The 576,716-nt window shown below is 33.9% G+C and overlaps 9 protein-coding genes and 3 long non-coding RNA genes across 20 annotated transcripts; 8 read left to right on the top strand and 4 right to left on the bottom strand.

Annotated features, from left to right (window-relative positions):
* The first annotated feature begins 11,448 nt into the window (after positions 1 to 11,448).
* On the top strand, positions 11,449 to 26,828 carry LOC126738733 (guanylate kinase-associated protein mars). 2 transcript variants are annotated; one of them, XM_050444171.1, is made up of 7 exons: positions 11,449 to 12,299; positions 14,056 to 14,992; positions 21,031 to 21,242; positions 21,303 to 21,509; positions 23,166 to 23,444; positions 25,772 to 26,163; positions 26,220 to 26,828. In XM_050444171.1, the coding sequence occupies exons 1-7, from the start codon at positions 11,670 to 11,672 to the stop codon at positions 26,245 to 26,247; spliced, it is 2,685 nt and encodes an 894-aa protein (XP_050300128.1). In that variant the 5' UTR covers positions 11,449 to 11,669; the 3' UTR covers positions 26,248 to 26,828. The 2 variants fall into 2 exon arrangements, with proteins under 2 accessions (XP_050300128.1, XP_050300127.1); XM_050444170.1 differs by having other exon boundaries at positions 25,772 to 26,828.
* An 8,300-nt stretch (positions 26,829 to 35,128) lies between these two features.
* LOC126738478 (anillin-like) lies at positions 35,129 to 81,567 on the bottom strand. Of its 3 annotated transcripts, none has more exons than XM_050443841.1 (19): positions 81,377 to 81,567; positions 77,299 to 77,500; positions 76,166 to 76,420; positions 72,751 to 72,932; positions 72,306 to 72,698; positions 61,915 to 62,676; positions 60,548 to 60,728; positions 60,294 to 60,453; positions 56,458 to 56,554; positions 56,251 to 56,388; positions 55,972 to 56,199; positions 55,786 to 55,899; positions 48,842 to 48,962; positions 48,544 to 48,711; positions 48,220 to 48,458; positions 45,155 to 45,325; positions 40,114 to 40,308; positions 39,886 to 40,058; positions 35,129 to 35,393 (listed from the first exon to the last, which is right to left on the bottom strand). In XM_050443841.1, the coding sequence occupies exons 1-19, from the start codon at positions 81,392 to 81,394 to the stop codon at positions 35,291 to 35,293; spliced, it is 3,900 nt and encodes a 1,299-aa protein (XP_050299798.1). In that variant the 5' UTR covers positions 81,395 to 81,567; the 3' UTR covers positions 35,129 to 35,290. The 3 variants fall into 3 exon arrangements, with proteins under 3 accessions (XP_050299798.1, XP_050299797.1, XP_050299799.1); XM_050443840.1 differs by lacking the exon at positions 81,377 to 81,567 and adding an exon at positions 77,717 to 77,764; XM_050443842.1 differs by lacking the exon at positions 81,377 to 81,567 and adding an exon at positions 77,717 to 77,764 and having other exon boundaries at positions 76,166 to 76,369.
* Positions 66,701 to 67,806, top strand: LOC126738480 (uncharacterized). Its single transcript, XR_007661349.1, has 3 exons — positions 66,701 to 66,964; positions 67,029 to 67,145; positions 67,225 to 67,806. It is a non-coding gene; the product is annotated as an uncharacterized LOC126738480 (long non-coding RNA).
* A 6,059-nt stretch (positions 81,568 to 87,626) lies between the features above and the next one.
* LOC126738479 (uncharacterized) lies at positions 87,627 to 102,318 on the top strand. 3 transcript variants are annotated; one of them, XM_050443843.1, is made up of 9 exons: positions 87,627 to 87,766; positions 87,822 to 87,968; positions 88,028 to 88,240; positions 93,285 to 93,499; positions 93,572 to 93,877; positions 101,423 to 101,625; positions 101,674 to 101,801; positions 101,869 to 102,110; positions 102,185 to 102,318. In XM_050443843.1, exons 2-9 carry the CDS (start codon positions 87,916 to 87,918, stop codon positions 102,265 to 102,267), a joined length of 1,443 nt encoding a protein of 480 aa, XP_050299800.1. In that variant the 5' UTR covers positions 87,627 to 87,766; positions 87,822 to 87,915; the 3' UTR covers positions 102,268 to 102,318. The 3 variants fall into 3 exon arrangements, with proteins under 3 accessions (XP_050299800.1, XP_050299802.1, XP_050299801.1); XM_050443844.1 differs by having other exon boundaries at positions 87,688 to 87,771; positions 87,915 to 87,968; XM_050443845.1 differs by lacking the exons at positions 87,822 to 87,968; positions 88,028 to 88,240 and having other exon boundaries at positions 87,627 to 87,771.
* Positions 102,319 to 106,375: 4,057 nt separating this feature from the next.
* LOC126738451 (ionotropic receptor 21a-like) lies at positions 106,376 to 109,548 on the top strand. Its single transcript, XM_050443805.1, has one exon. It carries the CDS (start codon positions 107,440 to 107,442, stop codon positions 109,447 to 109,449), a length of 2,010 nt encoding a protein of 669 aa, XP_050299762.1. The 5' UTR covers positions 106,376 to 107,439; the 3' UTR covers positions 109,450 to 109,548.
* Positions 109,549 to 115,357: 5,809 nt separating this feature from the next.
* LOC126738640 (RING finger protein 207-like) lies at positions 115,358 to 157,449 on the top strand. 3 transcript variants are annotated; one of them, XM_050444062.1, is made up of 18 exons: positions 115,358 to 115,455; positions 124,500 to 124,688; positions 125,770 to 125,918; positions 126,030 to 126,133; positions 129,494 to 129,673; positions 129,735 to 129,939; positions 132,433 to 132,574; positions 132,662 to 132,774; positions 133,859 to 134,036; positions 134,114 to 134,212; positions 134,832 to 134,979; positions 135,036 to 135,189; positions 148,261 to 148,477; positions 150,418 to 150,590; positions 150,754 to 150,989; positions 151,045 to 151,199; positions 151,860 to 152,011; positions 157,067 to 157,449. In XM_050444062.1, exons 2-18 carry the CDS (start codon positions 124,516 to 124,518, stop codon positions 157,138 to 157,140), a joined length of 2,652 nt encoding a protein of 883 aa, XP_050300019.1. In that variant the 5' UTR covers positions 115,358 to 115,455; positions 124,500 to 124,515; the 3' UTR covers positions 157,141 to 157,449. The 3 variants fall into 3 exon arrangements, with proteins under 3 accessions (XP_050300019.1, XP_050300018.1, XP_050300020.1); XM_050444061.1 differs by lacking the exon at positions 115,358 to 115,455 and adding an exon at positions 122,608 to 122,895; XM_050444063.1 differs by lacking the exon at positions 115,358 to 115,455 and adding an exon at positions 122,608 to 122,895 and having other exon boundaries at positions 157,053 to 157,449.
* On the bottom strand, positions 139,186 to 145,518 carry LOC126738641 (dynein axonemal assembly factor 11). Its single transcript, XM_050444064.1, has 6 exons — positions 145,387 to 145,518; positions 144,981 to 145,292; positions 144,758 to 144,923; positions 139,904 to 140,089; positions 139,600 to 139,847; positions 139,186 to 139,540 (listed from the first exon to the last, which is right to left on the bottom strand). Exons 1-6 carry the CDS (start codon positions 145,436 to 145,438, stop codon positions 139,290 to 139,292), a joined length of 1,215 nt encoding a protein of 404 aa, XP_050300021.1. The 5' UTR covers positions 145,439 to 145,518; the 3' UTR covers positions 139,186 to 139,289.
* A 20,822-nt stretch (positions 157,450 to 178,271) lies between the features above and the next one.
* LOC126738283 (calsyntenin-1) lies at positions 178,272 to 558,807 on the bottom strand. Of its 2 annotated transcripts, XM_050443535.1 has the most exons (18): positions 558,456 to 558,807; positions 376,726 to 377,011; positions 225,116 to 225,334; positions 224,705 to 224,971; positions 223,743 to 223,885; positions 223,506 to 223,688; positions 222,025 to 222,048; positions 203,167 to 203,294; positions 194,126 to 194,302; positions 193,750 to 193,872; positions 192,451 to 192,660; positions 192,256 to 192,394; positions 190,667 to 190,836; positions 190,495 to 190,611; positions 190,224 to 190,441; positions 187,817 to 187,916; positions 187,151 to 187,291; positions 178,272 to 184,317 (listed from the first exon to the last, which is right to left on the bottom strand). In XM_050443535.1, the coding sequence occupies exons 1-18, from the start codon at positions 558,532 to 558,534 to the stop codon at positions 184,231 to 184,233; spliced, it is 2,811 nt and encodes a 936-aa protein (XP_050299492.1). In that variant the 5' UTR covers positions 558,535 to 558,807; the 3' UTR covers positions 178,272 to 184,230. The 2 variants fall into 2 exon arrangements, with proteins under 2 accessions (XP_050299492.1, XP_050299493.1); XM_050443536.1 differs by lacking the exon at positions 222,025 to 222,048 and having other exon boundaries at positions 558,456 to 558,799.
* Positions 374,055 to 374,848, bottom strand: LOC126738287 (uncharacterized). Its single transcript, XR_007661279.1, has 2 exons — positions 374,569 to 374,848; positions 374,055 to 374,512 (listed from the first exon to the last, which is right to left on the bottom strand). It is a non-coding gene; the product is annotated as an uncharacterized LOC126738287 (long non-coding RNA).
* On the top strand, positions 485,525 to 487,093 carry LOC126738285 (uncharacterized). The gene has a single exon (XM_050443540.1). It carries the CDS (start codon positions 485,601 to 485,603, stop codon positions 487,038 to 487,040), a length of 1,440 nt encoding a protein of 479 aa, XP_050299497.1. The 5' UTR covers positions 485,525 to 485,600; the 3' UTR covers positions 487,041 to 487,093.
* On the top strand, positions 536,504 to 539,066 carry LOC126738288 (uncharacterized). Its single transcript, XR_007661280.1, has 2 exons — positions 536,504 to 536,834; positions 538,867 to 539,066. It is a non-coding gene; the product is annotated as an uncharacterized LOC126738288 (long non-coding RNA).
* A 9,552-nt stretch (positions 558,808 to 568,359) lies between the features above and the next one.
* LOC126738286 (60S ribosomal protein L22-like) lies at positions 568,360 to 571,622 on the top strand. Its single transcript, XM_050443541.1, has 4 exons — positions 568,360 to 568,476; positions 568,768 to 568,914; positions 571,043 to 571,185; positions 571,422 to 571,622. Exons 1-4 carry the CDS (start codon positions 568,468 to 568,470, stop codon positions 571,567 to 571,569), a joined length of 447 nt encoding a protein of 148 aa, XP_050299498.1. The 5' UTR covers positions 568,360 to 568,467; the 3' UTR covers positions 571,570 to 571,622.
* The last annotated feature ends 5,094 nt before the right edge of the window (positions 571,623 to 576,716 follow it).

Here is a 576,716-nt window from a genome sequence, read left to right as displayed (position 1 = left end):
TTGAGTTATAATCTTCTCTGAAAGATCCTAACATCGTTAGCGGAACACGTGTCGAGAGTAAAAATAAAGCGTTTTGGTTAGTGATAGAACTCTCTCGTAATTTGAATATACTTGTCAGTGGCGTATCCAGGGGGGGGAGGGAAAGCAATTGCCCCCACCAGAAAAGCTAGGGAGAAAAGAAATATCTTTTATTTTCTCATTTAAAAAAAATTATTAATTTATTAATAATATGATATAATAAAAGTATATTTAGTATGATATCGATATCTCATTACATTCCTACTTATCACGTGTTTTTTGTTGTCATCTAAAGCGCGCTCGCCGCGTCGCGTCGTCGCATAGCATTATTGTGTAGTTTCGTTTTCGTTAGTTATTTTACATTGTCGACACACGCGGCTGCTTTATTTGTATCCATATTTTCTGTTTTGTGCCATGGCCACATAGTTGCTATTAATTCGAGTAGTTTTTTTTTTCTTTTTTCTTTTTTTTTTTTTTTTTTTGGTCGGTGGAGAAATTCTTTATGAACACTGGTTACGCGGCGCCGCCCCCAGTAGTGTGGGACTCAGTGTCGAGTCTGTTTCGTCCTATACCCACTAAAACTCCACCGCTGGGTGGTGCCTTGTGGCTCCCTACACTGCGGTCTGCTAAGAAGCGGTCCTATTGTGTCCCATATGTTTAGTCCCACAGGTTCAATTCTGTAGCTTCAAGGAAGTCCAGGATTGTGCCCAGTGGTAGATTTCTTATACCCTCTGGTGCGGGTTTCTCTTCCCCCAGGAATGTTGCCCTGGTTTGATTAAATGCTTCACAGAAGCACAGTATGTGAAGAGTTGTTTCGTCCTCCTCATTGCATCCCCTACATAGCGAGGTAACTGATTTTCCTAGCGTATGCAGGTGTTTCCTGCTGGGTGCATGGCCTGTAAGTAGCCCTGCGACCCTTCGCAGTTGTTGTCTGGAGAGGCCCAGTATGTTCTCACCCTTCTTGAAGGGTGGGCTGCCTATAAGTTGTTTGGATTGTTCCATCTTTGGCAGCTGCTCCCAGTAGAATTTGTTCTGGTTTGTTAGCCAGTTGCCGATTTCCCTCTTCCAGGTCTTATCGCTGACATAACATGTTGGTTCAGGGCCTACCAGGCTATTGCTGGCTCCCTGGGTTGCAAGTTGGATAGCCCTTCTTGCAGCCTTATTGTTGCCCATATTCTCTGCTAGGATTATCTCTGGCCTATTTTGCGCTTCGGCGAGGTTCCTGAGATCCTCCCAGCAGCTTTGCACAGTCCTTGACTTAGTCTCGAACTGTAGTGCAAGTGTTGCAGCCTGGTCTCCTGTGAAAATTGCGAAGGTTTTGCCTCTTGGCAGCCCTTCTCTCATCAGTTGGACACAGGTTTGAATTCCTATTATGCTTGCCTGTAAATTTGTTGTTTCGAGGCCCAGGTTTAGCATAAGTTGTCTGCCCTGTTGTTCGTCCTCCACCATGCCCACAGCTACCCCGATCTTGGATCGTTTGGTTGCCGTGTGCCATACTGAGTAACCTCTTTGCCTGAGCCTGTTCGCTTCTGCGTGCAGTGGTCCCCTTTTCTCTTTGATGATAAAAGGTTTGTCTAGGTATGTGACCTTGGTTCTGTCTGTTCTTAGGGCCAGGCGCCCAAGGTCCTGTATCTTGTCAAATAAGGCATTGTGCCCATCTTTCGATAGGATTGTTGCGCCATTTGACAGCAGTCTTTTCGCCCCTGTTATAGCTTCAGCCCGTACCACTAAGTGTAGCGGGCTTAGTCCTATCAGGTTCTCTAGGGCAGCAGTCGGCGTTGTTGACATCGCTCCTGTTATGCCCAGACATGCTATTCGTTGTGTTTTGTTGAGTATCTGTATTACAGTCCTCTTTTCTGCCGCATGCCACCATATGGGTGCTGCGTATGTAATGATGGGAATTCGAGTAGTTACTTTTGCTTTATCTATATAAAATATGCAACGAGCGGGAGTGCAAAGCAATTTATTGAACTTTGTTAAGAAAATTAAACAAGCTGAAAATAATGATATTCCTACGTCCACCGTTGATCCATCCACTGATGCCTTACCAAATATTATAGAAAATGTTGAAGAACCCTCTACTTCTTCAACAGAGATAACGACTTTATCCTCAGAAACACCGCCAAATTTTCCTGTTAATGATGTTAGCAATATTTTAGCAAATAAGTTAACTGAGGAACAGTATATTAGTATATTGAGCGAAATTTGGACTCCGCCGATAAATTTCAATTTTCCAGCGAACAAAGAAGGAAAATTTTCAAGAAATTTTAATAGAACCTATTTAGAACAGTATAAGTGGCTAGTGTACTCTTTAAAAGAAGATGGAGTTTATTGTAAATATTGCGCCTTTTTTTGCAAAAGAGACGTCGGCCACACTAGTAGGCAGCATGTCAGCAAGTGCTTTGTATGGAACCTTATCGCAAATGGAAGAAATGCGCTGAAAAGCTAAGACTTCATGAACAGACAGAATACCATAAGAGGTCAGTTTTAGATTATGTTAACAGGAAACAAGAAATGGAAAATAAGCAAATGTCAATAGAAACATTATTGTTTACTAGTCGCATAGAACAGGCACAAGAAAATAGATTAAAATTAACACCTATTATAAAAACTATCATATTTTGTGGGCGAAATGGTCTTCCATTAAGGGGGCATCGAGATTCTGGATCCTTATCCTTAAACTTGGAAACATTGTCTTGCACACCTGGTGAAGGTAAATTTCGATCTTTGTTAAAATTTCGAATTGATGCGGGTGATGAAATTTTGAAAAAACATATATTGAGTTCTGCTAATAACGCAACATATTTAAGTGGTACAATGCAAAACGAAATAATAAATGCATGTAACACAAATATTTTACGAAAAATAATAGCAGAAGTAAAATCTGCAAAATATTATGTAATCTTGGCAGATGAGACAACTGATTATACCAAAATAGAGCAGTTTGTTCTTTGCGTTCGGTACGTATGCGATAATTTATCTTTTAAAGAGTCCTTTCTTCAATTTATTCCGGTAACTTCAACCACTGGGCATAATTTAGCAAAAACAATTATCGAAAATTTAACAAACTGGGGTTTAGATTTAAATAATCTTAAAGGCCAGGGTTACGATGGGGCAGCGGCAATGAGTGGTCAGTTTACTGGAGTACAGGCTATTATAAGAAAGGAATATCCTACAGCCTTATATGTTCATTGCGTCTCACACTCCCTTAACCTTTCTATATCCGATGCATGTTCTGTCCAGGCTGTACGAAATTGCATGGGTGTTATTGAAAATGCTTACAATTTTTTTAATACTCCCAAACGTCAAAATATTTTAACTAAAAAAGTAAATGAAATGCCGGATAATGAGAGATCAAGACGAGACAGATTAAAACAACTTTGTGCTACTAGATGGGTTCAAAGACAAGATTCAGTAAGCGTAATGAGAGAGCTTTTAAATTCTATGGTAATGGCTTTAGAAGAAATAGCTGAGTGGCCAGACAAAGAAACGTCTACTTGTAGCAAGTTGTTACTAAACACCTTAAGTACATCAGAATTCCTCATTACTCTTTATGTAATTGAACATGTTTTTGCATTTACCACTCCGTTATCAAAGTTGCTGCAATCAGTTAATATTGATTTAGGCAAAGCAATATTACTGGCTGAAGATTGCTTAAAAGAGCTTAAAGATTTACGTCATAAAGCAGATAATAGTTTTGCAACTATTTTTGCAGAGGCAAAAAAAATATAAACAAATTATTTGGTTTAGAAATAACAAAACCACGCATAACTAGCAGACAAAAAATAGGGCAAATTTTGAAACTAATACAACTGAAGAATATTTCAGAATATCAATATTTATTCCGTTTTTAGATTGCGTCTTATTACAATTAGAAGAGAGATTTGTTAAACATTAAGATATATTACAATCATTTAACTGTCTGATTCCATCAGTAAATAAGAAACTTGATAATCAACTTCAAAGTCTTAAGTATTTGTTAAATTTTTTAAAAATGATTTAGAAAATTGTTCATTTACTATGGTTTCTGCGGAGCTCAAACTTTGGTATAGAACATTTGAAGCCTGTGCACCAGAAAAATATCCGAGCTCCGCTCTTGATGCCCTAGTAATGTGTGATCAGGATATATTTTCCAATATATTTATACTGTTAAAGATTTTTTGTACTTTACCTGTAAGCACAGCAACCCCTGAAAGAAAATTTTCTACACTTAAATTGTTAAAGACTTACTTACGAAATACAATAAGCGAAGACAGATTATACTCTATTTCAGAAGTGTATAGAGCAATAAACTGGGGAATTCCGTTCTGTTTGGCTATATTTCGTGGTAGTTCATAGGCGCAGGTACTTATAATATTTATGAATTTAATTTTCACGGATTAAATGCCTTTATTTTGAAAGAGATTAAATACTAAATAAATACTTTTAATCCTTTTGTATAGGTACCTCTTTTTACGCTTTATAACATGCAAAAATGGGGTCAGGTAATATATACAGACGATAAATACTTTTAAATCATATTTTAAACGTTAGTAGTCACTGCTACGCTGTAGTGTAATCACAATATTATTATCCCAATATTTAAAAAATGGAGGTATTCAGTCCAACGAAAAGATGTACTCAAAATTCTCCACTATCGCTGAGTGAAAAAGTTATTATTTTAAATGTACATGATTGCATAAAACACGATTACCCTAGTTTTACTGTGCAAGAAATTGTTGAAAAATGTTCTCGAATGAGTGGAATTGGAAAGTCCACCATTTTCAAATTGTTGCGGGAAAGAAAAGTAGCAGGTCAAGTGGAATCTCCCAAGCAAAAGCCAGGACGACCTACAAAAGTCCTTGATGAAAATGCTAAATGTATAATTCGAAGAAAAGTTCACTCTTTTTATTTTAAAAAGGAAATACCCACCCTAGACAAAATTTTAATGGAGCTTGGCCGAGATGACAGTAGTTCCGTTGATAAGTAGAAAACTTTTATGGAAAACTTTAAAAAATATGGATTTTGCCTGGGAAAAGCATAACCGCAAAGCACTTTTACTGGAGAGCGACGAAACTGTTTGTTGGAGACGACAATACTTGAGAAGTATCAAGCAGTACCGCAGGGAGCAAAAGAAAGTTTTTTATCTTGATGAGACGTGGATTAACGAAGGTTATATAGTCCAAAAAATGTGGCAAGACAAAAATATAACCAGTGCTCGCCAAGCTTTCATAGAAGGCCTGTCTACGGGTATTAAAGTACCTTCGGGAAAAGGAAAAAGACTTATAATCACACATATTGGAAGCGAAGAGGGATTTTTAAAAGAAGGTCTGCTAACCTTTGAGTCGACTCGCACAGGAGATTACCATGAAGACATGAACTCAGACGTTTTCGAGGACTATTTTGGTGAAATGATAAAATTTCTTCCGGCTAATTCGGTGGTGGTTATGGATAACGCAAGCTATCATTCACGGCGAATAGAGAAGACGCCAACTTCAAGTTGGAGAAAGCAAGAAATTATCGATTGGCTGACTGCAAGGGGTATTGCGTTTGAAGCAAATTTGATAAAAAAAGAACTGCTGGCAATAGCAAACTTACACAAAACTCGTTTCATGAAATACGCCGTGGAAGATATAGCCGAAAAATATAATATAACTGTACTGCGCTTACCGCCATATCATTGCGAACTAAATCCTATAGAACTGATATGGGCGCAGGTAAAAGGATTTGTAGCAAGACAAAACACGACTTTTAAAATGAAAGATGTTAAGCTACTGTTTGATCAAGCCATTACGGAAGCGACACCAGAGAATTGGCGAAAAGCAGTCCAGCATGTAATTAAGCAAGAGGACAAAATGTGGGATCTTGACAACCTCATCGATCAGACAGTCGATCCTTTAATTATAATGTCAAGAGGTGATGACAGTTCGTCAGATGACGAAGAAGACTACAATCTATTATAATTTAAAATTGTTATACACTGTTCAAAAAGTGCCAGATCCAAAAGTGACATTTTCAACTGTTTTACTCTACATATTATGTTCAATAAATTTGTGAAAAAAATATATTATTCCATTTAAACAAAAGTAACTTTCTAAAATAAAATAGCATTTAAGTACATTAATTATAAGGTAAAAAACAAGTCCCAGTTGCACGCCTTTGGCGAACCGTTTTCAATGTTTATGTAACAATGGGCAAAACTCATAAATTGACCCAAAACCGGGTGGCACTACCTGCAATCAACGAAAAGAAAGAATTTTACATTGAAACTAATACCCAACTAAGGTAGTGGCATAAAATATTGGTGGATCACCAGGTACCACTTTTGCATACCTAATGAGGTTTTATTGCTCTACACACTTCTGAAATAGAGTATAAATGGTTTAACTCTTCTGTATGTATATCCAGAAATCTCAGTTAGTGCCGAGGAAGTACTTAACGAAATGCAGCTTAAATCGAGGAAACTTGATATTGTTATTTAGTTTTATTTGGCTTTTTTTGGTGTTTTATATAGATACCTAATTGAGTTTTAATCTTGTTTAGTTTTTTTAGGAGTCAATTTGTTTTTGTTACTTTAGAATAATTTTTTGTTTTTTTTTGTTTGCCCTGTGCCTGTTTTACTTTCCATATATTATATTAGTATCTTTTATTTTTCTTTATTTTTGTAGCTTTTAAATTAATAAAAGCATTTCAAAAACATGTCAATTATTTCTTCCTTCCTGATGAATAATACCATATCTCCGATAAGATAAACCATGTTGCCCCCCCCCCCCCAGGAATGAATCCTGGATACGCCACTGATAATTGTAGATATACCTCAAACAATCCTCGACAGCTCTTGGTAATTTTAAACATGCGTTAGATGCAGATAAAGCAAACTTAATTCGGATCTTTATCAGAACTAAAATTATACATGAACCTATTAATATTATAATAATTTAAAAAAATTGTTCTCATAAAAGTCTTCCAGGATAATCTTCGATGCTTTTTTAAAGTTTTTTTGTTCATCTTGAGCTAGTTGGTGAAGAGTTCTTATGGATAAGAATGGTGCCGGGCCTGTTCCGTATGTTACTGTGGTTAATCGGAATTCCTGTAGTGGTTCATCTGGATGCTCTCTCCAGACAATCCTTTGATATTCCTGATCTGCACTATCCACTTTTATTTGTCTATACATTTTTTCTATGTCTGCTATAAATCCAAGTCTGTGTTTTCTCCAGCGTAGTAGAATGTCTGACAGGTCATTTTGTAATCTGGGTCTGGTATGCATGTTTTCGTTTAAACTTTGTTTGTTGGTTGTTTTACATGATGCGTCGAAGACTACTCTAAGTTTCGTAGTTGTACTTTCTTCTCTTGTGACAGCTTGATGAGGTATGTAATATTTTCCTTGATTATAGGCGTATTTGGGCACTCTTTCCATGTGCCCAAGCCTTATGTATTCTTCCATAATTTGTCGATACTGGTCGTAGAGGCTCTTATTTTTTACAAACTTTTTCTCTAATTGTTGAAATCTTGCTATGGCTCGGGATTTTGATTCTCCTAATTGCGGTGGATACTCTTTGAAGGGCAGCTTCACTGTATAACTTCCATCCTTGTTTCTTTTTATTGTTTTTTGAAAGAGTTCCTCACACACTTGGTCTTCTGGCTTGATTTGCTGTTGACATGAGACTTCTTCTATTTCCCAAAATTTGGTCAGTTGATTATCTTCTTCTGTTCTTGATATCATGCTCTTTATTTGTAGGTGTTTACTCTTTTCGCTGATGATCATTGTTCCAGAAATAATCCAACCAAATTCTGTTTTTTGTCCTATTAGTCCATCCCGTTTTTTGAGCCCTTCTAGTATTATTTTCCCGTGTTCTTCTGCTCCTAGTAGTACGTCGATTGGTCCCGTTGTATTGAATGTGGGGTCTGCCAGAATAGTATTTTCCCATTCTCCTGCGTCTATCTCGTTTAACGGTTCACTCGGGAGCGCCTTCGTAATCCTTGGTAATACTAGCAATTCTGTTGTGAGTATGTAGTCGCTGGGAAATCTTGGCCTTAATTGGACTTTTATTTTTGACTTGGAAACACTCGATTCATTGTCGCCGACTCCTGATATTTCGGCGCGTATTTCTTGTCTTGGTAAAGCTAATGCTTGTGCAGCCTCTTCAGAAATAAATGACTACTGGGAGCCTTGATCAATTAACACTCTTAATAAATGGGACGTGCCGTCGTATGATGTGCCTTGTATTAGCGCTGTAGCCAGTAGAACTTCTTTTTCATCGGTATTGTTTCTTTCTTCAGCTGCGTGGTGAGTGCTTTGGGGGTGATTTCTTGAATTGTTATTTCTTGTGTTCGATTCATTGTATCTAGAGTTGACAATATTGGGCCTGAAGTTCGGTTCGTTGTTTCTCCTCAAGCTGTTTTGGTAGTTCTGTGGCCTTGAGGTGGAGTTTACATTTCTTGCGTTTGAAGTGGCTTGTCGGTCTTGATGTAGTAAAGTATTGTGGGGTCCACTGCAGATTTTGCAGTTGCTTGTTGCGGTGCAACTATCTCTCGAATTATGGCTTAAACATCTGGTACATAGTTGATGATCTTTTATTATCTTCATTCGGTCCATTGGTGATTGGCGCAAAAATAGATTGCAGCGCCAAATATTATCTCCTCGGTAGCATAGTTGGCATACTTGATCTCTTGGGAATCTATCTTTTTTTTTCTGAGTTGAGTGCTTCAAGAGACTGAAATCTTCTTTTTAAAAATTCTAAAATGTCTTCTAGTGTGGCGACTTCTAGAGGGTCTTCTAAAGTTTGCTCGTAGATTTTTGTCGTTTCCTGGTCCCATTTTCTGCATATTATTCTTCCTACTATCGGGTACCACGATGACGTGTCGTAGCATAGATTCTTAATGCCTTCTAGGCATTCGGTTGTGACATCATACAGTTGTTTAAGTTTTGGCACTGATTCGTACGTAATTGTCGGAAACTCATAAATCTTGTCTACTAATTTTGATACAATGAGACGTTTATTTTGATATCTCTGCTTCAATAAATTCCATGCTGCGGGGTAGTTTCCATCTGTTGCAAGTAGGTGCTTGATAGTGCTTTGTGCTTCTCCTCGAAGAAGGGATTTGAGGTGCTGGAGCTTCTGTGCATTTGATAATTTGTCATTTCGATAAATTATCCTGGTAAAAAAGATCGTCAAACGTGGGCCATTCTTCGTACAGTCCGTTGAACGTTGGAATGTTAATTGTTGGGATGGGTGTGTTGTTTGATAGATTTTGGCCCTCCTTTATTTTTTCGTCTAGCTTCTCTATAATATCATCGTATGACCTTTTAATTAGACGGTGGGCAGATAAATATTCCTTGCTTGTAATGCCTTTGCAGAGGATCTCGTTGTGAAGTTGCTGAATGGGACCCCATTGATTCTTGGTGTCTTCTTTTAGAAATTCATAGCGAGTTGTAGGTTTATCTCTGCAGAGTTCTTCTTCAATTTCTTCAATCAAAAATTAAAACTCTTGGACTATTATTTCTTTTCGTCTTAGTATTGCTTCGTCTTCTTCAGGCTTCTTTTCTTCTTCTGGTTTTTTGCACGTCTTCAAATGGCTTTTTAAATTATCGTACAATCCCTTAATTTGGTCCAAGTATTTCTTCATGAAGTAACTATGACTGAATTCTCCCATTTTTCTAAGCTTCTCGTCATTTTCTACAATTGCGTCCCATATTCTGTCTCCCTGTTGGTTTCTCTGAGTAATATATGATGATGTTTTTCTTGAGTTTGAATCTTTCTTTACATTGGTTAGAAGTTGTTCTAATTCTCCCGCTAGCTCCTGCTAGCGGAGGGCAATTTTATTCGTTTCTTCCATTGCTTTCTCGATGATGGGCGCGGCTGTTTTGGCTTGACTGACTTGTCTGTTTTGACTGACTTGACTGCTTTGATTGGCTTGACTGTTTTAACTTGACTTGTCTGCTTTGACTGGCTTGACTGCTTTAACTGCTTTGATTGGCTCGACTGCTTCGATTGGCTTGATTGCTTTGGCTGCTTTGCTTTGACTGACTTGTCTGCTTTGGCTGCTTTGATTTGAAGATGGAGTCGGCCCTTTTTGGCGGTTGCTCCTGACTTGACTTGACGATGGAGACGGCTCTTTTTGGCGGTTACTCCTGGCTTGACTTTAAGATGGAGGCGGCGTCGTGGGCGGCAACTCCTTTGGTTTAACTTGAAGATGGAGGCGGCGTCGTGGGCGGCAACTCCTTTTGTTTAACTCGAAGATGGGGCCGGCGTCGTGGGCGGCAACTCCTTTTGTTTAATTTGAAAATGGAGGCGGCGTCGTGGGCGGCAACTCCTATTGGTTTAATTTGAAGATGGAGGCGGCGTCGTGGGCGGCAACTCCTTTTGTTTAATTTGAAAATGAAGGCGGCGTCGTGGGCGGCAACTCCTTTTGTAGATGGAGACAGCGTCGTGAGCGGCTGCTCCTGGTTCAATTAAAGGCTCGAAGGACCATGAAAAGATCTAGGGCTTTTCCCTAAACCTTTTTTTATTCCCTATTACCCTATAGCAGCCTCACTATAGGTTTACAGGCAAGGGTGGCTTGGCCGTAATAGGTTGAGTAGAGAACCACTTGATTGTAGAATTCAATACTGGTTTATTCACAAAAATTAACAACTATTTATATCAGTCCTAAGATAACAATTCGAGGTAATTATACAAATCAAGGTGAGCATCGGAATCATAATTTTAACTATTTACTAATTTCGACCTTGCGAACTTATAGCAAACGTGAGCTTAAAATCCATCGCAAACACCTTGATCGGCTAATATAAACAATTTTATATAAATATGTATGAATATTTAAAACTACCAAAAAATGTAAAATATTTAAAAAATGTCGTTTAGACAATATTCTATGTACCTTATTGCTACCTATTATTATATAAGCTCACTTAAAACTTAAATTATATACAAATTAAACGTATATTTAATTTGGTAGTTATAATAACCAAATTAAAAAAATGCTGCATATCTTGCCAAAAACAGACCGACAATTTGTCTATTGACGTACTGACTATTATTTGTCATGCCCAAAAATGAGGGTATTTAGCACCTGACTTTTTTATAAGATACGGGGGATTCACCGAAGCGAAAATCTCGAGTACGTAATCAACAGAGACGGTAAAAGAACTTGAAGTGTGGCTGCTGCCGCTTAGATATCGCTCCATGTTTCAATTTCGCAATGAATTGTAATTATTCCTATTAATTATTATTTTGTGATGTTTTCCTTTTTTTTTGTAAATTAATTTAAAAATTGAATGTAGAAGTAAAAGTTTTAACGGTAGATATTAATAGCTTTGCGGTAGAGCGGTAGCCATAGCATGAAATCGGTAGATCTACCGCAAAAACGGTAGACCTGGCAACGCTGGTCGCTACCCAAGCGCCTCACTGTCAACCACTTGACACATGTCAAGAGCTATCAATTGTCTTTAGTTTTAAAAAACGTAACGGCTCGTTGGCTTTAAAATTGAAATCAAAAACATTGAATTTTTTAAATTCCTATATTAAAGCATCCTTTGACTTATTGATTGTGGCTTCCATTTAATTAACAAAGTTTAGTAAAAAAATATATCTATTCTACATATTAACGTATTAATTACAGTCCATGTGGTTAAACCTGTACATTTTTAAAAGCCTCTTAATAAAGTAGGTATGGATATATCTGATTTATTCAAAAGCTGCTTCGAAAGGGAAAAACTAGGACAGAGAGTAGTAGACCCTATCAAATTAGCTATTGACCGAAGGCAAATTAAAATAAACGAACGCAAAAACAAGAGAGACAATTTGTTAACTGTAATGAGGAACATAAAAGTGGATATGAGTCCCATTGTTGACTCCTTAGTTAATGGAAGGCCCAGAGATAGAGGTTCCAAAAGGAATTTAGATCCAAAATTTGCGAGTTCAACTCCAAATGTTTGCCAGAAAAATAAACCACAATCCCAATCAGTTGTACAAAACAATGAGGCGGTACAAAGAAGGCTGCAGAGGTTGGCACAGTGGAAGGCTGAGAAGGAGAAAAGGAAGCAAGCTGCAAAGGCAAAAGAGAAGCCTCTGTTTAAAGTTTGCCATGTATCTGATATGGTACCTTCAACAAATAATATAAGTACCCTTATTAAGGGAAAATCTATTCTCACTGCTGCAATAAAAAAGAGACAGTTTGCTCCTGAAAATTGTAAGTTTAATCCTCCAGCTGGAGTCAAACCAATTTCCCAATTTGTATTCAAGAAGAATTTAGGGCAAAATGCATTAGTTGGATCAAGCATTCAGAGGTTTTCAAATGATGTGAGTAATAAATAATTGACAAGTAAACATGAATAAGCAACTGTAAAAGTATAGGTTCTATAAAATAATTCCTCTGTTTGAAAAAACATGTACCATTTACCATATTGCTACCCTACCCATAATTTATACAAGTGAGAATTTTAGTAAATGTAAACTTATTAGTACATATAAGAATTGTCCACCATAATTTAAAAGAAAATTAAAGATATTTTTAGTTATCTCTGTTGAGTTATGTCATATAATTTACTTGGATTAGGAGCTTTTTGACTACATAATAATACAGAATATTAACCATGTTTTCTGTATTTAGAGTAAGCTGATTCCTAGGATAAGATCATTACATATATCTTTTTTGAATACAATAATTATTTGCAGAGTCGAGGAAAGCTACAAGTAGCTTTCCTGGAACCTGTATGCGATATTAATGCCTTTTGTATTACAGATTTTTCACAATCCAAAAAGTTAGCATAATTATTAAAATGTTGATTCATTAAATATATCTAACATAAAATACAATTTAGGAGTATTACTATTTCAAATTTAATTAAAATAATTTTATATTATTATGTATTACTATTATGAAAAGCTTAACTACTAAATATTTCTACTTATTAGGTTTTCTATTTATTAGGTTGCTTTTACGATAGGTAAAGTTTTTGTTTAGCGAAAAAGGCGGTTTATTTGAGCCTTTTATTTAAAAAATGATATGTTGTTAAGTTTGTTTATTAGAGTTTTATTTCTGATTTTTTATTATATTTTTATCAGAGTTGATGTTTCATTTTTTATTAGACTAACGCTTTAATTTTCATTATGCACGATAAACACGATCTGTATACATAGAAACATAAAATTTACAAATTTTTACAACCTAATTGATGGGTATAATATGTACTTGTGTAAGACGGATAACAGTATTAAAATTATTCATAAATTAAAACTCTATAAACATTTTAAAATTAGAAGTTATAAGTATAATTCTAAAATAGAATACAATATATAATATATAGGTACCAGTATCACAGAGAAAAATATAAATTAAATTATTGTTTATGTGTATAAAGGGCATTTGAAGTTAAGATTTCTTTAAAATTAACGATTTTTTCCTCGGATTTCGAGCCATAACAAAGCTGCTATAGACTAGGTGTATACAATAAATTTAGAAATATGAAACCAATTGATTCATTTAAAATGATTTTGAAATTCATAAAACATTAAACTTGTGCACCAATATTTGTCACATCAATTTTTTAAATTATAAATTTTAATAAAATTATATAGTAATATACAAAATGAGATTTACACTGTGTGTACATAAGAGATAATCAAATATTTACTAGAAACAAAATTAATTATGTTGCTTAATTATCTTGTATTATGAACATTTCTTCAGCTGTATTTCAATACATTAGCACCATTAACAAAAACCATCATTAAAGATTATTAATTTCCCAGAAAGTTAGTTGCCACTAAAGGATTCATTAGTCAGTATTTTGTATTTAATAATAATAATAATGATAGACTGTCTATAGCTTGCATGTAAACCAGCTTCTTTATCTTTTATATAAAAGTATTGTATAAAGGGATACCCATGTACCAATGCATAAGCTGGTTTATGCAGTGAAATATATCCTCACCAAAATCTCTTAAATCATTTCGCATTACTAATATCCTGACTATAAAAAACATGTTTGAAACTTAATTTAAGCTTATACCATTTAATGATTAAATGCTTTTCACCAAAACTTTTTGATTACAGAATAAAACTGACTCCATCACTGCACCAAGCACATCAAGATTAAGTAAGAAGAATCAAGTAGAAAAAAAGACACCCCAACGTACAACAGTGGCAAAAACTATAGAGAATCGAAAGCCTGTTTCTATTCCTACAAATAGGTTAAAGACAGGTCCAAGCCCATCAACTAGTGTAGTCCTCAAACATAATTCGCATACTGCTACAAGTACAAAAAGCCCTGCAAAATCTAAACTGGGAGCTGATCAAAAAATTTTCCAGAAAAATGTAGTTACAACTCGAAGCAAAAAAACAGCCAATACTTTGTCAAGTGCAACTAGTAGTAGTTCCAGTAACATTTCAACTACTAGTAGGTCAAAAGCAGGCCCAAGCCCATCAAGTACTGGAGTCCTCAAACATAATTCGCGTATTACTTCTAGTGCAAAAAGCCCTTCAAAATCTAGGCTGAGAGCTGATCAAAAAAATTTGCAGAAAAATATAGTTACAACTCGAGAGAACAAAACAGCCAAAACCTTATTAAGTGCGAGTAGTAGTAGTTCAAGTAACATTTCAACTACTAGTAGTAATGTAATACGGCCAAATCGTAATGAGACAAAAACGAAAGAAGAAAATGCAAAAGTAAAGAAAAATACCAATAATAATACAGAAATTGCCCCAGTGAGAAGAAAAGCAGCTGCTTCTCCTAAAAAAGCTAATGCAAAGAACGAGATCACGCGCAAGACAAAACCTGGAAAAATATTAGTAGAAGTCAACCAACCTGAAGATGTAAAATCAATTAGCAATAAAAATGAAGTGAAATGTGGAGAGAATGATGAGCAAGTTAAAACTATGCCATTAAGTAATAAAAAGTCAGACGCAATAATGAAAACCCCTCCTGTTCTGAACAAAACTGAGATCAATGAAGCCCCAGTTTATGTTAGTCCCTTTGTTACAATATCAAGAGGTAAGTTTTATTTTAAATCAAAGTCAAAATAAGCTTTATTATCATTAGATCTAGATCTTCTTGATAAAACCAATATAAATTACATTAGTTCAAAACCTTAAAATTTAAACAACTAGACAAAAAATATAACAGTAATAAAAATATCTGAAGAGTGGAGACAACATGATACCATACAATTACAAATAAAACAATTCAAATTATAATAAGGTCTACTATTGAACAATCTCTTAACTTTACTTTTAAATATTTTGTGGGAACATATGCCACTTTGATAGGTGGTTGTAGATCTTAATGCCCTCTTAACAATAGAGCTTTTTATCAATGATGAATGAGGTATAGGTAATTGCAATTTAGAAGCATTTCGAGTCATATGAGTGACATTGTTAGGTTCAAAACCTGTAAAGATATTTATGGATAATTGTAGTTTCTATAAGATTATGTAAGCCATATAGATTTAAAATGCCTTGGTTTTCAAACAGAGGCCTAGAGTGTTCTCTATTGGCTGCCCACAATTGTGGCTATCTTCAGAAACATTAAAAGTAAAAATGCGAGAAGAAATTTGTATGTCATATAAATATTTTTCATATACTAATAGAAAAGCGCTTTTGGCTAATAAATAGCCATCATTAATGCTAACTAAAAGGTGTAAAGAATATAATTTAAGAAGGAACGGTTAATAAAACTATTTAAAAATATATTAAACGTGAGTCGTGTATATATCTTGCGATAATCTGATTGAATGCTATTAATTTGTTGTTTTAATCAATCTATAGGAATGGAGGGTATATAAATAAAGTAATTTATCAGGATGTGCCAACGTGGGTGTGCATATTTAAAAATTAAAGTGAATGAAGTCTATTTACTCTCTTCTGCAGAGGAACAAAATTTCTTCTTAATTAAGTTTGTGTATTTAAGCACTTCAGAAAATATCCAAGAAATCCAAACGCATAAAATTTTTACTTTTAGCGTTGACTAAAATTTTTGAATCTTCATCGGAATCAAATTTGTCCCCATTGGGCACCATATAAAATTTTATATACAAACAATAGCTTCTTTAATACTTATTTGATCATAACATTGCTATAAAATTGTGGTGTTGTCTGCAAATAAGATAAACCTCCCAATTATATCATAAGATGTAATATTATTTATAAAAAGTAAAAATAATACTGGAACCAAAACTGACCCCTGAGGAACAACCCAATGATTTTCTGATATCTCAGATGTAGAAGACCCAATTAAAACCCTTTGGCAATGGCGAAACAGATATTGGTGGAGCTTCTACAGCGATGTGATGATTGACACAGACAAAAGCTTTTGAAAGATCAAAAACTGCTGCTTACTACTGATTATATTAATAGTGGACAAAGATGTCCAATATAAAATTTTATAAATTTATTTTTTTTATTATATTAATAGTGGACAAAGATGTTTACTATTGATATAATCCTTCTAAAAGCGTGTACTGTAATACTCTCGAATGCCAAATTGAAGAGAACTTACTATATTGTTTGAATTAAGGAATGAAATCACCCTAAATAATTAGTATATTGCTACTTCTATTTTTTATGATGATATTCTTATGGCTCTTTTTTCAAGCCATTCCTTAGGCTTCGATTTTTTTGTATTGCGTTTTAGCTTTTCTATTGAGACTGTTTTACTTAAGTCACTTGCTCTATTGGTTTTAAATAAAAATGTGGAAACCTTTAATGGAACGATTTACCTGCTAACTTTCTTAATGCTGATAAGTCTAATAAATTTAATATACAATTTTGTAGTATTGAGTATTTTAGGTCTGTAAGTTACATTCAATTTTTAGAAAAAGATATCTTTAAAACAATTCGTATGTAATTTAAAAAATATTTTAGGTAGTACTAGGTTTGCTACCAATTCTATTTTAGTTCTTTTTTTACATTGCTATGTGTTGTTCTTAACTAGTATATATATCCTTTTAAGAATTCTTTCTGCAATTCTTAGACGGTTTTCGTTTTCTTTTGTCATCGTCCATGTTTCACATGCATGCATGTTTTCATATTTTGCAGCGTGAAACACCACCGATTAGCATTCTGTTGTTAATTTCATGTGTTATATTTTTGTCAGAGGTGCTCGTACCAGCCAAATATTTAAACTGATAAACACTTTCAAAATTCTAGGGGTTTAGCGCCACAGAACATGACTATATGTCGACGACAATATATGTCGTCGTTCTGTTATTGTTATAGCCATGTATTTTGTTTTATCTTCGTTGATTCGAAGCCCAACTTCTTTTGGAGCCTTTTTCAGTTTTATGAACTCTTCCTTGGCACTGACACTTGTATTTTCCACTATATCTAAATCATGAGCGAAAGCCAGCACTCTACAAGAACCCTGATTTTTAAAGAGTAGCGTTTCTGTCCTTGCTTTTCGCACAATGCTCTCCAAAGCGATATTAAAGAGAAGTAGGAACACATCTCCCTGTTTGAGACGACTGTTGTAAAAAAGATCGACAGTGTTCCTTTAAGTCTTACTGCACTTTTAGATCCCTCTGCACAAGCTTTTGTAAGATGGATTAACTATTTTAGTATGCCCAGTTCCGCTATGGGATTCAACAATTCCACTCTTATGATGATGTCATATGCTTGATTAAAATCTATAAATTGCTGGTGCAATGCTCTGTTGTATTCCCAACGATTCTCTCAGTTGCCTAATAGTGAATATCTGATCCACTGTCAATAGGTTAGTTTTGTAAAATCATACTGGCAATCTGCCAATTGATGCTCTAAACTGGCGCTCAGTCGTTCCAATAACAGTACGGAGTACGCTTTATATCCTCTTAATAAGGCATATTCCTCTATGGTTTGCGTAGCACATTTTATGGCGCTTTTTTTGTATAGGTATTATAACACTTTCTTTCCAGGTGGTTGGTATTTACTTTTTTTTTCAAATTTGGCAGATGAGCTCATAGAAAGCTAGCACTGGGGGTTTTCTTCTAGTTTTCAGAGACTTTCGCCGGTAGGGAATCGTTTCCGGGGTTTTGTTGTTTTTTTAATTTTTGGATAGCACGTGACACTTCTTGTAGGTTCTTTCAACAAGGATTCGGCTATATGATACGTATATTCATTCATGCCTGGCCTTGTCTGACCGCATGTTAGTAAAAAGTATCTTCTCCAGGTCTAAGCCGTTTTTTATATTTTTTTACCTCTTTAAAGAAATTTCTTGTTCTGTTGTGCATTCTATTTGACTCCAGCTCTTTGAGAAAGTTGTTTCCGCGTTCTCTTTTTTGGTTTTTAATGTATTTCTTACCTCTTTTCTGGACACTCCATACTTGTATCTGTTTTGCTCAGTTGGATCTTGCAGAATTCGTAGTCGAGCCGGTCTCTTTAATTTTAAGACCTCGCATTCCTCGTAAAATCATTTCTTCTTTTTAATATACATTCTTTTTCCTATGGTAAGATTGTATACTGTACAGTGCTTCAGCATTGTTTGGATGCCTTCGTAGTCTCCAAAGTTGTTTAGTATTCTGTTTTTTTTTTTTAAATCGTACGTGTTCCATTTTAGGATCTGTTCTGGCTTGTTGTTCTTTTGCTTAGAGATTTTATAAATTTGGCTCTAAGTAGAAAGGGTCACTACCTGCGTCAAGTCCCCGTGCATTAACTAAAATGTGATCAATCCGATTTTTTGTTACTGCATTATTTGAAATCCAGGTGTGCTTGTGAATATTTTTATGACCAAACATCGTTGATTTAATGAGAAAATTATTTGAAGTTGCAAAACCCCCATTTTCATTACATGGTTTATATAGGGTGTGTTTACCGTTATGTTAGGGTAAAAACTTCTTCCTTAGCGACTTTAGCGCTAAAATCTCCTATAGAAAGTGTTGCGTCTTGACTGTGCAGAGCTACAAGAAACGTCTCCAACTGGTCTTAAAAGGCATATTTAGTAAAATTATTTTTTTCTTTAGCTGGCGCGTGGAGTGATATTATCGAGATGTTGTAGTTTTCCTCTTAGTCTTATGTAGCAAATTATTTCATTTACTGGTTTAAACTAGATGACAGAATCTAGCATACTTTTTTTGCCGAAGCTTTCCAGTTTTTCTATTATTTTTGTTGCTGCTGCAGGCCTGTACCAGCTTAGCACAGTCAAAGTTCCACTGTTTTTCCAAGTTCCATTTTCCTTTCCATGATCGTCGTCATATGTCCGTCCTATTACAAGTCATCTTGTTAATTTTCATAACAAGGTCGTCTTTACAAGGTAGAGTTGTTGGTCCTACCCTCGTTCTTTATCGGGAATTGGGACTCGAAGTGATGTGTCCATAGTTACTCAATTCACTCGTCCTCATCACAGGCGAAATTTGTACACTAGTACTAGTACATACACAAATACTTACACAAGTATATAAGGAACTGTAATAGTGAATTGTCATAGTACATTGTGGCACTACTAGTTCGACTCTTTCGTTCGACCTTAATATATCAAGTTTGTACATACATTTTTCACAAGTTTAGATAAGGTTCCCATTTAAGTACTTGATAAAAACACCTAGATATTTTATTTCCTCCACTGAACCTACACCTAAAAATTAATTTGCAAACACCTTATGTACTAAATTCGCGTGCGTGCAATATATTATGTTCTTGATGTCTTTTTGAAAAGCTAGTCTTGGACCAAAGAGTACAATTTGAATCATTTTTTAACATCCTACCAAAAATAAGATGTCCACACACTTAGATGCTGAAGGCTTTCATCTGTATTTTTCTAATGGGTCTGACCAAGTTATAGAATCTTTTTCTATATTAAAATGCATGCCATTACTTTTGTTTTTTACAACGTTTCTTTTATGAGGTGAGACAGATAATTAATAATATCACACCAAGCAGAAATAAGGATTGTCATGATATTAACACAAAAATAATTAAAATTTTGAAAAACCTTTTCTACCCATATATGTATATTATCTATTCATTCACCAAACTTATAAATTAAACCACATGGCTTTTGATTCAGTTTCTCATAACATCCTCCTCTCTAAGTTACTTTATTACAGGAAGACAGTGTCCAGCTTATAGCATCATATTTCCCAGAACATTCTCAAAAGGTACAGTACAAAGAAATTTTATCACCCTGTACATTCTAGCATGGGGCTCTCCAAGGATCAATATTGGGGCCAGTTCTATTTCTAATTTTCGTAAATGATTTAGCGTCCCAGATGTTGCAGGTCTAATAATTTTGCAGATGACCACCATTTACACAACCTACCTTTCTTTCCAAATTAATGTATCAAGAATACCAGAGCATCTATCTAGTCTTCAAAACTGGTTTCTTGCAAACTAACTCTGCCTTAATAGGGACAAGATGCAGTCTATAAACTAAAGAAGGCAAAAACAAGATTATCCTTTAATGAGTAGCTGTCCTAATGAGATGAAATTGGGAGTACCATTTAAAAGAAGTCTGCGCTAAGCTCTCTAAACTATTGTGCCTGATCAGAAATTTGTCACATTGTGCTTCCGACAAGTGTTTCTTGGCGGTATATCACGGATGCTTCAGTTTGATAATGGATTATACAATCTTAGAATGGAATCATTCTTGTCATGGCCTTAAGATCTTTAAATTATATAGAATAAGGTATATGGCAGGACTGGGTTTCAGGAAGAACAGTGGTCAAACTTTTATAAGACTTGGGATATGAACATTTCCAAGAGTTTATATCTAATGTTTGTCAAGCAGTATCTGCCGCTTTTTAAAACTCATCAGGATGTACATAACTACCTGACTAGGCACAAGAATAACCTAGTTCCCAACCATCTTCAGCTTACAAGATCCAGAGCTTTTTTGGCTTACATTTTTTTTTCTGCCAAACAAAATAAAATATAAAAAAAAATAATGTGAATATGTTTGTTTTTTAATGTACCTTTATTTTCATATTTTTAATGTTCGATATGTAGCTAATATATAAACCTGTGTGTTTTACTTTTTTATTATATTTTGATGTTATATTTGACTTGTAAAAATACTATATTTGTATCATACTTATCAGTCAACTTCTATTTTAATATTTACAGGGAAAAGGGAGGCTCTACAAGAGTTTAAAATGAGAAGTTCCATGGGCCCAGACATCGATAAAACACCCAACATTTCAATAAAACGAAAAAGCATAAAGGCTAGTCCAAGAGATTCTAAAGTTTTTACTGCCCACACAAGTCCTAAGGCTGGTGCAGATTATTTCATGACCCAACTGAATAATGAAATTGATAGGATCAACCAAATGTGCGCGGTATGATATTATACAAAATAACAATTTTAGGGGGATTTTTTTAGATTTTACTATTTGTAGAAATGGGAGGCTTATCTAGACGATCCAGAACTACCAGAGGAAGCCACTACTTCCATAAACGTCACCGTTGGCCACTCGCAACTTCTAATTTCGAAGAAGTTTAATCAATTCAGGCAGCTCATAATTCAATGTAAAACACAACAGTATGATGAGAAAGAAATTACTTGTGAAGACTTGCATGGATTTTGGGATATGGTCTATATGCAGGTAAGGTTTGATTACTTTCAATTCTAAAAGCTACTGACCAACTTAACACAGAATTAAATTAACTCAGCCCCCTTAATTTCACTAAGCAATTTTCAATTTTTATATATTTATATATTGTATCAATAGTTTTGTGACAACCAATCACAGATACCAAAAAAAAACTAAAAAAATTCAAATTCAGGTTTTAGAGACTTGCATAGAATTTTAATGCCGGCATGTGCAATTTGCTTTGGAAAGATTTCTTTTACAAAAATAACATAAAAATTACTCCAGGACAGTTCGATTTCTGAATCACATTAGATTTTTATTGTAAAATTGAGTCAGAAGTAATACAAATATTAATACAAAAAAAATGGATTTTGTAAATTTGTACTGAAAGTACCTTATGCATGGCCAAAGGTCTTTCACCACCATACAATTTCTCCAATTATCGCAATTTTTGCATTTAAATTGAAAGTTTAGAAATTTTTTACCCATGTGAGATCACTCGCTACGCATACGTAGTTTCAGTACAATTTTAATATAAAAGTTGGTGGTAAATAGTACAAAATATTAATAGAATCTTGAACTATTTAAATATTTTTACTAAAATCTCCTTTTGCACGGCCAGAGGTCTCCCACCACCATGCGATTTTTCTATTATCTGGCTACAATACAACTGTAAAAAAATTGTACTAAAAATTATTGAGCAAAAACGATTTTGCATAATGGGACATACGCAATTTCTTCATTTATCACAATTTGTAATCTAAATTTAAATTTTTTAAATTTATTTGTAATCCTTAAAAATGTATTTATTTGTAAACATCTTTTTAACCAGACGATTTTCTAAATACGACACTTTACAATTTAAATAGAGATTCATTGTGATTAATGATTTCTTATGATTTTTTGTTAAAACCTTAATAAAATAAAACAGTAAAAAAATAGGGTCATTTAAACCCTTAATCCTACCTATATGAGATGCTCGTGGCATCAATTTTATGCTTTGAAAAATTCTGCAACTTGTAACAAATAAAGCAAATTGTAGTAGATATTTAATTATGTTTCTAAGGATATACAGGGTGTTTTAGAACTATGGGATCAAACTTCTGAGGGTTGTTCAGTGCAACAGAAAAATCCATTTGAGTATAGGAACCCATGTCCGGAAATGCGTCACTACGCCACTACGGCCCTAAGACGCGTTTAAATTTAGAAAACATATTAATTACCTAAATAGGATCTGATGCATTTATTTTTACCTTTTGTATATGATACCATCACAACAATTGTTTAAAAAATCTTCCTCCAATCTCAATACACCGATTTAAACGCCGCACATGATTTCGGCACATTTCCGGACATGGGTTCCTATACTCAAATGGATGCTACTGTTGCACTGAACAACCCTTAGAAGTTTGATCCCATAGTTCTGAAACACCCTGTATAACCCTGAGACTATTTAATATTTTTTTAATTTCAAGCATCAAATTTCTTGTTTTATTAGACATTACTGCCAAAACTGAAAGTAAAAAATTAATTATTGCACTTCAGCCAAGAAAAAAATCAGGTTTGCTTTAATAAAAAAGTTCCAAAAAAAGAAAAATTTTAGATTTTTATATTGAATAAGTAATTCTCTCGATTGTTAACCTTCGTTCTGACGTTGCGGATTTTCAGGTTGAAGATTTGGATAAGCGATTCGGAAATCTGGACCGGTTAAAAGAAAATAATTGGGAGGAGATGTTGCCGCAAAAGAAAGCCCCGGTTAGAAAAACGAAGAATGTTCGGGGACCCGCGAAGAAAACCACCACAAATTCGAAGTTAAGAGACATGATCAAGGCAGCGAGGGCGAAGAAAATGGCTGGAAATGACGGGGAGATTCATCAAGAGGACAAATGTCCGAAAATGGTGGAAATCGGTCAAGTTGAGGCGAGGACTCCGTTAAAGGAGCAACAGGTAAAATGTCTATTAAAAAAAAAACAGATTTTTTTCTACTACCGTGCGTAAAGTACTCACTTCCCAGGGTATGTAAAGTTTCGCAGTGTGAATGTGTTTACACGTGTGTAAAATTCCCTTTTTTATTCATGGAAATTGTCGAGTTTCCCGTTCATAAAAAAAGGATAATTTTACACACTCTTTTGTGAATTTTTCTACATGTTTCACTATGGTTAAAGTAGAAGTACATTTTATTCAATTAAAAAAGAAAATATTTGGTGGAAATTTTTGTATGGAAATACACTCTCTGTGGGAAAAGGCAGCGGTGTTTATTTTCGCAATATTTATCTACACGCTCACCCAAGAATCGATACCATACAGCAGTTTATAACACGCGCTTAAATTCGATCATAACTTCATGCCTTCAATTTTTGACAATGAGACTCCAAAATACGCCGTGGCCGGGTGTGTTATAGTGAGAGACCAATTCTAATCGAACTGGGATCTTTATTTATTTATTTGCTTCAGTCTTTTTAAATTTTAGTTATTTTATTGTTAGTTTTCATTCTTTAATTCTTTTTCTAGCTCTGATTAGCATTTCTACGTTAATTTTGGTTTTCTTCTTTATCTTAGTTTTTATTATGGAAGGAGTTTCTTCATATTCTTGGGGATGGAGTTTATTTCTTTTTGTTTTGGCTCTTGCTTATCTGTTTATTTTTGGATTGTGAATTTTTCCTATTTTATTTCCCTTAGTACCAATCTCTTAAACATCTTTATAAGTTACCATCTGACGCTCTTAGGTACCCAGATAGAAAATCTTTCGACCAGTCTCTTCATCTTGAGTGCTTGCCCGACTCGGCGGAAAATCCCGGCTAATACTCCAGCCATTTTCCAAACCTGTAGTCCCACAATGTGCCATAGCATACTCAGGTGGAGCACTAAACAGGTTACACTTCACAGGTCACTTTGTATCAACTCTTTTGGTCATTAGAATGACGGGCCATGAATTTATCGAATGTCAGATCCGGCTCTGGTTGGATGTGCCGCAGCTTAGCGGTTTCCTTGTTTTCATAATAAGGAGCCACTCACTTTAAGTGGTGGCTTTTGTATCCTGTAAAGGACATCATTGATGACTTCCAGAAGTTTGTATGGACTAGCCATCCCAGGATGTTTGATGATTAGATTTTCAACATTAGGTCCCCAAAGTGATTAAGTATTCTCACAATGGCAAGTCATCTTCTCAAGTTGGCTTTTTCCCTTCCTTCATCCAATTTAGGGCTGTCTGGATATCGGGATCTTCCTCTTGGTCTTTTATAAGATCCCCATTTTGTGTAGTATCATCGACGACGGTGCTTCTTAAGCTTCTTTGCTGAGACTCTATCTCCTCTGCTCGCTGGCAATGCTCCGTTCTCCAGACAGAATCTTGATACTTCTTGCTGAATACACCGATATCCCCTTCTCATCGACCTTCTTTAGTTTAGCGGGAATGGAACTAAAGCCTTCTGGACAGTGTCTTCTTATGTGACCTGCTTTGCCACATTTCCAATACTCCAACTTTCGGTCCTGGCGGCTACGTTGTCCTCTCCTGGAATCACTTTCCAGGGTCGGCCTTTGTTCCCGTTCTTGACAGTTTCGAACCCCAGAGAAGATGTCCTAAACCCATATCTCTCCAACCTCCACAACAATATTCCGTGATCTACACAATCAAAAAGCCTTGGATATATCACAGAAGACTGCTGCAATAACATCACCGAAGTTAAGAGCGCTGTAAAGGAATTGAGGAAGATTAAAAATGGCATCACCTGTACTTTAGGCTTCTTGAAAAAATCTAAATTGATGTGAACATAGAATGTGTACAAATGATGCCATTCTCACCCTCCTCAATCTTTTAACAATTTTAGACATGACGGAGAGTAGAGCTGTTGATCGAAATTTTCCAATTCGTTTTGACAGAGACGTAAACTTTATGAAATAACTCCTAGTGTGAAGTCTACCACGTTTAGTGTTTGTTGGATTTTTAGCTTTACATAATTTTATATGAAATGAAGGAGCTTCGTACCAATAGAGAGTAGAGAGTCCTGCATTGGTACAGTGACAAATAACAATGACCAAAATTTAACACCATATAGATAGGAGGATGGCTTCGTAAATTGGATTTAATGAGGACATAGATCAATCGTTCAAAGATTTCCTATCGTTAAAATAAAAGTATAAACTGTTATTTGGCATAACAATCCTGACTTTCGACTTTATTTTTGGATCGAATAATAGAATTGTAATACATTTGCAGTCTATTTTTACCTCAACAATATGTGATTACACCTGGTATAGTTTTAATTTTTTTTTAGGTAATCCAATTATCAAGCACAAAGAGCACAAAACGCCAAAGCCTGCGAGCGTCAATACTAAAAGCGGAAAGTCTAAAGAACCGATGCAGCACATCCCCGGGATTAACGATGATGAAACTATCGCAATCCATAAAACAAAACAATGGTCTCACGCCATATAAAAGTATTTTAAAGCCCGACGGTTGCAAGTCCACCGGCAAGAAATCAGTTGTGTTCAAAGATGTCTGTAGTCCGAGCCTATTACGGCAAACTAGACTTTTCGACGCCGCTGACGATTTTTTGAATAGCCCGAATGAACAAATACCTTGGCAAGAGGTGAGCAAAACACGCGCGAGAAGAAGTTTAGAATTTGAGACGGATGTTGAGAAGGAAAATACACCAACGTACAGAAGGTCGGCCCGAGTAAGAGCTAGACGCAGTTTAAGTGCATGTTAATTTTTGGTTTCAGAATTTATTTTGTTGGTCTTGATTGGTGAATTTGCTTGTGACGTATTATTAATAAGTTTCCAACTGGATATACGTTTTTGGTTATATGGGATGCCATACGTTTTAAGTGGTGGAATCCCAAAAAGGGTAAGAGAGAGATTGGGGGAAAAACTGTGCATGTTTGTGATCAATAAAGTATTCATGATGAAGTTGTTTGTATAAAGGGAAAATTGATTTAATCAGGAAAAAATCATAAAATTTAGCAATTGATAAACCAAACTTTTGACTCGATTATTATTATTTTCGATACTAAACTCGTAAATAGCGATCATAGATTATATGCTTTCGTTATATGGCATAACTGTCAAGCTCCTTAAATTAGTAAGGAGCTGTGTTATAATTTACGAAGTATTGACTTTTCCAATATAATTTTTACTTATTAATGATGAGCTGCCATTTATTTTAGGTAATGTTTAATTTTTTTGGATCTTGAAAGTTTCAACTGTTTGAACATCTTCTATTATATATTCAATATTTCATGTTTTATTTTTATGGTTATTATTATTAGTGCATTCTATTTATGTATATTTAATATTTTGTTTATTAGAGAAATAAAAATCAATATTTTAGATTCTGTTTTTTATTACTCATTTTGCCAAAACTTATTGTTTTAACAATTTTATTTATTGTTTAAACATTTTTTTTAATATACTATTATTTGATAATTTTTTTTTACAAAATATTAACTTATCTGGGCATAACATGGGATATTTTATTTATTTATTTAGCAGTTTATTTCCAACAGGCAAAGCCCAGTTACAGGAAAATCTACAATTATTAATGTTTTGAAAGTGTAAACAAGTATTAAATTACTATAAATTAAATAACAAAAAGAAAGAAAAATAAGGAAAACTTTAATTACTATAGTAACATCATGTAGATATCAAAATTAAAGGAGATGTAAATTAACATTAGAATGAACAAAGAAAGGGATTCATGGAACAAGGGAAAAAAGGAAGAGAAAAGGAATTATGGTAACTGTTGGTTTGTCAGAGACAAAACTGGATCCTTTATGGAGCATACAAATATGTCACAGGTTGATGATACTGAATTAAAAATTCTGCACATTTGATATACGGACGGGATCCTGAAACCTAATGTTAGTTCTGGCGCGATCTAAAGCAGAAGTGATATTTGCTCTAGAAGCAAATCGTGGTACATGAAATAGAATATCGTTCAAGAGAGGAGGAGAATTTATTTGATTATTGACCAACTTATATAAGAATGTTACAAAATGAATTGTTCTCCTCATGGCCAGAGATTGCAGATTAAATCTACCTAACATCAGATCATGATCATGTCCCCTAACAGGATATGCCATCCTCATGAAACATAAGAAAAAGGAAGAAAGGACACCTCACCAAGGAACCGTATTCCAGTCTTGATCTAACAAAGCAAAAGTACAATAGTTTTATTGAGTTTGAGTTGTTAAAGAGTCGGCTATTTTGAATGACAAAACCCAGAAGTTTCAACGAGGAGGTCACTGTCTGTTCAATATGTGGCACAAATGTGAGCCTATCGTCGAATACAACCCCTAGATCAGAGTACTTCTACAGAGGATTTGATTGTCCATATTGTAATTAAACAAAATAGGATCCTTGGTTCGGTGAAAGGAGATCACACAGCATTTCGAGATGTTAAGACATAACTGATTTCGACTGCAACACCCCCTAATTAGGTCTAAGTTACTCTGTAAGAACAAGCAGCCCAAGATACTATTGATACACCAGAATATTTTCAGATCATCAGCATAAGCTAGTCTAAGGCAGGAAATCAATTCTATAAGATCATTAATATAAAAGATAGAAAGAAGTGGGCCGAGATTGGATCCCTGTGGGACTCCAGAAGTTGAAACAAAGGTATTAGATCTGCAACCTTCCACCTCAACAAACTGTAGACGGTCAATAAGGTATGACGAAAGCAACGAAATTAGCCTTTCTGAGAAGTTGAATTGCTTGTTCAATTTTTCCAGCAGAATGATATGATTTATCTGATCGAAAGCCTTCAAACTGAAATCAGTATACACCACATCAACCTGACTTTTTCTATCGAGGGCTGAAGAAATAAAATGAGTCACATTACAGAGGTTAGTGATACACGACCTTTTAGGAATAAAACCGTGCTGATCTATAGAGAGTAGTGATTGAACTTGGGGAAGAATTCTGTTATAAACAATAGTTTCAAAAGTTTTGGAAAAATTGCAAAGTACGGAGATAGGTCGGTAGTTGTCGATTCTGTTTATATCGTCTTTTTTGTGAATTGGTATTACTTTAGCACATTTCCAGACGCCTGAAAACTTGGAACACCATCTGGACCGGCTGTCAACTTGTTTTTTAACCTCCGACTAGCAGCAATAATTTCCTCAGTGGTAATTGATGGAAGAATGTCAATGAGGTCTGAGGAATTAGAAGGAGGATAGGTTTCTGCGAGGTTGATTGGATCTTTATAGGCATTCTGAAAAAGTTTGGCAAAAGCTGGCACAATATTTTCGGTTCCTTGAAAAGAATTACCATTGGCATCGCACATGATAGACGGAAGTGAAGAGTGACCTTTCTTAGCTCTAGCAAAAGACCAAAACGATGAGGAATCAGTGACAATGTTCTCCTCGGCTTGGGTCACAAATGAGTTATAGGCCTCATGGCCTTGAGATTTTACTGTCTGACGAAGCCTGTTGTATCTGGAAAGATTAAATTCAGTTGGAGAGGATCTATAATCACGATATGCTTTTTTTTGCTAAAGTTGGAGAGGGTGAAGTCGAAAAGTGTGCTGGTGGTTTTGGTTTGGGGAAAAGAAATAAGAGAGGTGGTAGGCTGGTGGAATTTTGCCAAAACAAAAAGCTAATATTAAGAAACACGTTTTTTCAAACTATCAAAACGTAGGTTATGGACTTGGAAACCTTCAGCAAATACAGACGACAATATAGTTGAAAATCAAATTGATATTTTAATAAATGAACGGTACAGAAACTCTCAAATCTGTAAAAACCGATCCAGGAGTTGACATCAATTCTGACCATGACCCTGTAATATCCAATATGAAAGTAACACAAAAAAAACTTAAAACAACCATCTAATAAACAAAAGCTGGTGGATATACAAAAACTAAAAAATGAAGCTATCCTGCAAAAGGTTCAACACGGTGTAAATATAAACCTAAAGATAAATTATCAATAATATTCGGTAAAAAAGGTAATAATTAGGTTTTCTTGATTTTACTAATTATAATCCACAATTAAATTTCCTTAAAAAATTATATGAATTATGAAATTAAGTGGCGTCCAATTTTTATGATTAGGGTTTTTTTATTTTAATACCTACTGCCCAGTGCCTACTCGACGAAAAACTGCCGTGCTTATGGGATGGTAAGTATTTGCAAAAATATGCCACAAGTTTTGTTAAGTATTTTAATATAATGGCTGCTTTTTCGAATGCTGATAGAGTATCAACAACCAGCAACATCCAGCTAAAGTGGATCTGCAAATTTTAAATGACATTGAAAGAGATTCCACCACTAGCACCAGGAAAAGAAAATAGCGCAACAGCTGTATATATCTCCATGGAAAGTGTGGGCAGTTCTGCATTCTGAGAACATGCACTCATTCCACTATAATCCCGTATAAGGGCTCGTATAGGAAGAGTCACTGTTCGAAGAAGCAGTTTCTGTCAAATCATTTAAATGCCGACAAGATGACATATTTTAATAAAAAATTTTGTGGTCAGATGAATCCAATTTTTCTCACGAAGGGATTACTAATTTTCACAACCTACATTATTAGACGAAAATCCTTATATGAAGGAACAAATTTCATTCCAACGAAAATTTAATGTAAATGTGTAGGCAGGTGTAATAAATAGGCAGAGTTTTAATCGGTCCGTATTTTTTCCCAGACAATTTAAATGGTGAAAATTATCTAGAATTTTTGAGAAATAACTTACCTGATATTTTGGATGAAGTGCCTCTAGATATAAGAGATCTCCCGATTTCACCCCCTGACTACCATGTTTGGAGAAGAATGAAAGAACTGGTGTACGATGAAGAAATCCTAAATCGAAAACACCTTATCCAAAAAATTAACGCAGCAGCAGAAATAATGAAGGCGGAATTGAGGCTAGGCGTATCTATTACAGAGATGGGACGAAGGTGTCGACGTTGTTTTAAAAACGGTGGTTCTCATTTCGAGTATGAGAGAAATTAATTCTTGTACATACCTTTAACTAATTTTTGTTTGTGAATTTTTTAAATTCGTCATATGTAAGAAAACATTGGCGTTTTTTACTTGTATTTTCCTGCGTATTTTTTTGTTTGTTTACTACTCGGTGCTAAGTAATCTTCTGTTAGATCTTTAAACACTAATTTCTTACTATAATACACACAAATACTTTTTCTTTTATTTTTTTCACAAAAAAATTATAATATTATGCCTATTAAAATTTTCATGTTTAAAAATGTAATACTAAATAATTTGTTTAATTTAGTTATAGGTATAAATCGTAAAAGATGAATTTGTCCGTTACGGGGCAACGCAAAGCTACTAAAGAGCAACAACAAAAATAAAATTTAAAAAAACTGGACCACATCTCTAAACTGCTACCAATAAAAAAGAAGCAGCATTTTCTGTTGGAATGTGATATAACAATAAAAAGAATAAAGATAAAGGAAGTTTTTGAAAATATTTAAACGAATATCTTATTTATACACTTCAAATTATTCGCCTATAAACTCCGTGTTAGATATTTTGGAAACTTATTTTTTACAGTCTATTGTTCCACATTTTTTTTATCAAATGTAGATCCCAGTACGTGTTTTGTATCTATAAAATACACATTTAGGTTAATAATAAAAAATAATTAATTTGATTAAATAATTAACAAAAGTTTTATAAGTTTTATGGGGTTATCACCAAATTCGGTACAATTCGGAAAAACGATGATATCTCGAAAACCCTAACACTTGATATAACACTATATAGGGTTAAATAAGCTCTGCGCTGGACCAGATGGGATTCCGGCATTCTTCTTAAAGAAATGTGTTTGTGTTCTTACGAAACCAATACTGTTCATTTTTAACAAATCTCTAGGTACTGGTTCTTATCCCACTCTCTGGAAGAGAAGTTTTCTAAAACCCATTTTTAAATCTGGTAGTAGAAATGAAATTTCCAATTATCGGGCTGTGTGTAATCAATCTGAGTTGCCAAAGCTGCTTGACGGCCTGGTCAGTCATAGGATTGCCTGGAGTTTTATATCTTTATTTAATCCTGAGCAATTTGGATTTATCAAAGGCAGATCTACTGATGCTAATTTGGTGCTGTATGTCAACTACCTCTACCGCAGCTTGGAGAAGGGACTTTAGGTTGACTCAATATATACAGATTTTTCCAAGGCTTTTGATAGGGTTAACCATGGGATACTCTTGCAGAAGCTTAGGGCTTTAGGTATTGTGGGGCCTCTTCTTTAGTGGATCTCGGGATTCATCAGAGGTAGAATCCAGATTGTTAATCTTGGAGGTACATGTTCCTCTGAAATGTTGGTGCCATCTGGGGTGCCACAGGGCTCTCACTCAGGCCCTGTTTTGTTTTGCCTCTTTTTGATTGATTTAGTTTGGAAACTTGAAAATTGTCGTGTGCTAATGTTTGCTGATGATGTGAAGCTATATAGGCCTATCACATCCCTTTCCGATGCTGTGCTCCTGCAAAAAGACCTTAATTTGTTCCTTGATTGGTGCCACTTGAATAGAATGTCCCTTAATATCAATAAGTGCCATAAGATTACTTTTTCTAAGCAAAGAAACGCTATTGCTTTTCTTTATAAAATAAATAATGTAGCAATTGGTGTCAAAACAGAGGTTTCTGACTTAGGAATATTTATTGACTCCAGGTTGTGCTACATTGAGCAGATTGAAAAAACTCAAAATAAATTTTTAAGCGTGGCTGCTTTTAGATGTGGTTACAGGAGACAGGAGTATTACTATCAATGGGTCAGGGATAATCTGAATTTACCCACATTAGAGTCACGAAGAACATTACTCGACTTATGTTTTATGCATAAGGTTTTAAATGCTACTATAGATTGTCCCGATTTATTGTCTCTTTTTAAACTTAGGGTGCCTTCCAGATTAAATAGACAATCAGAAATATTTTCAGTCCCATTCCACCATACCAATTATGGTATTAATGAGCCAATTACATGAATGGCTCGAAGCGCTAATGGTCTGTCAGGACAGATAAGCTTTTTTGACTCTAGGATTACATCTTTTAAGGGGCAGTTAACGAATATTATTTCATAGGGGCTTTAATTAATTAACTCATCTACACCTTTCATTGATTTATAGGTAGTTTTGTATCTGAATATATATGTTTGTATGGGTATGTTATGTAACACTTTTGTAAATGGATTCCGTAAATAAATAAATAAAAAAATATGTTCAAAATGCTCTCACCTATCACCTCCTTTCTTTTATACGTCGGTAAACCAAACACCCAGTATATATTTAAAAATCTACATAAAAAGATTAAGGATACGACTGGTATTAGGAACACATTATAAAAATCCTACAGTAATAAAAGATAGAGACGGTAATCTGATCTTGGACTTAGAACAACAGCTGGTTCGTTGATCAGATTACGTAAAAGATCTTTTCTGAACTGCAAAGATCCATCTAATGGGCAAAAGTCATACTAGTCCGTTTCCTTTTGAAGCCGCCCATGTTTACTGGTGCCATATGGGACCGCTAACCTTTCATATTTACATTTTTTTATACATAATTTGCCGGATTGGATAGAAGTACCCATCGGATTAAGAACATAAAGGGTGATCCTATTTCGTGGCCACCTCGTTCGCCTGATTCAATGGTCTACGTATACATCTTAGTGGGCATAGTTTTTCTATTGCAGATAATAACCTAATTATTCATAAATTTAAGCAATCATAGGGAATTGTTTTTTTTCGAGCTCTTATCTGAAGAAGCTCAAAATTGAAAGGAAAATAAAACAAAATTCTGAAAGAATAAATTTAATCACAGCAGTAATACCAATAACTCAATATATAACTTTTTATGATTGTATTTTAATGCCTCTACCCTAAGATCTTTATTAATCCTGCAGCTGATACGGCCCATAACATTTCATATTAATGCCGCTTTATAATTTAATTTCTTTTACTAATCCTATTGACAAAAAAAAGGTAAAATGTGATCATAACGAGTAATTTAATTTACTGCCCTAATAGGGATTTACTTACCGATACACTCAACACTTTTTTTTTGGCTTATGAATGTAAACATTGTTAGCTATAAATTCGCATCTTATCACTCAGTGGGCGAAGTACGTTCTGGTTAGTGTATAATTTTTTTAAAATAAGAAAGCCATTTTTAGAACGATGCTCTTCGGTTTTCCTCTTGTTCGTTCTAGCAGAGTCGTCTTTTAATGCCTTTTAACGAATCTTATGTACTCTGTAAAGAAATAAGCTAGAATTTCAATTTTTTTACTGTTGTCTTTTTCTTTTGTAACTAATTAATTTATTTTTAACTGTTGACGTTTTTTATAGAGTCACAGCTCTGATAATTGCCTACGGCCGAAACCGCGGTAGGCTGATAATAATTTATTTCTTACGCTGAATACGTGTTGTTCTATTTGATTGTCCTGATAGAGACTGAAAAACAAATTTTTTTGTCTATTAAGGGCGTCCCTCACCCTAGAGTGCAGATCAGGTCCAAAACGCTCCCAGCTTAGGTAACCTTTAGTTTACATGAGCTGTCCCACAATTGACTCCCTGAATCTGCGAATTGGCCAGACCTGGGCATGAATGATAACTTAAAAAATAAAGGGTAGTAACTAAGGGTGTTTTTAAAAAAGGTACCTATTTTTTATATTAGAACGATAAAAGCAATTTTATTCAAGCAAAAAAAAAGTATATGTGAAACTTAGATATTAATTGTAACTTGCGCAGTATTACCGATTAAGTGTCAAGTTTGGGTATTTACTGGAACAAATGCATAAGTTGCAATAAAAAATTTAAAAATGGATTTTGACCTATACATGTTTCGCTTAAAATATTCGAAATTAGGTCAGCTATAATCCCCTTAGAAGATTGCACCTACCTTCCGGATACCCCGTATTGCCATCTGGCAATCAGCATGTGGTCTTGGGTACAAATAAATAACTAAATGAAAAACGCAGCTTTCTTAAATTTGTATAGAAATAACTTGTAAAGTAATTCTAATTGTTCTATTACCACGCATCCCATTTAGAAATGTGTGAACTAAAGAAGTCTGTATAATCAAACATCCAATTTATTATAAATATATAAAATATATTTTTTTATTTACAAATACATAAGTATAAAAGTATTAGAAAAACCTAATTACTAAATCTTAAGGGACATTAGTTGATTAATGATGGTTATATATCCCCTTATACTTCTGGAAGCAATTCAAATGTAAAATTACTGATTATATGTAACATATGATTATACAAAACCTAAAGTTAAAATAAAAAAAAAACGGTTAGTCAAAAACATAATATAGACTTGTTATTTACATAGAATTATAATTGTATTTATTAAGTAGTTGACCTTTTAATTTTTTTTTGAATCATATATACATTATCCAGAGTTACATTCTTATATCAGAAGAAATAGCCAGAACTTTAGGAATTAGGAGAAGGTTTAGGAATTACGCGATATCAAATTAAAAATATTCTTTGTTATTTTGTGTCTAACCTTAAAGCAACTATTTTCCCAATTAAATACAGGTAAATTAAATTAAATACTGGTGTAACAAAGAAATATAAAAAAGTATAGTATTGCAAAAACGCAAAAAATGATTGACCATCGCGTTTAAATTGAATAGCGGATACTTAATTTGAAAGGCTCTGTATACTATGGTATAATTTATTATAGAGCCTAATGAAATAATCCGTATAAAAAATAGTAAACTGCATTTTTTTTAAATTTCTTTGGTCAACGTTTAGCTAATTTAAATTTAACAAAAAAAAAGTTACAAACATTATTATTAAGTTATAAAACGGATTACAAGATCCTAATGTGGTGGGTTGCCCCACATCCTGATTGCTGTTAGCGCCGCGTTTATTTTTTGACACCACTCAATTCTTTCCTCTTTTGTATCTGCTGATAACAGGTGCCTGAAAAACAATGAACTGTGATAAAGAGTGATTCTAGTAATTTTTTTTTCTAACTAATTTATTTATTCTTTACTTTTACAACGTACACTTGTATTCCAAAATGTACGCTAATCTGGCTAGTAATTTGGAACTACCCATTATTAATAACTGTTTTAATCAACAGTTTACTATTATTTTCTTAGAGTGAAGAATCAATCTAATCTACCTTAAAAAATCATTCTAAATATAAAACGAATTAAATCATATTCAAAAAATATATTTAACTTAGAAAAATAAAAAAATCGAATTATATGTTCAAACTGCCTATCACCAATACGAATGCAGACCCGGCATCTTTTTATAAACGACCTTTTGATACATCTTGCATTCCTGGCAATTAATTTCTTGGGTTGCGTTATTTATGCACTGTCGTAATTCAGCAATATTATTTACAGTAAAAAATTTTTAGGGGGTTCACGTCTCGAGACCTGGGAGGCCATAAAATTGAAACAATTCGGCCGATCCATCTTTTGGGGTACGTTCGGTTTAAATAATGACAAACTTGAAGGACATAATGTAACGGCGCCAGCACCATTTTGGAACCACATTATTCCGCCAATGATCAAAGGAACATCTTGATCTACAAGAAGCGGTGGTTTGTTTGGACAGAAATGGAAACGAGTCGCCGGTTCAGATTTTCTGGTAATTCGAATAAACCAATTACACTTCCGTTCAAGGTATCGGTCCACAGATTTACTTTGAATCGGTACTGGGACCTTTCTTCTCGAATGAGGAGGGAACGCATAAAAATGTAAATAATTGTGCATGCTTACAAAGCCATTCTTTTTAAATGTACTCTCATCCGTCAATCCGACAATTCGAATCCTCTCGATTTTTTTGAAACATTCTACGGCAAAGCCGTAGACCTGGTTCCTAATCCTGAGACAGCAGATTTTGCACCCGTCTTTCTTCTCGAAAGGGAATTTGAGGTATCCTGCCTTCGGAATAGGTGCGGTGAAAATTGATAAGCATATGATAATCAGGCTATCCTGACAAATTTGGAACTCTTTCTTGATAAAGGTTAGCTGCTGCTAGACCATTTTCTCTGCATTCTCCGGAAATGAGATGCATGCTTGCATACTCCTGGGCAGTATATGGTACGGGCATATTAGAACTATTAATCAGCAACACAAAAAGCTCAATCAACACAAAGTCCACAGAGAAAAGTCTGTATATTAAATAGATTTCCAAAACAAATAAATCCAAATTAGAAGCTAACATTCAAATCCGCATACAAGCACAAGTTGTTAAATCATTTTTTATTTTTCAAAGTTAAAAACTTGATATAATTCCTTTTATTTTTCGAATGATCTAAGGTAGATAAGGTTCATCCTTCACTCTGAGACAATTATAGTAAATTGTTGAATAAAATAACGGGTATTTTTAAAAAGTAGATGAATTGAGCATACTTTTCAAAGTACTATCCAAGTTACTGTTTCTTTTCTAAAGTATGAGGTGTTAAGGGACTGAAAATAAAAATAAGTCAAACTTCACTTTAAAAAATATTTCTTATTAAACGGTTTGACCGTTCAGTTTGTTTGTTTTTGATCCATGAAATGGCTACTTAGTGATGAGCAAAACTAAAATCAGAATCTAAAAAATACGACTTTTTGAGGTGACAATCTTATCCAAGAATACGATGATTTTGACAAATTTCATTAGAGTGCCAATATCCAGAAAACTGTCAATTTTTACTTAAGTAATTTTATTCAAGATATTTTGGATTCTTATGAGTTGCTCCACCAGCAAATGTAAATTTAAAGAACTCAACTTTTTAGCCTTTTCTAGTAAGGCGAAGTGAATATGTGGACAGATGTAGAGAAAAAACCTTTGCGCTAATAATGTTTTTACTTTGGAAGGGAGCACTTTTGTGTCTCGTATTATGACTGTGTTATATGGTTTTTAAAGTATCTTTTTAAACATATTGCCTTAAACCTATTTTTGCATAAAAAGCTGCCTAATGTCTAACAATTCCGTTTTCTTAAATAAAAGGCCCATAGGATATAGTTTCGGATTTTTATAAATTATTTTTTTTATTAGCGGCCATAAGGCATAAAATATGTTTTCTCAAAATTAATAATCAAAAGATTGAATCATATAAAGATTTTAGATAGACCTTGTTCGACGTTTTGAACGCTGTACAACTATTTGCCATGTAGAATATCCCGGAATCATCAGCGAAAAATGTCAATTTTCCACGGGACTTGACGGATTTGAAACAGATTTCCAATGTATAAAACAACTCGTGGTAGACCACAAGTAACTTCGGCTTCTGTACTAATAATATGCTCAATTTAGACGATTTGACAAATAAGACTAAAATAGGTCTCAACTCTTCTAAAACCGAGTTTTCCCACTAGTGTCAATAGTTTGGCATGATTCACAGTGTCAAATGCCCTGGTCAAATCAACAAAGACGCATAAAGTTATTTGGAACTATCTAGGGCACTATTGATGCTTCCTACTTTTTATTATTGGTTCCATAATTTTGCCGACAGTGTTTAATAGGTTTATAGTTTGACCGATTTGCAAATAGATTTTATGATAGATTGTTAAAATATCCTTGAACATTTTCCTTTTTCAAAATAAATATTTATTACATGTGTAAGAGGAGGTTGAGGTATACATTCTTTAAACATTTCCGTTCTTATTCCATCATTTCCAGGACTTTTGTATTTTTTTAGAAAACTTATAATTTTTATAACTTCGCTAGAATTTGTTGGTGATAACTGATAATAAGAATAATAAATAATAATAATGAAAATGTTGGTTTAATTAAAGCCATTTGGATCTTTTGTAGTCAGTTTTGCCATATTTTTTCTAATATTTTTAAAGTACTCTTTTAAGCATTAAGTTATGTCACTTTTGTTTGAAACACTTTGTCCATCCCTCTCAATTTCACAAAACTCTTCTCTTTTTTCATGCTTAGTTAATATCTGCCTTGCATTTTTGCAGACGTAATCAGATTTCTTAATATTTTCATCCATTTTAGGTAAATAATGTAGGCTTGATCTAAAACCATATTTAATTTATTTCTATAATCCTTCTCATGGCGTACAAATTCTGAATTTCTAAGCAACTTCTTTACTTTCTTTAGTAATTTGTATTTCGTGTTTATTTATTTATTTATTTAATGAGTTACTTATTTTGGTATTACGTCACTGTTATAATAAAAATCAATTTAGAAAATTCTCACACGCTCAATTATTGAAAAGAAGAAAATAGATTTAGTTAAGAAATATGAACTTCATTTAACATACCTTTCGTTATAAGTCCAATAAATCTTAAATACAATAATTTACTTTTTATATTTTTCTATATACCCAGGAGCTGAGAAACTATCGACCTCTGACCTCGTTTTTTTTTTCTCAATATCCTAAGTAACTCGAATATTGAAATTGAAAAGAACGAAAAAACTATTTATTGAATAAATATACGTAATTTGAACCAACATTTCGGTAGTTAAATCTACTACTGTTAGGTAAATAAAATTAAATTAAAAATATAAAAATAGTTATATTTTTTTATATCTTTCACGTTAATAACAATGACGTAATACCCAACCAAATAAGACAGTCAATACAGATTTTACTTTACTGATTTAATCAAACCAGGCGTAATCCAAGGATTTTTACTTGTTCTCTTCCTATTTATTTTTTTAATTGTTGATGCGATTTCAATGTGTGCTTTAAATTATTTTTTTTTGTAAAATTTAACGTCATCTACCTATTCCATGTGTTAGTGAAGGTTTTTCCACTGTTTGCTATTCTGCAGTTCTATTAAGTTTTTTTTTAAATTTAATGGATAGTGTACGGCAATACAGCAATGATCTGCGATTTGATTTTAAAATAAGAAAGAATGCACTCGATCTATTGGACTTTTTGATATTAGAAATAGACTATTCCCGGCAGATTGATGTTTCTGGCCTTGTAATCTCGTTTATTGACGATTCTAGTAACTATTATTATAAGTACACACATACAGTGCTTTCATTTGAAAACGAACCGCTCTTAATATTTTTTCTTAAGAAAAATCAATATAAGGTAATTTAGAGATACAGGAAAAAACCGCGAATTCACGCAATCCAAATTTCAATCAAATTTAAATCATTAATTTCATCTTAAATTCCAGTAGCTATCCCTTGAATATCTGATGCGATTTTAATCTCTCTCTCGTGGTAAAAATTGGAGAAAGCTCAAAATCCAAAATATTTAACTAACCAAATATAGTTGAGGATTGTGATTTAAAAAAATCTTAAAGATCTAAAAAGACATTTTTGTGTCCATCTAAATTATAGATATTCAAACACTCAATATTTAACTCTACTCATAAGTGAGTTTGTTACATTCAAAATGTTTCTGATTTATCGATATATAATCTATATCCCTTATCTTCACTGACGACAAGAAACCCAAAAGAATGCACACCTTGGAAGAGTTAGTAGTAATGCTTACCTTATAACTGTTTTATCTCCTCTCCTTAACACCACCAAACTGTCTTTATCTTGAGGATAAACGGGTCTTTCCCTTTCTAATAAGAAAGTGTGTAGTCTGGCGCAAATTTCTCTACTAACAGGTCCAACCGTTTTGGTTACACAACTATGAAGGTCTATTGTGTCAATTGGCGCCTAAAAACAATAGTAAGTTTACTATAATAGGAAAAAAAACAATGAAACAGCGTACCATTTTCTTTTCGTCCTCCGGATATTTCCAATAACTAAGCGTATGACCTTTCAATAAACACCATCTTCTATGCCAGGCACCAAATCCCGATATGTCCTCGAACATCGTTAAAAACGCCCTGTGCTCCACCGTTACTGCGAGTTCACAATGGATTTTCATTTCAACGCTGCCTTCTAAGGGGCTCATTGGTGGAGTCTAAAAATTAAATAAATTGCTATTTGTATGCGCAAAACACATTTTTGTGATCAATTTTAAATACAGATTTTTCATTATGCAAAAAGAAATTCGAAAGTTTTTTTATTTACCCAAAAAGAAAAATACAGTATTAATATTATTATCCCTCTCCTGCTCAAAATGTTTCTCGTCGTTCCTCCATTTAAACGGACTTTTGTAAAAGTTGTAAAGTTTAAACAGTTTTTATTCTCGTAGAAATGATCGAAAATTTTTAGTATGGTCGTCTTCTGAATTTGATGATGGATATGTGGATTAAGGTTTAAATCTTTTAAATGTGTAATAAGTTTTTGTAATTCCCGTTGCAGATATGATAAATGGTATATGTGGTGTCCGAGCGACCCAATAAGACTTAAGTTCCTCGACTATATCTCTGGAACCGTTCGCCGTATGACTAAGGGGTAAAAAAAAATTCGGTATAAAGGCAACCGGGCTTAACTGCTATCTTAAAATGCAATTTTGGAATTATATTTTCTTTAAAACTCGCATAATAGACTAATTTTTTTTTACATTTTTAAAGAGAACCAATTTATTTATCATTTTCGTAAAAAAATCAGTTATTTCAAAAACAAAGGTAGTAAGTCCTTCTCCGCCAGGAGACTAATCTTGACGCCATGACCCAAAATCCTAAAAAAAAGCAAATGGAATGAATATGATATTTTCTTTATGAAAAAGTAGCCAAATAACATCCATCTCATTCCTAACCTCAAATATTGGGATAATTTCCGGAATTTGAAGAGGGCGCGAACATTTATTTGGAAAGCACGCTACACTTTTAGGTAGCCCTTGGAAAATTAAACAAATGAAATACTGGCATCTTTAGAAATCAATCCCCAAATTAGTAGTAGAAAAATCTTGAGAATTGGGTATTCCTATTTCCTAAGTACGGTTCATCGCATTCTTCGAATCTAGTTATGTCTGTAAACCATAGTTAAGTACCTTGCTAAATATCATAGAGGTATACCTGTTTTTATACAGTTTAGTCTATTTTACTTTATAATCAAATTATAAATACCTCATGTTTTTTTTGACATTTGTTGCTATTTTAGGCTATACACCTACCATATCAACTTACACCAAGCCCGTGTTCTCCGGTTTTCGACCGAAGGATACATTTTTTCCACTGGCTATTAAACATGGTAGCAGAAAATATGCTCAATTTCTTTCAAATGTATTGTGGACTGACGACGCCATATTCGATAGCGATGGGCAATTAAAATAACATAATATGCAATTTTGGCTACGAAATAATCCGCGCTGAATTTGAGAAGTTCAGCATCAAGAAAGATATAGATAGTGTCAATGTTTGGTGTGGGATAATTGGAGGGCGGGTTGTTGATCCATTTATTTTGGACGGCGCACTACCTACTTTCTTAGAAAATGTTCGTCCAATTTGATTTTAAGATACTCCGTGATTTAATAAGATATTCAGATGTGCATCAAAAATAACAGAGGCCATTTTAAATACCTGAGTGGCCATTAGATCACTTTCTTTTTCCTTTATTAAAAAACGGTTCTTTTTAGAGCCACAGACCATAACCTAAGAAGAACTCAGTAAACTAACTATAACATACTCTTGATTATATCTATAATCTTAAAGTGACTTAATAAGTTCAGGATGTGTTTAGTCCTTTTGAAGCGACATAAATCTTCTGATGATATATATTTTTATTGATTTATATTTTTTGGACTCACAATTGCCTCTTTAACATTTTATATCTGAATTTTTAATAGTTTTAGGAAATTTACCGCGCGATCAAGAGCCCTTCAAAGATCCATTTCCCAATATTTGAGGTTAGGAACGAAATTTTGAAAAAGGGTTTTCACTGGCTTCTTTAAATGTTATTTGGATACTTTTTCATAAAAACAAAGTCATATACCATTTAATTTTTTTAGGATTTCAAGATTATGGTGTCAAAATTAGCCACCTGGCGGAGAAGGATTCAACTAAATTAAAGTATATTTTGGTTGATTCTTATTGCCTAAGGAATGCTTTTTTCAACAATACCAAATTTCTTAAAATTGGTCAAACCTCTACGAAGTTAAACCATGTTATTGCAAAAACAATTGAACGCCCCCCACAATCCTTGTTTGTAAAATACCTGATTTTCTTTTTTCGAACATGATAGATAAACGGGTTCTACTTAAAAATATGGAAAAAAAAGTTTTTAGTTTATTATCCAGTTACGCCCTCTGGTGATAATTTTTAAACCCTGAAAATATTTTCCAGCGATTCTTCATGACCGATTTACCCAATAATTTTTTTACCCTTAAGTCTTATTGGGTCACCCGATACATGTGTTTTTTTTCCAAATTCGTTAAATTTCCGTAGCAAGGAGTGAGCATTTTTTTTAGGTATTAATGTATTATCTGTTCGATTAGCAAGTATTGTTTTATCTGTATTAATTTTAATATCATATTATAGTTTGTAACTTTTATTTTCAAAAATAATTTCTGCGGTAATATGGATTGTTTTCTTTTCTAAGTTTTAGCTTTAGGGCTACCTTTTGGTGTATTAATATTATTATTAAACATTTGTTGTAAAAAAGATTTTTACAACAAAAAGCTTTTTACGTTTAAGCTTATTAACTAAATCCATTTAGGAACTAGTTGGTGTAGTTAATAAAAGAACTAGCTAAAAAGAACTACTTAGAAGACTAAACATACTGTAACTCAATTCGACAATAAATACAGAGATTTGCACGCACAAGAGGAACTTCGCGCATGGAAAATGTTCACTTCTATGCAATCATTCACTTATATAAGTATAATAAACACAATGCAAAAAAAATACTTAGTAAATGACTACAAAACTAACACAGTTTGTATTTTTATCAAATCAACAATATAGCAGATTTTTCTCCTTTTTCTCAAAGCTCATATAAACCTAACAACTTATAAAATATAAATAAAATTAATGCATATCTAGATACTAATTTAGCACTTACTGATATGGAAGTATTACATACATTAAAAACAGGCCAAAAGCTATAGTGAGTCCATACAAAATTCCAACTTTTCTGTTTTCCGAATATGGTTACGTAAGCGTCAAGCCCTTATTGGATTGACACGTAACCATGATTGACACTTACGCTGATTTATGGAAAATGTTTAAAAAAATATTCCAATTTATAAAAAGCAGGAGAAAAATCAAATTGAAATTTATCGCAATTAAAAAACAATTTTTTCAATTGCTTTAAACCTACATACTCTTCATTCTATATTATATCCTCGAATTAAAAATTTAATAGACATGCGTCAACATGGGTTTATGAAGGGCAGATCAACTACCACAAATATAGTTACGATCTCTAAATTATCTCTGAGTGAATTGTATTTTACGAAAATATATCAGGAAGGAAAAATAATAATTTACCTCTGAACCCTGCCAAATGTAAAACAGTATTCACTCAGAAAAAAAAATTAATAATTTTTGAATATCTTATAAATGATACATCAGTGTCTAGGTGAATAGAATTTGGCGGTTATTTTTGACTCTGCTCTTACATTTATCCCACATATCAGGAACTTGAGTATATATATCGGATATTCCTGAAGTATGTTTCATTAAAGTGCGACGTTAAAATAGTCTATCCAGAGATCGGATTTCCACAACAAGAACTATTGGGAATCCAAATTTTCACTTCTTTCTCTTAATGATACTAAGCTGACCCAGAGTTTTTGTTTAAGGTGGTAAATAACATAATCGATTCACCAGACCTACTTTTAATCTTTCAAGTTCCTCATATTTCTGCTAGAAATATGCGCATAGCTTCTATTTGTTAAGAGCAAGAACCAATATTTCAAAATTGTCTTACGACGAACCAGCAATTTACATAATTCATTACAGGATCGGTGTAACTGTAGCATTGCACGAATTAAAAATGTTCGACTTTCTTAGACATGCTAGAGTTGGCTAAGTTGTATATTCTATATTTATTTGGTTAGTTATACGTAGGTATTTTTTCCCACTTAGTAAGAAGGAATTAAATTTAAGTTTATTTATGAGAAATAATAGTGAAAAGTAGAAAGAAAATTTGTTTAATAATTTTTCGTATCAATTAAACAGTGTCATTAATTCCTTGATACCTAATTTTCATATGTTTGCTTCAACGTACGTTTAAAACAATCAGGTATACAAAAGTAGATATTTTTCATAAACACAGGATGACAGATAAAATCGTAAATAACCATTGATATAGTTTTTTAACTCTCGGATTAACCGACATTAGGTTGGTTTTATTACTAGTGCAATATGCATGTTCTGTGATATGAATTGGTGTTTTATTAAGAAAAATTTTATTTGCAATTTTTTGAAAGTAAAGTTGTCTAATATCAAAAAATCAGATTCGTCAAAGAGTATTCTCCAAATCAATATTCCATGTGTAATTAATATTACATAGTGAAAAAGATAATACAAAATAATACTTAGACAACATTCCTCGATTATGGAGGTTACCCAACCGATACTCCAAATTATCACAAAGATAAATGGGTGCGAAATTACCCTATAACCTAAAAGCCTAAGACGAAGTCGACATTTCAATTTAAATCCACTCGCGAACAGGGCGGTATCAACTTATGCCCAGGAAAAAATAATACTGTAACGGGAGTAGAGGTCTGGGGCGATGAGGAATGACGCAGGAAACGGTGCTATTTAGGTGGGTGTGTAGAAAATCAATTATGAATCTCTGTTTACAGTAACACTAAAGTAACCCTTGGTACGTAATATACATATAGTGCTTAACATAATTTTAGTGTTTGTGTAACCTGAATAACAATTTTATAATATTAACATAAAATTACTTACATTATTTAAACTCCACACTTTCTTGCTAACAGCCTGCACTGAAAATACAACATAACCCATTAAAGCAAACGAGGAAGATCTAACAGCTTGGGGACCTCCGGGTGATTCTTTTGGCGGACGAACCAATCTGGATTCCTGTTTATTCTTTTTAGGGGTGGTCCCTTTAGAACCCTAAAATACATTTATTTGTGAAAAAACAATCACCACTTTATCGTCTACAATATTTTATTTAGGCATTTTTTTACTTGTAACGTGTTTTGTCTAAAATTATGAAATTTTGTTGACAAAGAGTTTACTATACAACCAAATTGTATAGACATGGAGTCAAGAATCTGGGAGGATCTGGAAACTGGCAATGATAACTGATGAGTCTACTGTGCTCCTATCCTTTTTGTTAATAAGACATACAGTTTCGAGAATAAAAAGAAACGGTTAAAATACTGCTTGCAGTAAAAAGGGGTTTACGGAATCTTGGTCACATGAATGGTTTGGCTTAGGTATCTAACTGTACCTTTTGTGCGAGACAAATATTGTTTGAATTAGCTGTTTAGCATAGAACCACAAAAACATATATCATAACGTAAATAGGATTCCATTAGTGCGAAATATGCCTGTCTAACTCATTTGAAATTATCCTAAAAGCATATTTGTTGTGCATTTTTCAAAATCGCGTTCTCAAGATAAACATGTGATTGTAATGGTAGAGTGGATGATTTGGAACACTGATATTTTGATTGTGTCTACAATGCAAATGCTTCTGAATGTTTATTGTGTCAGTTAGACGAACATTATTTATTACCAATCAATGTAGAATCCTTAATTTCTATGATAAGCCAAAATAGTCACATTTTTACAATAGTTATAAATTTTGTTAAAATGTGTAAAAGACAGTTATAGGGTATTATATTCTCTTGTTATCCATTTATGTTATATCATTTTATCCTGGTCGATTGTCCTAAGTTTGTCAAATAATTAAGTTGCCTGACGTGTGTGACCCTGTTTTCTATGTTTTGGGGTATTTGAGGTGTTTATTTTTGAATGAATAGTTTTGGGATTTTAAGGATTTATTAGTTAATTGTAGTGCCTATATGCGCTATGTGCAAATCTAATAAAAAAAAGATAAACTGGCCTTAAGCAGAATTTAAAATACATGATGAATAATTAAGACATAGTTTATCTGAGTCACACCAGTCCTTGATTCAATTTAAGCCACGGTTAATAATATCAGTCAACATTCCCTCCCCATTCCCGAGAAATCATTTAGATCATCAGCGTTTAATTTGGAATCTAAACATTTTTCGACAGAATTTTTCCCTCTAAGTTCATTTGCAATATGTCAAGCTTTCCTGTGCTTGTTAGAAGAAGTTTATTTTTCTATAGTAGTATTGCTTTGCTGCTTTTAAAACCTATGAGGTGTTGATCTATAAACATTAAAAGAATTAATAAAAAACTGGTTCTCCATATTGAATTTTCTAATAATAATAATTGGTAATTTGTCTAATAACGTATAATACTTCTAATTACTCCTGGTAAATAATCTACCCCACCGATTAACCCTGTCCTTTTTTCTTTTGTTTATCGAAAAGCTACAATAAACCACCTCGTGATCAGAAAAAACGTCTTTTATGCTACATTTAATATCTTGCTTCCTTAAAATTGAAGTCACATCGTTTACCAAGTTATGCATTAAAGTGATATCAGTATCCACGGAAAGAGAATCTAACTTAAAATCACAAAGAATTAAATTTGATTTTGAGGGAAGACTGAAAATGGTTAATTATAGTTTTTCCAAAAATTCGGCAACGTTACTAGACGGTGCTCGATAGACACATAAAACATACATATTTATATTATGACAACAAACAAGACATAATTCAAATGTAAGCTCTTTTTTGTGATTGTCAAAACTATCAATTATCCTAGGGAATATTCCGAATAGTAGTCCACATTTTTTTAAATTTTATTATACATTTTCATGAAGTGCTGTTTTACACAAGAGATTATTACCAATTAATATTTAACAGTCCAGCATTATTACTAGTGCAATTAGCTTTATGGACATTTTAAAAAGTAGTATTAGGCTATAGCAAATTGTTTTTGACTTCTACAAAAAAATCTATAAAAGGATGATATAAATCTTCTTTGACAATGAATACACACTCATTTCGTTCCATAAAATTGAATCTAAAATTTTACCCTGTCTATTTTTCACATAATTGAACTGGATCTTATCAGAAAAGGAAAGTGAATTTACAAAGTAAAATGATTTATTATCATAATTAAGCAGTATAGTTATCAGAATCGTTGGCAGTCCATATTATCGAAGGAAAATTAAAATCACCGCAAATTATCAATTTACAATCACCCATCCTTTGGCTAATCCAATCCAAATGGACAAAAAAATAGCTTGCACTTAAAGGAAAACTCATTTATCTTCGGCATCATTTTCTAAACCGTTAATTCGAGATACTTAAACATTTTTTAGTTACAATAAACACTCTGCCACCAGTAGATTTTTGCGAACCCAAGGTCTTCTTATCCCTGCAAAAAATGCATTGAAGGCTAAGGTCAATAACCTCAATTTTAAAACCAGGACTCCGTAATAAATATAATATCAAAATAGTTTATTTGGACATTCATTTTAAAATTAGTTAATTTAGTTTGAAGGCCTTGTATATTTTGATAAAAAGCAGTATACTTGTTAGAAGCTACACTAACAGCAAACAAACTTATATTTTGCAAATTCATGCAATTCTTTACATGTATTATTTTAGATAGGTCGTCTTTGCGCCATTCCATTTTTCCATGTGTGTAAGATGTTCGGTAATATATAAACATTTTTGCTTCTAAGATACATGAGGAACATTGAAATGTTCACTTTTAATAGTGATATTATATTTTAGGCCCTTTATAAGGTAAGAAAAAAAATTAAATCGGTTACGAACTGGAGTCAAATTAAAAATTTAGGCGATTTTCACAGAGACATTCTGTTACGAGAAAAAAATACAAGTTTTAATGAATATCTAGCGGGCAGAAATTTAATTTATTAATTTAATAATTTTTACCTTCTTATTGATGTGATATTTGACCTCATGTGGTAAACATTCTTCTTGAGCCTGCAGACAGTACACCTCAAACGTAACGGTAAAATCGCTGTAAATGTTGTTTAAAACAACGGTTCCCGGAACGTATAAGTCCACATCTGGATTTTTGCTGTTGCTAGCTACCGTCGATACTAACTTTGTCGGCACTACTTGCTCTCCGCATTTAATTAGGCATACCACGTGGTGGCCCTTACCTCCAGCTATAAGAAAAAAAAATCTCATTATATTTTAAAGTTCTTTAGTTAAAGAGTTACTTTAAAAATACTCAATATATAGAATTCTTACCTGCAGCCAGTGCTGTAACATATTTTTGCTTCATGGGCAGAACTATGTTAGAAATCGTTAATGTTCCCTTTTCGATTGGCAGATGTTGAGAATGTACAGTTCGTGGCCGCAGTGTACCTTCCACTTTCATTCTTTGTATCTCATGTAAAGCGGCCTGTCTCCTGTTTGCTAAAAAATACACAACAATATACTGGTGTTTTGTGGTTAAACAGGTCAAGTGCTAAAGAAGGCTATATTTTGAGACCAATAACAAAATCGCTATTTTCCCTTCTTCATCGTGAATATAGATGCCACTTACTTGCTACAAGAAGTACTCTTTCGGCCTCCACCTGCTCAGTAGATCCAGAAAATTCTGGGGTGCTGCTACACAAATTCAATGCCTGACTGGTTTGGGCAATTATGTTTTGCTGCCTATTTACCTGAAAAAAGGTAAATAAATATCTTCTTTATTTCATGAAATGCTGATAACGAGAATATTTCAATGGTTTAATTCCGAAAAATGAATTAAACTTTATTAGTATTTATGTGGAATGTTCATAGTATTTGAAGCGATCCGTGAAACGTCATGTGCGACTAAGCAGAACCTCATAATTATCATTTAACATCGTCAAAAGATGTCAGAAGAAATATTCCATATCGATGGAATTTTTTAGAAAATCTTTTTTTTAATTTTGGGAAAATGTGATTAAAACATTGAATTGGTTGGGAAAAGTTAGTTGAAGAAGAGTACCAGATCAATGAGTTTTTTGTGATTTTTGAGTAAGTTTTTCTTAATTTTAGGAGCTAAGTTTTAAACAACTATTAATGGTACTTGGACCTTATTTAATCATATTCTTAATTGGAAAATAATTGCTGGAAACGAGTACCATATCGCTGAATTTCTCGTGATTTTTGTTGAATTTTAAGAGAAAGTTAGTCGAAAATGAGTACCATATTGATGAGTTTATTACGATGTTTAAGAAAACTTGTTTTATTTACTTGCTATTTACATTTCTTTCCTGATTTTTATAACCTAATACAAATAAATGCAGTCAATAAATTAAACATTTAAGTATAATATTGGACCCCAATCTGGAGGGGGATAAATATATTCATCAGGTCACCAATAAATTTTTATAAATCAATTTCAATAATTAAAAAGGTACTTTGACATCAGATACTTGAAAAATATCTACTCAGCAATACAATAAATAATAAATAGACGTTTTGATTTTAAGTAGAGCTTTAGAGGCTTACTTACAACCATTTAGTAATAAAGTAACAAATATGAATTCTGAAAGTTATTTTAGGGAAATAAAGAACGTATTTATCGGATGCATTGTTTAATGAAGCTGGGATTCTTGTTAAAGGGTAATTATATGGCCAATGTATGTCTCCGATAGTACAAATAGCTTAGAAAGATGAAACATTCTTACCACATACGGTTTAACAGCCATACGGGATTTCCTAAAGTCAAAAACCACACTGGCAGAACGATGTTTTTTGTACAGAATATTCCGTTAAAAAAACGGCATATTTGTATACTTTCCCTGTAGTTATCAAGAAATTCAAGATAGCCAATCCATATATTTTAGCTCGGAGAATTTGTATGTATGCGTTTTATTTTTAAACTTTAGAGAAGGAAAAATTGAGTATACTGAATAAAAAAAATTCATCCATTCTAAGCTATTATTTTATAGAATTATTAAACAACGTTCTCCTCATCATATTTACACCATTAATGATGAGTGATAAATACACTGTGAAAGTACTACCTACCAGAAGTCCAAAAAACCTGTGCTTGTCTCATTTTAGACATTGATGACATTAATGAAAAATTTGAACTGTTTTATATACTTTTACTTGAATTACAAAAAATAAAGCTTCCTGGATTCCTCAAAATATTAACCATCTTATGCGTCTTCGAAACAGAACGTTGTTTAAACATATAATGAACAATCGTTTACAGAAATCTTATAGACTCAGGCTCAGAAACTCTTGTTACTATATCTACAGGGTATCCCCTTTCAAATGGTCAAAAATGCTACAGTATATACAGGAACCATAAAAAAGTAGATTGAAATAGGACATCGATGGTCGGCAGAGCCTCGTTTCCAAAATACAGGGTGTTAAAATTTTTCAAAAAAAAAAAAACGCTCTTTTTCCTCTGAATTAAAAACGCTTCAAACGATTTAAATGAATGTTTTAGGTTTAAAATGATAGGTGGTGAGGCAACTTTTTGAGGAATTTTAGGTAATTTGACTTGTCCAGGGACGGACTTGCAGCACATGTACGTTAAATTTTTTATAAAAAAGCAGGTACGCCACTTTTTTTTCTGAATATGTTATTTATTTTTAACAAAACACAGCCCTTGAATTTTTGCGCTCCGACGCACCGTTTTGGTGCTAAAAAATAAAATCCATATTCGGTTCCTTATTTTAATATTTTTATTTTATTAGTTTTTTTGTTAGTTCCGGAAAATTTTAGCCAGTTTTTCATAATATGCATAAAAAAAAATAATAATAATTATAATAATAATAACAAAGTGTGTACATGTTTTTGTTATGCTTAGGGTCGGTGCATACCTACTATCGTATTTTTAGTGTATGGGAATCACTTTTTTTAGGAGATCAAATCGGAAGTCAATTTTTACAGAAGATTGAAATACCATATTCCATTGTAAATAATGCTGTCAAGGCGATAACATGACCAAGAGAAAATTGAGTGTCAAAAATCAAACAAAAAGTCACTTTTATTATTATCACTAATTTAGTAGTAATTAAATTAATTAATTAGTTATTAATTAATTGTCTCAAACTGTTTTAAAATAAAACTGATAAAAATGAATTGCTTTGGATTGGCGGAGCTTGCAGATATGCATCTTTCGTATGGAGAAGCCGGAGGAAATGCTTTGTTGGCACAGCGATTGTACAGGCAGCGTTTTCCACATCGTGAATTGCCCGAACGCAGAATCAGCAATTCATTTTGTCAAAAACATGGTGTATCGAGTATTACAAAGCCATAATCTTCATCCGTTTAAACTGTAAAATTTGTAAGATTTTCTGAGAAACAGGGAAATGCATGGAGGATACTTTGAGCATTTGGTTTGAATTGTTTATTGTTTAAATTGTTTTTTTTTATTGTCGTTTAGTTAAATTATCGTCGTGACAAAAAAGTTTTGAAGGATCCTTGTATGGATTTTATTTTTTTGCACGAAAACAGTGCGTCCGAGGGCCAAAATGCAAGGGCTGTGTTTTGTACAAAATAAACAAAATATTTCAGAAAAAAAAAATTTCTTTTCAAAAAAACAGTGGTGTATCTGTTTTTTTTTATAAAAAATTTAACGTACATGTACTGCAAGTCTGTCCCTGGACAAGTCGAATTACCTGTCATAGCTCAAAAATTTGCCTCACCACCTATCATTTAAAACCTAAAAATTTCATTTTAAATCGCTATAAGCGTTTTTAATACAGAGGAAAAAATCGATTTTTTTGGCAAATTCTACTACTTCTTTATGGTTCCTGTATATACTCTATACTATATTTTTGACCATTTGAAAGGGGACACCCTGTATACAAAACGAAAAAGAAGTATCTTAATAGTCATTATTATATTAATGGTTCAAAGAATAAGTCCAAACTTCAAAGAGCACTTAATGTATATTCCAATGCATGCGTCTCGAAATCGAGTAAACTAAATAGAAAAAGAAAACTCAATTCTAGTGTATTATTCCATTTAAATTTTAAACAACGTTCTCATTATATTTATATCATAAAATAACTTTTAAGAAAAACTAGGAAAACAAGAAAAAAAAACTTTTGACTTCTTAAAAAAATTAAATTAACGAATTAGTTCCTAAGATTTTAAAAACTTAGACTGTTCCGAAGTGTGTAGGTTCTGTGGACGAAATAAATTAACATTTTGTCAGGTCGGCGGTATGTTCCGGACCCAGCTACAGTTGACTTTTACCGGGGTCAAATCGGAAACAGGGTGTTGACGTAAGCGTAAGATAAAACAGTAATATAAAATAGAATAAAAATGTGAATTCTGCTGACAGAGGATTACCTAAAAACAGAGGCAGAATGAACTGCTGGTATTGGATTATCCAAGTTCTGTTGCTGTCCCCATATTAGTCCATATATTTTCAATTTGGTTTGCATGCATAAAAACTAAAATATTTCCAAATATATGGAAAAGGACATATAAGTTCCAAGTGAACTAAAGAACCTTAGACGTGCTAGTTATATTGCCATCTCTATTAAAGCTAATTGAGAAAGTGCTAGATCGTTAAATTCAAGATCATACCGAGCGTAACGGGATAATGCATCCGGAATAATCAAATCAATTAAAAATGATTTATTTGTCAAAATTTACAGTTTGATAGGTCAATAAAAATTACAAGGAAAAAAAAATTACATTGACAAATAGGACTATTCTCTCGATTATAAAACCGTTTTCCCTAGTAAGCACAAGCAAAGAAGGGATGAAAAAGCCCTTTACAATTTACAAAAACAATTTTACAAAAATAAAAATAACGTTTTTATATAGGAATGCAAAGTAAGATATACAATTAATTAACCTAAGATTTTAAGACAGGCAGCGGTAGTGCGACAACGGACGAGCGCAAGGACATAGGACAGACGAGGCAAAAAAAGACTCCAAAAAATAACCCCAAGATGCGTGCATCGGTCTAGGCTATCAAAAAATATACGTATGTATGTTACGGGAAAAGGAAAATAAAACTAAAAACGGAATTTTAAAATATAATCTCCGAACATTCCACTGAAAATTAGCATATTATATACACATGTATATCCTATGTTACATGTTACTATTTCTTGTATTATGTTATTATACGCATTATTACATTTTATATATCACCCTACTTGAATTAATTGCCAATTCTTTGCTTCATAAGTAGTTTAGATTTTATTTGACCAGAGAAAGCTCCCAAAGGCATTTGCTTTATGTCATTGTTTAAGCCATTCCACATTTGAACAGCTACATACTTAAAGGAACGTTGAAATGCTGTGCTTCTATACAATGGTACGATAAAAACGTTGTTATTTCGTGTGGCATGCGCATGTTCGAATTCTTGAAACTGACTTCTTAAATTAAATGGTTGATTATTATTTACTATGCAATATACAAAATTATACATATGTAGCTTTCTTCTATTGTTCATATTTAATATTTTATTGTTATTGAGATAAGGCGATATGTGGTTTCTGTAGGGGATACTATAAGAGAATCTCATACAGGAATTTTGGACTTTTTGTATAATTTTTTATTTTGTGAAGATAAAGAATTTCCATAGACTACGTCACCATAATCAAACAATGACAAAATAAGACTATCGCACAATATGTACTTTTGTTTTGCCGATAAATTTTGCTTAAATTTAAAAAGTTTTTTTAAACGTAAATAAGCAATTTTAGTTTTATTTTTTATGTGTAATTCAAAAGAGAGAGCTGTCAAATATAACGCCTAAATTTTTTGCCTCGGAAACACAGGAATTGAAGCATTATCAATAGATATAGGATTTAAGGATAAGTTGTGTTCGAGCCTTTGCCTTATATTAAAGTTGGAGCACATAATAAGAATTTTAGATTTTGTGGCATTAAGCTTAAGATTATGATTTTCTGCATATTTATGTAGACTAATTAAATCACTATTAAAATTTTGATAGAATAGATTTATATTATTAATGTGAATTGGAATATAAACTTGGGAATCATCGTCATATTGTTGCAAAGTGGCGTGTTTTATTACTTTGTACATATCAGCCACGTAAATAGAGAAAAGTAACGGCGATACTATAGAGCCTTGAGGAACTCCCTGGTTAAAAGGTGTAAATTCTGAGTAATGCTTTTCAGACTGCCGAACCACCATAACACAACTTTCTCTATTACGCAAATAATCCTTGAAAAAATTTATACCGCTCTCTGAAATACCAATATATTTATATATTTTAATTTCGCCAAAAACATATCATGGTTAATGGTGTCAAATAAGGTAACCACAGTTGTGCCATGGCACTCTTAAAAGTCACAGATGATATTTTGGCGGCAGATGATCTTCGGGTCCTTCTAGACTATTCAAAGGCCTTTGACAGGCTAAATCGTAGATTGTTCCTAGCTATTCTTGGGTACATTAGTTTTGGAGATAAAGCTTGTTGGCTAAATGAGAGTTACCTTTCAGGTTGGCACTTTATGTAGATTTAAAATTTTCAGAGCAGGTCAATTACTGCATTAAGAATGCATTTACTAATCTAAAATTAACATTTAAGCAAAGGCAACTATTAAATACTGATCTGAAAAAATCTTAAATAGTCCCTGCTTACTAAAGAGGAATACGATTCAACTTATTCAAAATGGCCCAATTATATTCAATAAATTATCTGGCTTAATATGAGGGACAGAAGAATTCTCCATAGTTTAATAAAATAATCCTTAAAAAGTGTTCCAACTATTTGTACTAAAAAATTAAATTTATATGATGTACATGATTTGGACTTTGGATAATAACTTACCATACTACGTTTGAAAGATCATTTAGTTACCAAATTTTACTGCTGTATAACAAAATTCCAATAGATCTTAAATTATCCCTCGTCCAAGATTCAAAAATTCGGTTATGAACGTTTTGCAACAAATATTAGTATACATACTCTTAATAATTAATATTCTAATCCATGCTGTCTCATTCTTCAGTTGATCTCTATTGTTTATTTGATCACTTGTTTGAAAACTACTCCTTACTATTATGATTGTCTCAATTATTGCAGATACTCTCTAAATAGATTGTATTTAATGTATTTATTCATATGTAAGATTATGTATATTGCAAATTTAATATTAAATAAGATTTTGTAATCTTAATTCGTATTCGCCTTTTTGTAAAGTTTTTAATAATTTACAAATTATTTTTAGACATTATTATTATTATATTATAGTTAGTGATAGCTTATAAACAAAAAGCCCTCAAAGCATCATGAGGCTTAAAATATAAAAATATGTATAGGTTTTTTATATTTTAGGCCTGATGATGCTTCATTAAGGAAGAACCACGTGTATATTCATTACAGATTTTTGAGACCGTGACTTGGTGTTTATTTTTCGTTTATATTGTTTTGTTTCATCTCTTAGGGTAACACTGGATGATGTATTTTTTATGTCATATGTTGCAATCATGGACGGACTTTTCGGTTTAGGTTTAGGTGAGTACATTTGAAAATTAACTACTTCTAAGAGTTCTTCTTACCTCTTCCTTCAATTTTTCAATTTTTTCTTGTACTTCAGCATCCTGTGGATGATCATTCTCCGAAACTTCTTCTATGGCGGGCTGCCGCACGATTTTCTTTACGGGGGTTTGGACCTAAAAAAAAATATTTTTGATTGCTCAAAATGTCATTCTAAACTAAATCGCAACGCCAATTATCGCTCTCACCTCATTTTGTTGTTTTCTGTAAAAGCTAACGCTATGCGTCAATGTCATGACATTATCCCCCTCTACCACTAAAGGTAAATCCATAGATTGTCTCGGAGATATGACCACTTTATTCGGAGACTTAAATTTGGGCGATTTATGTGACGAAGGAGAAGAGTTAGAGCCGCTACTCGAGGAAGACGTAAACGATTTATAATGAAAAGAATTTGACTGTTGCGGTCTTACGTGCTAGAAAAGAAAACAGTGAAACATAAGTGATGTAAGTAAGTTAATGCTTACCTTTGGTGAGACGTGTCTACCATGTTTTGGTGGGGTGGGTCCTGTGCTACTTTCCTCGTCCATTTCTTCTAAGATTTCATCAAGATCGTTCATTAAACTGGAGTTTTCGCTGCTCGAACTTTCTCGATAGTTATCAACCTAGAATATGTTTGATAAAACTTCTCAATATTTTATTGAAATATTAAGATTTGTTTTTGTTATTCGTACCTTCCTTGTCGGTGTGATATTTTTGCACACTGCCTGCATTATGTCCCTACCAAAGCTGGTCTCAGCGTCATCGGAATCATACTGGTTCGTCCCATAGCTATTAGAAAAGTGTTATTACTTAAAAAAATATTTCTATAAATTGAAGAGATAGGACTGTGAAGTTTTGAGACAGAATGGTGTTGCAATTTTTTTCGAAAGCGAAGCAGTTTGCTATTCGTATGGCATAACAGCAATTTATAAATTATACGTATAAATTAATCAAAAATACAACTTGATTAAGGTCTTAGACACTCTAGCCACTTTTTTGTTAGCCGATTTAAAAGTTGCTCAATTAAAAAATTGCCTGAACGAATTGAACACGTTTTGTTCAATAGCTGCTGACCCATATTATCTCAATGTGCGTTAATTATTAAAAGAAGAGAGCGGAGAAATAACGTTTTTGGGTTCATCCGCTTCTTGATGAATCGTTATTTAATGGACAATTTTATAAATTGTTCGACATTTTAAGGGAAAACCTCGACAATTTCTCGATAAACATAAGGAATTTTTAGGAGATGGTCCGGCTGGGAATGGGATCGGGAAATACCACCAATTTTCATCTATCCTATAATAATACTGATCTTTAATCACCTTCCCTTCGTGCTTTTCTCTCTTAACCGAGTTGCATACGCCTAAAAGTTGAAATTTGCTGCCTTCTTAGAATTATATGGTTCACCAAAAATTATTATTTTAATATTTATTTTTAATATATTTAAATATATTTTTATTAAAATATATTTAAATATATTTTAATATTTATGTATTTTTCATTTTTTATTGTAACGTAAATGTAAATAATTGTTTTACATTATTAAGTCTTATCCAAACATTGATGATACCTTTTAACCCTTTCACGTTTTTATCTTAAATACGCGTTGATTCCATGGGCATTGCGAAAAAAATATGGGACTAAAAAATTATAATAGTATATCTTTTATTTTTCTTACTAGCTTCATAGAAAAACAAACAGAAAAATAGACAAACAAAAAAAATTTTACAGACCAACCCCAAATGAGTTATTTTCCTTTGTGCTTGTTCCTTTAATGATTTTCTGGCCTTTAGATTTAAAGCAACATTATGTTGATAGTCAATACCCTTAAATAAGACAGCTATCATGACGTCATGACATGGCATCTATGTTGTCATAAGTTTCTATTCAACTCTTATTTTGATTGAATAGTGTATCGCTTAGCTTCGCGATAGCTTCGCGACAAATATTTTGTTTCAAATAGAGAGTGAAAAAAAACTATTTTGTATATAAAAAAAAGTTCTATATGCAGTATAAAATGCTATTATTTATACAATTATAATATACAAAAATAGTATTTTAGTGTCACAGATAATTAAATATTTATGTTTCTAAAATAGAAATTTATCTCTTTAAATTTGTTTAGGGAATTTTTTGAAATGTGGCTTTCTATGGTACCATTGGAAAGCATTTTTCAAGAGCTTCAAGATGATGTATCACTCGACTCCGCCTGCGTGAATTTTTTTAATCATGATCTAGATATAAGCAAAATATTCCAAGTAAAAATTATCGCGGATCAATTGCTTGATTTAGCAGCAAATGATCACGAATTGCGAGACGTCATATATATACACACATCGGAAAAGTCTAAGGATATTTTTATAAAATAATAAAATTATAAAAAAAATTTTTTTTTGGTAATCAATTTAAAACAAATTTGAAGATTGGCTCATCCTGTAGATTTCTGTGAGACAAACAGAATCTTAACACTGATAACAAATATTTCAGGAATTTTTTCACAAAACAGAAAAAACCATGGTTTTTATATTGCAATAAATATTCTGGTAGTCTCGATTTCGTTTATGGTACAGAGTTACTGCTTTGCAGAGTGAATAAAAAAATTGTGTTTTATCATGGAACGACGTCATTTAACTTTGGACGAGATGAATAGAGCTGTAGGACTTCTTCAAGGAGGCATGCGGCAAATTGATGTAGCTGAGCGTCTAAAAGTCTCTCAGAGCGTTATAAGTCGATTGTGGCGGCGTTTTCGTGAAACTGGAAATCCAGCTGAACAACATCCAGGACGTGACCGCGCTACGACAGCTGCTCAAGATAGATTTTTAGTTTTAACTGCTAGAAGGCAACCTAACATTACAGCTCCTGAATTGGTTATCAACTTGCAGAGAGCACACAATATTACCGTAGGCCGTGATACTATAAGAAATCGTCTCCATGAAGCCAACCTCCACAATCGAAGGCCACTTAGATGTCCAGCTCTTTCCAAAGGCAATCGCGCTGCGAGATTAGAATGGTGCCAAGAATATCTATTATGTTTACTCTCGTGGTCTCTTTTTTGAATTTTGGATCTATTCAGTTTTGTTGTTCTGTTAGGCTTCTTGACTTTTTTAAAACACACTCTTAATTTTCCTTCCATGAGTTTCCTACATGTTTCTATATCTCTTCCCAATTCAAATGAAATAAATGTAGTTCCTATAACAATCTTTTCAGGTGAATCTGAAGGTCTCCATATATATAGACGACGTTTTTGTAACTTGTATAATGTGTTGTGATTATTAATTATTTTTCTAATAATTAACAAGTCTATTGCCTCTGTCATTACGTGTACCTAAGTTATAGCCCTTATAATGTCCCCTGTTAATATTTTAATTTGAACTCTGTTTAAATTAAGATTACATTTGAGTTTAGATTTTGGCGCGCCACCATCTGTATCTTAAAAGTTCCAGAAACGTTAAATGCAATCAGATAAACGATATCTTGACCCTTGTATGCAGACCTATCACCTAAATGCATGCTCTTGGGATAAGAGTCTAAAATTTTAAATGAGCACGACACAAGACCATTAAAAAAAGAGTCTGAATTATGTACGGTGTTTAATTACAACAATTTTTTTGTAAGTATCGACCAAACCAAGTAGGGAAATATTAATTAAAGTGCGTAATTGGGTCACCTTAATCGGAGCTGCTAACTTATAAGCTAGGTGGCCCTGTGCAATATTTGTAAGATTTTCATTAGCGCATGTAATATCAAAGATTCTAAACATTTGTAAGCAAATATAAAGAATTTCCATAGTGTAGTTGCAGGATAAACATAACTGATTAGATGAATTGAACGACTGTATACACAATTCATTTTAAGAACGTGAGAGGCACCTTGCTCAGGCTTTTGTCACCACAACTATGTTGAATATTTGAAAATAAAGGATTTAGCGTATATTATCTGTAAATACTGTGTATAAATTAGATTTTAAAGGAGTGATGAATATGAACATGAATAATTAAGGTGTTGAAGGGATGAATGACGAGGAAAATGAAATGAAGTCATGAGTGAATATGTAAAATGTTTATTCTAAAAATATCACAGTATTTACAAATCATATACTTAACCTAGAGCTTATGTAAACTGGCTAAGCCAAAAGGCAGTAAATATATAAGTATAATAATAGTAAAAATAATAAAACTATGACGTAAAACAAAGTAGGAACTACTACTAGTTTTTAATAAACTATTTGAGATTCATAAACTTATTCTTAATTCAAACTCAGTGGATCCTGAAGTAATTGTTAATATTTATAGAGTATAACCGTAAATATTAAAATATGAGTATTTTTAAATACTCAAATTGCACTGTCACACATTTGATTCTCGACACTCTTGGTCATTTCTAAATTTCTCTCGTAAAGATTCATAAACTGGTCTTCAATTCAATCAAAATAGATTTTGTAATACTCACAATTGGATAAACAAAAAAAATCGTCGGGCATTAAGCTAAACACAAACAAAATAAGATCCAATTAGTAATTTTGTCGCACCTGTTTTCTTCGTTCGGCGTCGGACTCCTGGTTTCCTGATCGGTTGTGGTGGCCTCGATATCCGACAAATTCGGATACAATCTGCCCGCCTTAGGGCCGATTACTTTAATTCGCTTTACGTCTTCGAGTAAAGAGACTACTTGCGGGCTATCGGCTTCGCCTAATAAAAAAAATGAAGATGTTTTATAGTACAGTTACATTTAAACCAAGAATAAACATTTATTAAGCGATAAGACTGATTTAGATATACATACTGGACAAACGACTTCCTCCGCTTTTTCGTTTCTCTGCAGATTTTCGTTGATTCTGGACGACAACCGCGGATGTTCCTTTAATCATAGCAGTCTTTTCGTCGCAGTTTTCTTCTGCCTCCGATTCCGAAGAGACATCGTTGTCTGAATGAATTTCTTGAATTTCATCTTCTTTATTTGTGGCCTAATAAAGAATCACTTCATTAAATTATATTTCAACGACTTACTTTTTAGATCTAGTTCCAATAATCTTTCACTAGTGGTTGAAACTATTATAATTAGATAACTAATAATGATTGGTGGTCTGAATATAAGCCGTTTAGAGTACCAAACAACAAATATTAACTGATTAAAAAAGTTAAAACTCTGACTATCAGCTCATGCCCTGTACTCTTAATATAAAGGTTTTGAGAACTCTACAAAGAATAGTGGAGATAGTTACGCCATTCTAGTGACATTCCCGTTTTAACACACATTTTTAACCTTTGTGTTGAGAAAAGCACATTTCCTATGCAGTGGAAAAAAGCTGTAGGTTTGCCTCTGCCTAAGATGCAGAAATAAAGCAAGTGCCTAAACTGAGCAAAAGGCAAATTAATGAAATGGCATGTTCCTATACCAAACAGATGCGGAGCTGCTATTAACAACAGAGGTAATACACTCTATTAACAACGATTTTTTCTTTTCTATTAACGTTTTTTTAACAAATATTTATAAATAAAATTACATTCAGTTCATCACCGTGCGCCTATGACTTTCGGACTAGGAATATTTAACCTTTCTTGTTTAAAAAAGAATCTGCTGTTACATTATTTATAAGACACTCCGTATATGTATATATATTCATACATTTTTGTTATACCATACAATTTTAATTACTGTTTAGTAGTTGTTAAATCTGGATCTTATTATATTAGGCTTGTATTTAAACTATTTATTGTTTTTTTTGGTCTAAGACTCTTTTTTTTCATGATGATAGGGATATTTGGGTTAATTTAAATTTTCGTCTTTGTTAATAAAAGCATGTAAAGGCCCATAAAATAGTTTTAGTTTAGCACTTTTTAGTTTAAACCACTAACAGCTTTTTTGCAGTGCAAAGGAAATGTACTCATGTTTTCAATACCAGAGTTAAGAATATGTGTTAAACTAGAATGCCTCTTTAATAACATAATTTAACCACGTTATACTACATAATTTTTACTGCTGAAATGTTGATTTCTATATGTGCAAGCAATATTAAGCAAAAAGCCTATGCTGTCCTTCATTCAATTTAATAAAAAGCCGTTTATTATTTTATTATTCGCACTCTTATTTATCTATAATAAACACCCTAAACCCATAACTCATTCATATAGAACAAAACTAACACCTACCTCTTTGTTTTTATTAAACCTGTTCAGCAACATATCCAGTTCCTTTTGACGCTCCTCCTTCATCTTATTCGCAATTTGCTCCTCAGATATCGTCGATTTATTTTTATTTTCCAGCAAGGCAGCCATCTTGCTCGCAATACCACTACCCTGATGTACAACGGCAACGGCGGGCATTTGGGATTTGGGGGTGACTTTAGGCGACGGGGGAGGAATTATCTTCAATTCAGGCAACGGCGTACGAGGGGCTACAGGTTTTTGTTGCAAGTTGGGCGTTTGACTGGCACTTGGCACAACAGGATCCTGCGTTTTTGTCGCTCCTTGGAGTTCAAAAGTACTTTTACTGGATTGAACGTTGTTCTTTGACGCCCCAATAAATTTGCTTTCGCAAGCTTTCATTGTGGTGTCCACTTTAACCGGCGCGGACATACCAAATGCGGCCTTAGGAACTAAAGCGTCTCCCTTATTTTTTTCGAATAAAGCTTTGCGCTCCGCCAAGCTCAACATGGCGGGATCTTTGCCGGGTTTTACGGGACTCTGAACTGTTTTGCTTTCGAACATGGCCGCGCGATTCGCTATAGCGCCTGACCTGAAGTTTTTCGAAGGAGAATCCGGAGTCTTAACGGTTGTTTTGGGAGACTCCGGTTTTTCTTGCGGTTCTTCCGAAATAGAGGAGACTTCGGGCGGTTTAGCGGCGTTCTCTTGTGAATTGTAGGCGTATACTAAGCGGGAAGATGACTGGGTTCGTTGGAAACCTTGTGATTCCTATAATAATGATTATTAATTAGTAAAATTCGAAAGCCGGCTTCATAACTAAATATTGCAGTTTGTATAGTAGGTAATTTTTGTTGTAATATATAAACAGGTTTCATTCAAAGGTTGACGTCAAATTTTGTGTGAAGTTGAAAGTCAAGGAGATACTGCGTTCGCTTAGAACATAGTTTTTATATTATTCCATCGTCCTGTCAATGTTAATAAAAATAATAATAAATTGGTTTATTTGGCAGTAAAAACAGAACACATTCCGCTGTAAAACACCAATGAGACGGGATGAAAGCAACCTTATATAAAAAATGAAAAACCCTGTTGTAAATTGTACTTGGCAGTTTTAGTTTAGATTTGGTTTATTAATTTATTAGCAAGTTTTTTTTATAACAGAATTTGAATGAAGCTGGTTTTAAACCTTTTAAATCAGAGGATATTGTGTAGCATGTAAGTATTATACGAGAATGATCTGGTAAGTAGACTTGTTTTATGCAAGAGTGGAGATAGCAAACCCTTAAATCTTAAGATTTAAGGTATGAACGTCGGATCTAAATTAAATTTTTTGGTAAAAAAAACTGACAGATTTCCATGTCAAGCCAATTTGAAGGTATTAATTTGTAAATAACTGACTCTAATTTTCTTATGCCATATACAAACCTCAAACAGGCCCTCTGTACTCGCTGCACTCTATCTTTATCCTGCTTGGTCAAACAGGGCCCATAAACCGCGTCATAATAATTAAAGTGGCTCAATACAAGTGCGTCTGTTAAAGTTAATTTTAGTTTCTGATCTAATGCATGCCTATGCGGATACAGTAGTTTTAGATTGGCATATGTCTTTTGTACACATCAAGAAACATTGTCGGTGAATCTTAATTCAGTATCTAACATAACTCCCAGGCTCCTTGATTTTTGAACACAGCATAATTGTGAATTATTTAATTTTAGTTTAAATTGTTTTTCTATATCGGTTTTATGCTTCCCAAAAATTAGTGACTTAGTGTTTGTGGGATTAAGTCTTAAATGATGCTGTTCTGAGACTTTGACTAAGCGTTTTAAGTCTTTGTTAATGTGCAACTGTGCTTGTGCTACATTATTTTATATGTTGGTGTAGAGTAACTGTTTATCATGTTCACATTCATAGGCTTACAGCTACAGAATGAGTGCCTACTTATTCTTGTATACATTTTTTTAATAAGTTGGCTGGTGATATTAAATCAGAGTTGCATTTTAATGTTTTTAAAATTAAGGTAAAAAGACGGTCAACGGAATAAGGACCAAGGAGACTGGAAATCAGGAGACTGATCTCCGCGCTTCCCAAATGAGGTAACGTGTACGCAAAATTGAACGATAACTGCGTACGCAAAATAGCCACCTCGGCGCTGTTTTAAAATCATTTTCAATGGGGATAAGGCGTTGTAACGTTGTAAGAGAAAGGTTTTTAACTCTTTTTAAGACTCCACGGGTCAGTTTAGTATTATATAGCTACAAATTAATTTTTTGTATTCATTATATTTTTATATTTAGAATTTCATATGTCAAAAACTATTTCGCATCAATTTCGTTTGTGCAGGATGAAAATAAATGTCGAAAGTGGTGAGAGGCATTTGATTACGTTAAAAAAAGGTATGAAAAACGAAGAATGGCAGGTCCAATATTTGAAAATGCCTAAAATAGTAATTCAATGAACCAGAATGGCAAATCATCATTGTAACTTTTGTTTTTTAATGATAATGCCAAAAAATATATAAATATTAAAACCCATATAAGATTTTGAGTCATTTTTTGAAAACAGTTTTTTTTTAATATTGGTTAGTAATCGATTTTATGGAAATATAATTATGTTTAAGCATATATTGAATTATTCTCAGATACTTTCAATTAGTCAATATTTTTTCTAAAGATTTTTTTCCTTTTAGTGCCAAATTCTGCACTTCTAAAATAATTTTTTATAACTGCAACAATTAATGCTTAGATTTTGCCAGGATGAATGGTTTGTGATTGTTTGGACTTGTGATGTAGCATGATCTTAAAATCTTATTAAGCAAAGAGTATTTACAAAATGATGAGGAAAATACTGAGAAAAAATGTAATGCAGAGCTTGAATTCTCAGGTAACGTAATGTGCAATGCTTTGTCCAAAGAAGGTCCCAATGCCAAACAAAAATAATATAATGCAATTGGTAAAAAAAATTTTAATGTTTAAATTACATTTTTAAGTACTGTTGTTATTGTCAAAAATTATTTTTATAGGATAAACCAAAACAGTATAGAAAATAGAAAAGAGAAAATAATCTTTAACTATTTTGTAATGGTCAATCACGTGGCTCATATAGCCCCATCCGGGTCCGATGGCAAATTAAACTTCTCAAATTTAAACCTGATACTAATAAACTACAGATTTTTATTTTAGGGTTATGAAAACTTTTTTTTAAGAAAAGTTTAATTTTTTGATTAATGTCGTTTAATTTTTTTAATATATCAATAGGCGCAATAACCAACCATAAAAAAAAACAAAAAAAATTATTTAAGAGGTTCAGGTAAAAGAGTAATGTTTGTGAACAAAAATATTTCTTGTAATGTAGTATATTAAATAACTGTAAAATCAAAATTAGGGTTTAAGTAAAATGTGTGTATTCGTGATTACTTAAAATAATTGAATGTATTCCTTTAATATAATTTATTTCAGACCTTTTCTACATTCAATATTTTCTGTGGAATGAAAATGATTATTTAAAGATATTTTTATATCAATCATTTTCTCATAAATATTTCATATCTAGATATATATTTATTAAAGTCTTGATTTTGAAATGCTTTCGAAAAATGAAGTTTAATGAAATTTAGAAATAAAGCCAAACGTACAAAATAAATCATTTCATTTATGTTATTTTATTTTTTATTAATTTTGTCATGTATGATAGGATTACTTATTTTATTTATTTATTTATTCATTTCTAGTTTTGGAGTCTTTACCATTTAAATGCATCTTTGCATCCCTTTGAACATTCATTGTTTAAATTGATCTTATTTCTATAACTAATCTTAATTCTAATTCTTTAAGAGTACTTAAAGCTATGGGAAAATGATGTTGTTCTGTCTGCTATGCAATTCTCTGAAGCTGCGGTTAAATTTTGTAACGACACACAGGAATAACAATATTTATTTTCATTATTACTATATTTTTTCTGGTTTTTTATACAAATTAAAAAAAAAAAACATTTTTTTGTAATTATTTTCCCCGGCGTTACTTTACTTTTTTAATGTAATAAAAAATCTTTCAATGAGCAAACAACACATTGCCAAACTTTATATTTACTATTATTTTCAGCTGTCTAATTATCATTAGGTTTATATAGCAATAACGCTATCAAAAGGTGGGTTCAGCCAATCAGAGTGGGGTACCCTTCTGACCAACAGCGCCGAGGTGGCAACTCTCTGAAACTAGTTTACGTTCAGTTTTGGGTACACACATTTAGGATACAGATCAGTCTCCTTACGCCTTCTTGATTAAAACCATACACAGTTCGAGAGATTTTGCACTGCATATTTTAATTTGTTTTAGTGTATTCTATTCTTTATGTTACGTTAAATACATTTTAAGTGTGTTTTAATTTTAGTGGTTTAAATTGAAAAGTGTAGTTTTGTAGGAATGAATAGACATATTTTTACATGACGCTTATTTGATCAATTGTGATTTTTTGTCTATGTATAGTATGTACAAAATTCTTCATAATAAAAGATGTTTTAACTTCGACTTTGAACTTAATATTCCTCTATTTATCAATAATAGCTCGCCCTACACCAGCAGATAACTTGACCAAAAGAAATATCTCTGTTGGTGTATCAAAAAAGAGTTTATATTGGAAGTGATAAACATTTACCAAACTAGTATAAACATTATACCGACTGTGAAAACTCGCGTCTAGAGAGAAATTTCCACTTTGAACGTGTCCACCGGCTGTAAAATAGAGGTTATGTTATGTTTTAATAATTTGTATTGATTAGTATTGACTGGAGTTAATTTGAAATACGGAAATATTTTTATAAACTGTTTTATATTTCATAATTTGTTTCCTGGTGTTGGAAAACTTCTGTTCTTCTTATATTATTTTTTTAAACTAAACTCTTTATTTTTTTTAAAGATTAAATTTTTTTAAAGAAAACTCTATGGAAAACCAATGTGCTGTTTGTAAAAAAGACACTTCCAGCTGTCTGTTTGTAAAACAGACCATTTAGACTTTTCCAGCAAGTCTAAATTAAGAAGTCATGCAAAAAAGTTCCATTCTGGTAAGTTTAATGATAAAATATGTTTAAACAATTTTAACAAGATATATTTTTTTATAATTTTTAGATTTGGTGAATGAAATCCCAATGAAGGTGGTTAAAGTCGCAGCCACCTGTAACAAGTGCTTGAAAACATTTTCACAATATTCAAACCTTAAGAAGCATGTAATAAAATTCCATCCTGGTAAGTTTGGAAATGATATGTGTATAATATACAGTGGTAATATTTCGGGTAATATATAATATAAACAATATTCTTGTAGTGTAAGGTGTAAGTTCTATCTTAAAAACATTTGGAGATAACTTGCAACTCATATTAAAATCAGAAATACTAAAGCAAAAATTCTATTATTCATTTGCATCTATTATCCATATAGCGGGCTTCCATTTCTTTATTTTTCCACCATGTATATTGAAACTTGGTAGGAGGCAAAAATCAAGAGGATTTTCATATTGAAAAAGAAAAACTTAAAATAAATGTCTTACAGCTAATAGAAAAAGTAACAAATAATGATCAATTGGAAGCTTTTAAAAAGATTATAGCCCCTTTGGAACCAACTATGGCAGCGCTACAGGAAAAAAATTAACCCACACTGCCCGCTTCCCACAAAAAGAATATTCCCACACAATAAAATTATAGATAAACAAAAAATGATTTTTTTCAACAAAGGAAAAAAACCAAAAAAAAGCCAACTTAAAATAAACCAAATGCACAAGAGGCAGATGTTACTGCTATGCAACTTTTAAATATATAGATTAATAAAATATATTTTATTCAATGTCATAATAATATAGTTTATAATTATATGTTATAATTAATAAAAACAAAAAGTGTTATTAATTAATTCACAGTTTAATTTATTTTATAACTATGTCGAATAAAATGAACAAAAAATCTTTTTTGTTCCTCAAACAGTACCAAAAAAACCAGGACGTATTAATTTTAAAAAATTTATACGTCCCGGCTTTTCTACAGCCTACATTCCAATTTTGAATTAAGCGCCGTTTCAGAGATGCAATTTGCGCATGCGGGGGCCAGGGATTTAAAGTGGAAATCTCTCTCTAGACGCGAGTGAAAAACGTAGGTCTTCTATGTTGTAATCTATACAGGATGTCCAACTCTATTTACACATGAATTTTTTTCGCCCCTGTATATGATATGAAAAAAAGTTTTAAGATAAAAAGTGTTTGGAAAAACTAATTTTGTTGACAGTATTGGTAAATGTGCAGAATGTCTCAAAAACAAAATTGCATTGTCAAGGAATTTTTTTTTAAATGGAACGCTCTGTATATTTTACCAAATGTTTACTTTTCATTTAATTCTACATAAAAAAATTATAATACACTATAAGTCGAATAGTAAAGTATGAATATTGATAGTAATAAATATAAATTATACAGTCATGGACAAAAGTATGGAAAGATTTTCTTCTCGCCTATATCTTTAATAATTGTTTATCAATAGCGGATTTTATGTATAAACCAACACCACTAAATAAACTTTTCTTATAAAACATAAAAAAATTACCTATTTGTCTAGAAAGACTTCAAAAATGTTAAAATTTACATAAATTAAAAGTGCAAAATTCAATATTTTGTTGAAAAACCCTTTGCCTTAATAACTTTCATACATCTTCTTGGCATTGAATCAACAAGATTCTGACACAACTGGAATATATACTCCCAAAGTTGTTTAATCTGATTTAGGTCCGGCGATTGCGAAGGCCACATATTCAACGCTTTTCTCTAAAAACCAATTTTTTATCAAGGGGAATAAGTGTTTGAAATCATTACCTTGTTGATATCTCCACAAAAGAGGCATATCTTCTTCAGCAGAAGGTAGCATCGGTCCATTTTTACCATCGGACCCGTCCCAGAAATTGAAAAGTATCCCCAGACTATAATACTACCACCCCCATGCTTTACAGTAGGTTTTTGGTATTTAATATCAAATTTTTTTCCTACAGGCCTTCGAACAAATGACCTTGAATAACCAAACCATCTGGGCCAAATACTTTAAATATACTTTCATCACTCCAAAGCACTGTACCCCAGTTTTGAAATGTCCAATTTAAATGCCTTTGAGCAAACTTGTCCTTGCAAGAAGTCTGACAACAAGTCTTGAGAGCAACTCTTCCAAACCACTCAAGTTCACAAAGGCGCCTTCTCACAGCTCTAGCCGTTATATTAGTATTGAAATTTTCGCGAATTTCCGCACAAATTTGGAACGATGACTTTTGCGGGTTAGTGATCGAATACCTTCACTTAAACCCCATTTTTTTGCTATAATGGACTGCTTTACACCTTGTCTTTTTAAATAAAGAACTCTCATTCGCAATTCTTTTGGCAAATACTTATTTTTCCTCAATTTTTAACAAAGTGTTGGATACAATAGTACCACGAAAATACTGTACCAATTATTCTAAATCTTAAAAATGCACATCTGACATTATCTTTTCACACATAATATGTCCAAGTCATATACAAAAAAGGCAGATAAGAAAAAAATGTCTACAGCCCAAAAATAAAAGCATGCGACAAAACTGAAGACCTTAGCAAGAATATTAAATAAATGTATTATATTTTTGTTAAATACAAGGTGTGCTGAAATAGTGATTGAATTAAAAATTTGATATTCAAATTTGTTTTAAAAATTCATTATGCTTACAATTACCAGAGTATCTAATGTGTGTTAAAATGATATCCAATGAGAAACACTTCTGAACTGCATAAGTGGTGTACAGAAAACAAAATGACCCTAAATCTTACCAAATGTAAAATCATAACATTTTCGAGATAAACAAACCAGATTAAATTTTCATATAAACTGAGAGTAAACCTCATAAATGATGTTGGTGTGCTGTTTAATTTTGAATTAGGTTTACTTATTATATGGGTGATATAATTAACCAAGCTTTTAAAATGTTGGACCATTTGGAAATTTCAAGTTTTTAAAAATTTATATTTTTCTCTGGTTAGGCGCCACTTAGACTACTCCGGATTAGTGTGGTAACCTTACTATGAACTTCATATATAAAAAGTCTTGAAAGAGTTTAATTAAGCTATGAGGAGCGATTTAAAATAGTAAATATAGAAAGTTCGGCGCAATAGATTAGCTTTAAACTTTGGTCTCAAAGTAATGATTAATGAAATAAACTGTCCCTCAATGCTTGGGTGTGTTTACTTAATCCTCAAATAAATAGCTCATTCTTATTATGAGTTTTATTTATATTTCAAACAGACACCCAGCAAAGGTCCAGTAATTCATATGTGCACCAAAAAAGAACAAACGCTTTCTGGGGGGCAACACCTCTGCATTTATTAACTAAACAGCCTTTGGACAATTACATAATCTGAATTACAAAAACTAAACTAATAATCCCAAAAAGGGAGGAAACTAATTTTTACATGCATGCACAATATTTAAACTGAAAACGCAATTACTTCCCTCCAAGAAGGGTGGCGCGGACCGACCGTGTTACCGCACCGGTGGGACGTGCGTCACTCGACTCTTTATATTATTTTGCCTAATTCGGCCGTAAACGGTTTTTCAATTCTTGTTTTAGATTATCAGTTGGTCACTATTTTATACTTAAATTGAAAGATGATAGAGTATAGAGTCAACAAATCAAACCTCCAATCAATGTTTACCATTTCTTGATGATGTGCTAGCTAAACATTAACTTAAGTAGTTCCCAGTTTCATGTGGCGAACATAAAAATTACCCAACAGCCCTGGTAAATAGAGTAATTAATAACTTTAGGAATGTGCAGGTTAGGGAGAATAATGAGACCATTTACAGATATTTCAAGTTTCGTTACATAAAATCATTGTAACATATTCAAAGGAATGTACGGGAAAAAGATCAACAATGCAAACTAGCGTTTTGTAATTTTAATACTTCCAATTGTTTGTTTTCCCGACTTAAGGATACAACCCCATTGGAATTAAGGTCAAATTTGGTGTATAAGATTCCAGGTTGTAATTGCTCAAAATGTGATGTGGGAATTACCAAGCAGTATTTAAAAAGCAGACTTTATCAACATGATTATGAGTGTAGGGTAATCAACATTAACAAGAAAGAAAAAACGGCATTAGCAGAACACCATTTTTTAACTGTCCACAATTTTAATTTTCATTTTGGACAATGAACAGCATTTTTTAAAACGTAACATTAGTGCGATGATTCACATTTACTTAAATGACATAATTAATCATAGACAGGATACACAAGGACTGAGTGCACAATATAACTACATTTGAAATAAATACAAAGACAAAGTACATAACAATGATATATGGTAATTTGGAATTTTAAGTAGTTTTTTTTAATTGATAAAGACCCAAATTCTTTAATGTTCCTGGTCTATATTATTTGTATATGTGTAATGGAGTCTCATATTGAAAAGTTTTACGAAAATCTTTAATTTTTTTACATTAGGTCAGTTAATTATTAAAATTCTAAATGTTAATAATTGTGGTCATGTGTGGTTTTTTATGATGATTTTATCATTTATTTTTTAGTGTGTATGTTTTTTAGTATGATCATAGGTTCTTGAGTGTTAAACGTTGTATTGTTTTGTATTTGTTTTTTTTTTTTATACAGGTGTATATATATTTTTTTTCGTTATTTATTTTAATTAAATTAAACTAAAATATGATTGAAAATTACCCTGATGGTAGCCATCTATTTAGTTATTATGTATTTGTTTTCTTTTGTTTTTATAAATAATGTACATAAAGTACGAAATATTTTGAATTTAATTTTTTGTTGGCTTTACTAACTCCATATCCGTAAAATTATTTATTGTTAATGAAACCAACAAAGTAAAAAAAAAAATACTCTTTTAGCTTTGATAAACACGAAAAATAAACAACGTCGGCCAATTAAAAACTGGCGCTTTAATTTGTTGTCCTTAATCGCGCTATTTATATTTTAACCTTAAATTGAAAGTTAACGAAAACTTGTTAAAATCTCAACAAACTTTACAAAACTTTCATGCCCCTGTGCGACGGGAATATACTGTCGAAAATAGAAAGATGATATTATTTAATACATAATATATTATGTAGATATGTCAAAAAAAAATCAATAAATATAATGCTGTGGCAATTTACCAAATTTTATTTTAAACTTTATAATATAAATAATAAATAATAAAGTCAGTGAAAAATGATTCTTTCTCTTATGCTATTTAAAATGATTTTGATTATATTTATTAGAATAAGTAAAAAATATTAAACTTTGCCTATATACATTACCGGAAAGTACAAATAAATTCAATATTCATTTATTTTAAATAGTTGTCTAAAAAATAATAAAAAAGTGGCAATGATAACTTACCAATGTGTCCAACACACTCCTATCCCAGCTAATGTGCTTGGGTCCTGCTCCAGATGATTTCAATTCTTTTGTTGCAATCTGATTAGCAGCTATCTCCTTTGTAGGACTAACGGACTCTTTTACCGGGCTTGAACTCTTTTCGTAAACACTAACTACCTCAGGCGCTATCTTTTTAGGGCTAGAGGTAACACTTTCTTCTTTAGTAAAAGTGCCTTGGCGTTGAAACAAAGCCTTTTTAGGGCTAACGGAATTTATCGCAGGTGGTGATGGAGCCTTTTGCTTTAGAGGCTTTGAAGGGGTGCCTTTTTGAGGCGATGCCGTAGGAGGTTGGGGTGCTGGAGGTTTCCAGGTCTTTTTTGGGGAGGCGGGAGCCTTCTTTTCTGTTGGTCGTGACTAAAAAAAATATCCATGAAAAAATGTCCCTGAAGGTCAATTATGAACTTACTGGATGGCTAAGTTCATCCTCCCATTGGTTAATAGTATCAGCAAGGTCGGCCAGTTTACTAAGGCCTTTTTTTCCTTTAGCGTTTACTTCGCGATTCTCTTTATTCTTATCTTCTTGGATGCTTTGATAAAATTTTGCCTCTGTGCGATGAATTGGAGATGAAATGTCGGCATCCTCACCGCCTAAAAAAAAAATTGGAAACTTTTATATCGTCGTCGAGCTATGAAAACCTCGTAAGCGACAATTATCCTCAAATTGGGCTTATGAGTTATTTAAATCCAAAATCTGCTTTGCTATGTTCTGCGAAAAGCTTGTAAGGAGCTAGCCGCAAGTATTCTTGTGTAGTGTTTTATAAACAATAATACTTTTTATTGTTTTTGTTTTGATCAATATTTCATGGTTTGGATACCATTCTTTCAACAGACTTAGTAAAATAAATCTGTTGTTTATGTGTTTTTAGTATGGTTCAAAAGCAGACATTTATGTGCTTACGAGTTTTTTTTTGTATAGTGATGGACCCAAGTAGTAGAGGATGGAAACTATTAAACTTAGCTACACAGAATTCCGAAGACAATATTAATAACGCAGTTATTGTTGAGACTCGAAATGATAATACTGAGTTTCGGTAATGCCCAGTGTTCTACAAAAATGGCACAATCTTCGGTTCTGCAAGAGAAAAAACAATGATGAAATCATACAGGAGCTGCAGAGAAGTTAATAAATTGACGTCTGACTTTAACCAACTGCAAGTTTCAGCAAAAAGGGAAAGGCGCAAAACACAGGAGTTTGAGGAGGATGCACTTGAGTTGGAGAAACAATTACAAATAACATTAAGAGAGAACCAAGAGGAAGTTGTCACACTTTTTTTGTCACAGAATTTAGGAAAGCTAAATCTTGATAAAGCTGCTCTAAATGGCATCATTCAATATTATAAAGAAAAACAAGCCAAATTTGAAAAATAATTGAAGGACCTCTGAAGTGTGTCGCGTTCAGATTATTTGCATGTCACGTTAATTAAAAACAAATTTATTTGCCAAATACAGTAATAAGTACAAAGCATCAAATTAATTGTATAACGCCATTGCTTGCGTCGTCAGAAAGTCAAGAGAGAGTAGTTGTAGTGGTGCTTTCCGCTTCTACGCCTCGCGCGGCGCTCTCCTCGCGCATAGTGACGTCCTGATGTGGAAGGGATGTGGTATTGCCAAGCGTTTACAAAAGTAACCGTCGACCGGACAACATCATTGGAATTAACAAAAATATGATTAACTCTATGAGGCTACTAGAGGTGGATAGTCATGCATATTCTAATGAATTATGTCATTTGAAATCTCAATTGGATGAGCTCACCTCGATAAAGTTTCTGCACCATTCCCACCCACTGTTCAAGTCATAAACACACTATCACCAAGCCATGCTTCTGAAAGGAAGAACCGGTACAGGAGGATAGTAGTCTTAGGTGATCAAGCTGTGAAAAACCTGGGCAAACAACTGCATAGTTTCCTTGGAGAGAATGTTGCAATAGAAACTGTCACAAACTTACACTGTGTAAATTTTTAATGCATAATATTTTTTTTATGAATTACTTTAATAAATACAGACAGATATATTGTAAGATCTTAAAATTAGCTAAGAGTAATGATTTCAATAATATTTTGAAATCAGCAAGCAATAAGCAAAAGAAAACGTGGAGAATTGTAAATGCCCTACATGGTTCACAAAAGTCAATTAACACTACCTCAGCAACGGATGCGACCAAACTGAATTCCTATTATTGTTCTGTTTCATCACAAATTGTCAAAAATATTCCAGTAACTAATACAAATCCATTATCTCTTCTGCTAGGTGTTTCTGGACAGTCTTTTTATTTTAGTCCAGTAACAGTCGATGAAATCTCTAATATCCTCTCGGAAATTAAAAAGAAAAATGCTTCAGGGTGGGATAACATTTCTATGGGCTATCGGCTTAATTTAAGGGACTTATGTAGGCCTTATTTTTTTGAAAGGAAAATATATTGACTCTCCCTTTAATTTTTATTCTTGAGACTGCTTGCTTAATGTATCTTCCCCAGTGATTACGTAAGATTCAAACATATAAACGTTTCCGACGGCAGGTAAAAACAATCCTGCGGCATAAGGCATTTTATAGCTTGGAGGAATACTTCACAGGGCATTTTTGAACTTAGTTGTGTTTTAATATACACTATGTGATGTATATTGTTTGAGTTTGTAACTGAGATTGTAATGTAAGTACTGTTTAAGCAATAATAATATTAATAAGATTATATTATTAATAAGACATATTTTATATTTTAATTTCTTAGTGGTATATTTGTGTTGTGCTATTCATTTTTTTAATTTTGTTGTTACATTAATATATTTTAGATTAATGATTGATTGTCTCAGTGTGTTGATTGTTTTCAAAAAGGAAAATATATATGTATTTTTTTTACCACAGCTTTGCCTAACAACACCTTGGTTGTTTTAGACGAATAAAGCTTTATTTGATTTGATCAAGCAGAGGGGAGGAACAGGAAGATAATCAACAGAAAAAAAATATAAAAGCAATTCCCAAAGAGTGGCAGTGTAATATAAATAAATTCGAACAATGAAGGGCAAGAAGTATATCGGCATTCAAGAAGACCATTCTGGAAAAAAAGCTACCGTATAGACCAATCAGCAAGAAAAATAGTTCGACCATGTTCCAGCAATAAGTGCAGAAGGATAAAAACAAGGGCTTGTCCAAGTATCCTAGAAACTGATAGAGAACGTTTGTTTGCAAGGTTTTGGAAGGAAATGGACTGGAAGCAGAAGAAAGTGTATATTAGCAGTCTAGTCAGTTTTAAAGGAAATAAGCGAGTCAGGAAACATAATGACAGTTCATCAAGAAGAAAAGGTACATTGCACTACAATCTAAAAGTTGGCTGTTTCCAAACTTTCAAAACTTTATTTCTGTCGACCTTCGGTTTAAAAGAGTGGACAGTCAGAAATTGGGTCTTAAAAAGCAAGGATGGAATATACCAAGATACAAAAGCTAATCAAGAAAATGCATGAAAATAACAGAAGGCGAAATACATTATAAGCTTTTTTACATTATAACCTATTTTTGTCTACTATTAACTAAACCCATGGCTTTATATTTTTTTATATTACAGAAAAAAAACATGTTCGTTGCTAGTAAATGGAAATCAGAAGACAGTTTTTTTGTGTCTCCTGTAAAATCACCAATTCGTCGCTTGCGAGTTTAGATCGTAGATCATCGACGAAATGTAAATCTGTGTACCTCCGGGTTACTCCTATACAATGATCCGAGAGGAATTTTGGAGTTGATATAATATACACTATATGTAAAAGGTAAAGCAACCCTGAAACCCTTAAAAATTCGGGAACATTAAAAATTGCAAAAATTTCAAACCTACCTGCATACAATTTTCCTAGTCTTTTTAGTCTATTTTTTGACTCTTCCCTCAGTCCAGTTTGCTCTTCGCTCGCGTCATTACTCTCATCACTCCGCTCCTCAATTTCCACTTGTAACCTCACATTATCTGCACTGTTTACTTTAATTTCCATGTTAAAGTTATCCCTTTGGATATTTAGGAATTTCGTTTGCTGACCTGGCGATCCTTGAACATCAGATAAGACTCTGGTTATTGAATTTTGTCGAGTAAAGTGGCCTGAAAGTTTCTGTGTTTGTGTGTGTGTTTTTTGTTTTCGGATTTATAGCTTATGCGTTCAAATACTACTGTGAATTAAGTTAATCTACCTTTCAAGATGATAAAATAACTAATAATACCTACAAACAGGCCAACCTAATATAAAGACACATCTAAAAAACCTCATTTATAGCTTAGAATCTAGGGAAGTTGCTTAAAGAGTAAACATTTTCATGTTGTAAACTAAGAGTCCACTTCTTATTGAACAAAATGGCTTTTGATATTTTTTTTGAGTAAGGCTAGAATTAATTTTAAGATATTAATATTGAAAATTCAGTTTTCATTAGCCAATTACAATAGGAATAACAATTATTTTGACTAAAAAGTGGTATGGAACTTATTCATATGAAATATTCATATAGCAAATAGTATAATAAAAGTAAAAAATGTCTTGTAAAATTAACTAACCTTTTATGTATTAAAATCACAGTATTGATTTTGGTTCTATACCTATACAGGTAGGTATTATTTATCTCTATTATACTCTTATTGAATAGACAGGGATTATAATCCCAAGATTTAAAGATTAGGAAATATAGCAGGTACCAACTAATTGTTAAACTATAAAATCTGACATAATAAACTTCTAATAAAGATAGTATTGACCATTTATTACTTTTTGCCTTTTTATGGTATGGTAACTTAATAATATGGTATTAAAACAATAGAACACAAAGAAATCATGTATCAGAGCCAAATAACATTTAAAATACTGCACCTATACCTAGCCACTCCCGTTTAATCATTACAATAGAATTAATAGTGCTTCTGTTATTTTATATAGACAACTGTGAATAACAGAACACTACTAAACATATTACTTTTTTATGATTACTTACCTAAAGGAACAGATTCCACCGTAGAAGATTCTTTGCACCTTAAGTCTGTCTCAGACTTGACTTCTTTTTGAGGTATCTTCTCTAAATCTTTTAGATTCGGCTCTGAAACAGCTATTCTATTGCTTTCTTTAAGTGGGAGTTTTTCTTCAACTGGGAGGCCCTGTAGCAGTCTTTGACGCTCTCTGGCCCTTGCTAGTATATTCTGAAGAGAAAAAAGAATAAATGGAATTAATAATATAAATAGAATAACTAGAAAGTTAAATTTGTTATTACTTATTGTTTTTCAGGGTGAGACTTGTTTGATATACTGAGCTACTATGTTCAATTAATAAAACATTTTAAAGAGATTTTTTACAGTAACTCATGTTACTCCTATAAGTGTAATTATATTACACTGCCTGAAAAATGATTTGCTTACATTGTGAAGATTGTTGTATGAAGAACTTTTCATCGCATCTGTGGATTCTCAGGTATTGTATATTTCGGGTATGCTACCTGCAACTTTGTGAATGTATTTTTATTTGAGTGTATTTTAACAGTTTTCAACTAGAAAAAAGTTAGGAAGAATTAGAATTAATAGAACCCATTTTTATTGTTATCACTGAATGTATGGTGAATCTACAATTTTGTATTAATACCATGAAGTATACTTTACTAACTTACAGTATGCCAACAAAAAAGGCTCTTCTGGTTATTTTTTAGGTCGGAGTTTGTATTGAAAATACTAAGAAAAGCATACAAGTCAACTCCAATCGGAGCTTATTGAATTACTAATATATTTATACTGATTTGTTCATTATATACTTTATACAGCAAACATCATCTAGGCCTTTCTTTACTAACTTAACTAACATTATTGCTATGCAATCTCTATATTTTTGGATATCAATAATACAACATTTTTTTATTAATGCAAAAATTCTTTTTCATAAACCACAGAGATATCTTTTATTTAAAAGACTGTATGCCAACAGAACATTGTTGCCCACATTTGAATAAATTAAGTGTCACATAAAAAAGAATATAATAAAACTAATTTTTTGTCCTGACTTAAAATAAGAAAAAATCTTAAAATGCAATATATTTTTTTTATAGAAAAGGAAAGACAGCTTGTTTATAATAACTATAACAGTAACATTTATGATTTAAAGTACACTAAATTAAAAATATAAATAGACTACTTCAAAAACTTAAGTAAAACATCCAATAAAACAATAAGTATTAACAAACTTTTTAAAAACACCAACTAGAATCTATGATCTAAAAAGTTTTGGTTTTAAATCAATTAACTTTTTTTTTAATTTGGCTTTAGAATGGTTAAAATTGAGTTCTAATTTAAATTCACAAGCATTCAGCAATCTTATTAAATATTTGTTACTCAAGAATAAGTGGGTCTCCTCTCTGTTGCAGAGAAGTTGTCTGTGAGTTGAAAATTGAGGCCTGCATACCAGATAGGAAATATTGTGATATGGTTTATACTCTAGAAACTGACCCTTATTTTTCAATAGAAACATTGAGTACTCATATATGTACAACCCAGCAAGTGCAAGAAGCTGAAGATATCTAAAGCTTCCTCTGCATATGTGTTTTCTGAAGACTGAACATAGTCAGTATAGCCCTATTTTGAGCAACAAATGCTTGGTTTGCATCAGTACTCCTGTCTGAGAAGTATTATACTTGTATTATACTTGTAGAATAGATAGAATAGATAACCTTGAGGTCTTTATTTAAATATTTTGACATTACCTTTCAGAAGTAACATGGTATGTTAACTCTTGCAAACACTAACCAAATGCTCAGTCCAGTCCAGGTTATGATTTATATGGAATTTTAAACACCTAAGAATTTTCTACTTTTTGCCACCTGTATAACTGGATTATTAATTAAAACCTGATCAGGCATCTCTGTGTTTAAATCATTCATCAGTAATTTTAAAATGCCCTAAAGTATTACTTAATATAAATTTATGCATTCCATTTAGTTGTTCCTTAAATTTATCTAAGAATCACTATTCTATTAATAGCACTGTTCTATCATCATGTTCATTGCCCTAAGGGACTGTTATTTGATGGATGAAATTTTCTAGTTTTCATTGTGATTTGTTGGTAGTACTTCATACTAAATTTTAAATGGTATATAGATTTGACCTACTCTACCACCACAAATGGTTTCCATTTAATATCAATTAGAGATTTCAAAATGCCCCTGTTTTGTATATCCTTCCTTCATGCTAATTACAGATTCTGCTCACCAATAATAATGATAATACTCTATGTATTACGTTTGTGGTATATGATTATAGTTCTAGGTTAGTATATTTTTAATAACTAAATCTTTAATGCCAAACTTCCAATGCCTTTATTTTTAAATTTAACATGACATTTCAGTTGGTGTGTACATTACATACATACATACATTAGTGTGTGCATGGTGGTACGCATTATCAAACGTAAACTAACGTAACATTACACTTAATACACACTAAAAGAAATGTCATTTTAAATTTAAAAATGAAGGCTTTGCAAGTTTGAAGATTTAGTTATTACTATGGTACCATTATCTACCACCTTCAGACATATATTTTTATATGTACCAAAACTGTGTTATTTTTAAAATAATTAAACAAATTTAAAAAAAAAAGTTTCCTTGTGATAATGCTTCCTATCTTGCTAGCAATATATAGGAAAATATAGTGCCAGATAGATTCAAGATTATAAGCAGTCCTAGAGTCACATAGCAGGTAATGGTATGGAACAGTAGGGAGCACCAGCTCAAATTTAAGAAAAATAATCTATTGTTTTGCATTATTTTAAATTTGCATTAAATTTTACATGTAAAGTTAAATTGGTAAGTCAAACAGTTCATGAGTCTTAAGTTTTATATAGGAATGGAAAATGAAAACATTGATAATTAGTGGAAGTACATTAGTTAACAAAAATAGAAATGTATTGGTTGCAAATAATAATTTTATCATAATATTATTATAATTATTAATAATTTTACTATATCAGATATTGTTGTATAATCTGGCTCTATTGACAATAAGCAAAAGATGTGTATTAGGTATATGTTGATAATCATTTATTTGCCTACACAATTCTTGTGCATTTCTCAATAATTATGAGATATGCACTAGAACATGATACTCTTACAATTTTAAACATTATTTTGCTATTCATCCTAATGCACATACAGCTGGGGAAAATTTGCATCAGTACCTTCACAACCTCTTGGAATGCAACATGCCCCCATGCTCCTACTCTTACAAATAGATTTTCTATTGTTAAGTGTTTTTCTAGTGTGCCAGAACTTGTGATGTTGTTTTAAATTGTAATATATTTATAGTTTTTTTATTTTAGATTGAGTAAATAAAATTTCGAACTAGATCTGAATTATTTTATATGTTATTGATCGTATGCCAATGGAAGATATACGTCCCCCATTGACCACTGTAAAAACAATGATATACAGAAATATATTCATTTCATAGGGCTGTACATAAGTGTAGCACAGCATTTCACATAGCTGTATGTGAGTAACTTCATCAAAGATATAGAAGTAAAAGCAGAAGTTATATTGGCCTTAGGTAGGTTTCTTTTTTTAATTTAAATATACCAAGGTCAAGTGAGAGACTTTTATCACTTAAAATTAAGAAACAGCTTGTACGATGAAGATGTGGTATGGGGAACGTTGTATGAAGAAATGAAGTCTAACTCCATTTTTCACCCTGTTTTTTCACAAAAATAATGCTAACCAATTGTTTTTTTTTTAAATGTACATTCTTCATTTTGGCCACTTTTTTTAAAAGCTGGTTGACTTAAACTTTATCTAAAGAGGTAATTATTAAAATTTCCATGTACAATGGGTTTTTTCTGTTAGTTGTAGTGCTTACAAATACAGGAGAGAGAGATTAATAATTAAACTGCTAATTTAAGGCAAAAATATTATTAAAGTTGCTATAACATGCACATATGACACAGAACAAAGGCAATAGGCCAGTTTATAAATAGAATAAGGGATAACATTTTAAGTTGGATTCCTTCCATTCATGAGACAAAAGAAAGATACCACAACTTACCTCAGTAAAAGCATCCATTTCAATTAACTGCCTCACTTATAAATTTCACTTAAAAACATTAAAGCATAAACCACAGCAGAAAAAGTCACTTTTTTTAAATGAATTATACTGTTATAATTCAGGGACTTCTTTTAACGATTTTCCAATACAAACAACAAAAATCCAACTGAACTGCAAAACGGTTTACCGAATGCCACATTTAAAAATGACAGTGACATTGACAATGATGACAGATCAGCTTTTTCTTTTTAAGGTTTGTCTCCATATAGGCAAACTTGCGGAATAGCGGAACGACGTAAACATTAAAATCTGAGGTCAAAATCTCGCGATATACAAAAATGCGGCTGTATTGAATCGAAAAAATTATTGTGAAATAGGGAAAAGTATTTTTTTACGGATTATGAGTTTTATACTTAGAAGCCCATTGATAAAGGAATCCTCAAAGTTTCTGCGAATGATTCTGTGCAAAGTAAAAGCTCGACTGCTTGACAACATGTCAATGTCGTAATGGGTCATGCAAGTCGCAATGGGATCTGATGCAAGCTTTCCAATGAAACTCGGTCGCTCTACCTCAACAACATGTCAGATACAACGCATACATGTCAGATATGCCCGAAACTAGGTCAAAAAAAATATGGATATGCCAACGATTGGGAACTTACTAATTTTAATTGCTAATCTCGGGGAAGTTAAGAAAATATTTTCGGAAATAGATACTCCAACCAATCGCTAACAAAACAGGAGTAGCAAATCGCAGAAATTGCATATAGGGACCTTAGTGTCCAGTTTAGAAACACAACTCTCAAAAATTACAAAAAACTCGAATGATTTAAGTGTGACGTCGTCTACTCAGTTACAGAATACTGTGCTTCGGTATGGCTAAACAGACCACATGTCCACAAAATAGATGCACAACTCATAAATACAATGAAAACGATTACAGGCATTTTAAAATCAACTCCTGTAAACTATAAAATAGCTTTCAGTACTGAGTCACATTCCAACTCTAAGTTTTTACGGCATAAATACTCTGTACAGAGTGTTTAACAAGATACTGGATAACAGAGAACTACCGATCACATACTACAACCACATCTGACCTAGAAAATCACCAACTAAGATCGCACAAAACGCAATAGAAGACGAATAGAATATCACCGACGCTCGTTATCAAGAATGGACGTTGATTCAAAACAGTAATATGCCATGTATTACCAACTCACAACCAGCCTTCAATTAACCAAGGAAAATTTAGTGCACGCTACATAGAATTAAAATGCAGCATGGCAGATTAGCCTATATTTCATCCAAATGGAGCAAGAATCCAAGCCCCTCCTGCCAGTGTGGGGAAAATCAAACCGTCAAACTCATTGTGATGAAATACCCTGAAACGGAGTTTTGTTGAATGTTCGTTTGTAATGATTTTGTTGCCTTATATGTTATATAAAAAATAACCAGTATTGTTTCTCCATCAGCTCTCATATTACTTATAAATAACTCACACCTTTACTACATTTTTATTTACCACAATCTCAGTTTCAGGAATATGCAGCGTTACATTCGAATATTTTTTAGTCTGAAGAGAAAATCCGAGAACCACCAATGAGAGACACCACCGAAAGTCAGCAATGTCAGTTTACAATTTTTATATAATAAGTCTCCGTAATTTTAGCATTAAGTTAGTATTCAATAAGCACGTTAATATACCCAAACCGTAATTAACATTTTAATTTCTGGTTATCTTTATACTCTGTTAGATTTTTTTCCTACATTTCCTGATTTTTGAATTCTCATTTACTTTTAAACAAGGAAGTCTACAGCAAATCAAAGAATTCTAAAGTTCTAATCCTAACTCGTAAGAACAGAACCAACACTCAAATAATAATGCACAAGCACAAGGCCCACTAGACATTATTAAACCATATCGATTATTTGAAATTTTTCCAATAGATTCACTGTTTTTAAATGTTCATTCAAGTTTTTAAATGTGCATTATGACGATAGCAGAGATCTTTCATTGCTAATGCAAGACTTACCAAGACTTAAACAACTTCTAAACGAGTCCTATTCACTCCGCTGTGCAAAAGCAAATATCTACTCCTTAAAAACTTGCCCAAACTAGTTTAATCGACTCAATGGCTTTAAACACATTACCAACAGGCTTTGATCCACGTTTTGGTCACATAGTTATACGTGCCAGTAATCCAACTAGTTCGCTTAAAGCACAAACCAATACTTACAATAGTTTACCTATTCCCAAGCATAAATTTTCATCACAACAAAACGTAAATAATACAAATGTACACATACTAAAAAAATAGCAATCCCAGTAACCTCTGATGCTATGTTATCTCAAGCAACTCAAAATGAAAACAGAAGCCTAATAGAAATATAATCCGATATTTTCCATATTAAAGGGGTTCAAATAACATTCACAAATTAAATCAAGCACTTAACTTATACCACCAACGCTTTCAACTTCCCAGAGCCTAAAAACCAAAAGGACATAAAATCATTTTTTGCGTTAGCATGTTACTACAGGCGCTTTGTTTCAAATTTTGCCAAGATTGCAAAACCCTTACAGGACTTTTTCAAAAAGACAATGCTTCTGTTTTTGACAAAGAATGTCAAGACACTTTTAAAGACTTAAAAGATTTATTAATTTTTAATCCAATTTTAATTTAACCCAATTTTGAAGAATCTCTTATTTTAAGCACTGACGCAAGCGTGTTTGCAATAGGAGCAGTTTTTTCAAAAGGACTAATCGATAAAGATTTGCCAATCGCTTACGCGTTTCAGATATTTGTAGCGCAGAAACCTGTACAAGAACTTTAAGCCATAATTAGGGACATTAAGGCAGTAAATCATTTCCGCCCCTATCTATTTTATCATTTCTATCATTTAATTAAGTGGCTATGCTCTATTCAGGACCCAGAAAGCAGGCTAACGCGTTGGCGCCTAGGCTCAAAGGGTATACATATAAAATAGAATTTAAACGCGGAAAGTATAATAAAAATGCGAACGCTTTTTCCAGAATAAAAATCAATCACTTCTTAATTTCTAATTTAGACCCTGAATACTCATTCACCAACGAAGACCATCAAAAGATAACCGACGAATACAATCGATTTGTTAAAAATTATAAGACCAGATCTTTAATTGAGTATTCTAAATTTCAAAATATGTAAATACAAAATAATAAGGATTGATACTAGATACTAAAGATATTACTTCAAGATATAAACGTGGAATATTCAATGATATCGGAACCGCATCAGATGCATCAGATGTACTATAATGACTGCATTGACAAAATGAACCGTAATGGGGAAAACATTGAAATGCTTATGCAGAAACAAATTTCGGTAAAACATCCATTGTAAAAAATTTTAATACTACTATACAAAAATTAAAATCCTATGACAATCAATAAAAATAACGTTGAAATTGAAGCCACAATAGCATTAACGTTGGATATATGTGAATCGTTAATACTGAATAATCCTAAAAGCTATTCGTTTATTAAGAAAGCATTAAATGACGCAGTAAGCGCAGTGACATTTGCATGCCTAAAAATACTACATGGCTCTATAATAAAACCCTGTGATTTAGAAGATTCTATTAGAAAAATCTCAAATTGTCTTCAAAGTAATAATTTATCCCTACCAATTCTAACTTCTATCATTGCCCAATACATTTATGTATTCGAATTGGAAGGTTATTAGTTCAATACATATATGTATAAAAGCATGTAATAAAAACACCACTTGCTAACACACAGCTTACAGCTTGTACTACCTATATCCAATACCAATTTTAGATAGTCGACCAGGTATCATACAATTTCAACTATAAATAAATATATTGCACGCGATGATTATTCATTGTTTTTCATAACCTGCCAAGACATAAGCCATTATAAAGCTATGGACAAGAAGATCAACATTGGATCCAATGTACACCATACACTATTGATAGCGACGCCATCTCTTATATGTGAGGTGCAATTCCTTAGGCTACAAACGAAACCTGTACGACTTGGAGTTTCTACTCTAAGGGCTACCCATATGTCCAGTCAAAATTCATGGGTAGTTACAATGTTTGATACGAAACCAATTATATAAAGTGTGAAGGCCAGGAAATCACCATGAATATCGTTGAAGCCAATAGCACTATCAGCCTACCTGTAACGCCTTTGTTGGAAGTACGAGAATCTAAGCTGAACCTTATCCCAATCGATTAATGAAAGAAACCCCTTTTCAAGTAAATCCATCGCTATTATGATGCTCACAACAGTGGAGAGTGTTGTGAGAAGTTACCAGAAAAACATAGAATACCAAAACTGAAGCTATTACGCATCAATGAAATCAAGGTTGATGACTTGAAAATCGCCGAACACAGTCTTAACCAGTACTTCGAACAACTCGATATGATGATCAATCAATCGTTTATCGAAAAATACATAAATTGGTTTACCATTTTGACAATCGAATTGATAATTCAACTAATTCTATTGTACATTTTCTGCAAATGCCGGAAATATAGAACTTTAAGATTTGGCATTATTGAGAGCAATATTGATGGCAACGATTTACCGCCGTTTTCACCGAAACCTAAAATAGAATTTGTTCGACCGCGAATCTTCAATATTTTTAAAAGAAGAAGTCTCAGTATTAACTTGGGAGAAGACTTGAATGAGGAGTTAGAACTTAATGTTAATAAAAGTTCTGTCTAAAAGTTGTTGTTTATTTAAGACCAATTTTTTTCTAAAAGGAGGAGTTGTTATATGAAAAATAGCCAATAATATTTCAGTATCAGTTCTCATATTACTTGGATAAACTCTCGCCTTATTTATCACAAATTCAGTCCAGGAATACGCAGCATTGCATTCCCACATTTTTTAGTCTAAAGAGAAAATCCAAGAATCACCTTACGTAGAGACATAAGAAAGGAGTATCTCTCTATAATATCTCTCTCTAGAATATCTTTCTAGACATTTTTCGAGCCCGAAAGTAAGGGTTATTTTAAATTATATTCATATATTTATTACATTATATGATATGACACATTAAAAAATAAAACTTTTATCACCTTTATTATGTTAGATCCAAATTAAGCAGGCCAGTGAACATTAAGATTAAAAAAAGGGTTTCTGTTAAACACGACAAAATTGAGAACCTGTGAAAAAAGGAATTTTTACACTAAAAATTACATTACGCTTTTAATCATATGGCGTTTTCCTTTAGGAATCTTTTTGTCATGTCTTTGATTTGTTTGCTTGGCCTCGACCTAGCATTACGTTTAAACAATAGTGAGCCTATAAAGAAAATTGACAACACAGACTTGTAGTTCCTGTGACCAATAAGTAAAGAAATTTTTAATTCGAAAGAGCAGTTTCCTAACAATCATTTCTGTACTTTCTCAATTGTACCGATATGATGCATATCATCTTACTCCTCCGAGAACGAGACCAATCGGTCTGTTGGCTAATAAAGGGTGGGTCCAGGGGTTCGTTCTCTCGAGATGGGTAGATAGAGAACGAGAGTAGTAGTAGAGAACGAGACCAATCGGTCTCTTGGCTAATAAAGGGTGGGTCCAGGGGTTCGTTCTCTTGAGATGGGTAGATAGTTCGAGGAAAACAACAAAGTCCTTATCTTAGTATACAAAGTGCCTTACAATAGTAGGCGAGGGTAGTACAGAGTGTAACTTTAAACATTAAAGGTTTACATAATCTTCAACTGTAGGAGTGTTGCCAAGAATGATAAATACCTAAATGAACTTCGAAACCACCCCTTAAATAATTATGCCCGGGATTCCTTGGAATCTAACTATGCAAACCCCTTTTTTCATATAGTAGGAAACCGACCGATAGCCGTTTACTCTCCCTAAAGGGCAGAGTCATAATCCAAGACGGATTTGAAGAAATTTTTTTATGACTAAACGGGTTCTGCCTAAGGATCGAGCATCTTAGAGTTTCTACTCTAGGATGAACCAGTATGCATTTTGAATAGACTTTTCAATGTAAATCAGAAATAAAAGCTTGTTATTAGAAATTATTTATCACCGTTACTTTCTTTAATATAGTGGAGTCAATATTAATCACAGAACACAAAGAGGAAAATCCTTGGTCTGTTTTCTGTGATATTAATGTCAAATAAAGTAGAAATTTCGGATCATCATTGAATACCTGTACATTCAAATTGAAATCAATGTTTGTAACACCTAAACACACTCCACAAATCAGCTACAATAAACTTTGTGTTCATTTGTCATTTAATTTTTTTTATTTAATTTGTTTTTTGGACGAATATCCTGCCAAAAATGCTTCTTTAGAACAATTAAAAAAATTACATTTATTTACAGTTTACGGTAATATAGGGTGTGGGAAAGGTACGGTAAGTAGTAACGCTAGCTACTTCGTAATTACGATAAGTTTGTTTTCTAGGTTATGTTATATTCGTTGAGGTTATGTTTGTAGTCTTTAATGTTTTTTTAGAGAAAAAACCTGTGTTTTTCTTAATTAAAATCTGAATTTTAGCATGGCATTTTCACAGAAACATACAGGTCTCATCTTAGTACCCTGGTTTAATAGGTATTTATAGGCTGGTTTATTTAGAATTATAAAAAACTGTTTAAGACGCGAATTTTTAGTGACGAGTGGCGGTATGTTTATCACTGCATTTATCAAAATGATAAGGAGAAACAGCGTAAAGCGCTTGATATTTTAAAAATTTGGAAATGCCGGAATCCAGTTTTGTCTACTGGTGTAGAGGGAACCCTTATATTGCTAGAAACACTTTTATTGGACTCTGAACATTTTTCTGATGAACACTTATCACAGCTTTATTCGATTGCTCTTATGAGGTAAAAATTATTATTTATGATATATCAAGATTTACATCCAGCTAGTAATTCAAAATTAGGGTACCCAAATGTATAGTTTTTATGCTATCCATAGAGTAGCAAGTCCTAAACACAGACCCAAAATAGGGAGGAAGGGGCAAATACATTTTAAATATTTCATTTATTTGTTTTTATTAACCAATTTAAAAAAGAAAAAACTTAAATTTAAATAGCAAAATTACAAACTAAAAATAATAAAGAATTCAAGTAACAAAATATATTATTAAAAATTTGTTTCAGTGAACTCTTGTACAGTTGGAAACATGTAGGTCCAATCTCTAATCTTAAAAATACTCATCCATAATATAATAAACCTTTGCAGACAACCAATCCTTTTTTGAAGTTTAAGTTTTTTTAATGTTTTTACATTCCACAGGCAGTTTGTTTTTTTTATATTATGATACTTTTGAAATCTATTGATTTTTGTGTCAATTGATTGATCTTGGAATAGGTAGGGAAATATGGTTATGGTTCCTAGTTTTATATTTATGCTTCCCAGTAACATTTTTGTATCTTTCATGTTTTAAAGAGACTGTTTCTCGAATAAATAAGCAAATCAATGCCAGAATTTTCTCCCTTCTAAAGATTGGCTTGCAATGTGTTTCTAATGTCCCTTAAATGAGTATCTCACAGATTCTGAATGACAAAAAACACAGATCCAAACAGAAACTGACTGCAGTTGGCCCAAAAAGCTATTCCATAGCAAAGATGAGATTCCACGAATGCATTGTAAGTTGTTTTTTCCATAGATGTACCCAATTTCCAATAGGTTTGTCTTAATATCCCCATAGCAATTTTTTTATCATCTACATTATCATCTATGTATTCAAATCATAGGAAATAGACTGTTGACCTATGTAAAGATTGTCAAAAGAAAATCTAAAACTGAGAACCTTGGTCTTTTCAACATTAAAGCACAAAGAATTTGCATCCCATTAGATTTCGATCAGATTTAAATCATGAAAAATTTTTTGTTTTAAAATGTCCTTTTGACTCAAACTAATGTAAATTTTTTCAGCGTTTAAGTCTTCAATACATTTTAAAAACAATATTGAGCCCAGAACGGAACCCTATGACACTACCACATTTACCAACATTGGTAAAGACACTGAAGCATTATTCTTAACAACCTGATGTCTTGGGGTCATATAGGATTGAAAGAATAAATTTGAATTTCCCCTTACAAGATGAGTATCAAGTTTTTTTATGATTCACACCATCAAAATGTTTGGAGTAGTCAGAGAAGACCATGGCAGCATATTTTTTAAAATAAAGATTCTCCAGAATAGCAAAGATGGCATCATTGGTGCCTTTTGATTTTTGAAACCCATGTTGACAAACACTTTTTGATTCTATTTGTTTTCAAAACTAGACCCATCATACTATAGAGTAAGTAGCAAAGATTTAGGTCTGAAGTTTGATGACTCTGCATAGGCTCCCATTTTGTGCAATGGGATTTATATTGCAGCCTATAGCATAAGCCAATAATTTAAATTTAATAATCTAAATAACTCTAAATAAATATCCTAATTTAATTAAAAATTTTTTTTAATGGTTTATCATCAATTTTTGGAAAGCTGCATTTATGTAATTTAAGAGTTTCCTTAATTTCGATTATATAAGTATGAAATAATACAAATAAAACTAGAATTATTTACTGACACACTTATTTACAGTTTTATTCACTAATTTAAAAATAAAACATCAATAAGCCTTTAGTCATTTTAACTCCAGTGATAACATAGATAAAATAGATTTATGGTCTAATTAAAGGATTAATTTCTTAAAAACTTATCTTCTACTCTTTCAATGGCATCATTATGAGACCAAACAGGGCAAGTACACTACAAACCAGATCATACCAACCAATTATACAAAACATGAAAAATCACCACTAAATCTAGATATAAAGCCTACATATCTAAATGTGCTTTGTATGGATTCTCCAATATGTTGTACAAATGATAATTTGCCATCCCAAATAATGCCAAGATCTTTTACCTCTGTTACTCTTCAAATTACACTTTAATATATTTAATCTTAAACCATTTAGATAAAAGAATGAATTATGCTTTTATTCAAGTATTTCTATGTACATACACATAATACAAAAACATAATATTTACAATTACATCATATGGACTTTGGCAATTGGCGAAAAGGTTCTTTAACACTAAGAAATAATCAAGCACTAAACCTTATCAGATATATATAAGTTTTCCATATTTCCACATAAGGTTTCCACATTGTGGCATTGTTAAATAATTTGTGTCTCTAAAAGAGATATTAGGCACAACCTTCCTATAAATGAGTTTCTTAAATAAATATAATAGTTCGATATATGTTCAATTTTCTAGAAAATAGTGTCAAATTAAATTTATACAAATTATCACATTTCACCCAACCCAATTTTTTAAATATTTTTTGATACATGATTACATTTTCTTTATTTGTAAATAAATCTACAGAATGTATTCTGAACATTTTTTTTTCGTTTTTTATTTACAATGCCAAAACGGTTAATATACTATAAATCAATAAGCATAAAAAGATATATTAAGTGACTCACATAGGCTTTTTCTAATTTTAAAATTCAAAAGGGCGCATGTTTGCATATATAAGCTTTATTCTCACATAATTTCCTTTCAGTAAAGATTTTAGGTGTTGCTCAAAATTAAGCTGTACATCTATACATAAACCTATATTTCTACTACAGGTAGCAAAAGTCAATTCATAACAATAACATACAATAAATGTAAGATAAAATAAATATAACAAATAAAAATGGAATGATCCGACAAATGTAATCTAAAGAACATTGCAATCTCAACAGAAAGACTGTTTAGCATACACTAACTCATGATCATGAAATTTGCCTATCTTGAATTTTTACGATGTTTTCGAAAATATTCAGGTGTGCTTTTAAGTGCTTTAAAGCCCCTCTGATGTACAGGAAAAAAGTAGTTGTTTTAATTAAAATAATTAGACCTGAACAACAACTATCCTTTCCAGAACATTAGATATGACAGAAAGCAGACCCACAGGCATCTAATTTGTAAAATCAACAAGATCATGTTTTTTAGGCAGTGGAGTGACGAGAGATTCTTTCCAGAGTTGAGGGAAATGCCCATGTTCAAGACAGCAATTCTTTATATGTATAATATGTAATATTATTATAGGCAAGCTCAGTGTTACCATCTGTGTTGTCTCATCAATACTTGCAACATTAGGCTTTCGGTCCGATGTTTAATTCTAATTCTGACAATTCTTTGTATATTCTAACACACATCCACAAACTTGAATGTAAATTATATACACCTGTATATTAATACGCCTTCTTTTATTAATATCATTATTATTAGATGTAATTTTAGTATCATACTGGTTTGATTTTTGAAATACACTGCAGAAATATTTATTTATTTCTACAGCATTTAACAACTCAGGAGGAATTTCACTCACTGTACTTTTAGGTCATAGACATTAAGGTTCCTTAAGGTTTCCAAAACTTTATGTAGATCTTTTTGCTTTTTCAAATATTGTAAAAAAGCAAACTTCTCTTAATGTATAGGTTTTAGTAATATTTTAAAGCATTTTATATTTTTCTAAAATCTCTGCAGTGTTATTCAATTTACATTTAAGTATAGCTTTGTCTCTTTCCCTCATTAAATGTTTTATTGTATCAGGGGGGGTTTCATATATGACTTATTCCACAAAGTAGGAAAAACCCCCATTTTCCATGACATATTAAATAAATTGAATGCTGTTTTAAGTACAAATGGACTGTTAAAGTAGTAATGCCGGTATACAATCAATATTTCACCCAGTTTCATCTCTGCTGAATTCCATTCAATTTATTTATTCATTTAACATCTTACAAACATCGAAGTGACGGAAAATCCACAAAATAACATAACACCTATAAATAATCATATAGATATATAGATATCATATTAGATATATATATATGATTATAAATAATCATATATATATCTAATGTTGTTAATGATGTGGTAAAACATAACACAGCCTAATTTAATCTTCTTTGAATAAGTGTTTGAATCTTAAAATAGATAATATTGTAATATTAATATAACATAACATAAAATATTAAGCAAGGATAGACTTTAGTTTCTCTCAAATATAAATACTGCGAAAATATTTATGCACCTTCTCAATATAATCTATACAGCAATTTGTTTGAGGCAACCAAATTATAGAAGCTTACTCAAGATGTCCTACTAAAAAGTTAGATAGAGTTTTAATTGTATAAGATTTTATAAAAAGAAATTGGATTTTCTGATTATAAATTCCAATTTGCTATATGCCTTGTTAAAAATATAGATCAATACTATCACGAGATCTAAGAATCCTAGCATTCAAGCTATAATCATATGAAACAGGATGTACTTTAAGTGTGAAACTCATTACACAGCATTTGTCAACATTTAGTGACATTTTGTTTGAAGAAAACCATTGACAAACACTTTGTAGGTCCTGCTGCAATTTGATACAAACAACTTTTTTACTGACAACCTTAAAGATCTTGAAATCATCCACAACAAGAAGGCTTTACTACAAATTTTTTTGAATAGCATTTACAAATTCTAACTACTTGAGTTCTGTAAGATAAATAAGACTAAACTAATAATTTTTCATGGTTAGAGAATCCAAATAAGTTTCAGTTTTACAGCAATCCAAAGATCCATCTTATGGAAGATTTGGTAAAATCCGTAAAAATTACGTCTAACTGTTGTTATTATCAATTGCTTGTGAAACTTGATCTGTAAAGACACATACTGTTGACTTATTAACGTCTTTATTTAAATTAGACACAGTAGGTAGGACTTTGTAATTTAGTTTCATTTCTTATAGAAATGTGTTCATTTCATTTTCTCATTTTCATCATCTCTGTACTTTTCTTACAAGAGAATGAAATTATCTAGTTTTACCAATCAAATCAGGGGGATCTAACTACTAACTAATGTTATTTGTTTGATTATAGGTTTTTGAACCTTTCTGCAGCCAACAGTGAAAAACAGGGTTCTTTTAGTAAGACCTCAATTAAAAACGAGCTTCCAAAATGGCTGGTTAATTTAAGGCACGATATAGCACATGGCCACCAAATTCCCTCTTTATTCAATTTAAAAATGGGCATAGAATTTGGCCTTAGTTGGTTGAATGAGAAATACTGGGAGCCACAGAGTAAAATTATTAAGGGTAAGTCTCCACCAATTACATTATCACAATAATATTTACAATTAGGAGTACTTAATAATTCTTCATTTGTAGATTATCATATTGATGAAACTGCAACTGTAGACAATCATCTTGCAAATACTTTAAAAGCATATTGTAATTTGAATGTAGCACTGTTTGAAAATCAAGAGGTGGACAGTGAATACATTGAGAATTTAAAAAGCTTCCTAAATAAGAAGCTTAAGAAAAATGTAACACATCCATATGTTATGGTCGATATTTTACTGGAGACTTTATCAGAATACCTGGAACAAATAACTGATCTTAATAACCTTTGCCTTGACGTTTTGGTGTCTAAAGAAGCTTTGCTGAAGTCAAAATTTGAAGCACTAGAAAATGGTGAGTTTATCTGTAACTAAATATTTACGAACTTGCAACATATTGTAATACATAAACATTTTAATGACTAACAGATTTCATTTTACCTAGCCGGTATAGCAAATTTAAGATTATTTTTATCACAAATTTATGTTTCTATAGCAGTGATTTGATTCATTTTTTCTACACTGATATAAATAACGTTAAAAAGGTATAAAAATATACAAAAATTGTAGATGGTAAATTTGGATGTGGGTGTGTATCCTGAGAAAATATTGTCTATTAAGAAAGTATTAGGATTTTATATCTCAGGATCCTTTGTATGTATACAGTAACTAAAAAAAGGCCCCTTTTACTAAGGATTCTAATTAAATTTTCCAATATGTAAACAAAAGATCTGGTTCTGACGGCCTCCCTCCATTTCTTATTAAACACTGTAGGTAGCTTCTTGCTATTTAGACCACTCCACATTATTTTTTACTTGCCTTTAAAAACTGAAACTTTGCCAACAAATTGGAATTCATGCTTTATTACGCTTATTTTGAAAACCGGTGACAAATCTCTAAGTCAAAAACTACAGACCTATTTCTATTTTGAACTGTATTCCTAAAGTCTTTGAAAGTCTAGGGTTGATTATATACCTATACGCAAGTTTGAAGAGTTCCTTCATCAATCAACAGTTCGGATTTTTACTCAATCGTTCCGCTGAGCTAAATTTATTAACCTTTACTGATTTCCTATTAATAATTGGAAGAGGATTCCATGGGCATTCTGTATACACTGATTTGACTAAGGCTGTTGATAGAGTAAACCACAAAATTCTAATAAAATTAAAAGGTATTCCACAAAGTTCACACTTTGGGCCTCTACTTTTCAATATTTATGTAAATAATATTGATTTATTCTACCTACTATTTGCTGATCATTTGAAATTCTATATTAAAACTCCAAATCAACATGCAGTCATGTTCAAACAACTTTAATCAGACTAAGACGTTGGCATGAAGCTTACTTCTAATAAGTGCCAATTAATAAGCAGAAAACCCTTTAACTCAAATACAGTATTAAAGGATCATTTATCCTTTGCTGATTTCTATTTTTGAGCTTTTCTCATCTCTAATTTTTTTTCTGTAATAATGCATTTTTTTAAGATATGATTATAAATAAATCAAATACTCTATATCCTATTTTTTAACTTTAATTAGGCGCTGCGTTCAATCGCATTTAATCCTATCTTAGGAGTGCCTATAGGACTGCCTTTCTGTTGAATTTTTACTCTTGTTATTATTTCTTCCACATTTGACATTTGCATACAATTGCAATGTTTTTTAGTAGTAAAAGTTCACTAGATAAAAAACTAAAGTAAAATAATATTAATATATGTTATTTAAGAAACCACTCAAAAGTTACAGAATACTCTTTTCTCCCAATATTTGGTATAGGCCGCCCCAAGACCTATACCAAACACCAAGAAGTTGGTTGATAAAATAAATTAGGCAGATCTGGAAATCCTATACTTCAAATAACAACTCTCTAGGACTTTATGATATCCTACTGCAAATATTATTTATATATGGAATAAGAGAAAATGCATACCAATTTATACAGGCATTACATTAATTCATTCTAATTCATTACATTTCTAAAAGGTACCAACTTGCTAAAAGCAATGGCAACAAATCTCATGCCATTTATGATTGGATCAATGATTTATCTTTTCAATTAAATTATGTTAGTTCAATATGCAGATGATACCATATTTTATGTGTCTGATGTAGACTCTAAGACATTCCTGGGTATACTGACAGAAGGATTACGGGTGGCAAAAAGTTGTTTAATGTAAAGTAATTGTTACTAAATATAAAAAAAACCTTCAACTTAATATTAACTTAACATTCAATTTGCCTTTAGACCTGATAATAATTTTCTCGGTAACATTTCCCTAAATGCTTTTAAATTTCTTGGTTTTTTAAGCACAAAAGTATTTATTTATTCAGTGGGTAAAAAGTCATAACATATAATAAATTTAATTAAAATCCCAATTTCATACCCACCTTAAGAGGAAGTAAACTCTATATGTCAATACAACACAATTTATCTGATACAATTTAATAACTAGATGGTTATCTTTTATCAGAAAAACATTTATTAGAAGACAAACTATTTTAACATGATAATATTGCACAGACAAAACTTCAACATCACAGCAATCACAGAAGGGTCCTTACATCACAGGATTTACTATAACCGCTAACAATATTGTTTAATCTTGCCCTCAGAACTGGAGAATATCCTGTGCTCTGGAAAAAGTCTAAAATTATTCCTGTTTATAAAAAAAAATCTTATCGACAACTATCGGCCAGTTGCACTTATTAACAACTTTTCTAAAGTTTTTGAGCGGGATGATAATTCTTAAGTTGATCAAGTCTATACAGATTACTCAAAAGCTTTCGACCGTCTTGACCATTCCATTATTATATCAAATCTTTCTGACCAATTTGGGTTTTCATCTCGTTCAACTTCTCTTATCTCTTCTTATTTTAATAAACGTCCTCAACATTTTGAATGCTTTGGATACAGCTCAACTGAAATAGTCGCTCCTTCAGGCATACCACAAGGCTCCATATTGGGATCTCTACTTTTCAACTCATTTATTAATACCATTTTTAAGGACCTAGAAGCAAACAGCTTATTATACTGTGATGATAAAAAATTATACTATAGAATTGATACTATTGAGGACTGCATTAAACTCCAAGCAGCCATTAACTCAGTGAATGAATGGTGCAAGAGTAACAACTTGCCTCTAAATGATGTGTGGTTTTCTACTCCTTAAAAAAGAACTGTGTTACTTACCAATACAAAAATGATAACGTGACACTACCAAGATCAACTCACTTTAAAGACTTAGGAATTATTTTTGATAGCTCACTTTCATTTAGTTTTCATATCGAAAATATCATAAAAAGAAGTTGTAAAATGCTGGGTTTTGTTATCAGGAACTCTTTATTTTAACATATTAAACTCCTGTACTTTACCTTTGTTCATTCAATTTTGGAATATTCTTCCCAAGTCTGCTCGCCATACTATCAGAACCATATTCAAAAGCTTGAAAATATACAGCGAACATTTGGTTTAAATGCGAAAGAGTGTACCCGGAAATCGGCTTCTCACATGATCGTTTGCTTGAAACATTTCAGGCAAAATCCTTACAGGAAAGAAGGGATTCGGCAGATTTACAGTTCTTATATAAATTAATTAATAGCGTAATTGACTCACCAGAGATCCTGCAACTTCTAAATTTACACACTCCTCGGCTGTCAGCTCGCAGTCCTCAAACTTTTTACCTTTCAATACCTCAAACCAACATTACAAAATTTGCGCCTATACGTAGAGCTTGCAATACATACAACTCTATACAGAATCAATGCGATATATTTAACTGTAGCCTAGCCGAAATTAAAAGAATTGGCTTAGTTTAGATAATCTTGTTTTCTTCTTTTTTTTATATATTTATTAATAATTTATCATATCTATAATATTAATTTTATTTTGATAAGATGAATTCATGTTTATATACATCGTTTCCACTCTATTATTGGAGTTTCTCTGTTGAGTGATGTAAATAAATAAATAAATTACTAATATGTTGCTTATGGAAAATGCTTCACAAATACAAGTAGAAGAACAGATATTTTATTTTTGTTTGATTTGGTAGTGCTTATCAAAAATTAGGTATTATTTAGATCACAAGACGAAGGAAAACAAATAATTCAGAATACAAATTCCTTAATATTTTTCCTGAATCTGGCAGAGGCATCAAGGAAGTCAACATTAGGGGAGTGCTGGTTCGCCAGTCTTACTGTCCTTGCCAGGCACGAGTTAAAGCCGTAGTTGGTTCTACGTGTAGGGCTATGAAAGGAAACAGCTTGATCTTGATAGTATATGGCAATATTGGCCAATAGTTGCGGGCATGAGCGGACAGGAATGGAGAATATCATAAAAAACTGACTTGTCTCTCAGATTTCTTCTGGTTTCAAGAGTTGTAAACCTCTTTGACTTGATAACTGTTAGGTTGATAGAAATTGGTTCTGGATATGGATATTGTAAGAAGAGGACCACACCCGTAAACCGTAGTCAAAGTGAGAACGCAGAAGGGAACAATAAAGCAGCCGAATGGAGTCAGAGCTCTGAAAATCTCTACAACATCTCTTAATAAAGACTAACATTTGAAGTGCCTTTGAAGTGATTTCAGATAAGTAGAATATAAAACTTAAACGGGTATTAAGTGTGATATCCAGATTTCTTATGTGTGAAACAGATTCAACGATATTGTTATTGATTTATTGATATATTAAGAATGATAAAAAATATATGACTCGTACTGAAGCATATTGAGTGAAATTTTCTTAAAATTAAATCCTATAATTATTATTGCACCAAGCCTTTTCAAGTCCAATTGTAGCGGAGCATAATCATCAGGCGATTTTACTTTTAGACAGATCTTTAAGTCATCAGCAAAAAGAATCAAGTAGTAAAAAATTGAGAGACGTCGTTCAAATAAATATTGAATAACAAAGGTCCTATTTAAAACTCCTTTAAAATTTAAAGGATTAATAACCTTGGATTCGAACAATCTGAGTTCTACCAATCAAATACGATTTAATTCACTGCAGCAAGAGTTCATTCACACTCATTCTCTTTATTTTTGTATAGTAACATTTGGTGATTGACTCTGTCGAAGGCCCTTGAGAAGTCTGTGGGTATGGCATGGAACTAAAAAACTTCCTCTAGGAAACTGACCAGAAAGTCTGCAAATATTAGAAGATTTAAATCAGTAGAATGACCAGCAACAAAGCCAAACTGTTCATGGATAAGTTGTGACTGAAGAGAGAGAGTCGTGGCTGATGAGAGAGAATGGTACTTATTTTACCAGTATGCTGATAGGTCTGTAATTAGTAACATTTAGGAAATTGTCACCATTTTTATGAATTGGTGTTATATCAGTGGCGAAGCGTGAACTTTTCTTTCGGGTAGACAAACAATAAAAATCGTTAATTAGAAAAAAATGTGTATTCAGTATTATTCACTTTAATGAAATAGAGAATGAAAGCGCATGAAATATTAACTCAAAGAGAAAAATATGTAGTGATATAAAAAAGAAAAAATATATTACTACTAGCATAAAAAGATAGATAGATAAAAATAAATACTACTTACAAAAAAAATCCAACATAGGTATAACCAAAGAAAATAATAGTAAACTATAGAAAATCCATCCCGTGTAAATTTTTTGACCACCTAAAAGGATCCCCGCTTTTCGAGCGAGGATCCATCGGTGAAATTACGCGTTGAAATCTGGCCGATTGCTTGGCTGTGTTGCAAAATTTAATTTGGCGGCTGCGACTCGGCTGAGCAACACAATATTATTTTTGTTATTCGCTCTTGTGACGGACGTATCGATACAGGTTATCAGTAATAATTCTGCGATGCGGTACAAAGACAAATCAATGCAAAAAATGCCAAAAATTAAGTCTTTATAGATTTGGAATCGTTTTATTTTTCTAGACACGTGCATTTTTTTTTTAATTTTAGAATTTGAAATAATAATGGAGAAATTTTAATTTTAATGCGAACAAAACCAAAATGATGACTCAACAATTTTTCGCGATTTTTACAAATTTTTTCAATGCAATAATATGGTAGGTGTAATATTTTATGTAGTTTTACAGAGGCAAATAATGCAGGCGACAAAACCTCACTATATATTAAGGCCCAAGCAATTTTATCTCAGTGTATCAAAATAAATAAGGCAAAAAACAGAGTCACAAGTTCCTAATAATAAGTTAATTCAATATATTAAGAATAAACTAAAAATTAGTTAAAACATCCATTTTCCCAAAACTTAATTTTTGCGAATACCTCCTTCTGCCTTTATACGGCGCGGCGCGAGAGAATTATTCACAACAGATAAAATTTAAAATGTTATCAGTAATGGCAACGTCGCTTCGATTCTTACACGGTTAGCGCATAAAATATTATTATTTAAGGAAGCATTGATGTCTCCTTGTCGGTTCACAGCTTGCCATTTACGTGGGCTATCTATTCGTTAGTATAATTATCTTTGGTATAACCATAACTTATAAATCTATAATATCCATTATTTTAAAATTAATTAAAGACAAATAAAAACACAACTAAAATACAATTGCCAATATCAAACAGTCGTTCATAAATAACTCCTAAAATATCCACTAAAAAAATCTTTTCTATACACCCAAAAATAAAAATACTAATTATTAAATTACAATAGCACGCGCCCGCACCTGGACCAAATGTGTATTGCGGCCGACCAGATCAAGCGTGTCCATAAACAATAACCCTCAAGAGCATAATAAAATAGCTGGTCGACTTCGATAGACAAAAGCTCAAATGTCTTTCCCGCGAGTAAATTTTGCATACGTAATAGGCTGAATACTGACGCGGCTGGACCTCTGTCACCTGCTTGATGCGTATATGGTTCGATTAGATGCTCCAAATTTCGGAAGACAAATATCAATGTGTCTTCCTGAGGCTCGTATGTATTAATTGGGTGTCAGCCCTGCATTTTTATTTTAATTGGTGCGTCAGGCGGGGCGCGCCTTAGATATTATAGATAGATAGATATTATAGCCGTTTAGATACTATATAATAATAGTAAGGAGAGCGACTACATTCTGTGTTATTTTTTTTTTTAAATTTGAATTCAACAATTTACATGAAATATTTACGTAATAAATTAATGAGAAATAACTGGATAATTTTGGGTAGACAGTGTCTACCTTGTCTACTCGTATGTTTTAACTATTTTTAAACAACTGAAAGCGATATTTAGGGCAATTGCAAAGCTGCCATACAGTGAATCATGTAGAATTCACTTTAAAAAACTCCACATATTAACAGTGCCTGCACTTTTGAAGTAATATTTCTTTGCGCATGCTTGAGTAGGGGAGCAAACTAAAAAGTTTAATCTGGCGACGCGAACGGTAATAGAGAAGGAGATAGGAGTTATTGGAAAGAGTGAGAGTTACGGTTCGTATATTACTGTAGGAGCAAGAGATAGCAGTGCGCGTGCACATTTTTCTTTCTCTCTTACTCTTATTGTCAGTGCATGAAATATAGAAGTTTTATTTCAGTCGTGTGGTCTCAAGCGCGCTAATTTTATTTTTTTGAATGTTTCTTATATGCGAAAAACAACCTATCTAAATTTATTGCTCATAAATATTTACATTCCTATAACACTAAGACAAAGTCTTTAATAGTTTTACCTTAACATCACATACAATATTTTTGTAATTATTATACTAGTTTTGTATTTAAGTCTAAGGAACATATTAATATCTCTGCGTTAATAAATAAACCAGTAGAAATTGAATAATTATTAAAGAAATTGCTTTGTTTGGACCTATTTTCCAATGTTCATTATTTGTGTTTAATTTTTTTTATGTTACACATCAATACACATAAAAATACTGTAAAGTTGTAATTGAAGCAAATAAAAGTTTTGATTAGTTTACTCAAATTTAGGTACGGAAGCCATTCATAAAAACTTCAGAAATGTGTGGCAAAAGCTGTTAAACCTTTTACATCAACAAGGCTACACTTTTGCGCTTTTGAACAAACTCTTTGATGTTATCGTCGATATTGAATACTGCAATTTCATGGACAGTACTAGGAAAATGGCTGCGTTCTGGATAAATGAGATTTTGATATCTCTTAGCAGTTTAAAGGTACTATTCTAATTATTTAAAATATTATCTAACATGTCTTTTGTATAGGAAACAGATGTAAGCGATGATGTAATTAGGTTAGAAGCAAGTAAAAAAAATTATGCAGAGGAAGCTAAGCAGTTTCAAGAACGAGTTCTCAACAGTAATTCAGGGTATTTAAAATATTTCCTAGACAGGTGATTAAAATGAAAAAGAAATCATTTGGGCTCTAGATAAAGTTTCTCCTAATATTACCTATTTTAGCTTATTAAAGTTAAATCAAAATGAAGAAACGTTTAACGACGACGTTATTAGTCTTATTAAAGCCAAGTCTGATTTTGAAAACACCCATGTAGGGGTTGAGACTATTTACACAGTGGATGATTTAAATTTAAATGATCCAAACTTGCTAGAAGATCACTTGGATTATTCTGATTTAAATGGACCACATGTTACGAATAGTTCAAGAGTTATTACAGCAACAAATAAATGGAGAAAAATCGAAGGTAAATTAATTAAAAAAGAAGTTAATTTTGATATTTAAGTCGGTTAAAATCATTAAGTCATTGTTTTTTTTCAGATACTTCAATATTTCGGGGATGCCCTTTGGGAGTGCTTCCTCACCAAATCGGTCAAAAACATCCTTTTATAGCTATAAGTTAGTATGTTTGAACAATGTGTTTGAAAAGGAAATTATTTATTTTGTACGAGAAACGTCTTTGTTGTATTTCTTTTATTAAAGGCAGTTTCTTTTTTAAGTTCAAATAAATAAGCCGTTATAAAAATAAAAAAATTAAAAATCCATTTATAAGGCAGAATAATAAATGTAGTATTTATATACGCTGCCCTCCCTTAAAGCATCTTTTAGGAATGTAGCGTTCATTTTACGAATATGCATTCACTATAAATCTCTATAAAACTATCATGAATTATTGAGGTTTTTCGTTGTTAGCTGTTAAATAGGTTCGGGTCTTTCCTTACGGCTTTATTTTAGGTATGCGAGATCGTGTTTCTCACAAAATTGAAAACTCACGCCAGATGAATATGTAGAATAGAAGAAAATTACACTTTGCTGCATGTCATAACAATAAAATTAGACCCCACTTTGTTCCAAATTTTGAAGCCATTTTCAGTGTAGTTGCAGATATTTCAAGTAGTTTTTAATTTATTTATTGTGAATAAGAACCAATTTTTGTTATAGCTTAAAAATTATGTGCGTTCACTGTCTACAGACTTTGAGTCCTACCGCCTCTTAGGCAGTTTAGAACTAGCCGCCGTTATTATAACCAAAAATGCGATTTTGCTAATTTTTTTTTGTAAGTAATTAATTTTTCCGTAAATAATTCATTAAAAATTAAAAGTTTCAACACATTCTTGGCACTATTTTAAAAATTTATTTTTTCTATTAGTATAAATCAAAAAGTTGCAAATGCAGCATCATTGTTCTCAGATTATTATTTTCTATCGAAATACTTAATAATATATCAAAAGACTCATTTAAAATAATAAAGTTAGTGTCACTTCCGGTTAAACAGGCAGTGAAGGAAAATAACTGAATTATGTCAAAAGATGCTTTTATAACAATTCCATCAACATACCAAATTTCATTTGTTTATCTTGAAGAGTAAAATGGTTATTAAGTGTTCCTTTTTCCCTGTGTCATCCGGTATGATCGATCATATAGTTTTTCAGTTCCAAATTATAAGTTTAGTATCTTTAGTAAAAGGCAAAAGAAAAATAAGGTATTCTTCCAAGATTAAATCATATTGGGCACCATAGAACTTTATAATCTTGGAAGATGGACTCTTCGCAAAGAAGAAGGAAGACAAATAATGGGGCCTAAAGTCGGATTTCGGAATCGCAGACACGACGAACTGGTAGCGTTTTATGTGCGGTAAGTAAGTAATGAATCACAGAGAAAGCAGAAACTGTCGATGCATTAGGACAATGTCGGAAGTCCCTTTGAAATGATTTCTTTTGTCGTTGCTGGCTTTGTCCCCGAATCAGGGAATAAGTATATCGTGGCCGTGATAGACTACTTCAGTCACACGAGTTAAGGCGTTTCCTTTACCCAACCAGGAAGCCTCTACGATCGCCGACGAATTAATGAAGGAATGGATCTACCAATCTGGTGTACCTTTGAAGTTATAGACCAAAGACGAAACTTTTAACTAGCTTGTTGCAGAACATTTGTAAGACGCTTGGGATCAAGAAAATGAGGACTATCGCATTACATTCGCAGGCATGGTGGAACGAGTGAATAAAACTATTAATCGGTATTTATCCAAAGAGGTCTTTAGCGATAAAAAAGTACTGAGATAGGTTTCTTCATTTGTTCCTGCTAAGTTATCGATCTATGAAAAAACTGGAGAGTCTCCGACTCAAATAGTTCTGGGAAGAGAACTTCCAGGCTATCTGAAGTTCGGTTGCCTGCTAGGACTCAATGTTGCCGGGGAGGACTACCTCAATGAGTTAAAAGTAAAAGAATGGATGTCATTTATTATCAAGTGCGCATTTCTATTTAAGGTGCCAGCGATCGGATAAAGGATGTATATGACAAAATTTAAAAAAAAAAATAAAATATGGTAGGATGGACCATACAAAGTGCTGGAAGCCATCAACGATGTTATTAGAATGCAGAAACTACCGAGGGGTAAAAATAAAACTAGTTCTTGGTTATGAAAACCACCGCTTAGCGTATGGTAAAACCAACAAGAACCAGATTTGACGTTCGATGCATTTGTGACCTGTTAGTCTAATAGCCGAAGGAGTCGGTACGGCGCGGCGTGGCCTGTGAAGGGCAACAAGACCTGTTAACTGCTCCTGCTAAGTAAGCTCTGGCACATTGTGTGGCTTAGATTTACAGATGTCTAGAGGAATAGCTGAGGTTTCCGTAGGAAGTTCGGAAAAAATTCAAGAGCTGTATCGGTATAACATCAGAGTCAGGCAAGCACTCTGAGCAAGATAACTGATGAAGAGACAGGTAGAGAGATTTTCTGCCTGATTACCAAAGAGGCGGCACATCTCAGTCTCAGTTCGGACGCTTTGTGTTCTCTAAAGGAGCAGTCGCCTAGCAATTCCCAAACTCACATGCGGACTTGATGATAATTGCAGCATGTTCAAAGTGGTCTACAGGCGTACAAGTTCTGGTGTGCTGTCATACCCCTCAAAGTCGTTGTCTGGAAAAGGGTTTATTGTTACTTTTACAAGAGATCCAGCTGTAAGAGGGGAACCTTCTGCTGATAATTAGATTCACCATCTTTGGAATCATTTCGGTACGAACTGAACTTAGGAGGGGGCAGTGTAACGGCCGCGAATATCAGCGGTTCTTTGGTATTCCGCAGTCATTCCGGTGACACAAACGGGCAAGTCGCATGACATCTCTGGATATCCGTGGAACGTTAGCAAATCTGGAACAATGGTCAGGCGGGTATATAAGAAACCGACGTCGCCACAAGGACAGTTCAAGTCAGAATATTGGCGCGACTTTTAGACATTGGATAGTAAAAAAAATATTTCTAGTGGTCTTAAGTGGTCAGGTATAGTGTGTACTTGTAAAATAAACCATCTGACTATTTTTGTGCTTTGTGTGTTTAATTTATTAAACGTGTTTAATTTACAGCTTATATAGTGAACAGTAAAAACACTGCAATATTTATTGTATAGATGTATTGTTATTGTACTTTGTATACAGATGCATTGTCATGGCATTTTCTGCTGCATTACTTGGGTTCTATCTACGGGTTTTGAGTTTCACCCGTCCTTAATTTGCAGAGGTAAAGATCCAAAAGGCCATGAAAATTGAAGAGGCAATCGCAATAATAAGTAATCACGATATTTGTAATTGTACTAAAATTTTGATTGATGTTTTTTCTACTCTTGAGCAATATGTAGGCTTTATGACGAAAAAAAAAGGATGCAGTGAACGAAACCCGATTGCTTACAAAAACATATCAAGGATGCGATATTAATTATTGCCTGAATTGTGGCAATATTTTTTTTGCGTTTAGTGTAAATTATCCTGTTTATACCTACACTTTCACAAATCATATATTGTTATTTTACATGTTTTTCATGCTAATAATTTTTCATAGTAGAAAATGCATGAAAGCACACGTCAAAGCAGAAGATTTGTTGTTCACAAAACTTACAACAGACTTCAATTAACAACCTCATGTGATTTCCTATTTGAGAATTTTTTATCTATAGTTTGTCACTGACCATTTTCTTTAACCATTTTTTTTGTATGTCTTGCATGCGTTTTTGTATCTGTAGAACTGTATTTGAATCATAAAAATAAATTGATAAAATGAAACTCGGTGAAAACTGGAATAAATTGACGAATGTAAACTATGAAACATAATGTGAGTCTGTCAATTTCGAGTTATGAAGTTTGTGTTGCATTTTGAGACATAAGTGTAGTTAATATGGGAGTGTGTTAACAATGCAGTAGTACAATTCTTGCAAAGACCTCAGAAAAGTCGAGTTTTCGAGAATCATGAGCTTGTTGTTCCGAAATTTTTCAAATATTAAAATAGAATGATTTGAAAATAATTGTTTATCAATTTAAAGCAATAATGGCATCAACATAACAAATCAGTCGCCAATCATCGGCAGGCTCAAGATCGCGAAAGAGCGCACCAATGACTTTATCCTCATGGCAGCGACATTTTGCCAGAAGTAGGAGTTTGCAGCAAATCATTTTTCAACCTCAGAAGGTTCACATCAGTTGGTCATATGAGCTCAGTTTTCCGCTTATAATGAGGTTGGATGGATGGAGGAATAAGGTTGTGCAAATCTAACATACTGCAAAAGCTCAAGCTCTTCAGAAATTATGAAACGTGGACGTTTTTTTTAAGACTTCAAAAATTAATTGCAAAGAACTGCTATCGATTTTGATTTGCATCAAACGGGTTTCGTATTCAACGAGTAAAATCCTATCGTTTTTTATTACTCACTCACTTTCCGTAAATGATGAGCTCATATGTGCCACGGGCTTCTGGACCATTATTTTATACATTTCGCACCCATTCATTTTTGTGATAATTTGCTGTATCGGTTCTGCATAATTATGAAATGTCTCAGGTCATGTGGTATCCCAGTTGTGGTACTAAGTTGATTGGAAACTTCACTTCCAAATAGTACCATGGGGGATCTGTTTACTAAATATGACCTAAATAACAAGCATTTGCTGCTATGGGACCAGTTCAAGTCCCAATATTCGCGTGACTTTTAAATTGCAATAAAAACAGTGTAAACAAATGTTTCTGAATATGTACATGTGTAATAAATTGGTTAACTATTTTTCTGTATCAAATTTAATTCGTACGTAAACAAACTGCAGAAGCGCTATAATATTTAGTGAAACTAACTTGTAGCAGATCTGATACAATAAGAGGTGATCGTCCCCTTTAAAAATAAAGTGTGAGCTTAACCAATAAATAGAGGCTTACTCATAACAATTAACCGTAAAGTAATTTTTGTTTGACTTCTTAATTATTTGAGTATTCCATGTAAATAGAATAATTATCTGGACTTAACAAATGGTTCAATTATTAACTATCATAGTCCTTTTTACATGAGTTTCATGATCAAAACCGAAATTTGTAACGCCGTGTAATTGCGGAAAAAACGGACAATCTATTCGACGTTAAAGCACTTTACTTACATATTTAATTGGCTTGTAAATCCCACATCAAAAGGAGTAATATTAAAGCCCAAGGCGACACGATTTAGTGTTACCTCCAACATAATGCGGTAATTTATTTCTAACTACCTAGTCATTAATGGCCCTAAAATACAGTTTTTTTTTCACGTATTACTTACTAAGACAACATGAACACCATTCTTATCATACTAATGGTCCATATTCTAATCCAAGTGTCAGGAAAATTAAATTTTATTCAGAACCCTCCGTTTAAAAATTACGAAGTTTATGCGAAACATTTTGAGGAATCTTTGACTATACAGATAACCATGCTGCATAATGACACTGCTAAGGAAGTCAATGACGATTTGCTGACAGAATTTTTAGAGATGAATATGCAGTTTAACAAGGGCCTGTATGTGGTTTCCAAAAAAGTCGATACCGTTAATCTGGAAAAGCTGAAGCGCCCGAAGCAACCCGTACAGCTTATAACTAAATCTCCGAAAAATGCTTCTAATAAAACCATAAATGCCTTGCTGCGGGCACGATTGAAATATCTCTATTATTACTTGGTAAGAATATACATTGTTAATGATGCAGATATGTTTTTGCAGTACCTAACTTCTCTGGACATTCATAGGTTCCTAGCTATGGCACGCACCCTAACAGTTATAATTTTTTCATCACATGAAGCAGACCTAGAAGCAATGCAAGCTCTCTTTCTACACCTCTGGCAGAAGTATTCGATTTTGAATGTAATCGGTCAGTTTCCAAACACCAGTAAAAGAGAGTACGTATTCACTTACAAACCTTTCATTAGCAACCTTCATGGATACGGAACCTTTCATTCTTACCATTACAAGTTCTGCTTAAAAAATCCTCAACTGCTTTTATCAAATTTACAGCAACTTAATGGATATAGGTTAAGATTATCACTATTTCTACGTTATCCAAGTTCCACAGACAGGATTCCCAAAGCGCTTAAGGAAAATCCTATATACCGATACGTGCACCGTAGTTCTATAAAACTTTACGGACTAGATGCAATAATGATGAGCGAATTGGCGAGAAAAATGAACTTTTCCGTTGAAATGTACGAAGGGCCTTTGGGGCGGACCTACGGAGTAGTAAATGCAGACGGAACGCCTGATGGTACCCTTAAGGCTGTAGTAGACCGTAACATCGATATCCAAGGAAACGCAAGATTCATAATTGTTTATCCCATCAAAGGCTACGAATATACTTATAGGTTTTATCGGGATAACTTATGCCTAATCGCACCTACCGCAGGACATTTGCCAAAATGGAATGCTATGCTTCAATTTTTTACGACCAATTTCGGTCTACTTCTGGTGGTTAATTGTTTTATTTTTGGTTTGTTGAATAAATGGTTTTCTGGATCTCAAATAAAATATTCAGTTTCGATGTTCGAAGTATTTGGAGTATTTGTAGGACAAGCGGTATATTCTTCCCACAACACCAGGCCGCAATCACATCGGCTATTTTTTCTGAGCATTCTTGTGTATTCCTTAGTTATGAGCACTATATTTACCGCAATCCTTTTGCTAATTTTTACCAAACCTGTTTCTCTGCCAGAAATCAATACCCTGGAAGAGTTTCTCAAAACTGGTCACGAAATTATGACTTCGAACAACGTATTCAAAAATATTCCCAGGCAACCTTACATAGATCTGGCAAAAAGAGTTAAAATGAAGCCTCCCGGAAGTAACCTGAGCTCCATTAAACTTGCCGCCAAATTTAAAATTGGTGGACTAGAGCGATACTACGATGCACAAATTCAAATAAAAACAACGCTTGCAGATAAGAACGGCAACGAGGTACTTCATATAGTAGAGGAATGTATAAATACTTACAATTTGGCTTTTATTCTACCTCTTGGCTCTCCGTACCTGGTTTTAATCAACCGAATGATCATGTGGGCAGCGGAAACGGGTCTGTCTTTGAAATGGTATAATGATTTTGCCTTATTTTATATTTACCAGTACCAAATGCATCAAATAGAGCAACGCAGTATAGAAAATGAGGAAACATCGGGTTTTTCCAAGTTAAATTTCGAAGATTTTAAGGGAGCGCTGTTGATATTGATCATAGGGAATGGGTTGGCCGCTGTGGTTTTTTTATTGGAAATCTGTTGGGGGTATTTTGTATTACATATAAGTAAGTCTAATTGTATTTAATTAAGTCTAATTGTGTTTGTGTATTAAAGAAGAATAAATTTATTTTAAAAATTAGTTTATTTGTTATTAGGCAAAGGTGTTAGTAATAGTTACAACACACCAAACCAAGCAGCAAGATAACATCTTAAAGAAGTCAATTCTAGTTCTGTTTGGGGTATTTTGTATTACATAATATAAGTAAGTCTAATTGTATCTAATTAAGTGTCATTGTATTTGTATATTAAAGAAAAATAAATTTATTTTAAAAATTAGTTTATTTGTTATTAGGCAAAGGTGTTAGTAATAGTTACAACATAGCAAACCAAGCAGCAAGATAACATCTTAGAGAAGTCAATTCTAGTTCTGTTTGGGATAATACGGTGACGTCCTGGGAATTTTAAGATTTGCACGTCAAATGCCACATCCAAAATGACATCAAAGATCACTTTAAAAAGGTGTCTCGAATAACACATAAATAATATGGATGGGAGTATACAGGGTATCAATTTGAAAACTTTCCACCCCTACTATCTCGAAATGGGTTAGAATTTTTTATTATCAAGGGGGAAGAATTTTTATGTAGATATCACTGCCTCTTTCAACCCCTCCCCCCTCCCCAGAACCTCCATCTCGAAAATCTTAAATGGGAACAGAGATCGAGTGATACCTCATTTGAAAAAACTTTTTATTCTCTACATTTGGCACCTTATTTTTTAAATTTGAGTGCTGCGTGGCCAAGTTAGGGTTATTTAAATACTGTAAATTACTTATTCTTAGACATTATTCCTGTAAGTGTTTTAATTACGGTAAAACTAAGATTTGTATTGAAACATGTTTTTTAGGTTAGTAAATTGTTTTAATAAATCAATACATCATTTTACTAACTGATTGACTTACTGTTTTTTGATATGACCATAAAGAGAATACGTGCATTTATTACCTATTCTCCATCAATCAGATATCTTCATGGTCATGAAAGAAAAACATTTTTTTTCCTTTTTGTTTATTTTCGTTTACAATCGAATTCGTTTCAATTCAGTTTAATGAAATAATCCGAAATTTAAAATATGATTTATAACTTTCCTACCAGTCACTGTCACTAGGCATTTAAATCAGTTAAAATTTATTGCAATAGTTTGTGTGTTATTGTTAGTAACTATGATATACATGCTTAGGCAAAGAATTGAAATGATTTTTGTTTATGGCGAACAAGGAAGATGCACAAGAAGAACGGCAGAAGTTTTTAATATCAGAAATCATAATTTTAATGTAAGTCACAGGTCCACTTTGGATTTAGTAGCAAAATTTACTGAAACGGATTCAGTTGGAGACAAAAACAAGGGCAAATCGGCCTGTTTTAAACCAAGATGCTCAAGTAGACATTTGGGAACATTCGTTGAAGAACCTACCAATTCTCTCCGTACAGCCGCACTTCTAACTTGGATATAACATGAAACTGAACGAAAATCATTAAAGTTACATAAATATTACCCGTACAAGATGCAAATTTATAGGAACCTCATGAGGACGATTTTGATAGGAGAATAGAGTTTTGCGAAACTATGTCCTACTTAATAAACACTCGTGAAATTTTGATCACCAACATTTGCTTCAGTGCTGAACGTACTTTTTTCCTAAATGACCATGTGAAGAAATAGAATTATCGATGCTGGTGTGATGACAATCCGTACATTTTTAGAGTGGGTGCTACACAGTAGTCACAAAAAATTAATGTTTCGGCCGGTGTTCTCGAAAATGCTGTTATAGAGCTGTGGTTTATTGAAGAAAACTTAACTGGAGAGCTCTACTTACACCTACTTAAAGATATAATTAATCCTTTAATAACAACTGAACTGGAAAATCAAGTTGGTGGTAACATTTTGCAAGAAAATGAAGTACACTTTCAGCAAGATGAAGCATTCATTATTTTCTGCCAGTGCGAGAGTAGTTAAATAACAGATTCCCTAACCAATAAATTGGTAGAAGGGGACCGATAGAATGGCCTGCTAGGTCACCAGACTTAGTGCCGTTAGATTTTTTTATATCATTTTTTTATGGCATATAAAAACGGTTCTGTACAAAACTCTTGATAATATCGGCAATTTAAAAAGAAGAATTATGGGGGTATGTAGGGCTCTTCCAGAAGTGCTATTTTAAAATGTTCAGGAAAAATTTGAGAATAGACTTTATTTTTGTTTGGAGAACAGCGCAGAATACTTTGGACACCTCACAAACTAAACGTGTTAATAAAATAAATTTTGAGCGTGCCATAAGACCATTATTAAAACAACTTATTCAGTCTTAATTGTAACGACTATACAAAAGTTTAATGATAATAATGATAGCTTTGTTCGTGGTAACAGTTCTGAACACATCCCGGGTCAGTCAGGAACTCTTCATCCTTTAAGGATAGGCGCATGCGTGATTCATAACCGGTTCGGAATTTATTTAAAACCGCGAACACGAACTTAATAAATATACCTCGAGTGCCAATTCAATGAAAAGTAAATGACCACTACTAGGGGGCCGCAATTTGGCGTGATTGTGTCCTTTCGATGTTGGTCACTCTGACAAATTTCAGTTGTGCCAATTGTAGGGAAAAAAACAATTAAAGTTTTTGAGAGGTTATTTTTACAAATACAAAATAGAGTTACATTTAGTTAAGGATTTAAGATAGTTGTATTAGATCTGTGATTTTTTTGTCTCCTACTTTAAGAATTTCGTTTAAATTTATGAAAGAAAGTAATCCTCACCTAAAATGAGACGAAGTTTCAATTAACTTGGGATAGATGCATGAACTTTAAAATATTTGTTTTATTATTCTTATAAATTATAAATCTTATAAATCTAAACTTAAACTTGAATCCTAATACTATGAAAATGATGATCTTCATTTAAATTGTATTTACTTGTATTTACTTAACAAATTCAGTATGTAATGTACCACATTAATAGGTACAACCATCTATAAAAATCAAATTATAGATAATTTTATGAGGGTTTGTAAATTGCAAGGGTTTATATAGTAAAAATAAACAACTCTGTATATTATTCTATGGTAAACACAGTGAACCAAATACGTTTAAATAAGGGTGGTGATACGTGATTCACGTATTAAATAAGAAGGAAGCTATATCGCGTGTTGCAGACGATATACCCAAGCGTTGTTTGCAAATCGCCAAAAACTAGATAATCCGCTATACTCATACGTCAAACGTCAGCGTCGTCAACTTCAATACCGTTATTTAATATATTTTTTGTTGGCAACACTAAAAATGTTCAGAGTGACCAACATCAAAAGGACACAACCACTATAAAAATGGCGGCCGCCAGGCAGTGGTCATTAGCAGTCCAGGTATATTTATTAAGTTCGTGGAGTCCAAGGATTAATTGAACTAGTTACAGATTGATCCCGAACAAGTAACAAAACATCCGCGAACGGCAAGATTTCGAACTAGAAGTTCAAGACTGGTCACCGCGAACGCTCTTTTTAACAATGCGCATGTGAAGTAATTCTGAACTTGTTCAGGACTATCACCGCGAACAAAGCTATATTATTAATCTAAAAAGACATGTTTGGATAAATAATAAAATAATGTTAGCTTTAACGTAATTAAAACACTTATAATGTCACAGAAATAATTTCTAATAATAAGTAATTTACAATGTTTAAATAAGCGAACTTGGCAACTCAGCACTCAAATTTAAAAAATAATGTGCCAAAATAAAAAAAAAAAAGTTCATTCTAATGACATATCACTCAACCCCTGTTGCCGTTTAAAATTATAGAGACGGAGATTCTGGCGGGTAGGGGGTTGAAAGAGGCAAAGTTACTTCTACATAAAAATTATTTTCACCTCGATAAATTAATGTGCCCTAGAGATTTTATAAAAACCTAATCCGTTTCGAGATAATAAAGGTGGGAAGTTTTTTAAATTGACACCCTGTTGTTTGGTTGACAAAGTTCTCTCTTAACAATTTTATAAGAACATGCTTAGAAGCATTGAAGAGCATGACCTGCCCTACTATTTTGCACTCTATAATTTCTTTGCTTAATTTGATATAAAGACAGATATTTAAAATATTGTCATTGGCGTGTCAAAAGAAAGTATTAGGTCCACCATTTTAACAATTTCCCAAGAACCATTCTGCAAGAAAAATGTATGGTATTCTTCTTGTAGAGCTTGATCTGAACTACCATTTTGCACTACAGGGTGTTTTCAAAGGAGTGAGTCATTTATTTGAACTGTTTGTAGGAATCGTCAAAAGGAGTTAATGTACTAAGCATGAGCTATATAAAAGTTGCGTAATAAAAGAGATTGTAAATAATAATATCAACATTTGTATTATTGTATGGTTTTCAGTACGAATGTTTGGATCGATCAGTTGGATCAGTCTTTTAATAGTACCTATTTTATTTGTCTCATTATTTTGTGCGGAAAAATAGCCTATGTTTACGAAAACAATGAACTAGTGGACATAATACTTATCTATAAGACAGTGCTAACAAAATGCAGCCGCAGCATGCAGTTTGTATGCGGAAAGGTTTCTTTTAAGAAATTATCCGGCTTCACGTATGTTTGTCAATTTATTAGACTTCGTCCCACAGAGTATTTAAAAGAGCAATGAGGAGACCACGCTGGAAAAACTACTCAACCTAAAATTATACTTAATAACTTAAGTCAAGGTATTTAAGCTATAGTAGTCCAAGTTAAAGTTTCTCATAGTATGTGACTTTATATATTTCTCAAGTGTGGAAGACACCACAATAAGAACAGTATTATCCATATCGCCGTTACAACCTGAAGATCATCCTAGAAGAGTTGTATTTTGCTCTTAGAACAGTTCGGCAGAAATTACAATTAAGATTCATAAACATTAATTTTGTATACAGATGAAGCCACATTTACATGAGATGGAGTTCAAAATTTCCACAACAATCATGTTTGGGCAGTAGAAGATTCGCAGACTATAAAAAGATTTAATTTTTAAATAGATGTTCAATAAATGTTTGGGCTGGCGTGGTATGGGGCACGCTTATTGGACCCTACTCATTTCCACACAATCTGCCAGAATTATAAAAAGATGGTCCTCTAAATGTAAGACAGGATATGTAGTTTCTATAATATCATAGGGCTCTGCCACATTTCAGACGAAAAGTTCCTGAATTATTTACAGCAAGGTATGACCTACCTTTTTGTAATGCTCTAATTTTTTTGACTACGTTGATGTAAACGGGGTTATTTGAAATACTAGCATTTACGTGTCAAAGTAAAGTAGTACGTAAACAATTTTCAAAATTTCCGCAAAAGCCATTCATTCTATAAGCAAAAAATATGGATGGTTGGTACGAACGAAGATATTCGAAATATTACTTTTGCTACGTCAAAATAAACTAGAGATCCAAATAGTTTTGAAAATATGTAACAAAAGAAAAATCATTCATGTTTAATGGCATACATTAAGAGGTAGTCCTAAATTCTAATGTTTAAATCATTAGCGTGTCCATAGTTTATTGCCAGTTTCCTATTGGTGAAAATAAACTTAGGATAATCCTTGTTAAGAGGCTCGAATTTTTTTGTTGTGTACAGAGAGATCTGTATATAATAAAAGGAAACAAAATTAAAGCAGGACAAGCTGTGGCAAACTTGTAAATATGAAAATCTGCTGATATTCTATATATAAAATTAATTAATATTCTCTAAAATTGCTCTAAAAAGATGCAGTGCCAAAACTGAAGAAAAGAGGTCAAGCATCCTAAAACTGGATCGATCAAATCTTACCTGGATCAGCTGTTCCATTGCCAGTTTAATGGACACTGGCATGTGCTAGAAAGAGACGAATAGGGCCGCCCTAAAACATCTCTATTTATTATGCGCATAATCCGAGGTGCTTACACCGCAGCACAAAAAAAAGTGCGGTAAAAAGCCTCGGGGTGAAGGAAAACATCATGTTAGTTTATTTTTGATGATTGTAATTTTTCTGCAAGTTTGTAGAGAAGAACGTTAATATTATCTACTTTGTAAGGTAAGCATTAGTTACAAAATCATTCGGAATATAACGAGAAATTTATGGTTTCACACCCTTTTGTTTTGTATTTGGGTCAACGAACAGGAAAGGGGGTGGCTCGGTGTTAAGAAATTCGAAATCTCAGTCAGTCTGCGTTTCATTTGTAAACACAATCAGACATTGTGTTGTGAGTTTCAGTTTTACAAAGACTAGTTTAAATATTACAGTTTTTTATTAATTACTTCTAAGGTAGGGATTTTGAGTCAGGATTTATTATTACTTACATTAAATTTGTTATTTGCATGTTTAGTTATAATTCCTAGATGTTATCCATACAGTTGAGTATCTAAGAAGTCACATTTTGGAGTGAAAATTGAAATATTTTTATCGCTTTTCGAGTTTAGTGTTTAATTTTAGGTATAATTTTTACGGTACAGTTTAGTATAGACTCTTTAGATATATTGAATGCTATTGTCATTAAAACTATAAGTGCGAACCTTTCCTTTAAGTATCTGATGCTTGACATAGTAGACTATCTTGCTATGATCAAAAGAAGCTTTATTTGTCTAACATACATAGTAATGTAGACAAAGCTATCATTAGTCTAAAATAAATAATTACAATAAAACAACTATATAACATGAAAGACCGGCAACGGATTTTAATCAGAGAGAGCCAGTGTACCTAATACGATAGCCGTTGGGAGAATACTTGGCAAATTCTGCCCCGACTTCTTTTCTTCCTTTATTCAGGACTGCCTGAATATCGACATCTTCTTCTTGGTCATTTATAAGATCTAATAAAAGACACCTCTTTGTCTTTTGAACAGCAGATCTTCTTAATAAAAGGCATCCAAGTTTCCATGGATTCTTTTTGCTCGGTCTTAAATGTCAAAATCAAAGTACCGTTGCCTCTCTATCCATCTTCTTACTCGACCCTCTAGATTTTTAAACTGAACGAGCCATTTTAAAATTACATGGTCAGTTCGCAGTAGGAACTTTGACAGAGTGTTACTAAAATAGCTAATGAATTTTTCTTCTTGACCATCCTGGATTTTGGACAGCACGGCTCACATTGCTTGTATTGTTGTCCAGTACAAGTTTTTTCCTACAGGTAAGGGATTACGAAGACTTTTTTATGTGATCGAAAGCTTCCTGACAGTCTTGGGACTATTGAAATTTTCGTTCTCCCTCTGTCAACCTGGTCAATGTTTTGGCGGTGTTGACAAATTTCTCCACAAAACTTTGGTATTAGATACATAATTCCAAAAAGCTGCGTAGCTCATGCTTGTCTTTGGGAACTTCTAGGTTTTTCATGTGGGTCTTAAACGATTTTCCTACCACAATAAAAAAAGAAACATCAAGGTAAACCATGTCTCCAAGGACAATCCTCTTAAAATCGTTTCCATCAGCCGTTCAAAAGTGGAAGGAGTATTGCACATAAACCAGCATCCAAGGGCCTTCAAGGGCCAACTCAGCTTTCCAGTATCCACTTTTTAGATCTAGAGTGGGAAAGATCTTCGATCAAGCCAGGGATTTCAGAGTGTGATCGGTTTTAGAAAGAGGATAGCTGTCCTTTTGATTGGTTTCATTAAGCTGTCGGTAATTTATACAGGAGTCGTGATTCTTCTTTACCAGTACCACCAGTGAAAATCATGGACTACTTAATGGTTCTATGACGCCTTTCTCGGCCACTCTCAACAATGTTATCAGCTTCTTCTCTATTGGCCAGTGGTAGTCTTCTAGCTGTCTGCTCGATGGGACGAGCAGTTTTTTGTATTGATTTTGTGCGGGACTATGTTGGTCTTTCTTCTTCCTTAAATAAGAAGTATTAAAAGCATCTCGATATCTATAGATCAAATGCCTCTTTGCTCTGAATTTAGACCAGTGCCTGACGACGATGTCAGATCAACTAATTTTTTCGGAATGGCTTCCCGGTTAGTTTTCACTGAAAATTATTGAAGTACTTATTGCTGAAACTGCAGAGCAGTGTTTTAACTTCTTGCTCTTCTTTAATATAATGGTTCGAACATGACTATTTCACTATCTGTCGTTTTGCTGTTGATACAGCCGTCCAAAACCAAACAGTTTTATTCTGGTAACAAAGTTTTCTTCGGAAGTAGGACTCGAACTGTGTAATTCCTCTCACATCTCACGATGTACAACAAGTTTTTTTTATAGTTGGACACACTTGCAAGGAATCTGATAGAAAGCTGTTCTAGGAGTCTCTAGATCGACCACAAATCCGTGATTTCTCACTGTCTATCGTGATCACCGGGCAGAAGTCAAAAGTGATGGAATAATCTGTGCTATTTTTTGGGAACACTTTCGATTTAAGTACCTATAAAAAAGAGATAAAGCTACGACGGTGTTCCAAACTGTCAAGTTTATAGGTGTACTCAGGGTTGCTGACAAGTCGTACAATGCATTTCTGTAAGCTGTCCAGAAGTTTTAAAACGTTGTGCCAAATGTGCGAGCAATATTCCATGGTTGGCCGAATTTGAGCCTCATAGAGAATAAGCAATTGTTCAGATGATTATAGGTGCTTTGTCCTAAAAAGAACGCCTAATTTATCTAACTTCTTGATCTTCAGGACTCTTTGCTTAAAGTTTAACTCGAATGGTAAACGAGATGTTTGTTTCACCATTTTCTCGATCTCTCGTCGCTGTTCGTAGAAGTCGCCTTCTTCTTTCTTTGCCTTCGATCTTTGTTGCACCTGTGCAGCAGCGGGTGAGGAGAGTTTCACGCACATAGCCATTGATGAAGATATATTTTCCTCAGTCCAAAGTAGTGCCTTGATTTGAAAACAAGAACGAAACCAGTAGTGAAACCTATTAGTATCCAAATCCACTGCTGTCTATTTTTTTAAGCTCTTGTAATCACTTTTTGTTTAAATTTCCGTCTTTTCTTTATTTTATAAAAATTGACTGATGTTGAAAGTCCTGAATGAAGTGGCACATATGCTAACGGTAGCTTATCAGCCTGGAGAACATTAATTGGTGGTGGGTTGTCATGAATTATTCTAGAGATGCTTACCTTTTAAATGTGGGCGCCATCCAGTTTAATGTGTTTATTTAAAGAGAAGTTGTAAGAACCTTTAACTGGCAAATTGGTTCTCACATAAACAAAAAGGATGTTAAGAAATATAACATATAGTAAAACACAAAATAAGTTTCAATTATTGTTAACATTATATTATCAAAATATGCTATTTCTGGTTAATGTTTATTGTTTAAACTTTCACTTAAATATATCATTGTTGTAAATCATAAGACAGATTTTTGTTAAAAGTACAACCCCTGAAATCAAAACTTTATGCATCAAAGTTCTAAAACATTAAAAAAAATTAATATTTTTCTAGTATGTAAGTAGCCTTTGGCCAAAGTCAGTATTTACACTATACAACATGTACTAAATTAAATATAAAAGGAATATACCTTTCAGTGCGGTGGCTTACATATAATACTGTATTAAAATCAGGATAGTGGGATTAAAAGGTATTGAATAAATTATTATTTAGGTAGATATGTAAATTACATTATATTGTAAATTGGCAAGAAAAATCTTTAGACACTAGACAATAATTAATAAATTAAGGAGCTATCAAATGATATAAATTAGCGAATATGACTATTCCTAAAATCAAAATAACAATAACAAATTAGAAATAATGATATTGCTTACACGTTCCTTTTATCTTCCTTGATCTGGCAACCCATTGTGCAGATTCAAGGACAGCAGCTGACATAGGTCCAATCAATAACGTCATGACGAAGCAATAAATCCTGATAAAGCTCTAATTTATGATGGGAAATGGGAACAGTACCTGAGATGGCTCGGAATGGTCTTGGGATGGCCCTTAAAACTAAGATATCACTTAAAATTTGGCTTATGACCCGGCATAAGACCCTAAAATTAACACGTGAAACTTCAAAAATAGCGGCCTTAAAAACCATGAGAAAACGTTTAATAAAGAATAGGAATCAAGCTTACCTCAAGATGTTGGAAGGTCTTTTATAAAGTGTATTAAAGTAATCTTTCACATTAAATGGCTAGTGTCGCCATGAGGTAATTATGAGGTCAAATCCGAACCTCGAGCAATTGAACTTGTTAACCTGAAGACCACACCATTTGCAAGGAAAGTCAAAACGCAATTTCTTGGTACCTCTTCGATGGATAATCTCACGCAGGCCCAGTTTTACAAGAATTGACAATACAACGTTGCCTTGCTTAGCTTTAAGTCGCTGCGTGTACGGAAATCAATTTAATCCCAAAAAGTATTCAAATTACAGGAAAAACCATGGCAACAACAACCCGGTATCGAAAATGCCAATACGTAAAAGTGGATCCTTGAGCATGGCGTACGTGACCAATGACAAAGGCACACAGATAGAAAAATCTCGTTAGTCAGAGAGAGAGAGAGAGAGAGAAATAACCTGATTCCAGTAAATTGTCTAAAATTCATAGCGAAGAACAGCTATGTTGTTATCCACTCATTGTCCGGACTAGCAATTTGCGCTCTTGCCGGTTTAGTGATTGGTTGGAAGAACAGCTAACGCCATCTAAGAGTTAAAGGCCATTAGCCCGATACTAGATGTCGCGATCAGTAGTATTCATACAATATTAAATTATTACATTATAAAACCAACCAAAAAAAAACGCTACACCCTAGAAGCTTAAAAAGTCGTTAAAAAAAGTTCTTTATATACAGCTTGTTTTATGATTATCCCTTTAGAAACAATAAATCTACTTCGTTTGCAATAAATAGTCTTACAGAGTTTGTAGCGGCTGTCACGCCACTTCTTAGATCTAACAAAGGCTTTTAATTGTGTTTCTTTTAAAATATTGTTGAACAAGCTATCATACATCGTAAGCGCATTGACCCCATTGAATCGTAAGTTAAATAATCGCCATCAATATGTTAAATTCCAGAATAACTTGTCAGATAAGTAACTATTATTATGGTGAACCTTAGAGTTCCATTCTACGCCAATTCCATATGGCAATAATTTGCCAAATCTTTGACAGAATCCAAATCTTACACTGTTTTCTAACGACACTACTTACCTGCAATACTTACTTTTTCAATCTTATTTTATCTAGATAAACAAGAAAAAATACAATTCTGGTTTCTGGAAAATAGGTTCATTCTCAACAACACAAAAATTCAGCTTATCAATCTCTAATATATTAAGTACCTATGTAAATGTATCGTCTAAGCAAAAATAGAACATCTTTCTCTCATATATTCCTATTTATTTTCTTCCTATTTTTTTTAGAGTTTTGATATTACTTAGGGTAAGCTTAGCGTAGTTTTGGTAAGAATAGGGACTCCATAATAATTAAAAGATGACAACTAGGGATTCAAAATACATTTTTATTAACACAAAGTAACAACAAAACTTACAAATAATAACGTAACTTAATTTTAAGTAAATCTCTGCGTTCGAATTTTCGAACTTGCAAATTTTTCTATGATTTCCTTATAGGATAATGTCTGAGCAATGTTATTCTCAATAGATAGTAAAGCTAAGTCAGAAAGTTTGTCTTCAGCTAAAGTTGACCTTAAATACGTTTTGATCAACTTAAGCTTACTAAAGCTACTTTGGCCACTGTTACTGGAATTATAATAAATATACGTAGAGCTGTCCAAACGTTGGGGAAGGTTTCCTGCCAGCTATTTAAAGCTATGGTCTGCAGAACTGCTTTTGGATGAATCTTATCAATATCTAAAAATCTCCCTAAATACAAGATTTCGTTTGCAAGTTCCAATCCCGAAATACCGCAGTGTTGGTCATGTTTTAATATTTTTTCCAAATTAAGGCAGGATTTTTTAAAATTTTCATCTGTGTTTTTTAGATTATACGTAAATGACCAAGTTTTGCTCATTGCAGTAAGTTGCGTAAACCGTAACTCTTTTGAGTTAATAGCAGTGTCTATCATGGGATAAAAAACATTTATTTTAAATAATGTTTCAGGGCCGTTTGGCGACTCATCTTTATGTTCATACGAAAACAGGGTTTTTTTTTCTTCTGAAACGCACAGTTTCAAACACCGTATTTATGTCGGCTTTTTCAGCTATATCTTTAGCTACAATGATAGCCGTGCCTAACCCATCAGTCCGAAATTCTTTTAGGAAAACATTTTTGTATCATGGTTGTGGCTTCTAAAAGGTCTACATGCTCTCATAGACTTGCTGACAAGATTGACAACATGAAATAAAATGTCATACCAAATTATTAATGAGAGTAAAAACTCAAATTTCTCTAAATTTTCGGCCAGCCATTTGGCTTCTAAGCTCGCTAGTGCATCATTTGACCCTCGATAAGCTTTTTCCAGGGCATTTTTTATTTCCGCATATTGATATCGCACTGCTTTCAAACTGCTGAGTCTGCTTTCCCATCTCGTTTCACATACCTTTTTTAGAGTTAAGTTCTTTACATGATTTGAAATAACTTCCCACCTCTTTGTTGAATTAGAAAAAAAACAAACAAGCGTTGAAGGATGCCAAATAAAGATACTGATTTTACTGAAGATTTAGCCGCATCAGCATTTGTTCAATGTGACTTATATCAGGTGTGCAATCTAAAATAATTGCAAAATATTTGACCTTTTTAATTTTTGATACGATCTGCTCGTTAACTTTGGTTCCCAATAAATGTATTATTTCATTTCGTATATTTTTACTAAAATAATACTAATTGATCTCCTTTTGCATTACCCGTCTTAAATGCTCTCTCATTATTGGATCAAATCTTTCCAATAATTGAACTAAACCGAGAAAGTTGCCATTTCTTGGAGTATTTAATTTATCACTATTTCCACGAAATGATAAGTTATGTTCAGCTAAAAAAAGTGTAATAGCTACCATTCTTTCCAGAACAGAAGCCCATCTAGATTCTTTATTTTTGAGTAACATTTGAAGGTCTTTATCAATTCCAAAACACGTCAAAGCTAACTGGTGGTCGTCTGAGTTTTCATGTGCTCTTAGTACTGGGGATATGTGTAACCAATCATCAAAGCCAACGTTACCAAGTTTAGAAAGCTTAGACCGGGCAAATAGGTAGCAGGAAAAGCAATAAATCTTTTTTGTAGAGATTGAGTATATCAACCATTTTCGATCATAAACTTCACCATTTGACGTGACCCGTTGAAAGTGAATATTAGAAAAATGACGTCCTCTTTCATTGCGTGTATATTGTTTATCTGTCAGTTTACCGTTGTGTGGTCCTTGTAATATAATAAAGTCTATTATTTTTGATGAAAAAGGCAACGGCCATTGAGCGATATCTTCTGATATTGCTGTATTTGGGGATGATTCGGTTGTTACTGCCACAGGTGGTGAAGAAGCATCATGAGAATCTTGAACATTTGGAACAATTTCAGAAATTGCTGGTATAGAGCTTTCTTTTGATTGGCAAAAACAAGATTTTTCTCCGATTTTAAGATATTTAGCAAGGTAATTAGCGCTTTTCTCTTCAGCTTCAGCTTCTCTCTGTTGTTTTCGCTTGAGATTTTGATACTCTGATAATTTTTTAGGCTGTTGTGTCATTTTAACTGACGATAACTAGAAAAAATTTAAATAAAATCAAGATTTTCAATATTTCATAAATGACAATAATTCTGTATGGTCATTTTAGAATTTTAAAACATCGTTCGTTAAAAAGTCAAATGGTAAATCTCGAATGGCGTAGGGTGTTTAAATAAAAAATAAACTGAAAAAATTACGCAAATTTTAAAAAATGCATATATTATGGCATGGTGAAATTTGAACAATAAATTTTATTTAAAAATATCTATTAACTTTCAGAAAATTATTAATTATCTAAAGCTATTTTATTGATTATTATTAGGATAATAATCAATAAAATAGCTCACAAAACCACAAAATCCACAAAAAACAAACATAATTTTTTAATTTTCGCGTAATAAATCGCGTGTCGGGCGATAAAATAAGGTAATTAATTAAAAGAGTGTACTTACAATCAAAAACACTAAACTTCTGCTCTAATCTTTAATTAATGACACAAAAGGACCAAAAACTACGTGCGCAATCCAATCTCTATTTTGCTATTATGCAATAAAATTAAGGAAATTTCCGGCGTGTGCGGAGCGGACCTCCTAGATGCTTAAAGCGACGGCACGCGGGGTGAGTTTGTCTAGGATTGGTCGAAATTCAAAATTCAAAAGGCGGCAATAGCGGCTACGAACATTGTTGCCTATACAAAACTTGCATAAAACATATCTTGTTTTTTGATAATGGGGTAAAAAAATTTAAAGTTTTTGATAGCTGTGTCTATGTTTTTTCTTAATAAAATTTATCGGCAATGATAAAATGAGATTTTTTGAAAAAAAAAATTTTTTGGCAAAAAAGGTTTTGAAAAAAAAATTTATATATTTTTTTTGGAAAGAGTACAGCGCGGCGCCTATTCCGGCGCCTGGAGCGGCCGCTCAGTCCGCCCTATAGTAGGGGCCGGCCCTGTAAATATGTTGACTTCAACAAGTCTTATGCTATTGTGGATTGGAGACTCGAATGTGGACTCGAAGGATGCTGGCTGGAGTACATTATTGAGACTGAATTCACCATAGGCATTGCTTCGGTAAATTCAAGATACTCCCTTTACCCTGTCAGTATATCCTTGCCTGTCTAAGCTATGTCAAGAGGAACCTGCTTTATTTTCAATATGTGGTGAGAGAACTAGCATCACTAGGAATAGCAACAGCTTGATACCAACTTTTTATAAGTCAATAGATCTAGGAGGGATAGTGACTATTATGAAATGAACTTTTTTCATAAATAACTAATATTTCATCTCTACTGTGTAATTAATATCAATAAATATCTATTAAAAGTAAAAAAAAAAATGGATTTCTGCGTATTTAAGTTATTTCTCCTGACAAATGAAAACTTTTGCTGGATATTGCCGATTGTAGATAAGCAAATTAGGTATTTTGCAAAGTATATCCGAAAATTAGACGTTAGCCTTTACATTTAAAGGCACAATAAGCACAATAAAGAGAAAATCACTACCGTATCTTAAACAGCTTCAAAATACTTTACAGTGGCTGTTCTTCAGAAATGGATCCGCCAGGGCTAGAACAGGGAATGGAGTTCCCGAAAAATCCCCTACTTTGTCCGATCTGTCACGATTATTTCACGGAACCCTGCATATTGAGTTGCTACCACACGTTTTGTGCCAGATGTCTGAGAGGGAGAGAGCAAGATAGGAAACTCGTCTGTCCATTTTGCAGGTATGTATGTTTTCTATCACAGAAATTGGTCTACTATTTAAGCCTTAAAGCAAACATAAAAAATTATGACACAATTTCTCAGAAGTTGTCTAATTTAATTTTTATCTCATTTAATTTTTTTTTGGGAAATTCATATTGAAGGCAAGCATCATCATATTCACTTCCACTATCCGGAGTAGCAAACTCTCAATTAATATTCATATAAATAAAGTCTTTGACAGCCAAACCTACAATTTGCATCAGAATGGAAAATACTGCAATTGATGATCAGGGGACTATAATAGGAAATTAAATAAAAAGCAGTGAAGGCCCTATAAGAATCGATGAAACATATTCTATGCGATGCAATGGAGAGAAATAGGCAGTTTGGGACTACCGCACCTCCAGGAGGAGATATTAATAACGCTTCCTTTAATCAATTGATAGAACTTCTCAAGGTCTGGCCATAATAGTATTTATGCTGTTAATCGATCACTCACACTAAGCCCCGTGGTTTTCCTTATGAACTTTATAGTTTTCCTTCAGAGTTATCCTTATATATTGTTCACTACACCTCATCAGGCCTTAAATTCTCAGGCTTGTTGTTACTGAAAATTGCACTATATTTTTTGCCTTCTTACTAAGTTGAGTTTTTGCTTCCCCTTCACTGTCGTAGCTCTGTATCCTTGAATATTATTTTCAAATAGGATATAATTCTATTTCAGGCACTTGATTTGCACTAAATTACCTCAATGTTTGGTATGGTTAAGTTGAGAGAGCTCTTGGATTTGGATTCAGTAGAATGCTCCCTTTAAAGGAGATGAAAATATATTCCAGGCACTTAAGAACTTTAAACAGATGAAGTCTGCCCTGAAACCACAAATAACTTACAGATTGAAGAGATCATTGAAAAGCTGGTCAAAGAAATCCTATCTTATTTTACTTTTTTGCTTGGTAGAGACATTTAAAATTTTTTTCTGAATCTATTTTTTTAACCGGGAAAAATAAAATTACCAGATAATTTACAAGATTAAAGCTTGGCTCAAAGTTCTTAGACTAGATATTCATTTTTCTATATTTATTTAATATTAATTCTTATCAGGCAACCAACGATGCTGAAAGATGGAACTTTCCTACCACCACCTGACACCCTTATGAGACAGTTAATAGATATTGCAAATAGTGAGAATCCTCCCTGCTGTAACTGCGATAAGAGAGACCGAGCAAATATGTATTACTGTAATACATGTAGTAAGTGACATTAGTTAAAATATAATAGAAGTTTAGTATTCAGTCAATGTAATCTTCTAAAATTTTTATATTTTAATTGGAAATAGAAATAAAGAATTTTTTGTCTTCTAGGTCAAGCTTTATGCGCTCACTGCCGCGATAATACCCATCGAGCAAAAATGTTTGCCAGCCACGAAGTTGTTCATATGACAAAGTGTCAAAAGGAGCCAAAAAGAGTAAGTAATAACGTACTTGGGTTCCTCTTAAAGAAACCCTCATTAACTTGGGGTAATGTGAAGTTAAAGTCTTTAAAGAAAGCTGTAGAGATAAGTTGTCCTATAACGATATCTTTAGCGAAATCCAAATGGAGTTTTGCTATTAAGATTGCTACTATGCTATTTCGAAAATAAAGCAAAATTTTGTAGATGCTATGGATTTTCTCTTATTTAATGCAAATTATCTCCTAATCAGCAAAATAAGGCAAACATTTGTTCAGTATAAACGTAATATTATTTAATATAAGATTGTTTAGTTTCATATAAGATCATTCAATCGGTAGCACTTAAATTAATATTTTGGCTGGATTTACTTATTAAAATTTAGTTTTTCCAATACTGGTCATAGCAAAGAACTAAATCCAAGGTAGATCTTCCCAATCTATATCTAGATTTTGCCTAAATGAAATAGTAATCATACAGTTTCCTGACGGTTATAAAAGACCTCATTTCTCATTAAAAAATCATGATTGAGACAGTCAAAAGCATTAGAGAGATCGAAGAAGAGCCCAACGAACTACTTACTATCATTTACGCTGCTATAGACAGACTCAGATATAAATAGGATGGTTGTTATCGATGGGATAAAGCTACTCTCTTGGTTAATATTGCCCAATTGATATCAAGATTTTGCTTAAATAAAATAGTATTCAGTATTTTAACATACAACTTTCTGACGGTTATATAAGACTTCATTTCTCTTCATGATTAAGACAGTCAAAAGCTTTAAAAAGATCGAAGAAGAGCCCAACGACATAACTCCTCTCTGTAGACTGCTATAGACTTCCTATCAGGCCTAAATGAGGTGACAATGACAGGATAAAGCTAGTCCTACAGGATAAACCCTCCTTCAATTTTACCCCAATCGATATCTAGATGTTGCCTTAACAAAACACTATTCAGCATTTTAACATTCAACTTCCTAACTGTTGTGTAAGATCTTATTCTTCTCCTTATGCAATTATAATTGAGGCAGATAAAAGCTTTAGAAAGTTCAAAGAAGAGCCCAAAAGATAATCCTTCTCTCATTTAGGCTGCTATAGACAAACTCAGACATAGATAGGATGGACAGAGTACTAGACCCTAGCAGAATACTTAAATGTATTTAAAGAGGTACCGAAAAAATCTAGACCCTTTGCAAATCTATTTACTGCAGAAGCTGTTTTTTTGACAGGACAATTAAGTCAACAGGTTGTTCTGCAAAAGGGAATATGGAAAAGTGGCTGACCTCGTGTTGTATAGGAGGATACATGTAAAGAAAAAAGGTACAGACAATCTGGACTTCTAACAATACCATTTAGAAATTTAAATGCAAAGCAAACATCAAAGAACTGTCTTCTGCTTGATAAGGAGCTAATATTCTTAGGAGCAGGTAAGTTTCATAACAGGTAAGATTCAGGCCCGACTTTATTAACGAATATCTAACAAAGCTAATGAACTTCCGTTAAAAATTTTCGATCTTTTTAATATGGATCAGAAAATAAGGTGATCGAAATTACATTGGAGAATTCAAGAAGAGATCTCAATAGTTGAATATATAGTGTTTTCAGATTAAAAGTTTTTGTAAAATCGTTTGATAAATCTAAGCATTTATAGTATGTTAAAAGTAATGGGAGAAACTAAGATTTGAGTCTAAAAAGATATTCAAATCCTCTACTGAGTCAGGCTTTTTTAAGAGTATACCATCAATAACATATTGACAAGGAAGACCTTTAAACAAGTAAACTTTATAAACTCACGTTTCTCAATATTTAATAACATTTCATTCAACTTACACTATACTAGGAAAACACTATTTCTCTGCGAAGCACCAAGTGACCCTAATAGGGGGAAATCTGCCCAAAAATCTTCTAATCATCAGCGAACAGTAAAAACTCGTGAAGTAACAAAAGATTGCTAAAGAGGCTGAATAGTAATGGTTGTAGATGAGAGCCCTGAAGTTATCGAAAATGAGTTGCAAACAAAATTTGGCGCTGTCTATCGGTCAGATAAGTAAAAAGAAACCCATTGATGCCAGGAGCTGAAATATGACAGATAAGAATATTATGGTTGACCTTATCGAAGGCTTGACTAAAGTCTGTTAATATCACATGTGTTTAACTATCCTCGCCTAAGATTTGCTAAAAGCAAACAAGTTTGTATCCGCTGAACTACGCCTAGTGAATCCATGATGTTGATCTTCAATTATTTCCTGAAATATGCTATATATATGCTATACAAAAAGGATACTATGAGAATCAAAAAGGATACTATACTATGGGATGATAATTTGTTATTTTCAGATTGAAAGAATAGGAATTATATGACATAACTTCCAGTCATCTGAAAAAAAAACCAGAAGTTTCGGACAGATATAAAAGGTGAAAAAGTGGAAGGAAAAGAATATGGCAGGACTTTTTTAAAGGCCTGTTTATAATACCCAGTTAAGGCAATACTATTTAAATTGAAGTAGCGCTCAAGGACAACTGGTTGAACATGTAAAAAACCATCTGAGGCATTAAAAGCTTTAGTATTTCTGTCAAATATAGATGAGAAGTGGGTGGTAAGGAGGCTTGCAAAAGAAATAGCAGTATCAGCCTTCAGACCATGAAGGAACATGTTGAAACAGCCTTGATTATACTGCAATCTTACAAACTTCCAAAATGATTTGCTTTTGTTTTGTATTGCATGTTTGGCTCTCTTAATATGATATCTGTAGTATTCCCTAGATAGTGAACTACATTCTGAACGCCAATCACTGAAATTTTAGTAATCAGTATTTGATCTTGATTGTCTAAATTTTTGTGTGGGATTTTTTTACCAATAAATAGACGTAATTATTAGTAGATGATCTGCCAGTTCCAGAGACATCTTTAGGCTTCAAAAAAAATGACAATGTCCATTAAGCAATACATCAATTTCAACGATAGTAATAGTAGACAAGTAATGACTGAATCATCCTTCAAGCCTTATGCCTAACCTCATGCTTCTCTAACATTCTTGAGCACGTTATGCTTGAAATACGTCTTGACTTTCTGCTTACAAATGATTTACTTTCCCACAGACAACATGAGTTTTTGCTGGGAAATAATATACTTTAATTATGGTTAATTTGGCTTTTGGTATTTTCTGTGATGTCAGTAGGGCGTTTGACTGCGTTGACCACCATAATTATGTCATGGGCTATTTATAAACTCTCTAAAGTTAATCTTAACCCAAAACGCTTTAAATCACTATGCCTCTAACTTCTTAACTATTTAATTTAAAATGTTTTTTTTTAAATTCTTAAACTTGGTTCACTTGTAAAGCATATTTATTTATTTATTTTTATATGCTTTACAGTGTCCGCATCATGGAGAACATTACATAATGTACTCGACTCTCCAAAACACGATGTTATGCGTCAATTGTTTCCGCGAACTGCCACCCGATGCAAGAAACCAATGCGTCGACATCGATACTGCCCACACTCAAGCCGCCAAACGATTGGAGAGGGGCCAAAATGCTATTATGGATCTGCAAGTACCTAATGTTTCAATATTTTAAAAAAATGTCACATATTGAGTTTTTAATTTACTTTTAGACCTCCGTTCGTGATGGTATAATAGCCTTGAAAGGTTTGATGGACGAACTTAGAAGGAACATGGATGCGGAGAAGCATACTATTAACACTTTCTGCCAAGGAATGCAAGAAGCTATGGCTAAAACGCACGCCACTATGATTATGGAAGTGCAAAGACAGTATGATAGTAAAGAGAGGATATATCGGAGTCAGTTGTTATTGCTTGGTAAGTTTTTTTTAGTAATCAAGTTTTAAATTTAAAATGCCTTACTAGTGGAAGAAACTTTGCATGCAGTTAGAAAACATTAAACGTTAGTTACCAGTTTAGCGTTAGTGACACAGGCTATACCCTATGGTTCTCCCTAAAGATCAACCCCAAAATAGCAGAGATCCTTCACAGGATCTACTCGTCTATATTATCAAACCTCTTATCACATACGGCGGCACTGTATGGAGAATCAGAAATTAGAGCTCAACTGAATAGAGTCCAACACCTTAGTATAACGGGTTCTATGCATCGTAGCCTATCACAACTAAAGCGCATACGACTCTGTTAAGCCGTCTGCTCCTGAACCTTATGGTACAATTCGAGATAATGAGAACTGCGCATGGGAAACATGTCTTTGGTGAACTACGGGCTGGTGAGGCTGGTCATGCTAAAATTTGGTCACAAGTTGTACAAGAATGTCCACTCCTTCTGATGGATATTACATCTGACACAGTGGGCTGTAAGGGTTTTGTGATCGTATTGCAGGCAGAACGGAATGAAGGACTTCATTGGGCCTACACTGGTAAACGAGGGAACCAGCTGGTATAGAGATGTCTCCAGAATAACCAATTGAGCTGGTGAAGAGTCGCTTAAGTGACCTCTTTGCTGTATTGAAATGCGGATAGAAAAACCTAAATTGCTGATACCACAATATAGTCATATAAATCTTCGCCGGCACCACGGCTGCTATTAAGGCGATCCCAGTCAAAAAAGTAAACTTCAAGATCATACTGGAGTGCAATAAGGTCCTGGGAGAACTGATGAAAATGGGCTGCAAATGAAAAAGTGGATTTCCTTGCTAGACTGGGATCAACGAAACGCCCAGTAGGCGTTGAACCTATACTCGGTATAGCTAAATATGTAGCAGTTGCGTCAATGAAGAGTCTGATTTACAAGCGAATCCTCTGGAAGTGAACGGAAACACCTGGCATGAGACATTGATTAGCTTGGTAGTCAGTGACGTGTTCTCCGGCCAATAAAGCATGCTTGCCCTAGAGAAGTCTCTATAAAATCCTATGAGTCATTCATATTACATCCATCATCGTATCAGTTGCGACTACACTAAAAAACGAGTTTCTTCTTCGGGGCTAAAGTTTCTCTTTCTTTCATTCATTACGGTATTTACAGCAGTGTATTGTACAACATAGGCGCTCCCTTAAGAAAAGAGAACAGATGCAGCCTGCAACCAGATTTTTGAGTGGCCAGACACTAGTTAAGTGTTGAACTCTGTCCAGGTAATCTGGAATTTCAGATTTCATGTTTTATGATTTACAAGTAGATCAAGCGAATTATCTTTGGAAACAGACCCTGCAACGCAAACAACCGATGGCCCTTCTGCAAGTCCAAAATGTGAGGGTAGCCTTCGTAATCGTGATATCTGTATGGTCATACCAGCGTAAGTACACTCGTGCATGAAGTCATATTGGAGCGTTTTTACCGTTGGTTTTTGTGTGAATTAAAATACTCGATGCACAAAAATAGACATGTGATTTATTTTACATGATCACTCAAGATAACTAGAGAAATATTTATTTACTCTGTGTTTATTTACTACCATTTACGTATGTTGCTTTAAAAACGCGACAATATTCGGGACCTGAACTGGCCTTCTGACGCCGAGGGCTCCTTATATACTCGCCAAACCATGGGAAGATAGCGAATGATTTTGGAATAATAGAGAAAGGCTGGTATATTTTCGGTGCTGCCAATATTGTTATTTAAGATTGATAATTAAGATATTGTATATAAGATTATACACGACTGGCCAGTTTCTATCTTGAACACTGCACGCAAACCTACTCTTGAGTCTCGATTGATCAGCTCTCGACTTGGGTCGAAGTTAAATTGCAATTATATTGATTGTGCCACTCAAGACCTTAATTGACCAGACTTGTATAGTTTTTAACATAAACCTAGTTATAGTTCTCCTTTACCAGTTCATTTGGTATATACTCCATTTATATACTCTAAACCCAACCTGGACTAGATTAAGACCATTGATGAGTCACAGCGTCTAAAATTTAAAAAAATGTTGACCACATTTTAACTTGGTAACTGTGGCACTTCACTTTCAATTTCGGATTTAAAGATTCTCTATTACAAGGATCTTTGCAAAGACACCCCAGATACATATCGAAGGCTTTCCTGCAGATACCAAGTGCCCAAGTAGCCTTCGTAATTGTGATATCTGCGTGGGCACAATAGAACACTTTGTATATTTGTGTTTAGAATCATATTATATACGACTGGCCAATTTTCATCTTGAACCCTACTCTATCGATCGAACATTCTCGCCAGCTCTCACTCGCCACTAGGCCTTCTCTACATTTAATTTGGATCGAACTCTACTTATATAAAAAATTACACTATATATTATACGCTACACTATATAAAAAATTGTCAGATAAACGTTTATGTTTAGTATACAATTCAGAGAGTGATATATTTTAGGAACTGTAATGCCCGTTCTCCAGCTACACTTAGTCCTATGTACGACTTTTACTGCCGCTGCCAATAAGTACCAGTTCCTTGAACTATCGCCTTCGTTAATAGATAGACTGTCGGCCGTAGGAAATCTTAGTCAGCCAGTAAGGTCAGTATTGTTCTGTAGTATTTGCCCTTACAATCAGTGAAAACTAATATAAAAATATCGCTTAATAATTTCTAATATTTTCCGTAGATCTTTGCAATCATCTCAAATCAAGACCAATTACAGAAGTGAATTTGCGCAAAGTTTAGAGCCTTGGATCGGACCTGCGGCTGTATCTCAACATCAGTCAGAATTAGCTGCTGGTAAGTCATGATATATTGTAGTATAAATGGTTTTCCGTTAAGTGTTTTATAACCACAAAATGATTTCTAAAACTGGATGTGAATCTTCTTAAAATTACCTAAAATATTTACACTTTTAAGGATCACCATTTTAATCATTCTACGAATTGTTGATTGTATTTGCAGTCGAGCTCCTAATGGATTAAGAGAGTAAAACTGGTTTGACAGATTCAGATCTACATACCAACATTTCTTCGATTACATTAAAAAAAATCCAAATACTTTAAGTGCAACTGCCTTTTTAAATAATAGTCATTCGGGTCCAACTCACTGTCTGCTTGTAGATGGTCAGCGATTTCCACTCGAATTTGGATTTGAGATCTGATGCAGGTTGTTCAAAACATGATGCAAACGAGGTCCTTTGGTCAGTCAATTAATTTTTTTGTTATGTATAGGTAGTCCGCCAACAGATTGTCTATTGCATTTCAGAATACCGAAGCGATTATCTTCACCGTGGCACGTAAAACTTTAGTAAGCCAGACCTGTATAGTGCCGCTAGTTATAGTTCTCCCTCACCAGTTCATTTAGTATACTAATGATACTAAGTAACGTTCGAGGTCAAATAATCTCGTGACTGCTTTTAGGTGGTCTGTCATTTGTAGGCTGGGCAATCAGTGGCGTATCCTTCAGCGAGTAAAGCCTGTCTATCTTTGAGAATTCTCCATAAAATCCTGTGTCAGCTGCATAATTAATTTTAGATCGGTGAAGCTTCGTTTATATCTCGCAGTACTTTGTCGCATAGTTAGTTGTACCTCTTTTTAGGCAGGTGGCTAACAGAACACGCTTCCTTTCCCAGAATATTGAAGCTATCACTTTTCTTGCTGACGGCGTTCATTTGAACCTGTTGATACTGATATAACAGGAATATTGGCTCTGTTCATCCCCATTTTTTTCCCGGTAACTGTGCATATAACGCGACCACTTTCAATGCGCTTGTTTTGTGTTAGGATTTAATCTTTCTATATTATGTAAATAGATTTGCTTCGTTTCAAATCATCTGCCAATGCCATTTAGGGTTATCATTTTCTTAAAGCTTACCTTGCAGCATCAAGACTCTACGATACTGCCCCGCCGGCTACTAAAAAACAGCAGACCTCCTTAAAGACGAAAATTCTGGAAGGGGATTCGTCGTTTTCTGCCCATTGCCGCTCCTTTGAATCTCAGATTCGCGAATTGAATCAGCAATTTAACAAAGTGAAAGAAAAAGTTACCGAACTACATAAGTAAGCAAATTCCTTAAATTGAGATAATATAAATCATTATAATTCTTACAAAAAAAAATTGATATTTATCATTTTAGGGATATTAATGCAATCAGAAAAGCCCAGACTCCTCCGTTGACAGCAAGGTATGAAATGTTGGTGCGAGAATGCTTGCATCTGGATCAAACATTGGAAAGGTAAATTAGAAATTGTATTCTGAATCTGAAGATGTTCACGATACACTTTCCTGTGATTTCCAGTAAAACATTAGGCTGTGTCAGCTATGCACTTTATCTCGACGAAACAGTTAAACCTGAAGTACCTGAGGGATCTATTCTAACCCCAATTCTTTTTCATATTTCTGTAAATTGCTTGCATTTACCAAGTACACGATACTATTTATCGATAACTCAAGCATTTCGATACGAAACAAGGCTGTTGAGAGTATTGAGGTTTCATAAAACTACAGCGAATGACTGTAAAATCAATAGTTCTCTCTTTTTTTTTAAATTTTTTCACATTCCGGCCGCCACATTGATTTCGAAATTTCTATATCGAATTTAATGATTTCCGAGCCCAAATGCAACCCGAGTACCAATTTTTACACGTTTGTATGTTCAAAATAGCATTAATATAACTGATTAAAGATGTGCGTGTCTAGACCGTGAGGCCGTGCGACTAGCGATGCTTCAATAGCGTATTGTAAAGAACAAAATATCGGTTAAATATTTTAGGCTTTTGAAAATTCCAAAAGAATATGCCACATATGGGGTATTAAAATTATTATTATCTCTGAGTTCTTTAAACTTTTTTTAGGCAACAACAAGAATTAGACCGAATGGCTACAGCTTTCGATCAATCATGGGAAGAACAGCTCTGGAGGCTGAGAGTGGAACAAGAAGTATTTAGCTGTCAAAGGGCCGACGTAAACACTTTAAGGAACGAGCTAAAGCATCTTAGTCAGGTAAGAAATTCCGTTTCGCCGTTTTTAGCTTTAAAGTTATTGATTTGGTTAAATAGGTGGCAACCCAGCTAGAGCCTTACATTAGAACTCTTACTCCCTCCGGAGGTCTGGGTGGAGCTGGTGCACAGTCCTCGACGACAGAAAGGTCTCAAGAGGCTCAACAATCTGGAGATCAAGCGCAACAGATTGCAAGTCTACTAGAAACCATGGGTAAGTTTTGTTTTTTTGAGAATAATATAACTTAATCATCGTCAATAATTTACAATAAATAATAGAGTATTAGGGTTACGAATACTAAGGTTTTTAAGTAGTGTCCCTTTAATGACGCATTATAGCTCCTTTATCATTAGGCCTTCATTGCAAACTCTAATAAATCATGCTCAAGGCAATCAAAAACAAACCGAAAGTTTAAACCGTATTTGCATACTATGATATTATTTTATGGATGATTTTCCATTTATATACCGTTACATTTTTGTTCAAAACCTCTCCAAATTCTACGGTATCATCACGATAAGTGGATTTAGATTCAAAAATCTACTTACATGGTTTGGGTCTGCAGGAAGCTTTAGGCAACCTTATAGAATAACCTATAAGGAGAAAGTTACCTAAGATAAAAAATAAACAACCAAAACGAAACGCCTACTTGTAGGTATTACTGGTACATACTATACGAAAATTTAATATATGCATTATTAAGTAAATGCCCGACCTATTACATCGAAATGTTACTTGTTTATTTCTGAAGAATTCGAGATGATTCGATGGTTGCTGGTATAATATAAAGGAGGATTGTTTGACGCGGAGAATTTATTAAACAAGCAACGTACCGCAAAATTTACTCACACCGCGCTCAGTATTTTATGTTCGCTTGTCTTGTTGTTATTCGTAGTGGTTGTAAAATCTTGTATTTTGTGCGTCAAGAGATACTATTTGTCATAAAATTGACCAAATCAAATTAGTTTTAAAGAAGAATGGAATGGTTCAAGTAGTAAAGCATCTAATGACACACTGAAGGTGAAAAAACGAAAGTATGACGAACCATACATTAATCTCGGACTTGTGGATTCCAACGGCTCACCTCTTTGTATGTTGTGCACCAAACTCCTTCCTAATAGTTCGATGGTACCTGCTAAGATGCGCCGACATTTAGTAACTGTACATCCCGACTTCAAAAACAAAAGTGAAGAATTTTTTCTACGTAAAAAAGAACAATTATGAAGAAGCCAAAAAACTATGACGTATGCGACTCAGACTGTGAATGAAAAGGCCACGGAGGCATCGAATTTGGTTAGTTACCGCATTGCCCAAGCAGGAGAAGCGCACACTATCGCTGAAAAGCTAATAAAACCATGTGTGGTAGACATAACAAAATGTATGCTCGACGAAAAATCTGTAAAGCATTTTTCTACAGTACCGCTTTCGAACGATACAGTTACGCGCCGAATTGGGGATATCGCAGCAAACATAAAACAAGAACTGGTTTCACGGCTTTAAAATAACAACTTCGTCTTGCAAATGGATGAGTCGACTGATGTTGCTGGACTGGCCATCTTGCTAGTAATTGTGCGATATCCATATAAACATTCACTCGAAGAAGACTTGCTTATGTGCTCATCGCTGCCTACTAACACAACCGGAGAAGAAATTTTTAACACAATTAACATATTTTTTTGAAGAAAACCAACTCGATTGGAATGATTGCATTGATATTTGTACCGATGGAGCCAAGGCAATGACAGGTAGAACAGCAGAAGCAATACCACGAATAAAAAAGAAAATGCCACCAAATCTAAAATTGGTTCAGTAAAAATAATTAATTTTGTCAACGTGGACGTGACCACTATAATCCCGATTGTTCTCGATATCATGTGAAGATTATGGTAGCAATCATAAAACACTATTGCTCCATACTGAAGTGAGATGGTTGTGTCGGGGTAAAACTTTGACAAGGCTTTTTGAACTAAGAACAGAATTAGAAGCTTTTCTTCCAGATGTTCCTTTTAATTTAAAAGACCGTTTGTCCGATAAAAGCTGATTGTTTAGACTAGCATTTTTAGCAGACATGTTTGGAAAACTTAACAAATTAAACCTGTCAATACAAGGAAAACAGACAACAGTTTTCAATGCTAACAACAAAATAACTGCCTTTAAAAGAAAATTAGATTTTGGGATTACTTGTTTTGGTAAGAGAGAAATCGAAAACTTTTCATTGCTAAGTGAGTTCCTTAGTCGCCATAGTCTTAGTGATACAGAAATATTTCAAAATGAAATATTTGTTGAATTGGTGCAATATCTCAATGATCTGCAAGGGACTTTTGAATCTTACTTTTCTGAAGAATAGAATACAAAACTGAAAATAAACTCATGGATTCAAAACTCTTTTTCATCTAAATTGCAGAATCCTGAAAATATGTCAAATCTATTCAATATCTATTAAATCTATTCAATTCTATATCAATTTCTAGAAATGACATCGGATACAAGCATAGAATCATTGTTCAAAACAATTTCACTAAATGATTTTTGGTGCAGGGTTCGTGATGAATATCCACAACTTGCCACAGAAGATTTGAATGTTCTTCTGCCGTTCCCATCAACGTATTTGTGTGAAACGGGATTTTCAGCATATACAGCTACAAAAACAAAATACCGCAATAGACTGGATGTTGAACCAGACATGAGAATTCAACTTTCTTTTATCAAGCCTGACATTACCCAGTTAATGAGGAATAAAAAACAATTACATGCCTCGCATTAAATGAACTTAGTGTTATCATTTACTTACTAACTCACTACTTACTGTATCTATCTTTTTTTGTATGATTATTAATAAACAATTCACATATAACTGCTTTTGCTTCTAGTTTAGAGTTTAGGGTAAAAATTTAGTTATAACGGAAGGGTTCCATTACGAAAAAAGTTTGAGTAACACTGACCTAGTAGATAAGAAGTGCGTGCAGCTTACGTGTTCTTATTTAATTACAGGCCAGTGAGACTTGCCGCGCTAAAATTTATTTCCTGTTAATCAATTGGTGCAGGCTTCTTTAGTAAGGACAAAAAAGTATAAATCTGCTCGGACAGCGAACTCGCGATTAAAGATATTACGGTTCCGCTAGCTATCCTTTCAAAGAACTGCTGCGGGATAGTGGCGAGGAATGAGAAAGAATTGTCTAATTTTCTATTGTGATCCAGCAACATTTAGACACTCCACTATATGATCTGCACTCGTCTTTATTCTGATTCGTAGACTTACATAGATATCGAGGCCGCCAAACAATGACCCGGGTGCTATGCCGAATCATATAACGGAATTCTCAGGTAAATTTTAAGTATCACATGTCCCATTTGGTCTAATGGTTATTTTCCAAATTATAAATAGTTGAATATCATTTTTTTTTTATATGTTTAAATGACCATAAAGCTGAAATAATAAAAATATAAGAATTTTTTTTCTTTTAACTTTTTGAGAGCAACATTTTAATATAAATGTCGCTATAAGCTGTTAGAATTTTTGACAGTAGACTTTACGCATATACAGCCTATATAAGATCTACATTATTAATGTCAACATTTCACTCCGCTTTTCGCCACCGGCAAAACATTCCGCTATACGAGTCGGCACCTTAAATAGTTCACAGTTTGGCGGCAACAAGATTTATTCAAATTCTATGGGTGCCGAGTTTTATGGCGAAATATATAAATCCTAGCCGGTATAGCAGAGACATTGTTAAAACGGGCAATGATATATTCAAGGACCTGGCTATAATTAAATTACAGTTTAGAGAATTAAATTACAATTAGAGTTGTCTATCTTGAAATGCACTATAAAGAGTTTAGAAATATTTCACTAAATTTTTCAAGTAATTACAAGCATGTCTAAACCCTTTATGTAAAATAGATACAAAAAAATAAAGCTAAAAGTGCGAGGATGTCCGAAAAAAACGAGTATTTTAAAAGCTCTAAAACCCCTTTTCCCGCATGTCCCCAGGAAATGGAGCCTTGGAGTCAAGAAGGTGAGTTCTAAGCTTATACTAAAGTGTATATAGAGGAACTGGTAGAGGGCTATAGGATCCAGCTTGCAGGTAATGCTGGTAACAAGGAAGCAACTCGCAGATCAGGATCTACGAAACTGTCGGTAGATCCTGAAACTAGTATCTCGATTATGCTCGACAAAAAGACTGCCTGGAGATAGATGATAACAACTTTCATACATATTAAATCATGCCTTTATTTAATTAAGTAATTTCTAAAACATTCACTGAAAAAGTAATATGGTATTAAGCAAAGATTCGAATATTCGCAAATAATCACCCATACTCTAACATAGGAACTTCCGGATTGTCCTCAAATCCTAACTTTCTAACTTTTTCATTGTTTTCTACTATTTTACTAAAATCCATATCTTTGTCAGGACCAGTAACTTCTAAAAATTCAGTGGTTTTCTCGTTGGCATTACGTGGTTGTTTCTCTTTGTCAAGACTTTTTGATTCTTTAAGTTTTATAGGCTTAGTTAGTAGACCTTTATAGTTTACTCTTGGTAGCTTTAAAACCAAATGGCCTAAAAAAATATTTTGAATTTTGCAAATTTCTTAATCATATATTCATTATCTCTCTGACCTGTCGTTTGAGATCTTAATGCAGCAGCTTTCTCCACAAGGACTTCTTCCGGAAAAACTATCTGAAATACTTTCCCTTTGACGGTAAGTTTCACATAAATAGGCTGCAAATCGATATCGACCAAAGCGGTATCTAAATATTTATACAAAGCGACATCTAAAACAAACATCTCTGGATCATCATCTGAGAAAGTGAATTTCAGTTTAGCTTGGTTCACATTAAGTGGTCGCCCCGTTTTATCAAATAGCCTAGAAAGACATGACGAATTAATTAATAATTAATTCAAAGAGTAATAAACATGTACCTTGCAGTTTTCTTTATTTTCTGTTCGCAATCAATATCGACGTTCCGATTGGTTTTCTTTTGCCTCTTGGAAATTTCCATTCTTGTTTCTGGACTGTTTTCAGCAACTGCTTGCCAGAATTCCTCGTCGGTTAGTTTAGAACTGTTTTTTAGGAGGTGCCGCACTTTCTGCTCTTCCCTGAATCGCCTATTAATTGATTAAAGAAACATATATTATAATAAAAAATAGTTCGTTCTTCACGAAATAAAATGCGTAAATTCTTTTGTAAGTAGCATTTTGTATTTTAGCTTTATTAATGTTGTAGGGCTTTTTTCTATGTGTTAGGCGTGAATTAAAACAATAAAAAATACTCAAAATAATTTATTTACATAGTTATACTATGAAAATAGAAGCCTTCTGCTTTCTCTGAGACTCATTACTTACCGCACATACAACGCATTTCCTGTACCAGTACCTTACTTCTAAATTTAGGCACAACGATTTGGCTTATCTCCCTTTTGTCGCTGCAAGAGTTCAATCCATCTTCCAAAATTAGAGAGTTCCATTGTACCCAATATGACTTGACATTAAAAGAAATCTGGCGCCATCTTCATTTCCAACACTCCAACTTCTGGTTTTGGTGGCTACGTCCTCCGATTGACTCCGTTATCATGCGCTTGACTCAATTCCTCAAAGTCGACCTTTTCTGGAATCACTTGCCAAACACGAGGCTGACTCTTGTTCGTGTTCCTGGCCTCTTCGAATTCCAGGAGTAGTGTCAGTTCATCTACTAGCTTAGGTGAATGTGCTAGTAGTAATTACTGCCTCATTTCTTCATCGCGGAGTCCATTCAGAAATGCTTGGAGTACCAAACGTTCCATGATTATTTTAGAGAAATCTGGATATGCCTCTCGAACTAAACGCACTATATCGGCTCCCAATTCCTGCAAGGACTCCCATGACCGTTGGAATCCATTTTTTGACTACGGATGTTCTAGGCGTGACTGGCCATAACGCATTTCCAAATGCTTCACTACGTGGTCGTACACTTCCTGTTTTTTGGGGCACTTTCTTTGCAAGATGCCGGCAGCATCTCCTCTCAAGACCAATGTAAGGACAGTGGCCTTCTCCTTGGATGACCAAACATTTGCTTTTGTAGCCGCTTCAAACTGACGATGATAAATATTTCAGGATCTAGTACCATCAAATCAAGGCAGTTTGAGACGCATCAGCACAACAAATTCCGTATTGCCATAAACTTCATTTTTATTGTCCACTACTGAAGGTCTACAGCGCAGCGCTCTTCGATAGTGTTGACATCTAATATTTCAATTTTGTTTTGAACTTCTTGTATCCTGTCTTCCATTAATGAAATAACTTATTTATTTTAGTTCCTTCTTTTTTTTTAATTTTTTCTTCCTTCTATTTTAGCCTCTCTCTAAGTTCGTTTTTTAAAATAGCATTATTTTCCACATTTTTCTGGTTCACATCTTAAATGGGTAAGTGCGGCAGGGTCTTCTTCCAGTTTTGCAGAGTTTTAATTCAACTTTGCAGAATTTTTTCATTAATTTAGCCTTCAAGTTGGCGGAATTTTCAAGGAATTTCGCTTCTAGACCTTGCAACATTTGACCGATATTACTTGCACCAGCAAAAACAATGTTATCAGGTCATCGTCTTGCTTGAACAATGCTTTACGAAGCCGCTTCTGCAAGGCCGCTTTATTTCCCGTCGTATCGCACTCCCTTTCCTCTAGCTCTCTTTTCAGCTCAGCAAACTTTTAAATCCACCAGCTTTGGTATTTTCTCATACTATATTCCAAGTTATTTCACTAATTTACTTAGAATTTTACTATGAAAACACGATCACACATGACTTCTCGAGATATTTATTTTTACTGTTTTTATTTACAACTATTTAAATTTGGCCAATATTCCGAACTTTACTTCGCTGAACTAATGGTCCATCGGCGATGCTGCTCCTTATATACTCGGCTTTTTCGGAAGACTCCCGCAAACCTTCTAGACGTTGTGTCATTTGTCATTTCGGAATGATGGAGAATCAGCTAGTTTCTCGGTATTTACGTATCGTTACAATACATATTAACATATACAGAGCTGTATAAGAAACGTTAATAAAAGTACAGAACTTTATTATTATTGTGTCCTTGCTTCGCATGACTAAGAAATTTCTAAAGAGTTAATTGAAATGCAAAAATGTGATATTGCAAGAGTTATCATATTTTTGCATTTAAAAAAGTACACATTTTTTAAAGTTCAAATTTTAATTAAAATTAAAGACACAAAAAATGCTTAATATGTGGATAGATGTCTCTTTAGAAATTTCTTAGTTATGCATAACTAAGAAATTTAATGCGTTTCCATTTAAATGCAAAAATTGTGTAAATTGGACGAATTGCGTGATGGTTCGAGGTGTTTGCCACATACAATGAATTTTTTAGGAGAATTATTGAATTTAATAAATATTTCTAAGGTTCTCATTATCTTATACTTTTATGACCCACTATGATATATATTTTTTCAGAAAAAAGTTTATTCTTATTAATCTTATTATACAATACATCTACAACTTATTCAACTGTATTAGCAAATCATATACCTATTAGATATATCATATATCCTATAAAAGTTGTTATACTAACACCTAGATGTCAAGCATCTTTAGGTGTATTAAATTTATTATTAGCAAAATTATTATATACATGTACACCATGCATATAATGAGAGGAAAAATATATATACAGTGCATTCACGATGAAAGGAACAAATTCAATTAAATTTCAGGTGTTTTTTTCTTCTTTTATTTTTCGGACACATCGATTAGCATTGTCACTTTTTCACGTAAATTTTCTATACAAGGTATCTCAAGTAGAAACCATGGCGTCAGCATTATTTTTTTTAAATGGAACATTAAAAAAATAAGAACATTTCATGACCTTTTACAATTTAACGATATATTCTGAATACTTTTTGTGTAGCATACCATATAGCTGAAGTCAGCGGCTTGTCAAATTTTATGCAATAGACTAATGAAACATACAACATAAAAAAAAAATTATCCAATATTTATTGCAACTGATGTTCGATTTATTGTCCATTTACTTCATTGCATTTTTAAAGTCGGTAAATAACTTCCAATTGCACATTTTTAATCACTCACGGATCCATTAGTCTAATTTCTCGTCGAACTCAATGCATTAAATCATTATTTGGTCTATTCACATAAACTTAGGACTTTAAATAGCCCATAAGAAAAAAATCTAATGGGGTTATATCCGGTTACCTTGGTGGCCACTCAATCAAAAGTTGCATCAAGAAATTGTCGAACGGCGAAAGTCCAAGTAGCGCTTTTGTTGTGTACGCACCCGATCTCCAAAACCAATTATCATGAATATTTCAATTCGTTCTTTCTCAAATAAATGCACTTTATTAAAAAATGATGCCTGAAATGACAACTAATATGACGATTATACTCACAAATACATGACAAACCGTTATCAAGTAGGTTCTTAAATTGTAAACTGTTCGAAAATAATAAGGTCTACTTACTTTCTAAGCAAACACATAAAAAATGTATGGTGGCGTCATAGTTTCTACTTAAGACACCCTGTAACTAAAATTTTCATTGCAAAGGACGCATTGAATCAAATGGACAACAAATTAAACATTAGTTGCAATAAATCTAGAATAACTTTTTATGTTTTAATTAAATTAGTTAGTCTGTTTTGACAAACCATTTACTTTAGACATATAGTTTGCTATGCAAAAAGTATACAGAATATACCATAGAATTGTAAAAACCTCATAATATACAGAGTGTTCTATTAAAAAAAATGACTGTTCACGCCATAGTTTCTACTTGAGGCACCCTGTATAGAAATTTGTTATTTCAAAAAACGCGTAAGTGACAATACTAATCGATTTGTTAAAAAAATAAAAGAAGGAAAAAATACCAGAATTTTAAATGAATTTGTTTCTTATATCGTGAATGCATAAAACATGAAAAACCCCAATCGAAGAAGAAGTTAAAGACTACGGGAAACAGATATATGTGAGAGACGCAGTGTATAATAACAAAGTAGAATGGATACAAACAGAATATGACAGAACTGAAAAATGAAAAGAATCGAATGATTGGAAATCACCCAGGAAAAAGTAACAATAGCCCTTAGAAACAGGTCGAAGGTAATGAAATCCTCAATTTGTCGTTAAAGAACCTAACGGCGACACACGGCACATTAACCAAAGCAAACAACCAGCTAGTTACTGGCTAGAAAATCCAACCAAAGCAAAGACTAACCCCATCCCCAATACTGCCCCACTTGGCGCAATATAATCTAATAACGATTGAACAGAACACCTGCGTCAAAAACACCGTACACAAAGCCAGTCGAGAAATGATAAGAATCTTTCCCTGGCCTCGAGAGAGATTATAAAAAGTTATTTATAACAAAATCAATAAAAAAATGAAAACTGATTTGAAGCTCAGACCAAAGAGGAAAACGTGTCTCTCAAGGACATAGAAATAAGATGGATCTATCAAGGGGATTCGTTATATCCTTGCTCTTTTGTAAGGCCCTGTATCCATTGGGCTCCCTACTAAGAGTCACAAAGACATGATACATCTGCAAGAATGACAACAAACAAAAACAGAAAATTTGTACCGGGAAAAAATAGTGAGTGTTCCAATTAAAAATGCCAAGTTTAGGTCATATCTCCGGAAAAATGATAAAATTAATGAACAGTGGACATACTTCTCTTTTAAGTTATACAGGATTTTAATAATATCACTCTTAAAATTGAGACCTTTCATTTCCACTCTGTACCACTACTCTCATACAAATTTCATGAGTTTCACCTGTGTTTTTCTTGATAGTTCTTAATTCGCTTTTCAATCTCTGGTAAATTTTGCCGGGCTTTAATCCTCTCGCTTCTTGTGATTTTTTTTATGTCCAAGCTTTCCAGTTGTGGAAGTTGGGCAATAACATAGTCTCTATAACCTTCGTAATCGCAGCATGGATTTCCTTGAAAACCAGTACACATTAAGATGTTTTCTTACGCTTTAATGTTGGTTTTGTTACCTGTAAGATACAAATCTTTAAGATGGATATTTGCTTGTAGAGACTTAATACTCTCTAAATCCCCGATAAAGTTTAACGTTAAGTCTAATTTTTCCAAAGACTCGCACCTCTCTAAGTTCTCTACTTTTTCTACATTGTTAATTGCTAAATTTAAGTATTGCAGTTGCTTCAGCTTATTGAGGTTTTCGATTTTCGAAATTTGATTAGCTTGCAGATAAAGTATTTGAAGGTTCTTGCACCAGTTGTTCAAGTGTTCGATTTTTTCAACGTCTTCTTGGTGGAGTGAAAGCTCTTCTAGAGTACCAATTAAACCTACATAAGAGTTAACATTTTCTCAATTTCATGGTTTATATATTAGACAGTAGTATTATTTTTATCGGACAAAATACAAACAAAACACCCTTACCTTCATTATGTTCAGCTTTTTTCCTTACTAATTCTTCTGTTATAAAAACCATTGTATTTAACCATTTACTAATAGATTAATAGGAATATTTGCGTTAAAGAAATTGATCAAACGTCACTATGACAGTCAAATTCGTAAATTGTTTGATCAATAATCCTTGTTTTGGGTGTGTTCAAATATTATCTTTGCTATAAATCCACGCACATATTGTTGTAGTCCATGATTATCTTTATAAAGTTATGCATTCTTCTGCTAATAAGCCTTAAACTTTATTATTGGTTATATCTGCCTGGTCAACGGACGTCTCGAGTGTGGAATTAATGTATAAATTTAGATAATAAAGTTAAGAGTTGGCTTTAGTTTTGACTATAATGACTAAATTGTCTGGAAGCAGTAAGCTCAAGTGGGAAATCGGAAAACCGCTGAAGCAACCTTACTTTTGGCTATGAATTTCTGTTCATCATATATGTATTTCAGTACCCAAGAAAAAAATTTGTCGGGCCTGGATAGTCAGATTATGTAGACCATCTTTTCAGATTGTTATTTGGTATAGTTTGTATGATCCAAGATAGAACGCCATCACAGCCTTGGACAGTTTAACTGACTTTATCAGGATAACACTGCGATACTGAAAAATACTACGATACTGTTATCCTATGGAATCAGAAGGAGATTTCTTTATTTTGACAAATTTACTGCCCCTAAGGTTAGATCTACATAGGTCTCTGTGTTCTTGGTATTTTTGATATTGATATATAACTTAAACATCCTGTGGACTATCGTAAGCCAAATGCAATATCGTAAGAGTTGAGAAAAGATACGGTATGAACAAAAGTGCTTTAGTTTTTTTTTCTGTCGGCGAATAAATTCTTTATAAACACCGGTAGTTCTTGAACCCCCGGTAGTGTGGGACTCCGCGACCGGTTGCCCACTAAAACTTCCTCGCTGGAGGGTACTAGTTGGTTCCCAGTATTGTGGTTTGCTCTGTTCCAGTTGTATTGTCCTCCATAGATTTACTCCTACATGTTCAGTTCTGTTGCTTCTAGGAAGTCCAGTATTTTGCTCGGTGGTGTGGTTCTTATCCTCTCTGTAAGGATTTGGTTTCATCCAGGGCTGTCGCCTTGGTCTGGTTGAATGCTTCGCAGAAGCATTGAATGTGAAGAGTAGTTTCTTCCACTTCCGTGTTCTACTTCCATCTTCCATGTTTCCACTTTTCTGTGAGCAGCCCTGATACTTTTGCAGATGTTTGTTGGAGTGGCCTAGTATGTTTGGAGAGTTCCAGCTTTGGCAGTTGTTTCCAGTAGTCTTTATGCTCTAGTTTCAACCATTGTCTGATATCTGTTTTCCAGGTTTTATGGCTGACACATCATGTTGATTCTGTCTAGTACTAGTCTGTTACTGGCCCCCTTCATTGCAAGTTGGATTGCCCTTCTTGCAGCACCATGCTTCTTCATATTCTGTGATAGGATTATCTCTGGCCTGTTTTGATCTTTGGCTAGGTCCGCGAGATCCTTCCAGCAGTTTTGAATAGTCTTTGACCTAGTTCTATAACTCAAACTGTCCTAAAGCATTTGTTGCTGCCTGGTCTCCTATAATGACTGCGAAGGTTCGGCTGCTTGGTGCCCCTTCTCTCATCAGTTGGACACAGTCCTATTATCTTAAGCCTGTAAGTCTGTTGCTTCCTGGCCCAGGTTTAGCATGAGCTGCCTGCCCTGTTATCCATCCTCTAGCAGTCTGTATCTTGTCGAATTGGGCATTATCCTGTGAGGAGCCTTTCTAGGGCAGCAGTCATATGTAATGATGGGTCTTACCATTGTTGTGTATGCTCGGGGTAACACTTTTGGTAATAGCTCCTGGGGCGGTTTCTTTGTTGTTCAAAGATTGTTTGACCCTCTGGGTTATCTCGTAGATCTCTGATCCACACGATTTACCTGTTTGATAGGCATGTTGGTGTCGATGTAGAGGGATAGTCGGTAGTTGTAGCAATAGTCCATCATATACCTTTATATGAGCCTTTTTTCTGTTTTCAGGACGAATAATGTAAGGCAGATTAGTCGTAATGATTTGGGTTTCGCGTATGAGTCACGTCCCACTTTTGGTAGGAATACTACCTTTGCTTCCCTCCAACTCTCTGGTATATGCGCCGTGGCTAGACTGGCCCGCATTATTTTGCATAACGCGGGTAGCAGCAGTTCTTTGCCCTTCTGTAGTATGATAGGTATAATACGATTTATTCCTGGAGCTTTAAATTATTTGAGTCTTGAAATTAATGTCTATCGCCCATTTAACTTTCTCGTAGGTTACAACCTTTTTTGCCATTTCCTAGTTCTCCTTTTTGCCCGTTTGGAATAATAGGGGGTATCCTTTGAAATATATGCATAAACCAAGAGTATGTTGCGGCCCCTTGACTATTGCCTTTTGGTGTCTTGCATATGCTGGTATCTCAATTAGGTCCCTGCATAGTTTCCTTCGTCTTTCTCTTTTTGCCTTTTTTTATAGCATCATATTGTATCTTGTTAAGCTTTGTCTATATTAATTCCACTCCCCAGTTCTTTTTACTCTGTTAAAGAGTTTTCTTACTGTCCGCCTAGGCTCACTCAGTTCCACCAGGAGGTGTTCCTTGCCTGACATGGTTTACTTAGGGAATACTGTTTAGTTACTAGACCAGACAATTTCAAAATTTGACGCGTCACTTTATTGCTTCAGACTTTTTTTTGTATAATACTGTTCATCACCACACTTCATGGTCATAGACAACCCTAATATTATTTTTATATTAACTACATTTTTTTACACCCACTAACATTCATATATATCCATATATGGTTTTTTAAAGACTATATTCAACAATAACTAATTCGTCTTATTTTACAGGAATTTTACAATACTCAGATCCAAGTGCCGGATCCAAAATCCCGCGGTCACGCAGCCGCGTACTGGGTCAACTTCTCGAAAAGGTGCGACCGAGTGTACAAGAACGAGAACGGAGCAAATCCGCCGGCCAATCCGAAAAGCCCACGTCCGCCACTCCCGTGCCTAAAACTCCTAAGAAAGCGTTTTGTGCCAGTTCGACCCAGATGAACGTTGATAGGTAATTGCTCAGGAATTAAGTTAAGCAAATGATTGCCATGCAAAGACTCTTTTAGGGCTAGATTCTAAAGCTTGGACAGCTCTGGCACGTTCAACTTTTGCCACTGGACTTTAAATTCGTAGGTTCTCGTTGGTAGTATACACCATTTAACTTTTGTTGATGGCATGTTCAGTATTTGCATTCTAGGTTAGCTTCGCATCAAGGATGACACTAAGATACTAAAGAGATTTGGAGAGATTAGAATTTGTTTTTTTTTTGTTTTGTTAAAGACAATAGTTGCACTCTTTTCGGGGATCCTTAAGGCTTATCTGAATGCACTCCATTATCACTTAGTGTTAAATTCGATTAGCAGTTTGTGGTCTGCCACCTTATCCCACAGTAGACGCCAAGGCAGATCTTTGCCACAGACACCTTTGTTGTTTGCCTGTTAAGCTTAATTTGAACATGTATATAGTAACTAAGACAAGACAGTTTTAAAGGTTCCTCTTCCCCCACTGTAACTCACCGGTGCGTTTTTCTGTAGTGCTTCCTTTGAAGAGGAGTTTTCCCGACATGGTTACGTAACGAAAACCCTCTAGATCTTATTAGTCATTAACCGCACCGCCAATCATGAATTAATATTGATTAAAACAGATATCTTTACAATCGTCTATCGTTCGATCTAAAACTAAGTAAACAATAGAGGTGGAGGGCGTAGTATAGCGAATTTCCGTCCGTATCCAATGAGAGCTGAAGACCTTGGGCAGAAGCCTGAGGTATAGCCTTATGCGTTTATAGATCTTGAGTAGGCTTATTAGACAGCCTCTTATTTTCGACCATCATATCCGACCTTCTTAGGAGTTCAATCATAGTTCAGTGATAATTTGAAATTCAGTCAAAAGTCCCCTGTATCACTTGTCAGAATGTTTTATGTAGTACCTTCTTTTGCAGATAAGTTTCATCATACGTATAGGATAGGTTTAAGGTGAGTGGGCTGCACGGCCTATAAACTTATCAGGTTGCTTTAAGACAATAGGGCTAGAAAAATGCGGTGTGTGGAACTGAAAAGGTTCCGGCTCGCATTGCTCATTCAGAAGGCATCGCTCATCGTCAATTAAATTCATATTATTGTATCACTATGTATTGTTACATCATACTACTGCAGCATTAGCCAATGAGAGCTGAAGGCCTTAGCGTAAGGTAAACTTATGAGTTTAACCTTTTGAGTTTTTTGAAATCATAAATAGTCTTATTAGACAACCTCTGATTGCAACTTATTGCATCTATCGTAACTCACGTCTACTGAAATCTCCTCTGTCATATTTCATTTTCTGAGTAGTTCAATCAGTTGATTGGGAGAAGTGTATTTTGTGTCTTAATTTTGTAATGGGATATTTTTAAGAAAGGAATGATTATTTCCAATGCTGGACAGTGGCACAGGTTGTGTATCCTAATATTTCTTCCTACTCCATGACCAGACCTGGTCAGTGTGAACTCTACACTTCCATTAGATCTACTTTGGTTTGATTACTTAGTTTTTGACATGGTTATCAATTAGTTTTTTATTTGAACCATTACTAATGAAATAGCAATTTGTTGATATAGTTTGGCTCGGAGTTTCCAGTCCAGGTTCAGGTATATAAATCATTCTAGTGTGATCCCAACAAGTTTGTTGCTCATTTAGTTTTATCATAGGGATCTATTCTTTTGTCCTACAATAAGGTTTGAAAAAGAAAGGTTATTATATGATTTGATAATTTTGGAGATTTTTCGAGATCTGCTTCCTTTGGTCACACCAACTTTTCTTCTAATCTTCCTTCAAAGATAACGCATGTAGTTTCAGATCCTTTTCCCATATTTCTTTCTTTTAAAAGATAATAATAAAAGATAATGCTTCAGACAGTTTCTGATGAGTGACTATGTTACTGTGATATGTTGGAATATTTTTAAATTATTTTTAGTGTTTCACGATTTGAAGCCCAGATTCGAGAAAAGTTACACGACATAATGTGCAGAAGACAAAGTACGCAACCCTCTTCAAAATCAGATACTGAAATGGATAAGAAACTGAAGCAAGAAGATAGAAAACTGAGTAAGGCTGAAGTAGAGGGGATATTAAAGCAAGCCAACACATGTAAGTTCTATATTTATCCTTACATTCGCCCTTGAGGTTCTTCTTCTATCTTAGCTTGCTATCAGAAGTAATCTCTAGATTGACTTTTTGTTTGAAATTATCAATACCACAATTTTAAAATTTTGGTAAGTAAATCCTGTTGAACATATATTTCTGTAACTAGGTAAACTCTCAACCAAGCAAAAAATCCTTTACAAAAAAATCGGCAAAAGCTGTGATAAGATTAACGCAATGGCCGAAAAAAGGTGTAAATCAATGGAATCGGAGTATCAGAGAATTTCCGATGCGACTTCCCAAAAACTGCCTATCAAAGAAACTAGTCGTTCCAGTCCGAGCAGTCCAAAGTGTAAGAATAAGATTGCTAAATCTCAGCAGCAAAGCAAATCGAGCAAAAAGAAGGTAAGACTAATTGAATTTAGCGAATATTTCTTGTAGCGACCATTACTTTTTCCAGGTTTATCCATATAGCGATGGCGAAGACAACATTTTCTATTCTTTTCACGATTCGAACGATTCTCTATCTACTTCATCTCGGCGCTCTAGTCTCGATGCTGCCGCTACTGCGGAAACTGTTGGTCCAGATAAGACTCTTGTAGTCGTTATTAACAGGTAGAAGTGGTACTTTAAGTTAGGATAATGCCTTAAGTTAAAACGACTTAAATGTCGCGTGTTAACACGTGCGTTTGTTTTTTGTTCTTTTCTACACTAGCCAGTGGTTAACTGAACCTACTTATGTCTCTCTAACCCCAATAAACAGTGCGGCGTGGGTGTAAGTAATTGAAAAAGAACCCCTTATTTAGATCCATCTACTAGAGAAAAGGACACAGAAAGTGTTTTGAATAGTAGCTTACACCATAACCATTTTCTTTAGGGAACTCATGATACACGAAAGACAGAGAGAGAGAGAAAGAGAGAGATTTCCCAGTTATGAGAGTGCTCATGGGCTATTTGAGATGTAGTAACAAATGAATCCCGTGAGGTTAATGGCGTATAGCTAAATGTGTGATCTAAATGTTGAATTTTTGTTAGCCGCATGTTCGCCACACATGACGCAACTCGGGATTGATCTGACTCCTGATTCCTGCCTCGTCACTTTTTATGCTTAATTTGGATTCATTTAGTTAGTAGAGGAAGACGTAAGATTTGCTCTATCGGTCGCTTTTTAATTTGTAACTTAGACTTGTTATTGCCAGTTAATACATTGATTTGCGCGCACAAGACTTTTGTTGGCCAGACCGGTATATGAAATTTAAACTTTTTTAATTCCAGGAGACAAAAAGGAGCGAGTCAGCAAACTTTGGCACAAAAACAGCGTAGCTGGGAAACCTTTCCACCAAAACATAAGAGACATCACGTGTGCCAAGCTAAATTGAGCGCACCGCCGCAAACTTCCACACTTAAAAAGACTGACAGTTTTGAAGGTAAAGAATACTAATTAGTGATTAAGATACTTGAGTTTTTCATATACATACCTCACTTTACTGCTAAGTGCACCACTTAAGGTTGTACAATTTTTGAAAAAGATTTTTTTCTTGAAAAATCACGATATACAAATATTTAAAATGTAAATACGTCGGCTCAAAACCGAACGAATTCAGCTATAGTAAGTAGATTTACAATTCGGATTGCCATCGTCTTTCTGAAGGCAAAAGAGGGATTCTTGAAGGATATGTGATGGGCGGGCAACGATTGCCTTTGCTGCCTAGATTAATCCACATCATTTTTTATTGTAGCAGTTGTAATTCATGGATCAGTAAACGGATTCGTTTATTAATTGTAATAATTAAGAATGAGCAAGACCTATAGTTGGACTGCATTTGTCTTTTAATGTCATTCAAAGAACGACATGAAAAATTATTGCCAATATATGGATCATGGATGATGTAAAAATTAATCACATATGCCTGGAAAAGTATAAAGGCAAACTCTAAATAACTGGACGACGTAAAGAATGAATTATCGAAGTCTGATATAACATAGATCAGTACTTGAATTGAATTGTCGAAACAGTGGGCTGCCAAGGCAGTTGTGCATATAGGTCTCCTGATGGACCCGTCATGCACCTGGCTCTGGTAACCCCACCGGGGGTTGGTTACCAGAGCCCAACGGCCTTAGATAAACCGATAAGGCTCTCTGGTCTGAAGGACTTAAAGTCGCTCGGTACACTGAAAGTGTTACCCAAGTATTTGAACCTGGCGCGCGTGAGTGCTGGGCACTCCCCGACTACATAGTGTATTGCGGACACTATCGATATAAAATATTATGGAGATGGCTTCTTAAGTGCCAGTGACCGGTTGCAAGACCTGTCACTAGCCGAATTTCGCGTCTTTTTAGGCGTAGTAGATTTTTGGTGAGACAGGCAGAGGGCCCACCTATGAGTGCTTTGGCCTGTCTCATACCAGGGGACTCAGTTCATCTTTGGTGGGTCCACTTGTCCAGCAGACCCTTCATTGACGCGACCGCAACGCATTTGGCGATACCAGCTGGGTTCCGGCCCCATCGGCACATTCCCAGTCTGGCAAGAGAGTCCGCTTCCTCATCACCTGCATGGCCTGCGTGGCCAGGTATCCAAACGAGCTGGACCCTGCAGCCAACCTGCACCAGTTTTTTCAGGAGTTTTATGTACTCTAGTACAAGCTTTGAGCTTACCTTTGCGGCCGTGATAGCTTTAATGGCAGCTCTGCTGTCCGAGCATATTGATACGACTGTATTGCGGTGTCCGCAGCTTAGGATTTTCTGTCCGCATTTTAATACAGCGAATACTTCGGCCTGGAAGACAATGGGGTGCTCCCACAGCGAGTATGCCCTACTGGTATGTGTAGGATCCCATCACAAAGCCCTGATCCAGCTCTGTTATTCATTCTGGAGCCATCTATGTACCAGATGGTCCCCCTATTTAGCAATGCAGGTCTGTTGGAATGCTGCCACTCCTCTCTGTCTGCAATGTGCGTCACGAATGCCTCGCAGTCCACAGTCACTGGAGCCATGCTGTCACTGCCCATCAGAAGGAGAGGACATTCCTGTATGGCCCGTGACCAAATTTTTGCGTGACCGGTCTCGCCAGCACGTAGTTCGCCGATACGTCTTCGGCCTGTACGCAGTCCTCATTGCCTCGAATTGCGCAACGAGGTCCAGAGGCGGAAGGCTCAGCAGAGTCTCAAGCGCTCTAGTTGGCGCCGTCCGCATGGAACCCGTTATGCTGAGACATGCAAGACGTTGAACTCGAATTTTCGCTTTCTCCGTACATGGCCACCAAACGATAGCCCCGTATGTAAAAAGAGGTCTCACAATGCGCGAGTATACAGACCCCAGGTATTGCCGAAAGCCCGCCTGCAGGCCCATAGCGCGCAGGTGGCCTTCTTCATTCTGGTATCTGCATGATCGTACCAGAAGAGTTTGGGATCTAACTTGATTCCCAGAAATCGAATTGTCCTGGAGTAATGTAGCTGCACGCCACCTAGAGATATAACAGGGGGCGTGCCAAAATTACGTCTCCTCGTGAATAGTAGGAGCTCTGCTTTTTTGGGGTTAATCCTGAGACCTCCCGAGAGGCACCATATGTCCACCATATGCAGGCCTCTCATCATAGGGCCCCGCATTGAGACGGCGTCTTTCCCTGAGCAAAGGATTACCAGATCATCAGCGTAGGCCTGTGTGTATAGGCCAGCATTGTTTAAAAGATTTATCAGGCTGTCGACTACAAGGCACCACAAGGTTGGGGACAGTACTCCTCTCTGCGCGCAGCCTTTAGCCGCCAATATTTCGACAATCTCGTTGTTGAGCTGGGCAGATACATGACGTTTCGAGAGCATGGCCTCTATCCAGCTAACCAGGGTTCTGAGCCGCGGCTCTCGAGTGCTTGGCAGATTAATGCGAAAGGGATGTTGTCGAACGCCCCTTCAGCCAGAACAGTACTTAAAGTAGTTAAAAGGCATAAGTTGAGTCAAAAAATCTGAAAAAATTATTTCAAATATCTGAAATAAATACAAAATTACTTAAGGAAAAACTTTTAAATCGTGGGAAAAAATCAACAATTGTTTCATTCAATGCCTGGAATCACAGATAATTTTGGCTTGTTATATCCGAGCTGGAATAAATAAAAATAAATATTTAAGACATAAAATATGATGTCAAATATACGGAAGAACTGTCTTCAAAAGTGTGACTCGTTCAAATGCCTGGACAAAGATGGAAGAATTACTTCAAAACATTGAAATCGTATCAAAAATTATTTTAAAAGTCCAGAATACCCTCACATGCGTAGAAGGCTTACTAAAGGATGATTGCAAAAATCTGGAACAGGTTTAGAATTTATAACGTTAAAAAAAACGTTAACGTTAAAAAAGCCTGCAACAAACTCAACGATTATTTTAAACCTCTGAAAGATATACAGAAATTACTTCTAAACCCTGAAATAAAACAAAAAAATATTTCAAATGCCCGCAATACCTTCATGATTCTTCCAAAAAGACATAAAAAATTACTTCAAGTGCCTGGAATAAAATAAATATTTCAAATCTCTGAAAGATATATGAAATTAAGTCAACTGTATGGACTTTAAAAATATTTGGAAAGCTAAGAATAAAATACAAAAATATCCCAAGTACCTGGAAGACATACCAAGCGACCTCAAATGCAAAAAATGTTTAAAGAATAAGTTCAGACACATCAAATAAAATCAGAAAATTATTATACATTTTTGAAAAATATTACAAATTAACTTTAAATGCCTGAATGACTTAAAGGAAGACTTTTAAATGCTAAAGAATATTTATTCAAATGCTTATGATAAAATAAATATTTCAAATAAATGGAAGATATAAAAAAATATTTTAAATGCCTGAAATTAAATAATTATCTAAAATATTTGGAAGATCTACGCATGGAAGACTTAAACAATGACTCCAAAAGCTTGGGAAAGTCTGAAATAAGATTTTAAACGTCTGGATGACCTAAAGAAAAATTTCTGCAATAAACTGAAAATTTTCTGGAATACATACAAAATACCTTCAAACGCCTGAATGATTAAAAGGTATATACTTTACAATCCGAGAACAAAATCAGAAACTATTACATAAAATGCCTAAAATAAAATTATAATTTGAGACGTCTACAAGATTCATAAAATGGATTATTCCGAAAGCAGAGAATAAAATAAAAACTAATCCGAAGTACCTAGAAGGTATACAAAAAGTCGTCAAATTTAAACAATGACTTTAATGCCTGGAATAAAATGAAATAAACATTTTAAATGTCTAAATCTAAAGGTACAGAAAATTATGTCAAATACCTTAAAAAAAATAAAAACTCATCAAACATTTTAATTTCCTGAAAGGCATGAAAATGACTTCATTAGCCTCGTACTGAAAGTAAGTTTGGGTTCAAAAAAAGGATTTAACCACCTTCTTGTTAAGTTTATCTAAAAAATTGCATGTGGGGACAAATCTGGACAAATCTAGGAGGCCATTTGATATTACCAGTCTTATTAACAAGACGGTAAAAAAAAATTTCTTGAAAATTCCTTTACCATAACCGCATTATGAGCAGGATAGGTCTAAATTAGGGAGAATTTGAATGAACATGAAAACATTCAATATTTGAGGATACTGAGTACGAAATTGAAAACTTCTGTGCTAATTTTTTCAAAATCAATATTAAACAACGAAAAGGTTGTGTTTACCATATAATGCAAAAGAACTTTCATATGAAAATTGATGTCTCATAAAAAACAAATATTTTTATTTCCTTATTCCTAATGGTTTCAAAAAAATCTATTCGTTGCTACTGGTTTTCAGGAAATATCTCCTCTGAGTTTTGAAATATTTGAGTATTTCCTTTTTTTTTTCAAAAACAGTTTTGTGATCCATACCCAGTTTATCTCCAATACTTTTACTTGATCGTGTTGAATCTACTTCTAGGACACTGAAAAGCATTTTTTCCAGTCGTTCTTGCTGGACCATTTCGATAAAAGATCCTTGGTCTTAAAGGTCTTTAGTGTGGCTTTTAAAATAATTTTGGAATGTTATAAATGCCACAGGATGTCTTAAAATTAGAAACCGCATTTAAATTTGTTTTTTGTAAGAAATGAGTCTATTTTCAAATGTAATTGAAAACACATACTACCGATTTGCCTCCATAATATTAAATAAATTAAACTCGGTCATAATAAGTTAATAGAAAAAAAAAATAGTGCTTTAAAATTCAACAATGTGTGTCTATGTCTATATTATTAGTGTTATTCTGTAAAATACAAAAACAGCAAATGCCTAGTATACGACCAAAGGCGACTGGAGAGGAAGCAAGGATGCCATTATTTTGGACAATGTGTAATCTTCAATTCCCCAACCTGTATATTATATATTTTAATGTAATAATCTTACATAGTTGTGCATTAATTTTTCTGTTCATATTGGCTTAAAATCAAACTTGTTTTAGAACATGACCTTTATAATTGACCTAAAGAATATACGTTCTAGGGCACGAAGAGGCGGTTCGAAGCCTGGTAGCTGCAGTCCAAGAGACGAGACGAAAACCGAAAGGTAGCAATTAACAGAGCCTTTCGGAAGAACGAATATCGGATTATATCGGGTTTTTAGCATTGGCTGCCTATTTGAAAAAAAGACGAAAAACGAACCCTATTTAGAACGACATTTGCGTACAAGCTTATTTAATTTAAAATCTACTAGAATACTAAATTTTGTCTTATATTTTATTTATATTTGTCTTATGCGATTTCATAAAAAAGAAATTTTAACAAGTTAAGTGCCATGTAAACCTAAGGGTGTGTCCCCGTTCTCACTTAACTGTACCACTTTCTTTTTTTACGTAACGAAAAATTATAGCTCTTTACTTGATCGGATATGTATAAAGCTTTTTTATTTATTATATTCGATTACATTTTTTGACCTGATAATATCACCGCATTGACTTCTGGATTATCACCATTTTACCGTCGAATTTGGTACCAATCATCTGTACAACAACGATGCTTGAGTTGTTTTGTTCACTTATATGTTCGCTGACTTTCAGTTTCTTGGAAATGACATTTTTAGAATTATAATACTTGCGAATTCCCTTCTAGGACTTCATGTGCAAGTCTCACTGAGAAATAGTAATTGTTAATATCAAGTGTTCGTCCTTTGTCATGCGAGTTTCTTCACCATATTTGTTGGTACCCTACTACCTTCGACCCAATTTCTTTGCCACAATGTACGGTAAATTCTTGTAGGCAAAGCTTAATCCCAAACTTATGCCTTTTGTTGGCAATATACTGTAGCGTTTTTAACGTTTGTTAAGATGTTTAAAAGACTCGATGCACAAAAATAGTCAGCTGATTTATTTTACACGCACACACTAAACACGATCACTTAGGACTTCTATAAATATTTATTTACTACTATTTATGTTGATTTAAAAGTTGGGCCAATATTCCGACTTGGACTGGTCTAGCGGCGAGGGATCCTTATATACTAGCTAGACCATTGGTTCGAAAGATTCGTTAACCTTCTACGTATCTCCAGAGATGTCGTGCAGTGTTCCGGAATGACAGAGAACAGATGATATATTCGCGGTATTGTCAATATCATTACAATACTGTCTGAATTTTAGTCTACCTTGAAAAGGCCTTGAAGATTCGTCAATGTAGCCGTTTTTACTTGGCAATACTTGACTTCTTTCCCTGTACAAATTAGATTGGATTGTCACTTTAGCAGTTTAGATATCAATAGTGTTATAAGAGACTATAACAGCCTATTTCCGACCATTATTCGTATTCGGTACCGGAGATATCTTTTTTTACTCGACTGTCATCCGTGATCCTACGTACTTAAATTTCTTAACCAGCTTGAAGTTCAACTCATTAAGTGTTATATTCTGCCTGATTCAAGGCCTTGAGTTCTTTGTAACCAGCACATGTTTTATTTTTTCTTCGTTCACTCGTAGGCCCAGACTATCTCTTCCTTTAGTTGTAAAAAATCTTTCGCATCATATCTTCTACGGAATGAGCCACTGTATCTATCTTCCAATGCTATTCTGCTAACTGCATTATCCAAAAAATTAAGTTTAATTTGATGTTACACTGAATGGCGTCTGTTTCCTACCCTTACCTGTGTGCATGAGTTTATATTACGCACATTTGTGTTAGCTTTACTAATTTCCTTTGTATGACAATCCTTAACATTGCCAGCCAAAACCTGGTTGTTTTTATGAAATCATATACTTGCCGGAAGTCTACGAAGATTTGGTGGACATTTAACTCACAGTGCTTTTTCGCCGTATTGATAGCCGACGATAATATATTTCGTATAAGGGATTTGCATGCTGTCTTATTAAGCGACCTCTATAATTTCGAAATTGTTTCTTACTTCATTTTATAAATATTTTGGGGTAAAACGCTTGCGTCCTTTTTTAGCAGTTCTCCATTTAAACCACATCTTTGCCTGGCGCTTTATGTACTGTGAGAGATGTTATCGCATTTTTCACTTCTCAAGTGTTGGTGTTGGTATTCTTAAATCTGCTGAATGGAAGGCAAAGTTTTTTTCTGTCTTGTTCAGTATTGTTAGTTCAACGAAGTTAGACCGCTATTATTAACTCGTCTGCAATGTTTCGTTTCTCACACTTACACTTTTTTTTACTCGCTTTTTCTTGTTTCTGTCTAATTCCTGTATTTTATGCTTCACGTGGTTCTTCTTTTAAGCTCGTCTTATCTCTGTTCTTGTCCTGTGAAATTCTTTCCTGTTCTTATCTGTAGATATTGTTAGCATTATCAGTCGTTTTTAAGTTTTTGTTTCTAGCGCTTGCTCACGTTCTGTCAAACCAATTTAATTTTGGGCGTTTTTGTCTTCGTCAACGGCCATCACTTATGATCAAAGGCTTTTCAATTGTACCATCAAATGAAATAACTTTTCTTGATTTTGCTTTCGCGAAAACATCGATAATGTAATCATAATCTAGTTGATAGAATTGCTAAATTTGACAATCGATCTTGGCTCATAGTTGATCTCAAGTAAGATTTTATTATTCTAAGTGTACTAAATGAGGGTTCGCAATAAAAGTAAGTAAAATTTATAAGCCGTTGCAAGAGTCTTATACGCTTCCACCCAAAAGACGAAACGAATACTAATATTTTCTGAGGACTGATACTTAATTCCTCTCCATTTCTTTTCGCTACCTTTAACAGAAGAATGACATCTACAGTTACTTTCCGTTAACATCATTTAAGTATACTTAAGCCCGAAAAATTGCAATTTTCTTCCATTATAAATTTCTGATTGCAATCCTCGAATGTGCAAAGAAAGAAATCCTAAACGGTTTTTCATTTCGCTCATACTCGAAAATCGATTCGAAACCCCAAGAGTATGCTAATCTAGAATTTCAATTAGAAACATTTTCTAACTTGAAACGTATTAAGAGCTACATCATTTGTGACTTCCCTTGTATCTTTTTAATCTGGTTCCTTTTTTAATTTCTTCTCAAAGTTGCTTAGCCTTTAAAATAACAGAATCTCAAAGACTTGTTCTTCATTCTTACAGATGGTCTTCTAAGGTTCCCAGTGGCGTCAGTGTTTTTTGTAAAATAGAGTTTTACAGTTTTAAACATTTTTGCATGTTAGCAATGGTTAAAGTAGTATTTCTATCCAGAAGAGTAGACTAGCACTGAAATCGAAACTTTCAAAAGTTTTGATAACTAAAGTCGCATCTTGTCTCGTATTAACTATCTCAGTTTGCGTAACTCATCAAGTTTAACAGTTTAATCAAGTTGAGTTAATATACTTTTCACTGCTACTGCATTGGGACTACATTTAGTATCAGACTGGACTGTAATTTTTATGAATTCTTTGAGAATGTCCCATCGATGAGTAGATCTCATAAATAAAGTTTAGATTCGTTCAACTATGCCAAACAAGGTAATTGCTTGCGGATTGACATAATGTCATGAACTCCCACTAAATTAATCAAATGGAATAAAATGGGCTGGCTTTATTTAAACTCAATATTTTTTCTGGACTCCTATATGTATACCTGCCATAGTTGTTTGATTATCATATCGTTGGCATTTACAATCATGTAAATTTAAAAAGTCTCTTTTCAGCTTTTCTAGGCTGACGTTTGTCGCATGGATTCCACGTTCTTCTCTTTCATGGAAATATGGAATTATTTTCACATAATTTGTTGCTATTTTCCTACCGTATATCGAATGATTTCACATATTTGCTCATCGCTTATATCTGGCATAGTACCGAAAGAGATGCTGAAGTTTTTTGGATCCGTGATTGATGTTTTGATTTCTAACTTCCAAGTAATAGAATTATTTCATTTCGGATAGCATGAGAAAAGTGTGAGGAAGATCCTGGATGTGCGCATACTCTATCTATGTAAGCCTTCATAACTGAATCGAATTAACATAACAATTTCATGACAGCTAAAAAATTTGTTCAGTTAGAATTTTTAGTAGTCGATTTACGATGTTCTCTTAGAGAGCAATTCATTACGCTTTGAGATATATGATAAAATTGTTTATTACTTTTCACGAAAAAAAGAGTAAACAAATTGAAATTAAAAAAGTCATAGTTGTGGGTCATTTAGCGTAGATCTACTGTGAACAGCACTGATTCTTGTAAAGCACTCGATTCGTTTTTACTATCACTACTATCAGACGGCTGATACTCGCCGTAAATATAAATATCACCAAACAAAGTTTCATTATCCGCGGATCTTTTGACAACATTTCTTGACAATATTGTTTTTCTTGTTCTTTCCAGTACAACTAGATTGTAGCGGGCTAATATGCATGCATATTGATAAATGGGTTGCTGAAATGATGGACTTTAAATTTTTTAACGTAATGGCACTTAACCTGTTAATAACCAGAATGTTCTCACGTTTTTTTTTTGTAGTAGTATTAAAAGGCTCGAACAAAAATGTTGGATAATCTGCGCTTTTGATTAAATTTAACGTAAAATAAGTCTTTTTTTAAACATTTTTCCTTGTTTTACTAATTAATCTTAAGACAAATTATACAGGGTGTTAGATAGAAAAACAATTTAGGAACCCAATAATTGACTCAAGCTTAATCAAAAAAATTAAACCTCGCTTTATAATGAAATGAACTAAATCGCATTGTTTTTAATAACCCTGTCTTTGGAAAATTATTACTTTGCCCAGTTTTCAAAAAAATAGCCTTAAGGTAAAGTAACTGTTAAGTGTTTTCCACCAGATTAGAATTAGTCATTTCACTAAAATTATTGTTAATTGACTAAGGAATTCGGTCTATTAGCTAGGACATAAAAAATACGTATTATTCGTTGTTACGATGTTATATAGATTTAAGAAAGAATTTAAATGTTTAGATAACAGAGAAAGTGAGGGTATTTTGGAATATTAGTTTCACAAAAAAATGCAAGGAATTTTAATGTTGATTATCTGCATACGTATATACTATACTATAAGAAAATATCGAAAAAGTAAATAACTAAAGATGATTGTATGCTCAGTGAAAAAAAAAGTGTCAAAAATCTTTGTCAATATAACTTGCATTTAAGTTGGAATACTATCTCAATCAGGAATCTACAACATTGTTTAAAAATTAACTAAATGTTTATTAAAAGGTAAAATTAGGATAATTATTTACTCTAATTATTATAAATATATATATATATATATATATATATATATATATATATATATATATATATATATATTTATAATAATATATATATATATATATATATATTTTCTATAATTATTTACTTTTGATGCTCTGCCTGTCCATCTAAGGCGGATTTCGGCGCGAGTTCATCTAAAAAACTTAAGCTTGCGTAAGACTCCCTATTTGTTTCTATATCTTTTGATTTTTGCTTCCTATTTCCACTTTCTTTACATTAAATTTAACTAATAATATTGAAATTTAATATGACTATCTTCTTTAATTATTTTCTCTTTGCTGCCTCCACAAGTTCTTTTTTGTATAGGGACTAGAGATAACTGTTAATTTTGTTGCTTTTCAACCTCTATCAGACTTTCCCTTCTTTGGTAAAGACACTGTTGAAATAACAAAAGGCGTTACAAATAAACCAGAGTCACAAGTAAACCGTTCTATTTCGAATTATGTTGTTTTTTTTTAATTTAATCACGTGATGAATTATAGCTTCCTTAGTGGTTATTATGTTATATTGGTTTAATTGCTAAAAGGTACTGTTTTTTAATTGCCCTTATTGATCTTCAGCATCAGATCTAATTTGTTTCAGTAAGGGCCAAATTACGGACCAGCTGATAAAGTTCCTGTGTGTTATCAGGCAGATAAATTCTATCCTCTCGGTAAACCTACCAATAGCTATAGGAGGAATTATGAACCAAATTTTAACTTGTTGTTACGTAGCAGAAGGTTCGCAATTTGGCAACAACATAATTGTGGCCGGTACAATAATATTAAGAAAAAAAGAAAAATTAGGTTTATGAATATCCCGTCCTGACAAAAATAAATAAAATAAACAAAAATAATGGAAGTATTTGGGTTTTAATTTGTGATAATAGTTTTAGGTACCTGTATGCTTGTTTTGTGCTAAATCCGATAATCTTTCTGTTAGTACTAGTATTAATACGTATTTTCATTTTTGCTAATTGTTTGTAAATCCCACCAGACATTTGCCAGTAAATCACAGTACACAGCTTTTTAGAAACTGTATGCTCTGCAATGAATTTGGTACAATTTTATTCAATATTTTTACATTATTTTTTTTAGAGGATGTCTCAATAACCTAATAAAAAAAGAGTAAAATATGCGGGTACAATTGAATCAAAAAAGACTGATGCAACATCTTGGAAAGAAAAAGATCAGGCTGGGAAAAAATTGACAGAAGAGTTTAATGTAAAAAACCCCGTGTCAGGGGTGGTTCGAATCCTGAATAATCTTCGAGCAAAATATGAGGGTATAAAAAATATCTAAGAAAAAAAGTAGCCAAGAACAAACAGGAAATATTTCAAACTTATAGCTGGTATTTAAATATGGTGGCTCAAATTTGACGTTCCTATATGGGATTTCTTAGATGTATGTTTTCTTTTCATTTCTCAGTCACATAACAGCGGCATAGCCAGCAAATAGGGGCAGCTGAGGGAAAGGTGTAACCTTAAGTCGGGCATTATCATATTAAATAAAAAGAGATTTAACCAGATGAAAAATAAGAAAAAACTCATACAGATTAAGACCAACATTTAGAATATTATACACAAACTTCTTACAAAACTATGCAGCTCCAACTCTTTGAAAAATTTGAGGTTACAATTTTCCTGGTAAACCTTTTATACGCTGCTTTTTCCTGTTGTTAACTTATTCTACTGGTAAGCAAGAATTATCCCGCTGGTAAGACAAACAAGAAGTTCATTATTCAATTTTTAATGTTACCAGCAGGATAACTTTTCTAGACACTCTACCAGTCGGTTCATAATTTGGCCCTAAAGGCATGTCTATCAAAAGGATTTCCTGAAAGCACTCCTACTTTAAAACCATTGGTGGCTATTTCACCAGTTTAACACTTACGATACGTCTTTCCTATCAATTTGACAATGGTATATGAGGTCAATAGCTTATTGTTTTAAAGTAATATACAATATGCGCACCTTCTAACTCTATATATATTATAATGACTTTAAATGAAACAAAAATGACCTGTATAAAAGCCGAAAGTTATGTGTAAGGGAGTAACGACAATTGCGTAATGTGGTTATGATCTGGCTATAATCCCCTTCTAGAATTAGCAAGATTGGTGATTTTTCATTATATTTAATAAAGTGTTGTCGAAATTATTTTCAAACTATCCGGAAGGATGTACTCTGCCTATTGAATATAAAGGTGCGCTCCTCTCTCCCTCTCCGTAACGGAGAACCTCTTTCTGTGGACGACTTTTTACCGCGTCTAGCAATAATAGACATTCGTGTTTCGTCCATATTAAAAATCCGATCAGCTGTAAATTTCTTCGTTTCGTGAGCATGTTCTAGAAGATAATCCATAGTTTCGGTTGTGAATCCCAGACCTCTTGCAAATGACGTACCTATCAGTTGCCGTTTGCATGGACAGAATGCTTTTGTTTCCTGACAAAAATCCATTTAGCCAATAAGACTCAGCTGCATTCAAAATAAATGGATTTAAAATGTTAATGATAAGCTACTCTTCTTACATCCATGTGAGTTAATTCGTAAAATTTAAACTCGTATTGCGCCAAAACAGTTTCTGCAAGATTCTGCCCAATATCTTTATGAATAAGTTGTTCCGTTGGTAAGTTGTTTCCGTAAATAAGTTGTTTCCTTTTCAGAAACAGGTCTAAATAATGGTACGTCAAAGCATTAGTAAAAGGTACCTTACGAACCTTGGTACATTAAAGTTTATTGAAGCCTTAAGGTATCTTATTTCCTTACTACCAGTACAGCAGCGGCTACATCTTGCGAATTCGAGTTCTGCCTCTTTTCACAAACTTTACGTATCAAAATATACGTACAAACATAAATACATTCTAAAAACAATTGAAAAAAATCATCTACCTTCTTTTTGGCATAAAAAATTAATATAATTCGGAATATTCCAAATTTGCATTGTCTGGTATCCAAATTAACAACAAGAAGAGTTACTTGAAAATCCACTAACAAAAATTAAATACCTTAACATATCGAAAAAATACAAGTGACTACTTAAAACAAAAGCTCTTACTTACTCAAACTTAATTAAAAAACAAAAATTGAGGCAACGCCACAATACAATTTTCACAAGTGTTGTCCTCTACTATAAATCAACAGAACTACAAACGTAGTTGTCACCTAAATACATACAGGCTAAAGTGTCGTTTTTGCGATATTTAGCGAGATACCGCTGCGCAGTTTCAATACGGAAGTATTCTAAATTACCAACATTATTCCAAATGATCCTCACTTCCGCTAAGGTTTTACTCTGTAGTGCCAAACAAAAAAAATGTTTTTTTTTTATTCTCAGGGAAACAGCTTGGTATTTCTGTTAATGTTTGTTTGATGAACTGATCAAATAGATACTAACGAACTTTATGTTCGACTGTTCGAAACGAAATGTTTGTTCTAGTTACAATTACAAAACGCAAGCTTTAATAACATTAAGGATGGTTTATTAAGTAAGGTAAATTATAGCCACTATAATTTTTAAACTCATATTGTCGCATATTTTTACCGTTCGCTTGGGTGTAAGGTAAAACATTCAATGCGCAAAAAACATTTATTTACACTGTATTTATTTAATCTTAAGGGTCGCCAATATTCAGACCTTAATTGGCCTGATGTGTTGCACTGGTTTTCTCCTGACTAGAAATAACGGTTCTTGCCGGTTCTTTCGAGATTTGGCGCCTATCTCTTTCTAACTCTGAGTCGCATCGGAGTGCTTCCACCTCTTTGATGGCTCGGAACAAGGTTACTTTGAAATTGACACTTTATTTAATTATTCCAGGTTGACCTTGCAAGGTCTGTACCTGTACTTTACTGGTCTATATTCTTAATACATAAGGAAATGACAAAAATACAAAGTTGCGGTGGCCTTTGCTCGGAGGTGTTTGGGCTACTGTTGGACCCCCTTTGGCGTAATACTTTGCCGCAGCAATTGGAATTGCTGCTGCATTGAAGCAAAGAATGCTTGCAGCATGGAGTTTGGGTCTGTCGAGTGACAGTCTGTTGGGTGTGACGAGGCGGCTGTTGTCCTGGGTGCGCCAGGTGAACGAGTGGTCCCGTCTGGCGGCTTTGGCCTTTAGGACCTGCTTGGGGTTCCTGGGGCATCCTAGGTAGTTCGCCGTATGTGGCCCTCCGAAGGTGACGCAGGTGGCTGGTTGGTCACGGCGTTTGGTGCACTCGGCAGTTGCGTGAAGTTGGCCACACTTCACGCAACTGTTCATGCATTTGTGTGCTGCCGTGCACCTGGCCTGAGCATGTCCGTGGAGTTGGCACCCTTGGCACTGGATATTCCAAGACTTGTTACGCTTGGTTTTTACCCTGATCATCACGCCTCTTAGTTCCGTGATTTAGAAGATCGATTTCTCCCCCCTCGGGAGCTGCTGAGTGAGGGTGGAATCCCAGCTTCCTTAAGTCCTCCAGAATGCTCTCAGCTGACCAGTGCTCGAGAGGTCCATGGAGGTTAATGTATAGTCTCTTCTCTTCAGGTAGGGAGAATGAGTGGAATAGCACCTTGCTAGATTCCAGATAGTCCTGGGTTATCCTGTAGTATTAAATGGACTGTGGGTGGATTTTTATGACATCATGTGTATTGACGACATGACCGTGGTTCACACCTTTCGCCTATAGGGCAGCTGTCACTGCCTCGTACGTTTATTTTTCCCTGATGATGATCGGGGGTAGTTTTTAAGCCTTGGTTGATGGCGGAACGGGCTCGGGTGTGGGTTCAGGAGGAGTGTTCCTGAACCCTGCCCTTGAGGTCGAGGGGGTCTGGGCAGCTTAATTGGTCGGCTGGGGCTGGGCGATGGCTGGGGTTTTCTTAGGGACCGTCTCTGGGTCGGATGTCTTCCGCCTTTTCCTCTTGCTGACGACGGGTTGGAAGCCATCATCTTCTTCCCGAAGGTCTGCTGCTGTCCTAGGGCAGGAGCTGGGCTGACTTGGCGGGACTGGCCTGTTCCGCAGTAGCAGGGAAGGGCGAATTCAAGAGCTTTTATCCGGCTCTTGAGTGCCTTCGTTGTTTTGAAGAACACCCGGCACAGAGCGTCCATCTCTTGGTCATGCCTCCTTTTGGCGCTCCTCATGAAAACTAGGTAATATTCCGTGAGTTCTTCACGCGTGGTTCTGAGGATAGCCAAGTCGGCTTGCATCTCGTCCGTGTTGAGGTCGGACAAATCTCCTTCCTCGCACAAAAAGGATAGATCTTCTTGGGACTTGTGAGCCATGACTGATACTGACTCACTCAGCGAACAGGAAAATACTTAAAGGACGTCCCACAAGTACACTCGGCACTGCGTGGAAATGGTTCAGAAAACACTTCGACGTTGCGTGCAGGTGGTCTCCACACAAAGGATGAACTCTGTGTATTGGAACACGGGAATCGACGCGACAGTGTGAGATATTGCTGGCTGTATTTAAAATGTAGGGAGTGACCTGGCATTGACCGAGAGCCTCGGCATAGCTTTTGACCTACGGATGGAGGAGTGAACGGTTTTGGACTTAACCACTTTTATTTTAGCTTCAGGTAGTTATAAACAAATAACACAATAAACCATGGGAAGGATGAAAGGTATTGAAAGGAATTTCCTCATTAAAAATTATTCTGCTTTGTCTCGGAGGCACTGTTAAAGTAGAGGAAGCTGAGGTAGAAAAAAAGATGCTTCGAACTGTAAAGAGAGGTTTAACTAGTTTTCAGCAGTAGTTTGACCGCCGGATTCTTGTTTAGTTTGTTCAGTTTTAGCAGGAGGACTTTGATTTAGAACGACTTCGATCTTTGTTTAGAACGCTGTCTGGTAAACTAAACAGATCTATTAAGCTATTTTGGATAGCCATACCGGTTCGGTTTTTTCTAGCGCTCGAGGTTGGCAAAGTTTGGGTTTTTTGGACAGCGCCAATAGCTAACAGCTCTTTTTTTATATTCTTTATAAAAATAATCGCCGTTGCATTTTAGATAACGCGGCTTAGCGTTGCAATTGTTCATGACATGACATGATACCTATGGCACTGTCCAATTTGTTGAATGTTGTCGATTGTATATATTTTTCGAACTCTCGACACGGACCCTGAAGTTAAAGAGCGTGGCCACTTCGTATAGCTCTTCCTGGTCTTTGGAGATCAGGAAGAGTCTGATGAGATCCGTTTTCCTACTGCGGTCGGAGACCGTGTTAAGTTATCCTATCCCCTCGCCTTGTAGGGGTGAGAAAATATCCGCCTCGTCCCTGTTGGTTTCTTTTTGATATTATTTTGAATTTAAGCCGGCTTCTGCAGTACCTCCAATTGAGCTGCAAGAAGTATACAAGTCAAGAGTATACGTCTCTGAAAGCTTTTCTTTTCACTTGTTAGTGAATTTAACTTTTTTTCTAACACTGCAAGTTTTGAGGTAAATATTTCGTTTTCTTTTTTTAACCTGCTGAATTATTTTTCGTACTTCAAAAGATTCATATTTCTGATATGTATGTGATCCTCCGAGCTTATCACTTATCCTCTCAATCATCTGAAATCTCTTGGCCTGGAGGGGTGTTAGACTGGCGTCAAGGTCTTTGGACTGGTCCAAAAACGGCTCAGGACTGCGGAGGAATTTACGGGGTTTAGCGGGTATAGGGCCAATTTTTATAGCTGCTTGGGGTAAGATTTTTGAAGTTTATGGAAGTGGGATAGCCTCCTGGAGTCTTACCTACTCTTTCTCTTTTCTCTTGGCTCTAAATTCTTCCCTTTTGGTCGACAGATCGGTAAGATCGGAGAGTCGTCTGAGCTGGCGATCTCGTTTCTCCTTTTTTCCGAAGACAGCTTCCGTTTGCTCTGCTGGTAATTTTTATTTGCTTATAAACTGCTGCTGCTATAAATACGCTATGGTTTTATAAAGGCTGCTTTTGTCTGCGTCTGCACTGCTCAGCTGCATCTGCAGTACGAATAAAAAATTGCCTCCTAGGGGCGAAGGCTTCTTATATATTAGATAGACCACTGTTTCGAAAGATTTGCTAATCTTCCACGAGTCTATAGAAATGTCGCGTGGCGTATCTATCAATTTATCAAAAACAGTTTTTGCGTTATCAAGACCACGCCTCATGTCAGAATTAGTACAACAATGCCATCGAACCCTCGTGGAAGCTTCTTCCAAAAACAGGCTTGGAGTCAGCTGGATGAAGAGGCGCAACGACAGCAAGAGTAATCGGGCTGCCGGATCCCTTACCAAGAGGACCGCCGGTTTCTAACCACTGAAGCCGAAACTTTTCGTGGGTTTGACTATAGCGACCAATAAAATACAAATACAAATACAATCAAAAACCAATAAAATAATTCTCTTACATGGCAAGGCTGTAGCTTTGTCTAAAGGGTTTCTTAGCCGCCCTGACAAATCAAAGACAATCCGTAAGTTGTCTCTGACTAAAGGGAAACTATGTCGTATCGTAGGCGTCCTTACTGACCACCTTTTCAAAAGGACTAAGAAAAAGTTCATTATGTACCGAGACAATGGAGCACATACTTTGCCATTGCCCGGCTCTCATCAATATGCAACAGAATTATCGGTGTATCCTACTCATCCGTTCATGGAAAGATAAGGGGATTCCTTGGTGACGTTCTTGCTCTTGTTGATTCGTTGGAATTAATGAGGATTTATGGGAAAGATCACCTACTCCTTCAACAGAGCATAAGAGCAGTGGTGTTCGGAATACCCTCTTTTTAACTAAGACAGTGCTCGAGTTCACCATTTCCAAAATTAAATGAATGACATTTATTATTTATTTATTTGTCTTACAACGGACCTATTGCCATATTGCTACTAGACCACCTTCAACTTGACCTTCACCACCACAATGTCCTCCTGGTGAGAAACTGGAACCTTATGGAACTTGTATTCCACTATCTACCACACTACTAGCTTCCCACCCATCCAACACCACCACCACAATGCTCCTCTGAACAAAAACCATGAAGGATAAGGAGATTGCATCCCAATTGGCCACCTACCAGCAAGAGCAGGAGCGGGAAAACGTGAACGAAATTAACTGATTATGGATAATAATAGGGATAAATTCAAGCTAATAACAATACACAATCACAGAAAATAAACCAAGGAACCTAATTAAAATTATTTTAACTATTTAGAAAAACTCTTTATTGGAGTCTTTGCACTGGATCAGTCCATCTTGCCCGTCATGACCTATGGAACTGACACCTTGGCACGGCCTGCAGCAGATGCTAAGGAATTTATGGCAATGCAGCGTAAGATAGAAAGGTTCATGCTCGGGGTGTTATTGCGGGATCATATAAGAAATAAAGATTTACGAGAATGAATTGGCGTCACAGATGCAGTTATCCAAATTCGAAGGCTCAAATGCAAGTGGCGACCAACGGGAGATGAATAAATAGGCTCATCGAATGGAGATCTCGCTTGGATAAAAGGGAAGACTCCTTACATATTGGACGGACGATCTAAAGATATGTTCAGAATACTGGATACAAAGAGCTGAATGATAATAGTGATGACAAGGAATCAAGACAAACTTATTGCTGAAGGTCATTATAGTTAAAGTTAAGGTTATGCTACGAATCTAAGAAATTTGTGTATTTTCTCAATAGCAGACACATGACCATTATAACACGGGAACCAAATTGCTGATATATATTCAGATGGCCTAACAAGAGCATACTACCAAGCCTTAAAGGTCACGAAAATCATGGCAACATCTTCTAAGAGATCAAAGATTTTAAGTGATTTAGGTATTATAATGGAGTTAATGAGACATAATAATTCTACAAGAGTTGTAAAAAAATTTTAGATATATAAATACTATTTATAACAATTAAAATATATCCGAGTAAAATTCCGCTAGCGTCCTTCAATGTCTTCTCTACTAACAAATAGGTATCATAAATTCAGGTTGTACCTGAAACCTGTCAGTGATGTTTTTTTAATAATATGGGAAAGATGACTAAATATCTTAAAGCCGTCATAGAATATAGATTTTTTAGTTAAAATAGATGTAGAACGCGATTTTCTACTATAAACTTATATCGATGTTTGAACAAATTGCTAGCAACTTCAATTATGTAGACTCGTAACCGTAGGAACTTTCTCTCATATAAACAAGGGCTTGCATGATTCCCTGGGTTAATCCAACAAACAAAACGAGAACCACATTTTAGTAGATTAAAATGTTGTCAGATAAGACAGTTGTTAGTATTTCCTTAGAAGCTGATATTATACCTAAGGCTTGACTCAATTAGGGTAAAATAGACCGTTTTATTAACTCTTGACAAAAAAAGTATAATTGAAGTTCCAGAGTTGTTTGACCCTTTTGTCAAAACAACCCGCAGAAACCTTTTTTGCTGAACTCATAATAGTTTTGTTGGAGTATATTGATAAGAAGATTTGACTCGAACCACTCTTCCTAAGATCAGCCGATAAAGAGGAAAGCAGACTCACTACTAGACCTATACCATAAGATGCTGCTATCATTAGAGATTAAAGTGAGTTTTCCTTGAATGTCCACTTATAAATGAGGTCATTGATATATGTAGCAGAAACAGTATCGATCCTAAGTTATTGAACCTTATTTAGAATGTGAATCCGACATAACCGCACTGTATACGATTCTTTAAGTAAGAGATAATCAAGAAAAGGCTATGCCCCTTACCCTTTACAGTTCAAGTTTTCATAAAAATCTTATGGCTTACACAATTAAAATAATATTAAGAATATTGTTTAATCTCAGACAAGTCATCAAGTTCCTTCAAAATGTTTATTATACGAACCAGATATTAAGGCTATATCAGGCATAAAGAAGTTCGAATATTGCTAGACCAGGTGAAATGTTGTTGAAAAATAATTAAATAATAACCTTCTTTTCATTCCGTCTTTACCTTACTTATTGAACCATCCTCGAAGTCAAACAATTTGTTTATACGTAATAATATTTAGAATAGATTACCATTAGTTTGTGCATGAGACTTGTTGAAATATGGCACCATTGTTTGTAAATTATGATTATAAATAATAATCAATATACTTGACAAGTAACGTTTAAGTTCCGTTAAAAGGACAAATCAATTCTGTGATTATTTAGGTTTTTACACTCGCCTAAACCAAAAACTTTCTCGTTTTCAATCTTTTTTGACAATCTCTCAAACAATTTTTAAAAACCGGTGCAAAAAGTGCAACCAAAAGGAATAATTTTTAACTAATTTGACTTTTAAGATACACGATTATTGTATTGGAAAATTATTTAAGCCGGACTATTAAAAATCAAATTTATTGATTATATTAATAAGTTCTATCTATAAAAATCAAATATGTATAATGGTAAAACCTATACGGAGTGCTATGATATTATGAAATAATGGCGATAAACATTTATTTACGATTAAAAAATATTAACAGTATTATTTCAATTATCAATATTCATATTATTGCCAATATTTCGTATCATTTCTCCCCCTTATAAATACAGAAATATATGTTACATGTTTACAACTTTGAGTTTTTATTAAGTCTAACGAAACTCTTCCTAGTCTACCTCAACGGGTTCTTAAATCGAATGATAAATGCTCAACTCTCTGACACATCAAAATGGTGTAGGAGATAAGAAGACTCAACATCTTGATCATGCTTACGATCTGTTGGTATGATACAGAGTGATATGAATATCCGCGACGTCCCAGAAGCTGTAAATTCTACCAAGAGATTTGTGGAGGTTTGTGGCAGATATTTGAAGATACTGGTGATGTAAGAGAAAGACATACTGGTCGAAGAAAAGCAACAGAACTATACATGATAGTTTTATTTAGCTTTAGACATTAACAAACACTAAGAAGCGAGCATGTTGATGACGTGTGTCAGTACTCAAACTATAACGAATAGGTTACATGAAGACAAATCTTCATGCCAGACGTTAGAGTTCGAAAAACAGCAACAGTGCGAATGTGTATGTATTCAGATCTGTGTAAGGTAAGTATAAAAAGCTTATTTTGGGAATTTTGATCAAGATTGCTTGGAAGAAAAATTGAAACATTATTGGTGTTTTGAAATCTAAAGGACAAATTCAAAAGAACGTGGAATGTAATGTATGAAAGACATGAATGGGTGAAGCCAGTTACAAATAAGGATAATAAGATGGCAGTAATTTTAAGTGCTATTGAGAACCCTCAAAACAGCACTAGACAGCTAAACCCTAGAAAGTTTCATTTTAGTGCATCATCAATTTCCGTATGCTGCGAAGCTAAAACTGTCATCCTTACTTTATCCAATTATGATAAGAATTACAACCACAGGATTAGGAATATATGTAAATTTGGAAAAAAACTTTTAAAGTTACTGACCTTTAGTGGTGGAAAGATAATAGATAATAAACGACAAATTATGGTGGGGACAAATTATCTTATGTTGTGATAATCCTGTCCCTATTTTGGATAAAAAGTTGCACGAAACTATTTAACTGGTCAGTAAATATCAATGTCAATTATATATATAAAAACATAATGATTGCAAAAAAAATATTGAACCCCCGTAATTTATCTAGGGTAATTCGAGGATAGATGGCCCAGGTTTTAAAATATCATGGTAACATTTCTATATGTTGAATTAGAACTACTGTTCATTTTTTTAACGAATCTTTATTGACTTTAGAAACATGTATTAAGCAATTATATATTGTGTAAAGCAATTAGGTATTTTGATATGTGTGGCCAACTTTTTTCAGCAGCTTCTCCTAACGTGGAGGAGGGTCCAAGAGGACCTTTCTTTATATTGTCTGCTAATTTTCTTTTTCGTAGAGTGGTTGCCGGTACTCCAAAATTACGAGCAGCCTCATTAACTCCCATTCTATTTTCATTAACGGCTTGAATGGCGTCGGCTAACTGTCGTTCGGTCCAACTAGCCCTGGAACAACTTCCAGTACGCTTGTATTTGGTGGGCATACTGAAAAGAAAAATAAATATTAATGAGCCATCTCACCTCAAAAATAAGTGAACCATCTATGCTCGTTGTGAGAGGAGAGATGGCGCATCTCAAAAACTAAACACGTTTTGAAATATGCGCTATTTTGAGGTTATATAACAAAACCTAAATGTTTTTACTTACCTGACACGATATTGTGAATGAAATTCTTGTTAAATTTAAAGCTCACTAGCACAAAGAAGGAATTCCGACAAATATTTTTGCACTATACGGATCACGTATAAATTGATATTTAAGTAGACATTTAATCGATGAACACAAACGGTGCGGTGGCATGCCTGATATGAACTGAACACAAAATATTAACCTACGGATACTATCCGTAGGTTAATATTTTGTGGAACTGAAGTACCTCAGAGCACAGCCGCTCCCCTTTAACGTTAGCGGCGGCGCTGTAAAACCATTGCGCCATCTCACCTTCTGCGCCATCTATCCTCGAATTACCCTATACAAACTCTTTGTTCTATTTGTGTGTAGTATGAGGTGAAACGATGACAGAAACTTTGCTTAAAATACCTTATTATGTTTTCGATTTAGTTAACAATTTGGGTATAATATAAGTGCAATGAAATACTAGAAATTGTAGATAAAGTATGCTGTTACAAAATAAATTAACATAGGAAAAAATAATTATTAATAAATAATGTAATTCTATTATAGGTATGAGGTTAAGCTTTGCTTCAAATAATTACAACAATAAACAGTGAAATGTAGTCAATGATAGCGTAAGTCACTATGAGTGTAGGCCATAATTCCAAATGTCACATTTAGACATGACATGTAAAAAGTAATATATATGAATTTATGTAAGGGAAGTAATGTAAGTATAATACATATAAGTATAAACGCAAATATTATAACTATACACCTTCTAAGAGCGTAATAAACTCCCATCAACTTTGAAGCAGAACTCGCCGGACTTGTGGTCAATAAGTTGAATCACGTTGAAACAGTACAGCCATAGCAAAGCAGAAATCTGAACAAGTAAATGGACTTCTTTGAAATAGTACACCCACAGAATTTGAACTGACCTACAAGGCAAGGAACAGCATTAAGAAGTATGAAAAAAACCCTTGAATACAACAGTCTTAAGTACTCCAGAAATATTTTTATCATATTTTATAAAGAATGATAGACTTACTTCCACAGAAAGTCTTTCCTTTAGCTAAGCAATTTTAAACGCCCAGACAGATCAGTTTGCCTGGCAAAAACAATTCCAGCAATAGCAAAACTTCCCCAGGTACAGCAATGTAACAGCAAGTTTCTTTTTCTCAATAGCTGCCGATGGAGCTATAGAGGGCGAAAATATAAATAACTCAATGCTTCAAATCAAATGAGTAACACTTTTCCCCCAAAGAACACATCAAACTAAATGGGAAATAGCACTAGTGGTAGCGCCGGTAAGATTCCCCTTAACTGAGAACCAAATCAATAATGAACCAAACTAACTTGACAAACAATAGTATATAATTTTATAGGTTCCAGGTCCTATTACTTGGTTAATTCGGATTCCTGTATACTAATATTTGGTATGTTCTCTTGTTACATGTTCTCCAAAAATAAAGCCTTAATGGACATCTTAAAGTTATATCAATGTTTTGTTTCATGATTCTTTTGTTCTAAAGGCATTAATTTATCTCTGTGTAAGTACATTTGAATATTCAAATGTACTACCCTTTAATTGTAACTTTTACTTTTTATAATTTCAGGAAAACATTTAAACAATTTAATTCTTGTTTTACGATGGTCGCATAGATATACAGGGTGTTTACTAAATATGTGGCAAAAATTCAAGGGATTATTCCTTATAGGGACTATTCTAAGGATGTTTTCTCCTTTAATGATTTTTGATAGGACGCTTTGTTTCTAAGATATGGAACAAAAAAAATTTAACCATCCAATTTTGGTAATTTTAAAATAATTAACGTAGCCGAAATAAAAGGGCTACACTGGACCTCCCAAGTAATAGAAAATCTAACAATTCCGTTGGTATTTTTTTAAAATATTCCGATTAACCTAGCCGAAAAAACTTGAGTTTGCCAATCAGTGTCGAAATTGTAGAAAAATTTAGATATGTTTTCTGTGTTTAATACTTAAGTTTTGTTAGTAAAGTCGTCTACCATGAATGGTTATACGAACGCTAAGATCGCTGGCTGGATTAGAAGCTAGTCGGTTGTACCGTGAACGATTTCTTAATCGTAATGTATCTATTAGAAAAACCTTCCTAAGTATAAATCAACGACTTCGTGGAACAGAAGCATTGAAGCGAAGGACCAGGAAAGCCAATGACAGTAAGAACGAAAGAATTAGAAGAGAATGTCAGCAGTAGATCCAGGTAAGTCTAGTCGAAGAATTCCAACTACTTTAAATGTAAGTGACGAAACAATTTAGTATATTTATCTTCTTAGAGGATATTTATTGTACCCATACCACATACAACGCGTTCAGGCACTTCTTCCTCCAGATTTCCTACCATGTGTTGCATTCGGTCAATGGATTTTGCACACATAGGTTCAAGTTCCTCAGCTACTGACTCTTATTCTTTTTACTGATGCATGGATAGAAGAAAATCCACATGCGGTGCTTGATGATCGCTTTCAACATCAGTTCTCGTAAAACGTTTGGGTGGGAATTATAGGTGACTTCCTAATTGGACCCGTATTTTTGCCAGGAAGACTTACCGGTAAGGTATACGGCAACTTTTTGCAATAAACACTACGTCAGTTTCTGGAGCATGACCCATTGGCTACAAGAAATGCAATGTGGCTTATGCACGATGGTGCACCAGCACATTTTAGCATTTTGGCTCCACAGTTTTTACCAGTAACATACGGAGATCGCTGGATTGGTCAAGGTGGACCTCACGTATGGCCTGCTCGATCCTCGGACTTAAACCCCCAGGATAATTTCCTATGGAAACACCTAAAGTCATTAGTTCATACTTATCCAGTGGAAGATTTAGAAGATTTGAGAAATCGGATAATTGCTGGAATTAACGCTATTAGAAACGACCTGGTGTTTTTAAAAGAGTTCGGGAGTCGACGAGGAGAAGATTAGATTCTTGCATCAGAGTGGGGGGTAGATATTTTGAACAGTTCTTATGGATTAAGAAGAAACATAACACGGAATTTTTGATAATAAATAATTGTTATTGTCAAAATTCTTTTTCGTCTTGTATATTCGAAACAAAGCGTCCTATCAAAAATCATCCAAGAACAAAATATCCTTAGAATAGTCCAAGGTCAAAACACCTTGTATATTATTTATTAAAAATTGTTTTCTTTTTAATATTTAAAACTGTGTATTTACCATTTTAATTGACCAATCTTAGACCTTATAACTGTTAGTTTTTAATTGTGATTATTAAGTAATAATACGAATAATAATATAGATATTTCAATTTCATAATTGTTGTAGAGCCCTAAAGAAGGCTCAATATAGGTCAAAATGCATAAAGAAACATTTTAAGGCTTAGAATTTTATTTCGCCCATATATCCATAATCTAAAAAACTAAAAATAATTAACTAGATCATTAAAATAGCATATAAAATTCTTAGTATTGCCGGATCTCTATCTGAGTTGACAGCTGCGGAATGTTCTGACTATCACAAGAATCAGGTTGACAGTCCCGATTTAATAGAATGGTTCCTATGGTGACGTTGTGACCTTAAGGAATACAAGAACTAAACAGATCAGCCTGCCCAATGTTGATATTCTCAACATCTGGAACCTCCAATGTTGAGACACTGCAAGATCAAATCTAATGCGCTTCACGCACGACCAGCCGTCACACGCCAGCCCGTAGAATAGTTGCTGTTGTTAGTTTACACTTGATAACGGTTGGAGATACTTGCCAGCCGAAACCCCGTGCTAAATTTAAAACAACTAGAATGGACGAACAAAGTCGCATCAACATTAATTTTTAGCAAGTTCAGATGACTCTGCACTGACAGGATTGAGCAGAGTATGAGGAATGTGGCTAGCAAGTTCTTGCTCAATATTGACAAAGTAAGAATTAGATTTTCCCGAAAAGGGGTGTAAAAAAAAGCCATTAGTTTTTTATTTAATATACATTTATTCATTACGTAATTATTGTGATTTACATCTAAAGTAAAGACATGGTTATTTGATTCTGATTCCTTAGTTTAACACACAAAAAAGCTTTTCCTTGGTATTTACGTTACATAAAATTAAAATTACATTGATGATCACTGTCAAAACTCTCGTTAAAAGCATAATTAAAAAATGTTCTCTATCAGTAGAATTTTGACAATTATCTGTTACTTACTCTTATATTGGAATGTCCTAAATGTAAGTTATTTATTACGTATTTCAATACAAAATAGTGTACCTTCATTGGACTTGCTACTTGTATGCAAAAAAGATGAAATATGGCGAAATTTGATCAATCCCTACTCTAAATCTACCATTACACCAATAAAAGACAATAGAAAACGTTTGACCAACTATCAACTACCATTAAAATTTTCTCTTAAACAACAACAGACTGTCCTAACAACTTTACTACTGCTTTAATCGATTTTTATTTACAGAACTGAAAATCTGGTTGAGACGATTGAACGCCAGATAAAATTTACTATTCTGATAAACAAAATTCGCCTAAACACTACTACAACACTGAGCTGGTCACAAATCGCCATATTTCAACTGAGAAATTCCTGCGTCAAAGAACAAAATTTTCTTGTTAAAAATCACAGCGTTCTACGTCTAATGTTACTTTAAAATTTCAAACATAAAATGCAGGAAGAATCGTCATGTTTCACAATTTAAATACACGTAGAGGTAAAAGTAGTATTGCATCAACAATTGATATTTTTTTATTTTGCAAACAGGGTGGTCTGAAACAGATGTGGGTCACCCATCTTACATATTTATCTACCACAAATATTGCCTTTTAACATAAGTAGTACAATATTTATTTTTTTAGCGATATCCCAAAATAAAACTAAAGTTTTTTCTTATTTTCCTAACATTAAAATCGGTATATATTATGTATAATGTTACTTAAGTTCCTCCTTCAAGTACCCAATATAATATATATTTTTCCTACAGTTACAAAAAAATAATCCTAGAGCTGCAAAATGTATTTACACAATTATTTTGTTTAAGAGAATAAAGATATTCGAAAATAAATGAATTGTGCGAGTAAAGAAGGCAAAAAACACGAAATTTACGGGATTTCGATTGGCAGCTTACAGTTTTGACATCAACGATTATAATACAGAACACAAAACATTTTTTTAGAATTTACTGGGTAAGTACTGAATAAGTGTTTTTTGGATCGCTGAACTTCATAGTTGTACCAGAACAATAGGATTTAGAGTAAATTAAGAAAAATAGTACAAAAAAATTCTGATTTACAAACGTCGGATAAACGTACTTTTTAGCCACTTATTTTTTTCCTAATTTTTATCTTTATTTTAAAGCTGGCCTATATACAGTATTCGACATAATAGTTGGAACAAATTTAATTCGCACCAAAATTCTGTATTGAATGGCAAACTTACTCTAATGGCTCTCGTATTATTTGAATATTCTCTTCAGTTAAAAATATTCTTTGCTGATACTTAAATATAACAAAAGAAAACAAATGCATATTTTTTTTTCCGAACCAAAATATTTAAACCTGTCAATAATAATAATAATAATTACTGTATTTTATTAATGTGTAAACTATAAATGGCAAATGGCGAAGTTAAAGATCACTTCCTACCTTAACCATGTAATCAAATTACGGTAATTACAAAATATTTTAATATCTATAAGAAACAAAAATTTGATTTGATTGCTTTAAGTCTACAGACTAACATTGTCTAAATGTGCTTAATATTTTCATATAGTTTGTAATAATATAAACCAGCTAATCTGCAAAAAGCCTGTCTTGAGCTAACTTGGCGAACAGAGATCAATAATGTGGCTGCTAATTTTTCTTTTAAATAAAGGAGACGAATTCAAGGGAATGGACAAATTTCCCATTCATAAAAAAAGGATCATTTTACACACTTGTTACATACATTTTTAATAAGACTTTTAGAATATTTTCTCTCAATCCTAATCGGATTTGAGATCAGCAAACCAAAAAACCTCAATCAAAGGCCTGGTAGATTTAAAAAAATATTTTGTGGTCCTGTGTAGTGATTTTTCAGTTTACAAGTTTATTTTCAATTTTAAATTGTCAAACCATTGCCAACGTAAAAAAAACTGGTGGCCGAACAAAAACTGCCTAGAATAAAGACATTTTAAGGCTAAAATACATCCTTAATTTAACACTTTCAGAAACAAAATCCCTGCTCTATGTTTTTATAAGACAATTTTAAAAGCGGGATTCAGTTTCTTACTTCTAATGTTGCAAGGGTGCAAATACTCTATTAAAAAAAACTGCGGTATAACGTTGAAATAAAATTGTTGGGATCTTTATGCGAAAACACCAAACAAGGACAGCCGCTAGTGATTGCACACACGTAAAAAATTGATATGATTGAAATATAGTTTATTATTAGTGAAATTTTAAAATAAGTGATAGGGGGGAAACACGGCCGTACAACAACTAACTATTTAGCTTACGAACTAGTTAAGTACAAAAAAGCTGGTAAGTATCAGTATTAGTTACTCTGTTAAAAACGTTAAAAAAATGGTGATAAACTGCAAATTTTACTGCAAGCTTTGAATTTGGTTGGGATTTTCATTTAGCTTTTGAGATTCCTGTTCTAAACTTAATTTATCAGAAAAACTAGATAGATAGGTATTATTTGAAAACATATGGTTAAATACTTAATTAATTTAAATTTTTCTAGACGTTTATTAGAGGCTTTACTTCCAGTACTCTATAAAAATATCCATTATTGTATAGGTCTCAACCCCAAATCTGGCCGCAAATTTACTCGATCCCAACCTAGACGTGAATCATTTCCGGATTTCAGATATTCTTTCGCTTTGGAGACATACATTGCCCAATAAGGTCTCTCGATACAACCCTATCAGACTTCTTTTATTGGGATACCTTAAAAGTAAAGTTTATGCCCTTTGCACGAATTTAAATTGGAAACAGAGCAAGAAACTAACGCAATTACACCGGAATTCAAAAGTTCTTACCACACGAGGATCACATTGCACGAGTTCTTCTTAACCAAAATCAAAAACGTCTCGATTTTTCAATCTTTAAGACTGCTCCTTTTTGTCTTTCATTTCTTGCTTGTATTATATGTGTGTATTATATGTTATATATAAAATCAGAAATCTTTGTATTTAAACTATCTGTATGACTGTTCCTACTATACGCCATCGAAGCATCGCTGGTGGCGCGCTCTCACGGCTTTGGCGTGCAACTTCTTCAGTCAGTCAGTCAGTTGTGTAATATTTAATCTCTCAGTTCCAGTTCTAGGAACGCTTAGGCGCCTTCGTGCAATAAGTCAACTTCAAAGAATTTGAATTGCAATATCCACTTGCGATAGAATTTCAAACCAGATAACAGTTGATATAGAAAAAAAATAGAGTACATTCTACCACTGCTGATAGCATGACTAAAAAGCGTTCAAAACAACATTGATTACCGAGGTGTATAGAAGTTCATAAGCAAAAAATATAATAAAAAATAAATAAATTTTTATTGCATATATTATATTTAATATATAGTCCCCCATTTCTTCAGTTCCTCTTTTATCTCATCCAGATTGAAATTCGCGTCAAGGAAAAATAAATAGAACTACATTGAATTTTTCCTAAAGAGTTTGACTAATTTTCTGTTGTTCTTGAGGATTTTTTGCAAAAAAGCTCCAAGCCAAATCTTTGCCTCTGGGTTTTCAAGATATTGGTCTTATTATCTGCAATCATGTGATATTTAATTTCTCAGTTTGGCGTATCCCTTAATACAACCTTTGGAACTTTTAAGGTAATGGTTTCGAAGATCTTCCCTTTGCCCTGTAGAGATAAGTTATTCAGCGACATAAACAATGGGTTTCTCTTTGGGTCTAAGTAATTTCTTTGGTTTGTCAAGTTGTAATTTTTATTTGATTTGCATCTGGTAATTCTCGGGCATCAAACTCCTCATTTAGTGTTCTTTCATGGTATTCCAGTTCAGATACGTTTACTACACGTCCTGTGGGGTCGGCAAAATTCCCGCATTCTCCTTACGGGGTCCTAGTTTTTTTTTATTTAACTCTTCAGCATCATCAAATGCGTTAAAAGATTTTTATTATTTATGGTAAAATGTTGATTTATGCCTAACATCTCCTCCACTCCTCGGGTTTAGAGTTCATATCAACGACCTGTTTCTTAAAAGACTCATTTTTACTAGCTAATGGATGTAGTTGGTTTTCAAATGATTTTTCATTTTGTTGGGTGTTAGTCGATTTGGAACTATAAATTTATTTCTTTTTTCGAGTCATAGCTTTGCTAAGCCAGTACCCATATCGGGGTTGGGGAGGGTTTTATAGAACCTGTTTTGTTTGGGACCTTGATTGAAGGCTGTGGGCTTTTTAAGCTTTAAGGAAAATGCAAGATCTTCTAATCTTATCCCCTCCCCCTCCCTGCTCTTTCTATTTTTTTGACCTTGGTGCCTTGCTTTTGGTTCATAGGTCCGTCAGGTAATCACCTGAAGTGTCAATTTTTTGCTTTTTTTTTAAATGGCAGTGGTTTGGCTTTCCACTTACAATGGAGGGCAAATTGACGTTTTGTGCTACTGTGAACTTCAATAAATCGATTGAAGGAAAAAGAAAAACTACTCAGTATTTTTTTTATTTGTCGCTTTATTCCATACTCAGCAGTGCACTGTTTAACTGCGGAACTGCAACTGATAACTGCGAAATAAATGATCTCAACTAACTGATAATGGTTTACATCATCGCCAAAGGGTTGTGTAATAGAGAACAGAATATTGCGATACGTCGCTCGTCGCCAAATCAAGATGTTTCAATAGCGTATCTAGCTGTTTAGCCTATTTTTTATTTGTGAATACTTTTTCTATTAATAATTGTATATCTTCAATTAATCATTGTGCAAAATTTTGAAAAGAACATCTAGTTTATCTGAACAAGTCAGTTTGATCTAAATGACTGAAAACCTAAAAATAGTCAGGCCTAACTATTTTTATTGAGATATAATAAAAATCTAAAAATGGTTTTTTAAAATGTGCAGTTTATCTACCCAATAAAATAAATCTAATCAATTAGGTGTAAAAATAAAACAAATTACTGTTAAATAAATAATAACCACCAAAGAACAAAAAAACGAACACGAAATTTGAAAAATAATACTTTTACGGTTAGAAAGGTTTAGGTTTACAACAAACAGTTAATATTTACCTAAATTTAAATTTTAAAAATGGCGAGGATATATAAATACAATAGGTTACAAATAAGTGTTAAAACTAAAATAAAAAAAGGGTTTACCACTAGTGTGGTAGTAGCTCTCAAAAATGAATAAAATCCTACCTACTACACACAATCAAATGTAAAGGGAATACATTATACAACATACTGTATACTATATTTTTTTCTAACATTAATTTTCATGGACGATTATTGTTGATATCAATTTTTAAGTCGGGGGTAGCTTAAAAAACACTGTTAGAGATTACACGAAAGGGTATCATATATTTTTTAAACGGCAAAAGAAAATATAAGCTTTTTTTTGAATTGTAAAAGCCGTAGTACACTAACAGTGTTTTTGAGCAACGAAATTTTTTTTTTGGAACGTTGCCTCTTTAGGTTGCTTATATGGCACAGCAACGTGACATTTAATATGGATTTTGTTTTTTTTTTGGTAGAATAATAAGGGGCTTCACAAATATTTAGTATATAGAGTAATACTTAAACATATTATGATTAAACACTAAGGATTGGGCTTAATTAAACTTGTGAGAGTACAACAATTAGATAAATATAATAACATAGCTGAAATTCTTACTGTTGTTGCCGGTGTATAAAGCAGAAACACTGTAATAAAACGCATTTTGTTCTATCCCCTGGTAAACATTCTACCCTTTGAACCACCCATTTACATCGTGCTGTTGTCCCATTCGAGCTGCGAGACATTTTGGTAGTCTCTCTTGCGTCTTGTGGAGGCTGGAATGTCATCATCGTCCTAAAAATTATAATATGAGACTATTAAAAAGTTGCATGATAAGAAAAAATATTTTATAGAAAGCGACTTATACAAGGTGTTTCAGATTTTTATTGCAATTAAACTTTTTAAATTAATTCAAGTCTGGGTATAGACAAATGCTTAGTTTTCTAAGCTACAGAATGTTGTTTGACGTATTTTTTCACACACGTTTCACAGAATTGTAACAATCCTAATAGCCGCAAATATGCCACCTGTTATCCAGAAAACACATTGGTGGGGCAAGTGACAGGCATACCGCGTGGCATCTAGGGGCTCACGTGAAAAGTTAACGAATCTTCCGGTACAAGGGTCTAGCTATTCCTTGTAGTCTTAAGCTATCGTGTGTTTTAATTTACATCTAACGAAGGGTAAACGAAAGAGTACAGAATATTTAAAAAAAAAATGAAAGGAGTTTTTATTTGTTTAAATAGTTTATTAAATGTTGCCTTTGCTTAACTTTTTAAAAGAATAGTGTGTTTGTAATATTAAACTGCATTTTAAGAACTAAATTTCAATGCCAGGAAACTAAGCGTACAACAAAATTTGATTATATACAAGGAAACACTCCAGTTGTAATTTTTAAAACTGGTTATCATCATCACTAGAGCATCATAACACGAGTCGAGCGAAACATGTAACCTTTGTAATTTTATTAAATATATTTGTGATGCTGTAGATTTTGTGTTTTTTACCTTTTATAAAAGTGTATGACCAGCATCTTTGGGATAATGGATGAATTTTTCGAGTATGTACATTATGTCCTAGAATACAAAATACGTCTTTAGTACGTATCTGTCCTGTTTGGGATGTTGTACAGCCTTTTTTTCGTATGATGCAAGATTTTCGAGTAAAAAAGTCAAAATTATTTCCTGTAGGTCCTAAGAAAACTATTATCGGAGTTGAGATGCATCGTATCCATGATTCTGACATAGAATCTTATAACTAACTATCAAAAACGATTGATTTGTTAATTCATTCCATCCATTGGAAGAGTGCAATAAAGCAAAAATGGTTGAATATCCGAATTATTAATAATATAATTTTATTGCTGAGGATATTGCATTGTGAAGAATTCCTGGATATCTTAGACATGTTGGAATCTTTAGCTCTATTCAAAAGCATAAATCATTTGTAAGATGAAAAACAATAATAGTTCAGTATTCTTAGGACGGAAATGTGGAGCATCTTACGTAAGATTCATAATGGATCATTGGAATTTCACTGAGAGTTCAAGAGGTCAACGGGAGTTGAGGAAGGAAACCTTAATGAAGTGTCCTTACTTTACGGATTTCATATTCTTAAGCAAGCTGTTAAGTGTAATACGATTCTGAAGTACTGACATGAACCACAAGAAATTGTTTCTTGTGGTTCATTGGAAGCTTCACCTAGAGTTATCAGAAGCCAAAAAATTGAAAAAAATAGAACTAAGCCATCTTGGCTTTATGTCTTGGACTAGGTCTAAAGAGTTTGAGCTCATTTTATCCTTCTCTGAATTGAATGAAGAAAAAGAATATTAAAGCTTCTCTAGGAGAATTCAGCCTTGAAAAATGACTGATTACAAAACGACTTCTGTTCATTAGAGGTTCTGACAGAAATCAGAAATTCACATAAGGATCCTAATGGATTTCTAGAGACTCATCAAAAGGTATCAGAGGCCAAACAATTCGGAAATGCTAATGAGCCGTCTTGGTTCCACATTGGACTAGGCGGGAAGAGCATGGGCCTGAAGAAAATGAAGAATTTCCTTGCAGAATACTTTTGGTTTTTACTTTGTTACTCGGAAATCTTGCATTGTACCAATAAAAGACATAAAATCAAATTTGATCCAAACTGCAGCAGGATTTTAGAAATAATTTTTGTTTTTGGAAAAAGCTGTGGAGCACCATTTTTTCTTCAAGAATATTTGATTAAAAATCCCGTACGGATACCACTAATAAAAAATTTTAAAAATCTTTCAAATAAATAGATAGTAGAATATAAAAATTAAAAATTTTTGCCTGACTACGTTAAAATAGGATTTTGTAATTACAACTCGCGCTTTGAAGGTTATAATATAAAATTATATTTCTTGTTTTAGTGCTTTTCATTGTTATCTTCTGAAAAATGAAAATTTCAAAATTATTAGATTTATATCAATATAGGCCGGGAAAAAGTTCAAGTATATATTATTAAGAATAAATTATAAATAAACTGGTGATATCATATGAACACCTAATTGATTTAATCCTGAAAACTTGCTTCCTATTTTAGAAATTAGGGACGTTTTTTTAAATTATTTATTATCAAAACACTACTTCCCTTAAACATGCCTTGAAGAAGCTCTTTAAAGTTTAAAAATCATTCCATGTCGATTGGTTTACTAAGATTTTTTAGTAAGTTTTTTTGAACTTTGAAGTTGGTAGTATCAACATTTTTACTTCACCATTATTGTAATCGTTTATTGGATAAAATTCGCTGAAAAAGAGCCGAATGTCGACAAGTTGTTTTCATTATGGCTTGTTTGATTATTATTTAAACTAATAACTTTAAATTTACCGGCATATTTTGGCAATAAACTCATAAACACAATACACAATAAACTTTTTTTTTTTTTGTGGAAAGCGGAGGAAAAATATCCTTTTACCTGTTGCTACTGAAGTAAGTTAAGTGATTAAAATTTTCTTTTTTGGGATAAAACATATGGTGCTTTATTAATTCAATAAGACATGATAGTTTTTAAGCCAAGCAAAATGTGCAATGAGCAAATGAGCAAAAGGATCTTTTACACAACAAGAACGGTACATCATAAAAGCATTTGGATTTAGTGATTTACCTCATCTGAAGAGTCAGCACGGATGCGGCAAGGTCCATCTCCAGGTCCGTCTTCATCGGACGAAGTTTCCGAATCGGAATGTTCGGATTCCGAAAAATCTCCAGAGGTGCAGCCGTTACGGTCCAGTTTGCGTTGTGCGGTCTAACAATACGTCAATATTACAAAAAAAATATATAGAGTTATAAATGTTCAAATAGGAATAATAAATGACCATCAAAGCTTTATCTCGCATTTTTTATAATTGGAACATAGTCATACTTTTTATATCATAATTCATAATTTATAAAAATTAACACCGTGGTGCCTAAATATACCCTACTAACTTTTTTTTATACTAACTGATAATGCCTAAACAGAATGGACAAGTAACTCACTTATAAGGCAGAAATATGCCAACTTGTATGCAGTAGATTATGAAAAACAGATTGAAACTGTACAAGGACGATCCTCTGTACGACAATGCCAGCGGATCATGATGTTTATAGATTTTACTACATACAAATTTTATAAAACAGCTGCCATAAAGAAATTATCGAATATTACTATGAAGTTTCATAAACCAATACTTAAGTTATAAATGATGAATTAAGATTATGCTTATGTATTGAATTAAACGTTATGCATTATCGATAATTATATAAATCTAAAGCATCTTAAAGATCTTACCTCCATTGGGTTCACAGTAATAGTTAAAGCAGAGTCATCCCAAGTCATTTCACCGTCTTGGGCATCGTCACTGGACGATTTTTGGTGGGCAGCCCTGATTCTTAAAAAAAATGTACATATTAGTTTTTTTTTGTTGGTAAATATGATAAAGCTTGTTATTCTATCATTAAAATTCAAAATTATCCGACGAAAAATATCTAAAAACATATTGTAACGGTTTTAACCGCTGTGAATATACCAGATGTTTTCCTTTCTGTGGGGCAAGCGGCGAGTACACCACGCGATATCTATGAAGATACGTGGGAGATTAACCAATCTTCCGGAACAATGGTCTAGATAATATAAAATAAGCCTTTGCCGCTAGGAGATCAGTTTAACTTAAAATTTTGGAGTAACTTTTAAATCGAAGCTACTGCCCAGAAGGCGCTAGTTTTACTCCCACCGATTCAAAAAACTAATGCAGGGTGATGCAAAAGGGCGATCTTCGACCTATATTCAGCAAGCTACAGTTAAAATAAATAAAACTTTTCGCTGCAGCCCTACCAACAATGTTTTCGTCGACACGTGTACAGATGAAATTCTCCGAATGGTGAATGAAGTTTACGAATAGTGATGCGAGAACGAGCAAATGGGAATGGTAAAACAAACGCCACGTTTACCAGAACGCCATATTTGAACATCCTGTAATAGTTGCTTAAAAATGATCATAGCGACGGACGTAATGCATGTAAGAGGAATAACAGGACGTCGAGTCCTATTTCCGGAGGAAACTTTTGTATCATAACGAAGTTACAATATCGTTTTGACGGTTGCATTAATCGCAAGTGGATGGCATTTGGTGCATTGATATCAAGATGTTTTTGATACTGAAAAGAAAGAGAGGACCAACATACTCCAGGACAAAATTAATACAGAAAATGTTCCTCCCATCCGGTAGCTTGAAGGCCAAGAGAGGAGGCTAACAATATTGTTGAGAGTATGGCCAATTCATAGTTTAACTAATTAAAATACCATTGATACTACTAAAGAAGAAAGACGACTCGACCAGATTCTGCATGAATTACTGGCAACTTAATAACGTGACTAACAAGGGCAGCTATCCTTCTTCCTTGCATTGATAACACTTTGATAGCCTGGCTGGATCGAAGATATTTTCAACGCTAGGAAAGTGAATACTGACAAGTTAAGTTGGTCCCTGAAGATCGATAAAAGACGACTTTTTGACTTTCCAATGCACCTACCACTTTTAAACGACTGAACGATTTTAAGAGGACGGTCTTGGAAGACATGTCGAGTTTACCTTGATGATATAATTGTGGTAGAAGAATCGTTTGAGAGCCACATGAAAAATCTAGAGGAAGTATTCCTAAGGCTAAGAGATTTTCGGGTCAGCCCAAATGAATCCCATATATTTCCAAGGGCTATACAGTATCTGAGTCACGTAGTTTCCAATTAAGCAGTTGCGACTGACAAGGTAAAGGTCCACTCTGTCAAAGATTGGCTAGTACGCAGCTTCTTGGGACCATTGACTTACTATAGACGCTATGTGAAAGGATTTTCCAATATCTCAAAACCACTAACTAGGCTGACAGAAGAAGATTTGAATTTCAAAGATTAGGAGAATTGACATTGGAAACGAAAATTTCTAAGGGGTTAAGTCTGTCAGGAAAGTTTCTGTCACTTAAAAGAAGCTCTAACAAACGCATCTATTCTGAGCTATCCGCTACCTGAAGAAAAATTTGTACTGGACACCGACGTCAGTATGATGATGGCTAAAAAGAAGAAATCATTGTCTATTTTAGTAAAACGCTGTCCAAGCCAAAGTGTATAACTATTCCCTATCGGAAGTTGCTAGCTGTGGTCAAAGCGATGAAACACTTCTTGTACTCGATGGGAGGAAGTTTCTACTGCGAACTAATTATGTAGCGGAGTGATAAGAAGTTCCTTTTATAGAAGATTCCTTTATTGGCATTTCGCACACGGCCGCAGGATTTCATTCTTTTATTCAAATCGCTTTTATTTAGATTGATGCTTTCCCCTTTTAAATTTTAATTTCTCTGAATCTGTTCATAGCTTAGGAGTCGTTCTCAGTTCAACTTTTAGCGGAACAGCAATTATAGTTCCTATACCCTAATTTACAGAATTTAAGGTATTTTTGGTGTAACGACTTTGATTTTTGTACACTTTTTAGTCCTTTTGAGAACAAATGTAAGCCCTTTTGATTGTATTGTTCTATTATTTTATAATACTACATATTTCAAAATGTGACTTTTTTGTTATGTGTTAAATGTTATATTTAAAAAACTTTAAAGTTTCACAGTCAGCGATCGAAGTTAAGCTAAATAAAATTTCTTTCCCGTTAAGCCCACTTGTAATTCCTTTTACGATTAGGGCTTGTTTAACATACCTTATAACACCAAGTACGATCATGAACAGCAAAAAACCGACACAGACAACAACAATAATGGTGACAGCGTGGGATCCTCCACTAGCCATCAGATTCAAGTGATTGGCCTGGACATATTCGTGAGAAATCACGGAGGCTGGTCTCACTTCCACGTTATGTTTGTTGATTTTAGCGTGAGCTACTATGGATTCTTTTGGTTGAGGGTGTATTACGGTAAGCTACAATAAACTTTAATATCTTTACCTGAGTACACATAAAACGATTAACTTACCGTCTGGACATATTCATTGCTGGTAAATCTACCGTTTAATTCAGAACAACTCAGCTTAAAAACTCTATTAAGATAGTATGCTGGCTTTCTGTTAGTGTAAACGAGTTGTCTCAAAACCTACAATAATAAATGATATTAAAATTATAATGATTTCAGTTGTTCATTTATCTACCTGCTGATAATTAAACACCATATCAGATCCAGTAATAGTGACGCCGTCTTTGGATACACGGGCAGCCATACCGAGGTGTTTTAGCATTTCTTCTGGTACTGCCAAGTTCTCGTGGTCAGGGTTTAGGTTAGGATAAATAGTTAATTGACATTTGTCCAATTTTTGTTCGCCTAGAAACAAAAAAGAGCCTGATACATGGAACGATTTTATGTAAGTCAAAGATCCTTTTTGTTCAACTTGTGCAAAAATTAGTGACACACAAAGTTGAATATAACAGGAGTCTTGCATCCTCTGAATTAGCTTTAAACATAGCCAAAGAATAGAACTATTTTTGCTGTGCGAATAGATTGATGATGCTCCTTAACGCAAACTGCATTTGTATGAAACCATGACGGAAGTGTACAAATTAAATTGATCTTTTCATGGGACAATCTTTTTTAGTAATAAGGCCACATTTGGTTTAAATCATAATTAGACAAAGTTTTAGATATAGCGCATCAATAATTCCCATTGAATGATTTAATTTTATCATTCATTAATAAAACTAAATAAGAAGAGAATATTTTTAAGGTCGTTTGAAAGTTATTGTAATTTTTTAAATTAAACCCTTTAGTTTCGATGCCGGATTCAAAAGAAGAGAAAAAAGTTTACGTTTAAAGTGGTATAGTGTCAAGAGCAGCCGAAGGCTGTTATGCATATAGTTCTCTTGATGGATTCTTGAGTTACCAGACGCTAATCTCCTTGGAAAATCCAATGAAGCTCTCTGGTTTGAAGGACTTAAAGTTGGTTAAAGTTCGATACATGGTAGTTGTTTCCCAAGAATTTGAACCTCGCGCGTAAATGCTGAGCACTTCCCGATAACGATAAATAAAGTGGTATTTGTACACATTTTTGGTAACCTTGACAAGGTGAAAACAACATAAAACACTGCTTTGTTTTTTTTTCAAGTTTTTTTTTTTGGTTAAATAAATGTTGAGTAAAAATACCTTGATAGGTATAATCGACAATAGATAGGCAGACCTTTAGGTCATGTTTTAAGATTATTCGTTGGTAGTTTTAAACTCGCCACACAAATAAGCGTAAAAACTAATCACATTCAAAAACTACCTTTAGAAATATGGGGGATAAATAACGTAACTTTTTTGTAAATAGAAGCTCAATTTTTAATGTCGGGTTCAGCTCCCCCAAAAAGGAGATGAAGGGGATTCACTCTAATCAAGCGCTCCGACGGGACTAATCCTATTACGTCCACGTCGTTGTCCCTGGGCAATTCTAAATATAGGATAAATAGCGCGTCAAATTATAATTTTGAATTCCATGTTCAAATATGACCTTCAAATGTCCTTGGAAATCTATCATAAAATCAAGATCGTTGTTGCATGTAGAAATAGATCATGCTTCTTGGCAACTATTTCAGAATTTGACTTTTAATTGACGTTTAAAACATCATGGCGAAATTTAGTTTGATCATGGTCGGTTTCAAATAACATTAAAGCCACGACATAAAAACGACGCTAAATAGCACAAAATTTGGTTTAAATATAAAACAACATATAAAAGAGATATAAAATTCAAATTTAAACTCTTACCAGAAATATGAATGTCAGCCAGCACTCTTACGCCCATTCGAAAATCTTCATATTTCCTAGCCATATTTCCAGTTCCATTGAGGTTTATACTAGGCGTTTGTGGTCTTAGGACCATAACATACGTTTGCGCGTCAGGAACCTACAAAATATGCCCATTATTACATACATCTTTTTAACTTTAGCACAAAAAAATACCTTCACGGTTTTTCCATTATCACATGTGACAGTGGTAGTCAACTTCAAATTTCTTCTGCCCGGGGTAGGAAACTCTCGGGTATTAGCGTATCCGATTTTGCGAACGAGAATTTCCAAGTTAGTGCGGTTGTCACCTTCGACAGTCACTTCAGTTAGGTCTGAGTTTGTAAGAAGTTCCATGCCCGGTTGCAAAAGCTCCATACTGGGTACCTGCAATAGTCAGATAGTCCTGCATATTTAAAATTTAAGAGGTAATTTTTTATTTAAGCTGTCAGAACTCAACAAGAGGATTTTTTTAAATTGCAACTATAACTGAGCTAAAATCTGGGACTTCAAATAACGTCTTTGCCTAGAGATCTGAGTCTCAGCCACAGAAAATTATCCGGATCTTACATCGCCTGAGTAACTTGGAGATGTGAAATTTGGAGGAGAGATTCTCAACTTAGCCACTCAGCACCATACAAAGCGATTTTTTTAAATTACAACCCCAACTGGGATAAAATCTAGATAAGGATATGAGACTCAACCTGAGGTGATAATCTGGATTTCTTTTAAGCTTGTGAATTTTAAAGATATGAAACTTAACTCTTGACCCAACTACTCAGCACCATACAAGACATTTTTTTAAAATTACAATCCTAACTGGAATGCAATTTAGGAAAAATCTCTTCATCTATGGGGTTTGAGACTCATTCAGAGATAATCAAGATCTTACAGAGAATGGTGAACATAAAGATGTGAATTTTGGAGAAGTATTTATCGACCTAACCACTCAGCACCATGCAAAAAGATTTTTTTTAAATCAATCATGGGAGCCAAAAATTAAAGGATAAGTATAAAATAAAACTTTATCAAAGACAATTGAATAGAATGAAACCAGGAATGCGTCATAAAAATTTAAAAAGCAACACTTAAGTATACACTACAACTCTTTACTCCCTATCTCAATAATTTAGAGCTCTATCTGATTCTATCAAAAGATGTTTTGAGCATTTTACCAGATACTGATGCAGACGATGAACTAGGACAGATATGAAGTAGCCGATGTATATGTCTTAGAAGATATTAGGAATGTTATAAAGGGACAATTCATTATAAAAATTTCTTTTGTCATGACACATATACAAGTCTGGCCAACTCATTTCTGTGGTGAGGAAATCAATGTATTTACGTGCAATAGTAAATCTAAAAAAGTAACAAGTTAATAAGATAATGATATATTTTTTCCTAAAAAAATAGAATTACAACATGTGTATAATATTATTGATATTAAATTCTACTAAGCTATGTCTTACATACCTGCAGACTCTCCTTGCATTGGTGCAAACAGTTAAGCACCTCTGGTTTTTCGTTTTCGCCGACAAGAACACTCAAACCAGCCAAGTAGCCCTTCAGGTGGTGCTTCATTTTGTTATCGGAGCCCTGAGAGAAAAGCAGTGGAGATATTGTAATCAAAACGTTTGCCGGTTAAACTCGAATGCAAATTAACGACTCGTCGACGGTTTTAAGAGTCGAAGCAGCCAGAAGCGAAAATGATTTTATGACTAGGTTTCAAGTGGCTCAACTTTAAACTTTAGGCGAGCATTTATGTTTGTATTCAGTAAGTTTACGTCAAAAACGAGTTTAACATAAACGATTAGGTAGGGTTAAAACTTTTTTAATGAATCGTATTTACCTGCCAGCACGCCCCAACCGTCAAAGTTGTGTTGATTCCCTTTGTCGGGTGCAATGGCCAGTCATCAATCACTTCGGGATTTTTCTTTTCAGATCTGAACGCCTGTCCATCAATGAATAATTCTACATCAGGGAAACGGACGTTGATCGCATAATGATGCCATTGGTCATCACAGATCTAGAAATAACATCAATATAAGTAAACAATTAGAATAATACAGTGTGTCTCCTTAAAGGTGGCAAGCTACTATATCTTTGAATAATACAATAATCTAAAAGGAACTACACAGCGTCTCGTTCTCAAAAGTATTTATTAATTCTAACATTATACACACACACTCCGAGTGTGACCGTAAAGCATGTGCTGTTTGTAGCCGATTTTTAAGGTACTAATTTTATATAACTTTAAGGTCTGATGATGCTCTTAATATGAGCGAAACACGTGTAACCTACTGTTAGAATTAATAAATACTTTTGAGACCGAGTCTTTGTGTAGTTCCCTTTAGATTATTGAATCTTAAGGGAAAAATCTTTTAGAAAATGGACGACTTCTTTTAATTTAATAAATGTTAACAACCAATGGACTAAGGTGTACAACTTGATCCCACCTGAATCCTAAAGCCTAAAGTCGTAGCCCAACGTTATGTGCAAAATTAAAAAAAACAAAAAAAGTGATTTTTTACGGATTTCTCCGTTATGGATTAGTAGGGTGAGTATTCTCTGTTTCTGTTAAGTCTCCTTCAGTTCTTGGGATAAAGGTAAGTATTTCTCTATTTTTTGAACTTATTTTTGTGCATTAGCACAGGCTGGGTCGGGTTGAGTTGGGTTTGGACTGCTATCTCTATTAGGAAAATATTTCTTTTTCGCTTTTATTAAACAGGACAATATCGGGTCTATTATGCTGAACTGGCCTGTCCAGAATTTGTATGTCTCTATCCCAGTACAGGCGATATTTTTCATTAATAATAAGTTGCAATATGCAATATGCTTTTCATTTTCGCTTCGTTCTTGTGGCGAGTGGTGTATTCCTAGTGACGCTAAAACTTGGTACCCACTTGTTTATACACATTTTCATGCTTTTCGCCACAAATTCTACATTAAGTTGTTGTAATGCTCTAATCTTTTACTGTGTATTTTAGATATGATCGAACTGAGATGACCTGATCCTAAAGAGCGCATAGTAATTATTCAGTCGCCAGGTATCGCATGCGTATTCTGTGTCTTGTAGCTTTGTGGTGTAAGGGTTCGGTCAAGGTTATTAATTGGCCGGTGCAGGGTGGAGTGTGCTGCCTAGTCATGAAAATATTTATGCATATTTTTCATCTGTTTTTATGCCTGATTCACATGTATGCCCCTTCCATTTTGCTTCGAAGAGGAAAGGCGTCCAGCTCCGTAGCATTCTAGTATCTCACGCCGAAGCTATATGCCACCACAGGTATCGGTTAAGTATTAAATGCAACTGCAGTATTGACTGCTGAAAATGTAAGTTTAAGTATGCTATTAATCCGCGTTTTTAGTTTTTCTTTCAGTTGCTTCTTTACCATTTTGAACTTCTAGTGACTAAGCAAAGCCTAGGGTGTATCGTCTTTTTGCATGTGCGAGATATACCATCTGACACCATTGACAACTGATGGCCTACTGTGTCATGCTATTTTTCCTTGCTAATACGGTCGATTGTCATTAAAGAAAATTTAATGAAGATAGTAATAGTTCCTTTAGACTATTTTGTGTTGGTAAAATTGTTATGTGCTTTAAGGTCATCGATGTACATGAGGTGGGAGAGGTCAATACATTCATTAATTTTGTAGCATCGTCAAGTCAGTTGATAAAGTGTTAATGGCAATAATGGCAAATGAGAACCATAGCGCACTTATAGCATCGCCTTAAAAAATTTTGCACATGATTCTTACTCTGGCTCGTGCATATTTGCTCCAATGGTTACTTGGGTTTTCCACTGCTCCATCAATGCTTTTAAGAGCTCTATTTTATAGTCTCTATATAAGTTGGTTTTAGTTTTGATAACATGTTTTGTTATTGTATTGACTATGATCAGTTGTTCCTTACATCCTTGCATATAGTACCACTTAATATATTATAGATTGTTGGTAGGCAGACAGACGATGGGTCTATATTTTGACAGGTCTTCAGAAGGTTGGCCTGTGTTGGGGAGAGACAAGAGTGATGCCTTTTATAAGGAAGCTGGAAGTGTTTGTCGGATCTTATCTTTCTTATCTTATCTTTATTAATTTACGGTTTATCTATTTGCATTACAAGTTATCAAGCATATCATAGCTTCTGTATATAGGCTACGCACTCTCTCTCTCTCTCTCTCTCTATATATATATATATATATATATATATATAGAGAGAGTGCTTTTCTTTAATGTCCTCCATCTTTATTTTTTGAACGGATCAATTCAAAATATTGAAACTTAAGGTAGCAATTGATGAATAAATACAATGTTTTAAAGCAAAATTGGCAGATGAATATTTCAAGGTGGTTGATAGGTGCCATCTTGGAAAAAAAAATTAAATGGAAAGGGTGATATTGTGGCACATCATTTTGAAGCTACGAGTACAGTTAGTGATGACGAGTACTTTGTAACCCTAGAAAATAAATTCAATATCTTTACCTACCACAAAATGGCTGTACATTTAATAATTACCTGAATACTTTAACATTAAACTTGATATATCGAATAATAGAGAAGATGGTTGCCTTGAACTTCTTGACATAAGAATAGTCGGTCCGAAATTTTACACCGAAAATTTTCAAATATGCTAATATCAATATTTCTACAAATATTCGTTATTGTCTGTCGTAAATCCAATTCTGAAGCAGGTTCGATTTCGTAAATTTTTTGATTCAAATAGCTCTATAAAAAAAGTCGAGAGCTGTCAAATCTGGCGAGCGAGCTGGCCATTCCACAGGTCCTCGACAGCCAATACAATGACCGGGGAAATTGTTGCCTAAATAGTTCAGAACTTATCTGGAGTAGTATGGTGGAGCTCCATCTTGCTGGAATACAATATCCATATCGAATTCATTAGGATTCGTTTCGACAATTTCGGTAATAAGAGTGTCAATAGTATTTTCAAGCATATCCAAATACAGTTCCCTGTTAAATTTTATTCGATGAATAGAGGCCCCATAATATGGTTTCCCAATATCCCTGTCCAAACGTTTATTTTTTCTGGATATTAAGTATGAGTTTCCCGGAAGACGTGAGGATTAGTGTCACTCCAATAAAGACAATTTTGTCTATGAACATTACCGTTGAGAAAAAAACGTACATTCATCACTAAAACAAATATTATGGAGATAGGTAGGATGCAGTGCAATGGTTTGCGTCATAGTTTCGCAGAATTCTGGTCTTCGATCAGGATCATCTTCAGTTAACTGGTGTATCTACCATTCGTACTTTATACGGATGATACTTATTCCTTATCAAAAGTCTTCATACGGTAGATCTCTTGTTCATTCGCGACGGAGGAAGTTAATTGTTGGGGATTAACTATCATCTCACCAATTATTTGAACTTGCTTTTCTTCCGAAATGGACGGACGTTTAGATACGAGTTTCCGTAAATATTTTTTACAAGTAGGACGATTCGGGCAACGATCGTTGAAAATCCTTTGGATTTCGTGAAAGTTGCGCGTCGCACCGTAAATAAAAATCGCTTCGATTTTTTCTTCCAATGGATCTGTCATCTTGCTTTAAAACATACTATTCATTCATCAATTGCATTACCTCAAGTTTTAATATTTTGAATTGATCCGTTCAAAAAATAAAGAGGAAGGGAAATTAAAGCAAAGCACTGTATACAAGTACATTTAAAATCCTAGAACATCACATACGCTTTAAACTGAGTAAGTAAATAAAATCCTAAATACCTAGATTTAAAGAAGAGGTCAATCAAACAACATGCAAAACATTATAAGTTATTTTTTCATATTATCACTTGTTTAGAATAAATATAATTTCTTATTTTATGTTATTAGCAAATAGACCTATTTTGTATAAGCGGTAACATTGATTAATTTTAAGTTTGCAACTGTCACGCCGCCTCCTCGCTCTCTTCCATTCGACATGGCAAACGATACGTTTGGTTTTCTTCGTTGTATTTAATTATAAATGTATTACGGTGTAATCTGTCTGTAATTAATAATCTGTAATTACAGAATCCTTGTAAGAGACTGCATAATTTTTTGTCCATAATTTGTGGAACGAAAGGGTATATTGAAGGTGCAAGTGTGACGATTTTGTCTGGTCACAACATTAAAGTTTATGTTGTCCAGAATCTCAGGGCAATATATACGGGAATTCAGAACATCATGTAGAAAACACATGTCGAGCATATCCCACCTGTTTCAATGTGTTTAGCTTGAATATGGACAAAAGTTCCTAATAAGTAAATTTCTCTCCAACTAAACCTATTCTAGAGGCCGCCATTCTAATGAACCTCTGCTGCTCATCTATTATTTCGTTTAAAAGTTTTGGTTTATTGTTGGTAAATCGTTTGTACTAAAAGTTTTGAATCTTGTCTGAACCAGGAGCGCTTTGTACTTAAAGATAGACGCTAATACCTGATCGAGTTTTGCATCAGTGATTTTTTGGGACGTCATTCTCGGTAACTTGCCTCTGATTTTCTTCATCTTGTCTCAGCTGGCTGATGATTTGTGCCGGGTTGGATTCGCCCATATATTTCTTCAGAATTTTTTGAATGCACCTGGTGTAAGATATTTGACATTACACTGGTCAGCTTGATTCATATTGAGGTTCCGATAGAAATTTTGTTGACTTTGACTGAAGCTTGTGTTGTATTCTCCTTTGGTATGCTCCTTTGTATCGGTTGAATTTATTGGCCTATACTCTTAACTGTAACTTAAGGAAGTCCAAAATTTCTATCTACGATTTGTTGCTTTCGCTTGAGTGTGTCTTTATAATTTCTAGTGCTATCTTAGTCTTTTGTTTTGGGCATGAAATTTTGATTCGCTGGTAGTATTCCTATTTTTTTTCTTGTGTTTTTACATTTTTTAGTTAGACATAGTACAATACGTATACGTATTAAGGAATTTGAGGGCACTGAAAGGGTGAATTTAATTTTTTTTCATTGTAGGCTTAAAAAACGAAATAAAATTGAAAAAAAAAATTCCTTTGCCACAAGTTTTGATCCTAAGTCAAATTGTGATACTGAAAAATTATTTGGAGTAGTTTTTGCAAGGGTAGGGTGTTGCTTGGTGAATACCTTTTTTGCGGTTATTTTTTTCGTAACGTGGATTCATTTTTTAAAAACTATATACTTTCCAATACTACCAAAAAGGTTCTCTTATTGATGGGTGTGGACGCCCAGGTGTGGTTTCCGCGAAAATTGAAGGTAAAGAGTTTTCTCTGATTGGTTGCTAACTGGTTAATTAACCAAAACTTATGAAAATAATGGCGTTTAAAAAGTAATCAAGTAGTTATTAAATAAGTAATTGAAAAATCAAAATTTCATGATTTTTCAAAACATATAGCTTTACTTTTATAGCTTTATAAAATAAAATAAACCAAATACCAAAATTCCCTACTAAATGCATACTTATTGGAAGGTATACGATCTTATCATTTTATTTATTTTGCATGTACGCGAAAAAAGTTTTGGTTCACGAATATTTTTGTCATTTTAATCATTTAAATCTAAGGACAAAACTTTACATTGTTCAACGTCAAAAAACATTTTATCCTCTTAGTTCCCTCTTAAAATATCTGTTTTCAAGTAAAGGAACGACGATTAATCACAAAGTAAAAAAATTTCTAAACATTGATGTTTTTACGATGCGACTGAAAGCGTCACAGAAGACCGGGAACAGCGGCCAAAAGGTAACCAAAAAGTTCGGCGAAAAGACGGGTGGAGTCGAAACACAAACTCCTATCTTATAACGGGATCATTTGGGAACGGGGTCCAGAAAAAGCGAGGATTTATTGCCCGGCCCAGATTTGAGTGCCGTTTTTAAACTGAAAAGCTAATAAAACACGATATGACTTTATGTGAAGCGTCTGGATGGAAGAGAATTACACATTTCATCTTATGAGATGTGATTTTTGAGTTTGTAAAAATTGTATTATAGCAGTAAGTGGAAAGAGGGGTAATTTCTAACACTTCTGTACTCATAAGCAAGTATAAGTTTATGCTAAAACCGACTGATATATTGTTAGTTCTCAGTGGTTTTGAACCAAAAATGAACATGCATCCTTTTTTGATTTACCTAAGGCATTTGACTGTGCCTGATATGACCTACCTCTTGGAAAAATGATATATCATATTTACATAATCTAAACATACTTATCTGGCAGAGACCAGTATGTGCATTATAAAAACAATAAAATTACGTATCTTAAAATTAGTCTTCAACCATTGCAAACTAATCCTGCAAATAAAACACTGAAAGTCATAAACACCATCTTATTGGGATTTCGAGCTATCAGACGAATACTAAGACCCTGTGGTACTGCCAGATTGACATATTCAGATCGACATTTTCTTTTCGATCAAAAGAGAACAACTTTGTAGCAAATTCAATGTTTCCTCTATTTCTTATTTCAATTTCTTCAAGTCTATTATAGTAACCGTATCAAAACCCTTTGTTAAACCATATTAAATGGTCTCTTGGTCAATAAAAACCAACTCTAACTTTCTAGGAGATCTAGCAGACCACCGAATTGGTTCACCTTCAATTATTTGAAAACGTATCATCCAAAAATTGGCATACGCATCGTGCTGGAAAATAATTTGCATGTCTTATGAAATTCCAACTGCTTCAAATAATTGCGGAAGAACATTTTGCAAAGAATGTAGATAACTGTCGCCGTTTAAACTTCCAAGCAAGAAATGAGAACGGATTAATCTTTGTCCAAAGAATCTTTGTTTTTTCGTTGTAGATTTTTTCAATGAAGATTTTCCTGCGTATCAACACATTCATGCAAATTTGTAATGCCCTCCCTTGAAAAATTGGATTTATTAATCCATAGTATGCTTTTCAGGAACTGTTCATTCACAATGCCACTATTTTAGAAAAAAAAAACGACAAAACTGGCTTCTGCGAATGGCATCACCATTTTCTTCATCGTCTTTATGCATCGATACCATGGAAAAAATAATTTCCTTCTCAGTGCACGGTACTGCAAATCTTCCATGGCGACAAACCAAGATTAGCAGCAACTTTTCTAGTACTTGTAGTGGGATCATCTTTAAATATTTGGCTTCACGAGGATACCGACCTGAATAAACACCAACTTCAATAGAATTTCCACTTCCAGTATCGTAAATACGTTGGTAAGTATTACAAATTACTGTGACACCCTTGTACACTGTTCTTTCATGAATAGTTTTTTAGGGTATTTATATGCAAAATACTTGTTACAGACATTAGAAGGAAAAATTGCATTTTTGTTGTTAAAATATATGTTTTTGTTAATATTATTTTGAATAGATAATCGCCAAGAGACCAAAAAAAAAAAATAAAACAAAGATAAAAAAAATATATTTAACGAGACCGTGACTTTGGTGTTTTTACTTTTCTCTTTCGTTCTGCTTTTTAAGTAATGTGTCTAATATTACCCTAGTAGGTTCATTTATATTTTTAAAAAAATTTCCCTGTGCCATAATATTTAATAATGTATAACACATAGTTCCATCTAAAATAAATATGTGCACATCTCCCACAATTAAATCATTTTTATATAAATTTAATGATAAAAATTTATTTCCTTGCTCTTGTAAAAATATACTTAGGTTTGTTGCCTGTTGTAGGTCAAAAGCAAAGACATGACGAAAGCAAGCAAATTCCAGATATATGGAAGATTGCCAAAATATGACCCACATTAAAAAAGGGGAATTCTGACCAGGTAGCCAACTACAGGCCAATCTGAATCTTCTGCAATTTTGAAAAAAATATTGGAAATAATATTGAATCAAAGGTCTTATATTCGTTGATCAGCATGATTTTTTTCAGAGGCCGAGCTTGTATTACTAATGTATCTTGCCTTTCCAGTTATATTTGTGAGTACATTGATACTCAGTCTCAAGTTTATGTTATATATACTGATTTCCAAAAGGCTTTTGATTGCTAACTATATTTTGTTGAATGAATTAAGTTGCTATGGCTTTTAGGCTAATTAATCTGCTTCATTACTACTTATTTGGTAGACCACAGTTTGTGGTGTATGAGAACTTGAGATTCAAATTTTTTAATGCTACCTCGGTTCTACCGCTAGATCCTTTATTTATTTTACTTATCAACGACTTGATTAGTTCACTCAACTGCCATAGACTGGCTTTTGCCGATGATTTAAACGTATTCTTTAACATAGGCTTATTTCTTCGAAATTATCTGGATTTCTTGGATGTAATTGTTCGTAATGATAATAGACTGGGGGGCTTAATGCGGCGAAATATAGTATGGTCAGTTATTTAAGATCAAAGATCCCCGTTAGTTAAAACTGCTCTATCAACAATACTATTTTGAGCAGATTTAGTCCAAATACTGATCTTAGTATCATCTTCGATTCCGAATCTATCTTTATACTACATTTTAATAGTGTTGTGATGTCAGATTCATAAATACCTAATGGAAAAAGCCCAGGATAATTTGTTGCGATTTGCAGCTTTTAAAAGTTGTAAGTTTACAAGCATATTAGTATTATCCTAATTGACAATGTTAAGCCGTTAATTTTAGTGCTAAAACTTCTAGGTTCGCTCAATTTAGTTTTAAAACTGCTCCGTTCCCGGAGACGGATGACTCTTTAATTTTGTAGTCGCTTTTAAACATTTTAGCCGAATAGAGAAAGAGAAAATTAGTAATGAAGTAAAGAAGCCTGGAAACTGAAATGGCGGCTGTGTAATTATTAAATGAAGATAGATTGAGCGAGAAACCCTAGCGGACAAAAAAGAAGGAAACTAGGAAAGAGAAAAGGGTAAACAGCCATGAAATTTATTATGATCCCAACGGTTAGCTCTGGTTAGCTATAAACTGAAAGGTTAGTTATTTTTTTTTATTTACCTGTGGAATCTTCCATCTCCACTCAGCAGGCCTGAAGATATTCAAGTCACCTTCGGAAAAGTCGCGACGCAGCAGCAAGATCAGTCGGCAGTTTCTCACGAACAAAGCATAATGGTGTCTGTTCATTTCTAAAAGAGAAAAATAAATTTAAAGTAAATATTACTATATACTTTTTTTTTGAAAATGGTATTAATTTTCCAACAAACTGTTAGTAAAGCTAATGAATTTATTTTAATAAAACTTCACTCTCAAAGATTGTGGATTTTTATTTCATGAGTGTGATTTAAAAAGATCCAAGAAACTCAAAATCTACTGGGTTTGATGATCATTATAGATTCTTTTCGAGCAGAGTCAATTGTGGTTCTGTCGATGTTTTTTAGTTCGAGTAAAGTACAAACTGTTGTAATAATGTTATGAGTATTGAAATATCGGAACACTGTATACCACCTTTAAGCTCATTAGTTATAATGTCATGTGTCATACCTCAAGATGTGTCACTACTGTCAAGGTCAGTGTGTGTACGTCATATGTCAATGAATAAATATAATAGTAGTCCGTGCTGAATACTCGACATGTGTGTTTTATTTCACCTATTTTAGCAGGTTATGGGCCCAGTCCGCAAATAAATTGTTGATTTGTTTTGTTGAGTGCACGCGAAATGGCTGAGAACTATATTAGTAGTGTTCCGAAGCTGATCGGTCGCGATAATTATCATGACTGGGCATTTGCCGTTGAACATTTTTTGATAATCGACAATCTAAAGGATTGCATCTTCGGGACTGAAATGGATTCCTCCAAGGTTGCCAAGGCACGAGCCTAGTTAATTTTTAACGAAAGATGCGGCTCTGTATGTGCATATAAAAGAGACTGAAACCGCGAAGGATGTATGGGACCGTTTGAAAGCACCGTTTGACAACTCAGGATTTAGCAGGAGAATCAATATGCTCAGAAGGTTAATTTCTATGCGGCTTGACAACTGTGAGTCAATGGCGTCATACGTAACCCATCTAATTGAATTGGGTTAAAAGTTAAAGGGCACTGGTTTTCAGATCACCGATGAGTGGATAGGATGTTTGCTTCTGGCAGGTTTGCCAGATAAATATTTCACTATGATCATGGCTATAGAGCACTCAGGAATAGCCATAACAACAGATGCCATAAAGTCAAAGCTGTTGACATGGAGAGTGATATCGAGAAGCGAAATGGAGGTGCTTTCTTGCGTAGTAAGGCTCAAGGCGGTGCTGCCAGTTTCCAACAAAAGAAAAGTTATGACAAAGGTGGTCAAGGGAGAGATAAACTTTTTAATCTTAATTTTTTAAACTTAATTTAAACTGTTATAAGTGTAAGCAGTTAGGCCATTTTAAAAGTAAGTGTCCATTAAATTTTGAATCTCAGAATGCTTTTGGCAGGGGTGTGTCCAATGCATTTAATGTGGTTTTTTTAAATGGCCAATTTAGTAAGAAAGATACATAGACTCTGGAGTCAGTGTACATCTGACTGTATGGGAAGACTGGATACATAACAGAAGTGACTCGAGGAGTTTGGAAGACATAATGGTAGTCAACAAGACTCGAATACCTGTAAGCTGCGAAGGAGAGGTCTTCATACAAACAGTGGCCGGAGGTAAGGTGCATGATGTCACAATTAAAAAGGCCTATTATAGTGTCCCTGAGTTGACAACTAATTTGTTATCCGTTAATAAAGTCTGGCAACAAAGTAGAATTTGTAAAAAATTGTTGCATGATTTTTAATAAGCAAGATGTTCTAGTAGCTACAGCCGAATTGATTGATAATGTATATAGGCTAAATGTCTACTGTACTGAAAATGAAGCAAGTTGTATGTTGGCTGCAGCAACCGGAGAAATTTTGCACCGGAGAATGGGGCACATTAATTCTCATGATTTAAAAAAAATGAAGAATGGGGCTGTTACGGGGCTGGAGTGTACTGGTGACCTAGATAAAAGAACGGACAATTGCATTACATGCTATGAAGGTAAGCAGTCACGTCTGCCATTTCCAAAAAGAGCTTCTAGAGCTAGCAGTGTTTTGGAGGTCATTCATGCTGACTTATGTGGACCGATGGAGGTTACATTCATAGGTGGGTCTAGATATTTTTTACTTTTGGAGGATGAGTATTCTCGTATGGCCTTTGTCACACTTGAACAAAATGGACTATCTGAACGGATGAACAGGACCTTGATAGAGAAGGCTAGATGTCTTGTGTTTGATGCTGGGTTGCATAAGCGTTTTTGGGCCGAAGCTGTTAATACGGCTGTTTATTTAAGAAACAGGTCTATAGCCAGCGGTCTGGGAGATAGAAAACCATTTGAAGTTTAGACTGGACATAAGCCGGAAGTAAGTCACATTATAATATTTGGTAGTATAGCCATGATGCACGTTCCTAAAGCTCAAAGGAACAAATGGGACAAAAAGTCAGAAAAAATGGTCTTAGTAGGGATGTCCTACGTAGTCTACGCGAGGCTGTGCTGCGCAGAAGATGCTCCAAATTTATTACATTTAGTTTATGCTTTCTTATGCGCACACTATTCTGCTTCATAGGCTCCTTCCTCTATTCATACGACACCCAAGGGATTCTGGCTAAGCTGGCACATTGAAAAGAATACCGAATTAAAACTTAATTTCGAAAGACGTTTCCTTAAAAGACTTCCCGCAATAGCGAATCTGCTGGAATAATCATGAGGACATAATCAGGGAGACTACATTGAAAGTGATAAGCCGGTTTGTTTTTCACGTCCACCTTTGTAACCATAGGTCATATGATGTGATTTCATATCAGAAGCTGAAGATATAGAAAGCATAATCACTCACATTATCCAACAAGCCTTAGACATGTAAGCTATCAAACTATGAAAGGATTGAGTTATGAGTTTAAAATATCTAGGAGTCAATATTACCAGCAATAGGAATGCCCAGAAATCAAAGCGGCAATGATTGATGGATACTTGCGCAACATCATTTGGAAAAATAAACATTGAATGCAGGGACTAAAGTTGAGAGTTTATTAAGCCCTTATAAGGCTAATAATAGTTGTATGCTATTGACACTCTTAAAAGGAATTGAAATCTCTAAGATCTATTACAGTTGGCACTCTTTGGAACCGAGAAAGAAGTGAGAACTTGATGGAGAGAGATGCTTGTTATTATAACATAAAACTCCCAAGACAAAAACATTAACTTATAGCATTTAGGATCAGTAGCGGCTGTTCAGGATAGGCAATGAAGGCTAAGCCTACTCAAAAATTTTCATTTACAGTTAGCATAGAACTATCGAATATTTTCCTTAACTGAAAATACTGCTCTAAATTAACTTCACGGCTATAAAGAAGTGAGACAAATATTTACTTGACATAGTTAGGCCGCGGAGCAATACCGGAGGAGGCTAGCCTCATTTTAGAGAAAAAAAACATATCAAGTACATGGCTTAGTTGAAAACTTAATCTAAATAGCTTCTCCAGTTAGAAATACACATACAAGTTCTACGATTTATGTTGAGTAAAGAGGTTAATACCACCATGTATACTGAATTCTCTAAACAAAATAATATGTATTTGCTTCTGAGTCGCGTCTACACTAAAATTAGGTACAAAGCATCTCAAATTTCAGCAGGCGTTAAGATATGCTATATGTTACTGAAGATTAGGTGCTTCCACCAAAATCTCACATTTCACCCCTCTACCATTGTACATACATTGTACATTCAATACCCGTTATAAATGATTATACTACGTGACATTTCACTTCGGATTTCAGCATCGCCTAAACATTCCGCTATACCATACTTTAAATGGTTCATAGTTGGCCGCATTAACATTTATTTAAATCAACCAATCAGAATAAAGACGGGTGCCGAATCCTATAGTGGAATGACTAAATGCTGACGGGTCCCTTGCTAAAACTAGTGCTTTTGCCACGGTATCGGGAATTGGCAACTGAAAAAAACCTTAGAATCTATAAAGCCACACAAAGTGGTGGACCTGATTAAATGGACTTGAATCTTGAATTTATACCCAGAAATGTATTTCATTGTTTATAATGACTTCGCTTAATTGGTGTTAGTAAGTTAAATTTTGATAGTGCAAATAAAATATAATGTACAGGCTTTGATCTAGTTGATATTTTATTCGTTTCTTAGTTTAGATTAATTGCGTTTAATGTATAGGTGAAGCCTTAAAACATGCGTTGCTTGAAGCAGCTTTGTCCAACCCTGAATAAGTGTCATCTCTTTTACCAATGATTTTATGCTAACAAATTTAATAATGCATGTAATTATAAAATAAAACGATCGAATGGACGAAAAATATCTATTTCATTTCATGCATAAAATAAATATGATTTATTATATTAGCGTAAAATCGATACAATAGCACTTGAGAGATCTATATCCACATTATGTATTATTAAGTCATCATACCTTGATAACATGTATTATTTTCACAGGTGTATTTTATACAAATAAACCCACAAAAACAAATAACCCACTCGGCTAGAATTATTGCCCGCTTTGTATTTTATGTAGTTCAAAATAAAATGTTTACACGATTTTCCAGCATTATTCCAGGACATACACGCCCGTCTGGTGACGAGCGAAATTTATGGACAATTTTATAAACTGCATAAATAAGTACGTATAACATTTTAAAAATGTGTTCGCTGTCCAGGAAATACCCATTTCGAGGCCCTTTATTGTTGCTTGTTGCAGACAGTTTGTTCGAGCGGTCTTACTCTGCGTTAATTTATGTTGGTTTTCAGTAACTGCATGTCATGTAGAACAACGGCAAATATTGGCATATTTGATAAATTAGCAACTGGAGGTGTTCCTGTTAATGTGGGTACAAATCAAGAGAAATGTGGTTAATTAATTATTTCCAATATTATGTCAACGAAACACGTTAAAACATGAAAATTTAGTATTAAGTTAGGAGAACGTGAATAGGAATAAAAATAATTTATCTTGGTTATTGAAAATGATCACCCTATTGGATTTTTCATATTTTAACTCTGCTCCTTATTGACTCTCACACTCTTTCCTGATAAAGTCACGATAGAGTTAATCAGTGTAGCTTTAGTAGCGGTTTTAGGTGTCCCAACAAGAAAAAAATCATTCAGTGGTACTTGTATACGAACTACAGCACTTCGGGAGTTAAATACCAAAAAACAGAGTTAATATTACCTAATTTATTTTGCGGCTCCTAATTGTCTTCCCCTTGTTTTATCTTTTGAATGCGTTTATATGAAAATTTGAAATTTGGCACACATCATTAACAACCCAAATACTATTTTTTGGTCCCTAGCTCATTTTGCAATACTTCAAAATGGCGGCGAGTTTTGAAGTATTGCAAAATGATTTTTTGAATTTTCTATAGTGAACAGATCTCACGTGTTTATCCCAGGTATTTCAGACAATTGTAAACAAATACTGATGAATAAAGTAAATGAGAGATTATTTTGGTTCACAGTATTCGTTCAGTTCTCAAGTATTTGACTATTTTGTTGAGTGACTATGGAATGCCTAACAATAAATGAAAAAGTTGAAATGGTCCTTATCTATGGTGAATCTGAACGGAATAGTAACAGAGCCATCGAACTGTATACCATGCGACATCCTCAACGGCGACTTCCATCGCAAGCATCATTTTATCGAGTAGTGAACTACTTTATAGAAGATGGAAGTGGGAGAACGATAAATCGATCACGAAAGAGAAGCATTACTAGTCAAAATAATGAAATTGCCGTCTTGGCTGCAGTTCCCCATAATCCTGGAGTCAGCTCACGATCAATTTCTTCTGCGTCTGGAATCTCCAAAACAAGTGTCCTGAGAATTTTGAAACGCCACAAGTTTCATCCGTATCACTTGTCGTTACATCAAGAGCTTCACGGGAATGATTTTCAAAATCGAGTGTTGTCTTGTGAATGGGCCCAAAATCAGTTGCATGAAAATAACAATTTCTTTCTGCGCGTCTTATTCACCGATGAAGCTTCATTTACAAACTATGGTGTAGTTAATCGTCATAACATGCATTATTGGGCCGTTGAAAATCCCAGGTGGTTTCGAGCGATAGAACCTCAGCGGCCATGGTCTGTGAATGTCTGGTGTGGCATCATCAATGATAAAGTCATAGGACCTTATTTTATTAATGGTGTCCTTACAGGCCAAAAATACCATATTTTTTGCTGGAGATTCTACCAGTATTTTTGGAAGATGAGTGTTTTGAAGTAAGACTAAATATGTGGTACCAGCATGATGGTTGTCCTGCACATTATTCACGCGTTGCGCGCCAAGTGTTGGATCGTGACTTCAATGGACGTTGGATAGATCGCGGTGGAGCAGTCCACTGGCCGCCACGGTCACCTGATTTGAGGCCCTAAGATTTTTTTCTATGGGGTTATTTGAAAGAGATCGTATATCGTGATCCAGCAACGACTCCCGAAAATATGAAGCTGCGAATCACGGAGGTTTGCGGGCAGATAATTCCACAGATGCTGCACTCTGTTCATCGATCGTTTAGAAAGCGAGTCGAAAAATGTATAGAAGTGGAAGGTTAACACTTTGAAAATTTATTGAAATAATTTGTTTGTTTCAATTTCTTTTATTTGAACTTTGTACGTTTTATTTTCAAGTTTTCGATTTTGTTGATAATAACATTCTCTCTATCATAAGATACTTTCACACCTTTTGATAGATCATCAGATACTACCTACAAGGACAAATGTCATTGTCAACGAAAAAATTCTTAAAAGAATCAAGAATTATTATCTTGAAAAGGAGAGGTCGCATGTAAAAAAGTGTCAGATGAAAGTTACTTATTTTTTAACGCTGACGAAGTCAGATACTATGAAAAAAAATAGATGTTTCTATGCAAATAAGTGAAGTTGACCTTCATTTGACCTTGAATACATCCACTCAATGTCAAACCAATGATGTCATTTTATGGCCCCCTGGAAACCATTCAAACTTCACATGAAACATTTTCTGGATATATGTTTAGTTTTCGAGATATTGCGATGTCTTAAGTTAAATGGACCACCCTATATTAAACACATGTATATTATGAGGGTGCTAATTATAGGTTCTCTGTCTTTAAAAAATCTTTTATAACTTCTTCATGTTCAATATTTTTGGAAACATCACTAATAATTTTGAGAAGTGAAAGGTTGCTACATCTATCTTGGTTCATTTGTTTTCGTACCCACGTTCTAATATGTCGAAATTGTCGAAAAAGTTATTTCGCAAGTACTTGATCTAATCGGAAGTATCAGAGCTACTTGAAGCAGTCTGAATATCTTGGAAAATGTGCCTTTGATTAGTAGATTTTAGGTTTAAAAACTTATCAGTTTCATTGACATTACCCTCCATGCAGTTTTAAATCTTTGCAATTAGGGAATATTTGTCAATATTAAATAATTGTCTATACTGTTCTATAAAACTTTCACTTCCTAATAAATTAATTTCAAAAAATTATCTGTTGCAATAGCAAGTTTTTGGCTGATTTAAAAAAATCGTATTTTCACATGATTGACAATACGTATCGAGACGGAATTGCTTTATTTCATTACAACTTGTTCCTGTAGATGTAGCAATATCTTCATTTTCAGCATAACCTATAGGCCTTAGTTGAAGCAGACTTTTTTCTCTTGGATGATCTTCCAGTACAAAGAATAATATCATTTTCATTAATACCAGTTCATTAAATGATTAAATGATTCTTGTTTTTTTTATGTTGTATTTTAAGTTTTTAAAATTTCATATATTATTTTTGCGAATGCTCCTAACATATTTGCTTTGCTCTGGAATTGTTTGCTTAATAAAATGACAATTGTCAAAATTTCAGTTAGTAAAAATATATTCACCAAAAGCTGGTGATCCTAGTTGATAATAGACGAAGGGGTCCTACAACTTTTCTATTTAAATTTTTTCAATTTCGTCTTTTAAAACTGAAATAATTGACAAATAATTTGTTATAATCGCTTGACAGTTATTGGTTCTACAACTCCATATTATGTCTGAAATCCTACTTGATTGAATTGTACTTATTCTCAATTCTGTTTGTATATCTTTGAATGCCTTATGGTTCCATGGGTCAGAAAAGTCAACAAAAAAAGATTCTAAAACATTAAAAACCTCACTTGCACCCTGAACGTCGCTACAAGTATCAACTACAGCGAGATTAAGTCTATGGGCCTTACAATACATATTTACTGTCCTTTTTTTAAACTCTGTTAGCGTTGAAGTATTTAGATACCTATAAATTTTTCAATTTTTTTGGGGAAGATACTCAAGTTACCATCTTCTCCATTATAAATGCTGCTGCAGCTTCTGGATTTGGACGAAGTAATGTCATTAATGGCCGTCCGATCAAAAAATGGGATGGAGTTTGCAAGGTCACTAGATAAGGGTGTTAAGAGTCGGACTTCCTCTGAAATTGAACTAACAAATTATAAAATTTTGCGTAAGCTAATAAAGCTTTATCTGCAACAGGCTTAAAATGTGATTTGGTCGCCTGTACGGCGGCTTCCCACAAACTACCAAAATGTGGAGAATAAGGCGGAATAAAAGACCATAAAATTTCTTTATTGGTAAAAGATTCAGTCAAAGTTTTACTATTGTCCTGTAAAATTATTCCAAGTTATTTTATTTCTTGATTAGATCCAAGACAATTGCTTGTGTTATCTGAAAATCGCGAAAGAAATAAGAGTTGATTTCATAGTCATATCCGAAACTAACTCAAGATGTAGAGCTTTAAAAAAAAAAATAGATATATAAACAAATATAAGATTTAGTAATCCTAAAACCTTACCTATCTTTAACAAAAAAACGGTATGTCTACATCAGTAGCAAAATATGGTGACACTGGCTTTACTCGTGTTTTTGGTAAATTGCCCATTATTGGCAAAATAGGCCTAGGGTTACTTTTCAAGCAACAAACACAGTTGTGATAAATTATTCTAGCCAAATTACGCCCTGATATAGGCCAAAATGATTCAGGAATGCTAGAAAGTTAAATCCCTGGATAAAGTAGTATTTTATGCCACTTAAGAAATAATAATTTGGTAAATGCATGTTTTGAAAATAGAATGATAGGGTGTTTTTCATAATATTAAAAATTCGAATTTGTCAATCATCCACCGCTGTCTAGATTATCTGTAGTAGCTAGATCTGATGTAGATTTGATAATTTACTATTCTTGCATTCAAACTTACTTGTACTTAAACGAAACTCATTAGAGAAACAACTATGTTGAGGAAGTTTTAACCAAGTGGGACCTCTGACCAATTAACATCAAGTGACAACAACGCATTTGGACTGACACCACGAGAAAAACAATCCACTGGAGTGTCTTAAGTTAGAACATATTGCCGCTGTGTAATTTCTGAAAGTTTCTAAATCGCAATAATACGATTAGCTACAAATCTAACCTAGAAATAGTTTGTGTCTTGAGCAGCGCTACCTTTGATTTGGCACAAATAAGCCTGCCAAAAGTATCTCAACTTTTATTTGTCAATTTAATATACACACATGCGCCATAGGCATAAGAAGATGCGTCTGAGAAACCGTGTACTTCAATACGACGGGGATTATGACAGACTACTTAAGGCTTAATTCAAGATTATTTAATGAATTTAATTGATCGCGATATGTTATCCATCTTGAATGCAAACTATACAAAATGCAAGCTGTAACAAACAATCTTAGCTAAGATTATGGTTGCCCTTAATAAGCCTAAAGGATCGAATACTTGCGATATTTTGGATAGAACTAAGCGTTTAGTAATATTTTTCATGTATATGCATTAGTAATTTTATAAAGAAACCTTTTTGCCATTCCAAAATAATAATTTTTGTGTTCTCGTGTATGCCTATATCAAGCAGGTCAGCCTTATCATTAATGTTTATCTCTTTTAAAACTTTACTGCTATAAGAAACCCATTTTCGTAAATGAAACCCCGCTTTAGCAAGTACCAAAACAATAATAATCTAATTTCGACAGTTTTCTATATGCTATCAGAACCGGTAAGGAGATCATCGACATAGAAATCTTCTTTTATAATACGTGAGATTAGAGGAAATTCTGCTTCGCAATTAATTCATAGCTGATAAAAATGGCTTATTGCTAAAAATGCTGCCGATTCGGTACCGTAGGTAACTATCAGTAACTCGTAACTCGATTTTTTCAGCTTTATTGTCATGTATAGGTTGCAAAGAATTTTTTTTTCGTAAACTTGACACATGCGATACATTTTTCTATGTCTGCAGCTAAATAACATAGTGGTGCTGTAAGTAAAGAACTAAAATGGTAAAAATCTGACTGAATTGTCGGTCGATTCATCTGAATATAACTAAGTGATATTTCGAGGAGCTGCTAGGATGAATCAAAACAACACAGAGCTTGGTCGCCAAACTACTGTTTTTAAAAACCCGACCTTACGCATATTGTATAAAGCTTCGTATTTTTTTATACATTTATGATATTCCAATTTAAATGCTTCATTGCGTGCAAATCTACCTTTAAGACATAAAGATAAAGTAAAAATCGCAACGTTAAAATGACCATTTTCTTCACCTTTAAATCCATTTACAAAGTATTGCTCATAAGCCTTTTCCTCATTCAATAATGGTTTTAAATGTGGAAACTTCTTTTTTACACTATCTTTCTTGATTCGATTCGCCATCTATACGTCCAAACACAATCCAACCGAATTTCGTTTTTTGAGCAAAATGTCCTTGTAGGCCCAATTTAATTTGCCTTCACAAATTAAATCCCACAAATAATCAGCACCGATTAGCATATCTATATTATGCGCTTTATAAAAATTGGGGTCGGCTAAAGCTATGTTGTTTGTTGTTGTAGGAATACTCAAATTGCATTTGTCAAACTTAGAGTTTACCAAACTATTCACTATGTGAGGTCCTACTAAACAAAAAATATCAATTCAAAAACCGTTAATTTTGGATTTAACGCGGGCTATACATTTGCTTTTGTAATCCGATTGATTTAAATCTTAAAAATTCTTTAAATCCGTAAATTTTAAACCTAACGGATTTATTTGATAACTGTAGTTTATTTAGAAAACTGCTTTGAAAATCGACATAGAGTAGAGCTCATGCTACAAAAGGCTTATTGTTTTTATCAAAAAATATCAACTAATACGGTCTATAGCAATCTTGTTCCATCGTAAGTTTACAGACGACAAATTTATACTTTCTCGCAGAATATCCCTATTGATTTTATCTCGCTTAATGTCAAAACTGTCGGGTTTGATTCATGATTTGAGACTAAATGCAGAAATGTGTTGGGCTTACCTGTACATGTTTTAGAAGACCGTGAGTAACAGTTTTTAACCATATATCCCGCTCTTAGGCAATTTAAGCACAAATGTCTTTCCTTCGTTTATATTTAATTTCAAAAGGCCTGGGCAATTTTGAACAAAACGATCTTGTTCGCAACCATCAACTACATTTTATAAATGGCATTTTTACTACAAAGGAGTTAATCTTTGTATGTCGCTTATGTGTATTTGCCACAGCTTTGTTTTGTTCCAATGATCAAAGTCTAAAGTAGATATTGTCTCTGCTATTTTTATGTTCCCATTTATAAAGTGTTATATCATCTAATTTGCTGCCAATCATTTGACTTCATCTGAGTTTTCAAAGCTCGAAGCCTTACAGTGTCAACAAACACGAACAATAGAAGACTCTATGTATAGTTTTTGAATATTAAACAACGCTTTTACAACGGCAAAAACGGCTTTGAATAAAAAAATATTTTCTTGCTAAAAAATTAGTGCCCAAGGAATTTTGTAATTCGCGCGTGAAAGCTCTAAACTTTCAATCATTTTCAGCACGCTAGTCATTATAGTAAATTTTTTGAATATACAATAATAACTGACGTATTGTAAAATTAGTGTTAACGAAATTATCCTAATGTCTATTTTATTTCAATTTTCAATAATGATGTTACTTTCATCAACAAAAAATTTAGGAAAGAGAAAAAAAGAATTTAAGCAATATAGCCCTCATATGTGTTATATTTCAATCCCAAGGACTTTAGTTCTTCTATATACTTTTTATCTAAGTTAATTTAATTTGTTTTTTTTAACTATATAAAATTGTTTTCGCACTTCCTTTTATAAATTTTAGGTTTGCTTCTTTCATGTTATGAAAGTGTAGTACCTGCACGCTTTAATTATACTGAATTCAAATATTCCGCGTTTGTCTTGACGTGAATCAGTTGGTATTGGTATTGCAATATCGATTACTCATATTTGTTTCTCAAGTAGTTCCAATGTCTGCGCAAAGGGTGTGTTATGGTCTCCCCTCGCCCTCTGGTATAGATTGGATTAACTCCTCGTCTTATTTTACTTGGTCTTCTGTGGCCACCATCTGCTTCTCATTGAGTCTCACATTTTTCGAATAATTCTTGATAAAGTCACAACGGAATGAATCAACTCCTCTTCAGTAGCGCTTTCAAATCCCTACTATCTAAAAAACCATATCCTAGCTTGCGTACTACAATACTTGATGAGATTAAAATAACCTTAAAATGTTCAATTAATATGCTCTCAGCCTTATTTCAAAGTTTGACCTTAGATGAACAATTTTTCCACTATTCCAAATCAAATGATAAAAATAGAATATATCCCTATTTCCTTATAGTTTTAGTTCCTACATTAAAAAGTCGAAAAAGATATATGACTTTACTCATACGTCTGCCGTTTCCGTATCATTAGGATTCATCATAATTACTCGAGCCAACAAGGCATAGCGGCTTCCTGGCAGCCGACTGAAAAGCTGGCGTGTTAAAAAAAACCGCCGTGGGCCGCAATCAATTCCGAATAAGCCATATTTCTTTTTGGATTAAAAGTTCATTATTTCGACTGGCAAAGGGCCAAATGGCTTCAGACTTGGGCCGTCTCTGGATGAATCAGCCGGAGAACGAGGTATGAGGGTAACGGGAGGGATGGCTTTTATGATAATTCTTATATTTGGGAATTAGGAGCATGATTTTACAGCTTTTCGTTTTTTCTTTAACATTTGAATAAAAAGAGTGACTCTTTAGAGGCACTTTACATGGTTCTCACGGGAGTTTCTCACCTCACTTTAGTCAACTCTCTAATTAGTTACTGCATTTCAACAGTATGACTAGGTTATCTGAATTCATAAGTCCTGATTAAGTATTTAAGATTTCCTTTTTGATCAGCCAGAATGATCGCCACCATAGTTCGAATTAAATTCAATTATATAAGGATGATGGAGAGCACTAGGTTCGCACTGGGTTTTCGGGATGTTTTATAAAAATGTTTTTTAAAACTTTGATTGCTCTTGATACAAGATATTTAATAGTTATTTACTTAGAAGTTACGAGTTAATAATCTTATTATAAGTCATATGTCACATTATAAACAGAAAAAATACCAAACCTGGTGATGCAAGAATCACACCAGTCCTACATACAGCTGACAACTAACATAAAGTACATAGAGCATCAAGTTCCAACTCAACTGCCTGAAAAAATATTTAAACTTCTTTCAGGATTTTTAATTTTTTTTTAGATTTTATCCAGTTAGCCCGGTACCACTATTTTGTGTCCTTTGCCACTTTATTGTTATGTTGTCTCCACGTATTTCCTCTGGCTTAAGTGGTGGCTCTGGTGGAGTAGGTATGTGTGAGACAATGACTTCTTCAATGAAGTTTTTTCACATATACCACTAACACGTTCTTCTTTCAACTAAATGCATTCTACTAGCTGATGTAGAGTACTTAGTGAATCAATATCCAACCCAACTGCTTGGAAAAATATTTGTTTCTTCCAAGCAGTTGAGTGCATTCGATCAGCTTATGTAGAGCAGATAAAGCATCAAATTCCAACTCAACTGCCTGGAAAAATATATTTTTTTTCTTGAAGGGAGTTCAGGCTGACACCTCAAGAGAAAACCTCTAGACCAATCCTCAATTAAAGCAACCACCTTTAAAAATATTGGATTTCTGGGACTTAGATCCAGGAATAAATAATTTGGGATGTTTCCACCTCTGCCTTTTACTCCAAAGACTGACAGCCGTTTTTACCTGTAGTGCAGGCATATTCTTTTTCTGTCATTCCCATAGTGAATATATTTTTAATTCTTAGATATACTTATATAGTGCTTTGATTTCAAATCAAACAACCTTAATAACTTCTTCACGTCAATCTAGATATACAGGGGAGCGTTTAATTTTATATTTGACAAAGTTCTGTCATTCACCTCCTCACCTCCAGCTAACCTCACTTTGATATGTCAACTGCGGACCCCATCGTTTTAAAGGGTATAAAATCTACCATCCAAGGGTTTAAAAAAAACGTGAGTTTATAAACATATAAACAGTAAGGGTGTAAAAAAGGTGTTTAAAAAATAAACAATTTAATCAGTGCTCAAAATATGCTCCGAATTCCTCATGACAAACACCATTGGCAAGTCTTTGTTGGCTAATACATTCTCGAATAATTCGATCCTTTAAATCATTAATATTTTCAGATGAGGTTTCATGAATTTTGCTGTTTAAATACCCCGGTTTTCCAAAAATTAGCCGATTCAAGGATATATTGTATTTTTGAGTTAAATTTTTCTTCCAAAAAAAATGGCGCGAAAATTTCGTTGCCATACATTATATTTTTCAGGATACTTCTTGTTTTACTATATTGCTTACCATTTAAAATAATGTGTGACACTATAACGCAACCATTTAACCTAGTAAACTTTAAGTTGATAAAACGTCTTTTATTACCACCATTTTGGCTTACTTTTTACTTATATGTCAACATATTGTGTCTTTTTAGGATTAGTTAGATAGGAGGTTGTATTCCCTTTAAAATGATGTATCAGATTTAGAAAAGCCATTTAAATACAAAACTTTGAAGTCAATAAAATATTAATTCTTCCCAGACATTTTTGGTCACTATTCGCTGGTACGTCAACTGATTTAATTTTGTTGGCACTGTTGAATAGACATTTTAATGCTGCTTACAATGATGTATCACACAATGGAGGTTCTCGTTTGACATATTAAAGTGAGGTTAACTGGAGGTGAGGAGGTGATTGATAGAACTTTGTCAAATATAAAATTAAACGTCCTCCTGTATATTTAAAATGACGATTTTTTTTAAGAAGTTATTAAGTGTGGTTTGTTTTGAAATGAAAGCATTGTATAGATAAAGTTGTACCAGGGCTGTATCGGTACTCTCTTCAATTATACGGTACGGTTTCATTATCAGTTCCATATCATCAAAATAAAAATTATTGTATAATTTAATATTTGGCAAATAAAACGTATTTAAATTTGAATCTGAATTTACCAAGAAGGATCAAAAGTCATCAATGCTCTGCCTTACCAGTTCATATACCTGGCAGAGAGTTGTTCTTTAGTTTTGTACTAAGAGAGGAGAAATGGAGAGATGCCCCTTCGTGTCGTGAATAAACTGATATTGAAAAGTCTGTTGATCATCGTCATATCCAGTCATGTCTTTGATTGACTTTTAAGGTTGAGTTGGATTGGTTTTACTTTTCGTTATAGTATAAACGAATTCTGTTAAAAGAAAATATTTTAAATCTGGAAAATGGGAACATTATTCCGAAACCATACCGGCTGGCTAATTTTTTAAAATGAGCCAATCCAATTATGGCAGAAATTATCTATATATCAGCAACGGGATGCACGGCATGCGGCATACCAATTTTTAGGCATACCGAATATTACAGCGCGAACGAGAAACTTTAAATTGAATTTCATGTTTGCGTAATAAAACCTATCGGTTATAGGGAATGGAAATTTGTAATTGGGAAGAATTGATTTTAAGCCTGGAAATGTTAATAAATTGCCTCGGTTGGAAATTTACTGTTTTAATTATGAATATAGAATTTCAATAATTAATAACGCAATAAAAAAGTATTTTAATTATAACAAAGCTGTTTAAAATTTTATTTTACCTTTGGCCCTAGGACACTAGTCTGAAGGGAAGTCAGAGTAGTGTTTCTTTGAAAACCAGGGGTCAAGATTATACCACTTCCAAATACTATTATTCTTTTGCTTAAAATCTCTGCAAAAGATGTTCAAAAGGGACAAGTTTTGACAACCAACCTATTTTACCGTAAGCAATATGCGGACACTTTTGACCGATCAATAGACCTAGCTCTATACTCAATGGTAGGGTCAGTAGATTCGTTGATGTACCACAGAGTCCAAATAATAGAGGAATGATATGCGGAATACTCTCTATTCATTAATCCCAAAAGGACACCTAAACCATCATTAGGTTTTTCTTCACAAAACAAGTTGGTGGTTACTCTGATCTTCTTCTCTCTGGCACTCGATAGTAAACTGCAACTCTCATATCGCAAAGAGAATACAGGTAGCATATATCTCATACTGTAGGTGCACACTAGAGGTTTTTCTCTCAGTTCAGGGGTCAGACGATCTTCCCACGTTCTGGCTAATTCTTTGGACTCGATGACGAGCTGTAGATGGTTCCTCTTAACAGAGACCAACAAGTTTTTCTGACACAAATGGTCCTTTTGGTGGAATAGGTTTTTCTGAGACAATTAATTAAAGCTAAGCAATATTTGCTACTATCCATACAAGCTGCTCTTCTGACTGCTAATATAATATAATAGAGCTAATTAGTTGATATAATCTACCAATGGTAATACTTGGTAATACTATGGTAATACCTTCTCGGCGTTTTTCTGTAATAACTATACTCCTGGATGTAGGCCTCCTTCATCTTTATCCACGCCGTTCTATTCTGTGCCCCCTGAAACTATCTGGTTTCTGCTTGTTGTTTGATATCATCATGCCAACTTCTCTATGCTCTTCCCATGCTTCGTTTTGTCTATCTTGGTCGTCAGTGTGTCATTTTGATTGATTCTGTCGAGCCATATACCCTTCTCATTGCCACTAGAATTTAGCAATACGTGTTAATATATTCATGACTTTAGTTCGTTATTAGATTTTTTCCTGACCCTAAGACTGATGCCAAGCATCGTTTGCTCCATCGCTATTTTTACTTCTTCTAGGCAGTTAAGAGTATTCTTTTAGCTGACATAGATTTTGTCATAGAGTATCAGATTCCAACCCAACCTGCCTGGAAAATATGTATATTTTTTCCCGGTAGTGGAGTGTATTCTGAGCTTCGGTGCCAGATATGTTGATGGACCACAAAGAATTAAAATAAAAGAGAAATAGTATACAAAAGACTCTTTATCCATTAACTTCAAAAAACCACCTAAACCCGCCCTTAGTTATGCATCGGAGGTCAAGTACTTTGATGTTAGACTGGCTAGCAAACTAAATTAGAATTTCCATGTCACAACGAAAATACAGGGAGCATACATTTCATAGGAGCAGTGTAGGCACACAATTGGTAGGATCAGAGGTTTTCACCCAGCTTAGGGGATCAGGGAATCTTCCCTTAGTAACAGCGTCCCTCTCGTGGATGCCTTAGGCTGAGTGACGAGTTGTAAGTGCATAAATAGCGTTCTAGGTACATTGGTGTTCGCGCTACCCTCTGCACGTTACGGGTACAGAAAAGTTGTAGAAGTAAAATAATTGAAGAAAATACTATACAAATATTAGTAAAATTTGTGGTTGGGAAAACACTATTTGTAGGTTCCACCAAGTCGAATCCAAGCTTGCTGATCAGGGAGAAACTTCTGGTCCAGGTGATATTGACTGTGTTCCTGGAATGCACTTCAAAGAGAAAGATATACCTTGCGCCTTGTGGAACTTACTGAGGCTTACAGCTCCACTAGTTACACCATGTTTGAAGATATCACTAATTTCGGGTATGACCTGCTTGCGTTGGCTAAAAAACGGTATGGCAAGTCCAAAGTGTGCTCATTAGGTGAAAAACATGCTACTGGAGCTTGCAAAATAGTAACTGTCTGTTTGTGAGATAAATAATTTTTTTTCATATATTTTGTGTGGCTCAACTGATGAATTCTGATGGTATGTTATCTCCAATGAAATACTAAAGGTATTTTTAAACTTTGGCTGATTCAACTCCAAACCATCCCTCCCTTGATGAGGGCTGTATAATTCTCTCTTCAATAGAAAACGGCTCACCTCTTTAATAAACCGAGTCTGATCAAGTGAGGAGAAGAGGAGAAAGAACAGTTACTGTTCAATAACAATAATACAAAAGTAAGCGACTCCTTATAAAACCCAGTTAGATTCTCCAAAATTTGAAGTTTCAAACATTTAAAACGATTTCTGTATTTTAATAATATCCTAAGATTAATAATGAAAATTAAGATTCCGGGGCATTCAAACAAGACGTCAGGCGGCAATAAGTAGTGACGTTATTGACTTAACCAACTTATACTACACATTAATTATCCTTATTCAATTCCGGATTCAATGGGGTTCGCCCAAGGCAACTTTTGGCGCAGCGGAACAGCAGCAACAGCAGCATATTCTACTTAGTTTGGCATGCAAATTATTCCGAACTATCGTGAGTGCTTCAGACTATATAGTAATAGTTTTCCGGGTGCTATTATTATTGCGCCAAACTTGAGATCTATTCTAAAATCTTGCTCTTTTATTTTATTTTCGACTTTAAAGTTTTATTAAGATTAACTTCTTTTCACTGAAATTAATAAATTATTGATTCAAATATTAGTAATAGCATGCAAAGATAATAAACTATAGTCAAACACCGTTAAAATTAGATTAAGTAGAACAAAAATGTTACCGGGGTAGTTTAGCTCTTATTTAGTAATATCCAAAGAGTTAGTTGGGGCAAAAATCGCACTCTTTTAGTTATTATGTGGTTTTTAATAAAAATAAAATACGAAACACACCAGAGTCTTACCAAAAGTTTTGTGTACAGGCGGATCTATAAAATATAAAATACTCTGAATAAATAGTAAATTAATGACCTAGGGGAGAAAATGCAGAATCCTTAAGAGCCAAAGTAAAGTTTTGGGGAATAAATACTTATAATTTAGGGATTTTTTATTTCCTCCTGCGGATAGCATAAAAAATGGATGACAAAAGGCAGTTGCTAATATTAAATTTAATTTGTTGTTCTCGTTATACGTCTGAATTGAGGAGTTGGTGACACCTTTTTCCTACATGAAAATTTATAAAAAAATTATATAATTTAAAACTAATTCTTCAGTTTTTTAAATGCCTCACAATTACATCGATATAGTATCAATAAAGGTATAACAAAACTCAAGACTGCATGTTGGAAAATAAACATATCACTATAGAATATGCAGATAACTCCGTTACAATAAGGATGATGCTATGCTACAGTCTTGTCTGACGTTACTATGGTTGTTACACTTATAAAGCAAATGTGCAAATGATACAAACAACAAAACAAAGCAATTAATTAACCAAAGTATAAGTCTAAGTTCTCTTGGAATTGGAATTCGAGGTATGAGAGGGACAAAAGAAGGGGCAGTGGGTGATCAGATATCTTCATTCCAAAAAAGAAAAATCCATGTGCGAAAAAATGGGTTTGACTGAGGAATATTTTGCACATGATCTAATCGAGACACATAGAAAGCAGAACATTGGAATTACTAGTGATAATAGTTCAAATAGAAAATTTTAAAAAACTATTAAGACTTTTAGGGACATTGTGGAACATAGTAGGAGTTAGAAACAAAATATTTGTTGGATTTAAAATATGTAGCCGCTTTGAATATTTTCAACTCTAATTCATTTAGAGTTAACAACAAATAATGTAATTCTGCAAAGTGTATGGAAAAGGTACTAGCATGTAACGTGATATTAAAGAAAGTGAAACTTACATTTTTCATTAACAAAGATTCATCCACCCCTCATCAACATGAAATACTGGTAAATACAGGTACTATCTGACGAAGGATAGATTAATTTTTGTTATCGAAAACGAAGAAACTTCTATTCTGCAAAGGGCTTGGCCCAGCCTTATGAGGGCTTCTAGGTATTTTAGGATTAGTCTTTGTACGAGTTTTCCTACGTCTGATAGGAGACTGATGAAGACCTGTAGCTTTTCGGGTTCGTTGTTAGAGCACCGTCATTAACTATTAGGATGGAGTTAAAAAGACATGACAACATAAATGATATTATTTAAGGGTCATATGACCTATCACTTTGCAGATTACAGTTAATTTAAGTTTTCTGATCGCAAAATATCAGTAAAAACTCTGCCAAAGAATGCTTCTCTGAGCACCACCAAGAGAAATTACGTACATTGGACGTGTCTTATCTTTTTCCCTATTTTACTGAGTGCTAACTGCCCTTAAAGTTTCCAAAGCAATTGCCTAACTACCGCCTAAAATAGAAAAATAGACTTACTATGGTCATCAGCAGAACACAAAATATGTTCCTTAGTATGTTTATCTTGTCCGTTATGTTCTCCATGTCTCATCCAAGTAGCAATGGTAAATGTGCTGGGCAAATTATGATCGAGAACGGAATTTGGGATAGAAACTGCCGTGCTGCTCCCGTCAAATTCAAACATCTGGTCTGATTCATGTCCTAAGAAACAGAAGATTTAAATTCGTAAGAGTGTTAAGTAAACTTACTTTTTACCTTCGTCTGAGATTAAGGGTTTGGTCCACTCGGCACCCGCACCTGGAGATGGTAAGAGATCGATGGCAGACGGTGAGGCACCGCACAGTTTGCGCTGTGATTGGACTGAATAAGTGTCTCTGTCACAACCTTTACCAATATGTCTGAAATAAAAGAAGAATGATAAACACACAAACAAATAAGCATGGGGTAGTATTAGTGGAATAAAAGGCAGAAGTTATCTGCCACAATTTTTTCATTCAACCGATTGCAGTAGGTCGATCTCATCATTTGGAAGACAGATTAGAGCACTTAACAAATAGAAATATCTCTACTTTCTTCTTTTTGGTTCCGTGGGGTTTATACAAACAAATGATTTTGAGAATGAGATAGGTTTTTGTTAAAGATATTTATGAGTATGCCAGATACTTCTTATTTACTTCAGATTCAGATTTAAAGGAGGCTTTAAATCTCTCATTCTTATAACAAAAAAATCATTCCGCTTTTAGACCAATCAGCTCTTTTTCCGGGGAGCTGAAGAGAAATTGGCAAGATCTCAAATATTGGAGTTCTTTTTTCCTAAATGTTTGGTTTTCAAGATGAAATGTGGTTTCTTAAAGTTCTTCCAGTTATAGCCAAACTCCAGGATATTTTACTGCGGCAGCTATTTTCTAGGACTGATCCAAATCTTTTGATTGTGTGAGTCACAAAATAATGTTGCAGAACCTATGGTTTTAAAGTCATTCCACTGAATTGGATAAATCGATCGTACTTTTTTACACAAGGAATCAAAACGACCAGTCGGTCATTTGCCGATAGATATGGATGTATGAGGTTCTGTCCTTCGTTTGCAGATGACCATTATTTTTAAGTTTGGATTTCAAGAACTGAATACGTGGGATCTTCTCTGCTATATGAAGCAAGAGAATCTTTAATCATTGACCTATTTGAGATTTCACTTAAAGAATTAAATAAACACTTACCTTGTAGCTAAGTCCACTCTGGCTCTCAGTTCCCGAACATTGCATGGGACGTCACACAGTTCCAAGCTGGCGCTAGGGAACAGCTCCTGCTTGCCAGTCATGGGAGCGTAGTCCACTCTCTCTGGAAGCCCTCTCCATCCTAGTCTGCATACGCGGTTTACCTTGATTGTGACCAAAGCTGGGAAAGACTGACGCATTCCACAGTCATATGCTATGACGCTCAGAATGTGGTTGTGAGAACGTTCGTAGTCAAGAGGCTCGGTATTTCTAAAAAAAACAGATAGTTTGTTTAGCACCCAAATTATCTAACCACAGGTAATGGTGTAAAAAAATATGTTTTGAGAAAATATGTACCCTGGACAAATTGATTGCTATATTATAGTAAAAGGGTTCTACCCTAACTTATTTTACCTGATAACTCCATCAATATCGATGACAAACGGCTGATCATTGGTCAATATCTCATATTTACAAACATCGCCGAATTTGGGAGTGCAGTCTCTATCAGTAGCCTCTACCCTGACAATTTCCGGATAGATCCTGCCCTCATCTACTTGCCTTACATAGCTCGGTTCGGTGAACGTCGGCGCGTACTCGTTGACGTCCGATACTGTGATATGTACAGTGGCACTAAAAAGAAAAAAAAATAAGTTAATTAAGTGACTTAAGGCAATTTACATATGATTTGAGGAATATACAGTTTAAACACATATTACAAAGATGTGAAAGTTCAGCAAAAACGCGCACTGATTTGTGTGACCTCCAGATAGTGTCTCCAGTGTCTCAGCTAAACTGCATGAATCGAAACATAATAGTTCTGTTGACGCTACAGAGCATCGAAATAGATATCAAGGCGAAACTTTTACATCATACAATCAATCAATACAAATAGGTTTCATGGATAATTTTTTTTCATGACATTGAGCTCAAATCAATAATTTATTTACTGTTTATTTTAACGGAATTTTAAAATCTTCTGGCTTTCGTTTCCGCCATATTTTTATTTACACAACATATTGGGCTTGTAAACCTTAACATAAAAATGATATCAACTTCCAATCTTCTCCGCTTCTCCTTCTTTTCTCCCTTTTCCCGAGTTTAAACAGGCTGCCATCGACACCGGGGGTAAAATGAAGGGTCGCATGACTTACGCCGTGCACGCGTCTGATTTCGCCCTTCTGGTGCCCTTACATGAACCAATCTTGTCTTTTGGATGGTTCGATAACCCAACGCGTCGATGAATTTACGGTATTTTAGGGATGTAGATTAAATGGCTTTTAGTTTGGGGTGGAACAATTGATATTAAATATTTATAGTTCCATATATAATTATATAGGGGGATGGTTTTAAGCGATTAAGATATCAAAATAGTTTACAATATTAATTTTATGTGGTAAGCATAAGAAAGAAGTTTCAAAAACGGTCTTAAATTAAGCAGAATTAAAATGACATTATCTTAATTCACCACCAAGAGGCACTCTCAGCTGCAGGCGTTGGATTGTTTAGCAAAAAAGGAGCGTTGCAAATTTGTTTATAACTGGTCTCTTAAATGTAATTGGACTATAAGTAAATTTATCTAAATAAGTTTCACACATTTGAGCGTCGCATAAGATATAATTAAGATATCCAGTCTAGACTCTATGGTTGACTCTCCAAGGAACACACAACGACGTGCCTCCGATATGTCAAATTTTTCATCACTTTAGCAAATAAAGCAGACTAAATTTGACCGATGACAAGTTATGTTGGCTTTAAGAGTCGCTAAGGTCACATCCACCACAAAGAGTTTGGACCTCACTGGATGCTTTGTTTGTTGACATATTTTTTACCATGCCTAGATAGCTGGGCATGAAAAAAAGTAGGGAAAACTTGACCAGCAACAGCAGATACCGATAAATACTGAAAAAACTTCTCAAACCCAATGAAAGCAAAGGCAGCCTGGCTACTGAAACGAGTGCGAACTTCGCTGGAGCCCTAAGGGTCACTGTAGGCTCAACTTGCGTCACTTATTAGGTATAGCTCGCGGTCAAGTTTATAGAGGGAGGTCAGCAGTGATAACGAAGGTTACTGGACTTTGCCAAAAAAAACTTTTATGCTTTCCACCTGGATTTTGATCCCCTCCCAAATTTCTATTACTACTTGTTGACATATCCATTTATTCCCAAATGAGCCTCATGGATGAAAAAGATTTTTCAAAGAAAAAAATAAAACAAAGAATCAGCTTCTAACTGCTCGAGGGCAAACAGACCTCGCTGTCCATGGTCGTGTACCTTCAGCCCCTGGATCAGTTGAATTTTATGTGGGTGCAGACCCAAGTTACAGGCCGAAATTCCCCAAGTTGAGGTCTGTAAAAGGCCGGAGTTCTTGTAACCGACTAATGGTTTCAGAAGATTTTGTCTCTCCTAGACGCACGGATGTTGGTTAATTGTTTACTGAACCATTCGACTTTAATTTGTCAACCACACTACGAATAATTCTTCCGGTAGTACTATTATGGCGACTGTAAATACGTCCCAGCTCACTTTAATACGTCAATGACTATTAAAGTTTAAAAGTCTTGGTTTTTGGTATTTTGAAACTTTATCAGAATAATCAAACTGGAATGACAACCAAGATAATGATGGACGATTCATCTTTCCTAAGATCAAGTGTAGTAGAGAGTCTACTCTTCAAATGCCACCTGACATCAACCAATAGTCAATTGGTGAAGAAAGTTTGATTAATATTGATTTTTAAATAAATTTATTCCATATTACAGCTATTCAATTACTCCGCAAGCGGCTATGGGTCTGTTAAATTACGCTTACGCTAACTAATTAGTTATTTATCACTCTTCCGGGATACACCTAAATAATTTCTACATAGGCTAGAAACCTCAACGTTAATTCGTCAATATTCATGAGGTCTTTCATCTCGTCTAGACCCATACTAAATAGTAACTTTATTTTCTCGACCCTCGCTCATCTTGTGACCCAAGAGGTCTATAAGGGTTATATTCCTCTAAATATTCCTGTGTCTGTTAATAAATTAACTTAAATATTTAAATTATTGACTAGTTATTTCTATTGGTAAATATTTAACGTTAGTTTATCGTACGTGTATTTATTGGACCAGAGCGAATTAGAGTAGTCAACAATAGCTCGGCCCCATTTCGTGCCACTGAAAAGGTAAATAACGTAGCTGTATAAATGTTAATTTAAAGCGTTTAATGAGCTTTTAGTAAACATACTATTTCTATGTTACGTCGTTGTTTATTTATTATTGTTTTCGGATAGATAATACTCTTCTACTAACATAGATTTGGTTACTAGAAATGTGTACATATCTTTAAGTAAAAGTTTCTTTTAAGCATTTACTCAAAACAGGTCATACAATAGTTGGGTGAAGACCAGAAATTAGAGAGTGCCAATGTAAGGTATCTCTGAGTCATCTCAAACATCATTAAAGGCTAGACGAAAAGAAATTAAAGGCTGAAATATTAGAGAGAACTCTTTTCCCGAAAAAAAATTATTATCACATTTCTTGAGAAAAATTGACAAAATAAAAAAAATAAAAATAGGGCTGTGTAGAGAATAAATAATTACGTTTAACTCAAGGTATTATTCGACCCCTATTCCTATTTAAAAAATTGACATGGAGGCTCTGGACAGTGAGGGAACGAAGTCAGAGAAATGCAATTTCTGTCAATAAATATCCCCCTTAATAAGGTACCTGCAGGTAATAAGGCCTCTATTTAAAAAAACCGCTTTAAATTAATCGTAAATCGATTGCGTTGGGTCCGCGTCTCCTATTGGTCCATTTACAAATGACATTCGAACGGACTACCCGCGTTCCTCGCTTTCGTGGCGTCAGTAACTTCCAACAACTTGTGTCGACGGGTCGCCGCGTGTGATATAAGGATACAACGAACAAAAACGTAAGTATTTTTAGTATTTATAATTGTATTTTTAATTTATAACTGCAGATATTTTGGTTAGACTTTATATTTTGTGATTTCAATAGTTTATTAGATTTAATTTAGCCGACATAATTTAAATAAATTTACATAATATTTCGTCATGGATGGGTAATAAGGCCTATAAAAATAAGCTATAGGCCTTATATACCCTCCATGTAGGCCTTATTATCCTCATGACAAATTAATGTTTTTATTAACATATTATTAAACTATTCTCGTTTTATTTTCAGTGATTTTTAACATCATGCCTACTAAAAGGGCACCTTGGTGCGAGGAGGATTTAATATCAGCAGTTCGATCTGTTCAACGCGGTACTCTGAGTACATATGGGGCTGCGGCAAGGTTTAATATTCCCAGAAGAACCATTAGAAAACATGTTCAGAATGGAATCCTAATAAAAAGACTAGGTCGTAAATCTATTTTAAAAGAAGAACAAGAAGCTGATCTCGTTAAAAGAATAATAAGATTTAGTGAAATAGGTCTACCTGTGACTCCACGGATCCTTCGTTGATTGGTATTCAGATTCTGCGACGATAATAAAATTGCTGATCAATTTAATACAACTTCAAAACTTGCTGGTAAAGATTGGCTAAAGGCTTTTGTGAAGAGAAATCCTGTAATTTCTAAAAGAAAAGCACAGTTTATGAATCCAGCTAGGGCTCAAAAACTTAATAAATTTATAGTTGATGATCATTTTTCAAAAATAGGAAAAATGTATGATGATCTTGATATAATTAATCACCCTGAAAGACTTTATAATATGGATGAAAAAGGATGCCGCTTGACTATTCACCACCAGCCAACCGTTTTAGCTAAGAAAGGGGTAAAACGTGTTCACTTTCAATCGTCAGAACATGCAGAGAGTGTGACAATTGCAGGATGTGTCAATGCCCTTGGAATACCAATACCTCCTATGATTATTTTTAAAGGAAAGAGGCTAAAGCCAGAATTACATAATAATTTGCCACCAGGAACTCTAGTGGAAAAATCAAGTAAAGGCTACATGACTAACGAACTTTTTAAAGAATTCCTCAAGCACTTAGCCCGATACAAAAGCCCAGGAAGGTGCCTCTTAGTTTTTGATGGTGCAGCTTGTCATCTTGATTTGTCAATTGTTGATGTGGGCGACTCACTTGATATAGATCTCTACTGTTTGCCATCGAATACAACACATGAGCTTCAACCCCTCGACAAATCTGTATATCGTTCATTTGAGCATCATTGTGATAATGAGGTATTATTATTCTTGAATCGGAATCCTAACAAAAAGCTGACCAAATCACGTTTTAACATCATACTTTTTTTTTATGTTTGGTCTAAATGCATGACACATAGTAACATTATAAACGGTTTTAAGGCTACTGGTCTGTTTCCATTAAATCCCGAGGCAATTCCAGAAACAGCATTTGCTCCTTCAATTCTCTCAGACGTACCGGCACCGGATGATACCAACAAAGAAATAAGGCGTCCACCTGAATCTCCTCAACCTGATCCGTCTGGAATGGAATCCAACAAGTCTGGCAAATTTTCCTATTCCAATGTTTACTCTTCTGACTCGCTGAATTAAAGAGACGAACAACAAAAGTCACTTCTTTTAATGAGCTTTTGCCCACACCAGTAAAAACTAATGAAAAATCTAAAAAAAATCAAAAAAAGCTCTAAACTACAAAGGAACTCCAGTCACTAGAGATCTTTTTACCGAGGAGAACAAAAGTCGTGCCAAATTGAATAAAGATATTGAAAGCTCCAGGGAAAAGTTAAGTACCGAATGGTATTGCCATGGATGTGAAGAAGACAGGCAGGCCGATATGAGGCAGTGCAGCAAATGTCTTAAATGGTACCATGAGGAATGTGTTGGCTTAACAGTCAGTGACATGGATGATTTTGAGTGTCCCGATGGCTGCTAAACTTCGCCCAATTAACGAGTTGTGCCATTTTTATGTATAGGCTTTATTAAACCTCCATCGGATAATAAGGCCGATTTGCGTTATTTTTCTTAATATTTATTTTTTGTTTTCTAGTTTTTTTAGAGACTATTTTTTTAAGTTTGTTAAAATTAATATAACCTTATAAGCACTTTGGTGTATTAAACTAAATATTAACATTACAGTATTTCACTTTATTCAATTTTTTTTCTTAGCTTGGCCTTATTCCCCTAAAGTACCTTATTAAATTTGACGTGTTCGGCCGTTCTTGGTTAAAAAATAATTTTTCAAGATTTTTAGGGTGGACTATTTTATTTCGGACACTCTGTAAACTAATATTTCATCAGAACATACGTAGTATGAACAACAAAACCTTAGAACAAGAAGTTTTAATTTTAGTACAAAAATGATTCCCGATATTCTCTGCATATCGGAATATTGCGTACAAGGAAATGCTATTGAAAAGTTGCACCTATCCAACCTTAATTTACAGCGATTTATCTCTCGAGAAGTAAATCAAGGTGAAGGATTAGCTATTGCCAGTAGAAAAGAACTGATTGTAAAAAAAGTTAATTGTAATAAAGAAATAATTGAAAAAGAATTTGAATATTGTTTGTCACCATTCAATATGAACAAAACTACAGTAACTGTCACTTGTATAAACAGATTTACATTGGGAGACCTTAATATTTTTCAAAATAAAGTAGTTGACTTAATTAATTCTGTATCTAGTACGAAAAAATAAATTAATTAAAGTCTGTGGAGATTTTAACTATAACATTGCAAGCTCTGATCCTACAGCGAATTCCTAAAAAAAATTGTGTTTGAGTTATGGATTAAATAGTCAAATAGACGGTACACAACTGGATAACATCTTTACAAACTTAAACTCAAATAAAACCAACTCTAGCATATACACCACTGACATTGCAAACCATTATGGTCAATTAATTAATGTTTAAATCAACTAAAAAAAATATCGTGCACAAATAAACGTTTTTCACAAATAATAATATATCTGATCACACACTTGGATCAGGATGAAGGCATCTTCCATTTCCTTCTTGCATCAATCATGGCATGATGTGATGCAAGAAGGTAGACCAAAGATTTGACAACAAATTTGCAGAAACCTTTAAGTTCTACTTCAATTTATCATTTCCTGTAAGTCGTTCTAGGATAAAGCAAAACAGCACCAAATAGGTGAATGCAGAAACTAAAGAATAAAGTAAATATGTCAAGGATTATAAATGGCCAAAAAAAATTGATTCGCAAGAGGTTTATGAGTACTACAAGAACGAGAAAAACTTTATCGCAAGTATTTATCTCATTAGAAAAAATCAATCAACAACAGTAAAATAATAAATTCAAAAAACAAAATCAAATCAGCATGTTCTATACTAAATAATCAAAGTAATAAAAAAAGAAACTCCAAAGAATTGTCATTAAAAAATAATACTGGGGAAACCATCAGTAGATATTGCAAGGGTTGTTAGTGGCCAGTTTAATTTTGAATCTTCCAGGACAATTGGGAAGGCATTTCTTGCCTGAAAGGTAGATTCAAAATAGTATTTTCTTAAATTCAACTAGCTCTCAAGAAATTTGCGACTTATTAATAAAAATCCCTAACAAATATTCGTCAGCAATTGATAAAGTTCCCGTTCTTCTTATAAAGCAGGTAGCAAAATATATATGCAAGCCACTAAGTATTATCATAAATAAAACGTTTAAGTCAGGGACTTTTCCTGAAGCTTTAAAGCTCGCTAAAATAGCCCCATTATAAAGCCCAAGCTATACCTTGGCACTATTAACCACGATATTCTTATGAAGCAATTGCATCTCTACGGTTTTTGGATCTTTGCTTTAATCTCGTCAAGTCATATAACATAGAAAACAGTTAATATGTTATACAACACAGGGTATTCAGTGGTGTTCGGAGCTTGTCTTTCTGGAGCAGGGTATGCCTCAAGGATTCATTTTGGGCCCTCTTCTGTTCCTGTTGCACGTGAAAAATCTACATGAATCTATATTATTGGACATATTGTGTCCATTTGCAGATGACAGCTCGGATATAAGTGCAAAAATGCACATCAGCTGAAACAAATGAAATAGTGGTGCATTGAAAAAAACCTAAAATGAAACTCAGAAAAAACCGGACTTGTGTATCAGCAGGAACAGAACAGAAAGGGCCTAGGAGTCCATTTGTGTGATAATAAATGGAAAGACTATAATCGAAAAAAAATGTGTAAAATGTCTGGGAATATACCTGGACTCAACATTGAGCTTTACTAACCACACGGAATATGTATATGCAAGAACTGAAAGTAACTAAGAACTGGAGTAACTAAACTCATACTGTGGATTCATACGACCAATAAAAGATTAACTTCTGAAAACCGTAAGGATGTTTTACTATTCAAACATACAATCATTAATTAGTTTTTAAAATGCTTTTAATATGTTGTTTATTAAAATTAAGCAAGCTCAGAGTCTGCAGTAAGATAGTATTGTCAAATATATGATATTATTATTATATGTTTAGGCAAAACAAAAGCACAGCACTGGATATGCTTGTTGACGTAATGAACATTTTGTTTCAAGGCATTTGATTAAGTCGAGGATCGGGTTAGTAAATTTTTAGAATCATACTACAAAAAGTTCAGTACAGGGTGTAGTGTCAGCAAAGCAGGAAGTTAAGAATAAGGTGAATAATGGTTTTTGCTATGAGAGATGTTGATGGCTTAAATGATCAAGTGCCTCAAATTGGGATAGTCTTTGATCCAAGAGTATATTGAGTGTGTCGCCTAACAACTCTCCGTCATTGTTCGGTAGAAATAATCCTGCTAGTACTAAGAAACAACTATTTTGCAACTTTCCACGCACAGTTCTCAGAGCCTAGGGCTGTTTGTAAAAGTTTGGAAACTTTCGACTTCCTTCCCTCCATGTCTTACTAGCTCACTATTTTGAATTGGGACTTAATGACGCTTTCATCTTGATCATCAGATTTAATTTTAATATGCGGTAGTTTCTCCTTGTAGATCCTACGGAATTACTAGAACCATTTTGCTTCAGTCCAGATTTGCTAAAAATATCCTTGTTTAAACATGTTTAAGTTAAAAGATCTTCAGAAAATAAATGATAGAGTCCTTTTTCTTTAACTGAATTCATATTAATTCTATTTAATAAGAAAACAACAGTATTTATTGCCTTGGTACAATCTCCTGGCTTGACTTATTAATTCACAGATGGTTTTACTGCAATACCATTTAAATTTTAAATTATCCTGACATAGCGGAACTTTCGACGACAATATATTATGCCACTTATTATTGAAAAAATAACAATTTTCATAATTAATACCGAAATTTTCCCATTGCATTGTGTGTTCAAAAAAACTAGGCAAAATATAAGTCATTTTATGAAGTTTAACACTAATCATTCTAGTTATACAGCAAATATTACAGTAATTGTAACGATCTTATCAGACATAAATATGCCATGTTCTCCGGTATTCGGGAATCATTTCCTCCATCGCCTAGGCGCACGTAGAATGTTCGCGACTATACTGGAATATTCAACCTAATATACAAGGAGCCCTTGCAGCTAGAAGGAGAGTTCAGTATAAGTCAGAATATTGCCACAACGTTTAAATCGAAATAAATAGTAGAAAATGAATACAGTGTAAATAAATGTTTCTAGAAATGTGCAAGTGTGTAATAAATTAGTTGGCTATTTGTGTATCGAGTGTTTGAATTTAAAAAAAAGCACTTCCAGTTGCTTTTATTATTGGAAAAAAGGGCCCTCAGGTATACCTGCAAAGCAGAATCTTAGGATTTCTGCTGCCCTCTCTTTATCAGAGAAAGAATTGTAACGGTCACTTAAAATTATACACTGGAAGTAGCCTAAACAACAATTGTAAAAATCGTAAGAAAGTTCTAGGTATGTGACACGACTAGAAATACTTGTTTACACTGATCTATTTGCTACTATTTATTTCGATTTAAAAGTCCCGCCAATCCGACGTCAGTTGGCGTCCTAGCAGCAATGGCTCCTTATATATTAGATAGACCATTGTTTCTACGTGTGTCCCGAGATTTTGCCTGGTGTTATCAGGTGTGCCCGCCTCATAGTAAATAGGTGAGTAGTAAATATTATATTTAATTGATTGATATACTTGTTTTTATCTCATTTAAATTTCTTTCAAAAAAGCTTTTTTTGTGAAGTTTAGTGTGCTATATTTAAGCTTTTTTATATTATAACGATCTTAAGAGCCGAGATTATCCCAGCTTTTCTTCCGTACATATTTCCAAATCATGTCAATGGCATCCAAAGCGACAAGAACAACGCGACCTCTTGGGACGCACCTTGAAAGTAGGTGAATGTTCCGGAAAAGTGGTCTATCTAATATATAAGTAGCCCTCGCCACTAAGAGCCAGTTTAATTCTAAATATTGGCGCGACTTTTAAATATAAATAGATAGTAGGAAATAAATGCAATGTAAATACATTTTTCTAGTAGACTTTGTATTTAGTGTGTAGGTGTATAATAATTGTATTATACACCAGTACACACTTTTAATCCATACGGAATTTCAAAATAAATCAGTAAAATTTTGTAGTGAATAACATAAATAAACAATTTCAATTTTTCCTCTGATTAATTTATGTGCCTGATTAAAAAAGACCCGAATAAAAGGTCCTTCTGAAACACCCGAAGGTACTTTCCCTGTTTTCCGGTAATCACACCGAGCTATTACCATTTACTGCATGCCTGCGTGTCTACCTGAAAAAATCAATCAGGCGAGTTTGTTTTTAATCCGAGATTACCTTTTGCACGAGAAGTGCTTGATCCAATCCCGAGGAAAAACGCAGTCTAAATTTAGTTAAGCTACTTTTAATAGGTTTTCCATTTGGTGTGTACACATTAAATCTAGGACCAATAATAATTGTACATATAACGTCGTATATTAAAGCTCATTAATATAATAGTGCCTTTTCTTATTAATTTGTTATCATTGCGTAATGAGATTGACTATATTTTATAGGGTATATATACCAAAATTAGGGACATCTGTGAAGCCCGAATATTGGAAAATTTAAAAAATAGGCACTGAAAGCTCAAGACTATGGTTCTCTCACATATCATTCACATATAACGAGAAGATTAAGCTTTTATGCTGTACCCTACTTTTGTGTCGCGATAGCAAAAAGTAATATCATAAAATCCCTGGGAGAACTTCAGAGCAAAATCTAAGTGGAGACCCAAAAAAGAAATAGCGGATTTTAGCGTATAATCACGAAACCCTTTGAGACCACAATGCCGAACTTGGAAACGAAACTACTTTTCGGTTTATTGGAGTTTTTGGGGATTCTAAACGCAGGCTGTGCGGAAACTTGTAATAAGTTTTCTCCATTTTCTCGACCAAAAATGGCATGGTTGCTCGTTAAGTCGATGCCGAGTATTAAAAGTAAATATTTAAATATCGAAACTTCCAATGGTTTGAGTTTTCGGATCCAAAGTTGGTAAGCAGATATGTTTTATGGTGTTTAGCATTCTGTATTTTATTTAATAACCCAGAAATTAGTCCTGAAATATTCATAAAATAAGTTTGAGGATGATTAGAAATTAATCTGTAAAGTTTGGCAAAAACTCAGGATTCTGTTCATGCAAATTCCTGTGCTTACAAAGGAATAAATCAACTGAGAAACTGTCTTAAAGGCTTGCCACTTTAAAATTTACTTTAAAAGATTTCTGAAGTGATTCATAAAATGATTTTTAAGAAGCTCTAACCTGAATTATCTACAAAGGTTGATTAAAGTTCAGAGTCCTATTTTTACAACTTCCTGAGCTAGCAAATAATAAAATGCGCTGAGTGACTGTCTTCAACAGACTTATCTCCTTGACGTATTCAAAACCTCAGACACTATATATCGAATATTCATGAAATGAAATGAAGGATGCGCAGAAATTAATTAGAAAGGATATAAATCAGCAAAGAGTGACTATCTTCAGTAGGATTGTCTTCGTAAAATATTCAATTTCTCAGAAATTATTTATCGAATATCAAATATATGTGTTTGAGAATGCGCCAGGATGAATTAGCAAAGACATAAATCAGCAGAGAGTACCTATAAACTTGGTTTAAAATAGTATTGAATATTTTAAACCAAGTTTATAGGCACTTTCAGGATCTATCCATCGAATCTAACAATCGATGTAGCTCAATAAATTTTTCACTTAAGAATTAAGTAATTCATACTTAAATAATTCATACAGAAAACTTTCTAAAAAATCTATCTTTACCATTTTAATAAAATATAGAAATTACGTTAAAAGGTTTTTGGGTAAAACTCTGAAATATCTCTATATCAAGCCTTTTATAACTCATTTTACAGCTGTTGCGAAAAAGTCGCATATAACCATCACTCATAAATCTGAGTATAACTTAGAAAATTCCTTTATATTTATATTATTTATATGAAATTGCTATAATTTTAGGCAAAAATCTCAAAAAACTAACTGATATAATTTTCTAATTAACATGGATAAAAGCTAATTTTAAAATGCTATTAAATCTAACTCAGCCAAAGTTTAGCTGTAGTTCGGAAAATACTTAACAGAATAATTTAAATAAGAAACCCATTCTTAAGAATCTCCCTTTACTTCTTCAAATATAAAAACTTCGTTAAAAAGTTTCTAAGGTAAAACTCTAACAAACATGTCTCTATAACAAGCATTTTATAGCTCTTTTTAAGAGAGAACCATCCCTCATCGATATGAGAAGAACCAAGGATAGAAAATTCCTATTATGAATTTGAGGATGCGCAAAAATTAATTATCTGTAAAGTTACAGCTCAGAATCCCGTTCTTGCAAATTCCTGAGATACAAGAAAATAAATGAGCCGACTGAATCTTAACTATACTTGTCCCTTTAAAATATTCAATGTCTCAGCAATTATTAATCGAATATTCGTAAAATAAATTTAACGATGCGCCAGAATCAACTTGCAAAAACATAAATTAGCAAAGAATAGTGACTGACTGGTCAAATCCTTGGGACTGTCACTACTGAAATATTTACTATTGATCTATCAAAACTATTACAAGGAATTCCATACAATGTAAATATAATATAAATATTTTATAAAATATGAAGTTATTGATGGAACGATAAAACTACACAAATTTTTCAACGACATCAAATAAATCCATACTTTTGCTTTGTTTCGGTTATTGAATCAGCGATTTGTCCAACCCTCAACGGGTAAATACCAGGATTATTTCGAGGTATGGAAAAATTACAGTTTGGGAACGGAGGGAATTTTCGGTTTGGTCAAATATTTACCTGAAAGCGTAGCCCGACGGGAATAAAAATAGAGAACGGGAGGGTTCATTCATGTATCCAGGGCTACTTTGGTGATGATGCAATGTTTTTAATTTTTGTTTGATCAACATCTCCGTTTTGGTTTGATATTTTACTTTCTGTGCGGGCTGTATTTGCATATAATTAGACCTCGCTTTAGTTTATTAAAAAAGATACACAAAAAATGTAATAAGGCTTTAAAATAACATATATACGTTGAATAATGTTCTTTTTATTTTACATTTAAATTCTAATAATTTCTATTTGCCTTAATATTATTTATCAATTTTCTCAATTCCTTAACGTTAATATCGTAAAGATTTAACCGCCGCAAATATATCGTCATTTGGGATTTACGTCTATCGGTGCCACAAGCTGTAGACTCTTTGTAGAGGTGTTATTGGCACACCGCGCGACATCTTTGGAGGCTCGGGAAGGTTCGGGAATATTCGAGAACAGTGATTTAGACAAGTCTGGATATTGGCGTGACTTTTAACACGTTGACTGCCTAATTTTATTATGAGACTGTTCGTATGGTCACGCGGTCTCAACACATAAAACTTAAATCAATGGCCGTGTGCAACAAATATTGCGTCTCACTTCCATCTGCCTGAGCCTGTCATTTGGTGAAGCAGAGTCGTACGTAGCATCCGTATTAGGTATCCTTTTTCCTCCGAATGCCCAAGTTCGGAATAAAACTTTATAAGCTGTGCATCGAAAAGGGATATACTTACATTACGTTGATTTATTGTGGCAAGATCGGGTAGATGGCCAATCTTCACAAAAAGTAGTACTCACTCTTGCAAATTACTTACTTGACAAAGGACGTCAAAACACTCACTTAGTTGGCACTCTTCGATCAACAAAAAGCTCAGAAAAGAAGAAACCGAGGTAGCTGAAAGCACCTCAGGTGTAATTATCCAAAAGTGGAAGGATAAAAGAGATGTGCTTACCTTATCCACAAAACACTGATGAGTTAGAAACTATGATGAAGAATTCCGAAAACCTGCTGCGATTGTTGACTACAACAAGCAAATAAAACCTACATTGATCTTTCGGATCAAATGAAGTCTTACACCACTTCATTACACAGAGGGGTGAAGTGGTCCCGTAAGCTTGCTATAGAGCTTCTTATTGGCAGTGCTTTGGTAAATCCACATATTTTGCATCAAGAAGTAGCGAATGAAAAACTGTCCATCACAAAGTTCAAGCAGGAGATCGTAAACAGTCTCTTAAGTCTTGATATTGAGCAACCCAGGCAAAATGTTGCTTTGGAAGAACAGTGAAAGCCTTTCAATTTTCTCAGGCGTCAACATTCCTTGGAAGATGTTGATAACAGGCGTCGATGCGTTATTTGTTATCAAAAGCTTCAAAGAGAATCTGGACGCTTTTTTCAGGTACATAACTGTACCAAATAATTTTGAAATATTTAAATTTGGATGTATTTCGTTTATTTTTTTGCCTTTCTTTCTTTTATGCTGTATTTTAATCAACAAAATTGTTTATTTTCTATACACTTTGATTTTATGAATGATTTATTTTTGAAACCATGGAGATCCACTTTCGAGTCTCAAATTCAAAAACCAAAACTAGTGTCAGACCGTTACAGCCGCGCTCTTCCAGCTCCATATAACTTATATAGGGCTGAGATGCCGATCAAGGCTCACACGGCTCTAGTACACAATTACCTCTGAGACACCACAGATATGTCACGCGGCTATTACTGAAAGTAAGATGAGACATCACATTTATGTCTCACGGCAGTTAACGTGTTAAATGAAGTCAACTAGGAACCGAATATAGTGCTACATAAATGCTTCCGAAGTATTTGTGTTTTTTTTGAACGAGTGTAATAAATCAGTTGTTGCCTAAACGAACAGTAAACGCGTTACATTGACGTCAGGTATGAGGAGAGAGCTGAAATAAATACTAGTGAACTGAAATAAATGGGACTAAATTGCGTGAAAAGGAAACTAAAAGAAAGGGACTGTGATACAGAAACAGAAAAGATAGTGGACTTGCAGGAGCAGCAAATGCATCAAAACGCATTAGTTGAAGAAGGCGATGACACGAAACACTTTGTTTTTGCTGATGCAAGCGATATCAATAGATATGAAGTCAAATATTGCAAAGTCTGGAAACTAAGTAGGTGGAAAATTCTGCAAAACTAGAAGAAAACTCTACCACACTCATAAACTTCAAAAGTAAGCTTAGAGAAAAGCTAAAAGTTACTAAACTTAAATTATAAAATTGGAAAAAGGTTTTGGAATGTGCGTACTGGCAAGTTTTTCCTCAAAAATTACTAAACATTCGCTCTGATCAAGTCAGTAGCACAACAAAACAAATGAGAATCTGGGCTTATTGGGTGCACCCAATAAGCAGTTTCATAACAATGTAATGGACAGGAACAAAAATAAGAGGGAATATAACAAATAAAAACAGAAATGTAGTCTGCCACAAATGCCGTTCCTTCAAATTTAACAGATAGTTTTAATGAATTTTTCTACGAACCTAGCATGTGATATTCTCTCTAAATTATCCAATCTATAAGACAACACCAATAAGATTTCTTGACCAACTAATTCATTTAAATACTCAGAATTATCATACAACGAAATGAGGGATATTTTTAATAGTTTAAAAAATAAAATTAGTCAGGACATCTTTGGCTTTACTGTGGATCTGTTAAAAACAATAAAAAATCTGATAATTGCTTCTCTAACCAAATTAATCAACTTGTGCTTTGAGGAGGGAGTCTTTCTCAGAAATAGACTCAATGGTCATATGGCCAATATTTAAATATTTAAATGACACATCAAACTATAGGCCAATTAGTCTTTGACCAGTAGCTTCCAAAATTATTGAAAAAAGCATGGCACTACGACTTGTTCCCTTTATTGATGACAATGGTTGTCTTGGAGATTCTCAGTTTGGGTTTCGGGAAAACAGGAAACCGTTTTGGACATTCTTGAATCAACAACTGGATTTATTTGAGTGAGTAAGGTATTCAGCAGTTCTTTTCCGTGACCTGAGCAAGGCATTCGATTGTGAGAATCAGGACCTTCTTACTTCTGATACGCAAACTGAAATTCTAGAACTTTGCCATTCCAGCCATTTCTCTTCTAAAATTACAATTCGCAAATAGCACCCAGGTTGTTAGAATGGAGGCGACGTCCCAATAAAAGGAATTGAGTGTAGGAGTGCCATAAGGCTCAGTTTTGAGTCCCATCCTTTTTTTACTTTATATCCAAGACTTACATCTAGCTGAAATAGCTACTGCTTTTTACTCTTTGTTGCGGATGACATTATCCCGTACATTTCAGGTGACTCTCTTGGAGGGTCTTTTGAGAATGGAGGTTGCACAGGTCGATGGCAAAGCATCGTTTGATGCAAACAATTGCTTCTTAATCAGAGCAAAACTCAGCAGCTAGTGTTCTCTCTACGTAATGTTGGTAAGGTGAACAATAACACAGATTCAACTTCTTAGAAGTTTACGTCGACTCACTACTTGACTACTACTGGGATGTTTTTATAGGCCAGGTGGCAAAAAGGCTCAGTATTGATGTGTATGCCTTAAGATAATAAGTTCAATGTGTGAGCCTTCCAGTTCTAAAGACAGCTTACTTTGCTTTGTTTCATTCTGTCTTGTCCTATGCTTTATGAATATGGGGAACTGCGACCTGGGCGTCTCGAATCTTTGGTTTTCAAAGAAGAGCCATTCGCCGGGTATGGCAGAAATGGGATATAGGAATAATTGTAGACAGACTTGTGTGAAGTTTTGTATATTGACATTGCCTTTCCAGTATATCTTAAACTGTCTGCTTTTCGTTAAAAGGGGATAGAGCTCATATAAGGGACATGGTGATGTCCACAATCATCACACCAGGTACAGACACAACCTTATACCCAAATATTTCTATATCAACTTCCTAAGAATATAAGAGCTATGCCTTTAAATAAATGTAAACATACTAATAAATGCTTTCTTATATAAGGTGCCTTCTATAGGACAGATTAGTTCTTAAAGAATAAGATGTTGTCACCTGAAGTGATAAATGTTATAGTTTTTTGTTCTTTTATTGTAAAAATATAATCTGTTTTGTTTTCATACTGTTTCACTAATTTTGAATCTATTACTTATATTTATTTTTAAGCAGTTCATATTTCTATCGTTAACTTTAGTAGTGTTCAGGGTGTCCCAAATTCAAGGTTGACCATTGGAATCTCGAAAACCGTAAGAGTTACAGGGTCGGTTAAAAAAGGCAAAGTTGCACAATTTGAAGCTTAATAAGAATACGTTTAAAAAATTTTAGAATTTCGGATACTTCCGGAGTTATCCGAAAAAAATCGAAAATTGTCAAAATGAGTTTTACCTTCTACCGACTTTATTTAAAGAGACATCGAAAAACAAAAAAAAAATTCATTGCCACTTTTTATGCCACTTTTTCCTACAACATGACGCAAAAAAAAATAATCCGACGTTTCGTTACTTTTTCGATCATCATCAACTTTATTTTTTCTCATGGGCGCCATATTATATTTTCTCATTTTTAAAAAGTATTTTTAATTCCCTTTAAAATGAGGTATCGCACTTGCATATCCGATTACTCCTTCTAGTACTTTCTATAAAAACTCATATTTCATAACTTTGGTTCATATATAAAACAGAGTTGATGATAATTTCTCAGATAAACTTGTTAACAAATCCCATTGAGTTGTCGTAGGACATAAAAAGTGGCAATGAAAAACTGTTTTTAGTTTTCCGATGTCTCTTTAAATAAAGTCGGTAGAAGGTAAAAACGATTTTGACAATTTTCGATTTTTTTGGGATAACTCCGAAAGTATCCGGAATTTAAAATTTTTTTTAAACGTAATTTTATGAAGCTCCATATTGCGCAACTTTGCTTCTATTTAACCGACCCTGTAACTCTTCCGATGTCCGAGATTCCAATAGTCACCTTCGAATTTGGGACACCTTGTACAACAAGAACAAAGTGATGTAAATACAGAATATGTCAAGCGGATGCGCCTCATTTATATAGTACTACATCATCTACACTTATCAGTCAGTTTAAAGCGACATCAAAAGTAAATGGTTGGTCACCAGGGAGAAGACGACTGCTTATACGTCGGCCTTAAAAGAAGATGCCACTGCCATCCTACATAGAATGTCCTTTGATGAGCAAGACGTCTACGAGCACATTTGCAGAATGCTTTTTGGTCAGTCACACCTGGAATATATCTACCACATGCAGCTGAAAAATCGGTGCCACAAGTCAAGGGAGTTCTTGCAAGAATTTTGAAGTTGATATTGCACGTTTGGTTCGACAAGCATGTCCAGGTGTCCAAGAAAGGATTATGGAACATTGGGCACTTCAAGCATTTATCGACAGACGGTGAAATGAGATAAGCCTTACTAATAGCATATCCACCTAGTAATCCAATAAGCGAGTATATGCACTTATAAGAAACTTGAATTCGAACCTGCCAAGAATACGAATAAGGGCCAGGGTCAGAGCGGATAAATAAGGAGGATATTGGAAAACGTAGTCTCCTGGACCAGAACATGGAATATTAAAAACGTGGCAAAGCAGATCACATAAAAAGACATTGACCAGAAGGCACTAGTTCCAGTCCCGCCCAGTTAGTTCTTCTACTGAGGATGGCTGTTACGGTTTTTGTTTCTGTTTCTGTTACTTTTCTGGATCTAGCTTAGACAATCATCATCAGCCAAATTTTCCATCTGGATGAGATTTTTTTGAGAATGACGTGTTATTGACACATTTACATTTGCAGTAATGGCACTAAGCTGAAGAAAACTTAGCGCACTAATCCTGTCAATTCGAGCAAAGAAGTTGTAACAAAATTTAATTCACCAGCAATATCGTTCAAGTAAAATTAAGCTCCGAATTAAGTTGGGTCGATGGAGAAATTTCAGTGTTTCTTTGTCCAACAAAACCATATATGAAAAATAATAATATTAATAAATCAGTTATATATATAGGGTGGAGGAAAGAGTATATTTAAGAGTTGTTTTTGATATTGCTTTTGCCAGGTTGTTTATTGTGCTCAAGTGTTATTAAATTATATTGTAAGAAGAAAAAATCTGCGATTCTTCATATATTGAAGAACAACAGAGTTTCAGACAAAGTAAGTCAAGATAAATTTTAGACATTAGATGCTTTCGTAGACGTTAGAGAGCAAAACTTAGGAGATATCAGCAGAAAGATTTTAAGATCTATTGCAACGAAACCATATTATGAAAAATAATAATATTAATAAATGAGTTATTCCGACGCTATCCATGTCAGAAATAGCAAATAAAAGTAAATGAGAAATAAGGAAAATTATAAAAGGAATGTTATTAAGAAAGAGTTCAGGGAAAAGCTTGTGTTAATTGCAAGGAAAAAAAGCAGAAGCAGCAAGAACGTAAGCTTGTAATCGATAAATTTGTAGGGTAAGTACGTTTCGCTTTTTTAAGTCTATAAAATTTTCCTTTTTTTATTTGATCTTCCATAATTATTCAAAAAAATGTCATTCAAAATATTCATACAAGGTACGCGAATTTTTCTGTATGTTGCCTATGAACTCCATTACGATACACGAGTTTTCGTATACATGGTTAGTATATAATATGTATATATGGTTAGTAGCAGTAAGTCGTTACAAGAATATTTAATGTATAATATGTATATATGTATTTTAGGTTTTTATTAAGGAATTAATCCTTAACATATTTATAGACATGTTTTTGAACGTCTATGAATCACAGGAATTTGCTTTTAAGATCAGGTCATCTACGCACTCCCTCCTAAATACCGAATTAGTATTTAAAGAAAGAAACACAAAAATGACTGCAAGAAAAGTAAAAAAATCTGAAAATTTAAATGAAATCCCTGGAAGACATACGAATTACGTAAAATTTTTAGAAGACTTACAAAATTACTGTCCAAAAGTCTGGAAAACATCATCAGCATTTCTTTTCTTAAAAACTTTTTTATGAATTAACTATAGACCTTAAAATACCTAAAAAGCCTCTAAAATTATAGAAAATTAAGTTGAATCCCTGGATTCTTAATTAAAGTGATGTCCAAGACCTGAAAGACAAAAAAATCATCGAAATCTACGATAAAAAAATTGTTTTAGGAAAAAAATTAAAAGGTTGAATTTTCTCAATTATCATAAAAAAGAGTAATAAACTTATGTTTTTCTTATGTAACTTGTTAAACTACACAAGTAAAAAACAATTTCCAAACGATCATAGATTTTCTTTGCGCTATTCAAAGAAAGATCATTTATTGTGTATATTAAAGGAAGAAATAGCCGTAAAACGATATACGAACACTACTATCGGGGCTGAAGTTATATACTCATTAATGTCGAAGCACTCAGTCAAAAGCTTTTCTTAGGTAGCAGAAAATAACAAAAGTAAGCTTAAGATGATCCCATTCGAAACGCAATTCAGAGCGTTTTTTCTAAACCTAATAAGGTACTAAAATACTCCTGCTGTAATGTTTCTAGTTCTAGTTTTTTCGCCGAAAATTGAGTGAAAATACTAATAAATAAACATTCTGACGCCCAAAGTGTGAGTTTTCTTTGTAATAAACCTTCTTTTGCTCACGTTTCGACTAATTTTAAGGAATCTTTATGGATTTTTCTGTTACTCTTTGGTTTTCAATTTCCTTGCAACCAATTGTCAAATACAGGTAGAATTTCTGTACAGTGAGTTCAGTAAGGCGTTGGACAAGATTTTAAAAGCTTAGATATTACATTTGGAAAATAATTTATTTAATTTGTTTTCTAATAGACGAAACAATTAATTAATTTAAGGAACGAATACCATACTTTATTGATTATATTAAATTGCACACACCTATGGGAATTTCATGAAATCAGCTATGTTTTAGGTGCATCCTAGACTCCAATAAAAGGTCAGACTTCCTCTCAGCAGCACATGCAGGTGCAAAATTATCACTTTGCCTACAAATTTATATTTTATATAATTCTACAAATTTAATAACTTGCAGCAGTTTCTTTTAAATTGGCACGATTTCGAGATTTCCAAATATCTAACATCTAGAAAACTCAAACTTTTTGCCAAGGGTCTGGTGCACTGTGGAGTACAGACCAGTAGGGAGGACGGCCGGGAAAACTTTTAATTGGCTTTGTTCGTAAATTTGAAACTTCTCGATTCTCTCATGGTGTGCGATCACCAGCTCGAGCCAAAGATTTCGAACTTTCTTGACCGCTCTTTTTGTACGATATCCGGTTCGTTTCTCAAAACTTCCCAAATCCGCCGTACTTTTACGCCCCTTATATCTATCCTTAGAATTCACCGAGGCGGCGCAGTAAATTTAAAAAGTTTTAATTGAACACTCCCGAGTCGGCCCGTGATACACATCAATTTATTTTATTTCCCTTTTCACATATATTTTATTAAACTAATACCCTCCTGTTCTCTTTCTCAAAATCGATTTTTTTAAATCGCTATATACATATATTTATTATCTCTTGAAAAGTGGAATAAATCATATAGAATTTGCACCTAATATGAGAAATTCACTAAAGGGACATAAGATACTGTCAATTTTTTCATTGGATAAGCTAATCAATATGGTCATCCCCTGCGCAAACATTTTGAAATTTTTGAACCACACTTGGGTAAGGGATGCAGCCCGTATTTTAACGTTCGAAGAAAGATTAAAATATACCGCCAGCAAGATTTTAAAAGCTGTCGCGCAGTTAAAAAATAACTATCCAATAGTAATAAGAATGATGAGATGCAGCTCCTAAAGCGAAATCTGTACAGTATGGTGAGATAGTGAAAAAAGTTAAAACAGCAGAAAGAGGAGGACTTTTTGCTATGCTGATAATGTGATTCAAAAATCAGAAGATGTCGAAATACCCAACACAGCAAGACTACCCGACCGATCTCTAAAACCCTCCTTCTGCAGACGATACCACTATAAAATATTATCAGGAGAATCGTGCCACTATTAATACATTCCCCTTGGGGGATATTTCTGACACCGATGTTGTTAATTGAACGCTATTAAAGAGCTTAAATCTAATACCGTTGGCTGTGATGGGTTGTCAATACAAATGATTAAATAATACGGCCCTGCGCTTGCCTTTCTTGACACAGATTTTTAATAGTAGGATCAAAGATTCGGTTTTTCCTGAGCAGTGAAAAGCTACGAAAGTTCTTCTTTTTCTTAAAATATATCTAGTTCACAGTATTTCTGACTTGCGTCCCATTAGCCTACTATTGGTCATGTCCAAGGTGTTTGCGAGAATTACAGTACTTCATCTTCGGTATTGGTTAATATCTTGGATAACATTACTTAAGAAGCAGACAATGGGAACACTTCATGTTTAGTATTTTTAGATTTTTGTAAACCTTTTGAAACCTTGGATCACCGGCTGCTAAGTGAAAAACTTCAATTCAATTTCTGTAAAGATTATTTATCTGGACGAAAAAAGTACAAATTGAGACAAAGACTTCAAATTTCTAGCCGGTGTCTAAAGGGGTACCTTAAGGTTCTATCTTGGGGCCTCTGCTTTCCATAATTTATACATTTAACATATGTAGACCTCTTGCAGATCGTTGTGAAATACGCAGATGATACGCCACTTCGTATTAGCTTTAATCTTAAGATCACTCTAAAAATAAATCCATCTTAGCAGTTATGTTTTTTGACCCAAATAAGCAATGGGCCGAACACAACTTTGAACCCAATATAGGTGATGATAACATCCCAACCGTAGACGAGTATAAAAATTTGAGTGTGTTTAAAACTCATCTTAGATTTAGAAAACATGTAGGGAAAATGGTTCAAAAGTCTTTTATTTATTTTGTTTATTTATTTACATTACTCCACAGATTTACATCCAAAGACATTTATTATTATTATTATTATTATTATTATAGATTTTTGCCTTGCGGCAATCACACTCTCGTTTTACGGGGGAAAATTCACTTATCCCAGATATCTAAGATATCAAAAGGATTAAGCTCTGAGGGGACCCTTTCCAGGTTGTCGGGCCCTGGATGGTGTTTGGTCTTCTGTACCCATGAACTTTCTGACGACCCGTGCTGTCCCCAGTAGCACCGCTTTTTGCATGTGTTTGTAGTGGTGCTCACTTAGTCCCAGTTGTTTGAGGTTCTCTACAAGGGTTTTTGGTATAAGTCCAGTTGACGAGATTATTATCGGAATTGTTTAAACATGCTCCATCTCCCATTGCCGTCTGATTTGCCCTTCAAGATCTCGATATTTGATGATATTTTTGTTGTATTTTCCTTGGAGGTTATTGTTATTAGGTATAGCAACGTCAATCAGCGTGGTTCTCCTTAGTCGCTTATCCACCAGGATAAGATCTGGTCTATTGTTGACAGTTCTTTGGTCGGTGAGAACAGTTCGGTCCCAGTACAATTTATACTCGCCATTTTCAAGAACTGGCTCTGGAGTATAATTGTAATATTATAATTATTATTATTATTATTATTATTATTATTATTATTAACGCTGTTCCAGTCAAACGCTGTTACATTTATTAGAGCCAGATAATTTTATGGATAAATCTGAATTGTCCGAGAAAGAAAAGGCGAAAAAGAAAGAGAGGAAGAAAAAAATTGTTCACTAAACTTGCCAGTATCATTGAAAACATTGATGACATCCTACTGCTTTAATTTCATTTTTTTATTTTAACTTTTTCAAAAATACCCAACAATCAATCAATAACAATTAATTAAAACCGTGGGCAATAAAGTAAATCCATTAGCTAATTTTACCAACTATACAGTATAACTATTAAAGTGTTTAACACATTTCCTCGGGACATTATTTAAACTATCAATTTAGGGTTAATTAAAAATAAATTCCGTCAGATATTTCATGGAGGTATTGCTTCGACCTACGCGGATTAACGCTGTACGTGGCTCAAATCCTAAACGGTATGAGCAGAAAAAGCAAAAATTCAGTAGCAACTCGTAGCATTGTTTCCTTGTAATCGTTAATGTCGACAAGATATGACACACGCCAGGGGCAAATTATTAATTCCATACCTCGCCTTGCATACGCAGACCGGAAAGGCACCACAGACACCACGCTGCAATTCTAATCGATGTATATATCATATCCGATTTAACTTGGTTTGTCACAGGTACTGGGTGTTGGTCGTGTGTATTTATTAGGATAAATTACGTGTCTACTTATTAAGTAAAATTTATAATTAGTTACTTGTTTTATTGAGTATTAAGTCACTATTTACAAACACTTAAAATCTGACATTGTGGAAAACGTTATATGATCGAGTGATGCGTATTGATGTCCCGATAAACGTCTGACAGGAACGATGAAAGGGGATGAAAGGGACCTTAATGAACTGATGTTGAAAACCAACGCAGTGGATGAAAGCAAATAAATGACAGGTAGCCCCAGAAAAATGACGGAAGCGATTCTACTGTCTGACAGATCGCAAAAAAACATGTGAGAATGTCTACAAGTAGGATCGGTAAATCGTCTGCAAATAAGAGTTTTGACTATGGCTGTGCAGTTAGTCATGTTATACGAAGCACCAATATGGCCGACGGCACTAAGATTTGCAAAGCTTAGTGCAGGCTCTCTTTAAAGGCTGCTCTGGGCGCTTATTCCACTTTATTTACTGGCATATGAAAGAAAAAGGCTTTTTCAGAGTAGAAGATATAAAAGCGAGCAACTCTTATTAAATGGCAAAATGAATAGAATGAAAGCTCCAATGGGAGTTAGATATTTAAGCTCATAAAAAACATGGAAGTGGGCAAGAAAATACGAAGAAATGAATTTTCATTTGACACAATGCTTCACCAATCATGAAACTTTCAGATAGTACCTGAAGACAATAAAAAAGTGTAGAGAAGCCATCTGTTTTTTACTCTGATCAGGCAGATGATGAAGAACACACCACATGTCATGTTGAAAAGAGCAAGCATATTTACGAGAGCATCAGGGAAATGAGTCCAGAGAATCTAATCGACACCATGGTCAAAACTACATTGTTTGAGTAATTAGAGAAAAAAAACAGAACATGAAATGAGCTAAAAGCATTGGAAAATCAATGATCTTATAACAGAGGACTTAAATTAAAGATAAAGTTGGAAAGAAGACTAAATAAAAAAACATCGTTGGTACAATGTTATTAAGTCCAACGAACTGGAATAGCTATAAAGTATTAGAAAGGAAATTATTGAATTAAAAGAAAAAGAGGGAAGGAAAAAACATCGGAATTCTAAGCAATGTCCTCTCTTTGGAAAATACTTAAGCAGATCCGGGGGGGGGGGGTTGTAGAAGAACGGCGGTGGGTTTGGATTTAGTGGATAGAACGACTCAACAGGAGATGTTAGTCCCACAATATCTGGCTTTCTTCCCAAATGTTGAAATTTAAATCATTAGTTTTTGCAGCATTGACTGTTAACCACATGATGTTACACCACTTCATTATTGTTCTAATATCACAGTAATTTTCCTTCAAATATTAATATCTGTTCCTAGCCATATTAAAGACGAATCATCAGCAAATAGTCTAAGTGTGTGCTGATGGAAGCTAGGTTGCTAATGTATTTTAAGAAACCCAAGGAGGCCAAGCATAGACCTTGGAAATACCTATGCTCAATACACATTGAGATCTTTATATTGCTGTTTGTTATTAGTCAGATATGAGTCATCTTAAAGAGGTGTCTCTAACATTATAATGAAAGCGTTCACAGCAGTATCCCTGATTCTCACAGTCAAAGTTCTTTTCTCTTAATAATTTGTCAAAAATCTATAAGTGCTTTCTTAGTAATTATAATGATTTTTCCCTAATTTTATCCTCTTAAATCCAATGAGACCATTCGCAAGGCTATAGCTCTTAAGAAACTCAAAAAAATTGAATGTTTCGGTAATTTTTAAAGTGCGGTATCTCCTACAGTACTTACTCTTTTTAGATGAACTGAGAAATTTATTGAATTACGTATATAATGAAAAGTTTTTTTTTCTTTTAAGATGTGGGAGTTTGCGTTATATAGTGCGGCTCCTAATTGTGACCTCCCGCCTTCTTATCTTTTGAATGCGTATAAAAAAATTTTAAATTTGGCGCTCATCTTGAAAAACTTCAAAATGGCGGCGGGATGCCATTTTAAAAAATAAACTTAAATAGAAAGGGGAGTCATGCGATACATCGTTTGAAATCTCCCACTTAATGCTTTATGGCCCTAGAATATTAATTCATTACTTCTACCCATAGCAAAATGGCAGCCTCTCAAAATCTTATTTTTCGCATTTTGATTTCCATTTAAAATAATTCAACCCTATGTAACACAGAAATGTAACTATTTCACTACAAAAGATGTTGAAAATGTGCATCAATAACTTGCAAGACACAAAAATAATCTATTGGAGAACTCTTCACATTTAGGAAAGTAGCAACATCAATATTGCGACATGCATCAATTATTCTTTGACGTAGATTGAAGATAGATTTTGGCTGGGTGACGTAGACTTTTTGTTTCAAGTAGCCCCATAAAAAAAGTTCACTCGGTAGGCCCTCAAAACGCCATTTTGAAGTTTTGCAAAATAAGCTAATAAGGGACCAAAGTAGTATTTAGATTGCTAATGATATATGCCAAATTTCAAATTTTTATATAAATGCATTTAAAAGATAAGATGAGGGGGGACAATTAAGAGCCGCACTGTATACTAAAGGATACAGAAGGACTGAAGAATGTTAGTCGTAAATTGACAGCGAATTTATGGTCAAAGTGTCTACTTATAGATTTTTGCTGCCACGATAATTTCACCAAAAACCACCTATAAATCTCATCTAAACTCTTCTCAGCATTGAACAGCTTTTCACTAAACTTAGCTACATCTTATCGATTAGCCTTCTAGTTGGAGATCACCAATTCTGGTGAACAACGCACAATATCGGCATTTGAATAGTGGAAAGTGTGAACCCTGCTACATGTTTTCTAAATTTTTAGAAAAAATGCTTTAGAGGAAGGCTGCCGAAAGCTTTTGATCATATAATACTATTAAAGAAAATAAGAGGTGGCATGTCTGGTCCGGCCATAAATTGATCCTACTGACTCACTTCTATTGAAGAGAAGACCAAAGGTAGTTCATTGAAAGGTAGGAGATGCTATTTTCCTAGGTATAGCCAAGGGCAGTGTCATTGATCCTCTACTATTTAATAATTATGTAAAGAACTTAGTGAATGAAATTCTTTTCAAAACAATTATCATCTTTCCTTCGCAAATGATACGGATCAACTTGTAATTAGACTATATGTGTCAGAGCTTCTTCTTGGCATCTTCTTTGAAAAGTTGGATGAGCACCACAAGGTTGGATAACATAGAGACGACGCAGCTTTACAATATTTCAAGTATTTTGAAAACTCATTAAATGATTTATTGATTGTAATTTTTTAAAAAAGCTGATCAGTTTTTTCATCAAAAAGATCATTAGAGGTTCACTATATCACCATCACTATATTGAATTTTTCTTTTCAATATAGTGATTTTGGAGTTATTGAATTGTTTTTTAATAGATTGAGAAGATCTTATCAAGAGCTTTACAATAATCGAAATATTTTGAAAAATGATTTAGCTATTTCATTGATTTTCGTTTCATATGAAAGCTGATTAGTTTTCTCGCCAAAAAGCTCTTGAATTGATTTTAACGCATTAAAACTTATGCATTCAATCTTGATGCTCTCAAAGGCTTTACAAAAATCTAAATAACAAAACGTGACATACACATTTTGCTGCTCATTGGCATTAAATACTATAAATAAATAGATAATTAAAGTATCGCGTTTTATGCAAGAGATGCCTTTAAAATAACACACTCAACTTCAGATTCTCAAATAGAAATAAAAGTGCGATTTTGAGGTTCTCTACTAAGTAGCAATAAATACCGATTTGTGCCTCGCCATCCGCCCAAACTACACAATAAAAGCTCGAAAATACTCAAATCGATTTCCCAGAAACCGTCATAAGCACCGCTTTAGTATTTTATTCTTATATGGACTACTAAAATGTTATTGGTCACTTGAAAAGTCATTAATCTGGGGAAAACAAGAGACGTGAGCCCCAGAATGAAAACGGTTTCATCCGAGTCTGCAAAAAAATATATGACGCAAAAAATGCCAGCACGAAATTGATTTTGATGTATTTATCTCTCCCGTCGGTTTCCACGGGAACGTGAGGAACGTTGATGAATGCCCAATAGGTGCGGTGAATTGGGAGCATAACCTTAGAGAGGGTTCGAAGCAGGGGGATATACGAATATATATATTATAGGTATGTATATTATCAATAAAAGCATATTGAGGAAACAAAAATAAATAATAAATGAATATATGGCCTATATTTTTATTATATTTTAGCGTTTACTATTCGTTTAGGTGTGAATTAAAACACTCGACTATTTTCATGTAAAAAATAATGAACTGATGTTATTATACACGTATACACAAAAGACAATATCCCCTTGAAAGATTTAAATGTCGCGCGAACAGACTGGCCTCCTAGCGGCGAAGGTTCGTTGTATATTAGGTAGATCAGGTAGATCACTGTTTTACCAACTTTCGACGTATGTCCAGAGATATCGCGATGCTCGCTCAATCCTTGTCGCACCTTCGGGTGTAGGAATATAGTTGCGGCTGTCAAAAATGTTACAATATAGTTAGAAAAAAACCTAATGGTTTATAACACTATTATTAAATCTCATTATGATTCTGAAGGCACCAAATACTTTGAGTGAATGAATTAAATGATTAGAAGCTTCAAAATTGAGGTATGAGGTCGCCTTACGCCTTACCATTTATACTTAATTTATTAAATTCAATTTTTGCTGAAAAATGACGATATGAAAATAGTTATAATAATAGGATGCTATGGAAGACCAACGCAAGCAATAGGCCCATCAGTCTCTTTAATACCCGTAGGGATCACAGTGAAATTACTTGATCCTGCAGAGACAGGAATCCGCTAACAACTATGTCAAGGATTATAATAGTAAGAGGGTGAATCGGTGTTAGAGTAAAGATATTTCAATATCGGCCAGTTAAAATGACTTGCGTGAAAGTGATGTTTCACCATTGAACAATATTTCAAGAATCTCAGTTCCTAGTACTGTTTTGCACTTCAGGGAAGTCACACAAGTTAAATCATATATGGATTGGCAGTGCAACTCTTCCCCTAAAAAGTGAAACAATTATTCCTATTTTCCAAAAAAATTACTAGTGTCTTTGCAGCCGATCCTCTCAAAAATGGCTGGCTGGAGAATCTTCTGAAAAAGCTTCTGAGAGACTATTGGGCAAGAGCACTGTTATTGTTCCTGGACTTTTCCATTGTGCCTTCATACCTTATTAGTTCAAAAATTGATTGCCAGATTGGTTAAAGAGGACCGTTGACCTACTTTTCAGTTGATCAGATACTGGTTTACTCCTCGAAAAATATGTACATTCGAAGTCCTTAACCCTACCACGTTTTTAAGGGTCAAGATTATTAGATCGTTCAGTTTGAAGATGACACCACTTGTTGGCTAAGTTATTTTTTTTTGCAAAAAATAATTGTGTGTTGGAAGGTGCAGTATTAGAGTAGAAAAAAAAAGTTTGTATGTCGTGTAAGACAAAATCAATTAAAGAAAATTAATTCTCATCTAATGGGGGTCTCCTTTTAATGGAGTCCTTATTAATATTGGTGATAATCATATTTTGAAAACATAGTCTGATTCCATCATTTATAGAAAATAAAGCATATTTTGAATTTGAGGCCAATTTACAAAAGAGTCTAATAAACAATTGATTAATGATCGATTTTCCTGAAATTTAGCTTGTTTGTCATGTATTTCCACTGAATAAGTGCTCTATCATTTGCATATTATTTTAATTTTTCCACAAACACGACGAATATTGTTATCATCTGACAGGCTGCAGGCCGCTGGGTTAGACTCAGTCAGCGTAGTTAACATCCACAGGACTGGACCAGAGAGATAGCAATAAGTTTTGTCAATGAGGAAAAATGCAAATTTTGCAAGCAGAATATCTCAAGCAAACTTGACAATAATGACGATATGACCATAAGGTGCGAGATGTTGCATGAATTGAAAAGCAGTAGATAAAAGATAGAAGAAGAGGCAGAAAGAGTAGTCCTAAAAATCGGACGAATATATGAGATTCATAGATGTCAGCTTCATGGAATCTTTTTGCTAAGTAAATTTAATTTAATGAAATCTGCTGTTTAGAAAGTTGGATGCATTGATGTTCTGATAAATTAAACCAAAAAGCATGCAAATAAAAATACAGATGAGTAGAAAAATTTTATCACATGAAACTCTACAAACTCTCTAGCTTAAGTACCCTAAATTAGTACAAACTAAAGAAAAAAATGTAAAAAAAAAAGACAGGAATCACATTTTTGATAATCTTGACCTGCTGAGACTAACTTCTACTACTGGCCCTATAGGACCCACACAGCTTAAAATGATTAGCAACTGTAGAATTATAAAGAGAGGCCTCTTCCATTCAGATCAATAGTGGACTATTGATCTGAGTAGATGCGGAGGATGGTGTTAATATACGGTCATCACAATGTTTGCAACTAAATTGGTAACTTTCTGACTGTTCTTTAATTTAAGATATACCCTGAAAAATGTCAGCCGGTCAAGTAATTTTAAAAAACGTTCAAATTGAATTAGTTTGAGTGTACTGAACAAAAAAAAAATAAAATAAAAGAAAAATAAAGAAAAAAAAGACAAGAAGATACTATTTCATTACAATGGTATCGAGCAATAAGTAGTTTTACACGTCTTCTGTTTTTATTTTTTGGCGAGAAAATGGGAAATTCTGCTACGCTCTGGGAATTACGTGTCGATCGCGAAACTGTTTTTCTCCTTGCAAGTTACAACTTGGAGAGTTTTTGCGGTAACTCAATTCCATCCTTAAAACTTAGAACTGAAAGTTACACGTTTGCCTCGAACAAAAATAGACAACTAATTAATTACCAGTGACACAAACAGCGTTAAATCTTTCAGTGAATATTCAAACGGTTTACTGGGAATTTAATTAAAATATCCCAAAATTAAGTCGCGGAGAGTGTTTTATTTTCGAAGCAAAGCAAAGCGGCAGTTCACCTTAGCATCATCGGGAAAATGTCGGCAACAGATGTTTTGTAAATAGAACGATAACACGAAAAGCAAAAGTTTCTAATTTCGTCTTGTGTCATCCCCGTAAGGATCTACGCTGTTATAAATAAGCAGCGACTAATTGGTGACACAACCTGAAAGCAACTTTGAGGCGTCTTTAAGAGACCCAATAGAAAAATAATGTCAGTCAAGTCAAGTGGTTCAGCTTTAATATAAACTAGATTCTCTATATTTAACGAGACTACTACACTGATGACTAAGAATGTTAAAATTAAATGATAACAAGTCAGCGCAAACATACTTTAAATGAGAAGTTGAAAAAAGAGTGGACAGAAAAAGATATACAAAAATATGAAATTGAAGAAGAGGGAGCACAAAGGGATAACGAAGAAAAAGAACAAGAAGAATATAATCATCATATTATTATCATCAGCTTTCTGTGTTCACTGCTGGATATAAGCTTTCTCATTTCTGTCCATTCCTTTCTGTCTTGAACTCTTTGTCATTAGTTACCTGCACATTTCTTTAAATCGTCGGTCCATTGAATGATCAAACATCTTTCTCTTGAAATATTAAAGCATGTCGCTTTAAAAGCTTTCCGCAACCTTTCCATAGACTAGCTAGTGAAACTCTTGTATTCATTTTGCACGTTGGTTGAAATATAGATTTTCCAGAACAAGATAAATATTCTTGTTTACCAGAGCTACTTCCTTATCACCAATAAAAATTTCAATACGGAACTAAATTTGTATCCCTAAACTTGTAACGCCACAAGAACTACAAAATTTAAAAAAAAATCTTTAATGTCTTTAAGGTAATCTGATGATAAAACTTTATACCATCGCAAACTTTTCTAGTCAACGTGGATCACCAATTTTTCTTGTATCTACAACTGTATTCTCTTCTACAGAAGCTTTGATATTCTTTGTTTATCTAAGCGCGAACTTTATTTCATGTATTGTGATGCACAATCTAAACCTTGATTCGTCGAGTTCGTCGTGGCTTATGTATAATACAGCTTCATTATATATTCTTTCTTGATTTCATTTTTTTTTCTCGTAACCCTCATACGCATTATCTTAGATCGTTTGTTGGATGTAATTTGTTCTGAATGCTCTAATTTCAGGTCTTATGGCTTCCACCACTTCTTTTTCTTTTTTTTTGCTTGTTGTTAGCAACTATTCCATATTTCCTTGGAAGGTCTCTTCTTTCTTAAATAATTTGCCTTATATTTTAGCTCAATTTCGTTTGATTTTGCATCGCAGTTTACCAACACATCATCTATAGAGTGCTAAAATCGATATTAATAACCACTTAAGCCAGTACGAGTCTGTGGTCGATTCTAGGGAAGAACTTAGTAAATAGTGTTTCATCCTTGATGTTGATGTGTTTTTTTTTTTATTATAATATAATTTATTTCGTTTCTTGTCTGATCATCTGAATTTTTCCATATCCATTTTTGATTTAACTTTTTCTTGTGAAAGCTATTCATTTAAAATAGTCCAACATTACTACAAACGAGCGAGGTGACTCGTTTCTGCTTGGTTTTCCAAAGTGGTCTCACCAGTATCCTACTTTACTACCACTTTAGCACTGACATTTCCACATAGAATCGCATACTGCTCCTATTTGGCACTGAGAGACGTAGTTATATTATTCGGGAAACCGTCCACCTCATGATCATCTTGATACTGTTCTCGAGGTCAGCTTCAGAACAAAACAGATTACTATGATGGAAATTTTCGAGGGAACTATTTTTGCATTATGGCACCTATATATTAGGAATCTAGTTCCTCTTCCCCGTGTGGTATAGGTTATGTCGTGATTTAATGTGAAAAGTTGTTCACATCCCTCTTAATATTCTCAGCTTCGCATTTAAGTTCGGTGAGCCCTTCCTTTGATATTAAAGATCGTATTTTGAACGTTGCAATGTGTAGTGTTCGGTTTCTGCTGTAGTGCATCTTTCTTTTCCTTAGCTGTTTGTCCCACCATGATTCATGGGACAGTCTGGTTGACTATCAGTGCGATCAACTTGGAGAGTCGTATTAAAAAGAATTTAAGAAACATGTTAATCCAGATTTTAACGAAATGGTTAAAGTATGTTCGTTCTTGAGGTTATCCTTGTTAGATCTTTGAAACTGGGATTGCTAAACCAGCCCAATCTATTCGCTAAAAATATGTGTCCAGAGGTTATCCTTCAACAACATAATGAAATACCTCGAGGACAAGATAATAGGATGCAGCCATTAAGATATTTGTAACATATCAAGGAAGTTCTCGTGAAAGAATGGCAACAGCCACATGATGTTCATTTGAAGAACGGAATAATTAAATCAGCCCAATCCATCGGCTAAAAACATTCCGGGATGTATCCTTCACAATAATAATAAAAGACCTCGAGAGAACCAAATTATGGGATGCAGCCACTAAAAAATTTGTAACATATCGAGGAAGTTCTCGTGAAAGAAGAAACAGCCCGAAGATATTCGAAATGTTGTTTAAGGCGTGGCTCGACGTTGTACAACGTCTACCTTTGATGATCACTGCCAACGCCTGTAAGAGCCCACAGTAAAAAAGGTGCCTGATTTCAAGTCCAATGGGGCACTTGAAATCTCGTTCTGATACGCGAAATGCAAGAATTTTAAATAAACAAAGTTTCAGTAATGCATTAAATATGATTCGAAATTTTGTCCACAAATAAAGGATATGTTTAACAATCGATCTACATCGAGCATTTTAATTCACACTCTAACAAAAGGTAAAAAACGCTTCAATAATAATAAAATTGTGTAAGTAACAAATGCCATTGAAAATATAATTTAAACTGTCCAAAAGTGAGTAATGCAATAAAATAAAACACACATCCAAGAGGGTCGTAGACAAGAGATAAAGCCGAAACTTATTACATCTTGTTTACTTTGAAATTTTCCGAGCTCATTTTCCCTTGAGGTGTCTAGATACGGAACAGAATAGTGTTACGACTAAGTTGTATGCTCGGAAAACTTTTTGAGTTAAGAAAGTTTTGGTTGATGACTGCGAGTTTATTATTTAGTTGCGATTGTTACATTAAATGAATGGTGCAGTTTCAAACATCAATGGGAAATAATAACGGTTTTGTTAGTGTTAGTTGTTAGTGGTCAAGAAGAAAGTTACTCAAATTAAAAAAGCTCACTCTGACATTTTAAAGTACTTTAAAACTAACTTGAGAACAAAATAAGTTCATCATTAAAAATATCCAAAGTCCAGGTCAGGATACTCAAAAAATTGGTCGTAGTTCAATAACTGAAGAAAATGAGCTTAACGTTCTGTTAACGGTCCAAGATAATCTCAAAGCTACAATCACAGGCACGGCTTCTAATGTTAATTTAGCACAGGCATACAAAAAAGTAGTTACTTCTGTTTGACTCAGACAGACAGGGAAAACTAAAGCTTTAAACCGAATAAGGTCACTCAACGTAATTGCTAGATGCATTCGTTTTAAATCACCAGAATTCAAACTTTTCCTATACTCTAAGGGTTTTCCTGAAATTTTGTGTATATCCGAAACTTGGTTATAAGTAAGAACTATAGGCTTAAAACCGATATACAGGCAACATATTTTAAACTTAATAATTATGGTATAGCTACGTACTTTTGCATAGACTCTCACGCTTATTGTGTTGCAATCTTAGTTAGGTAGATGTTGGACCTTATAAGTATCTTGATAATAAATAGTTTTAATTACCAAATCATTTTAAGTATGCTGCTGCTGTGATACAAACTGCGTTCAATATCAAAATCCTTGTTTGATGTCTGGTCGTCCTCCTGGTTCAGATTTTTTATACTTATATTGGAAAATTGCTAAAATGTATGTGTAAAACTTTACAACTGTGTAAAACTTACACCCAATACTTTATTGTTCATTTGTGGTGATTTTAACTAGGACTAATTCTAGATCTACGAGCTCCTGCAATGTTATTGATGTGTTTAATTTATACGGTTTTGAGCAAGCATTTTATGAACTTTTTAGAATTCAAGGCACATTGATTGATAATATTTTTCCTAATGCTATACAGCTTTCAATGACCATCTTAAACGTGTCTTTCTTAGGTCACCGTTATGTTGTAATATAGGAAGCATGGTAGATGTTCTTATAGGTCACTCTTGAGCTTGTCGAGATCTAGATATTTCTCTGAATCTTCCAGAATAATGGTCTAGCTTGTATATTTAGAGCCCTCGCCACTAGGAGGCTAGTTAAAGTCGGTATATTTGAGTGAATTTAAAATCGATATAAATAGTGGTAAATAAATACAGTGTAAATAGACATTTCTAGCAGTCTTAAGTGATTGTATTTTGTGTGTCGTGTAAAATAAATTAGGTGATTATTTCTATGCACCTAGTATTTTAATTCACATCTTAACGAACTATTAAAAACCCTTAAATATAATTAAAATTGTGTAAGTAACAAATGCCATTAAAAATATAATTTAAACTGTCAAAAAGTAACTAATGCAATAAAATAAAACACACATCTAAGACTCGTAGAGATCGTAGACAAGAGTCGTAGAGGTCGTAGATAAGAGATAAAACGAAACTTATTACATCTTGCTTAGTTCAAAATTTTTCGAACCCATTTTCCCTTGAGGTGTCTAGATACGGGACAGAATAGTGTTACGACTAAGTTGTATGCTCGGACAACTTTTTGAGTTAATAAAGTTTTGGTTGATGACTTCGAGTTTATTATTTCGTTGCGATTGTTACATTGAATGAATGGTAAGTTTAGAAACATTAATGAAAAATGTTAACCATTTTGTATTTGGGTACAAAGAAGAAAATTACTCAAATTTAAAACAAAACTCAATCTTATCTGTTGAAGTACCTTAAAACTAACCTAGGACAAACCAAGTTCATCCTTGAAAGTCTGAGGAATAAAAAGCCTTTGAAGTCATGGCACTTAAAGAAGTTGAAGGTGGCTTACTATAGCCTCATAATTGGCCGCAAGGCATAAAGTTTACTTTTTTTCGGCCCCACGTCCATAAGTCCAGATCCGATGCACAGAAATACAAGAAAATTAACTCAGATAGACAGAATAAGGTTACTGCAACGTAAATGCTAAACGCATTTGTTTCAAATCACCAAAATTCAAACTTTTTCTATACTCCAAGGATTTTCCTGAAATTTCGTGCATATCCTAAACTTGGTTAATCATTAATTTATGCTTTCAATATGGATATTTTCCAAAACAAATTAAAACAAAAATACTAGTTTCACGAGTGATACGTCTATGGTTGGTATCATACACCTATTGTCTTATTACTTGTGTTTTTAAAAATTTCCAAAAAACTTATGAAAAAGATCATCGTATCCCATTCAGTTTGGTTCCAGCTCCTAACTCCTTTTATACCTTTATTTTAAATAATATTTATTTAAAAGTGAAATCTGCTAGTATATTTGAATTTTTACTAAACCGCTTGACTATAAACTCCATTATGCTTTTAAGAATTTTAAGTAAGATATTTTATTAGGTATAAGGAGCTGCCTATAGATAGCTTGAATTGTATTTGTAAAATCGAATCCAGGCTGTAAAGCTGAGAGCAAATGTTTAAGTGACATTTTCTGATAGGGTAGAGGTTGAATCTACTGTTCCACAGGAAAGTATCCTTGTTCTTAATTTGCTTCTAATTTTTATTAATATTTTACATTTTTTAATTAAGGACATTGATATCAGCTTATTTGTTGACGATACATCGGCATTTGTCCCAGGTCAGAACTACTAGTCTTCATATGCGAGCAAGCAAATCCATAGCTGATCTTCTTTACTAGTATCAACAAAATGGTCATTCTCTTAATAGTTTAAAGCATAGTTTTATCATTGTTTGAGTTGTCTAAGATAGAAGCTTAAACTGAAAGAGGGTTTAAGTACCATAATTCAACAAGACTTATCTACATTTTTAAGCATTATCAATGATAAGCATTTGTCCTGGAATGAACAGATGCACTACTTCTGTCGCCACTAACAAAGCAATTTTTCAGCACTGCTGCACTATTGAAGGCGCATTGATCTGTCAAAAACCTATTATCCTTACCATGTGAGAATTCCTTTTAGAGAAGTGAAAGAGTCGAGAAACCTTTAGAAAAGAAGAATTACTACTATCATAAATATAATAATATATGATATATCCTCCAGTATTCATGTGATTTTCTTTTAAATCCACAAACTTTGTTGGGTTTTGAAATATTAATCATTACAGGCCTCGAAATGCAAACAAATTATTAGGCATATATTCCTTTAACCCATATGTGGATATGATTACCTCTCTGAGGGTTTCTAACCTATACTGATAAACCATCGTAAAAGTGCTAAAACTCTTTCAATTTTTTGAAGGTCATTAGGGAATATGCTAGCTGACTTAATGTAACTTTAGGATTTTCTTTTCCATACTTTGCATTCTTATTATTTATTTAACAATTCTGATTAATAAGAAGTGGGAAAATGTAATACGGAAACTTTTATTAAGAACTCAGTATTTGCTTCACAGTACAATATCTATGAAAAAAAATATCTGTCCCTGTTCATCCCATTATGATTTATGTATAAAAAAATACTATAATAAATTATTCTATTGCCTTTTCCACTTCCCATATTTCAAGAATAAGCCCTCTGTAATATCTGTAGTCATGATTCATGCTTCTCACGAAGTAGCGACCAGTCTCTTAGGCTTTAGATATCTCTTGTCGTTGGCAATTCCGATCAAATCTCGACAAGAAGCTTATTTTTGTTAAAAAAGTATGCTATAATGGTACATTTTGATTTGGAATTTATGGGCACATATCTTCACTTGGTACAAATTGCTTATATGTCACTCAGTCCCTTACTTACCTTACTGTTAAAGGTGTAAGTTAATGAAAAAATTTGGTGATGAAAAAATTCATTTTGCATTTATGGATTAAATTTTAGGACATATTGCATCTGGAAAAATTATAGGAGTGAAGAAAAAAGCAATATAAAAGAGATCACTCTGTCCATGAGTGGTTTATTTTGTTTAGGCTCACTAAAGAAAATACAAGCTCTAGACAATTAATACTATTACTATTGAATAAGTGTCTTCTTAGTTAATAGCTAAGTGAAAAATTTTAAAATCTTGCTGCTGATCTCCTAGTTTCACATTATCAAATGTTTTCGTAAAGTCCACAAAAGCACTTGAAGGTACTATACTGTTATATTCAATTGCGTTTTCCATTAAATTTGTCTTGACCTACTCTGCCTAAAATCTTGTTGTTCTTTACATATTCCGGATCTGTTCACTTTCAACAACATGATTTTTGTCTGCACTTAAAAGAGTTTTTACGCCCAGATCACAATAATCAACCTGGCAAGACCAAAATATGTATCTTCTCATCTCTTTAGTTATCTTTTTGTCTTCTTCTTTTTCATCATCATTATCATCATCTTCTTCCTCTTTCAAGTATATACTTAAGCAGTGTAATGAGCCGGTTTCCTTGTGGAATTGTTGTGAAGTTGGTAAAAAAATGAAAGTGGCACGTATATGATTCAGTAATCAGGTTTCACTATACAGGGTGATTTTTAACTTGATACTTTTTTTTAACTGTGTATAGATCTCGGTAAAATATAAATTTTTTTCAAATAACTTTTTTCGATACACTCAAAAACAAGGGACATACAGAATAAAAAAAGTGAATATGGGTTTGTTTTTTATCGTCTGTTTATGTTTAGTTTTTGCTCGAATTTTTGTATTATCGATCACGCATTGTACCGATTAGTTAGTCTTAGAAACTTTTGGTTTATTGTTATTAATTTTAAATTTGCAAATCCTAAAAAAGGCACATCGTTATGAAAACAATGAACTTGTGGATATGTTGCTTATTTATGGAGAGTGTCTTTAAAGTGCTGCTGCTGCTTCGGTATTATACGCAGACCGCTTTCCTTTGCGGAATCATCCTACACCCAGAAGTTTCATAAATCTTATTCAACGGGCTAGGGATACTGGCGATTTACGGGAACATCGTGGAGGGCATGCAGGAAGAGGAAGGAGACCTGAAAATGTTCATAGAGAAGAACAAATTTTAAATCTCATCGAAGAAGATCCAACAACAAGTACTCGAGTTGTTGCAGGGCAGGTCGGATTAGGTCAAACAAAAGTATGGACAATATTGCGCGAGAATCAATTTAATACCTTTCACGTTCAACGTGTCCAAGCGCTACTGCCTGAAGACTTCCCCCGCAGAGTTCAGTTTTGTGAATGGTTCCTACAACAACATGAAAATGATCATTATTTTTTCGAACAAAATTTTAGTCATGGACGAGGCAACATTCACCCGAAACGGAATTAACAATTTTCGAAATACGCATGTTTGGTCTGTTGATAATCCCCATGCAATTCGCAGAACCAATTTTTAATACCGCTTTTCTGCTAATGTGTGGGCAGGAATTGTGAATGGGATACTTGTTAAACCATTTATCTTACCAGACCGTTTGACGGGCGATGTTTATTTGGACTTTTTGCAAAATAATCTGCCTGTTCTGTTAGAAGACGTGCCACTGAATATCAGGCAAGCTATGTGGCTCCTGCAGGATGAAACACCTACCCATTTTAGATGAGAAGTGAGCGAATTTTTGGATATAAGTTACCCAAATCGGTGGATTGGCCGAAATGGACCAGTTGCATGGTTGCCAGACCTAAATCCATGTGACTTTTTTTGTGGGGGTATATGAAAAGTTTAGTTTTCAAGACGCCTATCGACACACAAGAAGAACTAATAGCACGTATTGAGCAGGCTGCGGCAACAGTTAGACAAAAACCGATTTCTCTATTGCGTGCCGTTACGGAACAGTGGTTATGTCGAGCAAATCGTTGTGTTGAAGTTAATGGTGACAACTTTGAACAACTTATTTGAATTAGAGAGGACCGTATTGGACTCATTTTATAACATTTTGGGAATGCAATTTTTTTATTTTTCGGTTTTTTGAATAAAGTTATTTGAAAAAAATGTTTATTTTACCGAGTTCTATACACAGTTAAAAAAAAAATATCAACTTCAAATCAAAACAAAAAATCACCCTGTATTTTTAACTGAACTTTTGTTTTGGTTTATAAGCTCTTATTAATTTTTTAGTGGTTTAGACCTTTCTTAAGATCTTCAATTCTACTAGAATTTTAATTTTTTTTGCTACATTTGTTGGCATTTTTTCTCTTTCTAGATGTTTAATATTATTTTTGTGTTTTTCCGAACAGCTTAATTTTTTTTTCTATCTCTATTTATATTTTTTACTTTTTTCTAGATATTTTCAGTAATTTTTACCCTTCTTTGGAAATTTATAGTAGTTTTTGACTTTTTGATTTTGTTTTATTGAGGTAGTTATTTTTAGTCTTTTTCTGGAAATTTGATGTGCTTTTTATTTTTTCCAGTCAATTTCAAGCAATTTTTATCTTATTCCAGGATTTTGACGTATTTTTTTAATAAATTTGTTTAGGCATTTGATTTTAACTTTTTTCTGGTGAATCAAAATTCAAAGTAATTTTGTTATTTTTTTCGGATATTTGAGATAATTTTTGCACTCACTTGAAGTAAATTTTGGCTACTTCCAGGAATTCGAGGTAGATTAAGACTTTTTTAGTTTTTTCAATATTTATTTATTTATTTAATAGACGGGATCAACCCCATTACAAAAAAAATATTACAAAGTTCATTAGTTACACCTAACCATAACTTAAAATAGCTAAAATACAAATATGTTTTTACAGGCAAACCAACATAAAATCAACAGAAGAGTTTACACAATCTCTCTAATTTGATTCCTAAAACTAGACAAGCCAATGCTCACAACCTCAATATCCTCATGGTTGATCATATTTAAGGTTCTTTCGATAGGGGAGTGAGTGGCATAGTTGGTACTGTGAAAAGGCAAAGCAAATAGTCGGTTTCGTCTCAAGAGTCTTGAGGGGACATTGAAGCTAATTCTACCGAGAAGGTCGGGGCATACATCAGACCACTAAGAAGCTTAAATACAAAGGTTAAATCAACACGAATACGTCTTTCTTTCAATGTTGTCATAGCCAGCACTTCCTGTGCATCATCATAAACATGATCGTTCGGTATTTCCAAATTAAATTTAAATAGACAAAATCTTAAAAACTTATTCTAAATCCTTTCAAGGGTCAGACAGCTGTTCATGTAATAGGGGGACCATATCATTGAGCCATACTCCAATAAAGAAACCACCAAAGACATGTACACTCTCTTACAGGTCTCGACTGATAGCTCTCTACAGTTACGCAGAACAAAACCCAGAACCCTGGAGGACCTAACCACTATATTATTTATGTGTATATTAAAATTTAAATGATCGTCAAAATAAATGCCAAGATCCTTGATTGTATCAGAATACTGAACAGGGCTTCCCTCTATATTGTATGATGTTACAACTTTTTTACTTCTTTTGTGAAAACTAATATAATTACATTTCTTTATGTTTAAGAATAAGATATTGTTGACACACCAATCATTTAGCCTATTCAGGTCATTCTGTAACAAAATTTGGTCTTTGGGAGTCTGGATTACTCTATAAAATTTCAGGTCATCTGCAAGCAATAAAAAGGCACTATTTTCAAAACATGTAGCTATATCATTAATGAAAATGTTAAAGAGCAATGATGAGCAGTGTCCACCCTGAGGTACACCAGAACATACATTGATATTGCTGGATCTAGCACTACCCAATCTAACCTGCTGAGTCCGGCCTGACAAGAAGCTTGTGAACCAGGCAACTATATGATTGGAGAAACCAAACACTCTAAGTTTCTCCTGCAAGATTCTGTGATCGACTCTATCAAAAGCCTTGGAGAAGTCTGTATAAATCACATCCATCTGACATCCCCTCTCCAAGGCATCCAACAGATCCTGCTGATAGATCAACAAGTTAGTGATCGTAGATCTGCCCGAACTAAACCCATGCTGCTGATTAAGCAACAGCCTCTTGCAATAGAAATAAATTTGGTCGTAGATAAGACTGTCCAACAGTTTTGGAATGGCCGACTGGATGCAAACGCCCCTATAGTTGCCTATTTGGTCATTATTATCTGATTTAAATATTGTTACCACAAAACTATGCTTCCATAATGACGGAAAGAGTGCTGAGCCAATAAAGGGCAAGAAACAGTACAGACACATTTTTGTAAAAAATAGTTTGGTATCCCATCAGGACCTGAACTAACTTTGGCCTTTAATTTTAAAATTTTATCAAAAATCAAACCAACAGACAGTTGGGGATTAGGAATTGTCATATTTTCTCCCACCTGTTGACCCATATAATAATTGTTATTTTAATTTATATTAGTATTGTAGACAGTTGAAAAAAACTGGGCAAAACCCTCCGCTATCTGTTCGCAACCAGAAAATTCATTATCACCATAATACATTGAATTTGGAATTTTATTTACTGCCTTTCTACTGTTGAGGTGATACCAAAAGCTTTTAGGGTCAGTACACAGTAATTGGTCTAAATCTGAAATATAATCACGGTAGCAAATATTCGTTAAAGTTTTGCACGTCGCTCTGAGATTAGAAAATTTATTGAAGTGATTATTTCCATTAAACGCTTCATCCTATTCCGGATAATTTTTTGTGTATATATTTTTATGTATCTTGTCCTTTGTTCTGTACTTCTTTAGATTCTATTACGATTTCCCTATACTTTTCTTGTATATCTGTAGAGTATTAGTAGTTCCACTAAGTCTAAGATGTTATCAAAGAGTAAAAGCTACCTTATTTTAGGTATTTAGAGCTTGTTTTGTATTTAAAATATTTTTACTTTATTTTTTAATTTCATTAAAGAAAAAATAAAGTAAAATAATTTACTTAGTAATAATAGTGATAAGGCGTCGTCATATTCCAACCTCATAGCCACCTGAAGTAACCAAGAGCACCCGTAATTTTAAATTAAGACTTCGCCTTATTCACGTTTATTGACAAGTAATTTAATACTTTTTATAACAGTATAGATCTAGTATAAATTAGATAATATTTATGCTACAAAAAGTATAGGGCAGATGTCCCCCTTAAAAATAATATACAGGTTGGGGAATCCATTACACATTAAAGGCGAAATATGGCAACGACCACGCATGCATTTTGTGAGCTCTGCTACTCGCTTGCTACGTCGTTATTTTTAGTACGCCGAAGCATCTGACTTTGCTAGGGATACCGAATAAGTGCATTACTTGCAATAAAATTTCACAAAATATTACGCGAAAGTTTATATGTTATATATAAATTCTGATAAAAGTAAAAAAATTTAAACACTATTCTAGAAGAAAATTAAAAACGCACCATCGCTGTAAGAAATTGCATACTCGTTTTGTAGTTATATTATGAACCGCAAAACGTCTCCTTTATTCAAAGTTTTATAAAAAATCACATACTTCAAATTTAGTTCAGAAAAACATCGTATATATATGCTCTTTATTATTTTTTCCGGAAACAATAAAATTCTATAACCTCCCTCTTTTCATTATTTTCCCCGTTGTTTCTTTACGGCAGTATGAGCTTAAACCAAGAAATACTTCGTAAAGGGATACCCGTGCTAGCGTCATAAAATATTTTACATTTAAAAAAATTCCACCAAAATTGTTTTAATACATTTTACGTTTCCTTACCTATGTATATCAAAGGATCGTATATAAGTGGTGTTGATGGTTTTTTTAATGAGTAAAATTTAAATAACTAAATTAAATGACGATATCCTAATAGATACTTATATAGATATGAGTCTGAACTAAAGCAAAAGTAATGAATTTTCTTTGTAAACCTGTAAAACATATACTAAATATAACTCGCAACTTAAAATATACACCACTACACTTTTTAATATGTTAAGCGTTTTAATTTAAAACGCTTAACACTTATACTTTTTTTTTAAATCTCTTCCATAAATAAGTCAAATGTTTTAAATAAAATTAATTACAACCTGTCTACTTTGTACCAAACATCGAGTTGATCCTAAAAAGACATTTTTAGTAATGCGTGGGTAACAAAAATACCCAGAGGTAATAAATCAGGTCACACCTATTTCAACCAGATTTTATTCCATGTGATTAAATTCTTCCAAAAGTCAAAAGATTCAAACGGAACATTTTATTAATGGTTTTTTAAAACTTAGAATGCATCTATTATAGGCTTTATAGTAGGACCGACAAATGCGTTCGTATATGTATAAATTCAACTACACTTTGATAATAAAATTGAAACATAATTTGATAATACCTTTGAGCCTGTGTTCGAAAAAACGTTTGGCGTTATTGTATATTTTCTAAATCGACAAGTTTTCCTTCAGTAAGATGAACGGATTTGCACCCTATTAGCGATATTGCAGTTGCTTGCACATGCAAGAATAGACAGCAGATATTTCAACATCATTAAACATATATACCAAAACAACACCTCATTATTATACCTGCTTATATTATTACCTGTTATTCAACACTCAGTTAAATAACATCACAAAATCTATCAAAAATGCTAAGAGGGATAAGACTTGCGCTATCATCACAATTATTTACCTTGGCTCTAGAAGATGTTTTCAAGAAAGTAAGCTGGCAGGATAAGAGTATCTCAATAAATGGCCTCCCATTTATTATTAAACCAGCTTAGATATATAGATGACATTGTTTTGATATCAAAAAACAAACAAGCACCTAAGAAAAATAAAGATGGGACTAGAGTAGAAGACGACAGCAATCGGACTCCAGATGAGTCTTTTAAATACGAAAGTGCTATGTAAAGAAGACCCTCAAATAAACATTTGAGACTAAAAAATAGAAAATGTATCAGACTATATATACCTAAGTCATGTACTGTATATCACTGGAAAGAGAAAATCAAACCGAAGGGATATGCAGAAGAAGAAGAAGAAGGCTGGGAAGCCTTTGGAAAACTGAAAAATAGGAAATCTTGATACATCTAAAAAGTCGACTGTATAACCAATGTGCACTGCCAGTAATGACGTAGGGGTCCCAAATATGAAAACACATAATAAAAATCGCTAGCAAATCGAAATTAACACATCAGACGTATAAACCAGATTAAAGATGTTGGTGAGAGAATAACTGAGCTTAAATAGAGTATTGCAGGTCATGCGACCAAGAATAAAGGAGGGTAAAAAGGATAAGAATTTCAAGAATGATGGACAAAAAACTTGCTACAGTATCGAATCAGCGGACGCCCGTCGATACGCTGTCTATCTATATAAAACTCACGACAGGTTTGGCATGGATGAGGGAAGCACATAATTGAAATCTAGAAAGGAAGCGTACGTCCGTAAATAGAATACATAAGGCTCAGAGAGAAGATCAACGCTCTTCACTATGCAATGCTTCATAATCTATGTAGAGACAATTATCCGTGACCGATATAGTTAATCGTTACAAAACAAATTACATTTTAATCTGCCTGTAACTTTTCTTGGTTTTGGCTCAAGAAATAAATTCCTCATTATTAGTGATACTTACGTCTTTACTATAGATAGCAATTTTGGCCACAAAAAACCAGTAAATTATACAAAACTACAATTACCCACCAAGATTAATACACCTGTAGACATTTAATGTTAAAATAAGTATAAGCTACTCGTATTCTGGTGAAATTTAACTACATATTTGTATGCAGATATTTAAAAACACCCAGTCTATACCACCCAAAACATTAAGTCAACAATATGGCCAAGCTAAGCAAATGTGGGACAAAAAAAGGGGAACTGCGTATCAATCATCTGTAATTATCGAACTAATAAATTGAATTATTCCAAAAGTAGTGACTTTTATTTAGGGTGTAAACCTTAATTTACGACTGTGGAGTTTATATATTTTCATATTTGTTTTTGGTTAAACCTTTTTCCATTCTTGACTTTTAAAATTGGTTATTATAAAAAGTTCATAAAATAATTTTTCGTTCAGATCAAAAAAAAATAGAATATCATGCCTTGACGCAAAATGTACCCTGAAATGTATATTATTTTAAAATGTTTTGCTCAATGGTGTACTGACAAAAAAAAACGCTGATATTATGCATAATAAACGAAATAAAAATAACCTAATTATTCAAAGTAATATGTTCTCATATTATAATCAGAATACCAAGCCCATTATAAAATATATTATTTTTAAGTGGAACAGATAATTTATACTCTCGTATATGAGTGCAAAAGTATTAAATAACTTGTCAATAAACATGAATAACGCAAAGCTTTAACTTAAATTGCGGCGGCCGTTTGCCATTTTTGGTCAAAACTTGGTTACTTCATAGGTGCGTATGAGGTCACGAAAAGCAATAATTTGCATCTGATATGTTTTATTATTAATAGAAAGTATATATTTTCTTTTTTTTACAAATATAATTTAAAATTCAGATTTATATTTATATTTATTTAACAAGCAATTTTTATTATTTATTAAACCAATCTTGGATGATAACTTGCAGTGCAGCCTGCATGGCAACACCGCCTTCTCTCATCGATTAGCGACCTTCAATCAATCAATCAAATATGCTTTATTGTCAAAAAAATTTAAAAAATGTTGTAGACAAAGCTATACATAAAAAGCAAAACACACAAATATAGAAGCCAAGATACAAGCACTAAATAAATATATACAAAACTGGGTACAAAAGACATAAATGTACCTGGTCAAATTTCTTATACTAAATGTAAAAAGTAAGAAAATGGGAAAGTAAATAAAAATATTAACAAGAAAGTAAAATAAAAAAAGTAAAAAAAAATAACAAAGACAGTCAAAAACATGAATACAATGTTTTTATAATAAATATATAATAATATAATCACATAATAATATTGGCTGTAATAATTTTGCTGTATATTGCATGCTGCACTGTTGAATTTTCACTCATGAATCACTGTTGAATCACAATTACTTCTTTCTCAACTTATAATTGCTATTTATACTCCGTTTAAAATAGTTCAAATTATTAAGTGGTTTTATGCAGACAATTCGGCAGTATAATTTAAGAATTTGTTTTCAATTACGTTTGAAAAACCCGATTTCTGGCCAAAAAACGTGGGTAATACAAATGTATCAAATATTTCAAAATTAATATTTTTCCTGAACACTTTCCTACTAAGTTATACGAAACCATGGAGACATCTCTGGATAAATATGTTTACCATAGATAGACTAGCAGTCTCCGCTTTTCTTACAATCTGTATAATAGAAGTAGGTAATGAATAATAAAGATTTTTTTTTAAATCGTACAATTCTTAATATAAAAAAATGTATCCTTGTTCAATAATAATAATTTATCGATTAAAAAAAAACTAATTAAACTAATTAAAACTTATTCAATTATGTTTATAGAAGAAACATATTTTTTGTATACGGTCACGTAACCCTCAACTCCATAACTCTTTAAACAAAACATTGTTGGAAAAGTGACACAAGTAAATAAAAAAATCAAATTAAATTTGTTTGCTTAAAAAGATCTAAAAGTATCAATAGTTTTTGTTAGAGAGGTGACGCATATGTTCATATGTTATATGAGATCGCGTTTGCGTTTGTCGTCCAACCTCTAAAACAAAGAATATCATAATTTTTCAGTTGTTGATTAGCTGCGAACAACAAAACAGTGAAAAGTTTTAAATTTTTGGTAAAAAGTTAACGTATTTATTCTTGACACAAATTTCATTCAACACATATATTAGTTTTAGTGAGAAAAGTGTCATATACGTAAATGCGTCTTTTTTCATGCAAAATATAACATTTTTGAGACAAACTAATTCTAGAAAACTACAGCCTGATAGTTGTGGCAAATATAATTAGTCTTGGCGAATATGGGTTCGTATTCTTCCTATGATGTTCTGTAATTATTATAGCATTTTTACTATTTGTTTAGGTGTGAATTAAAACACTTATTACAAAAAAAATAGTCAACCTACTAAACACAATGACTTAAGTCTACTAGAAGCATTTATTTACTCTTTATTTATTTTCTGCGCCATGTGCTCCTTATATATTAGGTAAAAAACTGTGCCGGAACATTCGCCAAATTTCTCTGCGTGTCCCGAAATGTTACCTATCACTTGCTCCATTCTTGTCGCACCTTCGGGTTTAGGCAACGCACGAGGTGAATCTTAAATGTCAGAGAACAACTGGTATATTTACGGCTGTTAGGATCAATACATTAATTTAAATATGTGTATTTGTTCAATAGTTTTTCTATTTTTGCTGGATGTTTCTAAGTTTTCAATAAGTCTCTCTATATGCTAACGTCTAATTTTTATATTGAACCTGCTATAATTATTTAAATTAATATGTTATAAAAGTGAATTGCTTTGGAATAGCACAAAAATTTAATAGTCTCTAGACTAGATTCACATAAAAATGGCAGTAAAACGATCGAAATTAGGACGCTATCACTCTAAACACGACCAAATTCTTTATTTTATCTCCTATGCCATTTCAGCAAAGTTAATACTGCTCTAAAACAGCCACAGGGTGTAAAAATGAGAATTCTGAGTTGTAATGTGAATCCATAAATCATATTGGCGGCACGAAATACTTTACGCGAATACACGTAGTTAAAAAATCCTGAGGAAAAACGATGAAAAATGTCTTATATATATTCAGATGAGAAGATAATATTATTTTCTTTGATTTAGTAGCTGCGAAGGTGACCGGTTGTATGTTTTAGAGAAAATATGACAATCACAAAACAGCCAGATTTCTGAACTTTTAGTGACAAAATGCAGCATTTGTCTTTGACTCAAATTTCATTCACCGTATGAATTAGTTCTAATAAAACAATGTCATAGGCAAATGCATCTTTTTTCTTGCAAAATATAATACTGGTTCAATGTACTTTTTTGAGATGTGACAGTTTGCTTTCACATCTGCAGGCAGAGGGGTTGCCTATCTCACCATCTCACCAGACAACTATTGCTCTTAAAAAGACGCAAAATACCGATAAAGAGATATAAAATAATATTGTAAGTTTTTTTTTGGGAATAAACGAGTTAGCATTGCAAATTACTATTAAAGCTAGCCAAGGAAAAGCTTACAGAATCCGATTCTAAGAATAATCAAAGTTATTGGAAAATTATGCCTCTTACGTAATAATCCGCGATGTTTAACATAGTGAAGAAAATTTGAGTACTCGAAATATTACTTTTGAAAGGCATAGATCAACCAGAAATCATACAGATGGGTTATTATATATTATTTCTACTATATTTATTGAAAGTCTTTTTCTCTTATTTGTTTTTTTGCTCTATAATCTCCTATAATTATAATTCAGACGATTGTGCTAAGGATACTGATAATGCTGAATCAGTCAATTCTAAAAATTCTTCATCAGAACTACTTGAAGTTAATCCTGATGAAATGGTCAATGACGAGGATCAAACAAAGGAGGTAACAGGCTTAATTAAGGAAGAAAATAAGAGAAAAAGGAACGTGTCTAGTTAGATCAAGAATGTGGACAAGAAATTAAGGAACACTGGTCAATCGTATAGGTCATCGTCAAAATCCGGAAAGGTTTATGAGAAGGTCAAAAATATGTGTCAAAAACTCCGGCAATGAAAAGTGTAAATTAGAGTGTACTACCAAAATATCAGAAGAGTAAAGACAAAAAATATTCACTGACTACGGGTCCCTTAGACATATTCGCAAAGATGTGAGGCAGTGAGATTTCATCAAAAGTAGTATAAAAGAACTCCTAAATACCAAAATGGGTGGACGATGGTAATTAAATAACACCTTCTCTTATTCCATCTTGCTCACACAACATTCATTGATGGCTGGTAGTCTAACATTCTCGTAGAATTACATAGAGACTACGTAGTGAAATGTCAGAGCAGCGAAAAACATTAGAAATTTTTACATTACATTAGAAAATTTTATTAGATATTTTTGAAAACATTCAAATTTTTAGAATTTATGATTGGTTTTAATGTTTTCTTCGGTAGTAGAAAAAAATGTGTATGTTACTCGCGTAAAATCGAATGAGGATTCTGACAAAAATTTCACAAATCATTTTACATAGGTGTTACACATAAATATCTATTATGTTAAATGTTTAATCACATACACACTGGCTTTACACGTATTGCTATTATACCGTGCTATTCATGATATTACATTTACGATTTGTTAAGTATATTTTAACCAACTACTCAATCAATGATGCACTCACTACTGCATACCTTAATAGCCCATTAACATAATTTTAGCTTACTATTATTACACACTTAGTGTAGGTGGATTCATAGTCTTGGCGACAGTCCAACAGCAACAAAGGTTGAAGGTACTTTACGATATTTTGTTATGTTAACAAAACAGTGACTCAACATCAATTATGAGCAACGTAATTTTTTTGTATTGGCACCTTTAAAATATTAAGGATGTAAAGTATATTTGATAAAACTGGTCAACCCTCTTACAAAAAAAAAATATTAAATAAAACTTAAGGAAATCCTACAAAGTACGTGGCATTTATATGACGACCAACTGTAATAAGAAAAATATGACGCAGAACATTAAGAGAAGTTAGATTACATTCCTTAGTTTTTACCACCAAGAGTTTCCACTTTCTGTAGTAAATAATTACTCTCCCTGTAGAGAATATTGGCCCTTTGACTCAGTATATATTGTATGTGCTGTTCGGAGTATGTGCAGGTTCAACATCCAAAAAGATCCAGACAGACTGTATTGCAAAAACCCATTTAGACCTAAATTTCTTCCTTTACCTTAAATGAAGAGTGTCGTCCACATACCGAAGCCAAAGCTTAAGTTTATATTAAGCGATGCTGATGGAACATTCTTCAAACCATTTCATGTTAATAAAGATACATCTATTGGATGTATATGTTACTTAAAACTGATTCTGAAGACACACCGAAGATCCTCCTGTGACAGACTAAAAGGTATGTCCTTAATGAATTTGCGGATAAAGCCCCGAATGACGTTAAAAGATTTTCTCATAGACCTTTCCATAACAAAGTTAAAAAGTTAGATCTGATATTGATGGACCAGTTGAAGAAGATCTACACAGTGGGCAGAATTTCTAACAAAAGATTTTCGATTTCCCTACATTGGTTTAATAATATCAAAAAGAAATTTTGACAACTGTGTGAACACGTCAGGTAAAAAAATATATTACTTCCTATGAGATCTGTTAACCTTTTCTTCTATAATGGTTGTTAGATCTTTGGAGAAAAACTGCTCTGTGCCTTTGAATATTACTCCTTTAAGGGTTCAAGGTCCATCACGTCAATCCTTGTCTTCTGGTAGCATTTCATTGTACCTTCTCAGATATTTTAATGCCTAATCTGTTGTTGTCTCTTAAGTTGGTTTAAGATACTCTTCTGGTCAGCTTCGGTCTGTGGTAGTTTAGGATCTTCTCTCCAGTGTCACTTAAGGGTCTCTTAAAAATCTTTATATATATTCTAATTCTTTAAGTTACATTAAGTTAAAGTGTGTTGGTGACTGTTGTGAAGTTTAGCATAATGGTTCTGGGAAATAAAATAACTTTTGCCGATTATAGGTTTGTAGTCTTCTCCTGATGTTCTATAATCTTATTAATTTGTTTTCACTTAACACAATGACTACTAAAAACGTGTTTTTACACTGTATCTATTACCTACTATTTATTTATATTTAAAAGTCACGCCAATATTCAGACTTCAATCGGTCTCCTAGTGGCAAGGGCTTCTTATATTATATTAGATACATCCTTTTTCCGGAACATTCGCCAACTTTCTACATGTGTCCTGAGAGGACGCGAGGCGTGCCCGTCCCTCGCACCATCCTTCTCGTACCTTTGGGTCTAGCGATATGTTTCCGAAATGACGCAATCAATATTTATTTTATACCTTTTTTACACTAAGGCCTGAGTTAGAGGTTTCCAATAATTGTCTCTTTATGCTATGGTAAAATTCTTATATTGGACCTTCTTTATTCATTCTTGTAATAATTATTTACATTAATATTCCATAAAATTAAACTGCGTTTAGTTAGCACAAAAATTCAATAAACTCGATTCACATAAAAATGGCAGTAAAACGATCAAAGTCAGGCCACTCTTTCTCTAAATTCGACCGCCGATACCCCAAATTCTTTATTTTATCTCCTATGCCATTTCAGCAAAGTTAATACCCTCCTAATATAGTCACAGGGTGTAAAAATGGGAATTCTGAGCTATAATCTGGATCCATAAATCGTATTGGCGGCACGAAATACTTTACGCGAATATACGTTGTTAGATAATCCTCCGGAAAATCGATGGGAAAGGTATCATATATATATATATTCAGATGGGAAGAAGGTAATATTAGGAGATTTTAAACAGATTCGGTGATATTATGGCGCAGAATATTTTTACTTATGTATGTATATACGTTACCTAAAATAAAATCCGTTGTAGCTAAGTCATCAAAACCCCAGGTTACTATAATTCGTGTTATTCCTATCAAATTTGCATTTTTTATTTCTTTATAACCATTCATATTAGAAAGAGATAAATATATCGTCAAAGCCCGAGTATGTTAAACTCAATAATTTTTTAAAGATAATATTTCTAAATTGAAAAATTTGAAAAAATATAATGTGCTATTTTATTTATTAAATTTTTTTTCATTATTAATTTTTTAACAAATTGTTAATTAATTAAATTGTTAACGAATTTACATTTTCATGATAGATAAACAAACAAATATTAAATAATTAGCGAAAAATTTATTCCTTTTGTAAGCAAACTTTGTTTGAACAAATTGAATTTTACAATATTTTCAATAAAACATTATTAATAACAATATATAATTGTTTATCAGCTTAAAATTTTGTTATAAACAAATTTCTAAATTTGCATATTTTTTTCGGTTACTTACTTTAAATACCTAAAAATTTCAAAAACAACGACGTATAATAAAGTAAAAACTATTTTTTATAGAATTTTAAAAAATCACGTTCTACAAAAGCTGCAGCTGTTGCTTTATTTCCCCATTAAAAAACTAATATAACTTTGAAAGAACATTGAACGTTCAAGTCAATATATGTACAATCTTTGAATTATTAAACAATTTCATATCTAATGTTGTTCCGTTGCTTTTTTTATAATAATTTAATTTAATTATAATTATAAAAAATTATTTTAATTTATTAATTTCTTTATAATAGTTAATGATTTTTTGAACTTTTGTCCAATTTATTAGAGCGTGCTTGATCCTCTTTTCACGCCACTTTATCTAAAAATTTTTATTTCTAGATGGGGAACCGCTAGAAAAATATTTAGCATGACTTTCCCTAACTTTTTGAAACCGTAAAAGTCTTTCAGAGGAAAAAAAAGGATCTAAAAGCAGAGAGATCTTCAATTTCATCCGAGCCAATACCATAGACGTCGTGGAAGCGGTTATAAAGACGTCGCAGGAAATCTAAGTCAGTAGGTAGTCCCTCAGATGCCAGCATTAATTTGACACTGGTGTTGGTGTGCCCTTCAAAACATACATTCGAGGGTTGGTCGTGGAGGTATGCCAGAAGAGCCTCAGGGTTTTTAAGATAGATGCGTCTCTCAGTCTAGCCAGCAAGTAACGTCCATTATCAGCATCCGAACTTTGGGACAGCCGCACTATTGGTGGAATCATCGGGTGCATTTGTAACCCATCATCGTCCTTGGCCTTCTCCACAAACTTGATGGTGACATGCTCCCGTCCTAGTGACTTGCTTGCAGCTATCGCCTCTTTATCGGAGCCAATCGGCCGAACAACCAACGGCGACAATGGACACACTTCAAGACCATCAATTACAGTAGCAGCTGGCCAAGTATTTGGCTTTTTCAGCTGGATAAAAAGATCCTCATTTTGAACACCAATTTTAAAAGTGGAGTCTGAATTGTTCTTATTCTTCGGCAATGGAAAACATCAGATAAGGTCAGCATTTTTTTTTGATGGAGTGAGCAAGTTGATTTACTGTGTAGTGGGATGGAATGTTGGATACCACTACATAATGCTATTCCTTTCTAGCAATAATTTTATGAGGTGTAGGAGATTTTGATTGTGAAGAAGTAGAAACCTTCATTTGTTGGATCATCATCTACTCTATTAAGCATGTTTGGTGAATAACCATATTACTATTATATAATATATTATATTACATTATTAAAAAAAATTACTACCAAAAGGCATAATGGGCGAGATGGCATTACTGAAAATAATATAACTAGAGGAATATGAAATAATTTCATCAGACATATAGAATATAAAATTTCCAAATGGCATAAGAAAAAACGCATATTTAAAAGGCAAGAGATAGATAGTAATAAATACTGTGTTCATATTTTAAATAGACAATATTTTACTTAAATAACTCATTTTCTTTAATATGATCGTAGTTTTCTATATTGCTTGTTTTTAATATTATATATAAATTAATTTTTTATGAGAATATTAATTTAATTATTCTTTTAAAAGCATAGCTGATAAATATTTACTAACATTTAATACCATTATAAATTCTCCGTTAAACGTTTTACGTTGTTTTTAATAAAATTCTAATTGAAAATTTCCTCTTTTGCATCGTGTAATTAAAGCTTAAGAATATTTAATTTTAGGTATGAGTGCTAATTTGCTTGGAAAAGGATGAATAGGCAATTAAAGAAGTTGGAGGAACAAGAGCGGAAAAATGCTCGATTTAGATTGCTGCATGAGAAATTAATCTTCTCTGCGAGATAAAATTGAAAAAATCTTTTAGATGTAGAATTTTTCGTCATATATCAGTAATTTATGTATAAAACTTCTTATTCATGGTAAGATCGATAGTGTTCTCTATCCTCTAAGGCTACTCTTATTATAGTCGAAAAACCTGGATGCTTTCACGCGAACATCGTTTTTCGATTCTGCTTGAGACAATCATTTATCATCGTCTCTCTCTCTCTTTTTTTTTTTAAATCTTCGCTTTATACTATACGAATCCATTAGGCCAGATATTTTATTTATACGTCATTTTATAAATGATTCTAATATAGTTGCTACTATTGCTAATAATGCTTACATTATGATTGGTAATAAACGAATTGCTTCTGCTGACAACGTAAATGTTCTGGGTCGAACTATTGGCCCAAATTTAAGCTTTCAAGGGCAAACTGGTACTATGTCACAAAAGTGTTAGGTGCCTACTTTTTGCATATAAAAGTATTTTAAGTTTTTTCAAACAAGAAAAACTCAGTGTTTTGTCGTATATTATCCTTATCCCCGTCTTTATAAAGTAACTCGGTACAGGCTACATTGCATACAAAATTCAGGTTGTTTTTTTGTCTATAATTTGAGAAAATGTTAATCATATTTCTATACATATTTGCCGGCAAGCGGTAAGTACTTTTCGATGTTTTCCTGTTAATAAGACACGAACTAGGATGTCTTATTTGTTCGTGTTTGTTGTGCACCAAAATGCGTAGTTTATTATGTTGTACTTCTCTATCTGTTTGTCCCAGTAGACCCTATAGTTTGCATCCTCTAGGATTGTCTGCGGCATGTGTTGGGAATACAGCAGTTTGTTTTTAACAAGTCTGAATTTGTGGCGATTTAACCATGTAATATTTTAGCTAGGTTAATGTGCCTTGTAATGTATTCGCGTGGTGCCATTTTCAGATATCCAGTAAGAAGATGCTCTAAGTTCTCACGTTCGTTACCACACATGCCTCAATTTGCATCAGCTTCCATCATTTTCCATCCTTAACACTATATTTGAGACAGGATTTTTGTCGGGATAGTTTGATTTTGTATCACACATAAGAATTTTTTAGTCTCTAGGAAGATATTGCCTAATGTTAGCCATTTACTGCACTGGCTACACTATCAATGTTATCATTCGTAAGGATGCTTAGGGCAGGTACCCTACAATTGGAAAACCCGTGCAATTCTTTTTGTTTCCTGCATGCCATGAAGCATCGTAATGGTGTATTCTTAATCGCATCGGTACTTCTTAAGTTTTTATCTCAGCTAACGATTGCTCTGTGTAGCGTTAAATTTGTTTCTTTACTGAAGAAATACTTTCTGAGCAATTCGATTTGGCTTATGTGGCAAAAGCATTTGTCTGCTGTCCTTCTCCCTCCACTGCCCTAGGCAGGTGGAACTTTTAAATTATGTTTGCGATGCTTTGTGGAGCTGACTCATAATACGTATCTGACTTTTAATACAGTTGAGCTCGTCCAAGTTAATTTAAGTCCACGGGTCCACATCACTCCAAAGCTGCATGTCACAACGAGGAAAGCATAGCTGTTACTGGCTGCAATTCTTCGAGCCTGGACGATTCCTAGGCATTTGTGGGCTTTGTCTCTCTGCATAGCATTAACCTCCCGACATTTGCATGATCTCAAGACCTTTGGATTTGTGCCATTTTCCTTTTCTAGTTCTGTTCTTCATTAATTTGTCAAATCCAAACTTCATTTTGATATTATTGCAGAAATTCTCAATGCATCTGAGCTGGCTTAATTGTCCCCCCCCTCTTATCCTTTGAATGCGTTTATATGAAAATTTGATATTTGGCACACACCATTAGCAGGGACCAAAACCAAAAATTATATTAAGTAGAGAGTCATGTGATACATCGTTTGAAAGCTTCCACTGAATGCTTTATGGCCGTAGAATATTAAATCATTACTTCTACCCATAGAAAAATGGCAGCCTTTCAAAATCTTATTTTTCACATTTTTATTTTCTTTACTACATCTATTTAGGTGCAATTTGTGTGTAGGTGTATTGGTTCATCAATTGACCTACAATATGACCCTAATGGACGTATGGAATTCTGCAAAGTAATGACCGAGAGAATAGGACGCCAGCCTGCTTATATGAAGAACATTTATTTCTGTGATGAATGTATTTTTCTTTTGAATGGTAATGTTCATAGACAAAATCTCCGTTATTGCAGCGACGTAAATCCCCACATATTCCGTGAAACACACACACAATAGACAGAAAAAATAAAATTGTAGGCTGGCGAATCACATTGTTGGGCCTCTCTTTTTAGACCAAAATTTGACGGGACCTTTATTTCAACATTTTGGAAAATGCAGTAGAACCACTGATCCTTGAGATTATTAAAGACAATCGTCATGAATTTGAGTTGGAAACAGTTTTTCAACAAGATGGGACACCGCCTCACTCTAGCAGAAATGTTAGAGAATATTTGACTAATACTTACCCTAATTGGTGGATTGGCCATCGAGAGCCTACCGAGTGGCCAGCCAGATCGCCCGATTTAATACCTCTGGCATTTTTTTATTTTCTACGTGATGACTTTCCAAAATGTTCGTGAAGAGTTCTCCAATAGATTATTTTACTGTCTTGAAGTTAATGGTGCACATTTTCAACATCTTTTGTAGTGAAATAGTTACATTTCTGTGTTACCATAAGTTTAATTATTTTAAATGGAAATAAACATGCGAAAAGTAGATTTTAAAAGGCTGCCATTTTGCTATGGATAGAAATCATAACTTAATATTCTAGGACTATAAAGCATTCAGTGGGAGTTTTCAAACGATGTATCGCCTGACCCCCTTACTATTTAATTAAGTTTTGCAAAATAAGCCAGGAACCAAAATGTACTATTTAGGTTGCTAATGAGGTATGCCAAATTACAAATTTTTATATAACCGCATTCAAAAGATAAGAGGGAGGACAATTAAGAGCCGCACTGTATGAGCAGAGTATGATATGATTACTACAATTTTTTTATGGGAAGTGGAAATCTTGGGTCATTGGTCAGCTGTGTTCGAAATAAATAACTACTTTAACGGGTAAGTAGGTATTATAATTTGTTGGCCTCCTTAACATATAGTAGATAGGTTTAATAATTACTGGTTAGTATGATATGATTTAATATATTCAAATAGGCCTATGTTTGTTGGGAAGTCTAACGTGTCTAAAGTGTATTTTTTCCCTTTTTAAGTTGTCTTCTATTCTATGAGTTAGTCCAAAGTTTCGACATGAATCTACAGATAAGCGTCATTAGCAGAAAGCATGAAGAATTGTAAGCTGCTTTTCACACTGAGTATAAGATTGTACTACATCTTCCCTTAGTAGACGATCGCACTCTGTTGTTCCGAGTATTAAATAGTAAATTTAAACTTAATAATAATAAAAATTACTATTTCAAGTCCAAAATTTGAGTGAATATTTTTCCAAAAAAGTCCAAAGGCAAAGGAAGGTAAATTAAAAAAGATGCGGTCAGCACAACATAAATGCTCGCGGCCCATCACTTAATTAGTGGGAGTAGGCTTATTAATTAATAAAAAAAATTAGAACGTTTGTTGTTTTCGAACCAGGTTTTCCAAATTATAAAAAAACCTAAGCCGCATATCAAAACCAGAAGATCCTTCTTTAAAAGAAATCTCATTTAATCCATCCTGTATAATTTTTGTTAGAATCACCTGGATACCACCTATTAGATATACCTTTTACGTTCCAACATGTATATATATTTACTCATTAATTAGACTTGGTTGAGGATCATGAGTCTAAGACAAATGAGAGTTAGACAATTACCCTAAATACTATTTATTACAATCTAAATAGGGAAGAATAAAATAATGAAATCACAAAAAAATACATTCACGATTTTAATTAACAAATAAATAAAACATTATTCTTAAAATGCTCGCTTCTATATACAAAGGGGTACTTAAAATATTATTTTTATTTATTACACTCTATTAAATTGAATTAAAAAAAAAGATAAAAGAAAGATTTGTAAGTAACCAATAGGACGAAGGACCAGAACTAGCACTTATGGTTAGCAAAATACCATTGACGTTATATCAATGATGAGAAAATTAATTCATTTTATTCATTATATCAATTAAAACTCGATCAAAACCCGTCATTCCATGATACGTCCGACAGTTTTTTAAATACAAATATAAGTACTTTAAAAAAAATAGAAAGATTGAGAAAAAAAACAAATTCCACCCTTTGTTCGCTTCCCTCAAAAATCCCTCAGCACATCCTCTGTCTGGATCTGACGAGGGTTAGCTATGAATACGAAAACTGAAAACCAAATTTATAAAATAATTAAAATCCTTAGCCTTCCCTAAACTGAGTGATAAAAGAGTAATTTAAATTATAAGTTAATTCAGGCGAGATATTTTTTAAAAACTAAATGAACGATTTTTCAAAAAAAAATCACTGGTACTATTTTATTAAATTTCAATTAGCTTGCCGATAATTCATTAACGTTCTAGTATGATAAATTTATATAGAAAATATTTCAAAATGTACCGAGGACGTGCAGTACATAAATCATACGTCAATTCAGGATTAGTTCCTACCGCGGTGGTCTCTTCAATCTAACAAAGCTCTCTAGCAAAAATCACCCACCTTTGAAAACTTGGATGTCAGAGTTCCAATATGGATATCAAAAAAAGACAACACATTTCCGAGAGCAACTTTGCTAATTGTTCTTGTCGAAGGTTTTATTGAAAAAGAGCGTTGATCAGATCGCCAATTAAGAGGTAACTTTAGAATCAGTTGAACCGCTGGCAGCATTACTGCGATGACATTCTTAGAGGCTCGACTGAAACTTGCCCGCAGCAATCAGGATGCGAGGTCATCATGGACAAATGGATAAATTAAACAACCAAAAGAGTCTAGGATAATTAATTGTGCTGTTAATAATTATTTTTTGAATAATTCCAGATATGAGCATGTCTTTGATCTCCTTTAGAACATTTAAACTCCAGACATTTTTCTTACAGGCTAGGCCGTTGATCTAAGTTTCTAATTCTTGCAGTTAGAGTCTTTGACTTTTTGCAGACCCCTTAAGTGATTTATGACCTTTTTCTTTAGCCCCATCAGTTATTTGATTTCTTCTTCTCATATTTCACATTTTTTATATCTATCAATTGCACTCTCTGACTCTGAAGGTAATAATTTGTTGATTCTTTAAAGGCAGTGGAAGGAATTTTTGAATCATTCCATGCAGTTGAACATGTCTTTGATCTGTATTCGAACATTTGAAGTAATGAATTACTTCTTACAGAGTGCTAAAGTCTTACATGATTGTAAAGCAGATGAAGTAAACTCTTAACGTTATGGGTTTTCACCTTTTTTGTAATTCACTTCAGTTACTTGCACTCCTTTCTGACTCGTTAAACGTAGTTTAGGTAATTTTTTCAATTATTTCAGACAGTTGGCATCTAATTAATAATAATAATAATAATAATAATAATAATAATAATGTTTATTTACGATGATTTGAAATCCATATATAGCCAAATACATACATACAAATATAAATACATAAATAAACATAAATACGCCCTGAAGCGGTAAAGCTTGTTAGGGAAAGAAAAAAAAACAAAATCCGTGAAAAGTCTATATAGAGTATAAAGTCACAGTTCATATTTTTCACAACTTCTACATTTCGGGGTTCTACTCAAGTTAGGGGCACTTCACCGAATTAACTAACTAGTGTTAGTAACATTTTATCCTGACACAGAACATGTAGTACATACATTACAAACACATTTATACCTGTTGTTAAAATTATTTAAAATATGTTTCTACTTGCAAAGCATATGAAATGTTTGCCTGTCTTTTACAAAAAATCCAATCTTTTAATTTTTTTAAACGATCTCTCCTTACTTATTAAGAATTTTAGGGTTTCTGGAAGACAATTGGTCGGAGAATTATTTTGTTTTTGGCAATGCACATAACAATGTTGAAGAAATATAATTGTCGCAAATCGAACACTATGGATTGAGCATGGTTGCTCGCATAAGTTTTATTTTGATTGTAGAGGACTTTTAAGAATCCATCTCTGAATTACATCTAAGTTTTTAAGATAACAGGCTCTCGCACTTCCTCAACCAACTATTCCGTATTGTAACATAGATTGAACTAGGGCATAATAAATTGTTTTAAGCTTGTCAACTTTGAATATTGTTTTTAAATTATCAAATCTGGTTACAAGGTACCTAGTTTTTGTAATTACATAGTTTATCTGTTGGTCCCATCTTGGGTGACTGTCTATCATAATACCGAGATAATTGACAACATCAATTTTGGAGATTGTGACGTTTCCATTTATTTCTAGGGTGGAAAAATTTGGCAAAGTATGAGAATAGGATGTAAATTGCAAAAATTTCGTTTTGTGCTCATTAAGTGTTAATTTATTTATCTAAAACCACTTACATATTTAAAATCTAATTCAATTAACTCTTTTAAAGACATCCACGACTCTCCTTCATAAAAGATAACAGTATCGTCGGTATTTTTAAAAGACCATTTATATAAGCAATGAATAGGACCGGTTCCAGCACCCAAGCACTGTTCCCTGAGGTACCCCGCAGGTTATAGTCCTTGTACTACTTTTAAGTCCTTCAATGTTAATAAACTGGGACCTGTTTCCTAAATAACTTTTTAAGAGATTCAAAGCACTTCCTCAGATGCCCAATTTCTCCAATTTTCCTATAAGTTGTTATGACAAACCGTATCAAAAGCTTTTTTAAGATCTATAAATACAGGTTTCTTTTTATCAAGCCCTTCATAAATTTTTGCGGCCAGAGATAAAATTGCATCTTCTATTGATTTGCCTTTTCTAAAGCCAAATTAATTATCAGATATAATATTATTTTTTTCAAAAAAATTAACAATTTGGAATTTAATAATTCTAAGATTTTTGAAAAAATTTAAATCAGTGAAATCGGCCTATAGTTATTCAGACTCATTTTACCTCCCTCCTTAAAAATTTCTCCTATTTTAAGGGCATTTGAAAATGTTTCAATTTAAAAACAAACATTTATTAAATAAGATAAGATAGAGGCAATTTCATAGACAATTTCTTTTAGAATCTCGGAATAAACTCCATCATGACCTCGAGACTTTTTTTGTTTTTAGTTTGTTTATAGTCCTCACAACATCAAGTTCATTTATTTTATGAAATAAAAATAGGCTTCTTGGACACCATGGTTCTTGTTTCCTATAATCATTTGGAATATCAATTTTATCCGCCAATTTCTCCCCAATTTTACAAAAAAAGTCATTAAAATGATTTGCAATCTCACATTTGTCCATTATAATTTGTCCACTCGATAGTTTTAATTGGTTAATTAAAAACATTAAAACTCATGACATCTTAAAGGTAGCTTATCTAAATTCTTCATTATTGTCAAGCAGTTGAATCTATTTTTCACTTTTCCAGATTTCTTTTTTTTCCCATCACTTACTTGGACCTTTTGACTTCTAGAAGGCAGTTGAGACAATTTTTAAATAATTTTAGTCAGTGTTCAGCATGCCTTTGATCCGTTTTATACATATGAATCATATCTATACATCTATTTTGACACAAAAGCTTACTTTTTACTGTAATTCCATAGAAATATCTTTAATGATTTTGAAGGGAAAATTCTAATTTTGTCAACTAACATATTGAACTTCTAAAACACACATACTCCAGAAATACTATTCTATGCCAGGAACAGACTTTTTATTGACATCGTCAAAAACTTCAACTGGTCTCGCTCTGACTGTCGTTTAATTTTTTCCAAGGGAGCAACACTGATTAAAATCCCACGAACCGCGGTCCCTTTTAAAGACCCAGGAAACAATTTAGAAATTTTTCGAATTTTCTATATTATTTTTGCCGATAGAAATCAATAATTTTAAGAGAACACTGATGAATAATCAAAGCAAGCCCGTAAACAAATTATAGAAAATTGAAGCTATAGAAATTTACAATAATATAACCTAATTTGATGCCCAAATAAGGCCCTCAAACAATGAACTACTAAAAAACTAGACACTATAGGTGAAAATAATAAATTAAACGTATGTAGAACCCTGAATAAACTTAACTAATCCACTTAAACTACAAAATACAAGCAAAACAGTCCAAAAACACTATGAGAATAATTAAAGTATTTACATTTTCATAGCAATATTTTTTATAAATGTAGGATATTACAATCATATAGAGACCATTTTAAATTCTTTGGAAAGCAACAATATTTTCACGGAGCGTCTCCGCCATTTTTCATCGCTTATCTTTGTTATGGAACGGCTTGTCGTTTTATTGTTGTCCACAGCGTTTTCCCAGGCTTTAAATTCGTAAATTTCGTTAACATTTTTCTTCGATATCGCATATGCTGGCCACGTTATCTCCTAGATATATCGGTGCATCGGTCAATACTGATGCTGTAAACGGATATACGACAACATATCGCGGAATATGATAACAAAATCGAACATTTTTATTCCATATTTGTTGGTCTCTTTGTTATGGATTTGGTTATATAGCTTGTGCTTTAAATGAAAACATTTGCTTTTAGGCGATTTTTTTTTACAGCAGAATGTTGCTTAATTTCTATGCAGTATTGAACTTGATATTAAAATTTCATGTAGAATCCGGTCCGAAGAACCAAAAAAATACAATAAAGAAGTAAAACTTGACATGAAGAAGAGGTTAAAAATTCATACTGCAAAAATTTCTTTGTAAGCCAAACCTGGTACCAAGAAGCACCAAAAAAGGAAATAATTCTTCAAAAACTCACATGAACACATCATACTTTCCACTTCTAAGTCTCACGAACAATATCTATTATGTTAGTTCAAATCCGGTTCAAAGGACCAAATGTCATTTTTTTTTTAATATTGAAATTATGCTTGTCTTATATCTTAGGCTAAATATGGCCGAAAAACATTACAACATATACCTCACAAATATGTTCGTAGAGAATAACCAGTCAAATATTTATTATAGAAATAAAACTTGACATGAACAGAGATGAAGAAATGATTAATAATTTAAATGATTTGTGTATCTTCATCTATTATAAAATATAATCCCGAGATTATATATGCAAATTTTTTTCGTAAGAAATAAAGGCAATGGGCAGCCAAAGGGGATGTTATACACAAAGTGTGGTGGTATGCAATCTAGTTCGAAGGACCAGGAAATAATTAGAGAAGTCAATAGCTCCAACAGATTTCATGATTGCTGTAAAAGATTTCGTTGTGGTCTTGCATCTATATGCGCATTGGTCAGTGCAAGCAACTTCAAGAAAGAAAATAAGATTTTCAGTCTTATTACAGTCAGATTTAACCCTAATTCGTTTAAACTGACTTTCACTATATTTGAAGGACTAATAAACTGAGCTACCCAATACATATTTTTCTTTAAACCTCGCCTCCTTTAGGAATTTTAAAAAGGATCAAACTTTCTTTGTTTATCTTCGGTAAAGTCAGCAACTTTATAAAACGTATGAAATTTAATGATGACGCTCTAAATAGGATTTCGATACATGAAACGTGCCGTGACATAAAGAGGCTTTCGTAGATTTTGTGACCCAGAAATTGAGGCAGAAATTAAATTAGGTAAAGAGAAAAATCTGAAATAGGGTAAAATATTCTGTATTTGTGATACTAATAAGTATTTTTTGACGAACGCTCTCACTAGTTAGTATTTTACTAGTTTAGTGTTGATTATATCTATTTACTATCGTTAATATGATTTTCTTGCCAACCGTTCGACAGAACTTAACCTCCTTACTTTCACAGACTTTCTAACTGAGGCAATCATCAGGTGCACGCACTATATGTAGCTTCTGACCAAGTGAACCATGAAGTTTTATAAGAGGACTATAGGTAAGCTCTTAAGATCGTATGCTACCACTCAATTATGGTCGGACTGTAGTTACTAATTTCTGTGTTTGGTGGACTTGCTATTTCAAGTTAATTGCCACCCCCAAAATATTCATTAACCGTACCGGTAGACAAAATGTAATATAGCATTTCTGTAATATTGTTTTTTTCTATATTTTCAGTCCTCGCTCTAGATTATTTAGTTGGTCCATCTTTCATTTCATCTTAAAGTTTGACGTATTCTTGTTTAAATACTTCTTTGCCCTTTTATTTAGTTTTCTTTGTTTTAATTTTTTTATAGTAATTGGTAGATTAAGGTATGTGTTATATTTCTAGATTTTCTGATGTATTTCCTCTAAATAATTTCTCAAATCTATAATATTTCCTTACTATTCAGGCTATATTTAAATTGATTTTAATATTTTTAAATACTTTCTATCTATTTCTTGTTCCATATCTCGTTTACCACCATTTTTAAATATGTGCCTTTACTTGTTTGGCAATGAGGACATATGGCGCCATCTCTAAGGTATGCTTCAAACTAAGGTCTCTGTCAAATTAAGGTCTCTGAATCTGAAAGGTAATAATTAAGTAATCTCTAGCCGACAGAAAATCCTAAACTGCGGACAACGCAATACTGTCCCATAAGTCTGCTCGGGCAGCAAATCTGCACACAATAGCAAAAGAGAGGCTCTGGTGAAGGTGGGCTGCATGGTGCAGCTTGTCTGAATGACAACTCAGGCCAGCATTGTAAGAAGACAGGGCTGGGTTAAGAGGAGATAATTTAGGACCTCCAGTTCTACCTAGAGAAGGAGTTGAGTTTTTAATTTCCTTAATTGAGTTAAGCAAGTGCCAATCTTCTTCTAAGAATTGCTTGTCAATGACCGAGAATTCATGAATAAAATGGAACAACTGTGAATAAAAACAATATAAATGTGGAATGAGTAATTTAAGGGTTGTAAATAGTTTACTGAAATACTTTTTTCAGGTTCATCCAGAAAAAAATTATATTAACCATATTTCATTGTCTTTGTAACACTATTTTATATTATTATATCAAGGAAAATCGGAAATATCTGATTTTTATTCTTCTATTGGTACCATGACCGTTAAACGATCGTTAATCATAATGTTTGTTGTCAAAGTGACAACTGTTGTTTCATTGACAGCTGTTCGAATATCTCGACTGTCATCCCTGCTCTAACTTGCATCATCCTTCTCTCTGGCATCCGCAAAATTTTCTCCTTCTTCGTCTTATCAGACGGCCAGGTCGCTTTTATAACTGTTTCTAACGAACCATTTCATTTTTATTTAATTCTTCCATTGCGCTGTCTCTATCTTTAAAATGAAAAAAAAACGTAATCCTTGATCTTGTTCACTCTCATCACATTGCCGAAATTTTCAAATGATTGCTTCAGTTTATCATCGGTGATGTATTACGTCAGGTATGCACGTTGAGCACCTTCACTTTAGACAGAGTCTGCTTGTCCGGTTTTTATTGGAGATCCACCCAGTCTACTATAATATTGAATCCATAGAGAGAGTGTCACCAGCTCTTCATTTCTCAACAGCATTTCGATACTTATCCTCAAAAATAAGACACTTAATGAAGTCATCAAAAGATACACCAAAGTTCTACTTTATACTGTCAAACGAAAAGCCTTGATTTTTTCTGTAATTTTCTTATTACTTATGTGAAATTATGTTTTTATGAAATATACGCCTTTGGAGTAGCAAAAGAAATGTTTTGATCTGAAAGATTTTTCTAACAGTGGTGTACATACGTGATCTTAAATTAAATATTTTTTCTTAAAAATTGCACGTTACTATTTTTTCTAAAAACAAATAATCTTTCTCAAATCCTCAATCAAGTTAGAGACTTTTTGTTTTGCTTTTTTTTGTCCGATGTAAAGTTTTGGAGTAAAAAAATGAAAACCATCTCATGTAGGTTCTATGTCAGTTTACATAGAAATAAAGAGTTTTCTTGCTGAAGATCCGCACTACCTAAATAAAGATATCACTAGAGATGAGATGCACCTATGACCCTGACACAAAAACTCATAATTTACTGCAAAAAGGATTAATTAATTTATGAATTCCATTGTGAAGACAGTTAGGACCAAAATGTGAAACATCTTACCTAAGACCCATGATGTATCACTTGAATATCACTAAAAGTTCAAAGAAAGTTAAAAAAAAAAGCTTCTGTAAATAGATTCTGAGGCAATGATATAAACCATAAATGTTTATTAGAGGCAAAAGAACTTGGAAATAACTATAAGTCATGTTGAGCTCATCTTATCCTTCTTTGGATTACATAAAGAATTTTCTTACAGAATACTAAAACTTCTTAAAGAAAATTCTAATTGAAGCTGATATTCGTGAACATGGACAAGAAACTCACTGTTCGCTCTGGAAAAACAACTATATAATGGTTGGATTCCGTCGATTAAAACTATTGCGAGAGTTAGAAGTTCACTTAAGAATTTTAATGATTTCTGGAGCCTCACCAAGAGTTATCAGAAGTCAAATAACTTTTCAATAAAGGATCTTGATTGCATGTCTGTAGACCTAATATAAAGGTATTAGATTATCTCGTCCTTTTCTTAATAAAATAAAAAATATCCAAACTTCTCTAAGGAAATTCTAACTGGCTAGCTAATATTTTTGGCCTTAAAGGAGATCCTGAGAGGCAATCTAGAAAAGTCAGAAATTACTATCGAAAAACCATTAAATAATGAATGAATAGTTTCCATTGGAAGTACTGACATAAACCAGAAAATTACTCAATGATGCTGATAGATTTTTGAAGCCTTACTAAAAGTTATCTGAAGGCCAATAGCTTGAAGGCGTAAATAGTCTTTTGTTCTTGCTTGGTCTTGTCTAATACTTCGAGGAAATAAAAAAATTCTTGGCAGAACACCCACAGTGTTAATTTTCTTGCTCGAAATTCGTACGAACAAAAGAAAAAAAAAGCAGTGACGTATCATCTGTAATCAAAAATATTCAATTTAGAATCATGCACAGACACCACTGATTAAAATTTGTAAAAATCTTTTCAAAATCTTTCTTTCTGCTTTTAATTTTTCAAAAGTCAGGAACAATTGGACGTAGTTATGCAGAATGCTACCAACCCACAATAGGCTTAAATTCGTACTAAGCACATAAAATTTATCTACATTAAACTAATAACTATCATTGTATTAACCAACCCATTTTGTTAACCTTCTAAGATTTCGGTTTTTGCGGAAAAATACCAATCCACTTGGTTTGCATCAATAGTGATTTAATGCGACCAAGTGGGTTGGTTGCTTTCTGCCTAAATAAAAATCTGTTAAATGCAAGAGAATTGTTGACGATACTACGTTGGTTGGTAGTTTTCTGCGTTATGGAATCTGCACATAACCTTAAAATTATATTGTTGTTTTGTGTATTTTGGCTAGTGATAAATTTTCAAAAATTTGAGTATTTCAATGATATTTTATAAGTAAAAAGTGTGTTATTTTGTGATACAACATGTTTAGTTCCCGTACTAGTAAAATTTTTAATCTACTTCAACAAAAAGAACAAGAGGGCAAGGAAAGAGGTAAGTTATTTTTTAGATTTTTTTAAAATAAAAATTAATAATATATTTTCTGTTGTTTTAATGAAATAGAAACGGACAAAGTACTAGACTCCTCTGAAACAAATGAAAAAGTAGGTGATACTATTACAAATTAAATTCTATGTACTAGTAATTAAATAACAATAATAAGAGACAGGCAATTAACCAAGGAGTGTGAGTCTATTAACAAACCTATTATCAGGGAGGAAGAGAAATTATTGACTCAAACGTTTCATGGTAAGAAAATTACATGTTCTGATGATTGTTTTTGATTAATAATTGCTGTTTTATTTTTTATTTTAGATCTTAGAACATTGAAAGGCCTTTCAATGTTCTAAGTTTTAGATATTCGCCATTTGGAAATAAACCGTTCCGGTGGTTATGATCCCAAAGATGACCAATCGGAGGATGACGATGACTCTGTTCGCGACCCCAATTACGAAGCTTCAAGTGATGAATCTTCTAGCTCAGATTATGAACCAACATTTTCAAAACATGTCGTTGCTGATAGTGATTTAACAGAAACCACTTTAGAAAAATTTTATGCGGGAGGACCAAAAAAAGGAAGAAAAAGGAAATTCGAAAATCAAAACAGGACAGAAAGGAAAAAGAAAAGGAATAGCAATGAACAATATTACAACTATAAGGGGAGAGAACTTAGACCTGCCGAGATACGAAAGTTAGAGTTTGAAAGATTCTGGTCATTAGGGTCATATGATTGCCAGGTAAATTTTATCGCAGCGGGAGTACAGCAGCTTCCGTAAAAACGTGTTTATGGTAGAAATCCAGAAAAAAGAAAATTCTCCAGGACCTAAAAAATACAAGACAAAGTGAGGCGACATTTAGAGTTAATACCGCCCTTAAGAAATTTAGAGGTGAAATTTCTTTAACTGACCAAAAAGGTATTAAACAAGGAGGGCAAAATAAACTTTCAGAGGCGAAAATTCAGGAGATGATTGAACAAATTAAAAAAAATCTGAAATATAAATCTCACTATCGCAGAGAACAAACAATTCTCTCTCTGGGTATACAACTGTGGTATTCATAACCAAGTCAGGGATTCTGTTACGTTTGGGCTGAAGGCGTTGCAGGAAGAGGGGCTCAAGAGGTAGGTTTCTGCCTTCTTAAACACATAAATGCTCAGAAAAAAGCGTCCAACATCTTATTCTCTGGAGTGATTCATGCGGTGGACAAAACCGCAATATTAAACTAACTCTTATGTTAAAAGCTATCTTACATGAATCATCTACTTTGACTGATATTACTTTAAAATTTTTATGTTCAGGCCTTAGTTTTTTACTCAATGACTCTGATTTTGCTCAAATTGAGTCGGCATTAAAAAACCAGCAAAGATTGTATCTGCCCTCCGAATATGTAAAGGTAATGAAATAATGTCGAAAAAAAAAACCTTTTGTGGTAACGGAAATGAATAGCTGTGATTTTTTGAGTGTCAATATGATTGAAAAAAAAATCGTCAACAGAAAAACAAGCATCGAGAGACAAAAAATAAACAGGTTAAAAATAAGATCGATTATATTAAAAAAAAGATGAACCATTTTCTGCTTACTGTTCAGCACGATTCATTTGAAGCACCTGTACACAAGATTGATATTAAAAAGAAGGAAGGAAGGAATAGCACGAAAATAAAAATAGAAGACTTTTTAATGAGTACGCTATGGCCCAATGGTAAGATGATCGCTGAATAAAAACTTGCAAATATTAACGAAATGATGCATCTTATCCCATCAGATTGCCAAGATTTGTACAAAAAAATACAAGGAGATGATAACATTGAAAAAGATATCGACGGGCATAACATAGCCAGTCTTGATTTTGAACTTGAAGATGTTTAATGATTTTTTTTATCAATAAATGATTTTTCTTTTGTAAGGATCTTTTAAATTTGATTAATATTTTATTAATACATAATAATGCAGAAAGCAACCAACCCCAAAAAAAATGGCTGTATTTTTAAAAATATTAAACAAAATATTTTTCTCTTAGTTTCACTTTGTTAAAAATGGGATATTTTGCCGAATGAAAATAAAAAAAAAATTTTTGAATTATACTGTAATGTATACTATTAAATTGCTGTTAAAAAAATGAATAATATTGATTTACTCAAAACTCTACTTTTGAGGGTTGGAAGTTTTCTGCATAACTACGTCCAATTTAGGAAAAATATTTCATTTATTAGGAAAATACTGGGAACCTCTGCATCATACAACTATAAGTTCTATGAAAACTAATTGAATATAATAAGATACATTAACCCACCCAAAAACTTTTGAAGCAAACAACTCATGCCGCCCATATACTAAATTCGCAGGCATGGAAATGACGAGAGTGACTGGGAAACGAGTTTTCAAATTAAATTTCATTTTGGACATGTAATAGATTTACTATAGAATCAGTTTTAATATATTAACGAGCATATAACATGGCGGACATTTTAACCGCTAAGTAGGTCAATCAATATTAGCAACGTACTTTTATTATTCAACCAAGATAAATTAAAGTTCTGTTTTTTGGCCCAGAAATTGTTGCAACGGGCTCTAAATGACGACGTTTCGATACTTGCAAAATTAATCTCAGAACACTAAATTTTGGTTTTTTAATACTTTTTTGTTAAAAAATCCCTCAAAACAAAACGTCAAATTACAAAAGTTTAATGCCAACTAAGAGATCAAACAGGTTCTCTACACCTTGTCAAAAAGAAAAATTACATCGGTGACCGTAAAAAGTGTGTTTTAAACAAAGACTCTGAACGAAACATATATCCCTAACATAAGGTACAAAGATCTACCATTTAGAAAGGGCCTTTTGTTAGTCACAAAATTTTCATTATTTGGGTTTCTCGACGCCTTTGTTTTACATGCAGAAAATAATACGTAAGCGCATGATTTTAAGGAAAAGTGTAAAGAAAAATTAGCAATATAAATCATTTACATTTTTTTTACGAAACAAATTAAAATATATCTATATAATCCAAGTTTCTAAAATATCGCAAAAACTAATAATTCCTCGAAAAATCTATGCAAACACAAATAAACTTTAAAACTCTCTCTCTATATAAAACCTTTGAAATAACTTTTACTAATAACAAAAAAGTTACAGCAGACTTTATTAAGTAGCATTCTTAAAGGTAACTGTCGGAACCAATTTTCATATACATCTCAAAAACTAGTAGCTTCTTAAAAATATGCATAAAAACATGTCAAATGAACTTTTAACCTTTCTCTAGTTAAAAATGTAGAAATCAGCTTCCTAGCTCTAATAGCAAAAAAATTACAGATTTTCTTAGGAAACACTCTTAGGCCCATCTGTAAAGTGAAAATTTCTAAGATATCTTAAAAAGTAATAATTTATCAAAAAAACGTATTGAATCATCATTAAAACATTAAAAGGCTAGAATTAGCATTGCCGTTGACTTTGGACAGTTTGTTTGCTTGCAACATCTGATACAATCCTTATGTAGAAATTCCAAAAAAAAATACTTTATAATATCATAAAAATTTGCCACCTATTTTGACAGGCACAAAACAATATTACTATTCAACAAAATATGATAAGCTGCTCTATAAAGAAGTTATTATTCAAACTTAAATGAATACAGATAACGTATATTAAGAAAAAGGCAACAATATCGCAACGCCGCTCCATCGCATTGTTGATTCACGGACACATGGAATCTTTACCAGTGACGTTGTGAAAAAAGATTTACATGAGAAATATTTATTAATAATATATTATGCTTTTATTTATAAACAATATTACCGTTTATAAATTATTTATGCGTTTTTTTAACGTACTTTATTATAGTAAAGGTAGCTATCTATCTAATAAAAGGCATTTTTATGGAAATTCAATATTTTATAATTTTCATACATTTCTTAATAAGTTTTTATTTAGGATTATTTTTATTATCCCCTATTCTACTTTATGATGACAGTTCTCCCTTGATGTTATGACAGTATCGATATTTACTTGTAAAAAGATCGGCTTGAATTGCCTTTTTTCATGGGACAAACGGCATAAGTTAAATTGACATTATTATATATGTTAATATATAGCCGAAAATTTCCTCTTTTGAAATTGTGTGTAAAATTGACAACAGAAAATCGGTGAATGTTGTAAACAAAACACCCCCTTTTGCCCTGAGCACATTTTGAACTCAAACAAAGTTGTTATTTACTAATTCTAGTCTTTCAATGTTTTAAGGAATCACCAAATGAATTTTCAACCTTTCTTTATTTAAAACTGGTAAAACAGTAAAAAAGATACAGCAGATTTTCTTAGGAAGCTTTCGTAAGTCCACCGGTCAGGTCCAATTTCCATTAACATGTTAAAAATAGTTGAAAATTTTCAAAAAACGCTAAATAAACTTTTAATCTTTCTTTACTTAATTTTTTTAAACTTTCATAACTCTAACAGCAAAAAAGTTACAGCAGGTTTTATTATAAAACATTCTTTAATTTAAATTGCTAAGTATCTCAAAAGCTAAATATTTCTCAAAAAATCGATAAAAACACCAAACGAACCTTCTACTTTAAACTTTTAAAATCACTTTCCTAGCACTAGTAGTAAAAACATTATGGCAGATTTTGTTAAGCAACATTCTCAATTGCATCTGTCGGCTCCGAATTTTATAGAATAATGATGATTGATGCACCTAACACCAAAAAACATCGTTTAAACCAATAAATCAAAAATTATATACAAACATTTAAACCATTAATTACACAATATTCTATTCAGTGAATATCCTTTTGTATCGATGTTTCTCGCCTCGAAAACCCAACGTGCGGATTCCCCCGAAGTCGCCCACTTTGGTTTCCATCGGAAATAGTCTCGGTTTTGTTCGACCATAAGTAAAATAATTTCTGGATTGATCGCATTTACGTTCGTCGGCTTAACGTAGCTGAAGTAATCGCGGTTTCAATTCTATAGGGACGATTTGGGTGCTTAATTTTTTAAATAACCGTAAATCTAAATAATCGCGTTTAAAATGCACTAATGGGATAAATGCAGTTTTATCGACGAACAACTATCGACTTTTTGTTATTACGAATACAACTAGGTAATAGTAAATAAATTAGTTACTAAAGAAATATTAGTAAGCGATTACGTTATTTTATGTATATGGCTTTAGTAAGGATTAACTCTCATAAAACCATTTCTCAGTTTAGCTCACTGGTTCTACCTAATCGCCTTTAGCTAATTTGAACGTTTTTTTTTGCATTTTTTTCCTATTTTTTTATTAATTTACTTACATTGAGACCAAGGACCCAAGAAAGTTTGGAATATTGACATTTATTACGAATTTTTCACATTATTATGAAACTTCAACAGTTTAAGATCCAGAAATTAGCTTACGAGTATTAGAAAACATCCTTAATAGGCCAGTAAAACTAAGGTGTTTACATGGGGTAACCCGGAACAAATTTGGGACAAGCTGAAACTTTCAGGATACCTTCTTTAGATGGTCGACAGTGTTTCCTTAAAAATCGCACTAAATCGCATGGGTCGTACTCGCCCAATCGGACTTAAAACTAAAAAATCATATTTTTTTAAATTTCTTTGAAGATATCTCAAAAATTATAAACTATTTGAAAATTTTATAAGAGAGGAAATTTGTTGCCAATAAGAATAGCTACAAAACCGCTTTTTGTTTTTCAAAATCGCCTTAAAAACAAAGAACTTATGGGCCTTTAAATATTAGGCCATTACGGCTTAAACAATCAGAATCAGATGCAGATTATATGATTGCCGTGACCGCAGCAACACAGGCCGAGCAGAGTCAATTTAATGTTTTTGTTGTTGGACGAGACACAGATTTATTTGTCTTGCTCATTGAACGTTGCAAAACACAAAATCTGTATTTTTTTAGACCAGGTGTTGCAGGCAAAATGGACAAAATAACAAATATACATACATTAAAATCGAATTTAGATCCTGCAATAGTTAAAAACATATTATTTGTTCATGCAATGTCGGGTTGCGATACCATATCGGCATTCTTTAAAAAGGGCAAAAAAAGTGCTTTAATTTTTTTTGTCTAAAAATGAAAAACTTTCCGAAGATTTACTTCAATTTAAAGGGGTATTCAGTGAAAATTTTATTCTAAAATGGTACGGCAGTAGGAGAAGCCAAAATTTAAACTCTTTTAGGTATGTAAAATACAATCAGGTAATTGCACGCCAAAAACTGTATAGTAACTTTGAGCTAGCTTCTTTACCCCCGACAACTGAAGCTGCTCAAATTACATCTTAAAAGGTTTTACCTTCAGGTGCAGTCATGGTTGGGAAATAATTTAGATCCAAGAGAGTGGGGTTGGGTGGAAAAGGACGGTTACTTAGACCCACAAAGAAACAGTAAGGACATCGCTCCCGATTTTATTACAAAATTATTATTTTGTTGATGCAAGTCAGTATGCTCCAAAACGTGTACCTGCAAAAAGGTAGGAATTAAATGTTCATCCAGCTGTACAATTTGCATTGTACAGTATTGTGACAATGCAACAAATGTGTCTTTTGTTGAAAATGATGAATGTATAGAATAATTTCTTTTTTTTTAATTAAAATTTGTTTTAATAAAGTAAGTATACTTTTTGTTTATGACTGTATGACACGATTACTGTGTTTGGTATCAAATTTAATAATAAATACAACTGGCCTAACTCTTTAAAAAGTGTCATTTAAGTACCATGCCATACAGACTTTAGTTTTATAGTATGTTTCTGTTTTTTTTTAAATATTATTTGAGATTATTATTAAACGAATGAGTAGCAGCACATTTTAGCATAGTATTATTTACCTATTTTTGCGTTTAACGCTTTACCTAAAATATTAAATCATACCTAGTGATTTGTATACAATTTTTCACACTGGTTTTTTATGACAACTACCATATTTTTGTTATAAAAAACATCCAATTAATTTGCGTCAGCGTTAATAAAGTCGAATTTACCAAAAGCAGTTTAATAGAATCCAAGCCCAATCGGCCTAATTTTTATAAGCCCATAACTTTTTTGTTTTTAGGCCGATTTTAAAAAACAAAAAACCATTTTCTCGGTATTTTTATTGGCAATAATTTTGTTTCCTTCTAGATTTTTAAAAAAGATAATAATTTTTTAGATATTTTTGAAAAATAATAAAAAAGCACGTTTTTTTAGTTTAAAGCCCTATTGGGAGAGTACGGCCCATGCGATTTAGTGCGATTTCTTAGGAAACATTGTCGACAACCTACAGAAGGTATCCTGACAATTTCAGCTTGTCCCAAATTTGTTCCGGGTTGGACCCATAGTTTTACTAGCCTATAATGCTTTATCTGTCATGTCAAAGTTTTAAAGAAATCTCTTTTCAACAAAATATTTGTCTATAACCATAAAATTTAATTTTATTATAATCAACAAAATTTATAGCTATTTGATCATCTATATAAGGCTCCCATGATATTCTACAATTCCTGATAAAATATGTGTTAAAACTGACACTTTCATGTGTTTCATATGACATTTAGATAGAAAAATTCAATTATTTTTAGCAAAAGTTCATGTTGTCCTCTCAACCAATTATCCATTTTCACTATTGTACTGATATGATCATTTGACTTATAGTTGCAATTTCCCTGATGTTTTCTAAGTACTCCATCACAATGCATTCACTAATTAAATCCAAATCGTTTGTCACTCTCCTATCTTGGCTAATATGGTTCGACATATTATTACATTTGATCCCTGTGGGCTCGTATTTATATTTATATCAAAATATTGAAAAATATATACGACCATCCATTAAGTGAATTTCCCGTTCAACCGGAAGTGGCAAAACAACAACCAAATACATTTGATTATACACCAAAGAAGTTCACCAACAACTTTCATCAGTATTCGTAATTCATTTTATTGTCAAAGAAATATTTTTTTATATTTTCTTGTTCTTGTCATAAATGGTTAGTTAAAATGTAGCCATTTGATTTATATCCGCCAAAAGTCTCCCGGTGACATTTATGCATTATTGGAGTTGATTCTCACAGATTTTCATATTTCATCTCGTTACGAATATGTTGTTTAAGGGATTGTCCTGGGTGGATCTGATACAAATATTCTTGTCTATAAATATCACCACAAAAAAAGTCGCAGACAGTTAAGTCGGGGAACCGAGGTGGCCAACTGATATTCCGATTTCGAGAAATGATACACCCTGGGAAAAAGTCATTTGAATACTTTATTAATTGAAATTCTTGCAGTTTAGCTTGTTACCCCGTCCTGTTGAAAAAGTGTGCTTTCATTCACCGAAAAACGGTCAAGTTGTGCAGTGAGGAAGTAACGGTTATGGTATTTTTTGCCGAAACTTCACATTATACTGTCGCTTTTTGAACATTGAGTGGTGTTTCCTGGAGTGAACTAGGGTTTCCTCTGGCCCACTATCTAAAGTTTGAGTTATTAACAAAACTGAAAAAATTAAAGTGCGCCTCATAACCCATCTATATTCTGTACCTACATTTTATTTCACTTTCACTGCTTGACCATATATTTTTCAATTTAGAATAGCATGATGCATGATAAAAAAACTTAAAAAACACACTTTAAGATACAGCTAATAAAATATACTTACAAATAGTGCCAATAAGCCATGAAAACCATACGACTCGGAAGTACATACCTGAAAAAAATAACATTTATTGAAACTATATTCATTATTCAATTTAGAGAATCATAACATCAGACTATATTATCAATAATACGGACAAGATTTTTTGAAGAAGGAACGCTTTCATAGCTATACGTTATTAGAGCATCTCCAGTGAGAGCGCTACGTAGCGTATAGCATAAGCAGTTAAAGTCATATTTACGCTGTACGGGACAACTGTGATGCTCCCTGATGGATTAATAACCTGAATAAATGCCGATGGTAAAGGTATCGAACACTCAACAAAATCAATTAAAATGACACCCTTCAGAATAGCACTTTTAACTGAAGTAAAGGCAAATGTTGGTGATTCAGCACAGCCAGAAAATTGAACTAAAACGAAAATTGAAAAAAAGATCGTTCGATTGAAGAGACGTCAACCGGTATAGTGTCATAATTGTCATATAATCTGTTTTGGTCTGCTTGTTTTTCTAATTTAAGTGGTGTATATGGATGAGCTTTAGATATAGCTTGATAAAATTGGGATATCAGTTTTTTTCAAAAAATTACGCTACCTTTCTGAGAACGCATATTAATTCTTCCTACCGACTATTTGAATAATGTTGTTCTTTCTGTGGCATTGCTAGAATTACTAGTAATAGGGTACAATAATAGCACTTTTATCCTGTAGTGAAATCTGCTCCTCCTATGACCCTGGCAACTCTATGAAAACTCGAAATAGTGTTGGCTATATTCCCGGTGAAGTACTAATGTGTATCGGCATGAGTTCTGAGAGGCTGAGATTACTTTTAATAGCAATGTGAGAATATTCAATCTCGGAAATATTGCCCTACGGTCATGTCTGTATCCGACATAGTGTAAAACACTAATACAACCAAGTCTTCTTTAGTCCAAAGATACTCTGGGTCGAGTATCCCCAACATAATTGAACCAAAAGATGAATGGTATAGCAGCAGAGAAAGTGTTTCAGAAATATTTGTGATTCTGAAAGTTTCTTACTTAAATTGGAAATATTTACCTTCCAAATAAGTCCTGTACTTCCAGAAATTTCTGCGACATTAATGTCAGAAGATCTTATTCTGCCTGATTTCTCTTCAAGGTAAAGTACATATTTAGTCATTTCAAAGTGATCCATGATAGTGAAAAGCCAAAATGCAAACTCTCAAGAGATAATTAAGTGCCTATCATTACCGAACGCTACGTACTCTTTAAAAAGCATGGGGGTAATTTCAAGAGACCTCCACAGGAGACGTTGCGACTGCAAAAGAACATCTGTCTCCAACTTGTTGTCATGTCATCATTATACGGATCATAATTGCAGTTGAAGATTTAGATAGATTATATGAGCAAATTAAAAAAAGTATCGGTGATGGGATAGGACTCTAAAAAAAAAACACTTGACAGTGTCAAAAGCTTTTGCACATTCAAGCAGAATAAGAACCGTGGATTTACCGGCATCATTTTCACTCAAAGTTTCGTCCGTTATGTTGGCTAAAATTGAAACAAAACTGTATCCGGGCCGAAATCTCGATGTGTTTTTTTTCTAGTTGCATTTAATATAGGACTCTTCCATTACCTGGATTCAATCAGTACCTCTCATTACATTCATAGTCCGACAATTCTAAGCCCAAACTGCATGTGTATATCAGCACCAAATTCCTTGCCTTCATAATTCTTGTTATTTTTAATAGTCTGATATTATCCATGTTTGTAAGTCAAGTGACACACAATGTTGATATAAGCAATGTAGTTATTACATTTAAACTCCATCACAGTGTTGATATACCTTTAACAACCTCATAACCTAATATTTTTCGTTTCCGTGCATTGCCACCTATAAAACCTTTATAGCTCTTTTTGGTTAAATTTTATCACTCACTTATATCGGGTACATTTTATATGCCGTTGTCCTTCGGGAATATTATGTTCCATATTTGAAACCGACACACGTTTTGTGTTACTCATAAAAATGGTTTATACGCCATCTGAAATTTAAATTGTGAATCTTTGATGACTCGTTTGTGATTATTTGTATCATTTAGATGTGAATTTAAACACTCGATACGCAAAAATAGTCAACTGATTGACGACATGCTTACACATTATAGAAAATAACCTAGGACTACTAGAACACTTATTTACATTTATTATTTCAATTTAAACGTCGTGCCAATATCGAAGCCTGAATTGGCTCCCTAGCGGCAAGGTCTCCTTATATGTAACTTTTCACGTGCACCCCTAGATGTCACGAATTGTGAATGCGGCTCACTTCATCCAAAGGAATTCGCTCCGATTAAGATCGTTACAGTATATTTCCTTTTTGTTCCAGTTAAGGCTGAATTTTGGTTTGTATCTGGTATTCAGGTAAGCCTACGTTTTTGTAACACAGTAAAACATTGCGTACTTAAAAGCTTTTAAATATACGTAATATAAAATTATAATAAAAGTGCCTCGAGAAAGGCTTAATTTAAGGCTGAAGCGCTTTAATAACCCTTTATTATTATTTGCCCTTTATGCTACACGGTTTTTCCATTATATTATTATCTAAAATGCTTTTATTGGGCATAAAATATTTACTCTCTATGTCTCGTATATCAAAAGGCAAGGTCTGAAAACCGTATTTAATAAACTTAGTCTTTTTGCTTCCATTTTCATGAATTTCTTCCGTTTCCGCTAATATATTCATTAGGACACATCGCTATTTTATGATCAGATTATTAAACAATTTTCATTGACTTAATTGGTATCGATTGTATACTAAACGGGCCTATAATATGCCCTCTGGGTTCAAGTAAAAACATACTATTCGATCCTAAAATACGTTAAATAAAATTCCATGTTCTTTGGGTGAATTATACAGAAATAAATGAATTATTATAAATTCAGCCTAATTTATTAAAAGCTGAATAATGTGCTTTATCCATAATTCACCATTAGTTGTAGTACTATATAATATCAATCTATATATAGACAATGAAATAATACAGACTAGAATCAAGACCAATAATTTATGGTAGGAAGAATATTACAGCAACTATTACTTAAAAACCACGTTACACTATTTAACCTTTTTTTATGGTATTTTCTGAGTTCCTCATTCATCACAATTCATTTGATTCATATTATACATACTTTCTGTGTTGGGAAACGAAATATATGTGATATCGTGTCGCTTTGTCGAGCTCTATTTATATTTATTTCAGATGTTTTCATCATTTTTAATATGCCTTATATTGTTTTTATAAGTACCCTTTATGACTGAATTGTATTAACTTGCATTTAATTAGTGATCCGTTTCAATACACTTGCACTACATTTTGTACATTTATGGTGTTTTAGTGCCTTTAGTAATCAATAGAATAATATGGAAACTAATGAATATAACAGTTCCAAACACTAACCCAGAAGTAAATAAATGAAATCTTAGCGTAGGAGGTAAATTAGACTCCCGATTCCTACCTTTCCTCCTTCACCACTCACTCGGCCATCTATACTTTTTCACTTAACTTTTTTTTATCTCTAGTAGTTGCCGAGTTTCCAATACGTCCACCACTAATCTGGATGGCACTATACACACCTGGCACATATCTTTCTTGGGTGCCGAAATACCATTGCATTAGCCAGTAATGACGTTTTAGTGCATATGCATTAACTTTGGTATGTTTTTGATGCTTTTAGAAACTTATACAACATACCTAGAATTTGTTTTTTCTTGGCAAATAATAAACTCCAAGACTTTTAATGCATACCTGGAATACCAGTTTTTTAGCTAAATTTGTAGTAAAAACAGATCTTCAAAAGAAGTTGTTTTATATTCCAGATTTAAATTTCCCATAGAAGACATTTTCTTTAGCCATGGTTGATAGGCACAGATTTCAGATTTCAGATTATTTTGGCATTTCTCCAGAGTTTAATCAGAAATGCAGTAACGTATTGAGGTTTATAAAAAAAGAGATTTTTTACTGATAGAAATCATATCACTACTACAATTATCCTAAAGATAATTCCACTGATCTAATAAGATATTGACACATCTCTTTACTGTATACAGCGCCGAAAGTCTTTGAGAGATCTATATACAATGATACAGATAATGAAGAATGTGGTTTTAGACCCAATCTTTCTACTGAGCGTGTAATGATTAAATCAATTTCCTTTCAAATAGATAACAATGTAGTTGCAGGAATTGTCTTTGTTCTCCCCAAAGCTGTCTACAAAGTCGATGACAACATTTTATATGCCCTGAGGGGTACCTGTTTGTCTCTTATAAAATCGTACTTACTTAGAGACCGAAGTTACGTCGAGAGGTAAAAAAAAAGAGAAGAGGTAGGAATTTACCGCACTTGAAGTTGAACCTAGACGCAGTTCTTCTTTACTTGGTTGAGTTGCAGGTACACCTGGAATTGTTTGTAGAAAATTGGATGTCTGTCACTAAGGAATTTCATGTTGGATATTTCTTTTAACTCAATGGGGCAAAAGATCTCTATCTAAGAAAGATAATACAAGGAAAAAGCCTTAGAAGAAGGAAAATACAACTTTTTACCCCAAAATCAGAAAAAAAACGACTACACAAATCCTAAATCTTACAGACTAATCAGCATTACCAGTTTTTTGCTAAAGACGATGAAGAGGCTGATTGATCGATACTTAAAAGAAAGTACCTTGATTAAAACTGCATGTGCAACAGTACGCCTAACAAACGATTAAAAGCAGGACCTGGCCTTACACCACCTCGTGATAAAGGTGAAGGGTGCTCTTTGAAATGAAAAGGCATGTCTGGGGGCGTGACTTGATATTGAATTGTCAACATTCTTTCACAATTATCTGCCAAGCTTTCGAATGTCGATGGATAGAGGACATACTTTCGTACCGGCCAACTTAACAGTTAGGTTATTAAGACGGTGGCAACTAGAAGCTAACAGAAGTATTGTCCACAACCCTGTGGTGTATAGTAGTCGACAGCCTGATCGAATATTTAAACCGGGCTGATATATTAAACCTGTATACGCAGGCCTGCGCTAACGACCTAGTCATCCTTTGCCTGAGGAGGGACGCCGCCGCTATGCAGCATTCACTGATCTTTCACTGGACCTACAATCTATTGTCAAACTTCTCACATACGATATGTAATGTGGTGGCCCTGTAAGGAGAAAGCAAAAGAGCTTTACACCTTGCATACTGAAGCACCACGTAACAAGTTGCTTGCGAATAGCACTAACTAGAGCGCTTGACACCTTGTGGTGTAATTCGAGGCAATGAGGGCTGAGCATAGGTTACTTGTCCTTGGTCATCTACGAACTGGTGAACTAATCTTATAAAAATCTGGTCACAGGCCGTACAGGAATGTCCTCTTCTTTGATGAACAGTGAGGATATGGCACCTAAGATAATAGATTGCAAAGGTTTTGTGACCCATATCGTAAGCAGGACTCCAATGGTCAGGAGGACTACATTGCTAAACAGAAAGACCATCTGGTGTACAAATGGCTTCAGAATGAACAATAAAGCTAAAGCAGGGTTCTATGATCTGGACTCCATATACTAGCAGGACATACTCGCTGGGGGAAGACGCTATTATCTCCCATGCTGAACTCTTCGCCCTATTGAAATGTGGACAGAAAATCCTAATAAAGCGTATTAATCTGCTCCGAGATATACACAGATCATAGAAAAGACGCGAAATTCGGCTCATGACAGGCCTTTTAACTGGACACTGGCATTTAAGAACTTATCTCCACATTATAGATATTGCGGTCAACCCGGAATGCCGCTGATGTCGTTGGAAAGAGGAAGAAAATGCGGACCACGTTTTTGGGAGTGCCCGGCATTTTCACGCGCTATGCTTAAATATTTGGGTAACACAGTTTATTCAGCAACATTGAGTTTTTTAATGCAGACTGCGTTATTGGTTTTTTAAAGAATATTAGCCTCTGGTAACGTAAAGTGCTTCATCTTTAGGGCCATTTAGTTTCTGCTACATATGAATGTGGTGCTTGTTAATATAATGATGATATTTAGATTATTATGTTCATGTGCAGCGAAGCAAATGTCTTTGTGCAAAATTGACTTAATGAGATTGAGAAAGGAAGTCCCTTTTTATTTGGCGTATTGGAGATTCTATATCCCCCACTACAATTAAGTTTCTTGGTCTGCATTTGGACCCCATGTGTCCATCATATGATATTCTTAAAATGTTTTCCAAGGCATTTTTTCATATTGCTTCTATGGAAACAGCTGTAAAAAGCTTTTAAACCACAGGAATATTTCTGTTTAATGATGAAATTTTTCCTGGAGATTTTTTTCTACCTGCTGAAGTCACAGATGTCTAAGTAAAGAAAATAGCTAAAACTCCTGTAACGTATGATAGTGTGTAACTTATAACCTTCACCTTCTCTTAATTATTACAGTATTTAGCTAGTTTTTTAAGTTCGACGGGTATATAGGCATAAGGTATGGTTATAACAAATGCAAATAAATTACGAAGACAGCAGATCTTCAGAAAATTAACCTTAAGTAAACGATCACAAAAGTGGGAACAAAGGTGTTTCAAAGTTTAATATAAAGTTTCTAAATAGACCCAATTTCCACTAAAACAAAACCACAAACACTTTAAGCTTCCGGCCATTGTTTTGACGCCGCGTCTTGCACCTAGTTAATTAAGAAAATTAGTTTTCAGGACAACGACGGTAATAGTCCACGTGTCTGACCCCATTTTAAACCCTTTAAAGTTCTGCAGTATTTTAAAAGATAAATACAAACTGGTGGTATTATTAAAAATATTCAACCCTACAGTTTTATAAGCTGAAATAGGGCCTCTAAACAATAAAGTTTTATTCATGCACATCTTTCTTGAATATCCATTAGAAGCTATAAACCCTTGAAAATACTACTTACTTAATTCCAACGATCTAAATTAAATGACGAAACTTTAACTCGCGTAAATAGGTCCGTAGCAATTCCGTCGTTTTAAAGAATAACCCGGATCCAATTCAGCGCTCTCGTTATCAATTTCCAGACTACATCGGAACTATCTCGGAACTAGTTCATCAATGATTTATTATTCTCTAACATTAAAACTTCCTTGTTCGTTCGCGGAAAACGGAGAAGAAAACGACGATCGACATGAAAATATTACCGCATTTTTCAATGCATTGTGAATAATTCCCGACGGACTGGGATATCGCTAACGGAACGCAAAGACGAACTGCACTTTTGGAGGAAAGAAGAATTATGGTTATAAAAAGTGTATTTGTTAAATATTTCATATAGTAGTATGGGTTAATATACCCAAACGAGCAATTAAAGCTTCTCATTTATCAGGAACTTACACAAATAAAGACAAGCAAACTCCATATCAATGAGCGATAAACTAGCGCCTGCCAGATTTTTTCCAAAATTTAACCGCATTTATGCGTTAAAACCTAAAAAGCCATCAAGATATTTTAGATGCAGAAATACCAGCTCTTCCATTTGTAGTTGTAACTCATTTTGCAGTAAAAACTCCCTATAAACTTATATAACGGCTGTCCTGATTTTTTTTCATTTGTCGGAGTCATAGAAGCTTTGATAATTTTGTGGCACTCTACGTTAGTTTTATTTGGCAGATCAGGTTGGAATCAAATATAGATCTTCATGGATTTAGTGTATATGAACTAGTACATACGTTCGAGGGAGATAAGGGCATTGAAATCAGTTAAGCAGGTCTGACAAAACCAAGCATCTGAAAATATAGGAGAAATATACCTCTGTGGGATGCTAAGGGGTTGTCTATAGGAGAATGAAAGTTGGTAAATCTAACTATTTATTTTCTATCAGCTCAGAAGAGAGGGATATTTGTTCCACAGAGTTACACAACAAAATATCACGTAGTATTCTGTTGAACGCCTTAGAGAAATCGACATAGATGTTATCCACGTGGTATCCTCGTCCAAGGAGCTTCCGCAATCATTCAGCATCAGCCAAACTGATGATCAATCAAAGAATGACAAATCAAAGAATCCGAAAACCCTAAAGACAATAGAAAAAACATAACAATGAAGATCTAGGGATGGGTGATCATAAGTTACACTCACGTCCTTAGGTTTACACTATTCAGGGCAACCCTATCAGGGTAATAGTTACGTTAAATGTTACAAAGTCAAATTTTAAGTCGTCAACAAAGATCTGCAAACTACTCATCGAGTCATCCATAAAGTTTTGAACAAAAGAAGTCAACCGTAGGACGTCTGTGGGATTGCTAGGGCGTTTGTCGATGATACTGGGAGTTGAAAATTCTGACTATTTGCTCCGTTTCAGTTCCAACGAGAGAACTATCCTGTTGCACTCTGTTGAACGCCTTGGAGGAATCAGTATGGATGGTATCTATCTGGTGTCTTCTCTCCTAAAAGCTCTTTCAGTCGATCTGCTTAGTTGAATGACAAATTGATGATCAATCAAGGCCTGACTTAACTTTTAAAAACTCTTGATGACGACAAAAGAAATATGGAAATTTAGGATAGGTCAAGAACTATGCCTATGTCTTTACCTAAGTTTACACTATTCAGGGCAGCCACATCACGATAGTAGTTACGATGAAATTTACAGAATAAAAAAGCAAAAAAACTGATATTAAAATGCAAAACACTCATCAATATCATCTATGAAGACATTGAATAAAAGAGGTACAAAGTACAACCTCTGTAGGACTTGAACTGAAGACTATCCACTCGAAGGACCTCGACTTTTTATAATATGCCTTGCAGAAATCGAGGAGAAATAGAAAAGAGCTCTCCTAGTTAATCTGCATGGTTTAAACTGATAATCAATTAGAAAGCAACTAATCCAAGTATCTAAAAACTCTTGGCGAGGATAGAGGGAATATAGTAACGAACATTTGCGGACGGATCAAGAATTACATCCACGTCCTTACTTAATCTTACTCTATTCAGGGCAGCAGCATCAAGCTAATAGTTTGTTGTATGCTACAGAGCTAAATGTTAGTTTGTCAGCAAATGACTGACACTCACTATGTGCAAAACACACATCAATGTCATCTAACAAGACACTGAATAAAGAATTGAATTGAAGTGGGACTCCCCTTGAAAGTCTTTTATTAAATCATATTCCAAGAAGGCCAAGTCTGGCCTATCGCTAAGAGGGGTGGGCAGAGGTTGTCTATGAACATGGAAGTTGGAAATTGTGACCACTTTTTTCCTGTCAGCTCGAACTGACGACTATCCGCTCCAAGGATTTTGAACTTATATAGTAAAAGATCTTGATGGACTATGTCTACTAAGGCCTTAGAAAAATCAGTATGGATGTTACCCAGCTGATCTCCCACCGACAATGAGGTCGATCTGCATGATTTGATTTCCTGCTCTATGCACTATGGTTAAAACAATAGCAGGACCTTCCTCAGTCGATCTACATTGTTTACTGCTAAATTGATGATTAATCAAGGCTGGATCTAGAATAGCCAACAAAAGTTTACACAACAAACTTTAAAATATTTTAGAAAAAATTAACAAAATTAATGATTGGGCTGTAAGTTTGTGGCGTCTGTGAAGGTTTGCGCCCGACTTGTATATTGATTTCAGGAAACTCGCTTCCCAGAATCTTTCTGGTCATTTTTCAACTTTTACATAAAAAAAAATTATATGAAGTATGTCATTTTGCAAGTGCTATTGACTTTTCTGATGATTCCAATACTCTTCACTCGGGAAAAACTTTAGAAGAAATAACTGCTGCTTCTGGTAACTACTGTCGATGTCAAACTCTGGACAAGTCTGACCATCTGATCAGTGGAAACAAACTTTTATCTAATTGCTTTAACTTTTCTTAGTACAAGCTAATCCAAGGACAGACCTGAGATCTCTGGTAGCTGCAGACTGGAAAAACAAATTTGTTGTTTCATTCGTCAAGATTTCAATAAACAAAGTTTTGAAATCTTGACGATTTTTCCTATCAAAAGTTTCCGTTGATGGCCTGGGAAAAGCGGCTACAGATAAACCATATGGATGTTGAGTATCGTTTTTGTTGAGTTAAGAAAAAACATTTTAAATAGCATACAAATAAATCTAAACATAAGTGAGCGCTATTTGGGAATGTAAGCAGAATATTGGTCATTCTTGTAATTAACATAAAATGGCGTGCGAAAATATGGGATGCTCTGGTACCTGATAGAGGTGTGACCCGATAGATATATGTCCACTGATTACGATGATTGACTGATTTTGATGCATGTGTTCTAATATATACTTTAACTAATAATAAGAATTAATTCCATTTTTATGCCGTAACCTTTTATACAATCAGGAGTTGAGGTCTGTAACATATGAGTTCAAACGACGCGAAAAGGTATAAATTGCCAAAGAAAAAAATTCACAAGAGAAAATATCCTTTAATCCACTACTACCCATAGCCTCAAACCAGGGTTGTATATTCAATCGTCCGTAAAATGATTTGAGGGCTTTAGATGAATATTCACTTAATACGAACAGTTTATATTCTATGAACGCATTAAATAAAATTTAATTCTGCTAAACACATTATTTCTTTGCTTGCTAGTTTTTATTTGAAAGGCCTGCAATTTGCTGGTGAAATTGGAAAATTCCGTCGGGAAATAAGCCATTAAATTGACTAACGATGGTGATTTGCGTGTCCTATTTTAGAACTAAAAACTTCAGTTCGGTGAACCTAAAGTTGGCAATTTAAAGGGCTTTAGGGTTTAATAGTCCAGTAATTACTGTAAGAAAGGTGGCGCATGAAGGGAGATTAAACCGGAAAAAAATTTCAGCATTATTTGTTTGAGCCTTGAATTATGGCCTTTAAACTGTCGTTGTGTTTGTAAACTTTTTCAGATCATGTTGCATTGGCAAATCTATGGAAAGGCCATTTAGACTCCTCTGCTTTGCTCGATTTCTGACGGGATAATTTACCTTTAATTCTATCTCCTTTTTTTACTATGTCAGCTGTAAAGTTCAGGCATAGAAGAAAGTTCACGTCTTTTAGTTAGAAGGCACTTCAGCAACCTGTACTTGCTTTGAAATTCTGAAGATAATCAAGTCTCAATTTCTGTGTTAAGACACAGGTGTGAAACAAGGTATAACGACACCAGTTGTACAAAATACAGAAGGAGCATAATGACTCAAAGTATATTACTTTTTCGTGAAAGTAAGTCACAGAGTTTCAATGGTTCCCCAGGGTTTAGGATTTATTTGAACATTCACTGAAGTAATTATTAAAATTTTTTTGCCTATACAGATTTCCAGATCATTTTGTATTCCCAAATCTCTGGAAATACCTTTTAGACTGCTCTGATTTACTCAATTTACCTTTAATTCTATCTTCCTGCTTAGTATGTAAGCAGTAAAGTCCAGATATAGCAGATTTTTAAGTCAGAATACACTTTACAAACTTATATTTGAAATTGTAAAAACAGAGTGCAAAAATGTTAGCAACCAGTTGCAGAAGATATAAAAGAATTTCCAGATTATGTTGTATTTCCAAATCTCTGAAGATGCCCCTAGCTTCATTTCATTTATTCGATTTCAGGCAAGGTTATAATTTTCCTTCAATCCTGTCTTCCTGTCTAAATGAAGCATTTTCCTAGCAATGGCAAAATTCTCCATCCGGTAAACAAACAACGATCGCCTTGCGGTCGCAACGGCGTTGCCGCCGCAACGTTGGTTAGTACAAACTTGTAGGCGATTTGCATGTCATGCGAGAAACTGGAAAAATGAAAAATGCCGACAGAACCGAGCATAGCCGCGGAAAACAGTTCACCTGATTGCGAGCGACCAAAGCGTTTCGTATGCGGTTTTGAATTTGATTTACATAAGAATTTATAGCGTGAAAGAAATAAACGGGAATATTTTTTTATTATTTTTTTTGCCTCTATATGTTTAGAAATCTTTGACTACAGTGCCAATTCGGCACATCATTAAAATGTTTTACTAAGCTAGTGCATAGAGAGAGTGGTATGAGTGAAACTTAATAAAGCAGACCATTAGAAGCTACCTCATAACTAGAACAGATAAGTCACTTAACGCTTGATAATAGAGTCCCGAAATATCTCTCGGAAAAGTTAATTTCTCCCTATTTACGACAATCTAACAGTATCTTAGATAGATTCTCATTGTCAACTGAGAAAATAATTGCTTAAACATTAAAAATTTAACCAGAACTCACTGACTTGCAAGAATCTCTGATGTTATAGCGGATTAGGAAGGGTGGGAAGACTTTGGAGACAAATGCAAATGCAATGAGTGAACTCATCACCCCCAGACCATACTTGTAAACATTACAGCCACGTAGTGTACGAATCTGATAATAGTGAGTGAAATCATCGAATTGCATTTCTCTTGACAAAAGATTGGCATTTTCATCTGTGGAGATAATTGCTCCCGTCCTTCCTAATCCGCTATATTATACTCCCACTTAAAGAATGGACTTCTACTTACAAATATTTGATGATCATTTGGCATCAGACTAAATATGCCATCGAATAATACAACAATTCCAGCATTGACCAACCACAGCCATTACAAAATACCGAATACATTTCAGGCAGGCGACTATGCGAAAGTCTGACGAATTAAATTCTGTTAAATACAAAAAAGTAGTCTCAGATAAACTGCATGCAGAACGTTGCGTATTTTTTAAACTGGATAAGCGTAACCTACATTAATGTATCTGTAATTTAAAGAGGTTGGTGCGAATACCACGTCTATTGATAGGTGACAGCCCCTCTCATCCAGCCTAATGAACTAACAAGGGCGCCGAGAGGAAATTTCCTGATCGCTTCTGATTTGCTTATTGATAATATCATTGCTTGTTTAACTCCAAACGCACTAGCACTTAACCTGAAGGAATTACCTTAACTTTTTCTTTGTTTTACGTCTTACTTTAATGAGACTATCCATCACGCCTTAGAAGTCTAAAGATCACTTAAATGACAAAAAAATATAAAAAATTAAATAGATGAAATTACTAAAAACAATTGTGCAATGAGATCCACCTTATTACCTGACATTCCACTCTGGATTTCAGCACCGATTTAAAATTTTAAACAATCCTGTAATAGTAAACAAATTTATAGGGATATAGGCATTTTACTAATACTGTTGTATCAGTATGATGTGCTTTCTGACTTCAAGTAGGAAACTGCATGCCCATCAGAAATCAGCACCTTTCGTACCTTGCTATTAAATTACATAATAAGTTATTAGATTAATTACTCATACGTCAGTGCCAATGTTGCTCTATAAAATCTTTAAATGCGAAGCTTTTACTTTATGCATTTAAACTACGTAGATACGGCTCGAGTTGTGAACGTTATCGTAACTTAAATCGAGTTCAAAAAGTGCATTACACCCTCGCTACCATAATGCGGTCGAGCTGCATTGCATTTTCAGGTACAAAGACCTGGAATAATGATAACGATGTCGTGTTATCCGAAGATTAATGTTAAGGCGTTTGTCATGGTTAAGCTTAAAATTAGTAAAAAAGTATTAATACTGGGGGGTCTTTGGAAGAAGTAACCCCATGAACTACCGATTACTCTGAGGCAGACAAAAATGGTACCCAATATTTCTTTAATCTGCGTATGAGATGGATGTTAAATACACACAACCGCAATGTCTAGGGATAATTTAGAATTTTCTTAATTTTTTTTTTAATTTGTTAAAATTTTATTTACTTGCTATAAATATAAAAATATCTAGACTTTATCCTTATTTTAGACTGCTTAAACCACACTGTACATTTTTCTACTTAATTTATTTATCTCAAATAAATAAACAAATACACATATCGTTATTTATTGTCTTGAATTCTTTTACCAAAAAAAAGTGTTTGCGTTTTTTTGGAAAAAAGTTTGTTCATAGAGCTCAGTATAGTTCTTGCTAACCATGCAGCGCAGACATTTAACGAGAGAAGAAATGATACGAGCGGTGGGCCTTTTAGATGGTGGTATGACGCAAGCACAGGTTGCAGTGAACATGGGCACTACTCAAAGCGTAATTTCACGCTTATATGCACGGTATCGAGAAGAAGGCGATGTGGCGGAAAGGCATAGAGGTCGCTTACGTATTACAACCCCTCTACAGGACCGCTTTTTACACTTAAATGCTCGAAGACGCCCCACTGTAACAGCACCAGAATTGCAAATCATGCTACAGCAAGTGCATAACGTTGAGGTTTTTATTCCGTATGCAGCAGCAATTGGTCAAACCTTTGTTTACATGCACGACAATGCCAGACCACACACTTCAAGGGTTGCTAGAGAGTTTCTAGAAATGAATAATATCGATGTCTTACCATGGCCACCTCAATCCCCGGACCTAAACCCCATTGAACACATGTGGGATATGCTTCAAAGAAGAGTTCTTCGTATGGAAAGACCAAGAGACAATAGAAGAACTTTGTTTCTGACACTTCAAGAAGCCTGGAATGAGATACCCCAAGATGATATTGATCATTTAATTCTAAGCATGCCCAGACGATGTCAAGCAGTTGTGAACAGTCGTGGAGGTCATACAAGTTATTGAATATTGTTTTTGTTTATTTTTTGTTAATTTAAAATTAAGAATTAAATTTTTGTAAAACCTAGTTTCTCAACAACTTTAATTTTTTTGCATTTTTTTAGAAAAAATATAAATTATTTAAAATTTTTTGGGTTTTTTTATTACCTTATAAACTACTCTTAAACTTGCAAATAAATTTAAAAAAAAAGATCATATTAAAAAATATATATACAAATTTATTCAAAATATCCCTAGACATTGCGGTTGTGTGTATATAAATTTCGCCAAAGCCTTGGACAGGATGAACCATGGTATGGTATGAACGAAATAGATAACTGAATATGTACATGGGAAACAGGATTTGTTTTTTCCTATGTATTCATAAATTATTTATTTACCTAATTTTAATTTCCCAAATAAAATAAATTCTAAGACCGTAAGTAAACACGTTTAAAACTTTTTTATGTAGCGAGTGGGAAAAGCGGGCCTAAATTTAAAAAAACGTTCGAAAGCCGAGCGCGGCGGAAATTCTCATTAAAATGCCAAAACTTCAATTACACATTTGAAGGTTCTCCACGCTGTGCTAATGTTTTGCTGGAAAATGTCTCATAAAATAAATTTCAGTAGACCTTGAACGTACAACTTGCCTCTGGTAACGTAATAAAAGTTCACCTTGTCACAAGGACGCGCAAATAATAAAAGACCTTTTGTTCTCGATGTAAATGTGAGGGTGTTTTTAGCCTTCATTTTAATGCATAAAAAATTAACGTAATTCGTCGGTATTATCAAAACTGTTAAGCATGTGTTATTTTTTCTTCTTCTTTTTTTATTTTTCTTCTTTTAATTCTCCTTCTTCGTCGTCAACTTACTTTCACTTCCAGCCTGCAAGTAGCCACAGTTTAAACTTTGGCTACTTGCATGCATGTCGTGATATTTTTTATGTATCCAAAGATACACCAGTAGTGTCAGGCTTGTTAGGCTGTGTGTCATTTTTTCTTCTTTATCTTTCTCTTCCTTTCTTATTTCTTCTTCTTCATGTGTGAGCCTTGGCAATTTGAAACTCCTTCAGCATCCAGCCAAGCATGCCGTGATGCCATGTTTTTCAAGATATACCAGTATTCTCAAATCTGTATGTTATTTTTATCTGTTTGCTTCTTCTTTTTCTTCTACGATTATAAGCATTCTGATTTTTGTATTACCATATTTTACAAGGGTATGTCATTATTGTCAAATATGTCAAGCAGCGTATCATTTTTTCTTCTTCTGCCTCAACGCAAGCTCAATAAACATCCGGACCCTGTTTAATAAATTCAATAAAGAAACAGTCGCAACTCAATAAGCATCTGGCCAAGCAAATTTTAATATTTTTTATTCAAGGACTATTATTTATTATCAGCATCACGAAAGAAAAAACTGGTATGTTTTAAAAACACAATCCATTAGAAATACCACAGTTTTTTCAAAAATTCCTTGACAGGTGACTGCTGCAACATTTATAAATTATTTACCTGCAAACTAGTATATGAAAGATGGAATTAGGATGACAGTGGGACAGGTCATTAGCATACACCAAAAATGAAAGAGGTCCAAGGAAAGATCCTTGAGAAACTCCATAGTGAAGATCCACCTCTGAGTAGCCTAATAACAGGATAAAGCCTAAATCTGGAAAAAAAGATCAATCACCCTCTGAGACTGAGTCGATTCCGATTTCTTTTCCTGCCAATTATTAAGTTGGCAAAAAAACCCTTTACTCCAAAACTCAGAACAGTTCGATCTATAAATAGTAAAAATGACAAACTCGCCAGAACTGAGATCACTCAGTGATCACAAAATCCATCTCACATGCAACACAGTGAGGCAGAATACCATGCGATCTGTCAGTCTTGAAGAAAATTTGGAAATAGGACTCCTCATTTTTTTAGTAGACTTAGAGCCGGAGCCATAATATTTGTGTCCTCCAATTTTAAATAACTTACTCTGGTTTAAAGATATGGCCCCTCTCACTCATATACTCTAAAGTCATAAGAGTCTAGATAAACCAAAACGTCCTTCACAGAAATATCCACATGGAATGATCCAGGCGCGATCGTTGTTCTTGCTTTGAATCAGTTTCAAAGCTGACAGCTTCAACTGCAGAATCCCAGAATTCCAAATTTGTCGAGTTTCTTTTTCTTCGAAGATTTCTTTTGGCGTTACAGTCATATTACTCACTTCTTTGGACTTCAAAGATGCAAGGCTCTGAGTCTTTGGAGATGCTCCTGGCACATTAATCTTGAATGGTAGGTTGGAAAGCATACTAACCACTCCGATATTGGTGTCCTTAAGGCTCTGAGAAAGTCGACACTGGGACCAAAACTAGCAACTTGAACATCTGCAAGTATCATGAACAGTTCCATGGGACTAATTATTGAAAGGATGTGAGAGTGTGAGGGCTATGTGCAGATGATTAGCAGAGACCTTCCAATGCCCCAATCCTTTGCCAAATCCAGAGAGGAATTATTAATTGAAGCCAGTCAACAATAAAAGAGGCATTCTTGGTCGCCATAAAATATCTTTCAGATCCTTCATTTCTACTCTGCAAGTTTGGAAGAGATGCAATCAGGACAATAAGAAACATCTGGACACGATGACACAGTTGTCAAACAACTGTTATACCACTGCCCAAGTATCTTTCTATCTATATTTTACAAGATAAATATACTAAAATACACATAGATTTTAGTGAATGAACAGAAGGAGAGAGAAGGGCGCGCACAGCACAAGAGTTACGAAGGATTAAAACAACTCATATAAAAACGAGACTTTACTGGACCAACGCTATCGTAATCCTATTATTTTGCTACCGCATTATTTATTAGTTATAATCGCGTAAAATCAGAAAATAAAATTATAATCCAAACATAAAATTAAATAAATAAATAATAAAAAATAAATTTCACTCTATTTGATACATCCTTTTAAAAATAGCAAAATACCGGCTCGTGGCCTTGTGCCACTGCTTCATAAGGGTGAAAAGAATAAGAAATTTATGTTTTCTCTACTGTTAAATAAAAAAAACTCAATATCTTAACTATCGGAATTTTAATTAGCTTTACTATTATCAAAATTACCATGAATTTTCAAGAATCTAATACCAAGACCTTCAAAAAAAATTTGCTAAATTAATACATTTTGTACATTGTCAATTTTCATATTTTTTTAGTAAACAATACGTAAATTAGAAAGAGGGGCAAGGAACATTAATTAAATATCTAAACGCAGTGATTACTCATGACTTCTACCGCATGCATTGACATTGGGTTTACAAGTGAGAATTTAATGTAATTTATAATATATTTTTAGATATTTTTTGATGTTTTCTAATTTGATTAAGTAAATAAGTTAATCAAGTTATATGCAAAAAATTTATAACTTATGATTCATAAGATTAAATGCACGATTCCTTGTATGTTGCTGCATTTTGTACTGTATCACAGGTTGGTGTTTGTGATAACAGATGGCCAAGGAATAGGGCAAAAAGCTATTATCAAACTCGGGAAAAATATAGCTATTTAGGCACATTCCCGCAGCTACTTCTAGGATAGGTAATCAATGGAGTTCGCATGTGTTATGGCTAATATCACAAATACTCAACAGCAGTAATCGTCACGGCAACACTAATTACCATTACATAAATTCACGCACAGGATGGTTAATTAACCTTAAAATATTATAGTTTTGCTTAGATTACCACGTGCATCCAAAGAAACTGACTAACTGACCAACTCCAACTACTAGTAACAAAATAAGAGTCTTTCAAAATGGCTACTGAAAAGAGATAAACGATGATCGATCTTGCGATTAACATAAAGATAGAAATCCTATAGCACAGTCATACTTTGCTGATATAATTTTACGGTATCGAGTACCAAGATTCGAAAAAAAATTTGAATGCGGACAAAATCTACGACCGCTAAAAATTTAGTACCATTTAATTTTGTTGCCTGATTTTACCATACAACATTTAAATAGATTACTATTTAATAATATTACTATTATTTTAGAATTAGAATTTACTTGTAATATAGAATTGATGATTTATTTATTATTATATTTATTTAATAAAACTTCATTTTTCACGTAACAAATCTCTTTGATGTATTTTACTTTTGCGTTCCTTTGCCCAATCTACAAGGCATTCATGAGAAAATAAGTTATATTACAGGCGACGACAGCAAACAAATGAGTAAACTCTTAGAACTTAATAACATACATGGCTTACTAGAGTAACACAAATAGAAGATTTATCAGATAGACGTTGCTTAGTTTAATTGTTTCTTATGCCAGTTTCGTATAATATTAGCTGTGTTTCTTTACCATAAAATATAATGCGGAATAGAATATGCAGATACCCTTTTGTCTTGTTAAAATAATACTGTCCGAGTGAAAAGAGCTATTTTTAAAAACTTCATGGAAAAGAACTACTCGACCTAAAAAAGACTGATTCTTGGCGCGAATAAATGATAGGTAAAGCATAAATGAAATTCATTTTCTTTATATGTCATAACAAACGGGTTTATCGATTGACCTACTTTAGGTATTTGCATGTTATGCACATTATACTACAAGCAACTTGGTAGGTGCAAAACTATTAAATGAAAAGAACAATACGAGGTTTAAAATAGCCTTATAATAGACTGTTTCAGTACGTATTCAGAACATATGTACGTGATATATCCCAAATGAAATTACGGACCTTCCAAAGGATTTTGATAGTATATATCATCCCTTACTTTTAAAGAAACTCTCTGCCATCGGAGTTGGACATTCCATTTATTACTAGATTCAGCGCCGACCCCGATAGCACCGTGGGCAAAGCGTTCACGATGCAATCGTGTGGTCTCGGGTTCGAATCATATATCGTTTCACCGAGGATGAACAATAATTCTTCTACAAGAGTTGTCTATAAAATCCGTTACGAGGCACCGCTATCTAGTTCTAGGCAGTATCCGGCAACACTAGCATGAAGTTGGTTTTAAATCAACAACCCACAACTTCCGCATCACCAACGAGACTACCAAGACCAATCTCGAGTAAAATCTAGACATCATATCCGACTGGTAAGTCTTACTTTAAGTAACAAAGTATTGGTGGCTGATATAGAAAATGAGTTTATTTTGGAATTTGATCTTATTAAACCACACGGATTTACAACAGGCTAAATATTCTTAGGTTCACTTCGGAAGGATTTATTTTGTCTATTGAACGTGAAGGCGCAGTTGCTATAAGGGTTGTGGCAGCAGATTCTGTTCGTAGAGAAGGTAATAGTAAAAACATAATGTTTTTGGAAGACTGGAGAAAAATTCTAGGAGCCGCATTGGATTGATCCAAATGCTGTCCAATCCAATACCTTATGGCAGTCATTGGGAACATCAGGTAACATTCTCATCAGGATTGCGGACATTCTCCCCATTAGCCTTAAGATAATCAAGGATGACTTGATGGCTTTATACTAAGCAGTAAGATCTGTATCCAGATGTGAGGAAGATTACGAGATTTTGTAAACCAAGAGATTCGACACTAATCTCAATACTTTCCAAAGAATTGGTAACATCTTTCTCCGGACGAATTAAGCAAGGCCAAATACTGCACCACCGAGCACAGCGAGATCTTTGAAGAGCCTAATGGTGAAACTGGAAGAATTGGAGTAGTTAAGTATAAAATAAATACTTGAAATCCTCAACCAATCCGTAAGCCACCTAGAAGACCTTGTCTAGTACCAAACACTAGAGTCCCTTATAAACAACATGCCTAAGGGGGGGATTTTTGAGGAGTCAACAGTTTACGGTCTTCTCCAGCTGTCTTAGGGACGAAAAAGATTGATTCTAGATTCTGTGTGGACTATAGAAAAATTAATTACAGTACCAAGAAAGATAGTTACCCCACTTCCGAGAATTGTAGGCTTTCGACATTTTGAATACAGATGCGAGCAATATTATATCATAAGTCCAAAATGGCGAGGAACGATTCATTGAGTACTTTAGCAGAGTGCTGCCAAAGTCAGAAAGAAATTATTGCATTACAAAGAGAGAACTTTTAGCTATTGTTAAAGCGGTAGACCATTTTCACAAATACCTATATGGATAAGAGATTCTTATTAGGATAGCTCATGCAGCTCTAAAATGGTTGTTGCAGATGAAACAACCAGAAAAACATGCTTGAGAAAGAGATTATTAACGACTTAAAAAGGACAAGTCGCAAGATAGCTAGCAAAGTTGCAGCAGTACAACTTCAATATTAAACAGGGGTCGGGTAAAATGTATAATAAAGAGGACGCTGTATCCAAAAGATCTTGCCAGCCACAATAGGATTGTGGCTGAACCACAAGTCCCAAAGTAGAAAAACGGGAAGGATTGGCATATCTAAGAAGTCTTAAATTTGAGAATAGTGAGGTTTGTGGTAGGCGGTTAGGATGGAGTACTGCTGAGTTAATAAAGAATCAACGCGAAGACATATCAGAAATTCTACAGTAGAAAGAAAACAGCAGACCAAGACCGAGATGAAGTGGCATTTCGGATAGAGGGTACACATTTAAATCACTATGAGCGCAGTGGAACTCACTAATCATCGAGGATAGGTTGAGCGTGGAAGAGCCCCGATGAAAAAATATTAAGAAACAGTTAGTGATTCCTAGGAAGAAAGTTATCTCTTCGGGTAAGAATTTATTTAACTTTCAAAAAAGTCTTACCCAAAGAGAACTCGAAAAAACTGGTTTCTAATATGCGCCCCTTAATTTTACAGCCCTTAAAATGCAATTTATCACCTCTTTAATGTAGAAGAAATGATAGCTTAGACTTTTTGCTTCAATTTATTGCGTAGAAGCAACATCGTACAGTCGATAGTTTCTCCAAAAAAGCTTTTCAAAATTTTCACCATAAGGGTAGTTTACGTACGGAGTTGAGGGTTGCTTTTACTATCAAATTGAAGGTAAAATTTTTCTCCATCTTCTGTATATCCAACACTTTTTTCTTTAATGTATAGTTTTTGAGTTATTTCAAAATGAACATTTTTTGGATTTTTGATAAATTTTTTAGGGCGTCAAAAATTTTTTGCTTAGTCGATATATATATCACTGTACGCGTCTTTTTAAGAGCTATAACTTTGCTATTTAAACAAAATTCGTGGGATTTTTCCCAAGAAAATTATTAATTTAAAACCAATATTTCAAAACTTCACCCCCTTTTTACACCCTCTAAATCAACTCGGATGAATTCGCTTCTGTGGAAGAAAAGATGGCTCCTTTTCTGAACAATTTATCCCATGGAGTCAAAGTTGTAGTCAAAGTGCAAAGGGGTAGCGCCAATCCAAGACCATCCCCAATCATTCCCTAAAAAAAACTCCCTCGGAATTTTTGTTCGCATTTTTGGTTTTTGCACTCTCTCAACCCATACAACTTACTGTCAAAACTACAACCCATACAACTTACTGTCCTTTATCTAATTTTTGCATCCATTCTCATACAGCACGACTGTACTATAGTGGCGAAAATGAAGCTCATGACTCTGGATAAAATCCAAGACAGGTTCTATTGGGTTAACTACTAAAAATGAAATCAAGGTGCTGAAAATGTTCGACAAATGCAGCTAATCAAGGCCCTAATACAAGATCCAGTGGTAAGATAAAGAAGTATAAGGTGGGGCTGCCATTCGAAAGAATCGTCATTATATATCGGGCCCATTTTCCGAGACCAACAAGGGATATAAGTACATACTGGTAATCATAGATTATTTTAGGAAATGGCTAGAAGTCTTTGCTCTTCGCAAACTAGGAGTGGTGACAGTAGCTGAAATTTCAGTCAACAATGTCTTCAGAAGATTTCAGGGCCCTTTAGAGTGGCATTCTGCTCAAGGAATTCAATTAAATCCAAGCTGTTACAGAAACTTTGTGAACTGCTTGGAATTGCCACTTAAAATACGAACAACAGCCGTACATCCACAATCCAATGGCATGGTGGAGAGATTCAACAATACTATCGAAGAACATCTTTACGCGATGGTGGATGAACCTCAAAAGGATTGGGATCTCAAATTGCCAATTTTTTTGCTGGCCTACAGGTCGGTAATTCATGATACCAGTGGATTAACGCCAGTCGTTAACAACAGTTTTGTTGGTGAGAGAACCTAGTTTACCATGTGACTTAGTATTTGGTACCTCAAGCAAGGAAGCCACAATGGCAAACTATGTGGACGATGTAAAAATAAAACTGCACGATGTGCACGAATTGGTCAGAGAATGACTAAGGATTGCAAGCATCCGGATAAGGACCCCTAACTGTATTAAAGCATCTGTTCAGAATTTCAGATGACAAACTATGGCGTTGGAACCCTCAATGAACGAAAAGGAAATGCTCCGAAGCTGATGTCAGCCTAGGAAGGTCTATATGCGTCTATATAAGAGGATTAATGATGTCGTCTATAGAACCGCAGCCCTAAGGCAAATATGAAGGTGTTTCATTTACACAGACTCAGGCTAATCGGGACGACCAGGTTTATGAGTAAGTGTAGCATTTATCATATTCGCCACATGGAATATAAAAACTTATATTTGATTTAAATGAGTTTTCTGTTTTTCATTTTCTTGCAGCATTTTTGAGATTCTGTTATGTGTTATTAAAATTTGAATATTTCTCTACTGTTGGGTTCTTAGTGAAAATAACTAATTGTTATCTAAAAGCACATTTTTAATTCATTCTTTTAATGCGAATTTGAATTGTGAAAGTGTTCAGATGCTAGTGGAAGAGATCTATGTTTTAAATTCTTAATTATTGATTTTATCCTTTAAAGGTGAAAAGAAAACTAATTAATGTATCGCTCTGAACATTTAGACTTATGTTACTAGTTGGTTTCCAAAGTTGCAGTTTCTTTTCTAATGATTAAAATATCAAGGAATGATATTTGATTATTATTTTCCGTTTCTAAAGTAAACTAAAATTTGGGATTGGATGTTGAATAGTTACATATTAGTTTCTTAGAACAACTGCTAAGTACCATAAATTATCGTCAACATATCTTTGATAAAACGGAATTTAAAATGGCTATCCATTAATTGGAGTAACTTGTAAATCTTGCATAATAAAATCTGCATATAATGGTGACAGTTTCCCGTTCCAAGCCCAAAAGTTTGCGTGTCGTGATATTGAAAGTAATGGTTTTCAAAGATAAAATTAAAAAGATCTAGAAAAACATTTAGCGAAATATTCATTTTTTCCATAACCATATAAACCATCTAACGTAGTCTACATTTTTGTTTTAACCCAAATTCAGTGCAAATTCAAGGGATTCACATCTAAAAATATTGCACGAAATTTAGCCTCTATAAGCGCCGAGTACTTTAAATCAGGAGATATATCCGAGCGGGCCCCGGAAACCGAGCTTTTTCAAATTTATTTCCCGCCAGAATGTCAAAAGAAATTTCCGCGAACATCGCCGGTCCGGGGTGGTGTTAGCGCCGCGAAGCCGCCGTCGAGAGGCCGGAAAATTGTTTTGAATAGTTTATAGTTTTAGTTTTCTCATTTCGGCCAGTCTGACTTGGAAATTTAATTTTCAAACAACATAGTTACGAGATCCGGGCCTCTTAACTTAATAATCTGTGAACGAGTACGAGGACGCTTGGCTATCCTGTTTGGAATATAAAACACGATAAAAATTTAATTTTTTAAAAATTGCTCTTTTAAATTTTTCATCGATAAGATCAAGGAAATAAATAAGGAGAAATTAGAAATAAACAATAAGGATGGCAAGCGATTGACTTAACGGTCCTTGTTTCTGACATTAGTGGTCATTGCTTACCTCAAGAGAAAGTCCAAGAGGGAATTGTTCAAGGAGTAGCTAATGCAATGCAATAAGATATTCGATGAATTTTAATGGCTGAAGACGTAATTGATCAATCACGCTCAGGAATGTTTGCAATTGTCAATATATGTTATGTTTGCAAGTGCAAAAAACCTTTATAATTTTTTCTTTGGAATCTATCAAGGGCGGATATATCAAGGCTATAAGAAAACCTACCAAGAGGTCAAATGCGATCATCATGCCACATGAGTCACGGCGGTCATCATAGACTAAAACATTCAATCCCTTTTACCAATTTGCACATACTGTACAATAAGGGTTTTTTGTGCAAGGAACGAGACTCTTGCCTGCGAACATAGCCGACTTGTCGATCAATTAATCGACTTATTTAATTTTACTTTCAACGGCAGGTTGTGCGTAAGTACGTTTTCTAACTGGTCGCACGTGCACATACGTGCTTCAAAATGTTTATTTATACAAATTATAAGGTTATTGGAAATCATCCTTAATTTATAAGCTTGAACAACAATGATGGTTACAAGATTGTCATAAATCTGTTAATGCAGAGGTGGATCAACCTGTTTGACAATCAGAGAAAGAGAGTATTACGGATTTTCCATCCGTTCAATAATTAGGCACGCTTAACTAAAAACACTAATTGGAAAAATTCGTCTATTTCGTCCAAAGATACCCCAATATAATTTTAAATAGGCAAAAAAACACAGTCTCGGTCTCAAAAGTCATATAATAAAATGACTTAGTTACATGTTTACTTAAGTTACATGTTTCGCTAAGAAATGAGCATCATCAGACCTGAACAGGTGAACACTAGTAACGTCATTGTAGTTGTAACCATTTTAAAAATTAATTTTATTTTATGACTTTCGAGTGCGAGACTTTGTGTTTTTTCCGCCTATTAAAAAACTAAACACTAAACTTTTATTTACTACTTCACATACAATCACTTACTATTTTTTATCACTTATTGATTATTTAGCGTACTCTAATCACAACTAAAAACATAGACTTAATATCGAGTCAGGTCCTTTTATATACCCAATAAAGTTCTGCCACTAATTTCTAGAATTTTAACAGGATGTTCTTTAAGTACAAATATCAACGAATAAAAATCTATTAGAACAATCCAGCTAAGACAGGGCCATAGTAAGGCAAGTAGCATTGCCCCTCTTTTAAATCTGTTCATCCCGATCAGCCCGAATTTGTCTAAATGTGCTACCTTTGTATTTGCCTTAGAGCTGCGCTGGATTCTATAGCCGATATCATTAATTCTCCTTACTACCGCATATGGACCTTTCCAGGCTGGCATCACCCTTGGTGATTTCTTTTTTTTTCATTGAGGGTTCCAAAGCCACAGTTTGTCAGCTGGCTGAAATTCTGAACAGTTTGCTTTAATACAGTTGCGGGTATTTATCCAGATGCTTCCAATCCTTAGTCATTCTCTGCCAATTCATGCATATCATGCAGTTTTATTTTTACATTATCCCTATAGTTCTGCACTATGACTTCATTGCTTGAGGTACCAAACACTAAGTCACATGGTAAACGAAGTTCTCTCACCAACAAAACTGTTGTTAACGGCTGGCAGTAATCCACTTGTATCATGATGATGGATTTTTGTTGTAAGTTTTACAGTGTATACGTGTAGCCAATAAAATTTGCTTATGAGACCATGACTTTGTTTTTTATTTGTTTATTTACTTCTTAGATAGGCCAACTCTTCCCGTTTTTCTAATTTAGGACAAGTTAAGATTGTGGCTGGCAAGGATGAATATAGCGTCTGCTTTATTATATACATTACCCGACCGCTGTTAAGCTGTACTGCTGCAACTTCTCTAAAAATCTTGCAACTTTTCCTTCTTAAGTCCTTAATAATCCCTTCATTAAGCATGTTGTTCTGGTTGTTTTATCTGCAACAACCATTTTAGGGCTACATGAGCTGTTTTTAGTAAGTATTTTTTTATACTTAGCTGCAGCAGTTTTTCCAGTTTTACCATAAGGCTCTCCAAAGATCTCGCTGTGCTCGGTGGTGGAGTGTTTGGCCTTGCTCAATTCGTCCAGAGAAAGATGTTTCCAATCCTTTGCGAGGCTGTCCAGATTCGTGTCGAGTCTTTTTGGTCAAAGAAATTGCGTAATCTTCTTTACATCTGGATACAGATCAAACTGCTTGGTATAGAGCCACCAAGTCACCCTTGTTTATCTTAGAACTATTGGGGAGGATGTTAGCAATTCTTGTGGGAATGTCACCTGATGTTCCCAATGACTTTGCCATTAGGTATTTACAGCATTTGGATCAATCCAATGCGGCACTTAGAATTTTTTTTCCAATCTTCTAAAAATAATCTTTTCACTATCACCATCCCCACGAACAGAATCTGCTGCCACAACCCTTATAGCAGCTGCGCCTTGACAAAATAAATCCTTCCAAACTAAATCTAAGAATATTTAGCCTGTTGTAAAATGAGAATCCGTGCTGTCTAATAAGATCCGTTCCCAAAATAAACTCATCTTCTATATCAGCCACCAATACCTTGTGACTTAAGTGAGACTTGCTGGTCAGATATGATGTCTAGATTTTACTCGGGATTGGTATAGCTGCTCATATTGGTCGCCAAATCTGCTCTCTAGGGCTACGACCAATGTCTCATAGTTTCGTTGATGAGAAGCTGGTACTGCCCGGAGCAACCAAGGCCGATCCTCGAAGAACTACCACCAAAGAAGTTACTTTATCTTCATTATCCCAGCCATTGACTGCTACAGCTACTACAAATTGTCGCTTGTACATTGTCTAAGAAATCTGGTCATCAAAGGCTGGAGGATTTATATTCTGTGAGATGCTATGAGAGCTCAATCCCACGATAGTTACCTTTTTATCCAAGTAATTTCGGACTGTAATTTGTTTACATTCTTTACACTCTTTTATTACCTCTATCTCGTTTTCTATTTTCCGTTGTTCTACCCAAATTTCTTTTATTTAATTTTTTACTGCCCGTTCTCCCATAAAAGCAGTTAATTCATTTCTGCAATCCTTCCTCTTGTTCATGTTTCTCTTGGCTTCTTTCCTCATCCTGTCGCCTTATCTTGTTTTTCCTGTTCGTCATTCTTCCATTTATCCATTAATTCGGACATGAATTTATTCATTTGGTATATATTGGCACGTTTCCTTTCTCGTATTTACCATAAAAATTTTAAAATTCGTTTCTAACCTCTTTTCCTCTCAACCTCTGCTTTCCTAATTCTTTGTGTTGCAAAATGCCCTTTTTTATACCTTTTCTGACACGACTAATTATTACCGATTTCATTTCCCGTGGGTTCAATAATTAAGCACACTTGGACACTAAACTTTCACTTACATAAACACTTACTATTTTTAATCACATTGATTATTTAGCATATTTAAATCTCAACTATAAACTTAAAAACTCGAATCAGGTCCGTATATACATGTATATCCAATAGGAAGCTTCTACTAATTTCTAGAACTCTAACAGAATGTCCTTAAGTACAAATAAGTATAAACGAATATAAATTGATTAGAATAATCTGGCCAAGACAGGGCCGTAGTAAGACAACTTTGTAACAAGAAGAAGAAGAAGAAGAAATTCGCGAAATTGCAGTTTCGCGAAAGAAAAAGCGAAGAAATTGCTGTTTATAGTTTCGCAGAAGTTAAATTTACTTACACAAATTCCTGAAGAATACCAACCCCACCTTAACTGTCTCATATGCTTTAACATACTATGTAATATCCTATGGTTGGAGTATTCATTTCCCGACCGGTATATTATTTAACATGACAATTGTAATTCGCGAATTTTCCAGTATCGTTATAGAGGGAAATAAACAATTAATAGGGTCATCGTGAGAGTAACAATAAATATCAGCATAAAACGCAATAAATTTACACTAAACTATGCAATATTGGCTAATTGCTTTAATAAATAAATGGTGCATTAATAGTGTGTCGATCGAATTTACGATTATTGGATCGTCCATAGGGCGAGCTCGCTCGAATAAATTCGAGCAACAAAAAAGTTACGACTGCGGAGGATGTTTCTTTTTTACTGCCGCCCTAGCTTTGGCCAATAAACAGGCGCGTTAAACAGTTTTTTTTTCTGCTTTTTTAATGCCCATAATGTGTACGGTCACAGAAAATGTGGTCCTTACCGCGTAAGTCGTTCCGAAATATTAATGGTGAATTTGTAAGCTTCTAGGATTTATGAGGTTGTTATTTGGGCTTTAAATACAAAAAGAGCAAAAAGGCTGAGTAATGCGACCTCTGTAAAATTAAGTAAAACTTTAAAAATAAAAGGAGACTATTAAAAATAAAAGGAGGAATGGCCTATCTGCATCATGGTTCTCTAATATACCTGATAATGCTCTGGGAACTTAATCTGAAGTTAAGGCAATAAGTATATCTTGGGTATCTGCTTCATGTCTAAAGCTATCTAAAGTTATACCTCTTCATTAATGAAAAGACTTAAAAGATTTATCAAAATGACAAAATCCTATTGCTTCTTTCTAATCTGTGTAAAATAGTGTGGTGTAAAATATAGTGGTTTTCGGAAACCTCACAATGAAGAAATGCCCGCAGCAGCTTTCTGTGATTTATCAGAAGCATTTGATTGCGTAAATTTTGCTGCGGATGAGTCAGCATTCGAGTATTGTCGCAGTAGGAAATTTTATGAAACGGTTAAGGTGTTCCACAGGGATCTGTCTTGGACCCACTGTTGTTTCTGATCTTCATAATTTATCTCACTTTACTAGATATTATAGGAAAATGTACTCTGCTCGCTCGTGACACGACAATTCTAGATCACAATCAGCTGACACTTCTGCAAACCTTGAATAACTAAGACTCAGATATGACGAATCTTCTTCGCAGCTCTGAACCCGACTAAAAAATGTTATGTATATTTGGATGTAACCAGCAAACTTCTATTACCTGAATTAATTCTATAGGAGTTTTAGGAGAGACCGTGACACTTGTACATAAAAATTGGTATAGGTTTTTATCAGAATTTCATATACATGACCAGGAATGCATCTAACTTAGTCTTACCAACAAAAACACCAGTGGCACAGATAGTATGTCAAATAATATTCTCAAATTGTCCAGATATTGTAACGATCATAAATGGCACGAATATATCAGCTAAATAAAGTTGTAGCGAGCGCCGGGTATGCCGACATCTCGAACCACACGTGGAAGGTTAGCGAATGTTTTGGAATACTGGTCCACCTAATATATAATCTAAAGTATTTTTTTCATTAAGTCCTAATCCAAGTTTTTGAATTTAGTATAAGTTTATGACATTCTTTATGAAGGCTGTAATCCTCTCTCGATAGAGAAGCTTTCTTCTTTCGATAAAAAAATGTTACTACGCTCGACAGTACGACATTTTAAAGTTATTTATTGTAAATTGACATTTTAAACCATGGCATATCGGCTCAAAAAGTTTCAAAAACTCAATTATTTCTGAAAAATACAAAGAGTATGTCTTGGTGAATGGTGAGAAAAGTCTCCCAGAGAGAATTCTACATGGCGCCCGTCAAAAATCAAATGAGGACATTTTTGTTCCATATAGAATATGTTGTAAACTAAGAAAGACTTGGTATGCTCTCAAGTTTTTAAATCTCTTCTTCAATCTATGTGGACACATCATGGCTGTAATAAAAGCCTTGGTTTGGCTACCACCTCATAAGGCTGTGCGACTGACTCACAAGTGGCAACCATTCGCTGTAAGGAATGTCAACACCAAAAAGTTAGTCCGACTTCTATGTTGGTTTGAGTTAAATAAACCGTTTAACTGCAATAAATGACTTATTTACTCGCCGCAAAAGTTACAACTGCCATGTTCGAAAGAAACTTGTAAAGTAAAGAACTAAAATCCTCTCGTAACATTTATATGCTTTAAAAGAGACTTAATCTACTTAAAACGAAGTTATACAGCCTAAAGGAATACTAAATTATATAAATGTTTTTCTACTGAATTGTAGGATTGCGTTGTATTTTTTTCTATTTACCTGTTAGATTAAACTTTTCTTTAAGACGTTTTCCTCAATTATTGTATGTATTGGAGCTCTCATAATATTTTGATCTTGACTTTACCAAAAAAGATTAATGAAAAAATCAGTTAAATATAAAAAAGTAGCTCAATTCGTCATGATAACAGTGATCAGTGAGAATTACCTGCTACCAGACGTAGTTTCCTTCTGGTCAGCTGTCTCCTTACTGAGAGCCTTCGTTCAGAAAGGAGGGGAGACACCCTTAGTTCGTCATCTACTCTGATGAATGGAATAAGTCTTATAGGAGAGATCCAGAGATAACTAGAAGCTTATACAGTTTGGTGCATATAAGGAAGGTATGCGGATCTGACTCTCTTTTATCATTACCATCATGGTAAGTGCTTTTCCGAACTGACCCATATTAGCAAGATTTACTCGACATGCAGATGTGACTCATGAAAATCGAGTACATCTGTAGATGCCTAGAACTTCGCTGTATCGGGACTCTATATCTGCTATATCGGACAAGTTGGTGGAGTCAACTTCCACGTATTTTCCAAGCGCGTATGTCGCGAAAATTACAAGAAGAACGCAAGAAGATTGCAGAACTTAAAATATCTACAGACACCTTCGTAGCATTGACGCTACTCGTGATACTTAAGTACAATAAGGTTTGCCCTTTTGTCTCATTATATTTATTAGGTTTAAGAGTGATGGCCCTTTGTTAGATAGCTCCCTAGAGAATCGACGGCCTGATAGCTAACTTCCACCTTGTTATTGGTGGAATCTTTCACGGGGAGTGGTATTGCTTTATACATTTTCACGTAAGGCGCGGGTCTAGACAGCGCAAGAACTGCTTGTATTTATCCTGTGTGAAGATACGCTGTTTTGTCAGCTGTGCTATTGCTGATTAGTTCTTCTAGCGCCAGGGTTATGCCATATGTTTCGGTTTAAAGAACATTTTGGCATAGCCCCTTAAGGTGGCATTATGATTCATTAGATTCTTGCATTATGTTTCATCAGATTAGAGGTCTCTGAAGTGTACGCTACAGCCCTAGCCTTCAGAACCATCTGAGTAGATGTTAGTAATGTCTGCCATTACAACTTTATGAGGAAGTATATTTAAGTAAATTACTTAAGTTGAGGCACACGTTCTTTGATAATAATGCTTATTTTGACTTTTGATATTAAATTGCGAAGTAATTCAAGGGAATTATTTAAAAAGCTACTAAGCATATTTAATAAATCAATCAAGTAAATTATATTAAATTTTGTGGAACTATTTAAATAGTGACACAAAATCCGCTAAAAAGAGTAAATAAAACTTCAGAGCGAAAATTTCTTTTCGGACAACAAAATCGGCGTCCAGAAATTTCGAACATGAATAAATGAACATCGCCTGGATAAATACCGCTTTGGGCATACGTGGCATCGCTTCCATTATCGGTCGCTTCGAGCTAAAGTTACTAATTAACCTGGAAATTGAAATCCGTTTACGAAATCGCCGATAAATACGCTAATTGCCTCTCTGCGGTCCATATGCTCCAAATGCACCTAGTGTCCATGTATAGCTTAGTCCGGAAAGCTAAAACCTAGAAATAACACGCGTCCTTGTTCGGAGAACAGATTATCAGCTAGAATAAATAGCAAATTTAGGAGATTTTGAGCTAATGTGTATTTAATGTATTAAATAGGCTACACTTAAATAGCATAGTTAAGATTTATTGATTTATGAGCTATAGGATCAAAAATTATAACCTGAAATATGTAAATGGTTGCAATGAAGTAATAACCAGGATAGTATAAATTGGAAATCATTATTAAAACTTCTAGACCGATCATAAACAACTTTATTACAATGGATGGAAAGCAACATAAAACAAAAATAGTGAATACACTAAATTCCTGTATAGTATGTGTTATGATGCTATATAGTATCGTCATAAAGGTTACAACTAATAAAATATTTTATTCCCCTTTGCGGCTTTGACAAATAATATTTTATATATTTTTTTATATTTCAGAGACGTACTTTTGGCATTTTTCATTATAATTATTTTGCTAATGAGCTAGTTCTTCATTGGTCTCTCTCACAAGGCGCAAGTTATATGATGTGCAGTCTGTATGGTTCATTTTTACAGATGATAAGTCAGCTCTCAATTGTACACACAGTTCTATTAAGGTGTCCCTTAATTAGAACAGCTATAGTGCCCTATAACTGTTCTAAGTTTGTCTCCTCTCAACAATCTGAAGGTTTCTGTGAGTCTCCTTACCCAGGCTCTAATTCTCCGTATGTGGTACTGGTTGGCACCCCAGTGCAAGCTCTAGTCTAATAAAAAGACTAGTAGATACGTACCTGTTGAAATATTTCAGTTCATTCCTTTTATTGTATACCAGTGTATAAGCAACTCTACCTAGTTGCAGTGTCTACAGCGCATTGTACTGGTTTATATTCACTTCAAAATCGTGTCTCTTATTTCTAGGATCATGTTTCTCAAGATTTTGGTTAAAATAGACAATACACTAGTACCGGTGGTTAATGAAGCAAAGAATTTGGGTATTATTTTTGATAATACTTCATCTTTTTCAGCCCACATAAACAAAAAAAATGCTTATATGCGCCTAAAATATTAAATAATCTAAAATGTCACTTACCGTGACACTTAACAACATAAACTTATCAGACGTAACATGAATTTTGTTCAAGCAATTATTATTGCAGAGGACCAATGATTGAATAAAACTCCATAGAGAAAAAAATCAGGTTTCTGCAGTAATATCGTATCTTATACCAGGAATTTAATTTCATTTTAATAACTGGGGAATAGGAAAGTAGGAAGGGCAACATGAGTGTAGAGTTTTGAACGACTTATCTTTTTGATTCCAGATACCTTGAATCATGTTTTAAAATATGAATATTACATGGCGCCACGGTATAACAGCTATACAACACATTATTTGTTTGAATGGTTTACCTCAGTAACTTTTTTTAGTAACGTTTTCAGTACTTCAGTAACCTTAATTCATGATTTTGAAGCATGACTTAAATGGCGCCACAGATACTCGTCGTACGAGTGCGACAACGAATATTCTCGCACAGATTACATAATTATGGTATGCGAATACACATATAACATTTAAAACCCTTAAAATATTTGAAATAACAAATCGTATGTGCACTACATAGTCCGTTAAACATTCCAGACGATTTATCACAGCCACCTTGACAAGCCTCTTTGAATACTAAAAGGTAAGTGAGGCTTTTCTGTATACCTATTTTCGTATCTTTTTGAATTTTCCGATTTACGTGATGGGCGACGACCCTCGTTATCTTGAAAGTTACAAATTATAGTGGAAAGGACAAAAAATTCTTTTGTATGTTCTTTTCGGATTAAAAACGAACCCTTGTTATTTAATTTTTTTTTTCATAATTCGGTTATTCTTTGTTTATTAATATTTGAAGTGTTTGTGTAATTTTCTTTATTATTGCTTATATCAAGACATTTTGTTATGGAAATAAGGTATTATAGAATGAGAGTTTTAATTGATATGTATTTGCTTTATCGGATCTTTTTGAAAATGGACTTTCCTATAACTCCTTGACTAGTTATGGCATTAATATTGGACAATTAATTTGTAAGATTTAAAGTATATTGTAATGATCTTAACCGCGGCGAATATACAAGCGGTTTCGGACACAACTCGCGACATCTCGGGGCGCATGCAGTGATATACACTCGCCGGCACAAAATTCCGCCACCCTGAAATATTGGCCAAGTTTGATGTTTTATAAATTTTTTATTTTTTATTAGATTTTCACGATTTTGCCATCAGTTTTTAGATACATTTGTTCTGATTTTTTAAAATCATTTTGTGAAGTAGCATTTTTCGATTAGGCTATATTATACAGGAGTAAAATAAACTGTTGTTTTTTCTCGTAATTTCAAAAAATCCTGTAGGAAAATTAAGGTGGATAATTCTATTTACATACTGTTCCCTGTAATCTTTGATCTATTCTAAACATTTTGATTTCTGATTCATTCCATTATCTCATTTCTGCTGCGAGCTGCAAATTTTTTATTAAAACGCTGATTTGAAGCGTATTTTTATTAGGAGAAACAAACACTAGGTATATCATAAAGTTAATTAAAAAAAAACCAATTTTAATAGCGTGTATTTCCTCCTCTCGCAGCAATACCAGCTTGCAGTCTTCGCGGCATCGAATGAATAAGGTTCCTTATTCTTTCTTGAGGAATAGCCTCATATTTTTCGATCAGCGTAAGTCTTGCAAGGTTTGTGGTTGTACAGGAGGATGACGAACGGCCCTTTTAAGTTGATCCCAAAGATGTTCTATTGGGTTGAGATCCGGGCTACATGCGGTCCATTCCAATCTTGGGAGTCCAACTTCATCCAGATATTCGCTCACTACATGTGCAACGTGAGGTCTAGCATTATCATGCATTAATGTAAATTGGTTCCCAGTGAATGGAGCAAATGGGACAACAACTTCTTGAAGTATTTCCTCAATGTAACGGTGGGCGGTTAGAGCTTTATTTTCAATAAATACAAGATTGGTGCGTGCTTCGGTAGAAATACCCGCCCAAATCATGACTGAACCGCCACGATATGAGATTTATTCTGAAATGGTGCAGTCAGCATATCTTTCATTTCTACATCGGTATAGCCGCTCACGACCATCCGGCGTCCTTAAATAAACCCTGGATTCATCTGTGAATAGTACGTTTGCCCACTGTTCTAGAGTCCACTCAAAATGCGATCTTGCAAACCTTAGTCAAGATTACAAGGATCAAGATTACAAGAATCAAGATTACAAGGATCACTATGTAAACAGAATTACCCACTTTAATTTTCCTACAGGGTCTTTTGAAATTACGAGAAAAAGCAACAGTTTGTTTTACTCCTGTATAATATAGCCTAATCGAAAAATGCTACTTTACAAAATGATTTAAAAAAAATTACAACAAATGTATTTAAAAACTGATGGCAAAATCGTGAGAATCTGATAAAAAATAAAAAATTTATAAAACATCAAACTTGGCCAATATTTCAGGGTGGCGGAATTTTGTGCCGGCGAGTATATAAAGAACCTTTTCTCCTAGGCGGCCAGTTAACGTCCGAACATTGACGCGTCTTTTAAATCTTTTAAAGAAATAGAATACTCGAGGATTGGGTAAAAGTATAGTATATTTATTTCCAAGATAGACACGGCTACCGCTTGATCAGCACGTGCGAAGTTTCTTATTGGTCGTTTGGTCGTAAAAATGAAGAACGCCGTGCACCTGCAATCGAGGCCGGTCGGCGTATCGTTGTACAGGGTTGCAATCAGTTTTACGCCTAATGTCGTGTTCATCGCTGCTTTGCTTTTTAATTTCATAGTTGCATTTTCTTTGTTTTTGTATATATACGTATACGTGATGTTAGTTTAATTTAGTTTTGTTAATTGTTCGTGACTTTTTGCTACAGTGCATTACTGCTTGTGTGTTTTTAAATTGCCTGTAGAAGTAAAATGTCTAGCACAGACACAGCAAACGAAATTCAAAATTATGTTGATTATAGCCCAACTAAAAAATGTTTAAAGAAAAATCATTTAAGTGTTGAGATGAAAGAACTTATTTTAAGTGCGAACTGGGAGAGCATCCTGATTCTTTCAAAGAAAATATTGTTCAAAGTGTTGCAAAAAAAGTTGGTATATGTCGTTCATCTGTGTTCAATGTTATCAGAGAATACAAACAATCGCATTCATTTTCGAAACCGAAAACCAATCAGAATCGCATGAATCTTATTGAAACGCTGGGCGAAATTGAAAAACAAGCAATACGGAGGAAAGTTCACGATTTTTTTTTAGGAACGAAATACCGACTTTAGATAAGGTTCTCAGGGTGGTTAACGATGATCCCGATTTACTGAATACGCATATAGTATCCTGCTAGATAGGCCAGAAATTGTCCGATGGAGGAGAGATTATTTGGTAGCAATAAAGGCATACAGGAATGAGAAACGTAAATTATACTACTTAGACGAGACCTTGGTAAATGCTGGTCATACAACACCAAAAGCTTGGGTGGATGAAATTTTGACATCGTCAAGAAGAGCATTTATAGATGGACTTTCAACAGGGCTCAAAAATCCTGCAGGTAGGTGGGTTAGAAAATTATAAAATATGTTGGTTAATATTTTTTTTTTGTTCAGGAAAAGGAAAGAGGCTGATAATTTTCCATATTGGCAGTATTGATGGATTCGTTAATGACGCTTTTTGGAGTTTCTAATCGAAAAAGACAGGCGATTACCACAAGGAAATGAATAAGGAGTCATTTGAACAATGGTTTTCTAAAACTTTGCCCATGCTTGATGACAACAGCGTCATAGTTTTAGATAATGCCCCATATCATTCACGGAAGCTTGAAAAAGTTCCAACAAGTAATTCAAGAAAAGCCGACATTCAAAACTGGCTCTGTTTGAAGAAACTCGAGTTTGATAAAACAATGCTAAAATATCAGCTTTTAGATATTGTAAAACAACGTAAGTCGCAATACAATAAGTAAAGTCCAGTGCAACGATATATTAGAATGGTCACCCGTCAAAACACCAGCATTCCACCTGCCAAACAATGTAAATAGAAGGTGGATGACATTGTTTGGCTGGTGTTTTGACGGGTGACCATTCTAATATATCGTTGCACTGGACTTTACATAGTTGATGAAATAGCTAAGACTCAAAATAAAATTGTACTACGCTTGCCTCCTTATCACTGCGAGCTCAACCCAATTGAGCTCATATGGGCCGATGCGAAGAATTTTGTTGCCAAACATAATACGACCTATAAGTTATCTGATGTGAAAGACCTTTTTAATCGCGCCTTAATGAACATTACACCCGGGAAGTGGCAAAAATGTATCGAACATGTAGTGCAAAAGGTGGAAAGCAAAATGTGGAGGATAGATAATATTATGGAAATGCAAGTGGAACAACTTATTATTCACGTAGATGATAATAATGATGATAATGATAGTTTTTCCAGCTCATCAGAATAATAGTTGTTATGTTTATTTTCATTTTTGTGTTGAAACGTATATTATAGATATCGATTAATTACATCATGTAAATTCAAATGTTAGGAATAAAACGCATTATTCCATTTGAAATTCCAAAGTTATACCCCTACCGCCCCTTAAAATTAAAATAAGGTTAAAATGCAAAAAAAAAATATTTAAATGTGTTTGCTACATCCCTATTGTTTTATCAAAATTTTACGACAATATTTTAAAATATTCTCGAATCATTACTTTCCAGCACTATAAAAAACTCACTTCTTGCATATTATATTATTATTAAAGTGCGGCCCTGTTCAATACTTTCGCCGTGTCTGATCACGCGCAGGTGGCGTGTCACGGGCATGCGTTTGTTTTCGTCGTATCTACCTTGGAAATAAATATACTTTAGTGTTAAGTACTTTGTACTCTTTAGCAGTATCCTCTTGTATCAGTTTAAAATATAAGTAGAATACTTACTTACAAATTTAGTTGAACGTTCTTTTTATTGGTTCGACGAAATGCTTACCTGAAATAAAGAAAAAATAGATTAAAGAGTTTACATTCAAGAAGGTACTTATAAAATATACATTGACCTCCCCGATAAAGGGCGAATTAGTTGCAGTCGATGAACTATCGGTGAGATTTATCAAAACAGCCTAAAACTATAATATTTCAGACCGAAACACCGGCCCAGTAAGTCCTGAATATTTCATTAGCGCACGTTATTGCCACAGAGCACTCACCGAATTAACCGAAGGGCCTATTTTAAGGGTTGTTTGAAAGGTGTTAATGTTTTCTTGTCTTTTCTTAAAATAGCTCGAAGGGTTAACAAATAGTCACTTGTAAGCACCAACTAAAAAACGAGCAATCCAGAATGTTAAAAAAAAAGTATTTTAATGTAAAAAATATTAACATTTAAAACTAAATTTCATGATCGTAAAAAAAATTAAGATTTATATAACACTGAGCGGATTTAAAACCAAGACCTTTTGCAGGCAAATTGAATGCTATCAAAAATTCGCCAGAGATACTGGCAAGCATTTTTTAGAGCAAGACTAATTATATTATATTGCTATTTCTTGGTTTGCAATAGTATTCTTTTTCGCCCACAATGAGGTAATTTTATAATTCTGATTATTTCATTCAGTATTAAGTAAACTTTATCAACTTAGGAGAGTGTGCCAAGTAAGTACTTTCCGTACGGCAATAAAAAAAATTTTGATTGATTTTTTCCTTTAGACTTTTACACCCTGTTTTTAGTTGTTTTTTATTGGCTGTAAAACATTGTTTCAATTACTTTTACTGATGAAACTAATCTCTATACTATTTAAAAGTTTGACGTAGTTTGCAGAATTTATAAGGAATATATTTTTTTGCAAACTAAAGTCCTTCTTTACTAAAATCAAAGTGTTTTAAAATTATTACGTAATAATTTTAATATAGTAAATATTATCAACTACAGGATAACAAAATGAACCCAAAGAGGACTGTAAACGTGACTCACTGAAACGTGAACAGGGTATTCAGGGTATTTTAATATTACGACAAACTTCAGGGTCTTAAATGTCTTAGGTTTTAAAGTAGAGGTCCCTAAATTTAATATTACCTGTATATTTTCTAAATTGTTATGCAGTTTATATACCTCTGTTCATTTTATATTATATATTTTATATAAAACAATTTGATATATTATATTCCATTTATTATTTTAATCCTTTTTAGGTAAAAATTCGGGCTATTTCCAGCTGACAGGTCAATCTTGAGATTAATTCCATCAGGTACCTAAGTAAATCTGAAAGTATATAAACAACTAAATGTCATTCCAGACTGGGGCTACAGTACATGTTCAGCAACTCGTTTGATAAGGCATCAAGAATTCGGACTTTCTGAGCATCAGGATGAAATATTAGGAATTCGGATCACATTATTCCTACACGTAATTCACACTGTATCCGAATTGTATATCCAAGCAGAGAAGAGTGGAATGATAGTGACTGTAAGATTCGCAGGGATCTGATGGCACACAGACATATCAAAGCCTGACAATAATTGTGATTAATGATTTCTGACAAAACTTGAACGTGAAATAATATATAACATCCAGGCTTTCCTGAAAGTATTAGCTAACCCCAGGCTTACATAGAACCTGGTATGGAACTACTTACCGAAACCAAAGAGGCTGGGAAACCGTTAGATTCTAAACCTTGAAAAGTTTGGATAAACTTGATAAGAGATTTGACTAATGACTCTCTTGCACTAGAGCCTGCATTGGGGATGGAAAAGTATATCGCACGCAAAGAAATACGAACTTTAAATCATTAAATTATTGGCACTAATGAACTAGTTGCCAAATACCTAACGTGCGCTTGTGACGCACTGTGTCGTATTTGGAAAGGATACATAAAGCAGCAAAAAACTCGATGGCTTGATTAAATAGATAATGGAATGAATACAATAAAACTATTACAGGAGTTACTCTCGAAAGTGAAAGCTTCAAAATCAGAACATTATTAGAGACCTACACTATTACATTAAGAGATATTTAAAATAAATTTAAAAAACATGAATAACACACTTCTCAAACACCAAAAAACGACTAACACAAGCGCCAGCATGTCTTTTCCGTAAATTATTCCCTAAGTCAAACATCTTAAACTAACTTTTGACGTCACGCGAATCAGGAGACGTTCTCGGCCATGCGTGGAAATTCAAAAAGCTATAAGATGGTTTCTATGTATAACTCTAAAGTGCGGATAAAGAATTTAGGATTATTTGATGTTTATTTATCATAATATGTAGTTATAAGTTAAAAGGCTAACTCATCCAACTGATAAAGCGGGTGTAGCAGGTTACCAAAGTATAAATTGCACAAAAATAATAATGATAGCTGGAACAAGTTTATAAACACTCTATGCTAAAAAACTCTACTTTTAAATAACGTTTAGGACATGATCAACCTATTATAGGCAAGATAAACAAATTTTATAGGGTCGACTGCTTACCTATATAATTCTAATCACAAGCAGCGTCCAATAAACGTTGTATAATATTGTTGTGATGATACGTCCAACTTTCCATTGGGAATATACCGCCTATATATTTACCGTAACAATTTTGCCGTGATTGAAACAGAACAGCTTCGTTAAATATCATGGTTTGTTAGCCTAAGTCAATTTCACAATATTGTAGGGACCCGCTCCAGAATAAAGACTCAATTAGTCGCATATACAAACGTAGTAAGGTTACCAAAGGAGATAAAATTGTTTACAAGTTTTTCTCGAAGTTTACTTTAACGACGCGGCATAGCAATATAAAAGACATTGCCATAGACATTGGGTCTGTTTGTCTATTTTATACGGAATATCAAGCTATGCAACTCAAAAAATATAGAATTATCATCAACCAAGCCTTTAAGATAATGCGTATCAAAAGGTTCGCTAATAATCGTCTCTTTTCAATAGATCACATGATCTTTTTCGTAAAATTTTTTCTTGGATTATGAGTTATGGAACTTAATACCATAATGAGCTCAACATATTTAAGTTTCTCCTCAAGCAGAATTTGTGTTTCCTCTTTATTCATTTCAAAACTTTCATGTTGGTCACATGAAATTCTCTATATCCTATGATGGTCCATATCAAGGAGGATTTTCGTTTCCCCTCGCAATATATGGTGAGGACTTAAATTTACACACTATAAAAAATTCTGAAAATGAATAGCATTTTAATACCCAAATTCTTAAGTGCAGGCTCATATCTCTATTATAGAATATCTTGATCGTCACAAAGGATGCATAGACTTTCTCAATGCAAATTTTTATTTCTTACTGATGAGTCCATGGAATCGTTGACACTGATACCTCTCGACTCCTGTATTTTGCATGCGGATATCCTTTGTGGACTTTTTTGAGGTTCTTAGCAGTGTCTTGATTAGCTGTGAAGACAATTTTTAATATGTATCATCTGCATATCGCAAATTATTGAGTGTGATGCTGTGAGAAGATCTGAGTAGAGGCTGAAAACGGGTGGTAAAAAACACCCTTGGCTTACTTGCTGCTCGATTTCTACAATAGTCATATAACCTATCTATCAGTTTAAAATCTAATGCAAGATATTCCAATGGGGACGTGAGGTTTGTTTGACATATCTGGAACTAATTATTCTAAAATAAAAGGTGTAAAATATTTTGTAGGTTAATAAATGTTTATTTTCAGTTTACGCATTTTTTTCTATTTTCTGCACCGCTAGATTTACAGATAGATCCTTAAGAAATTTAGCATAATCAAGAAACAATGGCACAATGTATTCTTTAACTAAATGATGGTTAAAAAGCTTCTTAATTAATATTTGTAATTAAGTTTACTTCTATTGATTTATCTTTTATTATCTTGTTAATATTTAATTTATCTTGTTAATCTATTTGGTGCTACTTAAGTAAGATTTCTAGTATTCACTACTAAAAAATAATATTACAAGGAGGCATTCTCATTGTTCTCAATAACTTTTTTTTATATTTTTGATTTATACCAAATAATATACTCATATTTTCAATAAAGAGATAAGGGAGATCAGTTTACGATATAGCAATAGCGTACCTTTGAAGAAGTCAGCACCTTGTATAATATGTAAAACTGATACTTGGTCGATACAATAAAATTAAGCAAAACGCTGAAAATGTGTGTCTTAAAACACGAATTATTGATAAATAATAATTAATAATAATATTAATAATAATATATAGGTATTGATCATTAACTATATTCGTTCGGTGAATGTCACTGGCAAAGACAATTGCTACGGATTTGATTCGATTAAGTTTAAGCTGCATATTTGTGGATTTTTCGTATAAATACTGAAGGTTTGTATTTATTTTTAAATTGGCTTCTTCGGTACCAGGAACAGTGAAGCTGTAATTTAATTGGGTATCATCAGCATACATATGGTGATCATAGTATTGAAGACATTTGTAGAAGTGTAAATAGAATATAAGAGAGGACCCAGAATGCTTCCTTGAGGAACACCAGCTGTTATTTTTACACAAATTGAAACAGAGTCACCGATGCAAACCCTTTGAAACCTATCTGTATGTGATTTAATTAGTTCATGGTTTAAAGTGTCAAATGCTTTAGAGTAGTCTACCCTAATAAGAATAGATGCATTCTTGAAATCTAATTATTTAATATTGAATCTATAGTAATTTATAGAATTAAATAGTGACCTCAGCAAGAGTTGTCTCATAACTATGCCCCTGTCTAAAACCGGATTATTTAACGGGTAAAATATTGTTAGAATTTACAAAAGTGCCAATCAGAGTCTCCATTACGTTTTCTAAAATTTTGGATAAGCAAGAAAGTGTTGAGATTTATTGAAGGTTACTAAATTCTTCAGGGCTGTTACATTTGCACAATGGACTGACTTTGGCTTGCTTTCATGAATCAGGATATATACCTGATATCAAGCAAAAGTTTACAAGATGTCTAATATGAGGAATTAAAAATGGTCAACAGTATAAAATAAGATTTAAATTTAATTGATCTTGGCCAATTGCATTTGATTTTAGGTTATAAACTACTTTTAATATATAGCTATCTGCCACAGAAATAAATGAAAATGAATTTGTAATATTGAGCTTGTTATTTAGATAAGATAATAATGTTTTAATTATTGGTATTCACTAACGAAAAATAATTATTTAATTCATGAACGTTGGACAGATGTTCTGAAATGTGGTTGGATCTATTTTTTATTATGTTTATTTTCTTAAGTTCTTGCAAAATACATTATCTATATTCATTTGACGTTAAATATCGATTTCATTAACGAGTATCTTATTATAGTTTATTTAAAAAATGTCTGATATTTAATTGAGGAATAGTAGCAATGTTTTGTGTCTGTCAAATTAAGTGATAAGTTTTTATGGAATTATAAAGTGTTTTCTGTAATGTCTACATAAGTATTTGGCATTATTGCATCATAGATGTTGAAAGCAAACAAACTGCCCATAGTTTCACGATATGTTACTTCTAGCCTTTCAAAGTTCTAAGCCGCAATACTATTCTATCAATCTGTTTAAGCAAGTCGACCCTAAGGAGACAGATCCAACCATCTAAAGTGAAATAGGCTAAGGCACTCACCAGGCACGGGCACCTAAAGGTGCCATCTCCATGCCATAGGTATTGCGGATAACCGAAAATGCCAGTGGTGTTGGGGGGGAGGATAAACAAAACTTACTTTTACTGTGTCACTTTTATACCGTGGACCCATCTAATAATCCTGCTTCCATTCAAAAATTGGACAAAACTGAATTGACGGTAGTATCAAAAGTAATCTCTATAACAAATATATTATAGGTTTGGAATCGAAAATTGTATATCTCAAATTTGTTATAGAATATACTTATTCCGTATCTACCTTCTGTCTCACGATCACGTGTTTTTTCCTTAAAATTGTTTTTCCAAAGTATTTTGTCCATTTAAACATTTTCTCTAGTAGTCAAACTATTGTAAGTAGTCCACTTTCGACGAACAGAAAACATAGAAATTCATTGGACCTTACTACCTCTTCCCAGTTCAGCTCCGAACACACTCGAGAGTGGCGGCATAAACGAAACTAATTTGGGTGGTGCCTTTTAATTAAATTTCCTTTTTATGGGCCGAACTCCAACTTTAAAGCGAACTGCTTTCTCTATTCGCGATTTTAAAGGGTTCCGTTGACAATGATACCTTCGGCAAAACACTCGACTTTACTTTTCAGGTCTTTGTTATATTCGGAAATAAGGTTATTTCGACCAAAATTTAATTTATGGCTTTAGGCATTGTGGTGGTTTTTTAATTTACTTTAATAGTAGAGTCTCCTACGGCTTGAAAAGTAAAAAAAAAAACCAGTTGCAGGTTTCATAAGGCATTTTGTATTATGAGTTAGTTTTAGTGTGCATAACACAAGCTATAAGTAATTGACAACATCCTTAGGTTATGAAATTTCATCCTTATTGTTTTATTCTAAAGAGTTACGTATTCATTTTATAGTTCCAAATAAAATATACAAAAAGCGAGCGACCAAATACGTCGCGCCATTAAATAAAAACAAATAAACCACCGGGAAAACAAAATAAAATTCTCTGGGGGTGCAACACTAAAACACGGTGTAGAATATTCAATTTTATTTCGGTCCAATTAACGAAAAAGGGATGAAATATGGCGGTTTTTGTACAGACCATTAATTTGTAGTTACAGCTAAAGTACATGTAGCCAGGGGTGTCAACCGACCCAGCGCACAGGTGTATTTTAGGATATTCATTTTTGATTTTGGTCTGTTGTGCGGTTTAAATTTTATTGTTTCCACTATTAAAACACCGATCGTGTTGGTTAATATTTAATAGTGTTTTTGCTTATTCAGGGGAGTTTTTTCGCGATAATAAATTTCCTCGAATCTCTAGGTGTCTAATAAGGGGCCGGCTTACTTGTTAGCAAGTAAAATAACGCCTTAAAACTTCCTTAATCCCCATCCTTCGAAAGTTTCAAAATGAGAAGAAGTTTTAAATTAACTCTCCCTTCGGAGATTCCTTGAGCCCGGCTTCTTTCGAAAGGATTAACTAGTGATTAACTTATTTTTAATTTACTTATCTGCTTTAGGTTATATTTTAAAAGCCTAGGGATACACCTCAAAAATACAATGTAATGACTACAAAAAATTAATTTACCCGAGGTCAGTAAAGTTGGACCAGAGGTACTCTCCAAATGATTAAGATGCATTTTTAAGTGGGTACTAAGGTTTTTAACAGGCGACACATTAAATAACTGTACTATATAGTAATGCATTTTTTTATTCATTTAGTAAATAGCACATTAAGATACAAAGCATATACAAGGTATTTCACTAGGGTGGATCACGGATTAGTCTCGGAAACTGTCAATCTAATATGGTTTGAATTTTTTTTGACATTATAAAAGTGGCCAAGAGAAAATGCTGGAAATTATTTTTAAATTCAGAATTTGGTCGTAGGAAAACAATTAGGGGTCAATTAAAAGGTCAATAATTCAATTTTAATTATCTCCGGAAAATGTCAGCTTAAAGTACCTTTTTTAACATGATTAGAAACATTTTTAATCATCTTGGTGAAAGAATCATTGGCGTAGCACCTTTCATAAACTAGGCTAAGGTAGTGAATATGTAATTGTTTAAATAGCTATATCTTTTAAACTACTTATACGATTTTCTTTAATTTGGGCTTTTTAAAACTGAATATAAGTACTTTTAAATACTGGATCAAGTAGAATGCGAAAGTTTTTAGTAAAATTGGTAGGAGACGTAATTTAAATAAAAAAACTGTTACACAAAACTTTAAGTGCCACGGTAATATTTTGATAGCAGAATCGAAAAGTAGATTAAATTTACTAGAAAAAAAGTGAAAACCGCAGTGAACTATCTTCTTTACTTTTTGAGTTATTATCGAAATAAGAAATTTTGACACTTGACTGACACGGGTTATAACAAAAAAAAACAATACCAAAAACCTTAACAACAAACACACTTTACAAATGTTCAAAGTGTCAGAGTTGTAAAATGCAGTTCTCCATTTTTCCCTACAACAGATAGGAATTTAGATCATTTTAAATACGCTTATCATATCTTCTGATGTAATAGGACATCTAGGTGGCCACGGAAACAAACTATACCTTTTAATCCAGCGATCTGTAATGTCAAAATTATACCAATTTGTAGTCATCCAGATGAGAAAAAACGTATGGCGTAGATATTTTTGCCAATCAATATCAGGTTAGAAACTTTACCATCGCCTTCAGAAATTAATAGTCTGCTATGTATTTTTATACGTTCAGAAATTAACAAATGATTTATTTTAGCAGCATATTTTTATATTTTTATATTCGTGTATATACTTTCATTACCAAAAAATTTAAAAAAAATCTTCTAGTATTTATTGTATTATTAACAAACTTAACAATTAACAACTATTATTATAATTAATTATAAATAATGGGACATAAACAATAAGTCCGAAACGGAATTGCACTTCAAATTGAGAATGTGATAGAGCGAGCCGCAGATGCAACAAAATTGAGCACAACAACGATCGCAAATTTAAAGAAGAATGGGATAAAATCAGATCAGGATTACGCTGCTCATATATTTTTCAAGAAAAAGACCGCAAAAACCAAATTTACAACATATTTGAAAAGTAAAATTCGACACGAGTAGTAGACGTAACAAAACCGAGCTTACAAAAATTGTGAATAATGGTATAAAATTATTTTAACTCACTGGGAAAAATTTAAATACTGATAATTTAATTTACTTGTTCATGAAAAAAAAATGCTGCTTGAAGGAATATGTTAACATATTAAAATGAAAATACCATTTCAAAAAATAAAACATACAAACTCAAAAAAAACACGCCATATTGCATTACCAAGTTAATGAATTTGCAACGATATGATTAAATACTTAAACGACGATCATAAAATAAAATTTGCTAGAACAAAAAAAGCTTAATCAATCTCGTTAGTATTGTCAGAGTCAGAACTGAAATCAGAGATAGTGTCTTCGTCATCGTCGTCTTCGTCAGTCGTAATCACAAGTTGCAGAATGTCATAGGCATCACACACTTGTATTGCCTCCCAAGCCTTTTCAATTACCTTTTCTGTATGAAAGACATATTTTTGCCAATGATCTATAGAAATTTCGTTTATTACCCCATGTACTCAGAACTTCTGAAGGTGACCCCTTAAAATTGGAAATATATTGATCATATTTTCGTTTACATTCTGACCATACCATTTCAATTGCATTAAACTGGCAATGATATGGTGGCAGTCGCAAAATTTTGTGTCCTAAAGGCTTAACATATTCATCAAGGAAGTACTTTATTTCACTAGGGTATTTTCTGCGTGCAATATTCCATATTTTGTCTTTCATGGCTTTTTCTGGAAAGCCAATATTCTTTTTCTTCAACCATTCGGTCAGTCTCTGCTTTGTCCAAGATTTTCTCTGGATTTCTTCTAATAAACCAGAATGGTAACTTGCATTGTCCATGATTATAAATGACTTTGGGGGAAGATTTGGAACCAGCTGAGTTTTAAACCAGTTTTCGAAGTTTTTCCTGTTCATATTGTCATGATAATCTCCCGTCTTTAATACACTCTTGAATATTAAATTTGCACCCTTGATGAAGCCCTCTTTGGTTCCGGCGGGGACCAGGATATAACGATGACCTTAAAAATAAAAGATAATTCAATTCTCTTCTTTTAGAAATCATTCTTCCAGAACATAAATTTAATATAATTAATAAGTAATGTTCCATGCACATACGAGTATGTCTATGGAGTTAAATTCTCTCATATTGTCTTAGAGAGAAATTATATGAAGCTATGAAACAGATGAAATTATGAAGTTAGAGAGCCCTTACAAGGGCAATAGTTTTTATTCAAAAAAAAATCTAAAAAGATAACCAGAAAATTTTTACCTTCACTGTTTTTCCTTGAATCCGTGTGCTTGGTGTCATCTTGCCAGCTACTACGAAATGATCCCTTGCTAAAAATCCACGTCTCGTCAATGAAAACTGGAGTAAAACCTTCCGAACCTACATTTCTATTTTTGATATACTCCCTTAAAAAATTGATTCTTTTATGAACAATATTTGGCAAGTCCATCAAATATTTTCTGTTATTTGATTTTTTCCACTTGAAGCCTATACTATTGATCCATCTTCTTAAGGAGTCAATGGAAAACTCAAAATATTCAATTTCTTCCCTGAACTTTTCTCTTATTGTTGCCAATATTACATATTATTTTCTGGCGTACATAGAATAAATTGCGTCCCGAATTCTATGTTTCAAATATGTTGTGATTTTGGTTTTTTCTGTCTTTTGCTTGGAAGATATACGGGCTGCGTAATCCTGATCTGATTTTATCCCATTCTTCTTTATATTTGCGATCGTTGTTGTGCTTAATTTTGTTGCATCTGCGGCTCGCTGTATCACATTCTCAATTTAAAGTGCAATTCCGTTTCGAAATTGTTCCTTTTCCAGTTTAAAAAGAGCCAATATATTTAAAATCATCAGCTGCGATTGTTCATTATACCATAACACTTTTCGAAATAACTTTCAAGAACAAGTTGACAAACCAATATTTTTGATTGACAGTGATGGATATTTCACATAACCTAGTATATAAAAGATGAATAATCATCAGACACCAATTTTTTTCAAAAGTTTGTTGCCATCGCTGTTTGGAATATGCTAAACAAAGATAAACAAAAATGACGTCATTACAAATGGGTATAATTTCGACTTTTTTTTTCGACGCATTTTTTGAGAGTAATGTCCTGGACAACCAACGTTGCTACCGCATATTTATTCTTAGGTCAATGGGAACATCTTTTAGCAGTATTGGCAAAATATTTTGTAAAAAGTTGAGATATGATATATATTTAAATATCCATCAATAATAAGCCCAGATTGAGCCATTAATTCTATTTCCCAACACTCCGCACTAGACATTTACACTCCACCTATTTTGGTGATCTACTTTCCGCGCCACTGAGGTTTTTCCTAGGACCAATAATGCATGTTATGCAAATTAACTTTACCACAACTAGAAAAAGAAGCTTTATCATTTTATTAAATTTGAAAGAGGATCTGGGGATTTTCGTTGTATTTCACAACGTTTGTATCTTCATGGTTTCTTATCGATCTTCTAATTGGAACATAAAAGGGATGTACAGGGTCTTTCCTCATATATTGACCTCCCTTTAGGGCGGTTAGGTGAAAAGTAAAAAAAAAAAAAATTATGCAAAACTTTTGGGGTTTGACTTTAAATTTTTAAATCCAATGTCAAATTTTTTTTTCCTTTAGAAGTGTCAAATTTTGACAGATGGGGAGTTTTTTCTTATGAAACACTCTATATATGACCTCAAAGTTAAAAAGAGCTGAATTTTTTTATTTCAAATACATGTAGTTTAGCTACTTTTAATTAAACCATTTTGGAAATATCGGGTTGCAAAGTTTAAAAAAAATAACATAATGAAGATCTTGGTAGGCTGTCTATTGTTAGTGTTTCAAGTTTATTAGAAAACAAATGATTCAGAAGACAATATGTTTTTGCCGTTGTGTAAGATAAATGAATTAAGAAAAAAAAACCTAAAGATTTAATATTTATTAGGCGATATTTAGTTTTTTTTGACAATACATTATTTTAATAATTGCTTAACTTTAAATTAAATCCAAATAAGTATAACTGCTCTACATGACCACCACCATTATTAATACAAGCTTATATGATTATAATATGATTTAAACTTATTTGAACTTATATGATTTTGGTTAATATTATTGATAATAAAATTATTTGTTTCCTCGTAAATGTCAAACAATATCAATGCCTTACAAGATCTTCAATATTTAAATTTTTTAAAGTTTGGAGCCCGATATTTTCAAAACGGTTTAATTAAAACTAGTTACACCATATATATTTGAAATTAAAAAAAATCTTTTTTTTAACTATGAAGTCATACATAGGCTGTTCCATAAGAAAAAACTGACCATCTGTCAAAATTTGACATTTCTAAAAGAAAAAAAATTGACATCGGATTCAAAAATTTTAAGTAAAACTTCAAGTTTTGCATATTTTTTTTTTTAATTTTTTACCTAACTCCTGTAGAGGGAGGGTCAATATATAGGAAAAGATCTTGTATATTTCCTGGTGTCCTGCCTGAGTATTGGTGTCAGTCATTTTAACAATAAAAACAAACCTCAAAAAGTACAACAACAAAAGCAAAGTAATATATGAATTTGAACAATATATCGCACAAATAATTAAAAATGTCAACTGTCAAAAATACATTCAATAAGAGAAGATATGCTAGAGCAGTACTATCAAAATCTCTAAATTTTATATTCCATTCCACTGTAAGGAAAAAGTTGAGAACTGTATTTTACAAAATAGTGGATACTTTGAACCTTTATTAAGTATGAGTTTTGGTTAAGTTTTGTTCTTGTTCTTGGGATCTAACTGGAACCCATTCTAGAGGAGTCGATTAAACAATGCCAAAAATCATTGTTGACAGTTGTGTTTTCAAACTGACACTGAGTTTTCTATTGACAAGTTTGTTGTCTTGGTGAAAGAAGGTTATATCTGTTTTGCTAGCGATTGGTTGCAGTCCCCATTTCCAGAAATATTTCCGAACTTCTTGAGATCAGCCGTTAAGATTTTCGTCTGCTTCCTTGAATGAGCCGCATCTAATAGTAAGTCCACAATCGTCGGCATATCAATGTTTTTTTAACATAGTTTCGGGCATGTCTGAGTATACGTTGAACAATAGCTGCGCGAGCACCGCTCTTTGAGGTAGACCGCTCTTGAGTTTCTTTGAAAAGCTTGTGTCAGATCCCATTAGAATATCTTGTGGTTCAGCAGCACTCGGATTGTTATTTTGCATGGAATCAGTCTCAAAAATTTATATTATCATCGCTGATGCCCTCTCGCCAAACCGTGTCGTAAGCTGCCGATAGGTGATGAAGGCGGCTGCCATATTTTGTTTTCTTTGGAACTCTGCTTCGATATGTATGGTGGGCAAGAGAACTTGGTCAATGCAGCTTCGTCTCGGTCTGAAACTAGCCTGTACTATTGGAATTTCTACCTTCGTCGAAGATTTTTTGGCTTATTTGGTTATCTGTATATAACCGATCAAGCACGCATTCGAGCAGTGTGTAACTCACGGATGGCAATGCTGTGAGTCTATAGCTTTTGGGTGAGCCCACCGGTTTCCCTTATGTCAGAAACGCTATGATTTGAAATCTTTTAAATTTCTTAGGTAGTTTTTCTGTAATTTCTGAATTTCGGTGAAAAACTCGGACAACCATTTGATCTCAAATTTTCTACAGTGAATAAAATATATGTCTAATGTTATCGAATGCCTTTACTGGCTTACGATCTCGAATTGAGGTCACTATTTTGTCTCCTGTGAGTGTACCGACTCTTTTGCTGAGGTTTTTAAGGTATCTGAGCTCTCTTGCTTTTATTGTGTGATCTTTGTCTTTTGGTGCTCTGGACGTTACTACTATAATATGCGTTTGGCGAGAAAGTTGAAGTTGATCTTTGTACGCGTGATCCACGGCCTAATTCTCTTAGGAGTATCCATGCGTTTCTGCTTAAAATTAAAAAATTCAAAGTTTCTACGGTTTCTGCTCAATTTGGCTGCCTTGTTGTATCATGATCGTGAAGGATTCAACTTTCGTGTTTAATATAATGTTTTTATAAGTTTTTATAAGGGGTATATTGTTGTGGTTAGGCGATTTAACTGTTATCGTATAGTTAATAGGTAATATTTTTATCTTTTAATATTATAAACTTTGTCTTGCAGTGAGGTGTATTTTATATTTTATGTAGTTCTGATCATGCTTAGTTATTCAAGCAAAACTGTCACCTATAAGTTATTATATACTTTTTGAGACCAAGATTTTTTTTTCGTTGTTTGTTTCATTTTTTTGTGTTAAATCATAAAATGTTGCTTGAGAGTAGAAACTGTACTTACAATCCTCCAGAATTTGGTCACATAAATCTTGTATCTATTAGGTGTTAATGAATTTTATTTAAAGTAATCCCTATTTTGACTGTTCAGTAAGTTCTTATTCTCGGAGTCCATCTCCTTTGGTCCTAGCTTCTAACTATTAAATCCTGCTCTTATATAGGGTATCCCTAAATAAACAAAAATCCCAAATTGTGTTTTTATAATACTCCCTCCAAAATTATTTTCAGTCCCTTCGTAATTCAATAGCATTAATTTTTCTTATGACGCCCCCGATTTCTTATAAAATGAAACTTTTAACGAACTGCAGCACGTAATAGTTACTTAAATATCAACGTTACAAAATGTCTTTTACAGCCCGATATATTTGAAATAATAGAAAACTTCTGAGAAAGTGGTCGTTATTGCAGCAAAATTGAAAGAAAATATTTTGAAATATGAATAAAAATAGATACCGTGTCCTTATGCTGAAAGAAATAATGTCATTTAAAATTTCAGTTTTTGTGCTCTGGAACATTCCTGGGATTAGTGCTCTCACGTAGAGTCATAGTTTTTTTTTAATTAAAGATCCTAGAAACGTCCGTCAAATGCCTTTCTGTAGTGCCGAAATACCCAGGCACTAACATGCAACAGAAAACCATAGGCGAAGCAGCCTAAAATTAAAGGGAGAATGACAATGCTTTCCCACTTACTGCTGAGAGGAGAAATGTAGTAAATTATGCGTGTGGGCCAACTTTACATTTACTTAAGGCCGAATTCATTTCTTATTTTAACTTGTGACTTAGGCTTGTTATTGTAGGCTAATACATTGGCTTTCCTACCCAAGAACTTATTGAGCCGAAGGTGTATATTGTATATTCAGTACCCGTTCAACAACGGTTTGTCATTTGCCAGTGTAATGTGAAATCGCTGTAGGACAGGAGGTGTTCAATGTAAATCTTCCTGCAATTACTGGGTCCTCAGTTAGTGGACACCACAGAAATTCCTAACTCACATTATCTTGACATGCAAGAACAAGGGAGAAACAACTATTCATTCTGTAATCGCGGTTGATTAATTTCTGGATGAAACTCTCTTAATAAATGGATCAAGCGAAGGAGCCAAGAAGTACAATCAGACCCTCGTTGAAAATCATGCTATATCAATCATAACAACGATTTACCTTATGCCTGAGAAGATATTTCGTGGAGCTGGATGGAGCAATATCTGATCCCTTATCTCACAGACTACTTTATTTATATTATCATCTACTACTATCGACTACTTTATTCCAGTAAAATAATTCAACCTTTACTGGCAGATGCTTTTCACGTCTACAGGTCATCATCAGCGCCAACATCGTCAATGTTCTATGAAGACCCCAAAGACATTGAATTTCATTGTGGCACAGTGGGCAAACAAGAAATCTGTTAAGTCACAAGGGCTGAGGTAAGGCCGTTCATATAAATCTCGTTACGTTAAGGCATGCGAGTCTTTGGACTCTATCCAGATGGCTTTAATTTCTGCTTTTTTCGTGCAGGAACACCAAACGACCGCCTCGTATGTTACATGCTTTATGAAATATAGATTCAGTGAAAGGTCTTGAGGGAGCTACCAAAAGCCCTCACGTAGGATCAAAGGATGCAGGCAAAAAAATCTTAACAAGACTGATGAGACACGAGTTGATTTTATAATATTAAGCAGTTTAATTCAAATTGCGTGCACTTTCTATTAAAAAAAAGCATAAATCATCCAAAGTTAATTTACTTTTATCGGGTCGCCAGATCATCATTCTCTTTCCCGAAGCCCGTCAATCTCCATATCGCAAACGCAAAATCCATATAGCGGACGGTAGATATATATGATCACGAAAATTCCCGTTGCTCCACGTATTACGGGATTACTCGACGTTTTCCCGGATTTTTACCGAAAATTAATGCCCCTCATAACCTGAAGTTTAACGCAATTATCAGGCAGACCTAGTGCACTTTTGCGCTGTATTGCGTTGCCAACGTTATATGAAAATATATTGGTTTTTATGCACCTAAGCGCCAGCTGAGTGTGAATAAATGTTTCGAATTAAGCCAAGTGTGGATTATGGTGGATTATCCATCGCTTCGGTTTTATTGGCAAAGGAAAAATGAATATTCGAGTTTAATAATGATGGCTTGATGAATTCAAAGCAAATACGCCCATTTTTATCTCTTGGATTCCATACCACCTTTATGCAATTATATTTTATTCCCAAATGATAAAACAAAATTATCTTTCCATTCTATCTTGATAAAAACGCATGACGTACTATTTTGTTTGATGTTTCGCCAAATTGGGCGAAACGCCACCACATAAATCAATCGCTTCATGTTGCCTAGTGTGCATGAAGTCGTTGGGTGTATCATTGCCACCATTGGATGCATCAACAAAGAGATGGTGTCGCTTCCACCATCAGACCACAACGGTATCTACAAAGGATCACATTCTGGTACTTGAAGACTTGGTGACCACCCTCAAAGCAAAATCCTCGATGCTGAGCTTTGGATACACCTCATTGGAACTAAAATTTAAGACAGACCCCTTTCAGAGTCAGCCGGCGGATGGAAGTACCATTAACGTTGAAGCTATGGATGCAGTTGAGGAACATTCGAACGTTCTTCTTGAGACATCGTCTGCTAGAGGAGAAGATATAAACCTCGTCAATGAAGAAGATTTCTCGTTGTATCCCACTCATCCCTTAGCTTAGAGAGATCCGAAGTTGTTCTGTTGTCTTCAGTCCCATTGATTCGTTGGGCGGGTGGCCTTTTTCCTTATTCAACAGAAATGCACAAACAGTCTACTAGGCTTAAGTGCAGTAGTATTCGTCCCACCCTCTGCACGTTTCAGTTACTTTATACCTACAATGTTTTTTTATTAAAAGTAAAGAACGACTGTCAAGACTTTGCCGTTGTTATCTTATTATAAATAAGTTATTTCATAAGTTAATCAACACATGCTCGAAAGATTTGACAAAAGAAGTGTATTTAATTGAAGTAGACAAACAAAAAACTAATCTCTATTTTCTTACTCTATGAAGAACATAAGTTCCGCTCTGCCTTGCATCCGGTTAAGTACCTACAAAGTAAGTAGAAAATAACTCTTATAAGAAGTAATAAACTCCTTCTAACTTTATATTATACGACTTTATGAGTGAAGTTTTCTGCGCTAAACTTTATCTTGGTTAGGGCTGAAATGGGGAATTTTTGCCGATATTTCAAAATTGTTTAGTAATGAAAATTCTTCATTGATGTTGTAGACAAAGTAAAACAGGATGGAGCCAAAGTTTCACGAAAATTCTACGCTAAGTATATTTGTGGTATTTCTTAATATACGTACGAAATTAGCCCTAATAAATTTGTTGGCCGGCATCGCCTTAAATTTAAATCAAAATTCTCATTTCCGGTTTATTTAAAAAGCTGTTAAGAGAAAGGGGCGTCCAAAGGATGTCACAGGAGGAGAAGGTTTATTTGTTTATCTCCACGAAGTCGCCCTCGCTGCTGCCAACAGGAAATTGTCCATCGGGCCTTTCAGTTTTGAATATCGGATGTCGACGAATAAGAGGGAGAAAATTATGCAAGGGAGGATCAAGTTTGACAAAACGTACACTAAAACTCCGATAGGGTCAGCAGTATAGTTTTATTCTTAGAACATTGAAAGAGTAGAATTAGTAAGTAACAACTTTGTTTGGGTTCAACATGTGCACAGGGGCAAGGGGGTGTTTAGTTTACACACATTTTCAAAAGAGGACATTTTCAGCTATATGTCAACGCATGTAATAATGTTAATTTACCTTATTGATATTACATTTTGGATTAAAAATAAAAAGTAGAAATAGATATATTTTATTCTAAGTGCAAAAATAACTGTAAGTAAAAAAAAATTAATAACATTTTTATTCCTAAAACCGCTTCTAAAAAATTTGGAATGGCAACATCGCAAGCAAAAGCTGATGTCATCTTGTGAAATATCATAGTCAAACGGCTTTGTGTTTACATTCGGCATTTGTGAAGTTCTGTGTTTTTTCTTTAGTTTTTGCTTGAAAAAGGAATAAAGGTCTCATTTGAGTGTTTTTGTGAACTGTTACAATGGTAAAAACTTGTGCCGTTTATGCCGCACCGAAAAAAAACTCGATTTAAGTCGATCTTTTCACACGTAAATACCGATGCTGTCATAACATCCTGATACTATCATCAGAAACGTAGAATGATAAAAACTTATTAAGAAATCTATAATAATTATAAAATATTTAATTTCCATAAAAATGCTTTTTATTGGATAGGTACCTTTACTCTAATGAAGTACTATAGAGAGTTCATAAACTATAATATTATTTATAATTCAAACCATAATCTATTATTAATAAATATTTACCATTTAATTATTTTTTAACGACGTCACTGGTTAAGATTCGTTGAATCGATAAAATAAGCAATGCGATCAAGCAGCGATGCAATGTTGTTTCCTTTGTCTCTAATATACGTTATTTGCATTTATTAAACTTTGAATATTGACCTCTTTATAGAGTATCTTATCATGTTTTACTAAAGAAAATACTTCATATGTTATGAAAACAGGAACAGTAGTACTGTTTTTGTGCTTTTTTTCCGTAAGCATTTGGCATCATTACATCAGAGATGTTGCAAGCAAACAAACTGCCCATAGTTCCACGGCAATGCTAAGTCCTTTGATATTCTAACTAATAACATAGTTTGCGCTACATATAATAAAAATAAAACATCATAAATTAAAAAGTTCTAACAATGATAAAATTACATAAAAGTCAACACATGGTTTGCAGTATCCACTTTAATATCTATAATATTTTAAAAAGGTTTCAAACTCTCCAACCGTATAAAAAACATCGTTACGGAGCAGGGTTTTAACTTTAATTTTAAAATTTACTAGCAATTTTGCCAATTTTACTTCTGTAGGTAACAAATTAAAAAGATAACTTCCAGAATACAAAGAAGACTTTTTATAAAAGTAGTGAGTATGCTTAGTAATAAGTAAGTTGTTTTTACCACGAATATGATGCTAATGTCCATCACCCACCTGTAATAAATTTATTTCTATTTTTAAATAAAATTTTTATAATAATAAAATTATTTTTAAAGAAAACTTTAAAACATAAATTCCAGCCACTATTAAAATCTTTTTCTCCCCAAAGTTTGTTGACAAGACTGTCTGAATGGTATTTTGAATAAAATTCTAACTCTTTTTGAATCATAAAAACTCTCTCTATATCCATGGTACCCCATAATACTATGGAGATTATTGAAATTATTAAAAGATTATATTTGGAGATTAATGAAAGAGAGTTCTCTTTTCCTGAAGTTTTAAAAGAAAAATCTTATTTCTGGTTTACAAGACCAGTATTTTTACTAAATTATTAAAACAATGCTAATATTTTATACTTTTTTTTAACCCTAGAACGGTAGCGTACGTAAAATTTACGTGTCGATACTATTACGCGAATATTATTAACCGACATTTTTACGTGTCGATACCAATAACGGGTAAAATGTCTAAAACGTGCAAACATTGTCAAATGTTTGGAGTGATAGTACAGAATGCAAAGATTGCCCTTCAACTTCAGGTGGAATCACGAAAAAAAGTAAAAGAAAGTGAAGCGTTAAAAATAAAGAAAACAATGTTTTCCAGGTAATAAGTTACTAGGTAATATATCATTTAACTATAACCCATTTTATCTGTCTGTTTAGGTTTTGAAATAAGATGGAAGTGATATCAAAAAAAACCTTGTGGTGATTGCTAACACAGATGTTTTGATCGAAAAAAATGGCTACACGTGGCATTCTAAACCACTAAAAAATGATAACGGTAAGACAGCATCAAAAAACATAGTATACGTTAAACCCGACCCATCACCTGAATTACGGAGTATTCTCGATCCTTTGCGAGCTTTTCAATCATTTATTTCCGACGATATTCTTAATCAAATAGTAGAATTTACTAATCAGCAAATCAATTTAGCGAAGCAGAAATACGGTGCTAATGATGCAACTTTTTCCGAAACCAATTTGGAGAAAGTAAAGGCACTAATCGGTTTATATATTCTTGCTGCAAATTTAAAAGATAATCACCTTAGTTCAACTACCATGTTTGACACATCTTTTTGTGGTTTAAGATATCGTGCTACAATGAGCCAAAAACGATTTGAATTTTTAACAGCTTGCTTACGTTTTGACGACAAAACAACCCGTGAAGAAAGAAGAACTGCTTTCAGATTTGCACCAGTGGAAAATATTTGGAACGAATTTATAACTACGTGTAGAAGTTCATATAAACCAGGGTCTTACGTCACTATTGACGAACAGTTAGTTGGATTTCGTGGCAACTGTTCGTTCAGAATGTATATACCTAACAAACCTGCCAAATATGGCATAAAGCTTGTTTTGTTATGTGACGTTTCGACAAAATATTTGATCGACGCATCTCCCTATATCGGAAAGTCTACCCAAACTAATGGTCTTCCATTAGCGGAATATTTTGTAAAAACGTTGACAAAATCCATTCATGGATCAAACAGAAATGTGACGATGAATAACTGATTTACCAGTATGCCTCTTGCCGAAAAGTTGCTAAAAGATCAATACAAACTGACTGTAGTGGGCACTTTGAGGAAAAATAAGTGGAAAGTTCCAGCAGAACTTATAGAAAATACCAAAGACAAGAAAGTACTCACGTCAATGTTTGGATATTCTGAAAAAGCAACAATAGTCTCGTATAAGTCTAAAAGCAATAAACATGTTTTACTGCTATCAACTATGCACGAAACAATACCTATCAATTCAGCAATAGGTAAACCAGAAATAATTCACACATACACAATAAATTCATTTGTTATTTATAACCACAATGTTATAGTACATATTGGTAAACCAGTGCAAAGGAATCAGTACATGAAGGATTTGCATATGGGATTAACACGGCCCTGGCAACAGTCTCGTTTGATGCAAAACCCACGTTTTAATCGAGGTCTACGGTCTATAATCGAAACAGTATTGGAAGAAGAACATCCAGAACCGTAACAAGAAGAGGGACTTGAAGTAACCCAAAAAGGACGCCGAACGTATTGCCATATGTGTCCGTCTTCAAAAATGAGTATGACCACAACGTACTGTTTAAAATGCAAGAAAGCCATATGCGGACGACACCAAAAGAAAGTGCACTAAGTGCATCTGATTATAAAAAAAAACTTTGAGTTTTAAGTTTATAAAGTTGTTTATTTTTATTATTATAAAAATACATGTATTTAAGTTGTCTTTATTTGAATATTATATTTCAGTTTAAATAAAAATAACATAGTTTTATTTACAATTAAGTAAATTTACTTTTAAATGGGGATAAGTGGATCTAAAAACATAATACGTAAAGTTTACGTATCGATACCAATAACGTATGCAAAATATCGATACCGTTGTAGGGTTAAATTTTATTATTTTTTCAGGTATCTTACAAATTGGGTTAAAAAATAGCCATTTCCTTTTATCATTACTAAGATTAGAATTTATTGTTTTGGCTTTTTATGTATTTATATTTATAAATTTTTCTTTTTATGATTTTGAGTATTTTTTAGCAATTTTTTTTATCTTTAAGAGTTTGCGAAAGAGCTTTAGGACTTTCTTTATTAGTTTTAATAGCTCTTGCTTTTGGTAATGATAAAATTTTGCTTATAGACAATTTATGATAATAAATATAGGCTTAATTTTTTGATTCCTTTAGTTTTTATTGCTGATTTTTGGTTAATTGCTTTATTTTTTTTATTGCGAGATTTTATTATTATAAATTAAGTTTTAATTTTGAAATCTTATCTTTATCTTATTTTATAGGGTTAGATTTATTATCTTTTACATTCATTTTATTGAGATTCTGGGTTTGTGCTTATTGAAATAGATGAAGAGATTATACAACAGTTTCTTAGATGGTGTTTCTTCTAAAGCGTAAATATTAAATACGTTCGATATCTGTGATCTCCAGTAAACTGATAGCAAACTAACCGCGTAGATGGATCAAGTAATAAACAGTAATGAAACTAAAATGTGGGATACTCTCATTTAATAGTAGTATAAGCGCACGGTGAATCGAGATACATACCGAGACTCTTGCCTTTCTGGAATAAAATAATATCCTCTCTTTTGCTTTGCAAGTTCAACTAATATATTGGGAACGTTTGACAATTGATGTAAATGGCATATCTGAATCTGACTTAGATCTAGATTGTATACTAGAAAGTGCATAGTGTATTCCAACGTTTCAAATATAATCTTAAACAATCCCCAACGTGTAGCATTATCTTGCTGGATGTATACCTACATACCTCTTATATTCATCTGTCTCATCTATGAAATTAAATCACTCATTTTCATCGACGCCGACGTGAAAAAAAAGTCCCTGACAAGCGATGGAGGTGTGAAGAATCGAATCTTGCCCTCTGCTTCAGAGGAAATCTTCTGTGGGAGCGTGGTAAATGACTCAGAGGATAAGAAGCTATAAACTAAAATACTGCCTATGACCAACCACCAATCAGCATGTTTTATGTTGATAAACCAAAATCGACTTTTATAGTCTATCTGGATTTTAGCCTAAATGTTGATTTAGGCTAAAATCCAGATAGACTCGTAAAAATCATATTCCTATTGATCCATGTCTTCTTGGTAGGTTATGAACATAATGCAGTTCCTGATGAACCAGGGAGCTTTGCCAGCGGCGCTGATGGCAAAGCTTAAGCAAAATTAAAAAGCGCGGCAAAAATTAAGGTTATGTTGATGTTACTGACCCCTCTACAATAATACAGAATTCATTGAGCATTTTAGACTTACTCGAAAAAAAAGCCATGTTATTGCTCAAAAATCTTAACAGAGTATTTTTTTAACCTCAAAATTATAAAAACAAATAACGAGGCAGAAAAGCTTACTTGACAATTGACATGAAAGTTGCCGTTGATTTTCCTGGCGTAAAAGCGTTCTAGCAAAAAACCGTTTGTTACCAGTTTGCGGATTAAACATGCGCACTAAAGCAGTACAATAAATTGGTATTAAACCATCCAAAATTATACGCTAGAACAAACCTAATATCTACTACTTCAAATAGGATAATTTTGTTTAACTCCCTAGTAAAATCACGCCTCCTTTTCTATTATAGTTTCCTAATTATGCAGTGCATATTCACAAGCTCGAATTAGTTCAACGAAAAATCCATAAATATATTAGTTTTGCGTTGGATGATGTATACCCTAAAAGGAGCTTCAGTCAGCAGATATTGCTTTCAAGATTTCATGCACTGTCTCTTCAGCAATCTGCTGTTTGTGGAAGTTTCGTGTTTTTACTTAAAATATGGAACAATCAAATGATGACAATTAATCTATTATTAACTTTGAATTTTGCTGTTCCCTATATCAATATATCTATATATACAAGAAGACAGAGAGAGCATGCAAGTGGTTCAAATGATGTTCAGTTAAGGCTTTTAAGGCTTTCGCTACTTTAAATCATGAGTTGTCATTATCTTTCTTAGGGTTCTTGGGGTTCTCTGATGGCGCAAAGGACTTAATTTCCAATATGTTATGTGGTAGAACGCAAGCTGTATCTTACAGAGGAATAACATCAGGCTTCTTGCCTATTCAGTCAGGCGCTGCCCAGCTGACCTTTGCTCTATTCCCTCTATGTTTCCCAGTTCCCTACTGCTTTCTTATCCAACTGTCATCACTATTATTATGAGGATACGCAATCCTACATTATTTTTGACCAAGATGAATCAGAACAAACTGTAGTCGCTTATAATTATGATCTGGAAAATGTCCAAGAAATATTGAAAAAATATTACTTAAAACTAAATGCATCAAAATCGAGAATAACAGTATTTGGGCTAAAAAAATTAAAAAACTTAAGACTAGTGATGAACCAGGAATTGCGCGTTACTGAGCATATCAACAGATGTATACAAAAAGGGTATTTTAATTTAAAGTTAATTTACCACCATAGAAAATCTCTGACGAAAAGACTTACAAGTACTATTTTGTGAAAGTTCCGTTTAATAGCAATTAAACTATTGCGGTAGAATAAATAGATGGATATTGTTTAAAAAGGCAGACATGCGTAGAATTCAGTCGTCAGAAAATTCTTGTTTAAGACTTATATACGGGATACGTAAATAGGACTTTATAAGTCAAACTTCCAGTCCACCAATTTATATGCATAACAGACAACGTTTACACTCTATGGTCTTATTTTTTAAAGTTGTTAATAAAAAGTTACCGATTTACCTGTACATAAGCTATAGGACGAACGTAACCCATTTGAACCTTCGGTTTGAAGGTAGACTAACAATGCCAAAACACTACATCAAACAGCCATCACTTTGAACGGTCATTTTCTTACCAAATCGCCAGAACGAGCTATTATAAAATATTCTAAAAATTATTTTTAGAAGACAAATATCTATTTAATGATCCTTATGCAGATCAAAATATATCCTACAGTCATTAATTAGTTTTAAAAGGCCTTCATCCTAATCATATTCTTATTAATTTTTTGTATGTAGTTTTATATTAAATTAATATTTATAGGTGTTAAAGGTATATAAGTAAATACCTGAAATATTATTCCAATATCTTCAATGTACTTTATTAATATACTTAGGTTAAGTTAGGTTTAGTGGGTTAGGTCGAAAACAGATCATTTGTTTTAAATCTGTTCTTTTAGATAGAATTGGATTACCTACTAGTTGATTAAGTATTTAATGTATTACCTACTATTCGTTGTATATTGCACCAGTTAGTGAGTTTGATATTGTTATTTGTTATATTATGGAATTTATTGTATTATCTGTCTCATATTTTAATAATTGTCTTATTATTAGGATTTGTTTCCTATTGGACAACAAAACTTGACGTCCAAAATTGCAATTTTGGAAACTAGTTCTGTCATTGTAGACATTTTATATGAATAGTATATCTACTGTACCTCATTTAACCCATCTTGCCACCTCATTCTAATATTCATTGAACTAATAGAAATCCATTAAACTCGAGCCGAAACGAGCTGAAAACTCAAAAGGCCGTGACAAACCAGATTTTCCCTTTTACAAAATTCGTCTCGTGAAACCCAATTTCAGTTTCATGCCATATTAATAGAAAATATGATATAAGCCAACCAAAGTGGATTAAAACTTGGGCCTTTGAAACTGGTAATAAATGGGGATGAAACTTTTTAAACTTTAAAGCGATTTTGGGCAATTTAAGGCTGGTTAAAAATGCGACGGTCGCATAAGGTGAACTAAAAAATTCTGCCGAATAATATTTGGATATGAATGAAGTTGTTGTGAGGATAAAGTATAATTTTGGCACACAACCTCTCTGAATGGCGTGCAGCTGAAATACTCTAGGACAGTAAAACATCTAGGTGCTACACTGGATTAAATTACACTGGCAGTTAAGAATCCATCTCCACATGTTCTAAATATTGCTCCTGTAAATCATTTTCACAGTACATTCATTTGCACAGATGTGTTACAGAATTTAAAAATGAACGAACAGACGTCCACGACGAATTGCGTAAAGCATGGCAATCGGTTTGGGATGAAATCGAAATAGTTGACGAATAAGTGTCTCTAAAACCACCATCAACAAATTTTTGTATAAAAATTTAGGGTATTAAAATATCTGCGCAAGCTGGGTCCCAAAATTACGGACCGTAATTCGGAACTGGCGAGAAACGTGAGAAGTAGATCTATCGCGCCCAGCAGCTCAAGGAAGTAGTGTTTCCAGATGTAAATTTAACTTTCTAGTAAAACTCGACTCATAACAGTAGATTTTTAATTAATTAAAATTTTGTTTTGTTAACACACACGAAATGTACATATATACTTCCCTAAAAAACCTTGATAAAAACATAGTTAATTTGTTGAGAAATTAGAAAATATAACTGAAATGACACGTATTCTGATTCCGAGTTGGTTAGTTCGGAATTTGTGTTATACATTTGAGAATTATGCAAACTGATTAGGTCTTTGGAGTCAAAGCTAAAACAGGTGTATTCTTTTGACCCAATATATAACTTCTGCTGCGCAGAAACCCTATAATACGAGATGTGGATAACTTATTGCGTTGGTAAATTGTAAGTAAATTAACCTGGGAAAAAATTCACTCTATATTGACGAAGTGAGGCAAGAATAACTAATCTTCGATAAGTGAGAGTTATCTCCAAACAACCTATTTTTGAGAAAAATCAAAAAAAGTTCAATGTTGACTTTAGAACCAAAATCGACTTTTATATTACGCAATTATCGCCATTCATTATCTAGTATTTCTATTTCACACTCATTAATTACACTTCGAAAGATTTGTGCTAAAGGAACTACAGTACCTAGTCCCTGCCACTATATTTAACAGTTTAATATTGCTAGTTTTTTTTTAAATATTCCTATTAAAATTGAATATTCATGTAATCTGAATGCCGAAATGCGTCAGAAGATTAAAAATAATTGAAGACCTTTAACACAGTGTGTATTTGCTTACGGTAAATGCAAAGTAACCTGCCTATGTTTTTTTATGTACACATTTGGTTATCCAGAAGGATAATCGGAGTTCTACTGTATTATTCTCTAGAGAGACCCATTTTTGCAAAGTCACATCTAATAATAAGGTTTCAACTTCCTTGGGATTAAAAGTATTTTGAAACATATGTTTCTATTTTCAAAAAGTGGATTTCATTATATGAATGGATCGCAATATAAAGTATATTTTTGATAAACTGGTATTCCAGTAGTAGACTTGAAACAATTTTAAATGCAGGAGAGGCATATATTATGACAGTGACATAGGTATCATATAACGCAAGTAAATTGTGTCTACAATCAAAATTCTTCAAAAGTTGAAGAGCAAAATGTTTAGACTTAGAATATAGAAATATAGGTAGGGAACAAATTAGTAATAGAAAAAAATTATCACTCCTGGGCATTTGCTTGGGAAGTAGACAAATTAGTTCCCAAATAACTCTCAAGTTTCAATATTGGGATAATTTTTTCTCCACCATATATGCTAATTCACTTAAATTCTATCTTTGCTAACGTTTAATACCTTAACTTTGTTGCTGATATAATACAAAAATTACTATGTGTTGAGGCTCTTTCATCAAAGAAGTCTAAACATCTGGTTTGCAGAATGTGTTTTTTCTGACTGGTTAAATTTTTTTCAGATAAAGAAAGTTCAGCAGCCAAATAAATATCAGATAATCAATAGTTTTCAGGATTTTCGAAAGTATTTTTTCTGGTAGGTGGGCTTGCAGTAATGAGTTATCTTTCAATAAAACATTCTAGTAATGATTTATATATAGCAGATAAGTCTTCACGTATTTTATGATTTTTCGGGTGTAAGGATTACATTTCCTTATTCACGTTATTGAAAAAAAGGAAAAAGAACTGTAGGAAATGTAGAAAACATTTTGTTAGTGGTTCTTCTAAACGTGCCAATCTAGTTGTCGTAATAAGTAGTTGCTCGGTACACGACGCATTTGTATTGAATAATTATATTAAAATTGAAGCATCATATTACTCTAGTAATCTCACCACAACACTTTCCAAAGACAGCCACCTGGTTTGCGTAGGATGAAGAATTTTATAGAGAAAAAATAAAAACCTTAAGTCTCGGTCTCAAAATATTTTTTATATGTCCCGAAGGTTACATATTTCGCTTAAGAAAGCATCATCAGACCTTATAAACTAGTAATAACACGAGATCACTGACGAGTTCTTTCAATTTGAAAATTTTATGTTGTATATAGTTTTAAAATTCTTTAAGCAATTCAATCTCCTTAGGACTATTAGGACCGCTAAAAACCTATGTCTATATTATGTATATGTCTATATTATCTATATTATGTTTATGTCTCTAACTATATCCAAAAATTCGCTGTAGTAAATGTAATGCATTAAAAATATATTCTATACATCTTCTTTTGATCTGCTCATGACCCAATTGTGCTTTCCAGTCATAACGTTAGCTCCATCTGAGTATTTGGTTCTTTTCAAAGTGTCCTTCATGGGTATTAGAGTAAGTGTCGCAAATTCTAATATGTTATTAATAGAGGTCACGGTTAAGCTTAAGTATTTTTTGTTTGTTTTTAGAATATTTATCATATTTATTTTATTTTGTTTACTGATTACATTTTTTACCAGAGATGAGTATTTTGTGCGGCCAATTTTAATTTATTTTAAAATTTCTGAATCGAAACAAATTTCTCTTATTAATTTTGGCAAATGATCCATAGCATTGTATTATATATGTAGGTATTGCGTTCAGTCACAAATGTGGTACAAATGTAAATTGGTTTTTTTGCTTTTATATTAATACTTTTATTGCAGACTGTGCCATATGCCTCCCGCTCGTTATCCCTTCTTTAACTTTCTTTAACCCAACCTCTTAAATCGGCATCATTTTTCCAACCAGGTTTATGTTTTTAATTAAATTCAACCCTCTTTTTAGGGGTTTTCCAGTGGAGGTACGGGTCTTTCCTCGTCTGATAAATTCTCGGAGCTGCAAATAGTATTAAAATGCTCCAATGTTAAAACTGTATAATAGAAATGTTATTAGTTATATATAACCTGCTCATTTTACCTAAATTTAGTCCTTGAAATATTAATTTTCACCCAAATTGCGCCGCAATTTTATAAAACTACAAACGATTACCAATTAATATTACTCGATATGCACCGATTGAGCTGAACGCTGAGTCGCTGAACAGTCCTGCTCACTAAAATTCAAAAGAAGAAATATAAACCAGAAAATAACATCTATTAAACGCAGTGGACTTCTCGGATGCACTCGAATTTGTAGTCGATTGCATGATAAATCGAAATAGACCTAACACCTAAAGGCTAATTCTCACTAATTCTACGTATTTCGCTCAGAGCTGATGCTTTACGTAAAATGGTATTAATATAAACAAACTATTCCTGATTGGGGCCAAAGAAAAGATAAGGGAGAGTTAAATGACGGTGCTTATATTTAGATTATATTGGGTGAATTACACCTCAATATTTTAACCACGTATTATATCTAGCTATGATATAAAATAAGATTAAAATTTTATATAAAGTAGGGTCCAAAACGTCTTAGTTTTTAAGATACAGGGTGTTAAAAAAGGAAGGAGTGATGGCTGTTTTTTGTAAATATTTTCGAAACACCTGAAGGCTTTTAAATAAAATTTGGTACAATTCCTATCTTTTTATGCTTTATTTAACGAACTAAAACTTAACTTGGATTATCGTCCGAGGTGGGTAACACAAGTTGTGCGTGAAAAAATTTGGCCCAAATTTGTTGTTTATCGATTTTTCGTAATTTGGAATACATAATTTGAAAGTCTGAAGTTTTTTTAAGTAAATACGATACTCTTGTCGCACTTCGCTAGAACTCGGTTTCCGTCAGAACCGCCTTTCTTGAGAGAGAAATTCTTGAACATTTCATTATAAATAATTTTTTCACGTTTACAATCGAGATGCGGATAAATACCCTGTATGTTAAAGGTAAAGAGGTAATGGCGGTTTTTTGTGAATAATTTCGAAATACTTAACGATTTTGAAATAAAGTTTAGTATTGGATTGTCTTCATAAGTTGGTGAGACAGAAAGACGTCCAAAGACGAAAGACAATGACGTCCAGCAACACAAACAGACGTCTTCCAAGGCCTATTTATCCGCAACTCGATTGTAAATTTTAAAATAAAAAAAATTCATTTGTAATTAAATTTTCAAAAGCATTTGTCTCGGAAACGAGTTCTAGCGAAGTGCCAAAAGAGTACCTTATCTACTTGAACAATATTCAAATTCTGTAGCTCAATTTAAAAAAGACCGACAAACAACAAATTTAAGGCAAATTTTTTCTACGCCTCCCCTGTATGACCAACTTATGAGGACAATATAATACTAAATTTTAGTTCGTTAAACAAAGCATAAAAAGTTTAGTGCCTGTATACCAAACTTTATTTCAAAACCGTTAAGTATTTTGAAAATATTTACTCTTCACCTCTTTAACATACATGGTATCTTAAAAACTAAGACGCTTTGGACCTACTTTATAGAAAATTTAAAAATTATTTTAGGTCATAGAATATGTGGTTAAAATATTTTAGGCACCCTGGATAATCGAATGGAAATGTAGAATTTATTGTTTCGGGTATGCTGACAATTATTATAATGTTTTAATTTTTTTCAAATTATGTTTATATTAGAAACATTCGAACCTGAACTTTTAACGGGATAAAACAGTAGAACAGTACGTCCGAGATAAGCATTAGATCTATTATTAACATAGTATAGTAGAATCTTTGCAGTGGGGAACACAAGCTTCCCGCCAGTGTTGTCGGATAGATTCTTACGGACAACCCATATACATTGAATCTTCTTTAAATATTGGATTTTTTATAAAAACGGTCCTAAATTTATGCCTAAATACTATGACTATATGAAACGTTTTTATTTAAACATATTTATTTTACAACGTCCAAAAAGGAAAAAGGTCCTTGGACGCGTAGCACGACTCTTCTTTGATGTAATCAAAAAAAGCGTCATAGTAAATTTTCTCTGCAGGCAACGATTTGAGGTCAGTTACACTGATGTGTCATTAATATACAAGGGAATTTATAAAAGTGCCAAAATTAGTTGTTTACATTGAAAACTCTTTTACGTATGCCGGGTGACCCAAATTCGAGCATAATTATTGGTATCTCATGTGCACTCGGCTTCAAATATCAAAAGATCACAAATAAAAATACACCTTTATCCAATGATTATGGCTTATTATATTTTCGTCTAATAATACGTAAATCACCTTGCATGCATATTTAAACAAACGGTCCCTTTGCGAAAAAAAAACTTTAAACATTTCTTTCGATTAAAATTCTTGTTCCTATAGTTTAAACCATTCCACTTTCTTGCCGGTAGAACAAATTGTCATAAAACAACACAAAGTTTTCCTCTGCACTGCACTAAAAATTCAAAGTTTTCTAAAGGTAAAATAACAGATTGCGGCTCGGGTAGAAACGTACATTTTGAAACTATATTTATTTAGTTTCTTCCGGATAGAAATGAGTTTTAATGGAATTATTTAGGTTTGCTTGTTGGAGATTTTAAAGCAAAGTCATTATGTAATGTAGTAGAAACTTAATTAAATTTATACTGTTTGTATTGGGTTTTTTTTGTCAAATTCGGGTGGTTTCTATTTCTGAATCAACTGGCCAGAATCTTCTGCAGTTACCTCTGGACTCTGAGTTCAATATATTATGTTTCTGATTTTATTTGTGATCTTATTAGAAATGAGTCACCTCATGATAGAAGGGCGACTCTAAGTTTTCAGGTAGGGTTTATTTTATTAACACTTTTCTAGATATTGTTACGCTTCACGTAGTAATAATTCGGGAAAACATATTCAATATCAGCTACCTCTCTACAGCAACAATTACGGCTATCCAAAATGTGCAGAGATAATACAATTCGCTAACTTTTGTGACGCACTAAAAGCCTATCATAACTAAGGATTTGATGTTTTGTTAAGGGCCATCTGTGTTGAGCAAATTCACATTCCATTAGGTAATGTTTGTGATAAGCCAATTTGGTTGACACTAGGTCAAAAGCCTCCACCAAAGGAATATAGGCAGGATTTGCTAGATAGAAATGTGAAATCGAAATTTCATATAAGTCAATCAAATCGGGTAGCACAGGGTAATTTTCTGCACGAACCATTTTAGTAAACTACCAACTTCCTCTTGTCCGTCTCGAACGCATTACTTCCAGAGATATTTTTAGAGGTATCCTCATTTTGAGGAAATTCAATAATCTGTTGTTAGTTACCTAACAAACGCCACACACAGTTCTCAGAAAATCGATATTAGTTTCTGGTTTACTGATTACTTTTTAGCATTATAAAAGTCCATAATCATCGTCTATCCACTTTCTTTTTAAACCAGTCGTAAATGGTCGATTATCAGCTCCCCGCTGGTCTATTGTGGCACATACTTCGTTTTCCCCCATTAAATCGACCCTCTCGAGGAGTTCTAGCATTCATTAAGGAAGGCATTTTTAATATCTTCCACTTGGCGAGTCAGTCCCAAGACTGGTTTTCTGCAGCACTCGACTGTCACATAAAATAGTTGTCATCGTTTCTTCGTTCTCAATTATTAATCTACACTCGACGTTAGCTAGGCCAATTTAATGCATGTAAAGTAAGTGATTAGTGTACACACTTAGTTTAGTGTTAGCACAATTACCATTTGAAGATTGATGCACATTTATTCTTCTTCGCGTCATTTGAGTATGACGTACAGCACCTCTTGAATAAAGTAGTGATTCTCTCTTCATTGTCTCCCTTATTTAGGATTATTAAATCAATAGTGTATGCCTGGACTTCTATCAGCAATGATAGCAAGCAAGTCATAGACCAGAAATGACCACAGGAGCGGAGAAATAACACCTTCTTGTGGACACCCTTGTGAAGCATCGAATTTCACCACCTCTCCTTGTAGTGAGGTAGTTATTCTCCTATCCCTCAGCATCGCTTTGATCCAGTCGCCAGCCAGGGCAGACTTATAAAGAGAGTTTATCAGGGTAATGCTCCCTCTATATACAGGGTGTAACATAAGTGATGACTTCAATTCTAAGGGATGAGTTCTTGTAATTTTTTAATTAAAAAAGTTCACATGTCCGCAAACGATTCGTTTTCAGGATACATAGTGCTAAACTTTATTTGTTAAATCACATTTTTCAAATACAAATAAAATTTTTCATTCATATCTGAAAAACACGTTTACCGAGTTTGTTAAAATTTTTACAGTTTGTTAATGTACATAGGTAACTTTATAAGGTATCCTTTGGCTTATTTATACGTCACTTAAGTTTTGTGAAAAATAATAAAAGCTTAATTGAGTTTTTAAATATCATTAAATTTTTGATAAAATAAATGCTCAAAATGAAAAACACGACTGTCAATACAAGCATGCAATCTTCTTCCCATCGATTGTCGCAGATGTTGAAATATTCCTGGAATCTACAATTCTGTTTCTTAAATTAATTTCATCCATAACTGGCCTAGCAAAAACAGGCGATGTCAGATATTCCCAAAAGAATTAGTCCAAAGGATTCAGATCTGGGGATCGTGCTGGCTATGCCTGAGGTTTCCCCTGACCAATTCATTGTTGAGAAAAAGTGTTATTAAGGTAGTTTCTAGAGACAAGACTAAAATCAGCAGATGCACCGTCGTTCATAAACCACCTTGCAACTCGCACCTCGCGCAAGCAGCACTCCAAGAGTGACATAGGACTTTCCTCTTGTGCTTGTGTTTACCATAAAAAAAAACCTTGTATTTCTTGTTGCTAGTGGTACTTCTTCTAACAGACCTGCCAATGTTTCTTGTAGAAATTATCTGTAAGTGTCACCAATCAGCAGAGAAAGGAGAAAATGCGGTCCGATAAGATGATCATCAAGAATTTCTGCCTAAACTATCACCGAAAACTGCTGTTGGAATCCACTTTCTCCAATGGCATGGGGATTTTCGTAGTCCCAAAAATTATTATTGTGGAAGTTTCTGATGGCTTCCGGTGAAAAACTTGCTCCTTCTGTGAATAGAATTTTAGACGTAAAGTTTAGATTCTGCGCATTTTTTTAAAGAAACCACCGGCAAAACTCTTATTGTGGCACGTGTGTATCAAAACTCTTGGCATGGTACTTGTACATCTTGGCTTGTGGTAGATAATCTCAATACAATAAAGATAATCTCACAGAACATCCCCCTTTAGAAATGAAAGTGAATGGAATGAATGTGTCGAGCTGTTTTAAGTTGTCCGCTCGATCGAAAGATGGCACGGCAGGTCATCGATTTGCCGCACAGTACAGTACAGAAGCTGTTTTGTTTCATTGATTCTCCGATAGATAAAGGCACTGTATGTTTTATTATGGGTTTTCCCGATTTGCTTTCGGTTCTGGCTGCTGTTTTATTAATCCAGTAAAAACAAATATGTGAATAATTTTTTTTATTGGATTAATAAAACGTCCTATGGTATCGTAGGTGTGGTAATTCAAAAGCATTTTAATTTAATATTATATTTAGAAAAAACACCAATATTCTATTTAGACATAAAATTAATTATGTTCAGTACTACAAAAGAATAATAATTAGAAAATATGGCTACATTCATGTACCATATCACGTGGTACAACTTATCCTCTCTAAGTGCTTTGATACTTAGTGTTTTGGTCTGATGATTGGGGGTAGAATGAACTCTGGGGCAAAATGATTGGCACAAACGCAGTGTTCTGTTTGAATTATTTCACTAGTGCTTTCTAAGCAAGGATTTTTAATAATAATTATCCATTGCTGTCTATATTTGGCATCCGTTGAAAAAACGTAGCGGCTAGAATACAGCCCTATGCAGCCTGGGACATAGCATTTATGTTTTGCCTTTACGTCACCCATAAACATAGACATTTTGTGGAATGGTCTTCATACTAATTTAATGTTCATAATAAAAAGTTGAAAACCAAACTAAAAAGAAAAGTTTTAGACAACACAACACACGAGAAAGTACACCACTGGAGTACCCGGGATTATTGGATTTATAAATAGGTAGCTAATTCCTTCTTTCCTATTCCTATTTTGTGAAGAGCACTAATCTCGTTTGACAGGCACTGGACACTAAATATTAATTTGGGTAGGAAGTTTATAGTGTTTAGAACTTTAGTCTCTTAATTAAATATATTGAAACCGAATGACATATGACGTGAGGATGGCGATGGCAATGTCAGCCAGAACAGCAGCGGGAGTTGACAGCCGTTCCGATATATTCGGATATTCGACTAGGAATTTGATGATTTTTAGAGAAATTTGAATTTTATTTTAGTAATTTCACTAGATATCATACCAATACCAGAAAATTAAAAAGTATTTTTATTTATCTTCGTGTTTACTACATTCATATCATCATCCTCATGTTTTGAGTCCTGTGGGTTTATATTTTTAATTTTTATCTGTTTTCTTTAAAAACTAATTACAGTTTTTATTATTATTGGTTATACTGTCTGTTTTAATTAACTTAGCTAGGTATACCTTATTAATATTTTATTTTATAAATTCGGTAATTGTTTTTGCTTGTGTAGAGTGAGAACCTTGTTTGTATATTATTTGCAGTGCATATTTTTATATTGTATTTTTCTTCCAGTTTTTGAGACTTTGGCGATATGTTGCCCATAAATATAGCTAACATATAAGTTGCTGAAGAGGAGGAGCGGTTGGAGGATTTAAGACCAGTAAATTGGGAGAGACGTCAGATGAGGGAAGAAAGAAATATTTTCTCTATCGAGGACACACGATTTAAACGGCTATTTAGAATAAACAAAGAAATCATATGATAAATATATCGACATTTAGATTTGTTTTACTTTTATTTGTTTTTGTTTAGTCTTTTGTGTAATGTAGCAAAATGTATCTAACTTAAAAATGGACGTCTCGCTTTAGCGACATTTGTCGAGCACAGAGTTTGGGACGTGTGGAATCGAATAAATCAGTGGAATTCCATATGACACAGAGACCCGCTGTAGAAAGCCAATCGGGAAAAACCCAAGTTAAAAAATACAGGACGCGTCACCTATCGGAAAATAAATGAATCAAAACAACCGATTCAAAACAACAACCCGACACGCTCCTTCCACTGCTTGCAGGAACTGCTTGCTCTAATTGTTGAGTCATTATTATTCTCAGTCTACCAATGCGCTCAGCATTAGCAGTTAAAGATCCAGTTTCGCGCAGTCGGGCATGGAGTCTTATGAAAGTCCTTTCTGATGGCATTAATCTATTGCATTATTGAAAGCGTTCGTGGTAAAGTCGACGGGCTTCTGCAGCATTTACATCTGCAAGCCCAGAAATAAAATGCATTTGAGCTAAGTCGACTTTATTCATAGTTATCTGTACACTAAAAGATTTTCAACTAACGGTACATGGTAAATGTTAATGTTAAAATATCCGAATTTTCTTATCAGAGCTATTTTTATATATGTACAGATTATTCCAAATGACAATTTTCAAGCATTTTATTTTTTTATGGAGGCCAGAGACTTTAATAATTTTCTCTCAACGAAGCACTATATGGAGAAAATTTTAGGGACAAAAAAGCCATTAATTAAATTTTCCATTTTTAATTTATGTTTATATGAACTTGTTTACTAACCTAGCCCTTTTATATGTCCATCTTTTTATATAAACGATTAAGAAATAAAATTATACATAAAAAATCGACAACAGAGATTTCCAATCCAGACCTGTACAGCTGAACATCAATAGACAAGTCTCTAAAGTCGGAATATTAGTCCGGTAAAGATTTTTGCAGGTTCTATATACGTTTCCGTAAAGAAATTATACATTTTAAATATATAGCACATAAAATTCTCATGCATCCAGACTAAGCTGCCCAGATCAAAGGATATAGATTATCGGTGAGGTCAATTACAGCTCAACCAAAGTAACTTGGCCTCTAAGAAGTGCATAAAAGAGTCAAAGAGATACTTTACAAGGGCGAAGGAAAATATAGCGTAATGCATTTACATCTGCCCTTTCTAATAAAACTTTCTTTCTTTTGGAAATTACTATACCCCCCTGAAACATTACGATGTAAAAACTCTAAAACTGAATCACAGAAACCAAAATACTTTGATCTACCTATAAAAGCAATCTTGTAACCAAAAAGACAAACTGGATTCACTTACCTGACACTTTGTTTCCCATTGCAACCGACTGCCGCAATATCAAACTTGTAGTTCTTCCGCTTCTCACAGTTGAGACTCCGCCTGGCCCTGAGCTCCGCATGTCCATCTTCGCGTAACTCAATTTCGAAAGGGGCTTCGCCATGGTGCTTGTTTACGATCCGGAATCGACACACCTGGACACCGGTTGCCCGAATCGGAGGTGTCACCTCCACGACCGTCTCGTTCTCCTTTACGATACCGTGGTAGCCGTTCTCGAGGTTGGATATGTCTAAATGTGGGGCGTCATCTGAAAAATTAAATTGACACGTTATAATATGTTTGTAAATTGAGAGTAATGAATGTAATGGTTTGATATTTGTAAATGATCCCCTATTAAAAACTATGGAAATTAAACTTGCAGCATGTTTAGAGCTTGAGACTTATTCTGGAAATACAAAACATTTAAAAATTAAATATTTTCTTTGGGGAAATAAAATAATAAATTGAAAGTTGTCAGTTGAATCGCAACTCATTTGAGGAACACAAGAAGATCTAGCTTCTAATATAAAGTTTTTGTTGCTTAATGTGATCTCCTCTTGACAACTAGTCAATTTTTTCCTGAATCAAATACTCATGCAATAACATTCATACGCAATAATAGAAATTCTTGAGCAATTTCCTATGGATTCCTTACTTGCCGATAAGAGGAAAAACGTAATACGCTGCAAATCTTGGCTTTCCATACGTTCAATTAGAGTCCAACTATAGTAAGTAGATGGGAGGGAGTAAAAGAAATGATATTGTTGCATGTTGCATATTGTAGTTTGTTCTTTTTAACTTGTGAGACAGATTTGTTTGCAAGTTAATACACCGCATCCAAGATCTGAATTGGCCAGACCTGTATATACATCGTTTTTAATTCAAGGACACTTGTCTATTTCTACCAGTAACTTCCTTTAAACCATCTAAAGAATTTAAAAAATTGATTTTTCATAATAAGGTTGCGGACAACATACAAACAGGCCAATAGTGAGCCAGACCATAACCTAAAATATTTTGGACTTTGTTCGTTTTTGAATCAGGTATTAATACTGTTTCTTAGGAAGTGCATTTTAATGATAGGAAGCAATAAAATCAATATGTTTGCTAAACTTTTTTTTTCTGTATATAATATAAATATACGAATATGGAATTAAGTAGTACTGATGACAATCTCGATGGTATATTAATTTGGCAATAGTCAGACAAATATGAAATGCTCTCGATAAATAAGGTTGTTTTATATGTTCATTTGCTGATCCAACTGCTGGAATTCGTAAGTTTGAAGAAATGCTTCGTCTTCTTCTTAACTGGTGGGGAGATTTGATATTGGAAGCTGAAGCATACAAGACCCGTTTTAGCCAGCCGTGTATATGTATCGTTTTTTATTTGTAGGATATTTTAAATGGGATAATCTATAATACGCAAATATAAATAAAGTTCAAGCTCCTGGTCCAGATCCTGGCATCTGTAATGGACTTTGATCAAAATCTGACTTCAAACGTCAACATAGTTTTTCCATATGACTTGAAGGGATTGATAGCTCATTTTTAGTACTGTTTTATCCTTGAGCGAATCTGCTATAAATTTTTTCATTACTTTAAAAGAGGTCTTGCAACACATATCATATACACCGATTAAACACTTTTTACTCTTGTCAAAGTAAAATACACCATTGAATTACTTTAAGCATATAATAAATCGGAATATTAGCCGATAAGGATTTTTACATAGATCGCCCTCATGGCATGACATAAGGGGAATTTTTATATTTAAAATGTCATGCTTGTCAAACGCTGTTCGCTGCTGCTCAAGTTGAGTCACCCTAGTAGTTTGCTAATTTTGGTCCACCACACATATTTCTTCATTATCCGCCAAATGGGAAGGCGCTTGATACAATTGGATTATTATTTTTTTAGACCTATTCTTTTAACGATAAGATAAATATGCAAGTATGTTTTTATAGATTGTGTTGCATAAAACATACTTTATCCATCCATCATTTGTTGACCCCATTAAAACATATTGATATTTGTAAATATTGATACAATAGCAGATAAAAATTGTAATACGTTCGGATTATTCCGGTAAAATCAAAGGAGATAAAAAATCGGTAATGGCAACTATACCTACAGGTCAATAAAGGTAACTTAATTTCTGAGGTGCCCAGATGAAAGAAATACTGTGCAAATAAAACAAGGAATAAAATATTTACTACAAGTAGAACGTGGCTCACGAATGCAGATGCAAACAACAACATTTAGAAAATATTATTTCAAAACGGTACGTCCAAATCTCTTCCACTTCTACTTCCCCCTGATAGGGTTTAAACATCCTGCCGTCCTATATTAGCAGAACAAAACATTGAGCGGACAACACGTCGGTGCATTCGGGTCTTTAATGGACTTAGCTATCAACCAGCAAAAATCCGCTGGTTTTTAACACAAAAGCACCGCAACTACAAAAGCAGCAAACAGCTTGCTCCCGCCGCGTGAATACAGTCAAAGCTCTCCACCCCGTTTCTTTTGTTTGCTATTCATTTCGGTGCTTTATTATTCGTGCTGATTTACATACATGCAGTAAGCTTTGTTAATCCTTTCATTTTAATAAATTTGGTTATTTTAAAAAGGGTATTTTTAGCGGGTTATCTGCAAAATCCTCATCAAAGGAAGTAATTCCTGATTCTTGAGCAGGACTGGATATCTCATACACTGAATGTCATCGGAATTAAACAAACTGAACTGTAATTTGTCACTCCATCACTATCGATTTCATTCAATTTTAATTCAGTGAACATGTCGGGGAGCAAGCTCGGGTCACTGTCAAGCAATTTTTCTTATTGTATTCTTATCGCTTTTTTAAGCCTTCAAAACGTGGTTGGCCTCAAAAGAAGCATATTGTGCGTCTACATTTGACGTAAGCGGTCATCCATCAATCCATTTTTTGAAACAACACTAGTCACTCCAATCGATGCATGGATGGTCTTCGATAGATGGTCTATTGATTTAATCTTCAATCCCTAATTTCAGCTATCGAAACTGGGCATTCATGCATTAATTTAGAGAAAAGACAATTTCCTTTTATTTTCCTATCTAGCGGACTCTATAGTCCCTTAGAAGTTCCAGGACGTCAAATATATATGATCTATGTTATATATAGCATGATATATAACATAGGTCTATGTGAGATATAGTATTGGTTGTTCGTTCATGGTATCAAGGAAAAATATTTTCTTTTAGGTACTAACTTTCTGTTTCCTTCCGATTTTTAATGCATGAGAGTGAGATGGACAATTATGCTAAAAAGTGGGTAAAACTTTTTCATATTCTACCATATAGAGTTTTTTAGGCATGTCCTAAATCGTCCTCGAATATTATTTTTCTTGTGTAGCTAATCCCACTGCAGATGATAAGCATAATTTTATTGCGATCGTCAATGATTCCTAGTCATGAGATTGACAGTAGTCTCTTGTAATAGATAAAAAGTCACCTTTTTCATATTCTATTGCATATTTTTTAATAATATTTATGAAAATAAGTAAAATGTGTATTGTTGGGACGAATTCATAATGAATTACTTATTTTTTTACTTATTTTTAGGTATATTTATTTAATAAGTAGGTTTTCTTATCGTTTTTAATTTTAATATTCTTAACAAAGTTATGTAGGATATTGAAAAGAAGAAACGAGCCAACTCAACACCAAATCAATACAACCATTCTAAATTTCAACGTCGAATCAAGACAGTCAAGAGTAGAATTTCTCTGTATTTCGAGACCTTTAAGTTTAAATAAATTGCAGGCTTTTGGGTAATCATTCTTATCCACTTTATCTTGCACAAAATCTGGATACAACTACAGCTCTTCTTTCTATCTAAAGTGCTTTCTTAGCTCTGATGCCATCCTTGCCTCTTTTTTTGTGAAGACTCAGTATACAATGTATATACAGATTTGACAATGAACTACTAAAGTTCATTGTCAAATCCTTCTTATTACAGACCATACAGTCAGATATTCCAAAATATGTTAGGTCTTTACAAAAGCCTTTGCTAGGATCATTCACGCTTTACTATGCAATAAATTAGGACAGCTGTATGCGTTGAAGCGTCAGTTTGGTGTTGACTGTTTAGCTTCATTGCAGGCCGTGTACAGTCGGAAAAACCCACCCTATTTTTGAAACAATAGAAAGCCTCCGTTGCCGTCTCAAGGCTCGAATTGCGGACCAATTCTTTTTGCTGAATGTTGGCCCTTGTATTAAGCATTGCAGATATCTAATGTTTGTTGAATACAAATGGCATTGAAGTTTCTGATCTATTATTTTTGCTGGTGTTGCATAATATCCAGAAAAGTCTGGCGATAACTTACCATTGGTCAACATGATGTTGCTATTTTGTTCGTTCATTTTTGGAATTCTGCTCTATGGTGTGGCATTTAGAATGATGAAATTGAGAGGGTTCAGAGGAAATTCCTCAAGCTGTGGTATACTAGACAATATTACGAATATTATGATAATACAGGCTTTGCTTTCTTTACATAACACATGTTTATTTATAATTGTTCTTCATAGCATCTCTAGTTGTTCATGTATAATAAGAATTATATCGTCAGCAAATCTTTTTCTTTTTCAATCTCCAGATCATTGCAAGTGCCTTACTTGCATTGTCCTTTTAGTATTTGAATATGGCTCTGTGGTGGGGTTTTCATGTTATGGCATTGTTATGAAATTCCTCAAGTCTGTCACTATTATTTAAAAGGAAGTAGATGGTTAATGACTGTTAATATTTTTTTATGATTATTATAAAGAACTGATGTAAGTGTAAGCTCTGTGTGTATTATAAATAACTAAAGTAAGTGTAAATAATACTTTAATGTTCACATCCGTTATCTTTCAACGTTAGTCTATTATGTCTCTAAAATCAATAACGTGTCCATAAGATTGTCTCGTTTATCATCTACCCGAAACTACAGCCGAAAATATAACGTCGTCCAATTGAAATCCCTTTCTATTCGATGCACTGTGAGAATCCCTGTCGTGTTTCGTCGAAAACTAAGGAGTGATGGAGCTTTTTAGGTTTGTTTTTGTCCTCCTGTGACAGTTTTGTTAACTTGGGATGAACGAAATTAATGATGGTCCCATCCTAACTCAACATATAACGTTAGACAGGATGTATATTACTACTAAAAACAAAATAAACAAAAAATCAATACTCTGTAACAATGTCTTTGGTATCTGTTATTTTGAAATACCCCTTTAAAAGAAGACAATAATAAGTTTGCCTATCGCGTTACCAGGTTGGGAGAGCCCTTTTATCTTACTTACGTTATACGAAAAATTATCGTTCTGAAATCCTCCCAGTTCTCTTTGTATCACACTGAACAATGCCTAATTTAACGAGTCTCCTCCCTTTAGATCATTAAATAATTTAATAAATTCTCCCTTAAAGTTGCCCTTTTCTCGAAAAGAGTTTGCAACTCCCCAGGAGGGAAAAAACTTCGAAAACCTTCTAATTAAGTTTATGTCAAAGAAACTCGGGCCTAAGAAGGTTTATTTTTCGATTTTCCTTTTAGTAATACATATTTTTCAGGAAATTTTAGATAGAGAGTTCTCCGTGGCTCGTCTAAAGATTATACTTTAAAGTTTGAGAAAAGCTGCCCACAAGCATTGAAGTAATCTCTGCATTTTTAAGCTTCCATTATTTTGATTTTATCTTTTATTAAAGAATAATCATAATAAGCAATTTTACCTTTTTATTTCACCAAAATCAAACTCCAAAATCCCTTGACTGCAGGTAATAGTATTACTCGGTAATGGAACTTGCAGAAGACTTTTTTCAGAAAAACATAAATATTTAAAAATTAAAGTTTTTCTTTGAATGAAATGAAAGTTGTTAATTTAATCGCATTTATCTGAAGAACACAAGAAGATTCAGTTTTTAATAAAAGTTTCTTATTTAACGTGAACTCTTTTCAATTTTCTCCATTTTTCAGGAGAATTCTTTGTCTAACCATAGTTTGTCAATTTCTTTCTTGGGTACCCATCCAAATACTCATGCAATACCATTCGTACGCAACGATAACACTAATGCTATTTTTCTATTTTTAACTTGAGATATATATATATTAATACATTTCTTCGGCTAACACTAAATTAAGGACTCCATAAATGGATATGTTGTAGCGGAACGACCTCTACCTTTGCTATAGTTTGTTCCATTAGAATATGGGGCGTCTTAAATATTTTCTTTATTTGGGGAAATGTATGACGTTCTTTAAAGCCTAAATTTCTGCTCGGAGTAGTCTTATGATTATTACTTCGTTTGTCACCATTTAATAGAGAAGTGTGGCGCCTTTGACTCCGTAATTCCGTTAAAAGGTTTTAATCCGGGTCAGTGCTTTTATTATTAAAAGGTAAGGTTACAACTGTCCTGTTTCTTGGCTAGCAATTTATATTATCTATTTTATTATTAAAAGGTGTTAAAACTAAACCTGAAACTGAGGTGAATAAACTAAGATTTCCCGACATTAGTGGTTTCTTTGACCTACGAACCCCCGGGACTAAAAATCCCATTACAACTTGGCTGCCCAACTGTGACAAAGAATCCACATCTATGGGTAATCCACGACCTCCAGTAGTTCATTCACCGAGGAACTTAAGATCTCGAAGACCATCAAACATGGATGGATCTAGGAGCTTTTTAACCGAAGAGAGGAATACGACAGGACCATTACAACCTCTGGGGAGAAGTGAAGAAGCAAATGTCGCTTCGGGGGCGAGTCCATAAGGCTACGCATCTACAGGGGCAGGCCAAATAAACAGCTCTACGAGAGCGAGTGCTGAAACGGGCGCAATCCATAGAAATTATGGATAAACAGCCGCAACAAGAGGGTTGCTGCCATACCGGGAACCCCCAGGAACACCGATAATAGCGTCTGCCACAGGTAACCCCTCTCCAAACTATTATCAGGGATTTAACAGCCAACCATTTTTATCAACGATGGGTCCAGCTACTAATCAATGTAATTTTTTTCACCAACCACCGTTACAAAATATCCATAACATATTAAATTCAGATATTTTTAGTAGTGTAGGAAATTTTGATAATAATGGTAGCATTCATCCTATTGATTTTGTAAACCAAATTGAATTTGTATGTAGAGCGTATCAGGTACCATTTAACCAAATTAGTTTTTTACTAGTTAAGAAATTTATAGGAAAGACAAAGTCTTGGGCCGAGTCTTTTCTTACAACGTTTATTGATTTTTATAGTTTTAAGACAGCGTTTGTGAATTTTTTTTGGTATGAGACAAGACAGTTGGACGTGACCTTTCAAATAAAAGCTGCGCGTTATGAGGGTGGTTCATATTCTGAGCATTTTACTAAGTATATAGCAATGGCAAAACACTTAGAACCGGCTTTTTCCGAAATTTCACTGATTTGCATTATAGCCAGGCATTTTCCACCTCATATTTCGTCCCTTTTAGTGGGCACAAATAATTTTTCTGATGCATTAGCAAGGCTACATAGGCCGATTGTTTTAGCTCAAATTATAATAATAGTAATATTACTTATGGTTCAGCTGGTGGAAACTGTCGGGTCTAGAAGTTTCCACCAACGGGTGAGAACTAGAAGGGTCTCTGTCTTTCCGCCCGGAGGCAGAGCAGATATTATTAAAAGGTGTTAAAACTAAACCCATAACTGAGTGAATAAACTGAGATTTCCCGACATTAGTGGTTTCTTTGACCTACGAACCCCCGGGACTAAAAATCCCATTACAATATGTATACACATCTGGCCCATCTTTCGCTACTTCGCAAGAGGTCTTGAAACAAATACCATATACACCGATTTTAGTAAGATCTTCTTCTTCCAATCCTTATACTAATGGATGGTTGAACATTTTCCATCGCTTCTCTATTCCTTGCGGTATCAGTGGCTGTACTGTCGGATGTTACGCAACCATGATTCGTCTTCTCTCAATCTTGCTCTCGATCATCAGCTGCAAGAATCGGTGTCTTTAACTCTGTATGATGTGCTTCATATTTTCGTTTATCTCTTCTTAATGATTTCAAAGAGTTTGCGTTACTTGTTGACTCTTCTAAGAACTTCCTTATTTGTCAGTTTTGACATCCAGGGTGTCCTAAGGATTCTGTGGTATACCCACATCTCAAACGCCTGTTAATTGAATTCATATTCAATGTCCAACCTTCGAAAGAGCCTCAGAAACTTAAACTACAGGTCAACCAACGTAATTTGATCTTTACGGCAGATTAAAGAGATACTAAGCAAGAGAGAGGTATTCAAAATATTCACTACAAATAGATCGTCAAGGAAACTGGGGCCTCGAGAGTAATCCGCGGCTCGTTTAAATATTTCTGATTTTATTTTTAATATATTTTCTGATTTAAGTTTTAATTATTTTAATTTTCTCTTTTATTAAAGGATAACCATAATAAGCAATTTCAGCTCTTTATTCCACCAACTCCAAAACCCCTTCACTGGTAGTAACAGCATCATTTCAAAACATCTCGCCTTTGATTATGCAGGTCCCATTCAACTTCCAAACCGGAGGAAATATGAGCGACTTAACGGCATTAACGTGAATTTAGTTCCCTTTGTGCTGGCGTATGTGCCATTGTGCCCATTTCACATATATTCAAAGGGCCCTTTGGATTCCTCTAATACGGGACGTCTACTTTGCAATTCCCGTGGGATTTAATTGAATTAACAACGCAACGTAGAAAACGGTAGTGTTCGCCTCGATATTATGATGAGGTTTACAGAGTTTTGGCTGGTAAAGTTACTTCTTTATGAGAGTTTCCAAATTAAAGCATTAGTGTTTCTCGCGTGTGTTGATAAGCGAATGTACTTATCCTTAAGGAAATGTTCATATTGTCGTCGGCAAATTATTTCATTTGGATGGAATACGATTAGAAAAAAATATAACATATCTGCTGCATTAGGAAAGAGAAAGATAAGACCGTAGTCCTAAATGTTGCTGCTACAACCAAACCACTCTCGTACGTTCTTCAGTCATGAGTTTCGTCTGCTACTTATAGATCTCTTTTCCTAATTGTTGAGAGTACCTCTCTGTCTTTTGCATATGTCTCGACACCTCTGAGTTAGTCATGCTCTCTGCCTATGAAATGCTCAGCATTCAGGTACAGCCACATCTCATCCTTGCCGTCTTTTCTCGTCAATCAGCGCCCAGGTTTCCATCTCATAATGCAGTACGGATATATAATTCTAGATTTAGATATCTACAGCAGAAAAATCTGCATGTTCATGGATTAGATTTTCTTACGAGCAGTCATCGTTTTCATTATTAATTGAGTCCAGCTATTTCTTTGTTCTGAGTTGAAGTCCATCTTATTCACGTACTATGATTATTCTGTTTATTAATATATCCAGGTCTTCATCTGTTCCAGCTAGAAGAACTATATATTAAGCAAATCTTAGATTATTTATATTCATGCAATTGATTTAGTGCCTGCCCCCAGATCATTTCAAGTGCCTTAATTGCCTTGTCCACCGAGTATATCCGAGAATCTGAGAATTGGTCCGAAATTAGAGCCTTGAGATACAATGGAGGCTCCCCATTGTTTCAAAAATAGGGTGGATTTTAACGACGTTCTCCGAGTATACATTAAGCAAGATATATGAAAGTATACACCTCTGCCGAACACCTCACCGCATAGATCCATTCTTAGCCGGTTCTCATAGACCTCACTTGGTGTATGAGGCCAACTGGTGGTTCTTGACTCATGCCAAGGCATCTTTGTGTTAGGATGTTAATATCTAAATGACGACTGAATCTGATGATTTTGTTATGGATCTCATTAAGCGGGACTTCGATATAGTTACTTAATCGCCTGTTTGACCAGTTCGTAGAATTGTTCGATTTTTTTTAGTTTCCTAGTATTGGTCTGTACAGGTAAGAGGTGACGTGACACGAGACGGTCTGAGATAGGCACAAAATTGGTGACGGATAATGTATCTCGAAATATGAACTGCAACGCCATGTCGGTGATCATCGCCGAGAAGTACAGTATGCATCCTGCCTTTCAGTCTTTTCATTTCGTATATACGTATTCGTATATAGTTATTCTCGATTCATACATGTGCCAATTTTTAACTTGCTTGTTTTCATACTCGCGGTCATTACTACTTCCTCCCCGGAGATCCGAGAGATTTAGTTCCGTCTACACTTACCATCCGCCCTAAATCATTGACCAATTAGTGGGTAATTGCCAGTGCCAATCACTCGGTCGCTAAAGTCTCATTGGTAATAGCAAGCTCTAGCAAATGACTGAAGCCAACACACGATAGGTATCATGGTTGTAACTAACGCAGTTAAGGAAGGAGGTCATTTCTAATAAAGAAAATATGATTCTTGCATCGCCCTTTTAAAGGGTGATGATGATGTTTTTTCAGGAAACAGATAAATGAGAAAATTCATATTACCATTACACTTCAGGCAATAATAACAATTTGGTGGCCGGGCGCGTATTGGCAAAAATTAAAGCGCATCTGGATAGATTCCAAGGTCTCGCATGCCTAAGCATCATCCGACCTATGTGATGGCTTTCACAACAACTGTTGAGATTCGGTTTAATTTTCCGTCCCTGCAACTTGTGGTTCACTTCGAGGCTCTAAGGACTGTGTACAGGCTATAATTATGTCCTAGGTGAATTACGACCATTTAGTCAGAGACCGTGTAGAAATGTATTTGCTTTCTTATGGAGGAGCGGCACCTGCCACGGTACATTATAAAGCTTTCGACCCAGATTACAGAAAGATAGCTATAAAGATAGAAAGAGAGTACCCAGCGCTCAGGATTTGCCCAGCGACATAAAATCTCTCAGACTAGAGTCGCTCATTGGCTTTTCCAAGGCCAATGAGTTTTGGTCCCTCGTAACCTTTAGTATAGCATGAGGAGAGATTATTCCTTTTTTTTCTACTGCTGTTTCAGATGTTTTTAAACTTTGTTCGGAATTTTTGATTCAGATTCCAAGCAGTTGTATTAACATGATCTTGGACTTCCTTTTATCTCGTGTTGGTGTTAGTTTAGCTTCAGTTAGTAGTAATGCTTCGGTGGGAGTGTTGTGGTTCATGTCTATGCCTATACATTTTTGATTCCTTTTTTGGATGCAAAATAGAGAGTATAACATAGATATGTTATACATGTCCGAATGGCGGCAAAATATATTGCCAGTCCGGTCGTGAATGGCAATATATTTTGCTTAATTTCCACCAACTAAAAATCACCTACTGCAAGTAATAATAGCAGATATTGGTTAGTTTTGGCGTTACGCCCGGTTTTCAGTACTTGCTTAATCATTTTATAATATCCGATTTTTCTTCAGGTTCTAGAACTCAATTCCTGACACTCTCCAACATCTTGCGACAGAGTCATTTTCTTGTTGACCACGTTCCTACCTAAAAACTCTAAGGCTCTTGTGGAATGATGCTTCATCTTCCTAAGTTTTCCTGAGGCTTACAGATGGTGCGTTCCTTTGCGTTTGTACCGCAATATGGAAGTATGGTACTTTTGAGACTTTAACTAGGAATTCTGCTTTGTGTTTGGGATCATTCATCAGCCTTTTATGAACATAAATTACTTTTCTTGATGCTTTAATTCTGTTACTGGTGTCTTAATAGTTTATTCTTGTAATTTTTATGTATTAAATAAACTCAAATTGCTTACTGCACTCAGGTTTTGAATCTTTTAACAGAGCGCACGTATAATCACTTACAGTTTATCAAGCAATATTCCAACTTTTATCAGACTCTGGGGCATCGTTCGGGTTTCCGTCATCAAATGAATGTTTGACGAGGTCGGGCTACTGAATTATCAATGTAATGCCTAACGAGTTAAATACACCGATGTGCGTGTGTATTATGTACCCTAAACTGTCTCCTATTTAACTGTTTATTGTTATCTAAGTAGGAGTGTCAGTTTATTAGTATAAATTTTAATTAAGAAATAAAAAATCTACAAATAAGGATAGATTGTTACTACTATTATACTAAGTAATCTACAATCAGTAGTAACATGAAACCAAATTATTATAATCTGGGTGACCTTGTGGAACTTAATAAATAAAAACACTGGCTTACATCCTCAAAGGTGGGAAACCATTGGGCAAATGACTAGTAGAAAAATATGAAGAATTTTATGTCTGAAGATAATCCGTGTGACTAAAGCTACCTTCGCAATACACATAACCTTAGGTTACACAAAATATGATAATGATGCAAAAGATTCCTGCAAATCTGATAAGAGAAAATGATGTGAAACTGAGAAATTAAACAAAGCTGAGCCAATAAACTGGATCTTTATTCGCCCACTCCCAAATTTTAAATGCAGTCGAAGTCAAAAATTAAAATTTATAAAAATAAAACTATTATATTATATATTGTTTGCAAAAATAAAAATGAAAAAACACCACCAAAAAAACACTATTTCTCTTTAGTTAAGCTCTTCCCACTTTGCCCAATGCTCGGTCTGTTGCAGAAAGCCATCCATTATAATTTCCTCGTATTATACATTACGCAGCGACGGTTGCTCCATTACGTTCATTTCAGAGCTGGGATTCACTAAGGAGGGCCCTAATTTGCATTCTGGGTCAGATAGTAGTTGTTTATTTTTTTCTTATCTGCTTGAGTGATTAAATTTCAGCTTTTGAAAAAAACATTCCAACTAAAAATGTATGTGCTGTGGTGTTTTTATATTATTTAAAAGAGTAACTAGTAATATTCCTGTGAATCAAATAAAATCCTCCCTTGGTTTATATACTTAGTTAAAATACTAGGATTAACCATCGTCTGCTTGGTCACTTTAAGGAATCACTTATCTTCTGATGGGAAAGCCTGATTGAGTCACTCATTCCCACTGCCTGCTATTAAATATGAAGAAGTTATGCCTCATATTGTTGAAGTCCCTTCTGGAGTGCTGCAGTGCTATAACTCATAATTCATTTAAATTTTTTTGCAGATGATCTTATACTCTATCGTTCGGAGAGATCCATTTCAAGATTCAGAACTACTGCAACAAGAACTAGGTCATTTTAATCAGTTGTGCCCCGGTAGGTTTGACTGTAAATTTATTGCGAACACTCTAATATGCAATAGTTTCCTCTGTATTAATCAGTACTTCACTTTACTACATCAGTTCTTCACCACAGCGCACCTAGGCAGCTTTTCTTTTCAGGAGGGAAATATAATTAATTAGGTGAGTCAACAATTGCTGTGCAGCAGTAATCTATGATCTAATAAAGAATTTTGCTGTTGAACTTTAATAAATATAGCTTCAATAGTGTCAAGCTTACATAAATTAGGTCATATCTCGCGGAGATGACTTAATATATCAGTTCTAATGAAATAAAATACTCACTTATAGCCTTTAAGGTTTTCAACGTTTTTTGTTACAATTACCTCCCTCACAATGACAAAACGCTTTCCTTTTCTTGTCCTTTTAAGTCTGGAAAACAAAAAAAGAATCACAAGGCGCTAGATTCGGTGAGTAGAGTAGGGCCATTAAGCGTCATGTTGTATTTGGTCAATGATAGAAGAACCGGTGGCCTGTCCGCCAAAGATGCTCTTTTATTTCAGATACTTTCCCTGAATGTTCATAAAACTTTTAGTAGATAGTTTGACCCGAGGGAATGTACACCTTTGAAATAGAAGAAACAATTAAGCATTGTCTTCCTGGATGAGCATTTTTCCGAGAAGGTCAGTGAGTTGAAGCCGAGCGAGCAAGGCACTGATTTGTTTGATGCTTTTTCAATATTGTATCTATGAAAAAAAATTTAAGGTTCGAAAGCAAGGAAAAAATTTGGTCAATTCTCTCACATGTGCAACTTAGACTCCATGATTACACAAATATTTCATAAAGGTTATCAATGGTTCGGTGACGGGTTTTACAAAGAAGAGCATTTATTTTGTCAACGTTTTCGTCACTTTTTGACGTTTTGGAGACGTCCAAACAGGCGTTTACGCTTGATCCTCAGTTGACTTTTTTAAGACGGGAAAACCAGTCATAGATTCTGTTTCGTTTACGACAGCATTTCCTATGCAATCTCTTGGAAGCTGTCTTCTAGCATTACAATAGATTCCGCAGCGGATTTGTTTAACAGGAAATAATAATTCACAACTGCGCTTTGCTCTTGACAATCTACATCCAAAGTTTTCCTCATAAATAAGACAATCTGAGAGATTCTTTGAATGTAACAATATCTATATTGACTTTTTTAATTTGTACATCTCCACATTCATGAAAGAGTAATTTTTACCCATCGAAAGCTAGTTGAACTGGAGTAGAAAATAACAAATAGCCCCAGAGAGGGTATTTCATCCCGACCTCTATTAATTCTAAACGGGCCATTGGACATTCTCGGTTCGAAATTCTTACCCACCCATATCACTGTTCTTTCCTTGTCCGTTTTATTCGGCTTTAGGGCAGAAGTGGAGATATCCACAAAACAGATTTTAGTCTAATGTTTAAACAAAAATATGTTTGATACTATTTTATTTTAAATAGATTTATTAAGCCACGAGATTTTTGTTGAAATCAAAAGTAGACTTACAGCAAGTTGTTTCACCTATAGTCTTTTTCTTTCTCCTTTTATACTAGAACAAAATTAGAAAAAGACTTTGAAAATACATGGCAATATTAACAAATTCTCAATTAAGGTTTTATATTATGTAATACCTCATGGATCAAAACCTGGATGTCTATTCTATGACAGACGAACGTAAGTATGTAACACTTGCAGATCAAGTTAGCAAAAGTCTTCCCGACCTAGCAAAACGTCGTTGTTACTTCTTTGACAAAACTTCAAGACGAGAGTCAGGGCACTAGTACCACCTTGGGGAGAAGGTCCTTCAGTATCAAACCCCTATACTTCCTTTGTAGCTTTTCAATTATCAGCAGTGATCTTTGTTAGACAAGCTTCTTAAGGCACTTCTTAGTACACCTTTTTTCTGCTCTCTTACGAGCTTTCAAAACCAATCTAGGAACTGCTTGTCCTTTGTGAAAGTTCAGGTTTATTCATTAAGAACAAAAAAAGCACTATAATTGGCTATTATGTCTTCTGCGTGATATATTGAAAGGTTTTTGACTATGCTTCATGCCTAGATAAATAACAGAGCTGGATCAGGGCTTTGTGGTGGGATCTCACATACCAGTAGGGCATACTCGCTGGGGGAGCACGCCACTACCTTCCAGGCCGAAGTATTCGCTGTATTAAAATCCTAAGCTGCGGACACCGCAATACAGTCGTATCAATATGCTCAGACAGCAGAGCTGCCATTAAGGCAATCACGGCCGCAAAGGTAAGCTCCAAGCTTGTACTAGAGTGCATAAAAGTTCTGAAAAAACTGGTGCAGGTTGGCTGCAGGGTTCAGCTCGTCTGGATACCTGGCCACGCAGGCCATGCAGGTAATGAGGGGGCGGACTCTCTTGCCAGACTGGGATCTGCGAATGTGCCGATGGGGCCGGAACCCATAATTGGTATCGCCAAATGCGTAGCGGTCGCGTCAATGAAGGGTCTGCTGGACAAGTGGACCCACCAAAGATGGACTGACTCCCCTGGTATGAGACAGGACAAAGCGCACATAGGTGGGACCTCTGCCTGTCTCACCAAAAATCTACTACGCCTAAAAAGACGCGAAATTCGGCTAGTGACAGGTCTTTTAACCGGTCACTGGCACTTAAGAAGCCATCTCCATACCATCGGTATTGCGGACAACCCGGAATGCCGATAGTGCTGTGAGAAGGATGAAACCGTTGACCATGTAGTCGGGGAGTGCCCAGCACTCACGCGCGCCAGGTTCAAATACTTGGGTAACACTTTCAGTGTACCGAGTGACTTTAGGTCCTTCAGACCAGAGAGCCTTCTCGGTTTCTCTAAGGCCGTTGGGCTGTGGTAACCCCCGGTGGGGCATGACGGGTCCATCAGGAGACCTATATGCACAACTGCTTTGGCAGCCCACTGTTTCGACAATTTCAATTTCATACCTAGATTTGACTAATGCGTTTAATTGTGTCTTGCATCAGACACTTCTCAAAAAATTACCATATTATGGCTTTTAACTAATACCTACTTTTATAAAACATAGAATTCCTTAGGGATCAATGCCTCTTCTTTTACTTTTGTGATTGACTCAAATTCAATTACGAGACAGTTTTACCACTAACTTTTCGTACTCTTTATTTTTAATCTTGACACGTGTTTCACTAACGATGTTAGCATCTTCGGGAGAAGATTAAAACTGAGGTTTTTTACTACTTAAACCAGTTTTAATCTTCTCCCGAAGATGTGAGCGAAACACGTGTCGAGATTAAAAATAAAGAGTTTTGGTTAGTGGTATAACTGTCTCGTAATTTGAGTATTACACCAAAGGTTCCAACCATAGGACTACCAATGACTTTTCAGGGGAGTACTGAATTATATTCCTTTCGCTGATTACACTAGCACTTTTACCATTAATCCGAAATAGATGTCTCAATAATTACTCAAACAGCAACAAGCATTATAGACTCACACAGTTTCTAGTTGATAAAACTCAATGCATATATTTCAGCCTCTACTGGAGCCACGTTCTAATAAGGTCAAGTTATTAAGTTCTCTTTTTACTTCAATGATGTCCTGGATGGAAATATTCAAAATCTCAGTGGTAGGTATTCCGATTTAGTGTACTAGATTAGAGACCTGGCTGGGAGTATTTCCATGAAGAGTTTTTTGGCTGCCTACTATGACTATTTCAGGTCATATTCAGTCATGTTCTAGTCTGATTTATGCAATCCTAGAATACGGTTATCCAATCAAAGCTTTTTAATGCTTAAGGCCTATGATTGAATAATATTCAATCTTCCAAAAAAACCAGCTAATTACATTGATCAAAGCGTACGTAGAAAAAGTAAAAAGAGTTAAAATAATAAATTGCTCTCTCAATGTATTGGCCGCTACTAAAAGCAAGTTAATAGCATGCAAACTTCGCGTATGAGCGCGGGTCTCGTATTCAAAAATCCAATTTTTAAATCCTGCATGACATAATTCCGATCGAGTATGGAGAGGCGAGAATAACCTTTCAGGGGAAACTCGAGGGGTAATTACTTTTGCCGCCTTTTTAATACGCCATTACGACCCGCGTTGCGCTACTTGATTTTTTATGCGACGAGCTTCAATCGCGTTTTTCCTCTTTGCTGTGTTATTTACTCCATCTCTGAATAGATTTACACTTTGATAAATGATGTTGCCTAAGATTCTGAAGTAAATACATTGCTTACAAAATATAAATAAATAAATAAATCTGAAAGGTTGGTAGGAAAACTCTGAAATTATAATCAAAAGTTGACGAGACATATTTAAAGTCAACGGAAGTCTTGAGTGCTGAAATCAATGTATTAAGACGCGTATACATTGAACGGGACGCGCAAACGACGCGATTGGTAGTATTTTTAGTTGGGACGCGCCTACCGCGCACTTACTACGCACCATTTTTATCCATTAGGAGAGTAAGCTTCATCAGAAATTTTCAAACACCCAATTTAAGTATGAAAAAATCATTTTAAGCATAAGGAATGTAAGGAATGTAACATAAGAAAATAAAAAATCACATTTTTAATAAGCCGCCATTTTGAAATGGACAAAAATAAAGTAAATCATCCTTCCGAATCCACCGAGACCATCCATCCACAAGGTCCTAGTCCTCATATTAGCCGAGATATCGCATTTTAAGAGCCCATTTTTTGGTTCAAAAACGATTTAAAAAAATTACTTTTTCCGAATTTTCACAGTGCTCTTATTCCCTTAGTTCTGCTCGAATCCGTTAATCCTTAATCCCTATTTTAAGGAACCCATAAATTTGGGTATCCCCTATATAATTCAATTAAGGCAAGTTAATTTTCTTCAGTCCACATGGCAAGAAAATATCAATAATACTAAAAATAGTTTATTTATATCGTTCCGAATCCTTCTCTCTCGAACCTGCTACAAGCCGTACTAATTAAAACCAGCGCGCCCCTTTGATATCGTCGCAAAAACCGACAGAAAATGGATAGCAACAAGAGGCGCGCGCGCCTCCTCAAGCCCGGTACTAATTGCACATATTTAGCGTGTTGCAGGCGCGTTCCGTTCAATGTATACCCGTCTTTAGGTAGTAGTAGTAAAAATGATGAGGGAACATTGTCCGACGGGTCTAAAAGTCTGTTTCCACCAACCCTGAAATCCAGTCATTACCGCTGGCCAGCGTCCCTTGCTCCCTAAGAAGAAGATTCGTTCTCCTAATGAAGGAGAGCAGGCCTTGCCAGGGTAAGGTCCTATAGTTTCCTTCGTAGCAGGAAGGTTTCTCTCCTGATTTTTCGCATTCTCCTATAACACCGTTCAGCCTCCAATTTTCTCTGGTTTTATGCCCATGTCCAGCTGTCTAGGATATATGTGTTCAGGAATCTTTCATTTATTTAAACTTTATATTTGGGAAACTGGTTCTATTTATGGTTAAAATAACTATAATAATACTTACAATTTTTTTCATAATTCATTTAGAAAAACCTATATTTAACTTTCTAGTAATTTCTATGTCTTATAATATTAAATTATGTAAACTAATCTTATTCCATAAGTATTATACAGCGCTGAGCTGAATAATAAAAAGGGAACACAATTTTTTAATTGTGCCATTGCAGAGTACTAGTGGACTGTAGTTATTAACTTTTTATGTTCATCGAAGGACCACAGCTTATATGGTACTGAACCAATTAACTTAATAAATGAAACAAACTTGTACATTACAAAATATGCTCATTTATTAGATCCGAAAATAGGAAAATGGCACAGTTATTCATTAAGGCAGTTGTAAACTATGGATTGTCTTTGCTGTCTTTCTGTATATCTTATTTACCTTATTTACACTGACTTTTGCTTCTTAGCAGGTAACTTCACTCAGTTCCTACTAACTAATAACAATAGTGCTTATACTCTAATTACAATAGGTTAAGTACTTTAACCTATTGCATCACCACACGACGATCAGAATCATAACTAGCGACAACAATATAGGTAGTTTTAACTGGGTTCAGAGTATAAGGGTACTTACGGACCTTCCTAGGTCACTAAAGGTGAAAAGAGAGAGAGAGAAAAAAACTTGTTTTGGGTATTAGGGATAATAGGGAAAACTCCGTGAGCAACTTTTCACTGCGGTTGTGACTACGACTCGCGACTCGACTCACACACTACTTTTCGGCGACAGCAACGCTTGGACCTTGTAGTAACTGACCATCAAGAGGCTGGAAAGAGACCCATATTAGGGTTTAACGAGTAAAGGTAATAGGGGTAATAGGGACAACCCGTGAGCAACTTCTCACTTCGATCGGAATTACGACTCGCGATATGACTCACACACTACATCTCGGCGACAGTGACCCAACCTGACTGTAGCAGCAACTGAGATCGACTGTGTAAACTAAACTTTAACCGTATAACTTTTTACCAGCTTGTTTTACTTAGTAGGTGTAAAAGTGCTCAATAAGTGCATACTTCATGAAAAAAGGATGCGCAAAAGAGCTTAAGACCTAGGAGCCTAATTTTTTCATTCCTGACATGGCAACTTATGGGTTATATTCATGGTCTTAGCGTTTAAAAGTAATCACATTCAAATTGGTTGTTTTATGCCCTGTGAGAACCTTCTAAGGATCGATGATGACCTTAAAGTTATAAACATAAACCAAATAAGAATAAATACATAGTGATGACAGAAAAGGGTGTTAATGGGTTATTTCCCAACACTATTTACGTACAAAACGCGTTTAGTTCGAAATATCGCTTCAAAAAGCAGTATGGAAATATCGCTCGGTCTATACTCATCTAACATGGTACCGTCCGTGTCCTTCCGGGTCCAAGTAACATTATACATTGCAAAGCCTATTCCAAGACTACGATCTGGATAGATTATTTTTCCTAGAATTTAGTGAATAAAGTGAGTAGTCACTATCTTATGGCATACCAGAGTCCTGGAAAACGGAGGTAAGCGACTTGTGCGTATCCGCGTCGAATATCATTTCTTTAAACAATCAATCATAAATAAATATTTAATAATTCCGGCTCTCACAATCGGAAATGTCTCTTACTTAGTCCAGGGTAAAGCTCGAGGCTAATTGGTGAGACAGATAATCCGACCCTGGTGAATTAGTTCGTTAGCTTATTGCCCTCCTTTCCGCTATGTTTCGGAACCCAACATAATCGGACTGTCTTTATCCCACCTAACGTGTCCAGCGCATGCCTGCACTTTTATATCAGTTTGAAACTGATCCTGAGTACTTGGCCTTTAATGTATTAGGTAAGTCACAAATTATAAAGAGTAGAATATTATTTCTCCTTTACTAAGAACAATACAGGTAAAAGTTAATGTAAAGAAGGACGAAGAAATAACCATTTTTTTTCTCAAAGAGGCCAGCCCAAATTAAACAGTCATAAATTAAACTAAGTTACAGATCTTACATATATTCACACAATTGATACAATTTAGCACTGGACTTTTCTTGGCTTTTGTTATTTCCGATTTTTCTAGGAGGTCCAACCTTTTACCTTTAGGACACTCATTTAATACTTTCATATTCTGATCTCTATGTTTGTTATATAGGCTTAAGTGTTCTAATACTAGCGTGAATTTGCACCCAGATTGTGGGGTTACATAAACCGCATTGCAATCTCCGCAGCTCAACAAATAGATTCCCGATTTAGTTAAGTTATCTTTCTCGTTTTTAGTATTAATGAAATAATTATAGTGTTGGAAGATACTATTGAAAGCAGCAAATTTATGTATATATGATGAGTTTAAGGAGAATTGTGTTATGTTTTATTACCTGTGCATGTAGGTTTTCTGTAAGTATCGAAGGAAGTTTTTCATTTTCTAAGTAATAAGTCTGGGAAGTATCCTCTGATTTTTCTTCTCTATATTTGGAGGTGTACTTCATTAAAGCAAGCATCCACATATCTTTCATAAAAAATTATATTGTTGGTAAAGAAACTCTTCATAATTTTAAGTTTCAAGTCGTGCATGAAGACATCGCTAAGGAAAGGAGAGAGACAAGAACCCGTAGCCAACCCAATAATCTGCCTGAATAATCGTTCGTTAAATTTAAAAATTTCCAGTTTTTCCAGTATCCAGTACTAGATTCAACAAGGTTATCAAATTATCTATGACGATTTTCGGATCGTTTTATTCAAAAGATCAGTGTACTTGTACTTGTTCAAGTACTTGTATAAGATTAAGTATGGTCTACACACTACTCAGTTACTTGACAAATGGCCATTTTTGCGAGAACCTCAAGTAAAAGTATTTTTTAATGCTAGTGATAATATGGAAATTGATAGTGAAATTGAAGTGGCAACAGCATTTGTGGTGATGACCAGTGGCTATCTGTTAATGAAAAACTAAAAGCGTAGAAAGCGAAGGTGGTAGGTCTCATCATTCAGCAGAAGCAGAGGAAGGTAAGTAATATTTTGAACGATAACGATTAATATAATTTATATATTTTCTATCTTTTAGGTATTGTAGCACGAACATGATGGTAGATTTTCTGAAAGAACCTACTGGCTCATTTGAAAATTTTTGTCGAATGTCACTGGAACATTTCGAATATTTTCTTAATAAAGTGGGACCACATGTTTAAAAAAAAAACGCAATTTAGAGAAGCTATTCCAGCAAAGGAGCGATTAGCAATAACTCGATTATTAGCATAACGCGATTTTTAGCAACAGATGATAGTTATCAGAGTCTGCATTACCTGTTCAAAGTGTCTCCACAATTAATATCAAAAATAGTAAGAAGTATGTAGTGCTTTAATCCAAGAATTAAAATACTTAATTAAGGTAAATTATACTAATTTATTTATTTAGCAAAAGTAAGTAATATTCAATATGAAAAGTAATAATAAAGGAAAGGTTAATAACTAAGAAGCAAAAGAACTGAAATGAACTCCAACTTAACAGTTACAAAACGACATATAAATCAAAATATTCTAACAGAAAAAGTAATTTATTCAAAACTTTCATAAAAATATTTTGCACTCTCGGCTCCGTGATTTTATATAGACTGATGGTGGGTTGGAATCTGCTTGCGAATATGGCGGTGACGATAATGGGGTAACAGTTGGGTGTGTTTCACGAGAAGCAACTGATGCTGGATTTGAAAATAATTGAGAATCTGACGGTGAAGGGGTAACGGTAGAATGTATTGGGTTTGGTTATATGGAAATAAGCCTATTCGAATGTATAATTGGCGTGAATTGGGAATAATTTGAATGCTGCTCGAGTCGCTGTGAAAATGCATGCTGAGAAGATCGTTTTTGTGCTTGGTACATCAGATTTTCCATTTCATGCATTACGTCGTCTCTTTCATTTTCTTCTAGTGCTCGAAGTCATCGAGCTATTAATTCTCCAAAAACGTCACATTCATCCTTTTCTTTTGGGTGTGATTTTTTTCTGCATTATTTGATACGCCTTTTCCATTTAATCATAAATGACTTCCTGTGATACTTTACTCTTTTTTGTAGTGCGAAATTCCAAAGAAGTTATCTGGCGTTTGGTTGCAGATGTGCTAGGTTCTGGAAACAAAAATTAGAAAAGCTGATTTAAAAATGTTACTGAAAAATACCTGCAGAGCTCTGAGATACATAAGTACAAGCGCGTCGTGTTTCATGTTGACCGTCATTACCCTTTTGTATTAATCCTTAATTTATTAAGAGAATTAACATCAAATTACTTGGAAAAATTATGTAAGTAGGAAAAATTAGAGGAGGGGGTCAGGAAATAACTTGAAACGAATGTATACAGGGGCTAAAATTTTACTTTAGTACTTAAGCAATGTATATCGACGAATGGAAACCACTTTGAAACATCAATTCATCCCTCGTCGATGCGAAGTATTATTTTACTTTTGTGGATTGTGGTTGTCAAGGTAGGCTGAGTGATGGAGCTGTTTGGCGGAATACTGAGCTGTTCAAGAAAATTGAAAATAACGAATTAAGTTTTTCTCGAGACGAACTAATTATCGGCAAAGCTTTGCCGTACTGTAGTTGACGATGCATTTGGCTTAAGTAGCCGTATGCTGAAACCTTTTCCCGGTACCCATACAAAGGAAAGCATGTAAAGAAAATTTAATTACCGTCTCTCACGTGCGCGACGAATTTTTGGGATAATGTCGTCGGTGTTCCGAGTATTGAGGAAACCAATGCTTTTACAACCAGACAAGGTTACCCTTATCACATTAACTTGCTGTTTTCTACATATTTTTTCGCGAAAAAGTCGAGTTTCATGCTCAATTTATTCACCAAGTGGAACTTTCGATTCGGAAGTAGAAGGACAATTTATTCCAGGGAATTGGTGCAGAGACCATGAGAATATTATGTATATGTACCTAAATCAACAATAAAACAAAACTTACCTCTGAATTGATAATATTTCATGGTGTATCGTGATGAGTTAAAAACTTCGCCATTCTCGAAAATGCAAACCAGGTAGGTTTATATAAGTCGTTAGTAATAGCGCCACTTTTTTCACTTTGGTCAAACAGTTTCTGAAGGTGGCCATAAGGGATTGCTTTTTTTTCTTTAACTCTACTATAGAGATTTCCTTGGAAAATTCAGTTTGAATTCGCTTCCATTCATCGTAGATTTCATTTCGGTTTTTGTGTAATGCGTGAGGCGGGTCCCAAATAATTATTTCTTTCTCATAAAGGTCCAAAAATTCAAAGGCTACCTCATTAGACCATTCCATCATTTACTAAAAAACGTGCCGTATTTAACCCAAATAAGTCGTCAAGTAATGTGGCGCGCAGAAAAAGATTTGCCAAGTTCGATACTAGGCGCCTTTGACATCGAGTGATTTACCGACTCCGAACGGCAAGTACAAGTTGCGTGCCGAGTTTCACGTAGTCTTCATGTACACTACTCGACACTTGTCAAGTACTTGTACTAGTATCGCGTAGTGAGTAGCCGGCTTTAAATTATTACCGAAATCAACTGAATTTTTAGTTGAATAAATATTGTTGAACTAATTTATCTCTCTTAAAATTTTGTTGAGCTAATAATAAATAACATGGCGAATCACTAAAAGAGACCATAGGGTGGACCAGATGTCCGAGCTTATATATTTTTGGGCAATCTATAGACTAACGGAATTTTGGGATTCATAGGATATATTCTGTATTTATTGATGTGAAAAAAGTAATGATAGTTTGGTCAAGGGGTCCTACAGAAGATCTGATGATGCCTAGTACAGGCGAAACACGTGTCATCTTTTGTCTTTGTATTGAATATAACTGAGACCTGTGACTTAGAGTTTGATTTATTACTGTTTAAAGTAGAACGAGACGTGCGACCGAGTCACATTTTCCCTCTGAGACATAAGCGCAAGTACTGAATTATCTGTCTAAACGCGTTGCCTGTTTCGGTTCTATGTTAATGCATGAATATTGAGCAGGCAAAAAAGAAAATTGCCTTTCTACTTATGATGATAATTTATCAATCGTGAGATAGTTGGTTCCAATAAGTTATTTATTTATTTTTATATGATAAGAAAAAATGGTTGCTATTTCTTTCCGTATGCAGTTCATCAGTATCTGTTCGTATTGCAGTTCATATGCCTAGGATATTAATTAGAATTATTCGTTTAATGTAGCAGCAGAAATTTTGTTCCTGCAGTTGCCTTTATTGTTTTGGTTTAATTAGCAGAATTCCTACTGCAACACCAGCACAAGAATAGGGTTAAGGGTTATATGGATATTTCGGCTCTAATCGTTTTAATTGCGACTCTCGCACTGTTATAATAGACGATTTTGTCGAGGATTAATAAATTTAAAAACTTTCAAGGGACAGGGATGATGTTATTGACGATATAAAATTGAACGTTTCTACTTTTAACATCGCCGTTTCATTTCCAGAGAATATATTATAATTCATATATTAAATAACCCTTAGGGGAGTGACACACTTGTAGTGTAAACCGTTGCTCCATATGTCACGTCGCATCTCGCGTCAAAAATCGCATCTGGGCGTCAATCTACACGCCGTATCTTCAAAAATTGTTCAGATTTAAATAAAACGACAAGAAAATATGGGTCAATCAAAATTTAATAAATGTCTCTTATATCAGTTGTTTAGTGTATGAATTATTCATTCAGATCTCTATCTATACACATGCCTGTACGGCATGTGATTCTAATAGCCTATATACCTTCATTGCGTATTCCACGAGTCAATATTCGACAGGATCCATGCTAATAACAGAAACGGTTGGATAATTAAATTCTTGGATGTGCAAGTTACAAAATTACCAAATTATATCTGGATGTGCGTTGTTATTTAATGAATAAACGGCCGTTAATTAAAGGATTTAATACCAACTAGTGTCGGTCTAGATTAGACCGCTGTTAACGTTAAATAATGCAGATCTTTTCCAAAATATGCTAAATTCACATAATCTGTCGCATAACGACTCGGTATATCCGGTTCGGAATCCGGCGACATTCATGTCCGACAGGCATGATGGGATTATACGTTTCATCCGATGCGAATTAAACTTGAATTTTAGTATGTTGCAACGAGCAATCCGGAGAAATACCTTCTGGTGGATTATTATCACATACATTCATTTCTATGGAAATTGTAATAATATTCAAATAGGCTTTAAGAAAGTTACGTATCTGCATGTGTCTCTCCATAGTAATTGGTGTAAATTAGCATTGATTAAGAAATAATTTCAATCTACTTGGAATAAACGAGGAATAAATAGATATAATGAAAATGAGGATCTCAGAAATTTAACTATAAGAGGATATTCTAAGATAAGGCAGTGCTGTGTCTTGGTCATTTCAATGACACATTTGAGAGTTATTTGTCTGGCCGATCTATGATCTGCTTACATAAACCGCTTGTCCAGACACTGCACGCTGTTTCAGGGGTGCGACTCAAATCAACTCAATCAAGCTGAAAATTTTTTCTTTTAATTCGAATGTCACTTGAGATATGTGCTTTTATTTTTCGGTTTAACATACCCTAATTTCCACTACCCCAGTACCTTGATACCCAGACACCAGTTTCATTCAATTTTTGTGTTACAATAGTAGAAGACATCCAGAATATCCTAGAACGCATTGTCGTTCTTTTCATTCATTGCTCATTTTGAATACTGTCGGTTTAATTTACAAAAATATGAACAGGTTTCCCAACTATCAGCCGCATTATTGTACTAGAGAGATCAATAAATTTTTCATTATCGTTCTGTAAATTTTCTGTACATATAGGCTGCAAAACTGGGAAAGCTCAAGGTTTGCCTCCATGTCGTACTATGGTTGAATCATGTTTGCTCCAGAAGCTCAATTGAAGAGTTTTTTTTCAACCAGTATTAGCATCATCACAGCTAGGAAATACTAATATGTATACCAGCCCCGTAAATTAAGGTGTTGGGTGCGTAAATGCATCTAATAACTTGCAATAACAAGTCTAAGTCATAAGTTAAAAACAGAACGATAGCGGTTTATACTAATTAGAGTCTGATCAAAATTGAAAGTAGGGATGACTGATGTCATCTAGAGAAGGATAAACTAATACATGGCATAGGCACACAAGAATATGCCAAGCGTAGATAAAACAATTAAAAGTGACAATACATTTCACAATATACAGAGGATACTAGGATACTTTCAAAACTTTTATCGGTTGAATTATTTAGCATCTCTAAAGAGAAGGTCGTTCTCTCTTTCACTTAATGCTTTGCCTCAATATTTCTATTGCATATTATTAGATGTGTATTTTAGCACGCAAGAAAGAAATTCGCCAGGCTGGTCCTAGGAATTTTTAGTGGTACAGTCAGATTAATAAAGTCAAGAGACTGCATTCCTGTCGGGATAATGTTTGTTTGAATCTTTCATCTAAGGGCTCGCTTGTTGACATAATTCCAATTTTCAACCCAACCCAACCCGTTTTATCTGATCACAGATCACAGTGAATTACGTTCAAACATCTACCACATAAATAAAACTGCACAATAGGACGGATTGAATTATAAAATTTATTATGTATAGTAGGCTATACCAAACCTTTCCCGTTCGGGTCCACTTTCAATGTTCTTTTGCCGTGATTTCTACTGGTCGCTTTATCTCTCCTATCTATGAATGGCCACGTTCACAGCAGATTTGATATACCCAGTATATCTTATCTATACGGTGTTTTTTTGGTTTTAATAGTTTGAAACAAAAAACGTGTATATGCAATTTCTTCCTATTATACATATTACACCACTGGGAATGACGCAAGAAGGGTTAGATATGTTGATGACATAGATTACCGTAGACACGAATTTTGGACTTTTTGAATTCTACGTCACTCAAAACTATCCAAATAAGGATCATAAATAATGTCGCAATGATTAAATTGACTCAATACCAAGGATTCACAAAACAATAATAATATGTAATTTGATTTCTTTGTGTAAAGAGTGGCGATTGATGTATATGCGTCTGAGAGCAGAATATGTTTTTTCCTGTTTTAGGGTTGTGCTCACGAAAACGCAAATTAGTGTCATCAAATCAAAACCAGACTTTTAGCCTGTGCGACTATCAGAATTATAGTGTTATCTATATGTAGATCTAAACAATAACTAGATTCGTTGTCAAATAGAATAATATTAGATTTATTGGGGTTTTCAATGGATGCTTAGAAGAGATTGAAATATCTTGATTAATAACAATCCCTATTTACGATCCTTAACAGTTTCAAGTTCACTCAAGTAGAAAGAATAATAAAGAATTGATAAATATAAACAGACCTGCAGAGACTCTATGAGACGTGAGGTGTAAATGTTATACCATAGAGGACCTACTTTTCTTCCCTGAGGAACACCTGTTTGAACCAAGAGAGAATCAGATATTTTATCCTGGTAGAGAACTTGTTGAGACCTATTTGTCAAATAAGATTGTATAAGTCAAAAGAGTCACCAAACCCAATATAGTGTAATATTGCGAGGAGAATAGAGTGATTTAGCATATCAAATGCTTTCGTGTAATCCAGGAGAATCAGAACACTAACTTGGCCATCGTTTACTGATTTAATCAAGGCATCTGTAACAGCTAGCATTGCACTTGAGCAATAATATCTACGGCGAAACCCGGACTGTCTATAAGGAACGATATTATATTTGTCAACAAAGCGTCTTATTTGCCTTTCTAAAACCTTCTCATAAATTTTCGACTCATGTCCGTAAGTTTATCGATTTTTGGTAGTGGAATTACAAGCGCATGTCTCCAAGCTGTAGGGAAATAATTTACTTTAAGGCAATTATTTATGATGTAGGTAATATAAGTAAGAACGTAGAGTTAATTTGGTCCCATCCAAACGTCATGCTCTTAATATTAAATATTATTTTTCAACCTCTTCAGGTGTAGTATACTTAAAACGGAGAGTATTCGTAATGCCTGGTTTAGTATTTGTCCTATAAAATTCAATTAGGTCATTATCAAGCGGTTAGATAGGCTGAACTGAATTTATAAAAAATGGATTTACGCTATTTAAATCCTTAACCAACTTAGCAGAAATAGTTTTTTTATTGCCCTGTTTAATACTTCATATATTTAGAGTTGGAGAATTTATTTTTTAGGTAAGCCATTCGCTCAGATCTTATTGCACAAGTAGTGTAGTTTCTTAGTTCCTTATAATATGAGTAGTGTTTTAATGATTTCGAATTTCTATAACGTCTTAAAGCATTGTTTCTTAATCTTTTTAAAAATTTTATGTTTTCTATTATCCAAGGCGAGTATTTATGTTTGTTATCAGGTTGAAAGGTCTTAATGGGAGCATGAATATTAAAGAAATTTATAATAAGTATATTTAAATGTTCTCCCACGGGTTAACGAGATATCTCTATTAAAACTATATTTTAATGTTAATATTTTTTAGATCTCTGTATTTTACCGTTTTAGCTTGAACCTGTTCAATTAAAAAGTTTAGTTCTATATAAGTCGCAAAATGATCAGATCTTTAAAAAAGTTAGTTCTATTTAGATCTATTAATGTTGCTGAATTAAGAGTTATTCTAGTTGGCTCATTAATAAGCTGGCTCAATTGAAAAACTTGTGTAATACTTTCCAATAGATTTTTTCCAATAGAATTTTCGAAGTGATGGCTGTTTTGATCTGTGGCAATTCTTCAGAGTTTCTCCAAAGTTCCTTGATATACAGAATCGTTAAAAATCCTGTAAAATCCTCCGATTGCTGTGGCTCTTTCCTTGTTATCTCTCCTGCTTTCCTAATAGCTGTCTTTATTAGTTTCCTTGGATACCCGTTCTGCTGTAAGTTTTTGATGATGTTTTCTATTTCCCTGCTGAGGTCAAAATTGTTATTACATATTGTAGCTGCCTAGGAAGCAGTTGTTACAATAGAGGGTTCCCATCTTTGTTGAACCAGGATGACTGAAGTTGTAGTGTAGGTATTGTCTTATGTGTATTGATTTACCATAGACTAATGACCTTAGGCGTCTATTTTTGTAGTTTCTCTATAGGAACATCGTAAATCGTTCTCTCTTTGGCGTAACGCTTTGCCTAAATGTTTATAACAATTTGCAATAATAATATACGGGTATTTAGGAACTCAGGAAAGAATTTTCCAGGACGGTATAAAAAAACAATGAAAAACAAAACAATAAATTTTACAATTTACAAAAGATATTTTCCAAACTTTTACTGATTGAATTCCTTGATTAATTATTACTAGATAAAGCCTACCAGGCGGCATCCAAGATAGGGAAGCATCCAGTTTAGGGAAACGCGCCTTTGAAAGCTTCTCGTGCCTAACGGTAAATACATATGGTTTTGTATTATCAAGCTAATTTATCTAATGCCTATCCTTCGAACACTGTGCTCAAACTAAACAGAACAAATTTCCTGATTTAATACTTCCGAGAATAGAAACAAAACGAGGATATAAATGGATATCTTAAAGCTCTAAAAGGCCCTTTCAACCCGAAGAACCCAAACCTAGTTTCCACTTTCACAGGTGTAAATTCAATCTAGGGGAACATCGTCTCCGGGATCTAGGCCAATAGAAAAGATCATAACTTTTATCCGTCTCTTCCATTTAAAAGGCATATTCTTGAAATGGACCGAGCCTACAGCTTTAAATTGTCTCCTCGCTCGCTTGCCTGGAGAAATTGCGGATAATACGCCGAAATGACGGGTCCAATTTTCTGAGTGTTAGGAGCTAAAAAATGGGGAGAAAGAATAATCAGCCGTATATTTGGCTCTTATGACTCTTTCATTATTCATTTCCTTTTGTATTTTAAGGTAGCAGTGGGAATTCTATTATTGTTTATGTCGGCTTTTAGATTATTCATCTTTTTTAAAAATAAATAAGTAGGGGCGCCATATAGAATATACTGTGGGAGTCTTAATATTTTACTCTCCTGAGGCTAGAAGAAAAAAAGACGGATAATAAATATAAATAATGCATTTTTCCAAAAGACAACTTTTGCAACCATACTATGTCCCCTTAATGGAAACAAAAACGAAGAGAAATGGATAAGTATAAATCTTTCTCGATACGGCGTCTCTATACGTAATCTGTACCCGACTATAGGTAGAACCTTAGTTTCTGTTAATCAATAAAAAACGGTCTAACTTCAAGATGTTGTAGCAGATATGATGAACAGATATTTGTTCAGATATGATACCAAACCAACTAAAATAACTGAGATACAACAACATACCAAGTTATCTTAGGATAAGAAATGTCGAAAAACAGAGTTTCAATGTTACATATCAAATGTTATGTCAGGAAATATGAGTTGATGACTTGCTATACTCGCATGTACCAATAAAGAAAGTATATCTTATTGTGAAATTACGATCCAAAGTATTCATTTTAAATCAAGTGTAGCAAAAAAAACGAAGACCTTACAATATACTCGACAATTCCCATTGTTTACGCAATATAACCACAAAATACGTAAACTCTATGAAAATGTCTGTTCATAATATTAAAAGCAAATAAACCTGAACTCGCCTTAGGGCTGTTTGAATAATTCATCTGTTCTGGGCTTGTTTGCAATATATACCTGGTTCGCGTTTTCAAATCGCAGAAGTTTCCTTCCTGTCTCTAGGCCCGACCATATATTTTTTAATTTTCGTAACATCTGCAGTCATTCTGCATCGGGTTTATGAGCATCAAATTTATGCACAAATAGAACTATTGTGCCATACGTGCGTTATTAAATGCAATTGTATTTCAAGCGTTTTTTAAAATGAATTTAATAGAAAATAAATCAGTTATTTGTTTGTATAATTTGGATGGATTACGTTGCTCAATAGCAGACTATATGTCACTGTCATTCATACGGGAATATAATAAACAAAACTATTTAACTTTTTTGAAAGCATTTGAGGTGTGGACAATCTAAAAGCATAGAATTCAAGTTCCATACTCCGGCAAAAATCCCTTTCTCTTGTCGTTGTGAGCTGAACTTGCGCCATGAGTTTACAAAAAAAAACAAATGTAAGAAGCCATTTTTTAATCTTGCAACACGGAAATCTATTATAAAGCGCACTAAAAAATTTCGACTATAGAAAACGCTAAAAAATGAATTTATATGCCCATTCATTTCCAGGCAGAAAATAGTGGAACATAAGCAACATTAAAGCTAGTTGGCATCTGATCTGGAGTACAGGTGTTGGAATATTTGGAAAGAATTCCGAGAAGATCTTTCACTTTTAAGGAAATGATGATTTGCCAAGGAGCGAAACGTGTTTCAGACAGGAATGTTTGTAATACTCGATTGTGCAAGAGAAGACATTAGGAAAAACTACACAAATAATCAGACCTAAGTCCTAAGGGAACTTACAGAATCTAAGGTAAATAATAAACGTTGTAACAATGTCAAAAGGAAATAGAATGATTATTTATTTCACTGGGCTCAATTAAACCTTATCCATTTTTCAACAATTTCTGTTGGCGGTTTTTCATACCAATTAATACCAGGAGACCATAGCATTTGTATAAGTATTTTTATAAAAATGGTACAAAGAGTTAAGAAACCAAGTGAATCAAAAGTACGAGCTAAGTCACATGGTACGTTTAGTGCAATCAGAATGTGTCTTCGAACAATTGTAAGAAAATGCATCTGCAATTGGATCCCATCTTAATCCTAAAATTTTTAATATAATATCAGTTTCTGAATGAAAAGAAATACCCTTATTTATCATGTGAGATTCAGGCAAATCATGTCAAGAGACAAATAATCTGTACAGACTAGTGAAGAGAAGCGGTGTTAACATGGGTGCAGTAATTAAAGGAGCAGCAAGATTGGAATTAAAATATATTTGGAAAAACTTAATAATAAGAATACCGATTCGAATCCTAATAGGAGTATCAGCAAACTGTAAAAATACAATACATTAAACTAAGGAATGCTTTTTTTACAGTGATTGATTTCACATGACTTTCAAATAATTTTTCCACATGCCCTTTGAAGCTAAATTGACAGACAGAGACGAGTAGAACATCGGAACATTAGACCACATAGGGATGTAATCTGGTACCCAGAGGAAAATTTGTAAAAAGCGAGGACAGTGCATATTATCTTCCATAGGAATCTTCATAGGCCAATTTCTTTCTTTAATACCAAAAAACCTATTTATGAACATGCAACAAACAACATAGATAAAGCTTTAAGTAAAAGAGAAATCAATTGCGCTTCACAGAATGTTCACATATGCTGACATGACCGATGAGAGTAGAAATAACAGTATCGTTCTCTTTTTAATCTCATTATGTCCTTAAGGCGAAACATGTTATATACATAATTACTACATTAAAGTCACTGAAGATCTAGAATTAGAGTTTTTATTTTAACCTTGATTTAAAAATCAGTATCTTAGATAACCATAGATGACTTTTTAAATGAACTCTTTAAATAATCACTTGTTACTGGAAGTAAGTACATTGATTTCGCACCGAGGACCTGGGTTGACCAGACCTGCAAATGTGTTCTGATAAAAGGACTATTGTACGTCGTATACCACGCCTTCTGATAGCTGGTAGAAAGTCCAGTGATAGAGTCAGATAGAATTCAAAATTCGTTACGGTGCTGTGTCAGTATGATACCTTGGGCATATCAATTTATTAAACTTTGATATGTAAAACTTGAGATGTCGAGTAAAGAATTACTATAGTAAAAATATAATTGTTGCTTTTTGCCATTTTTATTATATTGCTATTGATGTTCAATTAATCTTTCATAAAGTAATATTTTATATTTATCCATGGATTTTCTGTACTCTTCACTCGTATTATCACCAACAGACTGAAATAGGAATTTGATTTCTGCCAGCCGAGAGAACAAGCTGGCTTCCGCTTTGGATATGGAACAAATGATCATCTACAATGTCAAGTCAAAGTCAAAGTCAAAATATACTTTATTTGCTAAGTTTACAAACTTGTGCTAAAAGCTTCCTAATCCTAGAATTTATAATACAAGTATTTATTTGGTTATACAGGATACAGGACAAAAACAGAATACAGAATCGATTTTGATTGTACATAGAAGCATATTTTATACAAGCAAAGAAAAAACCAAAAAAGAAGAAAAGAAAAGGCGAGAACCAACATAAAACAAGAATAATAAAAAATAAATAAATAAAATAATTGTGATCAACAGATATATAATTAATTTTAAATATTAAAATGAGTCGTTAAAATATTCTTCAATGCTGTAGTAAGCTTTTGGTAAGATTAATTTCTTTAGTTCTCTCCTAAACTTTTTAAGGTCTGTAACAGTCCTAATCGAAAAAGGAACATGATTAAATATTTTACGACTAATAAATATAAAAGAGTTTCTCGTAAGTGAGGAGGTGGGGATTGGAAGAGATAAGTTGCCCACTTGACGAGTATTATGACTGGTGCAGGATGCTGGACTTACAGACTTATGTATGAGTGTTGCAGTTTCCAATATAAAGAGTGAGAAAACTGTTAAAATTCTTTCAGCTACAAAAAGAGGTTTGCAAGAGACTCTCAGACCAACACCACACAGATACCTTAATGCTTTTTTCTGAATAGTAAAAATTATGTTAAGGAGTCCTTTGGAGCACAAACCCCACAATGGCAACCCATAACGGATATGAGAGTCTATTAAGGCGAAATAAACTGAACGAGCAAACAACCCCCCCAACTCATGCCTGGCAACCCTGACTGCAAAACAACCAGAAGAAAGTTTAGCAGCGAGGCCCAAAACGTGGTTGTCAAACCTTAAACTCTTATCAATGAAGAGGCCGAGAAATCGACAATAATCCCTACCATGTAGTGGGCTCTGCTCATCAAACAAAAAAACCCTCTACATTACGCTTAAAGCCCAGAACAAAAGTCTTATCAACATTGAATACAAGCTGATTGCAGATGCACCACTCTTTAATTTTGTGAAGGTCCTCTACTATGAGAGATCTGACTACTTTTTGATCTTTGTTATGCCACAGAATTGTAGTATCATCGGCAAACTGAACCACTAGTCCATGCAGTGATAGAGATCTTAAGTTATTAAAGTATAATAAAAATAAAATAGGACCTAACACTGACCCTTGAGGTACACCACATTTAAGATGTGCTATCCCTGACAAAAATCCAGATGCAACCACCCTCTGGGTGCAGCCAAACAGGTATGACTTCAACCACCTCAAAGCCACTCCCCTAAATCCGTAAAAATCAAGCTTTGACAGCAGTATTCCATGATCCTCACAATCGCGCAAGGCCTTGGACAGATCACAGAACACCGCGGCTGCAGCCTCCTTGGAGTTCATAGAAAGATATACACTCTCTAAGAATCTGAAAATGGCATCCTGCGTCCCCTTAGATGACTGAAATACTGATTAGGGGACAGCACATTGTATTTGGTCAAAAAAGAGACAATTCTCTTATTTGCAAGCCGTTCAAGAACCTTGGAATGGGTAGACAAAATTAATATGGGACGGAAGTTAGAGGGTCGGTCTAAGCTACCACCCTTATGAAGAGGGATAATCATAGCTTCCTTTAAACAGGATGGGAACTCGCCCTGAAGAAATGACTGATTGATTGCCCAAACCAAAGCACCTAAAGCGCTCGCAGGCAGAAGTGACAGCAGACGTGAAGAGATACCATCGGAACCCGAAGACCTATGATTCTTCAAGCACTGAATTGTTTCAAGGACGTCGGTGGCATCTATGGGGTGGAAAAAGAATGATTGTTTGATAACATTCCGATTAAGATGCTGCAATGAATCGCCGTCACTGGGAACTGCTTCCAGTAACTTCTCAGTAATATTAGAAAAATAGTCATTGAAATCATCAAGCCCCAAGTCTGATTCAACCAACCGCCGACGAGAAGACTGTCTACATTCGTTAATGATTGACCAACTTTCCTTCTGTCTGTTACCGGACGAATCTAAGCGCTCATTGTAATACAGTTCCTTTCTGACTTTTATTAGATGCCTATAAATTTTCCGATAATCCTGAAAATAAGACCTGATGAATTGATAGTGAATAGATTTGCGAAGTCTTGCTAAGCATCGCAAACTTTGGGCAGATGTTTTTAGTCCCGCGGTGATCCATGGGTTTCGTCTCTTGGATTTAAGTCTAACCAAGGGAAAGCAGATATTTATTTTATCACGTAATGTATAATAAAAGGAAGAAAATGGTTGTGGAGCAACCCGAATCGTATTCCAGTTAACAGACGAAATGGATTGAGAAAATAAATTAAAATTGTTCCCACTAAACACTCTCCCAATGCGGCGGCCAGATTTGTTTTCAAAGTCACCAGGGAATTGGACATACACCCCCTCGTGGTCCGATATACCCACTGAGTGCACTGAACAGGTAACACCGTCCAAATTACTGCAGAAATAATCAATAGTGGTCGATGAAGAGGACGAAATACGAGTGGGTGCATTAATATGTATGGTGAGTGCAAATGATTCCATCAAGAGAAATTCTTTGCGGTAAGGAAACCTTTGAATAATTAATATTAAAATTTCCAGCCAAGATAACACGCAAGTGAATAGGGAGCTGGAACAGAAGACAATCTAACCTGTCAAGAAACACACTGATATCCCCAGAGGGCGGGCGGTATATAAAAATAACGTACATATTAAACAATTTACAAAAACACACCGAACACTCAAAAACCCGTTCAACTGAGGCATCACCAAACTTATCAACAGTACAGAAAAAGTTTTGAAGATGTGTCCTAATTAGAACAGCAGTTCCTCCATGCAGAGCGTTTTGTCTATAATAAACTGACAGTGGTACATACTCATCAATACAAAAACATTCATTAGGTCTAAGCCAATGTTCTGTTAATATAACAATGTCAGGAAAATTAAAATTAGCAAGCAGAAGTTGAAGCTCATCCACCTTATTCCAAAGGGATTGAATATTTAATAAAAATGCACTACAATGCTTTAATTTTGATATTGCAGTTGAATGAAAGGAAGCTTCAACCTCTACGGTCTCATCTATAAAAAAGAGTCAGAACCAGTCAGACGCTCAGACGCAATTCCCACGCTTTCGATAAAATTAGGTGAACTATTTATTTTTTGATCTATTACTGGCCATGTAATATACAAGCCAAATCAGCAAAATGATTAGCATAATTGCATTCAAGTATTCGACTTAGGTCAATGTTGTTTTTATGGAAAGCTTTATATAATGACAGATTACTATTATATACAACACTGCAACTTGGTCCAAAACAAGGGCTTGTCATAACGAGGAAAGTACTGTTTTTACAGGGAATAATAAAATCGTTAATAATAGATGTAGGATAATATGTTCCGTTCAACCACAAGATCACCAAATCGTTCTTGGTAAAATTGGAAGCAAGAGCTGAAGCAGTTAGTACCAAATCACGAGTCAAGCAACCAGGTTTTAGAAATGCCTTCAGATCTTGATAAAAAAAACGGTGGAATACAATAAACCTCTTGTCCTTATTTTTGTTGATTTCCAAAAAGCATTCGACACGGTAGAATTAACTTCAATCTTTAAAGCATTGAGAGACTGCAGAATCGATTACAGATACTTTAAGATCATACAACAGATTAATGAAAATGCAGCAACAACAGTGAAACTACATACTATCACAAAGAAAATAAAAATAAAAAGGGGAATCAGGCAAGGAGATAATATGTCTCCAAAACTGTTTACTGCAGTCTTAGAATATGCATTTAAAACTTTGGAATGGGGTGACAAGGGTGTGAACATAGATGGTGAAAAACTAAACCACCTTCGCTTTGCAGATGACATAGTCCTTATAGCCGACGATTTGAAAGACGCTAAAGAAATGCTGGAACAACTAGAACAAGCTACATGGGACGTTAGTTTAAAAATAAACTATAACAAGACCAAAATGATAACAAACTTGGTACCTGTGTTTTAATCAGACTGGAAAACACCAAAATTGAGATCGTGGATAAGTACGTTTACCTCGGACACGAAACAAAAATTGGCAGAGATAACCAGACCTACTCAGTGATATACTTAAAAATGATTTTGACGTATGACGTAGAATTCTCACTAAATTAAGTATGGGAAAACTACAAATAATACAACCTAAAATGGAGAGGTCTATACTTGCTGTGAGGTTGAGAGATAGGGTTAGACACGAAGAAATACTCAGAAGAACTGGCGTCGACGATATTGTAACACGCATCGCAAAAAGTGGAAATGGGCCGGTCATATTGCGAGATTGCGAGACGGCAGATGGACTAAGAGAATTTCGGAATGGAGACCAAGATCGGACAAACGAAGTAGAGGAAGACCACCAACTTGATGGACGGGCGACCTCAAAAGAATTACCAACTGCACAAGATAAAAGGACATGGAGACTTATGGAGGAGGCCTATGTTTAACAATGGACGCGTTTGGCTGGATGATGATGATGATGGATTTTTGACTTCCTTGATTACAATGTCGACAATGCCAATATATTCATTTTGATCAAATTGGCAGATCCGAAACTCTGCGAGAGCTTTAAATTTTTAAACAGAGAAAAATAGAACATCACACCCCATAAAGATCTGATCCGGTTCACAGATGGTTTCTCACAATCTGGTTTTACTCCGAATTTCATGTTTCCAAGTTGACGAGTATATGTAAAATACTGATCGCCCCTGGCTGAGTTTTAGATCCCTCGACGAAGAGGCCTAGATTTTATCCCAGTTGGGGCGGTAATCATAAAAATCTCTGCATGGTGCTAAGTGGTCGACTCAAAAGTATAGCTTCCAAATTCTACATCTAAACAGTTTAAAAGAAATACTTATAATGTTTTCTGGCTAAGTTTCACATCCTTAGGTAAAGATTTTTCTAGACTTTACTCTAGTTAGGGTTTAAATTTAAAAAAAATACTTTTGCATATTCTCCACATTTCATTATTTCTGGATAACCAGTCCATGTAAAATTATAATTATCGCCTCTGTCCGAGTTTTGAAACTCTAAACAAAGACGTTTTCCATAATTTTACCCTAATTAGGATTGCAATTTTAAAAAAACCCTTCTGTAAGATTATCAATGGTAGGATATAGAACAACTTCTCCAAATATCATGATTCATATCACCTCTGGCTAAGTCTTACATTTCTGGACGAAGATGCTTGTTTAGAGTTTATCGGAATTGAAATGCTAAGGGGTTAACGAACTTTTGATTCAAATTTCTAGGTTAGCTACATCACTAACTATTATACTAGTCAAAAACACCACGTTGGATCAGATTCTCTGTCCGCAAAAAGAAATTTAACGAAAAACTTAAAATTTCTCTCCTCTCAGTATCCCACATTAACTAAAACAGTTATAATTAAACTCATTTACGGTCTAAAATTAAATTATTAAACACAGCTTAAAACTTGTCAATGGTCATACACAAACAGAGAATAGCATACAATGGGCTTAAAGTATTACGAATATGTATGAATCATTTTTAACACCCCTATAGGGAACTTTTTATACTGGGGAGGTAAAAATAATCACCTGGTGAGTATTATTTTCAGTTAGCTAATTAGCGAGAGTAAATTAGACACTAAAGAACGTTGAAGCCATATATGTATTTTGAATATTTTAAGGGGTGTTTGATATCTAATTAAGTGGTAAGATTGGGGCTTTCTTTGGAATGAGAAAATTAAATTACAAAAAGTTTTTTGAATTAAAAATTAATAATTCGTGCAGTTTACAGTTAGATAATACCACGAGACATAAATTGCAACGTAGCGAATTTAAAAAAGGGTGAAACATGGAAATTACTTTATTTTATTGTAAAACATTAAAAGGGTTAAAAAAAACTGCTTCATTTAATGGCTGGATGATTTTCTGCGTTAAAGTAAACATGCTATGAGAATTTATTTTTGGGCTTTTATTGTATGTCGACAAGTTTAATTAGTACATTTGTTTTTTTTTGTGTTTTATCATGCTTTGATAATGGACGAGTTTACATATACATTTTGAAATCTAAATTTGCACTGTGGATTTTGGGCAAGTTGATTGCCGGAAATCATTTATTTAAAAAGCCCGCGTAAAATTATGTTTTAATCAAATTGGCACAACTGTTTCCTATACGAAATGTAGGTATTGCTAGTAGCGCGAAACATCTTCATTCTTCAGTCAGTTCTGCTCTAGATGCTCCTTATCGTTGACATATTTGTTGGTGGTCTAAGAATAGACAAATTTCAGTTTTTGGGAGGAAATCGTATTGAGAGCAAATCGACTGACAATTTGTTCTAAAGTGGAGTTTGGATTAGGAGAAAAAAAAGTTACGCCTAACTGAAATTAAATCTAGACAACAATTTTGTGTAAAGAGCAGACAGAGGCAATAACCAGAATTTTACAAAGATTGGTTAAGCAGGAAACATGAAATTTGAAGTAGTTCTTTAAGCAACCACTGAACACCTTCCAAAAGATTTTGTTTTTAAATTTCAACCCTAGCTAGGGTAAAAATCTAAAAAAACATCTTAGCCTAGAGATTTGAGATTCATCCAGAGGTGATTATGATCATTTCTTTTAAACTGGTTAACTTGGAGGTGTAAAATTTAGAGGAGATGACTCAACCACTTAGCATCATGCGGCATGCACAGAGATTTTTGTAAATTACCATCCCAACTGGGATATAATCTAGAAAAACCTGTTCGTCTAGAACTCTGTCACTCAGCCTAAGGCTATAATGAGGATTTTACATAGGCTCATTAACCTGGAAATATTAAATTTGTAGGAAAGATTAAAAATCTGTGAATCTGTTGTTGCTGATGTTCTACTTTTTTTTGAAGATAAAGTATTTTGGAACAAATTAAGGTCCAATAATTTTGTGGAATTTCATCCATGATAGTCAGTTTTGTCTCCGAAAATTTGCAAGAAATAACATTTTACTTTTCTAAATACCTCTGAATTGAGTGAAATGAATTTAGACTTTTTGGGTATTTATTGGTGAGTAACATTCGAACGCCTTTTCGAGAACATGTGAAAAATTTACTTTTGTTAAATGGAATCTCCTGTACATTTTTATATAAATCAAAAGATGACAGTTTTTCCTAACAAAAAATTTACAACGAACAATTTACACTAATAACCTAAACCTAAAAATAACAACCTTGTACCGTTATGAATAATTTTACCAAATCTAAGCAAGTTGGCTTTGAAATATAAAAATAACATCAAATAAGGCTGCTTAATTTCCAATAAATGATCAAAAACATCGCCATCTTGTTCAATACATACTTAAGCACGCGTCTTCTACCTTTTAAAATTGATCTTCCATCTATTGGTCCAGTTATTTGCCTAATATATGTTTGAAGTTCATCACCGGTTCTGTAAATTTTTTTATAGACTTCATTCTTTATGTAACCTCATTAATAAAAGGCGAGAGGGGTTAGGTTTGGTGAGCTAGATGGCCATCGAATCGTTAAATAGTCTATTAATTAATATTTTTACGTTATTTAGTTAATGTGGAGGTGCTCTATCCTGTTAGAAATAGATTTGTTGCCGTCTCTCCAAGTTAATATTATCCAATAATCCTCCAGCGTTCCAGATATTAGGATGTTAACTATCTCCTTCCGGTCAAAATGCCATCATAAAACACAGGTTCTATCGACTTCGTATTAAGGCATTTATACTAAATTCATTTCTGGGATCAGTAAAAAAAAATTCTTGATGTACATTTTTACGTCATCAGTGAAGTGTTAAAAGCCTGCGTGTTCATGTAAGTTTTAGACTTCAATTTCTTGGAAATTTTTCCACTTGTACTGTAAAGAATAGTTCCCTACCTAGCTAGCTATTCTCATCTAGCTATAAATAAACTCTTTGATTATCTCTCTTTTCTCTTGCAGTTGTCATTCTAAGGTTATGGTCACGGTTCACTACGTCTCCAACCAGTCATCATTATTGTAGTGATCTCGCAAATACAGGGTGTAACATAAGTGATGAACGATGATGATAAGTGATGTCCGGAAACGCTTCGTCTTCGAGTTACAGGGTGTTAAACTTTTTTTTAATCGATTTTTTATTAATATCGCATAAACGCATTTACCGAATTTGTTGAAATCTTTACATTTTGTTAGTCACTTTATAAGGTACCTTTTGGAATTCTCACATCTGGCCTAGAAATTTCAGGGGCGTGCCCACGGGCTAAGTCGGATGATTTTTTTGTAAAAAAAATATCGCCCGGTACATTTTTTGTAAGTATGATATTGTTTTTTAAAATAAAGCATCTAAAAATGAAACTTTTTTGTCTTTTAATTTTTTTTCGTATCTTGCTTCGTTTAGAAATAAATTTTAAAAACCATATTTTAGCACGTCTCGGGCCTCCATAAAAAAAAAACCTAAAATGCTTCAAAATTGATTTTATTGAGAATACTACATATTTATGCAGGTATGTAAAAAAATTTCTCTGAAAAGAACATTCCTATGTCTTACATTAAAATTTACCAGGTACTGGGTAATGTTAGTTGAATGTGTTTTACTATGCAGATAACTATGAATAACGCCGAATTAGCTCAAATGCATTTCATTTATGGCCTTGCAGATGGAAATGGTGCAGAAGCCCGTCGAATTTATCATGAACGCTTTTCCGATAGACCAATTCCAGCAGAAAGAACTTTAATAAGACTCCATGCCGTCTGTGTGAGACTGGATCTGTCAATGCTCATGCTGAGCGCGTTGGTAGACCGAGGGTAATAATGACGCCACAACTAGAGGAAGCATTTCTGCAAGCAGTGGAAGACGATCCGTCAACCAGCACGCGAAGATTATCGTTACAGTTTAACATCAGCCACGAAAATGTTTGAAGGGTTTTGCACACAAATTTACTTTATCCATTCCACATTCAGCTGGTGCAAGCACTGTTGCCGACAGATTTTCCTCCACGATTAGAGTTTTGCCAGTGGTTTCTTCAAAAAACTGGCCAGAATCTAAATTTTACGGCTAAAATTCTTTTCACAGATGAGGCCTGTTTTTCACTGGAAGCCATCAGAAACTTCCACAATAACCATCTTTGGGACTTTGAAAATCCCCATGCCATTGGAGAAGGTGGATTTCAACAGCAGTTTTCCGTGAATATTTGGGCTGGAATTATCGGTGATCATCTTATCAAACCGCACTTTCTCCCTCCTAGGCTGAATGGTGATATACTTACAGACAATTTTTAGAAGAAATATTGCCAGATTTATTAGAAGACGTACCACTAGCAACAAGAAATACCATGTGGTTTATGCACGATGGTGCACCTGCTCATTTTAGTCTTGTCGCTCGAAACTATCTAAATGATACTTTTGCTCAGCAATGGATAGGTCGGGGGGGACCTCAGCTATGGCCAGCACGATTTCCAGACCTAAATCCTCTGGACTATTTCTTTTGGGGATATCTAAAATCGCTTGTTTATGCGATGCCAGTTGTGGATGAAAACGATTTGAGAAACCGGATTCTAAACTCTTCTAATGTCATACGCAACACACCAGGGATTTTCGAACGTGTGCGCCAGTCGATGGGAAGAAGATTGCGTGCTTGTATTGACAGTCGTGGTTCTCATTTCGAGCATTTGATTTAATAAAATTTTGATGATATTTAAAACTAAAGTAAGTTTTTATTATTTTTCACAAAAATTAAGCGATCGTATTTTTAATTGCTTAAATTTGTACAAATATCTCGCATAAAAAAAATGGTGGCGTACACAAACAACAAATAAATTTGAAATAGGTAACCATTTGCGACGCTATTGCATTAAAATTTAAACATCAAAAATAGCATCTTATTAATTTTTGTTTTCGGTCAAGTATGCGTTTTGCAAAAAAAATTATTTAAGATTTTTTCTTAGTTGTTAAATAATAAACATGCTGGTAATTTGTTAGTTAATTTTAAAGTATTTTATTTTTTTTTAAGGAGGCCCGAGACGTGCTGAGATGTAAAGATGTAAAGATTTTAACAAATTCGGTAAATGCGTTTATGAGATGTTAATAAAAAATCGATTTAAAAAAAAAAAGTTTAACACCCTGTATCTCGAAAACGAAGCATTTCCGGACATATGTTTATATGAACTTTTTTACTTAAAATATGACAAGGAATCACCCCTTAAAATTAAAGTCATCACTTATGTTACACCCTGTATATTAGCCATTCTCCAGCATTCTCGCTATCCTCCAATTCCCCGTGATAAGAATGGCAAATCTTGCGACATCTCAGGACACGCGTAAAAAATTAATATAAAGAGCTTTTGCCTCTAGAAGGCTAGTTCAAGTATGAATATTGGCGCGACTTTTTAATCTTTTAAGAAAATAAACACATGGTAAATAAATGTTTTTACTAGCCTTAAGTCATTGTGTTTAATGAAGGTGTATATAATAAATCAGTGTAAGTGTGAAAATTAGAGTTTTTTAATTTACACCATAGGAATAATTAAAAACGTTACATTATTATAATCCCGTAATCATTATTACATCCTATACATGTATATCATAATCAAAAAAACCAAAGCTCATCATATCGAAATCGATTATGTCCACATCGAATATTAATACATCATTTCAGATATGTAATACTACATATTCCATTACGTGTTGTTTATTTTTTTGGAACGATTTTGCAGATGCTTCGATTTATTCATACGCGGTGATGAAAATTGATTGCAAATATTAACGAGCCAAAGCAAAAAATGTTTTTGTGGGATGTTTTATAATTTAGTTATTTTTGTCAGTGTTTAGGCTTTATAGCTGGTAGTTTTACATTTTGATTAAAAAGCAAATAAAAATAATTAAATAATAATAACAGCACATATTTCAGCTGAAGTTATAATCAAGAGGTCATAAATATGTTTAAAAAAACTGCATTGTCTACTTTTTGACCATTCGCTTACCTTATAAATGTATTGGGAATCAAAGTCTCAATGAATTTATATTATTATTACCAGAATTCTTTGACAGACCAGTCATGCTTTTGAATTTTTTTTGGGCGTGAGTCGGAAATCTAGTGTAGGTACCTGAAACAAAAAATATTAATTAGAAAAAATACGAATTACCTAAATATAGTAGTAAATATGCTTTTAATCATTTAGCCTAAAAGACTATTATTTACACATTATATAAACATAATGTTAAATTTGTATACATTAATTAAGGTAAATATAAGAAAATTTTAATTAAATCTAAAAAAGCTCCAAATGAACAATATATAGAAAAAAAATTATGTTTAGAAATTTAGCACCACCAGCTTTATTGATTTTATCTGTTGACTGTTCTTAAACATAATTTTTTGTAATAAACAGAACAGAAAATGATTTTCTGGCACAATTTACTCAATAACATACAAAAACATTATTTTATTACTATCCTTTATGACACGCCATATGGATAGTAATAAAATACTATCTATATATCCTGAGATGGCGATATAAAAATGTAAATTCATTTTTTTCCACTTTTCAAACTATTTATATAATGGAAGTTTATTAATTCCGCTATGAGGAGACCTTTATACTGTTACGATATTAAAAGCTGTGAATATAACACCAGGTAATCATCTTGTGTATAGCCTAGACCCGAAGGGGCGACAAGGATGGAACAACCGGCGGGCACCCCCACAACATCTCAGGACATACGAAACATGATCTAATATACAGGTTGGAGAATTCAAGATTACGCACTGTCCAAAATAATAGTAACAGTGCTTCCATTCATCGATGAACAACCGCCTCCGGTCGTCTGATACATATTTGCTATTTCTATTTCTTACAGAAAATCAAATAAAAATATTGGCAAGCCTCATTTACTATGTGACTGCACTGTTGAATTTTTAGGCGCTATTATTGTTTTATTAACTTATTATGGCTGTTAATACTCTTTCCGAAAGAGTTCAACGTAGGGATTTTTTCCCATTATATTTGAAAATAGATCGATTCCTTGCGAAAAAACAATTTTAAATGCAGATTTGAATTTTGAGACGTGCGTTGCCACAATAAAGTACATACAAGAACCTTTTTTTGCCTAAAGAGTCCAGCAAGAACGAATGTAAGAATAGATCAAGTAGAACTGTTGAAGGGTAACTAAGTATAAACCATAAAACTGTTTGGAAAAAACATGGGTACAAATCTTTAAATATTCCAAAACTCAGATATTACCTGAAGACCAGTGGCGAAGAATGGAATTTTGTTGATGGAAAAAGCAAATTTAAACAAATTTTTTTTCGAAATATTCGATTTTCAGATGAATCTTCTTTGCCGTTATATCAGGAACACACTCGTTCCATTATTAGATATTGGTCTTGGAAAAATGAGTACAGAAGTTTTTAATTCAGTACTAAGTATCCTCGAAAATTGGATGTTTGGGCTGGTATTTTAGGGGACCATCTAATATCTCTACTTATATAATATATTAGGATCACATTTTAAGATTATGATTCTATGTGGGTTAATACCTGATGTATATAAAGCTTGCATCAGAAAAATATTTTAAAAATGCCTGAATTTTTGCTTAGTAGTAGTAGTAGTAGTAAGGGTGGGGGAGCTAGAGCTCGGCAAGTAGGTCTGAGCAGTCCCTTTTCGCCAACCCCAGAATAACCCACCCCTACGCCTCCACTCCCAATGCGCGGTCACCACTGAGTCAGCCCGTCCTTAATAACGCCTTGCACGTTGTCCCAGTCCAGATCTTTAAGATCTTCCCGCTGGAGTGTCGTTGCTCCGAAAATTTTTCTTCTCAGGCGACTCCACCTATCACAGATACCTAGTATGTGGTATGAAGTTTCCTCCCCTGTACCGCAATTCGGACAGAGTGGGCTTTCTCTTATACCAAGAAGGTGTAGATGCCTGTTTAGACTGTTGTGCCCGGTCAGGATTCCCACCAAGTCTTTGATACTTTGTCGGGTCTTTGTTAGCAGTCTCCTTGCTTTAGAGCCGTCATGGTCTGGTATCATTTCCTTGGCCTGTCTACATCTTTCTGTCCTTCTCCAATTCTTCCTTTTTTCCCAGGCCAATTATTAAGTGCCTGGGAGATTTGTTTTTTGCTAAGACCGAGAGAAGGTTCGGAGCCTACGAAGGGGTTAATGGAACCTTGTCGTGCCAGTTTGTCGGCCCGCTCATTGCCCTTAATACCTTGGTGTCCTGGGACCCACCTCAGTCTCACTTCCTTGTGTGCTGCAAGCCTTTCCAATGCGTCTCTGCATTCCTGGACTATTGCTGAATCGCCTTGAGGGCAGCTTGACTATCGGAGTAGATGCAATTCCCCCCGTTACCTTCCAATGCCTCTCGTTTGTTCGCTACTTCGAGTATAGCAAACACCTCCGCTTGGAAAACTGTGGTGTGTTTCTTTAGCGGGAAGGATTCCCCTGTGTTCGTTTCCATCCTGTACACTCCGGCTGAATTGGTGCTTTTCATCCATGATCCATCCGTGTACCAGGCCTGGAAACCACTTGGCTCTTTAACTTGGTTCGCCGACCATTCTTCCCTTGTCGGGATTTCAACTTGAAACCCCTTCTTTAACCTTAGTTTGGCACTTTCTGTAGTGCATCTAGATGTCAGAATTGGTATGTTCTTACACATCCTGAGAGCAATCGTCATATGGCCTTGTCCTAAGTGAACATTACGCCACCCTCCGCCATCTCTCATCCTCTTATACGCCGCCATGGCCTCCTTCTCAATCCAGACTGGGAGGTCCGGTAGCCCAAGAAGAATATTTAGTGGTGCCGCAGGTGTTGTTCTCATAGCTCCAGTAATTCCCAAGCAGGCCAGTCTTTGCAGTCTGGTCAGCTTTTGGGCGTTGGTGACGTTCAATACGGCTGGCCACCATACCACGGATCCGTACGAGATCCTAGGTCGTATGACTGCGGTATAAAGCCACTGAAGAACGGGGGAACAATAGGTACAAGACCTCATCTTGTACCTATTGTTCGCCGTAATTGCCATATTAGGGCCGTTGCCTTATTTGCTGCCTTCTCTACGTGAGTTTTAAGCGTGAGCTTGCTGTCTAAAATGACTCCCAAGTATTTGACCTGCTGCCTCAAAGTTAGGCGAGTCTGATACATAATGGGAGGTTTAAAGCCTGTCAAATTCCGCCTCTTAGTAAAGAGAATGAGCTCAGTCTTTTCGGCCTTGACCGACAGCCCTGTCTCCCGACACCACTGTTCCACTATCCTGCACGCGACTTGCATTCGCTCACAGAGTGTGTTTTCACGAATTTACCCGTGACCATCACTAGTCCGTTGTCCGCGTATGCCTGTGCATAGAATCCTTTAAGTTCTAGCTTCCTGAGGAGACTGTCCATCACTGGGCACCAGCAGTCTCTTTTGCATCGTCGAACTTCGTTTTTGAATTTCCTTCTAGCTGTTAAGTATAAATCCCAGTTCTCTTGAGTTCCCCCCTTGAGAGCGCGGTGGTGCGACCTTCTTACGTCTTTTTTGAGACGGTCCAAAATGTCATTCCACCAGGGCAATCTCTTGTTGTTAACTCTCCTGGGAGGACATGAGGCCTCGTAAGAACTGATGAGTATACTGTTTAGACGTACTACATCTGGTTCCTTTTTGGGGGATATGGCTCCACCTAGAGTACCCATGGACTGAACAAGACCCTCTTTAAATTTGGTCCAGTCGGAAGCCCTCAGGTTTCTCTTGAGGGGCTGTTCCTCCTTATCCGAACCGAATTCGAATCGGATCATTCTATGGTCGCACATTGTTATGTCCTGTGATACCCTCCAGTTTTCAACCCTCTCCGCAAATGACCGTGTTACCAGCGTTATGTCGATAACCTCTTGTCTAACTCTATTGACAAAAGTCGGTTCCGCATTTACGTTTGTTACCTCAAGGTTTTGCGATACTACATATTCTAATAATGCCGTACCCCTCGCGTTCGTATCCGTACTTCCCCATACAATGTTGTGCGCGTTTGCGTCACACCCCGCGATTAATGCAAAACCACTATCCCTACTGTATTTTATTAACCTTTTTAGTTCTTCCGTCGGGAGAAGTTGTCCATTATTATACGGAAGATATAAACTGCATATTATTAACTTATATTTTGTGCCACTTACCTAGCAGAGCTGCCGTAGCATCCTTGGAGCTTACTTGTGAATTTTTGTTTTATATTTTGCGAAATTTTATTGCAAGTAACTGTATTACTAGCCACATCAAATTCAGATTACTAACTTCGTACTGAAATACAATGACGTAGCAGGTAAGTAGTAGAATGCACGAAATGCATGCGTGCGCGATGCCGCTTTTCGCCATTAAGCACCTCTCTATGCGTAATGATCGATTCCCTCACCTGTATATGGATCACTCGCCTCTAGGGCAGTTAGTCAATCTGAATATTTTTTCTAGGTTGACTTTTAAGTCGGAGTAAATAAATACCATGTAATTAAATGTTTCTAGTAGTCTTAAGTCATTGTGTTTAATATATCAATTGACTATTTTTGTGTATCGAGTGTTTGAGTTCAAACGAACATGTTATTATAAAGGTCCCTGTCAATTGAAAGGAAAGTGTGAATATAAGAAAAGGTTCATATTTTGATACATATAATATTTGATTAAGGCGTTGACCTACTAATTTATAGTTACTGAATTTCCATATTGATATACAAAAATTTGTTATTTTCCATTTATTTTATTACGTACAATTTGGCTATTCCTGTGAAGTTCATCATATTTTTTGGATAGTCTTTGGCAATTTTGTTCTTTAAATTGGTGATAATTGGTATAAAAATTTATACATATTTTTCGCTTTCTCAAACCTATATCTCAATCATAGATATACGATGAGGCTGGTGTTTTGCGTACGTAATTTGATAAACTGTACCGGAAAAATATAATTTCCCAAAGATTATAAACGTATAAGAAAAATAAAGAAGGGATATATTCAAAAAAAAAATTGAAAAAAAAAGAATATTTTTTTCCATCTATATCGCTCTGTTTATCAAATGCATCGCTAAAACTTTTACTTAAATGTGGTTTTCGTACGTAATTTGATACACTGTACTAGAAAAATATAATTTTTCAAAAATTTTAGAGGTATCGGAAAAGGGATAACATCATATAAAAAAATGCGAAGAGTTCAATGTTCTTTTAAATGTTTTCCTTTTTAAGACCTATATCGCCATCTCAGTAATGTATCCTTCAGACTGTTACTTAAATTATGTTTTTTAAGTAATTTGATATCCTCTATAAGAAAAATATCATTCCCTTAAGATTAAAAAAGTGTCAGAAGAGCAAGACATGGATATATTTAAAAAAAAGCTCTTTACAGCCTTATATCGCGGTCTTAGTTCAATATAATATTTCTACCTACCCACAAGATTCAATCATTCGGCAATTTCATAAACTGTGTAAGAAAAATATAATTTTTTACAAATTCTAGAAAGTATAAGAAAAGAGAGCCGGGTATATTTCCAAAGTAATAATAAGTAATTTGATAAACATTACTGTATCAGAAATATCAGAATAATAAACTACTAATAATAATATTGCAAGTTGAGAATAAAGCTTAAAAAAACACTCAGTTGATTGCGATAAAAATTAATTCGGAAAATTGGTTAAAATGTATTTGGTAAGGACTTTATTACCACTTTAAACCTCCGTCTAGTCTACTGACTAGCCGTATCAGCTAAATGTTCTATTATATTTTATAAGTGCAGATCTTGCTTTAGATATACACCTAGACGGTGTCCCTTTTACATAGAATCTCTATGGCTATCTCGGAAGTGGCATAAAGTGTAAATTAGAAAAAGTTATGCATTTTTGTGGCAATAATACTTCGGGACAAAAAATAGCATCACAGTACTACATAGATAGATACATAAAGGTCTTTATTTTCCAGCAAAAGTACAAAGAAAAAAAACTAAATAAATCATACAATAAACCATAATAAATGAAGTTTATCATTATCATTCAACAAAGAAAAGTTAGAAAAATGGCGAAAATCAGATTTCTACTACGCACTATTATAGAATGTAGCAAACTCTGTTTTTTATCTTAGGCAAAAAGTGTTCAGCATTATACACTGCTCAACAATCGAAGTGGATATTATAAAAATCTGCAATTTTAGTTTGCCAATGATTTACAATAAAACAAAATTAAATGTAATAAATAAATCTCCATTAAGTTCAGTCACAATAGCCCCAAAAAAAATTAAATAGTAAAGCGTGCCCCAAAGTCCTGTCATGAAAATGAATACCTCGTAGGTCCACCCCTGGCTCGTCTTAGTGCTGTCACCCTGTTTGGCATAGTTCTTATTAAGTTGTTAATGTAGTGTTGAGGAATGTTTTGCCATATTTCCGGTAATTAATTGGCTAGTTGTTCTAAGGTTAGAGGTGGCTGTTCGAGCTGGTTTAATCTTCGAGATTAAACCATACATGTTTCGGCCCATACATGTTCAATGCAATTCATGTCGGGTGAATGTGGTGGCCAGTCCATTCTGGTAATGCCATGAAATTCAATGCGATCATTGAAAATTCTCTCTCGATTAAAACGAATTCTTCGCCTATTGCACCAAAAAATGGTACAATTATGTTCTTTATAATAATGTCTCTATATCGTATAGCATTCATTGTTTCATTTCTTAACACCACTAAATCGGTGCGGCCATCGAAACATATGCCTCCTCAAACGCAAACTGAACCGCCACCAAAAAGGGTAGTGGGCGCCATCAAATTTCCATGATATCGCTTTCATGGTGTCCCCTTTCCCTTCACACCAAAATTCGACCATCACACATATGTAGCCGAAATCTGGACTCATCCGGAAACATACAAGACCTCCAGTTTTGAAAATTCCAATTACTGTGTTCTATTGCCCACCGATTTCTGCATGCACGATGTTCCCCCGTCAACCATGGATGTGTGGCACGTCGTCTGGCTCTTAAATTGGACGAATGTAATCTTCTTCTAACAGTCTGATTAGAAATTACCCTCACAGTAGCATGCCTTAAGTAGCTGTTAATTCTCGAAGCCGTAAATGTTCGCTTTCTTCTTGCGGTTACTGTTATATAGCGGTCTTGAGCATAAGTTGTAGCACGTTCTCGGCCTCCAACATGCCTGTAAGCTGCAGACCCATCTTTACATATCGATTCCATGCACGACTCACGACACTTTGGGACACATTTAGCCGGTTAGCAACTTCTTCTTGAGTTAGGCTCTCCTGTAGCCAACGTACTAATTGCTCGAGTTGCACTGTTTCTAACCGTCGTAGAACCATTATTTTTAAGAAAGTAAAGAGATTTATTGGTAACATTAATAAATGATAAAATAATAAAGTCTATACAAGCACTTTTATGTGACTAAATTGTTAGGATTTTGAAACCGAATTCTTTAAAAGAGATAAGAATGTATGAAAAAAAGGAAAAAAACGACAAAAAATATTTGCTATCAACAGGAATTACTCATAGCATAAAACGCAACTTGATGAATTTTATTTTTTTAGGCAAATTTCGGTAATTTATAAAATATCCAGTTCGATTGTTGAGCAGTTTATATGATACTGGTCACTTCCTCAAACAATGGTTATTCTGTCATAACTGTGTCATAACAATATCTGGTGAGCCAAACATTAAAAATATTCCTTAGGAAAATATACTGAAGAATATACAAAAAGTGTGAAAGAAATATGAGCTACTTACAATTTGCGTTTCGGCCTCAAAAAGCTTGACTTAGATCAGAAAGGCATCTAGCTAAGAAGCTAGTAAGCTAACAAATTAAAATGTCGCATTGAATAAACGTGGCAAGTTTGAGAAACGCTTGAGTAATTTTTGAGACTAGTTATCATATATTAAAAATAGAAATATTAAAAAAGACGCGAACTCTTTTAAATCTTTAAGAAGAGAAAAAAGGCATATCTGGAGCACATCATGCGGAGTGAAAGATACTGTAGAAAATACAACAGACAGGGATACATGATGTGCATTCGCTGAGAATCATTGGAAAATGTTATTGCAAATATTCATTAGCGGATATGGTTTGGAAGAAAAAAGTAATATTTATTTTTTTTACTTGTCTCCATTCTATATTAAGGAAAAATTTCAATTTTTTTTTTGATTAGTAACTATAGAATATTTATTTTTAATATGAATTTTATATTTCATATTTGAAAAGAAATTTTTATACTCTTTATCATTTTAAAGAGTTTTATTCAAATCAAGTATTTTTATTAGCGTCAACTATTAATAATAACATATTCTTTATTAAGTTTATAGAATAATTATTATTCAGTCGTTAATCATGTGTTATTACTTGTTTATTAAAATTTGCGTACTGTTACTTAGGTCATGTATAATAATAATAATAATAATAATAATAATAATAATAATAATGAAGTTCTAAATTCGTCCATTTTTGCTATTTTATTTTTTTTAATGGCAGGATTTACTGCAGTGGTTAACTATGCCGCAGTGGTCGAACTCCGTAAGGGGTTAATGGATAAGTTGACTCCCGATTTACACCGGAAAATGTTACTACCATGGCGTTATATAGATAGAAATTGCATGACTGTGCCATGAAAGTAACAAATTTACTTGTGTATTTTGTTTTATAAGAGGCATTGTTCTGGTTTACTTTCTTCCTGGATATATGGATAATAGATCTGGAAATCTGTCAGTATAGGAAGTTTTATAAAAGCATTAATACTAAAAATTCTTATTTCAAGAAAGGAAGAAAAGATACAGAAGAACAGAAGAAATATTAAGTATTTTATTTGTAAGAATGCGTAAGATACAGCAAAATGGAACGTAAAAAATAATAAATAAAAAAAAATGAAAACATAATATTATTGTTAATAAGCTCAAGAGCTTTTGCGTGATCTATTAATACGAGAACTGAAACTTTGCTTCGATCAAAGCACTTTAGTACTGCAAACGGACTTATAACAATATACAGGCTTGAGGTTCGATCACCATGCGACCATAGAGAGGTGCTTAAAGGCGAAATATGGCAACGCGCATCCATGCATTTCGCGCGTTCTGCTACTAGCCTGCTAAGTTATTATTTTTTTTCCAGTACGACGCGACGTCAATAAACATCTGACTTTGAATTATAAATAAAATTAATTTTTCAAATAAATGGCTCAAACAGACCTCCTTCTTCGGCTAAATAATAAGTTAACCTGCGGCCTGCCATAAAAGACACTTCGTACTTCTAAAAGACTTTCTGGTGGAATGAAATTGACACATTCAATAATTTTCTCTTGCAACTCCTCTCAATTATTGAGCCTACTATTTCTAATGGACTTTATATAACCTCGGTTATGGTTAATTCTTTATATTAACCATAATAGCATTATGAGCAGGACAGTGGTCTTGTTGAAAATAGGCCGAACGCAGGTCTAAATTAGGGAGGATTTGATTAGCAGGAAGAACCTGGTTTTGCAAAAACTCAGTATTTTTGAGCTTTTAAAGCATACAAAATGGACCTATAATAATTATGCTTGTCCAAGATACTAGCTCAAACAAACATTTTGAGGATGCTGAAGACGGAATTGTAAACTTATGTTTCTTTTTCCGAAGACCATTTCCCGAACTACGGAAGGGCTGCGTTTCCCATGTAATATAAAAGATTCATATGAAAATAGAATAGCTGATAAAAAAATTAATTTGCTTTTCCAGCATGGTTTCACAAAATTACATTCTTGCGTGTGGTCTGCGGAAAATATCTCCTGACTTTTGGACTGTTTTTTCCAAATACTGGTAACTTTTATGGTCCATACCCAGTTCTTCAACGCTTCTAGTTGATCATGTTGATCCAGTTCTAGAGAACTACAAGACATTTTTTCCAGTCGTTCTTGCCTTTGGACTCTTTCGATAGAAGGTTCTTGCCTTCTAGTGTGGTATTTATGATAAATTGGAAAACAAAAAGACGTCGCAAATTTAAAACTTACATTTAAAATCATTTTTTTCGCAAGGAACATATATATTTTTAAATGCAATTGAAAATAAAAAATCCCCACATTGCACTGATGAATTGCCCTCATAAACTATTTAATAATTTGAATTTTTTGGTACAAGTAGCCATAAGTTGAGAAAATAATAATAGCTCTTTAAAATTCAGCAAACAGTCTAGCGTACATCAAAATGAGGCATGCTGATATCATTAGGGTTAATCCGTAGAAATAAAAAACAGTAAATACGCATCATCGGATGCGGTCGCTTATCGATGAGAGGAAATGGTATTGCCATTATTTTGAACGATGCGTAATCTACAATTCCCCAACCTGTATACAACGTGCCCAAGATAAAATGGTCCAGTACAGGGATCTCCGTAATCATGAGAGATACAAAGTTGGTTAAATGGGAAGAACTTAGCTGCTTTGGGGGCTCATTAATATACCGCTTTGAAATCTAAAGAGCTCCCGAGTAGTTCCAGAGATATCCGAAAAAACCACAGACCTGGTTTTCGATATCAAATATTAAAAGTGCTTTTAATTCCGAATTCAACGGTATATCACAATTTGTAATTCAATAATGTTTTAGACCATTTTTAAGCATTATTAAGTATTTTCGATGGCTTAGAAGAAAGTAGGCTTTGGAGACAACATGGTAATCATAGAGATACTTGAGGTTCGACATTAACTTATGAATTATTTCACTATACACTACATATTTCAATTTATTTTGTAAAAATGTTTTAGAATGAAAAAAAAATTGATATATTAGCTTGTTCAATTTTAAGTTATAACGCGAAGCAGATATATGTGAATAAATATCAGCCAAACAGAAGAACCTTCAGTAAGTTAAAATCTGAGTAAAAAAAACAATCTAAAAAAATACAGTGAGTTTAAAAAACCTGTGCATTCTCGACAAAAACCAAGCAACCAAGACAAAGTCACAAACGTTTTATTAGCTGTTACCGAAAACCCTGGTATTTTAACACGAGAAGTTGAAAATAACGTAAACGGAAACAGCTCCACGGCGCAATTCATTTTAAAACAAGTTTTATCTGTATATAAATACGGACTTTGTCATGGACTAAGTCCCTGTAATTCAAGAACTCGTTCAACATTTTGAGTGTGATACACGAGAAAATGTCAGGATAATGACAATTTTCTAACCCAGATCATCTAGTCTAATGAATGCATGGTAACGAAAAATGAGATTTTCACTAGAAGAATCACCATTATTGGGCCACAGAAAATCCTCGTTTGATGAAATAGTTCTTTCAACACCAGATGCGTTTTGGATTCAATATGTTAGCTGGTATTGCGGGAAGAAGAATTTTAGACCCTTTCATTTACCACCATATTTTCAAATCTGAGCGTTACCTTGAATTACTGTTAAATGACTTAGAGGAAGCTTTGCCTCTTGCAGAAATTCAAACAGTGATTTCAACAAGATGAAGCACCTGCTCATAATACAATAGAGAGAGTAGTTAGGGAATATTTATCAACTAAATTTCTAAGACATATCAGCACATATTCGAGAAGATCATGACCAACACGTTCCTCTGACATTACTCCCTTAAATTTCTTTCTTTGGGGATATATTAAAACTTAAGTTTACAAAAACAATTTTGAACAAGAACTTCTAAGATTGGTATTCGAGGCTTTTGAAAGTATAACAACAATGATGCTTAGTAATGTGTTGGGATGATAAGGAGATGCTATTTATGCTTAAAAAATTAAGGAAATCTTTTTGAACATCTATTATCTACGTAGATTTTTTTATTTTGTACTTTTTTATTAGCTTTTTATTGGTTATTTAATGTTTGTGTTTGTACTCGTGTTATATATTGTTATTGTTTGTTAACATTGCTAGACTGATTTCTTAGCCGGCATTAAATTAGTTGTATCGAGCAGGCTTTAAATTAATTTTTTTCAATCATATTGTTCTTAATATTTTAGGCACGAAAACATGAAAAAGCATGTCTCTATGACGACCATTTTGTTTCTAAAGCCTACTTTCTTCTGATTCATCGAAAACATTTAATAATGCTTAAAAAATGTCTAAAACTTGATCGAACCACAACTTGTAATACCCGGTTGAATTCGGAATTAAAAGCACTTTTAATATTTAATATCGAAAAACTAGGTCCGTATTTGAAAAAAAAAATGATGATGATGGCACGAAGACAAAGCGTCGGCTCTAAAATTTAGTAATGGCATCTTAAAGAGGAAAAAAAGTGGCTTTAGATCCCCGTACTCGCCTTCGTATATCACGATGACCTTATTAAAAATTCACAACTCTAGTCGTCACTCACGACGCCGTCCAGGTTTTCCCCTAACCTTCAAGAAATATCTCGACCTCGCCTCTTAACGATCAAGGCTCTTCATTAAATATTTGTCAAAATCTCCTGCATCAACCGATGAAAGGATCTCCTCTTACCCTTTTAACCCTCGAGAGAGATCGAGGTTATTTACCCTTACTCCGTTGATCTTTTTAAGTTTAATGCTTAGTGCGGAAGCTTTATTGACCGTACAAAAATTTTAATTTGATAAATATGTTGTAACCTTTTTGCGTTGGCTTCTTTTTCATTTTACAGGGAGCCTCTAAGCGGTTAATAAATGGATAAATCTCACTTGAAAAAGTCGATTTAATTAAACTTGCTTTAGACTAAAAGGTAAAACATTTTAAATAAATCGATTTTTTCCCTTGGGGATTGTTAATATACACACACATTTTATTACGTAAATTTATTAAAATTCATAATAATACAAAAACACTTTATTAAATCACGTACAAAAAACGCCAGTTAAGTCTCAGCGAACCATTAGACAGACAGGGCGATATAGGTCTAAGAAAGAGAAAAAATATATATATTTTTTGATAAACCTCCTTCGAAATATTATAGAATCTTTGAAAAATTATATTTTTACGATACAGTCAGTAATGTACGTAATGATGTACAAAAAACATCACACAGGTGCCGTGTTAAAATGTCAGCTTTATTTTAAAAGTAACTTTGTTCCTTTTAAAATAATATAGGCTTTTAACAATAGTTTTGCACCAGGCATTCAGCGTTAAGCACGACGCCCACTGAACCGGCATCGACCGACTCGGCACGGTCGGTACAATCGGCCGGATTTGCTTCACATGTATTTAAATGGGGCCGCGTGCACTGAATCGTTCGGTACGTTCGGTTGGTTCGGTTTTCTCCGGCGACGATCTCATATTGTGGGGAGGGCAACTTTTGCCGATTGCACCGAAAGCCTGCGACTATTTTAGCATTTTTTCGCATAAAATGAGGAACTGTTTCAAAGAATTTTAAAAACCGTTGATTTGATAGAATAAGAAAAGAAAACACAAGGCTCAAATTAAATAACATAGGAAGTTATCACGATGGATGCCATATTAAGAGACTGCAACCTCTAGTTTTATATTCATCAAAATTTGCGCATGCCTTGTACTACATTCTAAAACTTTTTGGTACATATTGTAAAATTCTTTTTAATTTGAACAGGGAGACGAAGATAAAAAAACTAGTCCACACTTAATCATATTTGCAATTATGATTTTCTTTTGAAAGTCGAAAAAAAAAATGTAAACTTACTTTAGTGTCAGGGCCAGTCGTTCTTCCGGCTGAATCGATTTCCGAAAATTTGTCTCTTGTTTCAGAATTTTCAAAAGTTCATAGAATTTGGATGCAGACATTCTAAAATATTTGAAAAACATTGCTTCGCCCTCCAGCAAATCATAAAATATATGATGATATTCTCCGAAATCTCTTCTTTTCAAAAAAAATCATACACCCAAAATCTCCTACGCTTTTCTACCGCTTCTACTTCAGCACAGGCTACTGCAATCATAACATCCTCTTCAGAATCTGAGGAACTGGTAATTTTTTTTAAAAACGCTTAAACGGGAGCTTAATTACAATACTTCTATATGCTCGAATAGTCGAACCACTTTTAAACGTCGTCGTGTCTTCGTTCTGCCGATTGTATGAGCGCTAGTTACGGACTGAACGGACCGAACGTGCCGAACCGACTGAGCCGATCCGATTCAGTGGGCGCCCTCCTTTATTTTTATATAATATAGAAATTAAAAATATTATTCATAATATTATTATTCATATCTTTCATTCATGTCCAATATTTTTTATTTCAAGTGTTTGACGGGTTTTATTATCTTTTTGTAAAAATGGAAATGATTCCTGGCATTTTTTAGGCTTTTGGGGTAAAAGTTCATTCAGACTTTAGTTTAAAGAACGATACTAATATTTATAATTATTGTAGAGTTTTTAATTTAGCGTTTAGGTGTTAATTAAAATACAAGCAAAAAATAGTCAACTGATTTACTACACATATACACACACATTGACAATACATGACTGCTAGAGACACTGCTAACTGTCCACTGAAACTACCACTGTCCTTATTTCCTCCAACTATTTATTTTGATTTGAAAGTCGCGCCAATATTCAGACTTGGCCTCCTAGCGGAAAAATCGTTAACTTTTCAGGTGTCTCTCGAGATGTCGCTCCATCTTCGTCGCACCTTTAGATCTAGGCGCCAAACGAGATGATTCCCGGAGAACAGCTTGTATATTCGCTGTTTATAAGATTGTTACATTATTAAGTCATCAAATTTCCCGAAGATTAACAAAACACTCAAAAGGAGAAAGAGAGGCGGAGGCAAAATGAGGAAAGAAGACGCCAAGAGAAATATAACAAGAGGAAAGATTCCAGAAATTAATACAAGCTACTTTTATGAGCGAACGAACAGAAAGAAATTGGAGCAACACAACAGAAAATAGAAAACGAGATGGTGGACTGAGTAAACACAGTCCGAAATTACCCGAATAAAAAGACAACTTTTTGGATTGGATTGAGCTCTTTAAAGCATTTCAAAGCATCACACACTTATAGCATCGCATAAAATAAATGCTGAAAAGACTCAACCAATCCAGCTACCTGAAAGAGTACTTGTTACCAAAGGAGGTAGCGTCCTTTAAAAAGAACATGCTTAAGGAGGGGATTATCGAGGAGTCAAACAGTCCATGGTCTTCTCTAATCGTCTTAGTGACAAAAAACGATGGATCAACTAGATGGAGAACTACAGAAAATGACGCCATCAAAAAAAAAATTACCCACTTCCTAGAATTGACGATGCGCTTTCGACTCTTGCGTTTCAAGCTGGTTTTCGGCTATCTAAAAAATGGATATTAGCCAATGGGCATTCAGGAAGAAAACAAGAAGAAAACTGCGTTTTCTACAGGAAATAGCCTGTATCATTTTAATGTTATGCCATTTAGACTGTGTAATGCTTCCGGTACGTTCGAGAGGTTAATGGAATTTATACTACGAGGACTTATTGGAAGACATGTCTTATTTGCTTTGATAATATTCTCGTTCTAAAAGGAAAAACTTTCTATGGATCGAGTATTTTAGCCTAGTGTTGTCAAACCAGGATAGAAATTATTGCGTCACGAGAAGAGAACTTCTAACTATTGTCAGAGTGGTGGACCATTTCCAGAAATACCTATGTAGACATATGTAAGTTTCTGATTATGACAGACCACGAAACTCTAAAATGGTTATTGCAGATAAAGCAATCAGAAGGATAAGTCGTAAGATGGTTAGACAAGTTGCAGCAGTACAACTTCAACGTGAGACATCGGTCAGGTAAACTTCATAACAGCGCAGACGCTTTATCCGGGAGACCTTGATAGCCACAATGCAAACATTGTGCCGAAATAGAAGAGCGGAATGGTATGTCATATATAAGTCTTATATTTGAGGTGAAGATAGAAAACTGCTGAGTTAATAAAAGACCAACGCGAAGACATATCAGCAATTCTTTAGTAGAACGAAAATGGCAGACCAAGACCGAGGTGAAGTGACCAGATAGAAGGTTGACGTTTAAAGTACTATAGGCGCAGTGGAACGCACTAGTCTTCAAGAGGATGAGAGCGTGGGAGGGCCCCGATGAAAGAAACAGTTAGTGATTCCAGTGAAGACCTGGAGGCGATGCATAGTGGAGCAAGTGAGGCTCATTTCGGAGTAAATAAGATTCTGGATAAAATCCAGGATAGTATCTACTGAGTTAACTACTGTGAAAATATAAAATCGTGATGCTGACAATATCCGACATATGTAGCTAGTCAAATCCCTCATACAAGATCCAGGGGTAAGATGAAGAAGTACAATGTAAGACTGCCATTGAAAAGATCGTCATCGATATAGCCGGTCCATTTCCCGATAACAAGGGCAAGAAGTACATCCTGGTCGGCATTGAGTATTTTAATAAATGGTCTGAAGTCTTTGCCTTCCCCCTAATTAAGAAGCGGTGACAGTAGCTGAAGTTTTATTGAAAAATGTCTTCAGCAGATATGAGGTCCCTATAGAGCATTATTCTGATCAAGGACGGTATTTCGAATCCAAGAATTTTGTGAACTGCTTGAGATTTACAAAACACGACCAACAGCCTTACATCCGCAATCCGAGAATTTCGTTTACAATGGGACTTGGTGTTTGGTGCCTCAAGCAATGAAGTAGTCGCAGTGGAGGACTATGTGGATGATATAATAAAAATAAAACTGCACGATGTTCACAAATTGATCAGAGTAAGGATTGCAAGCACCCATTTGAAGACCCTATACAACCTTAAAGCAAATTGTTCAGGAAGGGGACAAAATATGGCTTTGGAACCCTTAAAGAAAGAAAGGGAAATCACCAAAGCTGATGCCAGCCTGAGAACGTCTATATGTGGTAGTAAAGAGGACTAACGATGTGTATAAAATCCAGCGCAGCCCTAAGGCAAAGATAAAAGTAGTTCATTTAGATAGGCTTAAGGTATATGCAGGTCAGGCTGATTAGGACAATCAGATTTTAGAGGAGGGCAATGTTACAAAGTTACTCACTTTCTATTTGCACTTTCGGACAAAGAACATTCGGTTAAAATTCTAAAAATTACTAGAAGAATCTTATTGGGTATATATAGGAACCAGATTCGATGTTAGGTTGAAGTTTATAGTTTTGATTTGAGTAGGCTAAATAATCAATAAGTGATTAAAAATAGTAAGTGAATCAGTGAATTAAAGTATAGTTTTTAGTGTTCAAGTGTGTTAAACACGTGACAACATTGTTTATCTTAGCCACGTATTTAATCAACTCATAATTTATGTGTGTTTTAACCAAAAAATAGGGTCTTATGTGTCTTATGGCATCATTAAAAAGATGTAAATAAAATTTTAGCATAAGATTCAAGGCACAAAGTGTATACCTTTTCTTCTTGTTTTCTTCCTGTATACCTCAAATCTCAAAATATTCCGTAAATTCACTTTGTTTGTTGACGACAGAACATTTCAATGGAACAATCAGTCAAAGAAAGTTTTCAATTAAAACTCTTATGCTTTAGAGCCAAACTGCAAGTACTTATTGCTTTTAGTGTTCAACACAAGAAATTTTCTTACAGGAAAAACGATCTACATGATATCAAATAAATAAAATGTTACTTTTACAAAGTAATGTTCTTTTTTTAACTAAAAATAAGCAGGAAATCAGACATAGTTTTTTTTACATATAGGATTCACAAGATTCCACCCATTCGTTTAAGCGGTAAACTACATCATTCTATGATTTTAATTTATTTAAAAGGATAGTAAATTAATTCCAAACTTGATTTCTAAGCAAACAAATTAATTTATATTGAGCATAGGCTTGATTCAAATTAAGCCGTTTTTAATTAGATTTTGAGGTTATTTTGTTACCTATTATATCCCTCCCAAATCACATTCATCGATCGGCGAAGGGGATTTAACGGGCACTGATTAAATTATTTAAGTTTATAACAATAACCCGATTTACCAATTTCAGTCAAAAGCTGCGATTTTCTATTTTTTTTTGTTTTTGCTGAATAAAATTTGCATTTTATGGACAGGATTAATATAAAGCGTTGCATTCTGTTTTTTAGGCCTTTTGGGTTATCCATATGCATAAGTTTTATGAATGGTTTCGCTCAAACACGTCGAGAATTGTGGGTAAAAAATGATGTTACCAAAAAAACTGTTATTTTTGGCTTTGTTTGGGACAAATAATTTTTGAACCGTTGTTATATAGTTGACAATACAACAACAAAAGCGCATATTATAAATGCTTAATTTCCAATCCATTTTTGGAAACCAAAGATCATATTCGATATAATTTGCAATTTATATGTCAAAATGTTCCTTGCAATTAACGAACAGCCATTAAAGAGGCAGGATGTAAAAAAGAGATCCAAGTTGAAGGTTAATTCGAGCCATTAGTCATGCAGGCTAAAAGGACCGAAAATTGGGTTATTCATTAATCCCAAGCTAAAAAAAGTCTCATTAAGTCGCGCCTCTATCGGACCCTCTGCCATTTTAAACCGTTTTTTGTGTCCACCCACGGGGGTTATTTTGTCACCCAATACACATCGTCTTGTTACATAATTTATTTAAGGACTAACGAATGTATATAATAATTATACCTTAAAACATTTTCATAACATAACCCCCAACTCAATGGCCTTAATTACATTTGAGCGGCAACTGGCCCATATCTTTCCTCCATATAAGACCAATTAGACTCGCTCCAGCTTCTCCAGAGGATTTCCAGGCGAGTCTGACACTAAGAGGCATCATTATTTTTTCTTAGCGTCTAAATAACGATTGCTATATCCGTAAAATTGTGAAACGTGCCAGACTTGGACCTTTGGTCTGAAATATAATTTTCCTGTCAGAAGAAACTGAAAAGAATGACCTGCGAAGTTCAAGACGTTTCATTTAAAAATGTATATAGTTTTGTTTCTAATGATGCTAAATATGACTTAAAAAAAATAAAAGTGAGGTATAATAAGATCAATTCCTAAATCATAAGCTCAAGGAAAATCTTTCAACGATAATGTAGAGAGAGCCATTTCAAGTTTTTCAGTGCTATGGAGTAGCTAAAATCTCCGGAAAATTACGGAAACATAACGCGCTCTCTTTTAAAATACCATACGAAAAAATCCAAAAGATGTTCGAAGGCAGATTTACTTGTATAAATTGATCTGCAAAACTCTGGAGTAAACTCCCTAAGACAAACCATTGACAAATATTGAAAAGATATTTGTGAGATGGATGGCACTCTCAGAGGAAACAGCTATTTTGTTGCAATATGCTATAAATCTCACGAAAGACTTCTCACCTAAGAAATACAACACTATTTTTGCTCATGCTGCATTCATGGATAAAATTACAAGAGACTTCGTATACCATGATTACACACAACCGTTAATGCGCATCAGCGAAATGCGAGTTAAGATAAAATACATGTGTAAACACCCATAAACCATTTTAGCGTTCCTAATTCGCATTATTTTAAAACGTTTTAAATATGCGGATGATATCGCTGTAATGCGCATTAGGGTTCCGTGTATAAGATCCAAATTCGCATTAATTTTCAGTGCAGCCAACTAACAAAGATTCGAAAACCGAGACAGGGAGAAAACATTTTCACTTTGATTTTGCTGTGGTGTGACTTACCGTGTTTTTGCAAAATTTAAAGAGTTATATTCTTTTATTAGATATATATTTACTCAATCTCCTCAAACAAAGTATTTTATGAAAATATTATTATTTAGGTTGGCAATAAAAAGCAGCTGGTTAACATCAATGTTAAAACCTCTTTTTAAAGCCGTTGGTAAACACACGCCAAAGCGTTTTTGCTCTAATTCGCATTAGCCGTTAATTCGCATTAATATCACGTGTAAACTTGCTAATTGCTATCTGGACATAGATCTAATTATGGATTTATTGTAGTGTATATCAACATTAGTGAAAAGGCTTAACATTTTTATTTGGTAGTTCGTATATTTGATACCAAAGTTACTTGGTTACGCAATATTAAAAAAGTCAATCAATTAAGAAAACAAAAATTACCAAGACTGTAAAAACAGGGAGGCGGCTCCGATACACTAAAATGAAGGTGGCGCTCCTCGGATTTAGACACGCACCTTAGTGATAGCGAAACGTAAAAATATTTAATGAAATAATCAATGGAAATTATGAAATTTATTAATGGCAAAATAAATATATGCCAAATCGACGAGAATTACATAGGTTAGACTTACTCTGGGTTCAATAAGAAATGGACATATATTCGGGAAATTCGGTGCTGGGACCTTACTGCATAGTCACGTCATATATACGCGGATGATACATCACCCCTTGTTCGGCAACAAAGTGCATAAAATATGGACATTATTGCTGGAAAACTGCTGCATAAGCTAAACAACTAGTTTATTTTAAATGAGCTTTATATTTATACTAAGAAAACGAATTAACATATTTACATATATGATTTTGACGCTCGGTAGTTTAAATTAAATCTTAAGTTTAACATGTCTTTAAGCAAGAGTAGTTTCTTTCAACCTCAATAAACTATAAAGTTTCTTGGCTTGGTACTAGATGAAACTTATAGGAAGCAATGATTTATCAATAAAAATATTAGATCATTAATGAATAAAAATTAGTTGATCAGTGTATACTATGCAAATTCATTCTAGGATTCTATATGGGATTTAGTTCTGGCGAAAGTACCACACAAAACTTCCTGCAGATCACTTTTTAGTCACTTCTAAATTCTTAACTGTTCCTTGTATGTATACAGGGTGTCTGCGAAAGGTTGAAAAATCTCGAAACTGGAGGTACTACAGACCAAAATATATGAATTTACTCAAACATACCTTAGTCTAAGAGTTGATAGTATGCGAGATACAGAGTGTCCCCTTTTCCTTGTTGGTTAAGAACATTTCAGACGTTGCTCCATCTCATTTTAGTTTATTGGTTAGAGAGCATCTGAGTCGAGTTTTTCCAGAACAGTGGATAGGTCGATCAGGACCTACATAGTGGCCAGCTAGATCACCAGATTTATATCCTATGGATTTCTTCTTCTGGCGCGATTTCAAAAACCGCGTTTACAATATGCTAGTAGAAACTGAAGGTGATCTTCGACATAGAATTTTCCACCATAGCTAGGAAATTAAAGACAACATTCATCGGGCTCGAAAATGCAACAATCAAGGTGCTCATTTTGAGCAATTTTTGTAGTTGTTTTGTTGAATACAGGGTAGCACAAAGTTAATAGCAAGAGGTATGATAAGTTATCGACCGAAATCCGAAATAATGCTGTAAATGGCGCCCTCTAGAAGTTTGAACACAAAAAACGTACTTTCATACTAGGAAACCTCCCTGTACCGAGTTTTATGGCAAAATCTGAAATGTTTCTCAAGCAATAAGGAAAAATAGAAAATAAAATTGTATAGTCAATTCACATTTTGGTTTATAGTATCTCCAGTTTTCAGATTTCCCTTTCCCTTTCGCAGACATCCTCTACATTTCAAATGTGTTGATTTGTTTTCAAAAAACTTAATTTATTTATGACAAATGATTTTTTTAATAATTATCCAACTAGACTAAGAAATAACTTTTCTTTATTGTGTACTAAATTAACTTTCACAAAAAATGTTATTCTGAAAATACATATGTCTAAACGTATTTAATAAATTACTAAATAACATAAAAAAACGCAATTTGTCAATATTTAAAAAGAAATTGAAAGCTTATATATTGAGACTTTTATAATTTTTATAATTTTAACTTCTTTGAACATTAACAATATACTGTATTGTGTCACTTTTGGATAATACAAATTGGAATTTATTCCCAATTGCTCTAAACAGTATACGATGTATGTGAATTTGACAAATTATTCTAATAAGAGTCAGACAATTAAAGTGTAGTGAGATTGCGATAGGAAGGATCGCGATATGTGGAAATGCGATATATTAGCTAATATAAGAGCTACAACCTTGCGGATGGTCTTGTTGGATTCGGAAGAACGAAACTAAGACAAAACCGTTGGAATATTTTCAATAGTTCGCATAGAAATTGAACTAACTATACCAGCGACTTGCTTTCATCACCTACATTACGAAAATACCAGGTTATACCGAAAGTCGAGCAGACCTAACGCAATGAGAGCACTTTGAAAATTCGGAAAAAGTCATTTTTCGACCTCGTTTTTTGAGCCCAAAAATTGGCCCTAAAAATGTGATATCTCAGTTACTAGAGGAGCTACGATCTTTCGGATAGTCTTGTTGGATTCAGAAGGAGGAAACTAAGACAAGACCGTTGGAATCTTTATAATAGTTCCCATAGAAGCCGAGATATTGATCTCCAAAGTTTGGAATCTTTCATTTTTCGGGTATACCCCCGCGTATCGACTTTTTTCATCCAAAATTGATTTTTTTCGAAATTGAACTAACTATACCAGCGACTTGCTTCCATCACCTACATTAGGAAAACACCGGCTTATACCGAAAGTCGAGCAGAACTAACGGAATGAGAGCACTTTGAAAATTCGGAAAAAGTCACTTTTCGAAATGATGTGAGGCATATTATACAACTAACTAAGTGGATTAGGAGCAGAGGTCCCACAGAATGACCAGCTCGACCATCAGATCTGATACCCTTTAATTTTTCCAGAACTCGTCAATTCACCAGAATATTAACTGCGGCAATGCCTTTTTGTAACTCTTTTAACTTTTAGAGAAAAGCACTTCCAACCACAGTTTATGTTCGGATTTTATTAAATTTTATAGAAATATATTCCCTTTTATTTTAAATGTGGCATGAACAATCAAATTAGCAAATCCACGGGCTTGGACTTTTATTCGTGAAAAAGATGCTCTGAGAATTAATGCATTTTTGGATATCGAAGGGGCGTTTGACACCACTTCGTTCAAAATCCGTGTAGGTTTTCGCACGCACATAAATAACGCACAAAAAATCCATCTATCCTTGGCGACTCAGGGTATCTCTAGGAAGGGCATCGACTCCTCAATCTTTCCTGTACGACTATCTAAAGGAATAGAAGGAGAATTTACAAAACATGCCTCGGGCGCCACTCTAGGTAATTGTCATTCTAATATAAACACTCTAGCCAAAGGGGCTTAGAGACCCCTATTGCCTCTCGGGTAAACTTAATAAATTCACTGGATCTGTTTAGCTATTGTCAAATCTTATCTCACGTACTACTGTTTCGTGGAGCCGCATAGAGAAAGCAAAGATCTGAGTGCAACTCGATAGAGTCCAACGCCTTACCGGATCTATATAAACAGTGTGAGTAAAAAAAGGAATTACTTTGTTGAATTTTTCTTGATGAGAACTGCGTACAGGTTACATGTTCTTGGTGGACAGGTGAGACTAGCCATGATAAAAATTGGTCGAGGGCGTATAGGATGTCCAACTCTTTTAATCAACTCTTGTGATAGTCAACTTTAGGAGCTTCGTAACCAATATGGCTGGCAGGAAGGAGTGATAGGGCTCTAATAGGTTTGGTGCAGGATTCTGTGGTCTATACTGTGTATTTGCTACTATTTTCCAGGCTTAAGTATTGGCTGTGTTAAAAGGTATATAGGACGTCTAAATCTGCTCGGCCATTATGGCCGAAAATGTGAGATTCAAGCCTATGATGGATTGTATTAAGATCCTAGAGGAAGTTGTGAAGGAGAACTGGAGGATTCAGCTTGTTTGGGTGCCACCACTGACTCGGGTAATGCTGGACAACGCGGACTTTCTTTCAAGGCTGGGATCTGTGAAACTGCCGCTGGGACCAGAACTTATAACCAACATTGAGTCACTAAAGAGTGCTTAACAGTAAGACACTTGGGAGATGAACGGGAATACCTGGCTGAGGCACACGTAGCTGGGTTCTTCAGATAATCACTGCCCATAAGAAAACTAGACAAACAAAAGTCCAGAGCGCCCGCCTCATTGGGTGTTTTAAGGCTATTGGCCTCTCGTAGCGCTCGGTGAAAACGGGCCTACCTGGAGTATAAACAGCCTCCGAGGTAATCAACTGTCCACCCAATTGAAGTAAATACCTTGGCTGAGATAACTGATGATTCAACTAATAACTCACTCAAAAAGATAATAGCTTCATAATTCCTAGTAATAATAATTCTTTATCAGTGGATCATACGAAATTCTTTAAAGAATAACGAAAAATTGGAATATCAGAACAACATTTAATTCTAAAGGAAAATCATCACAGTGTTCAAGAGATAGACGGCTTTAAATGTTAAATTTTAGATATAGACATAATTAAAACATCATCCACAGTAGTGGTCAAGAATGGTTAAAATTATATCCAGGGTTCATAAAACGTTCTCAAAATGAATTTGCTTTTCAGGGGATCGATTTGCAGATATGTTCAAAACTCCATAAAATCCAAATAGCTAGAGTTAATCGATATTGTATTATTTACGAGTATAATGTGACTTTTTGCGAACATTGGAACGATGGCATTTAACTCTGACCTTTTGTGAGTGCCAGGCCTTAATGACGACACCTGCTGTTCCCTTCGGTGCCTGCCGGTTCATTTTGAAACTTTGCCAGACTCATCGATTAACCCCGCGGCCGCCTTTATAACGCAACACGACGGATAGGGATCACGTTGAAGGTTATTTGACATATTACTCATAATTCTCTTTAGCTGTAATCCTTTTTATTTTATATACATTATGTTTTACGCGGTACTTGGTGTTTTTGGTGGCAATTTGCGTATTTAGAGTTCAAAAGATAAATTAACTCTTGAAATTTATCAGTTTACTTTCAGACCCCAAAGAAACACAACTATGGCCATTATAATATGACGCAGTTTCTTAACTGAAGCAATCTTAACTTATTTTGTTCCAGATGAACTTTTATTGAGAAATATGTTGTTTAATTTGGTCAAGATGGAGCAGTTGTCATCGAAAGAGAGGAACATGATTCCCGAATTTCCACTTTAAATTTTGGTGAAATTAATCATATAATAATTTGGTAAATTAAGGTGAACTAAATCTGTCTGCAAAGCACAGCCAAGTACGAATATTTATGACAGCTTAATACTACTAAAATCGTTACAAGATTACCTAGGGATAGGGAAACTACCGACGAAAGTTGCAAAGTGGATATATCGCTAGTCCTGTTTTATGTTTAACCTTGTTGCTTAACTGCAACCTGGAAAATTGGGCCGACCACTCTCCGTTGAGTCCAATTAAGCTCAATATTGTTTACTTAAACACAATGATTATCCTTGGAAAGTTATGAACCGGCTAACTACTAAAATTATATAGTTTATAGTTTCAGTTTAGACGGTGAAGCTCAGTTAAAGCTAATTACTGTATTTACTACATATATAGTACATAAATTAATATTTAAGTATGACGGGCATTATTTAAGGGTTAAAAATCCATGCCAGGAGAGTGAAAAATCCAAAACTTTAAAGGCAGGCTTCTTGGCAACTATGGGCCCTATCCTCATAATTGTAACTGTTATATCATACGTTCGTCCTTATTACTAATCATGATAATATTTTAAATAAGGCTAACATAAATTCCATTCTGAACTTATTTTTGCTATTTTTTGTGAATTTCATAGCGATATCTTTTGATCAGAGCAGACCTCTTTTATTTCTCTTAAGTATTTATAAGATGTCAATTTGCCTTCCTTTGAACGTGATTTAAAAGCTATTCCTTTTCACCATATTTTCTAATATGTATCTATTGATGCTAAAGTTCTCTACATATTATTAAATAATGTAATATTATTTTCAGAAATCTTGGAAGAGTGCTTATATTTTGCCTCTTCTTAAACTTCCCACTGATTGTGAAATGTAAGACAGTGGCCAGCCAAATCATCTGTTAAGCAGATATTTGCAGCAGACTCTTTATCGATGCAAGAGCTACACATATGGCTCTATACCGACTGGAGCCTATTCGGGTCTTATCTGCCGTTTCGCGGATCCAAGTTTGGTGAGGGAATCTGCTTCATCGTTTCCTATACCTCCTGAGTGACTAGGCACCCAGACAAGCTTAACCTTACACCCCACCTGCACCGGTTCCTCCAGCACCTTTGCACTCCAGGACGAGCTTGGAGCTCACTTTTTCGGCTGTAATAGCCTTAATGGCAGCCCTGCTATCCAAGCAGATTGACACGAAACTATTGCGACATCCCTAATGCAGGATTTTCTCTCCGCATTAATCCGATCAATACAGCAAACACTTCAGTCTGGATGTATCATACAATCGCTGCCCATCGAATGAAGAGGACATTCCTGGACGGCCGATGACCACATTTTTGCTTGACCAGTATCACCAGCCAATCCATGACTAGTTTACTAAGGATAAGTCGCAAATACGCGGTCTAAATTGCCTCGAATTGCCCACAAAGTCCAGGAGCGAAAGTCTTAACAAAGTCTCAAGCGCTTTAGTACTTTCTCCATATAGGGAATCTCCACCAGACGAATGTTTAGTAAGTCAGAAAAGATTTGACAATAGATGAGTATATCCAGTCAAGGATCTTAAGAGCAGATGCCACGTGTTACCGAAAGCCTTCCTGTAGGCCCAAAGCGCGCAGGTGGTCTTCTTAATTCTGAAGTCTGCGAGAGTTTGGAATCTAATATGATTCCGAAAAATAGAATTAGTATAGTTCTGTATATAAAAATAGTTCTGTAGAATTCTAACTGCACACCTCCTACAACTGGTACTGTGCCAAAGTAGAGCTCTTACTAATTTTGGTTATTTTTGAAGTAGAAGTATTTTATTAATATTTTTAAAAATATTAGAGAGAGTTATTGACTCTCAAATATGCAATTTTTTTAACGCTATTTCACTACCAGAACCGTCTGGATTTCGAATATATTATAGTTGTGCCTCTGCTACGTCAGATGTTATGAACGACATTATTACAACTCGTGATAATGATTATGTGACTGCTCTGGTTTTATTAGATTACACGAAAGCATTTGATTTAACCATGAACTTGAAACCATGAAGTACTTAGATTTATTCTATAATATATATGTACCCCAAAATAGTATGTATGGTTCACTAAAATTTTACTCACAAATAAAACGTTGGTCTTATCACTTGTCCGTAGATTACACTCCGTTATACCTTTTTGTTTTTTAATTTATATAATTATAAAATACCTTAAACTCTAATTAACGAAGAGTCAGACACATCCAATCCAATCCAACATTTAAACCTTAATGGTTTTAAGTCAAAGTAAATGTTTAATAAAAATGAACACAACATTTTAATTTGAAATAAAAACATTAACTTAAAAATGGAGGTTCCAAAGATTCCAATTGTCCAAAATTGTAAAAGTTTAAATCTTATAATAATATAGAGAATTTTGTTTTAAAGAGCATATTTCAATAATCGTAAAAAATCCAATGTGGTCTAAAAATGAAAAAATCTAATCTTGGAAGCCCGATTTCTTCGGTCCTATTGTCATAATTCCGAAGGTTTTTTTCTTAGTTTCGTCATTCTAAAGCCAGTGAGACCACCTGCGTTCGAAGCTCTCATATATTAGCGGAAATCTAGCATTTCTTGAGAAAAGGTTTTTTTTGTTAAAGAAAGATAGGGTATGAAAAGTGTTGTTTGTTAAAGGACGGCTTTACCTTATCCAGAGCTTATTATTTTATTTTGTTTAGCTGAATAGGGATTTATAAGGTCCTGTTACTCACCGCCTAATGAGGATCCGTATTAGATCAAACAGTCACTTCGTCTCCATTGCAAGATCTTTATGGATATTTACATTTCCTAAAAGCCTTTACAACTATTCTCGTGCTTTATTCTGATTTGTTTGGAAATGGTTTGTAACTGTTTTTTTTGCGTGTGCAAAAGTGGTTAATCCATATAATAATTTAGGTGTAATTACTTGTTTCTATATGAGTAGTTCGTTTTTTTATTGATAGTTTACTTTTCTTTCCTATATAGGGATATAGTGATGCCATCAACCCGTTGCTTGGCATGAAATGAAAAATTGAAAATAAGGTATTTGATTTCGCTCTTCCAGGGGATTATGTCATGGTTAATGACCAAATTATGCAGATTTTGTAAATTTCTGTTCCCTTTTTTGGGCCATTATGGCCTTGATTTATCGCTGCTTATTTTACGTTAAGTTTTTATATTTCTCGGTTCCCTTTATTTATAGAGGGAGTGAATTTTCGATTTTTTAGGAAGGCAGATAGGCCAAATAGGTTCTATTTATTTATTTTATGAATGAGATCGTCATGCTATACACTATCGATGTTAACCATTAGCATGGTGGCCAACTCTTAGTTAAAAGCATATTTTAGTGTTTTTTGTATGTTTAATAATTGATGTTCTGCCGAAAGACCTCTACTAAACCCACATTGTTTTTTCGAAATAACGTTATACTACTACCGTGCGTAAAGTACTTCACTTTACACACTTCCCAGGGTTTATAAAGTTTCACTCTTTAGGCACTAATGCCTAAAAAACTCTTTTAGTAAGTAATTTGACGTTTATTTGACATTTGACAGTTTGTTGACGTTTTTTACACACTAGTGCGTAAAGTAATTTTTTTATGCACTGGTGCGTAGAGTAATTTTTTTATGCACTGGTGCGCAAAGTAATTTTAACAAGCAAAGTTTTTTTATGTTTTCTTCGGTGGTAGAAAATATTTTGTATGTTACACGTGTGTAAAATCCCCTTTCAAATTCAATTCTGTTATTCAAATTCAAATGAATTGTATTTGACCAATATCCAAAAGAAATTAATAAATTTCCCATTCATAAAAAAAGATCCTTTTACACACTTGTTATGTAAATAACTATTTTCTCATCAAGTTCATCATATTTAAAAATTTCCCTATAGTAGGTAGTAGGGCGGAGCAATGGTTATAGGTAAAAAAAAAAATTCCTTTTTTTATTTAGCCTAGGTTCGGAATAATTGCCTTTTAGTTAGTTAAGTAAATTGGTGAATTTTAAAAAAAAAATATTTGGTCCTCTATCCTATATACCTTAACAACAAACTTGGCTAATATATTTAATTCAGTCGATGGTTGTTCTATTGTAACATACAGTCTTAATATTCTGTTAGCTGTTGTCAATCATCGTGCATGGGACATCTTTCCTGGTTGTTTAGCGCTCAACTAAGAGGAAATCTTACCTTCTCCTATTGCTAAAACCATTTCATACAAGTACTTTTGGTCTGTACTTAAATCGGTAAAATGTATTGGAGGCAATTTGAAGTCAGGTTTAATAATCCGAAATGGCACAACCGGATTTTTTTCACAATTACCTAGCTGCTTTCCTATGGGACCAGTAAATCCTCTTGGATCATTGGTCTTACCATCTATTTCTAGAACTAAGTGACGAAGGGGAAGTTCATTACAGTGCAACAGACATATAAACCAATGAACTGGTTTTCCTAAGCATACTTCTAACTGTTTTATAACACCATTCTTAAACCCTGTATTTACAACTGTGCCATCACATCCTACAACCGAAATGTTGTTAAAATTTTCACCCAAATGATTTTGAAGAAAATTAAGAAGACTTGTCTTGATACTACTGGCACTCCCGGAAGTAGGCGACATATGACCTAAGTAAATTGAACCTGGCTCTGCAACAAGAACTACATGTTCCTCGGTTATTTGCTTATTGTGATACGAAGATCCGATTTTCTCAACCAGCAGAGTCTTATCCTTTCTACTGTCGAAGTAAATTCCGGAAATTTCTTTTAGCTGGTCCCTCTCCATTTTAGCTAAATTATTCCTACGTCTTTTTCTTTCTCTTCTAATTTTACTTATATCGATTATTAGGGATGGGTCCTCGTCACTTACTAAATTGAAATCTTTTGAAAGTACAGCATTTACCAGGAGAGACGCAGTTCGATCTGAGAGTCCACCCCTGTCACATACCTCAGCCACATTAGATAAAACTAATCCTTTTTGTAAGGCATTCTTGAAGACGTTGATGCTTGTGACTCTTGAGACTTAGCACAATCGGCAGATTCTTTGTTATAGATCGGGTTGCAGTAGTCGTCCTCTGTTTCTTCACTTTCATTTTGAATCCTAATACAGTCTAAATTCGAGTCTTTACTTTTTTCAATTTTCTTCTTAAATCTTTTTTTTTAAGCTCTTTCCTTTCTAAGGTCTTTAAAACTGCCTTGGTTGTTTTAATATCAATTTTGCCAATCACCATTTGTCTTGCACCCCTCTGGTCTTGTAAAAAATCTAGTTCTATAACAGAAATCTTTACTTTACCCTTACACAAACCAAAACTAGCACATTTGCACGGAGAAATGTCGAATAGCTTTAAGCTATTGTCCTTTTAAATATTTTAATTTTATTTCCTAGTTTATTTTTTTTACTACCTTATACTACCTACCTTATAATTATTCTTTGCTCTGAAATGATAGGAAGAGAAGCCTTTCAAATGTCTTTAATGTCAATAATAACTTTTTTACAAATGTCTAACACGCTTGGATCTTTGTTGCTCTTATCTTTAAAATGTTCACGATACTACAAGAACAACTTTAAAACATCAGAATATGTTGGAAGCACATTACCACTAAGTTCACTTGGTGTCCCAACTATTTCGCACTTCACTCGCGTTTTCGGCATTTTAAAAATGTTAGCACTGAAATAACGTCAAGTCGGTGCTGGTTTGTTCATGAAAATAGGAACCTGAAAATATTTTCGCGAAGCGTTATTTCTTTTTTATAGGTATTTGACGATTATTTTGTACCTATTGTGCACTCAGGGATGCCCAAAACTAAAAAAATCATTAAATAAAAAAATATTAAAAAAATTGGATTTTTCAAAGTTTTCTAAATTTTTGCATTCAAAAAGGAACCTGAAGACGTCATCGCACAATGAAATTTTTTTTTTTAAATTAAATTATAACCTTAAAAGGCAACTATTCGACACCCGGAGATAAGATGTTTTAAATTTTTTTTTATTGCTCCGCCCTAGACTAAATGGTCTGCATTTATGGGCTCTTTAGAGGTACTTTTCCTTTTTTGCGATTAATACCACTGTCTTTTCCCATTTTGGCGGAAATAGCACAGGGATAAGCAGCTATTGTAAATTACTATTAGGTCCAATATTATATATTGCGGTTTACTAGCATTCTGTTAATAATACTTTCATGACCTGATGCTTTTCTTTTTTTTGTCACCCGTCTAAAGATAACTGATCATTTTTTGAGTTAATATAATTTGTCGTTTGTGATGTCCGATTTAGTTTAAATACTAAAAAATTATATAGAGCACCTTTTTTATGTAAAAATGTCGGTTCTTTTTAATTTTACTATTCAATTAATTACAAAGTAACCAGAAAAAAGTTATGACATTTTCATCTTTGCTGACGACTAATTTTAATCGACCCTGTATACATTTTAGCATTAAATGTTATAAAATCAGTTAGTAACAATAACAGTAGTATACGATAAGAAATTCAAAAAATAATGACCAGGCGTTTCGAAAATATTAACAAAAAACCATCTTCAATAGGAATTATAAAACACCGTGTAACATAAAAATGATTCATTCATTTTCAAGATTCCTGTATATGAAGTTTTTGTCTTATTTTTAGACAAAGATGCAGCTAGTAAAATATTGCGATGTAATTTCGGGACACCCTGTATATAAATTTGATAATTGATTATAGCATCTATTAACATATAAATAATATAGATTAAAACAGTTTTGTGTTAAAAAGCAAACACAAGTATATTAAAATTGAAAATTAAAAGAAAAGAATAATATAATAAAATAGGTTTTACATAACTCACAAAAACATTAATCCTGATAGTGACAATGACATTTATAATAATTCATCTTGTCAGGCATATCCTACTTAACAAATATTTTAACCCAAAGTAGGAAAATAAAAGTTTATCTTAAGCGCGAAAACTTTAAACGTAAATATCTCGAAAAGAGTGAATCGTAGCGAGATTTTTAAAGTGTAGTTTTAAGTCAAAAAAGTTACAGAGTATTAAAAAAATCAGAATGCTGCTTGTGGCGCCCTGTAGATTCATTAAGGGTAAGTGTGCGTAGTGGGAAAGTGTGCGCATGTCATATATCTTTACGAAAATAGTAGGGAGCGGAGTTCCGTTGCCATTCAAATCAGTACGGCTAAATCACCTTTAAGAAGCAGATGTGCGGTCGGTTATGACGACCGTCTTTCTTTTTCAGCCACGTGCAAAAGTGGCTGAAAAAGAAATTTTAACCTATTTCTTAAAATTTTTGGGCAATTTTCTTTTTGTGTTATAGGTTGTGTATAAAGATAAATCCGGTAAGTTTTAATTTAGTGTATAGAAGGTTCAATAGAGAATTATTTACCTCCAATGGATTTTTATATGTTTTTCTTATTTTTAAAATTTTTATACTTTATCTTTTTGTTGTTGTCTGAGATAAGTGTACGCAGGGTATACGCGCATAAGTATACGCGCGCACACTTGCCCCGTCTTCTTCCATTTACTTATATTTCTTTATTTTTTAGCAAAATGCCCCGAAATTACCAAAGAAAAAAACCAGAAAAAACGTTAGTGACTCAAGCGCAAATAGATGGAAGCGAGAAACCTGATTGGTCAAGGTGTTAGCCAAAGAGGAGCCGCAGAACGAGTTGGAATTAGTGAGTCAGCTTTAAGAAAAAGACTGGCCTTAAAGTCTGTTGCAGTTTAGCTAGGCCTCTTTAGACCGACATTTACTGACGAGCAAGAGCGCGAAATTGCTGAGTATTGCTTACCTATGGACAATATGTTTTATGGTATTACGATCCACACCTTACGCAGATTAGTTTTTCAATATGCCGAAATTAACAATATTCGTAATCAATTCTAAGATGGCAGGACGCGATTGGGTTGCAGAATTCCTGAAAAGACACCAGCAATTGGGGCTACGCCAATCAACGCCTACAAGTCTTGCCAGAGCGATAGAATTTAATAAGGCTCAAGTGGATAGATTTTTCATAAATTGAAATCTGCTTTATGAAAAATATAAATTTGATGCTAGTCGTGTTTACAACATGGATGAAACTGGGATTAGCACAGTTCCAAAGAAAACACCTAGATAGTGTCAGCAAAGGGCAAAAAAGTAGTAGGTAAGGTTGTATCTGCAGAAAGAGGCATAACAGTAACAGCGATATATTGCATGAGCGCTACTGGTCAATATGTGCCTCCCGCTTTTATTTTTCCCAGGAAAAGGATGAAAGGTGAACTTCTTGATGCAGGGCCAACTGGCTGTGTTCGTATGGTATCCGACTCAGGATATATAAACACAGACTTGTTTAGGCAGTGGCTGTATCACTTTAAAGATCATGCCCGTCCCCAAAAAGAAGCGCCAGTTTTATTAATATTGGATAACCCTTCATCGCACATCAACCTAGAGGCATTCAATTATTGCAGACAATTGGGAATTGAAATTCTTACACTTGCTCCACACACCAACCATAAGATCCAACCCCTAGACAGAAGTTTTTTTGGTCCTCTAAAAGCTAAATATTCTGTAGAATGTGAGCGCTGAATGAATCAACATCCTGGAAGAGCAATAACGCAGTACCAGATAGCTGGCCTTTTTAACGAGGCCTACAAACAAGTTGCAACAGTTGGGAATGTTGCATCTGGTTTTTCTGTCACTGGGATATTTCCGTTTAATGACGGCATTTTCCAAGAACATGACTTTCTGCCCGCTTCGGTAACTGATGTTGAAAATATTCGTCAGCAAGAGGAGATAACCCCCAACGCTAAAAAATTAAATGAAACAACCGAACTTCCTGTGGCCAATAAGGAGCAGGTAGATGACCATGTAGCTCTGATCACTATTAGCCCTTTTCGAAAAGCATCAGTTTCGCAAAAGAGAAAAAGAAAGGCCCAAAAATCTGAAATTGTCACATCAAGTCCTTGTAAAGAAGACTTGATGAACGAAGAAAAAAGTAATAAAAAGAAAAAAAATAATGAATTTGCGCAGTGTTTCTCCCCAAGCGGGACCGTCTACCCCTTAAAAAAGAGACGTCAAAAAGAAAATTTTAACTGATAATATAAAACAATATTTTTGCCCACTTTGCAGTGAAAAATTTGAAGAGCCTCCGAGTGAAAATTGGATTCAGTGTTCCAAGTGTTCGCAGTGGTGGCATGAAGCATGCACATCGTACGAAACTGGAATTTTTGTGTGCGATTTGTGTCAATAAACTAGTTCCTACACTTATACCTAAAGCTGCGAACACTTACCCTTATTCGCGGACAAGTGTAAGCAAACTGCCTTAAAAACTTTTTTTTTAATTATCTTTTATTATCTGAGAAATGTTTAAGTTTAACTGTATATTATGTTTATGTATTTATTAGGCATACCTAAAGGTAATAAATATTCTTTTTATACAATTTTGACTTTTACATTTTTTATTTTATGCGATCAAAAACACAAAAGTGCGCACACTTCCCCCAATCGACTCTATAGCATAAAATTTACAAAAGATTAATTTGAAGATTTTCCATATAAAAAAACTTCTTATCTAAATTTTGTTAAAACCAAGAATAAGTGCAAAATTCATGAATAAAATTCAAAAAAATTACAAAATTCAAAAAAATCTTAATTATCTTTGACTTTCGGACTAGGAAAATTTAACTTAACCTCATTATTTTTTTTTAAGAAATCTGCTGTTAAATTATTTACCATTATTTATGAAACGTACTTATATACCTTAGAAAAAAATATCTAGTAAGAAGTAATGAAAAATTCTAAGCCAAAAATTTCAAAGTCGATTTCTTGGCAAATATTGCATTTTTGAGGCGAATTTTGGTCTCAAACTCCTCTCATTCCTACAGTTTACCTCGGATTCCGTATTTTCGAGATATATCGAACAAGAACATGTTTAATAATTCTATAAAATATGAACTCTAGATCATACACCATGTTTTTCTTTTCTTATCCATGATAAAAAATTGAGCGCCCCAATTGTGCGCGGCAGTTTATATTTCAATTTTCATTAAAATTTACTGAGCAGAAAGACCATATAATTGTCGAGTAGTCCAGAGTATCATCCATAACCCTACATAAACACAGCTGACGCTACAAATGAAAAATAATCTGCCTTACACCATTTTGCACATTCGGCGAAAGCCGTAGAATGTATAAGCGCGAAAATTGTATATTTCTATTTAAATGCGATGTATAATTTTATTCTATTGTTTCGCTCCTGAGTGCTTTAACCCTAAATTAAAAAGGAAAAAGAATCGGGTCGGCTTAATTTACTTTTTGTTGCCGGCAACGGATGAATAATTTGAATATAAGCTTCCGGGGTGTAATTTGCATTAGGTGCCTCTAGGCATGCTGGTGCTAATATAAAATGGTGATTTTTAGTCAAGTGAAATTACCGAGAACGACCCGAAAAATATTAATTTAATGGAAAAGAATATAGTAATCAAATTTGTAGCTCTTTCCTTAATCAAAGATATTCGTACAACTTTTCTCGTAAAAGTGATGGTTTTCAAGAAACCTGATTTGAAAGCCTTAGATTGCAGGGCATAAAACTTATTCATTCAAGTAAATTTCGGAGAATAATTCGAAAAATATGGACAAAAATTTAGTAATCAAATTTGTAGCTTGAAGTTTCCTAATCAAAAATATTCCTACAACTTTTTTCGCAAAAGTGATAGTTTGCAAGAAAACCGAGGTTAAAACTCTGGATTATGGGGCATAAGGCCTCTTATTCATTAAAGTTAAGCTTCCGAGAATAACTCGAAAAATATAGGTTTAATTTAAAAATGCGTAGTAATCAAAATAGCTTGAAAGTTTCTCAGATAAAAAAAATGTTTTTACAACTTTTCTCGTAAATATGATATTTTCCGAGAAATTTCGCTAATAAACAGGAAGTTCTAGCAAACTTAGACTTTTTGTATAACTCCTACAACTTATTTTATCTATTCACATTGCACCAACGATAAATCTTAGCAAGATCTTTATTCCAACTTTCATGTTATCTGCAAACATCAGGTTTTGCAATACTTAAAAAAGCGGCAGAGTAAAAAGACTGGTCCACAATAAGAACCTTGACCTACTCCTGGGTTAACCTCAATGGTTTGAAAGAATATTCCGCCGTCTTTAACCGACTGTACTTTACTTACAATGAAGATAATCATTCAATTTAAAACCGAAGCTCCAAGACCCAATATTTCTAATTTATTACGTAGTAAACGATGACTGACTCTATCGAAAGTCTATAACAAGACCAAATTAAAGCCTCGCACTACCCTTATTTAGTAGTACTAACCAAATATGATAATAATAAAAATGACTAAAGGCCAGATACCAGATCTTAAGAACAAGTAACAGTAAGAGAACGTGACATTTGGTGAATATTTTTGGAATCTATTCTACTATCGCAGTTTTCACTACCGCAATCATGTCGGTCTTGATGATTCCGATGAGAATGAACATTATCATTATCATGACACGAGAAAATCAGACCCATATATATTCCTTAAGTAAAGCATGCCATTTAAATTACCACATCACAGCATCTAACGACAAATTTTGGAATAACTTTGTCCGAGATGAGGAAAATCAATGGTCTAATGACGTTTTACCCAATTTAGCAAACTATCATTTTAGTTTCGAGAGGGCGCGGACCAATCAAATGTTTTACGTGCTAGTTGCCGCGGAGCAGCATTTCGGTGTATACCACAGCGAATAATTACATTCTGCGAGATTCCGGAGCGCTCGGTAATTGCTGAATTTAATTCAAATATCCAAGAGACGCGACGGATGGATAGATAAATGTTTGCAGAAATCACGTTTGTCATATGTAACTACTCGTTTCTTCGTTTGCGTAATTAAAATTGGGCGTTAACTTATTTACCTGGTTATATAGAAATTATGGCTTCGAAAATCTGAAATTGGGGTTAAAGGGCCCTTCGGTAACTAATATTAATAATTTTTTATAAACTTAGAGTTTGTTAAAGCTATAAAACGTTTTTGAAAATGTCATATAAGGAAATAATGTAGAAGAGTAAGCGAAGCAATGAATGATTCTAATGCTAATACAAATTTATACACGTCTGGCCATCGAGGATCTCGGATGTGGAAATCAATGTATTAACTGCAATAATATGCTGTATTATGCAATAATAAGTTAAAAAGAGAACGATAGCGTCTCTCCTGCTAACTAGAGTCCGATTTCTCCTCTCAATCACAAGTGTAAATAAAAAATCTATCAATCAGTGAAGCATTGTTGTTCCATCACTTTTCAGGAGAGTGCATTGTGGTAACAGAACCAGTAATTCAGTCTAATTTACGGTTAGTATATCGTAATCTTTTGATGGAAGCATATATTCTAATAAAGCTCTGGGCTATTCTGGTGATATTTTCTCTAACTAAACTGTTTGAAGACATTCAGAAATTCAAAAATAATGGTTTCATTTGTACTTGCTTGTACTGAATTTTTAACGTATCCCTCCTCTATGGAAAGTTTTCTTCATATTGGAAAATTTCAGGAAGCTGGGCTAGTAAGACAATTGTTGACCAGCAACATAGATTTGGAACTACCAAACCTACTGGTACAAATGCTGCCCTGTTTATCAGAATTTTCAGTTGACTGCTCTGAATAATCAAAAAACTGAGAAGCACGGGTGTGAGTACCTGGAAGATGGAATACACTATTAACAATTTTATTTCCTACGAAATTATTTTTCCATTGAGAATAAATTGCCCAACATATCCAGAAAAGCTCTTTTACACCATCATTACATAATGCTATTGCCATACTCTTAAAATAATTTTAAGGGTATTAATTACCTTGAGAAAGTCGATTTATTGTGGTAATAATCCTCATTATTAATTGGGTATCAACATAGAGATGGTATTTATCATCATTGAGCATGGTATGGCTGAAAAAGTTGGTTCACAAAATCTTCGGCAACATTTTATGTTTGTTCCTGAATTAATGCCTTAACTTTTTCTAAAACTTTCGAAAACATGGGCAAAGTGTGTCCATATTCCAACGGTTTGCTTTTCTTAGATAGCAATAGAAAATAGGCAATATCTAACATTTCGTAAATAGAAAATGTTTGCTTTGCTACTACTCATATTTTCATTTATCGGCTTCTTAGCTCTATACCGGGTGACACAGGAAAAAGGGAACACTTAATAACTACTTTACTCTTCAAGATAAACAAATAAAATTTGGTATATTTATGGTTATATGGTATATAAGAGCATCTTTCGACATATCCAGTTATTTTCCGTCATTTCCTGTTTAACCGGAAGTGACACTAACTTTCTTATTTTAAATGAGGCACTTGGTATATTATTACGTATTTCGATAGAAAATAATATTCTGAGAACAATAATATTGCATTTGCTACTTATATAGTGTCACTTCCTGTTAAATTGGAAGTAACAAAAAATAACAGAATATGTCAAGATGCTCTTATTACTATTCTATCGATATATTAAATTTTATTTGTTTATCTTGAAAAATAAGTGTTTCCTTTTTCCTGTGTCACCCGGTATATTTATTATTCGCAACAGAATTGGAGTTTGCCTCAAGAAAGGAACAGAACAATGGAAAAACCGCGCTCTTATTAAAACTCCCTCTTATCCAAGCATACGCTTGCGTTATTGATTCCTTTGTATTGCGGTCGACCTTATTTATATTTTTGTCATTAGTCCATGATTTAATCACTTTTTTCAAGAAAACGGCTTTATCCCTGTGATAGTCAATCTACAGGCTATTAAAACATCGCTAGTTGCGCGACCTCAAGGTGTTGACGCGCAATAACGTCAGTCATTTATATCGTCAGTGCTATCTTTCACATACAGATTCCTTCTTATTTTTTCTGTAATATAAAAGTTGAGAGAAAATGCGTTGAAACGTCTGAAGCAAGAAGTTTGCCTGAAATTCGATTGGTTGCCAGCAACCAAAATTAAGAACGCACCATATGTCGCTTATAGAAACAAATAAAAGCATTCTTCGTGTTAAAGATAGTATTAACACCACATGTATGAAGCTTGTATGGTGAAAATCGGAATCGTATGTCGGCCATCTTGCTTGGCAAAATTGACAGGGAGCTGACAGATAGTTGTTGACATTGAATGGTAGAACATCATTTGTCATTGTCATTCCATTTTGAGATTGTCTTTCATCTCCATCAATGCTGGAAGCGTGGGTTGAGTTTACTATTTGTTTTAAGGATGTTATTTTAAATTCATCACTTTTTTTCTAAAAAGGTATCTTTCAATATTGGGAGTAATGTTTTAAATGATTTGCAGCAAGCAATTCCACGTTTCTGGTAAGAAAATCTGTTTTTATTTATTACTATTATGTTTTTGTACTGTCAATCTTCAGTCTTTAATAAAATCAAATTCAGTTGATTTCAATGAAGAAGTTTCACTTTTCAAGTATTTAATTTTTAACTTGATTATTATAAATACATATTACAAAATGTCTGGCCTCTCATTTTCTATTCCACAATTAAGAAGTCGATTAAAATTTTCCTGTAAATATCCTTCATGTAAGAGTATTTATATTTTCTAGTTCTATAAGTTCCTTCAGTCCTCAATACGAGAAAAACATGGAGAGATATGCAATTTATGCAATGTAAATTTTATTAAGACTTTGAGCTATAGAATCAGTTTTCTCCAACAAATTTTAATAATGCTGATACTACTGATACTGCTGGCTTTATTACACTACGATAAATATTTATTTAAACATTTATTTTGTCTTTTTTTTTCAAATGGATCATTAAGTGAATTTATTTACAATTTTTACTGCCTATTTTTTATTTTATTTTATGTTTTTGTAAGACAACTTCCTGCGTTTACCTAGATGAGACTTAGGTTTTTTTTTAATGGTAAACACAAGCACAAGAGGAAAGTCCTATGTCACTCTTGGAGTGGTGCTTGCGCGAACATATTTGTGGGCATTTATCTTGAATCGCTGTAGATTGTATGCGTCGGGAAATATGTAAGGTGGAAGCCCGTTCCACAAAGAAGATGTTCTCCAGATGAATGAGTCCCGATACAGCGACGTCCTTGGGGTAGGCAGGTGGACTCGATGTTGATGAGCCGCAACTGCTAGACGCGTCCTTCTTGCCGGAACAGCCCTGGATGGAATTAGGCCTGCCAGCTCAGAGGAGCACTTACCGTGATAATAACGGTAGAATAAACAGAGATCAGTCACCTTTCTCCTGTGCTCCAGACTATCCAGACTCTTTGTCAGTTCTGGTTTGTCGATAAGACGAATAGCTCTCTTCTGTATAGAATCCAGCAGGTTTAAACTATGCTTGGGTGCAGAGCTCCAGACATGCGAGCAATACTCGAGGGAAGGGCGTATTTGAGCCTTATAAAGAGTCAGCAGCTGTTCTGGTGTATACAGTTTTTTCGTTTTGAAAAGCACTCCGAGTTTTTTGGAAGCCGCCCTGGCGACCTCGGCAACGTGGTCATGCCAGGAGACACTGTTGGTGACCTCTACTCCTAGAAGATGTAAAGATGATTTCATTGGCAATGTTTTCCCTGCCATAACCAGCTCCGGGCCACCAAGGTTAGTCTTCATCGTAAATACTGCAGCCTGCGTTTTTTTAGCGTTAAAATTGACCAGATTGTTACTGCCCCACTCCAAGATTGCTCTAATATCGTTGTTGGTTGAAGTTACTTGTTGCTGCCTAAGATTCTGAGAACTTGCGGCTGTCGTTGGTTTGGCGGACTTAAATGTGGAAATAAGTGTGCTATCGTCCGCAAAGCTGTAGATTGGATTGACAGTGGTTCCTAGCAAATCGTTGATATATATCAAGAAAAGGGTGGGGGATAGAATGCATCCTTGAGGGACTCCAGCGTTAATGTTAAATTTGTCGGAGAGGTATCCATCGACGGCTACTTAGATTGTTCGTTGTTCAAGAAAACTTTTGATCCAATTCAATAATGAGTTTTGTATGCCGATTGAGGAGAGCTTGGTTAGCAGTCCCTCATGCCACACTCTGTCAAATGCCTTGGAAATGTCAAGAGCGACTGAGCGGGACTCGCCGTGCTTCTGCATGGCCTCCGTCCACAAGTGTGTGACGTAAGCCAGAAGATCGCCGGTGGATCTAAGCTTTCGGAAGCCGTATTGATGATCGCTGATTAGTCCAGATGATTCCAGATATCTTAACAGTTGTTGGTTGACTGCTTTCTCCATAATCTTCGATATTACTGGAACTAGTGCAATCGGGCGGTAATTGGAGGGCATCGTCTTCTTACCCTTTTTGGGTACAGCTTGCACTCGAGCAGTTTTCCAGCTTGTTGGAAATTGGCCCTGCTTATATGCCGTGAACAGTCTACATAAGGGAGGAGTCAATTCGTCTGCACAACGTTTTACTATTAGGGCTGGAATTCCATCGGGTCCAGAAGCTTTGTTGGTGTCTACGCTTTTAAGAATTTTATTTATAATTCGTTGGGGAAACGAAATTTCTCCCATCGATGAATTCACCCTTAGCAAATATGGCGGTGTTTTGCCTTGCGAGTGCAGAGTAGAATTGGACGCGAAGAGTTTACCCAGTAAGTTGGCTTTTTCCCTTGCTTTTAGCGCGATAGAACCATCATCTGCTGTTAGGGATGGCAAGGCCGACTTAGCAAAACCTTGACTAACGGCTTTCGATACCGACCAGAAAGATCTTGTTCCATTTGGGCAGTTTAGCAGTTTGTTTTTGATCCTGTTGTTGTGACTCTCTTTGCATTCATCAATAATTCGCTTGCAGCTATTTCTGGAGGCTAAATAGTTCCTCCGATTTTCGATGGAAGGATGTTGACGCCATTTGCGATATGCTGCGTTTTTAGTGTTTACTGCCTTTTTGCAATTCAGGTTGAACCATTGCTTGTTGTTTGATCTGCATTTAGTAGAAAAAGGGATATAAGCTTGGTATATGGTGGCAAATAGCTCAGCTTCTCGTCCTTCATCGTCGTTCTTGTTGCAGAATATAGAGAGGTATTTGCAGGTATAGAGACTAAGAGAGCTGAGCACCCAGAATGGATCAGAATGAATGTTTTTCTTTTAATTTGTGTTTTTTTAAGAGTTTTTTTTTTTAATTTTATGTAGGCATGTGTCTTTCAGTTAAGTTTTTATTAACATTATAGTTCCATGAAATATTAGTATTATAAGAGACCAACAAATATATACTATGTAAGTGATATATGTTTATACTAAAATAAGTTGTTTTCATTTTCAAAGAGTTTATTTTGTTTTGTAGAGAGATATATTGTTTCTTTGGATAATACTGTTTTATATTTTTAATTAGTTTTTAAAATCTGTTAAATTTTTCTATAGGAAACAGAAACAAGTACATATTAAACAAGACTAATTCATCTTCTATTGAATATATGTTTGTGTTAGTAAAATAGGGATATTATTAACCTAATGGTAATGTCTTTAGATATATGATAAGAAAATAGCACAAAAATCTTCACAACCTTTTTTAATTTATTTAAAAATTAAGGTAGTTCAGTGCTAACAAATTAATTTTAAACATTATTAATTCTAATTTATATAAAGATTCATAATAAATTATTGTAAATTTCTTATATCATTTTAAGTTTTTTTTTCAGGAAAATTAAATAATAAATGTATTAAAGCAAAACACTTTTTATCTCTATTTTGTAATTGGTGTTTTGTAGTACACTATTGTTAATTGATTATTGCAGTAAATTAACTCATTTAGAAATGTAAAATAAAGCTGAAGAATTTTATTTTTATTCTGATCAATATCTGATGCTACACCAATCAAAAAGGCCCCTTTATCTATAAGTGACCTTTTTGATTAGGCGTTTGCTTTAGATATTACTTAAATAATAAGATTATTAGATTAAATGAAATTTGATTTCCCGCCTTAATTTGGCCACGCCTCTCTACCCTTTTGATTGGTCCAATGTGGCACGTCAAACTGTCAAGTTAGTTACAACAGTTTCCGTTGCCAAGCGAGAGGACGCTAGCTGATTTATCAGAGGAATTTCTATCAGTTTGTATGCTCCTACCACTTCTCTATATTTTTGTGTTCTGTGATTAACACACAATAACTGAAGGGCGCGTGTGCGCGTGAAATGAACATAATTATCGTTCATACATACCTGAGAAAATTCGTAGTAGTCATTACAAGAATAGAAAGTTACCTGAAAACAAAAACAAATATTTAAATTAATATATTAATCTTTACTACTATACTATATATAACTATGTAGAATAAAAACTAGTTTTAACCGATTAATGAGAGTCTAACCAAGTTAAAAAGTTGAAACCGAAACCTTAACTGCCACTCGTATTTCCTTCAAATATATCTGTACTTTTGATGTGTATCATAGATCATTATTTATATTCAATACATTTCCCAATAAGTGTGTCACATACGTCAAAGCTCAGGCTTTCAATTGGATAGTTGCAGTTGACATTAGAATTGATAAATCCTGCATCATATTATACGTGCATATATTATTCAAATTCAAATGATTTATTTATGTTAATATATAGGGTATTGAAAAGGTCACATAATGAGAACTTGATCTGTTCTTTCTTTCTGCAGTCTCCAAGGGCTTGTCTATTAGGGGTTTCATACTCAAAAAAGTAGTCCATTTTTTCAAGGAGACTTGCTAAAATACAGAGGGTGAAGAGACACAAAGTCAAAATAAACATACTCTGAGACCATTGACTTTGTGTCCCTTCACCCTGTGAATATATATCTTATTATGTTAAGTACTTTAGTGGATATTTTGTAATAAAAGGATGTCAATTTCAAATTCTAAGAGGGTGAAAGCTTGCCTACAGTCTTTCCTGTCACTACTCTTCACGTGCACCAGCACTATATTAGGATGGCATAGTTTCTGAGTTGAAGAAAGCAAAATATGCCTGCATTGGAACGAAAGAAGAATCAGTCAGAAAATCTCCTCATGAGGAATACAACAAATCCAAGCTACCATACATAGTTGGGCTACTCCAGATAAAATATGATTTGAAGTCAACTATCACCCTCCTCATTATCATCCTCAACTGGAGAATTATCTTTTTTTTGTCAATGGTCAGGAGTAGTTGATTCAGTGCAAACTGTTGTTTAGCTTCTCCCCTCGATGCCTCCGATTTAGTAGAGTAATTAATATAATTATGTATAAATGAATGTCGCAACATCTGCAAAAACAGTTAAAAATCATTTCTGGGATTTTTTCAATACTTCTTTAGCAGATTTTAGTCCCGTATTCTCTGAACTCTACTTATTAGGTAGCTAGAAATCATTTCCTGTTCCTAACTACTACTTATTACGTATGATTTGGCCTGGGTGTGAAATTCCCATAGGAGAACTGTAAGGATCATTTTTGTTTTATTTATTTAAATTCATTTCTCTTATATTAAATGCTTTAACTAAATTTAATTTCTTTGTTTTGTATAAATGAGTATATAACTTTGACCAAAGATAGATATTCAGCAGGTACATTTTGTCTTTGATCATTTTTAAAACCTTCGATCCATACACTTTGAGTTATAATATTATATGTATATTTAAATATTATATATAGATCGGTGGAAGCAGAATGAATGCTATATCTATTTCTTTTTTTTGAAACAGCTTATTGGTAATTGTTTATTTTTATAACAACTATGTATGTGTAAATATTAAAAGTAAATTAGTACTTATTATGAAAATTGATTGAAAACTATTTTGTGTTTAGCTGAGTGTTATATTTCCTTCGACCCTTCATTTACATACAAACTTTTGCCAGTTATAAGTTTCTGATAAACTTGAATACACTCCGACAAAACTGGATGGCGCCAACAAGGTAAGCATCTCATTTAAACAATTCATGCCAAACTCACGACCGACTATATTGCTCAAAAGCTGAAAGCTGCTGTTAGCATATGTACCTCTTTATTTTTTTACTAATTTCTTTTTTCTTTAACTATCACAAAAATTAAAAATGAAGTTGGTTACAAAATGTTGACCTGTTTATCAATATACAAAATTGAATTTCTATAATATCAAAAGAGAAGCATCTGATTTAAAGGTCATCAGCAATCTTTCATGCCCTTGCAGTTCTTATAGCCTTTGATTGAAACCTAAAAATCCCATCAGTTTCTGTATTTTTTCTGTTTTGACTACTCTCATCCGTAAACCTTATAATATTCATCACTTTTTGGTACTGTATGCCCTGTTGTCTTTTACTTTAATTATTCATTGGCTTAAACTGATCTGCAAAGTCTTCTCTGCTATGAGTAACATAGGAGCATCATGATGATAGTTCCCATTGTTTGGGGCTTTTGCAGTTTTAAATAAAATGTTTCTTATTCTTCGATAGCCTTTAATGCAACTACACACACGCACGTTGGTAACAACTCGAGAGAATAAGATTACAAAAGACAGCAAAAAAACTAATTTAAAATAAATCTAACTTTACGTATTTAAAAACTGAAACCCCGATTAAAACGGATGACGACTTTCAAGAAGAGCAACAAAACGCTTGCCTTTTCGATTCTTCTAAGACGACTGAACTCATTTGGTACGATATATTTATTTTTCACGACCGTCCGTTGATTTGTACAATTATTATTTTTGTCAGCTTATTAAGGTCCACATTATTTTTAGTTTATTTTATTAAGAGTAACCGTAACATCCATTATGTCTAGTTTCTGTCTGGATGACAAATTAAAATATAAAGAAGTGTGGAAAACTCTTACTACTACTGTTCTTTAAATGCTAAAATCACTAAAAGAAAGAAATATTCAGAAAATACAATAGGATCCATGACCTCCTACCGCAATCTTTATGAGTACTCAGCCAGCGACGTCAGTTATTAAGTCCTCTAATTTTAATCTTCAAGTGGCAAAGCTCTTGTAAAAAAATTATGCTGTAAGCATTGTCCATAGTTAGAAGTAAGAAGTTGAAAGCTGAACCCTGTCTCTCAATTGTCAACTTGTCAATTGCGAGAAAGGTGGATGCCATGTCTTCTGCAAAGAGAGTAAAGGAGGTGCCCATATAGTTTTCTAATAGAACACTGATATATAACAGAAATAAATATTGGCACCTCAGATACTTCAACTTTCTTTACTTCACCAACAGATTTTTGAGAAACTCCATGGACTTCTGTCAAGTATCTGGAAATAATCTTAAAATGTACTTATATTGCTAAAATATAAATTTAATAAATGACAGCATCTTTCAGGTCAGCTCGAATAAATCTTGAATATTTAAGGTAGTATTGCAGTTATTGTTGATACACAATTGATTGCTTGTCAACAGTTTTTCTGAATTTTGTACTTATGATCCTCTAATGAAAACTAAGAATTTTTCTGCTTTGATCACTATATCATCCGCAAAACTTATGATATTCATTCCCCTTTATTATTGTACCTTCTGATCCTTTTAATTCATTCGATTGTCTCCACTATTATTGTCTACAGAAAATGTATGAGGGGCTGCAATTATAAGCCAGATAATTTGACCAGTTGTGTCTAGATTATTTTACATTCTTGATAAACTTCATAAAAAGGAAAATCTTTTTTCGAAATATTGCACTTTGATGTCTATTTTTTCTTTAAATGGTTTTTGAGATATTCATATTTTTTTCTTAAAAAATTCAATTTTGTTGATATCATTTCATTTATCGGTTTTGGATATATTTGACTTTTAGTGAAAGTAAGTTGGATGAAGACAATTGTTTGTTGAACTGTCAAATGAACTAAAAGCCCCATCCCATCCCTCATTACCCTCTAAGATTGCCAACTTTCTAATCACATTTGAACAATTTTTAGTCGGTATCCAAAATGTCGGTATCCAAATTCTTTAAAACAAGCAAAACAATTCGAAGAGGAAATGTTATTTCCTCTTCGAATGAAAAATAACAGTTCAAGTTAGACTTATCCACCCGTATTAAATTTACGGTTATGTGGATGGCATTTTATGAAACGATGTCCGGATTTTTACGATCAATTTTGTCCGGTTATTTGCCTTGTAAAAGAATATTTTTAAAATTATTGTAAAAGCGTGCATTGGTATGGTCATCGATATAAGGCGTAGGTTACGAATTGGATCTGCTTTATCCAGGATCTAAATCATTCCAATTATAAATTAGGCCTATATAAAAAGTGCAGCCTTATTTTATTATTATAGATATATAATCCTACTTCAAATGTGATAAATTCCATTCAAACATTGTAATAGGTCACTCAGAAAATCACCTTACTCGTAGATTTTTGGTCAGTGGCGGGTCGTTCACCAGGCGAAACTATAATTTAATTTGTTATGGTTTTATTTTTTTTATGCTTTCAATGTCTGGAGGGTACCGACAGAAGCTTCTTGTTATAACTAACAATCTTTTAGTTGTAAAATGGATTTCTATCTCTTACAACTAAAAGATTGTTAGTTAGAGGGGAGAGAGTCCATCCTAACCTGATATCACAACATCTGCCATCACAACGAGATGCCACCACAGCAGACAGCAAAACACTGGCAAGAGCGAAAGCTAGCATGAAAAAATGTGTAGGATTCTATCTTGAATGATCTTGATTGGAGTGAACTCCATTTGTCGTTTAAGTGTTTAGACAGACATTTTTGCTGACGCCAATATTTTCAATGAGTGAGGAATCTAATCATCTTAAATAAAGCTGACGTGTCACATACAAAATGCATTAAATAGCAGCCTAACAGCAAAAGGGGGCAAATCATTAATAAATAGCAGAATCTCAGAACACTCCCTTGAGGAATGTACTGGCAATTTCTTCCCAATCAGAAATATAGTATATATTATGAGGCACTCTATTTAAAACTACTGTTACAAAGTTGCCTTACTATGGCTCTATCTTCTTCTGATTATTCGACTTATATTTGTACTTAAAGAACATTCTGTTAAAATTCTAGAAATTAGTAGAAGAATCTTATTAGGTGTATATAGGGACCTGGATTTCGATGTTAAATTTATAGTTGTGATTTGAGTACGCTAAATAATCAATAAGTTATTAGAAATAGTAAATGAAGTAGTAAATAAAAATTTAATGATTGGTGTTCAAGCATGCCTTTTTATTGCACCTATGGAAAATCCGTAACAGTATGTTGTGGTTTATGATGTCGAAAGCCTTGGTGAAATCAAAGAAAGATTCAGACTTCAGAGAAAATTCAAATTCAAATTCAAAAATACTTTATTCGCCAATTAAATACCAATAAAAAATAAAATATAAAAATTAACAATATGGTGAAAACGATCTGCGCAGCGATTATAAAAAAAACCGACAACATAAGCACCCTAATGCATTTGTTGCACAAGCGCGTATATCACAGAAACATTTAAAAAAAATTCATTTTAACGAGTATATTTATTAAAAAAAAAACAGTGGTCGCATGTCACATGTGTCGAAGCCTAGAAGAAGTCGCAGGGAAAAAAATGCTCAGAGGAAGGTGCAGGTTCTGAAGTTAAGTGTTTTAAATTTAATGAAATTATTACTTGTAGCCACCAGGCACACTTAGACATATTTCACAATCTCAATTCATACCCCAACTAATTGCTCATTAAGCAACTGGCTTTAATATACAACGAGAACTTTTTCTCCTTAAAAGTCTTGACCTCTCTTGGTAAGTTATTCCAAAACCTGGATGCAATGTACTAAAATAATTTTTAGCAAACCTCATAGAAGAGTTTTGTAATTTTTGGATTTTACGATACAACATTCCTGTGAGTGATTCACTATAAACAATATCTCCATAATCAACCAATGACAACACAAGACTTTCGCATAAGCTATATTTTACTAGATGATAAGAAGTTTTTAAATTTATTTAAACTCTTTAACCGCATAAGTAATACAAAGCTTAGCAGCAATATGTGACTCAAATGATAAAAATGAGTCTAAAATTATGCCGAGGTTTTGTGATTCTTTAACAATAGGCAACACATTATTTTGAATTTGAATTTTAATGTTATTTTTAATATTATTATTACCAAACAGCAACCTGCAAGATTTTGTGGGATTTAAATTTAAGTTATGACTTTGTGCATATTTATTTAGGTCACTATTTAATTGAGTTTGTATAGTATTGTAATTTAATAAAGTGCAAAATTTGTATATCTGGGAGTCATCTGCATATTGTTATAATTTAGAGTATTGCAAAGTTTGATTCATGTGTGAAACATATATAGAAAACAAGAGTGGCCCAAAAATAAACCCTTGTGGCACACCAGTTGTAATATTCAAATAAGTTGATTTCTCTAAGATGCCATCTTTCATAACGAAGACACAATGCATTCTGTTGCTTAGATAATTTGACATTAGGGTTAAAGCCTGGACAGAAAAACCAAAAAATTTTAATTTCGCTAGAAGTAACTCCTGAGAGATCGTGTCAAAAGCTTTACTATAATTTAATAATTCTAGAACTGTACTATGATTTTTATCTTGCGCGGATCTTATTTCATTTGTGAGATTTACTAACGTGGTTATTGTACTACAATGTTTACGAAAACCTGATTGGGAGCTGGGAATTATTCCAAATGAATCTATAAATTTGGAGATTTTACAATATGTATATGTGTTTTTCTATAATCTTAGAGAGAACTTCCAAATCTTCCAGAAGCAATTAGAGGTATTACCTGTATACCTTAAACCTGATTTAAAAGGGGGGCATTTGAATTAAATATACCCTGATATAGGCACTTCATTAGATATATACATTTTTAAATTAATTGTTTAACTTCTTATCTCAGATTCAGTTATGGTATTTTAGCAATCATTTCCAAAAGCAGTGATTAAACTGATTATACCTATAATGATATACCCGTGCATGAAATATAATCCCATTACATTGAGTTATAACAATGAGCTTTTATCATTATTATTCAAACATACGTGTATATACCAATATCGATTGTTGCGTATTGAAATTCTGGGCATTATTTTCTAAGAACGCGATTATTATATAGCAGGTGAATGGATTGTTTAGACTAAAGCCTTCGACAGTGGTTTATATTAAGTTTGTATATTGTATAAATCAGATTGAATATGAACGAATGGCATATGGCTTTGAGAAGAAAATTATCGAAACTATATAAAATCTAAGTTGGCACAACTGTTCCAACCTAGGCCCTCACGGCATTGACCCACAAATTGATGGTATTTTTTTAATAATTTGAAATGCTTTGAGTAGGGGTGTGTGACATTCAAAAACCATTTCCAAGCCGAGAACCTCGCTTGAAAGTGTGTGAAGCAGGACATGTCGCAACCGATTGATAAGATTTGCCTCGCCTGTTCAGCCATCAATATCTTTAACTGAACACAACATCGCTAAAGTAAAGGATATGGTCACTGAAAATTACGACGTTAAGGCCTGAGAGCATGGCGTCTTCCTCAAGTCGAAATTGAAAGAAGCTCACTATAGTCGATCAAAAGTTAACGTGATGTGTTGACAGTTTCTCCGACTAAGGGAGTGTTGTAGCTTCGGAATTTTTAACATAACGTGACGCAAGAATATTCTGTGCAGTATGCAACTCACCGAAAATTACCAGATATATAGAAATAAAACCCACCATTTAACAATGTAAACTCATTAGAAAACCCATCTCATCTTGCTATTTTAAAATCACCATTTTTGAAAATGTTGGTTTTATTTTTTAAAACTCTTCAATTTCAAAAAAGAAATTTGAAGAATTTTCAGAAAATATATAAGTTAACAAAAAAAATAGATATTTTTTTAATTAAACATTTTCTGTTGCTTTTTTTCCCTCTACGAATAATAATAAAACAGCTAGCGCTGCAATAAATGCAGTAGCATCAATTTTAATTTAAAAAAAAAACTTAATATTTAAAAATTAATTAATTATTCACAGCCTGTGAAATTAGTAAGAACCTGTTGAAGAAGATGGAAAGCCTGACAAGTCGAGAGTGACATGTTCGGAGAACATGGAGGTAAAAAACCTCAAACTCGACCAATCCAGAAAACTAGGCGAAGACTTACTGAAAAAACTAATCAGGATTAGCAACTGTCAACAGGAGTTCCTAGAGAGCCACATCGACGATGGAAAAACCCTCGGAGTCAAATCCATTGAAGTACTCACCACTCAATCTTTTCGTGCCCACTACTGAACATAAATCTCCCTCATAAATTCTCATTCGCATCGATTCTGTACGCCCGCATCCAATTAATTTGGCAGTGCTTTATGTCATCATTCTATCGTTTGGATGGACGGCTGGTGTTGCTATATGATTCGTCTCTTGGTCGCCACTCCAGTAACTATCTCGTGCATCTGTTTTCCGCCATTTCAATGATATGGTCTGCCACAATTCATTTCAGTCTTGCTATCAACAGCATCAGCTACTCTAGACTTCGTCTTATTTCGCAGTTTGGGATCGGCATTCTATCGCCCTTTGAGCCAGTCGGATGCTCTGCACTGCTCTCCTTGTCAACAGCGGAAAAACATATTGAATGAAGGTCGTCTTCTTCAGCCATATTGGGAGGTTAGATTTAAAAACATAACTGAAACTTGCCAAAAGCTATCCAAGTCAGCCTTATATGACTTATAAGTTTGGTGGTTTCAAAAAAAAAAGCTCGGCCAGCAGTACCGTAGCCTTATCTAGCCGATCAGCTAGCTCCAATTATATTGATTCCCTTGTCCGTGAGAACTTAGCCCTTTTACGAATGTATTCCAGGAGTATTGTGAACAGTTTTAGCAATATGGTATCTCTTTGACGTACTTCGCGTTGTACTTTGTATTTTTAGGTGTTTGCCTCTATTTTAACACTAGCTGTGACATTTTAATATATAGGTTTAATGAAATAGGTTTTTGACAGATGACAGTTTTCTTCCCATATGGCCCTAAGCCAAAACAATACATCAACATGGTTATGGCCATTTTCAGCTATTTTTTGCTAACTAAGCTGACGAAAAAAACACTATTTGCATACTATCTATAAAAACCCAAAAATAACCATAAAAGTCTCTTAAAAAACGAAATCAACCCATAGACACGGTACTCTTTTTTTTATTTGGCTATTATATACTATCAAACAAACATAATGAAAAATAATACATTGATTTTTTAATAACTCCTGCAAGCTAAAAATTAGGTAGTGAAGTTATCATAAAAAAATTAACAAACGTTAATTTTTTTTTAATAATACTAATTTTGGACAATTACAGTGACATGGTTTACACAGAGTAATTTGAAAGAGGATGTTGGTAGTGTTTAGGGGTTGACAGCTCTTTTTTTTTAATTAACTAAACAACAATTTTTATTGTTGAGTAAAGGGAGTTGTGTCCATTCATTAAACATAAAAACTATACCTCAACCATATACAGGGCATCCTGAATTGTATAGTCCAAACTATAACAGCGCACTCTGTGTTTAAAATAAGCAAAGCTGTTGGGAAATAACCCAACAACACCATTTTCTGTGATCGAGATGTATTTATTTTTAATTGGTTTATGTTCATAATTTTAATGACAACAGAAGGTTCCCACAGGTCAGAAAATAATCAATTTGAAGTGGTTACTTTTAAAGGTTTCAAACTTTTAAAGAAAACAAATATAACCCATAAATTGCCATGAAACTGTCAGTCTTAGGTCTTAAGCCCTTTTTCACATCCCTTGTTGATGAAAGATGCACTTATTAAACATCTTTACACCTACTAAGTAAAAGAAGGTGGTAAAAAGGTCGCACGTTCAAAATTAGTTATACAGTCGATCTCAGTTGTTGTAGAAGTCAGGTTGGGTCACTGTCCCCGAGATGTAGTGTGTGAGTCGAGTCGCGAGTCGTGGTCGCGATCGAAGTGAGAAGTTGCTCACGAGTTACCTCCATTCTCTTTACTCTTTAAATCCTAATATAGGTCTCTCTCTCCAGACTCTTGATGGCCAAATACTGGTCCAAGAGTTGCAGTATACAATCGAGTTGAGTTACTGTCACAGTAGTGTATGAGTCGAGTCGCGAGTCGTAGTCGCCATCGGAGTGAGAAGTTGCTCATGGAAGTTTTCCCTATTATCCCTATTACCCCTAATACCCAAGACGGGTTTTTCTCTTTCTCTCTCTCTTTACACTTTTGATGACCTAGGAAGGTCCGTAAGTACCTTTAAACTCTAAACCCAGTAAAAACTACCTGTATTATTGTCGCTAGTTATGAGTTCGGTCGTCGTGTGTTGATACAATCGGTTAAAGTAATTAACCTATTGTAATTAGAGTATAAGCACCATTGTTAGTAGTTAGTAAGAAGTGAGTATAATTAAGAAAAAAATTAGTATACAAAAAGACAGCAAAGACAATTCACAGTTTGCAACTGCTTTAACGAATAACTGTTCCATTTTCCTGTCTTCGGATCTAATAAATGAGCTTATTTTGTATTGTAAAAGTTTTGTTTTATTTATTAAGTTAATTGGTTCAGCGCCAGATAAGCTGTGGTCCTTCGATAAAAATACAAAATAAACAAGTACAGTCCACTAGTACTCTCCAGTGGCAAAATTAAACAATTATGTCCCCGTCTATTTGGGTAAGAAGCCAGGCAGCAGTTCTCCCCCGAATAAAAGCGTTTTGATAACATTCGATATGTATGTCAGGAGGGAAAGAGAGTGGACTGTATCTAAATTTTGATATACGTAAAAATGTTACTTACAAATCTTTAAATGAACATTCTTTAGCGGGCAGGCTTTCTTCTGTACTTGTTTTATCAGATTGAACGAACAAGGGTTTTAAGGATAGAAGAGGTTGACACTGGTTAAATTAAGTTTTACCAAAATTAAAAACAAACTATATGAGACCGCGTTTCAAGATGTAGTGAGGTATATTTAAAAACAAAACGTTTCCGTTGACTACGTGAAACTTCTTTATCGATAATGATCTACCGAGTATATCAGATTGTTTAGAATTATATAATTATTAAACAATTAGAAAAATTATCAAAACGTAGTTCGATCGATCAAAATTCAAATTAAACGTAAATACACCCAAATTCAATGAAAACTGAACAATAATCCCTAATTATCTCAATAAATATATATCAAGAAACTATTTGTTTTCGAAACAAAAAGTTTTGAGAAAAAAATGTTTTTAGTCTAAACTTTTTTATTGCTTAAAATATTTTTATTAAATTTGGTACACCATTTGAAGTAGCAAAAGGCACATTTTGAGCTGAACGATTTTTAAAATTTTTTTTAGTTGTGTCCTACATGATTCTTAATTGAAACTTCTTGATTTAAAATGGTACTATGCACGGTCTTTTTGTACTATGCACGGTCTTAAAAACCGTCTCCTGCAGGTTCTATGTCAGCTTATATGGAAATGAAGGATTCTCTTGCAAGGGTTTTTCTTTCTGCAAAAGAGGTCACAAGAAAAATACTACCGGAGATTAGATGCATCGTGTTTATTATTTTGAGACAACAACTCATAATTCACTGTCGAAAACGTTTGATTCATTGATTCCATCAATTGGAAGAGTGCACCAAAGCAAAAATGCTTGAATATCCGAATGATTATTAATATAATTTGACTGAAGCCACCTTATTTGTAAAAAAATTCTGGATATGTGGAAGCTTCAGATCTATTCAAAGGCCTAAATCATTTGTAAGACAGAGAAAATTAAAGGGTAAAGACTGTTACAAACAACCAAAATATAAAATATCTTTCATAAGTCTTATGATGGATCACTGGAATGTCACTGAAAGTTCCCAGAGATCAAAGGGAGTTAACAAAAACTCAATGAAGTATCCTTGCCTCATGAATTTAATGTCGTCACCTAGACTTATGAGAGACCAAAGAACTTGAGAATGGAAACAATAAATCATCTTCGTTTTACGTCTTGGACCCTTGGCTCCTAAGACATAGGAGCTTGAGTCTCATTTTTTTACAGAATATTCAAAATTTGGGACGGAAAAACTAAAGCTCATTCATATTCGTGGCCATGGATAATATTCTGAAAGGCAAACTAAGAAACTCAAGATTAGCTCTTGAAAAATGACTGATTAATGAATGGATTCCGTCGATTGGAAATCTTAGTGAATTTCTGGAGTCTCAGCAAAAATTATCGGAAGACAAAGAACTTGGAAAAATCAATGAACAAGCTTGGTTCCAGGTCTGTAGATTAAAACGTAAAGGTGTTAGCTTCTCTCATCCTTCTCTTTACGAAATAAAGAATTTTCTTGCAGAATATCCAAACTTCTCAAACAAAATTTTAACTGTAGCTGATATTCGTGGCCATGGATGAGTCTCTGAGAACTAGATTCTCGGAAGAAAATAAAGAATTCTCTTAAAGAACACACATAGTTTTTATTTTTTTACTCAAAACCTTGCATTGTACAAACAAACAGCAGATATGTAAATTTACTCCAATCTGAAGAAGGATTTTAGAAATAATTTTTGTTTTTAGAAGAAGCATTGTCGTAGCCTTTTTTATTAAAGAATATTCAATTAAGAATCCCGCACGTACATCACTGATAAAAAATGTATACTCAACTCCAAAGCCGTGCACCAAATTTCAGAAAAATATTTCAAGTAAAAAAGAACTTATTCCTAAAAAACATGTTTTGCCTTTAAATATTATCACCCTATATAAACTTATAGATAGAAGAAGAATTAGAGTGACAAGAATAATAAAGTGAGAGGAATTCTCCAGTATGCACCTAGTTTCGTAGAGTCCATTTTATGCAAAATATATAATTTTATAAATAGATAGAAGAAATAGAAATATATAATTTTATAATTGATATATAACTTAAAAAAAAAGTTTTAAAAAATGTAATATAACTTCCATTCCTTCTGTATTTCCCCTCATAATTAAGGGTTTGCTATTTAGTCAACTGATATTCCCAGGCCATATATATTTACATAGTTGATCACTGTTAAAGCAAAACCTACTTATTATTCAAAACTAGTCGCATATAATAATATAAATATACCTGCGATTGTTTTGTTTATGGTGGCATTGTTACCACATTAATTATTATTCTAACTAAGAAAATATGTCGTTATTAATCTATAATTGTGCTGATGCCAGTAATAGTACAAGTAAAAAATGGCACGTCGATTTGAGAAATTGATGCTCATACAAGGTGTACTCATACAAGTGACATATCACAAGCCAGCAAGCCTTAAGACTTGTCAATGTCAAAAGCCATGTTGTACTAAATCACTAATAAGTCTATTTAAATTGATGTAAGAACTTCAAGCATTAAAATAATAAACTAAAATACCGTGTATAGGAAGGACAAAATATGCCTTACGGGTTGAAATTCCAAAACTGTGTGACATCTGAATGCTCCATAAAATAGTCATAAAACAATCAAGCAAAATGATAATTCTGCAAATCTGAATATTGCATAATGAATAATAATCAGGTCTATAAAAAAAGATTTTTATTATTTATGTCCGTATGCACTGCTATTCAAATGACTGACTAAAATAGTTGGTCTAATATATTGTGGAAGTCGTAATATTTCATATGCCCAGGCACGATAAATTTACATAATTTTATGACTTGAAATAGAATGAGACTGGGTTGTTCTTTTTTTTTAATTTAAAATGCAGTTGCATTAAATAAAGTTATGAATAATGTTACTTTTTCTGCGATAGATGTGGTATATATTAAACTATTTTAACTGTCATAAATCACCTTCGTACTTAGATGCAACATTTTATAATCATCTTTTATGGAAGATATATAGAATCCGTTCTTTTACAAAATCATAAAAAATCATTACAAAATCAATTTTGGGATTAAGTCTTTTGCATCAGTAAGCAAACTTGTCAAACTGTCATGAGAGCCATAGTGAGATAAACGACAAAAAAACCAAATGAAGCACCGCCACTTTTAATTACTCGAATTAATCCATTTCAACCGCTATACAATCAGACCGAGGCCGAAGAATATAAAAAGAAGATTCCCAAGATCAAGCATCTCTCATAGTTTCCAATGAATTTAATTTCAGCATTGAAAGAAACTAAGTATAACTTAAATCCTTCCTAACCAAACCCATCCTAAAAGCCGCCATTCTATCGAAATTGATCTGCACCCTCCTAATGAACTGGATCGTTTTTACTGTTCATTTAGGTATGAATTAAAATATTCGATACACAAAAAAATTGACTTATTCCACACGTACTCAACTTAACCCAATAACTTAGGCTACTAGAAAACCCTATTTAAACTATATCCTTACAGGGCTCCTTATATATTAGGTAACCACTATTCCGGAATATTCGCCAATTCTATAAGTGTGTTTCCAAGATGTCGCGAGGTGACCCCGCAGCTCGCTTCATCCTTACCGAACCTTCGGGTCTAGGCGATGGACGAGATTATTGTCATGTTGTCTGCTATATTCACGGCTTTACTACTTATCACATTACAATTATACCTGATATTTAAGTAGCCATGCAACTGGCCATGCATAAGTTCTCAATATATTTATTAAAAGAGCACCAGTAAGCCGCTGAATAAATCCCAATACAATAATTGCCTTCACAATTTTGAAAACAGAGTTCACAAAGACAACTTAATTAACAATCCAGAGGCTATCTTTAACCGACATTCGCCAGGTTCAAGAGATATAATTTCGTCTTCACGTCTACATTTTTAAATATATTCTTCGCACTATTCATGACACACTATTTTTGGAATGTCTTCAAGTCAGACGACAACATGACAATCATCAGTTGATTTTATATGATGAAATTTTTTAATATCGGCTAAAAATGGTCACGTGTTTAATGAAAAGGTAAAACCATAATTAATCCACCATTTAATGGGACATCAAATGGGACTTATGTATATATAGACTATAGGAGCAGAGATGCATGCGTATAATTATTTAATAAGGCGAGTTCTACAACACAAAAAGATCCTGGTTCAATACAAAAAATGTGAGTTTTACACCAAGATTAATGTAGTAGACTTTGTTAAATACTTTGAAAAAGACAGCCTAGACATAATCAATCTAATCATTATATCCATTATATCCATATTAACTATTAATTATTAAGCCTTGATAGAGCACAAGATTGGTGGTACACAGATAAAAAGGATCTCTTAACATAAAGTAAAACGAGTTTAAACCAAGGCCGCCATGTCTTTGGATATAGCCAAATGAATATTACCTTAGGAAAAACTTACCACATCCTTAGCTTTAGTCTACTACTATTTTGAATTGTTAAGTAAATATGTCCTAATTGTAAGAACAGCAAATTATTTAGTTATTTGGTCTAAGAGAAGAAAAAAAAATAATTTTCTCTCCCCAAGGTCATTATGTTTTTGGTACAAGAGTCTTAATCTTAACTTCAAAACGTGTGATCTTCTCATATGTACATAAATGTACTTGTCTGAAAGACATTTCTTTGACAGAAATAAATGAATGGCTTAAAATCTAAAAATTTAATGGATACAAGATCATTAAGTTCTTACATCAAATATTAAATATCTTGTATTAAGAAATTATTTACTTGACCCAAAAATTATTATTTCGGTTTCGGAAGATAACTTTTCGAAATTTCGTAATATAACTCACAAAAAAATATAAAATTAAGTTAAGCCTGTCAGAAAACACTATAATATTAATTATAAAGGTACTTAGACAGCTTCACACAATTTTAAATTTTTTTGTGGATTAAGACTGTTCACAACCAAATACGTATACGAGTATATAATATCTTTATTGTATTTAAACCCCCTTTATAATTATGTATTTTTTTATTAAAATGTATCTTATGTTTTCATTTTTCATAAACTGTTTTTGATTTTACTTTTTATATTTTATTCACTTAAATAAGTTTTCGCATTCAATATTAAATATCGAAGCAAAATTTATAGCGCTTTTAACGAGGTTTTTTCGAGGATATAAAAAAGAAAAGAAGATAAAATATTAATAACACACTTTTATTTTATATTATGGAAGTCATAAGTTTCACAAAATACATATACTAATATTATATCGTTAATATGTGACGTCAACGCAAAATTAAACTCTCTATTATGCTATGAGCATCAAAAAAAAATAAAAAAATCTGTAACACTTATTGCACTAGTCTTATTTTTTTAAATTATTTTATGAAACCAGAAGGTAATAACTATTGTCTAGGCTTATGGTTTCTAAGTTACTTACATTTCCAAAACTCTAATACTTGTAGATAATATCTGCTAACCAGACTAACCACCTATGCATAAATTAATAGAATATTCTGAAAAAATTAACATGATGACTGACAATGAAACATTGAATTTATTCCTTACTATAACGATCACACTGTATATTATACATATATTTTTCGATATAAGAGAAAAAAAATTAAACGTATATTTTTATAAAAAAGGATTTTTTTTCACAGTTACATAAATGTTTGCGCCAAGGATATTTATTTTGTCCTAAAATGGTACGATACTTAGCTCGAAATAATTATCTTATTAAAAGTACATAACCTTTCCTTCAAGATTTTAATTTTAAAGTAAGAAAATTCTCTTCTGCTAAGATTATATTTTTTTCTTTTAGGAAAATTTATAGCGGTTTTCGCGGAGCAGTCCTGAACTTGTCCGGGATTCTTTTCCCGAGTCTTTTCCTGTATTTTTATTGCTTTTAATATGTCCGCATTTTATCATCGGCCAATCGAAACTTAGGAAAATAATCCCGGACTAGTTCAGGACTGCCCTGTGAAAATAGCTATATTAGCTTCTAAAGAATATTTTAACGCAAACGTCCACCATTTTGTTTAAGATACAATAATAATTTACACAAAAGCTTTTAAAAATCAATGCATGCTTATTTAGTTATTTATAAACTAATCTAGGTATACCTATAAGAAAGTAAAAAATGCATTATAGCCCTACTGAGTATTTTAAATCTACACACGCATATATAGGTACCGGTATAATTTAAAAAAAGAAATAAAAACCACATATATTTATAATATAAATATACCTTCAAACACAGGCCACAAGTGTTCCAAAGCATTCCGCTTTAAAAAAGAGAAAACTTCACTTACTTCAACTTCAAAATTGATGTTGTCCATGTTGAAAAAACCAAATTCAAACACAAAAATGCGATTATACATCGTGTCGCGTTGACAATGCCGTGTCTAACTTGCTAATGATTGGAACGACCAAAGGACAAACTTCCGACAAAGGGAAAACACCGGGGTTATACCTACGCGACCCAACGCAAAGCACCTGTGAGGTTAAAGCAAGAACGTACTCTTTAAACAAGTATCGATAAATTCACAATTTTATTCTTAAAGACAGTTGTCTAATAGCAAGGATTTAATTCGCTAAGATAATTAGAAAATAATGCGAAGAACGTGGATTCTCTTTTGACAAGATAACGTGAGTTTGAACTAAATGTATATCCTTAATTAAAGATAATTAACAGCCAAGATAATATATTTTCTTGTAATAAGAAGTCATTTTTATCTGTGTAGCTGCCCTACCAGGCATCAACTCGCGTTGTTCTCTCCAAGATCCCAAGCGAGTTTTTTATTGACTGAGGAATCTCTGACCGCAAAGAAGCTGGTCTGCAGTTATCAACATTGCTTTTTTAGTCCATTTTTTGCTTTGAAAAACTTGACTTACAGCATACAGCCGTCTGACTGAATGGTCTCACGAGAGTACACACTCATGAAGTAGAACTGAAATGCCATCAGGTCCTGATGTCTATTTATTATGAAGACTATTAATCACTTCAAAAATGTGGTGGGAAACTAGTTTGAAATTCATACGTTGGAAGTTGCTATTGGAGTGTGACTACATAAAAAGATGAAAAGTATTTGCTACCTAGATAGTAGCTGTAATAGAAGTTAATCTGAGATGATAAATATAATCGTTCAAGCCAGGTGGTATATAACAAAATGGAAAATTAAATCAAAAATAAGAAATCCAAAAACGCCACAAGTTGGGGTTCCAATCCATCTGTTGAAAAACTATGAGTTTATCAACTCCATAACTCCAAAAATTTTAATATAGTATCCTTATGGTCAAATATGGCAAATTTGTGAATTTTCAAAGTGTTATTGGAGGAATAACACTTCAACAATTGACTCAATCTCACCATAAGCTAGCGGTTTTGTGATCTTTGGATTGATATTTGGCTGCTAATATAGTTATAACTTTTAAAAAATCTATATTTGGAGGTACCCTAAAAAATACAAAATCCAAGAGTTCTGGCACATTCCTGTACTACTGAATCTAATGAGAATCAAAATAACAAGATGTGATACAAGAGTTGTGCTCTACTTGTAAAAACATATCCAACTCTCTCTTTGATATCAACTGCCAAATTTTGCCTCACTCCTATTTTTATGAATTGGTCAACAACAAACCATTGGCTAGTACTAGATATATCACCCTTGGACTGGATAATCGATTCTTCCAGCCAGTCAGTTTTGCTCTAGAATTGACCCCGTAGGCTCCACTTTTCTCTGGGTAACGGATGTATAGAGGCCTTTTGCAGCCGGTCTTTTTTATGGTAACACAGACTGAACTGCTGAGTTAAATATCTGCCATATGTAAGCAAACTTACGGTTGTTTTATAAGATAGGAATATAAATCTTGATAATATTCATGCTTCATTAGGAATATTTAGTAGGCATCTAAAAAACATCATAATACACGGTAATAAAAATCACTGGGATAACGAGTTAAAGCAGAAACGAGAAAAAGCAGACCGTGATGTGCTCTCCACCAATCCTGCAGTGTTGACTGCAGGATTTTCTTCATGAAAAATCAAGATAGAAGCATTCTAACAGCCATAAAATTGGAAGCGCTAAGAATAGAATCAGTTAATTATGAAAATATACACGCCAAGCAAATTTCCTTCTTAGATGCCGAAATATCCATGAATTAGCATGCAACCGAAATTCATAGGCAAAGCCTTAAAAGTTAAGCTTCCGCTAGACTGCAAATTTCCGCACTCAAGACCCTCGTTGTCGGAACGTGTATATGTGTTACTACATAAATAAACTTGAGCTGAATAAATAAATATTGCAAATTCCTTAAAAATGTTATTACAGTACAAAAGACCCTTTTCAGACTGACAGTAAAGTTGTGAGCAGACGATACTTCAGTTAAAATATCTGACCCTACTGAAATAACATAATGAAATGATAAATAAATTAATGAAATAACACTATCAAAACCCTGACAAGAGGGATCACATTGTCGCATATACTTTAAGCTATAACGCTTTGAAGGGAGAATACATCTAATACCAATTTTAATGTAATTGACTACTGTGTCGTTCGTTAATAGACCAGTTCTTAGTAATTTAATTTGCAGCCAGAATCATTCTGGCCACGGTAAGGGATTACTTAGAAATTAATTAACTCAGTTTATACTAAAAACATTTTATAATTGTCCAATTTACGAAAACAGCAATAAAATCCTTTCGTTCATTCTAATATCACCAAAGTTAGCAGTGACACAGGTTTCTGCATATTACCGAAACGTGGGAGTTAAAAACCTGGAAGTACTGGAAATTGAGGAGACCCGGAAATATAATTTCTACAAAGCGATCAGCTCACTACAGTCTCAATGCCTGATTGTCGGATGTAGAGCGAATGTGAAACTGCGGATATGTTTTACTCCCTGAAACCCTGAACTGTTTGGTAACCAAGAGGTACAGTAGTGACATAGGGAAAATAGTGCAGAAAATAAATGCAAATATCCAGAAAAAGAGCAAAACATTTTCGCAGCTTCGATGCCAAACAGTTAATCGATCTATAGTATCTCATGTACGTATCCAACACTAAATAAAGGATTACAAGTACTTCTGGTTCGATGCCAATTCTTTTAAAAAGGCTGGTAGTAAAAGATTCGAATGTGGATAAATTTTTCCTGTACAGCCCACCGTTGAACATACGGGAAGAATGGATCTATGAAAGTTCTTGAAAACTTGATAAAAACTTGTTGTAGTTTTTTGGCTTTGGAATCTGCCCATGTGCAAGCAACCTTGGATCGTGCCTCTCTTTAAATCAGGAAAACAAGAGGTTCTGACTGAGAAACTAATGAGGAGAGCCCTTTTTGTACGGAGCCAGTTCAAGTCTGAATAGTTAAAGTAAAAGTAAAAGTCAAAATGTGCTTTATTTGTTTAAAACAATAAATTGTTGTTTACAAAGCCATTAAAAAAATACCTACTTTACCTATAAATAATAAAACAGACGTCACTTTGCAATTAAGTGTACAAAAAACATTATTAATAAAATGTTTGTCCTCAAATTTAACGTCACACATTAAAATGCAGAAAAGAATAAAAATAAATACATAATAAGAGTATACGTAGTCGCTGTCTAAATATATTAATTGACGTTGCGTCTTTAATGTTACGTGGTAGGTGATTAAATACCTTTATTCCTTCATAGGTGATAGATTTCTGCGTCAAGGTAGATGTAGGGATAGGCAGATGCAAGTTATTTACGGTTTTGCCCTGGAAATTTACCGAGAGCCCGTTTTTGCAGAAATAGGCTTGACTGGATGAGATAATGGCTAGCATTTTCCCAGAAACAAATACCATACCTAATACGCGAATCAATCAAAACGAAATAAACAGATCTACCAACCGATGCACCTTGTTCCTTAAATGTTCACCTTACCGAAAAACAGCCTGAAGATATCGCCTTAGCAAAACCAACAATATGCTCTCCAAAAGCAAGATTTTTATCTATGGTCAATCCAAGTAACCTGCTGGTGCTGTGTTGCTTAATGGTAATGCTCCCAAGAGATACTCTCTCCAGGGAGCCTTTAAAGCTCATAAGCTTGGTTTTGTCTGCATTTAACGACAGGAGATTTGAATCAAACTAGATCTTTATAATACTGGCGCGACTTTTAAATCCAAATAGTAGGAAATAAATGATTCTAGTACCTTAAGTCATGGTATTAAGTGTGTAATAGTTGTGTTATAAGTAGGTAAAAAATCAGTTGACTAATTTTGTGCAGTGTTTTAATTCACACTCAAACGAACTGTAAGAAAACGCTACAATACCGACCGAGTATGACATCAGCTACTTGTCAAGAAGCTTCAAAGCAATACATCAAATCGATCCAATCATAGCTTACATATCTAAGAAATCTTAGAAATTAAGTGTAACGACCAATGTAACTTCGGGTTTACCTTAGAATTCTCCTTGGACGTTCAACGTCAACGTTATTCCTTTCTTATGTATGCATATAGCCTCAAAATGTATTATAAGATTAAAACTAAAAAAAAAGCTTCAGTCAGATCCTAGATCTGTATCGAATCAGAACGGTATCGAATTGAAATCTCTCGACAAACAGGTCACTGCTGTATGATAATCATAAAATAATGCATTGGTGCGCTCAAAAACAACAATTCCGGATTATATTTCATATGGGAAAATGCCATCGATATATTATCGTTATGAAGATTCTGTCATATGATATTAAATAAACTTATATTCTATTAAAATTATCCTGAAGCGGTTGCATGTTATTAATTTCACAGTTAATCTTTTGTGTGATCATCATTATAAATGGTATTCATTCTGAATGAATTTTTGTTGGAATTTAAATAACCCGCCAAAATTACAAAGGTCGTAACACTGTTTTTTAATTAATCTAATACTTATGTCATACCTCTACTTTTATGACATTGTCACCCGTTACACAATAATAATTGTTCGATGTATTATTGTCCTTAGTTTACAGTCTTAATAAAAAATTGCAAAATGTTCAGTTTATGGAAAGTTCGAGACATAGCAGATAAAATGACCAATGTTGTAATGAACTATTCAGATATGCAAGCCAAAGTTAGGGAAGCAACAAATGATGAGGCATGGGGTCCAACAGGAGCCCTCATGCAGGAATTAGCCCACGCAACATTCACTTACGAACATTTCTCAGAAGTAATGTCGATGCTTTGGAAGAGAATGTTAGAAGATGATAAACAGTGGAGACGAACTTACAAATCTTTATTAGTGCTAAGTTATCTCATAAAAAATGGTTCTGAGCAGGTGGTCGTATCAGCAAGAGATCATATCTACCATTTGCGAAATTTGGAAAATTATACATTTATTGACAGTAGTGGAAAAGATCAGGGAGCCAATATTAGGCAAACAGTAAAAAAACTAATAAACCTTCTTGGACACAATGATTTACTAAGAGAAGAGAGGAAAAAAGCTAAAAAGAATAGGGGAAAGTATATTGGAATAGGTTCCGAAATGAAGTTTCAAGGTGAATCCGATGTGCTGAATGCTCAATCAGGCTTAAAAATTAATTTTACTGATGATAACTGGGACGATAGTTATTGCGACTACTATAATAATAAAACGGATCATGCTGACAGTGATAAAAAGGATTGTTTTCCAGTAGCGGTTTCTACAGATCCAGACAAAAAGATGAACCTAAGACTAAACCCCAAAGTTATAGCTACACCAAAAAAGCCTCAAAATCTGAGTTTAGAACCAGCAGCAAACTTCGTCCCGGACCATGCGAATGTGTTTGATGATTTTGATCCACGTCTATGCGAGCAATATGATTCTGCAACGGCTGGACATTATGAAATTGGTAGCCAAACGCCTTTTGAACCAATGAATGCTGAAAATAATGATGATTTTGCTGATTTTATCTCAGCTCGTTTAAATGCTAGTTTGGTCAACGTCACTCCAACAATAACATCTAATCCCTTACCACCCATTTTAACAGAAAAGTCTCTGCTCAACCGCTCCACTTCTGAGACCCCACATTTACTTAATTCGAAGGAGTGCGGAAACGTTGGGCAACAATTAGAGTTACAGGATCAAGAGTATTTCCTACCTAAAAGTTTAGAGAAGGATTTTTTTGATCTCAGAGACATGTGTGTGGGAAATAAAATGGGTTCTTTCAGTGCTGAACTAATAGAAAATCTTGATGGTGACTTACTTATGCCATCGCCAGCAATGCCTTTACAGCCGACTACCATTACAAATAGCACAGAAACAGCCTCCGCCATATCTGCTGCTACAAAAAGTCAACCCTTAGGATCTACTTGGGCAAGTTCGGAAACAGTAATTATTGATATGGACAATTTACTATCTGGAAAACCAAAACCTATCCCATCTCTCAGTATTAATCAATTAATGATCAACTCGAGTAGCCAGAAATCAAAGGTGAAGGAACCATCTACCTAACTATTATACAGTACATGCACTTTATTGAAATAAATTAAATGAAAAACAGAAAATTTATCTTTTACTATTTAAAATTTAAGACAATTGTATGCAAATCGTGTAAAAAGAATAGAGAAAAATACGCTGGCATAGGTTCCGAAATAAAATTTCAAGGGGAATCGAATATACTGAATGCTCAAAATTAGAGTTACAGGATCAAGAGTATCTCCTATTTAGGGTTTCGTAAACGATTTGCTTGATCTCAGAAACATCAGTTTGCAAAATAAATTGGGTTCTTTCAGTCCTGTACTAATGGGAAACTTTGATGGTGACCTACTTATACCATCGCCAGCAATGTTTGGACAAATTCAGAAAGTGTAATCACTGATATGGATTATTTGCTCTCTGGAAAACTATAACCTGTCCCATCTCTCAGTATGATTTAATTGATCAACAACTCAGGCAGCCAGAAATCAAATGGAATGTGGAAGAAACGCCCTAAACTTTATACAGTGGTTGTCATCTATTGATAGATAGATAGATAACATACTTTATTGTTCAAGAGCTACAACATATATAATTCTTATTAACAAAGCTTGAAGACAATATTAAGTTCTATAAGATATACAATAAAACAAGAAAATTTTAAAGAACTCACAAGCATAGCAACATTTAACAATGAAAATATTTTACTAAAACAATTGTTGGTCAAATTACAGAATCTTAAAAACATAATAGAGACTAAATGCTACTCGAGATTAAACAAAAAATATTCATCAACAGAATAAAATGCATGGTCAATTAAAAGGTTTTTGGAATTATGTCGAAGTATTTTAAAATTCTCGATACAACGAACACTCAATGGCAATTAGTTATGCATTTTGATGCCCATATAAATATGTAACTAAAGTGAAGAATAGGCAAACACAAATCATGCTCCTGGCGTGTTTGATAAATTCTGGTATTTGAAAAATTACAAAGACATTTCTGAACAATACACACTGTTTCAAAAATAAAAAGAGTTGATAGAGTGAGGATTTTATTTTCAATGAAAAGTGGTTTGCCATGAGCCCGTGGATGTACCAGATACAATGACCAAACAGCTCTTTTTCGTAAAACAAAAGAAGATTGAAAAAGATATTGGGTACAGAAATCCCAGAATGGAATACAGTATCTTAAATGCGATTCCACCAAGGTAAAATAACTAGTCTGTGCAATAACGGGACCAAGTTCCCTTGAAGTTATACCTTCAGGCTACAGCAATCAGAAACCAGCTTCTTATTTAGACAGCTCACATGAGGGTCAAATTACAATCTATGTTTAAATCCAAAATTGTCTCTAAATTTAACAACATGGATTTTTGATAGATTAAGAGCTAGTTGATTTAACCTTGATCTTTTGAACGTCAAGAGCAATAATATTTTGCAGATCGATAGGGTTATCCACTTTCAGTGACCACAGTGCTGTACAATCATCAGCAAAAGCTCCAATCTCTCCTGTCTGAAATATCAAGGTTTAGCAAATCATTGATGTAAATCAGGAAGAGAGGTGGGCCCAACACAGACCCCTGACGAACACTACAAGTAATGATTTTGCTATGCGATGCTCTGTCCTTGAGATAGAGACCGACTGTGTCCTGTCTGATAGATAAGACTTAATCTAAGGAAGCTCAGCACCTTGGAAGCCATACTTGTTAAGCTTAAACAGCAGTATTCTGTGGCTGATCGAACACTTTTGATAAATTACAGAACACCGCTGCCCAAGACGCTAATTCAAGGAATTAAGAAGAGTCCTCATAAAGTAGAATATATCTGCAATGCTTTTTTCGTGTTAAAAGCTAAACTGAAGTCAGTAAAAAACTTTGTGATGCGTATGTTAACTAAGCGTTCTACTACCTTGGATAGAATGGAAAGCAATGAAATTAGTCTATAGTTCGACGGATCAGAAGAGTTACCACCCTTTGGAACCGGTATTATGTGGGCAAACTTAAGGCAAGAGGAAAAACTTCATCTAGCAAAAGAGGAGTTAACGGCAAGTGCCAGTGCAGAAAGAGAATTTTCGAGAAGCTCTTTTAGGATTTTTAGGGAAATACCAACATATACTGAAGTATTTTGATTCTCATCTTTCACTCCACTGAGAACTCTACTAATTTCAATTGAGTTCGTGGGTTGAAAAGAGAATGCAAATGTATATTTACATTGGATAGGTAGTGGAGAGGATCTTTTTTAGTGTGAATAGTCTTAGTTAGGTTGTCAGTTATGGAACAGTAAGTTTTTGAGATCATTTGGATCCAATAAAATATCCTGCGAGTTTTGACTTGTTCTACCTGATAATTCATTCACAATTTGCCAAGATGTTCGGGATTTGTTTTTTTTAATTTAGAAGAATAGAATTGTTATTTGGCCCTTTGAAGTAGCTTCCTGTAGGTCCTACGATATTCAAGAAAGTACTCGTAGGTTTTTAAGAAAACACTATTACGAAAGTGTTTACGCAACGAATTGAGACAGCAGAGACTTTTTGCAGATGTGTGGATACCCTTAGTTATCCAATTTCTCAGAGGGAAACATTCGCTACTAGAGTGTATATGGAATGGTAAAGTGATAAGGGATCATCCTCAAAAAAAATCTGATTCCAATTTTGTCTATTGCATTCGTTGCGAAATCTAACATAGTTGCCACGACTGAAGATCCGTTTAGGAACAGTGTGAATTGCTTTCCCAATTTTGAAATTAACTGGAAAAAATGCAAAGACTGATCAGGGATACCAGTATCAACTAAATCACACACTATATCCTCATATAAAATTGGAACAGATGTAATCAATAGTAGTAGCAGAATGCTCAATGATACGAGTTAAGGAATTTACATTTTACGATATAAGGGAAGTTAATCGTTACGTCACGTTCCTAGCCAGGAAACATAAAACTTGTTCTAGTCGAAAATGAACTTCTGCCAATTTCCGTTTTAGGTACATACAAGAGAAAAAGTCAATTATTGTTCATCGCAATTCCGCGGCGCACAGTCTGGTATTTTATTTCGACCTCGTTCCTTTTTCGCGTAAAACAACAGAAAGATGAGAAAACAATGGGCCCGACGAAATGGACCGGAAAATTGTAAAAAAGTGTACGAGTAAATTGAAAACATCGAAAACCGCAAAAACGGAAAACCGCACCGCGATTATTTCCAGACATGCAAGCCGAAATTGCAGGTCTAATTTAAATTAAAATCGGTCGCTGGTGTGTTTTGCAAATGGCAATTTAGTTTTTGAAATTGATTTTTGATTGAAGGGTTAACGGAAGATAATTATTTCAAGCAGATATGGCTTAAAGCAAACAATTTTTGTTCCATAATCAGGTCAAAAATAGGCATTGTTGCATTTATTCCGGAATAAATACCTGTGTTGCCATCTAAAATTAAAATTAAGATAACTGAATTTGAAGAAGTAATTCATTCAGATAAATAATGTGTAATGTGCTGAGTAAAGCAATCGCAAGACGTCGAGAAAACTTCTAAATGTGAACTGGCATAAGTACGAGGTGGCAAATAGAATCAAACGCTCCATAGCTTTAGTTATTAATTCCGGGCATTCTTTCTTTTAAGAAAATGGTATACAAATTGCAAATTGATACACTGGAAAATCAAGTGTATCAACGTGCCATGGACAGGTAATTTTCTTTAGGCTTAGTTGCCATTATTTTCTTTATTTAGAGCATTTAGAAACGGATTTAATATGTCTTTCTTCAATGTCTCTTGCACTGAGAGGTTACTAAGAAAATTAAAGGAATTCCAAGTTGGCGGATCCATAAGGCTTAATCCCGATGAAGGGTAGCACCATAGGCAGCGGATTTTTTTTGTTTTTTAAATCAAGTTACCCATATTTACATCTCGTATCCAATGGTGTCTTTATTCTCTTAAAAGTAACATAGGAAAGATTTTAAAAAATTGTCTTAGAAAATTCTGCCACCATGGTCTGTATAAAAGGCAAAGTTTAGAATAACTCCACATCTCTTTCTTAAACTGTGACAAACATCAAAGGAGTTAAAACATGTGTGGTTAAATATCCTTCGTTTACAGATAGTTCCATATTAGATAAAAATTTAATATGGAGAATTTTTAATTAGAATATAAAAATTTAAATTAGAATTTCCACAGCTTGATAAGAGTATACATATATATACAGATGCATCAAAGAGTGAAGAAGGCAATGGAGCAGCAATATACATCCCTGACTTAGACATTCAATATCAATTTAAAATTGACAAAAATTGGAGCATATTTACTTCTGAGGCAATTGCCATTAGAGCATTTGCCTAAACTTGCCTTACAAAACAGTAACAAAAACTATGTTATGCTATCGGACTCCATGTCTATTCTTCAAGGCATTGAAAGAAGGTATGCTTGGTCTTATAAAATTAATCCCTAATATAGAAAAACAAAAAACTTATACGTCGTTTATCCTTTTTTAACAAAAAAGTAACATTTCATGGGTTAAGGGTCATACTGGTATTAAAGGTAATGAGCTGGTAGATTTGTTAGCCAAAAATAGTATTTCCGTCGGCAACTACATACCTGATCTTCCTTGTCTCAATGATATAAACGCAATAATTAGGAAAAATACAAATGTTAAGTGGAATGATATTTGGGAAAATTTTTGCAAAGAATCTCCAAGTCAACAAGTTATTGCAAACTGGTTCCAAAAATACCTTCTGCATACCGGCATAGTGAGCTAAACGTGCCAAGGCGTTTTAAAACAACTATAATTCGTATGAAGTTTGAACATCCTTACTACCCAGTACACCTAAACTGATCTGTGCACAAATTATAATGTTCTAGGTGACCTAAATCACATATTTTTTGAATATAAAAAATATACTTAAGAAATCGAGATGCTAGTGGTTAATTTACGCGTGGAATGTAAAGTGGCTAGTCCATTTAATAGTATGCATTTATTGGAACTAGAAAATGCAAAAATATTTAATTATCTAATTACCTTCCTTAGAAATGTAAGACTTAGTATTTAGTTTAGATTTTTAATTAGAATAGTTATCCTAATTCCAAGTCTCATTCCCTTATGTTTCCGTGGTCAATATCCCTTGTATTGTATTACGTCGCCCTGACAGACCCCAGCGGCGTGAAGTGTGTCGCACTGTCTTAAATCTCTTAGGATAGCATAATGTAGCTAAGAACCGTCCTATAAATTAGATATATCTAGATATAAAAAATAAGATAACATAAAAAAAAATACATAATTTGCATAAAGGATAAAGAATATTTTTAAATCAATTATCATAGTAGTTGAAATATGCGATACGTAATAATGGCTGCATGGTTAAGCCACATGCCAACAAAAAAAATCAAAGCACTTAAGCTCCAGATGATATGGAAATCGTGAATCAATTCCAGAAACATTATGTAGCAAAAACGCCAAGTAAACGTCACCGGTGTTCGGCCTTTTTTTTAATCTGGATGACTAATAGCAGTATTATTCTGTCTGCCCTCGCCATCTCATCGGGCATCCAGGACTCTAATTTATAATTTCGGAACGAAATAACGGCCGTTTACAGGCATCTTTCGTGTCAACACGGGTTTAATTTAAAAGTTCGCCATTCCGAAGTGCCGCGTTTGAATTTCGGATTTGTCGCCGCTACATTTTCGAAAGCTCAGTAAGGATTTGTATAAACAAAATAATGCCGCCCTTTATTATTGTTGGAACAGTATGTTTGCCTGAGTTGAAATTAAAGCGGTGTTGTTGACGGAAGCAATGATTGCTATAGTGCAGCTGAAAAACATATTTGAAGATTGCTGAATTTCGGTCTCTATAGATAATTCTTCTTCTTGGTAGCACTACAACTCTTGGAGGGGTCTTGGCTGCGTAAACGATTTACCTCCATAAGTTCCGGTCCATCATGGCATATATCTACATAGTTTTTTACTATTTGTCCCTCTATCTGTCTTAGTAGTCCCAGCGGTCTCTTCCTTGATGGATTTCCTTCACATACTATCTTGATCAGTCAGTCATCAGCTGCTCTTTGTACATGTCCAGCCCATTTCAGATGTTGGGATTTTATAGATATATTGCTATATCCTGCTTTCGGTATAGGTTCTAGAGTTGCGCATTATTCGACTTGCAATAGTGCTCTATGTTTAGATACTTGACGGAGCCAAATAGTCTTCGCATGACCGCGTCAATACCAGGATCATCTGTGATCCCTGATTAGTGAATACTTTCATGGTGATGTTCATCAAGAGTAGGAACGATAGTCTGTCCTTTGCATGTCTCAATCAACTCATAACCGAAAAATTCTGTCATATGGTGTCCTAGTTTAACCCGACAACTGGAATCGTTGTTGAAGCGTTATTTCGTGAGAGTGATGATTTTCTATGGTATACCTATATTAAGGTTATAGATACATACAAAACAAAATACCAATATTATAAAACTACATTTCCTTTCTAATTTATATTCTAACTTATATAAGCTACTTATACCACATTGTATTTTATTTTAAAACGATCCAAGCAAAATATTCAGGTTTAATTTAATACTTTTCTTTCCAAACTTCAAAGGGCGATTTTCAGGGAGTTCATATAAACATTGACATTTTCTGGAGAATAGATTCCTGAAAATAAGGAATCTATCCTACGATGGATCCTAAAAAATCTAAACCAAGAAAGTGTATTATAGTTTAAGAGTTATAGCTGTCCAAACTTCGAGAAAACTTCTAAATGTACATGTCTAGTTTAGGGATGAGTTTTTCTATTTTGTAGTTTGCAACGACTTTTCGCATTGAACACACCTCGTTTACTTCAGTTTATTCTCAATGAGTCTCTCTACATGATCTTGTATTTTTGTAACGATCACATACCCACTGGTTTTTGTGAGTATCACTCAATAAAACGTAAACACTTCAGATCTAAGAGTGTTGGAAAAGACAAGGAGTATTTCCCTTCATTGATAATCTAAGATTCAGTTTCATGATAAATCAAAGGAGCTGATCCAAGCATTCCAACCATATCTGAAGTTTTTTGCCACATTTTGAACAATTCATCAAAGCATGGAATTTTCCCAGATTAATTAAAAAGTACACTTATTAAGCCAATTTACAAAAAAAGGCAATCCTAGCGAACTATAGACCGATCAGTCTACTTCCAAGTTTTTCAAAGCTGTTTGAGTTGACAGTTTGCAATCAGCTTCTCAGTTTTTTAAGAGTGCAATATTTTATCTGACAATCAACATAGATATCTTGAGGGTAGATCTACACAAACTGCCATATTTCAGTTCACTTCTGCAGTTTTGAGAAATTTGGAGGAGGGAAAGCTATCATTGGGAATATTTTTATAGCTTTCTAAGGCATATGATTTTTTAGATAGAAATTTATTAATAAAGAAATTATAGTTATATGGGGTGAGAAATTATTCCTTAAAATGGTTCACTTCTTATCCCAATAATAGAGTCCAACAAGTAGTGGTAGAAAGCAGCAGATTAGAAATACAGGTTAATAAAATAGGTGTACCACACGGGAGTATTTTGAGGCCTTTCTTGTTCATTATCTTTATAAATGACTTGCCTTTTGAAATTATTAATAATAATCAAACAGTATGCAATACCCTAACAATATTTGCAGATGACACACATTTATTAGTGGCGGCTTCGAACATGTCTGAGCTATGCCTGGATAGAGATCTATTTTTTGTAAAAAACCAAAGATTGGTTTAATTAAAATAAGCTTATATTGAATGAACAAAAAACGAACGTTCTAATTTTTAAAACAAAACAAAACAAGGAAGTAACCGCAAAAGGACTAAAGTTCAACAATATCGAGGTTGAAGTGCAGGCATCAATTAAATTTCTGGGTATACATATTGATGAATTTTTAGACTGTTCAGATCACATTGAATATTTACAAATTAAGCTACACAGAGTTTGTTTTTGTTTCCGTAGAGTTCTAAAATACCTAAATAAATAGGCTAGAAGAGCCTTGTATTTTACGAACTTTAAGTCTGCAGCTAGGATGGCATTATTTTCTGTGCGGCCAACTCTAAGATACAAAGTATATTTGTCATTCAAAAAAGGGTAATTAGAATAATGTTTGGGATGCAATACTTGGAATCATGTAGAGGTATTTTTAGATCTTTTTAGATCTAAGAGAATACTAACTGTATGTGCATTGTATATATTTGAAGCAGTGATGTTTTTATTTAAAAATAGAGATAAGTTTCCTACTTCTGTTGATCATAGGTTTAATACTGGCACATGTAATATTAACTACCCTATACATAGGCTTTTATTGTTTGAAAAGAGTCCCTACTATACAGGGTGTTCATTTGAAAACTTCCCAACACGGATTTATCGAAAACCACTGTTTAAAAAAAAAACGCCGAAATACGTCAAAAGGTTTGTCAAGGGGGATAACTTTCTAACCTAAAATTACTTCACCCCCTTTCAGCCCCCCAGTATCATCCCCTTAAAAATGGCAAGGGGTATAGAGTAATAGCTTGTTTAAAAGGTCTTTCGAAGTATTTTATTTTGACGTTTGATTTTTTTTAATCGGTCAATTCGTTTTCGAGAAAATTATAAAAATCTTCGTTTATCTTAATTTGTTCAGATAGAAAACAAAAACATGAAAATATCAGTTTTTATTTCAATAAGTGTTCAAAATGTTGCCCGTTTTTGGCCAAACAATGATATAGGCGATGTTCAAATTCCTTCAATTTTTCACGTCATTCGTCGACTTTCATAAATGAGCAACAAAATGTGCTACAGGATTTCAAACCGAACGCACAGTCAACTTAAACACGAAAATAAATAATTAAGCGTTAAAAAATTAATGCAAATAATTTGGCGTCTCGTACAAGGTGTAATTCTGCAATTGAAGGAAATTTCCAGTGGAATAGCCAATAAGGTGTGTACTATATTCTTGAAAAAAAATTGATTAATTATTATTTAGATGAAGCTACATCGCTATCAATCATTTAACAGTCAACATCAATATCAATCAGTAGTTTCTCAAATCAATCAAGAAATACTTATAAAAAATTAAACAAATCGCATCCTTCGAATGAGAAAATCAATCCCAACGCTGCTTCGTTCTATGAGAGCCCAGTATGCATGTTTCTAACGCAAAAATTACTATTTAAATCATTTTTAAGATTCATAAATAAAACATTTGATAATAATTGTAGACTACGGCTAATATTCAAAACCGTAATTTAAGGTAATAGAAAGAATTCATATGAAAAATGCCGGCGCCGAGTTTAATATTAGAGCAGGCAGGAGCCTTAGGAAAACGGGATAAATCATGCATGAAGAAGGGAACCCCTTTTCCGCGAAGCATGTGCACACAAAGGTGCACACTGAAATTTAATACAGTATGAATGTGAAAAGTTGAATAAATCGCGGCTGGTATATATATTTGTAAAGTGAAAAAAAGAAAGGCGTTTTAAAATTAAAAACCTTTTTACCTTCTGGAGAAGTATATAGAAAAAACTTTAGAAAAAGAATAATCGTTTAATTTTTTTTGCCCTTTTAACTGTAACCTTACATTAAACATTAAATTAAAAATATTAATAGTAATACAATAAAAACACAGGATACCAATGAAACCAAAAGAAACTAATTCACCTACTGTACGTAGACGATTTGAAATTGGCAGCTGCAGCTAAAAAACTGATTGAACAACTGTTATTAGTAAAAGAATTTACTGATGATATCAGCATGGAATTTTGAAATGACAGATGTGCAAGGCTCATTTATCAAAGGAAAATTATGAGCATAGGAGAACATTGTGATCGACAAGACAACAACGATTCAATTCTCAGACCAAAGACGTTGGGATAAATAAAAATGATAGAAAATAATATAATCGAATAAAGACCAAAATAATAAAAGAATATTTCTGAATAACAAAAGAAGTCGTTAAGGGAAGATAAGATAGCTGCAATAACACCATTCGCAGTCACAATAATCCAGTAGTAGACCTCACTAGATGAACCAAAGCAGAAGTCAGAATACTAAAACACAATATAAGAATAACTAATATACACTCCACTCCATTAGCGAATGCGCCGATGTCGATGAAATATATCTCCCCAAAAACATAGACAATAGAAGAGTAATCAGGTTCGAAAAAGGGCTTAACAATCATCTAAAGTTAAAAGAAGTAATTAAATACTCTGGTAGGATGTATCTCCAAAACTCAACATGGGTTGCTTGTAAAAATAGAGGCACTGATAACAGCAGCGTGACAAGATCAAGCCATCGCAACAGATTAAATGAAGGAAAAAATAATGAAATCTAGCTGTAAACAAAAATACAGATTCTGCCATGCCTTTACTAAAACCATTCATTACATCGTTTCAGACTGCTTCATCCTGGTCAAAAGATAATACCTGAACCGGCATTTTGTAGCAGCAAAACTCCTTCACTGGAACAACTGCAACAGTGATGTAAACTACAAAATAGATGTAAGTAAGAAATGGTACTAGCACAACAAGAAACAAAAACAATGCGTCCTGATTGATACAAGGACATACAAATAAAAATATACAGAATGAAGAACAAACTCAATAGACATGTCGCGCCATTATTCAGACTTGACCTGGCCTCCCAGCGGCGAGGGCTTCAATTATATTGGATAGATCACTGTTCCAAAGAATTCACTTTCCACGTGCACCTCAAGAGGTTCCCGGCGATCCCACCATCTATGGATTATTCCAGATTGCCATAGAACAGCTGGTATATTTGCGACAGTTAAGATCGTTGCAATAATGACCTGGCTGTTGATATTTACTAGTTTAAATTTAAGTTTGCGAAAGTTATGCTCCTAAATCGAATATTTTTTACATTATTGGAATGAACATAGGTGAATCTGGACTTCGATGAGAGAAATTAAAGCAATAGCAAGTAAAATGAACATGAATGAATACCATTTTTTATAGTTTAAGGATGTTATACTGAGTTCTTCTCAATCAATATTGAAACAGTCACTAACAAGTTCATAGTTCATGTAAAAATCATTTTAAACCTTTTGCTAGTGGAATTACGGTATGTGTCAATGATCTTCTTTGATGTCACCCTGGGTCTGTATCTTTATGCTGATGATACAATATCCTTGATGGCAGTATATCCAGCCTGAGCATTACACCTGATCAATCATGCTGACTTGAGGGTGTGGGCGGTATTAAATCGATTAAAGTTAAACAAGAATAAAACCAAAAAGTTTATTTGTTCAACAGAGTCTGGATGAAACTGTAACTTTCATTGGTATCACTCTGGACTAGGCATGACATTACATTACGTGACGGTCAGATGTTGAAAAACTCTCGTCCAAGTCATGAAGATGAATTTTCCTAATACGAAATTTGTTCACCTGAGTTTCGGTTTGTACACTTAGGCCTGCATATTTTGGTTACTTCTACTCCGTAATGACGTACGTATTTGTAGATGTAGATGGAACGTATAAGTGACCAATAAAAAGTCTTAAAAGAGTACTCTCTCAGTAGACACTAATATAAGATTAATTAGATCTAAACTATTGAACATACTCCGGAAGCGGGAGAAAGAAATATACTTATACGTTTAATAACGTTCAAATCTACACTGAGTCACTCTGTCCAAATCCTTTTGCAAGAGCCTTCAAAAGCATCAAGCTTGAACTATTCACAAATGCGCTAAACTCTAAAGAATACAGAACCTGAGAGTAAACCCAAATCATTTGAAACCGCATGGATTTCATTGGATGCATAATTATTAATTCCTCTAGGTTGTGGCGGATAAAAAACTGTCCATCTGATAAGGTTTAAACCCAGTCCTTCATTAATAGGTCTAAATATTAACACCGAAAAGACAAAATTCGTGATTATCTCCAGGAATCTGAATTCATTTAACCAAGGAACAGTCTTCTTCTCTTCCAGTTTCCTTCTTCTCAGCACCATTGCCTCCTGGATGTCTCTTCCAAGCCTTTGCACTCTTCTGTTCGTAGCAGGCCTGATCGAATTCCTTGCTACAACATTATGGATATCGTCTCGCATCGTCTCTGAGGTCTGCCGATGCTCATTTTGGCCTTTTTTGGACGCCAAATGAATATCCTATGTGCCCATCTTTGGTAATCCTGCTTTCCTATATGACCAGCCCATCTCCATTTTAGTTGCCACAAGCCTTAGTTCATCCATTACTTTAGTACTTCTACGAATTTCTTCCTTGAGAACTTAATCCCTTTAAGTGATTCCTATCATAGCTCCTCTTTTGGGTGGTTTGCAGCCTATTGGCAAATGTGCGACTCATTTCTAATGTCTCGAGTCGATATTTAAGTATCGGAATCACACAGAAGTCAAGCAGTTTCCTTTTTGAATATATAGGAAATTCATAACATTTAAGGATAAATCCTAGTTCGCCAAAAGCCGCCTAGACGAGTTTTAGCCTTCTTGTAATTTCAGAAGAATGATTTTCTTTACCAAGCTCAATTTTGCTGAAGGAAGCTATTGCTCTGTATTGGCAATAACCACAATATCGTCGGCACATAGTAAATGGGTTAAACGCACTCCAGCAATATTTATCATGTCCGAACGCTAAGGCTCCAAGAACATATGGAAACACTGGAACATAAATTGCAATGCATAAACTGGGACATTCTAGGTCTTAGTGAAATAGCTTCATTTCAGCTTCATTTCAAGCTTAGAAAATTTAAGTACCTTAGCGCATGATTATTCAAAAAATATTTGGACATCGGATAACGGAGTGAAGTCGGATTGAACAAGAAAGAATTTCTTCCAAGTATTTGTCTGCTATCCATCTTCTACTATCTTTCTGCTATCCACTTGACAGAGCCATTCAGCATTTAATTTATTTAGAGCCTGCTTGCTTCAATAACTACAGTGCCTTTGCAACTTGAATCTGCAATGTAGCTAGAATCCTGTTTAGACTGCATAACAACATCAGTCTACCTCTTCTTAGCCACTTGTACCAAGCGGAAACTAGGGAATGGCTTTATTAACTACTACTCATATGCACCAATAATCTCCTGTTGTAAAAAGGAAAAGTTTTTCACTTTTGTCGCCTAACAAATTGATTAAGTACCAAACTGAACTACATCCAATTTAAAGAAACTACTGTTTCAATTAGTGTTCTCTAATAAAGCATATACCTGATAGTTCGTTACATGGAAACTATAATACATTTTAATTAACGCTATCAATCAGCAATAAAATAATGCCTAGGAAATTTTTAATTGGTCAGCAATGAATGCTCTTTCATAACTTACGAGTTCCCTCACCATATGCCGATTTAAGTAACGGGTTAGAATGACAAGAGTCTTCTCTATCATGGTCTAATGCCTTCCTGTTATAGCAAGTTTAGAGTCTTCGTACCTGAAACAAAAAATTATATTAGTATTTATTTGAATCAAAGAGAGTATTGTTTGTTTGAGTTACTTGTATGAAACATAAAATATGGTAGCATATTTTTACAATTATTATACAGGTGATATTTTATGGTAATAACTTAAAAATTTAAAGTCTTATGGAGTAATAACAATACTTTCTCCTAAATTTTATACCAGATTAAAAAAAGGTATAGGTTAAATAAAATAAACTATGTGTTTTTATAAAATGTAATTTTATTTAATTAGACGCTCAAAATGCATTCCATTTTAAGCTAAACAAAAGTATAATCTATGTTCAAAATCATTTATCACATTTTGAAACACTTCTCTTGGAATAAATGCACATTTTGTAATAATCCGTTGCCGAAGATCATCGAGTGAAGCTGGTTGCGTTTTAAAGACAACAGTTTTTAAGTGACCCAAAAGAAAAAAATCGAGGGGTGTTAGATCTGGTGATCTCGCCGGCCATTCCATTAGACCTCTTCCCCGAATCGACTAATCTGGAAACGCATCATGTAAAAATTGTCTTACAGGAAGAACATAGTGGGGTCCATCTTGTTGAAAATGTAATAAATCTTTATTTAAGATCTGTCTAACTGATTTTCTATTTCTTCATGAAGTACTCTCCGCTGAACTCTTTTTTTGTTTTCCACCGATCCTGTTTGTTGAATATGAGAATTAGTTGCCTCACGTAAGTATATAAATAGTAAGTATGGTTTTTTTACTTCTAATTAAATAAAATAGCACTTAAAACAGTTTTTATTTATTTTTATCTTTATATCTTTCATTGACCCTGTATAAACTTTAAAAAAATGTATAAAATATTTTTGTGCCGGTATATACTACTTCAAAAGATTTTTAATTTAAGGTATGACAAAAGGGGGGTGCATCAGGTTCAAGGGGTAACTCACTTTTTTAGTTTCTCAAAATCTCTCAAATATCTCTCAAATTAACACCCTGCCTGTATGTTTATAATTAAAAGAGCTTAATCAGAGAACTATTAGTTAAAACTGAAAACACATCTATATTTCACCTAAAATTAGACTGAAAAAATCTCTTAAGACTTGCCCAAGCCAAAACAGCCCTACCAAATTAACAAATAAATCACACCAATAATTTCCAGCAATTCAGCGTACTTCACAAATTAAATCCAGCGCGCCAGTTTGATAATGCAATTAATTTACATACAATGTTTGAACTAGTGTACGGGTGTGATGTTGGGCCCCACTTTGATTATTAATAACATGATTCCCAAGGGGTGAGATCATTAATAGCTACTTGGGACGAGGAAAGGGCGTACAGATTAATAACTGAAGAGGGAAATGGAATTTAATGATATTGTGGGGGCGACACTACTTACGGTATAATTTGTGGAGGATGATACTGTTTTCTTAAAAACGCGACCAAGGTTTTATAACTTATAACGATCTAAGCGTCCAAAAGCGGTCAAGAAAAAGTAGTTGAAAAAGAGTACCACGTCGATGGGTTTATGACGATTATCACAAAAAATTATAAATGGTTTACCAAGTTTAGACTAGCGTTTAACCAAAATCTGTTTTCTTTTTTGAACTAGTTAGGAAAAAGTAGGTAAGGAGGGCTACCATTTAGGGATACGAGGGTGAATCAAAAATTAACCGACCTTTTTTTTTTTAATTTATTGCAACAAGTTGTCAACAAAAAAGAAGTTACATTATTTTTCTACATAGACTCCTCCCTTTTGAATAAATTTTCCCATCGAATTGGAAGTTTTTTCATGCCTGTTTCGTAGAATAAACGAGGTCGGCTCTCTAGCCATTTAAACACGAAGCTTTCGACCTGCAGGTTGCTGCTGAATCGCTACCCTCCAAGCTCTTCTTTCAGAGGCCCGAACAAGTATAAATCACAAGGAGAGAGGTTGGGACTGTAGGGAGGGTGTTCCAAAGAAGTCCACCCCAATTTGAGTATTTTCTGTTGTGTTATTTTGGCAGTGTGCGGTCTGGCGTTACCTTGGAGAAGAAGCACATTTTTTACACTGCAAACTACCACGTCTCTTTGATCGGAAAGACTGTCGCACTTTTTCAAGAAGGTCGGAATAGTAGGCTGCATTGATCGTTTTTCGATCGTGAAGGAAGTCGATATGGAGGATTCCTCTATAATCCCAAAAGACGGTGGTCGCCATTACCTTACCGACCGAAGGTTGCGTTTTTACGAGACAAGTTTCATTTATTCTCCGCCACTCCATACTCGCTCTTTTTAACTCTGGAGTGTAGTGATGGCACCAGGTTTCATCGACAGTCACTATGCGTTGCAAAAAATAATCTTCTTTATTTTTGTATCGAGCCAAAAGACGCTCATATGCTTGGAGCCGATAATCTTTCTGTTCCGCAGTCAGCAACCTTGGAACCCACCTAGCACAAATTTTTCGAAAACCCAAGGAATTTTTGATGATTGACTGGACGCTTTCATTACTGATTCCAAGATTTTGACAGATTTCCTGCACTGTAGTACGGCGGTTTTTCAAAATAAACGTCTTGACAGCGTCTACGTTCAAATTTGTGATGCTTGTCCGTGGGCGTAGTGGGTGGGAGCTGTTTTCAACGTTGACACGGCCTTCCCGAAATTTTTTGTGCCACACTTTTACTTGAGTTTTTGAGAGAGTCGATTCCCCAAATTGAGAGTTCAGTCTACTCCAAATTTCGATGGGCCAGACATTTTCTTTCGCAAGAACCTTGATAATGATGCGTTGCGCAACACGTGGATGGACTTTCTGTTCATTCATCGTAAAGGAGACTAAATTATTACTGAGAAGTAACAACAGTCGGTATTGCATAAAGGTTTCTTAGGCTTCCAGCCAACACTCTACAGGATGGCGTTTCGATCAATGACATACATAAATTACAATGACTAAAGGTCGGTTAATATTTGATCCACCCTCTATTTTTTCGAAACATGGTGGATTTTGGGAAAACCACTGATACCAAAAACCTGATATCATATTTGAGCTAGTCAGCAAAAAGGGAGCTGAAAAATAATATCACGTCGAAGGGTTTAAGGTGATTTTTGTAAAAAATAGTGCATTTTAAGAATCCATTGACAGTACCAAACATTTGATTTTATCATTGAACTAGACAGTAAAAAAGTAGATGAAAAAGAGTATCATATCGAAGGGGTGATATTTACGAGACATGCTGAATTTTATGCAAAAATGTTGTGATATTTTGATGATTTATATTTGATGATGATTTATATATTATGATAATTTGAAAAAAAAAGAGTTTTACGACCAAGGATGCCAAAACCTATTTCACCATACAAATTGGTTGGCCAAAAGCACTTTGAAAATAGCCAATCAACGAACTTACCCATAATACCTCCATATATTCTATTACCACCAAAGAAACAAATTTCTCTCCCTTTTTCTGCGGCCATAAAGGAGCAGAAACCGCTAGACTATTAGACAACTGACGGGGGGGACCTTCGAGTTAACCCCGTTCTGGCCCTGGGGACGGCGAAGGAGATACGTGGAAGCCACCTCCTGGATGCATGACGTCAAAGAACTCATCAAATGGTCGAAATCTATTTGGTAGTTTGTAGTGAAAGTTTTTGTTATCCTGGTGAAGGATGAGAGCCAACCAAATATGAAAAAAAGACGATCATGGGTAAGAATCTACTGGGAAATCTTTTTGGAATATTCTATCTAACTCCTTAGTCTATTCTCCTAACATGTCTCTATTATGTCCTTCCGGTTCATAATGGGTATACCTTGAACTGAAAACACGTACTGTTCAAAATTTTATATTCCACTTCTACAGGATCATTAAAGCGAGAGGGCTGGTAGTCGAAATTTATTACGAAGAAAAGTAAAGTCATCAACGCCCAGTAAAAAAAATAAGCTTAAATCCATTTTGGTCGTTGTCGGTCGAGGGCCGCGTGTCTGAGGCTCTAAATTATTCGATATAAATCTATCCGCTCCACTACGGCCGCAATGGCAGGCGAACGGCGGTTTATTTTTGTATTTGAGTGCTTTATTGCACGCAAGCAACTTTTCCATTTCGCGAATTCCATGCCAGTTTCAATCTGTTTGCTTTGTTTATCGACATGTTTTTAAAACGAAAAACAAACAGATTTATTTTATATAGTTTTGTTATTAGCAATAATCAGATCCATAATAAATCAAATAATGATGAAAATCAAACCCAAATGAAACCAATGAGCTATATTCGGATCGTACGGTATTCACAGATCAACCAGTAGCGCCACTCGTATATAATAGTTCCTATAATTCTCACAAGTGTACTCACAAAGATTTATAAATATCAAATAACTTGGTCTCAGCTACAACAGAGGCATACAAAAGGCAGTACTATAAGCCCTAGCACAAAAATGTTCGGACATCAATTTTAATTTATTTTAAAGTTCGATATTTTTTTAAGAATATACATATGATTCGTACATCATATTAGCAAAATTATTTCTACATTATGATTTTCTAACATTATGATCCACATCTCAAATCAGAAATGTTTCGCTGCGGATTATTTCTTAACTGCTGCTTCATTTTGTGTTATACAGTTTCGTTAATGTTTAAATCTGGACTACTGGAAGGCCAGTTAATGACGGAAATACTGTTATGTTGCAGCTACTTTTTCGTGGTCTTGGCCGTATGACATGATGCTCCATTTTTTTTGATAAATAAAGTTTTTATCAGGTGATCAAATTGGATTTGACACTAATAAATTTGCTTCAAGGATATTTTAATATTTAGGAAGGTTTACCGTTCCGTCAATAAAATGAAGTTTTCCAACGCTGAAAGCAGACATCCCTAATCCATGGACGTTGATAGAAACTTTTTTTTCTATAGGCAATTTTTATGAAATGCCTCATTTTTGTTTCTTATAAATCTGGATCGGTGATCATCTACATACACACACACACACACATACACCAAAGTTCGAATTACCGCAAAAAGTAATCTTTTTCCAGTATTCGTAAGTCCCACATTATCCGTTCTTCAGTCCACGCTAATCGGCTTTTCTTTTGCGAAAAACAACATTTATATTGGTAACACTAATAGTAATTTAAAAATAAACAGAGATACATCCATTGGTCCATAATAATCAAAAATAATAAATACCTACAGACAATTTAGCGATGACCGGGATAATTGAAATTGGTTTAAGGTCGCAGAAAGTAGTTGGATTATTAATTTTAGCCAAAGGAATTAAGAGGGAAATTTTCCACATACAGCATACACACCACACACCAGTTTGTAGGCAACAGTTTATAATAGGCGTAATGTCAGTATTGGTTAACGTAATTAAATTTACAAGATGATCAAAGTCTGTAAACAGTGATCGAATATTTAGATGTAGACCAGACTTATGAAACTATTCATGGCATAGTTCTCATGAAACATTTCTAGCTGTTTCTTCATTCCATTTTACTGTTATCTCCCTGGCAATCCCTTGAAGACCATCTCTGCAAATTGAAACAAGAAATCTTTGCATTTTTGGGCTGATTTTACGTTAATACGACTAATATTGTTACTTTTTAACAATATCTACCACCGTGACTTCGCAACATTTCGTTGCTTAGCGATATTCCGAAAAGCCATTCCTTTTGGCAAAATAACATGGAAGTGGTTTCCACAGAGCTCAAACGTGTTGATATCTATGAATGAATTATCACCTTTAAAGGCACTATGAGCCAATAGTAGCAGAAGTACTTTGGGAAGCAAAGTCCAGCTAGTAAGCCTAAAAGTCACTTTTCACAAACCCCAGTAATTCCGGTCATCTATAACTCTAACCAGGCAACCTGTCCTAACGAACGCAAGCAGGATTTTCTAGTTCAGGTTATTTATTCGCTCACTTGGCAGGTGTGGAGATCCTATAATTTCACTCCGCAGCCTGGCTCACCCATCGGATTCCCCTATGAAATAGTAAGTGATTATCTTAGTGACTTTGCAACTAGGGTATAGAGGGCTGAGAGCGACACATAAGAGATGCAAGTACCTGTTAAAGCCAGTATAGTTTCTTTGCCATAACACCTGTCAAGACGAAATGAGAAATTAAGTTAATACCACATAGTTGAACTGATGAGACCAAGCATAGCCCCTTGCGGCACTCTACAGGAACGATCTAAGGTCTAAGCTTGACCGACTGAGTGCTCCTTAAGATATACTTGACATAATACTTGACAAGAGAGGATTCTTGACAGTGCTTGCTAACACATAATTTATTTGAAAACAAAAATATCCAAACAATCGTGGATTCCTACATATTTGCGTCTTATATAGGAAAGTTAACTCACTCTATATAATATATAAGAGGCTTTTGTTTTCCGTTTTCTAGAAATGCCTATAGCCGAAGTTTCCAACTGCCACGAACAATTAAGCCCGATGGTAGATGAATCTCATCCGCCGACCATTATTCGAGACAATGGGGGAAATTCGCAAATTTTCCGCCGTCCGTCATCATTCATTTTAGCGCGGGATCGTATCATCCCCCGCTATAACGCCCTAATCGGCCCTTTCGTTTGACTAATTAAGTCCGCCTGGATTAAAATGGATGTGTAAGCGTCACACATGTTTATGCCCGAGTATGCTAATGACGACATGCCTACATGATTTTCATTTGCTGTCGAATTATCCCAGAAAGTATTTATAAAGTTATAGAGAATGTTATATTTCAACAGCGATTTTTCACTATATTGAACCTACCACCTCGTGGCGTTTGAACATCTTTAGTCAGCATTATAATTAACATAATTAATGCTATCTTAGACACACAAATTATGATTGGTTAGACAGCAACCAAAAATTGATGACGCAGCGTATTACAAATTGGATCCATAATCTTCCTGATAAAATACGAAACACTATTGTGCCTGAAAACCAAGGCAAATTATACGTTGATAGCCAGGTATTGATTTTGTTGGAACTGGGATTTTTATTCAGCACCGGCTGTCAGGCCAACGTCATCAAAAGTGGGACAGAGTGCTGATGTGATGCAATAAAATATTTTTAAAGTGGCATAATAACTCGGAATTTCTAGTTTAATTTCAAACTGATGGCTGCAAAATTGGGATTTTTCGGATTTTTTATTTAAATTTAACAGTGACATTTGGATCATAAAAATGAACGATTATGCACTGGAGTTTATGAATGAGATATATTAGTATGAAGATATATTATATCAAACAAAGCGAGTTGTTTAAGTCGAAATAACTATTGACCAAGAACAGGGATGTTTTATTATTATATTGTGCCTCTGCATTTAATGAACCTCTGTTGATTATCATTTATTTATCCCTTCACACAAAAACCTCTCCTGCAGTCTGGAAACAAGCAAATATTTGTCCAATCTTTCAATCAAGAAGAAAAGATATTGTGAAGAACTATCCCACATTTTCCATTCTGTCAAACTTTTCAAAAGCATTTGAGATCTGAATCTATGATAACCTCACATAGTAAAAGTCAACTAGATGTAATCGACGAATTCGCAAAGACCTCTGACAGGATGGATCATCCAAAAATTATAAATAATGGGTTTCCATCTCAATTTAGTGATTTTTTATGCTTATATTGCCTTAAGCAGAGCACCCCAGGAAAGCAACTGTGCTCCTATCTTATTCTACATTTTTAATAATGATGTTTCTGACAATATTGTGAGCAAATTTATTTTATTTGCAGACGACATGAAACATTGTGGGCAACCAAAAAGACTTAAACAAGATTATAAAAGAGGTCTTGATCAAATGAATGACTGGTGCGATCATAACAGACTCCCTTTGAACATAAATAAGTGTAAGACAATGTTTATACAAGCTTTAGCGATGACAACCATTTCTTTTAAAACGTATTTAATTGTCGCTTCACTAGTTTTTATAAAGTTATTTCGCACATAACGCATATATCCAAATAAATCTAAATCTCTTTATTGTTGTTATATAGCAAAATTCCTTTTATAAAGAGGTTGCTATAAATAATAACATTGCTATTGACTTGTAACCCCGTTCCCAAGGTGACCTTTAAAACAAAATATAATACTGACACTTAACATAATGTTTTCTTATTTAGTTTTCAGTCTCAAGTTGCTTAATTTTCCTTAATCGGTCACAACGCGGGTGGCGTCGTTATTACTGCCACTATACTAGAACTAGTTCAAAAGTTCCTACTTTTTTTGCATCTAAAACCCCTAATTTTTCTACAAATTTCCCACAACTAATCTGGAAAACAATAAATCTAAAATCCGGCCTGGGCTACGTCGCGGCCCTTCAAAAAATTCTTCAGAGCCTCCATGGTGAAGATATAGGTGGTACCACGGCGAGTTTTAACTAAGTAATCCTCATCGGCCAATCGTTCCATAGCCATCTTTTGTCATTCACGATTTTTGGCCGAAATAAGTGTGAAAAAAAAACAACCAGAGATCATCAAACTTTAATTAACTCACCCGGTCCACTGGTTCCGGATTGGGTTGGATTAGGTTAAGCCTTTCGGTCCACATCCAGAAGCCGAGATATCGACCTTCCAGACCTTGGGTTTTGCATTTTTTCTGGTACCTCCAGGCATTGATTTGACATGACACACCGAAAATGATTTTTTTTCTATAACGAACTAACTATATTAACGTCTTTCTTGTTGCCATCTGCTGATAGGGCGGATTTTCTCTTTGGTAGATCAGACAACAGTTGGTGGTCCAATTAGACCAATTTCGTCGTCGGGTTGTCATGGCGAAAGAGTACTTTTTTCCTCAATTCGACCCAATTATTCAGCATAATCGTTCGTTCAGCATAGTATATTGTATGACATAGCATAGACACCTTGTGAATGACAGAAAACCATGACCATCACAATTCCAACCGATAGGATAGAATCGTCTTCTTCGGAATGAGTGTTCCTTGGACTCTGGAATATGCCAGTGGATCGAAACACCTTCGAATTGTCCCTAAACAGAAGCAGTCTTACGCTTACACTTCCTCTTGAAATTCACACGCGGTCTTTTGTGACGCCCACTATCTCAGCTTTCTCGTGCACCTCCAATCGGCGGTCTGCCATTGCCAGAACATAGTTTTTGGCACGTTTTCCCTCGTGATAGCCGTTTTTGTCGCCACCTGGGCGTGGCTCATCAAAAACAAAAATGCGACAACATTGAAACTCGTTAAGCCAACGTTGGTTAATATTTGTCAGAAGAAGAATCACCGGACACAGTATTCAAGCGGGATTTTCCTTCGCTTTCTATTTTGCTAAAATTCGAAAGCACGTCCGCCTCCAGACCCGGTCAAAACAAAACTACGAGTTCAATTATTAGGTTTGCAATTTTGACAGTCTCAGCTCTCTATGAGAATGTACTACAGGATACTAAGTTCTTATCGTATAGAGCAGAGAAATTCTTCTCTAACTTCATTTATTATGACATATTAATCTTCCCTCAAACACACTGCAATTTGTTGATGTTACTAAGCAGTTTACTGTTACTTCTTTAGTTAAATTCCGTTGTAAAATATTTCGAAATTGCTAAACGGAGATGAAAAGACGAATAAGTTAGGCTCCTATGGAGAAGCAGCCCTTAAATTTTACTAGCTGGAAGAGGGTACAAATTGGTCACAGTATGTGGCAGAGAGAAAATTGGAAAAGGAGCTAAAGGGACCCATAGGTTTCTCAGTAGGAATATAATTAAAGTAGTTATTTATGTATATAAGCGTTTCGATGCTAATAAAAAATCACTTTGCTTTATGTTACATAACGTTTATTGCTTGTAGAAACTGGGAACTGTGCAGGTGCAAAATAAAAATAAAAAATTACTCATTATTCATAATGTGAAATGAGTATTTTTTTTCTTCGTAAAATCAGCATAAACATGCTGCTTATTATACAAATTCAAAGGAAATATGCTAACGATGATATAAATTCAATTATTCAGTTTTAATAATGATGATTTTTTTTATTTTAATTTACAATAAAGTAAAATTAAAATAAATTACAAGTTTTGCGAAGTTTCCTAACTTAACCACATAAAAAAATAAATTAGTATTAATATTTGCAAAATAAAGGAAAGATTGCATCAAAGTACGAGTATATAAGTCTACATAAGCTTTCACAATTACCTCTAGAACATCATATTCCTTGACGTAATTGTGATAAATACTGCAGGGTAAATAACAAAAAATTAAAAGAAGTAGACCAAAAGTGACATTTATTGCAGGTGATACCTGTTGATTAAACTGTGATAATTCCCAATCAGAGCTTTAAAAATGGCTAGTAATATTCAATTATTCATCTTAATTCACATTAATATTATTATATATAATAATTATATATCATAAGGAATTTATCACAAGCGGTAATTTTTGTGTCATCAGCAATAACTGAGTTATTTGATAAAATGTATTAGAATAATTCAGTGGACCCAAAATTGTCATCATGATCAACCTTTGAATGTTCTCTAAATCCTTGAATAGCAAATTTATTCTATTGCACTGACTTTACCATCTAAAAATCTTTGCAATGCCTTTGGGATAGAATGAGTAAAGCTGATAAGCATTATATCAGATAATTCATAAAGCCATTTTACATTTTCCTCCTTTTGAAGGTAAGTAGAGGAGGTAAGTTAAGGATTCTGGTTTGGAAGCGTCCGAACATGCAGAAAAAATATGAATGATTACAGACTCTCTTCAATGTCAAATAAAACAGCCGGGAATATACAAGCGAACGGCGGGCATACATCGCGACATCTCGCGACATACGTAGAAAGTTGGTGAATGTTCCGAAACAATGGTCTCTCTAGTACATAAGGAGCCCTCGACGTCAGGAGACCAGTTCCAGTTAGCGCGATTTGTTTTAGAATACGCTGCAGTTTGGATGCATATAAGGCCAATCATAGCAGTTGACAGGTTCTCAATTCAATAAGTATTTATTATATAGTTTACAATAATTATATATTATATTATTTTTTTAAACATTTATATTTCTCTTTAGAACGTAAGATATTATGGGTTTTTCACACATAATTTATCAATATAAATAATTTTTGTCACACGAAATGTTTTCCAAAATAAAACTCCAAGTGTAGGATCGAACAATATTTCAGAACTTATTAGTACCCAATTGCGTAATTGACCTTAAACCTTCTTTATTTAATATTTTTTCTTAGCTTAAGAACTTAACTGAAGGATTAGGTGCTTTCCCAATATGGTCACATATAGTGAGTATGTAGAACCCTTCTTATGCTCTCCTTCAAAAGAATACAAGTTTACCTCCACTGGTATCAAATCTAGCAAAGAAAATTATTGTTTGATATCCATATCATTTTACCTTAAGTAAGCCAGTGTTCAGGGTTTATAATTACATGATAATAACAACTTGCTATGATTAGTCGTAGCTCCTTTATCTTATTCCTTAAAGAGCATAAGTTATGAGATGATATAATTCGGGATATTCAGAGCTCTTTCACTTAACTGAGCCTGTTTCTTAGGTGACTGGGTTTAAAAAATTATTATTTCTGATATCTTTTGGTAAAAAAGCAGCATCATATTATCAATTCCTTGTCTTGATTCACGATTCCCATATTGAAAGAGGTAAACAGGTTTTTCTTACATTTTGGTCTTGTCACAAACACACTCCTGGGCGTCCTTACCCTTCACAACCTCGTGAATTTCTGCAGCTTAGTTTCCTTATGCAGTCCAGAGAGAAACATTTAACAATACTGCTTTGTAATCCGTAGGCCAGCTAAGAGCAACATAACTAGATCTTCTGATGGGTTCAAATCTAGTTAGGATATTATGTCACCTTTTTGATTCGACGGCCTTCCACTCAGCATCTTCGGATACTTAAACTATCATTATTTTTGACGTGTCGACTTTTCACATGTGACATGTCTGTAGCGGCTGGTTGCTTCGGTTGTGTGTAGCAATACTGCCAACATCAAGGAAAAAGATGCTATCTAACATTGAAAAACACTTTTTCTTTTTGACATTCAGAAACACATCTTTCACCCGCTCAACACGTAGTTGTTCGTTGTCCTATCCTCCCAAGCTCGTTTCCAGACCCCTTCCTGAGGAGACACGAAGAAGACGTTAAGCTCTTGTCGTTTGAGGGTTTTGATACTGACAGTTCTTTGTTTTTGCTTTGAGCGGTCTTTTTATGAGAAATTTATTTTCCTCAATTTTTCCTTTCTTTATAGTTCTTTTTGCACTTTTTCCTTAACCAGAAGGTGTTTGCACAATTTTTTTCCATATTCATTAACAATTTTCGCGTATTTTCTAAAGCTATCACAACACTCGCTCACTTTTAACGCATCTTAGAAAAACTATGAGATTTTCACTTCAGGAGCTTTTAATGCTTGCAATATATATTTGTGATTGTGCACATCAATCAGTATCTACCATGCGAATTTGCAATAGCAATTTATTTATAAACCATTTTTTAAATGTAACTCTCTCTCAAAAAAATGATGCAACATCAAACTCCCATCTCAACAAATTGGAATAAATCGAAATCCAGGTATAACGGTCAGCTTTATCAAGCGAAATGAGCGTTTCGTGTCAGACGAGCAAAGAAAAATCGGGCGTTAATTTTGAGTTATCGATTTTGTTTGGAGTTGGGCCAGCGATTTTTATTCACTACCAACTAAACGGCCAACAACATCATCAGAAGTGGGACAGCAAGCTAGATGTGACGCAATTAAATATCGGTCTAGTGGCACCATGGAGTAATTTCCGGTTTAATTTGAAACTGTCATTAAAATTGCTATAAATGTGTATTGGGGCTTTTTAGGACAAGTTTATTTAAATTTGATGGAGACGAATGTGGCGGTTGATTAATGGAAGTTTCAAATAGTATTATAGTCTTAGATTTACAACTGTAACAATACGGTTTCTTAAGGATCTTACGTTAGCCACGAGGAAATATCAGTGCACCTGGGGGCTCAAGATAAGCACAATCTAAAGAATTAATTTTGCAACCTTATAATGAAACGAGTGGTGACAAATCCAATACATTTGGCCCGTCTAGAGTCTGTTTTATATGTTTTTTTTGTCAAATTTGAGAGATAAAAAAAATTTAAGTGGAAAAAAATATAGCATCTAACTAAAATATCAAATATTCTTAAAAAAAAATTGTCATTGTCTTGTTTAGTTTGATTTATTTTGTTATGATTTAGTAATTAGTTAATTTAGTAGTTTAGTAAGAAGCTTCAAGTAATTAATACTGCACTGTTATGATATATATTTTTTATGATAGTTTATTGTTAATATATATGCGTGTGAGTCGTTTCATAGCTCTGTCAAAAATCAACCTAGCAGCATTTAGTTTTTTGCGAAGTTGACATATTTTGGACAATAGAGCGGTAATAACATCTCGCGACCTCTCGGGACACACGTAGAAATTTAGAGAATGTTCCAAATCAGTGGTCTGCCTTATATTTTTGATTTATTGTAGACCTGAGGGTTGTTTTCATTAAAATATACAATCTTTATTTAATTTACATGAGAGATGCATGACCTTAGATACCCTGTTTACATTAATCAAACTCGAATATATTTGTATTAAGTACTTTTTTTAACACAAACACTTAATGTAAAGCCGCCTAATTACGTACGATACACACGCGTATTCCATCCATCTGTAAGATCCGCGGTTTCTGTTTGTTGATTCTGCACGGAAAATGTTTCATTTACTTGTCTCGAAAATAAACTTTGCCGAACATTTCTATGACGACGAACCGAGTGAGATGAAACCCAATACGCCGATGGAATAACAAACTTTAGAGGTTTTAATTAGTCGCTTAAACGGTTGCCGAAACCCATTAATTCGCGTTTGAAAATAAGGGGGTTTAATTTGGTTTATAAACCGCAGAGTCGTGGCCAGGAATACGAAATACTGTCACGAATTTTTTTAGTGGATGTGCTGAATCAAAATTTAATAGGGATTATTTAAGGGTCATTTTAGAACAAGAAGCATTGGGTAGAATTATATTTAAAAAGCACTAATGCAACTTTAATACGGAATGTTGCCCTTATATCCCTGAGAAATTATATTTCACCCTTAGAATGGATAATCGATTTTTCTGGCCATTCAGTTTTGCTCCAGAATTGACCCCTTAGGGTGCACTTTTCTCTGGGTAACGGATCTGTAGAGGCCCTTTGCAGCCGGTGTTTTTTATGATCACAGAGGCTGAACTGCTGAGCTAAATATTTCCCATATGGGAGCGAACTTACGGTTGTTCTATAAGATGGGAACATAAATCTTGATAATGTGGATGCTGCATTCGGAGAGCTTCCTCCAATATTCAGTTCGTCTTAGGAAAAACATCATAATACAGGCCAATAAAAATCACTGGTATACCAACGAGCTGAGAAAAGTGAAACCAGATGATGATGATGTAGATGAGGAAAATACATACGCAGGGCAATTTTCTTTCTTGGGTGCAAAATACCGATGCAATAGGAATTCATAGTCAAAGCGTTTATGCTTTACCGATTCCCCGATATTCCACTTGTAGTAAAAGAGTTCAATTTGAGTCGGATTGTAATTAAAGATCGTTCTCCTTTTAACTAGTGTCTTTGATAGTCCAAGTATCGGCACTCAAGATCTTCGTTGGCCAGACGTGTAGATTTCAAATGTGTCATTATGAAAATAAACTTGTACCTCATAAAACAAATGTTGCAAATACATTAAGCAGACTATTATGTTATAGGTAGAATATAATAGAAAAAGTTCAATTCAATTCAATTCAAAATTGTTTATTTTGCCAAAAGTAAAAAATACATGTATCATTTAGTTACATATAATATACACAGTTGACAAAAAAGGACCAATTCACGATTACAAAACCGGTAACAGTGACCGCTGAGCGGACGCCTGCGAAAGGACCCTTAACCTAATAAATAGCTACTATAATAAATACAAAAAATAAATTAAAAAAATAGTACATATAAAGTATGCAAAGAGAAATAAATAAAAAACTACTTAATAAAATAATTCCCAAAAAAAAAAACAAAAGAAAACAAAAAACAAAAAGACAAATTAAAAGTAAGAGTTCTGAAGAGAATGGGAGCGCGCAGAAGGAAAACGAGTCTTGATGACAGTTAGATTTTAGGGATAAGTCAGGGCGTGGCAGAATATTAGAAACAATATGAAATAAAAAAATAAAAAATCAAATAAAAAATAAAAAATCTCAATCGAAGTTATTATAATATTGATCTTATTTAAGTACTTAAATTTATTTATGTGACTTTTAAAACTTATAACCTAGCCTGTTCTTCCAATAGGATCTTATTTATTGAATTTTTAAAAAACAAAAATTTTGAATTCTTAAGGACTTGTGTCAAGCTATTCCACATTTTAACAGCAGTGTATGCAAAACTTTTTTCATAGCATGAAGTTCTATGGTGGGGTACAATATAGATTTGGTCATTGGCGGTACGCTGTAGCCCTAAAGTAGTTCTTGGAAGCGGTTTAAATTTTTCTAAAAGGTAGGGGGGTTTTCTAGTATTTATTACTCTGTGTATGAGACAGTAAAAATATTGTTTTCGTCTGTTGGCCATATTTAAAATTTTAAATTCATTTAGATAGGGCGTTATATGCTCTCTATAAGATATATTATATGATAACCTCATACACCAGTTTTGCATCTTTTGAATGGATCTTTTAGTTACCAATGATAGCGAGTCACCATAGACAACATCACAATAGTCAAACAGGGACAGAACCAGATAATTACATAAAAAATATTTTTGTTTTTGAGGTAGATACTTTTCATTATAATTAATATTTTTAAGTCTTAAATATGCAGTGGAAAGTTTACTATTTATGTGTTGCTGAAAAGATAGGTCTGTGTCAAAAATAACCCCCAAATTTTTTGCATTTTGAAGGACTGGTATAGTATTATTATTTAAATGTACCTGAAATATTTGTTCAATTTGTTCACGAAGTTGTTTATCTTTGTTTATTATAAGAATTTTAGATTTATTTGCGTTTAATTTTAAATTATGGTTCTTCGAATATAAGAATAATTGGTCTAAGTCATTAGTAAGTTTTTCTTTAGCTTCTATCACATTACTCTTCACTACAGGTATAGTAAGTTGGGTGTCGTCGGCAAATTGATTGAATTTACAAAATTTAACACTCCTGTACATATCTGCTACATAAAGATGCACCGTGTCGAAAGCTTTACTAAAATCTAAAAGTGTCATGCAAGTACTATTTGTTTGTTCTTGATTTTCTCTTATATCATTGAGGATATTAGTTAGTGCTGATGTTGTGCTAAAATTCTTTCTAAAACCAGATTGGCAGGTTGGGACTATATTTTGCTGTTCTATGAATGACTCAATTTGTGAGTAGATATGCTTTTCAAATATTTTTGACATAGCAGAAAGTGTACTAATTGGTCTTATATCTTTAAGGGTTTTTGGATCGTTAGTTTTAGGTAGTGGTAAAATTTTTGCAGTTTTCCAGATTGTTGGATAAGTTGAAGTTAATATGCAAGAATTAATAACATTTACAATAGCATTCGCACAAAAGGGTAGACACAATTTTATATCCCTTATTAATAAAAGGTCCTCGCCAACAGTATTAGATTTTATTTTAGAAATAATTTTAAACAAATTTTCATGGGTAATTAATTTGAATTTTAAATTAATATGAGTAATTAGTTTGGTGTTCTTATAAAAGTCAATGAGATGATTTGGTACTGTATTAGGCTCATTATCTGTTTCTAAAAAAAATCATGTATATGAGTGGCGTTATTAAGAGTTTCCGGAATGTCTATTTGATTATTTTTAGATGTAAGATGAAGTTTTTTTGCTGTACTCCAAAAAGCCCTTCCATTACTCTTCGCAAAAGTATTAAAAAATTAAATTTTTTCCCTAGCAATTGCATGTTTTGTGAAGTTTCGAAGCTGTCTGTAATACTGTAAATGTTGATCTAATTTTGTTCTTAAAAATTTTCTGTGGGCATTATCTCTTAATTTTATTAACTTTTCAACATTATCTGTTATCCAGGGTAAGTAACACTTTTCAAGAATTTTTTTAGTTTTTAAGGAAGCATGTTCATTTGTTATTTGTATTAAAGTGGAATTTAAAATGGAAACTTTTTCATTTACATCGTTAGCCCTATACAATCGATCCCAAGATATTAACTTCCCTTGGTTTATAAATGTGTCAATGTTAATGCTATTGTAATCTCTAAAAGTAATAGTTTTAAACTTATTATGATTTTTTGATATTTTGAGAAGAGAATATATTAAATTGTGATCCGTAATACTTTGACAAATAGCCAGGGATCCAGATTTTGTACAATTAATATTTTGACCTGTGATTATAAAATCAATGAGGCTATGTGTCTGATGTGTAAAGTCAAATCTAGTAGGTTCCTGAATGTGCTGAGTATATTGAAATATTTGTAATAACTGCCTAAGCTTGTTGGGGTAGGTAGAGTTACTTAAGAGGTTTATATTAAAGTCGCCCACTATAATAATATTGTCATAGTTGACAGATAAGTTACCTAACATATCCTCAAATTGATCAAGAAATAAAGAATTGCTCACTGTGGGTGCTTTATAAATATTGATAAAAATATAATTTTTGTTTTTAATTATAAATTTTATAGCTATATATTCAAATAAATTTTGATTTAGATCAACTAGCGCAAAACTTATGTTTTTATTAATATACAGTGCTACCCCGCCTCCCCTTTGAGCCCTATCTTGCCTGACAAATCTATATCCAGGAATATTATACAAGTTATTAGGTATACCTGGATTTAACCATGTTTCAGTTAAACGCAGTATATCAAATTTATATTCTGACATATAATTTTTGGACTCGTCAAATCGTGTATTTATCGATCTCACATTAAAATGACCCACCAAAAAACCCTGCAAGTCTGTAAGATAGTTATCATTTGACACATAATTATATACATTTTCTCGATGTTGAGAAGACAAGTGATCAGCCATATTCCCAAACATACCACCACATTTTCCCTGACTCCCTATTATGCGTAGTTAGCCCCAATTTTGCGCGCTCCATACCCCTAGAGAAAAAAATAACAAAAAAACTATTTTTGAAAAAATTCCCAAAATAACTCCACAAACAAAAAAAACATGATTTGTAAACATTTAGAATTAATTGAAATAAGTAAAACAAAAAACTCAGCATATTATGTAAGTATGTATGTGATTTTGTTGACAACCGCCCAATGTAATATATTTAAAGTTTGCATAAGTACCAACACCATAATGTACAAACATGTATAACACAGTCCAAATTAATAATTTAAAATTTCTAGGGTATACATACTCTCATTAATAAAGTCTTAATCAAATTAATATATATGTATATTAAAGCAATAAGGATTTTTTCAGGAAAAATAATAAAATAAACGCATAGGTAAATAGATAAGTACCCCAGAACAAACTAAAAAATAGTAACAATGCAGATTTACCTTTATTTATTTTTGTTAAGTAAATCCAATACCTAGTATCAAGTTTGAGCCTCATTATATCTCGTTAAAGCTCACTAGCCACAGTTTTATTAATAAGAGTTGGATTATAGTGTATCCAAGTCCAGTTTGTTATTAACACGGTGCACCACATCACTTTTTTTTACGAAAACATTTCCGTTTAATACCCATGCATTGTTTTTTGAAAATCGCTCGACAGCCGTTTGAAGTAACCCAAGTCGAAATTTTGTTAGGTCTTCTTTTATTTGCAATCCCGTATTTTTAAGATTTTTTCTGCTCTTTAATACCGTGTCGCGCACCTTGTACGATGCAAATCTCACCAAGATATTTCACTATTCCGGCTTATCTTCTAAAAAGTATTTAAGAAGTCAACGGATATGTGTCAAATCTTCATGAAATTACCACAAGGTCCAATGCTTGCACCACTTTTTACAACAAGATTTTATAAATATAAATGCCGTGTCTTTTTTCGGACTGACAGTAAATTTTGCAGATAATACTTCTGTTGGAATATCTCATCCTAAAGGCTTTTTGACCAGGTGCAAATAAAAGAGATTTAATAAAGAAAAGACAGTAATGGTCTATAACAAATGTATCTGAAGGCCAAATTAAAGATAATGTTAGTGAGTTATTAAATTCTTAATGTTACATCTCGATCAGAGAAAGACTTTATTTTTGGAGTAAGGTCTCAGAAATTTTGATGATAGTAAGTCTTCAAAAGACATGATATCCTTTCAATACTCTCTATATATAGGATGTTTGACAGACTGTGTGGCAGTTTCAAGAGCGGAAAGATGGTCCCTCGAATAATGTAAGTTAGTATATTTTGCATATACCGGGTGGTGCGTCGCCGAGTGGAACATAAGAAAACCCATGTAAATTTTAAGGGGGTCAATTATAGGCTTCCCTGTACATTTTATAGAAAAAACGTAAAATAACTTTTTGAGGAGACCAATCTGGCAAACCTTTGTGCAAAGTTTCAAAAAATTTTAATAAGCGAATCTTGAATTATTCAATTAAATGTAATTGCAAAATTAGCAAATTTTCGGTTCAGGTTAAACCAAACGGGCACCAGTAAAATGAATATTGTCACTGACGTGAGGAAAATAATAACTGCCAATAAATCAGTGACAGTTTAATTAAATTCTAAGTATGATAAAATTATTTTTTTAATAATCCATAATAATTGTTATTGGTTTAACTTCATCGTTATATTAAATAAAAGTTTAGATAAAAAAGTAATGTTTAACGTGTCTTACTTTGAATGCATGGTTGTGAGATTGATAAAACGAAAAAAAAATTTCTTGTATTCGGCTGTACGTCAGATTTGACAAAGGTTTTACCTGGTTATACTGGTTTTACCTAAACCGAAAATTTGGTAATTTTGCAATTACATTTAATTGAATAATTCAGGATTCGCTTATTAAAACTTTTTGAAACTTTGTACGAGGGTTTGCCAGATTGGTCTCTTAAAAAAGTTATCTTACATTTTTTCTGTAAAATGTACAGGAAAGCCAGTAATTGACCCCGTTAAAACTTACTTACTTTCTTTAATCTCCTATGTTCCCCGCTCGGCGACGCACCACCCTGTATAACAATATTTAATTATTAATTAATTTTTTCCTAGACTCCTTAGAAACTTGAATTGGTTCCTAAAATTTTTTTTGACCATGTTTTTAAAATTAACTTATTAGTAAGTTGACAAATACAGAGTTCTGACAAATTCAGGTCTTAGGTTAGAATTGTGCAGACTACACCACCCACCAATAGCTAACTAAGCATCAACTCTACCAATGAGGTATACAAAATAATCAACATTTTGATGTTAAGGATTTCACGTAATAGGTAGAACTTAATAAAATATGTTGCGAATTTTATTTCTATAAATGATATGTGCATGCAATTTTAGATGTTTATCCAATACGCCTAGACACTTAATTTTATCTGTTCTAATGATCTTTTTACAATCACATATGAATGAAATTGATAGTGGTTCCCACTTGGCTGGTCAGATAATGTAGGTGAAAATGTAATAAAAAATGTTTTTGACAAATTAAGGTCAAATTATCATTCAGCCATGCGCGCCACTGAGACCCATCCCTGCTCTCTGATGATATGAGAAGAAGCCTCTTCCCAAGTTCTTCCAGAAAAAAGACGTGCAGTATCATCAGGTTAACGGGTTAATAACGCAGGTAAAGAGAAAAGTGTCGAGATTGCACGATCGATCCCGAGTTATCTATTTAGAAATTGGGGTGCTATATTGAATCGTGAGAGTGTTTATGGAGTTTCTTATAAGTACTTCGTTTAAGGAATTCTAACATTCTCAATGCTCTAAAATATTCAATATAGAGTAGTGTCGAGAATTATGTCAAGATCAACTAGAGAAAGTATTGATTTCATGTGATAGATTGAAGTATTGTTCTGTGACCTTTTTTGTGAGAAGAAATGGTCTTCTCACAAAAAAGATCACTTTTAGGGTCGTCAGTTTATATTTCAATTATTAGCATCATCGGTACCTCATCAGCAAATACGTTATAATTGCTGAACCCAAAGCGGGATTCTGTATCGTTTATATAGAAACTAAAGAAAAAAGTAAGAGAAGTTCAATCCAGTATTAAATCAAAAGTGGGACACTTTCCCAACTCGAGAACTATTAAAGAAAAACCCCTAATAATAATATAAAGGCTCCACTTACAATTTTCAATTACAAGCCTTTATAAAAAGACGAATTCATTTACGGGTTAAGAAAACGCACGTCTAAGCCATATAGCGGGTTCAGAGAGGCCTGGGGGAGAAAAATTACGCATTCAGCTTGTAGCGAAGCCACCTTAAAGAGCGAAGGCGAGTGGATTCAATCAAATTGGGATTTCTGAAATCTTAAAAGGAAAGCTATCCTTTCAATATATTTTCTTTTACTTTAAGAAAACGCATTACTTTCTTTAATCTTTGCGAGGGTTTTTTCGTGCTGAATTTCTGTGTATTTCTTATTGTCATCGTAGGATCTGCTGGTAGTTGTGAATTAATGATATCCAAACTATAAACGTTCAATCTCTATAAACCTTCGTTATCAACTTTTAAAGAAAATTGGTTCCTATAAAATGTATTCGACGATCAAATTGGCATATGGTCAAGATGCTTCTCCAACCAAGCTTAATAATAAATAGTTGTAAATGCAAAACGTCTCATCAACAATAAATAAGTCGCACTAGCGCTTTTCTTTGACGTTGAATGTCATTTTGAGGCCCTACAGGTTAGTAACCCCCGCTTCCCAGGTGATTTGGTGAAAGAGCTCACCAAATAGAGATCAGAGTGAGTAGTTGTTACCCGCAAATGAGCTGCCCGTCACCAATACTCTGATGTCTAGTCATGGACAAGCTTCTGAGGCATTTAGAGTTCCAAACAGGTTCAAGATGCTCTAAACAAGTTGGGTGACAGGAAGGCAGTTCGGTTAAGTTGAGTTCCTAGGCACAATAGTGGAGGGAAACTCCCACTAGTCGCTGCAGAATCTTACATCAGACTGAGAGAAGATGCCGACAAGCTAAGGAACTACTCTGTCAAGTCGAACGAAAGCGAAGGAAGCCTAGTTGCTTTCTCGGCACAGAAGAACGATCTCAGACTTACCTGAGAGGAGGACCCTAATCATTACATAATTTATACTGATCGCTGCTCGTAGGTTTGAAGCTTGAGATAAAATAAATGTAGCATCTCTTCGCTAATACTTTTAGGATAATATTTATACGTATGTACGGCTTTTTAACTAAAGGTCTATAGAGTAATTGTGTGGACTCTAAATCAACTCAATATCTGTCGCACAGTAGACAGTTTTCCTATTAAAGTGAGCGACGACCGAATAGAAAAATAAATGGATATTTTTGTTTGAAATTCAGTTACATGCAAAGAATTGCATGTCCATCGTTTATATATATTTTGTACACATGTTTGCAACCATCTCTGGAAACATAGCGAGGCGAGTTTCGGTAAATATGGTTTAAACCAATAATTTCAAATTTCAGTCTGTAATTTGTGGATTTTTATTTGCAGTTGTATATAAGAAACAATTTAGAAATCATCAAAACACGGTATCTGGAAAACTCAAACAGCAAGCAAAAATGAAGATAAATGTAATATGATGTCTTTTATCTTTTTATTATCTAGGTGCTTTGGAATACCCCCTATTTTCCTTCTGTGAACAGCTTTTGCTGTCTTTACTCACCAAGCGCTTTTCCCAGTACACTGTAAGTGCCTAAAATTCGGATTAATATTTGATCCACTTTCGTATCTACGCAGATATGGTCAAAATACTTCAGTAACATATTAAAATAAATAGCAAAATATATATTGATCGTTCCTTGGACGTTTGAAGTAGCCCGTTAGGTGGTCAGACAGAAATATACGACTACTTAGGCGCGAATGACGTGGCAGGAACGGAGATAAAAGATCTCTGGGTTTGAATTATGGTCGAGCCGCTACGATACGACTCAGGCAACTAGTTTTGTTTACGGAACGTTTTTTATAATTAAGAGTTTCGTCGTCACACCGAGCGGTAAGTAGCGTAAATTTCATTCTTGGTGGTATCGTCCCAACAGTATCTTCTAGAAGAATTTTCTTAGGGCCTATTATAAAAACTTTAGCAGAAATGTCTCCCGTAGGGGTCCTAGCAAAGTTTCCAGATCTAAGGATATCAAATTACAAAATAAAAATTATGGACTTTCCCGAGAAGTGAACCGCCAATACATAAGCACTGAATTTGCTGTACCAGACAGGTTTGCAGATTATTAATCTGGTATTTGTGTATTAAATGTCCTGCTTTCATTCCACTATAGATATTTCTCTAACCAGAATACACGTCATCCATCAATTTCCTTTCAATCATCTATTCATTTATTTTTTACAGCATCAACATATTTTTCATAAAGCGCCACTTTACGCAATCTGTTCGATTTCAATATAAATCTACTTTTCTTTGTGTACGTATAACTTACACAGACACTATCAGTCATCTGGGTGGTTTATTCAAAAGAACTGGTTCCGAGAAAAAGTCTTCGATACTATCTATCCGTCGTTTAAATCTATACCTTAAACCTGTCATTAAGGTCTGGTTACGGCTTTAAATAAATAATTGTGGGCCTAAATTGATAGGGCGGCGACGGCAGTTTGATAGCACTGTTACGAGAGGTAAAGGTGTTTTCTTTAACACTTTATGCGGTGTATATTTTATTTTTCTTTCTTGATTTAGCAAAAAATGTGCCTCAGTGTTCTGTGATCTATCAAAGGCATTCGACTCTGTCGATCACAGAATACTGCGGTTAAAGTTTGAGCATAAAAAGAATGTATGTTTAATAAAACTATATGCCTCAAAACCCATATGGTTTTTTACTGATTATTAAAACCGTAGTCAGCATGAAAGGACTGAACCACGATCACATTCGAAACACAGACCACATTCGGTCGTGCAAAAATTCGGGGAAAGACATACCCTAGACAAGCCCTACCTTGTGTTTTCTGGGTAGTTTGAAATTCCGGAAGGAGTAATCGACGGTGCATATCTAAATGGAGCAACACATCTACCTTGACATGTCCAACTCCAGGCAAATTCAACTTATGAACTTTTCCGGATACCAGACTGGTCCACTCGTCCTTACAGAAAACACACACCACTAATATAAACAACAACAACAATACAAACAACATATAATACAACAATACTATAATAATAATAATAATACAATTGTATAATACACATATAATACAACACTAATACAAACAACATTACACCACTAATAAACACCTTTCCAGATCTTCATTTCCAAGAGTTGCACAAGGTTGACTCCGTTCACCATTCCTGTTCATTATTAACTTACTAATACTCGTATTCATTATGTCCCATTTACGCCTTAAGAAGTCTAACTAGATCTTATAACATGTGTACTATAATCGTTGTCTACAAACAGCTTCTAATAAGCAAGGAGAAGAGGCAGTTACTTCAGGTAAAAATCACTAAAGATAAATTTTCAACTCATGACATCAATCAATATATCATCTAATCTGTCTGGTTGCGCAAGATTCGTAGCTATTGAAGATTCCTCTTCACACCTATTAGGGCCGATAATGCACGTATAACTTACGTGCAATTCACCTGTGCTTATATCTTGCAGCTATTCGGGCATACGTTGGGTTCCAGAACTCCAAGAATACTCACGCAATATTTTGTGTGTTACGGGAATTATACCTTAATCCAATCCAGGAAGCCCACGACCATTTTGCTGATTTAAATCTTCGTTAATGGGAGACAACAGGTGATCTTATAGCTATTCTGATTTTCCTGTTGCTGTTTCAAATGGACACATTTCTTTATTTGCTGACAATACCACACATTATTCTATAGCATCACAAGGATTCGGTCTCCTGAAGAAGTTTGTGTGGATGGGTCTGAACTGGTGTTTGTACATCACAAAGATCAGTGCAATTCATTTCAGGGACAGTAACATTTGATAGTAGACATTTGACTTGGTGGTACACATCAGTCTATTTTAGGATTTGTTTTTGCTACAAACGTCTCTGTCTGTAGCATTAAATAATAGGTTTGTTCTAGCAGAAGTTGATTAATACAGAAACGGTCCGGAATCTGCGCAAAGTACGCGTTCTAGCAAAACTAATCCGGGATTCTGACTACCTGTCAGCTGTTCTAGCAACAACAAAGTTCAGTTTGAAAATTGGTTTCGAAGCACTGAAAGTAGTCCGTAGAATTTCCTAGGGATTTCGGTTCGGGACATGCGCAAGGTATATGTCAAAACTCTGTTTTCTTCTCTGTTCTCTTTTTTGTTTGCGATTTAGATAAACAATAAGAAATGTCTATCGGATTTGGAGTTTGATCTTGTGGTTTGATCACGTTTCATTGTGGGATAATTGAAATCTGATTTTTGCTGCTTTCAAAGTATTAGGGCTGGTTTTGGAGTTTTTACTACTATATTTATTAAATATCCAAAGGTAGGTAAATAAAAAATTCAATAAAATTATGTGTAATTTCACATTATATATTGGGTATATAAATATATCCTAATTATAATTATTACGGGTTTTGACAGAATCCAGAATGTCATCAGACTCTTCAAGTTCGGATTCAAATTATGCATTTGATTCTAATGTATCGAGATAATGATGAACTAGTAGATATTCTGTTCCAAAGCCACAGGAGACCAAAAAACGCAGGCTACCTCGAAGTTACTGTACCACTGTACAATAACCAGGAATTTGTTGAGCATTTTCGAGTTAGCAGACAAGTGGCTCAAGATATTGGCCATAGAAGAAAGTGAGTTTTTTCAATCTGGTAGAAATGGCAAGCTATCACCCTATGAACAAACACAAATTTTTTTGTGGTTTACTGGTCATGAAGCTTCTTCATTTAGAGATGTTGGAGATAGATTTTACATCACAATTAGCTGCCTTTTTTACGTTCTTAAAAGGATGATACATGTCCTAAATAGAATGTGACTAAATGGCCATCTGATCTTGAAAATACAACTATTGAACATTTCAGAGAAAATGAATTTCCAGGGACCATTGGGGCTATTGATGGTACTCATATAAAGATTGATAATCCTAAGAATGATCCAGACTCATATTTAAATAGAAAGAATTTTTACTCCATCCAGGTCAGTTAAATAAGAAATAGTCTGAAGATTCTATTTTTTGACCTAAATAACTATTTTGTTCACTCAACCTTTTAAAATTATTTTCAGATTCAAGTGGTCTGTGATCATGATTTATTGATATTTTTGTTGGTTATCCTGGCTCTGTTCATGATAGCAGAGTTTTTAAAAATTCTCCTCTATATGCGGAATTGGTAGAGCGGAACCTTAATTTAAAGCTATCAACAAATCGATATGTCATTGAGCATTGTTTAGGTTTGCTAAAGCAAAAATAGCGACAATTGTACCATATCAAATTAAGCAAAATTGATAATACAGTGCACTTTATTCGGGTCGGAAAAAATTTAATTGCCGAAGCTGAAATAAACATAGAACTACCTTTAACCCCAACGATGCCGGACAAGATGACGATAATCAAGATATTAATGATAATAGGGATGCTGCTGACCACAGAAATTTTGTTGCTAGACAAGTTTTAAGGCAGCCTTGGCATTAAAAGAATATGGGTGGTGAATCAGCAAACTTGGCATAGGTACCCCATAAAAAATATTTGTGTCATCTTATGTTAGGGTGAATTACAGGCCAATCACTGACAAAGGTTTGTTCAATTTTTACAATGCTGTCGAATCAATTAACTTTAACTCCATTCTCAATACCAACCAAGATATAAACAGCAGATGTCAAACCTTTACCGGTTTTATAGGTAATACTATGGAGGAAAGTTTCCCTATTAAATCTAAAATCTTTAAATCGGGCCCTAAAGAAAACAAACCTTCATGGTTTAGTGAACATCTTAGGAACATATGAGGGAAAGGTTACGAGCACTACATAGTATTCATTTGCAGCTCCCTACTATGGTTTCTAAGCAAGAGTTAACTCAGTATAAAAAGTCCTATCGGGGAGAGCTGAGCAGAGCCAAAAAAGCTGCAAATGACAACTTTATTAAGAGCTCGGAAAATAAGCAGGCAGCAATGTGGAGTTTAATTAGTTCAAAAAATCTATTTCTTCAAAAAAATCAAACTGCTCAAACTTTCAATACCTTTTTTGTTAACATTGCAGAAAGTATAGTCTCAGAATTACCTACACCCACAAACAATTTTTCCACATTTTAAACTCCTGGTAGATTCACCACTGACTCTTTTAAATTTCATGAGGTGACTTTCAATGTGGTTAGAGATAAAATAAACTCTCTTAAAAATAAAAAGAGCAAAGACCTTGTTTTGATCTTAACGTTAAACTCATTAAAACAATTAAAAATATTATCATTTATCCATTAACAAATCTCTTAAATGCCTGCATAAAAGAAAACATTTTTCCTACATCCTATAAGGTGACCAATATATAAAAGCAAAGATTCACTCGATGATGTGTCAAACTATCGCCCAATATCACTGTTGCCAATTTTCTCAAAGATTCTGGAATCACTCATGACGGATCAAATGTACCAACATTTTGAAAATAACAATCTCCTTATGCAGGGTCAGTTTGGTTTCAGGAGTAACAGGTCAACTGCATTGGCTATTGAGAGTTTGGTGGATTTTTCATCAAGGGGTCTGGAAATGGGTTTCGACACCTATGCTTCATTCTTTTATCTGACAAAGGCCTTTCTGTGTATTTTATAGTACTGTGTATCTTATGAAATTTTATTAAGCAAGCTCTGTTACTACAACTTTCATTCAGAGAGCATTGCCTTTGTCAGGTCATACCTGTATAGCCGACTCCAATATGTGTCATACAATGCTAGTGTATCTGATAAACAGCCATTACATCATAGAATACCACAAGGATCCGTTCTAGTCCCACTCTTATTCCTTATTTATGTAAATGACTTATTTTTGCCTTATGCTTTATACTTATGCCTTATTTTACAGACCGGGCACATGAGTATAAGTTGATGCTGTTTGCTGATGACACTACTCTACTCCAGCATCATCACCCGGTAAAACAGAAAATCGCCAGTACAGAGGAAATAGAAAGTAAAATGAGGGAATGGTTGGTAGCAAACAAACTAAACCTTAATGCTTCAAAAACACAGCATCTAAATTTTTCACTTCGAAACTCTCAAATAGATCTGCCACAGGATGAATCTGTAAAGTTCTTGGGTGTACTTCTTGACTCTGGTCTCACTTGGGAAAACCACATTATCCAGCTGGCATCTAAGTTATCAAAAATAACCTTTCTAATAAGAAATCTATCCAGCTCTATATCAAGGGAAGTTTTGTTGTTGGCTTATCATGGTTACTCTAGCTCCGTTATATCATATGCTGTGCTGAACTGGGGTCACTCTACTCACGGGGAGAAGATATCTGGTTTACAGCGCAGGTGCATAAGGACTATGACTGGTTTGGGGCACCGTGACTGTTGTTGACACTGTTATTCTGAACTTGGCATCCTCACTTTTCCATGTGTATTCATCTTGCAATGTTTGACTTTTATAAAAAATAATCTACCATCATATTTAACACACAGTAATATACATCAGTATTCAACTCGAAACAATCTGACTATTTTGCCAGAATTTTGCAGGCTTGGGAGAACCCACAGAGGAACTGTTTATCATGGGATTTGTTTCTATAATGTGTTACCATTGCAGGTTAGGGAACTTAATAAACAAGCTTTTATTTAAAAAATTAAAAACTATTTATTAAAAAAAGTCTTTTTATTCATTTAGAGAGTACCCAAATAACAATTTTAATGACCTAATTTAACTGTTTTATAAATATTGTGTGTCTATTATAAGTATTTTTAAATTGAGTGTCTGTAGATTTTAATTATACAGTGCGAACGTAAAGGTTGGATTAAATTCATTTAAAATTCAGGGGTATGTTAAAAAAAAACGCTCGGACATGTCGATTTTTATTTTTAACTGCGGGTTTTCTTACTATAATTTTATGTATACAGGGTGTCCCAAAAATAAGTTACGGTCATCAACGTAATTTTTTTAAATGTAAACACCTATTTTTTATTTTAGATTTAGGTTCTACATCAAATTCTAAGTACATTTCATGTACCATGTCCTATACCTAAACTCGACCGTTGACGATTGAACACAATAAAAGGCTATTTTTGGAAGAGTTATTTATATCAAGCAACCTATCAGTTATTGTTTGGTTATTTACATTTGTGGTTGGTGTTTTTGATTGTTAACTTGTCACAATTTGTTGACATCAAATAATTTTGAGTGAATTTAGTTTGATTTAGATGCCTAAGCAAAGTTTTGCTTGTGTTAAGTTTATCAAAAGATAAAATTAAAATTTCAAAAAATGGTACGTCTTAGTGAGCGAGAGCGAATAGAGATTTTGATGATGATTGGTTATGGAAACAGGATGCGCACTCAGATGGAAGTCTGTGAAATTTATCATGCCAAGTATCCTGATAGGCCACGTATATCTCAAAGTACTGTCAGTAAAATAGAACAGAAATATCGGGATTTGGGTCATGTCAGGGATAATTATACGAAAGGTCGGTCAAGTATATCAGAAGAGAAGCAACTAAATGTTTTGCTGGCAGTTGAAGAAGATTGCCATAAAACGACTCGTAATATTGCGTTAGAAAATCAGATATCCCAGACATCCGTCGTTAAGTATTTAGGTATAAATAAATGGCACCCTTACAAAGTTCAATTGGTTCATGAACTAAATGAAGATGACCCAGATAGGCGTTTAGAATTTTGTGAGAGACTTATGGACTTGTGCCATGCTAATCCACAATTTTCCAAAAAAAATTGTATTTTCTGATGAGGCAACGTTTTGTCTTCATGGTAGTGTAAACCGGCAAAACTGCCGATATTGGGCTGCTGGAAATCCGCACTGGATGATGGAGTGCCAAGTCCCTCAAAAAGTAAATGTTTGGGCGGGGGTGATTGAAAACAGGGTTATAGGGCCCTTTTTCTTTAAAGGATACTTGAATGGTGAGAGGTATTTAGAGTTTTTAGAAAATGACTTGGTTCCATGCCTTGCCACTTAATACCCCGATCCAGAAGACCCGGATATATTAGATAATTCCTTATGGTATCAGCAAGATGGAGCTCCAGCCCATTACACTCGTCCCGTGCGCCAGTACCTGGATACCGTTTTCCCTGGACGTTGGATTGGTCGGAGGGGTGCAATTGAATGGCCGGCCAGATCGCCGGATCTGACTCCTTTAGATTTTTTTTTGTGGGGGTATCTTAAGTCCAAAGTTTATGTTAATCGGCCAAACAACATTGAAGACTTAAAAATTAGAATAACGGAAGAAATAAGATTGATAGAACCTTCTGTTATCGATAACGTTTTACAAGATTTTCAGCATCGACTGGGATATTGCCAAGAGGTTCGTGGCAGCCATTTTCAACACTTAATAAATTAATTAAAATATTTTTATGTATTCTTGCTTGATATAAATAACTCTTCCAAAAATAGCCTTTTATTGTGTTCAATCGTCAACGGTCGAGTTTAGGTATAGGACATGGTACATGAAATGTACTTAGAATTTGATGTAGAGCCTAAATCTAAAATAAAAAATAGGTGTTTACATTTAAAAAAATTACGTTGATGACCGTAATTTATTTTTGGGCCACCCTGTATACATAAAATTATAGTAAGAAAACCCGCAGTTAAAAATAAAAATCGAGTCCGAGCGTTTTTTTTTTGAACATACCCCTGAATTTTAAATGAATTTATTCCAACCTTTACGTTCGCACTGTATATAAATGTTTAGAATTATAATAATATTTTAGAATCTTACTGTATATGTGCGTATATAATTTTTATTTATTAATTTTAGTTAATACTTAAGTTTTAAATCACGAAATTGCATTTTATATATTACCGTTTATATTGACTTGTAAAAACACTATGTGTAATATTACGAATAATAAAATTATAATTAATTAAATTATATAATGAAGATATTTTATTTACTGAAGGTCGCGAACTTCCTGTCTGTGGGTTTATAAAAGAAAACTGTTGGGACTGTTGTATAGGAATTGGTGTTTGAGTATTTTCTTGGTTAGAAACTGTTGTTGTTGGTGAAATAAGCAATTTTTGGATGCCTACAAATAAAAATATTGGCTATTTAGAGAAATTTCCTACAGCATAGTAGTAAAATTACCATTAACATCAATGGTATGCATTTTAAAAAATTATATTTATTACACTTATAATAAAATAATTACTTTTATTGAAAAACATTTAGATGTTCAAAATAAATAACACAAAACCTAACCAACAAACATATTACATAACGGTTTTGAGTTACGAAATGTCAACGTCATGTCTTAAAAAGACGTTCTAGTACATGCTGCGATATACATTAAACTAGTTTCATACCATCCCTAATTTCCTGCTAGAATAAACCTAATGATTCAACTGCAAGCACCTACGTTTAAATTTGGAATAAAGTGGTAAAATTGAGTGGCCTCACAGGATTATTTTTTAATGAAATGGAATCTTCTTTTACAGATACGTAAATCTAGTTTCATAGTATATACCATATACTGTTATAGTTCTTTAAGGACTTTGCTGTACAGCTAATTTGGTAAGCAACCAGTTAGAACTCTCTTTATTTGAATTACATCTCCAGTATGATATGCAATCTTGGGGCAAGGCTAATTAGGGGCTTTGAATTATTCTTGTCTCAAAAAATTCAAGCAGATTTGTTCTTAATGTGCGCCTAAAAAACGCTCCGTCTTCTTTTTTTACTTGGAGACTTCATCTTTTTTGGACTCTCTGAAAAATAAACCCTTGTGACCATTTTCCTTAAGCCAGCTTGTTGCTATATAGTAATATATTCATTTCTATGCAAAAAAAAAACCGAAATTGAATGAGTAGTTACCAAGTGTCTGACCGCATATCCTATTTTTGAATCTCATACGACGGTGAATCACTCAGTGCAAAGCAAATATTAAAATTCCGCTGAAAGTTGCCGAGACTTAATTCAAACATGGCGATGAAATCGCTCGTTTCGTACAAGGTCCCTGGTAATTTTAATCAAATTTGCATATCAGTTATTATACGCTCTCTCTTGGGCTCGAAATTATTTTATTACTAAATTTAGTTGGGTATGGACCACCTCTTTATAATCGGCGACCCTCTCGTACTTTAATTTCCTTCTCGGAATTAAATGGTTTATTTAATGTAATTAAGGTGTTCGGAAGAATAAGATGGAGCCATTTAATCCCAATGATAATAACCCATGTAATAAATATGCAGAGGCGGATTTGAACTTTTGCCGCCCCTAGACATTTTGGAGCTTGCCGCTGTTTATTTAACAAAAAAATTGCATAATTTTATGTTTATAATATTGTTGATTATTTTAAGAGGACTGCAAACAAAAAATAATGCTCGGAATCTTATTTATTTTATTTAAATTATTATAGCTAAGTCAAGAACCCCTTGTTTCCAACACTCACATTCACAGGTTATTGATATCTTGATTTTTCAGCTGCAAAATCACGGATAACTTTTTCACAATCTATTACAGGAACTAATCTGACTACTGTCAACCACGCAAGAGCATTTAGCTTGTTTTTCCCTAAGAAAGATCAATGACAGTTTTAAACACATTTCGAAGCAGAACATGATCTTTCAGCTCCACAGTCTGAAATGTAAGTTGAAACAAGCATTCTCAATGCAACACAAAATATATACTTTTTCCATATTTAAATTGCCGCTCCACATTCCCTTTACTATAAATCCGCCTCTGTAATTATGAAGATATTTTATGGATGTAAATAAACTGGTATTTTACTGTAGTACACACCAGTCACTGAGTATGAATAAACAATCTATTCTTACTGATCAACCATCCCAAATTAATGATGTAGTAATAGTAAGGCACATCATAAACTAATTAAATTAAATAATCTCTTCATTGAGGAAGGAGTTTTTCCTACAATGCTTAAAATTTCCTTCGGTGCACCAGTGTGCAAAAACAAGTAATTATTTGTTATATCCTTGGATTTTTTAAATATATGGGTTCCTATCTTTAGACAGTAAATTTGGTATTATAAACTGCAGTGTTCTGAATTCCAGATAATCCCTTAGCTATCATTGAATCGTTCCACAAGTTGCAGTTTACTGCAACTGCAATTTTTTATTATCTGTGCAAGGCATGAAACTGATATTGTTCTTGACTAAAAAAAACCATTTAAATAGTGTAAAAAGAAAACTGGCAGTGTTAGGTGTCGCAGCCTCTTCCACAGTTCCAATAAACTGATGACACTTCCTTAATCTTGGCATCTGGGGGCTTTTTGTCAGCGGTTCTCAGGAGGTGAGGCGGATGCAGGAGTGATGTCACAATCATGCTTTGAGGCTGAATGCCAATAAAACCAAGCTAGTGGCATTTTTAAAGTTCCCTGCTTGTGAGATGTGGTAGAACGTCTCTCAAAGATGTTCAACTTTTCTGCGCGTTTACGAGATACCCTAAAACAATTTTACTATGCATCTGCCTAATCTCTGATCACTAACTGTATACGCTTTTGAGGATCTTCAACAAATTCAATGTCAGTCTTTATTGCACAAAAACACATAATAAGATAAATGCTTAGACTTATACCTCGAACCTCTTGTATTTATTAGGGGGAGAGCTCAACTAAGTATCTCAACTCATTACTCTGCATTCTTTAGATGAATAAAAGAAAAATATGATAAAATGTATGGACACTATCAGCGTTGATTGAATATTCTATCAACGCTATCAGGTATCTATTAATAAGTGTATATACTTTCGAGTTGCAATTTTAATGTGTTAAATAATATTTATATGTATCAAACTTTAGTTATAGACTGATGTTTTTCTATGTGCACTGGAGTGAATAGTGGAAACTACTGGTTGTGTGTACAATGTGTACCTGTGTACGTTAACTGTAATGATCGTCATACCACAAAATTTTGTGACGTGTTGGTAAGGCGTAGTTTTAAGCAAATAATTAAGTAATCTCCCGCCTTGATAACATTTTAAACTTTAATAATGACCTTGCTAGAGCAACAGTCATTGATATAGGCTTGTCTGGCCATCTTAGGCAGATAGCTTATACCAACATCTGTTTCTAAAACTACAGAAAAAAAGACCATTAGACCAATCAAGGTACATAGTTTCTATAATATGGAATCACAGTCCTGGACTTTTTGAAATTTTAAATTCTTTTTTTTTAAATTTAAGCCTATAATAAAAAAGCATGTTTTTTAATTGGTTGGAGCACTTTTTCCATTCTTCCTAAAAAGACATATAAATTCAGGCAGGATTGGTATCATGGTTTTATGAAAAACCTCAGAAGTATGAGGTGACTGAGTGATCAAGAGTTTCTGAGGGAGATTGCCAGAATTTATAACTAGGCAGGTGATCTTGTGAGAGAGATACCTGAAGTTAATTTTAACAAACCTTGTTTGAATCATTGTAAAAATCAAATAATTTATCCTCTTAAAAAACCAATAAATTAATGCCTCGAGAAGTTTCTTCCTTTTAGAACTGAAACAGAAGACACTTCAAACTATAGACCAATTTCTATTTTACCTAGAGTATCGAAAGTTTTCGAAAAATGTATAGCCAAGCAAATAAGTTAATACTTAACTTCGCATCATGAATTATCTATTAGAACTGCCTGGTTCATCAATTTAATGATTTAATTCTAATGGGAAATGTGTCTCAGTATATTCTCTTTGCTGATGCAAAGTCGACAGCTGAGCTTTGGTTTGCTGCAAATTAATTACTTTTACATAGGAACAAGAAACCGAATATTACCTGAAAGGTCTTCGGGGGGTTAGAATAAAATAAAATTTTAAGTAAAGTTAAATTTTGGGGCATACATGTAAATCCAGGTTTGAGGTGAGATGTCCATAATAAAAACCTGACAAGGTCCCGTATCTATTTTCTTAAGAATTTCTGCGAGCATTTTTACCCTGAAAGCTGCATCTTATACCCTTTTTCACTCTGCAATGTCTTATGGCACCTGGTGTCTTACGCTCATCAAAATAGTCCAACCTTTTATTCTGTATATACAGTATCTACTATAAAAACCGCCAAACTTTAAGAGGTAATTATACAAGTCATTTACAACAAAAAAGTCGTATAACATTTGTTCGAAAAGTTGTTAGTTCTTCTGGTATTTAACACTTTTTGATTTTATCAAATTTCTTTTTTTTTCATATAAACAAGAATATCTCCGTTATTCTTACCACCACATAAAATTTAGATATACCATCTGAAAGAGAATTAAATTTGCTATAAGTGGGTATATTTAAGTTTTTGAGTAATTTTTTATACCGGGTGTTATCAGCAGTTAAATGTAACATTTGGGAAATGTGCAAAATTAGTGGTATCTTCTTCGTCGTCGTTTTTCTAAAATTCGGTAAATAGGGTCGTGTTTTTTTTTCAGCAAAAACTACTACATTTAATATGCTTTCCAATGATATACTTACTTTTGTGATAGCTATTTGTTTTCACAGCAATATCATGGGCAAAAGGAAGAAAACCACAAACATCTTCAAATTTTCAAATTTTATATTTCTTGATCTTTTGAGCACCAATGCGGTGAGTACTTGTAGATCTATCTTCCCTAACACAACAACTCCACAAATTTTCATTAGAGAAGCCGTAAACAAATAACATATTGCGATATTCATATTCTTTAAGAAAAAAGGCAGGTATTGTTAATATATAGATGAAAAATTATTAAAATCCCTTGGGAATTTTAGGAGATACGAGCATTATAATGAATAAATGACAGCGAGCGCGGACTATAAATAAGTTGCTGGCAACCGACATATGCTGCGTTCCAGATTTAAGAAATATTTTAGATTTGCATAAAAAAGTTTGATCCAAATTCTTTGTTGAGTTGTAGCCGTTTATATTTTTTTAAATCTAACAATTCATTGATTTTTTTACCAAAAATTTCGTTTGTAGAGGTTTGGAACCACCATAATTCGATTTAGGTATTCATTATCGATTATATTGAATAAATAACAGTGAGCGCGGACTATATATAGGTTGTTGGCAGCCGACATATATGCTGCGTTCTCAATTAGTGCTGGACATCGATCGGACGCTAGCTTCACACACATAGGAAATATTCTGTATAACAGGCTTTAAAAAACTCTTAAGAGTAAGGCACACATCCGCTTTTCTTTTAGGCATTTTAGCTATACCAGCAATGATAAATAACATTGTTAAGAAAGAACGCGTCAAAAAAATAAGAAAATATAGTAAACTCAATAAAACGCATTCAAAAAGTTTGGTTATGTTTATTATTTACTTTTTTATCTTCTATCAGCATTCGGCTTGCGATCGCGAGACAGGCTACATTATATTTTTGGAGGCTGTGTTTCGATCTTGTCCTACTAATTTATTTTCTGTTTCTGCGCGTGTAAAAGGTAAGTTGAGCTTATTCTAAGTGGTTAAAGCTTTCTACATACTAGCTTGCTTTTATTTGCTTTTTGGCTAAAAAATCTCCATTTTGTGCATGCTTATTTCCAATTACATTGCTTAAAGTTAAAGTATTATGAGTGAAGCAGGGGGGGGCGGCCCCCCCCAGCCCATGGCAACAATGCTAAAAGAATGTGACGGTATAGATAATGGCAATGTTGATGTTTGTAGTATTTCAATAGAGGCTTCAAACATTAAATAAAAACAACCTTGAAAAAGAACCAGTTTTTTATTCTAAAAATGATACTGGCCCATTTCTTGTCTATTTAGAATCCACTGAAAAAGTGGGTTTTAATGTAGGCAAATTTAATAATATTAAAATTGCTAGAGACATTTTTAACATAAATCTGACAGACGTTAAAAAAATAAAAAATAAAGGCTTAAACAGAATCTCTGTAGAATTCATTAATTTCCTGTCTGCAAATAATTTTGTTAAAAACAAAACCCTGTTAAATAAGGGCTATAAAATCTATATTCCATTTAACTTTGTGACTTGTAAAGGGTTAGTCAGGCAAATTGACATAGAAATAGGCGAAAAAGAAATATTAGAATGTTCTAAACCTGATACCGGCATAGAAATTCTAGAGGTTAAAAGATTAAACCGAAAAATAATTAAAGACAAAGATATAACATATGAATCCACTGGCTCGGTTCTTATTACATTTAAAGGTGTTTGTCTTCCCAAATCCCTAAATATCTATAGACTGGAAAGACCCATTTCTATATACATCTCCCCTGTAACACAGTGCTTTAGATGTTTACGGTATGGTCATACTCGCACTAACTATAAAGGCAAAGAAAGGTGCTTCACATGTGGTGAGGAAAAAAAATCTGATTTAGAGGAGCACCCCCCTTGCGAAACTAGATGTTTTTATTGTAAAGGTCCCCATAAATCTACAGACAAAAGCTGCCCCGAATATACTAGGCAAAAAAACACAAAAGAGTTAATGGCATTCGAAAATATTCCCTTTTTTGATGCAAGCGAAATTGTTAAAAAGACCTATTTGACACGTAATGAATTTGTATATCATCCTTCTGACTTCCCCAATATTAAAAACCTAAATAGTCCTGAAAAGAACAATCTAAAAGAGAATGTAATCCAACCATCACAAAGACGAACCCAACATGCAAAAACTGACCCTATTAAAAGATCATACCAACAAGTAGTCTCTGAAAATAATACAAAGAAAAGAATAATTCATAAAGGTTATGATGTAAAGGCACATAATGATAATTTAATTTCCCCTAACTCTAGACCCCAAAAAGAAACTAGCTCTCCAATTTTTTTATTAAGAAAAGAAAACAGTCTCAAAACACAAATGCCTTCTACAAGTGCAATTCATAGTTTTAATTCTCATGAATCTTCTTGGTACCCAGATGAAGTTAAAAGCATCATCGATGCATTTTTAAACATGTCAGAAAACAATAAAAGAACAATAAAAACCGTTTTATTCAATCAAAATTTTGATATGGATATTGATCCCGGCTCTCAGTCAGATTCATTTAACTAAAATCAATATTTCCTTCACATTAATGTCAGGAGTAAATAATGTAAAGATCATCTTTTGGATAGAAATCACGTTACAACAATAATTAGAATGCGCACAGGTCATTGCCTGACTAACGCCCATCTATATAAGATTAAAATGAAAGATAGCCCTTATTGCGACTGCGGTATGTTTGATGACCCAAACCACATATTTTTTGAATGCCCTATTAATAATATATCCGATCTAGACTTGTTTTGAATCTTTGTATTAAAAAAGAAAATATCACCATTATCCATAACTCAAATTTTGTCTGCCCCCGACGACGAATCAATAGAAATAATCATGCGATTTATAAATATCAATAAGATTAAACTTTGAAGCTCAACTATCCAATACCCCTCTTGTATCCTACAATCCCGCTTGTTTTAGTGCTTGGTGTGGTCCCTCATTCCTTTTGTTGTAATACTAACGTTTTCCTCCCGTATTATAGCCACAAACCATAAAGCCGACACAAGACAAAGCTATAGTCACAAGCTAAACAGAACGAGCAAAGTTGTAATATAAGAAGATATTTCGGAGATTCCTGCATGGTCCAGAGCCAGACAAAGAAGGAGTCTCCCCCAAATCGGGCTGGCCATTGCCTTGCAGCAAAGCCATCAACAAAACAAGACAAGACAAGACAATCTTCTATCAGCTGTCACTTTCACCAATATCCACTACCAAACAATTTCGGAAAACTTTGGTGTGTCGTAACCACTATGAAGTTTCAGAAACAAAACGGGGAACCAAAATAAAAACCAAGTAAAGTTGCCGAAATCGCCTATTTATTAACTATATTGACAGGCATATTTATTAATTTTTTATTTATGGCGCTGCTACTAGGAAATTTGCCAGCATTTCCCTTTAATAGAACTAACTATGCTAAGTTTATAACTTTAACACAAAAAACTTTGCAATGCACGACCTTACCATAGAAATATGGTAAAGGTAGAATGTGCATAGACTACTGCTCATCTAATTTTAGGATACATAGGGGGCTGCCATTTGTATGGTCTTCCACTTCTGTTACAGCTGATCAGCTGTTGTTAACAATTAATTTTCTTTGTTTTGAATTAGAGCAGTTGAGGTTATTTATTTTGTGGAGCCATAAAAATTCTGACTATATTAAGACTTGTATCCTTGAAGACCTTCAGATTTTATCAGGGTGGTGTGCTTCCAACAGGCTCGTGTTTAATGTAAGAAAGACGTCTATTATGGGGTTTAAGTGCGATGTTCAGGGTCTGATGTTTGACGAAAATTCCCTCTTGCAGAATAAAGAGTGCTGCAAGTTCCTAGGAATTACCATTGATGGTCGCCTTCGGTTTGAAGATCATATTTTACATTTAGCTGCTTAGAACATTGAAAGGCCTTTCAATGTTCTAAGTTTAGCTGGGAAATTATCTTCTGGATGTTTCGCAGTAAGAATGGCAAAACAAGAGCTGGGAGGGGTGGTTGCACGTTCAGTGTACTTTTCACTTATTGAATCTCATATTCGGTATGGCTTGCCTTTTTGGGGTTTAACCAATAAGGGGCTTCTTAACATTATCTTTGTTATTCAAAAAAAAGCAGTTAGATACCTGTGTTCTGCTAAGTTAAGAGATTCTTGCAAACCCCTCTTCATTTCTGAAAAAATCCTAACTCTTTTTTCACTCTTTATCTTAGAAACAGCTGCTCTTATTCACAAAATTCCCAAACTACCCTCTGACACTGGCCATTTGACTCGTCGTGTAAATGATGTTCCCCTACCTATTCCTACGTCTTCCCTTACCAAAAACTCATTAATTTACATAATTTACAATCATGTTCCTCTGTGTGTTAGACATATATCGGATGTTAAGAAATTTAAAAGATAATTAAAGTCGCTTTTATTGGCTAAGGCATATTATAACCTAAATGACTTTTTTAATGATAGGTTTTAACCTTGGACAAGTTTTTTTTTTCATTTTTTCTTCTCTAGTTTTGTCAACAAGTTTACCTTTATTTAGTAATTGATTGTTTTATTTAGTTATCTTTAATTTAAGTATGTTCAAAAAGTTTTGTCTTCTTGTGTTTAATTTTGTTCATTGTTTCGTCAATTTTTGAAATTGTATTTGTGTTTTGTTTTTTTAGCTTGTAGGATGCTTGTACACAAGATTATTTTTACGTAATATAGCACATTTTCTTTCTTTCTTTCATTCAAATCGAAATTTCAATATATTTTTTTTGTATTGGGTACATGTTACTTTTTTTATATTTTTTTAAATTTATGTGACAGGAAACATGCAATGCAGCTATATTCTCGCGAAAGAAAGACCATGGAGCTGGGCGATGTTTATCGATGTTTTTGAAACATCGATAAACATCGTGTTATTCATGTTTTCCCGACATCGATGTAGTAAAACACCGATCTTTTTAAGGCATTGATGTCACCTTTCGATTTCACCATCGATGATTCATTGCGATGTCCCAGCACTAGACCTTACAAATGGCGGCCATGGTCATTAGACAATCGGCGCATAGAGAAATGAATATTAAAAGAGTGTTTGAAAGCTAGCCTAATTTGATCATCAAGTTTTAAAACCTAACCTAAGAAATTTAGTTCGGTTAGACGGCATCGAGGACCAACTTCTGTCATAATTGTCATTATTATTATTACATTAGATTATCGATTTTCTTTCGTTCCTTGCCATCACCCACCTTCGCATCATCGATCGTCGCCATTGCTTATTCCTTTTTATTTGAGCGTCCATTGGGTGTGTTCTTTTGTTTTTTTCTCAACAAAAAATAGTTAAAAATGTAGCTTAAAGTCATTAAAGTGTAATTTCATCATATAGGTAGAAGCTTTTTTGTTGTTTTATTGTGTGGTTTCAGATCCCTAGGATGGGGTAAGTGCAATTTTTTTATCAAATAGTTTTCACCATGTTGTAGGTCACCTAAAATTGTTGTGTACCATTTTAAAACTGCCCTAATAATGTCATCACCAGGAAAATTAATTTTTAATACATACTACCCACTTGTTCTAATACATACTATTGTCCTATTGAAGATTCATACAAAAATAAAATTTTCTTTAAATTTCCTGAAAGTGACATTATTAGGAGGTCCGAATGGTTTAAAATACTTGGTTTAAGCCCAACCTCAACAAGGTGTTATTTATGTCAAGACCATTTTGATGATATTTCATTTACTAGTACTATACATACTCATTTAAGAAAGTGTGCTTTCCCAATTGCTGGCCCAAGTATTATTCAAAATGCCCCAGTACTGGTTGAGGCACAAGTACTTTGGGAAGATACATTGACTTTATTACCTGCTATCATAATCCAGCAATCTCAATATAATGTTCAGAATGAACATAATTATGCTAGACCACTTTTTACTAGGTCTGACGAAAGGTATCATCAGTGCTGTGCTGCTAGGAACTACCAAAAGCACAATAAGTGAAACAACTTCCATTCTACCAGATCACTACTTAAGGAGGTACCTCACCTCGATAAGATGGGAGTAAGATCCAGGAATTCTCTTTGAATATTTAAGAAAAAGGACCGATGACATCTAGAATTTAGGGTATACATCAGTGTCAACTAATTTTTAATATCATACTCTCCATAAAGATTATTTTAATTACAGGGTTAGTTTTTATATATTACCACGCCCCTAACATTTTTGGGGACCCTCTGTACAAAAAAGTAGGTAGTAAACGTAAAATTTTTAAGGCATATTTTTGAGAAATATAGTTCTTATGTCTATAAATAATTAATTTATAAATTTGATAAATTGTAATTTTTGTATCATATCCTCAAAATGTAAAATGTAAAAAGCAAAATACATACCATGGTTGGCCAATTTGTTGATAACAGTGAAATTAACATTGTTAGTATCGAGCATTTAATTCTCAAAATAGGACTAAATATATTATACTTAATCTCTATAATATTGTCTTACATAATTGACCCATTAAATCTTTTTTTGATAGCGTATTGGGCTGTAAAATCTCTTTCACATTCTCTAAACATCAATGAAAAAGTGCAATTAACAATTTATTTTTTTGAAGGGCCTAAATGCATTAACTTAACAGCTTAAAAGCAAACTTGATGAATTTAATGCAAAACACTAACGAATTCAATTAAAAAATGTATAAAATAAACTTAAATTACAAACATTATCACTCTTATCCTCTTCAAAAATTAAATTAAGACACTTGCACTATTTCATAATTTTTTAGAGTTTGTGATCAAGATTCACAGCCTTTACGCTGTTAAAAATTGATTTAATGGGTCAATAATTTTAAATTTCGCGCCATTCTAAAATTTTGAATAGCCTGCCTTTCATTTCTATGACGCATCGGTATTACAGTAGACTATTTTACCGACTGTGACAAATGTCAATTATTTTAGTTCGGTTAGACCGCAACCGTACGCTGCAGTCGAGTTTAGGGTAAAGATGGTGCCCACTTGTCACTATGGGATTGAACCCTCTCATACTTTTAATTACTCTATGAATCGGCGCATGTTTTGGCTCATTCTATCCTTTCTCTATTTCTATGGACCCCTATAATGCATTCGGCCTGATTTCCGGCGCGAAAACAACCATGCCCATGCCAGGACTCCAACCTGAAATCACATGAACGCTTCGCGAACATTTTGCCTACGGTGCCACCGGGGTCGGGCCTATTTGGACTTACACTTGCTACTTTTAATGGCTTCTGCTACGAGGCAATCTGCCAGCACGATTTGGAGATTCGGGAAAACTGTCGGGTATGTACCCTGTTCCCCGAATCGATATTTTCACAATTTTTAACACTGAAAAGCACGGTGACGCCTCCCCTACGATGCATCCGGCCTGGCTACCGGTGTGAATAGGTTCAGCTACCACTGGCAAAGGGCAAGGGCAGAAAAGGATCTAGGAAGGGTTCCAAAGGATAGGAAAGCAAAGAACGACCAACTGGACAACTGGGTGCAGGATGACGCGGAAGTGTTCGAGCCTATTTATTTTTGCTTGTTTTTATTTTTTTGAGGTTAGGATTTACTCGTTCTTTTCTACATGTTGAGGTTAGGTAAAGACCTTTTGCTTCTTCAAGTGCAGTGCTGCCAGATTGGTCGTTTTATCACTAAATTTACGGTTTTTTTAATAATCAGTGGGATTTTTAGACTGACAAAATATTCTGTGGAAATTTTGGTGGGATTCAGTTTTTTCAAAAGCATAGTTTCAATATATAAAAAATATAAATACAGTTATATAAGTTTTATCATTAAATTTAGGGGTAACATAACTAGCGAGAAAAATTAACTGGATCTCTTTTTTTATCTCGTTTTTACTATATCTTGCGTCTTTGTGTCTGTTCTTTTCTCGGGAGAAAAACGGGTGTAGTACTCAAGTGCTGATATGCAAGCGAAAATTGTAGAGCGCCAAGACGAAAATGAAGAAACCACGCGTTAAAAAAAGGCGTACAGCTTTCTTTCTTTATTTATCGCTGTGCCTACGAAATAAAATGTTCTTATTCAACCATATGGCCTATAAACCGAAAAGTGTCATACATTTTACGCATTGTAAATAATAGTGGCATATAATTTAGTGGCAAAAAAAAATTAAACCATTTTAAGTGGGAAACTGGAGGCCCTCTAATGGGAAAGAGTCCGACCTATCTGGCAACACTATCTTAGTCTACGCTTAAGTTAGATGCGATAGATGATTGCGTGGTTACATTATATGCGCTTTGTAGCATGCATTTAAAGTCAAAATAGATGACTAATTAGACGATTTATATAAAAACGTATTGGGTTAATAAGATGAGCTAAAGCAACAACCACAAATATTCTATGAGTATTTCCGAATGACACCTACAACATTTAAATACATTATTTATGGAATTTACAGAAGAGTAGAAAAATGTTCAAAATTTCGAAAATGCATTGATTCAAGAGAAAAATTAACTGTAAACATTATTCATTTATGATAAAAAGTATGCTTGATGTATATAATTAAAAGAATTATTTAAAAGTGTGAAAATCTTACTGCATTTTCGTCTCGTTAAATGATGAAGGTTGTTGGGGCATAATCAATGATCTTACTGGTTCTAAATAATGTAAATTGTTGTTGTTGTCAATAGTTGATAGTGGACTGTAAACTTGTTCGATTGGTGATAGAGAATATGTGTTTTTTGAAGGTGGTAGACAATGGTACAGTGAAAACATCTTGTCGAACAGTGAAGTCGAACTTGCATTGTCTTATTTATTTAATGTAACACGACGTTTCGGTTGGTAAGTATCTCCAACCGTTAGCAAGTGTAAACTTTACACTTTTTTAGCAGTTTACACTTGATAACGGCTGGAGATACTTACCAACCGAAACGTCGTGTTACAAATAAATAAGACAATGCAAGTTCGACAAGATGTTTTCAGAGAATTTGTATCACACGGAGAAAATTGTGGTGTGTTAATGGTATACTGGGGTGTATTCTCGACCTGAGGTGTGTTCTGGGTCTGGGGTGTATTCTGGTAAATTTATTCTGGTAGTTAGAAAAAATTGTATATTAAGTCTCATTTGCATATTTCTCACAGGTGGAAGTGCTTTCATAAGCGGCAATAAACTCATCAGAAAATGATAATCACTATCATTAGCCAAGTTAGTTTTCACATTCATTATTCAAGTTAGTTTTCACATTGTAGGTTTCTAATTTTTTTCTTTATGTCAATAAGCTGCTCATATACGTTCTCGCAACCCTTTCTTTTCAGTTTATTTCCATGCTCTGTTATCATTTTCTCAGTAGCAGGAGTTCGAAAAACATAATTCTGTTGTGTTGCACTTTTATCTATCGGTTCACCTTTATCAGATTGACTTCCATCGACAAATTCTTCCTAGCTCTCGCTATTTTTCTCATTTTTCCTTCATCAAATCTTCTGCATTGGATGGAATATAACTGATTGTAGGCCTCGCTGTAAAAGCATCCTTTATAAATAGCATCAATCCAAAATAGGCCCATTTGCTTTTTTTGTACTGCCTCCTGCTGCTCCAGATCGAACACGTTAATGAACAATTGAACATTATACCTACTTAATATTTTACAATCCAGGTAAATATTTCTAATTCGGCTCTGACTACAAATATGATACTTTTGGGTCTTTTTATGACGCGATCAACAGTTTGTCTTTGAGTTATACCAAAGCGTTTGTGCGATTTTCGTTTTAACGAGAGTAGGGGAAAACGTTCAGCTATTCATCATTATTTTTTCAACAAATAAATAGGCTGATTACCATATACTGATTTTAATCCAGTTAAAAATTCCACCATGTATTATATTCATAATATATGAATGTCTGCATTACTGACTAAAGGAAAGGTAAATAAAGGGAAAGAAACTCTCATTTTAATCCCGGCAATAAGATATTTATGGCTTCACCCATTTTATTAATTCATATTATTGAGGCAAATTTATATGACCTTATTTATTTTAGATCCAATAAAAGCACAACAAAATTATTCGGGAGAAAAGAGTAGCTCAAGCTCTGGAGGAGTAGAAAATTCGACCTCATGTTTTTAATCAAACAAAAAGGAAAAAAAAACTCTTTAAATTGCTAATAACCAATTTCAGCGACCCTTTGTTTAGATCGTAATTTTTATGTGGTGGGGGAACAATACGTCACACTTACCTGTCAAAGTTGTCAGCCAAGAGTAACCGCGCTTCTTCACAACTCTACGTTGAAAATCGGATGGTCAGCTATTGCTACTTTACACACTGTGTTGATGAAATAAATGTTTTACTGCATTTTGCACATTTTACAAAATAATATTTTTTTTATGATGATTTTTAGGTATTTCGATCGAATGTTATATAAAGGAGCTCCCTAATTTGCATCAATCAATTTTTTTTCAGCATTTGCCTAATGAAAACTTATTTAAACCAATATGTGGTAAACTAGTCCTTTACGAAATAATATTTATAACTTTGCACTGGTATAATGATCTTGATAATTTAATAGTTCCAGTTTTACATTTTCCCGACATCGCGTCGCCAGTACGTAAGGTAGTATTTTATAATGTGGAAAAAATTGCAGACGTCGGTGCCAACTTTTTTTTTTAATCACTCAACATTATATTATATAGTTTGCTTTAGAAGATAAGATCACTTGACAAATCAATGGGAGTTTATTATATATTTATTAAAGGTGATAAACCTAAGTTTATCAGAATAATAAAAATAGATGCACTGTTATAAATATTTTACATTTATTCAGTTTTACGTTTTCTACTCCTTTCGTGAATTTCTAAACAAATTATTACTTTAACCAATATTTTTAGAGCTTTTTTCCATCATATTTTTATAATTTAATATTAAAATCATCTTTATCAAAAGCATTAAAAAGTCACTTTAGATGTGGTGGATCTTTGCTTCTTATTATTTTGTATACAATAAAAAACATGATATGTATATTTATTAAACATTCATAAAATCAAGTTACTGTTTAAATATGAAGTAATGTGGTTTCTAAAAACTATATAAATAGAAAAATTCATGCATGTATTTTGTAATTTTTGAATAATTAATGTAAGAGAATTGCAATATTTAGTGTTCGGTGGCAAATATATTTTTATGTAGTTTATTTTGTCTAAATGCATGTATGATATACCAAGTTTTTGTTTAACATGCATTTACAATAAAAGGGCATTATCAAAAAAACATTCCTAAATTTTTTGCTTCAGTAATAATTACTGAGGTGTTTTTTTTTAGATATTACTAACAGATAAGTATGTTACTTGTTATTGTAACCAAAAAGAATAATTGCTGATTTGCTTGCATTAAGTTTTAAATCCTGATTTGGTGCATACTCATTTGAAGTTTTACTAATCCATATATAATTACTAATCATTATATTATTCTATACATTTTAACAAGTCCACTTTTGTTATAAGTTGCTCCTAGATGTGAACATCTGTCAAATACTTAAAGAGCCTAACAAAGATATATTACAAATATTATTAACAATAAAAGAGATGGAAATGGTCTTTAACAAAACTTTGTAATAAACAATTTGCTCAAAATTTTCTATTTTTAGGCTTCTGTCTGAGGGCCTATTAAAGGAACTGATAGAGAACGCTCCATAAATGGTTTTGATCAAGGGAAAGTTTCAGTGAGTTTAAAAGGTATCTATCTCATTTTTTTTTAGTTCAAATTGTAATAAATATTTACTTCAGACCATGACCAATTATAGAAAAAGACTACTCTATTGTCGGCATATGATATAATTGTTCCTTTGAGGACATTTTTATAAGAGAATTAACGTTAAGACTCATTTTCTCCATTCTGAATCTGTTCAGCTACGCCTGTGGCATCACCAATCCCGAGGTACTGGTATTGGTCGAAACTCAGCATATAATGAAAAATAGACGTGGTTCTTTATATATAAAAACACTGACTTTATTTTACTTGCATTATCAAATAAATACAAAATTAAATATAGATAAAAACAAAGTGTGTATTGAAGCGTCTGCTTGCTAAATCTTGACTGCTACTCCTTCTCCATTACGTCACGCGTACGCCGTGCAACGTTGCCAATGTTCATAATGTCTTTAATATTAACCAGGTACCTACCTGTAAAATAACCTTCGAGAACACTCAAAACAGATCCCCTAATCTCTTATCTATTCAATATTTTAAGCAAAATATTGTAGCTCTATATCACACCCATGACCATTATTGTGGTTATCTGTAACATTTTTTATGAATTTATACAACAATGAAACCAAGTTATCAGACAGGATATTATTTACATTAAAGAATGAGATGAGTTTATCCTTTATACACTTCTCCAGGAACTTTGAGAATGTGCTTATAGACTTATTGGCCTATAGTTGTTAATGTCTTTGTTATTTCCTGCTTTATGAATTGGCACAATGATAAATTTATAGAACACCAGTTAAAAAGACTAAATTGATGAATTGATATGTTAAGTGGAGAATGTATATAAGGATATATTTTTTTTGTTAATGCTATTAATTTTCATATAAAAAGTTTGTTGAAAAATGGAAAAATTAAAGAAAAAGAATGGTTTATCTGATAGTGTGCTGTATTTTGGCTTGTGTTGGTTCTACAGAAAAAATAATAACTGGCCCCAATATGAATCCCTGCCAGGCTTGTTTTGTTTTAATCAGTTGTTTTTAATATTTACCTTTGTTTAAAATACATAAATCAAACAAGTGTCTGTATTTCAAGTTCTTTATTCATTTAATCGGTACTAATTAAATGGGCAAATTCTTAAATACATTATGCAAACTATTTAACATATTATATAATAATTTAGTAATGCAATAATAACACAACAAAAATCTAATTTCATAGAGTCTATCAGTAATCACTGTCACCAATCACATGGTCATTGATGGAGTTGAGCTCTCTAAAAATTGAAACTAACTTAGGAGCTTTGACATTTCCTAATGCATCACATAGTTTTGAATGGACTAAACCCTATGATGAGAAGAGTCTTTCAATGTTGATTGACGGTAAAATAACGGTATGAAGCTGTTAAGCCAGTTCCAATACTGTCCTATTTATATTTGTCATAGAAGGCCACCATGCTAATGAGACAGTAAGTATACTTATAACACTGGATCAGTGGTCGCGCGATAGTCTAGTAACAAATTCAGACTTAAAATTATAATTAACAAGAAATATGATTTAAAGAACGTTCCTGCATTCATAGGTAAAAAAGTTGATTTTATGCTGTTATCAAAATTTGTTTTCAAAGAAACACAGTGCATTTGGTCCTTAATATACAATTTAAAAGAAAGTAGTTGTATCATTATGTAATTTTGGCTAAAAGTCTTACTGAAATCTAAAAGTCTCACATATATTATCCTTTTTATCTAAATTAGTTCTAATATCATTAACAAACAAGGGATGTGGTAATGCTGAAAAAATTTAAAAAACCAGACAATTTGGAATTATCACCTGTGATTTCCAGAAATTAGTTCATTGATTAGGCATGTTAATATACCTTGTAATGTAACAGAGATTGCTCATATCACAATTTTCTTTATAGAGTACTCAGAAACATTAAAGAATAATGAAGAAGTCTATATTACCACATTTCAATAAAACACTGTTTATAGTTTCACAGATTCTATTTATTGATGAGTTAATCTATATATTTTTATGTGATAGTCCTGCAAAATGTACCCTGCAGATCAATCTGAATTTATGTCCAATAACAATAACATTAGCAATTTAAGACTTCAATTACTGTTCTCCAGCTACAAAATGGTAAATTGGAACATTTACCTTATTTTTTTATGTGGTATTTGGCAAGATCAAAGCTACCCTAAAAAATGGTTTAAAATGAGAAATAAAAAATAATGGATTACAGCAGGCATCACAATTTTGACTGAAAACCATAATCCATTTCATAACATAGCTGTGCAAATATAGTACTAAAGAATACAGACATACATAAAGAATACATACATGCAATTAAAAACTTTAAAAAACCATAAATCATCTGGAACTGATGAAATATCTTCAAAGTTACTACTAGGTTTGCTTGATTCAGCATTAAATGCCATAGTTTTGCCATGAAAAATTCCTGGTAAAATGGCATTTTTCCTTTATGTAAAAGGCAATGATTATCCCTCTTCATAAGGGTTGGGTTTTGAATGTAAATATAAAAAAATTTAATAAAAAAACTATCCTTGCAGTTTCTGTCCAATTTTTATCATATAGTTCCAAATATCAACCCTCTCCAAAATAGTTGAAAATTTTTGATTTCAAACTGGTAAAGGGACTCATGATGCTGTTTTTTGCTTTTTGGAGAATGTCTATATGTCCTATGACTCTGTCAGCAGTTGCAGTGTTTTGTGATCTATATAAGGCATTAGATTGCATAGATCATATCTACACAATTATACTGTAGTCTAAGCTCCATAAATATGGTTTAAGGGGTGTGACATTGCTATGGCTGGAATCCTATCTATCAAATTATACTCACGAGTTACAGTAACTGGGTATTTGTCTGATTCTAGATTCCTTAAATCTGGAGTTTTTTTTACTGCAAGGTTCAGTGATAGGACCACTATTATTTTTGCTGTATGTAAATAACTGAGGGCCATTGATACTGCAAGGCAAAGTGATTCAGTTTCTCAAACTTAAAAAAAAGCCAAAACATAATATAAGTCACATCAATGACATTTATTTATTGTAATGTTACAACAAAACTAGATTAAAATATAAAACCTAAAGGATACTTAAATGCTAATCATTAAAAAATTCTCTTGAACTATACTAACCTTTCCTGAAGAGAAATTATTTGTTTTTACACATAGGCTTTTTGCAGCCTTAAATTTTCTTATTCTAGTGGAAGATTATTAAATAACTTTTTATCCCTATATTTCAACTATAGCCACAAGTATCAGAGTGAGGAATTGGTCACATCAGCAGGTAATTTTATCCATATCAAAGATGGGACTCAATAACTGCAAAATGAATTTATGGTAATGGAAAAGTTTGCTGATAATACCACCATATTATGGAATCATAAATAGATTTTATCAAGTTGATGTGCTTGTCTTGAAGTTTAGTGAAGAGTCCTCCTTGCAAAACAAAAAAAATTGTAAGTTCCTTGATATTACCATTGATGGTCACCATTGATTCATATCCTTGTATCAAAATTATCCTCTGGATATTTTGCAGTACAAATGGCAAGACATGAGCTGAATTGTTACTTTTTGGCAACATGTTTTTGAAAAATTAGTTATAGCCTAGAAATGTATATTGGTTATTGTTAGTATATTTTTCTTTCTTAACTATTGTTTATTTGAAATAATAAAAACGCCTATGGTTAAACCCCCTAAAAATTTCTTTCTTTCTTTTTTTAATGGTTAATAAGGTTAATAAGTTATAAGAAGGATGTTTTTTTTTCCACAAAATAAAAGCCATCAATCTTGTTTTAATAGTGAAGAATTTTGATGAGATAACTAATCATTATTGGACTCAACACCTAGTTTTGCTGATTAAAAATAATGAAAAACATAAGTGCCTACATTATCTAATTGAAATGCATTACTCTTAAATAAAGTAACAACATGTCCCGATTTTAAAGGGACAGTACCACTTTTTTAGTGCACTGTCCCATGTGCCTTTGATTTTTTAAAATGCTCCGCCTTCTAGAAAATATCTGCATTTTTTATTTTAAATGTACTGTAAAAATATATTACCTATTATTTATTAAGAATTATAGTGAAAATAAAGAAACAAATAAAAAATGGCAATGTACAAGTAAGTTAGTTTATTACACCTCAGCTTAATTCCAAAAAGTGCAAAACAGTGCATTTGCTGTTTTTAATTTGATGTTTGGTTTAACTCTTTATTAAACAGTCAACATTTTAATACTTTTTTTTAGGCTTTGCAGTAAATGTTTTATTTATTTGTAGTATTTACCTACAGAATAAAAGATGAGTAAAAAAAAGACAATTTAAATTTAATGAAGGACTAAGCAGAAAATTTCCATTTATTAAAAAAACCAAAACAGACTTTATGGTACAGAGTGATAGACAGTGCTGAATTTTTGGTCTCACATTGTGGAAAAACTGATATTATTAACTGTCTAGCAACACAGAGACAAAAAATGGATGGAGTTAGTCCTTCATTTTAAACAGAATAATATTCCTTATCAAAATATTTTAAAAATTGTAGAACTTGCACTCTCCCTTTGCATTTGTCCCTTCCAGAAATAAAATGCAGCAACAGAATATGTTTTGCGGTATGGATTCAGAGGTCTGGCTGTTCAGTGGTTTGGGTCTTATTTGCATACTAGAATGCAGAGTGTTTCTGTGGATGGTGCCCTTTCAAGTGAGCAGCTTGTGACTCGTGGTGTTCCTCAGGGTTCAGTTCTTGGGCCACTTCTATTCCTCATTTATATTAATGACATGGCCAATCTTAGGATCTCAGGTAAATTCATTCAGTTTGCGGATGATTCAACAATTTTATGGCATGACACGAGTGCAATGAATCTAAATACCACAGTTAACAGAGATATTGTTGAAATCAAGAAATGGTGTGATTCCAACAAACTGTGTTTAAATATTTCAAAAACTAGTGTTATGAATTTTAAATGCAATTTAAATAATGTGTTTTTGGAGAATCACATTCTAAACAACTTAGACGAAAATAAATTTTTAGGTTTATTTATTGATAATAAACTAAAATTTGAGGGCCATATGAGGCAATTGTGTAGAAAAATATCAGCAAATTGTTTAACGCTCTTAAAGTGGTCGCAGGAGAGGTTGATTTTGACATGGCGAGAAATGTTTATTTTTCTTTAATTGAGTCCCATTTAAGGTATGGTTTGTGTTTCTGGGTTGCATGCACACATTACTTATTTAATAGTGTTTTTGTTTTGCAAAAGAGAGCCATCCGACGTCTGTGTAATGTGAGTATGAGAGTCTTGCAAACAGCTATTTATCACTCATAAAATCCTAACCCTTCCTGCCTTATTTATATTGAAATCTGTTTGCTCGTTCATAAGAAATTTAGAAGTGTGAACACAACTAATAGGCATGAATATAGCAGTCAACGAGCTAATGATGTGCTCTTGCCTATGCCTACAAGTTCACTGAGTTCAAAAGAACTTTTATATTTGATGGTAAAAAACTCTTCCTGCAGTTTTGAAAGGTATAGGTAGCTGGAAACTTTTTAGAAAATGTGTTAAAAAACTCTTAGGTGCAAAGGGCTATTATGAAATAACTGAATTTTTGTTGGATAGATTTTAGTCATTTTTACCTTTTTCTTGACTTTAGGTATTTTTCTTTATATTTTTTACACCATATAATTTTTTTTTTACAGTTTTACATTTAATAAAATTGTACATTTCCGGAGTGAATAATATCTGTTTGTGTTATACATATTGATACTCTTGACATTACATTAGCTTTGTATGTTTTGGTTCACAGTCTTGAAGGAGTATTTCTGAAGAATAGGGATGTTGGTTTTACTGGTATAGGTAAACCATATTCATGGAAGCAGAATGCCTTTAGGATGATGGACCATAGCATGCTAAATAACCTTTTTACATGTTTGTGTATATATTTTCTTTTTTACAGCTTTGTCAACAAATTTACTTTTATGACAATAAAGCATATATTTATTTGATTCTAATGTCAATAAAATATGTACAACTGAAAAAACACAGTTGAACATTAACTACATTTCATACATTTTCACTCGGATCAAAAAGGTGACTGTGAAAATCATATTTTTTAGAAATGTTTTTATAGTTGCCAATAATTAAAAATAAATAAATTTTTGTACAAGTACATGAATATATACAATAAAATATATATACAGGGTGCCCCGAAATTAAATGCAATATTTTACCAGCCACATCTTTAAAGTCGAAATTATACCCATTTGTAATGACGTCATTTTTGTTTATCTTTGTTTACCATATTCCAAACAGCGGCGACAACAAACTTTTGAAAAAAATTGGTGTCTGATGATTATTCATCTTTTATATACTAGGTTATGTGAAATATCCATCACTGTCAATCAAAAATATTGGTTTGTCAACTTGTTCTTGAAAGTTATTTCGAAAAGTGTTAGATAATGCCTAAAAAAGATATAATAGGTATAATGAACAATCGCAGCTGATGATTTTAAATATATTGGCTTTTTTTCAACTGGAAAAGGAACAAGTCCCAAACGGAATTGCACTTCAAATTGAGGATGTGATACAGCGAGCCGCAGATGCAACAAAATTGAGCACAACAATGATCACAAATATAAAGATGAATGGGATAAAATCAGATCAGGATTATGCAGCCCGTATATCTTCCAAGCAAAAGACAGCAAAAACCAAAATTACAACATATTTGAAACATAGAATTCGGGACACAATTTATTCTATGTACGCCAGAAAAGAATATGTAATACTGGCAACAATTAGAGAAAAGTTCAGGGAAGAAATTGAATATTTTGATTTTTCCATTGACTCCTTAAGAAGATGGACCAATAGTATAGGCTTCAAGTGGAAAAAATCAAATAACAGAAAATATTTGATGAACTTGCCAAATATTGTTCATAAAAGAATCAATTTTTTAAGGGAGTATATCAAAAATAGAAGTATAGGTCCGGAAGGTTTTACTCCAGTTTTCATTGACGAGACGTGGATTTTTAGCAAGGGATCATTTCGTAGTAGCTGGCAAGATGACACCAAGCACACGGATTCAAGGAAAAACAGTGAAACTGGTTATCTTTTTAGATTTTTTTTTGAATAAAAACTATTGCCCTTGTAAGGGCCCTCTAACTTCATAATTTCATCTGTTTCATAGTTTCATATAATTTCTCTCTAAGACAATATGAGGGAATTTAACTCCATACACTACTCGTATGTGCATGGAACATAACTTATTAATTATATTAAAGTTATGTTCTGGAAGAATGATTTCTAAAAGAAGAGAATTGAATTACCTTTTATTTTTAAGGTCATCGTTATATCGTGGTCCACGCCGGACCCAAAGATGGCTTCATCAAGGGTGCAAATTTAATATTCAAGAGTGGATTAAAGACGGGAGATTATCATGACAATATGAACAGGAAAAACTTCGAAAACTGGTTTAAAACTCAGCTGGTTCCAAATCTTCCCCTAAAGTCATTTATAATCATGGACAATGCAAGTTACCATTCTGGTTTATTAGAAGAAATCCAGAGAAAATCTTGGACAAAGCAGAGACTGACCGAATGGTTGAAGAAAAAGAATATTGGCTTTCCAGAAAAAGCCATCAAAGATAAAATATGGAGTATTGCACGCAGAAACTGCCCTAGTCAAAAAAAGTACTTCCTTGATGAATATGTTGCGACTGCCACCAGAAAATAGAACCATACAGAAAAGGTAATTGAAAAGGCTTGGGAGGCAATACAATTGTGTGATGCCTATGACATTCTGCCATTTGTGATTACGACTGACGAAGATGAAGACAATATCTCTGATTTCAGTTCTGACTCTGACAATACTGACAAGATTGATTAAGCTTTTTTTGTTCTAGCAAATTTTATTTTATGATCGTCATTTAAGTATTCAATCATATTGTTGCAATTTCATTAACTTGGTAATGCAATGTGGCATGTTTTTTTTGAGTTTGTATGTTTTATTTTTTGGAATGGTATTTTCATTTTAATGTGTTAACATATTCCTTCAAGCAGCATTTTTTTTCATGAACAAGTAAATTAAATTGTCAGTATTTAAATTTTTCCCAGTGACTTAAAATAATTTTATACCATTATTCACATTTTTGTAAGCTTGGTTTTGTTACGTCTACTGCTCGTGCCAAATTCTACTTTTCAAATATGTTGTAGATTTGGTTTTTGCGGTCTTTTGCTTGGAAAATATATGAACAGCGTAATCCTGATCTGATTTTATCCCAATTCTTCTTTATATTTGCGATCATTGTTGTGCTCAATTTTGTTGCATCTGCGGCTCTCTCAATAACATTCTCAATTTGAAGTGCAATTCCGTTTCGGACTTGTTGTTTATGTCCCATTATTTATGATTAATTATAATAATATTTGTTAATTGTTAAGTTTGTTAATAATACAATAAATATTATTGATTGATTGATTGAGTTTGGAAACTTGAAAATTGTCGTGTGCTAATGTTTGCTGATGATGTGAAGCTATTTAGGCTTATCACATCCCTTTCTGATGCTGTGCTCCTACAAAAGATCTCAATTTATTCTTTGATTGGTGCCACTTTAATAGAATGTCCCTTAATATCAATAAGTGCCATAAGATTACTTTTTCTAAGCAAAGAAACCCTATTGCTTTTCTTTATAAAATAAATAATGTAGCAATTGGTGTCAAAAAAGAGGTTTCTGACTTAGGAATATTTATTGACTCCAGGTTGTCTTTTAAAAGTCACATCAATCAGGTGACTGGTAGGGCAATGAAAATGCTGGGTTTTATTGAACGGTCTACAACTTATTTGTCTTTGTTTACTTTTAGATTACTTTATTGCTCTCTTGTTAGGCCCATCTTGGAGTATGGCTCAATTGTATGGTCCCCGTCATATAACTGCTATATTGAGCAGATTGAAAAAACTCAAAATAAATTTTTAAGGGTGGCGGCTTTTAGATGTGGTTACAGGAGACAGGAGTATTACTATCAGTGGGTCAGGGATAACCTGAAGTTACCCACATTGGAGTCACAAAGAACATTACTCGACTTATGTTTTATGCATAAGGTTTTAAATGCTACTATAGATTGTCCCGAGTTATTGTCTCTTTTTAAACTTAGGGTGCCTTCCAGATTGAATAGACAATCAGAAATATTTTCAGTCCCATTCCACCATACCAATTATGGCATTAATGAGCCAATTACACGAATGGCTCGAAGTGCTAATGGTCTGTCAGGACAGATAAACTTTTTTGACTCTAGGATTACATATTTTAAGGGGCAGTTAAAGAATATTATTTCATAGGGGCTTTAATTAATTAATTCATCTACACCTTTCACTGATTTATAGATAGTTTTGTATCTGAATATATATGTTTGTATGGGTATGCTATGTAATACTTTTGTAAATGGATTCCGTTAATAAATAAATAAATAAATACTACAAGATTTTTTTTACATTTTTTGGGAATGAAAGTATATACACGAATATATAAAAATATAATAATGTGCTGCTAAAATAAATCCTTTATTAATTTCTGAATGTATAAAAATACATAGCAGACTATTAATTTCTGAACTACAAATGGGTATAATTTTAACTTTATCTAAAAATAAGACAAAAACTTCATATACAAGAATCTTGAAAAGTGAATTGTTTTCATGTTACAGGGTATTTTATAATTCCTATTGAAGATAATTTTTTGTTAATATTTTTGAAACACCTGGATGTTATTTTTCAAAATTGTTATTCTATACTACTGTTATTGTAACTAACTGATTTTATGCAAAAATGTTGGTTCTTTTTAATTTTACTCTCCACATAATTAAAAAGTAACCAAAAAAAAAGTTATGACATTTTTATTTTTGCTGACCACTAATTTTAATCGACCCTATATACATATTAGCATAAAATGTTATAAAATCAGTTATTAATAATGACAGTATATGATGTATATAGTATATGATGAAAATTTCGAAAAATAACAACAAGAAACCAATGTCAATAGGAATTATAAAGCACCCTGTAACATGAAAACGATTCACTTTTCAAGATTTCTGTATTGAAGTTTTTGTCTTATTTTTAGACAATGATGCAGCTGGTAAATTATTGCTATGTAATTTCGGGACATCCTGTATAATTAAATTAAAATTCTTGTCATTCAATTTGTTCCACTTTGTTTCAATAAGAATGTGGTCACTTTAGTCTTAGAACAAGGCATTTTCCTTATTTCACCTACAGAAATACCTGATAGTGTTGATACAGAGTATTGTCAATAAAATCCATAAGTATTGCCTTATATTGATTAAAAAGTACAAATTGAGGTTAATGATAATTAACTTCTAGCCTAAGTTCAGTCTGGCCAAAATGTTTATTTAGGTAACAATAGTGATATTGTGCTAAATGAAAGAAATAACAAATAAAAGTCCAGATATTAAATGTTATGAAACCTAGAGATAAATAAAACTGCAATACATAGTTCAGCAGCAAAAGGTAAATGCAAGGATAAAGCTGACTTTCTCTTAAAATGCATAATTCAGTTTAACAGCTGTGTTTTGATTATAAAATGTATCCTAAGTAAAACTAAGCTTTCAGGCAGGCTAATAAATGTGTCATTTTATTCGGAGAATCAATGAAACGGTCGCCAAGACACAGAAAAACAAATGGAGAAGAGACAAAAGGAAATCGTCAACCTCGCCATTTTACACCTGATACCGTCACATTTAATTCGATTTTTGTCGATTAAAAAATTTAATAAACCAGTTTGTCGTCTAAATAACACAAATCTAAAAAGGTCACCGAGTCGCCGACGGCCCCAAACGAATGTTTACAAAGCCGCCGTAAGCGCGTTTATTTACTTAGAAATGTTGAACACACACACACACAGGTGAGAAATTCTTAAACTTACCTGTGTTAAATTCTTGACTGTCAGAGGCCGCGGCACAATATCCGAGCACAAAAATACACAGCACCCGCACCACAATCATGTCTGGAATGTTTTTATCCGGCTCCAGCGCACTTTTTACTCAAATTTTTTTGGTAAATAATCGCGAAATTATCAGGAGGAAACTACGGGTACGTCACGAACGGGCAAAAGAGTTGCTCTCAACTCAACTCCCCGGATTGCCGCGCGGGTAGTTGGCGCAGTTAGCGAGAGAGGCGCTCGCGCCGACCGGTCGATTTTTCATAATGGAGGGGGGAAGGTTCGCCATCCAAACGCCAGTGGCACACAAAATGTATCTATAAATGTAAATTATTCGGATTTACTTTTTTGAGCCCCATGAAACTTGATTCGCCAAAGCGGAATGTCGGATGGGAACCATCTTAGGGTGACCTGACATTAGGAAAATTTGACAGTAGTGATGTTAGTGACAGTTTTGACGTTATTTTTAGTTTTAGGAAGGTGTCGCTTCGTGGGTCAAGAAAAATTTGCTGAAATTAATGGCTTTCTATTTACCGTAATTTCTAGTTTCATGTTTTATTTTTTGCGAAATTAAGGCATAAAAAGGCTTAGAATTTCGAATGGGGTCAGTTTTCTAGACATAAGGTTTCTTGGTAGAGACAACATGAGCTAACTGAATCGAGAAAACATGAAAGTTAACCGATCTCTGTTTTTAAAATGTATAATTTACCATCAACTCATTAATGTAACAAATCGAAGACATATCACAGAAAGTCTCATCAGTGGATAACACCATTGATAATTAATGAGGGCAAGCATTTAAGACTACTTCATACTCAACTAAAGACCGTTCATGACCATGAGTTACAGACATCCTATAGAAGGAGATTGAATGTACATAGAGAAAATATCGTAAATGCTAAAAAAGCCTATAATTCAACAAAGTTGCTAACTTCTAACAATTCAACTCGAGCCTCATGGGAAATTATTAACTCAATCACAAACTTTCCAAGTCGCGGAACAAAGTGTGTTCCTAATTTGGTTACTGATAATGGAAAGAAAGTTACTGGCAACCTCAATATTGCTAAGACCTTTAATAATTTTTTTTGTAGAGTCAGTGCGAAAGATCACAGATAATTTTCAGACACCCATGGGAATGAATGTGCCTTTCAACAGTTTATCCCAATCTCTTTTTCTATTCCCTCTCACTGAAGGTAAAACATTTGAGATTATAAAATCTTCGTCCAGGAAAAAGTCATCCGGTGTAGACGAGGTATCTTGTTACTTGCTAGCATGTGCTGAGCATATTATCTCTCCACTTACCTATCTTCTGAATGTCTCGCTATCTTCTGAGGTTTACTTGAGGTCCTTAGCTGCTCATCATGTTGATATATGTACGGGAGATATTAATATAAATATACTTAATAAAGATAACCCTACGAATAATAAATACCTATCTATAATGAGTTTTTTTGGCTTTAAACCTTTAATTATGAATATTACAAGGGAGGACAGTGGATCGTGTCTGGATCATATGTTTATTAAATATAACTCCAAATTGATTGAGTAAAGTAAGTTAATAAATTGATTAAAATAAGTTAAAACTACTTGCAAGTAACATTAACTGGGACTATGTATTTTCCTTTGATAATCCCATACCAGTTTGTGATTTTATAATTAACTCACTGATATCGATTATCAAGCAATCTGAATTAATTACGGTTCTAAGAAAAAAATATAAAAAACTAAAACCCTGGATAACTTTGGCAATTATAACATCAATTAAAAAACGAGACAAAATGAAAAAAGAACTTAAAAATAATGTTTCCAATGAAAGACAAGCGCAATACAAAAACTATCGAAATCGTCCCAATAAAATAATAAATACGACTAAAAATGAATATTATAAAAATAAAATAAATAATAATTCAAAAGACCTAAGAAAGCTTTATAAAATAATAAAAGATGCTACAGAGGAATACAAACCAAAAGGAACAATTAATAAATTGAATATAAATAACTCAATTATTACAGCTCCAGAAGAAATAGCGAAACAAAGTAACAAGTTCTTTACTAATATTGGAAAGAAAATGTCTGAAAAAATTCCTAACACCACACAACCATTTAATTCAGTACCAAATTTAGAATTTTCTATGTTTCTTAAACCTACAAATAGTAATGAGCTTATAAAATATATTAATAATTTAAAGAATCGTTGTTCAGCGGGACCAGATGATATTTCTACCTCTGTCATTAAGTTATTGCATACATTCCTAGCGGGCCCACTGGTACATGCTATTAATCTAATTTTTAAAAAAGGTGTAGTCCCTAGTATTTTAAAATTCTCACATGTTACACCAATTTTTAAGAATGGCAACAAAGAAGACATAACAAACTACCTACCTATAAGTGTCATATCAAATATAGCCAAAATCTTTGAAAACTGTCTTAACGAGAGATTGGTTAATTTTCTTACTGCCAGCAATCTCTTATCACAAAATCAATTTGGTTTTATCCCGGGAGTAAGCACGAACGATGCATTATTTAATTTAACTAGCCATATAGCATAAACACTTGATGATGGAGATAAATGTTTGGTATTATTTCTGGATCTGGCTAGGGCATTCGACGCGGTGTCGCATACCATACTCCTTCAAACATTAGAGGCATATGGCGTGCGTGGCTCTGTGTTGGATGTCTTTGCCAGCTACCTTTCTGGTCGAACACAGCATGTAAAGATTGGAAGCGTTATTAGTGAGGCGGAAACTATAACATGTGGAGTACCGTCCTGGGTCCAACACTTTTTAATATATATATTAATTCCTTGTATGAACTAAAGATACTAAACGCAAAAATTTTTGCATATGCAGATGATACCGCCATTATTTTTTGGGGAAACTCCTGGTATGATGTGAAAGAAAAATTTAAGGCCGGTTTTAAGGTTGTAAAAAATTATTTTGACACATTTAAACTCACTTAACATAGACAAAACTTGCCTATATGGCTTTTTCACTAACCGAAGCGAACCGTCCAGATTATAGTTCAATATAAATAAACAACACATCAAGAAATAAAGAAACTAAGTCAATAAAATACCAGGGTATAGTAATTGATTCGCACCTATATTCTCAAAGTTATTTTTAAAAAAGCAAGACTGTTTCCAACCTCTCACATTTACTCTATTGAAACCTGCAGTATTCGTGCACTGTACGTATTGTCTCTTTGTAAATTTACTTATTTAAAAGATTCGATTAATACAAATTGTATGCAACTCAAACACAACACTAGGCAAAACATTATCAAGCACTTAAAAATACCATCATCAAAAAGAAATCTCAATCTCAGATCTGCCACCTATTTAGCACCCAAAATTTACAACCTAATTCCACTAGATATCAGGAATTTAAAAAATAAAAAACTTTTTAATAAAAATGTCAAGCAATTCATTTGTAATAACTTAAGTATTTTTTTAAGTTTCTCTGATACATCAATTAGTATGTAGTACGCCATTTTCGTATAAAGTAATTAAATTGTTTTGATATTTACATATTATATAGATGCCAATTTTGATCAAATTCGTTATACAATATTTATTTATTGCACACACAGGTATGCTAATACTATGCTTATCTAGGTGCAATCTAAGCCTGTAAGAATTTACAATAAAAATTATGTTTACTAGTATGTAAGTATTGATTTGTAAATTTCTTGAATAAACTTTATTAATTTATCATTTCAGTTTGGATATTTTCCTAAAGAGGTAAAATCAGCTGTTGTGATACCTCAGAAGTGAGTAACTATAGGCCTATTGGTCTCCTTTCTGTATTCTGAAAGATCTTTGAAAAATCTTTTAAAAGAAGACTTATTGCGATTTTAGATTTTTTTGCTATACTGTCATGTCATCAGTTTGGATTGAGGTTTGGTCTCTCTGCATCAGATGCTGTAATATCTCTTTATACAAATATATTAAATAATTTTGAATTGAAATTAAAATCTGTTGGTATCTTTTTTGATCTTACTAAAGTATTTGATACCATTAATCATGCTTTACTATTAAATAAGATCTTTCATTATGGTATAAGAGGTCCGGCTTATAAATGGCTTGAATCATATTTGACAGCTAGAACCCAGGTTGTTAGATTGAAAGTTACTAATCAGATGACCATATCTGATTGGGCAACTGTCACTAGGGTTCCACAGGGTAGTGTTCTTGGGCCCATTTTGTTTTTACTTTTTATTAATGATACATTAGCAGTTGTCTCGGGTACTGACTATCAGTCTATCCACTCAAAAGCCACCAAGTGTATAGCTGATATTGCGGAGTGTGGTCAGAAAAATGGTCTTTGTTCGAATAGTTTTAAAACCAATTTCATTGTTTTCAATCGGATTCGAGCTATTCAGGACCGGAGCTTACTCCTTAGAGAGCAGTCATCAAGTAGCCTCATCCAACAACACTCCACCAAGTTCTTGGGAATTGTAATTGATAGACATCTATCGTAGGATCCTCAGGTGGAATCTGTGTGCAATAGATTGTCCCGCAGCAATTATGCCATCTTGGAGCTTCGAGACTATGTGGATGCATATACACTTAAAAGATTTATTATGCCTCAGTGCATTCCACTCTATCCTATGCCTTATTAGCTTGGGGTAATTCCTCCAGTATTGGTAGAGTGCTAATAAATCAAAAGCGCTTTGTACGTACGATGTTTAGACTTTCCTTCAGGGAAACTTGCCGTGGTACTTTTAAAAAAGAAAAAATCCAAACTATAATTAACATCTATATCTTGGAGTGCGCATGTCAAATACATAAAAATTTTTCCAACCACATGAAATCTGGAGATCTTAATGTTTATAAAACTCGAAATGCAGATAAATTATACATTCCTTTTACCCGGTTGTCGCAGGTACAGCATGATCCGGAAATTACATCTCTCAAAATTTTTAGTCATCTCCCATGTAGAATAAAGAGAGCTAAGACTTTTTCAACTTTTAAGAAAGCTCTTAGGACCATGTTAGTTAACTGTCCTTTTTACTCATTGACAGAGTTCTTTAACTGTAGATTTATTGACTAAATTGACTTAAATTTGTTTCCTTTCATATTTTCATCTTTGTAATTTTATACTCTTTTTATTAGCATTTTAGTTTTTTATTGACAATTCCTTTACATTGTTATTATGTCGATGGAAATAAACGATTTGATTTGATAATTATTCAATAGTTTACCATTAATATCATAAGGGTTTGTTCCAATATTTCAACAAAATATATTGGGTAATGTTCTTTCATCTTAGAGAATAGAAAAAGCATTCTTACTAATGCTGGCCTTTCAATAAGATAGGTCAACACGATATTACTGTTATACATTAAAGAGCAATGTATACTGTCCACAAATCCACCATGAGGAAGTTATGTAAGTTAAGGTGCCTTCTGAAAAACGAAAAAGTATTGCTTCTTTAAAGTTTCTTTATAGCAATTATGAAACGTTTCAATTTATAGAAGAAAATCTTAATAAAGCAACTAAACCATTTAATAACTCTCAATTGTTAATTGCAAATCGTCCACCTTCTTGTTGCAGGTGGTCAGTAAAAGATGAAGTCCTTGTCCTCAATTCTTAAACGTAGTCCATGGCTTTACAAGTATTTAAAAAATTTTTTGCAATTACCATCTCTAAGAACTTTGCAAGCTACATACACTCTCCAATATACAGGCTGCCCCGGAAAATGTGAGGAATCTCTCAGATTCAGGTAGAAAATAAAAAAATATTATAGAACTCTCCTATTAAAAAAATCCTATAGGGTCTCCCTATGAAGATACGGCCCCCTAAAGACGCCGCTGGAAGTCGGATAGTTTAAATCTTAAACTAAACAAAAGGCACTCTTATTGATTATCGAGAAAATCCATTTTGGAAAAAAACATTTATTAAGGAATCACTGTTTTCTTTTAATTAAAAAGAACCACGATATGTTCTTTTTTTCAGCGATGCTACAGTTATTCAAATAACAGAGAAGTTCCATTTTAAGTTGTTTAATCTGAAAAAGTACATGTTTTTGAAAATGCAGTATGGTTCTTAGAAAGGCACCTTATCGAAATTGTTGAAAAAAATGTGAACCTATGGTTTTTATAAAACGAAAAAACATCAAAAAGAATGCAATAAACAAAGAAGCTAATAATTCGAAACAATGAATTCCAAACATCATAAGTAGGTTCAACTTGGGCTCCGTGACGTCTGATACTCTCGCGGATACGACGAATCGTGAACTGCTGTACTCGCCACAACTACCCTGGATTGGTCATTATCACATCAGAATAAATCCTGATTCTCTGGAAAAGTTCCTCCCGAGTATCGACAGGAGTTGAATACACCAAGGTTTTGAGGTGGCGTTAGATCGGGAGATCGAGGAGGCCAGGCAATGCATCCTCCTCTACTTATGCAACGGTTTGGAAAGGTTGTTTCTTACAGCAACGCTAAAATAAGGTTAGGCTCGCAAGTGGCAAATGCTCTATTAAACCCAGAAAATTGTTCTGACGGAACTCCAAATAAAGTTCTCCATTCAATCGTGGCGGTAATACGAATGGCCCAGTCAAAACATTGCCAATAAATGATTCCTGCGCAGATATTAATTGATTAGAACTGATGTTGATAATGAGAAACAACAGCGGCATGAGGGTTTTCATCAGCCGATACATGCGAGTTATGTAAATTCACAATACCATTTTGGGTAAACCCTGCTTCATCGGTAAAAAGAATAATGCGAATGAAGTTTGCATTAGTTCGCTGCTGATCTAGTAGGCAGTTCCCGAACTGTATTCTACGAGGAATATCTTCAGGAGTTAGTTCATGCACTTTGTAGGTAAAGTGGGTATAAGCTGAGCGGCTAATTTTCGAATGCTCATTGAAGGAGTATCAGCTACAGCATATAATATTTTCTTTCAAAACTTCCTAAAATTACAATAAAGAAAGTTAATAATATCACCTTAATAAGTGGAATCGCTTCAATCAGTTTCCCTTAGAAGTTGGTGAATTCGTTAAAAGGTCTTTTGATTTGGAACAGTGCAATCAGGACATCTTTCTTCATCCAACCTTTCTGCTTCCAATGCATTGCAAGACGCAAGACCATACATAAGATAAGATGCATATCTGCATACTTAATAAACGTGAATTCCATATTTCGACTTAATTCAAATTAAAATATTTATGCCTGGCTATTCTCGGTTATGAATGGTTGACAACGAAATGAAATAACAAATCCATATGTAGCTACGAGCGTTTAAGAATTTGAAATTTACAAGGTGGGACTTCTATGGTACAGTTTACTTAGTCAAGAACAGTTCACCCAGTCAAGGTTCTTCCTTGTCCTTTCCTTTTTTTCCGTTTCCAAACCACTTCCTCCTCCAACCCAGTGGTTGGCTGAATCTATTTACGCCGGTACCCAGACCGGATGGATTGTGGGAGGAGCAGACTACCGTGCCCTGAAACTTAGAGTTCCTAGACTCACTACATCACTGACGTGGGTGAAAATTAGTGAAAAACAAACCCACGCCTAGTGTACATAAATCAAATATAAGAGTTAAATAGCCATAACGTATTCCTGGGGGAACTCAGGGGACACAACCAAATTCGTTCATACGCATACAGGATGCTTTGAGACATTCGTGTCACCCGGCACCCAGTCAAGAGTTGGTTGTTCTTTGAATTGTCAGTCAACTCTATTTCCCATACCCTTTAGGTGCCCTACGTGGAAGCTGAATTTATTCACACTGATAGCAGAATCAGCAGCTAAAATAGTCTAAATAAGCTTCATAATCCGTTTTAGAGACCAGGGTACATACCCAACTGTTTCTGAATAACCACATGAGCTGGCTAAATTCCCAGGTTAGGAAAATCATAAAGAAAGAGAGACAGAGACCTTCCTTAGGCCTCACATCACCCACGCAAGTGGCTAATGACACATGGCTACAACAATCGGCCATACTACGTTAGTACATTTATATTATTGTATTTCTATTCAAAGGAGACTTGCTTCATTTATTTTTATTCTTTTAGTTACATCATGGCCGTAATATGACCACACTAAATCTGTACTACAATGCCAGCCATACGACATTATTGTTATGACATGCATCTGACTAGATAATCTGTTAAGTCCTAAGGTATGCGTTCTCAGGCAATCTATGACAGATCTTTTGTAAGTTCATTAGAGGATTCGGAAACACTTCTACTCACATTATTCCAGACGTTTTCGTTGAGCAAACGCACGGATTGATATAGTGACGTACGAAGCCGAATGGTATCTTGTTGGAAGATGTGCAGCTAGCAACAAAGCAAACGGTTCAAGGCCTTCGTAAATATTTCTTTGGACTTTTAATTGGCCTTGAAGAAAAACTAACTGTTCAACGAGCCAGGCTGTTTCCATCGCAAGTCATCACTACCCTGATTAAGCTTCTAAAGGGCTCTTTTACAACAGAAAATTGATTGAAACACTGATTCTTCTTCAGCCATCGCAACCCACAGATGGAATCAACACTCGGCCGCTGTTTCAGATTGGATTCATTCAAAGTCGAATTGATCCTTAATAAGCTAATTCTTACATGGACCGATGCCTGGAGATATTATAACGCTCATGTAGGGGCAATGTAATATCCAATATTAGTGCTGTCGCCAAGTGAGAGTTTATGAATTTAAAGAAATCAATAAAGGTTTCTTGTTGTACAATAGAGGGCGATACAAGTAATGGTATAATGGAAACCGTGAATCCTGCTATTCAATATTGATTTTTACAATTTGTAGTGATATCCTTGCTTGAGGGATTATAACAGTTACAAGTTATAAATTTAAATCAGCCAACAAGAAAAAAAAACAACCTAGTGACTCGGCAAATGTCTCTCGATTTATGTCCCGTTCAGTTACCTCAGTAAGATAATTATGGTCTAAGGATTCGATCCACTGGTGGTCGTTGGTGTACTGGGTAAAGGTTTTTCTACTTCTTGGCACGTTCGCTCACTTCTGTATATCAGACCTGGATACCAACGTAAATCGATTCATATGAGAACCAGGGACCTAGGGATAAAAAAAATAACAATCTCTATAACTGGATCTTGACGAGAGTGATATTAATTTAACTGCGCTTAGGCCTCGGTAGGCATAATAACCATAATTTGTCCGATGACTGTCTGGTTAAAATAGTTGCATTAGCCTAGTTCTTCTCAGTGGGATCCTAAATCGGGAATTGTTAATGAGGTATTCGATAGATTATTGATAAGCTTTTAAAGAAAGATAGAATAGGACTTCCAAATACTGCATACTTAAACTTCTTTTTATGAATCCCAGCGGTACGATTCCAGTCCTAGATTTTTTGTTAAGATCTTTGACAAAGGTGACTCCCAATTCATAATTAATAACACTTACCTTGCATTTGAGTTTCTCATGAAGTAAGCGTGACTTAACAAACTGGGTGTGATCGCATAAATGTGACTCAATATAGCCGTAAAAAAGACCACCAACGCCAGTTGGTGATAGGTTTCTCACGCGTAAAGCATGATTGACACTATCGAAGGCCGTTGAGAGGTCTATGTAGAGGGAGTCTGACAGCCCTTTTCCAATGACTCAAGGAGGAATATTTAATATACAGCCAGGTTAGAAGCAGTTGAACGTCCATGTTGATAAAAAATAGAGGTTCTAATTTTCGATAATTGGGTTTTATACATGAATAATACGACAAACATTTGTGTAAACAATTACTAAATTTTGAAAAGTCCAAAATAAATGATAACAGAAATTGCAACAAGACGAAATTAATTATTTTGCACTAGTCGAACAAGTAGAAATAGACATTAAAATAGACTTTGGCAACGTCGTGATTCATTTATTCGTGATTCGTTATTTGCCCCTCCTTATGTTGACATTGACAGACAATGTCATTTGTCAAATATTATAGTTGACAGTTTGACACTGATAGTTTACCAGTCAACGAATACATTTACCTCGTTTCTTTTTCAATCGAAAAGTCAAGCGAGAAGCATGGCGCCCGTAAGTGATCTTTTAAGACTATCGAATAAATCTTTAAAATTTGTCACGATCCTTTGCCATTTCTTAATATTTTATATAGTAGTTCTCAAATTAATAACCGTCGCATACATTTATAGTGATATTTTAGTTTTTTAATCTTCATAGGATGCAACTGAAAACAGAAAAATGAGCCCATCTTGAAACTTGAACCACACATTTACTAAGAGTCAAGATGCCTTAAACTAACTAAATAAAATGGTCCTTCGGGACCTAGTCTGGCTGAAAGACAACTAATTTTGTTGTTGATTCCAGACTAAACCGGCTGTAGCCGCTGGCAAAGTCGCCCCAAAAAAGCAGCAGATCAGAGGAAAGGGTCTTAAGAAAAAGAAGGTCTCTTTGAAGTTCGTTATTGATTGCACGCACCCAGTAGAAGACAGTATTTTGGATGTCCAAAACTTCGTAAGTAACGTTTTTTTTTAAAACAGTATCAGAACCTCGTGTTAGTATTAGAACCCTTATTCTTTGGTTTGGTTCGGATCTGTTTTAGTTAGAATGTTGTTTCAGGACTGTTTGGCTTTTTTGCTTCTCTTATCTAAAACTGATTGAAATGAATTCCAAATATTATAGGATGCCAGTACTATAAATTTTTTACTTCGGACTTGTGAAATTATAGTTTAGAAGGGTGAATTTTGTGAACAGCTGGTCTATAGCATGTTCTATTTATTGTTTCATATCAAACACACTCTTTGGTCTGCAAATTTGTACCTAAAGTGATTCTTCACGTCTTTTGGTGTATTGAGTTTTGGTCTGTATTGGCTTCTATTATTTACATTTCTAGACCTTAAAATGTAAAATTTTGATCTCTTATCTTCATCTGTGATTGTTCTTAAAAAGCTGTTCGAGAATATTAGACAGAAATATCCTAGCAACATCATTTCCTATCTGTGGGTCCCTCTTAGTGGTCTTGTCTCAGTATATCTATACTTCGCTAAACAAAGGGACCCAAGTTGATGTTGTTATTCACTGACTTCAAAAGAGTGGTTAAGCAGTGCAGAAAGTAATTTTTCCCTCAATACAAAGAAATGCCTCCATAAGTTTAATGTGCTCTTTGTGCCACCTTTAGCAAAAAGACCTTGTAATATTTGATGCTTGTTTAAGCTTTGCTGATTTATCAGTATAAGGTCTTCAGGTATGTTAGTAGAACCATGAAGAATTTTAGCAAAAGTTATGTGTTGAGTTGTTTGAAAGTTTGGTTTTACTCTAACTAGAATATGGTCTCTATTTGGCTCCTGTAAAGTGATATTTGGGTTAACTATATGGAATGTATGCAAAGAAAGTTTTTTTTGTTATATATTAAGTTTGGGATCTGTAGTTAGTCATGTAGTCAGTCAATCATTGCTTTTGATACTGTAATAAATAAATGAATAAATTAAATATTGTAGTAAAACTTAAATAAGTTTTAGTTTGTTCTGTAAAAAGAAACACTAACTAGTAACATTTTCATTACAACAAACTTTGAATATTTATGCTGATTTTGTAGTGTTCATTTTCATGTAAATATACAAGTCCAATCTTATTTAATGTGAAAAATCTTAGGAAGAAGCTATCTGCATTCAACTTTCATTATTTACAATTTTATTTTTTCAATTGCCCATTTTAGATTAGGAGCAAATAAAAGAATATGTTGAACATTCAGTTCTTTCAAAAGTTGCAAAACATACCAGAACAATCCTGGTTTGAATAACTCCTTGAAAGCTATAGATAAATCAGTTTAATATGTTGGTCTCTGTTTACAGTTACACACATTACAGGCCAATGTAGACAATATATTTCAAAATGTGCTAAGAGGAAATAAGTTTTCTCTATATATATCTTTTCCTTTTGTCTGCTCTAGGTGGTAGAATATACATTGGTATATGGGTGAACTATTAGAGTGTGCTTGGCTTTTGTTCTTATTTATTTTAATTTTACTTTTAGGGATTAACCCTTCAGATTTCTTTACTTAACAACCTTTGCAAATGTTTTCACCCTTCTTGAGTACTTTGTTTGAAAGAAAATTTTTGCAGGATCTTATAACACACTGAATGTTGTCATTAGCATCCTATTTTCTTGTTGTAGCAAGTTTGCCACTTGCATTTTACTTTATTCATAAACTGACTAGTTTATGACTGTCTGTTTTGGCCCATGATAAGATTATTAACATTTTCATGACAAATTAAACTATACATGGTATGTTTCAAATCCAATGCAATTAAGTCTAATTTAAAAGGTAACAACTTTATTTCCTTAATTATTTTCTGGCTGTAAATTGTTACCTTATTATAATAGCAGTTCCAGCTCCACACAATGATTTTTGTAGTTGTATGTGGCGTTTTAAAACTGCAAGATTAATGCTGCACCTCGCTATGTTTGCTAGTCTTATTTATAGCTAGTATAATACAATGGTCAGAACATTTCCATTATCTATAGTATATAATATAGTGCTTAAAAAACCTGCATTATTAAGTTAAAGTATCAATTTACAGCCAAAAATAGTAAATATATAGTCTTGCTTTCAGTATTAAATATTTTTTAAAATCTTTTACAGGAAAACTATCTTAAGACCAGGATAAAGATCAATGGAAAAACCAACAACTTTGTAGCTGGTAAAGGCAGCCAACACCAGGTCACCTTAAGCAAAGAAAAGAACACCAAAATTGTCGTCAATTCTGAAATTCCTTTCTCCAAAAGGTAAATATTTATATTTTTAATCTTACTGTTATGTGATGCAGTTCCAGCTCCACACAATGAATCTCTAGTTGCATGTGGCGTTTTAAAGCTGCAAAATTAATGCTGTACCTCGCTATGTTTGCTAGTCTTTTTCTGTGTCTAGTATAATACATTGGCCAGCAACATTCTCACTTATTACACAAAAAATATATTAAGATGTTATACTTTTGATGATCAAAGTTCTCTCTGTATTCTAGGTACCTTAAATACCTTACCAAAAAGTACCTGAAGAAGAACAACCTTAGGGATTGGTTGAGAGTTGTTGCTTCAGGGAAGGACTCTTATGAACTTAGATACTTCCAGATCAATAACCAGGAAGATGATGAGGATGAAGATGTAGAGTAACTTTAGGGAGTTTTAACTGAATTGTCGTTAATATAAGGTTTTTAAAGAATAAATGTTTTAATGTTTTCATTTACCTAGATGCTCAAGTCACGAAGCTTACATTTTTAACGTTTTTTGACATAGCCCCCTTTCTTGCAATGCAAATATTTATTCGATGGATCAGTTAGTAATTCTATGCCTGCCTTGAAAGCCTTTCTTATCCATTGAAAACCTGTTTCTATCCATGTGGATTTTCAGGAAGTCTACTTCCGTCTGAATGCGCATGGATGAGAAATCTAGGTGTCAAAAGGCTTAATTTAAACCAGCGGCGTCACTATTTCAACTGGACTTTCCCATTGTATGAAGGTATTTGCTATCAGCATTGAATCGAATTCATTTTAAAGAGTAGTCCGACATAGATGGCAGAATTGCCGACATTTTAAAGCGTTTCCTACAGCCGCGAGCTCGCTACACTTACGTTCTGGATATTTCTTACAACAATGTAATGTATCTGAACATAATGTATTACAAAATGGCTCTCGATGCTATAAAAACAACATATCAATTTTTAACAAAAATTAATGAATATATAAAATATTGCAGTCTCTTAGGGATCGGTCTTACGTCCTCTGCTATTTCTCCTGTACGTACAGCAATTACATGGCCAGGCTGCGTTTTTTACAATGTTTGGGACGATACCACAATCACATATATGGTACGAGTGATTTACACCTTTCGGAAACGAATGCTGAAATCAGGCGGTGGTGTGACTCTCAACAGTTTATTGTTGAATATTTCTAAGATTAATGTGTTGGAGTTTCAGTGCTCCCGGAATAATACCTGGTTCGGCAGTGATCCAATAAATAGGCCTAGTATAGCCTAGCAGTTTTTTAGGGCATTTAGATAATAACCTAAAGATTAACAGACACGATTAACCATGCAAGAAACCGATATTTTATGCATAACTGAACATTGGATGGGTGACGTTATAAACTCTATGTGGAGGGCTACATATTGGCTATTTCATGTAAAACTGAAAATATTGGTGGAGGCACTGCTACATTTTTAAGAAATAATATTGGATCATGGGATTCTCTTTCGAAAATATATTTTTTCTCCTAAAAGTTTAAAGGTCCTACAGAAATACCTGTGAAGGTGGTGTCGGGGGAGAGTGTGGTTAACATTGGCGTCTTCAAGGGTCAGTCTTGAATCCCGTTCTTCTTTTACCTTATAATAATATGACCTTGCTTTATCTAATACCCAAACGAAACACACTCTTCGCTGATGATACCGCTGTTTCCGTGGCACCTAATGCACTTAACGATTCGCTTGAGGGTTCCATGGCTGCACAGGCGAGGGAAAAAGAGTGGTTCTCGGAGAATATATTGCTGCTTAATAAGGAAAAGACCAGCACAATAATCTTTTCTATTAGGGATCTGCACGGAGAGAATGGCAGCTTCACCAGTGTCAAGTTCCTGGAAGTTATTTTGGGCCCGCACCTTTTGTGGAGGGACCACATTGAAATGGTTAGTGGGAAGCTTTTCGTGTTGAGAACTTAGAGCATGAAGGTGGGCCTGAATGTGTTAGTGAATGAACAGCTTATTTTGCAATCTTCCTTACTCACATCAGTTATGCATATGCAATTTTAGCTTGAGGCGATTCTACTGACGTGTGTAGGGTCTTTAAGCTTCCAAGAAAGGCAATTAGGGTGCTTGCAAGTTTGGCAGGAATGACTGCAGACAAGCTTTGACTGTGCAATGCCGATTTATTTTTGACAGCCTCATGTTTATTAAAAATAGGCTGGGGTATTTCAGGGGCCGGCCATGAAGATACATATAATTACAACACCCGAAACTTTTAGTTTGAAACCTTGCCTCAGCTGGTTTTGCTTTGCGTGTGTTGGGAACTAATGGGAACACTGTAAGCCATTGTTTAAATCTCAGTATTTTAACTTTGTCTTCGATCAAAATTCTAGAATCTCTGTGCTTAACTCCTTACATTTTCCGAGATCCGAATTCTTTTTGGTATATGGGAAACAAAATCCACAACCACCTGCCCCTAAGCCTGAAAAGCCTTGATTCTTACTCTAAATTTAGGCAAGGAGTAAAAAAGATTTTATTATCCTGTGGATTTTGGAATACTTTAGAGTTTCGCTTTAATTCTGAGGCATAATTATATTAAGACTGTTGTTTAATAGTGTTCTTGTTCTTTTTAATTTCTATCTGTGTATTCGCTTTATGTATGAAGATATATTCTTAGGCTAAAATTGGTTTATGTATTTGTGTACGTGAGGGAAAAGTATTGTTTATATAGGTATTGTTGTTAGGTTAAATAGATATTATGCATATTTTACTTATATTATAAATTATAGCTGTCAACAGCTTGTTAACAAGGCTGCACTTGTTGAAAATAAAATTTTAATAAAAATCTTAGATAATAAAGCTTTTGGTGATTTGACTGCAGAAAGCCCCCGTCCACTGGTCCTCTTGGACTCCTGATGAAAGCTCCGTTCATTTCTTTAATTAAGTAAATAAAAGTGAAAATAATAATTATAACTGCTTAAAATTACTCATACTAAGTCAATGGTCCACAATTTCGTAGAAATATAGACGGAGTTGATACATACCTACTTGATACTAGTTCACCGTAAAACAGACAACTTTGCTAAAACAGATTCAGTGTTGATGTTCCAGGAATATTTACATTGCTAAGAAACACAAATGTTAACGGATATTTCAGAATGTTCGTAAAATTGATGATAACCTTCTGTCATTGAAAAGCAGAATGTTCGCATTTAAAAATATCATATTTGGAATGACCTCATTTGCAAGTGTAAAACGCAGTTGTTCGTGAGCTTAAAAAAGTTAGAGCGTCGTTGACTGAGGACTGGTGTATTTTTTTCACCCTTCCATAATCGAAACTAGAGAATTATCATGAATATGATATATCTAGACATCCTGACATGATGACAGATCACGTTCCATACGGTATCTTGTAACAGTGGAGAAAGTAATCTGCTTTTCCAAACTGGCAAATATCATTCCACCTGACAAGCTATATCTGCAACATCTACTCGACAGGCAGATGCGATTCATGAATATCGGTGCATCTGCAAATGGGATTTCTTTTTATGGAGAAGTGAAGTCTGGAATCAACTCCCAAAGCACGTCTTTAACGAACATTACAACTTGCAGTACTTTAAGAAAAAAATATCCACAGACACCTTTGTAGCACTAGCGCTACTCGTGTTATTCGAATACCATAGTAGCAAGTTACCAGGTAAAAATGAAACAAGCGGCAGCCGTAAACCATATATATTCATCCCCAAACATAACATGTCAACTGGTTAGTCAACTCAACTCAAAAGCGACGCGGATGTTATAATAATGTAGGGAATAAATGTTGGTAAGTAAAGTGTAAAAAACGGTTAACATGTTTATAGTAGTGTCGAGCCGAACAAGATACCACAGAGAAAAATAAAGCATGAAATAGTCGGTATTAACCGAATGGTAAGCAGTAGCAGTAGTAATGACGCGGGGGGGGACAATCCTAATTAACGAGAGCAGGCCTTCCCAGTTAAGGTGAGTTAGTTCCTCTAGTGGCAGGAAGGGAGAGTCTATGTTTTCTCTCCTGATCCTAGCCCATCCTTAGCATTCTCCTATAAAATGCTAAGGCATCACGCCTAAGATAGGCAGATATCGGTTGAGTCTACCGCGACCCGTTACGACTCCAGTCAGATCTGCAACAAACCCTCTGTACTGGGACGACAGCTATGCTATCCTAGCTTTAGTTGTATTTCATAGCAACTCTTTGGATTATCATTTCATGCCCCGATATTTCAAAAATCATGTTTCAATATCAAAAAAAAGATAAGACAGAATCTCCGGAAAGTCGTACACGAAATTAGATTCGATTCAACTTTTTGTTCGGGGAGCCAAAGACTACAATAAAATGTTGATTTAGTAAAATGTTCGCGCAACTGTAAAAATTGGATTTCGTTTTCGAGAGATACATGATACAACGTGGATAAGTTATATATTGCGGTTTGATATTAAATAAACCATTCTGAAGGGTATTAACGTCAATTCGGACAAAACTGTAGAAGACGCACCATTTCACAATAAAATTAAATATTAAAGTTTTTACGTTCTGCTGCCATTTATGTGGATCTGTTGGACTGTCGGCAAGTTTCTACTCCAAATTTTTTCTAGTCTTTTCCCATACCCATTTGTCCACCATGTGGAATATGTGTCTGTTGCTTAGTTATTTAGTCCAAAGTAAGACTCGAAGATAATCGGTGAAAGATGATGCACGCCTAGCGAATTTGTCGTCCCACCTGTTGCCCTCCATTCCGCTATGTCCCGGAACCCAAAACAGTCGGAGTTCCTCCTATTCAACATGTCTAGCAGTAAGACCATATTTGCAAATCCTTTTGGGATCTAGCATTTGTGTTAGGCCATTGCAGTTTCTCTGCTTGTTGTGTCAACGTTAAATGAACCTCCTAGCCATTCAATGTCCTCTGGCTTTGCATTGAGAGGCAGCAGAATTTGCATTACCCTCTCCAGGGGTTTGGTGATGGATTTATACCCTGCTACCCTGGGTTAATGTTGCCAGATGTGCTATCTTTTATCTTTGCATAGGACGCAAGCCGATGTAAAAAAAAACTCTCCTTCTCCCTCTAAATTCACAGTGGGATTTCCGGAAAACCCAGCAGGATGTTCAGCACTGCACCTGGTGCGGTTCCCATCGCACCGGCCAGCCTTGGGAGTCTCGCCAGTTTTTGAGCATTCGAGTCTTGTTTGTTGCCGTCTACCAAAGCCGTACATTAGTCTAGGTCTAATTACACCGGTATATATAGTAGGCATTACATAATATCCTACACTACACTTTACGTGAGCTTGCTATACGGTTACACGCCTTGTACCAAGTACTTGACCTCTTGCTTAATTTGCAAAGGTTTCTGGTACATTAATGGCGGCCTTAGTACTGCAAGCTTTCTCCTTTTCGTGTAAAGTATAAGCTCTGTTTTGTCAGGAATAAATGTATACGCATGCGATCACACACTACCACAATGGATTTGCGTGTAACTATAACTAGTCCATCGTCTGCATAACCCCGATGCGTAGGAGATTGTACGTGACTAGACCCATAACTTTGGCATCAGACAA

The sequence above is a fragment of the Anthonomus grandis genome, chromosome 7 (assembly GCF_022605725.1).
Source record: "Anthonomus grandis grandis chromosome 7, icAntGran1.3, whole genome shotgun sequence".
Lineage (NCBI taxonomy): Eukaryota > Metazoa > Arthropoda > Insecta > Coleoptera > Curculionidae > Anthonomus > Anthonomus grandis.
The sequence above is the reverse complement of the archived record's forward strand: the minus strand, read 5'-3'. Positions and strand labels throughout refer to the sequence as shown.

Bases quoted from the DNA above. Each gene is read 5' to 3' on its own strand.
- LOC126738286 (XM_050443541.1), top strand. The intron at 568,915-571,042 runs GTAAGTAACGTT...AATCTTTTACAG, and splicing joins TTTTGGATGTCCAAAACTTC to GAAAACTATCTTAAGACCAG. The intron at 571,186-571,421 runs GTAAATATTTAT...TCTGTATTCTAG, and splicing joins GAAATTCCTTTCTCCAAAAG to GTACCTTAAATACCTTACCA.
- LOC126738478 (XM_050443840.1), bottom strand. From the start codon at position 77,749: ATGAAAAGTTCTTCATACAACAATCTTCACAAT. The intron at 56,389-56,457 runs GTACGAATAACA...AACATATTCTAG, and splicing joins ATATCACACCGACAAGGAAG to GTTGATAACTATCGAGAAAG. The intron at 40,309-45,154 runs GTAAGTAATTTT...TTTAATTTTTAG, and splicing joins AAGTGTGGAGTTTAAATAAT to ACTCCACCAATGAGCCCCTT.
- LOC126738479 (XM_050443843.1), top strand. From the start codon at position 87,916: ATGGCATTTTCACAGAAACATACAGGTCTCATCTTAGTACCCTGGTTT. The intron at 88,241-93,284 runs GTAAAAATTATT...GTTTGATTATAG, and splicing joins TATTCGATTGCTCTTATGAG to GTTTTTGAACCTTTCTGCAG. The intron at 101,802-101,868 runs GTGATTAAAATG...TACCTATTTTAG, and splicing joins TTAAAATATTTCCTAGACAG to CTTATTAAAGTTAAATCAAA.
- LOC126738640 (XM_050444062.1), top strand. From the start codon at position 124,516: ATGGATCCGCCAGGGCTAGAACAGGGAATGGAGTTCCCGAAAAATCCC. The intron at 129,674-129,734 runs GTACCTAATGTT...ATTTACTTTTAG, and splicing joins ATGCTATTATGGATCTGCAA to ACCTCCGTTCGTGATGGTAT. The intron at 134,980-135,035 runs GTAAGAAATTCC...TTGGTTAAATAG, and splicing joins AGCTAAAGCATCTTAGTCAG to GTGGCAACCCAGCTAGAGCC.
- LOC126738283 (XM_050443535.1), bottom strand. From the start codon at position 558,534: ATGATTGTGGTGCGGGTGCTGTGTATTTTTGTGCTCGGATATTGTGCC. The intron at 203,295-222,024 runs GTAAGACTCTGG...TTTCTCTTTTAG, and splicing joins GCCTGTACACAAAACTTTTG to AAATGAACAGACACCATTAT. The intron at 190,612-190,666 runs GTAGATAAATGA...TTATTATTGTAG, and splicing joins TGGTGTTTAATTATCAGCAG to GTTTTGAGACAACTCGTTTA.
- LOC126738285 (XM_050443540.1), top strand. From the start codon at position 485,601: ATGTTCAGTTTATGGAAAGTTCGAGACATAGCAGATAAAATGACCAAT.
- LOC126738733 (XM_050444170.1), top strand. From the start codon at position 11,670: ATGGATATATCTGATTTATTCAAAAGCTGCTTCGAAAGGGAAAAACTA. The intron at 21,243-21,302 runs GTATGATATTAT...TACTATTTGTAG, and splicing joins GGATCAACCAAATGTGCGCG to AAATGGGAGGCTTATCTAGA. The intron at 21,510-23,165 runs GTAAGGTTTGAT...GCGGATTTTCAG, and splicing joins GGGATATGGTCTATATGCAG to GTTGAAGATTTGGATAAGCG.
- LOC126738641 (XM_050444064.1), bottom strand. From the start codon at position 145,438: ATGGTTTTTATAACAGAAGAATTAGTAAGGAAAAAAGCTGAACATAAT. The intron at 140,090-144,757 runs GTGAAACTCATG...ATCAATTAATAG, and splicing joins AACTATCAAGAAAAACACAG to GCGATTCAGGGAAGAGCAGA. The intron at 139,848-139,903 runs GTACATGTTTAT...ATGTCTTTCTAG, and splicing joins AAAATAAAGAAAACTGCAAG to GCTATTTGATAAAACGGGGC.
- LOC126738451 (XM_050443805.1), top strand. From the start codon at position 107,440: ATGAACACCATTCTTATCATACTAATGGTCCATATTCTAATCCAAGTG.